The sequence below is a fragment of the Cuculus canorus genome, chromosome 2, assembly GCF_017976375.1.
Source record: "Cuculus canorus isolate bCucCan1 chromosome 2, bCucCan1.pri, whole genome shotgun sequence".
NCBI lineage: Eukaryota > Metazoa > Chordata > Aves > Cuculiformes > Cuculidae > Cuculus > Cuculus canorus.
This window is the reverse complement of record NC_071402.1, coordinates 113,309,851-113,886,566: the sequence shown is the minus strand read 5'-3', so window position 1 is coordinate 113,886,566 and position 576,716 is coordinate 113,309,851. Positions and strand designations below refer to the sequence as shown.

Sequence of the window (576,716 nt, the reverse complement as noted above, 5' to 3'; positions counted from 1 at the left end):
CAGTTTAATAACAATTCCTCCACAGTAAAAAGAAAATACTTCCTTCTGATACTCCCCATGCCTGTGTCTGCTGCCTCAAGCACCCCCACCACCTCCAGTGAGAACCTGCTGCCTGCAGCAGTGAGGGAGCTTTCACCCATTTCGTTCAGCATGGACTGGCCTCCACCATTCACCTTTGCTTTATTAACCCAGAGGAGTCACAAATTTTTTTATGACCTTGCCTCCTGCGCCCAACAAAGGTTAACAGTCTTCGGGGCTTTTCGTTTGTCCTTCCCATTCAGAAAGTCAGCTTAGTTTCAATGATAAAAATAAACAAGGCAATTGAATTGTCTTCACAAATCCAAGCCTGGTTTAACTGGACAGAGGGGCACTTCACCCCCTTTCTTTTGTCATTTAGGTTTGCCACTGAAACCTCTACTTGAATTTCAGTGTTTGGGTTTTTTTTTTTTATTTGAGTTTGATTTAGCTCCAAGTTTCCTTCTAAAGCTCATTTTTCCTGCATCGCAATAAAACATTACACAACCCATTCCTCCCTATAAAAGAAGTTTTTTTATAGCAGTTCATATGAGAAGTCATTTATGAATATTGTTTATATACTGTGCTATTCTTATGCCCTGTAAATAAAGAACTATATAGTCTCTACAGCTCCATCTAAAGCTTTGCACAGCAGTATCCATTCACAGAACCAGCCTTGTCTGGCATGTGACAGGTAGACACATACGCAAATTCATTCTTATTGTATTTAAAACACCAAATTAAAAGTGCCTTCTGTACTTTCTGAGGAATATTCCACCTTGAAATGGGCCGGGGTAGTTCCACCGTAGATGCAGATGAGTTTTCTGGTCTTCGCATTGCTGCAGTTCTTAAATGTATTATTCATTCAGAGTGATTGATTTGGTGTGCTGTCCGTATTGCTTAAAAGCCACTGTCTGTTAATCTGTTTTGGCATCTTGCAGAGACAGAGCTATAGAAAACACTTTTTGTTTCTGTTGAAGTAGTGACCAAAAATAAAAAAAATCATCTTAAAATAGGAACTGCTTGATCTTTGGATGCATATACATTAAAAAAAAATCTATACCACTGAGATGGCTGAATAGCTGAAAGGACAGATTTTTATATTCTGCCAGTGGTGTGCTAGAAGCATGGTGCATTTGTTTCTGTCTGATTAGTTGGATGCTGGGGCAGGGGAACCAGGAGGAGACGTCGCAGCAGAGGAAGAAGATGTTCTCTGTAAGATCATGACCTCCATTCCAGTGTCATTTCACACCTCAGGCAGTGATCTTGTTACATCTCATAAGCTGAGCAAGGTCAGCCCTGGTCAGGCTAAGCGCTTGAATAGGAAACTTCTAAGGAAAAACTCTGCACTGTGGAAAGTGGGGCTGGTGGCTGGATGGATGACATTATTCCCTTGGAGTCAGTACAAAAGATGCACTCCGTTAAGAAGCCTCCGTGCTTCCACTGTGACTGTGCTGCAGCAGCTAAAGGCACTACCTCTCAGGTGAGTCAGACCCAGAGGCGGCAGTGGCCGCCGTTATTGACAACATTTCTTCTCGATTCTCACTGGAGCAGACGTGCTAACCCTGCTGGCCTGTCTGGGCTCCGTGCTGGGTGATTACATGTGTCCCCAGCATTTCCCCACTGCAGTTCCCATGCGAGAGGTCATGTTTTCCTTTACCCCCCTGGCAAGCCAGGCAGCTCTGCTGGCAGGCTCCATCCCCAAGCACCCTGCAGCTCAGGAGGAGGCAAATTAAATGTACGTGCTGGGCAAGAAACACCCGTTATTTTGGAAGGGTACTTATTCAAGAAAGCCCTACTGTGAGGACGAGCATTACTTCACTCACATCCTTGCAGAAGACTCTCCCTGCCATCAGATGGTTCAGCAAAATGGATGAATTATTTTGCAGTAGTTTTTGACAGCAAAGTGAGGATTTTGGAAAGAGAGGAGGGCAACTCTAGAGTGTGCTTTGCTCATTGGATGGAGTGCAGGAGTCTTATGGAAAGCAGATGAGATAAAAAAATATCCTGAAACCCACACCTCTGACAACAACTACACTTGAAAGTATTTAATCAAAACAATATTCTTAGCCTCGTTACTGTGGTCTACATTTTAATGCTGCATCTCATGCTAGAAAGTCTTTTGCTTAATGTTTTAATTCTGAATTTTCTAAAGTGAACGATGTTTTCTAACACCACTCTCTATCTCTCAGTAGCAAAAAAGTGGTGAGACGAACAAAGTCCTAAGGATAAACCAATTCAGGCCAGCAAACCTGGAACCGGCCAAAAAAGTTTTGCTTAGTCATCAGATAAAAGGCTGGTTCCCTTTATTCAGTGCAAAGAAGTCCTTCAGTGGCTCATTGCTATCCCGTCTCAGCATGGTGCCTCCCTTGCCACTTTGCACTATAATCACGTGTGCCCCATTTCGAGCATTCGTGCACGGCTGTGGATGCCTATAGTTTCAGAGGTATCACAGATGGCGATGTCACTGTTATGAACCTTAAGTTTGAAACTTTTGACTTCATGAGCATTTCAGTCCTGGTGCTGCATCCCTGGCTAACAGCTGCAGGAGTTCTTCACAGCCCTGTTCTCGGCACAATGAACAAACAGTCAAAACCAACCCCAAAATTCCACTTGGGGGTCTTTAAAAATGTGCTTTGTATTTGATGCTTGCTTTCCTGGTTGTCTATAAAACACCATGCCCCAAAATGGCGTTAGGCGAACAATACTGATTTTCTGAAACAGAGGCTCTCTCAAATCCCCTTCATTTGTGTTTGTTGCTGTTGTGATTCTTCACCTGCTGGCCTTTATCTAGCAAAGCAAGGTGAGTTCAAAGACAGCTCTGGAAGTCTGTAACGATTTTAATGATGAGGTGAAGTTGGAAGGTCTTGTGTATGATGAACTTAATGGGGCATTCTTCTCATTTAAGCTGACATCCTTTACATGGAGTTGTGAAAAGGAAAAGGTATGGACAAGTGATCACAAGCGATTGATTTATTAAGAAATAACTGCCCCTTATCTGTAAGCGAAGGCCCAGTGAGGCAAACAAATACTTAATAAGCCCATATAATCCTACTAGAGTTACAATGGGCTTAAGTCCCTATTGTCTTCTCCCACTTGGTTTACTTTGCTATATGAAGCCATCAGATAAAGAACAATGAAAAGAATCAATAGCAGAGATTTTGATTTTTCCTGGTTATGCTGAAAAATCATGAGAGAAAATAAATTGCAGTTGACCTGCAATGAATTTTTTCCAACATTTTTGGCAATCTCTTTAACTGTAGCATTTTCTTCCACCTCAAAGTAAATATTTTTTCTCTGACTTAAGCATCTACAAGTTATTTAATTAAAAAATAAATTGAAAAAAAATCAGAGGTGGCAGAATTTAGTGGAACAGAATGGCACTGGTTTTTTTTTTTTCAATAAAAAAATGAAAGGTTTAGATTGTTTTTACTGGATTTTGTTTGCAGTAGCACAAATAATCCATCAAAATTTTCATACCATTTTATTGTCTCATATTTCCTCTGAGGAAAAAACTATTGCTATGAAGGTATTTGCCGGGGGTCTACTCAGTAGCCACACTCCCAATGTTGATGCTGAAGCTGTTTATTCCAGGCATTTCATGCTTCTGTAGAAAACCCAGGATACGCATGAGAATCTTATGGGCACAGAGCAGGGAACTTCATGATGGAGTATTTTGGGAGGTATGACTCTTTCTTTTGGACCTTTGTGGTGATTCTATAAAGATAAAATTAATGTCTGAAGGACCAGAAAAAAATAATTTATTTTGATTATTTTTTTCTAGTTTTAAGATCTAAGTGTCACACAACTTGCATGGCAAATATTTTCTGCAACCGTTCTGAAGAGCTAAACGTTTTCGAGGTACGTATGTAAATCCATCCGTCCCTGCTTTCTCAGAGGCTGAGATAGACTATTTTAAGATTGCACTAGAAGACAGACAATACATTGAGGTAGGTCAGGAAACAAGAGTCAAACCAAGAGCTCAAGTTAGCATGCCAGCCAAAAATAAGTAACTGGGAAACTACAAGTTGCAGAGGAAGTACTCAATACGTTCACTTTGTTTCAGGAAGTGATGTCAAGCTATTGTCAATAGAAAATAGCAAAACCCAACTGGTAGTGAGGTGAGGAAGTCTGTAAGCATTTGCAAGACCCCTGCTTAGTGCTTTGCAGATGAAATTGGCCGCTCACCTCACCTTTGCTTCAATCCTCCCCTATTTATTCCCACAATACCCTGTTGTGTGGGAACCTGAGACACTGAGAAGAAAGATGACCTTTGAAGGTCATACAGAAAACCAAGAATACAGCTATCCCCCCTGGGCTTTCTCATCATGGGCTGGTGTGCAACCAGGAGACCTGTGCTTTTCAGCAAGATTTTTGGATCTGCCACACTGAATAAATAACATTATTTTGACCTGCTTATTTGTCCTACCTACAACAAGTAGGGGAGTAAAAAAGCTCACTTTTTTCTTTTCAGAAGGCAAATCCTACACTGAGTGCCACCAGGTCTTTGTCTTCATTTACGTTTTCCCACTTGTAGTAGGAAGGGTGCCCATTATTTTGGTAAAGCAAACATCAAGTTCAGGAAAGGTGGACGGGCAACTAAATTGAAGGTTTGGTGCCTGAATAGATGTTTGATAACATTATTGTGCCATGACTGCAATAGAGTAGCCTTTGAAAGCGGTTGTCAGGAGCCCAGCCACACAGGCTGGAAAGTAAACAGCTCTTGTTTAAGCTGGAAATGGCTGAAACAGCAGTTACTAAAGGAAAAGAGGGAGGGCAACAGGAGAATGGGAGAACGGACTGCTTCTGCAGCAGAGAAACCAGCAGCTCCCCTGGAGTAAGACCTGAGCCAGGCCAGGGCTAAGTAGATACCCGTGCAAGAAGAGTGATAAAATGGCTAAACTAAACATTTATTACTGGTTTTCACAAAAAGGGGCATATTTGCAAGAAATGTCGAGTCTGTTTCCTCATGGACACCAGACTACAGAGAGACAGACGTATTTCTGAAGCTGGGGAAGAAGCAGAACCCTGGGACAAAGTGATGGCAATGCCATGAAGATAATATTCTCTTTCCCTGTGGTCATATTTTTAGACCCATTACTGGGCATGGAAGCTTGACAGCCAGGCATGCACTGAATTCCACTGTAACTTTGTTCACAGTGGGACGCGCACTCATGCTGACCATCAGCCAGCGGATCCACCTCTTGGTAAGCCTGAAACAGAGCTTTTTATGTTCAAAGGGGACGGGAGGTTTGAAGGTTTGGAGGCTGGTTCAAGGTATGAAGGTGTCTGCCTCTGATCTTCATATGCTTCAGTTCTTTCAGGAAAACCCAAGCTAATTGCTGTTATAAAAGGGTATTTAATTTTAAAACCTTCCCTCCACCCCTTCCCATTACTAAGCCAGCGTGGCTTTCATCATGGAAGAGGTATGTGCCATGTGAAGAGAAAGTAAGGAAACGTGAGGCAGGCTCTTGCAGGTACTAAAAATAGCGTGTGTAGGGGGACAGCCAAGGAAGTCAGTTCACAGGAGATAGAGATTGAGTAGCTCCCACTCTCTGGGGCTTTGCTGAGCTTAACTAATTAATGTTTGTAAAGCACTTTGAAGATGAAAAGCACCAATTCATTGCTAAGTTTAATTATTTGCATCATGTTACTTAAGACTTTCACTAGCTACCTTCAAACACCACCAAACTCTTCCCTATAAATGGCGTGCAAGCCAAAGAGCTCAAAGCAGAGTTTCAGAAGTTGGTGTGAGAACTCTGGGATGGCACCAAAGCCACAGCGGTAGATTGTACTGATGCCTCTTGGTCTGCATCTGGAGGGTAGGCTCAATATATAGATATATAGACCTTGCCTTTGACTTCACTAGACTTGGAGTTTTCAGGGACACTTAAAGAAGTGTTCCTTTTGAGTTCCTAATGAATTACACCCCGTTTTAATTTGCCGTGTATAGTTAGGGATCTTTTACACAGTCAATTGAAAGGAAACCAATCTGGGATATGACCACATTTACACTGCAGAATCATGTTTCCAACACATGCGATTAGCACCAGTGACAGAACACAAACTATTCTTGTTAAGAGTGCTCATGCTAGTTGGCAATTCTGTTAACTAACACATTAAAAACATGGATGCACACTCAGATGTAAATGTGCCAACAGAATGAATTGTAAAGAAAGTAATCACTTAAACAGAAACCTCTGATTTTTGGAAGAAAAATGCTTTAAACAGACAGGACTAAATTCATTAGGGCAGCTCATCTGGTAAGATAAATCTTTGTGATGTCATAGACTGCAAACTTTATTTTAAAATGGACCAATATTGTTCCCATTGATGTAGCCAATATTCTCTCTTTTTTTTTCAGATTATTCAGTTGAAAGATTCCATCATCACACCATTACACCTGTCTTCACAAGCGAGGTATTTTACTTCTTCAAATAGCATCCCTAGGGGACATTTAATTCTGAATTATTTTCTCATTAAATGTATGGTTCTACTCATGAGAAACAGAATGTCCTAGTAAAATAAGACATGGCAGGGTTGGAGATTTATGAGTTCAACACACAGATCGAAATCTTGATTACTGAATAGATGTGTCTGCAGAATTAATAATAACTTCAGGTTCCCATCTCAGTGGGATGCTGCTCATCATTTTCTGATGATTAAAAAGAAAAGTGTTCCTTACTATTTGTAAACTCTAATCAGAAACAAAACATTAGCTCTGAGGATGAAAGAACTTCATCAGAGATAACTAACGGTTTTGCCCAAACTGAATTTCAGGAAACTGAGTTTGCTGCATCCTCCCTACACCTCCTGATTTAGCTGCAGACTCGAAAACTGGAATGTGAAGGGCATCTCTAAATCTAACATTTTCTCAGGAATCTCCTGAAAGTCTTTGTGAGATTTCCAAGCCAGCATTTAGCTTGGCAATATTTGTACACACAGAAGCTCCAGAAATTTTGGGCACCTTCTCCTGTCACTTGTAGTAGACAAGATCTGAGAACGTTTGCTGTAGGAGAGGCTTGAGGGGTAAAAACTCTTTGCGCCCACAGCACTCGCTTGAGAGCAGCTGCCTATCAGTAACTGGCAGTTAGATCTGACCCTCTGCTTTTAGGAAGAGATTCAAAGGACCTGTCAGGGAAGGCTACCTGTGATAATGAGGTAAATTTTTGTACAGGAGAGAAAATTCTTAGTTTTACTTCTTTAAGGAAGACCCTATTCTGAAAAACCACAGAGTACGTTCTTAGATAACTGAGTTTGTACCATTCTTTTAATGCATACAGAAGGCAACTGGTGTCCACACTAGCAGTTGTGCGTTTCTGTGATGGGCTATGAATCCATACATGTACATTTTTTTCCTCCTTTTTATCTGCAGTGCAGATTTCCATTACACATTCTGTGCTTGTTTCACACACACAATTCCTGCAGAAATCAATGGAAGTCCTATGTGCAGAAAAAGACACAGAAAGTGCAACAGAGATTTGCACCACGGATTAAGAGATTCTCAGTGTTGATCAAAGAAGAATTTTGTCTGAGGTTTATAAAGCACTTTTGAATCCGTCTTGATGAAAGGCTTTATAAAAATGTAAAGCTGCTGTTGTTGTTAATGTTCCCTTGGTACATAACAGGAGAAAAGATGCTGAAATTAAAGTCACATGTATTAATATTGATTAAGAAATAAGCAAATTCTTCTAGAATTTGTTCTGGCTTTCATTTTGTGCACTTGATCTTCCATTTTCAAACAGGGCATAGTTATGTCCTGGAAAATCACAGTCTTGAACTCCACCAAACCACAACTACGGATTATATATTATTATATATAATTTTGGAAATCTGACTGGAATACACCATAAAGCAAGAATAAAAGAAAAACTGTAAGGACATTTGTATTTGTCAGTGTCTCCCCAGACAGAGCCCTAAGGATATGATATTCTTAGAATAAAGCTTTCATTTCGCAGCGCATCAGTGGGAAAATTAACAAGCTCTCCTCGTACTGTTCCATAATTCATTTTCTTTGTTTTAGATATTGAGCTGAGCTGGTCCAGTAACTTAAATAGATAGCGGAGATTCTAAACACGGATTTGGATTCTGGCTGGTTCGGGTTGTTTAGCTTTGTATAGCTAAACATATATTTTTTCCTCCCTTAGCCCGCAACTTGCTAGTATCTAAATAAGAAGTCACCTTAATTTATTTTAGCATTTGCCTTTTAAATAGAAAGTGCCAGATACTGTTACAATGATTTAAAATACATCAGAGCAGGCTCACTTCAGTTAGTGCAAGGGATGTAAACTGCATCTCCTGCAGCACCAATATTTGTTGACAATGCAATGTTTGCTCCACAGAGGAAGGAGTCTGCTAGTCTCCAGCAGTGGCAATCAGAGACCAAGATACCAGAAAGCTTGGAGAGAAGTTCCTTGGAATGAAATAGGCTACCAACAGTGCTCCAACTGAACCTCAAACAACAGCAGGCAGTTGCCTTAAAATAACAGCAATTTTTGCTGTTCTTTTCTGGAAGTAAGAAATTACATTTCTGCATGAAATCATACAAATGTTTCTAAATCAAAAGTGATATTCCTGACTCTATTTTCTATCAAGAAACTCCTTCTCTCCTTAGAAGTCCCGAGTCTCTAGAAAGAGAAAAAAGAGGATAGAAAAGAGAAATTTTTTCACTGAGAAAAATCCTGCTTGAACAGCAAAAAAATCAAAACTTTGTAAATATATCATCCCTATTCTCCTTCTGCAGTTTAGCTCATTCAGACATTTGGCAAGGAGCACAATCCAGCAGAAAAACATAGTTTGGATATGTAGATACGTGTGAATAATAGTGGGATAGAGTGGGGGAGGTGCTGTGGTGCCTGAAGCCCAACAACTTATTTGGATCCAGCTTCAGTAATGTCACTCCTTACAAGCCCCTGCTGCCTGCATAGGAGCAGAGACCAGTATGTGTTTTCTTTCATATATTTCCAGCAAAGTTTTTGCCTACTTGCCAATGAAAACTCTTGGGTTTTTAAAGGAAAAGATTGTCTAGAACCTTCCCCCTCAACATAAAAATTAAATTCCAGCGTAAAACATGGTATGCTTGGTTCAAAGTGACCTACTGGAGACTTGTGCAAGTTTGGCTTGCTCCCACCTGACTATTTCCTTTGGCTATGCCTGTACAGCCTGTAAGAAAATTGAATCCCCCAAAATACCATTCTGTCCATCTCAACAATGCTGAGCCAGAAGAAGGAGACAGTCTGATATGCTACCTGTCATAAATAATGAGAGACCAAAACAGAAACGCCACTTCATGATTTCAAATGGTCTGGGAGCTGAGGGGAGTCCGGTGATCTAGATGCCTTCATCAACCCTATGCAAAATATTGTTAGTAACAGTGAAGAAGAGAGCCAAATGTACAGAAAAGCTCCTTGTTATGAACAGAAAGCAAAGTTGCAGTTGACAGCTGACAAAATTAAATGCATTCTTTGGGCATCTGTAGTAGGAAAGCTGTCCCTGTTCCTCACAGATAACCTCAAAGACTTCGTTGCTGCTTCCACTTTTCCATCTGTTTTCAGTCAATAGGACCTCTCAGTGTGAGGCTGCTGGGTTTGTAAGAACGGGAATCCGAAACTGGATTAAGCTGGCGTCACTATGACGTGGGAAAATGCACACAGCTGGCAGTTTTCAGTAAGAAGTGATGCTATCTGGTCCAGAGATATCACTTTCCATGTGCCTATCTACATGGTGGCTGGCATACTGTGGTATTATTGCAACACAAATAGTAGCGGGGACAGCACACAGTGAAAATGTATTCTTCCCAAAAATAAGTTTCCTCATTATCGCAGCCAGTAATCGTGTTATTCTGGCTTTTGAAGGAAGTGAGTCTGTTTTTGCAAAAGAGCAAATGTCCTCAGTTCCTGTCGACTTCTGCCATCAGCTAGCATTGTTTAGTTTTCTGTAAGTGGGAGCACTACTAGGGAGGATGAGGATGCTCTGACCTTCTTAGATGTCTGGCTACGATACTGCTTGTCCAAAGGGTCGCTACCATAACTGTGACCCCAGTTCATGATGGGGTCAGAGTCCACTGTCAGGTGGAAGATGTGGTTCTTCCCCATCCTATCTACAACTGGTATGCCTGCATCAGCGTAAGGTGGACATTTCTTACTCCGTAGGACAGCATAGCAGGAGTGACAATATCCTCTGCAGTTCAATACCTGTGCTTATAAAGCTGCGCATACTTTAAATACTTGTATAAATGTCTCAGAACTCTATAAAATTGTTAAAAACAAAGAGGTCCAAAACTAAAAGAAAGATAAAGAAAAAATACCGTACTGCAATTTTCTAGTTCAATGAATCTTCTTTGTGCCACAATCACAATGAGACATGAACTAGCCCCAACATTTCCTTTGATGTGTATAAAATGTATTTTTAATTTCACTAGACTGCTGCTCACTCTCATTTGAAAGGGTATTTGAAAGGGTAACTGGGAATGGCTAGGTTGCCTTCTCTGCACTTTTCATTGTTTTACTACTTCTGTTATGTCACCTTTTATTTTTCTCATGTGTAAAATGCAGTCTGAACCTTCTGAATCCTTCCTCACAGAGACCTTTCCATGTCTCTGAACATTAGCATCACCTTCTAGACCTCTCTCTGGCTGCTATTACTTTTTTTACAGTGCAGGAATCAGTGTAGCCAGACCTGAACAAGAGTATTGAAGGCAGGCTTGTCCCTGCTTTTCCAAATGTCATTATAGTGTTTCCAATTCCAAAATATTTATTGCAACATCTACTAGGTAGACATGCTACAAAGCCACTTTCTGCCTGTACGGAGGAAACTTCATGCTCTACCAGCAACCTTGCTTAAACACGGACTATCGGGAGTGCCAGCTATTTCACAGCAGAATAGATGACAGTACCACAAGGCATCCGTGAGGTGCTTGCTGGGATCTTTGCTGTTAGGAAGTGGATCTTGCTTGGTGCTGGCTTCTCACTCAGGGCTTTGTGTTCCCTCCACCAGATGGATGTTGGCAGATGGCAACACCATTTTGCTGTTTAATTATTTAAAATGCTGCGTGCAAATCAATCTTTGGCATTCAGTGATAGAACAAGGTGTTTATGGTCGATATCCCATCTTTGATACACTGTTTCATATTTCCTTCTTTATAAGGCTGAATAGATGATTCTGGTTTGTGGTTCTTACACATGTACCCTGTTCTTTCTGTGGGTCTACCGTGTAGGGCATTGCACACTTGCTGTTGTGCACCGAGACTACCTGACAGACATTTATCTACCTATAAACGAAAGGGACAATTCACAGCCCTCATTCATGTGAATAGTTCTTTTGACTTCAATCACCAAGGGACAGAAATTTGTCTTATCGAAGAAAGCAGGAAACAATTTTCAGTAGGTTATTAAAAATGGTTGATGTTTGAAGCTGTTGGAAGGGTTGGAAATGCTGCCAGCCTGTCACTGACTGAGGACTGAAGATTGTCCATCCTGTTTCTCAGGACCAGCTTCAGCAGGACTGGAGGGACAAGTATGGGCTGTAACATAGAATCAATCTCTATCAGGAAGGAAAGAGTTTGTAATCAATTCTAGCAGTGACATGCTTTGATTTTCTCAGTGCACTGAATCAAGTTATTATTTTCACAAACATTTTTGAGGAGTCTCCCTCATTTTCATCTAGTTACCACCTAGTGGCTTTAAATTTTTGCCAGTTAAAAAGTTATTATAAGGCATTTGTCTGCTTGGGTTGGGATTTTTTTGTGAATATAGAACGCAGCATGACAACAGAGCCCAGACACAAGTTCCCAAACTGTTCTGCAGACCACGGCAGCCTGCTCAGGGTTACAACCCAACCTCTTTTTTGAGGTCTTCTATAAAATAAAGCCTCGTCCTCAAAATCTCCACCACTTCTTCCTGTCTCATATCCTGTGTGACTGTGCCAAGGCTTCTTGGTGTGCGATGACATGTCCATCTGTTTGTACGTCATCAAAAAAAAGACACCTTTACTTCCAAGGGTTCAGGAACAAACCTTGGCAGCGCAGAAGAACTGATGGAATTTGACTCAAGCAGTAGAAAATTGTTTTGTAAGCTGTGCTAGTGATCATACCAGCACAGGCTTTAGGAAAAAACAGGATGATTCTTATGCCATGGGCTATGCCATGAGCTGCTCCTAGCAGCCAGGTCTCAGCAGAGGTGGCTCTGCATGGATGGAATCCTCAGGATGTAGGACCAGCTGTCCTCAGCACCTTTGGGTATAAGAAAGGAAGAATGATTGGGCAAATGGGGTGGGAGAAGAATTTCAGAGAATCACATCCTGCTAGTCAGCCAGCCTTCGGGTGAAGGATAATATAGCGAGATGATAAAATGATACTGTGATGGATTACAGTTGTGAAAGGAGCCCTACAAAACAGCTTTTACAACAAACAGAGCACAAGATAGACAGTAGAACCCAAGTTAACCTGTAGATTAGTTTAAAATGAAAAGCAGCAACAGCAAACACATTAATACAACTTAGTGAGATAATAGCTACCCCAAGCTGCACTGATTGGAAACAATTGGCAGAGCCTGGGACATAAGGAATCACTTCCTGCAGCAATTTCCTTTTATTAAAAAAGCATTTAGATGTATATGAGCTTTTCATTTTCCAAGGATCTTTTTTTTTTAACTCTGTGCTGTCCTCAAAGACACTGTTCAGTCTGGCTGAATGCATGGCCAGGGCAGGAGAAACTTGATCAGAATGCAGATGTTTGCGCACTAACATCACTGCAGAGGCTATCACTCAGAAAATGTTACTGAAATTTTCTTGAAGCAAAAAAATTCATACAGCCATCTGGCAAACCATCAAGCTTTCCAACCTGGGCACAGCAAAAAGCAACTCAAATGCCTAGGTATGAAAGTGCAGTCCACCATAAATGCAGCTACATAAATGTACCGTTGTTTCCAACACAACTGGAAATAGTTAAATCTCCAAGATCCATGGAAATCTAAAATGTCACTGAAATAGGAGTCAAAATCATCTTAAATGAAGGCTTGATATTTGTCCCTATTGGGAATGTGATTGCGAATGTGCTCTTTTTCATTTGTTTGTTTCATAGTACTCTGGTCCAACAAAAGAATTAATAAAAGGTTTTGTTCCTGGAATACTCCATATTGTTTCATCCTCAATATGGAGGAAAGACCCATGTTTTTCTGATCTTCCTCCTTTTTTTCATAGAGGAAGGAACTGAAACGCTGTAACGTATGACACAGTTGCCCAAATATTTTTGCCCAAGCTTTGATTTTTTTGTTACACTGGAATGAAGAGTAAAGAAACATTTGCCCAGCTCTGACTTCAAGACTTCAGCAAAGACCTGAGGCCCACCCTCCCTCTTTCCTGCACCAATCACCTCCCGTGGGTTATGCCTCCAAAAAGTAAGTCTTTGGGGAGAAATGGTGGCACAGAACGAGGTGTGCAATCCTCTGCGAAAAGGGACTCCTTTCTGCTTCTCCACCTGCTCCAAACTGCCAACTGGATCCTGCATGAGGGTAAAGGGTTGGGCAGAAAGAAAGAGCTGCTGGGACAAAGTGGTAACACTCAGAGGGGACAGAGGAGTATTCTCTGCTGTGCCTGTATAACCCAGAGGTCCGTGCTCCTACTACAGCAGCATCAAGCCCCCTTTGCTTCTTTGGTGATGTGGCTAGGGAGGGTTTCCACTGACCACGGGATGGTGGGGAACAAGTGCAATCAACCAACAGGACCTTCCTCTGCCACAATCAGGAATCTGCTTCATCTGCAACCGCCTCCTCCTCCACGGAAGTCCCAGACCTCCTGCTTTGCTCTCTCTGAGCAGAGAGCCAAGGGCAAAGTATGACTTAGGAAGAAGAAGCCCAGCAATAAGCACTGAATCATTCTCTGTCTGTACTATAAAACACCTTAGGAAGCATAGCCCTGCTGTGAGGCTGGAAAGAGAAATTGGAGACCACAGGGCACACAAACACAGCTCCTGGATAGTGCTGGAACAGGATTACCAGGTCACTCTTTTAGGGTGCATGTTTCTCCACAGAAAAGAAAATTTTTTCTCATCAAAGACGACCTTTTCTTTCTGTAAGATTTTATCATATGTTAAAAAAAAAAAATTATTTGCTATCTATTAGGACTGACGAGTTTTAGCTAGCCTACTTCAGCTCTATCTGCCTCTCCTACCTCTCAGATCAGTGTCATTTAGAGGAGGAACTTATACATGCAGTGAGGAAGGGAGTGAAGGGTCCTGTAACTCATTTACTGTAAGGGCAACTCCATGACACTATTCCATCTTTGCAATCGTAACTGGTCTGCTTTTCCAGTGTGTGTACCCAATTATAACTTGCAAGAAACCACATATCTTACAAAAAATGTAGTTAATTTTCAATATTTTCCAAAGTCCTGTAAATGAACAATGCACTTTTTCCAGGTCTTTCATCAAGGAGTTAATCATCAGATGAAGGTTTCCTTTTCATCATTTCCTAAATCATGCTCCATTTGATTGAAGAAGATAAAAATCATGAACAGAAAATAAAAAGGAAGTTTTAAAGGCAGCCTTTGTACCACACTTTAGCTGTCTCATTCCTGCTATTTCAGAAGTATCACCGGGTTTCTTTCAGGCTTGGAAAAAGGTTTAAAATTCTTGTGAATTACTATCTTACTTTAATTTTGGAAACCTGTGTGTTACTAGTGGGCAACATAACTGCCACAATGAGCCGGATAGTGAAAGCAACACCAGCTGTAGCAAAACTATTAGGTTCTGATGTTATCTATTACAGTATATCTGCGGTCCTAATCCTTCATCCTACCCCACGCCAGCCTGCATGATGCTGTCTCAGAGCGACCCTGTCCTACTTTACTGGCACCCAACCAGTTACCTCATCCCTGGGAGTTGGGGTGGAGGTACCCTCGGGGGGGGAGGTGGGGCAAGAGGACAGCACCTGTGCAGGACATCTTTTTTATTTAGTGTAGGAGAAAAATACCATCTTGCTGCATCTGGTTCTGCCTGAAACTTTCCTCTTCTCTTTAATTTTCTCTTGAAAAGCCTCTGTACACATTTTCTCTTCCTAGCTACTTTTGTCTTTTTCTATGTGCTGAACCCCTATTTACTGCTTTTAATTAGGTGGTGAAGATGTTTCTTCCCTGAACCCAGCCTAAATATGGAACCGTGCTCTGCTGAGCTCTTCACAGCACAACTTCATTTTTCTTGTCCTCTCTGTTCCTGCCCCCTCCCTCCTATGACCCAGCCTCCTAAATATTGTTGATCCCTTTCTGCTCCCCTTCCTCACTGCAGCACCTGTAAAAATACCCAGTATAATCCTCCTGTTAATCTCCAGAAGAATCTCCCTCTCTGAAATTTTCTGCAGCGGTTAAATGTTTGTCCCCTGCCCATTGGCAGTATTTTGCTTCAGAGTGGGTCATTAATGTGCAGCTGTTAAAGAGTGTTTGGTGCATGCTGGCATAACGCATTGAGATATGGCACACTGTCATCCAAACATCTAAATAATAATGACATTTTCTGTACCAGCAGAGATGTAGCCCTGCCACTCTGTTGCAGGTAGAGAAACTGAGGCGCAGCAAGACCAAAGGCATGTCACCATCCTGAGCTATTCCATACTGCAGTTTAAATAGTTCCCCTGAAGTGAGCACTCACATTTAAGTGTGGTTTAAATCCAGGAGCAATTTGGGTTTCCAGTACTCAGTACTCTGTAACTTCTAATTATCCTGTATAGTGAAGCCTGCAGAGAATCAGAAAATGTGACATTTAATTTTAGGCTAACTTTAATGAAGCACTGGTCTTTAGGAGTAGCACTGAATTTGCAGGCAAGCTCAGAGCACTCAAAAATTGGCACATTTTATTGCAGGTTCTTTGTACAACCTTTGCCAGGATTAAATGTGGTGGAAAGAGGATAGCTAAATATGGATTGATACCACCACACTTTTTACAAAATACTTGATCCCACAGTTCTAAGCACCAGTTATCTTAAGATCTGTTTCTTAAAATCAGATATCTTTTCAGTAGGATGTATAAATAAATCAGCAGAAGAGCCAGTTAATGACTCACTGTTGTAAATTAAATGGAATTTGTTATGAATATGATTCACTGAAGCTTTCCTAACAAATCAATTTGTTTCAATCATATTGTAATTCAATAATAATATTTAGCATTTATGTGGTGCTTTCAATAGCTTGTAAAATTTCCCAAGCATTAATTGTCTCTGTTTCATGATAATATTGTGAGCTGCTAAGTTGGGCTTTCTCTCCCTTACAGGTGAGAATGCTGACACCCAAAGAGCTTAAGGAAATATTTCAGCTTCCTGAAAGTATTATAATTTTTCTGTTTTACCTTTTTAGGTATCCTCCCTCAGACATGGTGCATAGCGGTGACTCAGAGCTGTGAGCATCTGTGGCTGCAGGACAGTGCTGGAGAGGGTTTGGTCTGTCATGGTAAAGCTGGCAGTTAAAAATCACAGCCTGTTCCTGAGCTTGACATCCACCATGTGGAAGCTTTGCTCCGTACTGTGATGCCTTTCTAATATGATCCTTCCTTCTGCCTTTCTTCCACTCAAAGTCTGAGGTCCAGAAAACCCATATCCCTGTGTCTGCTTCCAGGGACCACCCTGCTTCCCGCACCCCATGGACAAGTCCTCCTCTGGCCCTGACCCCATTCTCCTGTCCCTGTTTCTAGGATCAGTTCGTATGTTCCTTTGGAAGCTCACATCTGTCTAGCTGCTGTCAACTTCAGCTTAAGCTCCTCATAACTTGGATCGTACAGAAAAATCAAAGAATCATAGAATCGCTAGGTTGGAAGGGACCAAATGATGCATTATGAACCACATAAAAGCAGTTAAGAATAAGGGCTTAGCTTTCAGGTAGTCTATGGCTAAAAGGTGGAGACAGACATCATATGGATGGATGTCATCTTTAGATATAAGGGAGAAATTTTACACTATGAGAGAAGTGAGGCACTGGAACAGGTTGCCCAGAGAAGTTGTGGCTGTCCCATCCTTGCAAGTGTGCAAGGCCAGGTTGGATGGGGCTTCAAGCAACCCAGTCTAGTGGAAGGTGTCCATACCCATGGCAGGGGAATTGGACTAGATGATCTTTAGTCTCCTTTCCAAACCAAACCATCCTGTGATTCTATGATTATACAGGATTTTCAAAAGCACAGAAAGAGAAGAGGTACCTGACTGCTACTAACATCAGCAGGACATGAGCAATCTGAGAATTCCACAAGGGAACACCTGTTTCTCTAGGATTTACTAAACTCTCCTTTAAGCAACTTGACTTAACTTTAGAGCGAGCTACTCTTGGATGTGGTGGCAGGATTAAGACACACTTTGTTTCACTCCCATCTTCATCTATCAGATGGCTTTTATGAGAGGAGCCTACCAGAGTGCTAGTCTCTTTTTCCGAAGCTGTTTATGGATGTCTACATCCTGCAGTACCATCTGAAAAAAAGAGGTATATAAGCAACTGCAGGGATCTGTCATCTGAATTTCGATCCAGTACTGTGCAGCACTGTAAGCCTAGAAGGTCTGTAATGCTCCAGCTATTTTATTCTTGAATGTACCTGATCTCATCTATTCTTTTAAATTAAGTAGGATGTAGTCTTTCACAAGGCACACTGCTATATTGTGGAACCTAGGATGCTGTGAAGGCCAAAGCAAAACTAGGGCCATAAGCAATTAAAAGATTTGTGGAGGAAAGGGCCACCAAGGATCATTAAACACAATGATATGCATATGGCCTGTATCTCAGGGTTTCACTACATGACAGACTTCCAGAAGCTGGAGCTTACTAGTGGGAGAAGATTCTTTTATTTATTACATTCTGTCTTTAGGTGCACACTAGTGATTGCTGTTGGAGACAGGGTGGCGGGTCAGTCACGCTTTGGGTCTGGCCCTGAACAGCTATTCTTATGTTCCTCTAGCAATTTTTGTGGAATGCCAGCTAAAATAGGACTGTGGATCTAAGAAGCTGATCATCATGATACCTGGGAGTGAAGGAAAGAAAGCAGCTAGCACCAAATAAAAAATTATATATCATCACCCACCGTGTCACACAACAGAAAAAAATATGGGCTACTATTTTTTTTTATTGCCCAATTTAATTTCTTTTTTTAACCACCTCCCTAGGTCTCTGTGACTGTATATAATATAATAGTTTATAATATAATAATTAATATAATATAATATAATATAATATAATATAATAATTTGCAGTTGACTAGGTTGGTGTTTCTATACACAGGAAAGGACAAATACCTTCCTAGCACTGAGACAAATACTCCCCTTTTGCCAAAATGAGGAAATGTTGAAACAGAAAGTATTAATTAACTTCTACCTTGTTAAGGTCGCTGTCCTGCTGCCAGTGCCCTAAGGCCTTTGCGGGACCTTGTATCCTACCTGGGATCCGATTCTGCTGCCTAGGGTGACCCGCCAACCATGAGTGTCCTCTGCTCCAGACACAGCAGCACCTTTTCTGACCACCCTTGCTCTTTTGCCTTCTTGCTTTTGTCCTCTGCACTGAACAGAGTAGAAAATAAGTGTTTAGCTCCCTGCTTACGGCAAAACACTGAACTGACGTCTGGTGCTCCCTGCTGAGGACCTTTTCCCTGTGGTCTTCACAGGCAAATAAGTCACCTTGATGCCTGTATCTGTCCCTGTTTCCTGATGCAATGCACAGATCATATTGCTGTTCCTTATCAGCTTGTAGCACTTGCTTAATGGGTAGCTCTGCTGCTTCAGCAAGGAATAAGCTAGAACAACATTACAGTGATAAAGTAAGAAGAGTAAGCATCCATCAGTGGGTAAATTAGTAATGTTAAAAAGGGAGCTCTGAAATAACTCATACAGTCATATATTAGTTCTTGCACACGTGTTCAGAACTGTCACTTGGTGAGTGTGAAATGAGAGAAAGAAGAAATAATTAGGAATGTGTTCTTTCTTAGCTATATGCCAGAACCTCCCTTTAATAACAATATCTCTCATGGCCTTAGTGGCTTTTATCGCTTAACTCTTTAGATGATATCTACAGTCACTTTTAGTGAGCTGAATTTGAAACCAGTCCTCAGTTCTTACTAATTATGGACAAAGCTTGGTGTATCAGTGCTGAATAGGTAGACCTGTGATTTCAAACACCCACAGGCAAGACACTTCTGATCCCCTCACCAAAGTCAACTAAGACTTCATTGCACTCTTGCAGTGGAAAGAGGCTCTTCTAGCACTGCTGGGGCTCATGCTTTGGCTTCTTTGCACTGGCAAGGACAGCCCTTTGCAGAGCTGTTGAGAGCCCATCAGCCCCTGATGAGCTACAATCTGGCATGTGCTCAAAGCCCATGAAACAATGCCAGCTCCTATTTCATACAAATCCAGCTAGAGAGCTCTAAATCTGCCTAAATGGTATTTTATAGTCACTGCTGAGAATTTTTCTTATATGGAACCTTCATCATTTCATTACAAGAATTTTGAGCAATAATTTTGTTCCAAAGCTACAGGTGACAGCAGCCTTTGTTAGCCGGTGTCATCGAGCTAGAAGGCAAGTGAATGGTCACCCAAGAACAGTATCATCCTCTGGAAATGCACTGCCCACCCACAGACTCACTGCAAGAGCAATGAAAAGCTAAGGACATCAGTGAGAAGCACAGGCTGTGTATGTCTGCAGCTATGGAGAGGGGGAGATCAGTGACATAGTTTGAGTTAGAATATGCCTCCTGGGGAGAAAAAGAGGGAACTGAAATTTAAACCAAGAAAATTCAGCAGTCACATTGGCACCACACAGGTGCAGAGGAGCAGGGAGGTCCTTAGATTTTCTCCAGCATCAAAACCATCTCAATTGCCCTGTTGCTGTCCAAAAATATTTTTCTCAACACTGTTTATTCATTTCTTAAGTCAGAATTCTCTGCATTTCCAGACCCTTTAGGTATTTTAATGACTTTAAATTTAATTGCTAATCCAGTAGACTGTGAGAATAAAACCGGGAGTTTAATTTCCAAGCTACTGAATGATTATTATTCATTGCCCAAAAGCACCATTAACACAGAATCAAGATTGCCACAGCAATGCCTTGTGCCCTCCCAAAATGTCAAATGCACTTACATTTAAATGGCTGAAACCCAGGAAATAGAGAGTTATAGTAAAATCAATGTGTGCTCTGGAAGCAAGCTACATCCACAACTGCTGTAAATTAGCATGGCTCCAGTGACCATAATAAACTTACCCCAGCAAATGCCAACTGAGGAGCTGATGTCTGTTTTTCCATTGCTGGGCATCTGTAATTGATAAAATGTACCCAAAGCACTACAGTCTTTAAATGCCTAGAAACTTTAACACCAAATTAATCAAGTTGTTGGTTAGATCATAGTAACAATTACATGGGGAGAGTGAAGTATACTGAGAGGTTTGAGATCGAGTCCTTGTCAGCAGTAGTGAAAACGAACAAACAGGAATGTTGAATACTCCTGTAAATAGCTTCAGCAGGAAGCATACAGTATCCATGTTGAGAATTCAACCTTGCAAATGTTTATGAATTGTCAATATTGCTTCCAAACATGAAAGATGCACCAAAGATTGAGTCAAGCATCATAAGTCACCTAGAAAAAAACCAAAGAGTAAACTAATCTAAGTAAATCTGGGCTGTCCTGCAAATACAGTGTGAACAAAATACCACTGCTGGCTGCAAAAGAAAAATTATATCAACATATAGCTCTGAGGGTTTCAAACAAGCTTATTTATCAAGTCATTCTGGACCCACAGGCAACAATTGTGTAGTGATATCTGATCTAGTGAGTTATTTGAGTTGAAGTCCCAGGTCTATCCCCACGGATCTCCTTATGGCATCTGGTCTATCATGGCCATTAACTTCACAGATTACACAGCAGCATTCTACCACCATTCCCTGTGGTACACAATGAGAAGCAAACTAGTCCTCTCAGGAACTAGGGAAGTTCATCTAAGACCTGATAATTCCCATGTGCTCAGAAATGTCTTAACATTATGTAATATTTTAATAATTTTCTTAATATAATTGCATGTGGTTTGCTGCAGTGCAGTGCTTGAGAAATTTTTCCCAACAAAGCAATGAGGAAATGATACGGAAGCTGTGCTATTTCCCATTTTGAATACATGCATTCATTTTTATTGCAAGCTTCCTGGTATGGTTTCAAAGTTGCTCTTTGAGGGGCAGTTTTTGGCCCTGTCATCATTTTCCTTTCCCTGTTTCCACTCCACCTCTGCTGAGGCAAGAACTTTTGAGCCAGGGGCCAGGTCTCGCCAGAAACCATGGGGATGAGGAAGAAGCTGGGAAGGGTGGGAGCCCTGGGGACCCTAAGGAGATGGGTGCCTGTGTTCCTCACAAAGGTTCCCTTAAATCCAAGCTTGCCCTGAAACAAGCTAGACAACTCCTACCAATCAAATGCTGAGGAATTTCTCCTATTTCATAGTTCAGCTTCTCCCTCTATCTTTTTTTTCCCCATTTAAGTCACTATTTTCCACCATTTCCTTTTGGTATGTCTTTAACCTTGATCTTAAATGCCAGCACTTCTCCCCCCCTCTCCTCAACTTCTTGCTTTATAGTCTTCCCAGGTCAGTAGCAGTCAAAATCTAATGAATTCCTGAAGGTCAGATGAGCATTTGGAAATCCACAGTTCGTGATGTAAATTGAGGGCCCTGAGAATAGCGACCACACTACAGCCCTCACTGTAGTTGGCACTAATCAGCAAACATCTAATCAATGGGAACAGTAGCACATTCATGTGCAAGAGATATTATCTTGGCATATAAATAATGAAACCCTCTAAAGCACTCCCAGATGTTGGAAACAAGATTCCTTCTGGGCATGTGAAGAATTTGCTAAGGGGAAAACAGAGCAGCCATACAAACATAGAGAGCTGTTTTAGTCTGATGAAGTTCTGTTTATGAGAAAGTATTACTAAAAAAGAAAAGAAATAACTATATGGCTTGAATCAGCCAAAGCCGACCTCTCATCTGTCAGATACCTGTAAAGCAGACAATTGGTTTTATCTGGGGTATTCAAGTGATATTGCTGCTTGATTATCTTTCATACAAAAGGGGCCTTGCTTTCTTGCTATTGCCAAATATCCAGTTTACAATCAGGTTTTCAATATGTCCTGGAATCCAGGCTTTCCTGAGAAAAATGAGCTATTTGATCTCTCATAATGACAACTCATTCTATGAGATAAGGCTAAAAAAGAGAAAGAACAATTAACAATTAATTACATCTCATGAGAAAATGCTTTAATTCACAGTCAAACCAAGTAAAAATTATAAGTCTAGTAGTTAATGTTTGGACATTTTTAAGAAAAGGAATATTTATGAAGTTATGGAAGTTTTCTTAGCCTTTTGGCAATCAGGATATAATTCATTTACATGGCTTAGTCTTGCTTAAACTCTATTCTTGCTGATGACACTCAGTCCTGCCCATCTTATATAGTTATTCACTTGAGTATATTACTCATGGGAGTATGGACCAACAGTCTATGGGTGGACTGGCACACACTCGGGCTCCTACAGGAACGTATGCATGTACTTTGTCTTCTGGAAATTCCAGTGACTCCAGTGAGGCAAAACTAACCATTTTCAAAGACTCTGTTGGATCAGGGCTTGATTTGTACCGGCAACTCAATTTTGTCTCCTCTTAATTTCAACTTCACACACATTTCAGAGTAACCTGGTAATCATTAGTTAGTACAGAATCCTTGCTTTCTCCCAAGAATCAAATACCTAATATAGCAAAAATAGCACACTTCTGTCAAATATAAATAAATATTGAGCATTCTTCTGAAAATTCAATCCATTGTGAGCAGGTGCTTGTAGCACAGACTTATTTTTATGGTAACCTCTGACAGTACCTTCCTGTAGGGCTTCAGCGAAGTTACTTAAACCTCTCTGTCCTTGTTTTTTGACTTCCATAGTCATAATACTTGTCTCATAGAAGAGATATGTGCTCTAAACAGTATTTGTAAAGTGCCAGGATCCTCTTGGAAGGAACATAATTGGAAAGCAATCAGTGTATTTTCAATACCTCCTCCAAAATTCTCTGGATCTAAGTCAAGCTTCGTGTACCCCACCACAGGACTCTTAATGCACACTGCCCCATGGAAGAAATTACTGTCATCGGTACGCTTTGCCAATTATCTGACTTGCAGAAGAATAAATACAATGTAATGGTGAAATGATTGGGAAAGTGTCAGGAGTGTGTTCCCTTTGCTGGAATAATCTGTAGGTGGCAAGAGGACCTTAAAAATGGTTCAAAGACACTCAGGCACAAGACTTGTTATTATAGTTTGTATTTTTCCCAGCCTGAACTCTCATGGCCTAGTGTGCAGAGAACGACCTCTGACAGCAGTGCATTGAGTGCCTGGCTGTGAGGTTACATGTGGAGGATGTGAGGGAATTACATATTGCCTCTGTCTTGTGTCTCAGCCTACATCAGCATGTCTGGGGCTCTGCTCTGGCGTCTGGGTACAGAGTCACGCTGTGTCTCGGCTGCATATCAGTCTGAATTTTGAGCTCTCCTCAGTCACCATGTGCCCTGGTTTTGGCACAAAAAAAAGAGCCAGGTGTGGGCTGGGAAGGATGTGTGCTGCCTTTCCAAAGGGCTTTCCAGGACACTCTGGCCAGTCTGGCAAGCTGATGGGATATTCCCCAATTCCCTGCTTAGTGCTGAAAGAATGACACCTCTCTAACACACAGAAAAAAAGAAAAAAAAATCCCCTAAATTTAAAAACTCAACAAATTGATTCAGCTATATCAGTAAATTATTCACTAGAGCAAATTGTATAAGCCACACTGCAAATGAATTTTTGGCTTCAGTAAGAGAATTTAATTGTACTAGAAGTCCTTTTCCCAAACCTGTGGTTCACATTTTGTGAAGCTGGGGACGTGTTATGGATCTGAATTGAAAGGATACCAGAACTGTGGTTCTGCATATAGTTTTGACATAAAAATTGGTCATTTTGAAGTAATTTTGTCTGAAGAGTCTGTTCAGTCTATCTCTGCCCCCCACCCAGCACATTGTGTTTGGAAGAAGAAGATATGGGTGAAGCCATTTCAGAAAAAAAGAGCCCTGACATTTGTGTACTTCCATTTCTTTTGTATTGCTGGGTAATTTAATGTGACGCATAGAAAAAATACAGTGTTTTATCAGCTCTCTGTTCAAGCAGGTGGTGCTGTATTTTATATAAAGGACAGTGCTTAATTTAAGATTTCTACCATAGCAGCAATTCTAAATGACAGCATTTGTATTAAAAGAGCTGCTCTTCCCAGCAGCACTGTTATAAAAATACTGAAACAGTAGTGATATTATTATAGATGTGCTCCAGTAACAAAAGTTCTACTGTAAGAAAATCTCTGATTTAGAAAAATCCTTGCCATCTCTTGCCAGTGATAAATTTTCCATTGGTTTCCATACAGGTGCGATTTAATCCTCACGATTTGAAGAGCTCGCAGGGAAGAGGCTGCTCGCTGTAAAAGCACAAACTGTTGTAGTAGCTTCAAAGGGAGCAAAGGTAACAAAGTTGGGCTGGGAGAAGTATTCAGAGTAACTGCAGAGACGACAGCTGGAAGTGAGGCTGTGCTTTCCAAAACCCGTTTATGTACCATGTGTGTGCAAGCATGGTTGTCTCTGTAGGGCCAGGAGGAACATCCATCTGCCTCTCTCTGAGCCCCCAGGAAGGGGTTGCAGAGCCCTGCTTCAGGGCAGGACCCCTTCGCTTGAGGGAAGAATGTAATTTGCTGCTAGTGTGAATCAGGAAGAGTACAAACATGCTATTAGTTTACACCTGAAGCTGACGACTTTCCCATTGCCAGTGACTCAGCAGTAAGGAGTGGTGTGGTTTCATTCATTCTCCCCTCATCCAGTCCTCTCCCTGGAGTGGGAGGGTCAAGGATGGGGCTGACATCGATGCCTCTCTGGCAAGATGGCTTGAGATGTCCTCTGTCCACAAACTGCATGGGTTTGTGTTTCAGGAAACCATCCCTGTCTCATCCATGATGAGAAATGATTGACCTCAGTCCCATTATGTCAATGTTAACACTGTGGTGCAATCAGAAGCCGCAGTCTAGAAAAGTCATTTCCACTTCCCAGGGTTTTGTGGTAGGACTTGGAGAGCTTCAAACCAACGCAACTGTAGGAGTCCAAGCACCTGTTCTGGTGGGCTGGACAAGGAGCTGGGAAAGGCATTTTGGGACAAAGTTCATTCATCCTTTCTTCTCGCATTACATCCAAGTGGTTTTTTAATTACACTAGTGTTTTTGTCTCACGACATTGCCTCACAGGTCACCTCACTTTACAATTACTGTTTGTGTAAGGAAGTGCTTCTTGACACTGCCCTCAATTTCTTTTTACTGTTTTTCTGTTTGTGCTTATCTGTGACGGAATGAAAGCATGAACCACGTCTGAAATTAGCCATTAGGATTTTTACATACTTCAATTAGTATTCTTTTAAGAAAACCTATTTCTCTCTCTTTTTTTTCAATTCTGCTCCATATATAACCAGTTCCTTTACCCTCACAAGCTTCATGTCTTAGTTTTCAAATTAACCTTCTCAATTCTTTTCTGAATTTTTCTGGTGCCATAGTAATTTCCTCATAATATGGTGACCAGGAATTAATGAATAATTTATTTTGTCTTCATCTGACAGTATTTTCAGCACTAGCCTGCACAGGAAAGAGTCTTTCTTTTGAATTAAGTGCTGCTGTGGCCTACCTGAGATCTGCTGTGGCCGAGAACTAAGTTTAGCTACACACTGTGGGGTGGTGAGAAGAAAATTTAAACACAGCTGCATGACCAGACTCAGAAGTGGGTGCAAGACACCAGAGGTCACTCTGCTCTTCTCATCCATTGTCTCACTTGGTGTTTGCCTGGCACTTGAGGGAGAGTTCACAGGGGAAACAATCAAAATTAAACTAAAAGAGTTTATCATTAATGGAGTTTTCTTACCTGTCGTATCTGAGATATGTTTTGCCCCATATTCCCTGGAGGCCCCTGAGCTCACATGGGAAGACAGCTCTGAAGGAGGTGGAAGTCAGAGGAGAGTGCAGAAGTGGTTGTCATCCATAGGTTTTGTCACTATTCCACCCCATGCTTCAAGGCAGAAAGGATGGGGAGGAAGGAGAAGGGCTGTTCCCCCCATCTCAGGCCACTTGTGGTTATTCCTAGAAGGGAAGTCCCTTGGTCAATTCCTCAAATAGAATCCAAATGAGTTTTCTTACCCTCTTGCTGACTCCTGTGGTGCAGAGCAGGTTATACATGCTTCAACATGGGAGGAAATTGGCTAACAGTAATTAAAAGTGTCAGCTCAAACTGATGCTCCACGTTATTAGTTTAAATGAAAATACTTTCCATGGACAGTGAGCCTTGCATACCTTAACATAAGCTATTGCATGCAATTAGTTTGCAAAAAACCTCATGATGTGCCAAGCAAAATATCAGGCTGGAAAACATGACTGACCCTCAACAGGAAGAGATGTGTCTCATGAACCCGGCTGGCTTTCTGCTGACACAGAATTCGCATACAACACCCCTTGAGACTCCAAGCCCAGGCCAGCCTGGATGGATGCAATGGATGTATACAAGGTCCAACACAAGCCCCCGCCCCCTTCCTCCCCTCCCCCCGAGACTGTGCCTGTAACTCTTTTTATTTAACAAATTAAGAAAATCAACTATGATTACCTTCAAAATAATTCCCTTCTGAGTCGACACACAGCTGCATATGATGCTGCCAACTTTCAAAGCAATATCGCGGCTCATTTTCTGAAAGGCTATTGAGGAACTCCGTTGTTCTTTCTTTCACATCTTCTGCCAATGAAAAGTGGGTTTATTTGAGCACCAACTTGATCTTTGGGAAGAGGCAGAAATCACAGGGAGTCTGCTTCATAGACAAAGCATTGTAGGATGGCACAATGTCTTAATGTTAACTTGCTGTTCACTCTTACACACTGACATTTTCCAAGTCAGGATAAGAAAACATCTATATTTAAACACATCCACCTGTACTGACTGAAGCAATCAAGTTAAACCTTGTCTCACTCAAGTTTAGAACATGTTCTATAACCATCTTTCCCCTCCCACTCTTGGTTCCGAGGCGGTAGGGTTAGTCTTGTGTCAAACCTTATACAACCCGGGTTCGCCCCTTAGAACCTCATTTCTTGCTCAAATACTGAAATCACAGTCTTTTTATTAACACATGCTCATCTCCTTCCCAACTGAACAGTCAACTTCATTTGCAGTCAGTATGGCTTCTCAAAGGCATAATTAACTATATCAGTGTCATTTCTAATGCATGATTGTCCAAGCTGCTCATAAGCAACTTCCAAGCTGAGGCCTGCACCTCCTGCCCAGACAATCTACTCTAGCACTTACAGTAGCCGTGCTATTACAAAATTCTTTCTAATATTGGTCTTGCTGCAATTAACTCCATTTCTTTTCGTTTCACCTGACACAGCAGAAGAGGACAGTGTTTTTTCCAGGTTTGTCTCACAAGTCATATTTTCAAGACCTTTGGTATTTAATACTGTCCTCTCTCTCAATTTTTTTCACACCTTTCTTGAAGCCTAGTGCTCAAACTTGGACATGGCATTCCTTCAGTACTGAGGGTAAATGAACTTTCCATTTATTTTATTTTATTTAATTTACTGCCCATGTTTTGATTTGGGGAAACATCTCATTCACGACTTTTTTAAACCTTAGGCTGGATAACGCTGGTATCACTGCCAAAAGAGTACAAAGAAGCGTCCAGCAGCTGTGAGGAAGAGACAAGATCTGGAAGAACAAAACCACATCCCATGCACCCATTATCATTTATCTTCTACAATGACCAGCTTCTACCTCAAACTTACTGAGCACAAAGCTTGCTCCTTCCTCCAACCAACCATGCAAAAGGAAATAAGAAGCAAGTCATAGTTTACATGAATTTACCTAATGCAAATCAGTGCTGTGAGGCCTAATTAAGTAATGTTTGTACTATGCCACTGCCTGTGCTGGAAAAGGGATTTATTTTGTAGCTACGGTTGATGTTGTTTTCCCCTGGTGATGTGTAGTTACACAGAAATCATAGTAAAGGGCAATGTATGAATCCATGGACCTCCCATTCAGCTGAAGGCTGCCTCCAAGACCCTCTGTAGGTCAGGGGTACTCCTGGCCCCCAACAAGAAGGGAAAAAAAGCAATTCCAATTTCGCACTAGACTCTTACATGCACATTTGCACAGCTACGTACCCTTTCTAAACATCCTGACATTAGAAGATATTTCTTCTGCAGTGAAATGAATACTATTACCAATGTATGTGTCTCTGTGCAGAGATATATGTTCCCAGCATGTTTCCAGAAAACTTTCCAATATTAATAGCAAATGATGCTCCTATCCAGTCTTATTGTATATGCAATAACATCAGTGTTAAGCTACCTAGATGAAACACATTACCAAATACCTTGCTGTTTATATATCATGAAGTGGACACCTAGGAGCTTTTCACCAGCGAAGCTGCATGCCATTAAGTCTGCAATGCTTTCCACCAAAAAAAACCCCAAAATAAACAATGAAACAGTGACGATAGTTTCAAATAATTTCCATGGTGAGTACAAAAGAGACATATCCAGGACTTTATGTCCTTTGTCTCTGTTTTCCGTACTGGTGCAATCTAGGTACATAGTCTACAGCAATGACTAAGGGCATAAGAACAGCTGCTTTATAGTAGTGGATGGTTTATGAATACTTGTGCAGAGCACTGCAGATAAAATGAGTATGCTACTAGACTGTCAGATTATCCCCATAACTGGTTAGAGCAAGGTGACCCAGGCAAGTTTACCACCATCAATATAGAAATCCCATGGTGAAGTTATGTATGTATAACAGCTCCCACATAAAAAAAAATTCTTCCCATGTTGCCCATGTAACTCAGCTGCCTTTAATTCTAAATTGCCACTTTCAGGAACAAAATGGAACAGCATTTCTGTGGGTAGTGAATATTTCTCTGCTTCTTCATTATAAATATAGCAGGCCACCATTTTTGCTGAGCTGTGTTTCCTTGCATAGCCAAGTCTATGTTTTTGTTGACAGGACTATATTGCAGATTGTAGGAGCCACAAGGAGCAACTCATGCTTTGGATTCTGTAAGGTAAGTGTTAAATAGTTCTGCACTGAAATACACTGTGGGTGCAATTACTTGTCTTAGCCATACCCCAAAAAAGTAAACACCAATCTTGGCTGTTCACCTACGCCCATGAGCAAGCCTGCACAGCGTGGGGTTATTCATGTGGGGCAGCCTTGGAGCATAAGCCAAGCCAGGAACAATTCATGGTCTCACACAGATTTGGCAGAGCAGTAGATGGGTCAGCCCTGCTCTGCGTCCTCCTGACAACAGCAGCAGCAGCAACAGCTCGAGGCTGCATTTCCCAGTCTAACAGAGGGCTGTGTACTTGGCTGGAGCTACACAAACCCTCATGCTAATGAGGAATATGGGACCACAGCTCCTGGGATCGCATTGAGGACACAAGTCGTTTGCAGAGATGTAACAGTGGCACCTGCAAAATGAAAAGTATGACACACTGCAGAGGTACTTGCTATCACTTCAGTCAACTTTGCCTGCTTTCTTGCAGGCACCCCACGTGGTTTGATGAATTTGTTTCTTGGCCTATTTCAGAGCCAGCTGAGACAGGAATTATAAAATTTTCCAGAAATATCCCAATTCTGAGACAGTTTTTCATGGGCTCTAACTCACTGCCACTGAAATCACAATTGCTTGTAATCTCAAATGTAAATTCATATTTTGAGGATCCTCAGGTTCTTGTGTTCCTGAAAGAGACCTCTTTTCCAGAGTTTCAAACGTCCTCCCTTCAGAAAGAAACCCCGCTGCAATTTGGTGATCCAAAAACTCCAGGTACTTTAAAACTACTTGTGGATATTTTAGCCGCAATGTTGCTTTCCTTGTGGAGGAATCTACAAGGAGCAGGGCTTTCTCTAGGCCTCCTCACCCCCCATTCAGGCACTGCCTTCTTTTTTGGTATGCTTCATTTTAGAATGAAACATTCAACAAATGTTTTAGGAGTGTTGTCATAGTTATTCTTCTCTCCTTCCTCAGCAGAGGGAAATCACTTATAAACATTTCCAGCTTCACACTCCCCTTGGCTTAGATTAACAAGCTGACCAGTATGTCACTGGTTTTGGTGATAAGCTTCACTGCAGTTGAAGGCAGAGTAAAACAATCCTTCTATGAGAGTACTATAAGACCAAAAGCCTGGTGGTGCATTACACAGTTTCTTTGTCCAACTGTGATGCTGTCTCAACATGGAATCATAGAATCACTAGGTTGGAAGGAACCCACTGGGTCATTGAGTCCAATCATTCCTAACACTCCCTAAACCATGCCCCTCAGGACCTCATCCACCTGTCCCTTAAACACCTCCAGGGAAGGTGACTCATGAGTCAGTTTATGGCACCGAGTCTCCTACAAGCAGTGAAGAGTCCTACCAAATATATATATATATATATATATATATATATATATATATATATATATATATATATATTGCTGCAGTGACTTCACATTGCTTCTGAGGAAGTGGAAAAGTCCTTCTGCTGGAGGAGCTGCCTGGCGTGTTGCTGCAAGCTAGGTGCAAATGACACTGCCTGTGGTGGGGAAGTTGGGCATCTCCCTTCATGGCTTTCTGTTGGTACTTCTTTGCAGGTCTACACCATCTCTCTTGTTTCAGTATCATCATTACAGAGATCTGCTTCACTCCTGGCTGCCAATTCTCTGTATCCTGTAATTTTGCGTCACAAATTCAGACTTTGGACAGTGAGCCCAACTGTGTGTTAGAAAGTGTTGATTATCATTGCCCACAGAACAATGTGTTCTGCCTTACACAAAAAATTCTCACTAGTGAAATAGGAACAGAAATCTGTCACCCCAGATTCTCATGCAGTGGCCTTCTGCTGGCCTTGATGTCTAGAAGGTCGTCACTCCCTTATCCGCCATCACCAGTCTAGACCAAACTTCCACTTATGTTTAGGACTTCATTGGAAGCTTACCCTTTCAAGTGATACCCATATTTACATGTTTGTCTCTTCGCACCCCCAATGGGCATCACTTCATCCAGCCAGTCAGCAGTCTGGCCCTTGGGAATACCCAGCAGTTGCTGAACAGTTATAAGGGAAGAGGGATACACATGAATCTCACTGAAGCTGGTGGCTAAACTCCTTCTCAGTTCCTAGTGTCATTCAGTGCCTTTTTCCTCATGTTTCTAAAGAAGTTAATTCAATAGGGTCAGATATTCCTCATGAAAGTTCAATTTCCTGAGCATGGGTGCCCATATATCCTTTCAGAAGACTCACTTCCTTGATTGGGGAGGTCTCCCCATGCGTTCAGTATCACAGCTTCACTCCTACAGGACCTCTGTGAATAACTCACCCTCACCTGAAACTTTCAGTGGGAACTGTAGGTCCTGAGCCCAGGCAGGGTCAATGCCATTCCACAGAGCCCATGACAAAGCTTATGGTTTGCACCATGTCTGAAGAACTGTCACAGCCTGTAGCAGACCGGAGAACATTGTCAACCTGGTGAAGATAGTATGCAAAGATTGTCTCCCATCGTACCAGCAGTGCCATCTGGCAAGGATGCACATGTGGGAGATTAAACATGTAAAAGCCAGCAGCAGCAACAACAACCACCATTTCCATAATAGTTCTCTTTTTAATTTATTTTTTTTTGAAGGAAAATACGTTGACTGTCTAATTTGGATTCATAAAGGAAACCTGTTAATGAAAGGCTTCAAAGAACTGTCTCAGAACTTTTAATCAGTAGTTGCATTTTAACATGGAAAAAAAAGCAGAGGGGGCTGGGTGGTGGGCTTTTTTGTTGTTGCTGGGTTTTGTAGTTTTTGTTTAAAGCACCAGACTATTTGAAAGCGAGCTGGGCGAGGAAGCCCAGCAGGGAGCCTCTTCTTGCCCACCTGGAAGAGAGGCCCCCTGAATGCTTGTTTTCATTAGCATGGACCTCTCTAGCTCTTCAAAACCCTTTCCACCCGTTGCCAAGGCAACCTGGAGCCGTATTGCGGCACACGGGTGTTGCGCATCAACTGGTGTGTTGCACTTAACTGAAATAAATAAGCAAATAAACATGGAAAATGGCCACGGGCCAAATAAGGGCACTGTCTTTTATCATGGATATCTAACATTTATAGGGATTTCAAACACTCTACTAGGCATATCAGCAAAGAGGCAGTTGATCAAAAAAGAAAAATGCATGTGCACGCACAGTCAGTTCTTTTCATTTTAATGGGTCTTCTTGCTTGAATAAGGTGAAAGGAATTTTGGTCTAGAACATTCAATCCCACTTGTGAGTTATATTTTTGTGCTATTTGATGGCTGTCAGCTGGGCCTGGCTTTTCAGCTGAGCTCAGCTACTTCTTCACCATTGGAATCACCATCAGCATCATCAGCTATGTTTTCTCTCCAGGCCTGGACACCACCCAGGCTACCACTGGAACTGCTGGGCACTGAAAAAGCAGCCTCCACAGCCGATGCTGTAAACCCTGCTTTGGGACCCAGCTGATCCTTGGCTCTCACCTGAGATATTTATACTGCAAGGATGCACACCACAGTTATAAGGATATGAATGAAGGCCATGGGCCTCAGGCTCTGGTTTCCAGGCAGTGTGAGCAAACAACTTTGTGGAGGAGAAGAGCGTCTGCGGAGATACAACAGGCTGTAGTTGAGGATCAGCATGTGCAGCCATGTTAATGAGGGGGTTCCGTGCTATGACTGTTCCATTCTAAGGAACAGTCTCCACTGCTACCTATATGAGGTACCTGGCATTGAGGGGGAAACACCCCTTAAGATTATCAGAAAACAGCCAAGAAAAAACTTTGTGTCCCTGGGAATATGTGTAGCAGGTCCACCTAAGTAAGGCTGCAAAAATAGTTTTCCTTTAGACTCAGGAAGGGAGGTGCTGGCTGCAGCTGCTGGCAGGGGAAGAGGGAAGGGAGTGGAGAGCTCTGCAAGGAGCAGCATCCACAGCCCGGTACGGTGCTGTGCCGTACTGCACTGTACCACACCGCACTGTGCTGAGCCATGCTGTACATGTAGCAGTATTCAGAGCAGTCATCAGAGCTGCGGGAGGCTGGCAAAGGCAAGGCAGAAAGCTGTGTGCAGGTCCTACATGCTGGGGCGTAGGTGCAAGGCAGAGGAAGCTGGCAGGGAGGAGACGTGAGGGCTGGCTTTCCTCTGCAGGGGCCGGGATGGTCTCCCGCTGGCTTCATGGGATCTCGTGCTTCCCTCATGGTGACTTAGAGATGAAGACCTGCAACCTTTATGGGGCTTAATTGAATGATTTCTGAATGTGGTTCCGGCCACTGAATGCAGACCCAGAGCCAGATGGCTCACACAAGTCAGCACTTGATCGAGTCCCATCTTTAGTTGACACCTTCTGCCTCACGGTTTAAAAGGAAAACAGAACGTGGCCTAATGTCACGGCAGCCATTTCCCTTCTCTGTGCTTCACTTTGTAAACTGTGCTTGCAGCTTCAACAGCATGAGCCCCTCCCTGCTAGCACACAGTCCCCTCCAGAGGACCGAAACGCCTGTGGGTGCACTTATGTGGCTCCCTGAACAGCTCCATTCCTTTACTCCCTTGGAAGCCTTGCAGTGCAAAAAGCAGCATACAGGCTCTTCGTCCCACCTGGGGTATGAATTTCAAGCACATGTACAGGCTATCCTATCAACTTACGGTCCTTCTCATTCTTATGTGTGTGTACATAGTGTTTGCACACCAGCTAAACGTATGGACTCTCACTGTGTTTCCAAGCACCCCCAGCACTCCCGTGGATCACGCAGTGCATGGCAATGTGCACCAAACGACTTTCTTCAGCCCCTCACACCTTAGAACAACCCACAGATTTTTCTGCTGCTCTCACAGCTCCCTTTTCTGAAAGGTCTTGCAGTGCGAGCAACTCCTCTGGCATGCACTAGCATGGCAGCTACATTATTTTAAGGTCTCAAGTGTTGCTGTAACACAGACCCTGCAGATGCAAGGGTTCAAAAGTATTATAGCACCAAATATGTGGACGAGCGTGCGTAGATACCTGCCTATGCTTGCACACGTGTGTACAGAAAGGTGTGTATTGCTGTATGTTGGATTCTGTGATTTTATATCCAATAGATACACACATATTTTCTTCACATGTCTATATTCAAATATATAATGCCTTTAAAATGCATACATCCCTATTAGATGTACAAAATATGTCAGATATTCATTAAGGGTTAAGTCTTCAGATGATGAATTTGATTTTACTTTATATTTTCATTTCAATTTACTTCTTATGTGAGATGCAACCTGCTTATTTAGGACTTTCAAATATGTAGCTATATATAACTATGATTGCTGAAATGAGTGTAAACATCATTAAAAAATGTATCTTCTTGTGCAAGCTCTGTAACTGTCACAGTCATAAATACACAAATGGATTTGATGATCAATCACGGGTGTACTACAAAACATATTTATATATACAGCTATGAGAAACACTGACTTGCCCAGAAGTACCCAAAGCTGGTCACAGCGAATGCATCTCATGTAAGCCAAAGACTGAAAAATGATTTTAAAATGAGGACTCCAAAATTTTTAAAAAGCTCTTGTCCCATTTGAAACCTAAGACCTCAGAAACAGAAGAAGCAGAAAGAAAGTGCTGTGGAAGGAGGACCCTATTTGGCATCCATGTTGGGTTTGGTTTTGCTACTTGTATTTTGCCTGGATCATCTGTGTTAGTTCAAAAGTGTGCTAAGACACCTTGCCTCTTTCTGACATGTATGATGAGTCCAGCCCAGGATTGATACTCCATCCATCAGTTTGTGATAATTTCAGTTCTCGCATAGTGCCCATTATTGAGTGGTCTTGTTGCATCGTAGTCTAACATGCAGCCTGATTTTCAGGATCTGGCAGTGATTTGCTGAGTATTTCCCAGCTCTTCCTGCCTCAGGACTGGGAGCAGCCTGCAGGCAGGGTCAATCTCAGGCTGTAGGCTGGGAGGTGGAGATGTAGGCTTGACATCATGCAAGAAGGGGATCCTGAGTCACAGGAATTGCACTTCTGCTTGCAGTCACACAGGCTGAGCAGAGAAATAGACCCCGTAGATGTTAAAACCAAAAGACTACATATTCTGAGCTGCCACGATAAACATGATTGCCCATATCCTTGAATGGTGAAAACTGCAACAAACCCTATTAACTGCACAAGAGCTCCACTGATCTGCATCAGCTGAAGACATGGTGCAGTGAAAGAGGACAGGCTCATAGCATATGTAATAGAGTACACCCTGTCCTCTTCCCCAGCTAACATCTATCAAGTTCAGTAAGGCTGTAATGATACATATTAGAGGATGTCCAGCATGATTTATGGAGTGGTTTAAATTGCATCAGACTTAGGGTGGCCTCTCGCATCGCCCTGAATGAGGAAACTGAGCTACCGTAGCTATGAAAGATTGTGCCTGTAAATCTCTTTCTCATCTGGCTTGTTGCATTTCCAAGGATGATCATGGTGTGGCTGCATTGAATATGCACCATACAAAGTGTGTGGTTCAAAGAGGCAGACTTGGGGTTTTTTTACACACAGTAGATAAATATTTCAGTTCACCTTTAAGGAACAAGTTCCATTTCACCAATCTGTTTTTCTGGTAGTACATCTGTTAGGAAGAAAAAAAGCATATGGTTCTGCTCTGAGGAAAGGCATGCTCCTCTTGGTAAAATCAGGTCCTTGAGCCCGATAGCACCAATTCTTTCCCACATGAAATGAAACCCAGCACAGCAGTGAGGAAGAGCAGAAGTCCTATGCACCACTTCAGCCCTATTTAATCTTGAGTGTGGGAAGGGGCAGGAGGAAGAGGAGGAAACCATATGTCAGCTGCCTGTAAAAGTACCAAATTAAGCTGATAGGTAATCTTTGCTCGGTGATGAGTGTGCTGTTGATCTTAATTAGCCTCCCTTTGAGATCAGGCACAAGAATCGAGAAGTAGTAGTTGGTAGTTTATTTTCTGGTCATTCCCTGGTTATGTTTTCCAGGTGTTTTATGAGGGTAGGGCAAGTATTCTCCATTTCACATGACTGAGGTAGTATTTTCCTGGAATGGAGAAGATATGGATAAACTTAAATTAGAAGGGGAAAAACTCCAGCAAAAGCCACAGCCTCTGTGTCTCTGGAGAGGGTCCTGATGTACAAGGGGTGACAAAATAGCTTCCCGTGATTTCAGCAAACTATGGTTGTAGTCCCATTGCTCTCAGCCCCCTGACATCACCCTGTGCCAGTGGCCTTGCTGAAATCAATGGCAGAGATTAAGGATTAGGACACTGATCAGCAATGCACTTAAATATGCACTCAATTTAAACATCCAAACAATCCCTTTGAATTCAATGGCTGCACTCACGGAGTTAAAAATAAGTCTGCTGTTAATTGCCTTCATCAGATCAAGGTCTAATTATTTACTCTACCTGAGTAGTTCCAGAGGATCTCTGGCCTTTGCTGTTTGGGTTAGTAAATTTAAGAAAAATAGCCTATGCTTCTGATTTATGTAGTGGTGCAATGAAGCATGCTTTGAAGAGCTAAGTGCTCTTAAAATCTTTTTGCGTGATGAAACCTATGTCAAAGAGATTAGAATAAAAAAGCAGATAGATTTTCTAAGAAAAATTAATCTTCCATAGACAAAGAAATTTTGCCAGAGATCTTAAAGATGTTTTAAAGTGACACCACAAGACAAGGCTTGTCTTTGGGGGGCTTTTACTTGCAACATTTTTTTGAAAGTTAGTTGCTACTTCTGGATGGATTTGAGATGAAGCTTCAATAAGGAGGAAGCTTAAATGAATAAATAATTTAAAAAAAAAGCAGAAACTCCACATAAGTTTCTGAATACTGCTTCTGCTGTCTAAGTAAGGACAATTTGTGCCTATGCATAAAGCCTTATGCTGCATACTATGACCATAAGATAAGTCTTGTTTAAGTGGGCTTTAAGGCGTAAGATGCTTTTATACTCTCCCACTGCATCTGGTAACATCTGGTCCAAGCTAGCAAATCTGGTAGTGAAAACTCTTAGCTGAACCAGTGGGTTAAAATGTCTCTTCGACTGTTTAGATCGAGACCCTTGTATTTGGTCCTGACTGTCTGTTTTCCAGAATCTCTTGTAGTCTGCAAAATCCTAGAGGACAAAAACTATGGAAGAGTCAAGCTCCTCCAGAACCCTCAGTACTTTTTGCTTCTCATTGAACTGGAAATGCTGCTGGGAGAGGCTCTTCCCTAGTGAACAGTGCTTCCAGTAGTGATCTCAAACGTGTGCCTGAACAGAAGTGTGGAAGCAAGAGCAAAACATCATTAAAAGTCAATGATATCTTTCATTTCAATAACTGACATGAGCATTTAAGTTATGTTTGATTCTTTCCTGATTGTAGGATCTCAGTCAGAGCCTGTTTGTCCCATCCTCATGCATTAAGGCCAAGGTTAATCTCATGGCACATCAAGTGTTTTCCAGTACTTAGAGTGAAACACCACCTCTCCCAAGAGTGATTCACATCGTAGGTGGGATGAATTGCCTTCAGGACATGTCTGTCTCTCTCTGCTTGACTATAATGGGAAACGAGGGCTGTCAGCACTCCAAACTTAGCCACCTCAACTTACATACCTATAGCATGATACGTTGAATCTGGGCTTGTACATATCTTTGCCTCCCTTTAAGTAAAATTTCACTTTGCATTGACCTTCTGCACTATTCCTCTCTCAAAGACTGTCTCCAGAGGAGCATCAGGGCTCACAGAACAAATGGGCATCTTGTTGACCCTGCAGACTTTCTCCATTGATGTCCTTCCCTTGGGTCTTTCAGAGATGTCTTCCAGTGTCTGCATCCTTTCCACGAGATGTCGGCGCTATTAGTGTCCCTGATGATAAACTTCAGAGAACCACAAGCAAAACTCCTGCACTCTGAGAATAGCTCCAGTCCTCAAATATAGGGGATTTTCACAAATGTATTTGCCACTTCCATTACTCAGAGCAAAAATTCATTACTGTAAGATGTCTAAGCATTTTGTCATTGCTCACTGGCTGTATCAAAACATAGTTTAAGAAGTTATCCCCATATTTCTGATTAATATTATAACAACCACTGACTAATCACAGTCAGCAGTGAAAAATGCTCTAATTGTTATATTTCTCACTAAGTAACTTCCCTGTTATTTGTGGCATACTGCAGATTTTGGCGGGTGGGGGTTCTTTCTTCTAATGTTAAATGTGAGATTTTATCCTCAAAGGAGTGATTATCTCAGAGCAAAATTGGCAAGGTTAAACACTATCTATAAAAAAACATTCAGCAGCTTGCCATGAAATGAATTACATAATATATCAGTCATCTACCTGGCTTTTGAAAAAGCGTGAATATGTGTTTGTTCAGTCTGGGTGAGTATTTTATATTAGGCTTCTTTTTCCATGAAGGTAAAAATGACCTTGGTTATTAGAAAGTGAAGATATATTGAACCGGGTAGAATCAACACAGTTCCATTTCATTTAGTCCCCACTAAAATTGAAAGAAGAGAAAATACAGATTGAATTTATTTTACTATATATTGCTTCATTTGAACTTTAGCAAGGCATTAGCCACTAAGGAAAACCCTTCTTCCACCTCTCTTCCATAATCTCTTACAGATGGCATGTTAAGGAAATTGCCTTGACTTTATTGATTCTTTGCTATGAGGTTCAAGTAACAGCCGGTGTGTTACTGGGGAAATGTATGTAGGCTGTACTATAGTTACAGGAAGATAACACTTTGACCTGGCATCTCTGCGTACCTACACACAAAAAGAAGTCCATGTGCCTTTACAAAAAAAAAAGTCCCTAACACTTTAAAATCACAAATTGGTATCTTTTTCTCCCTTAGACATCCTTCTCTTTAGGACCTCATTTTAAATAGCTGTATCACACCAATCTGACAATGTAAGATACTCATTTTACAGAATGAAGGAAAACAGTATCCTGCCAAGTTGGAAGGGCATAGGCTGAAAACCAGCTGCTATATTCTGTCAGGCCATCGTAATTTTCTATTAGTTCCTTTCCAGATATACTTTCCTTGCAATTATTATAAATCGACTAACGCGTGATGCTAAATGCTACTGGCATCTCACAGCTCAGTCATTCATCAGGTGGAACTTCAGACATACTCAAATTTAAATTTCCTGTTAAAATAAAGAGATCAATGCACACTCCTTCTCTTTATTTTGATTTTTAAGATTAATTGGAGTAAAAAATTCTGGGGAGTATTTTCATCTGGCATGAGGCAGTCTAGCTCTAGTGCAGTTCACAGACATTCCTATTTCTACCAGTTTAGCAGCTGGCCCTCCGAATGTGAAAATCTACATTAGCACCTATTTTAGAGGTGATAATTGTTGCTTAAGTACTGCAAGCCCGGGATATTATCACTAGTTCTGAGAAACTTCACAGTGGGTCAAAGTCATCACAATGCTGAGGAGCTGGTGGCACGCGTTCCAACAGATTCAAGGGATTTCACCTCCCCCGGTTTTCCTCAGCCTCACTACTCCCCTCCCTTCTTTGTCTCTTCTCCATAATGGTCCTTTTCCTGCTTCCTGAGGGGCTGCACACTGCATTGCAGAAGATGAAATCCTAGTTGGGAGGCTAATGACAGAGCAGAATGAAAACATGAAGAACCCAACCTGCAACTTGCACAGTGCTTTTGGGTATCAGTATGAACCTTTTGCATCTTTTGGCAAAGTATTTCAGACTGGTTTGGGTTTTGTTTTTTGTTTTATTGGTTGTTTTTTTTTTAAATTTTGAAAAGTGCACAAAATAACACTTCTTTATTAACCTTTTCTATGCCATATAACTTTGTTCTTCTGCATAATCTTCTTTTGAAATGCACTTAAAATTCTGCTGGCTCTCTTGATATCACAGTGTCCCCCACAATATCTGCTCCTCCGATCATGCGAGATCTCAATTCCCATTTCAAAAAAATGCAGTTATCCTTCACAACTGGAGAGCTCTAAGGCCTGAATCTCCATCCTTCTTTCTGATTTATGCTGCTTCTACTTATCTGTATTGCTTTTTAACCCAAGTTCATCTTCCTTCAGGTACTTATTTAGTTTAGCTCATAGTTTTTTGACAGTTTGGCATAACAACACTGCGCCTAAACTTTCAGACGAGTGCTTAATTGGGTTTCATACAGTTCATGGATCTTGTAGAGAGATGGGCTGTAGGAGAACCAGGAGGCAACAGGCGATGTGAGCCACACTCTTTGATGTTAGTTGTCTGATACTTGTCATATCCTAATTCAGGGTTTGACTTTACTGCGGGGATGGATTTCAGTGGGATGAATTACAGTTCAACATTGCATAGGTGTATTTCTATTTGACATGTCTCTGCGAAATAAATATATTAGTGGTATAAAATCTCCTAAGGGCCTGATATGAAATTCTTTCATTCATCAGTCAAATTATGCTACAGTACGAAGCATGGCTGACCCAGCCTACTGTCAGGGCCAAATTCAAAGGCAGTATATACAGCGATGTTATTTCAACACTGCTGTCCCTCCTTCCCCTCCTTTCCTACATACCATGCTTCTCATGATCTCTGCCTGCTTCATCAGAGCTTTATGTCACTGAAATCTCTGCATAGGAGGGCATACCCCAATTAATTCCCTTTTTCCTCCGCCTGTACCAGTGGAAGTCTCTCCATGCTATTTTAAAAGAAAGGATTATTTTAAAAGACTTTTTAACGCTGTCTCAGACGATATGATGCAGCCTGGAGTCAGGAGGGGGATTCACTATTTAGTCACCTGGTGTGCCCTGGCACCGCTGCTGGCATGGCAGCATCATGTCACCTTACCATGACACCTCTGTGGTACCTCTCTGCCCCGTGGAGCGAGTGCCTAGCAGGGGGCTGGCTAGCTCTCCTTAAAATCCATTTTGCCTTCCACTGTTCCCTTAACACTGCGTATTTGTGATGTTTAAATGAGACAGGACACTGCACCAAAAGTCTCCCTGTATGGCTTTGTACTTCTCCTTCCCCAAACCCTGGATGACTTTGAAGAACAAGGAACCCAACTCCAAGAGCGGGGCCTACTGCGGGCTGCAATATTCATGCAACATTAGATCATGTTAACATTAGGTATAATCCAGTACAAATCCTCTTAGTGTCACTGGCACTGTAAGAGTTGTTATAATTGCTCATAGCTTAAAACAATTTTGCAGCTTTTCTTCACCTCTGTGAGACGGTTCCAATTAGAGGAAGGGAACTTTCCGAACCTGCAGAGTTTCTATTTAGGACACAGCCCCATCGTGACAACATGCTGTCAGCCCTGCCGAGCGGTTGGGAAAATGTCCACTCTATTACAGAGATGTGACAAAAGCAGAGGGAGGGGAAGAACATGTGTGCTCCAGTTTCTTTCAAAGTCTTTCAGAAGCACCTCCTCTGGCAATGATTTTGTTCTGTCTGACACTGCGTTCCCAGGGCCACATGGCCTCCTTCTGCGTCACTCATTTTTCAACTAATGTTCCCATTTCAGAAAGTTGGAGGAAAGAAAGAGCAAAGGAATGAGAACAAATCAAGGAGCTATGGGCCTGCAAATGTGCCTTTGGCTGGCGGGGAGGCAGGGTTTCAATTGGGATGATGGGACAATCCCCCATCATTCAAAGGCAGAGGTGCATGGGGTGGAGGAGACCATGCCCAGCAGTTGAAGTAGGCATCTGGGGCTGACCTTGGCTATGTGGTCAGGTGAACATGTCCTGAGCTTGTGCTCAGCTTGTGATCACCCTTTGCAGTGGGGTGATGCTGAGTGTCTCTAGGGTGAGCCAGGTACTGGGGCATCCTGTGGCCAGGAAGGTGTTTGGGTGTGCGACGCACCTGCTGGACAGCAAAGCCTTAATGACCAGTACAAATATTTGCCCCTTCAGCCTGCTGGCAACACACCCTTCCATCCCACCTGTCCCCAGTGGTTACAGGTAAGTACAGTGCTTGCCCATGGGCAAGCAATTTTAGGAACACGGTGACTCGCGTGCTCTGTGCTCACAAGAAACAAGCTGCTTGGGTGTTGTAAGCAAAATGATGCTCCCCACCAAGCTCTTTAGCTATCAGGGCCTCTGATGCCACCTTTATTTTCTCAGGTGTGAACCGATACCAGCACCAGCTTTATGCTGAAGGACCAGGCAGGCAGAGAGAGCACCTGTGATATCTGGGTCTGCCTCCAGGATGACGAGGGAAACCTTCTGTTGTAACATTGTTGTTTTGAAAGAGGTTCATCATAACACCCTAGCTGTGCTGTAAAACACACTGGAAGAAGGAATGACCATAAATATGACTCCAGCACTGGCCAGATATGGTCTTTCGTAGGGCTCAGTTTGAGACCAGCTTTGCAGTAGAAAGGTAGAGTACACGGGAGCTGAAGTTTTATTCCAGGCTGAAGGGGTGATATTGGAAATGGAGGTGCCTCTTGAGAGTATGGAAAACAAATGTGCGAAATATCAGCTGGTCATTAAATTACACAGAAGAGTGGGAACCAATATAGCAGGACACCAAAGCCAAATACGAACAGTCCGTGTCCTCCAATGCTTTCCCCTCTTCTTGCAGCAAGCATTTTCTTTCTCTTTCTGCCTTGCCTGTCTGAACTAGCTCTGCACCAGTTAAGTTCACTAACATAGCAAAATAAGTTTTCTGCCAAGAAAGTGAACTGATCTGCTTGAGTGAAAGATACAGTGATCCCGGGACTAGCAGGACAGAGCAGCAGTTGCACTTGGCAGCAGGGATGGGCAGAGCGAGGAAGAGGAGTAGGAGACAGTGGAGCAAAACTCCCCCTCTAGCAGAAGTAAGGGCTCAGCCTTAACACTTACACAGGACAAAGAACGCACAAGTGAGCAGGTACAAAGTAAACAATAGAGACTCAGGGGTCTGACATCCAAAAATATAACAAAGATTTTTGCTTTCTTTTCTTCCTTCCTTCCTCCCTAATCCACCCACCCATAATAACAGAAACACATAGGAGGAAATGAATTTCAGGAACTAGGTCTGGAGAAGAACGCACACTCCTTGCTCCCTCCTGTTATGCTTGGCTCGAATCGGACGGACACACCTGGTTTCCAAACAGGCACTATTTATACACGTCCTTCCCCACAGTGGTATGATCCTCTCCCCACTTCTTCCCCGCCTTGTCTGATGGCAACCTGCCCGGTCATGGTGGACAACAGACCCTCATGTCATCTGGCACAGGCTGTGGCTGGCCTCAGGCAGGCCACTTTCTCCTGCCATCACACACTGTACAGCCAATCTATCATCTCCCAGCACTGATTTTGCTTTTCCTTCTCCAGCTTTGCTTGGTGCAGATGCAGCTGCATCTTCCATGTCCTCTCTCAGCTGTCCTGGAAGCACAGGAGGGAACCTGTTTTGTGGGTGCTCCCTGCTTGCAGCAGCTCTCCCAAAGCTCCTCTTCCTTTAGTTCCCTGGTGCTGGGGTTACTCCCCAGCCCATGGTACCTTCCACCCTTATGTGACCTACAGCCAAGGTAAACTTCCCCAGATGTTGATGCTTTGGGAGCATCACACTGATTTTAATGCTGTGCAGCAAAAATGGAGTAGGTAACTCCATGCAATAAAAAGAGGGAGTTAGACCTGGAAATAAAGCTAAAAGGGGACTGTGGGATAGGAGCAGAAGAGAAACAAGCCCATGGGCATGGTCAGCTTCATTTCTCCCTGCAAATGAAACTGGCCAAGTGGAAGTATAATCTGATTTACCTATACCTGATGTTAACATCAGCAAGACTTACAGATTTTTTTTTGTGACCAGCAACTGCAGTGAAGACGTTCATCAAGAAATTAAGGCAGGCCACCATATCAACTGTGTGCACTGTGTTCAGCTTCTGTAAGACATCAGAGCAAATGTTGGCTAAAGCTGGTTCAGCCTCTGCATTGCAGCTGGTCCAAAATCAGGACCTAGGTGGTGGATCTGCAAATCCTGCTTGATATAGCAACCAAATTACCATGGGGGAAATTAGAGTGTAAACCTGCAGAGCCAGCACCTAGTCAGCAGTATGCGCCTGTTCCTACCCTCCGGTACCCGCAAGGTGACCTCCTCAACAGTGGAGAGCAGTTCAGTTTAATAAACCAAACCGGAAGTTTCAATTACCTTGACTTCTTCTTGCAGTGATAGCTGGCACTAAAATGAGAGTATAAAGAATAAGCCAGTAAATTAATATGACCCAGCTCTATGATGTTCAGATAATCTGCAGAGGAACTCTGATTTGCTGAGACACAGACCACCCTCAGGTCTCAGCAGCCTCCGTGAGGCCTGAAAGCGTGCCATGATAGACAATGAATTACTGGCTTTTTTTTTTTTTTTGCATATCTCTGGAGATTTTCCAAGAATTCCTGCAGGATTTTGTTGACTTTGCAGAAGAAAAGTTCACTGTTTGGGAAAACAATTATTTGCTTTGGAAGAGTTTGCTTTCATAAGAATCGTTGGTAAGGGGGAAGGCAGGTTGAAGATGGCCATGTGGGGAGGTGGATACTTGTGTTTGCACCAAGTCTGTTCCCATGCACCGGCAGCGTGCCAAGCAAGGATGTCCTCTTATTCTCTTGCAACTGAATCTTTTCTTCCTGAAATGCACCCTTCCCTCCCAGCATTTCTCCATCTGTCAAGCAACGGGTGATGTTGGCCCAGAGGATGGTCCCTCCCTTAGTTCCTCACAGTCTTGGCTCTGACCTCAGCTGCTTACACCATATATTCTGCAAGGCAAAGGCACATGTTAAAAACATTTTTTTGAGTGGCTCTGTCATATATACAAAAACAGCCATGCTGGTAAATGAGGAATGATCCTTTCCCTGTGATGTCACAGGAACTTATATTCAAATTCATTTGATAGAAACAAATGTGCTTAAACTTCTGCAAATGGGAGAAGGCTGCCTCTGAAATTATTTCCATTTTCAAGGTCAGTAAGGAAAGAATTGGTCCATGATCCTTGGTGACAGCCTCCAATCAGAGGAAACAGCTCCCCTGCCAGCCAGCTCTTATCTGCATAGTCCTCCTCTGCTGTTTGATGTGCCAGGGGCTTCTTGTCACTTGACAGTGAGATATTTTCATCATTCCTCCAGCTGACACCCTTTGCTTTCCCTCTTCCCTGGTGTAGAAATCCACACATCTAATAGCAGCAAGGGGTTAGGATGCATCTAAGCCAGGTTGGGCTCTTTCTCATACAGTTAGCATAATGCCATTTTTCCAGGACAAATTTCACGTATATCTTACAACCTTTTTAGCGCCCTTCCTGGCAAATAAATACGTTGATTTTAATAGCCACTTGAACCTGACCCAGAGGAGAGTGATTAGGCTCTTAATAAGCTATGCAGTACATATTCTCTATTGGCTAAACTTTGAGGTGCTTACTCAGGCGAATTGCCACAGAGGCTGAGGCTATGTAAAGCACTTCCAGATGTGGCCCCTTCAAATGAACTGAAAGACTGAGCATGATTCATTTCAGCACCAAGAAGGAAATACCCACATAGCACACTGGCTGATTTGTAACCTCTGATCTTCCCTTTCCTGACCCCTCCTGCCCTAACTATGAAGAGAAAGGTGAGGAAGCATGGATGGGGAAGCTGGCATGATGTTCCTATAGCTGCCAGTGCCTCCCTCAGCTTAACTCCATGCAGTCCTGGCAGAGATTTGAAAGAGTTTCAAGGAAGGAAATATCTCCCCATGCATCCCTTGGAAAAACCGAGAGTGATCAGTTTGCCCATTCTGAGAAGGGCTGCAGAGCACCTACTCAACTACTGCAGTACTTTGCAATTCTCTCATATTTGTTCTGTCACAGTAAAGGCAGCCTTGGTCTCCCAAGGAGAAGAGGATGGTCAGTAACAAACATGCCAGCAATGACTCTCAGACTGACTTCATCTCTCCCCACAAGAATACTCTTCTCTCATCTTGCATCAGTGATATGAAAGCTGCCATATACCTGTCTCAGTTCCTTCTGTAGCCAGTGTTGGGAGGTCACAATTGCAGGGGACAGTTTGGCATCCCTGCCATCCTTTTAACCCCTTGCTTTTCCTTCCATTGGTTATAAAGTAAGGCTACAGCATTAGCGTAGACTGGAGGGATGGAATACCTCTCCTATGAGGAAGGCTAAGAGAGTTGGGTTTGTACAACCTGGAGAAGAGAAGGCTCCGAAGAAGACTTACTGTGGCCTTTTAGTACTTGAAGAGTACTTACGCGAAAGATGAGGACAGACTTTTTTCAGCAGGGCTTGTTGGAATAGGACAAAGGATAATAGTTTTAAACTAAAAGAAGGTAGATTTAGACTAGAAATAAAGAAGGCATTTTTTATGATGAGGGTGGTGAAGCACTGGAACAGGTTGCCCAGAGAGGTGGTGGATGCCCTACCCCTAGAAGCATTCAAGGTCAGGTTGGACAGGGCTCTGAGCAACCTGATCTAGTTGAAGATGCCACTGCTTATTGCAGGGGAATTGGGCTAGATGACCTTTAAAGATCCTTTCCATCCTAACCCACTCTATGATTCTATTTTATGATTCTTTCAGACTGCTGAAGTTGTGCAAACAGAATCCTGCTGCCCCTTCACTCTACTGCATATAGTTTGCCACCACTTGGGTCTATTTCCTTCATGCAAGCAGAAGCCCGGATTAGAGGGTGGCTTTTACACTCTTCAGGCTATGATTACATCACACTTTTTCAGTGTATTAGAAGCAAATCCCTGATGTCATTTTTTTTACCCTATGCCCTCTGCCAGTTGCTCTCTACACCAGTGAGAACCATCTCCAGATCCACCAACACCATGAAATGACTCATCAGAGGCATCCATCCTCCATCAAATCACGTCATGTGTGTTGGACCAAGCAATACCAGTATGCTGCACATGTTGACAGCAATGTGTACCCTGAAGGTCCTTATTCTTTGGCTGGTCATTATTGCTTCCCAAAAGCATATGGGTTTGAATGGCGGTGCTGCTGTGTCCTGATGTGCAGAGAGAGTCACATGGAGGGCAGCAAGCTGAAGTGCGTGGAGTGCCATAAAATGAATTGCTTTACATTAAACACACACAGGAAAGGAATTTACATACTACAGTCACATTAAACAGTAAATTGCTTCAAAATGTTAAAAGGCAGAAAAGTCTTAAAGTTACAGGTCCAAAACCATTGCCACCTGGATCAGGGCAATCCCAAGCACAAGTACAGGCTGGAAAGAGAATGGATTCAGAGCAGCCCTGAAGAGGACTTAGGGGTGTTGGTGGATGAGAAGTTCAACACGGGCCAGGAACGTGCTCTTGCAGCCCAGAAAGCCAACCGTATTCTGGGCTGCATCAAAAGAAGGGTAAGCAGCAGGTTGAGGGAGGTGATTCTCCCCCTCTACTCTGCTCCAATGGCACCTCACCTGGAGTACTGCGTTCAGTTCAGGAGTCCTCAGCACAGGAGGGATTTTTTTTCCTGTGAGGTTGGTGAGGCACTGGAACAGGTTGCCAAGAGGAGTCACGGATGCCCCATCCCTGGAGGTGACCAAGACAAAGTTAGATGAGGCTTTGAGAAACTTGATCTAGGGGAAGGTGTCCCTGTCCACGGCAGGGGGCTGGGTCTACATCATCTTTGAAGTCCCCTCCAACCCAAATCATTCAATGATTCTGTGGAAACCTCCTAATAGGCTTGCTTCATTAAAAATGAGACAATTTTATTTACATAACATGAAGACAAGAGAGCAGAACAGAATGATTACTGGTTTTAGCAAAACCGGAAACAATTGCTCCAAAAGCTCAACTTTTTCACCTGGGATCCTTTATATTATTGCAAGGGATTCTGTCCCTTATGAATCTGTCTCAAGAACCAAAGGGAAAGGCAAGTATTTATATTGACAGGTCTGCAAAGGTCTGAAAGCATGGAAACAGACTGAAATATCTCACTCCTCCTACGCTTACAGAACTGCTTTAATATTGAAAGATACTAAGGAAAAATGATTTCTCTTAAGTTTAGATCACATCATATTTCTATTAATGTCATAATATATTTCTACATTATATACAACTGCCGGCATAGCATGCACATGTAGCAGAAATAACCTCAATATATCATAACTCTACGTGTGATATAAACATGACAGATGTACTATAAAACAGTACAAAATATTCTACATCTTATTCTGTAGTACCCTGTGCATCCATTCAACACCATATATAACATATTTTATTGTCATACATAGCAAGATATGATCTTTCATAGTTCATGCAAGTAAAAGTTACAGGAAAGAAAATTATGAATAAAGAAGACAAACATTCCGTAGTATGGACATAGCGCATTCGAGACGATTACCCATCCAAAGTGTTTCTTACTCGTGTCATCAAAGTCAAGGGAGAGACAAGGTTATTTTTTATAGTATTTTGGGGTAACTTTTGCTAGGCAGAATCTGGCCTACACAGACATATACCTTTGCAGATTCTTTTATGAATTTCAAAAGGACTTTATAAAGCACATGGGATCTACACCTGTGACCCAGCTGCAGCACTGAAATTATATTCAGCTGCTGGCTCTCTGCCGATCCTGCCAAGGTGGCCTCACCAGCTGCTCTGCACACTCCGTGAAGCCAATAAGGGTTACACATATAAAACAGCCCTGATACTGTGGATGTTTAGGGAATGCACAAGAAACTAGAAGGGTCATCAATATATTGTAATACAACAGGCATTACTCTAGTAGTATCAATGATCTTAATAAAGAAAAAGAAAAAGGAGAGAGAAAGCTTTTTCCTGTTTCTTTTGCTTAGCAGGAAGTGATAGCTGGTCTAAAAAGTGTTGCTGAGACTGGTTTGTCTTATCACTTGAAGGCTGTAATTTCCAAAGAGTGACTGGAAAGTTCGAGGTGGGCTTTACAGTTTGTTGTTGTAACAACGAAACAACACTAGTTTCCTCATACACTCGTTTTCCTCTGTTGTTGTACTGCTTTGACCAAATCCTGTGTTACTGAAAATTCGGTTGAGTTTTGATCAAATAGTAGTAACACATAAATGGGTATATAAATACTAGTGTGACTAAAGGAACTAAATTTACCCATCTTGGACTTCCAGGAAGTCATGTTTGTCACTGCTTTTGAATACTCAGAAACCTGTTAGCATTGATGGGAATATTCGTGAATCCTGATGATCTCGTTGATTTTTGCTGACTCGTGGGCTAAGATTATGGGCCTTTAGCTGAGCTGTGGAGGGTTTGATGCAAGTGCTTTGCTGAGGGCTTCGTGCATATGTGCATATGTGCAAGTAAGCTATATCTTTGGTTGTTATTGGTGCAACACCAGTTGCTTATGCTGCTATGGATGCAATACCAATCTAATCAATGACCATTCAAACAAGGGAAGGAATTAAACCAGCACATCTCATGACTGAAATCATGACTGACTCACAAATTATTTATGTGCCAAAATAGCTAAATTCACATTCGATCTTAAGTAAAATAATCAGTATTGCCAGAATTCAAAATGAGTTTCTGCTTTTCAGACTCCTGCAATAAATTAGCCCCTCAGAAAGTCTGATCTGTTTCCATGATTCTTCTTTTTAAAGAGTTTGACTCATGAGCTAGTGATACTTCAGGAAAAAGAGAATATAGCTATTCTTGGTTTTCTCTAGAAAAAATTCTGTGGGTCATTGCAGCTTTAATTCAGAATTGTATTGACTGATTTCTTTCTGCATCCTAAGGAGTTGCTAAGCAACATGGATTCTCTCTCACCATGCATTTGTCAGGAGAGAAAAAAGTGGGAAGAAATAGAACAAGATTCACCTTCTCTAAGGTATCTATCAAGCCACAAAGTATCACTTATTTCAGTCTCGCCCAAAGTTATGCTATTGATACATTATTCACTTCCTCAGCACTGTAGCTGGTTCTAGAGTCTAAGTTCAAAACCAACAAAGGTCTCATTTTTGCTCTCATTGATAAGGCACCATTGGATGACTGCTTTCACTCATAAATGTGCAGTGTCCCGTTGTGCCAAATTCTCAGGTGGTTGTTCTCATAAGGAGCAAAGGACTGGGGAAGGAGGGCTCCACTACCTTGAGCCTGGAGTTCTCTGAGGTCTTTAGAAAAGGTGAGTCATTCCAGGCAGCCAGTACTCTGCAGGTTTTTGTGTGTATCTCTCTTCAGAAAGGAGAACCAGTATTTGTCACCTAGTTAGTAGTTCACTTGCTCTCCCAGCAAGTACTGCAAGTAGATTTGTACAAGCAATAAAAATATACTTTTTGGTAGTTGCTGAACGATTCAGATATAACTTGGAATACAGAGATGTGAAGCCAAATTTTGTGGTCCATTGCACTGAGGAAATTTGGGAGAAAGTCTGTTTACCTTAATGTCTTGGTGCTATATATAGTCAATGAAGTCATTCCTGATTCATTATCATATAACTGAAAACAGAATTTGGACCTCTACTGAACTTCAAAGCCATTTCCCTCCTCCCTCGCCCTCCCTAATCATTTATTTGTGACTTCAATTGACAACATGTATCTGAGGGCTCTCAAAATGGACAGCAGAAAAGTGTTATTGATTGACTTTCCTCCTGTTGTTCATAAAGTATGGTAAGTTCTGCTTCTCCTAAACAGCCTTTTGAGAGTCAAACCCAGCAACCCCATTTGCTTATTCTGAAACAAAAATCACAGTAAGTTTGTATTGAAAATTGTAAAACTGTATTTCAGAAACTTTGTCAAACAGTGGATGTGGCCCACTATGTTTTGTGTGACAGTTAACTGCAAGATGTGCAATATAGCTTCATAAATGCATTCATATTGTTAAATTGGTTTATTTTGTATGTATTTATAGCTCTTAATATCTGTGATCTGTTGCTATTCTCACACAGAGCTTTATTGCCAGACACATTAAGTAGAAAACATCAGGTTTAATTATATACTGGGAGATAGATGGTGTATATATACAAAATGTATAATCACAAGTATGTAGACCAAGACCCTAACTACAGAAACTAACCTAAAGTGAGTCAGGAGATGGAAGCCCCATACGCAGGAACTTGAAGTTCATCCGCCACAAGCCCCATGGTGTGGTGGATGAGACACAGATCTAGTTTCCTGGTGGCAGTTCAGTATTTCTAAGTTCTCTGGAATTCTTTGAAGTGCAGGAAACCTCTCCAGATTCCTCATTTCAGGGACTGTAGATGGATTGAATGGGTGTATAGTCCAAATGCAATAATTCTGCTTACTGGGAAATTCAACCCCCAATCATTAAATAACAAAACTTCTCAGAAAATTTGCATATAATTTTACAATCTGTTCATTTTTTAATGTTGAATATATCAACATGATATGCAACTCCCATCTCCACTAACTATACAGTTCACTTCACAGATCTGGTGCTTATTGCTGTTCTTATGACCCACTCTATTCTCAGTAAGTCTGAATACTCATACGAATAAAACCTGCTGAAGTGACTTTGGGATCAGGCCCTATTTATTAAAAATATTGAACTCTCTTTTTTAGTTCCTTTTTTCAATTAAACTGACTTGGGCTGTAGCATTCTGGCAATGTGCCTGAGTCGTAGTCTGTGTGTGTGTGTGTGTGTGTGTGTGTATGTGTGTGTATTTATATATAGCTCGCTGTATTTATAGCTGCGAATCTCGAGTCTTGTACAGCAACTCAGTTAACAAAGCAAATTGGAAAAGCACCTTTCTTAAGCAATAAGAAGACATGCTATCAGTGCCTTTCTGCACAATTACTTCCTGCCCCAGGCACTGCTCTAAGGCACGGAGTCAAAGGTTGGCTTTCTCAACCACTCAATAAATACTTTAAATCTCACTGTTATTGCTGCCTTGAAATGAAAAGGGGGGGGGGGGAAGTGGGAGAGGATTAATAGGTGTACATTCATTAGGAGTTGTCAGTGAAATTCTTTACCTGCTCAGATCATCCTCCATTTGAGAACTTTAGAGACCTTTACAAATGTTATTGAATCACATCTCACCACATCTGTGAGACTTATAAGGCTGATCTTGAAGTCAACAGTTGTCTTTCCATTACTGTGTCTGGAATTTGGCTCAGTCACTAATTTTTTAAAGCATCTGAAATTTACATATAAAAAAATGAATAGGTAGGTTAGTTGACTTTGCCATGTCCACACAGAAGAGAGCAAGGGTCTCCCGACTCCTGGCCTTGACTTCATGTCCTGAGATTCCTCACCTCTCTTGGGGACAATAGACTGGGAAAATCAGAGAGATCTAAAATCATAATAAAACTCCCTCCCCCCCTACTTAATGATGCATTTGAAAGGAACCACCTTTCTGTACTGAAGTTTAAATACATCAGTGGGGGTATGTCAGCATGCCCTGTTTCCTAAGACACTAGAGACTCTTATGAAAAGCTTTACAAGCCAATAAGAAAAATACTCCATTCAGTCCTCCTACGTCAAATTTGAAAGCTGAAGAATTTTTTTCTGATACTTAGAAACAAACAAAAAAACCCCAGCAAAATGTGGGAGACACAGTATGGAAAATTTCAGTTTAATGGGAAAGAAATGGATAAAATTGTTCCCTTTGACAGCAAAAGAGGAAGAGACAAACTGCTTTACAACATTATTGGTAATATCTGGTGGCACCTGCACACTGAAAACTGTTATTAGGCACTACATCACAAAGCAAAAAAATCCATTAAAGCGTTTAACATGCCCTATTCATGTTTACTGTTTTCTTTCTCCCTCTCTTCATAAGTTCCAAAATGTACAATGATGCAATGCACGTATCTCATACCCTAAGACTGCACTGTAATGTAGACCTAACCCCCAATCTCATTTTTTCCCCCAAGGAGAACAACTCTACACAAAATTCACAGTTCCGTGGCTATACAGTACATGAGTGTTTTGATATACCATGGTTTTGCATCAGAGTGAAAGTGTGGCTGGTTTTCTTTCTTTTTCTACTTGCCAGTGACCCAAATGCTCTCCAAAAGTTCCCTGTAAACTTCAAGAGAACTTTCTATCCTAAAAAATAAAAAGATAGAGAAAGAATCTATTGTATTTTGGCTCCACCAGGATGGTAAGCCAAATTTTTACAGTCTAAAACTTGCTATGGGTCTTCTGCCACCTCTTTCACAACAGAGCTAGAATGAACATATCTCCAGGTTTACTGTAGTTCTTCCTTTTTGAACCACTCAAAATCACAAATATGTTATGTAGCTGATGAATGCATACTATTTATTACCTTTTACAAAGGGGCTTGCAGCATTTGTAGGATCCCCCAGTAGCTTTCCTGCATGAGATATACCCTCCAAGCTGAGCTATAGCCAAGTCAGAGGGGAAGGGCCCTATGTCAGCCCTGTTACTGGACAGCAGGAACTGCACCTTCAGTTGATGTACAGTGCTGCAACTCCATGGCTTTCAGTGCTGCTTGCACAGAGGCAGGGTCTGCTTCGGAGTCACTGACTTGCTGCAAACACTTCTCACTGTCTTGTCATCAGGTTGCCACTCCACCAGCTCCTCTAAGGGATGCTACCCTGAAACTAAACTAATGAAGATCTTTTGCAAAGCACAATAACTGCTTTAGACCTACGTTTTGGTAATAAGATACTAACCATATGATTTACATAGTAGGTTGTTTTTAGCGTACTGGAATGCAAATCCACTTATGTTTATGCATATTTGTATGCATAAGTGTATCTGAACGTGCAATGTATGCACCCATGCAGGTAGCTCTTGATTGTTGGTGCCCAGACTCATCAGCGCATCAGGAAGCTGCTGATACTATGTTTCGCTGTTTGGATCTCTCCTCAGCTGACAGATGCATAGCAACACAAGCAGGGAGAGAGTTTCCAACTGCTTCTGGAGGCAAGGAGGCTCTTTCTCTTACTTATCCAAGTTTGAGACTGGAATAAACTATTTGGTTAACAGATCCTGGTAGAATAGGTTCAGATAACGGGATGCTGTGAAAGACTAAAACCTTCACGTTAAAAAAAACTATTGCATTGTTTTGGGCAATCCGAGCCCAAATGCATCAAATGGCATGTGTCTCTCTTCTATCTACTTGTGCCTACAGCTGCAGCTACAAGTAATGGTTGCTTTGGTTGTCCTGGTATGTCTACTGTTTGATCACTGTGTGAAGCTGGATCCAAAGTCCTTTGAAGTCAGTGAGAATATTTTCCCCAAGACCGCTGGTCTTTGGCTTTGCTTGATATGGCATTGCAATCAGAACAGAGCTGCAGAAGGAGGGGGATACTACTGTCACCGGGATGGATGTCACCTCAAATCAAAAGAATGATTGTCATAAAAATTTCCCAGGAGTTGGAGTGTTTATTTTCCAAAGATTTTTGTCTTAGGGATTTACTGTAGTGACAACTAGAAAAATGAAAAAATGCATTTGTGAAGAAGGAATAAGCTGAAGAAGGAAATGTTGGATCTTTTTCAACTCTCTCTGTGTAATGAAAATAATGCCTGATTTTCCTTTGTTAGCTTCCCATGAGCTTCCTTTGGCCATCAAAATTCAGCTGGTATCGACAGTGACTGCTGCCTTCCATCTCCAGCGACCCAAGAGGGGAGAGATGTCAAATTTTTCTTCTCTCCTGGCCTGTAGAGATGCCTCAGCCTTTTTAGGGGCTGTTGGGTGCTCTTCACCCAACATTTCTGTGCAGCTGGAGAACCTAGTGAAGACTGAGAGAGAAGAAGGAAGACCCTGCTGAGCTGCAGTATGACTGCACATCTGGGGCACTGTCCCATTGGAAGCTGAACCACCTCCTCAGAGCTTCTTGTCTAGGGGAGCACTGGAAAATCATCAGCAAAACTCAGTGCAGGTGTTCCCAGGACTTGCATAGTGTTCAACAATGACACATGCAATCCTTCTGTCAGCACTAGAGAGCAAATACTGAAAACTGAAAAAGCACATTATGGTAATAGATATTTTTTTGTTGTTTAAATGACTACCTTTTTGTCTGGTTCAAAAAAGAGTGCTGCTAATGCCCACTGAGCACTGGAAGAGGTACAAAAGTGAACATTTTCCCTCTGATTACAGGAATTTCCCTTTGCTGCTATCCAAAAACTTTGTAATAAATTTGAAGGTGGAGGGAGATAGATTCTCAGCTCATGCAAAGCTGCCTTGTCCTTTGGCTTTAGTGAAGTGGCTAGAGTTCACATCAGCTGAGAACACAGGTTGAGCTTGGTTCGTCTTATTGCCAGAGCTGATTCCCTCACACAGTGGGTGAAAGAAACTCTTTTAATGGCTGTTGCGGATGATCTGCTGTGCCTTGCCATCTGGGCACAAGCTAAACAATGGGGTGTCCATGCATTTCACCTCTGACTTTAAGAAGCCAAAGGGAGATTATAAGCAGTAAAACTTTGCTCTACAAATGCTTGTTTCTTGCCTTATTACACTGGTGGGTAATGTTTGTGATTTGATGCCACAGCCTACACTCTTTGCTTTCAGCTTGCTTTAAATGCTTCTGTCTTTTAATTAACAACAACAAAACTCTGTCAGTGTTTGTGGTATTCAGCTGCCATTCTGCCGCCAACTGCTGTGCATAGATTTCATTGAGAAGGTGGTGTTCTGGGTCCTTAGCTTCCTCGAGAAAGGGATTGATGTATCACAATACAGGATATATCACTTTATCATGACACGTGACTATAGCAGCCACACTGACTACTGTCAGTATCAGTGTAATAGACAATAACAATGCCAATAGGCTATGTCCTTAGGAGAAGTTTCGGTTTAAGGGATATGGGCTAGGTAAGTCATTAATTCAGTGGATCACTTAAGGTCATAGTAGATGAGTGAAATATTTCAGAAAAGAAAAACAAACCTGACAGGACATTTCACTCAGGGAATTACTTGGGTAACTCATGTCACCTCCCTGCCCTCACTGGGCTGGCATTTCAGGTTGCAAACTGGCTTTCAGTTTGCTCCAACAGCTCTGCCACACTATTCTGGAGAAAACGGGTCCTTGCTCTGTACTGAGGGTCCCTGACAGGCACATCTCTCCCGGCTCTGCAACACCTGCTTGTGTGTTCAGCCCTCAGTCATGCCAAGAGTCTCACTAGCTTTGGTGTGCTTACTCCTCATGAGTAATGCAGCTCAATTCATAAGGATTTAATCTCATTACCAAATATACTCCAATTCTACAGGGACAATCACTGAGCCAATTGCTTTGTTTTGTGGGCAGCCTCAATCACACCAAACGGTGGCTGCAGAGACTCTATCTATTAAATGTTGGCCCTACCTGGTTTGTAATGGATAGGTGGAAGAAGATACACTGAACTAACTCCCAGGGTACCTTTAGTCTACCGCACCACACTGTTTCCCATTTTCTGCCATTTGTTCTTTAAACCTTTGCTCAGGTAGTTCATAAAATATTAATGTGAGAGGTCCCAGAAATTTCTCTTCTCCTTTGCTGTAGAAAAAAAAAAAAAAAAAAAAAGTGCTTTTCTTCAACCAGTGCTTTCTTTTGTAAGAGAAATATTTTATCTAGCCACTGAGACGATAATTTCTGTTTTCAAAAACAGGAAGAAAAGTATAAACACTGTGCAGCCAGAACAAATAATAGGGGAGGTTTGCCAACTGCATTCCTAAACGCACATATACAATGTCTGTGAACAAAACTGCCACAGCCCATGATTCCTGACATTAAGAGCTGTTGCACCATTTACTTTAGGCTTAAGATTTATGAAAGATTGATGATGATAAAGACCTGCTGCTAGTTCTAAGCAATCTGGGGATCTCTTGCAATTTAGCAGCTGTCCCCAGTGACTGCTGCAGAAGAACAGAAGAAGCCAGAGCAGTGGATGCAAGGCATGATGAGGAGGCAGCTTTTCAAGCAAAGTTCTCCTCTCTGTCCTTACAGATCCCTGGCATGCTTCCCATCCTGGGAGCCTCTTTATATAGCAGTGGAAGTTTTGTACATACAGCAGTCTGCAGCAGAAAGAGGCAGGAGTATTCACCAGAAGAGCACTGCAGGGCTTCAGCAGATCATGCTGCAAGGGTGTGAGATGCCCAGGGCCCCAGCTGACCCGTTCCCTCTGCAAGGAGGTATCAAGACCACAAACAGCATCTGCACATCAGCTCTTGTTGCCTGCTTTGCAGCCTCCTAGGTTCAGCCCTAGCATGTCAACGCAAACTCCTGAGGAGGGTGAGTTTGTGCTAAGACACCAAGCTGAAAGCAAAAGCAGTGGTGAGGCTGGTAACAATGGTCTCAGGGAAGTAACGCTGGCGGAAGGACAGGCATAAGCTGCAGAGTTGCAGACATCGATATCCAAACTGTCTAATCAGTGAATGCCGGTCTAAACCCTTATATACTCTTCCATCTCCTGATTTTGGCTCTAGCAGGTTTCCATTCAGACATGGCCATCTACATTTTCTGGGGCATGGCTCGCTCTTAGTTTTTCAGAAAGGGCCAAATACAGGAGGACAGGCTGGCATGCAAATCTGTGATGTGTAAATCAAACACTTGTTGCCCAGTACCACCAGTGGTGCATGTTTCAGCCTTTAAGGACTCTCTCTGCTCACATCAAACTGCTTTGCAAGTGATGTGGTCTCTCTAGCCCCTTCATTTGCCCTGTAAAGGGGCTTTGTACCACATTTTACTACATTGGCTTGAAACCTACTGAGCTGTAACGGGGCTTAGCATGAACGCATCCCAGCAGTATTGGCATTGGTTAGACCCCAGACATAAACGGAAATCACAGCTCCAAGTGAAAAGTGTCAATGCAAAAGCAGCGTGAGGATTTGGGCTAATGACACATTCTCATGTTTTCATTGATTTTTTTTTTTTTATTATTTTAATGTTCTTCTTTATTCCTGTTTACCTGCCCCGGGTACGAGTAGGCTGTCTCAGGTAACCTTGGCCACATTGGAGAACAACTGACATGACTGTGCCCTGGAGAGCATTTTGGTGCCCATTGCCACCACTTGACATGCAGCCTGTGCCACAGGGTGCATCTGTCCTGCCACCAAATAGAGGTGTTGGCGCTGTTTTAGGGACATCTTTTATGGAGTTTCCTGTCAGGCAGTGCTAACAGTGGTGTTGCGGTCAGCTCCTGGGAAGGAGAAGGAGAGGCAACCATCAGAGGCACACAAGGTTATTCAGCGAGTCAGAGCTCAGGGGAAAAGTCAGAGCAATTCGTTTGAGATGGAGAAGTTTTAGTTTGATTTAAATGCCAGAGAAGGGAAGAGGAGGATATTTTGAAGTAACTAAGAATTAAAAAATAAAAAGTGAGGAAAGAACCCTCATCTGATGATTGTTTGAGTCTGCTCAAGCAGTCCTGCAGGCATGAAAACTGAGAAAAGTTGAGCAAGCACTCCTCCCATGCTCACTGGAAAATTGATCCATGTTCTCCACTATCATTTATGTATACATAATAAATATTGACTCCTGCCCTACTGCAGGACTTACATAAGTGCTCCAGACATAACTGTTTGCAGACATTGTGATCTGTGTCTTTGACTTTCTGTACTAGTCTCATTATAAATGATGAGCCAATAAATGCTCTTGGAAAAGTTTTTACAATGTTTTAGTTGACATTTGGGAGCTTCAAAGAATCACAAGGAGCTGCCTTCAATCTATATGCACTGCTCTTCATTGATTAGGTGAGCTCATTGATTTCTATCAAGATCAAAGGTAGAAGATAGCTGGTGGAGAGGTTAAAAATGGAGAAGACCTGCTAGACCCACTTGCTAGTTGCCTGCTACAATAGAAGATGCTTTTCCTATACAAGACGCAGCAAAATATCACTTCTACTTTTATATGATTTCAGAAATGGTCTGGACACATAGGAACAGGGTTCCTTATTGCAGCTTTGGCAGCTCCCAATGTCAGGAATTTTATTCTGTAATTTGGCCTGTTGTTGGCCACAGGTTACTTCATCCACATACTTCCACTCATCTCCAGTGCTGCTCCTCTCTTGTGTTGGGCTGCTCAGCTGAGCATCACTTTACTGATTTCCTACTAATGAGGGAACTACAGCTTGCAGGCAACAGGTATGTCCACAGGGAAACAGAAGAAGTCATATTGGACTAAATTAAAAGGGTCTTATGATGGCATTCCTAGAGAAGTTGAGCAGCAGGTGAATTGAGGAAGAACAAAAAAAGGGTAAGTAAAGAAATAAGAGCCTTTTCTGGCAGCATCTGGCAGTCTGTAGACACCTCCTGAGCTGTCACTCATGTCAGGAGCTTTGAGTGTGAAAGCTTTCAATAGACCTTTTTCCCATGAGTTCGTTTTACTTCTTTTGAAGTAATTTCTAATAACTGTTCAGCCCGAACAGGTGAGATGCATTTTGCCTTTACATTGCATTCCAGGCTCCTGTCCAGTTTGTGGCCACCTAGTATCCAGTATTTTTTCTGAATACCACTGCTGAGTGTGCCTCTTTAGCTCATATCTGCATTTTGGGCTATTGTCCCCAGCTCTGTTAAGTAGCATTTTTTGAAAAGAACATCCTTAATTGGATCCATTTGAAAGGATATTAATTTTCTGTCCATTTATTCAATCTCCTGTTCTCCTCACTGGGGTTCACAACCCCTCTGAATCTGAGTGGCATCAATGAATACAATTAATATAGAGTACACATATACTCTCAGATCATTAGTGAGAATGTTAAATAAGATCAGGTCCGATACTGATCTCTGGAGCACCTAACTTTCCAGCTATTCCCCATCTAACTGTGTTGATGACTAATGATGCTTCCTATAGCTAGGCAAATGAGGTTTTGGCTTACTGCCAGTCCCAAAAATCAGGAGAAGGCAAGAGAAAAGTTGGTTTCAATCATGCCGAAAAAGAAAGAAAATTCAACACTTTCCAGTGAATCATAACATCACTTATATTCAGCCTGGATCCGATGGGTTTTTCCTTACTTGACATGGTAGTTTCTGTTTTGTTTAAAACAGTCAGGTGTTTTAAAATTTGGTTAGCTGCACATTAAAGGAAAATTTCTGAATAAAAAACAGTTTTTAATCAGAAAATAACAATGTTGCTTCCCAAATGATCCAGTGGGGTGTTGGATTTTTTAGGGTAGTTACTTTTTCAAGACCAAAGGATTTAAGAAAACTCGGTCAGTGAGTACAAAGTGTTACTTTGTGACTGGCAAATCTACATTTTTCATCTCCCCCTTTAACCGTGGAACACTAGTAATAAATTTTTATTTGAAAAATGTTATCCATTTCTGATCATCTTAACTCCAAGTTTTCATTTCTTTTTTCATTGAGTTTCATTTTTAATCTTTGTGGCATGAAAATGGGACAGCTAATTGCAGTGATTTTTCTGAGTTAGGAAGCATTATTGCTTGCTGCTATAATTAATCATATTTACTGTAGCAATGCCTTAGAGTGTTTAACTGTGGCCAGGACTCCACGGCTCTGGGATCAGAAGGAGCACAGCAGAGCAGGCAGATCCTTCTGCCCAAAGAGTGAAGCTAGATAGGAGGCTGAAATGCTCAAGAAGTCGGGCACTCTCATTCTTGGTGCCCTCCTCCATTTTACTGCCTTATGGCTTATTTGTACCAGATTTAGTTAGGAAAGGATAAACTAGTTGGGAAAAACATAGTAAAGGACAAGTAATGAACCTATGTCAAAGGAGAGGTTGCTGAGAGGTGCAGGCATAGATTCAAGATGAGCTGAAAAACCTTGAAGTACTCTGAGTCTGTGTTCATTTTTATCTCTGTCTTGTGATATACAAATATGCTGTATTACTGCTGACTTACATTTTATATTAATTACAGAATTATAAAATTAGGGGGGAAAAGAGAAGACTGATAACATTTATTCACTTTGTGCCCATTCTGTGAATTTATTTTGACTGTCTCTAGAGTAATGTCCTCTTCTGCCCTGGTGTTGCAAAGCTGTGTTTTAGTTCAGAGATTGTGGCCCTTGTTCTTAGTGAAAGCTCTATGCTCAGAGCTAAAAGAGCTTTCCTCAGCATGGGAGCTGCCCATGGGACCAAGAACTCAACAGTAGCTGTACACCAGCTTTGTGCTGCTTGTTATGCAGCACTGCCAAGCTCAGAGCAACCCCACAGTTGCTTTACTCTCTTTGGGGCTCGTAATGGCCCTGAGCCACTCCAAAATGAGAAGCAGCATTAACTGCTGCCACCTCTCACCCTCCCCTTGCTGCCAAAGTCCCCTTTCTGCCAACAGCTCAGGACAGCCCTTCTACACATGTAGAGCAGCTCACAAACTTGCAGTCTTAGAGCTTCTTGCAAACAAAATCTAGGACACCTACGTCTCTACGTAAACTCCTTTCTTCCTCAATGGACATCAGTGGATCCCATCTTCTTAACTAGTCACCACCTAACATAAACCTGCTTCTCTCTACAAAGTTTCTTCCTTGTTTTCCACTGATGCCCCGGTTAAGAGCTAATGGGGTATAAAGCTTCAGACAGAAAAAAAGTAGCTAAGGGTGATGCAGCACTGTCCCAAATGGCAGAGCAGAGCCTGCTGATACATACCCAGAACAAGAGTCCTCAGTATCTGAGTATAAAGGAAAGGGAGAAGGGAGATGCTTATTAGACTGAAAGGGAGTTCTGTGCACAGAAGAGGAGCGCTCTGTGGCCCTGAGGATGTAAGGAAGATTTGCTAACTTTGCTTTGCACTATTAATGTAGATAAGGAAGACTTTCAGTCTCCAATCATAAGTCGGTATTATACAGTATACTCCCAAAGGCCATAATTACTTCCAGAAGCAGAAATTTGAATGACCCAGATAATTAGTTCAGTGCAGCTGGTCCAAAAATTATTTACATAAAAGCCAGTTTTACTTGAGGGGGAAGAAAAACAACCTTGCTACTGAAAGCAAATGACCCAGTTATCTTTGTGCAATGAGTCTGAGGAGGCAGAGCACTTGAGTGGCAACATGGTGGCCTGTGCCACCGTTTCTTCCCTCTTGTTTTCAGAGAGCAAACACCGGACTGCCAGTTCAGCAAACAAGCCCATCTATAGGCAAACATACAGGAGGGCAGTGAAGAAACAGGAAAACTGCATTAATTTGACCTTGTGCTTTCTGCAAGAGTTGCTCTCAGGGAGATGCAAGGGTCCACCACATGCAGAGGAAGACATTTCCCTTGCAAAGGCACAGGCATCTAGGGAGCAGTGCTCCAGGCTCTGAGGTAGCCAGTGTCAGTTCTTCCACACAGGGGACTGAGGCAGCTGGAAACTAATCATTGAGGTTATCTGGATTAATTTTTAACAAAAACTACTTCCTCAATTCAGCTGAGCATGTAGCTGGGCAGCAGCAGCAGCACCCGGGAGGGGAATGCCCAGCGGCTTTGTGGTTAAGGTCTCAGGGAGCCAGTGCTGATGTTTCAGAGGCTGCCCTCTAACCTGTTAGGTTAAAAAGGAAAGAAGGGATATGTTTTTAGAAAGCATTTAATTTTAAAAGCATTTGAGTGATTCAGCCCTTTGCTGGTGACTCTGTGCACTCTTAGTGTGCGCAAATGGAGATGCACCCCTCTGCCAGGTTAACCATTCCCATTTGTTTACAGCGGTGTCCTGTGTGGACAAGCCCTGAGTCTCAGCTCTGCGGTGCTTCGACCCCATCCCCAGGGTCAGTTCCTCCATCCCTGCCTGTGATTTTACTCTGCAGGTAATGCGATGGTGGCTGTCCTGCTGCTACTCCCGTTCAAGGACCCCACAGTGGCATCATTTCCTATGAGCACTTTGGGGATGCACTGATAGTTGCTTCCCGTAGACTGGAGCATGTTGTCCTCTGCCTACCTGTGAACCAAGATACTACCACAAGCATAGCGGGACACTGATTACAAGCCATGGTAAGTGTGAGAAAGAAGGAAGCCTGAGCTGTATATTCCTATTTACTGTGTGCTTACATCTTTGCCAAGTATCCCGAAGGCCATCACTTTTTACTCAGGCTGTGACCACTGCAGAATTAAACTGACACTCCACAACAAAAATATGGCAGGAAAGGTATCTGCTGTCCCCAGTGTACCACAGGCATCACCTGATATCACCACTCTTAGCACTCCCTCAAGGCACAGGTATTTTTGAGCTGCTGCTGCTTCTCAAAAAGCAGCTCGCTCTCAGAACAGATCTCTCATTCCCTTGAAAGAAACAAGAAGACAAACAAAATCTGTGAGAAACAAAATAGGGTAACATGATCTTTTGCATTCAAGAGAGAACACAAACATGTTTACATAAAAAAACCCCGTTGTTCTCCTAAAATGTTGTAAAATGTACAAATAATAACAGTAAATTGCTGTGTATCTCACTAGCACGACATTACTGTTTGCTGTTAAGTTTGCTATGGATAGCACTTGTTACTTAACAGCATAGTAAATAATCAGATAACATCCTCCTAAAGAGATTGGATCTGATTCACCTCCCACTTACACTGCTTTTATGCTAGTATGTGCCCATTGACTTAATAGGGTTAATCTTGATTTACAATAGTGTAAATGGAAAGGTGAATTAAAGACCACAGAAAGCAAGTTGGAGAGGATGTGATTTGAAGTGGGCTGGATCCTGACTGCAGTAACACACCCCTAGATGGGCACTAGCTCCACCAACCAAAAGAGCTGCATAGTCGTCAGGGCAGAGGAAATGGAAATTTGGGCCCTGCTGTTCTTTGTTTGCAGTGAATGTGCACATCTTACACCACACAGTGTACCAGCAGGTTCGCTTCCCTTTCCCTCACTCCATCCTCTCTCCACGTTTCTCAGGGGTGTAAGAAGCATTTCCCTTGCATAGACACACAGGGGTCTTCATAATGTGCATGCTGGGCATATTTTGCTCTGTCCTTCGCTTAAATGCAACACACACAAAGCCCTCTGTGCATGTATTATCCTCTGCGTATTACATGCACAGAAGCCTGTGAGACAGAAACAAGCTGATGACTTTTGAGGTGGGCATTCAGAAACCAGTTAACATGAAGACTGATGCAAACTCCGGTGCGTGCATCTTTTACACATCATGTAAAGTCAAACAGAAATCAGCCTTGCCCATCGAAGCGGAGCTTGTTCTGGTTCATGACTTCCATGCTACTGCTCCCAAAATCTAGGCACAGGCCATTGGCGTGAGCACCTTGCAAATGTTACTGATCAGGCAGAAGTGCAACTCATACAAAGGGGTTGGGGTCAGTGGTTGGCAAGTCCTGGAGGAAAAGTATTAATGCACAGAAGAGTGAGTAGCTCCTTGCAGGATCAGAGGGTGGCTGAGGGAAGCGTCCTTAGGGGCATTTGGGTAAGTAAGCAGTGCCATTGTGCCCAGGCCATCCTGATTTCCCACTTGCTGTCTGAGGCCCCATTGGTGGCAATATGCAGCAGTACGTGCATTTGCATCTGTCTCTTTCAACCTTGAGAAGCAGCTCCTCAGATGCTATCAAGCAACAGTGACTGAGCTCAGAAGAAGCACGACATCTCCCACTGGCAACAGAACTGGTCCTCCAGAATACCTCTCCCAGCGTAACAGCACAGCCTGTGCATTTGGAAATACCTTTGCTTACATTTCCTGTTACATAAGGGGAATGCTTCCTCTCCTGGCTCCTTGTCACCCTGTGCAGCATGGGATGCTTGCAGCAGGAGAGGGTGCATGATAGAGGAAGCAGGATGTGCTTCTGTGTGGTGCTCCCAGCACTCCCATTGCACCATCACACCCCCGTGCTGGGGCTGCTGACGGAAATCATTCCTCTTTGCGGTCTGATCTGGCTCCCAGTCAGAGTGGAGATTACACTGCTCTAGTGGGTACTCCTGAAATGTGTCAGTCAATTGGAATTGCATGTTAAGCGGGTGCTGAAAGCCATGGCAGGTTTGATCATTGCTCTGCACCAGAACTGCAGCTGTAGGTTGGCGAACACAAGGAGCTCCCAGGTGGATCTGGGGAGCAGATCTAGAGCTTGCTTTCACTCCAGTTGTAGAGACAGAGAGCAGCAGGTGCAGAAATGGAGAGCAGCGGGTGCTTTGCTGATAAAATTCTTCCTGTCTTGCAGCAGAAATGAATTTGCCCCTCTGGGCCAGCCAGCTGCTCCCCAGCGCGGGAAGTTCAGGAACATCCCTGAGGTGCAGACAGACATTTCCAGCAGCAACAGAATATACATAAACATTTTAAAAGATCATTTTAAAATTCCACCTCTTCCCCTCAGCTTCTTGCCACTATTCGATTTCTAAATGAGCGAGATTTCTCCTGTGTTCATCTTCATACATATATATACACACATAAGCACGCCCACCTCATACACAAAGTATTCCCCATCTCCAAGTCACAGTCTCAGCAGAGTACAGAATTAGATCCTGTCTCCACTTCATAAGCTTGCCCTCTCTGTTAGTTTATATAAAGCCATGTCAACCCTGAAGGTGCTGGCATCTTACATCCCTGCTTTCTTAAAGTACTGAGCAGAGGAGTTAAGAACAAAATAGTGGGGGTGATGGAGGATGTTCTGTTTCTGTTCAGTAACATGAAACATCCTGGAGTTAAATACCAACAAAATATTCAGTGTTAATGTTTAATATTGCTGGGAACTTGTCACCTCTACTTACTGTCTTGGAGCTGCCACTCTCTCGCAAACTCCCACGTCTGAGCTCTGGGCCTAACATGCTTTTCCATTATATACTAGAAGGAAAAAAAGAAAAGCTCAGAAGTAGTGAGAGACAGTGACTCTGTCTGGGTTGCGAAGCCAGGCAGGGCTTTTTCCCCCTTTCTGTTTGCAAAAATAAAATTACTTATATGACAGAACTTTTAAACTGCTGCTTTTTCAGTGGTTATCTTTTTGAAGCACCAGCTTTCTAACCTCTGTGGGATGCTCTTGCATGTACGGAGATTTGCTTTGCTACACGGGGTAATCATCCTCATCACTGCTCTCCTCCCCCCTCACCCCAGCCAGAGCCTGGCATGGCTGTTCTGCAAATAGACTAACAATTACAGAAATTGGGTGATCCAGTGACAGAAGGGTACCTAAAATAAAATAAATTAAGACTTTCCTTGCCACACTTTAAAATAGACTCAAGGCTGACTTGCAGTTGTGAGAGCCCTCTTGAAAAATGCATAGATGCCCTCTCACAGAGCTTGCTTGCAGACCAGGGAGTATTTCTCGGTGCAGCTCGGTGCCATTCCAGACATCTTCTTTTCACTGCAGGAAACTCAGGCATGAAAAAAAATAAGAAGCCAAATCTCCTTGCAATCAGTGGAAACACCATGCATCACACTGCAAACAGAATTGGGCCATCCTGCCTGTCTGCCTGGTTTCTGTGAAATGCCTTATTATCCCTTTAGGCTGGGTGGTTAATGAAAATTCAAACTCTTCTAGATTATTCCAGTTAGGAGGAGAAATGAGTGATGCAGTCAGGTTTCTCTGTGACAATTCTGTTTATTTGGAAGGCTGCACAAAACCCTGCTTCTCTAAGCACAGGAAGAAATGAAAAAAACAAACCAAAACAAGAAAAAACAAACAAACAAACAAACAAACAAAAAACAGCAAAAAAAAGAGAAAAATAGATGATTTCCTTATCCTTCACTCCAAACATGTTTTGGTTAATGCTCTGATCCAAAAGTGACTCCAGTATCCTGCAAAAACCACATAATCATCATACGCAGTTCAAACTTTCTTCTACTTCTGTGAGCTCACTTATTCCCTGTACACCTTTGCTTTTTTTCTCCTACAGCAACAAACATGCTCACCACACTCCTGAAACAACATTCAGCCCAGGTGTTGTGGTGCAGAGCAGCTGAATCCCTAAAAAATACCCAGTCTGCCTTTTGCAGAGAGAGGAGGAAAGAAGATGACACAAGCTTAACGCCTCTTACCGTCTTTGAAACAAAAGATGCGTCTAAGTCATCTCTTTCATTCACCATCTTTGTATAATTCTTGCAGCTAAAACTTTCGGTTAAAAAGCCCCAAAACAGGTAAACTGAGATTTTTGTGGAGTTCAATGATGAAATCCATTAGGCTCACAACACACAGAGAAATGTGCTGTCATCTCTCTGAGCCTGCAAACAAGCCATAGCTGCGGGAAGATTGTAAACTACCTCTGTTGTTTCCCTGCCTTTCAGCACCACTTCTGTTTTGAGGGTGATCCAAATGCTGCTTTACTACTGATCATTTGGATACAAATGTACAAAACATCCAGCAGGGTCAGAACAAATTGCCCGGAAAGCTGTCTCTGGCAGCCAGTGAGAGCAGATGATTCAGGAAATGTGCAAGAAAAGGGCAAATTCAGACTCATCTTTCCTCTAGCATTAGCTTCCAGCTTCTGACAAACTGAGCTGAAGGATGTCTTCATATTCTTGTATTTAACATCCCTCGAGAGTGTTTTCTGATCTCAATCTGTGTGATCACTTTTTGATCGCATTTGGCTTTTGGCCTTCCTGGCAACCTCTAGCAATCAGTTCCACAACTTAATCGCATGTGTGTGTTTGAAATTTACTGCCTGGTCAACCAAAAAAAAGCCCCAAGCTACTGGACACTAAGTAAAATGGTGAGAAATAGTAAATAACCATTCTTTGTTCATACTACGCATGATATTCATGATTGTATTTATGTTTATTGTGTTTAATCTATCTTACCTCCGACCTTATGCAATATAATTTTGAACCAGTTTATACCTTTGCCATCTAAATATCCAGTGGCAATGACTTCCCAGCATCAGACTGTGCTAGTGACTTCTTTTGATCTGTTTTAAATCCCCTCCTTGATTAATTCACTGGATATCCCATCTTTAACTGTAAAGAATAGTGAATAATCCTTCTGTTTATACCTTCTCCAGCCATTTGCATGTTCATAGCACACTGCTGTAGTCTACCTCGGCCTCAGTCATCTCTCTCTATACTGAAGTGTCCTGTCTGTTTAATAATAGCTGCTGCTAAACTTAACCATTGCTGCTGGAAAAAGTGGTGAGTGTAAAGCCAGTTTCTGTGGCTGTTCTCAGGGTTTCATCTTCCTGTTTCATTGACCTTAGACATAGTGTCTTTCTGGAGAGTATTTAGGTCATAGGAACTTAAGATATCAGAAAAAAAATGTGAAAGCCTGTGTAAAGTATCTTCTAGACACTTCGGGGAAGGGAGGAAGTGAATTTTATTCGCATCTGTAAGAAGCAAGGTGTAAGAAATGCATTCTTAATTATGTGTGAAAGTAGCACATACAAGTTATTGTTGGGGACTCACCTGAAATAATCACAAATCTTTTTTTTTATTATCGAATTTGGATCAGAGATGACCTGCACTATATGTTAAGGGAGCTGACTATTTTTTTTCTGTTGACATATCTTTAAAACAAGGGAAAAGACAGAAAATGGAAAACATCAATCACTGGCTTGCAAACAAAAAGGAAGGTTAAGATGGAAAATTTTTAATCAAAACATACTCAGAGACATAGTGTGCAGTGTACATACAGAAGTTATTAGTTTTTCCAGAGAACTTACCTATTAGGTAGATAGATGCAAAGATTATATATCAAATATTACACAGTGACTCAAAATAGTTCCAGATTCACCCACATTAAATTGGAAGGGCAATAACATAATGCTATGAGTTTTGAAATAAATTAACTTCCACGGAAATGTTTATGGAAACTTTACTTTTGGAAGGATTATTTGCAGCACCAAGAGCATTTTGAACAGAATTCCAAAGTTCTTTTTCTCTTTATTCCTGGCTAAGTTATTTCATTGCAATATCTTTTCACTTTTTGCTAATTTTCTTTGTGTGTGCTTTAGGTCTTAACATAAAATAGAGACAAATCTTCTTCTGAAAATTTCCTGGAGTCACCTAAGCCAATACATCCTTCAGTACACGATGGGAGATGATGTGATTGAGAGCAGCCCTGCAGAGAAGGACTTGGGGGTGCTGGTTGATGAGAAGCTCGACTTGAGCCAGCAATGTGTGCTCGCAGCCCAGAAGGCCAAACATACAGAAGCGTGGCCAGCAGGTTGAGGGAGGGAATTCTGCCTCTCTATTCCTCTCCTGTGATACCTCACCCGGAGTAATTTGTCCAGTTCTGGAATCCTCAACATAAGAAGGATATGGAACTGTTGGAACAGGTCCAGAGGAGGGCTACAAGGATGATCAGAGGGTTGGAGCACCTTCCCTACGAGGACAGGCTGAGAGAATTGGGCTTGTTCAGCCTGGAGAAGAGAAGGCTCCGAGGAAATCTTATAGCGACATTCCAGTGCCTGAAGGGGGCTACAGGAAAGCTGAAGAGGGGCTATTCATAAAGGCTTGTGTTTCACTGGACGAGGGGGAATGGGTCTAAACCGAAGGGGGCAGATTTAGACTGGACATTCAGAAGAATTTCTTCACCATGAGAATGGTGAGACACTGGCACAGGTTGCCCAGGGAAGCTGTGGATGCCCTATCCCTGGAGGTGTTCAAGGCCAGGTTGGATGGGGCCTTGGGCAGCTTGATCTAGTGGGATGTCCCTGCCCATGACAGGGGGGTTGGAACTAGATGATTTTTGAGGTCCCTTCCAAACTATTCTATGACTCTATGATTCTATGATTCTAAGATATGCTAATAAACTAGAGACATTGATGGAGTTTACAGCCATTTCCGAATTAGCAATGAAAAACCAACATTAATGTTGTACTTAGGAGTCTGATTTGTCATTGAGCTATAATTTGGTTACAACAGATCTACGATTGACATTAGTGCCTTGAATTTCATGGTGTGTAATTGCCAACTTCACAGTTTTCATAGACATGCATGAGTTCATATTTTCTTCATGAGTTACTCTCAGTAATGTTATCTTGAGTATATGATCACCCGATATTTAGTGCCTGTATTCCCACACAGCACTGAGTATGCTTCCTGGCTGTGGGATGCAATCTTTAGACAAAGAAATATAGACTTGAAGAAATCACCTAAGCTCCCTCAACAGTGAGATATACCTCCAGCAGCCACGTTGTCCCACCCTAAACCATGTATCTGTGGGAGCTGGCCTAAAGTACTGTGGTGCTTTGCTTCTCTCTAACCACTGCAGCTGGACCCGAAATAGCTTAGGCAAAACCACCTCATTGTTTCAAACATAGGTAGCAAAGTAGATTTCTCATGTAGATAGTCCCCAAGGGTGTGGGTTTAAGATGATTTATTTAAAACAGTCCAAAGGGCTGTATGTTTCATATTTAGCTTACGCTGGTTAGCTTGGGACGTGATTTAAGGTTGAGATTCTCGTACTTCTGTTCCTCAAGAGCACAGAGGAATGGCTGCTGTTCTCAAAATGAAGCATGTTGATAGAAGAGGTTTAAGCAGATAGGTTTTGCCTGGTATCTACTATCAAGTTGTTTACCACAACTGGGCTGGTACAAGGTAACAGGCTGTGAGTTTGGTGATTGGGCAGGTTGGGCACTACCTTACGGTAAATGAACATACAGCAGTCTTCAATCTGAGTAGCAGTGCTTGTCCTCAGATATGTTAGCACTGGCTTGACAAAAGTGGTGGGAATAGAAAAACAGATCAGACCTTAAAAGCAATATTTAAGCTGTGCAGATATTCTTGTTTCAAACTGGGAGGTACTTGCTTTACCTTAGCTCTGGCCCCAGCATTTTCCCTCCTTGAGATATAGCGAGTATTGTCTCTAGAACACAAAACATTTTTGGTTTTGAGACTCGTGTGCATTCAATAGCCCACTTTCTGCCAAAAACACTCCAAATTTTGAGCAACCCAACTGAAGGCCTGAAGAAAAACCTAAAAGGGATGAAAAGAAGCCTTACTGAACTATAATGCTGTCAAGAAGGAAAGGTCTGACACACTTGCGTCGATAGGCAGTTACAGCCCCTATCAGTCAATGCTAACATGCCATGCGAAGAGAAATGTCTCCTGTTACACCTATGAAAGTGTCAAGGTGTATTTGAAACATACCCATCACCAGAGGAAACAAATATGAGAAGCATTTTGTTTTGCAGCAACAAAAAAAGATAAATCATTGCAAAAGATTGCCAACAAAGCAAGCTCTGTGGTCAACCATAGCCTTTGCATGGAAGACCTAGAAAAGACACAGAAACCTTAAAAAATGAAGGTGAAGGGGGAAAACTCTGCCAGAAGGAGTTACAGTAATTTTGGAAGCAAGTGTTCTGGAGAGGAACAACTGCAGGAGAACAAGGAAGGAGTTACCGAGGCCGTTGAGTGAGAAAGGAGGATGGTGCAATGAAGGAAGGATGTGCTGGACATCCCTGGCTTTCACTCCTACCTTTCCTGTGGGTCGCAGGATGTCCTTGGGGAGGCCACAGGCCATGTACACTTTTCTGCACACCAGAAAGTGTGCTGGTGTGTGTTGGGGATAGGATGGGGTAAGCGTGCCACAGCAGTCCTCTTCCTCTGAAGCATGTTACGGTTGCTCTTGCACACGTGATTCAAGGATTATTGATTCATTTTTAGGCCACTTTCCTATACAAATTAGGCTTACACAGCCTGCCTGTGCATCTGTCCGTTAGTCTCCCCTGGCAATTTTTGAAGTCTTTTGTCTTCAGGCACATTGACAGAGGGGTGAAGTTTTAGAAATATCTCATCCCTATGGGTTTTGTGAAAATAAAGGACTAAGCAGAGAAGAGAGACCCTCTTTGCTTCTCCGTTGAAGGACTGACTACAAGAGTTCGGCTGTTATTAGACATCAGAAATCCACACGGATGAGTCCCTCCCTGAGCTTCATTGCTTCTGCTCCACAGGAACTCACTCGTGTATTAACTGAATTTTCTCTTCCTTCTCTTTATAAAGCTAGAGCTCTACTGTAACGGGGATAATGATATATTTTGCTTGAAATAGGATGCTTATAAGAGCCTAGCTTGAAATAAAGACTATAAAAATGTAATGTCTAGCAATTGTAATATCATCCATGGAGTAGGAGATAGAGTAACAAACAGATATATAGGTTGGTAGACAGATAGATAGATTTCTTAATTGAACTCTCTGCTTGGCTGTATTTCCTTTAGGCAAGTACCATAGGTGACTAACAATAAAGGACCGTAAGGAAGAACATGTAGGGTTTTTTTAACAAATTTGACTTATCATAAGCAAGCTTTTACACTCACATCAGCCTATACTGAAGATCCCTAAATAACTCAAAGCATTCAAATGGTCTAGCATTAGCAAAGTGGTATTCTCCCCACAGGTGCTTAAAAGTAGAATATTTCCTCTTTTAAAATACTAATAATATTTCATTCCTCTGCTCCAGAGCATTTAATATCCTATATAAATCAATACCTACCTCACTATCTATTGATAAATGAATAATTACATTTTTGCCTATCCCCAGACACTCTGAAACCATTTATTCTAGTAATTTAATAGCAAAGCTGTTATTGAAGGGGAAATTCAAGCAGACATGAATACATAAAGCCAAAAATAGAGACCTAAGCTGAGAACTTCTCTATAATAGCATCTATTCTGAAGCAAGCTGCATCTCACTTTCCCAGGAGATGTAGTGGGTATCTCTTCACTTTTCAAAACAATAACTGGTATGGTAAAGCTCAGTCAAACAAGGCAAATTTTTCACTCACTTTGCTTTTCACAGTCAACATTTGAATGCAACAGGGAGTCCTTGCTAGTCTGATCAAGAACTCTCTCTCCCTCTCAAAGGACTTGAAGTCCCAAAATGTCCTCAAGCTGGAGCCTCCATTTAAAAAGGAATTGTTTAACAAGACCCATCTGTCCCTATAGATAAACTTGTTCATTTCAAATGAGTACTCTTCTTTTGTGCGTTTCTGAATGGATCTACATCTGGGAAAACTGAAAATATTTGTCTTCACCCCATGGAAACCTTAGCTTACCTGCAGCAACAGCATTTCCCTTCCCAGTTCACTGTCCTTTTGATGCCAAGTGCCTGCTGTTAGGAGACCAGATATATGTGCATGAGAGAGAGTGTATGTGTATATATATACACATTCAGACAGCACATAAAGATTCAGAGTAAGAGCCTACATTTGATAGTGTCTCGTTCACTGATATCAACACAATCTTTGTCCTGCATCTTGGTGGAAGCCTCGGAGATGACTGAATTAGACCATGACTAGGTCAAAATACTTAACAAATCCTAATTTTATGGACATCTTCCCCATCCCTATTAGATATATGCTTTTTGTCTGTAAGAAGGATGGAAACTCGGATGACTTGCCAGAGTTCAGAAAAGAGGAATGGTGATAAGTTCTCCCAGCTCCCTATCCTATGCAAACCTGTTCTTCTTTCCAGACAAGCTGAGTATGTTTACCATGTCTCTACCTTTGTTTTTGCTCACCTTCCATCCCCACAGGGAGCCCTCAAGCACGTATTTATTTGCACTTTGAACCTGTGCTTGCTTGCACGGCTATGATTTAGCTCTAGCCGGGACCTGATTGCTTTAGGGGAGGCAGAGATGAGATTGCCTGAGTGCCAATAAAGCTTCAGTGCCTTTGTCTGCAATTCCCTTCATTCACCCCAGCACTCCAAGTTCTTCTGCAGTTGATACCAAGGAGTGGATGAGTGCAAAACTGTGTGATCTAATGTAGACTGAACTTTGCTTTCAACCACCGAAACAGCAAAAGCCTTTATGCATATTCTAATGTACACCATGAATGTTTCTGAATGTATAGATGTTTATTATGTCAGATTTAGCTTTGGGAGGTGTCTTGTATCCTATAAGTGCTAGGTTGCAAAAAATGCTGACATATGTATGTATGTGTATAAATACGTATGTCTGGGTCTCTGTGAAAAATTACAGCCTAGGACGGCTGGAAGGACAGCTGACTAACTAGCTAGCTACATACATCTTTAAACTGGAAAAAAAAGGCCTTCAAGCTATGCATGTCTCTTAACATTAACTTGACTGGTAGAGCCCTAAGTATGCTGAGAGGACTGCAGCCATCTCAGGTTCCATCAAGTTTCCTCCTCACTGAGTGTGTGGTTTTGGATCCTGCTCTGCAGGTCTCAGCAGCTCCAGCACAACAGGGAGACGTGGTGGGTCAATTGGATAGCTCGGTCCTTTGTTATTGCTCTTTAATCCAAGCAGCAGCAGCAAAGCTTTGGTGTGTATGACTTGAACAGTAACCAGGCAAAGAGGGCCATGATAATACAAGAGTCAAGTATTTTCCTACACTCTGTGGTAGCCAAAATGACAAGTATTTTTCAAGGGTGAATCGGAACACATCCTGTTTCTGTCATTCAGCATCTGCCTCTGGCAGAGGTAGGCCAGGTAGCCCTCACCCCTACAGCTTGCAGGCATGTGTTCAGCAGCCCTTGAGTCCTGACAAGGACCATTCAGACCTGCTCCCACTTTGACATTGTCCAGCTTTGAGTGGGGAACTTGACAAGAAGACCCTTTCCAACCTAAATTATTCTCCAGTGCTAAGGTCAAAACCTGGTTTAAGTGGACAATGAGGTGGCACTTCTCAGTCCCAACATGGAGCTCATCCTGCTCATTTTGAACTGCAGTGGTCTACCTGGGGCTCTGCAGCAGCAGAGAAATAACACAAGGAAGGAACACTTGGTGCCAGGAGACTCTTGAGTAGCTCAAGACAGACATCTTCTCTAACATCCGCACCCACATGGATGAAAATAGTAAAGAAAATTTCAGGCTCAAAGGCAGGTCCACAACTCCTGTTCTTTGGAAGGATATAGCAGGTCCTGTCTATGCCGGGTCCAGACTATGATACTAGGAAAGCTACCATGGCTTTGTGAGGATATGGTGCTCCAGAGGACATAGCTGCGCGGGACAGTTTGGCAGGGTAGGCACACCTGGCCCATTGTCAAGAGCAGGAGCTGATCCCAGTCCAAATCCACTGTTGAGATAGCAGATCAAGACTAACTCTATTTACTCAGAAATCACCACATTGCACAGATCTGTTTGCTTGTGGGATTTGTGCTAGCTTGATGAAGGAGTTGGCTCCTACCCTCAGCTGAAGCCTCATGGTTCAAAGTTGTGCTGGCTTTTTTCTGTGTCCTTTGGGGAGAAAAATGTCTTGCAGCTGCTGCTTATGATTATTTCCCCTGTGTTTCGACATTCTCCAGATGAGTGTCACCCAAAGCAGTACTCTGAGAGACTGCAATCATGACTGCCTATAGCCAGCATCCAGTCTAAAAAGAAAAAGTCACAGCATGGGACTGAGAGGCAAGCAATACATCCTCTGGTAAAAGCCACCCATTCCTGGAAGGAAAAGACCTCACTCCTCCAGTCCTGTTTTTTCCATGCTGAAAGAAACTTCCATCTAAGTGCATCCCCTTCTGATGTCATCAAGACATCAAGATTAAATGTAGAAAGCATTGGGTGAGCTGACATTTCCTTTCCATAAGTGCCTGTGTTTAATAGCCATAAAATTTTGGCTGGTCAGTAAATAAGGTGGAGAGAAAGAGAAGGTTTGTCAATGGAGCATTCATTGCCCATTGGAAGAATCTGGGGAGCTGTTACCAAATAACTATTTTTGGCTTGACAGCTAGCAGTTCATCATTTTTTCTTCTCTGGTTTCAGCAGCCACCTTTTGTAGAAGTGCATTAGGCTGAGAGGATCCCACCAGCAGAAGGAAAGGAAACCTAAGGAAGGTCATACCCCAGGACAGCGGGAGAGCTGCTGAGGATGATGTTGCCATGAGAATATCACGGTGTGGGTGGGTAGAGGGGGCAAGGAGCAGAGCCATGAGTCTGCCCTTTCTCCATGCTGATCTTCAGTGCAGAGGGCAGTGGGTGCACAGTACAACCATGCCGCAGAGACGGGACCCACCTCAGGACCAGGTAGCATCAGCTTTTTGTACCAAACCTTCAGGTTGTTCTGCCTTGTACCATGCGTGGCTCTTGGCCAGCCTGGCAGGAAGAAAATGCCAACAAGCTTACAAGCCCTCTCAATTAACTCTCCACTACAACCCAGGAACTGAGACCTCAGGGATTTTACTAGTATATCAATGTTTGCATATTATACATGAGATGGTCTGAAATATTTATTTCCCTTCTTCTTGATTAGTATTTAGCTCACAGGGAGAATCTGTTAATTTTTCAGGCTGACCTTGCTCAGCATGGGGTCTTGAGACTAATCCTTACGTGCTGCCAGTAGCACATATATTATACTTGGGCTAAGTAGAGCTATTTTGTGGCAGCTGATGCACGTGTTCACTGCAGTATTAGGGCTGATATCAGCCATCCAACAAAAGCCTTCCTGAATTTTGCACATAATAACCCCACAAGATGAAGACACTCTAAAAATAATGACTCTTTGCCCTTATGAAAATAAATAAAAGGCCACATCTTTGAACAGCAGTGGTGAGATATTTTATTTGCACTCATTTACCCCATGCCCAGGAGACATGAATTCTCAGTCACTATTGCTACACAGTCCTAAATGCAAAATAAAGTATTTCATGTGAACGATCATAACTGTTTGAAACTGGACTCTAATCACTCAGTTGAGAAAGGATAGTACCAGCTTTGAAACAAAAGCATGGCTCAAGAGGGAAAGAGAGAGCTTCTAGTTGTTGTTTTCCATTTTTGCAGGTCTCCCAAGCTCTCTCTCTGAGTCTGCACAGTCCTGGGCAGATAATTTCCCTGGCATCTTGCTCTTTGGGGGAACTATAAATCCTAGTTCATTCTCATTTAACTGCTAAGATCCCCAGTTAACATCACAGCATTCATGTTTATTCCATAACTTGTTTGGCCCACTGTTTTTTAAGAGGTTGCAGAGCTATAAATATGTTGTTTCAGGGAAGGACTTAACTGCCAAGAACAAGCAGCTGATGTTATATTATTAGATTCAGGACTAGAAAGGAGTCTAGACATTCCCTATTAAAAAATAAGATATTTTACTTAGCATTTCATCTCTGTGTTGTGAAATGAAAAAATATGGTCAATAAGAGTCTTATATCTCAAGTCAAGAGCCTCAGTCCCACCTTCAGCTTTCTGCTTCCTCAAGGTTTTAATACAGGTTGATGCATTTGGTGACATGTTTCCTGAAAAAAAAATGTTTAAGATAACATTTACAAAGTTTATAAATGTTTTACAAGGGGCTCCATTTCCACTTCTGATACAACATGGGGATTTCAGGCAGAGGCAGTGGAATTTTAAAAAGTATCATATCTGTGTTAGGGAAGGAGGAGAGAAACTTTAGCTGATGTAGTAAAAACAGCTCTTCTTCTTGGTCATTGATGCATAGTGCCTACAAAAAGCTTTCCTGCCTGTGCCTCTGGCTGCATCTATTGCAAGACACTGGGATTCTCACCTTGCAGGCTGGTGAGACCCACGTGAGTCATAGGCATCAGCAGACTCACATTTCTGGTTAAAAAAATCATGGTGATTTTCCTGAAAATATGGGGACATTTTGCTGGTCAGATCACCACCACAAAGGAGGTAGAGGGGAATTGTCAAGTCTTTACTCCTCTGCTTCTGTTGGAGGCAGCATCTGCAAAACCCTTCCCTTCCAAGCACAGCACATGCAGGATTTGAGAAAATACAATTTCCAAAACAAAACTAGGGGAAATAAATGAAAATCAATGAAAAGCAAAATCGTCCAAGATACATATCTGACAGGTACTGCAGGCTCAGACTAAACAGGGCATTAGAGCTCATGGGTTGACAGAAGCAGGAAGAAATAGGAGCCTTTCGGAGCCAAACCCACATGGAACAAGCTCAAAATAAGCAAAATGTTCTTGACCTTGACAGGTCAGCTTATTTAATGACACTGAAGCCACATACATCATTATTCCAGCTTCCACAAACACAGCTCTGGTCCCCATCACCCTGCTAAGCACCTGCCTCAACCCCCAGGAAACGGTGGCATCGCACTGTGAGCACTGACACTTCAGTGACCAATGAAGCAGCATTAAACGGACCCTCTCACCTTGAGCACATCTTTTGGTGGGCTTGAGAAATCAAATTCTTGCTGCGATTTCAAACAAAACCCATTGGACAGGCCATCACTTGAGGTAGGGAAGCACCTCACACAGCTAATAGGAGTCGTGGCAGACCTGGTAGACTCCTTGACTCTAAGAAGGGAGACCTCCAATTACAGCTATATTTCAGACGAACTTTCTGCTTGCCCTGATTTTTCTTGGGATATTCTGATGGAAATCAGAGGATAACATATCTTAAAGAATCCAGTTTGGGCTCATTGTTTTCATGACCAAGACTATGCTGCTTCATAAAAATAGCTTACTACCTTGTAAATACTCCAAAATTAAGGGTCTAGTCAAGAGATATCTGCTGTTAATACTTTAGGCAGATTGACTATATCCTAATTCATGCTTGCTAGACTAAATGATTATCAAATCTTAAAGCAACCAGTTTCTCTAGTCACATTTTATTCTAGAAAGTGGTTATCAGCTCATATCTATGCCTTATTTACACTAGAATTTAACATCACGTATGCAAAAGTATGCTAAATCCCTCAGCTAAAAACCAAGCACCAGCATACATTAAAACACCTTCATCTTGACCAGAATATTCCACCACTTTAACTGTATGATAACACCATTGCGTTTTCTGACTTATGAGAAATGAGTGCTGAAGCAGTGCAGATGAGATGTGTTTCACACAACTGAGGCAGGTTTCCACAGTGAGCACTATGGCACGTATTCCAAGTTTTTCCCCCGTAAAGGTACAGTGAAGGGGACAAGCTGTGCCTGTGTCTGCTTTTGGCATGCCAGGCAAGGCATGGAGGCTTTCACAGCAAGAGGAGGAGCTGCCTGAGTAACAGGAAATTCCACTTTCCCAAGTGTTTTCTAACTAGCACTGCACGTGAAGGCAGAACATCTAATCCCAGGATGCAGAACTGACCCAGTTACTGAAGGAAGTTGTTGTGTACCCTTGGTTGCCCACTGTTTTCCCTGCCATGGAATATACTTATAATATGTCACATAATCAGGCTCTGTACTTCTTTGCACTCAGAAATGAGCCACAGGCACTCAGGGAAGAACTCCTGCCCAGCTGATGATGTTAGATGGGTATCCATGTCCAAGCATCGTAGTTTCATATAAATACAAATCCAGGTGCCAACGGGGAGCACAGCCCTCTGCCTACAACATACGCCTGTGTGAGTGTTCCAAAAGCCAGGGCTTGCTCATGATGTATCTACAGCCAGCAACTCAGCAAATTTGAATATATCTTAATGCTTGTCAGTTGCCGCTATTATCACATCTTAGAGAGCATGTTTGCCTCCCTAGGCCAGAAATCATCAGCCAAGCAAGCCCATGGTTCCCACACATTTAGAGAACTATTCCCTATTCTCACAGTTCACCCTCTTTCTCACCCAAATGCTATAAAACCCGCATGTGCAGGCAGGGCAGAAGAAGGTGCTTCCCACTGCCCTGTACCCACAGCAGGTCCTGGGCCACAGTTTTGAAGCATCTGTGTCTTCACTAGGACGCTGCTCACCCCTTGTAACTCTAAGCCTCTCCATTACACATCAGGGAGCTGAAAGTCCTCCTTTAGACCTGATCATGACAGTCAGCCCTATGTAGAGCAAAGCAAACCCATCCTGCATCACAGTCCTTGTCCTGGAGATCATCAGACCTGTCCAATCCTTCCAAAAGCATCTCCAGAAAAGGCGTTTTCATCAGTACCTGCATATAAGGAAAAGCACAGACCGAGTCTTTCTGCCCAGAAGAGAAAGTCCCGAGAGGCTGAAAACGTAACCAGAGGTGGCTGTGGACATCTTATCTGGAATGCCAGTATGTCACCTTTATAAGCAGAGCCCTGTATTATCAGAAAAGAGGCTATTTTTGGCTTCTTAGCTCACCCTCTGGAGCAGTGGGTGACCAGTGCTGCAGGAGCTCATTTAGGAGTCAGGAGATAGAGAGCCACAGCAAAGCAGCTGGGGATTTCCTGGAACACGGGGTCACCCTGCATCCACACCAGCCTCTCTGTACACTGCCAGCAGCAGAGCAGAACTGGCTTGGAGGAATAAGGCAGGTGCCACTAAATTACAGTAATTTAAAGTATTTTGGGCCTAACCTGTTAAGCTACTGGCTTATCTGTTTTTATCCCTTGCACTAGAGAAGAGAGGGAATGCAATAGGGATGAATAGACACAGATTATATTATTTATATTATTTTAATACATGTAATAACATTCTTATATTTTTAATACATGTAATAACATTCAATTCTGCTCAAAAAAATTAAATTATTTACAATGTTTCTATGTACACTGGGCTAAAAAAGCCCTGTACTTAAAGCAATAATTTATTCTTCGACAACAGGAAACAGCTGATAAAAGAAAACCTCTTTTGTTTTAGATTTACAAACTATTTCCCATGTGTTATGTTTGCTTTGGCTGTCTCTCTGGCATCCGCTCATAGAGATGAGAAGGAGGGGAAGGCAAGGGTGTTGCTCAAAACACAAGACCCCCAAATGCTGTTACTCCTATTGTTCTCTGCATAAAGGTAGCAAGAATCCTCCTGAACCTTTTTCCTTCTCCCCAGAACTTTTCTAAGCTGTCCTAGCAGAGCTCCAGAAGCTGTCTGGAAGCACATCACAAATTTCCCAGCAACAGAAAAGCGAGGAAGTTTGTAGTCTGGAGATATTAGAAAAAGGAACAAAAAAAACCCTGATTAGCCTAAATAAACCAATATGAAATTGCTCCCACATGTTATTCTGCAATTTTTTTTTTTGTGTTGGTGGTTTTAGTTCCTAAAAAAAGCACTCCTCAATGACTGTCACAATCATGTCACTGGTGATTTAGCTTCCCTTTCCCTACCTGTAGAGTAAGCCTCCACATATTTCAGGTTGTGTAAAACTCTACTTTGCTGCATGGCCAGGTGAAGCCTTGCAGTTGCCCTTTCACAGCACCTTGGGTAAGAAACCTCTCGCTATGTGCTGAAGTTGTACCTGTTCTCCCTGCTCCCAGCACTGGGCAAACGAGGCAGTCCAGTATCTGAGGAGTCTGGACACCGTCACCTCGCACAAGGCTCATGAACGAAGGGAAAAAGGATCTCTTGTCTTTTCTTAATCACGAACAGAGAGGCCTTGAGATTACTTTCTCTTTGGTTCTTGCCTGAGGAACAGCGGTACCGCTAAGACTTTTGTTGGTGTTTTTGTTCTTTCTTTTCCCCTGGAGAACCCTTCGGAGATCTCAGAGATAGGAAAAAGAAGGATATTGAATCTTTTCTGTCCAACAGTCCTTACAGCCTGAAGAACGGCTCACAAACCTTAAACTTGTCTCTGTTTCCTGGTTCTTAAGAAGGTCTTGTAAAAGGTATGACTTTACATGCAAGCAGGAACCACCAAAAGGTTCTGGTAAAACACTTTTATTTTGAATATTGTGATGCAGTGATGAAGTAACTGCACCATGTATTTAAAAGTGTCTGAGATTTCCACCGTAGACCTTAAACACAGTGCTAAATAGGGCAAACAAAAATAGCTGTTACTTTGACAAGTGCTTATTTAAAGCCTGTTTTGTCAGCATTGCTGCCCTGATTATGACAGGGAAGTTGTCTAGAAATTGCATAATTACCAATATTAAAAGCAATAGCAAAGCAGCACCACGCAATTCAATAAAGGAGTGGATCACATTTGCCATGGCTGTTACAGCAACTCCATCTCAAACCACGGCCTCAGAAAAACACCGCACTGCTGCTGCTCCTCGTTTGGACTCATCCCAGGAGGCTGCTCTGCCCTCCACACTCAGATTGCTATACCAGGAGAGGCAATAAGGACACTATTTTCTCACTCAATCACATGCTCATGAGAGAGGGCAGCATTACTACCTTTGCTGCTTTTTCTCTAAGTGTCCAGCACTCGTCACCAGACCCTTAATGGACTTCAATATAATAGGAGTGGGGGCTGGAGGTTGAGGGGCGGAACATTTTGAAAACATTAGGAGAAGCTTTTTGCTCAGAATGAAATTTGTTAACAAGTTTGGCACCTGAGCTTCTGTGAAATAAAAGAAAATATTCAGTGTTCTTTCCCTCCTTCCCCTTCCTCTTGCCTTGCCTTTCCTCATAATGGAAAGGAGGTGAGAGAAGGTGACCAGCTCAGAGATGTTTTTTTAATGGTTTGATCTCACAGACTTTGTGCTGCTTAGGTATCACTTGTTTTTCTCCCTATCTCCAGGGCACTTTCAGATGGCTTGTCCTCCTATTTTCTGTCAGCTCAGCAGGTCATTTGAAAGGCCTAAGTATGTGATCGCTTTTTCAGTCCAACCATAGAAGGAAACTTTGCAGCAAGCTTCATATCACCTTTCTCCCCACCTCTTTCCCTCTCAATGCTTATTGCATGCACCAGGGCAGGTTTCTACCCACAGACAATTGTTACATGCATCATACTTGTCTGCATGCAAGCTCAGCATCAGTTGGCCTTTTATTTTAATCTAGCTCATTTACTTTCAGGAAAAAATGTAGGGAAACTGATTGGGAAGATCTGGCCAGCTGGTGAAGATTCCCTCTTGTAGCACTGCTTACCTGGTGTCTCCCTAGGGAAAAGCAACAGCAGAGTCAGGAGCCTGGCATGCTGAAGGTGACAGACTTCCATTTAGCATCCACCAATGAAAAAACTGCTTTAAGTAACTTGGTCGGCATGACACACAGATGCAGGAGCAGGTATGCTATCCAGTAGTCGAATTCCTAAGGCACCATGTAATCTTCTCCTTTCTTGTAACCTGCTGCCTCATGGGCTGCGTGTCTTCCAGCTATAGGAGCACTTGAGGTGAGGACCCTACAGCGAAAGGCTTTCTTCATAATACAGTCTCCATTAATTTAACAGCAGCATCCTGTGCACTACATGAGGATGGGGACTTAGGGAAAGAATTAGCATCATCATTTAATTAAAGATGGATCATAATAATAAAATCTGCACAAAGGGACTGGCGTGGGATTATGAAGAAAACCTTAATTGTGGAATTCTTGCTATTTGACTTGGTGTCTGGTGTTTCCATCTCAACATGATCTTTTTAGCAGCTTTGACATGTAATTTCCTGTTCTGAAAAAAAAAATAGGAAAGACTGAGGTGTTATCATTCAGCTTCACAATGACACCTGTATGTGTCATCAGCAAAGCCGAAATCTCTTCCATCTGAGACTCTTCTCACTTGGAATAAAGGATTAACTCAGAGCAATGATAGGTTGCGCTCTAGCCTGCTCACTGCAGGTCAACTATGAGGGAAATCTGACTAAAACACCCTCCTCTGTGGTGAGCATGCGCAAACTGCAACTTTTCAGGGGTCTAGAAATTAGATACATTTTCTTCGACAGTATGGTAACTTCAGACTTTCTGTCCCTGCTTCAGATGAGGCATAGGAGCAGCGCTTTCCAAAGAAAATGTTACCAGCCTTTTCTTTTTCCATGGGTGAAAACTGTTTTATTTTCATTATGTTTGGGAGAGCTGAAAATTTTCAGCTGAAACTACTTATCAAAAAGAAAAAAGAACTATCCCAATCCCCCAAAACAAGCAGCCACGCTGCACAAGATAATGTCATCCTGAACAGCCAAACCTTGATAAAAGTTACACAAAGCTGAAAATAGGACCTCTTCATCTGAAATCCTAGATTCCTTTAATAATCAAAAGTGCTCCTCAGTCACTCAGGTTTCCTTTGGCAGGTGTAGGATAATCATCCTCACTTCTTTCAGCAAAGCCTTTTAGACCTACTGGTGAAAATGAAGGAACTGTCATCATCACCAGTCCCATCTACGGTGATTATTAATATTATCTGGAAGAAAAGCAGGGCTTTGTTCACACACAGGATTTCCTAACAATGAACCAATGTACGACATCCCATGCGTAAGAGCAGAGCTTCCCTTTTCAACTGGGCCGACAACCGTGTTGCAGTCAAGGCTCTCCCCCATGGACAGCACTTGTGAGGCAGCTGAAGGTGCTGGAAAATGCACTCCAGCGTTGATGTGCCAGGCACGTATGCAGGGCTCAGCCCATCCTGCTGCCAGGTGCTTTGAGCACTCCTTCATCCTGCTGTAAAAGGCTGTACTGGGTGCAGACAGTGATGAGACATGCCCCTCCATCTCTGCCCACATCCTAAATACACACCAGTGAAGACTTAAAACACTGTCACTTGCATTTCTCTTTTAGAGAAGCATAAAAATAGGTACAACCAACAGAGCAGCACAAAGCACCTTGAGAGCAAACAATCCTTTGTTTGTAGATTAACAAACACGTCTAACACTGTTTTGAACCAAGATTATTCCAATATTTTTATTTTTGTGGCTACACAGATCCCTTGCTTTCTCTACAGTACTTTTAAATTCAGCAAAACAGAGGAATACTGCTCAAGTTCAAACTTATTGTCATTGCTGTCATTTTATTTCCATGAAGCTCAATGCTGAATATTATGAAACAGCTCAGGAATGCTGGACGTAAAGGGAGATTTCCTTTTTTTCCCCTTCAGCTGAAATATCTTTTGGCAATAAATCCCCACCGGAAATGTGCTTTCCCTGATTCCCTGGCTTAATTAGCTCAAACAATGTAAGATATGTAACACTGACCACCATGGGAAACCTGATAACAAAGAACAGTGATACAATGCAAGCCTTTCAAACAGATGCAGCCAGTACCCTGCTAAGACAAAAGTGGATTCAGTGTGGTGTCAAGCCTTTTCTTCCTTCTCTGCTGCAGGAGACACTAGCACAACCGTGAGACAAGTTAAACTCTGCCATGTTTTTCCCTAGTAATGATCTAAAATTGCCAATTCCTCTGTAGTATGCAGGTCACACGCTAGTATTTTTGACAAGGAAGAGAGAGAAACTAATGCTGCAGCTCCTCGACACTTGGAATGCATTCATTGCTATTGCCATAGGGAAAACTAGGTGAAAACTGACCCCCAAACTGGCTGCTTATTTGGAAACGAGCAGTGCTCCTGGTTGGCAAGACTGCAAGCCCTCATGTGCTCATTTCTGAGAGAGCAGAAGTTATGGTTTCCTCAGGATTTTTTTCCTGGGGTGTATCCTGAGCAGCCCTAACCCTCCACCCTCACCAAGCACTCAATCTCACCTCTGAACCACCCTTCAGCAATGGTTTTTGCAGATGGAAGGTGAGCAAGAGGATGGGCTAAGTCAAGTTGTAAATACCCATCTTCTTCATGCCTTTCCTTGCTGGGTTACTGCTACCAAAACAAGTTCTCCACTACCAGTCTCTGCTTGGTGCTGGGGCACTGCAGTAGCTGCAGAGATAAAAGAAGGATGGAGGACCAGGAGCATGAGCAGTGAATGAGGAAAGATGATGGTGATGCAAGACCCAGTAACATCGCTGGTGGTGGTAGCAGCAACAAAAGCAGCCTCTCCTGCAGATGAGCAGAACTGGGATCCTACTTAGACCAGAACAAAATGAGTGTGTATTTGGGGTCTAGATTGGTGCCTGCAGTGTGGACAGTTGCAGAGTATATTAAAGTTGCTCTCCCTCGTATCATTAAAGGTGGCAGAGGAACAAAGATGCAATAGGCTTTTGCCTGCTCTTCCATGTATAGTTTATAATTTCTAAGTTTAGACATATTTATAGATTTTCCTTTTCTCTTACTAGCATTCGAAACTTGAGTCTTATCACTTCTGTTCCACAAAATACCCTCTGGACACTAGAGAACTGGCAGGATTATAATGTCACAGAGACACAGGTAGAGAAGTGCAACTAAACATAGTCAGGATTTCACAGGGACACAGGTGGAGAAGTGCAAATAAACCTAGTCCGGAACAGGGATTTTTTAGTCAGAGCACTTGTAGTTTGTTGCCCTCCTCCTTTTTTTTTTGTTTTGTCGTTGCCTGTATAATGCAAATGCCTTGCAGGAGAACAGCGAAATTACTTTGGCCAGGTCCATCTGTCAGAGCTTTGTTGACTCAGCAATATGTATCAGGGACATGAAACTGGTTGGAGAGCTGACCTCCATTCGTGCCTGGTGCACTACAGCCAGACACAACAGTGGGGCTGTGCTTTACTGGCTCAACTTGTTTCACTCGTGCATGGGTCCAGAACTACATCACTGCTGAAAGCATACGCCCTACCAGTACAGCCCTTCCCATGTACACCAGGCCCTTCAGAAAACATGAGAAAGCTCTAAACCCAGAATAATTTCTCCAGGAGAGCTACTACACAAAACAGAGAAATAGTAAATCCAACTGGTTCAAGGTCTAATGATTTCCTTATGCCTAATATAATAGGAAAAAGAATTAAGAAATCCCAACAGCCATCTCTTGGGCTTCTTTGTTTATTGTGAAGAAACAAAGGTCACAGGCTCAGTTTTCTTCTGTGTGATGCCTTTGATGCATGGGTGTCATTGGTGCACCACAGGGTCCCATGTAGAAGGTTCTGTTTGATCCGAGTCCATAGCTGGGTAGCTTTTTTTGGCATCTCTGGTTATCACATTTGCATTACAAGGCCAGCTGCAATATGAGGGATCTGTTAAACAAATTATATTCGTTCCTATGGCTCTGCTAAAACTCAAGTGCAGTCAAGCACAGATACTACAGCTTTATTTATATTAATGTAATTATAGATAGGCCAATATTGAAATGGGCATCTTGCTCTGTAGGCAAAATAAACAAAAGCTTCTTTGGTGATCAATGCATCATAGGTTTCTTTTAATTATAACCTGCATGCTAACTCTAGACCATACTTAGAAAATGTGGAAGTCTTAGTACTCAAATGTCGCTCATTTTCCAGAGGCAGCACTTCAGTTTAAGGGGGTGCCGGATGGGGTGTGTGTGTGCTCGCAGTGGACAAATATAAGAAGCCTAAAGAAAGAATAGAAATATTGAAATATCAGGAACATAAAGGAAATTACAAAAACTACCATTTCTCTCTTGAGTGCTGGGCAGCTACACGCATTCTACATCTGGTTCTCCCAATCAGTCCCATACATGGCTGCAGCATCACTTATAAAAAGATCCCCATTCATGAAGTCTCACAGAGTTATTATTAAATTCTGTTTACTAGGTACAGCTGTGCTTAATTTCTGCCTATATAGTCCTTGGTCTCAGCAGACATTTTGAAGATATTCTATTATCACTGTAATTCTGGAAACAAAATTTGCATGAGAAGACAATGATGCAGAGCTCCTTCTTCATCTACTTTTCCAGCCAGGCAACAAACTACAATGCCAGCAGAATAACACCAAATCCCTGGTTTTATGCAGAAGAGTCGGTGTGAACATTTTCTTTGGTTTGCCTCCAGAGGGGATAACAGTCTTCTTGGGTTTTGGGTCTGATTTTTCACTGTTTTCTCAAAAAGAGCTCCCCCAGGGCTCTGGCAGAGTTTGGTTTGTAACTTCTGAGGCTCTGCATCTGGAGATCTGCCAAGCCTCTGCCTTTGGGGGATATACACTCCCATTTAATGGGAATCTACCGCGAATCTACCATCCCCACCCCACACATGCACACAGTTTCAGGCAGGAGATACCACTTCTTTGGGGAAAATTACTGTCACACATGCACATAACAGTTGTGTATGAGCAGTCACACAGCTATGGGGTGCTTCAGATGTAATGGGCACGTGGCAGACGGTTGGATACCTCTTGCTCAGCAAAACCTCTGCATCACATTGCTCACATGTGGGGTGGCTCTGTACCTCAAATTTGGTGAGTTCATCTGGGCCTGGTGTGCCTGGAGCTGGTGAAACAGCTAACCTTCTAAACCACTGCACAGCACTCTGTCATTGTCACCAGGCTTCCCATGTTTTTGGCATGACGACTCAATTAAAGCAAGATTTTCAGTCTGCTGCCTTGTGTTTTGTTGGCTCAAGCTCACCTAAACAGACGTCTCCAGAAGGTCAACTTGGGAAGGTAATGAAACACAAGCCAGAAAAACTTGTGCTTGCTTTGGGCACTTTGGTCAGCCTTACAGAAATGTGCACAGGGCAGCTTCACCCCTGCCCAACTCAGTTAGAGACAGTCAAGGAAGACTTTGGATACCTGTAGGGCTTATGGTAAAAAAAATGCAAGAAATGGGTTCCTGAGCTAATAAACATATATCAGCATTTTGCCATTAAATTACATGATGAGATTTTGCATTCAGAGGAATTCAAGGGTTATTTCTTCCTGAAGTTTGCAAGTAGCTAAAGAAAGACAAACTCCTTGAATCATTTTAACTGACTCATTTTATTGGAGAAACTAGATATTTCTGTACTTTGGTACTTAAAATCTTGAATTTATAGAGAATAGTCAAAATGAAGATCTGTTGCAGACTTACAAATACTCTTCTTGGAGACATACACACTTTTCTTCACTTATTATACTTCTGATCTTTATTACCACGCAGCCAGAAAAAAGTTTGGCTTGCTGGGAAAATGCAGATAGCACTAAACCTACTCAGCAACTGCTTCTCTGATTACAGCACTGCAGCATCGATGCTGAAAGAGGTGGTGGCTCGTGTAGAGCCTCTTTAAAATCAAAATGCCTAGCTGAACTTTTTTTCTCACTTATCCCTAAAGGAAGCCTAAGTTTTCCTCAAACTACGTGCCTAAAACTGAGGCTGTAGGATGTTGCCAAACCACACATTTGTGGAAACATTTAACCATTTTCTTAGCTCCCATGGACTGTCTCGAAATTTGAGCATGTGCTTAAAATTCTTTGCACTGTTGCATTTTTGGGGGTCAAAGTATTAATAGGGAAAGTGGCCAGAGAGCAGTACTGATCTAACAGGTCTTACACACTACACCGAAGATGTTGGTAGATCGTAAAGTCCTTCACTGATTTGTTTTAACTGATGAATCAAACCTTGCTCTCCATTTTATCCGTTAACATTTTGACAAACCCACGGTTGCAAGATACTGATAAGAAAAACTGAAAAATACATTTGGTGAGAGCAGGGCCCTGCAAGGTGCTAATCTGCAAGCAAGATTTTAAACCCGAGTGCCATCTCAGCATGGACTGGAAGATGGACCTGTGCAAGCTTCACTTCCCCGGATCAGATCTGAAAGCACTGCAGGAGTTGCTGCTTTATGGCATTATACTGATGTCAGCAGACAGTAACTTTAAATATTAAAGTAGGTCTCTCATTCACATTCATGGAGTAAATGTTGTTATTGCCTCCCAGCTGTTTGTTACCACCCATCTGCTGGGCTATGATCTCCTGACAACAAAGTCAACGGGAGGGAACTAGTGTCTCAGCCTCAGCCATTATAATTTACACAGTCTAGCACCTTAGCATGAACCCTCCTTTCTTGGTGGCTTGAACTAATACAATCTGGAGTGGCTGAGGCATAGGTACATGCTCCCTGCTATTACTTCAGTCCCAAAGGGGTAATTGTCCAATGCCAAAGTCTCTTGCTCATGTAAGGTAACAAAATGTGTGTAAAAGGCAAATTAAAAAGTTCACAGTATTTTACACCTGATGAGCAAAAGCAGACAGGGAGGGGTTGATTCCGCAAAACGCACTCAGCCACTGCCACTCCCTGATAAATAAAAGCAAGAGTGATGGGGTCTCTATAGCAACACTCAGCAGGTAGCCTCCCATTCCTCCCAGTGTGGTACCCAGCTCATGCCAAACTCCTGTGGGCTCCCGTCAGAGCTCTGCTATGAGCCACAGCACCAGCCCCTGAAGGTAGAGCCAAACCTGCAGCAGCAGAGGAGACTGCATCTGGAGACTGCTGCCCCTATTCTGCAAAGTTCTGCCTCCCACCGTGGTTTTACCCCAGATTGCTCCAGTTCAGATGTGTCAGTTCTCCTCCTCTACCAGACCCACCTCCCATCCACCATGTCCGCAGTAGCACACCTCTGTGTGTCCAAGCACCAGGCTTGCTCTTCAAGGATACTTTTGCCTTGAAAAATGCAAACTCAGGCCAAGTGCTCCATGATTTTGGATGCTGACACACCCTTTTCAGACTTTACTACAGACTGGCATAGAGTGCTTTTATTATGGAACTCACATTTGGATTTTAAATGTTCTTTCCACTTCCCCATATCAAACTTGGATTTTTAGTTTATTATTACTTTTATTATTGCACTATATATTTTAATATTGTTGCTAATTATCACTTAGCTCTACTAGTTATTAGGTTCATCACTACTTGGAAACTTCCATGTCAGATCTGGTCTGGATAAATATCAAAAGATTTGGATAGTTTTCTAAAAATTTTGAATATGCAAAGTTGTCTGTGTTCCTGGAAAGAAATGGAAGTTAGCATAGGAAAGAGGAAGACTCAGACAAAGTAGGGCATATTAAAGCACAGATTCTAGTACCTCCTATCTCTGGGACAATTTCCTTAAATCTGAGACACAGCATAATAGTGAGTCTGTTTCTGCATAGCTTGTGTCAATTTAAAGTGTTTGTGTCATACCATTCTCCTTTATTATCAGGGTTTCTGTAATGGTCAGGGTTAGATATCTCAAGCCATGTGAGCTAATTAAGTCAGAAACTGCAATTTTTGGAGTTGTATAACAGATTATTCTCACAATAGCATTCAGACAGTTTTAATCACCTCAGACTCTGACTGTACTTGGAGAAAAAGAAATGTAAATTAATTTTTTAAACTGAGTTTAGTTTAAGTCTTCACTCAGACATCTGTGCAAGACCTCCTCTATAGAAAGAGCTGAGGGGGAGGAAGCCCCATGTTGGGAATCTTAGAATGAAATACCTGTTGCTGGTTGACTCTTTTCAGCACAGTCTCATTTAACTATCCTGGGAAGAAACCTAACTGGCAGTGTTGGAAGTACTGCAGACAATGGCCAATTGTTTGCCTCTCCATGGCCAAGTGCCTGGGTGCCTTCATCCCTTCCATAGTGGTCCCCTGTGCGGTTGAACAGGGCACCCACCCAGAGCAGTCAGGAAAAGGGAGCAGCTCGCCTCTTACCACCCAGCTTGGGCTTGGGTTGGACTTGAGTTGGATTTGGTCATGCCATGGTCACACCAAGTCCAGACAAACAGAATGCAGACTAGACCCCAACATAGCACTTGGCTGAGGATATGGGTGTACACCATGAAGATACCGGAGGCAAAGAAAGCTAAGCCTGAGGGTATCCATACATGTTTGGGCTTGAGTAAGGATAGGGGTGTGAGACAACCTGGATCAATGAAGAAAGGTAGATTTGTCTTGAACAACTAAAGCTTTTACAGTGAAATCACCATGTCCATCTGGGGAATGCTGCTTTTAGCAATGGCTGAAGAAGGAAGGAACAGGCTTTCCTGCCATGAAGGCAGAACAGTGAGTGCTTTGGAGATCCTCCCACTACTGCTGTTAGGAGTCACATAGAGTTGTTCAGAGAAAATTTATGCCGAGTTCTGGCTGTTCATTATGGCTTCTGAAGAACATTTGAACTTGAATCAACTTTTCGAAGTGCCGCTTTAGGATACATTCAGATTTTGCATCAGTTCTGCTTACTGTAGAAGAAAAAGGCCCATGAAGACTGACAATTTAAAACACTTTTCAGTGAATAAGTTTGCACCAAACATTCACCAAGGTCTACCATAACCAAAGTGTAACTATGCAATTTCTTTGCAAATTCTAGGTTTATTTTAGTTATTTCTGCATAGGAATGCCAAATAACAGTACAATCCACTAAAGTATAAATGTTTATTTCACAAAATGTTCAAGCAGAACTGGCATCAATTGACCATTTCAAATATCCCATAGCTTTTCTAGCTTTTTTCTAACCCCACTCTTGATTCTTAATGCCGTGGAATGCTCCATAGTGGGCAATGCATGCACAGAGATTATGAACAGTCACGGTGTGGTTTGCTTGCTGATACACAGTTAATTCAGTTGTCTCTTTCAAGTGAATTTATATCCTTCCACCTTTATATAGTGCCTTTGCATAGGAACTTAGGACATGTTTGATTACATGAGAAAAGTTAATCCAATCCAATGAATTAATCTGAAGTAGAAGAAATTTTGGTGCCAAGAACATCTCTACCTTCTAAAATGGAGCTGAAACATGGATTATTTGTGTTTCGATATATCCAGGCAAAGCAGCAGACTGCTCAATTTCACAAGGGCAACTTTAATGAATTTTCCCTCTAGGTACAAATCAGTGGAGAATTTTTCCCTGCATGGCAGACACTTTCTTATTCTGCAGTACTTCTGTAACCGACAACATCTGCATACCTTATTTCAGCTTTTGCAATAATTGAATAAAATAGATTGCCTCTTCAGAGAATGTATAATTCAATTGGATTCATTTTTCAGTTTACATAAGTAGTAAATTTAGTTTAAAATACATTACATATAGCATAGTCAAATATAGCATCCTGAATTAAAAATTAATTGTAATTACTAGACTACAGTTTTCTCTCAGTCAGTCCTACACCCATCCTAAGAAGCATTCCCATACTTGTTTTCCTTGAGACTTAATTATTGTACACCCTAAATATGACATCTCCTACTTCTCATTTGGCTATGAATAAAGGTTTGAAGGATCTCTCTTCTGGGTTATTAAAGAAAAGATTTTCAATTTCTAAGCTGTAAACATCTGTGAAAATATTTGATCTGAAATAATACATTGTACATTAAGCTGTAATGAATAACATTCCCATTATTTCTGTGGCTGATAGCAGAAGCACGGAATGTAAATTCAGACATGTTGGTTATTGTCAGTTCCTTCCTCCTCCTTGAAAATCAACGAAAATGAAATCCATAACTTATAACCCACATTTAGAATTGTGTTTAATAGCTGATGACATGATATGACCTATGGGAAGAGAATAACAGAAGGACTCTCAACTTGAAGAAATTCAAGCCAGGACATCTAGGGAAAATAATCCAAAACTCAGTTATTCCTCAGAAGGGAAAATGAGGAAAGTAATGCTGAAAGAAGCCTGAGGGTGATAGTAGAGAGTGCATTAAATGTGACTGAGCAAAATAAAAAAAGAGAAAAGGGAAATTTTTGGCTGCAGATTCAAAGACATCACCTCCTAGAAAAAGGAAGAAAAGATTCTACTCCATATGGCTTTGGTGTGACCACACTAGGAATACTAAATTCACTCCTGGGTACCTTATTAGCATCTAAAAGGGCAGGTTCAGTGGAGAGCTGACAATAGTGTCTAAGGGGTTGTCTGGAATGACTTTTAAGGAAAGATTAAAATAGTTTAAGGGTGGGTTGGGGCACCTTTTATTCCTGCGGACTAGCGCTTTAATTCTTATCCCATCCTTTTCCCCTACATTTTAACAGGCCTACTTACAAAGCAAAATATTATGGGCAAGTGTGTAAAAGTCTGGCCCTAAAGATATATATATCGGCTAAGCAATGAACAGGGGAAGTTCCAATAGACATCTATGTATGTTGGAAGGGTTATTAACACCAGTGGGCATAATTTGTAACAGGATGATATTTTTAAAGGCAAAAATGAAAAAGAAAATGAAAACTTATTGACAGATCTGTTAGGGTATTGATTATACTCATAAATGAAGTGATGCATCTCTTGATACATTTCTATGCTTGCAAAGCACAATCAACTGTACTAAAGAGAGCAATCCTGCACTGGACAGAAGATGGACTAGATGGCTTAGTGGGCCTCTTTTGTTTCTACTTGCACTGACTTAGAAACTTTCATGAGAGACAGGGAGGTACAAGACAACCTGGTAATAAATATGCAGCACTGCCTAATGCATTATTTGGCTAAAGCCCAGACAATTCCTGAAGTACACCTCAGGGTCTCATAATAACTCCAGTGCTAAATATCTTACAGTCTCACCTCTGCCTGGCTGGGGCAGTGAAGCATTACACAGTATAAACAAGAAATCACTCAGTAATCCTGAGCTATAGTCTCTAATGGTTGTGTTGGGGAAATTCTTTGGTTCTGCTCAAAATATCATTTATATCAGCTTTGTGCTGGCTTTAAGCCTACTAAAACCTCCTTGGGACTTCTATGCCGTATCCTCTTCCAGTGGTATCTTCCCTTTCCTCCTTACCTAGGCCTAGGGCTTCCATCAGATCGTCACCACCTCAGTTAGGGAAAAAAGTTCAGATCCTCCACCCCTTGATACTGCAGACATTCAGCAGTGACAGCAGGTATTGGCCAAGTAGGACTTCTGTGCTGACCTTCCAGTCCAGTTGTAACCCATTACAGGATGCTCATCACCTCTCCTAGGATGTCCTTACTTCACTGGTGCTTGCGCAGTCTTTGGTAGCACCTTCTGTGCTTTGGCAGAATGCTTTATTTTCTCTTCATAGGTCATTAAATCTCTATTGATTTCAAGCAATTGGTTCTCCACACTGTGCAGACTTTGTTATAAATTACTGATAGGGAATATGAGTTGGTTTGGCTCCCATCCGCTGTATTTAGCAGTGAGTTTGGAGGGTATGTTTCTCCCATTGCTCTTGTCCTGCTTTTCTCCAGAGCTGAGCATAGGTAATTTCCTTAGCCTGGACTCCTGAGGAGAAGCCATTTCAAATTTATTCATTGTCCATCCCCTCAGTGCAAATCTACATTCCTCTCTACCCCCCCCCCCCCGAAAAAGTACATCCATATTAAATTACTGCCTTCCAAAGCATGCTAAAAAAAGGCAATAGTTTGTCTAGTTTATTTGTTAATCACTTTTGAGGCAACATGACAGTGTCTCTCAGCTGTGAAATTACCCATACTGGCAAACTTTGCATCCATAAAGAAGGTGGTCCTCTCTGGGAAATGGAAATAGTGCAGAAAGCTTTTTTTTGGTCTTCCACAGTCCTTTCTGTAGCAAATACCATGTTGTCACTACAGTCTTTTAGCCTCCTGGAAAGCGCCAGCCGCAGACAGGATCAGGACTACCAGCTAGCATCCTTTAGGGCTTACTGCACAAATAAACTTTACGGAGGGATCTGAATTGAGATTTACACCGGTTTGGATCAAGTTTGGTTCAACCAACCTGTACCAATCTGACAAGAAGCGTTTCTATGCTGTTTGTCCTCCAGGGACATCTGAAAACATTTCTGTTTCCTATCACCAAACACTTTCTCAGTGTTCATCCTTAACTATCTCTGTCATATTTTCTCTCCCCTTCATCGTCTTTCCAATATAAAATATTCTTACTATGTATTTGTAAAAAGCGAAGAAGAACAAACAAGGTACTTCACAAACAACAATGAAGAAAACTGTTTTCCTCAACACTGTATACTTCTGCCATATCATTTTAGCACTCTCCTTTCTAATATTCTTCTTATCCTCACTCACCAAACACAGTTTTCATGATGGTAGCAAACAGTGCAGAGAGCAAAAGGATAAGCATGGAGAAGAATGAGAAAAAGACAGAGAAAAAGACCTGGAATTTTTTTCTGAGATCCTTATTAAAGTAGGGGCTGTGGGAAGACTAAACATAGTGTACTGATTCCACACAAAAAAAGTAGTTCTTCCTTTCTGTAGCGGAAAATCTGGTATCTTTGAAGATCTCTGCGGGTACAGAAATGCAGAGGATTGGGAGGAGATGGAAGAATAAAGTTTTGATTAACAGTGAATCTCCAGAGGTGAATCTCCAGAGCTTGAAGACCCACAGCAGAAGGCAGAGATGAGCTTCTGAGATGATCCATTGACCAGAGAAGGAGATGCAGTTACCACTTTGCAGAGAGCAAAAGCTCTCTTGTTATCCTGGATAGTAGGCTCTCTTATAGAGACAGTGTTGCTCTGCAGTGGGCTGTTTTTCTAAAAAGAGAGCACTTTTCCCTGGAGCTCCCTGAGCATCTGGTCACTCTTTCAGAGAGGGACACTGGGAATTTTCGTTACCATTCGGACACAGAGGAGACTTCAGGTTAATATTGTATTAAGGTAAGAATATCATCATCATCCTGTGACAAACATTACATCATCCTTTTAACTAGTAATGGTTTTAGTGTATGTGTTTCAGTAGACAACAGACAGATAGAGTTTTCTACCTTTTAAAGTCACATGAAATATTTACTATCTTTACTTCCTCTACAAAGTCAGTCAGCCCCTCAAACACGAGGTGGGAAAGGTTCATGTTTACTTCAAGTGGGTTTTTGTGTGTGTAGCATAGACACACACATATAGGCATATAAAGAAAATTTCACACAGAGGCTTGCTATAGAGACTGAATATATATAAAATTATTACAAGTACTTGTCTCTCACACCCATCCTCAATGTGTGTGAATGCCAGAAACTAGACATGCTGTTCCAGACTGGAATGATGCAAGGAATAAATATATTGCATTTATGGAAATCATTAATTTTCCTTGTCTGGAAACCACTTGAATATAAATAATATTTTGCTCCATAAATTTCAAAGTGCTCTCCTAAGAATGGGTAAGAATCATTATCTTCATTTGACAGTTGGAGAAACAAAGAGCAGACTGTTTTAAGCAGCAGTCTAAGGTCACACAGAGTAAATGGAAGTCAAACCTCATCTCCCAAGCCTGACTTTCCCTCTAGAGAGCATACCAGAGAGCACACCACTCACAACTTTATCAGCTGAAACTCTTCAGCGCATATGCTAATACTATTGGCAACCCTGAGCCTTCACAGACCAGGACTGAGGTTTCAAATGATCGGCAGATTTGCTTTAAATGCATAAGATTAAACCACTCAGATAAATACACTTCTGTTTCTTCTATTCGCCTTCTGTTATCTGAGGCTTTGGAGTGTGCTAGGGTAGTGGTTTCTAGGTATTTCTACTACCAGAAGATCCAGGCATCTTTCCTTGAGAAAGGGGGAGCGGGAGGTGGAGCAGTACTAAACAAACAGTATTAGATACTGTAAATAAAATCTGGAGAGTTGGCAACAAAATGCAGAGACCACATCTATTTCTGGCACATGCTGAAGACGGTTCTCTTCATAAAATGATCTCCCCACACGACCCGAAAAGCAGATCTTACTTTCAGAGGCACAGTAGTTCCTGGTGATGACTCCTGAGACTGGTGAATGTCTATCATCACCTAGATTTGGATCCTCCAGACCTTTTCAAAGGCACGATATCTCAGAGCAGAGCGCAGAATACACTGTAGGAGTTGTGGGTCTTTCTGCCTTGTTTGAATCCAGCAGCCAATGTGATCAGAGCACAACAATTTAAAGCAGGGCACAGCCCAGCTTTCTTTTGCAATCAGAACTGTTCTCTCCCAGGTATAAGCCAATTACTCCAGTTGAGGTTGGTAACACAGGAACAAAGATGCCACACAAAACAGAGAAAGCAGAGTGCTGGACCAACCTGCTCAAATTTGCTCAAGGTTTGCTTGTGGGTTAACTCTGTGCCATAAAGATTTACCTCAGACACTGTTTATCTGTACCCTTCTTAATTCATGCCAGCTGAAATTCACAACTGAAGCAGTAGCATTCAGTTCAAAAAAGGGGCACTTTTTTCCCCCTTCTTAAGAGCTGTCTTTTTCAAATGTCTCCAAATTAGACAATCACTGGGGGCACTGATAATTGTTTTCCTTTTAAGTCAGAGGCACTATTTGCTTTTTCAGTTCCTCAGTTTTATCTCTTATTATGTTGAATCGTTTTGAAAGCTGTATCTTCCATTTAAAAGTCATATCCCATTATCTAGGAGGGAATTTGAAAAGGTCAGTGTTAAAAGAAAACACAAGCTAAAACAACCCCAACACTCAAGCCTTCAACACTAACTAACCCAGGCGATATTCAAGGTTAATTAGACTTTAAGAAAATGCGCAGGCAATACATATGGCATGCTACTGATAAAAGGACATCGCTTGTAATAAATTAAATTATAGTAGAACCTCACTGAGGCACCAATCGTGGGCAAACCACTGAAAAAAACCTAGTGTTTAGTCAGGTCGGGATCTCTTTAAGTTAATAAACAAAGGAATACAGTTTATTCTGGTGTTTGGCCTCCGACAATTACAGTTCCGACTTTACTCAGTCTTAATGCATTGGCATTTATGTTGCAAAAATAACAGTATTAGGTATATGACAGTGCTGGAAATATCTGGGTGGCCTCCAAAGAGTGGGAATTATCAGTATGCTATGTAATAAATTTTTTTTTACAGGGAGCACAAGACATCTCAATGCTTGCTCCTTGCTCTAGCATATCTGTTAGCATTTAAGTATTGGAATAGACATTGTATGTACTGGAGAGAAGCACATATGGACGTTCAAATAACTGAAATAATGTTAAACACGTTATCCAGCTTTCATTTTTCTCTCAAAGTTATAACACTGTATGCTGGCGCATATTTTCTGGAGCGTGAAAAATAAAGTATAATTGTTACTGAATCTCATTTTTAGCAGAAAATATTTGAGTGTGTGTTCTGTATTTTATATAGGCATGTAATATGTCATGGTAATAAATAAATCAATCTGATCTGAGAACCCAGTTCTTTTTTTTTTTTCATATAACTTGTTGACAGGCTCTGGTAAATGCAACTGCTTAGATTTCTTCATGCTGTAACCCCTGGAAATATTACAAATGCTTTTATAACAGTAAGCCTGAAGATGCAGTGCCACACAGAATCCATATTGCTAACATATGAATGGCCTTTAATGTCTGTAGAGCCTTCAATTAGCTCCATTATATTCCTCTCAAAGAAAGACATGAAATGCATTTGACACCAGCACAGTTTCATTAGCTAAAACTTCACTGCCATTAGCCATACGTGATATTGCAGGCAATACTCACCTTTAGAGGAAAATGCAGGCTTCACCTTTTTGTCTTTGCTCCTTCTGAGAATTCAGAAACCCAAACAAATAAAAAACACATTTGAAAGAACTGTAAGGAGAACTCAAAAACCCCCAAAGAATAGTTAGTTCTACAAATTCTGGGTTGATAGCACTTGGACATGCAAAGGCATATATTTCTTAAGAACATGCTGGTGGGCAGAAGTCATGGATACTCCTGGCTGCATAACCACGATGCGAATACAGTTCTGCAAAATGCTTAATCAGAAAGAGCAGGCAACATGGAGTTATCACAATTTTAATTCAAGCTTTTAAAGAAAAGGCATTAAAATGTCTCAAACCAGATAATGTTAGCTCCCATTTCAGTTGATCATTAAACTTATTCCATCTGTTTGGGTTTGCAGCCCTGCCTGACTCCCTCTGAATAGCATCTGATGCATGAAAGCATTACAGAGGCAGATCTGTCCATACCATGATCAAAACACACACACAGATATCTGTTTGGACTGTTACGCAGAATAAAAACACATTTTATTCCTTTGCATTTCTTCAAAACATCCCTCTTTTAACCCAAACCTTTAAAAGGGTATCCCTGTCATTACAAAACTGAAGAAAATGCCAGAAGTTGGAGCACATCTTTTAAACAGTTTCTAGGCAGCTTGTATCAGCCCAGAGTAAAGGAGAGTCTGGTAAGCTGTCTTCCATCTTCTCAACTATTCTTATCTCTAGTTCTGTTTCTAAGGTCAGTAAAAACATACAGCAGTGATTATGCAGGAACTAGCTCTGAGGGATTATGCTATTTGTCAAAGTAATAACAGTGAATTCAATATGCGTAAATCTCTTCTCCCTGTGCAGTAGAGCTGTGCTCTGGAATACCAGTGGGAAATTGATAGGAGTCATTTTCTAGGCAGCATACCTTTGGGGGAAGTTTGTGGCTGATATAATAAGAAACCCAAATTTCCTAAGAACCCACAAGTTGCAAGGGACAGTCCCACAGGCCCTTTCTGCTAACATAAACAGCTGAGTTTCTCCCCATTTTTATCAGTGACCTGGAAGAAAATATAAAATCCTTGCTGATAAAGTCGGCAAATGACACAGAGACTAGAAGTGATCAAAGAAGAGAGGCCAGTCACGAAGGGCGAGCTATTAGTAAGTGAACAGCATGGTTTTTAATACACCCTGAGGTCAAGGTGTAAAAAGCTATGACTTTAGGAGGTTGTTACAGATTTGGGGACTGTGTCCTGGAAAGCAATGACATCCTGGTCATGGTGAATAGCCATGTGAGTGCCAGTCCATAGGGAGATGCAGTGGACAAAAGACCAAGTCTCAAAGACAAGGGCAGGAGAATCCTGGAGTACAGAGGCTGTGTTTTGTATTTAGGCACCTGTTCCTCCAGTGAAGCCTAAGCCCATCTGTGAATCTGAACAACACTGCAGCCTCATTATGTTAAACAAACTTGTCTATTGGGTGTGACTCCACTTGTGGGGAGCTGTCAGGAAGAAGTAATTTTGGGTGTATACAACTCTTTGGTGGGGATCTAGCTTGCATTTCTGTGAGTGAGTATTACAGATGTGCCTGATTCAGACATGACCAGCCATGCCATGTGCCTTGGCCTTTGACTCCTGAGATCTTCCATGAGATGTGGCTTTAAATTGGAAGGGGGAAGATTTAGACCAGACATCAGGAAGAAATTCTTCACGATGAACATGTTACCCAGGGAAGTTGTGGCTGCCCCATCCCTGGAGGTGTTCAAGGCCAGGTTGGATGGGGCCTTAGACAGCCTGATCTAGTGGAAGGTGTCCCTGCCCGTGGCAGGGGGGTTGGAACTAGATGATCCTTAAGGTCCCTTCCAACCCAAAACATTCTATGATTCTTCATAGAGGCTGCTGGAATTTGGACTGTCCCAGTGAGAAACACCAGTCTGCTGTGCCATAGTGTCCCAGAGGCTGCCACGTGGATGTGTCGAGCTGGTCAACAAGCCCAATTGCTTTAGATCACCACTTTGTCTTCAGCTCAGGCACAGTCTAGATGCAACCACTTCATCCTATCCAAGTGTGTGCGGTCCAGAAAGATGTCAACAAGCTATAAAGCACAGCAGGTTTGGAAAATTTGCCTTAAATAGTAAAAGATTGACAATTTATCACACAGAAAATGAAGGACGGGATTTGATCAGTCTGTAAGAGCACAGCTTCATACTGGGCTGTGTGATACAGAAGATAGAGGTGTAAAACCACCCAGAAGCTGCAATTTGAAACTGGACTAGTTCAGACTAGACTTTAGAAGTGCTGGTGTTTGACTACTAGAAAAAAACTTCCAAAGGTTTTGCTGGGTTCCCTGGCCTTGGCAATTTTAAGATTGAGAACAGGTTCCTTCTAGAAGAGGATCAGATGAGTTAAACAGCAGTATCTCTGACATCCTAGTCTGTGACTCCACGGAGCCCATTCTGAGTTTTCCTTCCTCTCACCCATTCAAAAAATTTGATTAAGTGGGGACACTCCACAGGAGCATCAGTGATGCTTCTGTTGACTTTCCTTCCAAACTGGATGCTTCAGAGTAGAGCCATAGGCTATCCTGGCTGAGACGCCAAAGGAATTCAGTTCCTGTGTGCTACTATAATGTCGCGGATGATAACAAATTAAGGTAGGCCTGAATGTAGAAGTCAAGCCAGCTCCCTTCCATCAAACAGACCAGAAATAAATGCAGTACTTCACACTTGAACAAAGATTAGTCTTCCAAAAATCTTGTTTGGGGGAGAGACAGAGAGCCAAGATGCATCTGAGGGCTCCTCCAGAGTAGGAAGTGTCATTTGGGGATGGGTATCCAACAGAGGCTCACCTAATAAAATCAGATGGGGATGGCAGTGTATGTAGGAATTTTGGTTACCAGTATATGAGGCTTTTGGAAAGCCTGGAAGTTCACACAGATATTGCTTATTTTAAAATGTTAATGTGGATTTCAAGCTCATGAAATACGTGAGATTGCTGGTGAAGACCTGTCTAGCCGCATATAGGATCAGCAAGAAATTCAGGTTCTTCCATCCCACTCAGCCTTGCCGTGGAAGAAAGACCAGCTCCTGGTGAGTTCTGGTCTTTAAGAACAATTTAGCCCCCAGGGCCCTCAGATGGTCTACACCATCTTTGATGCCGGCTTTGTGATACAGATATATGTTACTTGGAAACCAGACTGGTATCGGCCACTTATTTCTTTTTCCTTATTTTCCTCGTAGCAGATTCATCCACCATTTGGTGCCCCTTCCAAGCAGCTTGCACCTAGAGCCCAAAGAATTACAGCCTGACCATTTGTAGATTCTGTTTCTTACTGCGACATTTGTTCACATTAATTTCAGATAGGAGGAAAAATCAAGTTGTTTGGGGAAATATTTTTTATTTTATTTTTTACTTTCGCTTTTATCATTAGAAAGCAACATAAGTTGGTTTCTGGGCTGGATGAGTCAGATGAAGCTTGATAATCCTTAGCATTGCATTAAAATACTGCATTAGACAATAAAATAGAATACTTCGTGTAAACATCTGATTTTAAAAAAACCCAAACACTCATCAGTTAGAAGCTGACAGAAATTATTAGCAATAAGCTCTTTCGCATAGAAATAGGCTTATTACCATGCATTTGCAGCAGCTGGCATGAGCCTGGCGAGGTGCCAACAAACTGTGTCCTGCAAAAACCATCTTTCCACTTCATCCTAGGAAGAATACTAGCAAGAGAGAGTTGTATTTTCTTCTCAGTCTCTGCATAATAGACTCACATCAACTCTTGCAGAAGTTCTGTGCGTGTGTGTAGAGTATGGTTTGAGAAGGACCATTAAGTCAGTTTTGCCTTTTCAGCTCTGTCAGACCTGTGAATAAGGACTGTGGGCTGCTTTTAAAATACGTAGGTAGAAGAGTAGGGGTTTGTGTTTTGCTACATCATTGAAAGCTAGCAGAGGCCACTCAGGAAGGAAAAAAATATATTAATCACAAATCAGAGCCACACAAAGCTCTTAGGTCGAATCAGATTTGTTAGAGGGTGTGGTGGTTTGGGGTTTCTGGGTTTATTTTTTGGTTGTTTTGCTTTTTTTTTAAGAAAGAAATTCAGCAGAAAATTACCCTCTGCATGATGCTTGACATGGCCTTCAGCTTCTCTGTCTGCCCACACTTGGATGTTGAAGCACATTTGTGGTTTGCTGAGATCTAGTGTTGTTTGCTTGCTTTTTTTGTCCAAGGACTTTTGTATATGATTACACTCTAAAAGTGTGCCATAGATTACACGGTCCATAGCCAGGTTACAAAGAGAGAACACAAGTCTGCATTTGGGAAATCATCCTTAATCCCAATAGGAACAGCTTCAAACATTCAGCCTTCAAACTCATTTGTAATTGACTTGGTTAAAATTAGGGGCAGATCCTGCAAATGTCAGGGATCTTCACTTTTCTGGGGAAAAAAATGCTCATAATTAAAACTGAAGCAAAAGAACCTAAAACACTTTGTAGGACTGGGCTTCAGGTACTGAAAGCACAATGAGAACAACTTGGTTTCATAACAAAAAGCCAGTGATTTTTGTATTTATTCTAAAAGGCCATATTATGTAAGATTTTGTCAAGTCTTTAGTTTAACAGGGGGTGAAAAATACTGACTACAAAGAAGGTCAATGAAATAGCCTGTGAAGCTTTATGGGTAACACAAAAGCCACTATTGAAACAATGATCCCCTTACAGCTGAAAATATTAACCTCTGCTGAAGAAATTCAGAAGTCTTGAACACGGTGCTCGCTGCTTAGTCCAATTTCAAGTCAATCAAAGGAAGCAAAATACAAAGGGAAAGGTCATGTTGACTTAGTATAATCTTAATGAATCTTGGCCCTGTGTTTTGCGTTTCCACTGGAAACACGAACTCAGTGACTCAATCCCTTCCTCTCTGTGCTGTTTCCAAACGCACAGGTAGAGGAATAAGCTTTTGCTCAGCTCAATCTCCAAACAGCACCGTGTCCCTGTTTAAACAGAGCCTGAAAAACAGCCTCTTTATTTTTAGCAACGGTATTTACTAAAAGGAGATGTTGTTGACAAGAAAAGCCACTCATATTTGAATATGAAACATTTCCAGCACATTAAGTGTGGGGGGGAAAGGTAAGGAATTCAGAAGTCACAATCAATAAGGAAAAGATTTTGATGGATTTCTGGTCAGGGAATATTTCTTCACTTCCCCAAAGCATTCACCCTGTGCAAAACCAGAGTAATTTTGGCACTGCTGCAGCTTATAGGTGTACCAGGCATAGACCAGCACCCAGCTGTGCAAGGTACTGTACAAACGAAGCACAGCAAGACAGACTTAAATCTAAAATGAGTTCACAGACAGATGCAGATAGACAGACACGGGAATGCAAGGAAACAGGATAATATAGTATTTGAGTCTCTATTTCAGATAGGCAGTTACAATGGTTTTGGCTGGGGTAGACTTAATTTTCTTCATGGTTGCTAGTACAGGGCTACGTTTTGGATCAGCACTGAGAACAGTGCTGATAATTCAGGGATGTTTTCATTACTGCTGAGCTTACATGGAGTCAAGGCCTTTTCTGCTTCTCACATCACTCCACCAGTGAGTGGGCTGGGAGTGCACAAGAAGCTGGAAAGGGACACAGCTGGGACAGCTGACCCCAACTCACCAAACGGATATTCCAAATCATATGATGTCACGCTCAGCATTTAAAGCTGGAGGAAGAAGAAGGAAATGGAAGTGTACGGAGTGATGGTGTTTGTCTTCCCAAGTAACAGTTATGCATGGTAGAGCCCTGCTTCCCTGGAGATGGCTGAACATCTGCCTGCTGATGGAAAGTAATGAATTAATTCCTTGTTTTGCTTTATGCGCATATGTGGCTTTTGCTTTACCTATTAAACTGCTTTTATCTCAATCCATGAATTTTCTCACTTTTACCCTTCTGGTTCTCATCCCCATCCTACTGCAAGGGAGTGAGCAAGCAGCTGTGTCAGGCCAAACTGACAGCTGGGGTTGCACCAAGACCACAGTGAAACGCAAAATTACAACAAATCTTTGTATTTTTCTTAAAGCTGCTGCTCCCTCTGTCAGCCCCAATCCTGCCATGATATCTAAATGAAATAAAACAGCCAGTTAATAACGCCTGAGCAGCACTGGCAGCCAAGGACGGAAGTCTAGTGAAACACAAATGGTTAAAGTTTACTAAGTAGTTACAAACCACCAAAAACAGGTCTTCAAATGGGAAGTGTCAGGCAAGCCCTTAATAACAGGTAATACTACCAGCCCCACCTATAATTATGGTACTCGTCTCCCCACCCTCTGAATGTCACTTGTTTCCATCAATTGCAGGCTCTGCAGAGCAGTGGCAGTGCCTCAGCAGAGTCTGCACACTGCCTTACAAAAACAGGTTGACGTTCTTTTATCTGAGCTTCGAGGAGCTGCTGTGATATTAAATAATAACAGCACAAATAATAGCTATAATAGCTATAATAGCAATAATAACAAAACTGGAGGTTCAGCTCTGCCCACATTTAGCTATGCCGATGCTATCATATCCTGGTATAGTTTGAGGCAACCTTGAAAGGCTGCATGTAGAGGGAATAATGTATTGAAAGGAATACATTTACCATACATCACATAGTCCCCATTAGGAGATTTTTATGATCACATTACTATGTGCTTTGTCTTCGAATGGAGACTTCGCTGGCTTTTCCACCCATAAGCAAGAAAAAATACTTGCCACACTCATTATTAGTCTCTTGGTTCAGATATTCGTCTCTGATGTACAGCTTCTTCATTTTGGTTCTCAGTTCCAGCAGGACATATTATTGTCACCTTTTCTGTAACAATTACCTTATATTCCTGAAACTAGACGACACTCAAGGATATCATTATGAGCCTGAGACTGGTATGTATTTAGAAATGTTTTAGATGCATAAAGATAGTTGAATACTTTTGTTTAGAAATTGTTTTAGACATTTACTACCATTTGGATTTGCTTTGACGTTATTTTAAGCATTTGCTACCATTTGAGTTAGAGGATTTAAAAAAAAATTTATCAGTGCTTACTAACCAGCCTCATATGCTCCTTCGAAATAACTGTTTGCTCCGACTGTCTAGAGGAGCCCAATGACCACACAAATCATATGGAAACTTTTGCTGATTTGTTATGGCGATTTAATGTGCAAGAAATAATAAAAAATAATAAATATATGGTATGAATTTGCCAATAAATAAAGGTTTGTGAAATAAATTAGGGAAGATATTGAGAGACTTAGTGCCTCAGTGAACAAGCTCCTGTGTACTTGTAATAATATAACCCACAAATCACAGTAAACCAAGCGCGGTGCTTTGATTTGTGAAAATATGCAAGAATATCCTTTTAACTATCTGATCAGCTCTATACTGAGCCCTCACACTATCAAAAGGTCAGAATCCAAAAGGGTTAAGTATTGACTGACAAGAGGATGAAAGGAAAAGCAACAGAATGTAGGTGTATAAAGGTCTTGAGGGACATTCCTAAAAGTCAGTATCAGTTTTTACACTTCTTGCACAGGACCAGATATGAATTTCAAATAATGAATAGATTTGGATCATCTGTACTTCTCAAAAATGTGAAACTCACATTTAACTGTGTCCATGCCAAAAGCTTTTCTGTTTTCTTGCTCAAGCCCCTAATAATTTGAAAATTCATGCCAAAATTTCATTATATAAATTCTTTCTAATACATTTTAACTTGTTAGAAAAGCCTCTCACATCTCTGACCCTGTGATTTGTTCAGTCATTCACAGAATAATGCAGCCTAAGTGTTTACAAAATAACATGGGTGAAACTTGCTAGTTACTCAGGAGTGACAATACCTTAGAAATAGGTTAGAAAACAAATAAAGCCCCAGGTACTGGCTATTTCCAGTGCCAGAAAAAAAGATAAATGCTTTGCATCCCAAATGCAGCAGGTAAATGTACGGACAGGCCATGCGCCTCTGTCCCTTAGTCTGGCTACAGCAGAACCATCGGAGAGGCTACTACTGCCCTGTGACAGGACCCTTCATGGTGGCAGTGGCAGGATGGGAGACTCACACAGTGAGGGGGTGACTAGAAAAGGCCCTTGACAATCTGCGCTCCACTCTCCTTTTTTAGGGGCAGGATGTTTTAGGAAGAGATAGTTTGCTGGCAACCTGATCCCCCCTCCGGTTGCGGAGATCTTCAAAGGAGATGGTGCTGGCAGCTGACGTCCCCCCTCCTCCTGTTGTTTTTTTTCCCATTCACACTGCCATTAACTACAGAAGACACAGAAGTTGTGTGTCTTCTAAATGGAGCAAGAACATGATGACTGAGAAACACAAGGGCAAACACAGCAACATTGGCAAAGGAAGAAGCTTATGAGAAGAAAATAGCTGCCAACCCAGCCCTCTCACCTACACCTTCCCTAGAAACCGTAGTAGCTTTGTCTCTGCCTCACAGTATTTTACATGCAGCAGGTCCTTGCACAAGGATAAATAAATCTGCTGACAAAGTTGGCAAAGACCTTCCCCTTCTTCTTCTTCCTGCTTCTTCTTCTAGGGGCTTGAGTGCCCAGAATTAAGCCATTTGCCCAAAGACACTTTGCAAGCCATCCCTCTGTGCTGGAGGTGATCTGGTGCAAGGAGACAGTGAGAGAGCCTGACTTGCCCGGTCCTGCAGAGGGGCAAAAGAAGAGCTCAGAAATTGTGAACCCATGCTCCAGCCCAAAACCCTCCAGCCATACAATACCCGTGCCCTGCGACGTGGCACAGCCCTCTCTGGACTAGCGAGTGGGCTAGCTGGGGACAGGCTGAGGGACCCTCCAGGTACGTGTAGCAGTGCGTCCGTATGCTGCCTCCCCTCCAGCCCTGTGAATGTTGCTGGACAAATTATACCTAGAGACAATGCCGTAAACGGCAATATCTCTTGGAATGGTTTCAGTCAAACCATACTTCTCTGGCAGCACTCAAGGAGAAAGGTGGGTGGAAGGAAAAAGGCAGAGCCAGCACAGTAGCAAATATTGACACAAAACAATAACAAAACATGATTGTAAAACCCACACAAATGAATGGGTGACTCTGTGCATGAGCACAGCCCAGGAAAGTACTTCAGTCTCATGCATTCAGGTTTGCATTTCCAGGGCTGGAGAATACACTTGCTGTAACAGAACCCGTGTAAGGACAGGTTGCAGAGACTGAGATGAGGCAAATAATTGAAAAAGTAATTTATAATGATGCAGAAGGGCGGATATTACCCTGCACAATAAAGTGCTAAAATTAACATTCAGGTGTGTGGGGGTGTGTGTTGTTTTGGGGTTTGTTTTTCGATTTAATGGGGGTGGTCCCCTTGGCCTTCCTTAACTCTCAACTAATGTTTTCTGGATTGGATGCTCAGCACCTGACAGGATTAGGCCCACATTCAACATTCACAGTAAATCTTAATCTTGAGCCACATTAGCCCACAAAAAAAAAAAAAAAAAAAAAAAATCTCTGCTTTGTTGCAGTCATACACACAGCAATAAAACATCGTCTTTCGCACTACCTGCATTGTATGGGTTGTCTTGCACTTAACTGTCTGCTTTTCTACAGAGCCAGCTATCAGACCTTCTCTTCTTCCTTTTTGTCCTTTGGTGAGGGAAGAGTGTTTTATAATGGAAAAATAAACAGCTACTTCCTCCCTGTCATTAAATTAAACAAGTGGTGCAATATTTCCAAAAGTATTTGCATATGTTTTCTTATTGAAGCCACCCATGACTCCCACCATGTCATGCTTTGTTGTCAAAGTCACCGTTCCCCAACACAAGCATTTGCCCTTTGTAGGGCTAGGTCAATCATGGCTTCTCTCCCACTGCTCATGCTCAATGCCAAACAAGACATTTTGCTTGGTAGACGGCAGTTTTCCAGAAGAACCTGGTAGCAGAAGCAAGAGATGGCATGGAGTACTCCACTAGCTGCCTAAATAACCTGAAAACCCACTCCTCAGTCCTGTTTCGGCTTTTCGATTTGGATTTTCCTATGGTGTGATGTGGTCCCGATAACCTGAGCCAGGCAAGTGCTGGGGTACTTTAGCAGCAGGAACCAGTTAGATGGATGAACAAGTTATGAAATGTTGATCCTATTTCCCTACTGAAATCACCTGCCAGTAAAATAAAGGCAACCTTTAAGAGCACAAGTAGCACCCTGACTTTTAAGAGGATGAGACTGAAATACTTGCACACCACATTTCTCTAGGTGGGTCTGAGGGACAGAGCCTGAAGCACCAGTCATTTGTAGCATCAGTTTTACTTCAGGAGAACAGAAGCACCGGGCAGTGGAAATACCTGCACAGAAATTTGCAAAAGCACATTCACCCCGTGCCTCATATGCAGAAATGCTATGCTGTTTACTCACTTGGACGATGACTGGGAGACACATTACCATGAGCTATTATGGAGATGAATGCCTCAAATTTAGGAATTCATGTCCCAGTTGTTACTCTGAAACAATAGCTATGGACATAGATGGAAGCAGAGGCAAATTAACAACTTAAAAATCAGATATTTTGAGTAGATGTGAAGGAGCCACAGAAACAAAACAAGAGATTGATACAAAAAAAAAAAAAAAAAAAGCATTAAAACCCAACCCATTTTCACTAGCATATTATATACATCTTTGCTTAATTGATTGTATGTTTTCTTCTTTGGGTAAAAGGGATTTGAGACATGCAAATTCTAGCTTAGGGATGAGTTGTGCAACATCGAACTCACTCATGAGTAATCCAATTGACCTCGAGGAGACGACTCATGTGAGCAAATGCTCATCACCATCAATGAGTGTTGCAAAATCAATGGGGTTTCAGCGCACTTCTCTATGTGCACCACCTTCCCGGACAGCCCTGTATCCACTGTGCTTCAGCACAAGTATTTCCACAAGCTTCTCTGATCGCTACAAAGCTATGCCAAAACACAGAGGACGTGTGTCCTGTGTGAGGAGTTAGTTTGATTAGTTCTCTTAGGATACACATGATATTTATTTTTTTTTAAGATCACAGAAAGAACATTTCAAGGTTACTCTGTAAGAATAATCAATCTTTTAAAACACCCAAGTTCACTAATTATATTTACAAAGAAAAAAAAGAAAAAGCTGTGTATGCTGTGGCAATGAAAAAGCTAGTAAAGTCAGCACAACTGAGCCCTTAATTTTGCCTTTTCACCAGGTTTCAGACAATTAGGTCTGTGAACAGTGAAAAAAAAAGAGGAGGGGGGGAAGGAAAACAGAATAGAAAGAAAAAAGCACAGGGTAATTTTTACATTACGGTGACGAAATGAAAACAGAACACTTGGCTCCATTTAACTTCCTGTATTTCTAGTCTGAAGAATGCTGCAAGATGGTACGGGTGCATGCCTGTAAGGGAACCACCAATTGTCTTCCATAAATACTATATTTACCAGAAAAAAAAAAAAAAAGAGAAAAGTAAAAATCTCTGTTTAGTTCACTGCATATTATACAAGCCAAATTGCAAAGAGTTGGGTTTTTTCCCTCTGCAATGAAGTAAATATAAATGCCATCATATACAAATATGCATCCGTTTCTAATGAGACGTTTATAGCCCCTGCCTTGGCAATTTCACATATGTAACACCTCGGTGCGTCAATACCTGTACAGTTCTGGTTAAGAGACAATAGGTGCAAATTAATGTATAAACAAACATTATCTCCTCAAGCCTGGACATGACTTTATTTTTAAATGCCACAGCTTTCTCCTTAGGTTTTAAAATCCTTTCTTCCTCTCTTTGGTGGTGGTAAAAATGTTCGGGGGACAGGACAAGATATTTATTTATAATAATAGGACATTTCACTCTGCACTTTGTTTTAGCATGTGGGGGGGATAATAATTGTATTCAGACTTGAAATGGCTTGGGTTACGCAGTTCAGAGCACAAGCACCTGCAGCAAATTAATTTGTTGTAGCACATTTATTATCTCATAGCTTCTATTTAGGCTGCAGCTGTTGCTATTATGTTAATAATGTTTTTTATCACCACTGTATACAACAGGTTATGGTAATACAGAAATTTTGGGGCGTGGGGTGTTGGTTTGGTTTTTTCACAATTTTATTTCTTGGAAAGAAAAAGATAGGGAGAATATAGCACATAAGCATTGATCAGGCATTTAGCCCTGTGTTTTTTAGCTGATTTGAAAGAGAATGGGCAAGAGAAATTAGAAAAGAATAACAATAGACAAAGATGGCGCGTGCAGAATTTGTGAAAGCAAAAAAGAAGAAGAGGTGGAAAAAAAGAAAGAGAAAGAAAGAAAGAAAGAAACACCGAACACCGCAGTGCTGTGGTGGTGAGTGTTCGGGTGGGGGCGGGGAAAATGCTGCAGTTTTCGTGAAATAATAAGGTGGAAAAAAAGGCATACAAAGAGTAGGTTTTTCATTGTCTGTAAAATATAAACACAGATGAATTCTGTCTTTGGTTTGTTCATGCTTTTCACTCTGCACAGCAGGGATGTTCTTAAGAAGTTGCCCTCTGCGAAATTTCACTAAATGGAAACCGTGGACCCTGCATGATGCGATTATAATCACACCAGCCATTCTTTTTACATAATTTTTTGTTTAAAATCCAGTAATGCTTCTTGTTTTTAAAACATATAGCTATATCTATACGCGCATCTAAACCGGTGCTGGTTTGCGTCCCTCCAGCAAAGTGCAAGCTGAAGCTATAACTGGCTGTATCCCATCCGCAAATCTCCATGGACTCAAAAACAATATGAAAATTTTTAGCTGACAAGAACATGTCTGCTGCCTGCAGTCACTGCAATAGCTCACCATGTTGCCTACTAACCAAAAGATCAAAAATTATCGATTTCATGGCGCTGCGTGCTTGGGATAGAAAAGCTACTTTAAAATTTGCATTATTTAAGAAATGAATTAAGAGAAAAGATTCATGTTTTAGTGCACGTTGGAATGTAAAAATGGCTTTATGTTTTAATTTTATCAATGATTTACTATAATTCTATTATTTTTAGCAGCTGGGGTCTGGAAATGATTTTTTTTTGCCGATGAATTTAGGATTTTGCCGCAGTATACATCTGCAGTCCCAGAATCCTCTGGTAAGATAATCCCTCCTGCGATGGGGAAACGCCTTTAACCTTTTCGTGAATGAAAAATATGCAACCATTTTGAAATAAAAAGGGGAAAAGAATGATGATTTCTAAGAGCTGGAATGAAATTTACTGTGAATTGAAAGAACAAGGAAAGGAAAACATACTGTAATCACGTTGTGGCGTTGGGAGTTTCTAGCTGTTGTCTCCATCGCTCCTACCCTTTCTTCGGTGGTGTCCGTAAATAAGCCTGGAGTATGGTGCTACACGTATTTCAGGCGGATGAGAAATCGAGAACCAAGACGTTAAGAAATACAGTCTTTCCTTGCCATAACTGCATAAGTGCTACAACTACTACATCCATGCTGCAGGCTTTAAGGAAAATTTTGATTACCAGTCATTGAAATTCATTTATTGAAATTCTTATGATGACTGGACAGCATTAGGGGAGCCAAGTGTCTAGATAGCAAGAGGTGCTTACAGCTGCTGGGGGGGTTCAGCTAGAAAGGGAAAAGGAGATTTTTCTGTGGCGTAAGGAAAATCCGAAGCCTAGTCCATGCACAGCCTGTTTGGAGATTTGTTCGAACGGAACTCCTACCCTGATATTCATATTTTCAGACTGCAGAGTAACTAAGAAAGTATGGTCTCAACAGAAAAATTGGGTCTTAATAATTTACTGTTCTGTGTTTTAAGACTACATATGAGAATCGATTACTCGGAATAAGGAAAACTGGCCTAAAGCTATTGAAAGAAAAAGGCAAAATTTATGTATCAACTACCTTTTTAAAGACAGTCTTCTATAGGAGTACAACTATATATTTAGAGTACTGACAACTAAAGGGTTACAACTCCGAGAAATCAAGGGTTTCATATGGACTGAGTTTGATTATGGAAGACGGAGGTAGGTGTCACACCTCTGCGATTGTTATTGTTTGCTCGTGTTTCTGGCTGGCTTTTCTGCCAGGGTGCCTGAACACAACCATTGCAATTGTTTTAAATCAGGAGTAGGAGACCCATAATCATTAAGAGACAGGCATACAGAGAAATTTTAAAGCAAAACTTAGGTTCTGTGGCATACTTGATAATGACAACATTTTGAAAAGGATCAATACTGTGGATTTCTCTTTACGTGATCGTGCAATAAATTTTGACTATAAAGCCATCTTGATATTTGTTGAGTTAGTAGTAATTAAAGTATATGTATTGGGAGACGCAATGCTTCACATTTACTCTGTTCCACTGCTTAACATGCCAGTAATTGGATATTCTGATGAGCAATGCCTCAGCCGCTAAATCAGCTGGAGAATTTTTCCGTTTCTGAAACACACCTGATAGATAAAGTTGAGTTGTTGTAGGCATTCCCATGTACTGAATTAAAGAAGAAAACACTAAGGCATTTTGCATGTATCCAAGACAAGAACATTGAAAGAAAAATAACTTTTTTTAAAAATAAAATTTGTGATCAACACAATTCTATTTCCAATGCTTGAAATAACATTTATAGACTACTCCAATTTATGTCACTCCTACCAGTTAACAAGATGGTCCCATATTTCCTATACGAATTTATTAAAAAATTTTAGGGTCTCCCTTTCCTTCAAAATGACCCATAGTTACAGACCTATTTTTTTTTTTTCTGTAATTTTTGAAATAAGTGAAATCTCATCAATATTTTGAGTTTGGCTAATTGTCTCTGTCTTTATAAAGCACATTTTCTTTTTTTTTGCTGAAACTGAGCCCAAAATGTATAGCTATTTGCTTTAGCACAGCAAAGATTCTGAAGTGTATTAATAAACTGTGGTTCTCAGGTATGAGGCAGAAGTTAAACTGACTATTCGTCTATCTCAGAGTGCCTAAATATTGTAAGCACCTCCTCTCTTTTTCCTGTATGAAAGTGAAAATCCACGATTTTTTAAATACACTACTACTTCACTTTGGTGGAATATCATTCCTTTTATTTTTTTTCTCTTTTTAATAGGATCAGAATGATGCATTTTTTGCTGACAAGCGAATATATATTTAGTCAGAGTCTGAAAAAATATCTGTATTTGATTCTTGAATATGTTCCTAGAGTATGCACAGTTAGAAGCCAATTATGCATACGTTTTTAAGATCCATATGGGAAATCAAAGATTCAGGCCCAGAGCCCTAGATGTTTCCATAATTGGTAATTTTGCTTTGTCCTTATATTAGTGCCACGGCTACTCATTCGTGAGTATGTTCCTTACAAACATAGCTAAATGCCGGGGTTTCAGAACGAAAGGTGACCAACTAATTTTACCTTTAGCTGTTTGTTATTTTTAATTAATGGGCTTTCTACTGTTTTAAAAGTTGACTCTCCAAAAGCAGTGCTAAGGACGTGAAAGAAGAAGAAAAAAAAAAGAGGCTAACAAAAAGATTTAAATCATTATCTTTTAAAATTTAACCATGAAGCTCTCCTTTGCACTGAGGATTTCTTACTGCAGAGATATACAATGGACATGCTAGGAGACTGCTTGACCTTTTGAAAAAAAATAAGTCTGCAGCATACTCGTCTAGCAAACAGCCACCAAAACAAACCTATTAAAGTATAAAAGAGCTCTAAGGAAGCTTCTGAAGGTGCAAATACACACTCTGTGCTTATTGGCAGGAGGAAAAGAAAAGTAGTAGAATAACCGGACCGTTCCCGAATTTACTCATGAAGCTCCGTACTGTAATATCTGATACAACATTTACTCTTCTTGCTTTGATGGTGAACTGTAACACACTATATTTTAGAAAAATTAGAAACACAAATTGCACTTTAGAAACATTTTTGTAATTGAAAGAACAGTAGAACTAGTTAGCATTAATAATAATTGTAACACTTCCACTATTAAGACACAAGTTTTCCTGGGGTAGGGCTTGTTTTTGTTTTTTTTTTTAAAAGGTGCAATTTTAGAAAATGGTTAGCTACCTAATAGCTAAAAATTGCAACGCTAATAGGAATCAAATTTCTATTAGCGCTGTGTCTAGAACTGAAAGCATCCTAACCATTTTGCGGTGAAACAAAGACAGATTTAAATGACAACAAACCATGCAAGAGTAAAACAACAAAAAAGCAACAAGAGTTTAGCATTACATGCTAAAGGACTTATGAAATTTTATACATATATATATATATATATATATAAAGTTGTATGTTTTAAACCTGTTTTTAAAAGGGCTAGTTCCAGTTGTCCTCATCGGGTCAAAAAGAAAAGCGGTGCATAGCTCAGGGGCCAGAAGCAAAGACATGGGCTGTACCCCTTCTGCTCCTGCAAAATCCAGGCTCCAAAAGCCCCATCCCTGCAGACCTCAGGGGGTGGGATGGCACACAAAGAGACTCTGAAAGGTATCTGGGACCATGCAATGCGTCGAGGGTGTTTGACTGATTCTACTGTTGTTATCAAGTACCCAATGGAATCGCTTATAGTGAATTTGGTAATAATGCCCTATAGAAACAGCACTTTGAACTTATATAGTACCTTTGATCCAGGGATCTAAAAGGGAGAGCTCTGTCACTATTACTATTCCCATTTTACAGAGAGTGAAAATGAAGCAGACCAGATTTTCCCAAGGTTGTAGATGAAGGCAGCCGAGAAAAAGAGATGGACAAAGAAATTAGCTCTTCCCTTTGCACCCTTTATTTTTTTTTTAATGCCCAAATCAATCTCCAGGTATACTTTCTCTCTTATCATAAATTGGAATCAAACTTTCAGTGTCAAGAATGGCAAGGTCCTTCTGCTTACAGCTGCATCAAGTAACTCCCCTAGAAGGTGATGAGCATTCACAGCCTCCTGACCCTGATCCAGCAGGGTTTTCTTCGCCACCTCTTGCCAACAGTTGCCCTCATTCTTGCTCTCCTTTTGGCCAGAACTGACAAAACATGCAACTGTTAAAAGAAAACAGTACGATGAGGAAAGCCGTATTTCTTGAACCTCCGGCTTCAGGGTTGTCCAGGTGGCACTTCATTTCCTTCCTAGTGGACACCTGAGGTTGCCCACTGCACAGGGAGGCTGGCGGGTGAATGATTGCCATGTGCCCTGCAACAGCAAAGCGGAGCGGGGAGTAAACAAGGATTTTTTTATCACTAATGTCTTCCCAGAGATATTTTAGTAGTGATAGACTCGGGATCCCACCCCTGCACTGTCCCCACTGGGCTGTGGCCCTCTGCCACCCATGCCAGGTCCACCTGTCCACCTGCAAAGGCTGCCTTTTGTCTGCAGCAAGCCCTAAGTTACTTTGCACCCCTCATCCTCATCAGAGAGAAAGTCCCTGTTTTAAAAAGCATCAATTCAAAACAAAACAAAAAAAATTAGCTGACGTGAAAATCAAGTAGAAGGAAGAGGATCCTTTAGCCTAACACTACATATTACTGAATATGTAGTGGGGAATCTTTAAGTGTAACTTTCTGAGTAGAAACTCAAGAGCCTGTTTAAGACAGTACTGTTAGTGGAAAAACAGGTATAAAGGAACGGCACATCTCCCCCTCTCTGCAAGAGCCACAGAAGCTGCAGGCTGGTGGGGAACCAGAGGCTGCACGAAGCCCTCCAGCGCAGGACCAAGAATTCAACCCCCGACATCCGCCAGCGCCAAAGCAAACTTATACTGGGGGGTGTGGAAATAAATCCATCTTTCACTAGCAACGCCTGTTTTACATAAACACGTTGGTATATACAGCCCTGGTTTCACACAGAGGGGAGGGTGCGTGTGTATTTTTTTCACTCCCAGTATGTTAAACACACTTTGCCGGTGCAAGACGGTACATGCAAAAAGTCTGTACAACATTTTACACTGCAAGCCCGCGCACGCCGAGGAAGAGGCGGCCACATACGTGCATTCGCACGGCTCCGCACGCTGTGAAATCCTTGTGCAATTCAGTTTTTCCTGTTTTTTTACAGCTCGCTTCAAGAGATGAGAGGCAGGCGATGAGGAGGAGGAGGGTGAGGAAAGCTCGCTTCTTCCCTTAAAAAAAAAAAAAAAAAATTAAAAAATTGCATAACGAGATACTTTCTTTGGCAACTGCTTCCTGACAAATATTTACAAGGACAGAGCGGAGCAGCATTTCCGCCGGCGGGAGTGAGCCCTGCCGCCACGGTGAGGGGCTCCCATGTCCTGCCTGGTGTGGGGCTCTCTCATTCCCAGTGTCATGATGCAGGACTCCCCTGTCCCTGCAAACAAGAGTTTGGGAAAAGGGAATTTCGCTACAGTTGGTAAAGTGAATTTAATAATAATACACACACACCCCACCCCAAAATTAACCCCCCAAGCAATGAAACGCCAAATTAAAGGAGAGGGGGAGTGCCACTCACCTTTTGCCCCCCACCTTTTTCTCCCCAAAAGTGGGATCTCGGAGCTCAATCCTTCACCCTCCCCAACTGCACCCCAGCAGTTGCTGCCTCTCCTCCACCCTCAAGGCAGCAACTTCAAGCCCTGACGGGAACTCAGATCTCTTCTTCCCTACTCTGAAATGAGGTGTCTCCACTGGCCTCCCCCCAGTCCACTCCTCAGTTCAGCCTGGCTCAGTTCAGCTCAGTGGAGCTCAGCCCAATTCAGCTCGATCCAGCTCAGCCCAGCCCAGCCCAGTTCAGCTCGGCAAGGCTCTGCTCAGCTGGGCTCAGTTCAGTTAAACTCAGTCCAGCACAGTTGAGCTCAGTTCAATTTAGCTCAGCTCAGCACAGTCCAGCTTAGCCCAGTTCAGCCCAGCTCAGCACAGCCCAGCTTAGCCCAGTTCAGCCCAGCTCAGCACAGTCCAGCTTAGCCCAGTTCAGCTCAGCAGTTCGGCTTAGCCCAGTCTGGCTCGGTTCAGCTCGGCTCAGCCCAGTTTGGCTCAGCTAGGCTCAGCCCAACTTGGCCTGGCTCAGCCCAGCCCAGTTTGGCTCAGTTCAGTTCAGCTCAGCTCAGCCTAGCCTAGTTCAGCTCAGCCCAGCCTGGCCCAGCTCAGCTCAGTTTGGTTCGGCCCAGCCCATTTTGGCTCGGCTCGGCTCGGCTCAGCTCAGGCTGGCTGGGCTCATCCCACTTCGGCTCAGTTCGGCTCGGCTCAGCCCAGTTTGGCCCATCCCGTCCCGCCCCCCCGCTCTCGGCGCCGGCACCGCGTCCCCGGCTGCACCGCTCTCTGTGTCCCTTCGCCCTGGGAGCCGGGCACTATTTCTCTTCCCATTTCTCTTCTCCTTTCTCCTCCCCCTGCCCCTGCGCTGGGCGCCGGCGCAGCGCTATGCGCCGGCCCCGGTCGTGGCGGCAGGATACAGCGCTCGCGGCGCTCGCTATAAGAGCCTCCCTGCCTGCGACGCCATTTTAAGCCTCTCGCCCGGGTTCGGCGCTGGGAGCGGCGGCAGCAGTGCTCGGGGCAGAGAGAACAAAACCAAACCCCATCAGCCTCGCACGATCGCCACCCGGGAGGCAGCGGCGGGGGCACCGCCGGTAGCGAAGGGGAAGAGGACGAGGAAGGAAAGACGGATCGGATCGGGATCGCCCGGGCGGCAGCCGGAGCCCGGGGAGACCCTGCGCTCTCGCCTCTCTGCAACGTTAGTGCCGTTTTCTCCCCTGGGGATGTGGGGTCTCTCCTTCCCTTCCCATCCTCGGGGCTGCCGAGGCGTCCGAGCTGTGCCCGAGGGGATGGGCTGCCCGGGAGGCGGAGAGGGAAAAGGGAAGGAAAAGAGGGAAAAGGAAGAGAGGAGAAGGAAAAGGAAAGACGAGGAGGAGAGGGCTGTGTTTGGGAGGTCCGGGCAGCTGCGGGCAGGCGGCAGCTGCAGCTCCCGAGGTGTCTCTTGGGAAGCCCGTCCTGGGGCGGGAGGGGGTGGGTGGCTGGAAAGGACGCGAATCCCCGCTTCCCCCGGGGTTTGCAGCCGAGGCTGGAGGGCTTTCCAACCCCCAATCCTCCCTTTTATTTCGGGTTGTGACTCCGGTGGGCTGCAACCCACCCCCACCGCCCCCCCCCAAGGACCGAAGAGAGCAGGGGACGGGTTGGTTTGCACGGAATGTAATTAACTAATCACGGTCAGCGGGAGATAACTAATCTGCTGCCTTGTGCGTCCTCGCTCTGACTTGCATTGCGTGTTTGCTGGTGAGGTTATGCTGCTTCTGGGTGTCGCCGGAATGAAGCTCCCCGGAGCTGGGAGCAATCAAATCTAAGTTTTTTTGTTGGTTTTTTTTTTGGTTTTTTTTTTTAATCTCTAACACCCACGTTACTGGAGCCTCGCAGCAAGCGGCTTGGGCAGCGTGGGGGCTTCCAAAGGGAAGCGCCTGCTGCCTTCCTTGGGGGACGGCGGCTCCAGTCTCCCAAACTAACCCGCTTCTGAGGTCCGTGAAGCAACTTGCTGTTACTCCCAGTAGGATTTCTGATTTCCCATGGAACAGGAAGCTCCAGATGTGGGTGTTGGTTTTTTTTTTTTTTCCTCTCCCGAAAAGCGTAGTTCAGTTCTTCTCCCGAAAAGCGTAGTTCAGTTCTCTTCTGTTCATGATCCGGTTGTTCTTGGGACAGCGAGGTTTTTTAAATCTAGCGAAACCTTAAATTCTTCCCTAGCTGAAACTTGACTTAAGGCGTCGTGTCACTTCTTTTTTTAATCTCTCCCCAAAAACTTCTACTGAAGCTTATCCCTCCTGGGAAGAAAGGACAGGCTGTGAAGGTACTGTGGACAACTTATGGCTTTAGGAGTAGCAGTGTTGATCTTTGTAATCAGCTACTTCTTCTTGATCTCTTTTCTCATGGAGCAGCCATTGTTCTGACACTGTATATTCCAGACATCTGTGGTCCTCCCATCCCCCAAAGTATGCAAGTGGTGAATGGAAAGAGGCTGGGTTGGTATGCTGAGGTCGATGGATGGAAATCAAGGAGGGGTTTTAGTAAAACAGGATCTTTATGTGCTGAGACTGTAGGAAAGGCAAAGGCGAGAAAAGTACCTGAAAGAGTATGGGGATTTTCTTGATACCAAGTTAAGACACACCAGACAGCAACTTGGCAATTATGGTTTTGGTTCTGAATGACAAAAAGGTACTACTGCAAGTCTTTAAAACAGCACAAAGAGCAAAACTTACTGGTGTTTCTTGGGAGAAGTTGTAATGTGCGTTACGGTAACTGACAGCCTAGGAACCTAGTGTTAATCTTGCACTTTTAATAAAAAGATGCTGACAGCCGCGGGTTTGTGGCTACTATGTCAATTGCCTAATGGCTGGTGCTGTTGAAAATGAAGCTGCTTAGGTGTTCAGACAGGGCTTCAAGGCTTTCTAAATTCAGCGTTCGGTATGAAACTGTATGGAGCGTCTTTCTGTTCTGAGGTTGTTCTAAAGAAAGTCATATTTGCTTCGCTGTCGATTCTGATGTTTTCTGTTCGAGTATAAACTGATATGCGTGGGAATGTTCATGTATGGCTGATCATTTCAAAGAGTGTAGGAGAGAAGTAACTAAACATGTTGATGGAGGGCACAATGCAATGCACAATAACTTCTAAAAGCAAGAGTTTAATATGAAGTAAAGCTTGATTTGAAGAGCTGACACTTCCAATGTTGTGTTATGTCCTTAGTAAACCAAGCTTCATTTTTCTTGCTTGAACAATATATAGCCTGGGATTCTTCCTTGACTGTGTCTACTGTGAAGACTAGTACTAGTTTTGCTTTGACTACATGGTGTGTCAGTAGTTGCCTTATCAAATCTTGGCCATGAAACCTGGTTGCCTTTGAGATATGTGGTTTCTGTGTGGAACAGATGTTGGCCTTTCATGACTTATCACCAAAGCCTCAAGTTTAGCTTCTCAGAACACAATGCTTCTGAAAGTTAATTCAGATTCAAAGACAATAAGTTAGTGCTAGTGACCTTCTAAACTAATTTGGTGGTATTTTGAGGAGTAGAAAGGGAAGCAACAAGAATGGGGCAGAAAGCATGGCTATTATAAGCTTTGGTCTGATAAACTGAAGTCTGAATGTGCAGTCTGAAACTCCTGGATAAGGATGTTTCCGCAAAATATTGCCTAGTAAGCAGACTAGCTTGCAAATACAGCAGTAATCAAAATAACACATGTTAATTCATAGTTAAAGCTGGTAGCGCAGGGATTGTGGTGATCATGCAGTTGCTTGCAGCAAAACTTGTTCCACGACTTTGGTAGACTGCATACAGTGGCAGGAAAATCAGGACTGACCTTACTTATCTTGAACATCGTAGTTCACAAAGCCTGATAGAACTTTGTGAGAAACTGCGCAGGCAGTTGGGACATGCTCTTGGATTCTCTCAACTCGTGTTTGCCAGCTCTGAGTCCCCTGCCTTGCTGGGTAACTGGTAATTTAGAAATGGCAGATTACCTTTGCAAAATTCTGCAGACTCCTTGGCAGTTACTGAGTGTGTGACTTTTCTTGTCTCTCTCTCGGTAAAATGATTATCCTGGTCCACTGGGTTAGGGCACTGACTTCATTGTTAAGCATTGGAAGACTTGTTTTGGGGGTGCTTTGATGTTAGGCACCAACGGAATTGGTTAGACATGCCAACGTAAGCTAGCCTGAGAGTGGTTCACTTTCAGTATCTATTGCTAGCACTTGATTTCAAAGTAAAACTTGCTGTAGACTGATCAGGCTTTAGCCCAAGAGGTTAAGGACTTAAAATGCTAGTGTTGTGCAGCCTGTGTTGCCTCTCAAGAGGAAAGGAGACGGCAAAGTTTCTTGCACTGGCAGGTAACATCAAGTTGAAGGGAGAGAACAGAAGCCTTATTCTGGCATTTCTGTCTATATGGAATACCAAATTGATAAGGCGAAATGTATACCTGTAACTCAGCCTGTCCTCATGAATGTGTTAATTATTTGATGTGAAATCAAATGTGGCCTCTGCTTCTGTTGCCATTGGAAGATGCTGTTTTCAGCTTTCATTACAGAAGACCTTCTTCTTAATTTTCCAAATTCCTTTAGGAAATAATGTACACTGGCTGGATTAGTATTGTTGAAGTACAGTACTTGCTCTATTTACTTAGTACTAAATCAGCTTTGGAGCCTTGTTTAAGGAATAAAGTAACTCCCTTAAAGGTTGAAATGAAAGTTAATCTAGTATTCTAGGTTGTTGCTTTCAAAAAGGTAATGTGAGCTGGCTGGATCTTACTGGAGTTGGAAAATGCACAGTGTGCACTGTAAGTGTATTTGCTGTAACTGGCATTTTTAGACTGACTGTGCGAAATAGACTTGTATAAATTGGAGAAGTTTGCCAGCTCTGCAGCAACTGTATCAAGTAGCTCGGCATTGTCCTGGCAGCAATTCAGGTGCCCTCCAGTGGCCAGAAATCTTAACATCCTAAAGGTGCTGATAAATGCTGTTGCCTTGACGGTTCACTTTAATTAAAAGTTAGTCAAAGAAACGTCTTATAGTGTCAGACTTCATTTGCATGTTTGTTGCTTAAGCAGTACTTTTTGGAGTGTCAGTATGTCTTATTGTAAATACATGCTTATTCTGACAGACAAGCAAAGGCAGACGCTTTCAGATTCATAAGTATTTCATTAGTGTCAGTGCGATTATGACTAATCACTCTGGTTTCTTAAACCATGGAGATTAATGTTTAACATCCGTGTTCAGGGCTGGCTACGTGGTTGCAGCCTAAAAAGAAACTCGGTTGTGGTTGGATACTTACTGTTTTGGAAGGGAGATTGTTTGCTAAAATGTTGCTGTGTTTGAGTGGAATGAATGTTTCAAGGTCTAAACAGTTGCAGGAGGGGAAGATACCTCTGTAACACACTGGCTGTCAACCTTTTTGTTAATGTACCTGATCCTGATGAATCACTGTAGAATAAGTCTCTTTTTGACACTCAAAACTTAAGTGGGCAGGAGTCTTGCGGGCTGGCAGTGGTTTGTTGCTGAACTTTATTAAAAGGTAAATGAAATGTAGCATAATATTTGCTGTAAGTTCTTATAGATTGTGGTCGTGAGGGCAGCTTTTTTTTGTGTATGGCTACACACAGGTAAGACTACAGAGTGATGTTTGATCCTGGCTACTGCCATCCCTGCTGCAGGCATCCTACTTTGTGAAAGTTAGGAGCACATGGACCAAAAGCTGTAAATTGGTACAAGTTGATTAGGTGAGTACTGCTGGCAAACTAAATCTTAGAAACACTAGCTCATCCCTAACTGAGGAAGGCAAGAGTATACATAATATAGATACTTAACTGTCTGGCAAATAAGAGATGTTAACTTTCTAAGCTGTGATAATAAAATTGCTCTTAATGTTTTGCTTAACCATGAAGATACTCGAACATAACAGAGGCTACAGGAAACCCTAGTTAAAAATGCTTACTAGTGACCAGAAGATCTCAAAGTAAACCCTTTGCTGAACAGAAGCGAACTTAGTAACTGTTTTGAGGTTACTTCTGTGAGCTGGTGGTGCTTAGTTGGTCAAAACAATTAAAACACATTAAAATAAAAAACACAAAACAATTAAAAGGGTAATGGGGTTGATAATTTTGTTATGAACTTACATTAAGTTCATAAACTTGAAACTCATACTAGTCCTTTAATACTCAGCTGGATGTATAACGCCTGATTAGTAGTTGAAGCAGTTCCTTGCATCTCATTTTAAATGCTAATATTATCATGCAGTCCTCTTTTGGACAGTGAAGTAGAATACACTGGTACTTGGAGCCAGCCTTGCCTACTAATAAAGTTAAAGATTTTGCTAGTTTTGCAGTATGCTTGCCAGTGAAAAGCTGTCCTAAACAATTACTTTCAAACATGACCTGATAATTTCTGTCAGTGCGAGCACAGCTGCTGTATGGAAACAACCAGATCTTTATAGAGGGCAGATGCCTAGTGCTGGAGGTGCTCTCTTTGAGAGGATAATTTTTTTTTTTGGTTTCAGGTCTTGGTAGAAGCTGCTGGTATCCTTCCCTATGATTTTGTCTGTAAAAGGTGGGGTTGACAGACAGACATGCAAGTCCTGCATGTTTCTCTACGTAAAAAGCAAAAATAATTATGCTGTGGATTCAAACACTAGCTTCTCTGAAGTGACAACATACAGCTGCGAGATGTCAGATACTGCAGCATACGTAAGCTTTTAAGTAGCAAAGCGTATGATACCATGTGAAAAGGTGTGGTCTTTACATTGCATGGCATGCCCGGCTGCATGACTCTGTCAGCCTTAGGCTCTGGCTGGCATCAAACAAAACTCTGTAGGACACCACTGATAAATCAAAGAAATTACAGTGATAGGTAACTGCTACTGGGTGCCTTTTGACCTCTCTAGGAGTCCTATCTATATGTAATTTCCCACAAGCTTTCCTTTAAACGCCTCTCCTAAAGATTACAGTACCGTGCATTGGAGGTATAGGAGAATGCTTGTATGATATTGCCAGCTTCATTTTGGGGAGGGCTTCCTGGCAGGCTCTGATGTTTGAAAGTTCGTCTCTTAGAATGGTTGTGCAGAACAGTGCCGAGATGAACCTCATTACTTTTTTAGTATCTTACTTGATGTGCCTTTCTGTGAATTCTCCTCCAGGTTCTCATCATTTTATGGATAACTTATTTGGGGTATTTGACGGCTGACCCTGGCTCTCAGACCGATGTTAACTATTGCTTTATTGAAACTTCTAATGGTTTGTTTTGTAAAGAGTACTTACACCTTAGTACCTGTGAAGACCTAACTAATTGCTCAAGCCGTTAGTTCCTAAACGCTGTTAGTTGCTCAGAGCTTCACCAGGCACTCAGTGCCCAGCAGAAAGATATCCCATCTGGCAACGAAAGCTCAGGGTCCATTTCTAATAGGCTTTGTTACTTGGTCTTTCGGTGAGTGGCTGAAGTTGCTCTTCAGTGATCGATTAAAACTACTGATGTCTGGGTGGCATTCTGTACTTGGGGTGAGCAAAACAAAATGTGGATCTTGGTACACTTACGTCAGTTGTCACGGTTGATCATTTGGCAAGCTGGCAGCTAGCTAGGAAGTGTAATTCTTTACTAGCCTGCTGTTCCCTTTTGCGAGGAAGGGGAGGGTAAAACGGATGTGTCCTGTAGTATGAGAACACTCTGTAGTGCTCCAGTCTAATGGAAGTGAAGTGAGGTAGGATGGAGGCTTACAGCTGTGTTGTAAAGTTCTTGTGCTTCCTTTCCCTCCGCTCTGCCACGTGTGCCTAAGGCTGTGTGGTTTCAGAAATGAGCCTTATTTTCTGCCCTTGTAAACCTTAGTCTGTCCTTCGCTAGATGGTTTTTGAGGAATAAATCCTCTTTTAATGCCACTAACCCAGTGTTTAAGTCTGATCAAGACTACCAAATGCCTACACTTCAGTTCCATTAAGCAGTTTTAATCAACATCCTTGGAGAAGTCTAGCAAGAACAAATATTTCCATGCAGTTTGTTTTAGGTGATGAGCATGTGAGTAGAAACTCTACTCTGTGCTCTTAATTGGTCTTAGATTGCTGAGGTGACTGAGAAAAGATAGGCATAAGCCTTTATTTTGTCATGTGGGGTTAAACGAACTGTTATTTAAAAATACGTGTAAAAGCTGTTGTAGGAAGACTATTCTGGCTTTGTTACAGAGAGGAATTTTTAGGTAATGTGTAAGGCAGAAGACAAAAGCTGAAAAGCCAGAACAATTGATATAGTAGCAAACTGGGATGCTTGAAGGGGGGGAAAAAAAGGAACTGGAAGTCAACCAGGAAAACACAGTGGCCTAAAGCAGAGGTAGCTTGCAGTGAGTGTTGGCAGATCTGTGCCCTGTCTCTCCCTCTTCCAATTGAATTCTGTGGATTATCCGAGCTCGTTTGTTGCCTCTTTCGGCATGCATTTAAGGATATTTAAAGCTTGGATGTTGCAGCCTGTTAACCTTTGAGAAAGGTCAGTTAAGGGGATGCTATTGAGTTTTTTTTAATTTCTTAATGTTTAATGGAGAAACAGATGTTAGACTCTCAGGTCTTAAGAGATTCTAAAGAATCTTATGATTTGTATAGTCTGTGTCTGGAGTCAAATTTACTGTGTTCTGATTAGCTATATCTGAAATAGAATGAATTGCTGTTTGCAGGGCATCTTCTGCCTTTCTCAGGCCTCAGTAGAATGCTATGTCCTGAAGTATTCCAGCTTGGATCAATTTGAGCTGGATGGGTTACAAAGGATACTGAGTGGATAGGGTACTTCACTGGGGTAAAGTGTTCTTTCTTAGTGGTTGGAGGGACCAGGGCAATTTTGCCATGAGTTAAAGTTTATGAATGAGTTTGTTCTGGTACATAGGACCAGTGAGCTGGATTTTGTTGTTGGCATGTGCTGTGGCATGCGGGTTAGGATTCCTGCTGCTATTGGTAGCTCTTAGTTTTCAGTAGAACTACAGTGAAATGGTTGAGTTTGTAACATCTTGGCACAACAATTCAATATGGTAATGCTGCTCTGTCTCTTGCCACGCAATTTCTTCTGATGTGGTAGTGAAGGCTACAGATGAGTGTTTCTATCTTCTAACCTGAAAGAAGATAAAAATGTTTGTTTGAGCTGTGAAAATCCCTGGTGTGTTTTTTTTTTCCCTTTTACAGTTAGGAAAATGCATGCTTTGTTTTCCATTGGCTGTATGGTTTGACTTGTTTCCTTTTGATGTTACATACTGTGTTAGTTCCATTTAGTTAGGGTGTCTTCAGATGGTCTATGACAAGATACATTTACCCAATATTAAACATCAACCTCCTGAAAGCAAAAGGAAGCCTGATGTTACTATGAAAAAGGTGAAGTTTTATATTTTGATTCTTGGCATGCATAGTGAGATAAACCTTAACTTTGTTGGCTCCAAAAATATTCAAGTGGTACATTGCTTTGTTTAATGTGATAGTTTACATCCCTAAGCCATTATTTGAGAGCCAGTTTTCAATGAGTTTCACAGTAGTTTATGTCCATCTGGGTCCTTAAACTGCTGGTGTGAGGAGGGATTTGAAAAATTGAATTTTCTTAATCCAGAAACCACTGTGTTGTGACTGACTAGTTTGAAAATAATCAAGGCCCTCTAATACTTGTATATAACTTTAACTTTAAAATCTTCTCCACTCACTGTATATGGCTGTTCCTTTCAGAGCTGACAAAGTGACTCAGGACTCCAAATGCTGCTGCTTTAGGCAAAATATGGGAATGCTGTTCAGTACTTGTTTTGTGGAGCTGGAATGTATTTAAGGAAAACCGTTATGTTTGATCCTTGTATGATCCCTTTGTTTAAGACTTTTTTTTTTAAAAATGCAAGTCTTCAGAGTGAAACTCACCTATGTTATCTGTTCCTACTTGGAAATAAAGTATCTTTTGTTCATTGCATGGAAAAATTGTAAACATCAACTGTCATTCCTACAGAAAAGTTCTAAAAATCCCTTAAGCACAACACTGAAATTGTACTTCCAGGACTTCTTATGAAATTTAAATAGGCATCTGGTACGTGAAGCTCAGCAGAAGCCAGATAAAAACCCTCAAAGTTAAGTTTTGTTTGCGATATCCGTGAGGATATGGGAGGACTTTATCCCTAGTTGAAGAAGGAATAAGTAGAAGTTTAAAACTGGTTTCTGGTGGTAAAAAAACTCTTGAACTTGTTTAACCTTCAAAGATGCAAGATGAAAGGCTCCTAGACCTGCAAGGCAAATAACCTGGGAAGCCTAAAATCTCCCTTCTTAGTCCAAAGCTAGAATAGTTTAAGTTAGAAACTGAACACAGATACCCTGGGTCATTACTTTTCACAAGTAATATCCTTGTTTTCATCTATGGAAAGGCAATCTATAAATCAGTTCTCATAGTTCACCTGTAACTTCCCCCTCCTTCCCTCCCTCTCAGATTGTAGCTGTCATGTTTTCTTCAGCTGGACTAAGACTTCTCCTTTATACCTTCCCACTAACTTTTTTTTTTTTAAAAAACTGATCATAGGCTTCCCTCTTTGAAGGAAGAAAAAAACCTATAATTCTTCTAGACTTCCTTCCTGTTAATCAGTTTAATGCTGTTCCTAGTGAATACTAAAGTTACTGTCTTAGTTGGATCATGTATTCACAAGACTAAAAGCTAGTAGAAGGTGAGCTTGCCTTTTGCAAGAGTGCTTATAGCTATGGGATGGGTTAGACCAAAAAATGTTTGAGACTGGTCAGCCACTTATGCCTGAAGCAGATTATATATCATGAAAGCTCCTTTTGATGTTTCCACTGTCAGTATTGTCTTAAATGATTCCCCCCTACCCCTGCTTCGTTTTCTGGAAAACAGAATTAACAGCTTACAAGATAAGGTTAAAGTGCTTTTTATAAAAATCCTTAATCAAATTCATTTCTCACATCTCCACTTGAAAACCAAGGTTAATTAGGAAGCTTCTGCTATTCTTGTATTTCTGTTTTGGGGTCATGAGTGTGCTGTAGTTATCTGATGTTGTTAGTTGTGGAACTGATGTTGCCTGTGTATTTTGGCTATTGAGTGATTGTAAAGCAGATACACAGGCAACATAATTTGCCAGCAGCTGTGTGAAACAAGACCAGTCATAAAATTAGACCCAAAGAATGTTTCCAGTAACGGCATGGTAGTGGCTGCAGTAACTTCTGAGCGCTTGGAGAAAAAATATTTACCAGTACATGTCCTTCTCTTTGCTTGTGTGTAGGTAATCAGTGTTTTTAACTGCTGTAACTGTTGCAAGATCTGCTTGTTCTACATAAGAAAACGTCATTTGGCACCAATGGTTAATGTAAAGATGCGGACGCTTGGTCTGTCCTAGGTGAGACAGAGGCATATGAAAACAGAGTTGGTAGACATGTTACCTTTAAACAGATCATGATGATGGGCTATTGTCAGCTTTCATTTCTCATACAAGGCTCAGTAACGTGCTGCGCTCAAGCAAAAGATTTCTGGAAGACTTGCAAACTTTAAGTTGCACTTGCTTTACATAGAGGAGGGGAATTGCTTATGAGATCAGTCAGCTGTAATCTGAATCAGTCTTAATGAGGAGATTCTATTGAGATTAAGGTAGTAACCTTGAAAGAAGATGGATACATTTTTATGTAATACAAGTTGCAGATGTGAGCTGTTCCATAAGCTAAGAAAATGGCTTAGGTAACAATGAAAGTGGGTTTATCTTGGATGAACTGTAGCAGAGATGCAAATGTACTATAGTCTTAATATACCAGGCAGGTAAATGTCAGGCATCTGATATTCACCCCCCTAGACATGCTGTTCTTTTGGTTCTTGTCCTCTAAGACAGAATAGAAGTAAACAGTTTGCTGTGCTCTGTCTTAATGGAGTTTAACTGCTTTAGAAAGAATATTATTTAGGTTTTACTGAAGCTGTTCAGAATTATTGTTCGGATTTAAGAAATGTTATAGGCTTATAGACTTCCTTAGCATGTACTTAACTCTTCTCCAAAATTAAAAGTTGATACCTAAGTTTTATTCATCATCAAAATAGCTCTTTTTTTTTTCTCCTTTGAAAATCAAGAAATTTGTATTGTCTTCTGTAATAAATTGAAATTAGTAGTTCATAAACCTGCTGAGCTTGCAGAACTTTGTCTTGGTTATTTAGAATTCAAATGTAAGTTTGGAATTGGTGGTACATGGTATAGCCTAGTGCAATGTCTTGTGTTGCTCTTCATATGAGAGATTTGAGATATAGATGTTAAAAAAAAGCTCCATCAATCTCCATTTAGACCCAAAGCTGATCCTGTTTGCTACACAAGTAGGTAGTGTCATGGGGGATGTTTTTAAGTAGTAAATTTCCATAACTCCTGGCAGTACAACAATATGAACTTCTGTATAACAGATCTGTGAAATTTCAGACTTGAATTACTTCAAAGATAGTGAGCATTACAGAAGCTTGCTGTTATGGTAAGATTTGTAAAGAATTCAGAGTCCGTCTGTTTCTTGATGGTTAAAATCTCTGCTACTGACCTTGATGATGTAATGTCATATGTCCAGCAAAATTGAATCAGTACTCGATTTAAAGAAGTTGGTGTATGGTTTGTGGTTGAAGGTGATAAGCTTAACTGTCCTAGCAGGGTGGGGTTTTTTGGTTTCCGGTTGCCCCCACCCTGCATGTATTGATCCAGTTTCTGTCAGGAAGGGTAACAGCAGAAACATTTGTACCCAGTCTGAGGTTGTTGCTTGCTTTCAAATGTAGCAGTTAACCTTGTCATGATGCACTGGAAGTCAGAAGCTTGTCTGAACTCTGTTTACTCCCTTGTAAAAGAGAAGAGAATGAGAGAATGTTCAATTACAGAAACCCTAAAAGCAAACTCAACATACCCCTTCTCCCTGGCTGCCTTTAGTCTACAGTTATTTTGAACTCTTGACATTAAAACAAATTTCCCATTTAAGTAGAAAATGCAACCTGGAATTGCTAGGGGGTGACAGGTGTATGAAGTGCAGGTAAGGATGTTAGAAACTTTCAAGTGGAGCAAGTAGGCTGATCTCAGGTCAGCATTTCAGACAATCTGTCTTAAGGTGAAAGAGGGTAGATTTAGATTAGACATTAGGAAGAAAGTGTTTATTGCGAGGGTGGTGAGGCACTGGAACAAATTGGCCAGAGAAGTTGTGGATGCCCCATCCCTGGAGGTGTTTGAGGCCATGTTGGATGGGGCTTTGACCAACCTGATGCAGTGGGAGGTGTCCCTGCCTGTGGTAGAGAGAGGGTGTTTGAACTGGATGATTAAGTTCCCTTCCAACCCAAGCCGTTCTATGATTCTATGACTGATAATACAGTTCTGAACATTTAATTAGGTATTCTTCATCGTTAACTTGTATAGGTTCTTCATCTTTGTATTGAAGTAGTGTTGCAGTGCATCAGCTAGCATGGGCTGTTGGATTGTACCAAATGCTACAGCTATTCTTCTGATCTCTTCACCCTGCTGAAACTGCAACAATCATTTGAGTGCAGTTGCTATAAGCCAGCTATCTTCATTTGTGCAGAATTCAATGTGGTAGGAAATTATCAGTTGTTCCCAAGCTCCTCGTTGCATATTTGAATCTGAACTATCTGAAAGCACAATCGGTGCACTTGACTGGTTCATCTGCCAGTACGTCAGCTTCAAAATGAGGGGTTTTCTTAAAGGTGTTTAGGACTGTAAAGGGTTGTTTGTTTTTTTTTTTTTTTTCCTTCACCTTACTGCTGCTACTTCCAGGCTCCTTACAGAACGTTGGAAGAAGCCAGTGTTCATGGGACTTGAAAGAAATTGTTATTGTCAGTGCATCCTCCATGCAAATTGTGAGTATGCTGAGTTGGGCAGTCTCTTCCAGGCTGTGAAGTAGAATCGGTTTAGAGACCGACCTAAGCATTTCCAATGGTGTGGCAGGGTACTTGATGTTGTGTTATGTCTCAAATCAGCTCTGTGCTGCTTATCTGCTGCAGATGCAGATCTACTGTCCATTGTAGAGGAGCCAGGAAAGGATTGCTGCCAAAAGTTACGGGAGTGCAGAGTCAGGACAAACGGCACTGGCACTTGTACAGCAGGGTAATGAGTTTACTCAGGAGCTGCTGGAGTATCCTGCAGCTGGCTCAGAGGCAGTGAAATATAAACTGCCCTCAGAGTGGCCTAACCTATTCAGTGTGAGTCTTAAACTGCAGGCCTGTCTTCTGTTTTAATGATTTTCTAAAAGCTACACCTAAAGGAAACTCTTAAACTGGAAAATCTGTCTTTAGACAGATATAGTGTCAAATGGACCTTGTTCTCCTGACATGGTACTGCAAACCTGTCCTTTGAAGAGATTAGTGGTTTGCCTTTACTTCATTGTCTAGGAATGTTTTGATCAGCATAGCTCTAACACCTAATGGCACATGGAAAGGCCATTGCTGGAGGAGATGGTTTTGCTCACTGCACTAGTTACCACTACAAATGTTTCTACTTGGCTGGCTTCCAGAATAGGCTGTCACCAGCTCTGGGTCTGTGCTGGAAACAGTGGTGGAGTGGGGGGGGAAGGGCGAGGGTGAAGGCAAGCAAGTGTAATAAAAGCTATGGCAGCTTTGAGTGACCCCTTGTGAAACTGTAGCCTCAAATTTCTCTTTGTGGGTTATTGAAGAGGCGGCTACAGATTTATGGTACAAATAATTCTGTACTGCTTGATGATATCAAAAGGTGCATACTGAAGATTTTGAGAGGGCAATTGTTCATATTTCAGCCTCCTGCTCTCAATTTTCTTGGCTTTCTGAGAGGTGGGGTAAAAGTGAGTTTGACTTAATGTGTGCAACTGAAGGAGATCGTTTGTTTGAGGCTGGTTCAGTTTTCAGTTTAACTTCATGGAAGAGTATTTTGTGTAGGAAGAAAACATTCTTATGCTACAGGGAAGAAGTAAAGGAGGAATTTCAATTATAACTTTTTAGGTAGTCTTTCTACCACTGAAATAATAGCAGCTTGCTTTAAATGGCCATTTCAGCTTCCCCCATGAAAATCCACGTTGTAGCCCTGCGTCAAACAGCTATAAGAGATATATTTGCTGGTGTCTCTGTCCTTGAGAGAAATGAGAGTCTCTGACGTTTAGCTCATGTCTTTGTGTTATGCCCAGGCTGTGGGATTTAATGTCTGGACTTCATCTCATGAAAGGACAGTGAAGTAAAAAATGACTCTATCATGGTCAGTCTTCAATTCTGTTTTGCAGGTAGCTTTAAGAGGTGAATATATCTTGCATATAGCCTGGGTAATACATCTCATTCTTTTACGTCTCTGTCCGTTGAGGCTTGCTAATAACCATTTGAATATACTCACTGTGGTAATGAAATGGCAACATGTGCAAAGTCTTGGTTTGCAATTTTAGTGCTGTAATATGAAATCGTGTCTTGCTAGCTCTGATTAGTGTTTAATGAGTTCTAACTCTGCTCTTTTTTAGGGTCTCTGAAAGGTAGCAAGAAAGTTCTGGGAGCACAACAAGCAACATGGCAACCCAAGGTATATAATGCATTGCAATTTGTTATTAGAATCAAGGAGTTCTAAAAAAGGGCAACTAGATTGGCTCCTTGTTCCTTTTTAGCTTTTTAAAGTCACTTAGGTTGAATGTCTGCTCTACTATAGTAATTAATACCCTACCACTGGACCTCAAACGCATTTGTCATCGTAAGCATTTTGGATCCCTTAGGTGCAGTCAAGTACCTAATCGTAATATGTGGAAAAGAGAACCTTTAAGCAGTAGACTAAGACAGTCACAATAGCAGGGGTCGCTCTGCCTGTCAGTCAGGTTTGTAGATGTTTGCATTGGTTCAACATAAAGCCTTGGTTTAAAACTGTCTTACTTGTAGTGCTACCTCTGCTGGGTTGAGGTAAGCTTTTAGAGCAGTTTGTTTTTGTTTAAGGTCTGTGGTATCTCTTGGATTAACACGTGCTGGAGTAATTGAACCGAACTTAATTCTTCAACAATGATTTCTTACAGCTGACTTGATGGAGTTGGATATGGCAATGGAGCCAGATAGAAAAACAGCAGTCAGTCACTGGCAGCAACAATCATATCTGGACTCTGGCATCCATTCTGGTGCCACAACAACTGCTCCCTCCTTGAGTGGCAAGGGAAATCCTGAAGAGGAAGATGTGGACACAACACAAGTCCTGTATGAGTGGGAGCAAGGATTCTCTCAGTCCTTTACCCAGGAGCAAGTTGCTGGTAAGATCTTTAACAGTGGTTTGCTTAGGCATGCAGCTTGAACAATCCAGAAGCCTAAATACTGAATTATTGCTGATCTAGGAAAATGAGCTTTTTTTATTCCAACAACGTACCTTGTTTTTCAGATATTGATGGCCAGTATGCAATGACTAGAGCTCAGAGGGTGCGTGCAGCTATGTTTCCTGAAACACTGGATGAAGGAATGCAAATCCCATCCACGCAATTTGATGCTGCTCATCCAACTAATGTGCAACGCCTGGCTGAGCCATCCCAGATGTTAAAACATGCTGTTGTTAATTTGATAAACTACCAGGATGACGCTGAACTTGCAACTCGTGCAATCCCAGAGCTGACCAAACTGTTGAATGATGAGGACCAGGTAAACTTTTCCTTTGTCTCAGCGTAGCTTGCTTTTGGGGCTTCTTCAATGGCCTTAAACATAAAAGCTGTGTTCAAATATTTCTCTAGGTGGTGGTGAACAAGGCTGCAGTTATGGTTCATCAGTTATCCAAAAAGGAAGCATCTCGCCATGCCATTATGAGGTCTCCTCAAATGGTATCTGCTATCGTACGTACCATGCAAAACACAAATGATGTGGAAACAGCCCGTTGTACTGCAGGTACACTACACAATCTCTCACATCACCGTGAAGGCTTGTTGGCAATCTTCAAGTCTGGAGGCATCCCTGCTTTGGTTAAAATGCTTGGGTATGTATACTGCTAAGATGGTACTCGTGTTTGCGAGTTGGTACTGGTAGGTGCACAGGTATTCATGGGGCATTTTTTTTCCTTCTGTAGGTCCCCAGTGGACTCTGTGCTGTTCTATGCCATTACAACTCTTCACAATCTCCTGTTACATCAGGAAGGAGCAAAAATGGCTGTCCGTCTAGCTGGTGGGCTGCAGAAAATGGTTGCCTTGCTCAACAAGACAAACGTCAAATTCTTGGCCATCACAACAGACTGCCTTCAGATTTTAGCGTATGGCAATCAAGAAAGTAAGGTAAGTGCCTCTACTATTGAAGCACTTAAAATGAGCAAGCATGCTGTGAACGGCCTAACTGTTCTTGTATGCTGGCCTCCTTATTCTCAATCTTCAGGTGTGCTGGGCTTCTGCCAGTCTGTCCTGACCTTGTAAGAGGTGAGGGGTGCAGGGAATTAATTTGCAGAAGTGCAGTCAGGCTTACAGTGAGACTAGGAATCTTTCAGACCTGACTGGCAGTTATGAACAGTTTTTTAGAGATTTGTAACCTATGACTGGTGTAAGGCATGAACAGTTTCTACCTACTGACATGCGGAGGAAGTGACAGGTAAATGTTACTTTTGCTGTCTTTCAGCTGATTATTCTGGCAAGTGGTGGACCCCAGGCTCTAGTAAACATAATGAGGACCTATACTTATGAGAAACTATTGTGGACCACAAGTAGGGTGCTGAAGGTGTTGTCAGTCTGCTCCAGCAACAAACCTGCCATTGTTGAAGCTGGTAAGTACCTTGTACCCATGATAAATTAAAGCTCCATGGTACTGCAGGATCAGTATATCTTACCAATGAACAGAAGATGCTGGCATCAGAAATTGAACTTGGATTGGTCCTTCACTCCATAACTAATTATGGAGGCCTTTAGTATACAGAAGTATTAAAGGCAGTCTGTTTTAAGTAAGTCTGCATTGTTAGCTGGATGGCTTAGTGGCTGAGCATTGTCAGAGTGGTCCCTGTACAGTATGCGTACATTTAAAAGGTCCAGTCTCGCAAAAAGAATCTTGGTCTCCTGTGTGATGATGAAGGGTTAGGGCCTAGCCATATTATGATACTAGTGTGAGATATGCACTTGGACTTCAAGAAAGAAAAGGACCTGACTGTTCACAAGATCAGCATCCCAGTAATGGTGTCAAATCTTGTACCATCTTATAGGTGGGATGCAAGCTTTGGGACTCCATCTCACAGATCCAAGCCAGCGTCTTGTCCAGAACTGTCTCTGGACTCTGAGAAATCTGTCAGATGCTGCAACGAAACAGGTAAGTGGCTCTTCTAAGAGATCAGGATCAAAAGCCAACATGGTAGAAGAGGAGAGATTCTGAATTTTTCTTCCCTGTTTTTTGTAGGAGGGAATGGAAGGCCTTCTAGGAACTCTCGTTCAGCTTTTAGGATCAGATGATATTAATGTTGTGACTTGTGCTGCTGGCATCCTTTCTAACCTAACCTGCAACAATTACAAGAACAAGATGATGGTGTGCCAGGTTGGTGGCATTGAGGCTCTTGTGCGCACAGTTCTTCGGGCTGGAGACAGGGAAGACATCACAGAACCTGCTATTTGTGCGCTACGTCACCTCACCAGCAGACATCAAGAAGCTGAGATGGCTCAAAATGCAGTACGTCTCCATTATGGACTCCCTGTGGTGGTTAAACTGTTGCACCCACCGTCACACTGGCCTTTGATTAAGGTAAATAGTAGTTAACAGCTTTCAGTGCTGAAAACTGGTGTTTTTTCAAATGTAGCTTTAACTGTGGAAAACTGCTTCCAATGTGTTGGGGAATGTAACTTGTCTGATGGGAAAGTTGCTTCAATTGAGCATCTTAATGTGTTGTTTCTTGAAGATTTAAGCATTTCAGATCAACTGATTAAAAAAACAAACTGCTAACAGCAAGCACCCCCCTCATATTCTCTGTTAACTGCAGGCTACTGTTGGTTTGATCCGCAATCTTGCTCTCTGTCCTGCAAACCATGCCCCACTTCGTGAACAAGGTGCTATTCCAAGGCTAGTTCAGTTGCTGGTTAGAGCACATCAAGACACCCAGCGACGCACTTCTATGGGTGGGACACAACAGCAGTTTGTGGTAAGTGGCATCACTGACTGAAGCTACGTGTAAAACTTGGCTCTCAAACTCCTCTGTCGGTCTGCCTCAGCTGTGTATTGTTTGGTCTACATAGCTGTTGTCTTATTTTCCCTAATTTATGTTAGTCTCTTGGCATGCCCATGATTCTATCTCAGCAGACCTGAAGCTTTTCTTAAAAATGCCAAAGCCTTGGTCTGTATTTTAATTTGACCATTTAATTCTGAATGCTGTAGATAATAGAAATACTGGGCTTTGCCTACCTTGGCAAGGCAATTGATTCTTTACCAGAAAACCAGAACTGCCTCATCCATTTCAGAGTCTGGGTTTAAAAACGGTCTCATAGCTTATTGTGTATTTCCAAGGGTTCTTAGAACTGTTAAAAGCGCTTAGAAGCTGTACAGGCTCCATACTTGTAACCCATTTAGGTACCACATCAATATGGCAAGATCAGCCTCCGTTTTTTGCCCTATTAAACACATTACCAAAGGGGAGGTTGCCTTAGTATGAGCCAATGGAAGCAATACCTACATGAGTGTAGTTAATACCTGAAGAAGCAGGAGGGATCTTTTTGTTGCTGATAATCACTGCTTCAAGTTTAGTAAACTCCCAAGCTAATTCGGCTTGGTGGGGAGGGGAGAATGACAAAGCCTGTGTTGTCAGATGTGAAGTTGAATGGGAATAAAAATGAGACCACTGAGAGGAGCTCCACCGAGATACTTCACTTGCTGAATTTAATTGGATAAACCGAACCCAACTTCTAGCAGCGATGTTAAGTTTGAAGACCACCAGTAGACAGTGGATATGAGCCCTGTTGGGGAAAGGGGGCATGTGCAGGGTTCAGTCATTTGTTGATAGGGCAATCAGCTTGTTGACAGTCATTTTAGAAGATAGCACGCAATAGCTCAACTTCAAAAAATGCTTTTTTCTTTCCCTAACTAGGAGGGTGTGCGTATGGAAGAAATTGTCGAGGGCTGCACTGGAGCCCTGCATATTCTTGCACGTGATGTTCACAATCGAATTGTAATCAGGGGTCTAAATACCATTCCACTATTTGTGCAGGTAAGTAGGAGCTCAAGACAAGGCTATAATACATAGCGTGTATAGAACTAAAAAAGAGTAGAATGGCTCTTGTGCTTCCTTGGTAGAACTGCTAAGTCAGATTGTGCCGAAGAGCTTGTTCCAAGCAGAATTGCTAAAGAACCCCTTGTTTTGCTTGCAGTTGTTGTATTCTCCCATTGAGAACATCCAGAGAGTAGCTGCGGGTGTACTTTGTGAACTGGCTCAAGACAAAGAAGCAGCTGAAGCAATTGAAGCTGAAGGTGCAACTGCTCCTTTAACAGAACTGCTTCATTCTAGGAATGAGGGTGTTGGTAAGTGAACTTAAAAGATAGGTTTCATACTTGTGTTAGAAAAGTTGCTAGAGTACTTGACCTCTACTAAAATATCTCTTCTTTTCAATAGCAACATATGCAGCTGCAGTGCTGTTCAGAATGTCTGAGGACAAACCACAAGACTACAAGAAGCGACTTTCAGTTGAATTGACAAGCTCTCTGTTCCGGACTGAGCCAATGGCTTGGAATGAGGTGAGTTGTGTCCTTGTATTAATGGCCCCTTGGTGGAGACCTTGCTTCCAAGTTCCTCACTCCTTCCAGCAGTGAAGTGTAGATGCCATCAGTGATACAGGCCCAGCTGTACCTTCTTTACTCTCTTTACATGTTCAGGTTGGGTGAACCTGTGGCAAACAGCCTTAGAGCTGCTTCTTCCCTTGCAGACAGCAGCAGTAGAGAATGGACTCTTCCTAAGGTTTATAATTTCCATTATGTTCACTAGCGTGCAAGGCTTTGTAGAACAACTTTGTACATCAGTGCTGCTTGTCAGAACCTAATGAACTAGTGACTGCAAAAACTGAGGCTTGAGTGATATGAGGGAAGCATAAACATAAAACGTATCCTATGAGGCTTCTATCAAGCAAGCCACGTAGAACTAATAATTTTGGGGCAGGGATACAACTTGTGTTCAGCTTTCAGACTTGAATATGTTTGCAGGCTCATTATCCACACACTAGGGCGACACAGTGAATTGAGACTGAAAACAAACTGTGTGCATGGGGTAGAGAGAAGTTTTCGCTGTCAGACTTCCTCCAGATTCTTAAGATTCAGGAGCCTAACCTGTCTTAACTTCTGTGTATCTACTAAGTAAAGGACAGTGGCCTATGTACTGTGACAGTAACCTTTGTACTATTTTGGTACTTCTGTTCTCCTAAAATTTATATCCACAAGAGTAATGTGGGGAGGAAAAGAGCTAAAATGGAACATATCACAGAGATTGGAGTTACACAATTACACTACAGACAGGCAATTTCTTTGGTAATTGGGACAAACGGAGGGAGGTCCCTTCTGGACTCTTCAGTGTGCTGTTGCTGGCTTGGGAATCTCTGAACAGCTGACTTACAGGAATTGGGCAGGTGTACCTGAGGAGTAGTGTTCCTAAATCTACCCCATCTTTTTTTGTTCCAAACCAGAACGTTCTTTCCAGTGATCTCTAGATTCCTATGCATAAATCTGGCTGTTACATATTGGATGCAGATGCTTGCATAGAAAGGCATTTCATGTTCACAGAAGTACCTTGCTGCAGTGCTCGCTGCAGAAGAGTTGCTAAAAAGGGATCTGCGGCAAGCTGCAAAACATCTTGAATGCAGAATTACTGGTGCTGGCTTAAAGGCCTGATATTAAACCTGTTTTGTAACTTTTCTGTGTACATGTAGACAGCAGATCTCGGACTTGATATTGGTGCCCAAGGAGAACCTCTTGGATACCGCCCGGATGGTATGTGTCCTCGCTTCCTCTTGACTAAACTTAAGTTGGATGAAGTCAAGTCATAGATTTTAAAGGAGAACTGCAAATGAGTGAAGAGTGTTACTCTTCAGTAAGGTACTGCAAACTGACAGGCTGATGGGGAGCTGCCAGCTCAAATAATTGGTTTCTGCAACACCACTGGCAGCACTGGAGTGGGAGCCGTATGAAGAGGCAAAACTGTTGTCTCTTGTCTGACTCCTGTGGGAGAAACTCCCACTGAGCTGTTGTTTCCAGAAATCTTTTTAATCCTCTACAAATGGACTTGACAATTCCAATAGTGCAGTTTTTCTTTAAAACAAAAGCTGGTATTGAATGTATTAGTCTGTAAGTGTCTGTAGACTTAAACACAAACCTGTCCCTAAGGATTCTAAGCTATTTTTGACTAGTCTTTCAGAAGTAAGTCTACAGTCTCGGAGCCTGGTTTTGCTGCAGTATTGTTGAATTTTAGTACTGTTGATTGTGCAGACTAATGGCTTGGCTGGAATCTGCTCGTGCTTCTGACTGCAGTGTGCTTTGTCTGCAGAATCGTACCGGAGGGCTGTTTCGAACAATGGAATAACCATAAGGGCAGGCAACAGATTGTTTTGAACTTGGCTGAACTAGAAAAAAAAATTAGATGGCTACAAAGATCTTCTCACACACTGATACTTGCAGCTTCTGATGCATCTAACATCTGTTAACATTATGCTTTTTTTCCCTCTGCCACCTTTAACTTTCTTAGATCCTAGCTACCGTTCTTTCCACTCTGGCGGATACGGTCAGGATGCCTTGGGTATGGACCCTATGATGGAACATGAAATGGGTGGCCACCACCCTGGTGCTGACTACCCAGTTGATGGTCTGCCAGATCTTGGCCATGCCCAGGACCTTATGGATGGGCTGCCTCCAGGTGACAGTAATCAGTTGGCCTGGTTCGATACTGACCTGTAAATCATCCTTTAGGTAAGAAGCTCCAACCTTAAATTTAAAAACCAAACAAAAAGAGGAAAAAAAAGATGATTGCACTCAGGACTTGGTTGGCAGGGAGGGATTGGCTCAAATGGGTCCCAGTGTGCCAGAATAGTGAATAAATGCTCTGGAAGCACATGATCAGTACACTCCAAACTGACTTCTGCGGTGAAGTGTGGAAGTAATTAACTGTAATGTCTTGTGCACTAGCTTCATGCAGTCTTAATGTGCGAGAACAGCCTTTTACACAGGAACACTGACACTTGTTCTTTTTCTCTTTACAGCTGTATCATCTGAATGAACTTGCATTGATTGGCCTGTAGAGTTGCTGAGAGGGCTCGAGGGGTGGGCTAGTATCTCAGAAAGTGCCTGACACACTAACCAAGCTGAGTTTCCTATGGGAACAATTGAAGTAAACTTTTTGTTCTGGTCCTTTTTGGTCGAGGAGTAATAATACAAATGGATTTTGGGAGTGATTCAAGAAACGAAGAATGCACAAGAATGAATTGCAAGATGGAATTTATCAAACCCTAGCCTTGCTTGTTAAAAATTTATTATTTTTTTTAAATCTCTGTAATGGTACTGACCTTGCTTGCTTTGGAAGTAGCCTTTCTTTTTGCAGTAATTGTTGTTAGGTTTTTTTTTTAAAGTCTCTCGTAGTATTAAGTTATAGTGAATATGCTACAGCAGTTTCTAATTTTTAAGGATTGAGTAAAGGTGTAGAACACTAATTCATAATCGCTCTAACTGTATTCTGAATAAAGTGTAACATTGTGTAGCCTTTTTGTATAAAAAAACTAGACAAATAGAAATGGTCCAATTAGTTTCCTTTTTAATATGCTTAAAATAAGCAGGTGGATCTATTTCATGTTTTTGATCAAAAACTTTATCTGGGATATGTCTGGGTAGGGGCCAGTAAGAACTGTTTATTTGGAACCTTGTATTGGACAGTTTACCAGTTGCCTTTTATCCCAAAGTTATTGTAGCCTGCTGTGATACAGATGCTCATGAGAAAAATGCAGTTATAAAATGGTTCAAAATTAAAGTAAACTTTTAATTCAGTCTGTGTCAAATTATTTCAGATCATTAAGTACATTTGTGTGTTAATGAGCTTCCTGAAAGTTGCCTGGAGGAGGAAGCAAAGAACCGTTTACCTCTTCCCTCTCCCTGAGGACCAGCTACCCCTTAGAGCTCCAAGTCCTAATGACAGAGATTTCCTACTGCACGATTCTTCCCCTTGACCTGCCACCACTTTGCATGGGTGGGTAAGAGGTAAATGAGGTGAAATCATGCTTTGTGCCTGGCCTGGTGGCCACACACACTCCCTAAAGCGACTGTCTCACTTCAGCTCTCTAGATGTGTGTTGTCACTAGGACCTGATGACAATAATTTGCTGATAAGCTGTCAGCTCACCCAGTAGCTTTAACCTATTTCTGGGTGTCCTCAGCCTTAGTTACTACATGGGTTACAACCCATGTGTAACTGACTTCTCTTAAGGCAGCACCTTTGTTCCTCAGCCACACTTAAGCTTTTTACACTTTTTACCACAATAACACTCCCAGCTGGCTTTTCCCCATTTCTAGTAATTTCATCTGTTAAAGTATGAAAAAAAGAGATTGTAATATTTAACTTAAGAACAATTCCTGTAAAATACACAAGGTGAAGGCATGTTTGTTTACCATGGGGTGTTTGCTGCCCTGCAGGTACTCTGGGGAGCTGGGCTGTCCAAGAGCGGGTTTGTAGCAGCAACTCTGAGTGAGGCACCTGTGTTTGTTTGAGGGGTGTGGCAGGAAGACATACATTAAGGAAGAAGTGGTCATAGCACTGGGCTTAGCCATGCTGTGCTTGCTCAGGAAACGGGGAAAATAATTAACTTCTTTACCCTCTGTGGCATCTGCTGGGTCTGGGGTTTTTACGGCAGATAGATGACAAAATGCTAGGCTGGTAATCTCACCTGTTTCCAAGAGGATCCCCAGCCAGGAGCACTGGCAGCTGAGAATGACACTCCCATCTGTGGAGCTGAAGCTGTGCAGCGCTCGGGAATGAGAAGGGCACCTGTGTTACTGAGTAAAAAGCTGATAAAACCTATCGTGTACATGCGACATCCACAGCCTCTTAACCTGACTGTAAGAGTTCGTTCTGGTTGCGTGAGCTGCGGAATACTGCCTTTCTTGATAAAATGGCGTTGTCTACTGCCAGTCCTGGGCATGAGGTAACTCCTTAAGGGGAACAGTCAGGGCATTCACCTGGGCAAAAAAGATACACAAACATTTCTAACAGCAGCTTAAGGCAGTGAACACTCTCCGTATTGTGAAATAACTACGATTTATTCAATTTACACTTTTGAAACTCTGGCTGACAAATACTTCAGCTACGTCACAATGCCAGCAAAGTAATGTAACCAAGAATTCATCCTTACAGAGGTTTAAAAACCAAGCAAACATCCCGCAAAAAGCAGTTTTCCTCCCTTCCTGAAGCTTCCGAAAGTCGCACGCATGTTCATACACAGCTTGCTGAATTAGTTATGTCTGCTCTGCTCATTTGAAGATGTTCCTGCAGGACTGAGGTGCTGAGCAGCCGCCACAACTTGTGCTTTTTGGTACACCGGTCGAAAATGGTTCAGTTGGTACTCTTGATATTTTCATGTCCCGCTGTTCTCAGAATTTCAGATACCAAGGAAGCAATGGCAACATTAGCGGGAGAGCTGGGAATTAAAAACCATTAACACTTATTAGACATTCTCAGGTGAAAGCTTTTTGTTCAAATCCCAAATTTGTCTTCACACCAGAAAATTCTTAATAGCTACTCACTTCCCTTACCCCCTGCTTTTCTGTTATGCAGCAACATGCAACTCGTGATTCTGCCCTGTAGCAAACCTTGTGTAAAAAATGAATTTCAGCTCAAATTCACAGTAGCCACTACTTCACTCAGTTTCCTCTGTTGAGATACAACTTATCATGCTCCTCCCCCTGAATCTACACTCACACTTCCAGCTTCCTTCTGGAAACACATGGAACAGAGGCTCCAACACATCACTAACAATTCACAGGAACAAGTCGGCAGCTGGTTTTTTTAGCGCCTACCATTCTTCATGTTTAACTCAGAAGGGACACTAACAGACCAACCTGCAACTTCCTTGGTTGCTGCTAATGACAAATACCTACCGCCACTCCGTGTTCTGGGGACCACCGAGCTAGCTGGGAAATCCAAATGATCAGTCCACATGATGTAATTCAATGTCTTAATGAGCAGGTGTTTAAACCAGAAAATTTAGTTAGCTGAAACAAATTCGTCTTGGCAACTGTCGTCACTGTAAAATAAAGGCTACGATCCCACATTTTAATGAGCAGATTTGATTCCACGTAGCTACTCAGCCAAATGGATTGGTTACATGTCATTCTCCAACTGCCTGTTCTGACTAGCTGAGGATATCGCAGAGAAGAATTTGGCAATTCATGGCTGTTACGCGACAGCAGCAGAGCACCGAAAGCCGCTCGCAGTCCCAGTGGTGCCCCTCTCCTGGCACGTGGCTGCTCAGCGGCTCTCCTCCTTCCACCACACAGGCAGAGTGGAAGATTAGAGACCTGTCTGCAAAAAGTGAGCAAAGCAAAACCACTTCAACTCGGTGGCAATACGTGGGCGGAAGGGCCTATGACTTTAGACTCAGAGGATGGCTTAGAGCCAGGATCTCACTCGTAGCCTTCTCTAAAAGGTTTCCAATTCTGCTTGAGCTACAGCGAGGCTTCCTAACAGAGTTCAAAGCACAGGTGAAGAGACTGAGTTTATTAGGTCGCACGGAATATTCTGGGAACGATGCCACATAAGCGAATCTTGGGAGATGGCAGAACATCCATAGTCTCCATAAATAAAATGGCCATTCAGCTAAAGCTGATTAGGCTTGCTAACCCCAGGCTCCTCCTGCCTGCCCTTTGCCAATTTAACCATGTCTGAGTCCACTGAAGCCCCAAGATGCAAGATGAATCCATCTCAAGTTTCTTCTGGAGGCAAATGGATAGTGACATGCGTCCCACAAAGAAGGAGAGGAGGCGAAATTAAATCTGTGATCTCTCAAGGGCTCCCTTGTTGCTGCTGTAGCGTGGGACTCTGTGCAGCAAAGGAACTTGCTCACCCTAACGTATCAAAACACTTGTCACCAGCTGGAGTTTGATCTACTAACCATCTTATGTCAAATAAGAGAGAGCGCTGTTTATTTTGGGCTCTGTAGTATGTGGTTTTCTGAGTACAGAAATGTACAGCTAACAGACAATTAGAGGAAGCCAGAAAAGCAGACTCAAAGACAGCAGCTGGGCTGCCTACTGCATCTAATGCCAACATGCTAAAAAATAAAGTGAAAACTAGCTCCAAAAGAAGAAAATCCCATCTCTCTTCACTGTCATCTTCAGTGGTGGTGCCAGTAACTCCCTTGGGGAGAGCTGACATTTTATTTTAGTTAGATAATTTAATGTGTCATAGAAAAACCTGTGAGTCAGCAGCTGAGCATGCAAGAGAGATGCGACTGTTCTCAACAGGTTTGGTCAGTCCTCGGTGTGCATCTCCTTACACTCCCCACAGCCTGACATTTCCTCTCCACTTCTGCCCACATCCCCCCTTCCTTCCAACACGGGGTACACCCTGCCATAATGTCAAGGAGCCAATTTTCCCAAACAATTGACCCATGTAAAGCCTGCATTTGGGAGCATAAAGAGCACTGAAAAGGTCACCTCAGTGTTTCAAAAACTGATCTATAAACCACAATTTCTCTATGAATTTTAGTTATACCAGGAGTGAAATGCAGCTTAACAGCCCGCAGCAGGAGTGTAACATTTGTTTTGAGGGGCAGAGAACAGTCATTCATTCATTCATTCATTCATTCATTCATTCATTCATTCATTCATTCATATGTCCAAGGGGGATTAGATGAAGGGAAGTCTATAGGAGATGAGCTGAGGTTTGACCAACTTGTTTGGATTAGCACCTCAGCTCTTGCAGAGGAGACCACAGCATTCCCCAAAGTCTTTTACCTTCTCAGAGAAGCCACAGGTATTCTTAAACAAAAGTAGTTCTGTTCCTTAGCTGAGCATTGGAAAGTAATCAGCTTGCAAAGGCACCAAACACAATGACTTGAAAACAGGACACAAACATCACATTGTGCCTCTAGCTCACTCCACCAAGAACCAGCGACCAGTATCCGGTTATAAAGGCCAAGCCTTTGGAATAAAATAATGTATTTAGAAGGGAAAAAAAGTCAACATGTGCACACAGATTGAGCTGGACTGTGCAGCACACCGCGGCTCACCACAGCTGGGGATCAAAGCACGCTGCCGCCACGGCAGAAATGCTGGCAAGCTCTGAATGAGAGAGTTTGGAGGAGAACAGTGGAGGGAGGGGGGCCAGGGACAGAAACCTGAGAAGCTTGTACTGCACAGAAGGTGATTACAGAAGACTCACACAGACAAAAGAGGAGGCAAGCGCTCTCAGCACTGGAAATTCCTGGAAGCCTGAGGGAACTCACCTGGTAGCTCCGGCCAGGCTCTCTAGAGTTTGAATAAGAACATCACCATCATTCTTCAGGCTCTCCCAGCATTTCTCGTTTGAAGTTATCTGGAACAAAAAGAAAGAACCGTTATCAAAGGCTTAGCAAGAAATTCCACTGTCACTTATTTGTGGGGTGGGGGAGAGGGAAACAAGTTATAGCATTTATTACAACTGTAAATGGAATGTGTTATTAAAGATACCCAAGAGAAAGTCCCTTTTACTGAACAGGTTTGAGTTTTAGGCACAGACCATCTAAAATGTCTTGGCTAAATTAGCGAGAATCACTCTTGTTCTGAGTCCCTGTATGCATGCAAATTCATACATCACAGTCTGCCAATCCTGATTTCACAGAATCACAGAATCACCAGGTTGGAAAGGACCCACTGGATCATCGAGTCCAACCATTCCTAACACTCCCTAAACCATGTCCCTAAGCACTTCATCCACCCTTTCCTTAAACACCTCCAGGGAAGGCCACTCGACCACCTCCCTGGGCAGCCTGTTCCAGTACCCAATGACTCTTTGTGTGAAGAATTTTTTTCTGATATCCAACCTGAACCTCCCCTGGCGGAGCTTCAGGCCATTCCCTCTTGTCCTGTCCCCTGTCACTTGGGAGAAGAGGCCAGCTCCCTCCTCTCCACAACCTCCTTTTAGGTAGTTGTAGAGAGTAATAAGGTCTCCCCTCAGCCTCCTCTTCTCCAGGCTAAACAACCCCAGCTCTCTCAGCCGCTCCTCATAAGACTTGTTCTCCAGCCCCTTCACCAGCTTCGTTGCTCAACGAAGCAGTAGTTTCATTGCAGTACCAATGCAAATACAGGCCCCCTTTAATCTGAATGCCAGGGAGATCCTGGGGAGCCAGTCATTTTCATGTCTCACTTCAGGGAAAAGAAAATCGATCTTCTATCAGCCTTCAGATCAGGATGCATGGAGTTCCTCAGAGAGGAGTCAGGTTAAAATCATCACAACATAAGCAGCTGCCCCTCATCAGTCATCAGAAATATACCTGCACAGAACCGTAACGCACAGAACAGGGTACTGAGTGACCAAGGCAAGATGCCCTTTCATGTCAAGTGAATCCTGAATAGAGATGATTTTGCTGCTGGTGTGTGTTATCACGCTAATCCATGACTGGATTATTGTTTCTCTAGCCTTAAGCACTACAAACACACAGCTCCAAGCAGCCTCCTGACCAGTTGAGCAGGTGAATGGGAAGGTCACGGAGGGAGTGACATGCAGTCATAGTCGCTGTGGCACAGATGGACACTGAATCCTTTGCAGCTTGCCGAAGAAGCTCTCGTTTCTCAAGAATTTACTGAAGAAAGGTTTGCATGTCAGCTCCTGTTTGCAAAGGTAAATAAATCTTGGCCAAAGAGAAAGGAAAAGAGGAGGACCAGAGCAACTGATTATTTCAATACCAGAGCAGTTAATGCTTGAAACGACAACTTCTAATCCCAAAATCTGGCACGGACTTTAAAAGCTTCAGCATGCCATGGCTGGCCCTGTTTACCATTGATCAAGCATCGGGGCAATACGCCTTCACATCTCTCTTAAATCACAAGAGAAGCTGTATTTACAGCTTCCATCCCACCGTAATTTATCAGCAGCAACTCTGCAACAACTGTGTCACTACATCTATAATCATAACATCCTGTAGTTAAGCAGTAACAGGGAACAGGGACTTGTCTGAAGTAAACTAAAATGTATCCCGTGTGTTGGAAAAAAACAGTGATGCCATTACCTCAGTACAAATCACTGATAAACCCTGATTATGGGTCATTAAATCTTTTTACTCTTTTGAGGTTTATATCTGACCCTTTCAGTTTATATTTCAGTAACCTCTTCTTCTTTACTTGTCACTCATTAGATATTAAAGTTTTGTAATCTGGTTTCTGAATGTGAGAACAGACATCATAGTAGCAATAGAGCAGCAATACAAGGAGAAAAGTGCTTTCAACCACAAGACATTGTTTTTCACTTCTAAAGAGAGCTCATGCCTCCCCTAACCTCTGCAGCTCATCAGCTGCTGTCATGTTTTTAGCACTTGTCACAGTTCTACCCCTTGTTTATCCTGAACACTTGAAAGAGGTCACGGAGGGAGGAAGGTCACTAAAAACTGGATCATGCACTATAAACTACAAGGTCAAATAAAGGTTACAGATATCTCTAATTCTAATACATCCTAGCTCTTGGGTGCTGACACCTCACTGACACCAACCCTCACCGTCTTTTTAACAAATTACATTTTGTGCATTGTACACAGTCAGAATATTCAAACTATGCTCAACTATTAAATCTGGTATATTAATTTTTTTTTTAGTTCTGAATTGCTGTATTTAAAGCAATAACTTAGTCCAGTGGAGTCACAGGGTCTGACTATAAGCTTGCCCATGTTGCAGCATGCTTTGTGTCATTACTAAGAATACACTTCTGTGGATACAATGCATTTCAATGTAAAGGATTAAAACAGCTTTATACGCACAGAAATCGCAATGGATGGAACAAAAGGACCCATGAGATCATCTACCTCATCTTCCTACTACACACTTCACTGTTTGGATCAGCTTTCAGCCACAACCAAAGGGCGGCTGCAACATCCATCCACAGGGGCTACTTGCCTCTCTAATAAAAAGCTTCAATAAGATACTTTAAGCAGTAAAGGTGGAACCACAAGGAGAGAAGGGGTCAGGCCTTTAACAGCATGATCAGTCTGCAGACTTTTCAAATTGAGTCTAAAAAAAGTTTAGGACATATTTTCTTGAGAGCATCAACTAACAGCTTCACACAGCCTAAGGGATGTTGGAGAAGAACAGACCCATCCAGCTGGCAGTGCCACCTGCACGTACAAATGGAGAGCCTGTATGGAGAAAACGTGGCTGTACTGCAGGCAGATGGGGTTTCCACACTCACTCTTGATCACTAATGTCTGGAAAACTGCTTTCTGCCTACCACCAGACATCTACACCATGGTCCTGGGAGAGGATCAATGCTGCGGTAGCAGGAAAACTGCAGGTTGAATATAGGGTGAACTGCCAGTGCCCTGTAGCCAGCTCAAGCGCAGCTGCCTATGTTTTTTTGTCAGTACTCTCATGCTGTTACTGCTCTGACCTAGCGGCATTTCTTTGCCCTTTATATCAGCCTGTGTAGCAGATCTGATGGCTCCCTGAGTGATCAGGAGGCCTCTCGCGTACGGCAGATTATATCCTGCACCACGTAAGGCTCCTGACGAAAGTGTCTGATCTCAGGAGTGACTGTTTACTTTCAAAACCCAAGATAAACATTTATCCATGTTTCTTATTTTAAAATTGTTCCCGTTTTGTATCCATTTTGTTCCATAGATAAAAATAATTATGCCGGCACATAAAGCCATCAGTAACCAAACTTTTAGAAATGAATATTTTTTTTACTCAGTTCATAATCTTTTCCTTCTATTCAGCATTGCTGTATCTTTTATCCACACCAGTTCTAGATCTCATTCATCTGGAATTTTAACAATTAGTTTAATGATCTCTTGTAATTTTGCTATTTGTTAGGGCTGGCTACAACACATATTCAATGATATAATCAATACCTATGCTTTTAATTAAAACTGTAATTAAGGCTCAGTTTATTTGTACACTCATTGCAATTTAACAAGAGTTTCAAAAAGGCTTTTGTTTATTAAGCTAACAGCCATCCATCAGCTTTCATCTCTTTAATTCTATTAACCAAAACCATAAGATGAACCATAAGAAATACCATAATTGATATGTAAAGATCAGTATTTTCTAAAAGTTAGGATAGCTGTTCAGGTATTTGGGCACTGCTGAAAGTGACTGCAGGACAAGATACAATATGAAACATTCACTTGAAGATGGTCTTTGCTAATGAACCAAAGAGTCCCAGATTCTTAGTTTAAATAAAAGTGATTTTTGCAATTCCAGTTTCGAGAGAGCATGGAAACCTAAGGGACAATTACTTTTCTTAAGGCTGGTTCATAATACTGAACTGCTTTCTCTGATTAATCATAACTCACATTTTGTAACTTATAACTGAGTTAAATGACCTAAGTAGTAAACTACTCTCTCACGTTTTGAAGAGAAAGAAGTTCTGCTCTGTTGAGGTTTCAAGTAAACCATAAGCTTGCTGTCTGTGACATTAACTGGGAAATAATGCAAAATATTGATTGGGTAAAAATAAGGATTTTTTTATTTGAAACTTTTTTGGTTGAAGAAAGGCCTCAGGAGCATATTTACCTGTACTTCAACTGTTAACTTCTCTGATAGAGATTTTTACCATTTCCATGCTTAATGGGTTCTTTCCTACAAGCCATCACTGTGCCTGAATACACAGATAGAAGCAAGGCATTTCGTAAATGCTCTTTCTTACAAATCCACTTTTTGTCTTTCCCAAATATGTTCAATATTTTAACCTCAGATGCTTCCTTACCTTTTCCTCAAAATTTAATAGAATTAAGCTAATTACCTTTGCAGGATTGGTTAGCTCAAGTTCTTGCTCAACTTTACCAACACTGTCTGAGATCAGCTGCACAGGTAACTCAGGAACTGCTGGGGGCTGATTTATCAGAACCACCAGATACTCACAGGTCCAATATTAGCATCACTTGAATATCTACAGATGCTTTCAGTAAAGTACCACTTATCCCCAGTTGGAGGCTTTTCTGTGAGTGGGAATTGCATCTTCAGCTAATACTGAGATGAACCCATTCACCAATGTATTTTTTTCATTAACTGGGACCCCATGAGGGATATGAAATATGTTTGATATTTTTTAAAATAGAGTTTTCAGAATAAAAAAATAATAATTAAGCACACTCCTATTGCCTTCTAGAAACTATTTCAAATAATGTCTTTATAGTAAGTGCTGTCCCTGCCATTTAAAATGTGCATCTCAGACTTTCCATCCCCACGTCCACCTTCAGCTCGTTGAAGGCACTATCAATAAGACACAGAGCATTTCATCCCCACCCAAAGCTGCTGTTTCAAATGCCACCTGGACTGGTGGTGACTGAAAGTTGGCGGCTATTCACAGCTGCTTTGTGTGAGCTTATTCCCATCTTTTAAGGAACAAAATACAACGATGTCCAAAAAATCACTATAGTTGATGTGAGACAGCACAGCAAATCAGTCAATAGTAACTTCGGAAATAAGGCACAATGCATGAGCTGAAGAAAACCTTCCAGTGTTGCAGCACATCTTTTGCCTATCCCAGGGCATTTAATGGCACTTTTTTGACAGGCTGTCAGTGCTGAGCTGTTCATAAGCACTGCAGTAATCAAACAAAACACATTATTTGGTTTTTCATTCACAACTCATGACAACATGGCCAGAAATATGCGTCTAGTCCTTTTTAATGGAGGACTATAACCAAGAATATACCGCAAACAGGGACTTGTTCAAGTGAGCGTCTACGTGAAATAAAACTAAGAGATCCATTGATTGTGTTCAAACTTACCCAGTATAAATATTTCTGTCATTATAAACATCTCTCCAAGCATACAGATTAAGCTGGCAGTGCCCAGAGGAGATGCATCAAATAGATCCATCGCTTCCCGCGATAGATCAAATGGATCCATCCCTTCTGTAGGCCTTCATGCTTACTTACTCTTACAAAGCAACATAGCCTGACCTTTGCACAATGAAGCATAGGATAGTTTGGGTTGGAACGGACCTTTAAAGATCATCTAGTCCAACCCTCTCTGCAGTGAGCAGGGACATCTCCAACATCTGCTCAGAGCCCTGTACAACCTGACCTTGAACGTTTCCAAGGATGGGGCATCTACCTGCTCTCTGGGCAACATGTTCAGTGTTTTAGCATCCTCATTGTAAAAAAAAAAATCTTCCTTATTTCTAGCCTAAATCTCCCCTCTTCTTGCTCAAACCATTATCCCTTGGTCCTGTCACTATAGGCCCTACTAAAAAGTCTGTCCCACCTTTCTCTTAAGCCCCATTTAAGCATTGAAAGGCTGCAGTAAGGTCTTCTTGGAGCCTTCTCTTCTTCAGGATGAACAACCCCGACTCTCTCAGCCTGCCCTCATAAGGGAGGGCATTCTATCCTTCTGATCATTGTGGTGGCCCTCCTCTGGAAAGTAGAGGCTGTAATGATTACGTTTTAGGTGTCAGCCCCTAAGGATGAATACCGAGCAGAGATACCTGTGCAGCGCATGGGGAGGGCATAGTCGCAGAAGGGCATGCAAACCTGCATGTAGAACACAAAAGTGTTCAAATTCCCTCTCCTCTCTGGAGCTCAGTTTGCCAACACAGCAAATGAAAACTCACAGTCCAGACAGAAGAGACCACAATGCCAATGCTTTTCTTTGTGTCCCCACACCAGGCTACGGACTTTCATGCTCTCCTGTAGTCCTCTCCACTTTTCTAGGCCACATTTTTTGCTGCTGTGGCACAGTTTCCACTGGATGGGGAGAGGCAGGGAGGCTTGGATGGTTGCCATGCAGTGAGTGACTAACACCACACACAAGGACTCAGCAAAGAGGCAAGAGGCATCACTGCTCTCCAGGTCGGGGAAGTCGAATATGAACTCCCACTCACCAAGGGAGTGCTCTAGCTCTTAAGGCCAATTTTATATCTGTGCCAGGAATTTTTTATCAAATAAAAGGAAAAGAACCTAAAACAACATCAAAAAATCCCAGCTATCTACAGTGGTCTTTTGTGAGGTGTTTAATCTGGTATTGCTAGACCTGCTCTAGATGGGTCCATAAAACTGGACCCTTCAAAGCACTTCGGTGCAACCAATTTACAGATTGTTTAATGAAGACTAATGGTAATTCTTGCCAGGCTATGCAGTAGCAGACGAACACATGAGGATGGTGTGCTCACAGTCACAGAGACATAGCACGCTCATTAGGACGGCCACAAGTTATTTTTACTCTCCATCATGTAAAAGAGCTTATTCTAAAAGGGCAAAAACCTTCCTGGCATCCCCCCCACTACAGCATGCTCTCTTGCTACTCTTCTCTCTAACACATGGTTTGGCTGGAGAGAAACAAACACAAAAAGTCTGTGTGGGAAGAACAAATCAAGTCCGACAAGTTATATTTATGTTACTAATTGCCAAGTCATTTGAACAGGCCTGAGCAATGTTGCTGGACCATAAAAACAAGAAATGAAAGTTACAAAAGCATGAGCGTTCCAGGTGTGCTTTGGCAAGCATATTGCAGTCAGGGATTGCAGACACACAATTACAAAGACTTCGTGGCCTTCAGATCCTGCAAATGCATGTGAAAACAAGCAAGTATCTGTGACAAAAAAAACACCAAACCCTACATCACACAGCTTAGCTCTAAAGAGTTCAAAAATCTTTTTCCTCTTTATGGATAAAACTCTTGTTCCACTGAAGTCAGCAGCGAACTCCTTTTGACTTTGATAAGGACAAGATTTCATTCAGTGTGTTTTGTTTTCTTCTAATTTGTATGTGCGTGCAAGTTTATTCCAAGTTCAAAACCATTTCCAACGTTACACGGAAACATGTCAGTTCTCTGGCAGTCTGAAAGCTTCATTCTCTCAGGACTATTCACAGAGAAACAAGGAATGTCTCTCACACTCTACATAATGGTTAATTGATTTTAGACGTTTCTTGACACCTACAACTTTGAGGCTATTCTCTGCCCTTCAGCATATACATAACACACACAAAGGCATGTTCAATAACTGCTGTAAAGTTGTAAAATTACCAACTCTAAGTGGCATAGTCTAAGCATAAGAGAAGATTCATAAGGTAATTATTGAACCGAAGACCACTGTCTGTCTTGTTTGATTTTTTGATTTGTTTTTTTTTTATTGCAAACAACATTCTCAGCTCACTTTCAGGAAATATCTCTTTATAATCCAGAAAATATTCATTATCAGTTTCCATCCTCTGTAACTCATGAGTTTAAAATATTTGACTTAACAGAACTGGACAGGGCAACCTCTTCACATTCATTAGAACCAGCTGCCCACAACAACTTCATTAGCAAAAGTAAAATGCAGTCCTGTCTGCCAAAAGGTGTTTCACAGGAGACTTCCATGTAACGTTGTAGGGTTGACAAGTTATGCATGCTCATAAGCCAGCCCAACATCAGCATGACATTAAAAACAAACACCTGCCACCCTGTTGCTGGTGTCCTTATCTGCAAACACAGGTTCATCTGTTATCTGCATGGCAACGACTCCCTGAGGTACCACTTCAGACTAGCTTCACTCTGTCCAAACAATCATCCCAGCCAGCCCCAAACATCAGCTTTAGTAAAACGGGGCCACAAACAGAGCTTACACAAACCTTGCAAGACCCTCTGACCCTTCTTCCCACAGCTCCCAGACAGCTGCCTGTCCTCACTTTGCTAGGTCTAAAAAGACCACCACCTTCGAGGTACACCTCACCCTAATGGTCTTATATGAATTCTCCCTTCAAGAAGGAAAGGGAAAATCCACTGAAACAATTTTTTTATTACCACAGCAGATCCAATTTAGGCTCAGATCCAACATGTAAGCTCCTTTAAGAGCTATTATCGAGGTTCCTGGTTGTCTTAGAGCAAAAAAATCCTAAAAGCAGTTATGGCACACATTGTAAAACAACACACAGCTTCTCTGTGAGATTTCCTCTCTGGTTGATCATTCCCTGATCTGAGTAGGCTCTCATCTTAAAATGTCCTTCATAGTCTCTCTTCATCAGCTTTTCTCCTGAAATAGCTTCTGATAAGTAACTCCCAACTCCTCTTAAATGTTGATTCTTGCAACCCTTTCTTTCAGTACTGCTGCCTTTCATGGTCTAATAATAATTAAACTTGTGAATAAGATCCCTGAATTTCAGCACCTGTCATGCCTTACATTTCCCTGTAAAAATCAAAAAACAGTCTGACTACAAAGTTTTTTTTGAGTTACATCCAACTCTCATCGATATGCTCCACAGGTTAGGGATGGTCTTCCTTCCTTTTCACATTCATCTACTAAGCTCAACTTAGGTCTTTGTCATATTTCCTGCTATGATGATTCCAGTAATATATTTATATGCTTGCAAGGGTAAGAATCATTACTACAGCTAACTCATCTTCTTACTATTAGGAAAGCTGGTGACACTCAGAATATACTGGAAAGTGCTGACCTTTAAATGGCAATTACTACACAGGAGAAGTACACAAGCAGTCAAGCAGTTACCAATTTCATAAATGCTTGCATATATAAGGATACAAACACTTGAGCACCCATGCTTGTGGCGCTCAGCTGAACTGGTCAAAGCCCTGCGAGCTGCCAAGCAGTTAGGAATTTGAGGTTTAACACATACAGCCTCCAAAAAATAAGACTTCCAACCTGATGCTGTTCCTTGTCCTGTTTTAAAACACTCGCTCATAAAGGTGAAAGGCTACTGCCTCGACGAAGGCAGTGATGCGGACATGTGCTGTCAAAGTTGTCTTTTTACAGATCCATTGGTGCAATTCAAGTCTGACCCGGTATGCAAAATGCTTAGTTTCTGCTGAGCAGAACCTTTTATATAGTATTGATTGACTTTCACAGATGAAAACTGGGAAGCTCATGCTCACATGGGTTATAACCTGGACTTATATACAAGACTCCAACAAACAAAGATCTTTACAACTTCATGTTTTAGATTCATCACATTCCTGCTGTTCTTGGAATTATGAGTCATATTAAGAACTAACACAGATTATGAAAAATACATACTTAAAAAATAAAGAGTGGCAAAACCTTGTTAGAAAATCACTATGAAATACAATTTTCAGCTAAATATTAAAACGTTAAACATTAGTTCATTTGTAGCCTCTATAGACTCGGTTTCTATTGACACATTAAATTTGGACATAGAACTCTAGAGGTTTTCCTCAAGTCCCAAACATGGACAGTCTTTCAGAAATGGAAAAAAAAGGAAAAAAATGAAGGTCTGAAGACTCTTTATAAGAAAAGTATCGTTATATTTATGTAAAAAGCAACTAGAAATGTAAATGACTGAAGAGGGATAGTAGTCTATAAAACAATTTCTGAGGAAAAATTATGCTTTATGAAATGGTTCAATTTCCATAAAATTATAAAAATTGTCATAAAAAACAAATGGACTTCTGAAATGGATGCTTATTGTCATGCGACAGATGGCTCTGATTGCCTGGTAGAGAGCAAACAGCTACCTAGTTGGTCCTCACTGATCTCAGAGAGAATCATTTTGGTCTATTGACATTTTTTTTTCTTAACAAGCCTGGTTGCATTTAAGCATTTTTATGGCAGCTAGTAAGCCATCCATGTGCAATTACAGAGAGGAGGTCAAAAGGAAGTAATAGTGATGAGCCCAACAGATGACACAGCTAGGCAATCTCACCAGTATTGCACTATGTAAAATTACAGTGCGCTGAAACACCAAATGAGTCCGTCAATCTTTCTGTGCCCACAGAAACAATGAATTAAGACTCCTTAATGAAAACAACAGCGATAGTCACGGGGAGTTACACTGGCCTTGAATTACGAATCTAATAAACAGGTTGCCAGTTTCACTGTACAATCTAAAGCAAAACACCTGCCTGTGTGAAAAAAGAATGTATTTGTCACTGTTGACCACGGCAGTATTACTTTTCAGACAGCTTTTGTATCTATTGATAATCATATTGGGCTCCCAGTATCCAAATACCAGCACAGTGCTAATTGTTGGGGGGGTGGTCTCAGAAAGCATACATGTTCTAAACAAGGGCATAAAAAACTTCCCTCAGGAATGCGACTCTGCAGTATGCCATCCACTGGAATAAAGATTTTTTGGGTTTGGTGCTCTCTGAAATTAAGAGCAGGTCCCATATTTGATTCTGCTCTCCTTCCCACCCCTGCCCCCGGTATCATTAAAAAGCAGCCGTTAGAGATTGACTGAATACTTTATGTCATTGTGAAAAAAAACATGAACCAAAATGGCAGTCCAAATCTGCACTTAATGCAGATGTACATGTACTTCCAGACTTAACACTACTTATTCCAAATAAACAGAATAAGATTTAATGCAGTTTAACTAGTTCAACAGGCCAAGTTGCAAGTAAGCATTCACAGTTACTTGAGAGGTGAACTCCACTCGCTGGATTTCACGCTGTAGTTAACCAGAAGTCATCAGTACGTTCATGTTCTGATTTTTGTCAACACTCACCACATGAGGTTGTGTTTGGACTCAACACGCTTCACCCTTTATGAGCCCTGCTGTTTCAGTGATACCAAGAAACTAGTGATTTGACTATTTCATATCAATTTTCCTCTCCCTAACTCAATTCATGTCTACCTGCACTCGGCTAATCACCACAGTTTCATTGGTGACTGGCAGGAACAGATTCTTGAGTAACTTTCCTATGATTTATCAATTCACTGAGTTCCAGCTCCAGGTAGCCTTTACTCTTCTTGAAAATAATATTTCTAGATACAGTTGAATATAAACACTGCAGAGTTTCTTTGGTGGAACTACAAAAACAAAAGGGTTCTAACACAAGGTTGAATGATTTACAGCAAAACTTGTGAAGATAAATCACCTTCTTCTCTCAATATGGTGCCATACAGTCATCTTCATCTTTTCATATCAGCTGCCACTTCCAACGTGTGCAAGAAGCGCTCTTATTAGGCTAAGAAGCAAAAATGATCAAGTTCTACTCTGCAGTCTTCAATCAACAATAGAAGATACAAACACTGCAAGTCCAAAATGATTTCAGTAACTAGCTATGCGAATGGCAATGTACTGCTTTACTATTAATAAAAGAAGTCAAGGAAGACTAAGGCTCATTTTATTTAAGGGTAAACTCAAATAGCTTGCAACTCATGCCTGACAGTACTAAAAGAAGGGCAATGTATGAAAACTCTGCGTAATACTTCATGGTAGACGGAGCGAGGGGAACAAGAGTAGCTGTCTGTACAGCTGGTGGGCAATGGAATTCTGTTCTAATGCAACTGCCCAGCTGTGATCATCAAAGGGGCACGAGGCAAGGAGGGATATATCACAGTGTCAAGAAATGAATGTAGAAGTTAAAAAATATCTACCTAAACTGTTCATCCCATCCACATAGAAGGTTGTGTCTGGCGACACTACCACAGGTACTCCAGCTTCTCTTCCATTGTGTAGATAAATTATTTTAGCTAAATTAAAATCATAAAAAAATAATCAAAAACCTCAAGTATTTCAGTGAATGCAGTTCAAGAAATTACCAGCCACTTAGCTAGAAAGGTGAAATCTATGTATATATGCACCCACTAAATGGCAGTGTTAAGTGGGCTGGATTCAACCACTCCTACTGGTGATTTACACTAACCCATTTTACTTCATGCTGTAAAACACTGTGGCACCCATAAAGTCAGCTATGTTGTCTGAGGGAAGGCAGTAACAATTTCCACCTGAGCAATCCACAGCTCCCTCAACTTCTTTGCCTCGATGGCACAACGATGGATGTCATTACTTTAAATGCTTGCTAAATGTCAAAATTCTGAGCAAGAAATCACTATCAACAGAGGGAAGGTGCTAGCAAAAGACTTTTTGATGCATCTCTACATTTACAAAACACATTCTAATTGAGATTTGTTATGTCGTCCATTAGTTGTGTTGTCCAGGAGCTTTGACAAATGGGTTTTGTAGGGTTTAGTTGCCATGGTTTAGAAAACCAACCAATCAACCAAAAAATTTAATGCCCCAACTGCCTGCTCCATTTCATTGCCAGGGGTTCTTGCCTGCAAAGCATGAAGGGGAGGACAAGATCCCGGTTTATATCTCACTTGCTCTGATTCACAGCTTGTCCAGCTAATGAAGCTGGGCCTGCATTAGCACTGGGCTGAGACATGTTTCCAGTCCTGTTGTATCAGGACAGCAGAGAGGCAGGACAGCAAAGCTGAGGTGGTGGTGGACCAGACAAGGCAGCAGGATCCACTGCAGCCAGCATCTCAGAGCTTTAACAGTGAGCTCAAAAACTTTTGTCATTAAAAGCGGGAGGTAAGGAGGTAGAAAACTGAAAAGATAAACTTCCAGTGAAGAAGGAAGTCCACAATAAAGGAGAGTCTGTCCTTCCATAAACACAAAATCTGCTGAATTCCCAAAGAGGAAACCCTTTTTGCTATAGGAAGCAAAGAGTTTAATTTGGATAGGAGAACATTCTCTGGAAGACAAACTGACTGTTTCTCTTTGTAACTCTGTAATACAGCGGAGACTGACCTTTGCATCCTCATTTGATGCTTATCTTGAACAAACAGCCTAGAAGTTAATGTCTACAGAGAAAAAAATAGTGAAGTGACTTTTCTCTTGAAGTGCAGAGCAAGTCCTAGGGAAAATTTTAATAAATGTGAGTCCAGCTGCTGTGGCTGAATGTTAACCAGCTTTGTGATGCAGTGTGTGTTTGGCCATGACATGCTAGCTGAGAGAAGTTAAACTTCAATCTTGAATTATATGATTAAGTCTTTCAGAGAAATAATGATCCTTTGTATACATTATATTTCAGTATTGGCAGAAGAACAAACATTTCGGGTTTTATACATGCATCAGCTTTTTGCTTTTATCTCATGAGTGAATTTAACGTTCAAGGAATGGATACCAGTGACTAAAGCCAACTGTAGTGAATGCAAGGGTTCTGACAAACTTCACCCACACAGACTGGGCAGTGACCCTTACACCTAGCCTACAGCACCGCCACTTCTGCAGTCTTGGCTTCAGCTGAATAGACAATCGTACTCAGCTTTGTACAGAACAGCTAGCAACAGCCCAGTTTTCAGCTATGATCTAATTGGGATGTGAACTAGATATTTTTTCTCTCATGTTCTTTTTGTCTAAGGAAAAAAAAATCACAAAGTACTATTATCACACACTTATATTCATAATAAATACACACAAATTCCAAATAAAGTATTTCTAACTTAAAAAAGTAGTTTGTTTTCTCTTAGAGGTTTAAAGTTAAAACTCCTCAGACAGTTTTGCTGATGCACAGCTAATGACATCATTATTTTGCATTTACTACTGCACAAGTACCATGAACGAGGTGTGCCTTAAAATTAGATGTTGCAGCCCATACACTTAACCTGATTAGGTCAATAATCTAAATATTAACATAGTTATGGAAATGTACGCAGACTGATTTTTGTTAAAAATAAGTCATTCTATATTTTTACACTGTATTTTTTAAAAACCATGGGACTAAATGTTTTCAGATGCAGAATGAGCATATGGATGTGTGGCACAAGATATTACCTTTTGCTCCTGTACCCACTGTGGCTGTCAATCTTATAACTCTGTCCTCCAGGACAAGGTAACTGAGTCACAGTGCAAACTTAATCACATCACCACACAAAGCTGCTGCGATGATCTCATTACTGTTCCAGGAAAAGGAATAAACTCAATTCCTATTTACACAAGCAAATCTAGCTTTCAGCAAAGACCTACAAAGGCCCTGACCACATAACAGGGAGAACAAGTAACATGGGTGGTACCCTACTAAGGAAACTATGAAAGTAAGTGAGATAGTGACATTGAGACTTTTTAAGAAAGTCTTAGTGCTTTGTCAGGTTTGGTTTTTTTTTTTAATTTTAAAGGAGTTTTGAAGTTTAGCCAAATCTATGATCCTTGTTGGTAAGGTACCTGGAAGTTACTTTTATGTCAGGTTAAAAATAATTCTGTACACAAAGAAGAGATTTATTGCACTATTTCAAGCACTCAATCCAATCTAAATTGGCTAGGAGGTTCATTTTGAAGCTCTTCACCATTTTTTTTAATATTGCATTTGTATTATTTTCTAGCATAGTATAAGACATGCAGAAACAAAATCTAAAATGACTAAATCTGACTTAAAAAGAATACCTGTGTGATCAAAGCCTCTGGCTCACCTGTGGGAGTTTTTTTTCTTTTTTTTTTTTCTGGTAGAACTAACTAACAGGAAAAGGCCTTATCTTCTAAGAGTTGCAGTTAAAACTGATTGCTTATGATGATTTCAAGAATGATTGGGATTATCATTCTAAAATAGCACCCGGGGGAACTGGGTGGATCAAGGGATTGCTAATGAGATATCAAGTCTTTCACATCTAAACTGCTGATTTAAATTCAATCCAAGGCAAAGATCCCCCAGCTGGTGGACATCTGATGATCTGTAAGAAATTATGTGATGTTCTCACTCTATTCTTAGAAGATACATGTTTTATAAGCACTAAACTGCCAGTAAAATTGGCACCCTCTGCAGTGAAACCAAGGAATGAATTGACAATGAAACAACTGAAATTAAATTTTACCCCTCAATACAATTATATAAACCAAGGCTTTGGCTTTCTGGATCAGGCTTATATCACGATTACTTTCCCCGATCTCCTCAAAATAATAGTCTCATCTTTTAAGACTACCACGGGAAATCTAAATGAAACATTTTAGTAAGGTAAAAATTACTATTTAACGTCCAGCCTAGCTGTATTAGGCTTTAATGACTTATAATTTACAGAAAGGGCAGTGGTAGATGTTAATGAGTGACTCAGACAACTTTCTATTATGCTTTTCTGCAGGAGCAGTCATTATCACGTCATTTGCTCTGAACATAGCACTCTCTAGTCCTCCCTTCTATTTAATAAAAGCAAATTAATGATTTCCAATCATTTATGTACTCAGTGAATTTGACCCTCGTTTCACTCACAAATTACAGTGAATGTATCATTTTAATTAACTTACTAGTCATAGCTGTTCTACAGATGTTTTGTTTGTTTGAACATACTTCAGTCTATGAACTATTTGCAACTCTTTTAACCGTGATTCCTGATTTACCAATGGGATTTGTGACAGATCAACCATACGATGTATTACTGTTTCTCTTTGCTGACTTCTGGGTCAGACTGAGAGTCCCAAGTCTGAAGATCTTTGCTCTTGGTACCTGACATGGCTATCTCAAATGGTTACCATGCAAACCAAGCCCATAGCCAGTACAGTGAGTTGGACTGACCTTACCTACATATGAATCAGTGGGCTGGGCACACACTAATTGCCACAGCAGCAGCAGAGCCTGTTCCCCTTACTCAGCCTTCTTTCCTCTTTGCTTCCTTCCCAAAAGTACTCCTTCCACCCCATAACCCAAGTCTCTTCTTCCTACAGGAACCTCCCATGCAGCTCCATGGCAATTACCACCCATGAACTGGAGGGGAACTCACTAGAGCTACCAGAGCAAGACCCAGTCACCTGCTGGTGGCCCTGCATGGAATGGGGGAGGCTAGAGGAGTTCTTTCTTGTATCTTTCAAAAGATCCCTCTACCGAATTCCTAGCTCTATCAGGGAAAACAGCTTCTTCCTGTGCTAGGTCCCAGGGCAAATCCAGAGAGATAGACCCTTGGTCCAGGAAGACAGAATATGGTCCCTTTAAATAATGGAATGTGTTGCCCATCCACAGATGTTTTCCCTCCCTCCATGGCACCATCAAAAATCTCATGTAGGCTCTAACACGCCCTCTTACAGCAGGCATGCACAGCTCAGAAATGCCAGCAAGCACAGGACAAGTTTCTTTGCACAGGGACAACACAATGTGTGGAAGAAAGAACCTTGAGAGAAGATACCATTTCTTCTCCTTCTGATCCTTTCCTGACTCTCCCTCTTGTGCACTGCCTTCTGGATCCTGCTCATCCCAAGCCCAGTTTTGCTAGTCGTCCCTCCACAGATACCCAATGAGCAGGTGCTGAAAATTTGTCCTGGTGGACAAAACCAGCAAATCTAACTCATGGCAGAGGGAAAGGCTCCTTCACATCATTAAAGGAGGTCACTGATGCATTCATGGCCCTATTTCCCAAGACAGCCTGAGTGTAGAGACAGCCATATAAAGGAATAACACCTCCATCATCAGTCTTCTCACAGAGTCTTGAATAAGTTTTGGATACAGTCCTCTGGGACACAGTTAGTGAGAAGGAAGAAACCGCCTTAGTGGATGCCAGACAAAAATCCATTCTGAAGATACAAGTACTTGGCTACCACCTTTTCAGAAAATCAAGGTCTTGGGTCTGACTTTTGTCACCCAATGAAGGGACGATCCTGTGCTTTCCCATCAGGTCTTCACCTAGGTGCTGAGACACCATAAGCACTCGATCTTATCTTTCCTGTCTGAACTCCCTCCTACAGTTCCAGCTGTTCTCAGTCTCCATGCTGACCACTGATGGCCAATTCCACAAGCCTTGGCAAGTGCCAGAATGAACAGAATGCAGAGAGAAAAGATGTATGTAGAGAGCCCTTTTTTCTTGCATTTCCAGTGGATCTGTAAGAGGGGTGTCATCCTCTGCCAGGAGTGTGCCAACATGCCTCTTGATGCCCCTCTACTTCTCCAAGGAGTGGATGTATGCACATGCTCCAACTCCCCTCCCAAAGGTGTTGGATGTATTATCAGAGAAATGTGCCTCAGGCCCAGTGTACAGTCTAGACCGAGACTCTACCCTCTTTCTCCTATGATTCAATACACTACGGTGCAAGGCAGGTGCCTTCAGGCTCTAAAATACCTTGCATCAGATGCCAGCTTGCCACAGCCCTCCATCAACTAGGCCTTTTCATGTTGCTGCAGCTTAAAGACTGGCAAACACCTTCTCAGCACCTTTACAACGCGGGAAAGACATTACTTCCTCCCTAACAAGCAAGATCAAATTTCCAAAAGGCCATTACAAAGCCTATGTCCTCTGACAGGCTAATTTAAGAATGACTATAGGCTGATCTTGGCCAAAATTAATTGCTCATGACCATTACAGAAACCAGGTAGCAGGTCCATGAGAGGGGTTGACCAGCCAGAGGGGAGTTCCTTACTAATTGTTGCTTCATGGACACTTTTCTTGGACCAATATTCTGCAAGCCTTAAGGCCTGTGTAGTTAGGATGATTTTTCCCTCTACACGTTATTCAGTATTTATGAATGTTTTCTGCAATTCTGTCATCCGTTCAATCAATGTTTTGAGTTATCTGTAACTCTTGATAATCAACCTTAGTTTTGAATGATTCTGTATTATCAAAAATCTTAGAGCGCTCTTTATCTCTTTTTTTAGGCAGTTTATGAACACATTGCAGAGCAAAGATCTTGGTAGGCTTACGACAGTAATCTACATTTATGGTTCAATACTAGCTGTTTAGTATTTCCTTTGTTATTAATCTGTGAGAACAACTTTCCTCTTTCTCATGGCAGCTTAGTTGCTTTAGGAAGTTCTACTCAGAAACCTTAAGAAATGCCTTTTCAAAATCCAAGTCCACTATATCCAACGGTTTACAATTCTTCTCACACAACTGACTCCCTAGGAGGAACTGGAGAAATACGACTTCCCTCTACAGGTATTGTATTGACTCTTATGTAATGTGCTGCATTTATCTTTCTGTTTACTCATCTTTCCCTTGTTATCACACCTTGCAGAAGTTCAAGTTAATTGTTTGCAATTCTCAGAATGATCCCTGGAGCCCTTTAGAAAATTTTAATATAGATGCTGATCTACCTGATAGGTTCAATACCACAATTACAGGCTCAGCAATTTCTTGGACACTGGGACCAGATGACCTGTTACTACTCACCTGATCAAATTGTTCCAAAATCTCTGTTTGTAACACCTGAATTTTTTTAGACAATTCTATATATATAAAAACCAGATTGAGATGACAAAACTGTGTAACTTTCAGTAGCAAAAATTGGAAGTCTGAAAAGTGACCTTTGGAGTATAAACACAAGACTTTCTCCTTGTCTTCAGAGGAATACTTCATGTGTCAGTCTGCAAAAGTTTTTCAAAGCTTTTGTAAATAGTGATGAATTACTACCTTCATTGGAGTTGGTGTATTTTTTTCACTTGATGAACTGATCAGCTATTACTGAGGACTACCTATGATCATGAAGAATGGCATCTTTGTATCTACTGGTAGAGATTTTTTTATAAAACTATACATCTCAGAGCATAACCTGGACAACTGACCTTGCTAAGTAACACATATTAATAAACTTGGTAGAATTGCACAAACAATAACCTAAACTATCAGTACAGACTTCCTTTTAAATCTTCTACCTTTTAAATCTTAGCATCTCAATGTTTACGGACATAAATATTCCAAGACATACAGAATATTGCAGGCACTTGGAAGTTCTCCGGTGGCCATCTCACCTGGAGGTAGGCTATCTCATCACGTTTAAATGGTTTCTTACGATTTCCCTTGAAACACTTCCTAGATAAAGCTCCTGGAGATAAGACACTTCCTACTGATTGTGTTCTTCCCTTATCCCATTTCCATCCAAACATTTCATATGCCACAAGGACTCTCCTCAAAACTGACACTCAGTGGGACACTTCTTGTACGATGCAGTTTCTGAATTCACTCACAGAAACGAGAAAAGGTTTTGAAAACTACATTCCATCTATTTGTAACACACGTGACAAGCATACAAATATGATATATCATAATAACATATCTAGCTTTTGTCTCTGAGAACAAATTGTGGGCGGATTAGTTCTTGCTTAATGTGACACCATTGGGAAGTACTTTTTAAAAGGATAATAAGGCAGCTCAAAGGACTAAGATCCATGAAACTATGAGAAGAGGTTAATTTTGTGATGGGTGTGGACTGTGGGAGTTTTCTGCATAGATGCTCAGAGCCAAGAAAAGCTGACCATTTCTTCTTGTTCTAAATGGAACAAAACCTTCCAATAAAGACATCAGATAAATGGACTGTCAGGGGACATGCAAGTGAAGTAAAGCTAGGATGCAAGAGCATTTAAATGATAGGCAGAAATCACAGGTTTAGACTTTAGAGACTAATAAAACCTAGGAAGCTAAAATTAGAAAACGTTGCAACATATCTGAGAACATAACCAAAACAGTCTTGAGAACTGTGTGCTTGCCATGTTAGTGGAGGAAAATTTGCATAATTAAAAGGCATTGATAATTTACGTAATGCAGGTGAAGGAGTAAGAACATCATTGCGTTGTAATTAAGAGAACTGTTTGTCAGTCTCATTATAAATTGGACTCAGACATTTCAGAATGCCAGTGGCATTTATGTAAGTAAAAGTTACTGGAGTGAACATATTTAAAACACATTAGGGCAACTAACTTTTACTTAATCAGTAAACCGAAGACTGTCAGGTATGCTGCAAACCAACACTAAGGGGCAAAAAGGAGGGTTAGTTCTCTAGGGAGTCTTGGAGGCTGTAGGACAGAAAGTGCTAAATTAGGGGGAAATGCCAAATAGGGGTTAGGGTACGGAAACAGCCAGCTGATGGGTACATAACAAGAAGTGCAAATAGCAGATTGTTAACAAGGAAGTCTCGTGAGTGAGCCTGCCCTCGGAACAAGCTGGGAGCTGGCAATGGGGAGGGCATGGCGAGGTATCTGGCAAAGGGGGGTTATGGCCTTCATCTTCCTAGATCACAGAAGAGGATTTTATTACTGGTTAGGGTTATCCGCAGTGCAGCTTCTCCCCTGGAGAGCAGGGAGATTTTAAAATAGGACAACGGCATTTTATTACAGCACAACAGCTGAGAAAGGATTCTCCAGTGGATAGGCAGCAGTGGTTCACAGCTTCTTCTCTCCCTCCTTATTTTGAATGAACTCAGATCCTGGAAGCTGAGCCACTGCCTATATTCAAGTTTGTTTACACGGCTAACTGGCAGGAGATCATATTTCTTAACATCTCTCTTCACAAAAGCCTGCAGCAACAGATGGATTTTGCTGCATAATCTAAAGGTCAACAATTTCTGACCAGCAAACTAATGGAGAACAGACCAGACTGCAGCAAGCTCAGCACTGGGGAAACCTAATTAAAAATGATGTTCATATTTAACCAGTGTTTCAGTATTGCACAAGGACAGAGGGAGGACCTGATGTACCCAAGATATGTTTAAATCAATAATTGTTTTTTCTAAAAAGGAAAGCTATACATTAATGTAAATCACATGCCAAATTCAGTATTTGCAAGACACAATATGTAGCAGCTGTTTTTTTCAATCAGTTAATAGTATTTCAGAAGTTTTAAGCACATCAAAGTATTCTGAACTCAACGTGACAAAGGGGTGGATTTTGCAGTGATGTGCCTGAAATGGCTGAGAATTATTTTCATGAGTTGTAGATTTAAAAAAAAAAAAAACCAAAAAAATCTGTCACATGGAAATTCAGAGTACTTGTGATTAATCAAGACTCTCAAGCTGCAAACTTGAAATGCCCTACTTCTCTTCAATTAGGAAAACTGGTTCAACCCTGGTGTACCGCTCAGCCGTCCAAAACCCTCTCACCAAAACCTCTGCAGTTCCCCAGGGGTGTATCCCACAGCTATTAAATATCCTTCCAACTCAGGGGGACTAAACAAACATGACTTATGCTTAACATTAATGCATACAGCTATAGCACCTCATGCAAAATAAATGAAAGATCAGTCAGATACCATTTTGTATACCCTTTCACTAAGAAATCATTCCAGTCCAGTAGTTTGTAACATGGGCAACTGGTCGGTAAAACAAGTTGTTCTCATTCCACAGCAGAGACCACCAAGCGATGAAAGTGCAGTCTCTGAAGCAGTGCATGGCCTCTAAAATGATAGGCAGAGGGTGAACGACCTCTGAAAGCCAGTATTTTCTGTTCAACTTTATCAGTCAGTTTGAGGAGAGTTAGTGTCCTTGACAGTAATATTTTACCACTGAACTTGACATGAACAGTGACCTTCAGATATGAATTCTACACATACACAGATGCAGTTATATAACTTAGCAAAGCCCAAATACTGGTTACCACAATGCTAGTAGTAATTTCAGCTATTATGTAGTTCATAATTAATTCTGTAGTTTAAATCACAAAAATATTATTTGATTATAATACTCCTCTTTTGCACACACTCTTCTAAATTCATCTTAGAGGAAGAAGCGTTCCCTATTTTAAGAAACTTCTGAGACTTTTTAATACTGCTGAAAGCATTTAGCTAAGTTTTCAGCTACAAAATTTTAAGCAGGAGCAGAGAAAATATACATGTAGGAAAGGAAGTGCACATTTTGAAGAGCTGGCTAAAAGACAGTGCTTTGATTTTGCCCCAGTTGTTGATTTGATTCCATGAGACCATGAAGAAGACCAACCAGTGAGAATTAAAACAGTAGATCACAATAAATCAACAGACATGAAAACATTAGCTCAGGCATTAAATTTACATTTTCCAGACCATTGGCTCTTGTGACCCAGAATATACTGGGAAATTTGAAGTTCTGCTGACAGTTCTGTAGCTCGGTTTCACTCTAGCCCAAAGCAACAATCACGAAGTGCAGGCTCTCGATTAATTCTCTTGCCTTGCACTGGAATATACTTATTTTTAGGCATGGCATACTTACAATCTTATTACACACAGGAGTGGGGAAGATAAGGCCCAGCCTCAGACTGGGATGATGCATGCACTGTTTAAATGGAAATAGCAGCTGTTGGGGGACAATCAGATGCATGGCTTCAGGGAGCTTTAGCGTACTTGGGGAAAACAGAACTTTCAGACATTTCTGTTTCTAATATCGAAGAAATTTTCACTGACCATATAACAAGCTGCCACTTTTTTGAGAGTTTCAAGCTTTTAAAAAATGTTTCAGAAAGAAAAAGGATTTCAAGTGACGGCAAAAGCCACATTATCAAAACTGAAGTCAAATCCTTGCCACAGGCATTACCTCTTCAGAGAAGCAGAGTTAAAAAATGTTATCTGGTCATAGTTTTAAAAATTCTGTTGACAATAACAACGTAAAATCTCCTAGTTATCTTCCAGGAAACTGTGGAAATTCCATCTCAAATAGCTTATAAAAGTTTCAACCTGAAACGAACACTTACTATGAAAAATCGGAGCCAAACCATCTCAAAATTACTAGCAACTGTTACATAATGGGACAAGTTGGAAAACCCCAATAATAAGCAACCACGAATACCATATTCAAGCCTGCCTACACTGCAAGGGAAAACAAAAATATTTTGCTGTCTTTTCGCTAATACGGTTTTATTACGCTCACTCTGACAAGCATCACCACAGAGTTTCTCCCAAACATTGTGCTGCAGTAAATGGCTTCCCAGGATAGCTTTGTTTCTTTTCCCCACCTCCATATTATTTTAGAAATCATACTAGAATAGCACTGGTGACAAATATTTAAATATGTCTGTTGTTACCACAGTTTCAATAGCTACGCACAAAGGCTGTAAGGAACACATCCTGCTCGCTACCATTCAGACAACTCAGCTCCACTGAGCAGACCCAATGGGACACACATAGAAACGTTCGCCGTTTGATATCCCAGTTGAACAACAGTTCTTCTGGACTTCTGATTTTACCACCCTTGTTGGAAACCCACATAAATAAAAATAAACATAATGAGCAAAATTGTGAAGGGAATATTGCCCAGGTATGAAAGAATATTTCATATTCTCAAGCCATATCAAATCAGTTATGGAATATTTGTAGTAATATGAACAGAACACAACACAAATGCAGAATTATTTCTTAAGTTTTTCCTTAATAAATTGCCAAATATATGTGATCAAATATCTCTCATGCAAAAAATATTCTACAGATAAAGTTTCAAATCCACTCACACCACCTCATTTCAACTGGCCTTGCCATCGTGTGCTATGCCGCACAAATGATGGAGAAACCAGACACCAGTGCCCTACATATAGTGCACGTGCACTTTATGTGACATGTGGTGAAGGTCAATGGGGCTTTGGATAAATAGGAACTTTTTTTGAGAAGGAATAAGGCAGTGACCTATAAGTAAGGAAGAGGTGAAGCCAGTAATACTATTTCTCCTTTTGCATCAAGGATAGTCATGGATCAGACTCAAGATTTCTGTGCACTGAGCCTAACCCTGGCTATTAGAAATAGGACACTGGGGAAACTGATGTACATCAATCACTCAGATGAACACAAACTACATCCTTACCTTGCTCCCCGTAACAGCAATCATGTCTGGGTTAAGTAGCACGAGGCATCTCCCCTTTAGAGAGACTGAGAGATCCCTCTCCTGTTGGCAAATCAGAAGAAAGCCTGGCTGCCTTTAGCCCGAGCTATGCCTGCATTCTCCCATGAGGCTACTCCAAGAGTCTGAGCTCTGAAAGCATCATGGGGCACAGTTTGCTGATACTGTGTTACTAAAAGTTAAGCGCTTTTCCCTTGTAGCTTCAGCTTAGCTAAGACTACAGGGCAGAAGCGCTTAGTATCAATGTACACCGTGAGCAGCTACCCTTCACAAATCTGCCCAAGCAAAACTCAGACGTATGAGGTTTGGTCTTCACAAGTCTCTCGAATGCAATTATTTTCCTTTTGGATCAAGTTGCTCATGCATTTGGTAACAGCGGGTTTGTCAAAGTAATTTTAAACAAAAAATAGTTACTAGCATTGCTGAGATATTGGATAGGTTTTAAGGTCACAGGATAAGCTGGAATGAATACATAAACTTTGCAACTTTCTGCATAAGATTTACTTATTTTTAGAAATAACAAAATTAAATCCACAAGGATTTCATCAGGTCAATAGAAACTTCTTTTTTGCTCTGAAATCATATCCATTAATACTACTATCACACATAGGCAAACTGTGTAAGTCAAATAATAACTTTGGTTAAGGATTTTGCACCTCTAGTGAGCTGGAAAATTCCACCCATGTTAGTGGCTTGTTCTATAGTACGTAAATTATTGTAATGAAAGCAAGCAATTTTCTTTATTCATTCATTCATTCTCCTAAAGAAAAACTTTCCAATTTACCAAGATAAATGAAGAAGCTGAACAACAATTCTTACAGGGAAAAAGTAATAAACCCTTTTAATAAATTTTGATTTTTAACCACAGTGTCATACAACACAGATGTTGGCATTCTGCATCATGTCAAAACAAATCTCAATGACTGCAGACTGTGATGTATTTCCTGATTCTAAAGCTGAGGAGATAGATACTAACTAGTCCTCTTCTATAGCTGCCTACAGTAATTTCACTGTGATTGAAGAAAAATAATTGAAATAACTTTCCAGCTTCTGCCTCAAAAAACTCCCAGACAACACAAACCAACAAGTCATGGAGAGGAGAAGCAAAATGCTGGCTTAACTTTATCAAAATAACACTTGTAAATAGGCTAAGAACATAATCAAATTGTCAGTTTCACAGAAGAACTAAGACAGGCAATTAAATGTTGTCCTTTACTCAGTGATGCAGCTTCTATTGTTCGTGTGTATGGGCACATCGCTACCAGAGAAGATACAATGATATGTAATTGCACCTTGGCACTTTTACTGGAAAGAGTGTATTCCTGACTGCCTTTTACATTAGCTTTGACATCAGCAGAATGACTTTTAGTTTCCTTTAGTCAAAGGAGGGGCAAAGCCTATATAATATTACACTCTAAAATGGCCACAAATTTCACCATTTTTAGAAAGCAGGCTGGTGAGCCACTAAGTAAAATTATTTCAAATAACTTTCAGCTCTACTCACTGATATAAAGATGAATTTCATTAAACAATTCCATCTTTGCAGCAGACAAAAGATGATGATAGAGAAAAGTTCCATCACAATAAGCTGTTTGATGCTTCTTTCTTCTGTGTGTTTAAGGCAGTGGCAGACATTGTTAGGGAAGATCTCTGGTCTGGGAAGTTGCACTACACTCCGGAAAGTGTGCTATTTCCAGGCAGAGAGTGGGAAAGTACAGATGCAGTATTGAAGTCCTTAGGTTGTTCCCTCTTCCATGAGCAAACACATAAGATGAGGAAAAGGAAACCAGACTGCTCAGGAGGTGGAAACGGGTGAGAACAGGTGGGGTTTTATTGCCCTCTCTGACATGCCACCTGTACCAAATGCCAAGCAAAAGTAGAGAGTCCAATTTAAGTATATTTGTCACTAAACTTGCACCTGAGTTGCAATAGGTATAGGTGTGCTTTACAGTGACCCAAAGCAACATAAAAGGGACTAATGGCTCACAGCAAATGAGGACCAGCTGATTCCACAGCCAAATAAACACAACCCCTGACCGCTACCTGTAAAGAAGATGCACAAAAAGGGGAGTTTCAAGGAAGAAGTAGTTCTGCAGTTTCGGTTACTTCTTTGAGATGTGTTTGCTCACTTCCTGTTATGCAGTTGGTTGATTCTTCGTAATTTAGATTTTAATTTACTTTAAAACTTTTCCCTTCAATATACTTAATGAGCACAATAACACCACAAAATGTGTATTAGTCAGCTAATACACCCACGCCCTGGGTGTGGTATAGCCCTCAGCAACACCGATGCCCCTGTACAACCAAGATGCATGCATACAAGCCGACAAAAACACACCTTGTTGTGTGTTATTGCTTACATAAGACAGGATTTAGCATATGTAACTGTGTATTAATGACACACCTTGATACGCTGTTAAACTGGAAACTATGGCTGTACTCCATCAGAGGGTTAGGTGTGTGCTGTATTACACAGAACGAAATTAATTAAGAAATCCTGCGTTCTTGCTGGCAGTAGCTGTAGTGATATGCTGGGAACAAGAGACCGCACTCCTCACTGACCTACATGGAGCAAGATCTGGGCTAACCTCCTAAGTGCCAAATGCCTCTCAGCAAGAATCTCTCTCCCAAAACATGCTATGATGATAAGATTAATTTAAACAGAATGAAAAACCGTCCCCATTTCCACCCCCGTGGCTGCAGGCTCTCCATCGCTGTACCACAGCCCAAATCAGAGCTCTGCTTGAAGGGGCTTATCTTCCCCACCATCCCCCTTGCCAATTTTCCCAGCCTTCCTCTGCGCCAGCGCTGGCATTTGTGCAATCAGATGGTGAGAAATCAGGGATGCGATCTGGCCAACCCTTCCCAATGCTTTTTTTTCCCTAGGTTAGTCTTACAGTTTACCACTCACGCTCATCCTGGCGCTAGAGAGGCGGCTGGAACACATGGCTGGGACCTCCCTTTTTGACGCCAGCCCCCACACAGGCTGCTTGAAAGCAATTGCAAAACCGCATCCTTAACAATGTTGGCAAAAACCTTCCCACAGACACAGATATCCCGACAAAAAGTTGCCTTGCTCCAGTGGCTCTTTTAATTTGGATATCGAGTTACGGTGGCTCTCTGCTGTACAGCTGAGGGGGAGGTTTCCCCAAATAGCTCTGGTGGCAAATCTCCTTCAAGCCCGCAGTGCAGCAGTTCTGACTTCAACAGAGCAAGGTCAAGCGTGGTACCAGCAGCGATCCAGCCACTGGCGTTTTAATAATGATTTTTACTCATTGCCCAATTTTCAATATCTTATACTTTTTCCTCTAAGGACCTGAATCAAGCTCTCACTCTCTAATTTTTCCTTTTTAATGCCTCAAGCTTCCTCACCAGGAAATACCTCCAGCTGCCACAGCTCCACCAGCTTTCCTACCAGGCCCATTTGAAAGAGGTAGTAAGGTGTTAATTAGGGTGATAATGGTTACAGAAACACCATTTTTATTTTTTTTTTCATTTCAAGGAAGAAACTGCTGGAAACTCAGCATTCCTTGCAGAAGTGTTAGACTGCATAAAAAATTTAACAAACAAAAAGCCTTTATTCAGCACACAGCATAGTCAATCTTTGGCTCCCAACGGCTTCAAACTACAATTCTGTTTATTCTATTTCACCTTTTACTTGTAGCACCTTTCATTTTGGAGCCATTTCGTTGTGGAAAAAAAAGATATATCTTCTCCCGGCATCTTTGACTGCCAGAATATATATTTTTTTAACCTTTAAAATGCAGTCCACACAAAGTGCATCTTCAAAATAAGAAAACGGTTGTGTTAATGTTTGAAGGGATGTGTGGTTTCACAAGCCAGCTCAGCCAACCTCACATCACTTTGCTGCCGAAAGAGGCTGCCCCCCTCTCTTCTTCCCCACTGAGTCTTCCCAATGCCAGTCCACAGTTGCAATGGCTCTGCTACTTGTCTGATACCTCTGAGAGTTCAGTTAACTCGCCCGACATAAAGCTGTTCATATTTTGCTGGGTTCATTTTCCGCCAGTTGAGTGAACTGAACCAGCTGAAAGAGGGGAAAACGCTGGGAAACATGTACTTGGGGGATTCTTCCTTTTGACAGCAGCAAGCCGCTAAAATGGCTCAGGCATCTTGTGAAACCTCACCTTGAGGGCACAGCTTTATTAAATTGGCTGATACAAATTAAGTTGGTATTATTACAGAAAGAGACGGGTCCTAGCTATCATCTGATCTCACATTAAACTAATTCAGCTCGCTAAAGTAAGCTGAAGACTACCTGGGTGGCAATTGCTTTTTGCCAGGTCAGCAAGGGGAACTGGCACACCTTCTGGTCAGATGAGTGTGGAAGCAGAAATGAGGCACAGGCAGAATTGAGTGACAGAGGTGGGAAAGAGAGGAGCCACAGAGAGGAATGAGCCCACTCCCTTTCAGCTGTGGTAAGAGACGAATCTTGTGAAATCAGAGTGACCCCATTTAAGGAAAACTCCTAGCAGAAAAAAATTTATTTCTCCACTCCTGTTAGCAGATAACCGTGAAGCTACTGTTCCCCCAAAGTCTTTAGATAAACTTGTTGAGTTGTGTGGAAGCTAAAAACTGCATTTCTTTTTTATCAAAATTTTAATTTCATCTAATATCCCAGTCTAACAGTCACTGCAAAAATAGATACAGTGATTTCTGATACTGCTCTACACCAGACTGTGTGTTAGTGTTCTCCCAGCTTGATGAGTTAGTCATGACTCTTCTTCATTCACTGTGGAGCAAAATCAGCACAGCTAGTCCAAATTATCCTCAGCAGCAATTTATATTAAGAAAAGAAGGAAATTTTCGTTGCTATCTGAAAATAATTCTTGGAGATGTGAGATGGATAAGAAACCCTACCTCCAGCACTGCAGTTGGAGCAGGGTGGATAGGCCTCCTCAAAAGCTTGGCATCACACCAACACACTTACAGGTATATAACACAGTTCATCTCTTTAAATCGTCATCTTTCTAAATCCTGGTTATTTTCAGCTTTCACTAGTTGCTGGTTTTTTTAAACACTTATGTCTCTTGGGTGGTATTTTGAGGTTTTGTTTCTTTGCTTGTTTTTCAATGGAGCAGGTTATTTGGATCCTTATGCTCTATGTTACAGCTAGACTTAGATAAGGGTGCATTTGTCAGGTGTTAGAGATTTGAGGCAGCTGGTACCTTTGCCAACAATAAAAGCAGCTTCTCTCAGCAGCTGCTACATCAGTTCTAGGGAAATTTGCACCACAACTGTGCCAATCCAGTTATTGTGGCACATTTGTAAGTATGGCATGACAAGACCTTAGAATAGTGATCTTTATACCCTGCTCTGACATGAACTTTGCTTGATGCACAGACGGGCATTTTTCCAGTAATTCTATTCAAATGTACTCATTTCTTTGGCTTTTTGTTACTTATATCTGTTTTCCGATCTGTTCTGATAAAAGCCTATTTGAAAAGTGATTATAAAGAAACTTCAGATCCAATTTGCAGAAATATCTAGAGTCATAAATAAGCAATGGAGTTCACAAAATCTGATCCATTAAAAATACAATCTTGTGACCTGTTTCTCACTCTGGCAAATGAGTTCTCCCAAGAAAAGCTGTTGAAATTCTGAATATTCACATCTGAACTCTACTCCAAATTTAATTTAAACTTCAGCTTTAATAAATCTGGATCATTACCTCATCCTTACTTTTAACTACTAATAGCAAGTAACTATGGATTGCTACACCTGACTATTAAATATTTCAGCTATTTCTTAAGTGAAATTAAATCTACATGTGTTTCTTTAGCATTCACACATTCATTTCTCTGAAAGAGATATCTCTGTACTGGCCTTATGTTATTTAAATACCTTGATAACTCATCCTCTCTCATCTTTTCAAGGATTCAAAATAAATCAGTATGGTCTCTTAAGTCTACTCTGTCCTAAGGAATACAGTCCTCACAGATCTAATCTTTTTGAGTAAATAAAATCTTCAAGTCTTTGAATCATTCTGTTTTTGTAATATTTTTCTGTAATAAGAAAACCAGGATGCAGACACATCCTAATTCACATTCTGACATCCGTATTGGCACAGGAAAGCCTGCAGTATTGTATTTGGACTAGTTTGTTCACAGACATGCAAGTATTTCATTTCTGAAGTTACAGAACTGTTGATCTTAAGAAATTATTGTTCACTGAAACACTAAGTTAAGAAAAAACACTGAAGGGAAAGGAATGAAAATAAATTATTTCTCCAAAGAAGGTAAGTACATAGCTAAGCATTATCTATGGAGGGGAAGAAAATCCTAAGAACCAATGGAGCTTGACAGAGTTACTTTAATGTGCCTGATTTTTTTACAAGCACTAACCTACAATTTCCTGGCATTTTAAATTATATGTTTCTGAGAAGAGTACAGTTTGGCTACAGCATGTCATCCGTACAAAGTCCTTTTCTGACTGAACAGCAGGAATGTTTTTGATACTATTATGACAGGCTGGAAAAATTCTTAAAAATTAAATTTCTAAAAAAACCATCCCAAAGCTAACTTACTGGTCTACAGAAAAGTATTCTGTGCAATCCCAGCTAAGATTCAAACTTAGCTCTCAGTCTCCATTATTAACTCCACCAGACAGGCCTGAATAATTGGTAAAACAAAGCAAGCACAGGAGAAAATCTTCTGGATCCCAGAAGCCTGCAAATGATTCGATTGGAATTTAAGAGGATGGAAAATAACCAATCCAAATATTTTGACCAGAATTAAGTCTTAATGCTTCAGTGGCTTCCAGAAGGAAATATGATTAAATGGGGTTTAAAACCAAATATTAGAGAAGGAAAACAGATTTCAAGCTGTTATGCAAACCAGACATTTTCTATGCAAATTCAGGCACTGAACTTCCATAATCTGAATTTTAAAACATAAGTTGATGTCTTGATTCTAAACAGTGTTTCTTCTTTCTGAATGTCATACTAAATTACTGTGTGCATATGCACGGTGCGTGGGTGGAAGGGATTGGCATAAGGAAGAATTCCTTCTTATAAAAAAAGAGTTTTTTCTAAGGGCATGGTGAAGAATAAGAATATAGCACTTCCAATAAAAATGGAACTAACCACTGTTTGTAAACACATCAATGTGCAAATGAAGAAACATTACTTGTTAAGTACTGACAATATTTGATTCAGTCCATGCATACATCAGTGAGCTGGTCTCACAGGCCTCAGTCTCATCCTTTTCATCTCTCTAAATGGCTATACTTTCTTAATTGAGGTACCAGGCTGCCTCACAAGTCAATATGGACAATTTTCAGATTGGTCTACCAAACATATTCCTGCTTGTGTTCCATTATTAAAATGAAACTTAGATATACTAATTGAAATGCTTGGCTTCTGTAATTCCCATTTCAACTCATCAACCAGAGTAGCATAGCAGCTGTTAAAAGTCTTTTATATTATAAACCACTATATTCTTAGACCTACTGTATATTTTCAGTTTACAGGTGTGCGATACATAACAATGAGAGGTGGACAGAAAGCCATAGTGCACTCTAAATAGAGCAAACGTTACTGGAATCTGTCTTAATATATGCAGCCATAGCTTTCTTTCATTATTACAAAGTAGCAGTTTGTCTGTATTTCTGAAAATTAGGAATAGGATGTACAAGTTCCTCACTCCTGTCATTTTTGGACTAATACAGCATAACTGTGTAGCTTGTACAAAATGGTACAGCTCTGCTGTGTCACTGACACTTTGCTAATTTACAGGAGTTGAGCCTTTCTTAATCTAGTGAATGTGGGAAGGGCTTAAATAAAAAAGAAAGCCTATTTCATGCTGCATCTGTATCTTGGAATATTGCTAATCGTTCAAAAGAACAACAGTGCTGTGCAACCATAAAACTTATTAATGAATTTCTCATAATATTCATGCAACGACAACTCAAAATACAAATTAATCTCTAGTTTACATTTCAGTTGTCAGACTAAGATGAAGGTATCTCAGCATGAAATCTGTTTGCAATAGATAACAATCTTATTGTTCTGTAGTGCACATAATTTGATGAATGTCTTTTCTGGAATAGTTTTTAATTCTTTATCCCATTAGAGTCTATGTTAAAACTTGTCCCCGGTAACAGTCATACACCAGATGCCAAAATCGTATAATCCTAAGAGATTGGAGGACTGTGTTAACATTTTCTGACCTTTTCAAGTTTATTGAAACCACATTAATTCAATTTCCTTGAGATACTGGTACTCTGGACCAACATGTGTGTGTGATCTCAATGCTTATTTATAATTTCCCATTGAAAATACACAAAAATTTAGTTTCCCTAAATTTCATCTCTTTGCATGCCAACGGTCTTACAACAACTGAATTGAGAACACTTGCTATCCAACAGCATCCATAAAGAATAACACACTATATATACCCCTTTAACACCTTCTTGCATGTCATCTCTCTCCCATTGCTTTAATCTAAATTGGCCTAAATTTCTTTTTAATATAACTTTATAATCTGTCATCACATTATAGCACTAGGAATCAGGAATTTTATTTCCAATTCTATCACTAGCCATATTGGCTAAAACAGCCAATAATGACAGAGCAAAATATTCTGTCATTATCAGAACAATTCACAGAATCCTTGGTGTATAATATTACTTTAAAATTCTTTTGTTGTTGCAAATCAGCAGTGTCTTTCGAAAAACACTGGGCTCTAACAGAAGAATAAAGTAAAAAATGCCTGGAAGTGAGATTAACAGAAACTAAACCAGTTTTACTTTTCTAAGCAGAAAATGGAGCGGGTTGAAGTTATCAAGGCCAAAACTAATTTTTCAGATTAGCGTGCTTTCAATAGACAAGATTGGCTGCTTCTAACAAAGAAGAATAAAACTTGGATGGGTCAGAAGCCAATAATGGCTTGGGACTTAACCAATTTGAAATCTTACAAATAAAAATCTGAAATCTTGAATTAGACTCTATTTGTCACTCAAAAGCCATACAGAGTGAATCAGCAGGCACTTATCATTTTCTGTATGCTCCACACACTAATCAAACTGCCTCATTCTGCTGTGGTGTCAGCCCGTCATTAAGATGTTAGAAACTTAAGCATCTGAATTGAGTCTTTTCCTAGAACTGTGGTCAGATATAGAATTGTATTAGTCTCTGTCTCTATTAAAAAGCCTAAGGAAAACCTGCACGACTGAAGGATGCTTTCTTGTGTGTACATGGTGAACAAGCCACAGGATGCTTATGTACTCAATTCGATCCCACTATTCCCAAGGATGTGCTGTTCTCAGTTTTCTGTGTCTGCAGGCAGAGACTATAACCTGCTCACATTTTCCTGTAACAGTTGTCTTGACCAAGCCTAGAAAATATCCTTTTGCTACTTCTCTCCTCAAAGCTGAGACAATATAATATTATGGCATAAGGTGACGTTTCGGCTCAGACTGCCAGGCAGAAGTACTTCAGAAAATTCCATTAGAATTTAATTCTACAAATATCCAAGCTGCAGCAGTCTGAAAAAAGCTTTGCAGCAACAACAGGCCAGCTGTGACCCACAGGCAGCTCCAACATATCGCTACCCCAACAAATACCTGCAGCTGGGTGAACCTAGAGGAATGCCGAGAGTCCTCCCTTGTGTGCTGACATGTGGATCGGCATTTATTGTTAGGATTAGGTAGCACTTGTGTAGGACTTGGAAGAGGTTTATGATATGATAAATACTATAATAACTACTTTGATATTTTATGTTTAAAGGCAAGAAAAAAAACATCTCTACTGATTTACAAAAGAGTGAAACAGCTGAATGAACAAGTCTGCCTATGCCCTTGAATGGGGCAGGCAGGTGGTTTCAAATGATTGCCTTAATTAAATCCAGACATTTTACAGAGATGTTTCTCTGATAATTAGATAAATGATAGCACGGGGAAATTATATCCTGTCAGAAACCTAATGACATCTCGAGTTACTGCTTGCAGTAATATCATCATGTACATAATAACACATTTGGCTTAGAATCTGCTACTTAAAGCCCAGAGAAGTAATCTGGAAAAAAGTGGCCTTTTTTTGACTACTGATGGAAAGACAGAAAGGTCCCTGAAAGTTTTTTAAGACCCGCCTAATTATTAACATATATTAATTAGTGAAGTGTGTTCTCCTTGATATAAGCACTGCAATAATACAATGGAACAAAATCAGCCAAGAAGTAAGCTCTGAATATCTCCAAGACTTTTCCACCTTAAGCTTCTGTACAAGGCATCTTAGCATACTGTTTCTAAACAAAATTATTGTTTAAAATTTGACTGAATTTCAAAAAGGACAGATGTTTAAAATAATTAAAAATCGAATACAAGATTTAATTTAGGATTAAAACTTTTTTTCATGCTAAAATTCTTTCCCTACAATTACATTTCATTTGGCCTGATCCTCTTCCCTCCCCAATGTTTCTCTTTGATCAATAAACCAATGCCAACTGAATGTAAATAAAAATCAAGGTCATTAAGTTAGGAAGGCAAACTCACCAAATTCAAACATGTACATTGAATAGTTCGTTTCCATAAAGTTGTGTTCAGCTTTACAGCTAAATCAAAGCGGAAAGCTTTAGGAGTAAGGCATCTACTTTGGGTAGTTAAAGGGAACATTGCTTTTAACCTTAAATTTTTTTAAAATATGAATTTCAACACTACAATGACCATTCTGCCATTCAAACTTAAAAGGGAAGTGAATTGATAAAAATATAAGCAGCCACAAAACTGTACATTTTCATTCTTTAAATTTTTCATACTTGCATGATAACAGTTTACCTAATAGATTTCAGCTTCAGTAAAGGGCAACACTGTTTTATGAACGGCCACTGCAAAAGAATTATTCAACTCACATTAAGTTCTATCTATATTCATTGTTGCTTCCACAAGAGCTGTAAGAAAACAAACATTGGCTTTGAGTTTCATGACTGGTTCCCAAGTTTGAACCAAAATCTACTTACCTGCCTCTTCAGTAAGCCTAAAAATTTTAGGATAGCATCTGACTTTAACTTTGATAGGATGGTTTACCCAGAAGAAATTGTAAGATATTGAGTGGATTAAAACTATGTGAACCAGAACAAACATGCAAACAAAAATGTTTGCACAGACTGCCTCTTGAGTGACACTGCAAACACGCACATAACAGAAGGCTCAGTTTCTTGGGAGATGTGCATGAAATTGCATAGCGTGGCATCACGCTACTCTTTCATATGTATTTCTAGTACACTTGAGTGCGAGCAGAGCAATTAACATCAGCTACATTTGTGAGCAGGGATACATTTTGAAGAGTTAAACATAAACCACTAATAAAATTAAAATATAAAAGTATATGAATTCAACGGAGAAATAAAAAATAGTAGGTCACATTTTAATTAATACTATTTAAAATGCAAGCTTTCAAGAACTACGTTTAATTCTCCCTGGGTTTCAATGACACTATCTAGTTGGTTTTCTGCTTTTGAAAATTACAGGATGCCACTGCACTTTTTGAGTATTATACTTGCCTCACTTCTACATGCTGAAGGGATAGCAAAAATCCCTGCCAGGTCATTCTGCTATGCAAGGTTAAGCTCAGATGCTCTTCTACAGTGATATTTCTATCTGTTCTTTTCTCTCCTCTTCCTTCTTCCTTTGCTGAAGATCACAGGAAGTCTTAACCCTATGATTAAACTGTCAATAGCGAATGATTCCTACACTGTTAAAACTATGGGGTTTTTAAACCCAGTTTTCCAACATAAGAACATCAAAACATTTGTGTCTTTTTTTCCTCTGTGACTTCACAGGAGTGCATAACAATTATTATGAGCTGTTCCACATTTTGAAATAAATAACTAGATTTGAGCAAAAGCTGCAAAGACAAAAATGCCCTCAGAGGTTAAACCACTAACAGTGTCACTCAGAAGTTTCTGCCCACATAGTCAGCCCAGGTCTGGAAACTATAAATGAATTATGAGAGTACTATAAGGAGATGATTATGTATGATGTCATATAATTCTAGAAAATTATTGACACTTGCAATTAATTAACTGGCAATAACATCATTTTAGCATTAGAATATCAAAATATTCTTACATAAATTATTTTATGCAAATGGAATAATAATTTATGAGTATATAACCCATTTAAATCCATGCCAATGATATCACAGTTAGGTAAAAAGAAATAGCAGAATTGTGTCATTAAAATCAGAAATGATTAATCTAGATCACAATTGTAAGTGCCGCTTGGCATTTAAATTGAACGTTCATACAGGGCAGTGAGACTTTACGGTAAGCTAGAAACTCATGTCAGGAGTAACAAAAAGCAGAAAGACTCCCTTGCATCATCAATTCCCACACAAAAAAAATACAAGTAATTTGAATAGTGCATACTGATGGTAACAGCAAGCATTCAGTTGCTGTACATGCCAGACTGACTGCTATCATAGCTCCAGTAGTATCTCAACACTTCCCAAACAAGTAACAGTTTGCCGCTTTTCCATCTGTAGCAAAAGTAAAAAAAGGGGTAGGATGGTGTGGTTGTAAAGGACCTTTTTACAGACATCAGCAAGCTTAAGAAAGGAAATTTTGCTTCCCATCAGAAAAGTCACAAGAAATCACTTAAGCAGAGTTCTTTCTGTTCACATTAATGAACATGAAACACACGCTTTAGGTCTTAATTGTGATAGTAACCCAAGTCCCTGTTCATTCATTCATCCTGCTCGTGCTCCAGAAAACCAGATTAAGATTCTGTTCAAAGTCACGAAACACGACTCTACGTCTATGCACAGTGCCGAGTATGAGAAATAAAACCCTCTAGACAGAAATATGTCAGCTAGAAGAGACATGCAGCCAGGAAGAAAGCTGTGCAAGTTGATACCTATCTTCTCAGAAAGCTCACGTGATAGCTAGACTTACACATAGTGTCTGCAACAGAATAGATGAAATTAATAGGACCGGTATTTTCACTGACTCTTTTGGAGAACATGAACCTTCCTAGCACAGGTTAATGGTGCTGTTATGCCCCACCCCCCCCAGGCACCCCACCCAGCCTAAAGGCATTGTGACACTATTTTACTCCCCAAAAGCACAAAACCTTTTCATTTATAAAGCTTCTGGAAGGTTCCCAAACTTTCTTTTATGTCTTTTTATTGGGACTTGCCGATGGCTTCTCTACGCTTGATCACATCTCTAGGCAGACAGAAATAAATCTTTCCCTTGTTTTCCTGTAGGATGTTGTGTATCAGCACAGCACTAACGACAGATGAAAGTTTTTCTTTCCTCTATGTAGGCTCTGAAGTACTATCCATCCAGCAAAAAGGAGCCAGAAAAGGGCGTGGGTATTTCACCGACCTCCCTCTGTAATCTTCCTACACCAAGGAACATAAAGAAGCCAACCCAGTTAATAACAGGACTACGAGTCCCAAAGATCCTTAAACACATAAACTAAGACCAATTATACTGTAGAAATCACTCTGTATAATGACAGAATAAGGGAAAAAATGTACATGCTTTTTTTCCAACAGGTCTGAAGTCGTTTATTTGAAGATGCACTGAAGTTGTCCAAATAAAACAGCAAACTGATCTACATAAATCATCCTAGGTGCTATCACTTTCTGGAAGGAATAATAATAATAAAACCAAAACAGACATGAGACAGAAAAGTCCCTTTTTTTTTTTCCTTAGTATATAATCTTACTTCCAGATCTAGTTCTTCAACAAAGATTGTATCGGATATATATATGTTTTTTTGAATGTTGCATAATCAAACTGGCTTAGGCATCTCCAATAACGAAGACGTTGCTACTATTATTATGAAGTCATATAAAAGTAGGTGAGATGCTGTAGCCTAATAAACACACAGCTGAACAAAGGAAACTGCTGACAAGCTGCAATCTTGTTTTAATGTAAATTCTCATGTGTTCACATCATATTTTAATTGTACACAACAATAAATAAGCTTCTGTCACTAGCAGTTTCTCATAAATAGGCTAATGCTAATTATCTCTCTATTTTCAACCACATGGTTTTAGTGAAAAGATTAATGTCAGGAAAATAACACAAAAATAATGAGCTCTGCAAGCCATGTGAGTGGCAGATATTATTATAGTTTTCTTTATTTGATTTTTCTAGTTTTATATGAAAGCTGTGACAACTCTCATAAGATGCCTCGATATTTCAAGTATTAGATCTGGCAATATATTAATTATGTAAGAAATATATAAGCTGTTCAACTAAATTTTACATCAAGATTGTTTTACTGGTGAAATAAAAGCCAAAATGTGCAAGTCCAGCGCCATCACTGAATTTAAGGCCTGTTTTTTCTGACATTTAGAATTATGTAATTAAATATGGGCAACAGGTTTCACTTCTATTCTGTCCTTTGTTCTACAGCTGGCATTAGGAAAGGTTTGCTTGGTCTGAAATAACTTGTACTAATCTAAAAAAGCTATTTTAACTCTGACTAATGATAAGATACAGCATCTAAAAGAACGATTGTCCAGTGAATGACTAAGAAAGGGCCCTTTAAGTCACAAAAATGCTACAAATTTGCTTCATTTCCACTTTTTTTTGTCTGATTAATCCTTCCAGTTATGTCTTAAGCTCCCAACCAAAATTAAGACTGTACTACCATATAAACTTAAAGCTTGAGACACAAAGGTGATGCCTGCATTATGTGGTGGCCCCTCGACCAGACATGCATATGTTCTATACTGCAAGCACGGCATCAAGTCCCACTGGAGCACAGCTCCTTCTGAACGGAGGAACTCGCATGATTAAGCACACTGTGTGGGTTAGCATGTCCGCAGTGGCTGCCTTGCAGAGCAATACAGTTGACAGAAGACTGGGGGGTCCAGAGACTACCGCATCTCTAGCTGCTTTATTAGCGTGTACTAACAGTTGTACAGCTATTTCCTGTACCTTGGCTTATTTTCTGCTTAAAACAGAAACAGTGGGTTTGCTTTCTTTTAAGCAAGTTGACGGGTAGGAGTATTTGCATCTTGCATGTTGCTAGTACAATACTGCTAAATATGACACCATTGAAGTAAGGTCGCCAGAACTTCTCTGTTCTTGTAGCAAGAAAACATTCCTACAAGACCTCATCCAATGATGACACTACAATAAAGGGTGGCTCTGGCGCTCCTTCTCTTTCCCTACAATCTTCCTGAATGCACATAACTTCATTGGAGCACAGAGCTCTCCATGGACTTTATAATAGAGAAGTCCAGCTCTCATCCAGCTTCTCTGAAGATGATTGGAAGGTACATCCTTGTGCATCACAGAAAGGAAGAACAAAAAGGTGCAACCACCTCCAACCTCTTTCCTTCCTTTCTGCTGAAACAAAAGCTGAACCCCGGTAAGCTGGGTGAGGAGTTGGATCAAAGCAGAGCTGCAGAGGGGACAGGCTATACAGAGTGGGACACAGGATTCATATCACACCAAAATCAGTAAGTTCAGCAGTCTCAAAATCTTCATATTTTGGGGGGATTATATTCAGTACTGCAGTGCTGCCATGACACTGAGATATCATTCAACATTGCTTTATATTTCTCACCTTTAATCATTTCCAGACATCATTATTTCTTTCTCACATACACATATTCAGCAATAGTCAATGCAGCTCCTTTCATATTCCATCCCACGTCCTGCCACTGTTCTCTGCATCTTGCCTTACTCCCAGATGTCCCAGAGTCATTAAATCACTGTTAGAGTGATTATATTTGCATTCTGCTTCCTCGTCCAAGTTCAACTAAGAGTATCATCATTTTTTAAGTTCTTGAAGTATTCTACAAGGTAGTAGGCAAGAGTTTAAAACAATCTTGGCAGACTGATGTTCGGCTGCTATTATTTACTATTAGAGAGAGACAAATTCAGTTTGTCTCATTTCAAAGTCATTTGAACTTTGTGGGTCAAAAGCTTGATTACATCATTACTAGGTTAATCTCCCAGCTAAAATAGTTTGTTTAAAAGACAGTAAGGAAAAGGGCATAAACACAAGGTTTAAAACCCCAAAACCTACTGGAGCTAGCACCAGTTTAAAGACAATTAGGCTTCCCACGTATTTTAGTCTCATATCACAGCATCTTGTTTCACTACATTTCATTCTCTTGAAATGTACAATTGAAACAATTTTAACTCAACCAGAATTAAAATTACCAAATCAAAATACTTAGTATCCTACAGAATTACAGCTCCCCAGCTACTTCTTTGGTCTCTTCTTTCAATCCTTTCGAAAGAGAAGTAAATAATTGTTTTTATTATTATTATTTGCTAGGATTTAAAGTATCTAATGATTTTGGGATGCCAAGACAGACATTTTTTGTAGGCCTAATATTCAGGAGCAGTTAGTATTTTCAGAAGTAATTAGTATTTTCAGGAAATCAGCTTTTCTTTGGAGTCTCTGCAACTAAACTTGAAAAATTAAGGTATTTTAAACCCTAGTAATTAAAAAAAACTTTTAACTATTACGTAGATTGACATACTGAAAAAATAAAGAGAAGCTATAATTGAAAGAGAAAATTTTGAAGGATTGCAGGATAGTATATAAGCCTAATAGGCATATACACGCAAGCACATAACAACACACTAATGTAATTATATACTCTTGAGAGCATAAATAGTTATGCAAAATTAAAGTATGAAGCTGCAAGAAGAAGAAGAGGATCGTGTTGAAACCTGCAGTGGTCAAAATGTAAGATGAGAACAGGCATTTTAACATTCTTGCTCCTCCAGATTTCAACATTGACTCCCACAAAGCTTTCAGCTTAATTTAAAAGAAAAAAAGTAAGTTTCAATAAAAATTGGGAGCTGGTGAGGAGCTGAGAGAATAATCAAAACCATATAAGTAGAGGTAGAAATGTAGAACAAATTACATGTCGGGAAAAGTATCCTAACAAATATAATGGTGAAGGTGATAGAGAGACTAGAAAAGTCTATTAAATTATTCATTATTAAATAACATCACCTTCAAAATGTAATATATATTCCATCTTGGAACTACAATTACATGAAGAAATTGCATGAGCACCTCTGTGATGTCATCAGAGCTCCTCAGTGCAGCAACAGCCCACTCAAGCAGTCCTGAGGGCATATTATTTAAGTCCTTCAATGACAGCTGTAATTTGCTTTTCAGCAGTAAGAATTTTCCTCACCAAGCTAAAAGAAATATTGCTGTATTAGCAGAGTCAGGGCCACACATATCTGACTGATACATGAGGCACAAATTACTCTTAGCCATATTATAGTTATAGACTTTGAAAATAAATATTGTGTGCCATTACGTGACTTATATCACCATTTATATGGCAAATACATAAACTGTATTAATGGTTTTAAATGACAAAACTGAGCCCTATTCTTTATGAACAATGATTCCTTTTATGCTTTATGTAAACCCGACAGTTTATCATGTATGCTAAAAATTGCCTTTTATAGTATTTAAACACTGGTAGCACATTGAAGAAAAGTAGCAGTGTGAGGATGTGCTAATACGCTCATTTCCATGGGAATTATTTGATTGTAAAAGATTAACTTGTTTTTGGTTTTCATTCTGATTTGTTTTGTGTAGACTTTTGCTCTAACGAGAATAAGCAACACATTGCTACTCACTGAGGGGTCTTAGTTAAAATTTAAGACTGGCTAAATGCTGCTTTACCAGTGAGCTTTGCAGAGCTTTTCTGCTCCAGCGCTCAGGGCCAGCAGCACTGGGTCCAGGCTTCCCTAGGAAATCCTGCCTTTATATCTCCCCAAGTCCACCCCAGGGAAAACCTCTGCCTGAGGGACAGGTAAAGAGTTCCAAGAGAGAACTTCCCTGGATGGAAAGGGACAACTTTCCACAGCAGTCAAGTCTCTGTGGCAGCCAACTCTCTGCAGGGACCACCAAGCACCTGGCAAGAGTCCCCAACAACGTTCAAGGGCTTTGCGGAGCTTGGCATGTGCTGGGGAGGAGAGGATCTATGGTATCTCCCTGACTGGTTACTGCTGGGCACTCTGCGGAGAGTTGTTCCATGGAGAGTCAGCCATGTAGAAGTGTCCGATGGAAACCTGGCTGCAGGGAGTTGTCCCAGACCCTCCCTGAAAATGATGGCATCTAGCATGAAAAACCACAAAGGAAGCATCAGTTAGAATGAGCAGAAGGTATTCCGCCCTGATTATTGCTTCTGTTTTCAGTGACAAAACGGGACAATAGTAAAATGCCATTACAAATAGTGTAATTTGTTTAAATCATTACTCTTATGTACCCTACTGTTAAGTATACATAGGTCACATCACATTTATGTACCTCACATTATGCGTACATGGCAGAATTTTATACACATATTTTGTTTAGCACAGGTAGGGGTAGGTTTTGATATCAACTATCATCTTTTAATGCAATTCAAATATTCAAAAAGCCAATTCATTACAATTACCAAGGTTCTACAGTATAAAGATCAGATTTTCATCCACAAAGTAAAATATTATATACTACAGAACACACAATTTTGTCTTTTCAATATATACTGGAGTTGTGCTCTAAAACAGTCCTCTTGCAATTAAGTCCACCAGTATATTTCCTTAAGAAATGAATTTGAAATAATTGGAGATATTTGATACGATAAAATTACATGCATCTGCTGATCCATTTCTAAATGACCGCTATATATTACCACAAGAAGCACTCTTTTATTGATATTAAAGCAGTTAGGTAATCATCTGCTCTAGATGAGACTGAGGACTGCATATCAACCTCATCGCTTTTTAAATGCCCCCGAAACGTCTAAAAAAGCAAGCTATATAAGCAGAGTAGAGCTGGTATGCGAATTATGAGACATTCTTATGCTGCATCATATGAACTCATCAACCAGGCACTGCATCCCAGAGAAAGCATCTGCTCTGTGAAATTTAGGACAGTAATTCACAGCCCATAGAACACTGCATCATCACAAATTAAATTTGTCATAAATGTATAATGATGTTCATATAAAAACATTATATTTTAATAGTTTAAAGAAGTGACAGAATGGCAGTTTATAAATGTTTAACTAGTAGAGTCTTCATAATTTAAAGTGTGGAGTTTTCATCACTGAAGATGCTGAATTGAATCTGTTTAAACTCTGAGTCGGGGGGGTCAGTTACTGTAGAAATCCTGCTGAAAGTCTAACCTCGATACACACACGTGCTATTTTTAAATATAACCTTGTTTCAGAACACTTACACAAACCCTGCACTCATCTGAAATTGTGCAGCACCATATTCATAAAGCCCATATACGGTTGTTATTGCCAGGGATTAGTATGAAAGCATGACCCCCCTGTTGGGGGGGGAACTTTAAAGGTATGAACTTATTGTTATTGAATGTGTTAGCCAACCATTAGATACATAAGATATCCAGCGAAAAAACTTCAAGTTCTTTCCTTTCTTTCATTGCATGTATGCTTTCAATGATGCTTCTAAAATAATTTTCATCTTTGATCTTTCAAACAATCTCTAACTCCTTAAAAACTGCCTTCCTTTTGCTTCATATGTTCATATCGCTTGGTCTTATTTAATACTGTTGTTATACCTATGTCATATTTTTACTCACAATTTCCATCTGACAGACAAACTGTATCTGAAATGCCCTAATAGTCTATTTGTCTCCTTTGCCTAATTCACGTGCCTCAGAGTCCCACATCCTCACAGCTTGATGGCTAAGGACTATTTCCCTCTACAATCACTCCCTTTAATCACTCTAACTATACTCCCTGTTTAGCTGCATCCACACAGTGGCTATTAAAACAAGCGCTGTGTAACCTGCAGATTTGCTCATGGCAAAATTTTTGAAAACATCAGCTTCCCAGCAGTGCTTCAGCCTTATAAGAGTAAGAGGTTAATGATCTAGGCAAAGTGTAACACAGCTGATGTTTGTCAGATGCCATATTAAAGTGCAGAACTCAAACCATATTAAAAAAAAATCAATACATAGAAACATTGTCAAGGAAAATAAGGGAGCACTGAGGATTAGCAAAGAGGATATGTCAAGACCTTTTACTCTTGACTGTCCAGTAGTAGGTGATTTAGAAGTCAAAGGAAGGTCCACTCCTTTCCAGTAGGGACTCTCATTCCTACATTAGTTTTCCTACTGGTACATGGTAGTTATAATTTTACTTACACGTTGAAATTTATTTCACGGTCAGTAAAGTTGTCAGCAAGGAGACTGAGTTTAAGAGAAAAGATGTAATAAAAAGGGAGGGTTTTGTAGATGGGTTTTCAGTATGAGTCTGCAAAAAGTCACAGTAAACCTGGTTTCTATGCCTACATGTATCTCGTCTTGACTAGGCAACCAAAATCTTTTTTAGTTTCTGGTAACAGCCTCACATGAAGATTAGATGAAGACTATGGATTTTTAAATACTCCTGTGACCATAAGAATTTAAATTTGGAGTAAAATGTAGATACTTTTCTATTAATAATCAGGAGGAATTAGTTAAATTCCTGCTCCCACTTGCACAGAACTGAACATTGCCCAAGAATGTTTTACCCAGGATGGTCATCTTTGTGTCAAACAATTTCCTATTTGGGAGAATTACTTCCAGGCAATTTCTTGAACTTATTTTGAATACAGGAAACAAGCTGAATTGTTTTCCCAAGCAAGAAATGACTTTTTACTATGCTTGCATTGAGCTCACCACAATGAGGTCCCTGGTCTACAGGCGCTAATGAAATTCAGTTGTAATAATAAAGAAAACAGTAACTACTGCTCATACACTTCCCTTAATGCTCCAGATCCTGGAAATAAATAAAATAAATAAATAAAAAAATACATGCAACTTGGTATTAACATCCAAACTGAAAAAATGTTTTTAATAATTTAATATTATTTGAGTAGTGTTGGTAGGTCCCCTTAGACAAACACTGATATTTACTACTGCTTATCTGACGACCATGAAGTACTTTGTAAACATTAAACACCACAGTAGCTTATGAGGGTAGGTGAATAATATTAAACATAAAGCTGCTAAAACAAAGAAAAAAAGCAGCAAAAGCAGAAGCCATCCAGCTGTGTATTCAAAAGTTGTCAGCATCAAACAAACACTAAAATAAATGAAGGAAAGCCATTAAAATAGTCCTCTGTTTGAACTTCTGGACTGGGAGTAGGAGAATTCAATACATGATTTGCTAACAAATTTGGTTATGTGGTGGAAATACCAGAAGAAGGACAGTGCACCCTCTTTGATACGGAGAAAACACTTCACAGTTACAGTAAGAAGATTGACTGTAAATTAGTCATCGCAGAAATGGAAATGTATAAAACCAAACAGTACTGCTAGACTAAGATAAGCATGGATATTGCAGATGTATCACCAGATGCAAAAAGGTGGAACCTTTATCACATCAAGAGTTAGAAGTCCCAGTAAATATGTCCTTAACCAAAAGCTTCAAATCTATACAAACTCTTATATAACCCTCAAAATGGTGAGTTAATTGCATTAAAAAATTCCTCACCATCTGCCTTTACTTATCATTACTTAATGTTTTGGTTTTACCACAGCTGATATGAAGCTGAGTATTTTTAATAGAATAGGCCCATGGAGTCCAGTGATTAGCTGAAAGAAAACAACCTCCGCTTAGATCTATTCAAAATAAAATTTTCATTCTCACGGTTGTTAAGGATTTCTAGACACACTGAGTGAAGAATACCCCAAGTCACATACAGAAGGAAAATACACTGTGTTTACAGTTATAGATACAGAGGGATACAAACTAGTCCACATAAAGTGAATTAGAGCAAGTGCTGGCAGAGAAGTACAAAATTCACAGAGCAAAAGAGGATTTTGACATGGCCAGAAATAAGTGATCCTATAAGCCTGGAAAATCTTATTGAGATTTAAATATTTGCCTTTTCTATGAGAAGACGTTAAGTAGAGCATTCCTGTACCATCTAGTGCTTTGGATCAAAAAATAGCAAAGTTTTCTGCAACCTGGTATCAGCCTCAGAACATCTGGACAGGATCAAAATTGACAAGATAGAGGAAGATAAGAATTCCAGGGACTGCACCAGTGACTGAGACTTATCCATAGATAATTGTTCTGTTTAATTTCATAAAACGGAAGAGTAAGTACTGGAAAAAAAACCTTATCAGTATAAAACTTTAGAACTCTGTGCTTAAGAATTTTGGCCAACTGAAATAAGGTTATTGTAAAATTCAAAGAGGAAATGAAAAGAAAGGCTAATCAGAAACAGCAAAGTCCTATTAAAATTCCTTCCATGCTCTAATCAAGTGTGTGAATCTAAATACCAACATATCCTTTCCTCTCCTCCAACAAGAACCATAGGATGCAAATGTCAAAAAAAAAGAAAGTCAAGGACAATGCCAACATACTGTACTACTTCTCAGCATCCTGAAAACATTCTATGAGTCACACTAAGAAGTAATGAGCCTGAATTTAGCCCTTCATAAACTACATAAGCCAAACACACAGGTCATAAACGTGCTCATGCCTCTAAGGTGGAACAATATCTAACTATTTCAGATGAAAAATGAAAATTCTTATCAGATCTATACAGTGATAATTTGTGTCTTGGATTTCAATACACAGAATGTAATTAGTTGAGTTAAAATTAACCACGTATGCTTCTAAAAAGAATGCCACAGGTCCCAACTGATAATCAACTACAGTATCCCTCTCTCATCTGGATATCCTAAGAACTACTAGACACACAAATAACACTTTCATAGAGTACTTTAAAAAAAGTGCTTTTGAAAAGTTATGGTATTCTTAATATCAAGTAGATAATTATAAACTAAGTAATCCATATTTTAGGACTTGGCATGGCTCATAGAATGTCTGAGAACAAACTGGGATATCACTGACTATTCAAAAATCAAACTTTCATTGACCAAATGTTTTCCTTCCTAGTGCCACTGAAAATGCCTTACTAAGCATAACAATTCTTCCATCAAGGTTTAATGATGCGAGTACAATATTTCGCTTTTTTTGGTAGAGCCCATGTGACGTTACAGACTGAACACAAAGTTCAAAACACAGCTTAAGCAAAATATTAAAAAAGAATTCAAATTACTCAGATGAATTCATCAATATTGGCTCAATTTTCTGTTCAGTAAAACACAAGGTACAGCAAAGGAGCTGTGCTGCAAGAGAACTATGCCCAGCCCATTCTGAATTTTTTTAAATTACATTACACTAGCCCTATTTAAATAATTATTTAATTGTTTAAATTGTATTAGAGTAGTTGTGAGTACTTGCATTTACCTTCTGTGTAATTTAAACCAGATTTTCTTAACTCTTTACTATAAACTCAATATATTGCTTCTTGACCAAAGGGAAGGATCAGTTCTGACTCACAAATATCCCTGATGACTGCTAATATTCATTGGGGATACTGCAACCTCTGTTATTTTTTTTTTTAAAGGAGTGTCATTAGATTGTATTTCAGTTAAACCATATGAAAATTCAAAGAGCTATTCTTAAAAGATTACTTTGTGACTAGATTAAAACTTCGAAGCAGAGGAGAAGGAGGAGAAAATTCTCCCTGCCCCCACCCCGTGTTCCCAGGGCAATTCTCCCCCACAGGATATTGGGGCCTGGAAGTGCCATGGTGGAAGGCTGACAAGCAGTATTGGGTACTGGAGGCCTCCCCATCTCTCATTCTCAGGCACTCTACCCAATTTCATTAAAACCCCAAACCAAAGGCCCATCTAATTGTGCAAACAGAGGGAGCTTCTCTGCATGGTGGGAAGGGTGGAGAGCTGTTATCTTTCCCATGTATTTGTTTCAAAGCATTTTGAGAAACCTCTCCTGTCTATGATCTTAATAACTTATCATAATGCTGACAAGCTGTTTCTTCCTGAGGGCACCTTAACTTGTTTGTGTCTAATGAAATGCTTCATCCTACCTAAGGACATTATTAGACTGAAGCCAAAAAAGATGGTATATAAAAAAGGGATGCAGGCTTGGTAACAACTTGAAAATAGGAGATTAATACTAATGAAAGCTAGAAGTTGTTCATATAAGAGTCATCCAGATTTTAAAAAGATGTGCAATTTCAGGGAAATATATATTTAACAACATATGCATTTATAGTAAGTGTACCTTTACACGTCAGCAACCCACAAGTGAGTATTGCATTCAGTCTAACAAGCATCTCTGTTATGGTTGTTCCTTAGAGCAATGGAATATAATAGATTACCTTAGTAATTAATGAAATTAATTAAAGGAATATTGAAAAGATTCAGATTAGAATAAAGATGCATAAGAAGTCTTTCTCCAGTTAATTGAGCTTATTTGAGTGCTATGCTTTCTCCGTCAGAGAGATGCCAGCAGGTTCCTGTAGCATTTTAAGACTCTGGGAAACAGATTCCGCTGGGAATTGCTGCACAAGCACCTCCTTGTGGTGCTGAATTCCTCAGAACTGAAGCTGTAAAAGGATGCTGTCTGAAAATCTCTTGGGATTTTGCTTCACCTTTTTTGAGGCAAGCTCCGTGCAGACAGTTATGGGAATCTGTTGAGGAGCAAATCTCCAGCAAGAAGTTCAGCTTTACAGAGGGACTGCAGAACTGCTACCCGAATCAAACAATTGTGCTACTTGGACTGTATATCTCTTCAAGCGCTAAATGTCTGTCCTCATATTTCATGATTAGTGATTATTATAATGAGGGCCTAATAGGGGAACTATTATAGTAAAAATATGTCTGGGTATTTTAATAGAAAACCACGCACAGAGCTGTCAGTCCAAGAGATGTGAACTCAGCACATCTCTGTGTAAAACTCAGGATGATATAGTTCCTAATCTGTATGACAGAAATACTTAGGGACACATGACTTGTATTATATTTTAGACATAGTGATGAATGGTTCTCATCCTCTAGTTCATTGGAAACAGGACAGTCAATCTGCCCACAGGTACATAGTGATGCTGTAGCTGCAGCCCAGACTGGGAGGCAGCACAAATTAGTGTTCAGCAGTTCTACAATGATCTCAAGGAAAGTCATGGACCTTTGCCTTAGCTCAAGTATTGTCATACTAGCTTAACATCTTTAGTACACAGCCTAATATAATTTGAGAAATCCTTATACGTATCCCCCACAGGGGATCTGACATGCAGATGACATCCTAAACATCTCAGCTGCTCACAAATAAAGAGTGAGCAACTTTCTCATGGTGAAGATATGCAAAGCAGTGAAAATGAGATTCTAGAAAGATGATCAGAAGAAAAACGAAGTGTGATTTACGAGAATTCAAATTTACTTTCTGACAAGTAATTAAAGTAAAAGTCACAGAACAAAAGTTCACCCTCCACAGTGAGTGCAGAATTGCCTGTTAAAGCCTGATGCTTATTCATTTTTCTCAGTGGAATTTTCATTATTACTAAATGGAATAAAAAGTGTCTTCTCTTGTTTTAAAAGCTGAAACATTTTATTTGTCAGTACCCAGCTGTAATCCCACAGTGATTATGTGTCTGGTGGAGATATTGGCTAGTTCTATAAAAACCCTGGTGATAATCACTTGCCTTTACATTACTTACTAGATGGTAAATTGAGATGGCAGGTAGATATTTTCCTCTGGGGAAAAAGAGAAATGAAAAACTTCTCAGTAAAGCAGGCAAAAATTGAACTATTTCCTTCCCAAATGAAAATTTCTTCCACTTCACAAACAAATACTTTAATCTAGATGATTTACTAGACTGTAATAAACTGCACTATACCTTCACAGAAGAGATGAAGAAGTAAGAGATTGATTTCCATAAAGGGCAGCAGGAGGAGCTCCCAGAACCAAAGAATGGGACAAGATCATGCCCTTGATGTCACTTATCAGTTACACAAATGCTGCTAAAAAAGATGAAGAATATCTGAATAGCAGTATTACCTAACCCAAGATGAAGCAACCAGAACAAGGGAGTTAGTAAAAGGGCTGAAGGAGAAAAAAACTAAACCACCAAATTCTGTTTCTTTGATTCAATAATTCTATTCAGTGCTAGCGAGATAACCTACTCTAAAAAGAATAGTTAACCTGAGCCTGACAGAGCCAAAAGCTTTCAAAGATAAAAGGTCATTATGAAAAACCAGAAAAAATACAGTAAATGCTCCCTCTTTAAAGCTTTTAAATGATCTTTGCTTACATAGTCACAAAGTTAAGTCAAAGCATATTTTTTCTGGTTTTCACTCCGAATGATTTCTTTTTACAGCAAAATAAAGCCTGTAAAAATTCATGGTGATTCCATTAATAAGTCTGCATGAAGATATTCACCACACACAGAGTCTGGCCTGTATCTTTATTTCAGTTTAATAAATGAATACAACAAAATTGTAGAGCAAAAAATCAGTGAAGAAAGTGTTGCAAGAAGTTTATATTGACCTGCTGGTCAAAGTTGATAGTGACCATCTAAAAAAAACCAAATTAAAACGAACCTCCAGCTTTGCCCCCAAAACGCGTCTGACCACTGGAGACAAACATTAATGAATGAATACTACTAAATTAAAACTACAGTTTCCATCTCATCAAAGTAAAGCCATCCTGTACGCCAGTGAATTCTATGATGTGCTTTAAGGCGAAGACTATGGAACTGGGACCTCTCTCTCCATTGGTTCACTGGAATCATATGAAGCACTTGGACAAAAACTAGTCATATTGCTTATTTCCAGAAAGAAATGCTATGAAGGCAGCTATAGCATAAACATCGAATTCTTTTTGTACGCGCAGTCTTGTGTAAGCAATACTTGTACCTGTAACAATGAAGTTAATGTGACCACAGATTGGAAAGATACTCTGTACAAGCACTGATTGCCAAGGATGGAAATCGGTACACTCAACAACCCCCCTATTAAAATATTGTTCAGATATTTAAAAATATGAAAAACACTGCTCTATGCTTCAAAATTCAGCAAGAACAGCTGATGTGGGCTGAATCCTTCTTAAATAGCTTTCATTATATTTCAATGTCTTTTGTGATTATGACAATTTTGACAAGATAATCATCTCCTCTGAACAGGACTTTTTAAGGTTTAGAGAAATACTGTAAGATATATTAAATAATGTGTCAAATTATGTATGAACCCTGCTTTCAAAAGAAATCCTATGATCTCATTAAATAATTACAGAAAATCTATGCCTGATGTTATAAATAAAAAGTACCAGTATCACTGGTATATAAAGGAGAGATCTAAAAGTACAGGAACTTGCAGGATTCAAGAGGAGATATCATAGCTTTGTTCTCTTAAGATAATCAACAGAAGTTTCTGTGTTAAAACATCCTGCATGCAAGGTCAACTTCTGTCCCGTGGTCTTCAAAACAGAGGGAAAGGGAATAAGTCTGTAGGTATGCTACAATCAGATAAACTAGATACTTATACCGCAGCCTCATTTCTCTTTCCTTTCCTCACACTTTATTGCTTCTTTTCTCTTATTGATTTTGGGGAAAAGAAAAACCAGTTCTACTCAGCACAACAATTACACAAAAAGAAGCCCAGGTACAAACAAAAATCAATAGGAAGTGACTTTAAAAACATCTTTTCTAGAATTCTCTTTTCAGGAAAAGCAAGAGAAAATAGAGGAACGAAACCTGAGATTATGTCAACAATGAGAGAAATTATGAATTTTAAACATAATTTCCATTTTAACTTCATATATTCATGCTGCTTTTAGAGAGAGATAGGATTGCACAAAACTGGGAAGAAAAGTGCTGTGTATACTTTCCTATGATGTAAATAGAGCAGGTAGGAGAAAGAGGACAGGAACAACTGCTCTACAAAAATGGTTGCTCTCTTAACTCCATAAGTGGGACAACTCCTTTAGCCATCAGTTATGGCCTTACACTAGCAGCCAGCACTGTACTTGTAAAATTTAAGTGTCTTCTGCTTCTTACTCTGGGGAAGTTACCCTCTTTTAATTGAAAAATCCTGCTGGTGAAGTAATCAACCAAGGCAAGGTGACAATGCAGGCAATGCTTCTAATCAAGACACTTCCAAGATAAAAAACATACTATTATCTGAGAGAATGTTATAGACACAGAAAGTTTTCCACCATAGCTACTCAAAAGACACAACAATGCTGTCAGGCCACCATGTCAGAGCATAAAAGAATTGAAACTCCCGCCTGTCAATAACATCATCAGACTAAGCCCCTACGTGACTCCCACTGATTGGCATTCTACATTACAACCACTCCAGCAGAAGTGGTTCCTATCACTCAGTGAGGGTGAGAAGTCAACAGTCTATGCACAAACCTATTTAACATACAAGAAGGCCTTTTATTTACCATGAAAACCTGCACACTGTTTCTCAAAAGCTATTTCATGCTACAAGGTTAATTCTTTCGGAAGGCATTTAGAAAATTGTTCCAATACTTCATAAAGATGAAGTACTAAACAAATATATAAATAACATGAGTTATTTAAATTGCTGAAACAGGAGAAATCCAACAATCATTTTGTAAGAGGATTTAAGTGTAGAAGGCTATCTTCTCCAGAGAAGTTAACTGAGATTTAAAGAAACGAAGTTTAAACTTCACAGCTTTTGTTTTCAAAATTCTTTGATACTCTTCTTTTCCCTTTAAAAGGAAAAGAGCAACTAAAAGTTTATCCAATGATATAAAAGAATCACATTAAATCTTAAAATGTTTCCAAGCCAACTCACCAGTCTCTTTATAATTCTCAACAAAAGCTTCTGTTGTCGTGTATCTTTTTTGGACTTCAGTACTTCAGCAAAGCTGTCCATGTTTTCTGGAGACATACTCTCCTGACTGCTCCCTCCATACAGTTGAACCAGCAATGATAAGCACTGCGAGGCACTCTCGAATATTTCGGTGTCTTCACTGGGAAGCTAAAAATTAACAAAAAATGAACAAAGAAAAATCCAGTTCCAATTTCAGAAAAATTCTGTATAACTGGGGATTTGGAAGAGTATTAACATTTGCATTGTGCCAGGAAAGCATCATTTCTAGTTGAATGACTCTAAATTCCATTAAATGAAGCTTAATAAAGTGATGAAAATACAATTAAAATATATCTGTTCTTAAGGATAAGTACGTCTCCACTATAATTCTATCAAATAGCCTATCCATAGCAACATCATAAAAGCACTGAAAATGTTGCTCCCAATTCTGTTATTTTCAGTCAGTGTATTTTGCTTTAAATAGAAGTAGTAATAGCAGAAAGTATCATTACAGCCATAATGTCTAATCTTCTACATAATGCACACCATAAAACTTCATTTAATTATTTCTAAATCAAGTCTATGGCTTCTGGTTGAGGTAGAGCACAGGCTATCTAGCTATTTAATAGATTTTAAGTAGTCACATTAGGAGGTACATTTTGCAGATTTAATATATTTTCCTGAATCCCAGCTTTTATGCACTCCTTTTGAGAGCAGACACTGGAGCAGGTCCTAGCAACGGGATGGAAAAACTCTTTCATGGGAAACAAAATTACAGAAAAGATTTGAAAGCATGGCTAATAATCATGTTTAAATGAGTTTCTGGTAGTATGACACTCCTATCAAAATTATTTATATCTTTCTTGAAAGTATAATCTGGAAATGATGAGTAGGGGTATTGTATTATGCTAGTATTTGGCACTATTGGAACAACAACAGGAATGCAGTGCCTAGTTTTAGCACACACAGTTCACAAAAGCCAGTGAAATAATCATAGAGGGTTCTCGGGAATATGCAAGAGGACAACAGACTGGAAAACATAACAGCAAAATACTAAAGGAATTAAATGCCTACAGCTTATCAAAGGGAAGGTTAAAAGACACTTGATCATACTCTCTCAGTTACACAGGACAAAAAGCAGGCTGAGGATAGGCTAATTCTTTTACCTGAAAAAGGACTGATACGAGATGATGGCTTAAAACTTTATCTAACACAATTCAGATTAGGAGGACGATAATATTTTTATTTCCTTTTTTCTTTCTTTAATAAGAGTGATTAGCTGCTAAAACAACTCCCTTAGGACTGAGACAGATACAAATTGCCTGTGACAGAGAATATCATAATAACTTCCTTTTCTAAAAAAATAACAAAACTCTTTGCTGTAGAGAGGAATTCATTTAGGAAAGTCCTATGTCTTCTGTTATATAAGACCCTTGACTAAATGATTACAATAGCCTTTTCTGTCCTTTCAGTACATTAACTGAACAAAATACACTAGTGGTTGTCTTAACCAATATGGTATAGAAGCATAGAAACACCTCATGATTCCTACTCAGTTTTTTAGTTCAAAAAATACTATTTAAATATAAAGAAGCTAGATCAAAGTACAGTTAACAGACTATCCTTACTGACAATAAAAAGGAAACTATTTATATAATCTGTCCAACCATTTATATAATATGCCAAACCATTTCAATAATGATTACTAATTTAACCTACAGTATGAACTTCCCACGTTTTTAATTTTAAGAGAAACCCATACAGTCACTTTAAAGCAACCTGGGAACATATCATCAGACATATACTCAAATATTCAGGAAGCAATTCCCCAGGGATCTGCATGCAAATACAATCCTGTTTTCCATTAGCTTCATAGTGCTGGCTGTTTAAAACATACTGAACTGACATGTAAGCTCTGAATACATAGCCTCAAGACATATCACATTCTATTTGACCTAATGCTATGCAAGTGACAGGACCACAGCAGCTACTTCTTCCACAGTTTTGCTGTACATTTTTTCTTCATTTCAATCTAACTGCCACCTATTTGATTGTTTCCTTTCCAACATCCAGAATTACCTAAAAGCTTCACCAACATAAATAGCCAGGCTAAAAAGGAGGGAAAAGCTACAAATAGCAACAAGCTTTATAGCTTCATTTATATGTTCAATCCTTATCAAGTGAAAGAAAAATTCACTGATCTCATGCAGGCTTTGAGCCAACCCGTATTTCCTTCACTGAAAAAAAATGCTATTAAATAAAGGAAGGAACAATTAAACTCCTTTAACATATGTCTCTTATCCCTTTTAATAGGAGACCATTCCCTGAAGAAAATCACAGTACAAGAACTACAGTCAATTTTCAGATGTTGTTCGTCGGCAAACAAAAATAAAAAAACAAAAAAAAAACAGTGACCATTTGGATAGTTACATCCTTGCCCTAGTATTGTAGGGCAGGCTAGTTCCCTGGGCTCCATAAGCAAAAAATCCCATTTTTAATTAGTAATCACAACAGCCACATTTGGAAGCAAGACTGTTCCCAAGGTCTTTTTCTAAGATATTCACTAAACATCAAACAGAGGAGTGGAAAGGTGTTAGCCTCTGCAAAGTACTGTCACTACAATAACATCGCATGAAGAAACACATAAAGTACACAGTTCTTTCTGAGACCAGGAAGGTACATAACTTCCAATAAAGCAAATTAGCAAGTCCAGCCTGTTAGCGTCCTTCCCAAGGAAGGCTGTCTTCAGCAGGAATCCTCAGTTAGTGAGATAGTGCAACATTTTGCTGTAGGTGAGGAGCTGGGCTTGGGCCAATGGCTTTGCTTATCTCCTCCTGGTATGCCCAGCCTTTTATCACTATTGCTGTTGTTCTATGTCCCTCAGTAAAAGAAAGGAGGTCCCTGACTCTCCATCCACTATGTTTTGGCATCAGGTAGGCTTGTGCTTCACAGGATACTAAGTTGACAGTGACCATCCTCCAGTTTCTCTCCAGGGTTCACAGTACTTGACAGTCATGACAATCGCCCTATTCAATCACAAATGCCAATGAAGTCCTCCACTGCCTGTCATAGTTCAGGCTCTTCTGCTTCTCTGCCTCACCACGGTCTCTTTGAGCTTTATTGCTACCTAGGGTTTGGGGAGCAAGTTGCTATTATCCTGGAAAAACGCAGAGCAAACCAAGGCCATGTTGGATGGGGCTTTGAGCAACCCGACCTAGTGGAAGATGTCCCAGCCCATAGCAGGGAGGTTGGAACTGGATGATCTTTAAGGTCCCTTCCAACCCAACCCAATCTATAGTTCTATGAATAATAGCCTAGGTTGTACAAACAGGAAAACAATCTGGGAGCAGGAAAGGCTGTATTTACTCTGGAGGGAATGAGAATCACAGGCCCACAGTCTAACCCATAAATAATTAAGGTGGAAGAGGAACTCCCAGCAATGTCCCTATTTAAGTATGTCTGCATCAGCATTTTTCTCTCTAACTCTCATCATTTTACTGTTTCACTACTGACAAGCAATGATTTAGAAGTCATAAGCTGGTAATCTGAAATTTAACAATGGCTGCCACTCAGTGTTAGTACTTTCATTAACAGTTATAAAGAGTAGAAGATCTTAAGAAAATTATTGGTATGAACAAAAGCAATGACTGAAAATATAACAAATATCTGTAAATATAGAAAAGGAATGAAAATTCAGCTTTCAAGTAAATAGTATATGTAATAAGAACAGCAAAGAGAGAATCATGTTGCTAGACAATGAATATAGAAGGATGGCTCATCTCTTAATCAGCTGGAACAGTGTTCTGGCTATTTTTCTAATCCTAACAATTCCACTTGATATGAAGAAGTATATTTCAAGTCTTTGAAACGCATTTATAGTTTTTAATGACATCAGATACTCAAGTTCTATTTCTTTCAGGAGAGGAAAAACCCACAAAAAAACTAGAGTTCTAACTCTTTGAGGAAATATCTCTCCCTTAATATTACAAAATTACATGAAAAAACTCTAGTGGCCTTTCATTTCTTTTTGCTTTATCAATCTTCAAGGGGATTTCAGCAAGGTAGAAACATTAGCACTCCTTCTCTTTAAAGCTGATAATATTCTAGGCTATTGTACGGCTTGAAGAAAATCCAGCATCTTAAAAGAAATTGCTGAACAGTTAAAGTCATAATTTTTGCCAAAAATTGTAGATCTATTTTTCACTTCCAAATTTTAAAATAATGTCTCATGATAAAACTTCTGTGTAAAGAAGTTTGTGTATTATTTTTGCTTAATTTTTGTGGTCGTGTTACAACCTCCTGTAAACAGGCTCATAATATAAAATTCTAATTCTTGTCCTTTATATATAGAATCTGCTCTGTGTATTTTAAGATTAATGTGGTAAAGTGCAGGAAGCTTCTTGTTATTACACATCTATATTTCTGCAGTCTGTTGTCAAAAATGTATTCATTCCGAACCCAGTTGCAGTGCATTCATGAATTGCAAACCGTTTCAAGAAACGTGTGATCATATGAGCTGAAGTGGCAGTTTTCACAGGGCTGGAGTTGTTACAGCATCTAATTTTAGAGCTACAATGAAACTGTCTGGATTAGCCGGAGGGGACACTATTTCAGTGCATTAATGAGGTTGCACACAAAGAGAGTTTATTACGATAAGAGATAGATGTTCATTAGATCAGTAATGTGATTACAGAATGTGCTGTAAAGGAAGCACCATTAGGAACTATAGGGAAGATGATTTTGCAGACATTAAACAAAATGTAAAAGCAGAACATTATTATTTATCTGCTAACTTTACTATGCTTCTTATTAGCAAATCTGCACAGTTTGAAATTAAAAATAAAATACTATGTTTTTGTTTAGGGCAAAACCATCCTTCTCCTACTTAAGGGAAAATATTTTTTGAAAAAGCAATATATTTGCAGTTCATTATAATCTAGCCTAATTGCTGAGAAACTAAATCTCCTTTATGAAACTCTCTGCTTGTGATAACATAGTCTACTTCTTCTGGTGTGTTTTTGTTTGTGAGTTTTGTTGTTTTATTTGTTTTTTTTTCTTTTTTTTTTAGGGTAGCTCTGTAAAATTCTTCAAATATCATTCACAGATAATGTTTCAAAGACAATAACAGCAATACATTATACAATACAGGAAATAAACATATTCTTTCCACTTTGGTCACAGAACTGTCTGTATTCCTAACAAATCTGAAATAAAATTTTACAGTGTACAGGGTTATCATTCTTCTGCAGTAATTTTCATTTCTTATTGGCAAATATCTATCTTCATGTGCTCTGAAACCGAAATCGGGGCACAGTCTCAGAGCCAGTGCAACAGAGACAGAAAGGACCTAGAGGAAATCATCTCATTCCTCCATGTGCACTGAGGCCTCATACTTGTCTTCTTCATGTTTGCACACGGTTAACTGGTCTTTCAACAGTAAAATACAGAGCACAATAATCAACTGCAAATTTTACTAGCAATACCGTAATGAAGAAGCCTACCACCAGAATATCAGAAAAGTTCTCTCCCAGCAGTCTGGTAGGCTGCAGAAAAACTGGAAGATCTATACCTAGGAACTAAATCTAGGATCTACAGAGAAATAAAACTCCTTTTTATAGTTACTGGTAAGGTTTCTGAAAGTTTCTGAAAATCCAAACTGAAGTGATTTCAAAAGTAAGTAAATATTAAATCTTTTTCAGTATAACAGCATGTCAAAAAGTAGATGGTATTTAAATCTTCTGTAACTGCTGCAAGTTTCAGTATAATAAAAACATTCATGTTCAAGTGGAGAAATATTACACAAAAAAAGCTGTGGAATTAACTTTTAAATGCAAAGCTGCTAAGCAGAAGACTAAATGTTCAATTTTTTTCCTCTTATTGAAAGTTATGGGCAGAATAATCATGGGATTAAATATTGAATTTTACATATTTGCAGTGTTTTCTGCATGACAGAACTAGTAATTATTTATTCTTTTGTGTTCTTAAAAACTCTTAAGTTTCATTTACATGCTGTCTAGAATTCCTGCTCTTGCTTTGCAGTGTTCTAAGTGATAGACTAAATCACAATTACAGATGGAAAAATCAATGCTGAGTCTTTGACATTTTCAAGTTTAACTCACATTGATTTTTGAGGAGTTAAGAGAGAAAAACACGTAGAACTTCAGGGAAATAAATAAATAGACAAGTCAACAGGGCACGAAGCAATCATCTACTTGAGGGATACATATATCAATGAGGGAAAGCAACTATTCAAAATTACCTAAGAAACTGTATATTTGGTAAAATAGGCAGAAATTGCAAACCAGAGAAAATAATCTTAACTCAGTATCTTAACATGATGACTAGTTCAGAATTTAAGATCTCCATTATCTCCAGAAAATAAAGTTCACACAGAACTGAAAGTCTCAAAACAGTAATAAAGTTATGTAGGCACACAGCTCAACGAACACAGAGAACTACTGCTGAGAGCTCCACAGAAATTAAGCTCAGGTAGGCCTGAGTCTCTGGGGCACAGGGAGCATATACATCTTGAGAGACCCACTAGGCTTCACAAAGAAATTAGTCCTATTGAAAAAGATTAGAACATAAAACATTTTAAACCAATGGATCCTAAAATTAAAGTTATTATTCCATTGTTCAAATTCCTCCATCCTTTACCGGAAATGTTTAATACCGCAATGGGTAAGCCACAGCAAATTTAACAAATCTAGCTGAAATAACTTTCATATATTCCAATCAAGCACATGTATGTAAAGAACAACACATACACATCTACAAAACCTTTAAGAAAATTCAAAACCAAAAACAAACAAAAGAACCAGCACCAATGGCCTTTACTCTTTACCTATATGTTAAAATTAGCAGATTTTAAATAAGCATTTTAAAAATACCAGAATCTGCAGAAATACAGAACAAAGCAAAGCCTAATAGTAGTTTGCAGCCATACTTCTGAAATACAATCTAATCAGTACATGCTAACTATACAATTATCCTATCCTTTAATTAAAAACTTATAAAAGACTTCCAGGTGGTATAGACTGAGTACAGCTTGGCCTCTAATTTTCTGTTCTTTGGAGAGTTAATGGGATTTAAATTTATGACTGATTTTACTTCAAAGGAACATTCGCATCTCTTCATTTTTTACTATTCATCATATATAGCAATTTTTAATAAATTAATAGAAAATAAATTAAAAAATTGATAAAGAGGAAATATTATATAGTTGAAAATCAATCACTTTGTTTTAGGTCATTCAGTGATCATTTCCAAAAAGCCTTTGTCACTAGCTCGTTAAAATAAATACATCAAAGAAGGACTTAGCAACAAGTATAATGCCAAAAATTAATAAAAAAGGAATCATACTCTTCCCCAAAACAGAAGATGACAGATAGTGCTACAGAGTAGAGGAGTTACAGGTGTTCATAGCATAATACATCTGAAAATTTATATTTAAATGAAAAAAAAAAAATTGAGGCTGGAAGAGAACTGAATCTGAAATGCCGCTAAGTGAAATAACCTGGGTAGGATATTGTCATATGCCACAGGGAAATTCTCACATACCACTTTAATGGCTTTACGTTGAATAAAAGGCTGAGGCAGCCTCTAAAAACTCTGCTCAGCTCAAGAAGCATTCTCCTGCTACAAGCTATTATGCACAGAGCCAAGACAAATCTCTGGCACAGTATGATGGAGGTTGAGCAGATGGGATGCATCAGGGCTACAATATAGCGCTCTGTGAAGATTCCAGTGCAGCACTGGGACATGTAGTATACTCCGGAAAAGACTGACTAAACAGATAGACTTCAAAGATGTATACAGATCACCAGGGACCATTCCCACTTGTAAATCCCTTAGGGTTATGTTAAAATAAAACTAAGCCCTTGAGAAAAGCTCAGAGGGCTCAAACCCAAGAAAATAATATTAAAAGTAATCACTTATTGCAAAGTAATTCAGTCCACTGACTTTTCTAATGGTAGCAGTACCTGTTGTTCCAAATTTTGAATAACATCCTCTCCCTATGCAGTCAGTAGTCCATTATAAAGGGCTAAAATTTGGCTATAAAAATGCATCCCAATTGAGAATCTGCAGCCTGTTCCTTGTCCCAATTCTATGCTTGGGACAGACTGACTCCAATGTCACTTGTAACCTGCAAGCCACTATGATCTATAATTTCTTTAAAATTGTTAATCCTTCCTTCTAGGTGGGAGCTTATAAACAGTGAAAAACTAGCAAACAGAGTTCTAAGATGTTGAATTCAGTTGAATAATTCCAAACTTCAGCAACATTCCAAAAGGCTTACAAACAAGCAAATTCTCACCAGTTGAATAAGCAGGCTAATTAGATCCGTCAGGGGTTTATTGATAAGCAGAAGGTCTTCAGCAGCCTGTGTGTCCCCTCCTGTGCCAGATTTCTGTGCCTTAATAAGATGAGAAAAAATAAAAAGAAGCCTTGGTGACTGTTCCATTACGAGAAACAAATTAGGTCGATTAGGTGGTCAAAGTTTGAACAGATTCTGAAGGAGACTTGTAAACTCTTTTCTAATTAAGTATTCCTGGGCTCCCAATGATCAGTTAACACTCCCTGTGTCTGTGTCTGTAACAATACGCACAAAGCAAAAGGGACTCATGCTGTCGTGCCCATCCCGCACGAGCCAAATATACTGACCTACATGATGTTTCTACAGCAAAATGCTATAAACCGTATATGCAAATGATAACTCTAAAACCATAAATGTTTTATGGATTTGTATTCTCTTTCAACATAACATGCCTATTTTAACATCAAAGTTCAACTATTTTTTTTCTCTTTATCAGGAACAATTTTAAATGCAACTCAAAAAAAAGAAAATCAAGGTGACTGTAAAGTTAGGATTCTCAGCAATAATGTCCAATTTTGCCCTTCTGACTCACTTTGTATCCTGAAATATTTACATTAAAATAATTTACTTTTAAATAGAAATAATAAAATATTTAAGTGACCAAAGTCTGTGATACAATCTACTACTACTTGCAATTCTGACCATTGTCATCCACCCTCATCAAAAGACCCTGCCATCTGAGGCGTTACTATTTAAGATCCATCCTTGCCCTAGGACACCAGAAAGGTCTGCTTGCAAGATTTTTCATTTAACTTCATTGTCTCGCACCAGGTTTAGACCATGACCCTGTACAGATTAGCTGCTAGAGGAAAAACGTAAACAACTTTGTTTAAAGAACACATTTTAAGATAATTTTGTGTGGTGTTTCATTTAAACCTCAATCTGAAAACCATCATCCAAGTTGAGGACTTTCATTTGGTTGAGTGAACACAGGAGCAAGTCCCCTGAGACAAGAGACACTACTGCTGAAGCTCTGCCGTTGATATTGATGATTTAAAAGGACGATGCCTTTCTTTGGGAAAGAATTTTGAAATAAAAGAAATATGAAGAGCTGTTTCTCCAGGTAATAAGACACATTGATATGTTCCTCGCTGAGGTTCAGGGCAGAGAAGACAAAAAACCACAGTGTTCATAGTAACGAAGAAAGGGAGGTCACCTTCACTTCAGCAAAATTTACAACAGCTTTTTCTGGCTAGTGCTTGGATGAGACGAAAGACATTTTCTATCAGGAATGTTTGACTACTTCCTTTAAATTTTACATATTTAGTGTCTTTGGAAAGAGACTTAACAATATTACTAAATAAATTATACTTTACATATACATAAAGAATAGACACTACACCATGCTTAAAACTAAGTTAAGTCACTAAATAGAGTTCACTTCTGAAACAAAGATCACAAATTACTTTCAGGTACAGTGGATCACCTGTGGAACACAATATGATAAAACTCTCCAAAACGCATATGCAAATTCATTTGAACTTCTCTACCATTTCTGTTAAAATACAAGTACTTGGATCACAGAGACTAATCTCTTGAATGAAGCTTGATACAGTAATCAGCATCATTCACATAAAGTACTGAAATAGAAAGGAAAAGTTGTGTCATGTTTTGCCTACACAGCAGGACAAGGTTATTGCTTTACATATAAAAAGCTTAAAATAAAAAGGATTCAAGTGGACATAGTACCATGCATAAAAGTTAACTTAAGCCTCAAAAATAGGTAAGACAAGAAAATTTGATTATTTCGAATTCTGTTTTAAAAGGTATCTCATTCAGAAGATCCCTATAAAAACAGTGCAAGAATATTTGTTTTCGCTACAGTGATGCATTTAGTGCCACACAGGTAGCGGAATATTATGTAGATGCACGGTAAATAGCAGTTACCAACTAATGACCACCATTCAACAGGGCATGTGTGTTGAGGCAGCTGCAGAACTCCCAACAGGAGCTCTGCAATGAACACTGTCAAGACAAGAATGCCAAGGCAAGTAACACCACTGTAAAATCAGTTTTATAGGGGTAGAGGGCAGAGCTATGTTTCAAAACCCAGTTTTCCAGCTGCCTCTTTCTACTCATTTCAGAGCAAAGCATGTTACTTTGACTAGAGATGGACAAAACTGGAAAGGCAATTTTAGTGCATCAGTCAACTGATGTGTTAATGTAAAGCCAGAACAGAATTTGGCTTTGAATGTATAGATTTTAATTCAGTATTTAAATAAGAATCATCAATTTCACCAATATTACTAATCCACGTGCAAGATCTTCTCTCCTGATGTGTCCTGCAGTACAATTGGTCTCACTGCTGTTGCATGGAGCCTGCCTAAGTACAGAATTCAGCTCTCTGTGATTACAGAGTGCTGCCAACAACATGACAATCGGCAACTAGCCTACAAAATGTGAAAAACATTACAAAACCTCCTATTAGAGGACTCAAAAAGGAAAAGGCATTGTACCACCAGCTCTAAATTAAGTTTCTTCCAAAAATTTTTTAAAAATCATTTCTCAGTGAAATATTTGACTGATAACACAACCAATTATGTAAATCTGTGTGGAAAAAAACCCACTCAGTTTCCAACATCTACTTCATACATTACACATTCTATAAAACAAACCAAAACAACCCCAAACCCCCAACCAGAACCACAGAGGATGACCTTTTCAGAAAAAAAGAAGCCACATCCTGAAATTCAATACAACCTGGCTGCAATCTTTTGCATCTCTGTCCTCCAGATACATCAGACCTAACAGCCTCCTCTGTTTTTCAGCAGATAGTCCCAAGAATATAAAAAACCTAATATGAAGAGGAAGTGTTGTTGTTTGCAGCCTAAATATAGAAGTTACTTCTAGTTGACCAACTTAGACATTTGGAAAATCATTTGAAAACAAACCAAATTGCTAGATTAACATCATGTGCAAAAAAAAAAGATGTAAGCTTTTTCTTGTTATGTCTCTAAGACTGTAATGCACATTTTCTTTGCATAGTATCCTTTTGTGCTCCATTTTTAAGGTGGAGAAAGTCCCACCAATGCCATGATTTGCAGTGGTTCAAACAGAAACTTGGAAGACAAACTGATCAGTGTAAGTGAGGAAATACTTTTGTCAGCACATGTGCAGAGGTTACATGTACTTTTCAAGCACAGTAATCACATGTAATTTATAGTTAAAAAGATACTGTTTTCTACAGAGTCATTCTTTTCTTTTAAAATGAACAGAAGAAAAATGCTTTGAACTATTATTGAGCAAATGTTGAATTAAGCTATTTATGGCATATCGAAACAAAAGAGTCAAATAGGATCTATGTTTTCAGCATATAGTGAGGCTAGTATGCATAGTGATGTGCAGTTCAAAATACATGCTCTTCTCTTTCCACCTAATTACAATTCAACAAAACCAGAATAGTGGGAATTTCATTATTAGGATAACAGGAAGTTATTTAAAACATTGTTTAAGATGGTGATGACCCCAGGAAGTAAATTCCATACCTGTAAAGCCTGACGCACAACATTTGCTGTATACGTCAGCATACAGTGCAAAATGTCAAGCAAGGACAGAAGCAGTGCATTTGCTGTCTTGGTGCTGCTTTTATCAACTGCCTCAAAGTACAGAGCCACAGTTTCTATTAGGAGGTTACAGATGTGATGAGCCAGCCCTACATAGAAAGTGAGACACACACAAAAAAGAAATAGACTATCAGAAAAAGAACAATATGGAATATACCCCAGTCAAAATATTAATTAGCATAAACCCAAATTTCACATACATAATGAATATTAATTACATTTCCTTTTTTCTCCATTGTTATAACTACCTACTCTTCTGTTTTGAGCAGCTCATAGAGCTAAACTGACACAATCAAGTTTGCTAAATGCAGGGAAAATGATGTAACATTCACTGAATAAAGACATACTTTGAATTCTAAATTTTTCTGTAGCATGCAGTCTTCACAACACTTAAGCAGTTTTTCCAGGACGTTACAAAATGACACATCAAGGTCAGAGCTTAAAGTTTGTTTCTCCAGGATGTTACCAAATGACACATCAAGGTCAGAGCCTAAAGTTTGCTTTCTTACTGTTCTGCCAATTACAATCTTCCCCAAATGCTTCCATTGTAGAATTGAACAGAGTTACACTTAACATAAAATACAATCAGAGGAGCATTATAAATGAAATACTGAATACTATACCATAAATGCTATTAAGATTTGGTTGACTGGTGGTATTTAAAACTTCTCTGAAATCACTACCTTGTCTTGAAGCTTTTCTTTTCAGCTTCTTTGGACTTTCATAACATCAGCTCCCATAGCTTGCTTAAGCCACAAACCAATGCACATATCAGAAAAAACATGATCCATTTCAAGGTAATGTCAATTCAATTCAGAATTGAAGTGACCAAGTTCATTCTATTTGATCTGAATCTTTGACTTTCAGAGTTTCATAAGGAATGAAAAATACTTTATTTCTCACCAATAATGTAATTATGTTTGTAAACTATCTTATTTTAAACTGGCAATTAGTCACACCATGACTTGGATGTACATCTGTAGTAACACACAGCATATTAGTATACCAGCTTCTAGTCCACATGACTGTCAAAAATAACTCTAGTATTTCACTGATTTTATGGAAACTAAAAGATTCCTTTCATAAGCTTTCATTTTAAAAGTAATTGTAATTGTATACATTTTTACAAAAATCAGTAAAAGGTTCGAGTGAGACATTGCAGAACACAATATGTAATTACACAATTCAGCTTTTGAGAGTAGTCAAGTCTTTGGGGGTGTTGAACTACTTTTGCTTTGAAAGCTGCCCCACCAATTAACTAAACTTCCATGACGTATTTTCCTCCCCTATTCACCATTCTTATTACTTTCTTCAGGAAATTAAATACAAAACCATTCATTTAGAATACAGCTATGGGTCAAGATTATTAAGACTTTCATTCTTATATCTCACATCTTTTTGTGTTTTCTGTGATTACTAGCATTATTCTTCCATAACAGTTTGATTGATGAACGACAGCTCAGACTTTCTTTGAATTTCCTGGGTTTTTGTCTGCACAAAACAAACTCCCAAAATTATATCAGTCTAATCTCGCACATTTAATTTCCTCCTCCTTTTTTAAAGTACAGTTTCTGCTGCAGTCTGAACATTTCATACAAAAATGAGATAGCATGCAGAGACATTTAAGTGACGTCACCGATACCACGAAAAAAACCCAGACATAATTGTATGTCTACCCAATACAAAACTTGTGGTTATTCTATGTCTTTTTTTTACCAGCCTAAATTAGAATAAACCTAAGAAAATAGTTGAGTAAGAGCTGGTCCCTATCAAAGCGAAGTCTGCAAAACTGCCCACAGGGATATGTCCGAGTACACTCTGTTTTTCCCTGTATATGACCACGGAAACCACAGCCACATCAAAACGAATGAGTCACCCCTATTATTTCTAGATGGCTTACATCTAACCCTTAAGACAGTGACTTGGAGATCAACACTGAGAAGGACACTTTCAACTGAAGGCATTGTATGGGTCATCATCAAGAATTTTTTAGTCAGCAGTCCACTCTGCATTTGTAGCATTAAGTAGGGAATGACAAATAGTGAACAAAACAACATGGTCCACAACTCTCATCTGCAATTCTTTCCCTTTCAACTTTGAAGACAGCGATTCATTCATTCCCTTAACTGCACCAGTCTGAGTCTCACAACTGCCTCATTCCTGCTGTTTGGTGAATGGGGAGGTGAAACAAACATCCCTACCTATCAAGACATTAATAATATAACCACCTAGATTTTATTCTCTCGAAGGATTTCTGTCTAAGGGTATGCGTATTAGCAACCCTGCCCTCTGAACACCTGAAATACACCAGAATATTCACATTTACTTCATTAATGAAAACATCAGAATTACCAGATTTCATTTAGGTAGATACATGCTCACACGAAAGTATACGTACAGAGGTATGCATGTTAAAATTTGAAAGGTGGGGTGGGAGGGAATTCCTGGACTTAAAATACTTCTTTAAAATTTAACACATTAAAACTCTATAAGAAAGACATGTAAAATAAAACACCGGTGCAAAATGCTGCCTAACACACTGCATGATTCATACAGAAACACGATAAACACTTGGTTCAACAGATAAAAAATATAGACCAGACTGACCTTTTGTCAAGTAAATAAAGTTCCAGACATGTTCTTCAAAATATTTTATTGTGTCACAACAAAACGAAAATTAGAGGCCACAACTGTAGACATGTAAATATACTCCTTGCTTACACCACAAGACAAAATACATATTATTTGCCCTCAGAAGAGAAAGTTGGGAAGCTGGTATAATTTACAGTGACCATGACAAAATTTAATAGAAATTTTATGGCCTTGGCCACTGGCACTGTAACCTATTTTACTCAAAAGGCAGCTATAAAGTTCAAGGCTGATATGTCTCAGCATTCCAAAAACTGAATGCCACAAAGATATTCTGAAAAAAAAAAAAGGTTGCAATTCTGAAAAAAAGGAAACTGTATTTGTAATTCAGTAAATCATAATACAAAAACTCCATATGGATGACTTTCAGGAGATATACTGAAGATTTTCTGCCACATTTTACAAGTGATTCCAGAACCACATGCTTCTTAATTTCCAATAAAATCTAAAACAATATTTATCTTTAAGAACTTCAGTCAATATATTTCCAAGACATATTTAATACAAAAGTTTACTACACAATAATTCTCATCTTCTCATTAGAAAGTAAAATAGGCTCTGATTCAAAAGGTACAGCCTATGCACTCCTGAACTTCAGAAGTGGTGGATCTGAATTCAAATTCTGTATCACAGTGGAGAGCAAAACAAAATTAAATCAAGGAAGACTGTACTATTGAGAACAGCTACATATTTTTAAATATGCTGGTACTTCCAGGTATGTTGGTAACAGTCCACTTTGTTAACAGAAAAGTGTTAGTGACAGTTTACATGGGTTAATGTAATGTATCATAATTCCATTCAGCTGGCTTTCATTTCTTATTTTAAAAAGTAATAACTTATTAATTAACTTTTTATAGTTCTTTTGTTACTCTACTAATTTACAAATTTCAGCAAACGATATGACACCATATCATTTGTCGCTATAGTTACAGTTTATATTTGCTACAATACTGTGCAGTGCACTAGTCACGCCTCATATTTATTTGTAAAAGGAGGATCTTCAAGACATCAAGCCTCACTGCAGTTCTCTGTTCAAATTTGTAGAAAAAAAGGGCAAACCCTAGATTTTTTTATTCAAATTATTGTGTTTATAAATTAACATAAATGGAACTAAACAAAGAATCTATTCTAACTGCTGTCCAAGGTTCATAATATTTATTAAAAGGATTGCATCCATAATTCCTAGCCACGGTTTTATAGCATTTGACAAACCTAGTGTTCATAGCACGTATTTCTTCTGCCCAGAGATCCCTGCAATGAACTGAACATGTCGCTGATAGTGCTTTATGAATGTAGACTATGATGACTCTGCTTGTGTTTTACAAAACTTTTCAAAAGATAAAAGGAGTCTTTTGGCCCATGATACAGCTAATCGGACAGAATGTACCATGATACCTTCTGGAATGAAAGCTGAGAGGAGACATTTTATTCTCACCTATTAGCAAGATGGATAAAGCAAAAGAAATCTTCACTTCCAAATCATATGAAACATCAAAGGACAGCCCAGGAAGCAATCTTCTAGGCAATCCTTTCATGCCTACCAGCAATTAGAGCATTCAACAAACCTGTCTGCTTCCAGCTGAAGAAAATGTTAGAGCAGGTGCACTTCCTCTGAACAATGCCACCACGCAGACAAGCAGCCTGCAGCAAAACCCTCAGCCCAGCAAAAAGGTTTCTCTTTGTTCCTTTCTATACGTTGCTCTCTGGAGAGCTTTTTTTCCCCATTTGTATCACACCTACACAACTGACTCCCCAGGGATATTACCGAATATATATTCACTAGACTATTCTTCTGTTACTCGCAGACTAGACCTGCTTGATTTTTTTGATATTTTTTTTAAAAAATACATACTGAAAATAACAACATACTGGAAACTAGAAATTATACCACCAGCCTAACCAGAAAATATATCATAATCTCTTTAATTTTAATGATAAATCAAAAAATATTACTAACAAGAAACACAGGACTGTAGTCTGATAGATTTTTTCACAAAGGAACTAGCTCCTCAGTACCCGAGCACTTAAGATAATCCATCACGTCATGAAGATTCTTCATAAAACCTTATTTACCTCCATAAACCTGGGATTTAATTTGCATTCTTTGCATTAGAGCTCTACTACTACTCATGGTTTCCTCTTCTGAACAACTGAAAATAGGCAACATAAAGCAAATGGTATCTTTAGGGTAATGGCATTTTTAAAAGAGGCTCATTGCTTTTATTGTTATTTTTGTTTATTATTTATTCCTGTTTATGTTTCAGAAACTATTTGTGTTAGTAATATAATATAGTTGAAGGAAGAATAAACTGAGACAGAAAATTAGATCACCCCTGATTTCAAGATTTATGAGTTATGAATGTTAGATCACATGGAAAGAAAAGGATAGGGCTATTGAACATACCAATTGCTTGACTAATGCCTTGAAAGTTATTTTCTATTCTGATCTTAAAAATTAACAGCATCTAAAGAAGAAACCTTTGCATTGAGTAGTTTATTCCTAGTACTGGGACAGTGACTGGATATTTTGTGACTGAAAAAAGAAGCACTAGGTTTGAGGAATAAATATCTCATTAGATTTTGTCACACTACAGTGGTCAAGGCTATACAGAGCTTTACTTTGTGGGAAAAGGCCATGCCTCAGCTTTTCCTTATGGCAATGTGGCCTGAGCAGACAGCCTTGCCCCCAGATGCAGTAAAATGGATGTGGTAAGGATTACAACAACCAGGGAAGAAAACCCAGCCATCACCTTTACAACTAGGCTGAAAGTAGACTGGGAAGTACTGTGTTATCTCGAGTCTGGATGCCGCAGAGGAATACAGACCTGACATTCTCAGTGGAAAGATTTCTCTGCTTTGACTCAGTGAAAGCACGACAGAGTTCTACTTCATGTTTTCAGGACTGGCAATATTTAGTGGTTACTGTTAGAAGGCAGTTCTCACTGGTGAAGAAAGAGTGCAGAACTGATGACTCCCCAGGCAACCATATCAAACTCTTCTTAGCCAAAGAGAATCCTGCCAACACAGAAATTTACTTTCTTCTAAAATTTAATCTATCGAACAAACACATAGATGCCCAAGACCAACACGTGTATAGAACAGCCAACTAAAAGACAGAAAACCAAGTAGATTCTCTCATTTGAAAAAAGTATCTGAGTGTTAGAAAAGATAGTAAATACATAACTTGAACAATTTAGAAACAATAAATCACAACCTGTTAAGTATGCTTGGCTGGTCAATACAAAAATAGTAACACATAACAAATTATACCACCTAGGGGAGGCTGTGGTTGTTTTATAAAAAAAAGATGCGATTAGAATAACATACACTGGAGTATTTCAGAAAGTATTATCACTGACCCTCTGGGGAGTTCCTGATCCGCTGCTGCTTTTGAAAAAGAAAGGCAGAAAGAAAGAAAGAAAGAAAGAAAGAAAGAAAGAAAGAAAGAAAGAAAGAAAGAAAGAGAGAAAGAAAGAGAGAAAGAAAGAAAGAAAGAAAGAAAGAAAGAAAGAAAGAAAGAGAGAAAGAAAGAAAGAAAGAAAGAAAGAAAGAAAGAAAGAAAGAAAGAAAGAAAGAAAGAAAGAAAGAAAGAAAGAAAGAAAGAAAGATTTCCCATCTTAGACTTTTGTTAAGGTTTCTGTGTCAAAATTTCAACTGAATTCAAGTTTTTGTGTCATGCTGACTCAACCATGCTATAATGAAGTCAGAAAAGATATCCAAGTTGTTTGAAACTAAGTTCACAGCACATGTGGATATATAGCATCAAAGTTTTGAAGGCAGGGAATTTTGTTCCAGGCAAGATTTACTGAGATAGTCCTCATTCCTAGAGTATCACTTATTGAACATGAACACAAACTTGTTCAACAGGGACAGACTGAAGGATCAGAAAGTACCTTTCTTGCAAAAATAATTATAAGAACATCCAAATGCTTGCTAGTTCTAATAGAAAAAAGAAATTCCAAAATTTATATAAGCAAATATTATAAAAATATGGAACATAATGATGTTCAGGGGATCTTTTCAAAGTGTTGATAAGACAGTAATAGTGTTTCATTTCAGCAGTCAGGTTTGATTTGTTTGGCAGTTGGTACCACAGTCTCTAGAAATGCTATCAGCTTTTCATGCTCTCTTAATAATAATATTATATTATAATATAATTGGACATTTACTACAAAAAGATAAGTGAAAAACATAACAGAACGGCAGGACCCACTGAAGATGTGCACACAAACTTTAAATGCTCATATCAGGCAGCTTGTGGGACTGGACATAAAAGAAACATTTCTTCTTATATTATTTATTCAAATCAAGCTTTTGCTCTCCAGAGATAAAATCTAGTACCCAGTAGAGCCATAAGATGAGCTGCCAGTTCTGTCACTAATGCATATGTTATGTATCCCACAAATAGGCTGCTTTTTTTGTTAATTGGAGAGCATAAGGCCCTTGATACATGTACAATCGACAGCTATCATCCCAAGAGGTAACTGACAATACAGTAGAGTATAATGCTAAGGCTGCCTGAAAGTCATTCATTTTGTAAACAGCTTCGTTGACTGGAAACACTAGTTCTTCCCAGGTGTTTGCTAGTGATCAATTGTTGGAGGTTATTATCCCTACAATTGTGTGTGAGTGTGCATATGTGAGACAGAGAGAGGATGCAAGTACTCCCTAGCCTCCCCTGACAAGCTGCGTTAGGCTGCTTTAAACTGTTCAAAGAGGCAGCCTGTATCAACTCATCTGATTCTGCTTGAAGCATATTCACACATTCAAATGACCCTTCTAACTAGGAGACCTGGAGAAGGATGGAGGTGGAGGTAATACAGTGACTTAACAGAGTATACATTTCAAATATTTCTGTCCCCAGTTGTTCACATTTTACACATAATTCACATTCTTTTCATATGGATTTAAGTATTTTTGTTGACACAGTAAGTCAATTGTGCAGTACTTGCAAGGAAAACCTTCCATAACAAAAAAAAAATAAATAAAACAGACTGTAATAAGATAAATTCACATCAACTGGATTGACTGTTGTGCTGTTAAATAAACTTTGTAGTAGCTTTTCAACTAGGTAGCTTTTCCTGCATGTCAAAGAAACATTACAGAGAGTCCATTTTATGAAGCAGAGTAATTTGACAATATGCTACACTTCAAGTCAGATCCTCATACACCTTGTTTCATCCCTTACCAGATGCCAACTAAAATAAAATCTTTTGGTTTTGTCACACAGAAGTTAGATGATGCTGAGGAGATTTTACAACCAGCAGGTTTTAATGATTTGCATGAGGGACAAGAATATCTAACACGATACCTTATTCTCTGAGAGGCAACAGTCTTAACCTTCTCTAAAACTAGCCTGAGATATTAGTGGCTGTTGCTTTACAGCTACAATGAAAACCTTTCCTTTGCATGTTGTGAATTAATACATACTGTATGCTTTTTAGAAAAACAAAGGCTTCACGAAGTCCTCAAATTAATGGCAGAAAGTGGACAAAAGTTCATTATTAGATTAAAATCTCTTATTTCAGTTAGATTAGGAATTCTTCGTGTTCAGCAAGATTCAGTCAGTAAAGATTCAATAAAGGCTTTTGATTTACTGCTCAGAAAGATCAAGCTTGTAACAATTACCATGTGTTAAAATACAGGGGGAATTTATATCCTGGACTTAATTTGGAACTAGAAATTCTTCTAAAGAGATTGCTATTTTAATAATGGACTTCCTGTCACACAAGATTAAACGCATTTTATCTGCTTCAAATATCTTAACGAGCTTCTGCTTTGGCATCAACTTTCCTTTCTACCAAAATCCTTGAGAGATCACGTTCAAACTTTGAGAGCTGACTTTTTGACAAAACCTGTACAAAACAGATATGAACAATCTTGGAATGCAGATGCAGCCCTAAACTATTGTCACAAATTGACAGCATTCAGCAGCTCTGAATGATGTTACCAGAACTAATTGCTCTAGCTAGGCCTTCAAGAATCCCTGGACTGATAGTGATAAGGACCAATGAACCTTGGCTTCAGAAAATTCTCTGAAGTTTTCAAACAGTTTTAAATTGAAGAAATAAAATACAGTTGACTACTGTTCCCACAAATATTCAACAAAGAATAAGGGTAAAAACTCTATACATTTCTCTACTAAAAAGTCATGGTTCGTGAGGAAAGAAATATTTATTCCTACTCTTCTTGGTCTACTTACATCAGTCTTCCATAGGATGTAAACTTAAGAGTAAAAATACTTGGATTCTCAAGTGACAGTCTTTTGCAATTGTTACAACTAGACGAAAATAGAAAAGCAAAGGCCAGAGTATCCACCGAGCAGAATTTGCTGCTGGTTATTACAAACCCCCTGAATCTACGCCACAGTTTCCTGTGATGTCCTGCATTATTCATCAATTACGTTTACAACAAAAATGAAAGCTGACAACTGGTAACTGCAACTGTCCAAGGTGGCCTCAGTGTATTTACATGATCAGAGGGCTTAAACAGAGGTCAGGATGTTACACGATACTAAATCTGGATTTGCAGCTATGACCAGATTAAATTCTGTAGCCTTAAACCTACTCTGCTAGGCCAACTGTTTTCCAAATAAGTGTTAGGATAACTTTGACCAGCAGACCCTCTTTCTAATTTCTGGCCACACCAATAATGTCACATCTGATTAAATCTCTAAAATCTAATCACAGACTTTTCACCTCAGCTGTTACTATCCTTCTTATTAACTGACTCAGACGTGTGTCTTGCTTTGTTTGCAGGGATGATTGTTCTACTTTGACCTATCCATGATTTTCAACCTTAAAATTGGGATCTTCGAGCTGGAACCCATCACGGTGCGATCGTGTATCAATTCAGGCTGTACTAAAAATGCCTTACCTAAGATTTGTCATTAGTACAACGTAGTCCAACAGACCCTTTCTGTCAGCACAGCTACCTGACCCCAGCTATCCTGGCTTCAAACAACTGCACTGAGCCAAGTCAGTTGGTAGTACTGCTCCACTTATTTAATCAACAGGCAGTCCTGGTTCAGAAATAACTACAAGCTTTTGCATGTTTGAACACCGTCTTCCATACCCCGTCTCCTCTATCTTTACAGCACTCACACAACAGAAGTACATATCTACTGGCACTGGGTTGTGGAAAGCCTGTACGTTTTCTATTAAGGCAGCTGTTGCTGGGAGTAGTGGAGCCTATGTAGGTGATAACAGAACAGCTCAGACTCCTGGAGAAACTTCTGCATAAGCATCGGAAGGAAATCACGTGGAATGGTTTGGTCTACTAGGCTATTGTGGCCCAAGCCATCCAGTCTTGAAACAAAACCAGTGAACTATACTGCCCTCCCCAACAAGCTGAACTGGATCCTGCTTTAATCTATTCTGCTTTGCTCAAAAGCAACTGATTTCTTCAGAGGTGAAAAAGCAGCTAAGAATATTGATACAACTACAGTGAAAGAAACAGCCACCACAGAACAGAAAAGTGGTACTCAGAGAGTCAGGATTCTTTTGTTAAGAGGGTTCCCAATGCAATAGAACAGCAAAAGAAATTTGGTGTGCAAGCCCTGGTTTAGCATCTGTACTGTTTTGGACCAGGGTAGAGTTAAATTTGCTCATACAGCTTGTATGAGGCTATGGTCTGGGTTTGTGCCAAAAATTGTGTTGATAATACACTGATGTTTTAGTTACATCTGAGCAGTGCTTACACAGCGTCAAGGCCTTTTTGACTCCTTGACAGTGAGTAGGCTGGGGGTGCACAAAAAGTTGGGATGGGGCACAAATAGGGCAGCCGACCCTAACTGTCCAAAGGGATATCCAATACAATATGATGTCATGCTCAGCAATTAAACTGGAGGGGAGTCTGGCACAGGAGTCATCGCTCCTGGACTGGCTGGGCATTGCTGGTGAGCAATTGTTCTCATTTGCATCACTTGTCTTTCTTGGGGTTTATTTTCCTCCCCCTTTGCTTGTTTCTTTCCTTATATTTAAAAAAAAAAAATCTTATTATGATGTCTTTTTATCTATCTATCTATCTATCTATCTATCTATCTATCTATCCATCCATCCATCCATCTATCTCAACCTATAAGTTTCTCACTTTTACCCTTCTGATTCTCCCCCCTCATCCCATCAAACCACAACAGTACCTTTTCTTTTATCTCTACTATGTCTGCTCTGCTGCGTATAGGTGTTTATTAGGCATTAACGTACTATGGGGTCCCAGTAATGTTACCAACTTGCTCCAACACGGGGAGCCTGTCCCAGAGTATCCTTCATGTGTCACTTCTTATGTGCCTTGGGCACTACCTCTGTGAACCTACATCTCTCCTCCTGCCTATTTATGCCGGGACCACCGATTCCAGAAAGCAAGTCCAGGCAAAGAAATTAAGTTCAATCTTTTTGTTTGATAAGATAAACAATGGGGATGGGGGGAAGTTTGTAATGAAAGGCTCGTGTTCCTTTGCTCCTCCCACATTATCTCAAGTGAAGAGACAAACACCAAGGAAAATAAAATTTAACAGCAGCTTGCAACAATAAAGTAATATCCCCGGAGTTTTCTAAGATAATATGCTCTGCAACAGATTCAACACAGGTCACTGCTTCCATCTAGGATTCAGGATTTCAACAGTTATCCTACAGAAAGGTGGCATCAGGGCATATTTGACAAGGCTACCTTCTACTTATGTGAAGAAACTTTTTCTGGTTCAGAGAGAAAGCCAGTATATCTAATGGCTTCAGGGATGCTCAAAGAGTTTTAGTGCAGGAGTGCACACTTTTCCAGATGGAACCAACATGCAGTCACTACCTGTAAACAGCAGACATCTGCTACAAATTTTGGCTCTGCTCTTTTTGAGCCAGCCTTGTCCTCTGCCTTTCAGAAATGTTGTTCACTAACATTTTCTGAGAGATGGAACCAACTAGATTTAATGAAGATTGCACTTGAAAGGAGAGGGGCTTTGAAAGTAGGCTACAAAAAGTGAAGCCTGCGTCAAGCAAGTCTGGGTCTATGCTGAGTAAAAGCAGCTCTGATGGGAAGACTGGAAGGACTGAGATCTGTGAAAATGTACGGTCAACAAATTGTGCAAGAACTGGAGAGCAGCTGCATGGAGTAGACACTAGAAATGAGAGATGTATGTAATTGAGTTTTCAAGACAAGCAATTTCACAGCAAGTAGAGGTCAAACATTTTACACAACTGCACTTGACTGCGATAGCAGGCTACAGTTCCGCCTGGGAGACTGGGTGTCACAGGCAGCACCAACACTGGCCAGCTTGATGGAACTGAACTAGGAGGTTGTTGCCATGAGCTGTCAGTTACTGCCTTTTGGATGTGCTACTATAGTTGGTTACAAGCATGACCACATGCATGCTTCTCATTAACACTGGCTTTTTTTGCAGGGTAGAAAACCCTGCTAGGTAGAGCCAGGCCCCTATCAGTTTTTGCACTCAGTCCAGACCAAGTATCTCTGTATCCATGCGGATCCTGTAACGCACAGACTCAGTCCGAGTGATTGCCTGATCCTTAGCCTAGGCAGGCAAACTCTTGTAAGCAATGCTGTTCTTTCTGTATCTTCTGTCAAAACCCCTAAATCTGCCTTGATAATCTGTTCCTTTTGGTATTGTATCTGTCTTTTCCTTATCTTGCTTATGACTTTTCCTCACAGTATAGACAAAACACTGCCTCTAAATTTATCTTGTGTTGCTGTTTGAACCACATGCTCTCTGAACTCAACAATATTCAATGTAGTTTCTGAAGAAAATGTATTATAGTAACAGTTAAAGCATGTTTTTCTTGCAAGATAAATAATGGCATAAACCTATACTTCATGTCATTCTCGGTTGGATGGTGGGATGAAAATATACAATATCTTCTGTGTTTGAAAAGGACACAGCAGGTTTATTGTATTGGAAAGACTGTTCAGCCATCATGGATAATTTTACTGTTTTTTCAATCTTTATGTAATACATATAATGCCAATAGTTTTGTTGTCATCCAGGGAAATGAGTCCTATTTCATGGCTGTATCGTTGGCTAAAGAGCTGTATGTCACAATCCGCGCATGTTAGCTAGGAAATATGATCTGTTAAAAGCGTGAATAAATCCATTCACAACACTTTACTGCTTTACTGGATTTTTGCCATGTCTCACAGCAATAGGGGTGAAAGGTTGTTAAGTAAACAACTTGCAGTATGATAAGCAAAGAAAGAATGGCCTTCAGGAAAGATAAGACAAGATGCAACTAAATAGATGCAGGTGAACAATAAGTTTCCACTCTTTTTTTCCTTATCTTTTCAAAAGGTGGGTGGTAAGGGATGTGGGGAGGGTATATCTTCCCATTTTGTACAATCTCCTAAATGACAGAAAAGCGTTTTAGACTTTAAAAAGATATCCTCTTTCTTCTCCATTCATCTTAAAAAATTAAAGGGAAGCACTTTATTTGCACTTCTCCCCAAACAAAAAGAAGGCACAGTTAGCTGATGCACTATCTTCTAACAATGTGGAGACATCTATGGAAACATTTAAATCCTATTTATGAAACAAAAGAAGGCCAACAATTATCAAGTTAGGGCCTCGTTAAATGAAAAGTTACACTGATTTGCTTAAGACTAAGATCTGAAATCCACACGTGTTTGAACATGTCTTTGTTGACACGCTTGTCTTCATAAACTCTTCTTACATAAATGCAATCTTGGCCCAATTAGAAAAAAAAAGCTTAAGCTAAAATGAGACAAAAAAAATATATTTTTAAAAGGGTGGAGAGACAAGTCTGTACCACATTTATGAAATGTATTTAAAAAAAAAGAAAAATAAGCAGCATCACCAGGAGGGCATCTACATTTTTGTCAGAGCAGCTTAAATAATCACTGTCCCTCAGCTGGAGGTTTCAAGTGCATATCAGTGAAGCTCCCCCAACAGATGACTTGCAAAAATTATGTACATTGCTATGGATACAAACATATATATAGTTTAAAATCTACAAGGCATCGACCAAATGCTGCAGGAAAAGCCTACCAATTAAGGAGTGGTAACTTGCTTAAATGACTTTAACAAGAAAGCAAACACTCATCTGAATACCTACTGACTTAAGACTGTAGAAAATCCATGTATAGACATGGATCTATGGCTTTAGATTTCAAAAGAAATCTATCTATAGAAATGAATTCTTAAATAAGAAATGCACATAAAAATGTAACTTACAGTGTTTGGAAAAACTAAGCTAAACTATATTATAAAATTAGATTCCAAACAGCAAAAGAAAATGCTAAACTATAAAGACTACAAGGAAACATATTTTAGGTAAAATTTTAAAAAGAAAAATATTTAGGTGGAAAAACAAGAATATCACAGGAAAAGTTTCAAACAATATAGACTACAACTTTGTATTTCTCTACAAATCGAGACTTTAAAAGGCTTTAAAAATGTAACTCACTTCAGTTTTTCCATGATGATATAATAACCTTTCTGCTTTAAAGAGAAAATAATTTTAAAGTTTAACTGTCCACAGACAATTTAAACGTATTATTTTGTAAGATGAACACATTTGTTCAGTCCACACTTTTTCTGAAAATATCTTAGAAGAGGAAAATCCCATCGGGCTGTCTGGGAGCTGTGACAAATACTGATAACATCGAAAACAAAACAAGAAAACCCAAGCCAGTCTTTAAACCAGGGAAAAACTTCAGATTTCATTTATCTGTCCACTACACCGATATGGTCCTGCCAAAAGTGATGGTTGTTTATAGCAACTGACAAAATGAACTTCTTTGGTTAGGATCAAATAAGAGCATCTGAAGACCACCCTATGACAGAGTGATGATTGATGTAGTTTAATTTTGTGTATAGTACTTTATGCCCTTGCAACTTCACACAACTCAAATTGTTAATGATACATTGTTCTCATACTGAGACTGTTCTAACAGCTAGAACAGAAACATATATGATAGATCTAGAACCTATGGCACAGTAACTGTATTCAAACTGGGTCACTTTTCAAAAATAAAGTTACTTTTTAAATTTCAACCCTTAATATCATCTTTTAGATCACTAATTATATCTGAGAAGCTACCCAGGGATATCATAATTAGATTTTAATTTATTATCTGTAACAACTTAAATAGTTTGTGTTAACAATAGTTAACTTATAGTTAATATGACAGCTACACTTTTACCTAGTTATTAATTTTGTCTCAAACTGAACAAATCCACCAGGACCAATATATGATTTGAGTTGCACTCCAGTGCAGTACTACCTTAATGTCTAACCACAATGCCTACATTAGACTTCAGAAAAGCACCACGTAGAATGAATGCAAAGACTACAGTGTCTAGAAGGGAGGAAAAACTACTAATTTCATGAATAAGCAGGTGAAAAGGTACATAAGGCTTTGCAGACTTTTTTCCTTTTCCCAGTCCTGAGTCTGTCATGAAGAAAACTTCAGATATCCATATCCTCAGATACAAAATCAATACCTTACATTTTAACAGAAAAATTTCATTTTTCGAATGTTTTCTCCTTCCAAACATTATCAATCAGTGTGATTGCCCAGCCAAAACCTTAAGTTTGGCTTAAGGAATTGGATAGACACTAAAAAATGTCTACTATGCTTGGCATATTAGAAATATGTAAGTATTGAAATGGCTATATTTATTGAACTAATTTCCTACCATTAAACTAAGCTGATCATTTACATCATCAAATTTCTGCATAGGGCCTTTCAGACAAGAATATCATGGAACCAAAAGATTTTGAATACTGTTTGTTACTACTCCTTTACCTCCCATTAGTTAGGTGCTAAAATGAGACACCTTAGGCAGTTTAATCAGGCAGCTATGCTACACAATAATGGCTTAGTTGGCCACAGGGACATCAGGAAGGCTATTCTAGCCACAGAAAAGGCCAGTCCCCTCTGACAGTACAACATTAGCAAGACAAGATGTAACAACCTGTTGAGCCTTTATTAACTTATTTTGTCCTTTGAAGTCTTAGCAAGCATGCCGTGACATTTTGCGCTTTATGGGTACGGCTCTCAACAACAACAGGCTCGGTTCTACTTGAATGGCATAACTATTTCTCACAGCAATTACCATTTCTATTTTCATCCTTTTCAGACGGCTGTATTGTTAAATATCACAGGATGACACAGGTTATTTCTTCCTCAAAGACTTCACTACTACCGTGCTATTTTGACATGATTCTCACTTATCTTTTATGATCCTCCACTTCTAAGTTTACGCATGTGATGTTATACACTTCCACCTGAGTGACTGGCATTTTGAGTCACAAAAATATGTCTTAATACTGTTAAAAAACATTCTGAACTTCATAACATCATAGAAGAGACTTCTTCAGCCTCAAACACCACTGACTTCTCATATAAGCTGTAACTCAAACGAACACAGTGACACAGAACTGCTGTCTTTAGATGTTCATAGAGACATCTCTGTGCGCAAGAGCTGAACTAATTACTACAGTACTGGTAGGGAGCTGTGAAAGGTTCACATCCTGCGTGGCAGAGGCTGTAAGGTGTACACTTCCTGAGGGACTTTCTCCATCACATCCAAATAATACAGAAGCAACATCTGCAAGTTCTCAGGATGATACAGGTCTGCCTGCATTTATTTTCTGAATTTTTAAATAATTTCTTTACATTTATTTAACAGTGAGTATTTTGTTTCTAAATATTGATTAAATACAGAAAAATTCAGTGGATGTTCTTAATCATATGATTTCTCTAACTTGTTCTCCCTGACAGTCTTTTGATCCAGAGTCACAATACGTTGCATATCGACTAAGCTTTATATTTGCTTACAATAAGCTGTATAATAAGCAGGTATACAGTACTACCATGAAACAACGTATTTCCTATCTTCTGCCACTGAACAAATATTCCTATACTGTATCCTGCAAATGTTTTGCAGAAAACTCCTGCCTCCTAGGAATAAATAGGTGATACTAAGGAATGAGTAAATGGCTTCAGAACCAGTCTGAACGTGTGCATGATTTCTTCACAGAGTAAGTCTGTGGGTTTCATTTGCTTTTGTTTTGTTTTGTTTTTTTGAAGGGCATATTAGTTTAAGTAATGTATTCTATAGCATTTTATAACTCCTGCCTTTCCCTTGCAAGTAGACTTTTCCTGTATGACTAATGAATAGTCGTTTTCTTGATTGCTTAGAATGAGTTCGTTTCTCCCCTCTTAGAAGAAAATCCTGCAACTTAGAAGCCCACTACTCCAGCACCTCACCTGTATTCCTAAAATCTAAGTCCCATGCAATGCCACACACCTTCTCATTGTTTTACAGTAGTTCAGACTAATGCTGCATAGGTGGGTGCAGCAGGGAGGAAGATCTGATTTACCAAGTTAGTGCAGTCTGCTGTCTAATTTCATGAACACTGACAATTTAGCATGTGAGAGAGAGGTGGCTAGGGAGCTAGAAGCTGTTCTGAACAAGTGTCCTATGGGCAGCATCATCAAATGTCTTTTGGAGACTGAAGCTGAAATACAATCATCTGTGAGGAAGTCAAAGGTAGAAGAATATCCTCCAAAGATTTCAGTGAGCTAGAAACTTTTGGTATCTATCTAGAGACTTCAGAACTCATCATCATTTACCTATGATTAATTTAAAGAACTTTATATGTATGTATTTTTTTCTTTTTAAGGAAAAAGGTTAAAGTCGGATGTTGGTCTCATGAGTGCCACTTTCTGGATATGCAACATTTAACAGACTTTAACAACATGATACACAAAGACATTTGAAATCTAATTAATCTCTTGACATTTGACTAAAAGTCAAAGGAGTGGACCATAAGATGAATAAGGATACCTCACCCATGAAGGCTGATCTTTCTTTCATGAGGTGCAAATGAGTTATGATGATCTGACTACAAAGTTCTTTGCAGATATCTTCCTTTTTACTAACTATTCCTGCTTAAAGCACCTACCATGATATTTTAATATGATATTGGATATAACAGCTACTGTAGCTGACATTCTACATTTCCACTAAATGCCCTTCCTTAGAAACTTCAATTTTCATGCAAACTGTTTTAAGTACCATGTACTAATAGCTGTTACACTTAACAAAGAATAGTTTTTGATGACTAGTTTTATTGTTCCAAGTGTTAAACCCCACAATTTCACTTTTGCCTTATTTCTCAAGATTAAACAATATTAACATAAAGCTTAGGATTTGCTGAACCATATAATGAAAACTGGTTTTAAACATCTTTATATAAACAACTTTATATATAAATAGTCTCCTTACAAGACCCTCATGAAAAACAATTTGATAAATCATTTATGGAATATAATGACATTCAAAAAAAAATGAAAAAGAAATCTAATTAGTAAGTAATATTGAGCTGCAAACAATTTACTAGATCAGCTTTGAATTACAGTGGAAACCTTCCGTAAAGACAGAATTACTTGGAATTACGTTTTATACATACTGAAAATTGCTGTTTATATAAATGTAATGTCTGAGGCATTATCAAGAATAAATAGCTGCAGACAGACTATCAGAAGTTATCAATTGCAGCCTATAAGATCTCTTTTCCAAGAACTTATGTTCATTTCTTCAGAATGAAGATCCAGATGAAGCAGCTACGCCCTCTGAAACACATTTCTCTACACTTTAACATACTATGTCCAAACTCTTTCTATAACCAAAATGCACATGATGTGACAGAATAAAGAATTTCCTTGTGTTTGAATGGAGACAAACTTGGAGACAAACAAGACTCAAAGTTTGAAAGCACTGCTAACTACAGACAATTAAGATGATTTACCATTTTCTATTTTTAATTTGTACACGGTACTTGAAAAGCAATCAAACAAACAAAACCAGAAACACAACACCAAAAGAAAGAAAAGTAACAATACCCCTGAACTGAAGGCAAAATATTGAGTATATATGTACTAGTGTACAAGAGTTTTACTACACCAAGTATTGTGATGCACTTGGCTATTTATCATTCACCTATAGTACCCCTACATCATCTGCTTAATAGCTGATGATTCTGGCATCTAGAACCTGGCGTTCATTTTATAATCAACAAATATTAAACTTTCAAATATGACAAGTGCTAAGTAATACATAGCTGGCTGTTTCGTGACCAGTAGAACTAACAATATCCCATTTCATACGACTTGCATCCTTTACTCCTGCCTACCTCCATGGTAATAACCTACCATCCTTGTCACGGATGACTCCATTTCCTTCCTTCCAAAACCTCAGCACTGCTTCATCCTACATCAATTATACGCATGTGCTGTAATGGGAGCTCCTCCCATGCGCTGACTGATCCTCTGGGATCATTACACAGGTAACCTCCTCAGGCCTTAACCCAGAAACTGTTGAACTCAGTGTTACAAACCTCTCTCTTTCCTTCAGCTACTGATTATCATAGAATGAATGCGTAATTTGGATATTTGGACCTCTACAGTCTCACAAGTTAACTTAAAATTGTTCAACGATTTCAAAAGATAGGGAAAGGGAGGGAAGTAAGAGACTGGAAGACAGAAGCCAAGACAGTAAACCTGGTAAATATGGTACACCTCATGTTCTTAGATGACATGCTAAAAATTATCACTGTTGTCTTGGCTTTTTAGTATCTCACCTTAACTATTAAAAAGAAGCCCATATATTACTCCCAGTCTCCTTATTGAATGCCACCTTCAGTAATTAAACTGAATCACATTATTCCCCTCTGATTTTTAAGTGGAAATTTTCATTAATGTTAACAGAACAAATGTTTAATAGCTGATAACATAAGTCTAGGCCATTTTAAATTTCCTCTGCGACTCTAGTTGCATATGTTATTCCCCGTTTCACCTTTAAACATTACAAGTGGTTATCATTACATGTCTGATGCATCATCACACAAAAGGACACCGTTCAGAAGAGAGAGAAATTAATGTGAGGCAATCCATCCTGTATGCAAGTTGCTGAAATGCACAATCATATTATCATTATTAATATGATATCACAGAAGCAGTAATGAAGCAAGTGCCACCACACAAGATTTCCTTGAGAAAGGGTGAAGTTCAACATGTAAGCTGCAACCCATTAAAAAAAAGGGATTTAGAACTCCTTTGAACAGGAGAGATTTTTGAAGGGGAACAGGCACAGAAGGAAACGGCGACAAAGGCCTCTGAATGATCTGTCTGTAAAAAAATACTGCTCCTTAGCAGCTGAAGAAAGGCTTACACAAAATCTGAAAGAAATCCTCATTGCTAATATCTGGACTCTTGGAAACCAAAAAGCTTGCCAGGACTGTCCCCCTAACCTGAGTTCCTTATAATGTTTAGCAAGTATTTAAGGGTTTTAATTTCTAAAGCTCCATATATACATTAATTAATTATCACACTGTAATGGGAAAATAAGGGAAATTGATGACCCATAATACTCTGTCTTCAGCATTTTTTTTTAAGGCGGCATAATAGCTCATGAATGTTGAATACTTTCATTTACAGCCTAGGCACAGAGTGTTAACAGGACGGAATAACGTGCACCTTCAGCAAGTTTGAAGATGACATTGAAATGATGCAAGGAGCTGATATGATGAAGGGTTGAGCCAACATTCAGAAAGAGCTCAAGAAACAGGCTGACAGAAGCTTCTTAAAGTTTAACAAAGGCAAATACAAAGTTGTGCACTTAGGAAGGAGTAACTTCATGTAATAGTACAGGCAAAAGCTAGGAATACACACCATGAGGCCCACCCTCCTAATCATCATGGTTGCCCTCCTCTGGACTTGCTCCTGTCTGTCAATGTGTTTCTTCAAGTCGGAAGGCTAAAATGGAACACAGAATTCCAGATGCAATCTCACAAGTGCCTAATGAAGGAGAAGAATTACTTTCCTCAATCTTCCAGTTATTCTTTCTTATGGCAGTCCTGATTTGCTTTTATTGCTGCAAGGGCACACTGCTGACTCATGTTCAGCTTTTCCATTTGGACTCCAGAATCCTTTTTGGCAAGAAGTAGCTTAGTGTCCATTTTACTAGATCAAATTCTTCTGTCACACAAAAATCATTTAAAAATCACAGAGTTGAACACCAAACAGCATGATGGAGGAAGTTTAACATTTTTCTTGTAGGGAACACTATATATTTACAGTTGGTAATAAAAAGGATAGGAAGTCCTCTAGTTTGTACGGAATAACTTTTCTCCATTTTTCATTTAAAGAAATTCTCACAGTCTTTAATTACAAAATCAATATCCTCACAACACTCTTGCAAACTAAACTTCAGAAGTTCTTTACTTGACAATTAGTCCCTTAATCAATAAAGCACTGATCAAAATACAGGTTTCCAGTACTCTGAAGATTAGCCAATGGGGAAAGGGAACGAGAGAAGACAGGGACATTTTATTTGAGATAAATTAATTTTGGCTGCTGTACTGTTTTTCCTAGTTGGGAGGCTGAAGTTTAGTGAGCCCAAGTTAGTGTTATCCAGTCACTGATAGTCTGTAAATATTACTGGAATAATTTCTAACATTGCAAAAGGAAAAGACAAAACACTTCAATAATGTTTCTATCCCACTTCCTTAATTTGGAAACTAGTATGATGGAAGAGATGTGTTTTATTTTTGGAGGAGATGAGCAGTAAAAGAACACTGATATACTACCAGCAGCATAAAAAGTATATGTGAGTTTGCTCTGAGAGACAATAGAGAGGAGATACTTAGGGAATGGACGCAGTTTTGCCTTGCTGTTTAATAGTTTTGCATCTAATTTGCCATGCAGAAAGGCAAAACATATTATTTTGAGTGAGACATCCTTATTATGTGATTACAGTGCTTGTGGGACTTGAGCTAACTTCCTTGAATGTCATTGCGCAGCTTTAACAAGTTATCCTTTTACAGCCCATGGCAGTGCTGCCTTGGAATTCTGTTCAACTCAAAGGAGACACCCCAAGATAGGAAAAGCAGCACTTGCACCTAAACCTCGAGAAGCCCCAAGCAACTCCAAGCGTGATAGGCAGTTTGCTGAGAAATAATCAAATAATCAGAACCCTATTAACCACTCCTTTCCAATTCAGTTATATTTTCCTCTTCTTCCTTTTCTTCCAGCCCTGTTCTCACACCACTAACTTCAGAGTGGATCTGTTTCAAGGGGAGGAACATGTTACTAGCTACCATGTCAAGTTCCAATTCGTCTTCTAAATGATGGCATTGTCCACTCAGTCCCTTCAAAGTAGAAAGGACCATGAATTCAGGTCTCCCACTTTCTGAGTGAGTGCTTTAACTGCTAAGGTAATTATGAAAATGAGGGCATAACCACTCCTGCTAATGTTGATGGAGTTTTAGGCTGGTATGTGTTCTGATTTTTTGGTTTTTTTCCAAACACATAAGTAAGGCAGATCCTATTTTTCAAATTTACTCATCACCACCAGTGTTTATGCTTCAACCATTAATCATACTATGTATCATCTGGTTCCTACTCTGATGAGGTAACTATAGAAAAGCTACACTCTGATAGTTACTGTCTCACACCACACCCAGTCTTAAGAGACTTTGAAAAGCTTTTCGCTCAACCAACCCTTGGCTTCACAATAGTCTTAGCTGTCTCTTCACTGCCTCTATATACAGATTTCTGCCTTTTGCTTCTGGAGTATCCTACGTACTCCTATGCCAGTACTCTGTGTCTTTTGAGTTATTCTATACAAATTGTACAAATAATAGTGTAGATCTTTTTTTGCCAGATGTTATCCACTCATTAAGGATAAACAAAAGTAACACTATCAGTGTGCATAATTTGAAACAAGTTTTAAAATTTACATAGATTTTCAACACCAGAAACTTTCTCTTCATTTTGTAAACCACAAGCAATTTCAAAATAAAAGGAGCTTCAATAATAAAATATAGTAAAATGAAGATATGGAACGGTTTGTATACTAAGACTGCAGTCAGTTTGGGCTCCATCCCATTAGTGGATATCGCTGGACTGGAACAGAAGCTAGCTTTTTAAAAAGTGTAGGAATATTGTATAACTTATTGTTTCACAAGTTTGAGCAACAAGAAATGGAAGAACTCGCAAAGGCTCTCTCTGTCTGCACTCTGCATTGTTACAGTCAAGAGTTCTAGCCCCCTCCTTTCCAAAGCCATTCTTGATAGGCATAATGTAACTTTCAGTCAGTAATTCTTTTGTAACCACTTTTCTTGGAGGAACAGCTTCCTGAAAGCTAAATTTAAAATCAGATAGTAAGGGAGGTAGATAAAGTGATGAGGAGTACCAGTCAGTTACAATGTGATTATCTAATCACTATGGAATATAAGTACATACAAATCTACAGTTTCATGTAGAGCCAGATATACTAAAGATAAAGACAACATACCTTCTTCAAAGAGTAACATCATATTTGTGCTTTTATTAGCAACAATGTTACTCAGCAAGGCGACAGCAGTTTGCATTGTATTCCCAAGTATACTCTCTTGGTGTTCCTATAAAAAAACCACAGAAAACAAAATAAAAATTATTTAATTTTCCTTTTCTGACTTTAGAAGATGACTATTCCCTTAAAAAAATGCAGCAATACAAAAGCAATACTCTTTCAGTCCCTTTAAAGTTCAACATTTAAAATACTGGAAAAACAGCCAAATACCTTAGTAAAGAGTACCAATTTCAAGGAGTCAACTCTAAAATCTTGGAAAAAGTCTTCTATGTTCATTTGAACTGAAAGAGTTCCTAGATAGGTCTAAACTTTTGGGACTTCTAGAAATGCCATAGTTTTATCAACCTAATCTCTATATATTCAGGAATACTTCTCTTTGCAGGGTATTTCTTTTATTAATGGTATTGATTTTACTCTTTTCAGTTTCAGCTTGATAATTCACAGTAAGTTGTAAAATCTACCTGTTGTTTTTACTTGCGCATGTTCTTACGTATAATGGTAATTTCGCATGTACATTTAAGACCTATTTCTGTATGTAATTGCATCACTTATGATGTCTTTCCTATGCTTGATCATTGCTTCAGTGATTTTTCACAGTTTTCTGATTTTATGCTGGTAAGAGCTTCCATCAGGGTTTATAAGGAATTTATCTTCCTCTGTTTAGTTAACACACTTGCACACTCACCCTGAAAAGGGTGGATAATGCAATGCAATCTAAATACTTATTTATTTACGCTAGTCACAGTAGTAACTCAGGTAACTTCCAAGAAGCCAAAACAGGAAAAGCTTTTCCAAATCTGTATATAGATATACATATAAGCCTGAATATATTTCAAATCTCCCTAGGAAGTTCAGGAAATACGTTGTCCAATCTTTCAGACTCAAAGCCAAATAGAACCACATAGACAAAATGAAAATAAGACTATTAAGAAAAACCTGTCAGATTTCACATACTGGACTTTTCACATGCACCTAAGGTGACTTCCATGCTTCCTCTTCTGTCAAATTTCTCCATATACTGATATCACTCAACTATTTAGCTGCCACAGAATATGCCATCTGTTCTGATCCATCACCTGTCTGACAGTAGACCTTGGAAGAAAGCTATTTTTCCAGCTGAACCAGACAAAATATTATTGGCCTGAAGTTGGGTAAAGTATTTAAGATGACAAAAATTACTTCAGCCCTTGCATACAGTCAAAGGAACATTCTCCCTGAAAGTTCCTTTAGGAGATGAGCACCCATGGCCAAGAATAGTTTGTTTTCTACACCTCTTTGCTCAGGTATTTATGGCCTTCTGTCTCAGATGCATCCTTGAAAACAACAAGCCATACTTCTTTGGGATAATCTTATTGACCATCTAAATACCATAGCTGGTACGGAATTAGGCTGCTTGACTGTCAGCCAGCAGCAATCACAAAGAACATATTTTACTGTTCTTCCAAGAATTCACTTCAGGTCAACTTATGAATGGCATTAAGAGCAATATCTCTAGTTTATAAGCCACTTTTTGGGGCTGGGCCAGGACTAGGTCATCAGCACTGCACATAGGATAAGCCACACTATTTGAATTCCTGCCTGGAAATATCATATAAATGGTTGCAATAAATTCTTAAGTAAGACAATCCTGATTTTTATTTCTTCACTAGTCTAATTCAGGATAATATGAAATGCACCTTCAATGCCACTTTGGAAAGTTCGTTATTACAGTGGTATAAAGGGTTATGTTATGTGAAGAACAAATATTTTCCTTTAAACATTTAGCTGAAGGAAAAGTTTTGACAGGCAGAGGCTCAGATGCTTGCTTTCAGAGCTTTCATTTCTGTTTCTGCACTCAAAACCTAAAACTAAATGCTATTAGTTCCTGTAAATACATTGAAATATACATGATAAGGCATGGTATGTTAGCACATAACGAAATACATAAACACATACAACCTCCTACTCAACTTCAGGCTTAATTTTCTGTTCACACTTGAGCACTTTAAAATGTATCACAAGGAGAAGAAACACAGAAGGGTAGCTCACTGTTTTTTTGAAGGACTGTAGTTTCCTACCAAACCCTAAAAAAATAATTCCAAGACCCTCGAAGCTCTATTTACTTTACGCAGCACTTCAAGATGTTGTTTATGATTTCTGTAAAGAGTACAATAAATATCTGTTCCTCTGAAAGATGAAAATACAGCCTGACAAATTTAAAAGCAATGCTGGAAAGTATAAACACTACATTCTTCAAAAGATAACGTAACCAATACAGAAACCATAAATCTGTAGTAATAAAAAATTCGAAGTTACTTCCTACAGATAGCTAAAGGGTAAGAAAAACATTTTTTCAAAAGAGCAACAACATGTTCATCTGGTAGTCTATCATAACAATATCTTATTAATTTTCCTAAAGAACATTTAGAAAACAATACATTAAAAGTAAGAATGACTATTTGTGTTATTGAAGATAATGATACATACACTAAAATTCTGTAAGAGCTAAAAGGAGAGCTGACTCAAATATTTTCTTTGAGAGTACAATATTTCTATTACTGCCCTATATATTTGAAGTAAACATCTTCTAGTAAAATTCCCTTTTGAGATATGCAATTAAAAGTGAAGTTGGTAGTTGCTTATGATTGCAATCTTTTGCAGTCACCAGGTTAGCAACACTAAAAAGAAGCCATCTTTGCTTTTAATGAAGATCAATCATACTATACAACCCTCTAGTGAAAGACTAGCACTGATGTTTTTACTTATATCAAAGCATACGTAACAAAGCTTATCTTATTCTAAGCACATATCAACTAGAATTCAAGACCCAATATAGACAACTTGAGGAAGGAAAATGGTCTCTTATTGAATAATCTTACCAACTGTATACTCAACTGTTCTACTGGAGTTTCAACATAGGTATCATAGCTGGGTTTGATAAGATACTAGGTTTCAAGAAGCTAGAGGTATGCTTTACTTATCCAAGTCATCACTGATTGCTGTTAGACTCAATTCTAGAGGTTTATATAAAAATATTTGACTCCATAATCTATCAGGGAGCAAAGCTGATCTAATTTGTGTGCACAGCACCATATACTGTGGACATTTAATGAACAGTGCACTTGACAGCTTTAATAAAACACAGCATTTGCCAGCAGAGATAATTAGAATTGAAGCAGCAAAATTCTAGTGTTTGGCAACACAGATGAAACAACTTCATTAAAAAGTACAGCTTTGGCGAATGAAAGGCTGGAAAGCACTGGACCCTGAAGAATCAGCTTTCTCAAAACTAATTGCTTCAGTGCTTAAAAAGGACAGCTATGAAATACCAAGGGCATAACAAGGAAATACTAGTATTTAAAAAAAGGAACCATGGAAGATAAATCAGGCTTCTCAAATAGGACTGTGCTGTATTTAGGCCATTAAACTTTTCATTCTTATTTTGAAGGGCTGTACGTTAACAAAAGAAATCAGCAGAAGTATTATTTATAGCCACTTAGGTAAGAGGGTGTGAATTAGCGAAGTGGGAATATGAATCTTGTCAAGACACTATGGCTAAAGCTGTCATTTCCCTTCCTTTAAGTGGATTAGAACTTAGACCAGTATAGGCATAGAGTATCTTAATTACATTTTAGATAACAAAAGAGGCAGCAATTGCAATAAGAAGCTACCAACTTGGAAGACTTCACATACATGCTTCCTACTCGTGTATCTAAGAATGCAAAAGAAAACACACTAAATGCTATGTTTACAGATATACTGTAGTTAAACCTAAGGACCACAGTACTAACGCTCATTCAATATAATCAGAGTGATTAAACTTTAACTATAAAGGGCTATCCTTCTCAAGCTTATATATGCCCTATGAATGCAAGTGAGGGAATGCGATATAACAAGATGAAGGCTTGTTTTTTCATACATTAAATCCATTTAAAGAATAAAATTATAGAAATGAAGCATAGTCAGATTATATTTATTAACATGCCATTTTTGCATTATGATTTTTTGGCACAGTGCAGTTGAGAGAAAATAAACCAAAACACGAATGCTAACAAGAACCTCTAACAGGAGCAGTTTAAAATTGCATTGAACATCAATATACAATGTTATTCTGCATATATGAAGCAACAGATCAGAAACTTTTCCAGACAACCAAAAAACACTTCTTTATGACACAGTATTATTAGCATGCAGCCTGCAAGGGACGTTCACAACAGCGTACACACTGCTTTTCAATCACAAGAGGAAGCTCACTGAGAAACAAATTTAATCCAGCTATGTATGTTATTGGCTAATGTAGTCTTCAACATTTTGTGGCTTTTGATGCATGAGACCAGTTATGCATAAACTGAAAGCTTATAAATGCGGATCTCCAACACTAAGGTAATAACTGTTCTCTTCTGATTGATGATCTCAATCTGAAATAAACCCAGTCAAGTCTCCTGCTACTCTGCTTTTAAAAAATCAGCCTTTTTCAAGAACGCAGTTCTAACAACTCATATTTCCAAATATTTTACCCTGGGTACAAGCATACAATAAGGAGCAACTACAAATCTGAAAACCAGTTTCTGCAATAATCATGCTTCTCAGATGTAACACAACAGTGACATATTCAGACCACACATGAAGATCAGGAGTCTTGCAACTTTCACAGACATTCCTGTTGGAGTACTGAGGGGTGGAGAGAATCTGTATTCTTAGTCATCAAGTGCTTAGGCTAAGTCAAACAAGGACAGGGAAACATTAGTAATTTTGAAGGATCAGTGAAGGAGAAATGATACTGTTAATAAAAACCTACGATGTCAAGTACCAAACAACAGAAAGCAGTAATGTTAGTTTTGGATTTTCTTCTAGTCATTGCAGCAGGCAGTGCAAAATTCCACAAGATACTTTTCAAGAAATACATCCAGTTTTGAGAAGTATATCAATTTACAGTTGCTTTCTCTTGCCACCCTTAAGATTTTCATAGAAACAACCTTTTTTTATTATTATAACTCATTTGTTACATCCTTTTCATTTCCTCAAATTCCTTCTTGTCTTTGAGCCTAACATGCAATTTTATCTGTATTAATGGTCAGAATCTCAGGAGGTATAAGGAGGAAAGGTGACATTTACAACAGGGCTCTAAAGAATGTTGCCTCTGTAGAATGAAAAGATGAAATTTGTTACTTTTAGAAAACCAGTCCCTGTTAAGATAATACAAGTCCTTCTTTTGTACAACAATTAAGATGGAAAATATCAATAAGGCCAGTGTCCTTTCTCTTCTAATTTTATTCCCAAATCCTGTGACAATACAGCTTCAATGAATGGACATGTGAACAAGAACACTATTTTTAACACTATCTATTAACAAGGTAATTACTTTTCCTCCTTTAAAAGGACTACTTCATGTTTCAAACTCCTTGTAGTTGAAAAACTCATGCTGCTACAAGAAAGAAAATTTAAGTAGCAACTTAAGGATTACAAAAGTGGCCTGCGTCAGCAAGCATAAGATTTCTAAACTATATGAAGGCAACTTGAATCTGCTCAAAATTAGAGGTAGACAATCTTCAAGGTTAAGTGGCTTGTCGTTGATACTACTTTATGTATGTCGAAAAGAGAAAATGCCAGCATGTTAATACACTTTTTAAATTAACAGATATCTTTTATAGTATAAGCTACCAAAGTCCCAATTCTTGAGTAAGAATTCCTTTTTGTCCTTGCTTTTGCTTGGTATTTATTTGACCAAAAGAGCCTAGCTATTGGCATGAAAGTATCTCTTAGTCAATTTTCAGTAACTCAAACAGTCATCTTGGGAAAACAAACAAACAAACAAACAACAGGAAACTGATGGTCTGATTCACTAAAATTCATGTACCGCTTTTTGTCTAATGTTTGGACATAGACAGAACAGATTTTGTTGCAGTACAACACAGAAAACAACCACCACCCATGCAATCTTACAATCACTATCGCAGCTGAATTGCAATGCAATGTTATTTCTTCTTCCTACAGAATTACACCTAAATTTCTGGCTCTGATAAAACCTCAAAGTTTCTTTGGCTCCTGAAAATCTTTGGGAAAGAAGTCATTCTCAAGGGAAATTTTATTTACAGTCAACAGCGGGAGCTTGAGAAGACTCCTCTCTCAAGTAGGGTCAGATTCCTTCACAGGGAGGACACTCCAAAGCTATTTCCTACAAAAACATAATTTTCCCTGTTACCTAGAAAGAAATATCCAAGCAATTACCTTCCTCAGTAAGTAAGCTACTGATTGTGAATAACACCTAGAAACTCCCTTAACAGAAAGATGTACTCAAGATTGAAGAGACAGTATGGAAAAGAAGCTATATATATAACCTCATTCTGGAGAATTAAACTTCCTCATATCAAGGAAGATCCCAGGACTCTGGAAGCATTCATGCTCTTATGGTCTGAAGCAAGTAAGTTCTAAAAGTAATTGATACCACCACAGCAGTAATTTCATATTTAGTTTTATAAATCTGTAGATGCCTTGCAGAGTATGAAGTGAAACATTTGAACTGCAAAGTCACTTGGGAGCTGCAATCAACCATTACACCAAGAAACTGCCATACCAAAATATTCACTTCTCAGATTTGTGGTTTCAGTGATTTAGAGTAATTTAGAGAACACAGATTCATTAGACTTATCCAAAGGACCTTATTAAAATTTTTGACTGGCAAAGATTTGAAGGGTTCAGAATGGATTTTCTGCTTTAAATCAGAAAAAGAGACATATGTTTAATAGGATATTAAGTTAGGGGACTCATCTAGGATACTGAAAATCTAGTTTCACACCACTGTTGGCATTGGGCTGTGCAGTGATTTGAACATTGGTCTTCTATAATCTGCATTCCTGAACCCACTGTCACCTGGGTCTCTGTCTCTTCTCCCTTCTCCGTAGATAATTAGTTCCTAAATCAGTGGTTAAAAGCAGAGACTGAGACTGACTCTGTGATTATCCTACCCACTAAGGTGTGGGTAGGATTGAAATCTGTTTCCTGACAACAGAAAAATAAACAGAGAAAATACTAGACTTCTCTGAAGGAACAAGGGATTGAAAAAAAAAAATCCATTGCATCTCCTAATCTCAAACTGAATATTGTCTTCTTCATGCTCACAGATCTAAACTCAGCAGTGTTGGAGAAAAAGGTGTTGAATTGGAAGCCACGGACTGACAAAGAAACACAAGAGAAATGGAACCTGTCTGAATGAGGAAAGAATGTTTTATTTAGTTGGACTGAGGGGAGGTGCAGTTATGCTGTGAAAAGTGGGAGGAAAAAAAAATTTACTTTTTTTTTTTTTTTTTTTTTTTACCCTTTGCTTTATCATAGAATCATAGAATAGTTTGGGTTGGAAGGGATCTTAAAGATCATCCAGTTCCAACCCCCCCTGCCATGGGCAGGGACACCTCCCACTAGATCAGGGGGCTCCAAGCCTCATCCAACCTGGCCTTAAACACCTCCAGGGATGGGGCAGCCACAACTTCCCTGGGCAACCTGTGCCAGTGCCTCACCACCCTCATTGTGAAGAATTTCCTCATTATGTCTTCTATCCCCCAAGTACTACTTAGTTTGAAATACTTTGTTTTTTCACACATTCACCTTTACTCAATTTGTAAATGCAACAGAGAATGTTGATAATTAGATTATTCGAATTACATTAAACTTGAAAACAATGAAGGGCTGTTAGATCAAAAGGAGGCATCTGCTGAATTTTCTGCTATTAGGTTTATGGTATAGTCACATTACATTTGGTAACTTGTATATCATTTTACTATTTCTTTTCTTTTTTATTAGGAATTTCAGAGATTATCTAAGCGGTTGATTACTAATCTGAAAGACATTAGGGAATTCTCAACTTTTTAAAATCTCAATCTCGGACGTCTGTTCATAGAGGTTTTGCATTTTCCCAGAGAGACAAGCATTTAGAAAACAAACACTCTCAACAAGCAGGCTGTATTGACTATCAACACTTCACTCAGCTCAAATTACACATACTACTGTGGATGGATGTCCTAGCAAATTCATCTCCCAGCCTTTCCTCACTCAAGTTATTCCTATAGCAGCAAGCCACATCTTCTGTTAGTTTATACCAAAGCACCAAGCCACAAGGCAGGAAAACAGGGGAGGTGTAGCAAGAGGTGTAACAGACTGGCAGAAGTGCTGAAGAGTAATACATCCAGCATTATTATCCCATGAGAGAGAGCGCATCGCTTTCAGATTCCTGTCCTAGGCTTAGACAGACAAGCAGTTATGCTCTAGGCAAACTGTATTTCTATTATGTCGCTAGGCAGACAAGGCAAGACAAATCATGAAGTGACTGCTGTAAGTGAAAAGAATATCTATTAAAACACTGCGTTTAAGTGTAAACCCAAAAATTGCTAAATAACTCCCCTTATCATCACAGTGCTTTTTTATGTTACACTCAATAAATATTTAACTCTCAACACTAAAGTTGTTTGCTTGAGAGCGAAATTCATATATACTTTAAAGAAATTCTATAGGGAGATTTTATTTGGCATGATTTTTCTTTGCTCAATATTCAAGGTCAAGCCAAGCCATGATCTTCTGCCTGGCCCAGCAGTTAAATCATAACAACTCCCCTTCAAGGCTCCTCCCTTCCTTCTGACATTGCAGGACGTTACAGAATTGGGTCTCTCCTCCATTTTAGCACTATTGTTTCCAGACGACTGAACACTGAAAAGAACCTACAATGGACGGCAAACTCCAATACGTTTGGTTTGTTGTTTGGGTTTTTTTTCAATCAGTTAATTAAGGACCACGAACATTAACAAACCTTTATTATATTCAAATTATTAAATACTTCCAAATCCATTAAAAGAAAAAAAATTAGGTATACTACAATATCTCTGTAAAGTATAGGAATAGGGCTTACGGGGTAAACTGTCTCTGTAGAGTTTCTTCTATAAATTAGTGGTATATCGTTTCTACTGTCAACTCTAGCTCAAGTTAATGTTCCCTAATACACAGTAAGTATATCACACAAACACACTTTCAGACTCCATGCATCACAGTATTACCTTGGCTCTCATTCAAGAACTCAAAGACGAATGCGTTTTCTTCTTATGTAAAGATGCGTATATGAGGTCAAATAATAAGAGCTGGGGTAAAAGTGAAACATCAAAGGCAGAAGAGAACTGAACTATGATACCAGGGCAAGGATTCACAATTTGAAGGCAAGATTAGAATTCATACTTGTCCTAACTGTGCATATGTGCCAAAGTGAAATTTCTGTAGCCATCAAAAAGCTCATGGTATTCAGAGAAATAGGTCTGGTACTAAGAGCAATGTTTGGGAATATTTGGAATGAGCAGTTGGATAGCCAGATAACTTCTGAACTGGAACAAATAAAAAAATAAAGGAAGTACAGTTGCTTATTCTATGTAAATACTAGAATCATGCTTTCTCTTTTAGACACAAAAGGAAGGAAACTTACTGTTACCCAAAAACCTTCCACAAAGATCTGATCTATTCATCAGCCTAACCTGGTCTCTAGCAAAGACACCAACCAACCCTATCTTTTAATGAAATTCTGTGCCAGGTTAACATGATTTGGCTTTATTACTGTTTAACAAAAGGACTAACATGTAGTTAGGATGAAAAATTAAAAAGAATAAATAAACCTGTAGACTAAGACAGAACTTCAATGACAGTACCTTCTCTTCTTGTTGCTTAAATTGCTCTAGGATGTGCGGCAGTTTCCAGACTCTACAGTGTTTGCTTTTAAATTAGTTCTGCCTGTGGCAGCAAAACCAAAGGCAGCACACACATCTTGGGGTTTGTTACTCTGAGACAGAAATAATATTTTTTTCCTTTAATTAAGATCTTTATTTATTACTTTATTTGGGGTTTTCCTGTTTTGCATTTAACACTTAATCTATCCCTACCTGTGACCCTAGAAAGAGGGGACATTATGAAGTTCGCTTTAGTTGGTCATATTTCAGGTATGTATTTCAGCAAAACACTTCTCAAGTGACAGCCTCATCTTAGCTCTATAAAATACTGACAGCATGAATGCAACATCAGTCACAGGAATTACATCTTCCACCCACTGGAATTCACTGATACTGGACGACAACAGTTTCCTTAGCCAGCAGTGGTCTACCAGCACGGCTGGGCCCAAAGCAGCACCTGAGCCAGAACTGATGAAAAGGAAGTAAAATGGAGAAAGAACTGACAGCTAACAGGAATGGTAATAACTATAACAAGAAAAATAATAATAGCAACTCAAATCATAACTGCAATATAAGTTTTATAATGATATAAATTTGTACATGCTAATAGATTACTATTCTTGCAAACTTAAGATGGTACCTAAACTAAAAGAGGGCAGACTTAGGTTATATATAAGGAAGCAATTATTTACTATGAGGGTGGTGAGGCACTGGAACAGGTTTTTTAGGGTTGTTCATGTCCCATCCCTGAAAAAAGAATCATAGAATATTCAAGGTCAGGCTGAACAGGGCTTTGAGCAACTTGGTCTAGTGAAAGATGTCCCTTCCCAAGGCAGGTGGCTTGGAATTACATGATCTTTGAATGTACCTTCCAACCCAAACCATTCTATGATTTAGTCACTTGAATTACAACATCCACATATTTTCGCATAGCATCTGCTATTAAATAAAAGACACAGACATAAAACACAAACAGATCTCATCATCCAGAATATTAAACTAGTAAGAAAAGACAGAAAACAGAAATTGCTTCACTGAGTGTATAAAAAAAAAGTATAGCACAAAGAAATATAGGAATAGCCTGTGTCTTGCTCCCAAGGTGGCAATCTCAATAGTGCCAGGCCACAGACAGTTTGAGAAATTCATCACACACCTTAGGGTCTCACTCTACCTGCACCCCACAGTGGTTCACTGTCTCACATGAAGTGTAAAGGACAGCAGTTCTTTTATTTCTCTTCATTTTATGTGGAAGTCTAGATCATCATAAGCCTCTGGTACAAGGAAAATGTAATATATAAAAACTGTCACGATGGTGAGAGATGCTAGTTAAACATCTTGCCGAGCAACCAAAACACTTGTTTTGAACTTCAGAAACTCAGCATCAGCCATTCCCAATGGGTGATCCTGAGCTTGGGAGCTGTATTTGCCCCATTCCCCTAAGGCATTCCTGATTAACAGCCTTCCTCCTCTGCCTCCCATGCCATTTTGTGCAGAAATTTCACCCTGAACACAAGAAGCCTTTTTCTCAGTGAAACCTACATCCAAATTGGAATAACAGCTCAAAACACTGAAATAACCCAAATATCTCCTTCCTCAAACAACACACTCAAATCTTGAAAACCACAGAGCCATGACCAGTTCCTATCAGCAAGGTTCCGCTGCTCTGCCTAAATTGTCTACTAACAAAGAGTAATTTTACTCTCATGTGAACGCATAGCCTGAAAAGGAGCTGAATACTTTTAGATCAAAGTAGCATTTTAATGATAAGAGAGAGGCATAAAATGTCATCAAGAACTATATTTATTATCACTAGAGGCCAGATAGAAATTTTAGCCTATATACAATGTCACACAGTGTGTTATTGCACTGCAACAGGAAAGAATAAAGAAAAATTTTAAACTACCAAAACAAAAAACCCAAATAATTGGTCAACTGGAACAAGATAGAATAAAAACATGTTTTATATGAACTAATTAAAATATTAAATTTGTTAGAACATGGGGTTCTAGAAATAAGTAAAGGAGTTTTTTTTTAATTACTCATAATAAACCATTTTACAGTTATTAAGGTAACTATATTAGTGTTTTAGTTCATTTCATTCAACCCATCCTCCCTGAATAGTTATTCGTACTGAAAAATGTGTACAATAGATGTGAGAGGGACTAAAAGGATGAAAGAGGAAAACAGCTAAAATATAAATGAAAAGCTGGTATCAGAAATTTTACAAAAGCCAGGGAGAGGAGAGTAGGGTATCATTAGCCATTTTCATATCCTAATGGAACATGCAAGTTTCAGTCTGTTACTAAGAGTGGGTCTGTGGCAAAGAGCCCAAATGAGGTCTGAGAAAGGATAATGTATCTTTAATGACTGAAATAGCAAGAAAATTAAATCTAATCATGTTTCATTAAGCATACTCTAGATCCCATTTTTACTAAATTATTTTATTATGATTTCCCAACTGTCTGTTGAAATAACCTTTTACAGCAATTTAATTCACCATCATAAACAAGTCTCATTTCTCACAATAAAGTCCCCTGGGATTAGTGAGAGGAGATAGATAATCTAAACCTTGCCAATCCTGCAGCCACTAAGGTAACCACTCAGAGAGACAAAGATTTTTGTTTTCCTATTTGTGGCTGAGATCATTAAGATATAATTAGAAACGTATTCATGAGTAATACAGCATCTGTTATGGAGATACCATTCGCCCAGCAAGCATCTTCTATACCAGTCTTTAATAAGAAGGGCAGAGGCATAATCCCCACTTCACTCTCTGGAGAGTTCTGCATTAAATGGACTGCATTAGACATCCCTCTCGCTCCCCCTTTTTTAATGGAATCTTATTCAGGCATCCAGTGTTTTCTCAGACTCCATTGTTACCATCAAAACTGCTAGTCTGTTTGCTTTCAGCAATATGCTCCTGCAGTGCCATCCAGATGTGAGCCCTAAAGATAGCTACGTGCAGTGAATTTAAATCCTGCTCCAGAACTTGTTACAGCTCAAGCAAAGGTGGAACTTCACAATATAAAGTAACAAATGAATTGGACTGTTTACAGAATAATCCTCGGCTCTCTGTGGTACTGAAAGGAGCTATGGACCCTGCTCTTGTCTTTTCTGCTTGCTGCATATTTTGCTCATTTGAGTAAAGTAACTCAAACATATCTGTTTTCTCCTTGTACATGATCTAATTTATTGCCAAACTCCATATCAAATCACATGGCTAAGCAATGAAAAATTAAAAGTAACTTGACCCAGCAAACAGCGCTTATATATCTGCCATAGGGATCAATTTATGGCTGTCACTTAAGCTGCAGAATGAAAACTGTCAGCCACTGTATTTAGTATCATGATGTTTGAGCAGGTTATTATTTTATTTGGTAGGTAGAACTTGGTAAGGAACCAAGTAAATGAATCAGAAAGAAAACAGTTCTTGGGGACAATTTTGCTTCTTGTACCCATAGGAGAAGTAAAGAACTACTTGCCTAAAGGAAGCAAGGGACAGAAAATGAACGTTGTAATACAGTCAGAGGACTTGAAAGACAAACCTAAGAGTAAAAAAAAGAGACTACCAAAATTTCAGCTGACTCTGAGATGATGTTTCTATTATAATTACAAAGTTACAGCGGCTAAACTAAGATAGGATCACAGTAGACTTGATCTTTTTGCATATATTTGATTATAAAGTTATTTTAGCACAGCAATGATTTTTAAGATTGACTATAAAAACATTTTATAAAACAAAATACATTTAGAAACTAAGCATATAAGACAATGAGTAAATTACTTCAGTTAAAACCACAAAGTTGAAAGCAGAATATTAAAATTTAAATTGTTCTGCTTTGTGAAAGACTGACATTCTAAAATTTAATTATCATCCCACAATAGGAAGTCTTCAGGAAAACATTAACATAAGGAAGTATTATATACGACTGAAATCAAACCAGAGAATTTTGTAGATAAATTGTCAGAGTTCAGAAGCATAACATGGAACCCTGTGCCAGCCAGAAACCATTCACGGACATCCATTATTCTTTTACAAGCTCTATTGTGAAGCACACAATAGCCTATTACCTTAGTCATCAGAATGCTGCTGGTCAATAAACATAGTCAGCAACTGCACATTCCTACACCAATATTTATTTAGATGAGATCAGGAGATATACCTCAATTATTTGACAGAACAGTGATAATGCCACAGTAAAATTCTGGTCCCAAGATGAACAACTTGTGTTCTGAAAAGCCTGCATCTCAGCTTTACTTCAGTGTGTTGTTTTTCTTAAATGCCTTCTCTTTGCCTTGATATTTGCATTAGCAGGAAAACTAAATCAGCACATTAGTTTTGATCAGCCTGACAAACACAAAGTTTGGAAGGAACGGGATTTTGCTTTACTATTGCTTCTACAGCAAAAATAAATATATAAATGTAGAAGTTAATCACCTTGGGTGAACACTTCCATTGATAGTGATTTCTCTCTATATGACCTATTTAAAATGTCTCATAAAATTCACACAAACTATGGCAATGTCAGGATTTCTCCCTGTAACTTCTAACTCATAAACGACATCACTTAGTACTTCTGAGGTCTTCTGTAAGGAAGAATGGTCACTCAGTCTTTCTGCAGCACTTGCATTTCACACATTTGCAGCATGGTGCAACAGCCCCTCCTCTTCATGAGGTCCCCACATGCCCTGTGGCTCAATCTGTGATTTAGTGCCAGGCCAGGTTGGGTGGCAGTGAGGCAAAGCTCCAGGGTTGCACTCCAGCCACCCTGGGGCTGCAGCAGTTACAAATAAGTGCAGCCCTGTCAGCTTCCCAAAGCTGTTTTTCTCCCCACTCCCTCTTCTCCTGCTCTCAAGTCAATTGACACATAACTCCTGGGACCAAGCACAGTTCTTCTTTTTTATGTCACATGATCCAGTATGAAGAACACTTATGAGGTCACAAAGAGATAGAGATTTCTAACATACATAATATCACATATATATATATATATATGTATGTATGCTTATTTACATATGTACAAACTTATACATATATATATATGAATACTACAAAATTACAAACTGATTACAGGAGAAGAACTAAGTCAAATGAAATGTGTCCAAGGTGTGGGCATTACAAGACTTTGAGAATGAGAAAAAAAGGCTTAAGAATGGGAGTTAAGATGCCCCATTTACTAATAAAAGTGGGGGAGGATGGAGGATGAAAGATAAAGAATTTAATTTGTTTAATTTTATTCATAGCAGAACCAGCTACCAATTGAGAAGATTAACTACTTCTGCTGCATTGTTTACATCAAAATGTAGAAGAAAGGCAGCAAATGCTAAGAAACATTCAGCACAAAAGGGGTGTGACAGAAGTAATGTGGTTTCTGAAGATTATGATACCAGTTAAATTTCTAATTAAAAGAATGCACAATTATCCCTTTACCCATCTCCAGCCACCTATCAAACATATTTTCTCTAATAACTGAAAATTTTCCAATTATAATGACTAAGTGAAAAGCACTTTAATGTAATACAAATCCTGTGGAAATGAATGATGTTAAACACCGAGTGCTCTGAAACTTGTTCAGTCTCTGTACGGAGTCTCTGTAAATGGAGGAAGAAAGATTGTACCTGAAGTCGCTTCTAAAATTTAGTGTACATAAAACAATGAATACAATTAATATGGTGGGGATAAAGTACTAACTTCATATATGAACTAATAATCTCAGGTTAGGAAAGAGAGTTTCACACAAATGACAGCCCAATGATAGCAGTAAAAAATAAAGGTGAAATGTAAGGAAAAGGAGTAAGAATAAAAAAAAAAGAGCATCAGTATGCCACTGTATAAACTCACAACTCATCCACCCTTTGAACACTCCACTCTGGCCTCACATCTCAAAAACTATATATGAAAATGGAAAACATTCTGAGAAAGCAGTATCATCAAAAGTGTAGAAGAGCTTCCATTTTAAAACAACTAAGTAATGACCGCTTTACAGTCCAGAAAACTACTTCAGTAAACTGAGTGGGAATATTGAGGTTTGTAAAATCAAGGCTGTAATAACTGGATGAAGATCCATTGTTTGCTGATTTCTTGAATACAGAAATGAAAAATACTCAATTAACCTTATAGAAATCATGTTAAAATCAGACAAAAGGAGCTGTTTCTTCACACTACACAAAGCCAGGCTGTGCAGTGACTTGCCTCAGCGTTGGGAACTTGAGAAGTTTAAAAGGGCCTACAAAGGAGGTCGGACAACGCTTATGGAAGAGATGTCTATTGTGAAAACCAAACAGCCAGCTCAGGAATATCTTGAGTTGAAAGTGGTTGAATGTAAAGAAAGTACTTGGTGGACATGTCATACAGGCTTATTTCTTTCTAATAAGTTTTTTTCTGGATGTCCACTTGTGTCCACCGTCAGATACAAAATCAGGAGAATAGCCAACACCCTTGATCTGATTCAGGGGTTTTTGTTCTTTTTAGTTGCCTGTACAAAAAAGTAACATGATTACCATCGTACTTCCACAAAAGAACTAAAGAAATAAGGAATGACAAAAATCAGTCTAAGTAACCCACACAGCCAACGAAAGCACAAAAACCCCTCAAAGTCTATTCAAACGGAAGAGTTTCCAGTGTTTTTCACGTAAATGAGAGCCCTTAGATGAATCAATCTCCTATTAAAATAAGTAAACAAGAATTAACATGTAAAGTAGATTAGGTACCATGCAAGTTTTAGATGTAACTGCAGTGACTTAAGTACATGGCAAGACAGATACATAGTTACACACACAAATACTCAATCTCCAATTGCAATTTACATTAGTATTTGACTTTTTATAAATTACACGTCTAAGTAGAAAAATCATTTTACTTACTTGTGACGTAATTTTACAAACATAGCCTTCAGAATCATTTTAGCATAATAAATTGATTAATATTACACCAGCACCATTTACTCCATATTTCATCACAGATATTAATTATCCAATCAAAAATGTGAAGGACTTCTAAGTTTTATAATCTGTAAATAATTCATCTTGAACTGATAATAATAAGAAAAAAAAAACATACATAATTTTTAGCATGAAAACTCCTAAGAGCATATACCTCATTTTGTTGCTACAGCCTCCAGCACTTTTCTCTATAGTGAAAAATGCATACAGATGCACACAGACTCGAAGAAACCCCAATATTACACCAAATTATAGAACCTAATTACTTTTGGTATTCTAAAAAACCATTTTTGATTAAGCAAAAAATACATTTTTGCATATGCTATCTACGTTAGGATAAATATTTAATAATATAAACCCAAGACAACATAAATCCGAATTAGAAAAACTAAGGATAAAACTTATGTTAGAAAATTATGATAAAAATTCAGGATATGGCTACTGAATAACTCAAACCGAGATGGAGCAAGATACAACTTAAAAATAAGAATGTAATAATAACAATTAATAACAACTAATATTACTGCTACTACTAATAATAGTAATAACACCTTCTTTAATCAAAAAGATATTTCCAAAACATTTCTTAGGTCAGATACAATTAGAGATACAGACACCTACACTCACATCAGTGAGCTCTGCTGGGGTTAAAGCACTGAATCAGAACTTAGTATTAAATACTATAGAAATGTAATTCATACAAATAAAAATAAGATCTTACTTAAAGATCTTTATGCCCAAATTTGTTTACGAATTCTCAAAATTACTGTTTTATTTTTAACTCATGTACTCATTAATACAACATATTTGCATCCAACCAAATAAACAGCACAGACTGAAAATTAACCTCATAACTTACGTGTGTACTTTTAACCTACTATTTTCTCAAAAAAGCCCTGTTGCTTCAGAAAACAAGTAAATCTGTTCAAGTAATAAAAACTAACCTGGTTTCTCATACAAAAGCAGGATTAAACTTCCACAGCTAACTTGCAACACAGAAAGGTATTTCCACTACATTTTCAGTATATAAAGCAAAACCTGACTCAGTTGAAATTAAAAGTATACCTACCCCAAAGACCTATCTAAGACACGTGGCAATAGCAGAAGCCCTGCAAGTACCAGCCATGTATACAGAATAATTTCTCTAGCCTCTAGGAATTCACAGCCCAAGGACTTTGAGCCAGAAGTAGATCTTTCAAACATAACATTTCTCAATGGATGTTTCTTCAATTAATTTGTCCAGTCTCTTTTTTAATTCAAGTGAAGGCAGGACCCTATGGCAGAGTTCACAGCTAAACTTAATCCTACAGGAAGCAGTATCACCTTTTGTCAGTTTTTAAGATCCCAGTTGCAAGTTTTCTTTAGTTCCTATAATAGAGTTCTTATGTTAGAAGATACAGTGAACAGTTAACACTGCTCCCTATTCACCTTGTGTGAGCCTCTCGTGACCATATGCTATCACACTCCCCTCTCAATCATTGCCTTCTATATTAAAGTGTATGGAAGGGTAATCTCTTCTACAGAGGCCATTCCAGACCTCTGATCATTTCTGTTTCTTTTCTTTGCACTTTTTGCAACTTTACTATAACCTTTTCGGGATGGGAAATCCCAAATTCACACATGGGTGAACATGGCACAACGCTTTTCTACTTACCAATGTAATATTCCTCTTACAATATATGACGTTCAGTTTGCTTTAATGACCAGGACAAAGGATTAAGCAGATGTTTTTATTCAATTGTGTTTTTATTGAACCACGATCTCTCATTCCCGAGTGGAAATGGCAAAGCATCTTGCATCGCCGTGTATGTAGCGTCTGGACTGTTGACAGCAGACACATTGCACAATATTTCAGAACACATACAGGTTCCAGGGTTGCTTTGAAGAGGAGTGCAAATTAAACTGAAAGTGAGTAGGATTAGGTGTCAAAAAACTTGTAAGGACTTAAATTACATGGATACTCACAAGATCCTGAAGGATATGTACTAAACTTCTAACACAAAAGGCTCAAACCAAGTGTGATGAAAGAACATGTGAATGCTAAACAGCTTTATGACCATTGAAAAACACCCCAACCCAAAACTGGTGAAAGGGTGTGGGGGGGGAAACTTTGATCTAGAAACTCTGCACCATGAACTTTGTAAGAAAGGACACGTGGAAAGTACCCATGCTGGAGCAGTTCATGATGAACTGCAGCCCATGGGAAGGACCCACACTGGAGAAGTTTGTGGAGGACTGTCTTCTCTGGGAAGGATTCCACATTGGAGCAGCTGAAGAGCGTGAAGAGGAAGGAGAGGCAGAGATGTGTGATGAACTGATAGCAACCCCCATTCCCCACCCCACTGTGCTACTGTGCGGGAGGAAGTAGAAAAATGGGGTGTGAAGTTGAGCCCAGGAAGAAGGGAGAGGTGAGGGGAAGATGTTTTAAGATTTGGCTTTATTTCTTGTTGCACTACTCTGATTTGCTTTGCAATATATTAAATTAATTTCCCCAAGCTGAGTCTGTTTTACCCACGATGGCAAGTGATCCCTGTCCTTATCTCAACCCAGGAGTCTTTCATTATATTAATCTCTCCCCTGTCCAACTGAGAAGCGGGACTCACAGAGCAGACTGGTGGGCACCTGGCATCTAGCCCAGGTCAAACCACCACATGCTGGTACAATTTTAAATGACCACAGTAAAAGTCCATAAAATCCTCTCGTTCATATTAAACTGGGGGAACACTAACAGAATTGCTCCTGATGGAATGGGCTAGACAGAAGAATGCACTACAAAATGAAGTACTGAAGACTACTATTTAAAGCTACATATTAATATAAAATGACAAACAATGTATTCCTAATCATTTTTGCCTTCCAAGAAAAACTAACTTTAAAAAATTATTCAGAATAAGCAGTATTACAGTCTTTGTAATTGATTAAGGAATTAAGGAAAGTGCCACCTACCAGCAAGGTCTAAGGATAACAGGCAATTTAACATGATCAGAGGACTGAAGCACTTCCCATATGAGGACAGGCTGAGAGAGTTGAGGTTGTGCAGCCTAGAGATGAGAAGGCTCTGAGGAGACCTTATAACAGCCTTCCAGTAGCTGAAGGGGCTACAAGACAGCTGGGGAGGGATTGTTTACAAAGGCATGTAGTGATAGGACGAGGGGCAATGGGTATAAACTGCAGAGGGACGGATTTAGACTAGACACAAGGAGGAATTTCTTCACCATGAGAGTGGTGAGGCACTGGCACAGGTTGCCCGGGGAAGTGGTGGCTGCCCCATCCCTGGAGGTGTTCAAAGCCAGGTTGGATGGGGCCTTGAGCAGCCTGGTCTAGTGGGAGGTGTCCCTGCCCATGGCAGGGGGTTGGAACTCGATGATTTTTAAGGTCCCTTCCAACCCAAACTATTCTATGATTCTATAATCCTTTAGATACAGTAGAGACCCAGTGGATTCTGAGCAACAGGCAAGGGCCAGCACATAGTAATAAGAAGACGCTCTACCCTTTGCAGGAGTGAAGACTTTCGGACAACTGTTGTGCTGAATCCCAAGCCAGTCCCTGAAGGGATCATAGGAGTTCTATATTTCATACCATAACACTGGACAAATGTTAGGGTCATCATTATTGATTAATTGTTTTGAAGAGAGTTTGAACTGTGTCATCACCATGCACTCCTGTAACACCGGGCTGTTTGTCCCAATCAACAGAAGAAGCCCAAAGAACAGAGGCCTCAGCTGGGCCATTAATCCAGCCTTGAAACAGCATTGTGACATGTTCTTAGGACACTCAGAGCAACGAAGTGATAAAGGCAGCCGTCTGTCCATGCAAGGCACAACAGTGATTGTTGCTCTGCAACAACTTTTTCTTTGAAATCCATTGTAAAAATATTTTCTTTAAAAAGACACCTTGTATGACGCTGTACCATAATACATAAAACAACGATCCACTTTTGACCAGTTTAGAAACAATTAATAAAAAAGCAGTCCTCCACAAAAGCAGTAAGTTTGCCTGCTTTTGAAGACTAGTAAAATAAAAAACAAACAGTGAGATTGGAGAGATGGAAAGCAATCACACATTGTAAAACTTAGAAACGTGTTCTAGTAGCAGCAGTAATCATGGTCACTATTTCTGCAAAGTACAGGCCTACACACCACTATTTGCTTGTGATTTCCTTTTCCAGTAGGTTACAGGTACTTCTAAACCTTTATTAAAGTCCTTTAGAATCATGTTTGTTATCCTCAAAATTTTCAACTGCTGGGACAGGTTGAAAAACTATAAAGAAGCAGATAAGAATATTTTTTTATACATGAGTTTTCTTACATCCCTTAGCACTGAATATAAAATAAACAAATAGTTATGTTACATATACACTAAAATATTAGTGTTTAGTGATAGAAAGCAATTCCTTTAAGAGGCAAATAGCTGAATTTCCTTCCTATAAAGGAACATAATCCTGTCACAAATGCAGTGGACTCAATTTTACTCTCAGAAGTGGAGCTTCAGGTGATTTTGTAAATAATTTTATTCCTTCCCATAACAGGAGTATTGGTTCAAAATAATTTTCCAGATTAAAAAAAAGTGATAGAAGGATATGTTTTAGTAATATCTTTTTTTTCTTTTTAAAAGCCATTTTATAAAGCACAATATAAATTTATAAGATTAAAATCATTTAAAGGATGGCTCTGCTTCCTCTAACATTTTTCTTTTCCCACCAGCAACCAGGTCAGGGAAGGTCAGAGAAGGTCAGGCAAAGTCAGCCATCCCTGGCCAAATGACTGGTCTTTTATCAGCACCGGATTTCTCCCAGAGAAACTGACTTGGGCATGTTCTGTCCTGCTCACTCAACCCATTTCCCATTGTGTTCCTCCTCATGATACCCCATCCAATCATTGCTGCCCTCACCCTCCTCTGCTCACGACACCCCATCACAGTTGCCCTCACAACCCCTTCTCTTTCTCTCCTCACACCCCTTCTCCTCACAATGCCCCATACCCTCACACCCCTCTCCTCAGTACTCTACCAATAAGCCCATTTTTCATCCCACAAATCATGTATTTGAGGTAAATGAAAAGACTCAAAAACCTGTTCTACTCAAATGCTGTCATTTGTAACAAATGCACATTTAACTACTACCATTACGACTTCTCAATATTAGAAAATTGAATTAAAAGCAGTCAGAACTACTTGACTCAATCAACTCTACAAGGACAGCTGAAAATCAGCAACTAATACCACTCAAAAAAACAACACAAAACCCGCAACAACAATAATTTTCTCAAGGTTACAGAAGAAAAGTAAATCATCTCAGCCCTGTGTAAAGCTAGCAGCTGTTAAGAGGACCCTTTCAGAAAGTTTTCAAATTTGTACATGCAGAAATTTTAATTGTACAGTATTTCCTCCATTATCCCAAGCTTGTGATATTCATAAAAACAACAGAAAAGAAGTGGTATGCTTCATCTCAAAGGTGCATGGCACCTCTCCAAATGAGCAGCATGTGGTTGCCATGTGGTCCCTAAGTTCCCAGAATATGTTCCCATCACTTCCAAAACTCCAGTATTGGTCCTTTCCATGAGATTTCTTCACACTATACTAGTCTTTTGCAAGTATGGGAGAACATCCACACATTAATTGTGAAGATGTCCTCTACTTTGAACTTGCTAGGAGACCCAAGGAAGGAAGGCTGCAGCAGCTAACTGCCCAACTAGTTATTAAGCTTCCTAGAAGGCTTTGCATTTTCCAAGCCCTCTGTTGCTGTACCGACAACATTAGCTACACTATCAGCTCAGAGTTAGGTGGAGACATCACTGTGAATTGCTGTCACATACTGCAGCACAGACAAGTTATAAACTTCATGACTATAGCAAACATATTGAAAGTCTAGCATAAGTTACAATGGTACTGGAAAAGCCCAATATTTCTTCTATTAATGTTTGTACCAAAATGCCAATGCAAAGGAAACTTTTGTTGACTTTTTCATTGCTTTATCCATATGCAAACCCACCACACATCATCCAACAGTATCCAGCAAAACAAATCATACACTATGGGTTCTCGTTATTAACCACAGTCAGAAATGTCTTTTATACCACATGTTTTGGCTTCTTTGGTTTCATCATCATCTGTTAAGAAGACGATAGTTACACTTCAAGAAACAAAATTGATAAGAGTTCATTCTCTACAGTCTTAATACTTGCAGAGAACAACTGACCATAAAAGATTAACAACCTGATTCAACACTAATCAAATCAGATGTAGAGATATATAAACACTTCCCCAGAAACTCCTGACTGAAAGATTACTGAAAAAAAGAACATAAAACTTAATTTTAACCTCCCTTTTTTTTAGTAAGATTCTGCTTTCTGCTAAAAAATTCTCCAGAGAGAATTTTATTTCCAAGAGTATGCATTCTGATATGCAAGCTTATCCCTTCTAAGTATACACTATTTTCAAGTCAGCAATTTAAAAGAGATAAGTAGTCTCAGGCATCTCATCTTTAAACTAAAGTGTTTAAGCAAGTTAACAGAGTAATCAAAAAAACATCATCATTTCTACCAGAGGAGCCATAATTTATTCCTTGAAAACTGGAAATTAACATACTGTACCCTACTGCCTTTTACATTATTTTCTTCAGTCTTTAGAAACACTCCTATTAACTTGATTTGGCATTAAAAGGAGAATAAATACAATACATTACGGAACGTTGACACAAGACTTCAACACATTGGTGAGAAATTTGTCAGTTTGGAAAAGATTTACACTATGCTCATTACTAAAGTGTTCTTCTAATAGTAGTTTTTACATTTGCACCACGTTTATCTTCTTTAAACTATATCTTATGATTTTTTATAATCCCAAACATATAAATTGTAAGATAGTCTAACATTTTTTCCCCTACTTTCCCCTTATTTCATCTTTGGATATTAAATCTCTTTGAAAACAAGCAATTATTTTGCTTTATAAACCACCCATTAAAATAGGATTTCAGCATTTTCACTTTCAGAAAGCCTCATACAATGTCTGGCACAATAAACCAAGATTGTGCCTGTAACTCTTTATACTTAAAATAAAGGAAATCAACTACCATCACTTTCAAAATGGTTCCTCTCTGAGTTGACACACAGCTGCCTATGATGCTGCCAACATTCAAAGCAATTCTGTGGATCATATTATGAAAGGCTGTTGAGGAAATCCGTCGTTTGTGCTTTCACATCTTCTACCAACAGCAGCAGCACTTTGAGCAGATGATGTTCAGCCCAGTGGCTTTTTACTCTCTAAAAAAACTATTTGTAGAACTCATGAGGTCAAAGTTTGTGTGGGGAGGTCAGGAGGGAGCATTTATGTTTGGCTCCAACTTATGCTATTTACATGGCATGACGCAGATACATTAAACTCCTTGACTATAGACATAAAGGATATTTCTAGAGGTCATAACTATGTTCAAATACTTATAGCTATACGTCATCAACAGTTTTCATGATCTTCATAAGTGGTAGACCTTATTGAGGGATGGAAATTCAGCATGTGACTATCCAAAATCATACTGTTGATACTTTATATTGAATGAAATTCTAAAACTAAATAGTGGGAATTGGCATTATCATGCCAACAGGATCAATCTCATGTTTGATATTGTTGAAGAAAATGCAAGTTCCTCAGCATTTGTTGCTTGAGTTGGGCAGATACATAGTTCTAATTAAGGATCAAGGCCATTAATTCTATTCCAGAGTTTTATTCAAAAAAGAAAAAAATATTTATAAAAGAAAGTTTTTATACAGTTACATCAGCTGATGAGAACCGTGTACATGGCTGCTTTCACTAGGTTCTTTTGTATTGATTGATTGTTCAATTTCATTTTTACAAATATCTTACTGTTTTACCAATATGCCAAATGATACTTCCTAGTTTGACACTGTTTGGGAGATATCATAGAATCACAGAATCACCAGGTTGGAAAGGACCCACCGGATCATTGAGTCTAACCATCCCTAACACTCCCTAAACCATGCCCCTAAGCACTTCATCCACCCATTCCTTAAACACCTCCAGGGAAGGTGACTCGACCAACTCCCTGTTTGCATGTGTATATATACATATATATATAAAAAAAATTATTCTTACCATGATGACTTGGAAAAGAACTGGAAAAAGATGGATTTCTTCCATAAGGCTGTAAAAACATATTTTAAGATTTATTTTAAAAGAGAGGAAGTGAATTCTTATTTTACACACTCTAAACTCACAAAAGGAGCAGTGAAGTAGAATAGTTGTTGCCAAAATCCATGACCCAGCACTTCAGTCTTTGACTAGCTCTCAACAAAAATGAGTTCCACTTCAGCTATTAAATAGAAATAGCAATGTTATACTGCTTTGGAAATTACTTCTAGGTCTCTTCGCTGATAAGATTCAAATGAGTGGAACAGTAATTAAATTAATATTTTTAAATGGCAGAAATTAATCAAAATTCAGACATACTATACTATGCATACTATGAAACAATCAATGTGCACCATTAAACAATTTAATAGGCTCAGTGCACACAGTGAAATTATAAATATGCTAGTTTTTTTTAAAGTCTGCTACCTCAACTAACTTCCTGGGTCTAACATATTAACATACATTTGTCAGCCACTTCTCATGACAATACTGAACATGGTTACCCAAAAGAATTTTGCTATATTGTCCTGAATTTCAAAATCAAATACAAAACAGCATATATATGTATACATGTATAAAAGAAGAAAAAAGAATATTCTCAAAAAGGTAATATTTCACATTAATGCAATCTTTTCTGTTCTTCAAAATGGAAACATTTTATATTTCAGGAGAGCATGTCTCTCTCACAAATACTATGATGACACGTGAATTATACAACTACTTTTTCCTGTATTATAATGTCTAATTTGAATTTATAATGTCTCCCTTTTCCTTACACACTGCACTAGATGCTTATTCCCCAAATACCACAGAAAATACGTGTTTTGAAGATTTTCTCTTGGGTCTTCATAACATTACTGAATTGCTTCAAAAGTAATAAGTGGGTTTAGCCTTAAGATAAAGCTATAATATTGTATTAAGAAGTCAATGTAAAAAGTGCAGAACTCAGAGAGAGCAGATCTGAAAGTGTTAAGGAGATGTTCATTATGACTGTATGCTCAACATAAGGCAGATGCTTTTGCACACTTATTCAGAGAACTTGGCATGCAAGACAAAATTGTAGTATGTTGTAAGTAGTGTGTCAGTTAAAACCACAAAGTTATATTATACAGTTCTCTATGAATAAATAGGAGTTATATTAGACCAAAATAAACATTTTGTTTCATGTTTAAAGTTTTACTGTGTAATACTCCATACTGGCTCCTAGTTCAAGAAGAATCAGATTAATTCTGTTCAGTAAACTATTTGCTAAAAAGAATCCATATGTTCCTAAAATTACATGTTTCCATTTAAGAGATTTTGTTGATGTCCACTAAGAAAAGCGGAGAAGGTACTATTTTTATGGATAATGTAAGCTAAAGCACTAAACTGTGAATTGAAGCAACTAAAAGCTGCTTCTCTTCCATGAACTTAATGAGACAAGTGCAAGGGGGCTAGAACAAACTTCAAAGGGTCATAAAATCATAAAACGCTTCGTTTAGATTAATGTCACCCATCAGAGTCCTGGCTGTTTATATTTGCTGAAATTATGTTATGTAAATGAAATAAGGAATGAATAAGGAACGAAAGGCACTATCACATCTATAAAGAACTGAGAACTACTTAGAAGTCATATACGTGCATTAAGAATAAATAATGGTTTCTTATTTCATATTGTTTTCCTGTTTCTCCAGTACTTGCATTCACCTAAATGCAATCATGATATCCATACAGAATCTATATGGAGTCAAGGTCAGAGCAGGGGCTTAGCTTAAGAATATTTATTACGTTGTAGAGCAATGGCACGCAGACTTAGAGACAAATGAAACACATCCACTAAACTGGTTAAAGCATAACAAAACCACATAATTACATGCACCTATATGACCTATATGAACATGTTTCATGCAGCTCAGTAACAGCCTTGTTCAAGCAAATGTGTTCAATTTTTCTTGCATACAGAAGTGTGTAAAAGCACAAGTTATATCCAACAGAAAATGTAACATTCTGAGAGAGAGTAAGAAGAGTTCATATAAGGAACTTAGAAATAATGAGTTTCTTTAAGAAGTCTGAATTTAAGGACAATTTCTGTTCTTATTAAGCTGATGGAAAAAAAAATGTACATGCAAGGGAAATCTCAACAAGCTCCCTACATAGGTTAGGAACACTTGAAAGCTATTTCCCCCTATGGCATCCAATAACCATTAAACAGACAGTTACAGCATCTTGGACATAGCCAGGTCACAAGAGATTCCCAGGACTGCAAATAAGAAGAGTTATATTAGTTGAGGTTCATTTTCCGGGGCCAAATCTACTAGTTAAATTAAAAGCTTAGACCATGCCTGTAAACCACAATTTTGCTGATGTGGGTATTACAATCCTGGATGTAGAAAAGGTCACTTAAACGCCACAGAATCCCCAAAAGAGCAACTATTGTAATAGAACTCATAATGACAAAATAAAATCTTGCCAGTACAAACCTTTTTATGCTTAGGGCATATTAGAATTACCTACCCCAGCAAAAGCCACTTACTTTGCGGTGTAAAAATGCAATCAAATATCAAGAACAGCTAAGCAATCCTACTTTAGGCAGAACTCAGAAAAATTTCTTTCTGGTAAAGGGTAAATTAGGAAACAATTGGTTTCAAAACCTGTAAGCAGTCCCGATTGTTACAGAATTACAAAGTCAGGTATACTTCCTGCTGAGATAAGCTTAGACGAAATTACAGCAAATATGGTTCTTCTTAAAGGTCATCTGCAAACCTTTATGATTCAAGCAAAAAATACCTGCAGCCTTTAAAGAAAATTATACACGCAACTCAGCTAAAACACAAACTAGCATCAAGCAATGTATTAAGACAAAGCTTACATCTATTTTATCCCAATTTTGAGTATACGTATGCAAGAGAAACAGTGACATTATCACATTCTTCACTGCTATCCTACAAAGTTTTACAAAGGAGAAATTTTAAAGCAGGGAAAAGAGGTTAGCTATGCAATCTATCTCACAGAATGGGCATATCCTAAATCAAAAGTAGTTTGGTTCTTTTTAAAAAAATTTATATTAAATCAGGTCCTAACCCATTTCTTGTTAAAGTATAATAATTGTACATATAAGCAAATTATAGTTCTAAATATCAAGTACTCTCATTTTATTCTCATTTAAATCTACACCCAAGCATACATCACTGGCTCAGAGTAACTGGTCATCTGATTTTATAAGATTTGTCATCAGTACAGTCAGATTGTTTCACTCTAATAGTTTTCAGAATGAGATTATGTCTCCAATTTTGTTTTCAAAAAACATGCAAGGTCTATTTTTCTAAAACATCCTAAACTGCCTTCTTGCAACATACAAACCTACGCAGTGCACTGAACACAGAACAAGAGGTGTGATCCCTTAAAGTTCGATCCCAGGCACCTACTTTGAAGTGTCTTAAAACACAGTTTGCACGCAAAAGGAAATACTGTATGCCAGGATGTGAATTCACACAGCCTTGCAATCAATTCTCACATGAATAGTTCTGATATCCCAGTAATCAAGGCAGACTTGAGGAAAGAGCATATGACTAACTCCTTTCTCACTGGGCATCAAGAATACCTGTATTGATTCCCTATGCAGAATTCTTTTTTGATGAAAATGCAATCAGATACTTCAGTTTTATGTATTCAAGCTGGGTATTACAACAAGTTAAGGAAAAAAGGAAAAGAAAAAGAGAGTGAAATCAACTTGTGATCTGGTGTCACTTAGAAAGTAATTTAATAATGTCAGTATTTTATTCCTCTAATTAAAACATTCTAACAATTACATCTTCTTATTTAGCTTGGTTTTTTTAACAAAACTTTTTTAGCAAATTCTCTGCTCAAAGACAAAAACATAAATTCTACATGTCCAGATTGCTGTTTTCCTCCTTTATAGGTAGGATTTACCTGTAGGTAGGCCATACCTACAGTGGCATCTTGTCCCTAAATAAAGGAAACAGAGCAAAATTTATCTGTAAAAGTACAGAGCAGTGCATTTTCAAGAATACTGGTATTTGTACTCTTAGGTCACCTCATTTTCAAAAATTAGTATATTAGTCTTTCACTTATTTCTTGTACATTAACCATGAGTTAATGTACAATCAGAATTTGATTCTGACCCCCAACAAATGACTTAAGAATTCACACTCTTCACATCCCAATGCAGACTGCAGTCTGTTGTTGTTCATGATTGTATTTTTGGTTTAGATCATTCACAAAACCCTACAAACCCACAACTAGGCAAATCTTTGTAATATCAAACTGAAAAGCTGCAATAAAGTCTAGAGAATAAACACAAAATGGCCAATGCACCCATAATCTCATGCCACTTTAGCAGTACAGAATAAAAGAAAGTTGATGGAGACGGTCAACTGGAAACGCCTTGATCTTAATTTCATACAGCAAGTAAACACAGACATATGAGTGTTTCAATGTTATCATCATGGTTTCTTGACACTCATGAGTCAATATTTTCTCTTAGGTTTGAAAAAGAATTGATTCAGCCTAAATCATTACAAATATACAAACAAGCCCTTTTCAATAATCTCATATTTTCTTCCTTGCTGAGATTATAAAATATCTTCATTAACTTTGAAATCAAGGATTTGAGATTTAAGCCTGTAGTGTTCCGATATACACTGTTGATTACACTCTAGAAAGAACAGATTACTTCTCTGAACAGACTAACTGCAAAGTCCTAGGATATAGAATGTAAAGTAATATGCCAGTAATATTCCTAGTCGACCAGTATCATCAGAATAAAAAAAAGTAAACTTCCTCCCAAGATCAGATATCTACTTTTTTTTCTCCTTAATACAGAGTCCAGCTTTCTGTATATTTTAAATTTAGTTGGCTCCGTTGTGGGCCACAAAAATAGTCCAATATTGCCAGTGATAATATCTACACACCACAGTTTATTTCAGTTTGTTCAGTGATATGTTTCAATATGGATATATGTTTGATAATTTTCTATTCCACTTATCTCTAAGAAACCAAACCAGGAAAACTATGCATTTATTTACATATTATATAAAGTTGCTGAAAATGACAGAAACTAATTTACAAGGCCATATACTGAAACTAACTGTAGTTTTGATTAATTCAGTTTTCCACGACAATTTTACAGATATTTCTTCTTCATCCCTCTGCGCATAACAATCAAAACTGTATTCTGAGCTCTACATGAGTGTTACTAGAAATTAGAATCTACCAGAGAACAAAAGCTCCACTTAGGGACAATTTTCAAAATTTAAGATTAACCTATACCACAATTTACAACAACACTCAAGACTGTTCTATTCAAACTGTCTTAATACATTTTAATGTTAGTTTTATTTTACTCTGAAAGAAAAGACCTTCAGGAAAACTGGACCGTACTAATGCATCCAATCTTCATAAATAACTGGATGATTGTCCTTTATGCTAAAGACTGACTCAAGATACTCATTTCCAAGTCCCTGACAAATTGATTCAAAGAGATCTAGTAAGTACCTGAGTTACAAGGCTCAACAGAATCAAAGCATGACAATAATCTGTTCTTAATTTTGTTATTTCACTGAAGTATACCTATGTTTTAATTTAGACAAAATAACATCTCAATGAAACTTCATTAAGTGTCCATGTTATCAGAATGGAGAGCAATGAGGACTTAACAGTGATATAATAATAAAAACAAATTCTGTGGAAAAGAAATTCAAATCTTACTTTAAAAATACACATCTCAATCAGGCTTTTGTCAAGTCTATAAAAATAACAATATTTCTTCATAAATTTTCCATATCAGATGGATTGAAACACACTTAATTTCAAGCATGGTCAAGTAAACATGATAAGTTCTAATAAACCTACTCATTTCCTGAAGTATTGAAAAAGATACAATTTAAAAGCTTTTAATTACAATCCTACCATTTTATATTAAAACTGATTTTAAGAAGTATTATACCTCAAGAACCTTTTCAGCTTAAGGATGAAGATTGCTAAACATAATGAATGGAACTGAAGGAAGTCTAGTAAATTTTATTTCCTTTAAGGATTCTAAAAATTTTTTTTTGGCAGAGCTTTTTTGGTGTAGTTGCTGCTATAGCTTGAAGACTAATATTTTCTGAAGATTTTGCCAGGTTATGATAGCATACTTTACACTGTTATTCTATCTAAGAAAAACAATTTCATCCTTCCTTCAGTTTTAAAGACTTCTGAAACCAAGGAAGCATGATGATAGTCTTTTCTTCAGTTCTGTTATGTTTTAACATTATATTAAATAAAAATTGCATTAAAGTTTTTAGAAGTTAATTCTTATCTTTTCATTAACATAAAATACATCGTGATGTTTCATAAAATTATAATATTGACTGGAATAAATCAACAGCTGGTTGGACAAGTTATTTCAACCGTATGTCAGACACTTTTCCAAATTCTTTTTTTCAGGAGAAAAACCCTAAGCATTTGTGCATTTAAAACTTTAAAGTCAAGTCTGACTGCGATTTCAGCTCTAAATAGATATGATTCTTTAATTGTAAAATCATTGTTTGCCAAATAATTTTAACTGATTTGACGTATAAAAAAGCTTCAGACAATTCTGAAAGAAACTTTTAGTCTTACGCTCTTAGTCATATGATTTAGTTTTAGGTAGTCCTTCGAGGAACAAGGAGTTGGGCTCTATGATCCTTGTGGGTCCCTTCCAACTTGAGATATTCTATACTATGGAAAACACAAGGGAATGATGAAGCTTTATCTTGCTTTTGCCCTCCTATAGCTTAGCACTGTCATGTCTGAGAGTGTTTATGCACAACTATTTGCACAAATAAAGATTGCAATTAGCCTTCTACATGAACCAAAATCTTTGGTTACTATTCTTATATCTAAGAAATTATTAACACACTCTGTTAAAAGAAAGAAAAAGAACAGTGAGGTTGAGAAAGTACTCCATTCACCAACAAAATCAACACTCTACCAGCACCAGAACCAAGACAGCAAGGCATTCACTTTACACCTCAAACTTCCAATGCTCAGTTAGTCAGAAAATATTAATGAAAGCTTCTGAACCCACAAGGTTTTTTGAAAGGTGATCTGTAAGATTTAAATATGAACACATCCATCTGCTAAATTACTGATCTATGTTTCTATGATGCACTAAATAAGGAAGGTAAAGTAGGCCTTATACCTTCAACTCAACATATTTGACACTCCTTCCTTTTTACATTACCTACACGTCATGACACAGTAAGACGCGAGTAAGTAGCATAAAGGACATTATATGGGTTTGTGGCCTGTTCTAAGATATAGTCTACAGCACTGTAAATTCTTCTACAAACTCCACTTCCCCCAAAAAGTTCTTATCAAATTTAAAATAAAAAAAACATTTGGATTGAGAGAGAAACGGAAGGTAGTGGTTAAGATAAAAGTGAAGGTCCCAGTTCACACACAAGGGATCACTTCTTCAAGAAGTCAATTAACTTTGCTTTCAAGCGTTCTCAATTCCTACGAAATTTCATTCTAATACATGAAAAAATGTTTGTCACAATCTCTGAAGAATTGAAGATGTTTGAAAGAGAGATATAACAGAAGACTGGCAAGCCTTGCACAAAGCAAGACCTTTTCTTCACAGAAGCACTTGTAACCAAGCATCTCTTCAATATTTAAAAAATAATTAAGAAATACCTAGAGAAAAAAACTTTTAAAGTGAATTTAAGCCATCCATTTAACAATGGGATTAAAATAAGAAGTGAGAAATAAGTTTAACATTTCAGATTTTAATTTGTGTAGAGACTACAGTTCTTGCAAGTGCAGTTACTTCTAACTGTTCTTTTGTGTGGATTCTCTAGGGAAGAAACTGGTTAAATACGTTGGAACTTGCTATAAATCCATACTAATTTTCTGTTACTCAAAGAAAGAGGCCGCAAAGGCAAATCCATCCTAGGCTGGAAAAAAAATTGAGTTAAGAATGAAGTGTTTAAAAAAATATTTTTAATAAATACTAACTGCATAGCTATGAAACAACCTTAGCTACATTCATTTACTAAAAGTGTAAGTAGGTAGAACACCACCACTCAGTGCTACAACAAGGTTAACTTTCAGTCTTCTGAATAATTATTCCATTTAAAAAAAAACCACAAACACAAAACCTTTATCTAAAATATATGATTTATATATTAAAAAAAAACCAAACCCTTGAGCAATAAAATGTTGAGAAAACAGTTGGGAGTAGTGTTTCTGAGTTGGATCTGCATAAAGATTTAGGTGTCCTCATAGTCCTTTCCAGCCACAAAAAGTAAAAGCATCTATCTTTATATATGTGGAGAATATGGCACTAAAATCAGATTTGAAATGCTAAGAACACTGAGCAGAGATCTGGCTTAAAATGCTCCTACCTTCCAGTTTAGCAATCACTGCTCATTTAGGATTCACCGTTGCATACATTACTCACTTCTCTTTTTTTCTTCATAAAAAGGGTAGTTTTGGGGTTTTGTTGTGTTTTGCTTTAATGGTTACCAAATGTTTTCCTTAGAATTGTAAGAGACACCCAGGTTCCAAACCTCTTCTTCAATCCCAGCCTTTTCTCTTCAGGAAAATTTAGCTAGTTAGTATATACTCCCTCCAGCTTCTCTTTGTGAAGCTGTCCTACTGAAGAGGAAAAGAATTAGATGTTTATCACACCACAGAAGGGGAGAATTACTTTGTCACCTATTTTTTTAGTTCATCATCTGGTAAAGCAAAATCTTGAATCCCTGGTGGTATTTATGTATTTAAAAGAAACATAAAAATATTTTAAAATATGTAAATTCTGCAAAAATCCCTTTTTTTGTATGCTTAAATACATTTTGTAAAACTTAGTCTTGCTGTAGAAGTCCCTATTTATAAGTTTCTAATGGAAAAAAAACCAAAAAAGTATATTTATATCCATTGTTATCATAAATTAGCTTGGACAGATTCTAACAGCAGCATTTTTCTTTGTACGGAATGCATGTGAGCAGCTGAGAACTGCAGCTCTTTAGTCTGGCGAAAATAAGGCTGAGGAGAGACTTTATGATCCTCTACAACTACCTGAAAAGAGTTTGTAGAAAGGTGGGTGTCGGTCTCTTTTCCAAGTAACAAGCAAAAGAATAAGAGGAAATGGCCTCAGGCTGCACCAAGGGAGGTTTAGATTGGATATTAGAAAAAATTTCTTCACCAGAAGAGTTGTCAAGTATTGGAAGAGGCTGCCCAGGGAAGTGGTTGAGTCACCGTCCCTGGAGATGTGATGCTTAAGGACATTAGTGGAGAACTTAGCAGTCTATCTTAAAGGTCTTTTCCAACCTAAAGAATTCTGAGATTCTGCATGGTAACCTGCCTCAAACTGAGGTGATAGTAAAAGAGGTTATAGACAAAATTAATCAAATTAACAGAGCCAGCTCACCATGACCAGATAGCGCTCACCCAAGAGGTCAAAAGGAACTAACTAGAGAAGAAAATATCTGTTAATTGTAGTGTGTACTTTGTTTAAAGCTCTCTGCCTTCACAGGAGAAGTTTAAAAGACAGAAAATGTAATGTTATTGGATACTAAGCTTTGAGAAGAGTCAGATGAGGGACTGAAAATCTGGATATTACAGACATCCTAAGCTGAACAAATGAGTAGAAGCTGTTCTGAAGAACAGAACTGGTGGGCACACACAAAGACAGAACCAAGACATTCATTTTAAAGGGATGAAATGTCAAATACACCATAGAGCTTTGAAGATGTCAGTTAGCACATAGACAAAGGACAGCTGGTTGTTCAGCATTCTTAAGCTTTCAAAACGTATTTTATAAGGACCCCTACTAAAGGTTCTTAAAAAATAGGCAGGACTGTTCATATTGCAAAATGTATGGCTAAAGAAGACAACATGCCAGAAATTTATGAAGCATTGTGTGCTCCTTTTTCAGTGGCAAGTACCAGAATAAACAAAGAAATTCAAAGACAGACCCTAAAGATGATGAATCTTCATGTGCAGGTTATTATGCTAGGGAGTAACTATTAACAGTGAAAGTTATGTGTCAAATATCATTTTTCGCCCACATAAATGAAATGTAAATTACTCATCAGTAGCTACTAACTACAGAAACCCATGTATTCTTACATGGCTTCTGAAAAAAAACCAACTCACAGGGGGATGAGAAAGCCTGCAGAAAGCATTGGCACTCGCTTTCCTCCTTCTTATAGTCTTCTCTGGGCACCTACTGCTGAACACAAGACAACGGATTGGATGATGGCTTAGATTTGTTTTGTGCTGAATAGAATGTTTGTGGCAAAACTGAACTCACTCAAGTTTGCAGATCCTACTGTAGTACCCTAACCAGGTGACCCTTCCTCATTTCCTGCTTATTTTACTTGCTATTTACATTCACAATAGCAGAAATTCACTATTGAAAGTAAAAATAACGAATGATGCTTTCTCCTTCTGTCTAGTGCTTTACATTAAAAGACTAAATATGCGAACCTTACAATTACATTTTTCAATAATTCAATTAACAGTAACATCAAATAGTAGCCTCACATTTTTAAAACTTCAACAATCAGCAACATATCAGCAACATGGAAGAGGGAAAAAAATCCTGGTATACGGTTAATAGGTAATTCTCTACTAAAGGGGGAGTTTTATAAAATTTAACACTAAGGATCTGAGTTTTACATTAAAACCAGTGATTAGCATTACAGTCAGTACACAACTAGACTATGAGAACTCACTTGCAATAATGAACTCTGACTACCGCCTTTGATAAGAATTACAATGATGTGCAATTTGACAACAGTGTTATTAGCTGACAAACAACATTTCAAGAGGCTCTTTCTAGGTAAGTCTTCCTGCCTGGAGTTATTCAATAAAAATCAGGTTCAAAAATCTACATAAATATTCCCCAAAGTTCTCATAAAACTGTATCATCCTCTGACAATCTCTCTCAATCCATCTGCATTGTGATTTTCTCATTAAAGTTGTACACCTCTCACATGTAATTTTACTGTTTGGGTCATTTGGATGATGCCCTAAAGGCTTACCTGTTACCAGAACTACATATTATTTTATTCATATTCACTGCAGAAAACAAGAAAAGATATGCAAACAGAAAAGTAATTTATTAGCAAATAGTTCTGCTTTTTAAAGTGAGCACTTCAACCTTGAACTAGAAAATTAAAATGACTAATGAGAAGAACAAAGATTTTTTAAAGCAATTAATACAAGCTCACATTCATCAATTCACCAGGAAAAGAGAGCACTGAAGTGCTGGCCCTCTAGTATAGTGGCAAAGTACAGTAGGATCAAAGATAATCTATGCACAATGCTAACAAGTGCTTAAGAATCAAATCACAATTCTACCAACACAAATCAATCAAAAGCATCCCACTGAAGCCCAGACTGTTTAGAGGGGGGGTGGTTACCGCTTGTATTTTGAAACCCAGGGCATGGATACTGGATAGAAATTTTCAGAACATACTGGAATATAAACAAATGCTAACGTGGAACATCATGATGTATGATAAGAGGATCAATCCACTATGGACACTGGCTCTAAAATGTGCCTTTAATGATCTTTAATAGATAATGCATTAGGTACGAACAGTAGCATTAATGAAGTTCAAAAATTGAACCATTCTTGGGTGATTCCAAAGACATTGTGATAAAGAGTTACTTTAATTAGTCAAGACAATCTGGTGCAGTGTACAAGGTTGATCCATCATCTTCACAGGTACTAGATCTGTGGCATTTAGAAGCAGTAGATTTTTCATTGCTCTTCAGCACACTCCTATTTTGTTTTCTGTCACCTCTTCCCCTTTTTCCCTTTTAGAGCAGGGCCTAATGTCTCTCTGGGAAATTTACAGCAAGGACAGAAGTAGAGAAGGTTCCTTAATTTGCTCCCCTGTCCTTCAATCCACAAAAAATCTAAGAAGGGTCACACCATTAGTTTTTAGACTATTTTATCTACTTCAGGGAATTCCCTTAATAACAGAATATTGGAACACGTCCCACTCTCATCATTATTATCTGATGCAATATCTGACACTGTCCACACCTCCATTCTATTCCCCTTAGTGCCTCCCTTCCTTCCAACCAAAAATGTCTATTTCAGCAACCCATAAAAATCAGACTCCATAGTTTCAACTGTTTAGCCTTCAGATATATTAGTGCTATAGGTTTCTGACTAAAATTCATCATTCATCAAATGCTATAGGTTTCTGACTAAAGGCAAGTCAAGTAACTGCCTAAAAGAGGACACAGCAAAATGTATAGCTACACTGGCACAGGTTGCCCAGGGAAGTTGTGGCTGCCCCATCCCTGGAGGTGTTCAAGGCCACACTGGATGGGGCCTTGGACAGCCTGATCTGGTGGGATGTCCCTGCCCATGGCAGGGTGGTTGGAACTGGATGATGTTTAAGGTCCCTTCCAACCCTAACTATCCTATGATTCTGTGATTTCATAACCTTACTTATGAGACCAAGGATCAAGTTAAGAATCATGGTCCGGTATAAGTTTCCTAGAAGACCACAGTACAAAATACCTCACAATAGTCAAAACATTTAAGAATAGGTAATTTATATACCATGTTAATAGAAACTAAGAAATTCACATCCATTCCTCCTTACTGACAGAAAAATCTAGCAACCTGATTATTACATACCACAACAAAACAATGCACAAGATTCAAAGCAGGAACCAAAAAAACTACCCAAGCCTTAAGGAATAGATTATGTCTGACTTTCTATCCACATGTTTAACCTATACAATAAGTAGATAAACACACAAAGGACAAGGTATCTTAAAAAACTTCTATTTTGAATACAGACTTTGCAATGTTAAATCAGATCTTGCTCTGCTGCAGACATTTGCTCCCACTATAAGTTCTGTTCCTCCAATAACTCCTTACCCAAGTAAAAACCACCAAGACTAATTAACAAAAGGAAAAAAAAACCCTAACACAGATTTCCAGTAGTCCCAAGATTAATCACTAACTGAAGCTATTTGTTTCCTCAATATCAGTGATTTCTTTAAAAAAAAAAATCATCATTCTCAAAATAGCTGAAGATTAATTGTGCTATTAAGTCTCACACTGGTTTTAATGTCCACAATTTTTCTTCCTAAAACATATTAAAAATTCTTGAAGAAAAAGCAATAGTTATTTAGGACAGACACAAAAGATACTATTAACACTCTGAAAGCCAGACTATTAGCTTTAAGCCAAATATAAAAAAGGCAACTGACGGACAAATTCTATTCAAAGCCCATCCTTTCAATATCTGCTATTTTCTAAGTAAACTAATTGCTGTATCAGACAGCAACTGTTGCATAATGTAAAAACAGGTATATAAGGGAAACACCTGACTCATTTATACTCTAACTCGTTAAGATGAAAACAAATAAGAGAACACTCATCCTTCTCTAAAACTGGATTTTCTTCCTGTGGATGCTCGTACGATCAGCTGTCCAAATACTTAACGTGCTCACAGAAAACACATTAAAATTTTTTCTACAGCTATCATCTTTCACATGCGGAACTCAGTGTCTGTGAGAGATTTAATTCTGCAGCACATTAATAGAATATCACTCGAATTCTCCACTGCTAAATTGAAAAGCAATAGAGTGGAAGAGCTCCTATAATACAAAATATTAAAAACATCAATGAGGCAACAGCAAAGATTATACGGGGTTTTTTTGTATTCTTACAAAATATTAATTACTAAAGGCATCCAAAATATGTACCATACACTAGCAGTATCTTATCATAATCTTATGATATTAAAAATATAATATTTGAATATCTGTGCCTCTGTCATACCAAAAAAACTACCTGTAATAGAAAACAGAAGTGTTCATAAAAATGGTAAAAAGCAGATAGAACGTTATTCCTCTGATATCACAAGACATTTGCTGCTTTACAGTGTCTGTCTCCTTTAAATGTTAAAATAAAACTGCTCAAATGCCAACACCTCTATCAGGAAGCACACAGAAAGACTGAGGGGTTGGGAAGAAAAAAGATAAACGTGAGGTATGAGAAAAATGGTGGGACTAAAGAAAAGAGAGAGCAAGAGAGAGACAATGTGTTAGGTGAATATGTCTGAGAATGAACTATCATATGGAACAAACTACATAAAACACAGCAGCCTTCATTCTCCTCCCAAATTCATTTTTTTTTTAACTTAAAAATAAGGTTAATAATAGTGGCTACTTTGGAAGATATGAAAATAATAAGGTAAATACTAATGTTAATATTTTGTCCTTTTACAATCTTTTTGCTACCACCATTTTTATTTGTTTAAAGTCAGTCACAAGAGAAGGCGTCCATCCTTGAAAGCCAGGCAGTGTGGATGAAATGCAAGCTTAGAGAGGCCACAGAGACTCAATGAAAAGCGACTTACATCACTGTCATTGGTACTAAAATATGGTAGAGTTTTTCCACAACGCACAGATTTAATCCCAAAAACTTGTCCAGTGCTGCTCCTTTACTTCCCATCACAATCATCACAGATACTTTCTATATGCCTAATAAAAGCCTTGTGTAATTCTGAACTCCATGCATACTGATTAATTAGCCATAAAACCACACCAGAATAAACTGTGGCCTAGTGTTCACTACAGCATGCACCTCGTTGCCGTTTTATTCACTAGCAGTTTGTGCAAATACGAACATATTATTTACCTCTGTCACGCTTTTGATACAGCAGCTACTTCCAGCTAAAGTTATTGGGAAGTCAAAGAATCAGGAAGTAGACAGACCAAGAGAATTGCAAAAACTCCATTCCTTCATAAATCTAGCCAAATAAATTATTTGGTGAAATGAAAAGGGGGCCCGTGAGACATGTGAGAAACAGAACAATTACAGATGTGTTGGTAACTGGAATCTAGTAGCCCATCCTTGACTAACAGTACCAGATACACTGGTATTTAAAATTATTGATAGTTCACTGGATATCCACAGCAGCTCATTAATAATATTAAGAAAATAATTCCTCTGTGCAGTAAGAAGACCATGAGGATAAACGTAGATCCACAATCTACTTACACTGAGCATAAGGGCAAATACACACAATTAGAGTGAGAGAATTCATTAGACAGAGGAAAATGCTGCTATAATATCCAGCATTCTAGTTACAAAAATACTTTTATAACTCTTAAAGTATTATAATGCCTATAGGTTAATTCTAAAAATAGAATGCTATACTATTTGTTTGTATAATACGTAAAATCGTATAGAAGCATAAACAGCTTCTATACAATAGAAATATAATTAAGTACATCTACTGTACTGAAGCCATTTAAAATCTCAAGCCACTCTATTTCCTAGTTTAATTTTAGTCTACTTAAGGGATTAAAGCACTGTTCACAATAACATCATAAAAAATGAAAAGAGGATTTTTTCATCTTTTGTAATAAAACAGTGGGGAAAGAAATTAAATTTCCTTCCTTATGTTTTTTAAACCTTGTACTCATTTCAGTCAATCAAAACAAGACAGTATGGTATGCAGTGACTCCTCAGCCATAACACTATCAGACACCACGAACCAAAAGTGGTGAGTGCAAGAACAAGAAGATTTTCTGAGCAGATCGAGGAAGAGGAATAGCAACATGTGTGCACAAGTATGTGAGAGAGATGCTTCCTTATTATTATCAAGAAATGCAGTTTTAGTTCTATGCCACTTTTTCTTTTTTTTTCTTTTTTTTGTCTATCTTAGTTTTGCCTAAACTTTGGAATACGAAGGAAGAGACATTAAGATACTTTCAAACATACTGAATGTACTTTAAAATCTGTATTCAGGAACTTAAAAGGGTAGCTAAATTTGCAGAAAAACTGAACAGCTTTGAAGTGAATTTACTGTTCTACACCCTTTACAAACACATCACCTTTGTCATAGTACAAATATGCTTAGCTGGACAATGGTTTTGATAATTTAAAGTCTTTTATGATCATGTTAATGTTAAAATTTTTATTATTGTGTCTCTAGTGTTTCATTGGCTAAATCCATATTAAAATCATCAGAATCATATAAATTGTCACAAAAGATATGAGATCATGTTCTATAACAAATATTATACAAGAATTTTCTAAATCTCCTAAGTGCCAGTCAAAGTAGCATGATAGCAAGATCTATGTTATTGTTAATTCCTAACAGAAAAAAACCCAACACCTTGAAAAAGAATGAATCCAGAACAACAGAGAATGTGTAGTTGTATCACCTCACAGAAGCAGGGCTGTGTTCAGTCAGGGCCACCAACAATTTCAGGGCATACATTGGCAATGGGTCTGGAGCCATTAGAATGTGTTCATACCTGAAAAGGAAAGGGAAAAAGGGTAGCAACAGTAAAAAAAGAAGTCAAGAGATACATTTAAAAATTTGACACTAAAAATAATTCATTTCCCTATTCCAAGCTTTATAATACAATGGAAATACAATGCTGTTTGGAACTCTACAAAGCAATAAACAAGACATACACAGAAACAGAATTTAAAAATCAGAATCAGATTAACTTTAAAAGCAACATTAATTAAAGAACACATTAGTTTTTAGAGAGAGATACACATATTTATTAATATAATTTACATAAAAATATATATTTATTAAAAATTTCTTTTGTCTACACGCATATGTTTGTTCTATTGATCTATATCATAGATTTTTAGATATTAAAAAAACTAATCTTCAAGAGGCAAGTACAAAATGAGCCTCAAAATATTAGGGAGAAGATTTATTGGATGCTCAGAAAGACCATTAACGAACTTATCTATGATTAAGATCTATACTTTGTTTACATTGTGATTTTTCTCAAAATGAAATATTTTTCTTATAGAACATTTGCATTGAGTTTTATATTTGATTTTAGATTTCAAAAAATATTGCTTTAACTACAACATACTTGCATTCTCCAAGTAGTATGGAACAGAACAATACAAAAAACATTTCAAATCAATATTTATTGAGAGCTATGGCAGTACAGATAAAACCACAAGAAAAACATCTAAGAATCACTTCCAAATATCACCTCATGGAACACAGCCTGCTGAAAAATAAAACGAACCTTGCTGTTGCTGCTAACATTCCAGTAAATCTCACCCAACAAACAAAAAATTTTGCTTAAATCCAAATTTATCTGGAAGGCAATAGGATACAAAGATAGAAGAGAGAAAGATGTAAGTATAAAAAACCCGCAGACTCGCCACGTCAAAACACTGTGTGTGATTACAAATAGTGCTACTTTAAACATGTGGAAGCCATAGAATTGGAAGCATTTGTAAAAGAAAAACCACAAAGAATTAATCAAGTACAAATGAAAGGATGGTTTGTGGGAAAATCCACTAGATTATCATGTTTCATGCAACAAAACGCACCACATTTTTTTCTTTTTGGATTCTCAAGGGGGAAGAGGTGGAATCAAGCAAATCACCAAGAACTTTACTTCACATCTTGAGACGCCTAGTGCTGCCTGAACCAAGGAATCTGGATCCCTTCCCACCACCTGCCTGTTGGTATGTACCATACTGTGTGCTAACTCTTCACTGGAATGAAGATTCCCCTCTCCTCAGTCACTACACCTCAGCACTTTGATTTAGACAGGAAGGCAATCTAGAAGGAGGTGTGCTGCTTTCTGGCCAAGTCTCTGATCTAGACAACTAGGAGGGCAAAGCACATCAGCTGTACAGTCTTCATGTAGCCCGTGGAAGTTTCTTCACGGGGGCTAATGTTCCCACACAAGCACACAGCCTATGGGCAATGTGCCACAGCTACTATGTATTAGCTTGAATGTGTAGAGTTGCAAACCACACTGGAGAATCTACACAATTAACTAATTAGAAGACTGTGCTGGCTTCATGTACTCCATGATTAATATCTCTCCCTTACAAATAACAGATTCCAGTTCCTGAAGAAAAATATTTCTCATTGGTAATTAAAAAGCCTCTGTCTTCAAAAGATGAAAATACTTTAAAGCATTAGTAGACACTGATCCTAGAAGCCCTTCATGAGAGAAATATATATTCCTATGAAACATAACCGAACTATTTTGCTTTTTTTTTTTTTCAGAATCCATGACTAAATCTTTTGAGGCAAGCAAAGATTCTATCAGGTGACTTAGGTGCCTGAAGTCATCTGCTCACTGCATAAAATATGGATTTAGGTCTCCAAAATGGTAATAGTAATAACGAATTAATCAGCCACGCTAGCTTAAAAATCCAGCACCTAGCATTATACATGTTTTATTATGAACACATCAATATATTCCCTAAATGAGGTCCACCTTAAGTGATTTTAAGCCTTTTATGTATTACATTTGAGAGACACTATTATTATGCACCCTTAGCACCCTAATTCCTTAGAGTTTAATAAAACAGTCTCACTTTATTTCCTTTTACTTGAAACCCTATTCCCCTCACCCCAGCCTTCCAAAAGATAACATTAGTAAAGGGTATTTCTAAGGGAAGATGTACTGATCCATCAAACCAAATATCATGTGAGAAAATGCAGATTTCTAAAATTAATTTCCTAGCAATTAATCTAAGCACATTGCCTGAATAAATGCCATTAGCAGCTACAAATACATGAATCTTCTGTGAAGGGAAAATATTCTGTGCTTGAAATACTTTGTTAAAAGATGGAGTTCATCCAATGATTTCCCTGCCACTTCAAAACAAAAACCAATTCAGTAACAATGGTATTAGAGAAAATTTTAAAGGCTCTGTAAACTCTGGGTACTACACTGCAAAGAGTAATTTTGTCAATCTTTCCCAAAAGCAACAGTGACACAAAATCCTAGAGATTCAAGGATATAGCTTCTCTTAAGCTTTTTAAAAAGACTAAACATTTTATCAGCAAATTATCTCATGTATCTAGGACTTTGTACTGGCTTGGCAGTCTACAAAGAACAACCTACACAATCTTTCAAATGAAATAAAATTATTTAAACATTCCTCTCCCTTTGCTGGTTCTGGCTGAAATTGCAAATTATGGCATATAATTAGGAATATTAAGAATTAAACTATAAAGAGCTGATGTTTCATTTTCTGATTTAAAAAATCTGGATATGTAATAGAAAGCATCTGCTCTGTATTCATTTTCTCTAGCTGAAAGTTTAATTTTGTTTATGAAAGCACTCAGGAAAATAACCTTTCACTGAACTGAAATAAACTGACACAATTTCATTTAATTTGATCAAAACCGTGTGTGGAAGTTAATTTTCTGATCTACAAATGCACAAATATTTAATGGAATTACCATTTTATTAATGATGCAGAAGAGGAGAAAGAAGGAAGTGGCAATCACTGCATTCCTCTATTTATCTCAAAAGGAAGACCATTTATATTCCATGTGAGGAATCATAGAATAGTTTGCATTGGAAGGGATCTTAAAGATCATCCAGTTCCAACCCCTCTGCCATGTGCAGGGACACCTTCCACTCGATCAGGCTGCTCAAAGCCTCATCCAGCCTGGCCTTGAACACCTCCAGGGATGGAGCATTCACAACTTCCCTCGGCAACCTGGGCCAGGGCCTCACCACCCTCACAGTAAAAACTTTCTTCCCAATCTCTAATCTAAATCTCCCCTCTTTCAGCTTAAAACCGTTACATCTTGTCCTATCACTGCACCCCCTCATGAATAGTCCCTCTCATCTTTCCTGTAGGCCGTTGTGACCAAAATACTATTTCCTGGGTCAGTTTTACATTAAAGCAAATTAACTAAGAAGATACTGAATGACATATATACACAAATGAGTACCATTATAACCTTCCTTAAGGAGAACATTGCACATTAAACCCAGATGTCCCTCTCTTCGATACTCAACAGGTCTCAGTTCTTACAAAGCAGAATTTAAAGGGATGGAAATACCCACTTCCTCACACAGACTCCCATGAACAAACAGCCACTGAATCTCTCTTTTCTGTTTTTGACTGTCCTTCAGCTGAGTCACATTCTGTCCTATCCCTTGTTCAGCAGCAGGAAGACCAAATATCAGCAAACACGTCTTCAACCTCCAAACACAGGCTAGCTGTCTCTTCACTTTCTATCTCAGAGTTTTCAGGTAATTCTTGCTTCCTCATACAGGACTTTATGAGTAGGTTACACTGAATCTTAGACTTTCCTTCTCTCTAGATTTAGGCCAGACCCCTATGCGTTCAGAGAAAGTTTCTTTCAAGAACTGTAGAGAGTGTATTAGGATTCAAATCCTACCTTACATCAACATTTTCCCACCCATACCTAAAACATAGCTAAACAAAACTTCCCTTTCGTGTAATTTTTGACATCCAAAGTAGCTGCTTTGGTCTTTTCTTACTTTCTTTTTGAGTCTTCTCCAAACTGAATTTTGAGGCTTTCAGGTAAAAAAGTGTTCTTTTCTTCAGAAAATCCTCAAACTCTTCTCTGCTTTTTGTTTCCCTTGTGCTTTCTGGCACTGATTACCTGCTCCCCATAGATGAACATATTTACCAGGGGTTGGCTCAAACCACAGGTTCAAGTATGGTATTAAATATGCAGCCACCAGTAAAATCTTTCCAAATCACTGGAAGATTTACATACTGCTTTACTACGCTCCAAAACCAGAGTAAAAATTTATTTATACCAAATTACAATATATTCCAACTATCATAAACTTCAATAATAATTTTCTCCAGATAATCTCAAAGTACTTTTCAATTACAAGTATCCTCACCTCTACTGGTGAGATAAAGGAATTGATTCAAGAATTACTTAAAGCCAGGAACCATGAGCTACTGCAAGACATTTTTATACAACTACAATGAAATGCATGCAAAGATAGCACTGCCAAAATCCCCAATATATATATATAGGATCATATTTAGTCTCAGGCCAAAAAGCCCTGAAACAAAATTGAGCTAATTAGCTTGGAGAGAGGAGTATACTGCCTGTTTCCCTTCTAGCTTGGAATTAGCATGACACTCCTCCCACACCCACCTCAATGAGAAACATTTTATAAACCGGGCATGTCTACAAAGGGCAAGACTCAGAACAAGGACAGAATCTGGTTTCACTTGACTTGAGTCTCTTCCCCTATCTGAAGAAAAGTATCTGACTGCTTTTAATAATGCATATACTCTATTTTTAAAATAATATTTTCAGTTTCTGCTGTAATTCAAAATAATAAATTCTCTGTTTCTGAGAGAAAAAAGATAGTGTGAAGAAAGTTCTAATACTTCCTTCCCATTTTCTCTCACAGAGAAAAGATTACACATCTTGCATAGACAGAATTTTGATCCCCAAATTGTAAGAACATTGTCAGTTAGCAAGAGCTAGTCTCGTTTTTGGGGAAGGCACTCTGTTTCTGACCATAACCCAGCATCCATTCCTCCACCCTTCTGCCACTCGCTTAATGCAGGAGTGAGGAACTATTTCCTCACTTACAGCAGCAGTATTTACAGTTATTAACTTCTGAGAATCACACATTAAAATACACTATAACACTATTAGAATAATGTGAAAGATAAATAATGACTCATCTTTACTGCACTCATCCTAGTTTGTGCTCTCTTTCCTTCTACTCACATAACTCTACAGACATTATCTGCTCACAGTATGGAGAGCTGTGTTTATGCTCACCTGCAAGTCATTTTGAAATGACAGGCATCATTTCACCATAAACCATATAACTGAAACTCCAGCCCACATCTGCCCCCAAGCTGTAGTTTCATCTACTCTGCTGCAGGGTTTCTCTGCTGCTCGGGGCAGCCAGAAAGCACAGCAATTCCGAGGAAATAACCCATAGGTGGATTACAGAGGATTAATTTATCCTGTACTATTCCTTTTTAAAAAGTTACATGCCATTCTGTGTTATTTCAGAACATCTTACATGAGGGTACAATATCGAAAATAGACAAAAAGGATGTTGCTGTTAGACTGTTCTAACTTTATTAGCAGAACAAAGAGGAGTATTTAAATCACAGCCTGAAAGCCAGAGGAAACTTGTTTCACTCCAAGAGCAGCCAGAGGCGCAATATCAGAAATGACTGTCATAGAAGTTGTGTTTGTGTTGTACATGATACAGTAAAGTAAACCTAGAAGAAAGATGTTGGGCAAAGAACTCTGGCAGCAGTCAATAGCTATTCCTCTTTTGGTTTTGCCACTTAAACATAAAAAGGGTAGTTAAAACAAATACGCTGTCAAAATGGATTGAGCATCCAGTTATTCTCTATTACAGGAGCAATATCATACTTACTGAGGAAGCAATGAATCTCTGATGAGAGACAGAAGCTTGCTGTTTGAGTCCAGGCTCTCTCCTTTCTCCTCAGCTATGACCTTGTGGCTTAAAAGCAGTGATGTGGTTTCTGAGAGCAACCGCAAGCTGAAGAGTCTCCATTCCACTTGAAAATAAGGGTGCCAAGAATGTGACCACACTGGAGTCTAATTAAAACAAAATGTGGAATTCACGGAAACTGTAGTTGATGTGGCCACATACTTACCATTCTGACTGTATACCAAAGAAACTAGTGGTGGGAGGACAGAGTCTTCAACCTAAAACAGAGAATAAGGAAGATCTGTCTTAGATTATTCACCAGAGAGGGAGAAGGGGGACCAAAATAGAACAGAGATACAGTATCATCTATGTTTGTTCCACTGTTAGAGCCATTAATAAGAGAGATGAATAATCATGGAAATTAATCTATAATCACACTTACAAAGCCATCAAGTTCACTTTTCTCTAGTGAGACGACATAAAGTTACAGACAGTAACTGCACTTTCAGGTAGAAAACAACAGTAATTTTGGTATAATTCATTTAGAGTGAATTTTAATTTAAAATACAGAATTCCGTGCAGATGTAAGATAGTAAGAACAAAGAGTATTAGAATATCTATTAATCCTTATGCTTTAATCCATAAACTAATCATTGACTCTGTTTTAGAAGAAACACCCTTCTAAAACAAACCTACATAGAACTAAAATAAATCAGTAAAGACGTACTACCTCTAACACAATATCCTTGAGCTTAGTAAAGAATCTTGATAAAATTTTAACTTCTTCCATTAAAATTTAAATTTACAGACTTAAGATTTGAAGTACAAAAAAAATAATCTAGTCAACTCGTTATTGTCCATGAGTGTGTTCCTATGGTTTAATCATCTTTCACAGGACTAATCAGCTTAGCTCCATCTGAAATCAAATTATTTTAAACTTGACTACAACGCAGTTTTAGATATCTAATATTACAAAAACAATGTAGATGTAGTATTCTCTGTAAAAGAATGAATTGCTAAGTAATAAGTCATTGATAAAACATAATTTATTTAGACAGACATGCTTTGGTTTTGGGAAAGAGGATGGATGGACAGCCCTGGAATTTTTAAGTATGCATCATGGATACACATCTCGTCCCTGGACGTATTTATACAAATAAAATTACTGTGTAGGTTCTTACTACGCCATGGACAGGATTCGGTGTTACCAGACTGTGTTATAGTCCCCGACGTGTTTTCTTTTAGGGATTAATACCAGAAGCTAGAATTTACGCAGCTACTATTAAGAAACATCAATAGGAGTTCAAAGTGTATGTGAAAAGGGGTCACTAAACAAAGTTAGCCTCTAGTCAGCAATAACTAGAATTAACAACCATTGCATTGTTAGTTTGTGATCTCTGTTAAATGAACCTCTGACATTAAGGTATTCATATAGTCCAGCTTTTTTTTCCACTTCTGAAAAAAACTACCAAAAGATGCCTTTGTTACATTCTTTCAATAAAAGAGGTAGAGGACTCTGATTAAGACAGGGAAGTCAAACCACTCTTGCAAGTACAAATACCCTTTACAGCTATATAGATAATGTTATATATCATAGATGTAGTGATTTTTATAACACTTCATTATTTCAAAATATTTCATGGCCTTTCCAGTTAATATGCAATAAGATAAATAATAAAACTACACTGCACTCCAACAACTCTATTAGTGCAGGTTTCTAAACTGTTCTACAAATTTTAATTTATCAGTTGTAACATATATTAAGGTAGGACAAAAACAAAGTACATACTTAAGGCCTTCCAGTCCATAAAACCTAAGTTCCAGGTTTTTTATTTATTTTTTTTATTAGGTTCCAGTCCAGTGCAACCTAATACAATGCTTCTCAAATGAAATGGCACTTTTAAGTGGTAAATGAAAGCTATGAGACAGAAAAGAGCCAAAGAAGTAGCTCTTGATTGTCTCAAGCAAAATAGGGCCTCAGAAAACTATGAGTCACTCAGCAGGAGCACCATTGACTCAGACTGATACCAATTAAGATGGCAGTATAAAACAGGACAATGCAATTTCAGTTTCTAAAACTTCAAATCTTCTTTGGCTTTCATCTAGTATTAACAGTAGTCTTCCACATTACTGAACATAGTTAAGACAGTGATAAGGATTTTCTAAGTAAAATATGTTTTAAACTGTCATTGTTAAAAAGATTCTTTAGGCCTTAAATAATTGTAGCGTTTTTTTTCTGACCTTTTTCTAATACAAACTCCAATTTTGGCAAACAAACTGTTTAGAATAGAATTCTCCACAGCAGGTGTTTTCCTCCTGCTAGTTCAATGTGGTGGGGAGAACAACTAAATGGAGCGCTAATCCTATGGAAAATTATGGTTTTGCTGCAAAAGCATATCAGAACACACATGCTGGAGGGAGAAGCAAGTATTGAATTATACGTGAACCTTAAATCAGATACTTCCTAACTCTGCAGCGCTCACCTTCTCTCCATGCCATTTGGGTCACTGTTACTAATGTGTTTATGAACTTGTAAACGAGATAATGAACTAAGCAAGTGATTATTGTAGATATATTTTATATACCTATACAGTACATATATTTCAAATATGGGCATTTTCTAGGGGCATTGAAACAAAGAGAAGAACACTCAAACAAGGATTAATTTCTTCTTTTAAATGACGGCTGACACCTACGTGGAATTTAATTTCCATGCACGCATGAAGATAGTCAGGTATTTTTCTTGTTTCAGTCTTTATCACTAAGATTGCTTACAAAAAAAGTCAGAAATATTCTGCTTTCAGCCTGAACAGACTAGATAGTTATATCTGGCTTTCTACCATCTTCTAAGGAGCCTGATATCCACTTTGTGATAAATCCCTAACTCCACAAAGCCACCATTGTATGTAATGATGGCATTCAAAGGCTATACTGCCACAACTGTGCTGTTATCAGAACGCAAAACAGCAATGAAATACTAGAAACTTCCATACACACTGCATTCAAATCTCCCAGCTATAGTACTTAAATAGAGAAACAAAAAGAAAAAGCAGCTTCAACCTGGTAATCCTGTTTCTGACAATTGGAAAGGAGGAGAAAAGAAGTAGGAGAAATAGACCAAGCATAAAACACAACTATAGTTTTTAAGGAAGTAACTCTTGAGTTAAGAAACTTCCTAAACTGGTGCTGTATCTGTATTTTTGCATTTAATAATGCTTGCTAGCCTTTTCATCCATATATTTGTCCCATCCTACTTTAAATGTATTTATACTTTTAGCATGTGCAATATCTTTAGCATTGAATTCCACACTTCAATTACGCCTTACGAAATGGTACTTCCATGTTTATTTTAAAGCAGCTAACTTGATATCCACTTATTCTTTATTGAAACCATGAAAAATTATTTCCAATTCATCTTTCTCACGCCCTTCATAATTTTGTACTCTCCAGTCTTTTGTTTCCAAGCTGAAATTCTTATCTACTCTGTCCCTCCTCGCATCATCGAGCTGTACTATTTCATGTTAAGCTTCACTCCCTTTGAGAGTGAATGACCACAACCGCATTCAGTATTCAAGGCCTGAGGGCACCACAGACTTACCATGGCATAGCGATGTTTTCTGCTTTTTTGTCTGATCTATTACCAGTCATTTCTAATAATCTAGTTGTCTTCCTGATTACTACTGAGTATAAAGCTATCATTTTCATATAAAAATTAAATAAAAATTATACTAAAAGATCTCCAGAACAATTACAAGTAGTTTAGATCCTGACACTGCATATTCATAGAAGGAATGATTTTCCTCATGTGCATTGCTTGACATTTATCAGTATTGAATTGCATGTCATTTTATTGTCCTTTCACTCAATATCTTGAAGCCTTCTGCAGGTCTTCTGTCAGTTTTAATTTTCACTGCTGTGAATAATTTAGTGTCAGTCAGTTCTGTCACCTCCCTATTGATTCCATTTTTGGGATTAGTTATAAATAGCATATGCTGCAACACTGATCTTTGTAAGGCGAAATTCTTAACACACCTAATCATTTTTAAACCTATCTCTATTCTTTACTTAGTAAATTTAACTAGTTACAAGTTGATCTGCCAGAGGGCAAAAGAGAAGAGCCACTGATGGATTTGAAGAGTCTTTGGTGCGTGACTTTGCCAAAAACATTTTGGAAATCCAAGTATACTATCCAAAACCGGAATATCTGTCTCACTGACACCCTTGAGGGATGAAATGCCATCCAGAGGGACCTTGACAAGCTAGAGAAGTGAGCTTATGAAAACTTCATGAAGTCTAACAAGACTGAGTGCAAGGTCCCACACCTGGGTCAGGGCAACCCTCAGTATCAATACAGGCTGGAGGATGAAGAGATTGAGAGCAACCCTGCAGAGAAGGAGCTGGGGGTCCTGGTGGAGAAGAAGCTGGACATGAGCCAGCAATGTGCACTTTCAGCCTGGAAGGTCAACTGTAACCTGGGCTGCATCTAAGGAAGCATGGCCAGCAGGTCAAGAGAGGTGATCCTGCCTCTTTACTCTGCTCTGGTGAGACCACATCTGGAATACTGCGTCCAGCTCTGGAGCCCTCAGGACAGGACAGACATGGACCTGCTAGAGTGGGTCCAGAAAGATGAGGAAAAACTTTTTATCAGGGCATGTAGCAATAGGACAAGGTGTAGTGGTTTTAAATTAAAAGAGGAGACGCTTAGACTAGACATTAGGAAGAAATTTTTTTTCACTGAGGGTGGTGAAACACTGGAACAGGTTGCCCAGAGAGGTCATAGATGCCCTGTTCCTGGAAATATTTGAGGTCGCTGCAGGGTGGTTGAACTACATGACCTCTGAAGGTCATTTCCAATCCAACCGATTCTATGATTCTATAACATTCACTGATTTCTGAAAGGAAAATTATACTAGTAAGGTATGGACACTCAGAAAAGCTGTACTCACTTTTATACAGTATTTTATTACTTACAAAAATCAGATCTTTTGAAAGCAAGACACAATTTTAATAGAAATTCTTCTGCAAAGTCTGTATGTTACTTTAACCTTTGTAAGGGAAAGAGTGACAAGCCATGGTAGCTAAAGTATTCACCAGCTACTAGAAGGGGCTTGAAAGAGAAAACTGTAATTTCAGTCCTTCTCTGTTTGTCTCCATTGTTCAGATGTGCCTTCTTTGTTAGAAACAAATAAACACTGCCTCAGCCTTACTTAACCTCACCAAGTAAAGTCCAATTTGTACAAGTACCCACTAAAATGCAGTTGTAACACTGCAAGGGCTCCCAGTGGAAGGTTCCAGTACAGTAAATCCCTATTTAGCAGGAGGTTCCCTCCTAAGAATGATGATGGAGAACTAAACTTCCATTCAATTCTGCAAGGATAAACTCAACTATTAAACATATACATGTAACCATCATGTATTAATGAACATGTATTAATAACCAAACATATCCATTATCCCCTACAGCATGGGCTATGTATATATGCATAGCTTAACCCTCTTCTCAAGACCACAGAACTTATACAGTTAACACTACTGACCTAAAAAAATCTCTCCCTTGATTAAAACTGAGTTTTAGAGCTCTTCAGATCAGTGCTTAAGGCCAAATGTCTTTGACATTTGGTGTTACATTGGGTGGACAGAAAAAGTAAAAAGGCTTAAAGCCTGGTGCAGCAGCATTTGTGAACCATGCTGTTTTCAAGTGAAAGTTAGACACAGGAATTAAACTCACACAAAGAAACTATGCCACCCATTCCATGCAGCTATCATATCCAAACTCACAACTGACTAAGCCCATTACTTTACTTGCAGAGATTTTTGTAGAGGGATCTAGTTCTTCTCAGTGTGATTATGTTTAACTTACAACTACTGACAAATATCTTCTCCTTGTCCACTATTCAAAGCAGAACATACCAAAGCAAAGACCATCAGCTCTCAAACCCTTTTTTTTAAGTCCCAGGTAAGATCCACAATATCTAACATCACCTTGACATTTATCCTCATTAAAATTCCACATACAAAGTTACTGCTGAAAGTGACCATGGAATTAAGATCATGCCACCTTCAAACTTCTTAAAGCATTTGCTGGAGGCACAGCACGTTCCTCAATGTTTTAATATTGCCAGTAATCTCTCAGAATGTAATAGAAAAAATAATCCATTGTGTGTTAGAATGAATTGGGGAGAAGGATGACATTTCTAATTTTTTTTTTTTTTTAGGGCTTCAGAACTTCAGAGTCTTCACTGAGGTTTTTTTTATTCTTACTTCTGGGAAGTGACAACACTGATTGACTGACTCAATATGTCAATTAGTACAGAACTGCTTTCACAAAAAAGACTTGTGTCATGTAGATTAGCTCAATGGACAGAAAGCCGCATGAGGTGTAGAATTTTAATCTACTTGAAAAGGGAAAGTGACTGAAGAAATGCTGTACAATACGTTCATATAGTAATTCCCTACACTGATAAAATTAAGGTGTCAGTGGTTAGATCAGAACAGCCTGTGGATGAACACCACCACTGATGCTGAATGAAGAAAAGATTAAGATGAGCAAAAAAAAAAGCACTTCTATAAGTTTCTAACCCTTGTGTTGTCATCTTTGGTGAAAATAATAACTCTTATATTGTCAACCAGTAGATTTCCATGTCACACTGCTTTTCCCTTGACTTCCCATTATGTTCGGAGTGCTTTTATTTTAGCCTGATTTTTAAAAGCAGGTTGCAAAACCTTGAAAAGGAGAATCACTGCTGACAAATTCTGCCCTCAACCAGAAAAGAACTTTCACACTTCAGGTAAAAGATCATCTGTGCATTAGACAGATAATTTTGGGGAGCTGGTTAGAGTACAGAAAGGACTCCCACAGGAACTGCCTGCCACCAGGAGCCTCATCACTGCTCAAAGTGCTCTGAACTAGCATGCGTTCTTTCTTCAGGCAGATAAATATACTTAACAGAGAAAAGAAAAATGCAGATGATGCAGTCAGCAAAAAAATTCTTCCAGATAATTATATCTAAACCTTTAGCAAAATTTGAAAATAAATACTGTTATAACACATTATCTGAATTTCATAAATATTCTTCCAATTTAGGTACATGGAGGAAACGGGCAGCTGGACTTATGTCAGTTTAAGAACCCGGGGTTTATATTCCACTCTAGTCTATAGAGATCCTTCTTGATGGCCTTGAGCATAGTATTAATGTACCTGAAAATCTACAGTTTTGTTAAAACTTGCTGAGTCACACTTACTGTTAGTCTTTACTTTATATCTTGTAAAAAGGCACACAACTGCATGCAAAATGAAATTACTACTAGCTTTCATTTTAGCACTTGAAATTCATTTCCCTTAACTTCATCACACTTAGGAATATATAGTACAGTCAGTCCCCACAGGAATGAATCTCTTAATAAATGACTTCAGGATGATGGTAATTAGAAATTTGATCACAAACAATCAGTTTATTCAATATTCTTTGCTCAGGGTACAAATACAAAGGCAAACCAAACATGAACTAAAACCAGGAACAAGCAATTTCTTTTCAAAGTAGAAAACAATCTCTTAAATTCCTATTAACGTCTAAATTTTGCATTGCAGCTAAACTCAGACCAGAACTGAACTGAAGAACTTACTGGCTCTGCTTGCTTAGAACAAATTTCTCTAAATGAGAAAGCCAGACTTCTGAAATCAGCCATTTCTCTCCTGTAAGAGCTTCCTACTAACCACTGTTACACTTAAATATTGATCCAGAAGCTCGAACGTGTCTTGCTTCAAGTTTTTAGGAAAGCACCAAGTTCCACTGGGTGTTGGCATTTATATTCATAGATTCTAGTCATGCTCAGCGGGTAGCAATTAGAAGATATCCCTGGAGTAAGAGCAGTTCTAAAAATATTCTGTATGCATCATAGAAGATGAAGTACCACTTTCCTCTAAAGTAATGTATGCTGTACATTCAAGTATAATTAGCACACTAGACTTCGTAAATAGTATTAAACTAATTACTGTTTGCACCACTAGTGGCAGATGTGGTTAGAGATTATTAATTACAGTGGACAATTTCTTGAATTTAACATACCAAATAGAAAGCAATTTCTCCACTTTATTTTGTGTCAGAATGGCTATTTGCCGAGTGTCAGGAGGGCCATTTTAAATTAGGAGGAACTGTTACTTATGAAAATGAGCAAGTAATAGATTTTTTTTTTTTCCTCAAAAAAAAAAGCTATTCATTCACAAAGCTATAATCACATTTCGTTAATAACTTGCAATATACACCTATTCTAAATCAGGGAAACTATCCTACAGAAGTGCTGTGTGCCATAAATTTACAAGCAGGAGAGACAGGAAGTTTTTTCTCTGTAGCTACATAAGGTTAATCAATGTGTTCAGATAGATTTTAAATAAACACCTAAAACTTCCAACATATTCAATGAAGTAAATTGTTCCCTAGAAATTTAGATACTTAACTAAAACTCGCCTGCTGATAGTCAGGGCTTACTTAAAAGAGAGTGGGAATAGTCATTCCCTCACTTCAGTATAAGGTTGTGCTCAATGCGGGGATGGGAGAAGGGGAAAAAAATGTTATAAAGGGGAGTTGTCTCCTTGGTGCTGTTATTTCAGGGTAAAACCCCCAGATCATTCAAATTTAAACAGCTATGGGAATTTTATTTAAAGTGCTGGCACAAGGAACTGCAATTTCAGTAAATGTTGATGGCCTCCTAAAGAAATGCTACATATTTCTGTCAATACAGGATACAGTGATAATCCACAGAAGTAAAACAATTCTTTTTAAAAACTGAGGTGATTCTAGAATGATACAGTTATAATACAGTAAATTGCAGGGTAACAGGCATGCAAGGATATATGATAGGTGTTCATACGTCCCCTACATTTACATTTCTTTCCTAGAACATCTTTTGCCACAATGAAGTAAATTGAACTGTTTAGTTCTGCACTATTTTTCCTCTGTTAATTGGTTGGATTTTTGTGTATAAGGACCATTCTTTCAAATACCACTGTTTTTTGTCCATTAATGAAAATAAACTTTAAACTTATTTAAATTTTTATTTGTATTTTTAATTAATTTTAATATTTTTAATAATTAAGGCTTTACAATCTAAGTACTCAGGTAACACACACCCCAAACAGGATTCAGCTTCTAGAAAGATCAGCTTCTAGATCTTAATTTCTAAGATCACCCAGTCTTATCTCGGGCAACCCCTAAGTTCACTCATTGTTAAGAATTTATCAATTTGCCAATGCCTTTCTTGATAGAAGTGCTATATTGAACGTGCCCTTAACCTAATTCCAATACAAACACATAACTAAGTTCGAATTAAATGTAAACCCCAGAAAGTATGATGGGTTACACTTCTGGTAGCAACTTTGGCACAAAAATGCACTGCTACATGTTAACAGTGATTTGTCAATCATCAACTCAAGAATTCCAACCTACTGATTTGATGACAACTATTTCACAACACAACTGTTCTGGCTTCAGCTTAGCTGAAAAGCAGCTTAGCTTAAAGTAAACAATTCAACACAAAACTTCAAAGAAACCAAATCTTTAGTGATGTAAGAAGCTTACAGCATGTGGGTTTGGTAATTGTAACACAGTTTTTAGTAAGCAATCAGTTATACTTAAACAAAAAAAACCACCATAACTGCTATAAAGTGTTATCCTTGATGATGGTCTCATTAAGAAAGGCATTGATGCCATGGGATCTTCAACCCTCAGAGGTGGCCTCTGCAAGCTATGTTAAAAGCATTATGACAAATGAAGTGGTGAAATGTTCACTAATATATAGCAACATACTCGCTTTGAGGCTGAAGAAAGACTTACAGAATCAAGTGCTATATTTACATGAAAATAATTTTAAGAACTGCTATTTCTAAACTTTAAGCCCTTCTCATTTTCCCTCTAACTTCTCAACTAATCTGAGTCTGAATGCTTTCCTGCTTCTTTGAAAATAAAATCTCTTTATAAACAATAAGGATTTTTCCTGTCAAACAGAAACACAAAACATTTTAAGCCATAATATAAACAGTTTCTAATTCTTCAAAACATTCTATTATCAATGGAATTAGGCCAATTAGCCTGCAACTATTTAATTTGTTGTCAGACTTACAGTCAAGCCATGGATTGTCAACAAGACAGGATGCTGTGTTACTGCTTCAAAGGTTGATAAAGTAGTCTTAATCAATTCTTCCGATGCAGCTTGCCCTATTAGTAAAAATCATTGTATTTCTTCATAAAATGCAACAGTTAAAATGTCCACTTATAAATGTACAGCAATAACATAGGTTACCTTACCTATTGCTCCATCCAAATTTGTTTCTCCTGAATCTATCATTCTGATAAAATTCTACAGAAGAAGAGACATTTATGTTAAAACACTTCAGGAACAAAAATTCAGAAGCGTAATCACTGAATAATTGCAACATGAAATTCTTTAAGGGGCTGTGTACGTGCAAAATGTGAATGTACCTGCATTAGGAAACAGTCATAATAACCAAGATATGAAAGACTGAAAGCATTCATGATGTAGCTGTTATAAGATAATATTGCAAGTCTGTAATGCTGCTGGACACTTAAACCTATAATACAGTTAGGACTATTACAATGACTAATGTCAGGTATGATAACATTTCTGGCTAAATTGACAGTAATTAAGTGTCTTTATTGCTAACAGAAAACCATAATTTCTAAGAAGACTTTGAACTATTTTGGACATGGCTATGTTAAAACAACCAAATACCCTCCAGAAAATGCAATTTTCTGTTATTTGTACCATCTTTTTGATCTCTATGCATACTACACACACAGTTATGGATGTAGTTACATAGAGGAGAACATACAAAAAAAGCAAAACCTTCTCTTAAAAATCACCCAAATTAGTCCTTATTTTGAGGAACAGAAGCAATGAAATATTAATAATCAGGGTTAAGTAAATATTGTACAATTAGACTCATTATTCTTTTGCCTTTTAATCTTTATTTCATGCTTTTGCTTTCACTTGTATGCATAGCTGTTTATTTCACAGGAGATGCAAAAGACATGTTATTAACATTTGCTAAAGAAGGAAAAATTCTCAGGAGAGTTTATAGGATGCTCCTTTTTACTAAAGCAGTATTTAATACACAGAGAACTTACCATGGACAAACATCTTTCTCATTTTCAATTTGCACACGTATCTATTTACTTATATGATGGCAAAACAATAAGAAAATAATGCTGGTCTTATATTTTATTATCAATTAATTTTTTGTTATTACATATTAAATTGGCAGAAGTTTCTATATTGGTTATCCTTTTCTCAGTATGTAAGAAACATCTGAAGGATTCTTGTCTAATTAAAAATCCAGTTACAAACTAATTCTATATTTCATCATCTACACACATCTCATAGGCAGTTATAAAAAAAAAAAACTGCTTCTATAAAAAAAACTGTTATTTTCTCCTTCCTGATCATTTGAAGAGAGTTACTAGCTATTATGTAATTAACTTGTTTTGGAAGAGATTATTATTTTACTTGCTCAATTCAGACGGTTCCACACCTAACCATAGTCTCGGAACCAATTTGGAAAAATCACTATAGTTGGTGCAAAAATTGTTCTGGCTACTAATGCTTATTTCCTTAATTTTATAGTAGAAACACAAGATGATGTATTTATACAAAAAAAAAAAAAAAAAAGCTACCTGGTTTTTTTTAAGCAACAGAGAGAAATGGTGTGTATTACACTACAGGTAAGTCTGTGCCCTAAGCACTTAGCTAGGAACCTACTATTAACTGTGCCTTTGGGGCACAGCGTGTCCTCCATGTATTTCTATTCCCATCTGAAAACATGAAAGGACTGTCCTGACTCCATCTCAATTTCTTTGCACAACAGTACTGAAAATTACAGTGATGATGGAAATAACTTCAAAGGAACAAGAAAAAAAAGATTCTCAATGAACAACAGTTATAGGAAAATAACTACTCTTTTCATTCCACATACCAAGCACACATCTCTCCACTCCAAATAATTTCCTATTGTTAAGAGCAAGATCTTTGAATAAATCAGAAATTTAAAAAAAACCAAACAAAACAAAAACCAAAAATTGAAAGACTGACAAGTCTTAGAGGTATATCAGTTCCAGCACAGTACTTCGAAAAAGTACAAGCTGATAATCAAATGTCCTTTTACAGATGTCAGCAGGAATGTTGTTGAACAGAAAATTCGAGAATAGACTGTTGCCTGGCAGAATTGATAGCTACTCTTGCAGAGGTAATTAGATTAGTCATATCATAACACAGTTCTATAAAATTGATTCAAATTTTATATTAATTTTTAAGATATAGTATTTCCCCATTGTTTTTCATGCATAAATTGAAATGGCATATATATATATATATATGTTCCTGAATTGTCTTGTTTGATGGAGAGAGAAGGACAAGATGCAGGAAATATTCAGTAAAGTAATCTTCTCCTCCTTGATCTGAGAGGAATGCTGTGCCAGTATAACTAGCCTGACTTCCTCAGTCAGTAGTTCAAGGAAGCTGGAGTAACATCAAAAGAAAACTTACATTGTACCTGGTCTGTTGTACCTATATTGTTGACAGAATAATTTCACCTTCTACAAGGTTGATCCAAAACCATTAATAAATCTACTGCCTAGTTACAAATGCTTTGAAGAGATAAAAGGCTTTGTAATTCAACAACCAGAGTTTTATTTTTTCTTCAGTCTAATACTAATTTTTTTTTTATACAAATATTTTAGTAGAGCTAAATTAAACCCACATTTGCTTGGAATGAGAGACAAGGGACTCTGCACAGTCAACTTTAGGTGTTTGTAGTGAAGCATCTTTTCATGCTATTGTGGAAGTGAAATACCTAGTTGTCATTCATGAACCCATGTACCTAAAAGTATTTGCTTCACTCTAATATGCAACTTCAGAATATGTTTTTTTTCTCACATAGCAGAAACATCTGTTTTCTTATGAGGAAGTTACATTACAAGAGTGCTACTTCATTTTTGCTGTACTACCCTATGACACAGTTAAAAAAGGTTACAAAAGGAAAGAATACCCTGAATATAGATTAGATTGTAATTTATCTTTCCTTTACAGTCATAAAATACTAGCATAAAATTCTAGAAAGAACATTCTGTATAATTTAGAGCTAAATTTTTCTACTCTAACATAAAGCATCGAGCTCTGGAGCCCTCAGCAGAGGAAAGACATGGTCCTGTTGGAGTGGGTCCAGAGGAGGGCCACAAAAATGATCAAAGGCCTGGAACACCTTCCCAGAAGAGAGGCTGAGAGAGTTGGGGTTGTTCAGCTTGGAGAAGACCTTGTTGTTACAAGAAAGATGAGGGAAAAACTTTTTAACATAGCCTTTGGCAACAGGACAAGGAGTAATAATGGTTTTAAACTACAAGAAGAGGAGTACAGACTAGATATTAGGAAGAAATTTTTTCGCTGAAGGTGGTGAAACAGTGATCAGGTTGCCCAAAGTGGTGACAGATGCCCCATCCCTGGAAACACTGAAGGTCAGGTTGGATGGGGCTCTGAGCAACCTGATCTAGTTGAAGGTGTCCCAGCTCACTGCAGGGGGGCTGGACTATACGATTTCATAGGTCCATTCCAATCCAAGCCATTCAATGATTCTATAATGCAAGCAGGAAATTCTCAGTTTCAGACATGTATAGTTTCTCTATACTTGAACACAGGATATTTTCCCCTTGACCCAAGAGACTACTACAGAAAATATTTTCTTATAATATATATAGTTTTGAATATACTCAAAGCTTAATTATTACATTCAGAATAAAGTTCTCTCTCTAATTCATAAATTGAATTGGATTTTATTACATTAAAATAATTCCCCAAATTTTATGCATATATATATATTTGGTAAAGAGGATTTAACTTAGGTGGTTATACTCACAAGTAAAGTCCCATAGTGGAAAAGAAACTCCTCTGTGACAATCTGGGAACGAAATACCTATTTGAATTTAGCAAAAGTTACATTAAATGCATATCTTATGACCAGAAAAAGTAGAAAATGTATTTGACAGTCACGTTAAAAAAAAAAAAAGAGGACAAAACATGTATTCACTTCTGTCACTAGAGTTGTCTTACAATGTACAAAAATAAGGCTTGCAACTTCAATACTGTTACATAGCTGGAATACTCATCAATATACCCACACATTAATATTCTATTTTGCCCATTCTCATCATGATCAACAGAAAATAAGATTTTGGAAAACTGCAAGAGTTTGTCCTTTGTTTAACAACTTTGAGAAGAAAAAACAAATCTACCTGAGATGTCACAAGATGAAGCACTACAGACATCATAGGAAGGCACATCTTCAGCTGTTTGGCCTGAACTGTTGATGGGTGTTTACGTCCAGAGACATTAGTTAAGGCAGCAAGAATGTCACCTACAGAAAACATTTCAGACTGATCTAACATACTTGCTTTACTAAACAACAGTAAATGACATGTAAGACATCTCCATTCCAGTATCCTCTGTTGAAGCCCATCTTCTCCTTTCTGCTGAACGTAGTGCTCATGTGATTGCATGATAAATCAGGCTGATCCAGCACTTTTCTTTCCTAACTGGGTGTTCAGCCAGGCCCATTTCCTGCTCTGTCTACAGGGACAGGCATACAAATATAACCTCTAGTGAAATGGTGAGGATAGAAATACAAGGCAAGTGCAAAGCTGAAACTACCCCTCTTGGCAGGGTGGACTTATACTGGCTTTAGGTGGCTACATATGCATGGAATTACATTCTGGAAATTCTATGGATACAATTCTATTAGCAAAATTCTCATGACTTCCAGCTGACCAAGAGTTGAATTCATCATGGTTACTAGGTGACATAATGCTCAAGTAGTGTGTTTTCCCTGCAGCACAGTACCACTGGAAGAAAGTAACAAACATTCTCCCCACTGCTTCCACATGCACACCCACATTCTCATACACAAGTTTAACAACCACGCAAGTAATTTAAAGCAACAGGAATTCTCATGTTCCCATAAAAGAGGCAGCAGCAGGTCAAAGAGTGCAATAGTGAAATTTATACTTCCAACTTCAGAAGAGGTATCTAAAAATCAAGGAACATTATGCCAATTTTGTGTTACTTTAGCTATTGTCTCGGAAAAGCAAGACCCCCTTCTTCATGGAATGAAGAACAGAAGCAGCAGGAGAAATTCTGTTCCTATAGCCTAAAAATATTAAAAAACAAATATCTCAAAAGAACGCTTACTATATTTTTTTCCCTAGAGAGCTGCACAAAACTGTAAAAAGGGAAATCACATAGACATAAACAAATAAAGGACAGGATTTGATGTTTTATATTTTCACGCTAGAAAAGGTTCTTCCTTTCAGAGTAAAGTCAGACTTCATTCATGTTGAATAATACCAGTGCTTTTCTTCTGCTCTCATGGAGTTCAATTTTCATCATAAGCAGGAATGACAGTCTGGCACTAAAGTGGGTTGTAAAAATACCTAGCCTTAAAGATTTAACTCATTCTATAACATACTGCTTAAGAAAAAAAAGCATTGCCTAAAACTCCCCAAATCCATAAACCAAAATACTGTTTTTTCATCAACACATTTTTCTTTTCAATTAATCACAATAGTGTATTTCAAGAAGATGTCTCTGTTTAGCAACAAATAATTTACTGAAAAATCTACTCTCTTTCTGCTTTTTATATAAATCATGACATTTGCCAATTTTGCAGTAGATAGATAAACGTGGTTACTTTATTTTTTGCACGATCTAAGTAATTTATACCTACTTAATAGAACTAGGTTAAATATTATAAATGCAGTATTAAAATTAGGGTGTTTTAACTACAACAACTGAAAACTTTTGAAATTATCCACAAGATTAACCATTTATTTCATTTGTTTAAATGGTTCTTCAGGCCAATTTCTACATCTTCTTAATCTAGTTGGTTTATAGCTACATCTGGTGGAAGAAGATGGGATCAGTAAGGAGCTTATATAAATGCATATTAAAAAAGTCAGCTAGGATTAATTCTAAATTAACAGTTAAACTGCTTTTAACTGTTCCACTTTTGCAAATCTGGTTATTTTTCTTAGAAGCCCAGAGCTTTTGCCTCCTCAAGCAGAACATATTCCTTTGTCATACTCACAGCAATAAAATGAAAAAGCCTTCTGGCAAATGTGGGCAAGTATAGACAGATAGCTTTCTCTTAATAAAAACAAACAACACAAATCTAGCTTGGAAAGGAAAACAAAGTGTAAAAATTATGCTTGATATATCAATGAAAAAAATCCCAGTAGAATACATGTTAAAGCAATTGATGCACTATGAATTATAATGATTGCAACTACATATTTGATGTATAGTACTCTCAGGTTCTGAGGAAATACCAGGCCCTAGTATATTAGTTGCATATAGGACATACAGGCAGCAAGAGGTGAATTTCTGCCTCTAATATTTATAGTCTGAAACTTACAAATCCTGAAATATAGCCAATACACAAACTTGGTATTTATTTTCAAGAAAAGGGCTGAGGTACTTGCAGCAAGGCAAAAATTTGTCATCAGAAGTGAAGTCACTTCTGAAATAGCAGCACGACATTTAGGCCTGACCTTTGCAGTGCTGCTATTCTATTTTCAATATTCTAGTGATAATGTAGAGAAGATGAAAAATATATCGGGTATCATCTCATCAGGAAATAATTTTATGAAAAAATCTTTTATCATTTAATGACAGAGCATTCACAATCAGGATTGGGTTTGCTGTCTTCCTTTTCTGGAATACTCACAGCATTTCCTTCCTTGTCTTCTTATTTTGCTTTCTTACTCTACTCTGTGGGATATCCCACACATCAGAAGTTTTAATAAGAATTTTAATGATGATTCAGACTGGCCACATCAATCTATCATTTTTTCCTTCCTTCCTTCCTTCCTTCCTTCCTTCCTTCCTTCCTTCCTTCCTTCCTTCCTTCCTTCCTTCCTGTCTCCTTCTTTCTCTCTTCTCCCTCTTTCCTTTCTTACCCCTCTCTTTCTCTATCCCTTCTCCTCTTCTGCCTTTCCTTCCACTCAGTTCCTTCCCTTCTCCCTCCATCGTCTTTCCTTTTTCCTTCTCTCCTCTCTTCCCTTGCTTCTTGTTTTCTTTTCTCCCTCCCTCCTTTCCTTTCTTCCTTCACTCACTCCTAATTAACCTCATCTTTCCTCACATGACATATAGTACAGCTCTTACTTATCTAGTGCAGCTTCTGTGACATTTCTTTTATTCAGTATCAATCCTGTGTTCAAATCTCACCAAAAGATCCTCCTTAGTTTTTCAAGATTTTACCAATTGTTTCTGTACAAATTGCCAAAATTCTCAACTTGTTTCACCACCTCCTCTTGACTGACTCCCCAGACTCTCAGACTAATTTCTTTCTACTCCAGTTTCTTCTCTAGTTGCCCAATGAGCACAAATTACATCCTGCAATGTGCAGGTTTTGTCCTATTTGCATGCACGTCTTTCGTTGTTCTTTCTGCAAGTTCCCTCTGCCCCAGTCCTCATTCCACTGTGACAAGTTTGAACATATTCCTTGATGATAAGACTTTAGCTGCTATACCCAAGGAAATTTTTGTTTGAACATAGGTGAACAGTACAAAGTTCAAAGTAGCTTTTAATCATTCCAAAGGCTCAAATACAAGTGAAATTTGAGTAGATAGTCACAAAACTATCCAAATGCATATCCCTGGCAATAAAGTTACTTTGCTGAAACTTTAAGGGATGGGCTGAAGTAGCACTGATGTTATCTCAGAGAAAATCTTTCCATCTTTTTTTTATGCATAAGCAAAACAGTTTCAGAAATCTAGAACAACTTAAGTATCTAGACTGAAATTTTCCAGAAAAAACTGCCTGAAGCATATAAATTTCAGTGTAAGTGATCAACGTGTACTCACAGATATGCCCTTTGCATCTTTCCTAGCTCTGTGTTTTATGTGGCAAATTTGCTCTTGTTTTTTCCAATGTTTGGGATATCCTTAGAACATCGACAATACTTCTTGTACTTTTGGGCCTTGTTCCTGACTGAGTTGACAAGGCTTACCATTCAACAAATAAAAAACATTAATACAGGAAATCATGCATTCCAATACAAAATATCTGATCACGACATAATTAAAACAGCTTAATGGAGCTGATATCATGCAGACGTTTCTTGATTATATCATACAGTCTTTCCACCTGTGTATGTAAAAAGATATTTGTTTCTTGAGGGAGTAGGGAAAGGTAAGATTTGTTCAGTTAACCAACTGAATTTACCTAGAATTCCTGGCAGCTCCCGAACAATGTGACAGATAAGAAGATCCAGGCATTTTGACAGGTATTCGCTGCCACCTTGCTGCTCTTTTCCTGGTGTAGTCTTTCTGCTGTCTCTTTCAATATACATCACGAGTCTACATTTAAGCAAGTGCAAAAAATTACCTCTCATAACAAAAAAATTACACTTATCTCAAAAATTGTACAAAACCAAACATTTCTAGTTTCTGCAGTTACAATCAAGATGATACATTAGTTTTGGCCCTATAATTCTGTTGAAATTTTAGACTTTTCCTTTCAAATAAATCAATTTTTAAAATAAAACGAATGTGTCAGGGAACAAGAGGAAAGAAACTCTTCAGCTACTGTAAGTGCAACTCCACTAGTTTAAAAGAATATGATCCTGTTGTGTTTTGAGCTAAATTAGTTTTCTGACTCTAACTCAGTCTCATCTAAGTAACTTCATTTTCTGAAAGCTAACTGCATATTTTTCAGACAGTTTCTCTCTAGAAGTGATAACATTGGACACCGGTATGCAGAAAAGCCAACACTCATTATAGTAACCAAGGCCATCCTTGAGCTGGAAAAAAAGGGCACACCTGCAGGGAGGGGTGTACAGGTGACCCCGAGCTGACCAAGAGAGTATTCCATCCCATATACATCATACTCAGTATAAAACTGAGAGATCACGAGGGTCCCTCTCTCTCTTCTGCAATGGTTGACATCGAGTGAGGACCTCATCTGTCCCGGATCTGTGCATTCCTGAATCCAGTTCCCTCCTCGCCACGGACTCATTCCCTCATGTCTGCTCTACACTATTGTGGTGTCGCATAGTCATCAAGGGGTGGGGTGGGGGCATGATCTCAGAAGTTTGTATATATTTCATTACTTTCTATTATTTTCATCATCATCATCATCATTACTTTATTAAAGTTGTAGTTTTAGTTTCCAACCTGCAAGTCTTTTTCCTCTCGTTTTCCTTTTCCCTTATCCTGGGAGTGGGAGGGAGGGATTTGGGAGCCCAACTGCTCCGGGCTTATTTATACAGAGAGAGACTAATTTTAAAATCCACTTGATTTTGAAATACATGAGCAAAATGTGCAAAAGACTAAAGGCATTCATTTTCAACATGTAAAAATTACTAAAGCAAAAATAATTTAAGTCACTTATAACAAGAGATCAATCTTTCAGTCAAGAAAAATCATACTACATAAATCATACTTTCAAAATGTTAGCATTAGTTACAATGGCCATATTGAAAGAGATAAAAGCCCAAACTAGCCTTACAACCTTTCTCTAGAAATCTGATGTTCAAGGCTCAATGCTTACATTGTAACCGGTACGTGCTGTGTAGCTGTGCCATTCTGCAGAGTGACATTTCTCATAGTAAACTATGGTAACTGATTTATTAGCCATTGGCTAACTTACAAGAGATTGCTTTAATAATACACCTGTAACAGAATGCTTCAGGCAATACTTTAAAATGCTCATTTGAAAAGACAGAAGGGCCAGGCTTTCCTTTAGGAGCACAATATCAACAACTTCATTTCACATTTGAAATTCCTGGAGGTTCTGTGCAAAAAAGCATCAGTCACTGGTGAAATCTATGCTCTGAATTTTAAGAATGTACTTCATTAGCTCTATTTTTTTCTTTTATTCTTTATAGTCTCCCTATAATCAATGCTATTTTATACAAGTATGAAAATAACTTATTTAAACTGCCTCAAGCGTACACAACAAAGCTGCAGGACTCACAAACAAAATTTTATGGAAAATTTATGGAAGGTGTGAATTTCCATTAAAAAGACAATTTACTCAATTAAATAAAAAAATATCTAAGAATGCATTTTGCAGGAGTAGGTCTCTAAACAATGCATGGTTGTGATGGAATACTGCAACTCACTTTATCCTTCCTGAGCTGTGCTACAGAGACAAAGATAGAGTTAAATCAAAACACCCATTCAGTAACTACCTTTAACCTCTGCAGTAGACAAGATTCTAACCTATTCAGCTGCATCTACCAGAGACTACAGGGACACATATTATTTTTCTTGCAAACTATGGAAATTGTGTTAAATTACAAGTAATTTTGATCTGTCTGATACAAGACAACTATTTAAAAATCTGACTTTACCCTTCAAATAGAATTTTCCTTAAAAAGCTTTAGCTTTTTTAAAGGAAAATTCTATTTGAAGGGTAAAGTCAGATTTAAAAAAGCTTTAGCTTTAAACACAGGAAAAAAAAGCTTTAGCTTTTTTAAACATAGGAAAATCACGTTTTCAATTAAAATGCTATGAAGCCCTTAAGCCTTTCCAGACAATCAAGTACTTTTTTATTCAAAAACTGTTTAAACTAGAACAAAATCATGACAAAAGATGAGAGTTTCTTTGGATCTTTTTTCCCTCAAGAAAACACTTCCGTGATCTAACAATCACCTGACTCTATATGGAAATATGTTTAAGTTTTATGTAAAATAGGTTGAATAGACTTCAACACAAGTGCTTTATTGCTGGGGGAGGAGGGAGTTCATTTTTTAAAAGCATGTTCTATTAGTTAATCACATGTGAGAAGCATACAAAGTATGTTCATTTATTCAGACAGAGGAAAGACAAAGTTTATATTTTTTTTTATCTCTCTTTTTGTGTTTAGGTACCAATAAGATTCAGCTACAACTTTAACAGCATCTCAACAGGGTGACAAAAGCATGTGGCTGCAGATGACTCAGCCTAAAAGCAGGAGGTCTGTCACTAGCAGTCTTCCCCCTACTTCTCCCTTCAGTTCACTAAGTTCAGAGAACCACAGACCTCCAAGAAACTAAAAAGTGTCTTGTTTGCTCTGAGGAAACAGACAATCCATCTACCCCAACAACTCAAGGCCCCCATTTTCAGTCAACCTCTGCTGACAGAATAGGATGCAGATTTTTAAAGGATGTTTAATATAAATATACTGTTTAGGTGCAACACTATGGCAGATCATGCTAGTAAGAAGGGTCAACTCCTATTTCTCCCCTTTCTATGCTGCTTCTTTTTTTTTTGTTTGTTTGATACCAGCTTGCTGAGTTCTTTTTCCTGAAATCACTGATTTGTGTAATTGTTCCCTCCTGCCTTCCATTTCCCTTTTGACTGAGCACTAAACTTTTCTGTTCTCTTCCTAACTATTTTTCTACGCCAATATAAGGCCAACATTCTATGCCAGATGTGAGACTGTAACAGCTCTCCAGGTAAAGCTTTTCTTTTGAGGGCATATACAAGATCTGAAAATTTAAAACCCTGGGAGGTGGGGACAAATAACAGAGAAAGACTTTGCTCAAAAGTTATGCTTTGTTGCATAGTTAGGCTTTTGCAGGCTGTGAAAGTGTGTCAGAAATTCTACCCTATCTTCCTAAGAGTGTCCATGTCCACAGACAGTAGAAAAAATAGGTTTAAATTCTTTAGGGAGGAATTTCAATAGTCAGGGCAGCTTCAACTAACCTAGGAAAGGTTACTAGAAAGAACAATTTAGTGAGACTAATCAGAAATTACTGCTAGCTCAGAAAAGGGTGAAATTATGAGTCTCAACAAAACTTCAGGGTGAGAAAAAAAACACTTCAAAATTACATTTGATATTATATATAAATGCTTTTCATCCACAGATCTTGAAATCTCAAAGCACTTTGGAAAGTCATAGTGGAATTTCCTTAGTGAAATCCATTGCCAAGCTTCTGAATCACACACTCCCACCACAACTAATTTCATAATTTAAAAATACTCTACAGCAGATTCAGAGAATTTGAGGTTTAAAAATCACACAAATCTCTGCAAAGGTATGTATTTTTATTACTAAAGCCTTTTCCAAAGCCAAACTAAACAACATTTAACTCAGAGCTGTGAAGTGTTGATATCAAACAGTTAGAACTTACTGTTTTATCATCTGCATCATATCCTTTAAGTGATGACACACTAACAAGTTGCCTTATATTTATTATCATTATCATAAACAGATTTTACAATCTGAAGCAATGTAAGTCCTGTTACAGGCATTAGCTACAACTGCTAAAGACAAACCAAGAACTAGATATTATGCACATTTTACTATATACTTGTTATATTTCTCAACTCAAACACCTTCAGAAGGAAAATTTGAACATAACAAACATTTTCAATAGGTATCCAACTGACTACTGCTTACTATACTACCAATTTTGAACTTATGAGACTTAATTTTGAAGTAAGTTTTCTGTCACAGAACTGGGGACATTTAACTTAAATATGCCAATAGGAATGCAACAGTATAAGTACAAAAATATCCATTATATCTACTAGGCCTAATAAAGTTCTTCCTGAGTTCAGGATATTATGAAAGTAGCTGATCCAACATATAACGGATCATTTCTCATCTCTCACACTACAGTAGCCATCTTACTTTCTGGATGTAAGAGAAAGGTTTTAGTCTAGATAATCTGCCTGTCAAGAGATATACTGGATATACTGTTCACCAGGGAATAATTATGAAGTAAACATAACAAACCAAGAAAAACAGGTTATCAATTCAATAAAGCTGCTGTAAGGCTTGCCTATTGCTTTACTTAACGTGCTATATTATGTACTGGTCCCTAATCAGCTCTGCCTGGAGCAACTTAATACAACAGCAGGATAAAGCCAAAATTTGCAATACAAAATAAAATCCCAAATTCACAACATTTTCTCTTCAGAAAGACTGCTCCTTGGAAAGCAGTATAAATAAAGAGATCAAATCATAGATAAAAATTTCATGTAATATCTTAAGCATAAATAAATAGTAACTGTCAGTACAGTACTCGTTAGTCACCTCTCCAAAAACACAGCTCAGTCCTATGTGCTATAACAAGCATATGAATAGGCCATTCATAAAGTCACTTACAAATCATTTGAGACATTTTACACTAACAAGAACATACCACCTGATAAAACATTTCTGGAAGCATAGAAAGATACAGGTGAAAAAGAAACTTGGATTCAGTACTTATTCTCTATGATCTACGAAAACTGGGATATCTACAGACTCATATGAGAGCGGAGGGGCACATAATGACAGCATTCCACAAGACGTCCTCTTAAAGTGGTATTATAGTATAACCACCTGCTCCTTCCAATCCAGCCTTTTAGCTCCAATGCATAGGTCTTAACTCTTCTCAAACATCAATATAAGATACAAAGTTATATTTGTTGTAAATGTAGTGAAATTTACAGCTACTCACAATCCTCATCCTTTTTTACTTTCTCTTCCACGCCTGATTTATTCCAATACTATAAAAACTGGGTTTACAATACAGTTTGCTGTTCTTCATATCAGTAGAAAATATAAATCTCAAATAAAATTTCTTGCATCTTACTTCTACTACCCATGCTGAAATGTGATGCCAATTCACATTTTAAGAGTCTAATTTCCTCTTGTCTGATATGGGAATGTTTTTGTGCCATCAGAAGACACAAAAATTCATTATTCCATTATGAGTCAAATATAATTTCACAGCGGCCATTTCCTGTGAAGCATTTTAAAACACAGAAACAAATAAAATATTTCATGTAAAAGATGGAAGAATTGAGTGGTCATTATATAAATTGCTCCAACACCACATGTAGCCAAGAAATATTATTTTACCTTGAATGCATCTCTACTGAAAGGACTGTGGATTATACCACACCCCAAGGTGAGGGAGGTACACAAAAGATCTTTTTATTTTGTTCTCCCACCATAGCAACAACTCTTTGTTGCAGTACTTGTTTTGTCCTATTCAAAGCAAAATCCACTCCTTGCTAATGGTCACTGGGACCACAAGTTACTGGAAAAGACAGATTCTCCCTGTAAGACAGTGATTTCCCTTTGTGAGTAATTGTTACCCAGTGACCCCAGAAAAAAGAGAACACTTTTCTTGATATTCTCATGAATAGAAGTATTCATATTACATAGAAAATAGTTCACTCCTAAATCACTGGCTCAAAACTACTATACATTTTAAGGTGTGACTGAAAATAAACATTATATCTCTAATTATCTTCCATTATCAACTTACCTTGCTTGACAACTAAGTAGCAACATCTCCCTGTTATTAATTAAAACTTGTAGCAGGACCAGAAAGGCTTTTGCTCTAATAAATGTTGAAGGGCTTTCAAATAAGCGAGTAATTGTAGTCACAAAATCCTTGGTGGAAATAAACACAAATTCATTAATATTATTTTATGGAAAAAGGTTACTTGCACTGTATTTTAATACCATATACATTTAAAATTTGCTCACTGTTAAATAAATTCTGTGCAAAGCTGCTTTGTACCCCTTCTCAAGAGCTGCAGCAAGTAAACATAGTGTAATGCACTATATCCAAAATGGCACAAAATTAACTACAAAATATGATAGAAGCTATATTTTTAAATGCCTTATCTTAAGGATAAGTACAGGATATTTTAATACATTATTTTAAAAGAAGACTGAAGGATTTTCAGAATACATAAATAATTCAGCACAAATATGGTTAGATGTTTACCCATCGATTCCCATATGCGCAGGACAAGTGAAAACAACACCTTTGTTGGATACAATCACATTTACATCATACCCTAAATTGCACAACAGATGCTCCAAAGACATGGCAAAACTGTTTCTACCTCCCCTGACTGTACTTCTCTAAATTTATCTTATTTTAGGTTCATGAAGTGAAGAACAACTTTTCAAGGAACAACCCAAATTAAGACTTGGAAAGAAAGAAAAAGGATAAACAACAACCACTAGGGAACCACGACTTTTAAAAGCCATGGACTCCATTCCTATGATAAAGTCAATGTAAAAGATGCCAAGATCCTTGCCAACTCTTTCTTTCCTATAAATACAAATTAAAGAATATAGAGTTTAACAAGGATAGTGATAAATTAAGAATAACCACAAAATATTTCCCTTCAAAGGTTTAACAATGGTTAGCTGACTGCATTCTGAAATCACAGCTTTCTTTTTTTTTTTTTTTTTTCTGTTTTTCCCTGCATATGGAAAGGATTTTCTTCCCTAGTTTCTGGAATGTGGCCTGACATACAGAAGGATGTGAGATTCACGTGTACCGCCTTAGCTTCAAAGGCAATAAACCTAAGAATCAGTGGAAGGAAAAAAGTGAACAGAATTAGGTATTATGAGTTTTAAAAAGTGTAGAATGAGGATTATTTATGTGCTGTCCAACAACATGTTTCCAACGACAACGACATGGCATATCCTCTACCTCTGAGGAATAAAAATATCTGCTACTTATCTGTACTCTTTTTCTATGAAGACCAATTGGGCTATTTGCTGGTAAAAAAAAAAAAAGCCACGTTCAAAGATTACCTTGCTGACAGCAGCAATGGTATTTTAGGATCAGCTCTTGGTCAGAATGTGTTGTTCTGAAAACAGAAACCCTACTTCTAATCCCTCTGCCTTAAACAAAAGCAAAATAATAAAAAAAATAAGAAGTCAGAATTAAAAACTGAGCCAGAATTTACAAACTGAGTCAATTGACTCTATCCAAGAATACCAACCACAAATGCCTTATCAACAGAAACTACCTTCAAACATTTGAGCTGTATTCTCTATGAAGTGACAGTACAGAATAAAGAAGTTCACAGTGTGTGCCTGCATGTTGTGTACAAAGTTTTAAATCTTGATGTGATGCATATTTAACAAAGCCATTGTTATATTATTCAAACTCCATCTTTTGGCAACAGAATAACTGAAAAGCAACTTCATTGTCATAAAATTGAAAATCAACACTGATTGTAAATTACTAGAGACAGTCTTCACTACGATTAACTACATCTCTTTACAGAGACAGGAAAAAGAATGGGAGTGTAAGAGATGCTCAGCAAAGCATCAGGTTTTACTCTGATACCATTTTAACAGTGTCTTTAAAAGCAGTCAGCATAAATAGTAACTACACAAATTCTAGAAAAAACAAACATTAATTATTTGAGAACTGTTTTCTCTAATTTGTAATGCTTCATAAACAGAAGAGTTTCTCAATCTTGTGGTTAATAAGCACAAGCTGGGTCAAGTTTACTACTTGCATTTTAACAGCTTTTGAAACATGACTTGGACCTTCTCCAATATGAACCTGCAGCAGTAAATTTGTTAAATTATACTCGTCTAAAAGCAAAAGTAGAAATTTTAACAAAGTGAGGGTTTGGGGATTTTTGTGAAATTACTCAAAACAGGAAGTACAAGTATTTACATTAACAAACCCCATAAAGACTCAGACTTAGCAAGAGAGTATGTATAACACAACGCTGCCTGCTAACATAAAAGGACTTGATAAACCAGACACCTGGACACTGCAACGAAGACATATGCACCTACAAGCCAAAGTACATCAAACTATTTTCCTTTCTCATGCTCTGGATAGTAAAAATACTTCAATGTTACATATGGGATTTACCATGGGTTACGAAAACATTGTTAATTAAAATCAGTTAAATCAGACTTATCTGGGAATGTTTTAATAATCTGGATTAGTAAATGTGACATTTTGGAATTTGCTTTCCTGGCTTGTCTGAGGACTGCAAAACAGCAACCGTTTATCCAAAGAAAATCTGAAGCATGTCTTTGCTGGCCTGCAGAACTGAATGTATCAGAAAAGCCAAAAACTGCTGAAACACCATCTAAGACATAAATTATTAATTATTTCACTGTTGTACTGTCCTTCCCTCCCCTGTAACTGTTTGATGTATCCATGGAGACTCTACAGGCTAAGGACACTCTTTTCACCGCAAGTGAGCGCACTGTTGACTGCAACAAGATCACATTTTTATATCAGGTACTCTTAGTATATATTGCAAAACAAGTTCAAAGCCAATCACAAAAAGTAACGATGTTTTCAAATTGGCTACACAGAGGGAAAAGTTATACCACTATTTTCACTATACAAGAACTGAAGTTGCGACAGGGATCATTTGTTGTATTGTTGTGTATTTCCAAATTCCCTTTCTTTGCATTGCAAATGTCTCTAATATTATGAGGTAAGAGTTAAAAAGATTTTATTAAAGATATTTATACCATTTTATTAATTCATAGTTATATTGACAAAACCATCGACAGAGGTAGCAACTTGTACATATTCAGTTAAAAGACAAAGAATTGAAAAAAGTAACTTAAATATGAGGTTAATGTTTTTAATGTATTTAGAGAGTTTTTTTCAATGCCATAATTGGATGGGACCAAGACAAAAAGAAACTATGGCCAATGATGCAGGGAGGCAAAGAAACAACACACTTGCAACAGCACATTGCTGAACCATCTGAATATTTTCACTACTTAGTACTTGAGGAAAAAAGGAGTAAAAAACCCCAACACCCTTATCTGATCTCTGGAAGAACCTAGCTGTATTTAAAAAGCTATATGACTGGTTTTCACTCATTCAAAGGTGAACTTCGACAGCCAGATGAAAATAATTAATCAGTAATATTTGGTTTTGGTTTTTTCTTCTCTACTGCTATAGTGTGTTGAAGATTTTTTTTTCACACCTTAAAAACATAATTTCAGCTTTTATTTGTTTCCAAGACAAAAAACTAAAATGGAAACTTTCTGTATCAGAGAGGAACAAAGATGAGCCCCCTCTAGCTACTGAATTTCTCTGAAGATTTATACTAGTTTGGATGACCACAGAACTGCACTTCTCCTTTGTCTTCTGTCTTTTATTTTGTAACTGGTTTTATCGCTGTTAGGGAGTAACAAACAAAGGTAGCCTTAAGTCTTATAAGATAAAAGAGTTTCCAGATAACATAGGCGAAGCTAAATGATTTCCATCTTAAATTTATGTCTTTAAGCATCTTTTAATATGTTGGTTTCCAGCTGTTTTAAAAAGTCACAACCTTGTCACTGCCTTTTCTATAACACTGAGGTCCTTCTGCCTCTTAAGCTATAGTACACAAGAAATCTACAGAAGGCAGAACACTTGGTAGGCAAATGCTATCTACTTGTTTTTTTTCTTTTTCATTCTCTCATTAAAGTGGACTTGTGTGTCATGCTCACAGAATATTGAAAACTGCAAGGTTTATTAAATTGAGTTTTCAGCAACAAAATATTATTCTGCCATGTATTGTGATAGTACCTGGTGGCTGAAATCAGGAGAAGCGTTATATTTTTAGATCTTATTCAAAAAAAAAAGAAATTTAGTTTCTGCTTCCCAAATTCTACAGTATCATTTGAGCAAAACAGATATTCTATGATATATAGATCTACCTGAGGTGTAGGGCAAATACAGTTACCAAGTATGGGCAGGCGCAGTAGAACCAGACCCTCTTTATCAGTTTTTAAAGTACAATCTTTTTTCATTTACAGCTTTAGATTCTATTCCCACTTCTACTATTAGACTGCTATGTGCTGTTAAAAGAATATATTTGTCTATATTCCAATTTTCTAATCTGCAAAGTTGCAACACTTGCTCTCAAAACTGCTATGACAATTCATTAATGATTAAGCAGCAATTTTAAACCTACAAAGTTTCAGCCATTGCTGTACTGCATGCCAACAAAATACGTTCTATTTTTCTATAACTAGTTGGAGAATTTGAGTCTAATATTTTTACAATGTCAAAAATGTGATTAAAATAGTTCACAAGGACTGCAGTATCAGAAGGGGAGTAATTTTCGCAAATTAATTCCTCTATAGACAAGAAAATCTTCACAGAAAACACCATGCTGTAGCCGTGTTTGCTGCACACTGAGTTCTTTTGCTGCATGTTCAAGTGAATATTTTTTTAAAATACTTCTCTGTCTGTACTACCAACTCCCAGTAAAGTGCACTATTAGACACTGCGACATTATAAGCAATTTGCCACCTGCTAGTGCTGTTGTAGTAGAACCCGTGGAAAGCTTAAAGCTTCCTGACAAGTGTTTACAGAAAAGCATTGACAGTTCTGACAAGGCCCAGAAATAACTTTTAGGAAGAGAATGAGTGATTTCAGGCTGCAAGAGAAGATGAGTAGAAAACAATAGATTATTTTTTTATTTAAACATTGCTGTTAAAACAATGTGTATAAAAAACAAGTTAACCTCTCTCCGCTAAAGAGAGGCCAGGTTGGATGGGGCCTTGGGCAGCCTGATGCAGTGGGACGAGTCCCTGCCCATGGCAGGAAGGTTGTAACTGGATGATAGCAATGTATATACCCGTTATTACCAGCTCTTGAAGACCTGTGAGAAAGAAAAACTACACACTTTTTATTTAGATTTTAAGCAAACAAAAACATATTCCTCATTTCCTGCTATTCAGATATGAAAGTATCACTGAGTTAAGCATTTTGAAAACACAAAAACACTACCAGAGTCAGCATTAACTTTCTATTAGTGAAATTCCATGCCTGTAAATAATATTGATCTGAAATCAAACCTTTTCTTGAACCAGCCTCTGTAGATGAATCCCACATGACAACATCACTGAAAACATAGTGAGGATGTACTGCTGAATTTTGCTTATTCCATTTGCCAAGGAATTTAGTACAGCTGTTAATCCCACTTTTTCAATGACACTCTGGAAAGCACTGGGTGAGTAACGAGTAATTCTGCATAAAGCCTACAAAAGTGAAAAAAAGATTTGTTATTTAATGGGTTTATTATTCCAAGAGAAATAATGAGAATAAAAAGAGGTGGTTACTTTTCCAATAATTTAGGATTATAGAGGATTCATACGGTTTCATTCATAGAACAAATCTCAGAGGAAAAGGCTACTTATTTTTAGAGACCTGGAATTCTCCTATATGTGTTGCTATACACTCCATTCAGCTGCAACTGAAATATTTGGTACACCAACAGCAAACAGAGTCATATAACTCTTTCTCTCCAGAGAACAATAATGATGGAGTACCCATGCCAGCATGCTTAAGTCTTTTATCAGTACAGAATAAGATAGCATCAGGTAACTCTGTACTAGAAAGGAGAACAGGCTGCAGAAAATAAACAGGTGGCATACACCACAGAAATTCTGGTCACTTATAAACGTGGACATCTTTCTTCTCTCTCTCTGCTCATGGGCCATAACTTGATATGCAGGAGTTCACCAGCTAAAGTCTATTTTTAGATCTAGATATTTGTTAAGAAACAGTGTTAAGTATAGTAAATATGCAAACTACTCCCCAAATGGCTGATTTACAAATATCAGTGATTAAAACAGTTCAAACAGAATATGCAGAATGAGCTGAGCACAGATCTGTTTAGTGTATACTACCTTAGATATTTCATAACAAACTTTACCAAATTAGCTCCAGAGTGGATTCATCTCAAAGTCAACACAGCTTTTCCTTTTGATAGCTTTGGAAATGCAACCTTCAAAATACTGTAACTGCTTTTGTTCTCTCCAAAGAAAATAAGACTTCAGACATTTAAAATTTAATGTCCTTCAACTTTAATGTAGTGTTAGGACAGGATTACTGACTATGTCCATTTTTTGATCCACATGTAAACCTGAATTGGTTTTAAGGAAAAACTTTGAAGGAGACTTTCTTCTCTGAAAAACTGGCAATATAATCACTTCTCTATTCTTTTCAGTCCAGATATGTTTAGAAATTGCTGTTTACTTGGTACGCATTCAATAGGGAAGTCTCATTCAAGAGAAACTAATCAATTACACCCATAGAATACTATCATCAGAGAAAACTTTTCCGTGTAAGAACCTCAGAAACTGCCCAGTTCACCAGTACTCTCAGCAATCTTACTCAAAACATGCGGGGGGGGGAGGAAGGTACGACAATAAATCAAGAACTTATTATTTTTAAACAGTTATTTTATTGATGTCATTCATCTACTCTGCTCCTGTTCTTCTTTGCCCTTTCTGGTCCAGGAACCATATCAATCACAGCGTTTTATTTTCCTTCTCCCACCCACCCCTTTTAAAACACAGATACTGAATCTCTTCTTCTTAGAGTACAGCATACTCTTATTTCCCCAAGGATACAATCCAGCCCTTCACCTCTAGTCTTAGTTCTCAAAGTGAAAAGACAGGAGGTATGTGCATTCACTAAACATATCCTCTCGGGTTTTATTACCAGTGAACTGCTGGGACCAAGAGACAGACTGTTTCAAAGCAACACAGAGCTAACTGGGTGTGCTAATGTGCTGCATGTAGGCTTGTTAATACTTTAGCTGTTTGCTACCGACCTTGCTAAACAAGGGTTACGATACACAGGCCATCAAATGACCTACAAGCAAATCTCGTAGAAAAGACGTATCTGCCTTCTAGAATCATATTGCAGCTTTGGAGACAGCAGGAAAGCTCCAGCCCACAATAGCCAAGGGGTCACAGAGCACTCTGCTATATAAGTGAAGCCAACACTTCAGCAGAAAAGCAGATCGTCTTCTATCCCCCATTAAATTCTAAGCATCCTAAATCACTTCAGCAGATCCACCATGTGGAGAGAACAGATGGAGACAGGTCAAAAGGTGGTGGAGAAGGAACTGGGAAGCAATGATGAGAAGATGTAAGAGTAAAGCTCATATCATCATCTCTCAGCAGCAGTCTTGGAACAGGAAATAATCATAGTGAAAGTAAGGCATTGGCAGTCTCTCTCCTGGAATTGGCTTCTCTGTCCTTGCCCTCTGCACAGCCTTAACCAGTGCCTTTTGTCCCAGCAGCTCCAACCCTAGCATCATGATCCTTATCGGTCCCTTATGACTTGAGATACTCTATGATCATCCAAGGCCTTATCCAACGCCTTCTGGTCTTACATGCCATACAGTGGTTGAATAACAATCAGGATGTGCTGTATGACTCTCGTGAGTTTGAGAATGAAAGCATCAATGTATCTATAATACCAAAGCCTCTCAAAGAAACTGTTCAGCACTAATTATTTAATAGGGAAAAAAACCCAAACAAACATCAAAAAAAAAAACCCAGAAAAAAACAACAACAAAAAAATCTCCAAAAGATCATGTTGTGGTTTCCCAAATTAGTTTCTACTTAAGTGGCTTGTATTTTGTTACTCCTCCTCCAGGAGAAAAAGCCTTCTCTTAGAAATTGAAATTTTTAATTTTTTTTTTAAATACAAACCCTTTAGTATACTGGAAAAAAAAACATTTTGCCTGCTGCTGAGCTTGTCAGAATGTCATTGACATCTTACAGAATGATTTCTTCTCTAAGTCTAGCAAAATGATAAAAAGATATAGCTTTCCTACAGGCAAAATCTGTGATATTTACCCGAGGCGTGCTGGACTCCAAAGAGAGCGAAAATCCTGAGACACAGTCCCTGTTTGCCACCTCTGACAGGAAGGATAAGGGAAGTGTCATTTCCTGACTCCAGAGAATGAAGACAGAGAATCTTCTTGACATGCTTTTATTATCAACTGAAATAATCACAAGTAAAATTCCATAGTACCTTACTACTGCTACACTTTGCAGACAGCCTGCTAGCTGTAGGTAAAGATATGACACATGCAGTTCTTAACAGAAATGTATTTTCACATGTGAATATAGTTGTCAGTCAAGAATAAATTCTTCAGGATACATTCAAACAAGGCAGGAATGACTGCATAATAATATATAATAGGACACTGATGATCTCAGTTCATATGGTCATGCAGAATAAACATGCCTACATATCTACAGTAACAATTTAATGAAAGTAGAAATTGTACAGTACAATACAGCTGAAGAAAATATTAGTAAAACTTTAAAAATTAGTATGTTACTGAAAACTCTATAAACTTCAGTTCATTGAAGATCTGCCTGTACTAGATTTCAGTATTGACTGGTTATTTTTTTAAAGTTAAGATTATCCTTAACACCTCCACAGTATTAATGCATAATCAGAATTTAGATCAGGCATTAAGTAATAAATTTTAAAAAAAATAGAAAATCCCTCTTTAGTTACTCTGTTGTTTCACTGCAAAGCAGAAAAAGGATTAGAGTACCATCCTTAGAAGCTCCCTTGTCCAATTCACTTCTGGGATCTCAAAAGAGGCTGTCGACAGAGAGAGAGTAACATCAACTCTCTCTTCTTGTAATCACTAGAAACCTCATCTAAGGGCAAAAAGTGCAAACAATAAGGCACTGAAGAAACTGAGCTCTGAGCCCTCTGCTACAAACAGCCCCAGTGAGTCTGCACTGATGATCAGATTCTTGCAAATCAATAGTATAACTTCTGCACCTTAGCACAAAAAAAAGTTCTCGCCTACCTCAAGCATACTATACTGTCCGAGAAGAAACTGACTTTCAAGAGGGTAAAAACCAAAAAGCCCACTGAGATTTCCTGTGGTGATTTTTCTCTCCTCAGCATCAAACTACAGTTTGGACAAACTCTCTGGGATATGCTGCTCACTGCAGCACACAGAACAGGCATAACTGTCCAACGGGTCCCTGCAAGCAGAGTAGCTCTGGAAGTCTGGTGTAGAAGTCAAGAGAATGCTAAACACTGAAGACAACTCCAAGTTGATAGCAGAGAAACAGGAGGAAAACTTCAGAAGAAGTTGAAAGAGATAAAAATAAAGAGCTATGATCTAGCAAACAAATAACGACTGCCCAGTCTAGCGATTGACAATAACTGAAAGTACAAGATACAAAACATCCCTCATGGAAAAAGTAGTGGCAAGAGAGAGGATTGAGCAGACCTGCTTGAATACTCAAACACTAAAAGAAATCACAACTCTAATCTCCAGCCTTTTGCCATATATGCAGTCATTACATAAGCATATAATACACTGATTGAATGGGTAAAGTCTCAAACAGAGCCTTACTGAAAAAGTAGTCTACCAGCCAAACTCACCGGCAGGCTTAAGCTATAAATGCTCAGTATAAGGGTTACTCATGTACTTCACATTTTCAGAAATGATAGTCTTCTATCCATAAAAGTTCTAAGACTAAAGTTATTACAAAGAATTTTGGGTCCCCTAGAACAAAGGCTTCTGTAACATGTTTTTTGCTAAAGTTTACTGTTCTAAACGGTCAACACATTTTCCCAGTATTTGAACAGTTCATTTCCCAGTTTAGACTCTCTCACAAATACACACTGAGATAGATGTTTAATAACACATATTTTTATAATTTATATTATTACATTTATTCTACCACTTATCTCTTCAGTCACACTTCAGATACATTTTTAATTCTCTCTTTCCTATTACTTTGATGCTACATGTGTCTACGTGCATACTGCTGCAGCAGTAACGTTACCATTTTTGATCTGGGAAGCCAACAGTGAACTCACTAGTGAGCCTGAGTTCTGGTCAGGAAATGTGCATACAGTTATCATTCTTCGTTTCAAATAAGTCAACTTATTGTTCAGTTGTAAAATATTACCTGTATTGGTGGGTAAAGCTTTTGTTTTGTTAACAAGGGATATAATTAAACTCACAGACCTGATAAGTTATTTTCCATCTCGCAAATCTTTTTGTTCCAAACCTGTTTCTTGCTCTGTTTGCTTTATTCTCAGCCTACATTAACCTACAAATTCAGGGGAAAGATGAGGCCTAACAATTCTACAGAAAGTAACATGATGATTTCAAATATGTCTTATAAGCAAGTCTGTGATAAAAAGAATGAATGTCTCATGTAAAACATCATAAAAAAAAAGAAATTTCAATTTTGCAGGATTTTAATTGATTCTTTGAATTATTAAAATTTTCAAACAGAAGTCTTAATAAGTCACCAGCATAAGAAAATATATGTTCCAGAAAATGAAGAATCACAAGGAATTCTCAGAATCCCAGGACTGTAAATCATGCACTTTTCAATTAAAAAAAAAAAAGTAAATATATTTTATTGTAAACTGAAATATAAATATACATACAGAAAACATGCTCAAAAACATTTCAGTTTCAATTCAGAATGCTTTTCAAAATAAACGCCAAAACATTTCTATACCATGAAAGGAAATTCCTTACCGAAACAGCAGTTGCCTTCAAAGAATCTGCTGTAGAATGTGTGAAAAGATACCACAAGACAGGTCCAATTTCTCCTGTAATAAATCCTTGTGCATGGCATGAGAGAGTAGTGCAAACGTTTTCAATGATCTTTGCTGCCAAATGGTTCACTACTCGGTCTTCCTATAGGAAGGAGAGGAAAGGAAAACTCGTATGCAAACATCTCTGATGTCTCCTTAAACTGCTGCCTATATCTATGTTTTGTTCCAGGTACATTGTCTTACTATGGTTTGATACTTCTCATAGTCATTTCATAGGAAATCACAACTTGTGACAAAATTGCGCTCACTTCCCCCTGCTTTTTCTTCTATGCAAAGACAATTTAATACAAGTATAATTTAATACAAAATTTTTCCACTCCAAATGATCACCCAAAATTAAATGTAATACCTAAAAAATGAAAAGGTTTTGTTACATTAGAGGTTTACCATGATCTGTGCTTTACAAAGGAATGTCTATGTATCAAAACTCATCATCTCAATAAGCTCTGAATAGCAAGATTATGAGATATACAGTTACATTAGGAAAAATAAAATTAATTACATTAAACACACTTTATTCAGAAGAGCCAACAACCCCCTGGGACAAGCAAAAAGCCTTCTTGCAAGTCAAATTATTCCATAACTCCCTTCTCTTCTGAAACAGACAATCCTGAACAATGCTTACACTAAATCACTGGGTCACATGTACTATATAACAAATATAAATTTCTGTAAGGGATTCTGAATCCTTCATATTTTCAATACTAATAAAATCATTTTATCTGTAAAAATAATTTCTTTAAAGCCATTGTATATGTCATTTTTATAGCTACATAAGACTATTCACACTCCGATGCTTCCACAGAACAAAAAAAAAAACATCGTGTCATAACCACCACAAGCCACCAGCACATCGTGAACATCACATGGCAGCAGTTCTTTCTCAAGAAAGCTGTTACTGACTCCAATGGAAACTTAACCGAATACAGATCACTTAAAAACAGTGTCTCCACTCTGTCTTCTCCCCTTCACCTCCTTTAATATCTCTTCCTCTCTCGCTCTTTTTTTTTTTTTTTTTTGTAACTCTGCTTTCACTTAAAAGCAGTCTTTACCTTAACAGAACTGGAAGATTCGTTGCTGGTGGTTTTTTGGCTATTCATTGCCCCACTTCATCTCAAGGCTTAACTATGAATAATTGAAGTCTTTCAACAATACCTCAGACGGCAATCTGGAGTTCAGCAAGAGCGAATTTTAATAAGGACAACAAATTTAATTTGTCAAGTCTACCTCATAGCTTGGCATCACAAATAATCCATTATAATATCTGACTTCTTTCTTAAACTCATCCACACATTATCCTACTAACCCTTAGATTCCTTCAAATTGTCTTCTAAATCAGAACCAGCAACACAGTGAGCAATGATAATGAAAACTTTCAGAAAGCAGTAGAAAAGTCTTCCAGAAGGGGAGAACTTGTACTTCATTAAAAATATATTCAATACCTGTTTTTCCTTCTACTAACTTAGCTTTGCTAAAATATAGAAACTGATGTGGAAATATTTGAAAAATCCAGTACAATGCCATTTTTTAAAAAGCTGTATTAATCATCTTCATGCTAATCCTTCCTATTCTACTCTACTGAAAATACTTAAAAGACACAGCAAAGCAAATTTCCATCTACACCACTCTTTCACAAAATTCCACTGATTTCTGTGGTCATCTGCTTTACAGATATGAAACCAAAGAGGACTGAGGCTTCTCTGTAGTTTTTATTACTGCAATATAATGTATCATTTTGATCTAGTAAAGATCTAAATACACAAATGCATATACATTTTGCCAAAATTAAGTTTCTCAAAACTTTTCATAAAAAATGTTTTAAATTTTTTTCTGTGAATTATACTTCTGAATTTCAGTCTATTTTATACATACACCGTTAAGGTAAAAATAGCTGGATTTATCAAATTGACTATATACATTTAAGATCAAATCCATAATTGAAATGTTAGTAGTCAACTATATGAAGTGATTACTAGGAATGCAAATTGGGACTCCGCCGCTACTTTAAGCAGGCAGAAACACTTAAGAAATGCACTATAATACTATCAATAAATCATAATCAAAGCATTATACACCAGATAATAGTTATTATGAATGTTAACAAATTTCCAGATGCAATTACAGCTTTTTTTCACAAAATTTGGTCCTGAAGATGTGCCTTGTTTCCTTTCAGCCACTGCTGGAATGAATTATGCCCTGTGCCAGATAATCTTGGGACTTTGTCTAGAAAAAGGTCGCGTATCATCACAGTGGTCTAAAACCTCAATGAGACTGTGAGAGTAACACCATTTGCTGCCACCTGAGATTGTCCATCTCAGCTCCTCTGGGATCTGTTCCTGAGCACTGTCTAACAAACAACACTTGTACGAGTTTCTGCTTAGTTAGCTCTCTGGAAGAGAAGCCTGACCTAAACTAATATTTGGCCTCTTATCTGAGGGACTCATCCTGCCCGGTTACAAAGATACAAGCTATGTTAGTGAAGAGAAATGGATCTTCAAGATATCAGTCAATCAGTTCCACATACCATTTCACCTCTGTCCATATCATGAGCTGAATCAAATACAAATCTAAGAATAGAACTGTATCAAAAAGAAGCACATACTTTACTTCCACTGGGTTTAGATTTCAACTAATTTTATAAAATGCACTTAAAGATAAAGCTCCTAATCTTCAGTTATGTTGGACACTTGCAGATGTATCTGTTTCCAGTTAAAGTCACGGACAGTTAGTGAAAATGAGCCATGAGTGAGAAAGTAAATATCAAAAGGATTAATAGATGTAAACGGCTAAAAGAGAACTTTTAATCAAGTCTTTCTATTCCAATTGTGAAAGAAAAGCAAATAAAAGTCATCAAAGAATCTACCTTTATTTTTTTTAAATAACTACCTTTATATTTTTAAATACATCTACTTAATACTTTTATTGATTGTTAAAAACATAACAGTGCACTCGAAGTTTTGGAGGTACTGAAGATGGAGTCAATACACTAACCAATGCACTCCCTAAAAATAGCATCATTTAATTTAAAGGTGAAGATAAAATATTTCAGGATCTTTTAATATTATAGTGTGTATAGATCCATACACTTGAATAAAAGCATAATGCTGATAACAAAACTTTTGAAAAGCTGACAGATTCAGGAAGTAACACTGTATTCCATCAATATTCTATATCAACTTCCACATACTCCTTCCTTTAATCTTAAAAGGCAGAAAAAAAAGAAACTACAAACGTAAGTTAATGAAGTAAAGCTGTATCATCCTAAGCATTCGTTATTATAAGTGTTAAATCTTTATTTGGCAACAATTTGCAATATAAAGACTTCACAAAGAAGAAGGAACATGTAGAAATAAAAATTTAAAATACTTTCTGTGCAAAAAAATCTTTTAAATTCTGTCAGTAAACTACAGAACTGATATCTAAAGAAGAAATGAAAGTCATAATGTATACAATTCAGACCATTACTTTAATGCTATAGGCAATTCTGTCAGTAAACTAAAAAAACGGTGTGTAAAAAAGAAACTGAAGTGGTAATGCATGAGACAGAGTTTTTATAGTATAGAAAACTGACACCTAAAGAATAAATAAAAGTGAGAATTTATGTGATTCAGACTATCACTTTTATAATAAAAGCTGTCACATACTTCCTGAGACAAGAGCTATGATTTTGTTCTCCTCTCCTCCAAATTCTCCCTTCTCCTCCAAATTTACTGTAAAGGAACTGCTCTGGGTAAGAATATACATTATAAAATAAACTGTCTTATATTATATATTGGCAATTTAAAAGTTATCTTTTATTATTAAAATTCCTTATGAGTTCAGAACCAAAACTCTCAGATTTGCATCATGCTCTCACAGGAAGAAAGAAGTCCATATGAAAGAGGGAAATGTGTACTATATAGCTTATTGGCAAGCTCTAATTTATTAATAATCTTGTTTACGTAGTACCTTGCATATCCAAGAGATGGAAAATTAGTCTTTGTAACCTCATTTACTATTTCTGATTTAAATACATTCTCCGGGTGCCATGCTTTGAAATAAGAGGATTAAGCACTTTGCAAAAACCATACAGCTAATTAGTTATGGCTGTATATAATAAGCTACCCATGAAAGTGTATTGCTTAGTTTCCAGGTTCTATGAAGTTATTTCTAAAGTTGCATGTGATTCATTCTGTACTTTATATTTACATGACATTCAGAAGCAAAAATAGACAGATACCAAGCACCTAAAAGTTTTTTCAATGGTTCCTCTCTGCTTTCACGGAAGAGCTGGAAGGAGGCTTGCACACAATTAGTGACTCTGCTGCCTAACTTCATTGAAGGACTTTGTCAAAGTAACATAATCCAGACCAAATCAGACAACAAAAATTATGAGACATCAAAAAGTAGTTTGGATATATAGGAAATATTATTAGTTCTAAGACAACTATCAGAAAAATAAAATTTAAAAGGAGGATCTGAAGGAAGGGAGGGCAAACGTAAGGGAGAAAACAGTGGAAGCAGAAAGGTGAGAGGATCAACTGGAACATAACTGTGAACACGGGCAAATGTAAAGCAGAAACTAAAGCAGAGATTTCACATAGTTGAGATTAGGTTGAACCTTAAATGTAATAATGAAAAGCAAAAAAAATATATGCAGAGTCCATTAAGAGAGAGATTCAAATAAGAGAGAGGATGAAACATTAGAGGTGATGTAGAGAAGAGTAACTTTAGCAAAGAAGTTTTGAATAAAATAAACTAAGTAAAATGGATGAAAGAAAAAAGGGTAGCCACATTAGCATTAGGAACTTAGCATTAAATAAGAATATCCTCTCTGAAACAGGAACTTTCAATGACTGCACAACACATGAACTGTCAGAACTAAGCACTTTAGCTGTAGAAATCAGGACCCTGGTATCTCAGAGACTGCACACAAATATTTAAAAGGTGAACTTAGATGCCTGGAAGCGGTATTTTATGTTGGTGTTGGAAAGAGTTGTTGGAAAAGACTCACAAATAAATACTGAAATATTTACTACATGGGTTCTGACAAATGGCAACATTCCACCACTACTAAACATGTCACATTTGGCTTATGTTTTACTTATTTATGAGTGGATCAATTTCCTTATTTCGACACATCACTGAACATGGCTGTTCTTTACCTGAGTTGAAATTCAACTTCTCTCTTAAGTAAGTTAACAACATTGAAATGCAGGAAATTAGAACTTGTGATCTTCTACAGATAAACCACTTTCTCAATCTTCTGTTCTACAATGCTAAAACTCCTTTCATCTTTACATATGCTTTTTGCTACGGTTAGATTTTCAGATATATGAAAATATGTGGAAATGACACTACCTACATTTTCTGAACATTTCGTTCCTTTACAGGTCAATAAAAGGGACACATGCACATTTCTAACTCCTTCCTGCTCTATTTTTCTGTTTCAGAGGGCAATTCTGCTCTGATAATGACAAATCTTACAAAATTTCAGAGATCCAAATACGCATTAGAATAGTTCATAATGAAACTGAAGAACAGCAAATATACCTTACAAAACTCAAAGCTATATAAACTATAGTACTGAATATTTTTTATTTTCTTGAATTCTTATTTAATACATTAAATAAACCTTCCTAACCACTAATATAAACTACAAGTAAGTATCTGTAATGCATATACTTACCACACTCTTGTAATTCAGAATTTATTACAAAAAGTTACCTTGCCATTCTCATAAAAACTGAGATCAGATACAAATATTCACTCAAAATATACTGACATAAAATTTAAATAAACTTACAACAATTAAAATAAATTTATTACTTCATTAAATTTAATTACAATTTCTTAATTACTAATATAAGAATGCAAAGCCTACTTACATGTAATAAATTGTTGGGTCAGGGAAATTTATTGAATAAATAACAGATTACAGGCTACAAACTCTAAAATAAAGAAATACAGCAGCTAAGACCATAAGCTGCAGTCAACGAACATTAAGCACAGTGAAGGCAAATTTAGATTATATGTTCAGGATTTTCACATCCAGTGTTTTACTACTGAAGGAATAAAACTAAAATGAGGGTTTGTGTAAATTTAAGTCAGACCTTAAAAAAATGTACATTGTTCATTTTAACTCTATAATCTCCTATCCTGCAGTAGGATGGAGGGGAGGAAGCATCACTCGCACACACCCCTACCACACCTGTATATCAGACACGAAATATTGCAAGCCACAGGCCAGACAAAGTAACTCTGTGCCTGCTACTAAAGCAAAGCAATGCAAAGTTGATTCAAGAACCACCCCCCCAAACGTGTATATTAAAGCCAGTGTATTAGGTTAGCAGAAAAGAGCACTGATTTGAAAACTGGAGAGGTCTGAAAAGGAAAAAGAAGGGTTTCCATTGGTACATCAGTGACAAAAATAAGGAAAATTAGGTTCACTGCTGAATGAGGTGGAGTCAAAGGACATAGAAAAGGCTCAGGAGTTCAGCATCTTCTCTGCCTCAAACTTCACTGCCCTCAGAACTTCCACGTTCATGTGCCAAACAGCAAAATCTAGGGAAATGAAGAATACCTAGAGGACACGAAGACAGAGGCAGGGGACCCTTAAGAAAACTGGACATGTCTAAGTCTATTGATCCAGAAAGGCTGTAAGCAAAAGTGCTAAGGAAGTTAGTCAACACTGTTGTGAGGGAGCACACATCTTCAAAAGTTTGTGCTGATCAGAAGATATCCTGTTGACAGTAGGGTGGGAAGCATATGGCAGGCCCACCTTCCAAAGGACAAGAAGAGAAATCCCCAACTCTATCCCTGGAAAAATTACAGAGCAAATTCTCCTGGAACCTAATTGCAGGTACCTGAAGGGCTAGAAGACTGGTAAGATTTGGAACAGATTTCTCAAGATTGAAACACACTTGACCAACGTGAAAAGCTTTGATTGCCTCAGTGGACTAACAAAGTCCAGTGGGCTGAATTTACTTGAGCTTTAACAAGGCTTTCCAGATGGTTTATTATACCTAAGCAAAAGGCAAAGGCCCGGACTTCAGTGGACCACGGGATACATAAAAAGCTGGTTAGATAACCCAACTCAAAGAGTTGAGATCAGCAGTATAAAGTTCAGCTCTAGCAGTTGATGCTGCTCCCCCCACCAATTTCCTGTTATCCAACTGGAGAATACAATCCCATTGGTCACTCTGGTTGTTACTGAAGAAATGAACCAGTATCGTTCTCTGAGGGACACTGCTACTTATTGGCCGCCAGGTGGACTTAGCATCACTAATCACTTGAGAGAATTTTCCTGCCCAGCTTATCTTCCATTTATCCAGTCTTTTTATCCAGCTTTGAGCAAGAGGTTGGATTTGATGACTTCCAGAGGTCCATTCTATCCTAAAGTATTCTATAGTCTTACAGCTTCAAATACATTTAAAAAAAATTCTAAGATATTTAGTTATGTCGGTTTGATGACACTGCACAATGTTTTCATAAAAATTCCTTAAGTAAAATTTTTGTGTAACTTTTGCTGCTGAAGATTGTGAGATCTACTGTTTGACTAAATAATACGATAGACTGAAGAGACTGATATACTATCATCCTGGATGCATCTATTTCAGTAGTCCTACTTGCATATGTTTTGAAATAAATATGCAGAAGGGACACAAAAAATTTAATTCAGTACTTTAATATCCTTTTCTCCCTGTTTTTCCATCTTGTTCATTCCTCGTGCGCCTCTGTATCTAAAAGATATAGCACAAAAAAAAATTTATATCTGAATAGTCTTTCCTTAAAAAAAACCCAAATCTCTCGCAAACAGATGTCTAAGAGTAATATGATTTTAACCATCTAGTTTTAGACACTACAACATCATTTTCCAAGCAAGATGGATGGCTTCTAAAATTGTGGAGGATAAGAGAGGATGGCTACAAGAGTGGAGGAAAAAAGCAGTAAAAGAAATTGTAAAAGTTAATAGTAGTAGGTGATAAGTTTCTCTATTTCCATACGTTGTGATGTACTTTATATATTCATGGCTATTTTTCATTCTTCAAATGGTGCTGTTCTGGAAAGCTGAGGCTGCGACAACAGACAGAGCAATTTGTATTAGCATATTTGCACTGTATTCACACAAACAAGTATGAATACTTAAACTTCACTACAAACCTTAAGCATCTTCACAGAGAATGTTGTAATGTGCTTGGTTAGACTAGACATAACTTTAAACTTAATTATTTAATTCAATCTATTGCATGGGAAATATATTTCTATTTTGTGTTTTTTTTTCAAGAAAACTATATCAAGATGAATTATTAAGAAAAATTTGACCTGTTTCAGGACTAAGAAGCAATTTTATTCTATAAGAATAAATGTTTTATAGATGCCTTGATTTAGTTTCTCTACACTGAATATTCAGAAATAAAAAGTCTTCCCTTACTAAATTGGTAATTAAATAGCTTTGCATTCATGTGCCTTAGAACAACATCTCTCTCCAACTTATTAGCTGGCAATAGTCCACAATACACACACCGTCGTGTGTTGTTGATCACACAAAGGTTTGAAGATGTTAAAATGCATCTACGCTCTTATCTACTAATCACAATCTCTAAGCAATAAAGATCTCAAAAAAAAAAAGAGAGGAAAAAAAAAGATATTTCTTTCACTTTCTCTTCTCCAGCAACCTCTGACACATTTTCTGCCTTGAGCTTTACCTTGGGCAAAAATAAAGTCAAGCGGTCTCCTATAAACAGTAAAGCCAACCCTCTACTTAATTCTTTTTCATTTTACAAATCGGAACCATATGTATGGTTTTTCCCTTCTTCTAACACAGCTAAATTGTCATCAAGAAAAATGAAGAATACGACATAGCTCACGTACGAGATTAATTACTACTTCTTGACTTCTAAAGAATGTTAAAAACTCGGTAGGATAACAATGCAGTTTTCAAAAACTGTACAACAGTCACTTCAAAAAAAAAAAAGTAAAAGTTGCTCAAAATACACTGTATGAAAATCAAATTGAAAGAGGACAGTACAAACTGTCTGAATATTTCTCAAAATAAAGCCATAATATTAATAACTTCACATTTATTAACAGTAATTTATATTTACCACCCTATTTCCAAAAAAAACAAGCAGCAATGCATTACTGTTTAATACACCGAGAACATATTGCATTTTTGCATTAATCTCCTGTTTAGGTGATAGTCTTATCAAGATTATTTAAATTCAAGAGCAGTACATGGTTGACAAGATACTGCAAGTGCTGTGGGCTACAATCCTCACACAATGCCTAAAGGCTTATTACAGTGGAAAAATTCTACTGAGGACAATGAAATATCCTTACCCCTTCCCGAAGACACCTCATTAGCACAGTGTAAGCAGCTGAGGGAACAACCCAGCACTCTCTGGAGTGCTCCCTTTTTAGCTCCTGAAATGAAGCCAATGGCACAAATGATTAAATCAAAGAAAAACCCACAATAATCTAACTGACATAAAAAACAGTAACAGATTCTAGTAAGGTTGATATTATACACATTGTCAAATTAACATATGCTGAAAATATATTAAATTACAGGGCAGTATTATTATTTACTGTTACTTCATGTGCAGCATAGAAATTGATATTTTATTACCTTATTTAAATATTCCCCAAAATCCATAACAGAATTTGTGCTAACATTTCTGAGTTTCATTAATTCCTTGTAATTCACACGCACAAAAAAATATTCCTCTCAATAATCCTGATTACTTCAGAACGAGGCAACTGATTATTAAAAGTAGTAAAACTTCTCTTTAAACGTTATTATACAAACCAAACAAAATTACTTTTGTTTGGCAACTAAAAATATGTAAACTTACCTTGGAAAAAAGCATTTCTAAGTCATACAGGGAAATATAAAGTATTTAATAAAATGTACTGTGCGGAATAGCTTTCAATACATACCAACAGTGTTCCACGATCTTTAAGTATATTTCCTTTAAATCACCCTGCTAGAGTGGCTAATTCACTGCTAGTTCAACCAGGGGTTTGATTCTTCCATTAGAAATTATTAAACCCCACCTCCCTCTCCTGCCTGCCCAGTAGCCTACTGTAAAACTTCAAGTTCAAAAGAGATCACTTGGATATCATTAAGATTTAACTGAAACAGCCCCTATATCTAGGCTAGTAACACAGAGATACTAGCAAGTGAAAACAAAAAAAAACCAAAAAGCTTCTTTTGGGAAAGAAAGTGACAAACAATAGGCATTGGATGTTATGAAGATGATATGCCATGAAATCAGTGCGTAGCTTGTATGAAAAAGCAGACAAAAGATAACAAGCAACAACTCCTTCAGAAGTCATACATTTCTTGAATTCTATTGATTACATTAGTAAATTATTTTTAGCACTCTAATTAACTGTTTGTAATGAGAAGCACAAGATGGTCAAGGAGGGGATAATGGTGCAGAAACAAACTATACATTCTGAATTTCTTGGTTTTGGAGTGGCCTACACTAATTCAACATACATGATGCGATACCATCAAGTATTTAATTAAAGCATGGCAAATTAGCAGGGACAACTATTACTGAATTGCCTACTAAAATTCATTTTCCTTAGAAGTAATTTACAGACTAATAATAAAAGCAGTTTGATATCTGACAGAGACACCAGATCCACTACATTCCACCTATTTCATCTTATCTGAGTAAGAATATGTTGATATTCAATCACAGTTTTGCCTTCCAAGGCTTAGTATACAAATCTAAGAAAGTGCAGCCCAAGTTTCAAAGGATGGTAGGTTTCTTTCTAACACTCAAAAGTAGAATGTTCTCCATCAGTAAAGGCAGGACAAGACTAGGAGTCAAGCCACATTTCAAATGACAGACTAAGCTGGAACTTGCATAGTTCTGTTTCTCATTTTATTAATCTAATTTCATGAGAAATCCTGTCAAGTTTTTCTGTAACCATACATATTAAACATAATATAAAATGAAAAGTCTTAAGAAATGGTGTAGTCATGAAACATTAATAGTTCTTCTGTTCTTCGGACTGATTAATAACTTTCTGCAAGATTTAGTCTCTAGTTAGAAGTTCTTTTAAAAAAAAAGTATGAAACATAGCAGCATTCTTAATTACGTAAACACACAAGACAATTTGACATTTAATATATGTAAATGTACCATCAAACACTGGGAGACCTTCCCACATTTTGCTCACAGCCCAAGTTGATTTTGATTTTTGATTAGGTTCTGCACCCTAACAACAGAAACAGTGCAAAATGAATAGAAATATTACATAGAACTTGGACGTTTTCCCTCAAGGCGATTTGCTTAAAAGTAACAGAACATCCTCCCTGGGGTTTGCTCACACAACTTGTGCATCGCTCTTAGCTTCTGCTTGGATGTAAAATGCAGACATAGAGCATAATATCTTACTTATGAGATGTCATATGCAAGTACACACAATATCAGAGTTTAGGATTGCAGAGGACCATCATGATTATCTGGACTTCTTCCCAGTATTTTCTAAGCCACAGAAGTGCAATCGGTGATTCTGTATTTAACCTAAGAAACCACACAGCACCTAGCTAGCTGAACTTGATTTTTAAAAGTCTGATAATTTATGATTTACCAAATGTTCATGTGGAGAAGAAATAATCTTTATCATTATTTAATACTAATATTGCGGCTGGACCTAGGAAAACTTAGCAAAACCCCAGAAGGAATAAATAAAAAAATAAAATCATCTATGTTCCCAAAAAATACAGTCTAAATATTTAGCAGGCTGAATAGCAAAATGGAAGAAAACAAGAAAAAAAAGCAAAACAGAAATATTTCACATACAGCTCCTATGAATCAAATGCAGTTAGGCTTTTCTTCTTAAACAAGTAAAGGAATAAAGCTTTGCTGTTTAAAGACATAAAATGGGAACAAATATTCATTTCATCTTGCTGTACTAGTATCGACTTAGTGTGTGATCTCGGCAAGATCATTCAATATTACTGTCCTGTAGTTTAATGTGCAACAAAACGTCTGCAGCACTACAGTGTTCTAAGGTTCAGTAGGTGCAGTATGGAGAATAAAAGGCTTTTCTCACAATTTTTTTTTTAAATTATAGTGTCTCCAAGCATACAAATCACACTAATAGTCTTGAAGTTTTATCAAGACACAGTGCCTTGGGTTCATATATTTAGATTAGTTCCAACTATTTCTCCCTGTTCTCTAACACTTTCTTAGTTACAACTCAAAGCAATCTAACCCATTACTACAGATCCCCCTGAAACATGATAGAGTCATCATTTAAATAAATGTTATTATGAATTTCACGATGTTTAAAGCATAAATACATATAGATTCAAAAATCAATGAGTTCAAATTTTCAGGGGGAAAAAAAAAACCCTTTTAGGCTCAATGCAATCGTTACGCTGTTACAGAGACCATGTAAACAGATTTGTTTCAATCACTAAAGCTTAATTTCAAAATAAGATCAAGCAGTGCAAAGTGCTCTTGCCAAACATACTTTTCAAGTTGGAGTTGTAAGTTTTAGTTTTAAGTTTAGTTGTAGTTTTATCAGCAGTTAAAAATTACACAGTTAGAAATCTGTCTGATAATTCTAAGTACAGATTTCTTCCCTGAGGAAAACTAAAACATATAAAAATAAAAATTAAAAAAACATATAAAAATAAACTGTGGATGTATTTTCCACAGCATAATTTCTCCATTTTAGAATAAGTTCTGCAACTCTGTTTGATAGATACTTTGGCAATTGTCTAATCAATAAAGGACAACACTTGCTACTCTACAGAAAGCAAGGCAACCATTTCATCTTGTGGAACATGCAAAGGAGTTAGAGGATTAGGACAATAAAACACGGAAGTTCAGAACAAAGTCATAACTACAGTTTTGTTTGGTATTTTCATTCCTTTATTGAGTGACCTCACAAACCATTAACTAAGACGATAGCTTTCAGAGCAATTAGGTGATGCATTTAATACAAAGGCTTCAGAGAAGCTTGAGTTAGGCTTTTTCTATTTGAAGTCAGTGTTTCTAACAAGTAAAGAAAGTATTTTACTCTTTGAATAAGGGAAAAGTGAGGGTTTAGAGCAGCTGTCATCTCAATACCTACAATTAACAGTACTTTTTCTACAAAAAAACAGTTTATTTTTAATGTGAATCTACTGTTTCTATGAAGGTTTGAATCAGTTCTAGTCAGGAATCACCAAAAATTCCATTTGGAATCTGTTAGGATCTTTCCATTTCCTTTTCCACAGCATGGTGAATCCAACCGTGCTAGGGTAAGATCTAATATGGACTACATATATTAACTTATTGATATCTTAGGCTATACTGATATACCCTATTTAATCAAAGTCTCTAGGTAAGATTAGATCTGCCACTTGAAGGCCATCAGCCATTATGGTGATTGATGAAATTGTTTTATGAAGTTAAAACTCTATAACTGAATCATGCAATTTAATTTATCTCAAATGATATACATGATTGGCTAACATGTTGCTTAAAGTAAGAAATCTTGCACAAAACATACAAGGCCAAGGAACTGTTCAGGATATAAATGATAAAATAATTTGGGGTTTTTTTGCCTACTTTGCAGCAAGAAGGTTTTTTCACATTTGTTAAATTTGTAAGAATCACTTGATAGTCTTACCTTGCTGGCTATGAGGTAAAGAAGCTCCCCAAGTGTTGGTAAAAGGCACTGTTTCAATTTGCTATTTCTGAAGTTCTCTCTGATGAGTTCGGTTAAAAGTATAATTGCCTACAATTAAAAAATAAATTATAGAGCAACATGTATAATCTTTTCTCAGGCAAAATGTACAGTTAAAGGTAACAAGCTATCTGAAATGCCATCTTATTGATATACTCTTCACTAACGCTAAAGAGACATTTGCAAAGCATTTAGTAAGCGTGGGAAGACAAGAAAAAATTATAATTACAAAACAGATAATATATGCAACGTGGAGAAAAATGCAATAAGAAAATAGCCAAGGTAACAAACTGCCAGCCATCCCTTTTTCCCCCTCCCTCTGGACAATGGAGGTAGATATGCCAAGAAAAAAAGAGTCTACTTGCTGTTCTTATGTTTCTATTAGAAGACCTAAAAGTTCTCCACACCATCAGGCTACAAAAAGAACAAATAACAAAAATAAACTCTGTCTTTTGTGCAGACATTAAATCAGGAGATAGGAACTCTTAAAGTTTTGTCTCCTGATCTCTGGGTTTACTGGTGACTAACTGCATAAAAACAGGACATATCAGTTTAGTTTTCTGTACCTCAGGAGTCTGCTACAGGTACAGTGTGCGCATGAATATACATAGCATGTACGTGTAGCTATACAGAATGTATTTATATTGAGAGGGTGGAGGAAAGTTTAAAACTCCAATTCATCTTGTACAGGTAACCTATTAAGAAATCACTTTCCCATACACACATGGAACACATTTCAACCTAGTGTTTAATGCTGGACTCATTCAAGAAACCAAGGATCATCTACCTACCACATGTTAAGTTGAACAGCATGCTATCTGCTGGCTGGGGTATGCTCCCCAAAATCAAAATATGCTCGAATATGTACCAAGCATATTGCAGTATAGAAGCCAGTTGTTTCTTTACTTTGAAAAACATGGATCTACATGTCTTCCCTGCTCCAAAAAGTTCATGTCTTGCAAGAGCAGGAAAAGATGACAGTTCAGCAAATAGAGATTTAACATACTTCCTATGCAGTAGTTCCTAAAGTAGTTTCTTTGACTACTGGGAAGTATTTAGTTCTAATACTTTTAAAGTACTTATGACATACAAAAATTAGCTCTGTAAACAGATACTGTCAGTGAAGTCAGTGATTTCCAATAGTTTGCATAATACACTAAGTAAGATCTGAAGCTATTTTTATGTACTTCAAATAAACAGTAAAATTGCACACGCTATTCTCTTTTACACCTTGGAAACAGTCAACTTTTCAATTATTACTTCAAATGTGAGATGTGGTATAACTTGCACTACTTTTCTTTATTAAACAGATACAGCACTGCTGCAAAATATCTTAGCCTACATAAACACAGGGAAAAAAAGTAGCCCAGGCAAATAACAATGCTTGTTGCATGTTTCACTGTTATACAGAAAACATGGCAATAGAAACCATCATATTAGGACCTCCTTTAGTATAACAAATGGAGCATGAGTTTTATTTCATTCTTCTGCTTCTGAACTCTTCCTCTTTGAAAGCAAAAACATTATCAGCAGTAGCACTGAGACATTCCATGTTTATTCTATGCTTTACTAAAGAAGAGCGGACTTTTTAAAAATTTAAGTATCTTAAAGTTGGACCAACTCTGTGACAGCCCTATTTCAAAGTCATTGAGTCTAAGTCTTAGACACTGATGATGCTATAAACATCTGATAAGAACCACAAACTTTTATACAATGAAGACCATCTGACTGATCAAATCACAATGAAGTAAGCACTGGATCACTGTAATAGACTTTTAATTGCTCTTTTCTAGTTTAAAAATACTTTAGACATGGTTAAACAATAGGGAAAAGTTAATGAGCTGGAAAAAAAATAATCTCCTGTGGTTCTGCCAGTTAAGGAAGTATCTGCATCTGATTACAGAGCACATGGCATATAGACTTCTACCACTCTTCTTGGGGAGCTCAACACTTACTGTCCTGTTTGAATACTAACAACCAGCACTTCAACCCAGGCACAAGGGGTCTAAACAGCAGCAGTTCTGGGAAACCACCTACCTTGTGCAATCAATTTCCCAAGATACTTTCACACTTTGCATAGGGTTTATCTGGAGAACCTGGCAGCCTTTCTTGCAAATCAGTCTCAAATTTTCCAACAAAAATATATGACTTTCTCAGTTCTGATTAAGGACCGACCAGTGTGGGGTCCTTTCTCCTTTTGTGGAGGATTCAAGTTTCACTCTCTTGCAGCTTCATTATATGCTCAAAGAACTCCTCAATTCACTTCAGATGACTGAATCCCACCCACTCAACACTTATAAGCTTCATAATTTTGCCTTTGTTAAGAACCTTTTCCTAAGCAGAAGAGTACTCACAGCTGACAGAACCTTTCAGGTGAACCATGAGAGATGGCTCAGACAACTGGTTTTCAACACAGCTGAAATACTCACATAGCCATACTGTACAGCAGAGATTAATATTTCAGATAGTACATTATAAAACTGTGAGCTGGAAAAGTCAAGCAGTTCACAAAATCTGGTTAAACTGTGGTAGTTAATCTGTGATTTGTTTGTCACTATGTGTTCTCCAACTCCTTCGTATTCCTAACATGGGTATAAACTGGGGAGGGGCAGATTTAGACTAGAGATAAGGAGGAATTTCTCCACCATGAGAGTGGTGAGGCACTGGCACAGGTTCGCCAGGGAAGCTGTGGATGCTCCATCCCTGGAAGTGTTCAAAGCCAAGTTGGATGGGGCCTTGGGCAGCTGGATCTAGTGGGGCGTGTCCCTGCCCGTGGGAGGGGGGTTGGAACTGGATGATCTTTAAGGTCCCTTCCAACCCAAACTATTCTATGATTCTAACCAATACGCTTCAAGAATGGGAAATTATGTGACAGGATGGAGTTGTGGAGATAAGACTATAGCCTGGGTTGAATATGAGGCCACAGAGAGAGAACATGTGCTATTGCTGACTATAATGCCACATTGCACATTTTTCTGAAGTGGAAGTAAGAATCAGCATAAAAATAGATGACCATTTATAGCCACATTCATATACCTGCATTGCAACTAGAGCAGAAGATCTTGCTTCCAAAGTTTTTTCTACTGCTGTAGCAGCTACTAGCTAAAGAAAAGACTGATGCTGCTCAGAAGCAAACAGTAGAGATACACACATTTTCTGGATACAAGCAAGGAGGTTACGTAGCTTGTGTGTTAAACATGTAGGAACAGGAAAATCTTGGAAAATGGGAAGCTTCAAGTTGAGGAAACAAACATAGATGAAAGGACAATAGGGATGCAGAAGGAGACTAAGGGAGGTATATAAGGTCAAGAGTTTAATCTAGAGTGATAGAAAGGTGACACTATCATCCATATGAACAATTCAAAATAAAAATCCCAAGGAATTTTAGCTTCTCTTGTCAGAAAACTGTGGGCCAAAGCCACTTCAGTACTTACTCACAAAGGGCAGGGCAAAATAAACCATACCCCTTCCTCTGAAAGGGATTTAATGTGATATGCCTTTGAAGAGATGCTCAGTAACTGAAGGAACGCAAAGACACACGTTCTTTACCTCGGGTAGCACAGGAAAAAAATAATTAAAAAACAAAGCAAGCAATAACCACTAACACCAAAAAAACTGCAACAGCAGCACTGTGGTTTTATCATAAATCATGAGAAGTGTTTGGCCAAAGGCAAAGATTATCTCAAATAGTCCTGGCTCTCTACTCTCAAAACGCGCTCTCTTCTCCCACTACCTCAAAAGGCCTAGCAGAACACAGTCCTATCTAGTTATTAAGTAGGAAACGGTTAAATAGAAAGTGTTACTCTGAGGTTTTTTTCATAAAGAAAAGTGTGATTTTGAACATAAATCCTATTCTGTATAAAGCAATGCATATAAATGCCAAAATACGTACATTGGCTGCTGATGACTGTAACGTAGATAGCAAATTTGTCATTGAGAAGTATACTAGGCTGGAGACAAACATTCTGCTATTTTCTGGGAGAAGACCAGTAAAAAATGTGTGTAATCTCAAAAAAACAGGAGATAAATTCATTATCATCCCAGACATGCAGTTCAGAATATCAGAATATCCTGGTATCATCCTGATATAAGAAATTGCCTCAAGGCTTATCAGCATCTTATAAGTCACTTCATATTTATTGCACAACATAATCTTCTAGAGATCTTAGTGGAAGACTGCTCACAGATATTGCTAGATTATGAATTAGTGTCATTACATGGTTTAAATTTTTTACAATGACAAATTCACAGATGCAGAAAATCAGTTGTTCACTAAACAAATATTCTTGTCTCCCAGATCCTTTGCCAATATTAAATGCAATTCATGTTTTTGCAAGTCATAATGTTTTTGCAGGTAAAGGCTAGATTGAAACCTCCAACCTTACTGCGATTTGCATCTATATAGAAAGAGGCAAGATACTGCACAAACGTCCAAAAAGCTCAAAGAAAATAATCTGAAAAAATTAGTCTCATTTTAGCAGGCTTTGTAAGAAAGCATTCTGTGAAAAAACCTTCATAGTCACAAAAACATATGGGGAACTGAAAGGTGAATCTAGTGAAAAAAAAAAAAAAGAAAAAAAAGAAAAAAAATCAAGAGTTTACATAGTTTAACAATCTTCTCAGGAAACAACCACTTCCAGTCTTAAAAGTGATAAAACACATTTCATTTTTTTAACAGTTTGCAGATATATTTGGCAGTACAACATTTTTTCTTCCTCAGATCACTAAAGGGTTTTTATCCTCAACTTTCCTTGATTTTTCTTTACCTTCTAACCTTAACAGCTTCATAACTCCAATCTTTTTACAGAGAAACCATGTGAAAACTGGAAATGTAGTCTTCAAATCAAAGCAATGAGATCTACTAAAAAAACTTTGACCTTCTCCCCTTTTTTCATGTAATGCTGTGTTCATTAACTGTTTTAACTGTTTTCAGAACATTTCTTCAGATGTTATTAAGGAACTTGAAACAGCCTGCCCTCACAGAGAGAACTTCACTTTCATATTTAAGTGAAGAAATAAACATATCAGTAGGTTTTACAGCTTCTAATATATCAGCTTGAGAAAGTAGTCATCAAGTTGGTTCAAGTGCAATTCTGCAGTAAACGATGAACACATAATGATACCATTTTCTCCTTTATTATATTCACTTTCTATAGCTATAGGGAATTACTCTTGCTTTTGTGATGAAATACATATTTTAAGAACTACTTTCACTGTGGAATCAATACCACTAAAAGTACCTCAGCACTGTGGCATTAACAGGCATTATCCCTATTCAGTCAGCATCTCTCAACTTCGCCTCTTTAGACTGAAAGTGAACACACAAAATTGATGAGCCGTGTGATAACACGAGCAGCAGACAATAGCTCTAGCAGACTAGCTACGGACATTAAATCATCATGATACCTAAGCTAAGATTGTTTGTCTACATGCAGGCAGAGCTTGATGAAGAAAACACAAATCAAATTGTGCATCTGCTATAGAGAACCAAGGCAGACTGTTCAAAATTCACAGTTTTAATGATATATCTCTGCCAGCAGAAAACCCTGATTTAATACCAACGCTAATCTTGCTTTGCATCTGTAATATTTATTTTCCCCATGAACGGTTAATAAGTTGGTACATTTTCATGACACACTACGCAATCAAATTTATGTATGCAATCCTAAAAGTCTCAGAATCTTATATTCTGTTAAATAAAATCATGAATTAAATTTTGTATATAGTACATTATTCCTTTACTCAGTACTAAGATCTGATTGCCTGCCTTACTACTTAATTGAAGTTTTTAGAAACCATCATTAATATTAAATATACTGGGTAGATTATCCATCTTCCTTGGTTTCTTGGTTGTTCATTAAAATTAAGAATTTAAAATTTAACATTAATGAAAATTAAATCAAAGAACAATGTTTTATGTTGGTGAACAGAAATTACTGTTTCTCACTCTCCAAGATTTTAGGACTGGCAGACCTAGTTATTATATTTATTCAGAAGGTGTAAGAAGAGTAGGTCATTCTGATATTCCTGTTCCTACTTTTTTCTCATATTTGAATGAAAAAGTGGTAAAACTGAGTTAACAAAATTTAAACTAAGAACTTATTTCTTTTCCTGCGCACTTACAAAAACTGCCAGAAAGCTAGTCAACACTGTAATAAATTCAAGTTTTCGTTTTAAAAAAGCTGGTTTATTGAACAAGAGAGAAGACCTGTCTGAAGATATCTTAGCCATAAGATCAGTGACTTACTTGCAATAAAACTGTTAAGTCTTTGTTGGGTTGAATGAATTTTTATACTGATTATTTTTATATTTATGATAAATTTGTCCATTAAAGGTTAATTTTTTGTAACTGTAAGTAGATTCATAACAAGAAAGGCATAATTAAATTACCAGAAGCCAAAGACTAGTAGAACTTAGAGAGGCATTATTGCAGAGGGTAATGAAGATTAAATAATTACGGCACATTATAGAGGATACTATTCTTAAATGCTTATAGTGTCTCAAATACAAGACTGTATTTACCATAACCAGATAACAGCCTCTCTTTCTTTAGAGATCATACAGTCTAAAAGTTGCCCTATGACTTCGCTGTCTTCACTAAACACATTTAGGTATTCGAATACACAACTGCAGGAAATGAGAGCTCATATACATCACATACTAAACAAGCAGAACATCTGTGCCGTGAACCAAATTTAAGATGACAGTCTTTGTGTTTCATAGTTTCTGTTGCAGAGGACACGTAAAGTTGTGATTCATCATGTGTATTATATACACAATTATATATACACATATATTTTTATAAACTACATTCATAAATACTTTATAACATTAAAGGCATAATTATAAGAACATATTTTACGTGTACTAGAAGAAGGAAGGCAAGCTGTTTCCTGCTCTGTCATGCAGAGCATTACTTCTAATCTAGACAACAGTGATTTGCACAAGATTTAAAAAACTCTTTCATGAGGAAAAAAGTAAGATTTGGAGAAAACCTGTCAAAAGACTTTGATTCCATGTTAAAAGGTGGTATAAATTTCAGGTAAAGAAAGTGCATTATCTGGAAAAATATACAACATAAAAATCAGTTTTATTTTAATTACATAGTCTGACGAAGTCTCTGTCTTACCTATATTACATTCTTTTCTTTTCAATCTGTCTATATTTTCTCTTTCAGAGCAGTATAATGAAGTGAAAGTCTTACATTGTGTCATAGAAGTATCTTAAATTTAATAAATTACTGACACCTTTTACACTAGCTGTCAAACTGGATGGATATGATATAGTAAGAGAAGAAAGAAGATAGATTCATATCTGGATAGAGTCACTACCTTCATTTACAACAACAGTGTGTGGAGTTGATATATTACCTATAGCAGATTCCCAACCCATTTCAAGCTGCATCTAGAATTTTCCTAGCAGTTTTAGGAGCGCAGAAGTGAAAATCACAGAATGTTCAAAAATATTTTTTTTATGTTTTAAGATTTAAAGTGATAATGCATAGATTTACAATACTACTTCATCTTTGGTCTATTATTATGACTGTCAGCAAGTGGAAATTAAAACATATTTGTAATTCTGTAAACCCTTACCCATCGATAAAAACTGTCTATGCTTCAAGTATAATGGAAATTACTTTTCAGTACATATACTTGTGAGTACACACATTGTGTAACGTGGGCAAGTAATGCCAAAGTAATCTCACTTTCCATGGAGAACAGCACTCTCGCTACGCTGAGAAAGTACTTCATGGTTATATTGCCACAAAGCAGAAAAGAAATTACATGAAATTCACATGAAAACTTTCATCTTTTCAAATTTTATGTAACTGAAGAGATCTTAGCAGACAAGCACAGTCATCAACCAGATGTAAGACTTCATCAGCTTCCTTTGGAATCAACTCAAGATCCCAAAGGGATACAATCAGACACAAATAATAGGAATTAACTTGGAAATCTGTTATATTTACTAACAAAAAAAAAAAAATCTAAAAGAACTGTCTTCTTGCTAGGTTGTTTTAACTACAGAAACAATATTCTACTTTGTTCATCTAGCCTTTCACACCTCAAGTCTATCTCCAGTGTATATGGCGTATCTATTTACTTATGAAGTAATAGATGTCAGTTCTACAGTAAATCAGAAAAAAAATGGAAGGACGAAATCACACACTGTAAACATTGCAAGGAGATTTGTCTTATCCATGAAAGGCACCTATCCTTTTTAATACATAAAAATCTTTGCACTGTAGAGACCTACTTTAATATAGTAAAACTGTTTTAGTTAGCAAAAAAAGTTATTTGAAACTAAAGAACTTTTTGTCAATCTAAGAAATGAGAGAAACACACTATTTTCAAACTGTTCATTTTGAAATTTACCTTAATTTTCATGTTCTATTCTATGAAATCTGCCCACAGTATGCCAGTGAAGGTAACAAAAATTGATGTTACAAGCAAAGGCCAAAGTCAAAACCAAAAACACTAGTGAAAGGACATATGTAATTTAATTCTATAACATGTGACAAATTTGCCTCTCTTTCTGCCTCATAATGCACAAACATACAAAATTCCATACTTTTATTTTGATGAGTTGTTTTCATAAAAACTAGGGACAAAATATGTGGTGGTAATCCCAAAACTTGTAGCATAAGAAGAGAGGCATTTAGATAACTGTTTCAGTCCATTTTTCTATCGAAAAGAGGCCTAGGCATTGCCTCCTTCCCTGTAATAATTTGAAACATCTTAATCCTCCTAAACCAAGGATTTTCTGTTTAAACTTTGTGATAGCTAACAAAGGAAGAGATGAATATGCTAAGTAATAGCCTTTATGTAATTAAGTTAAAAGTCAGCCAGCTGCAGGGCAATTCAGGAGAAAGCAGGCTCCATTAACTAAGTAGGACTTTAAACTGTATTCCTTGCTATACATTTACATCACAATGGATAGCATGAAAGAAAAAAATGTAATTATAGAATGTCATACAGTAGAGCCTACACAGCTGCATTTTAAACTGTATATGGTGATTGTTTTATGCTAACAGGTGAATACCGAGTTCTTAAACTTCAAATACTGGTTGTTGTGTTAAGGAAGCCCTGAACATTTCCGTGAGATAATTATGTTTCTTTAGCTATGGCAATATGCAAATAGCTAACTTTACAAGACCAAATGACTACGCAATGTTAGAAAAAAATGAAAAGCTTAGAGCAGAGCAACTGAAAAAAAAAAACATTTCCTACTTTAAAAAGAAATATGGTGGGAAGAGCTATGGGTCCAGAAAACAGGGTCACACTATGCTTGAAACAGAAATCTCACAGCCTGTGTTGCAAAAATATTACAGTGCAAATAGGCAAAGATATTAAATAGTTAGAATCTGTGACTACAGGAAAGCATACGTGTTAAAAACAGTCCTACAATCTATCTGGTGAGACATGACACATTTCCATCATTACAATCAATTATGAAGAATCCTTTTAAAGAGGGAATGGCTATATGTTGGAGAGGGACAGGTTTAGATACTCCATCCCTGGAGATGTTCAAGGCCAGGTGGGATAAAGTTCTGAGCAGCCTGGTCTGGTGGGAGGTGTCCCTGCCCATGTTAGGGGGGTTGGAATTAGATGATCTTTAAGGTCCCTTCCAACGCAAACCATTCTACGATTCTATGTAAGACGTGTTACTTTTTACATAAGCAACTTAAATATGGCAAACTTACACCTGAATTGCACTTCAGTTTCACAGTATGTCTACAGTAGGAAAAAAGCACAATAAAGATAGTGTACAAGCCCACAGTTAAGTTTGTCTAGTTTGTGAAATAGTAGATTGCCTTTCCTTTTTGCATTTTTAGCGACCCCTGGTGGTTACATTCAAACGTTGCAGTTCATAGACTACCTAAATCAGAACTTCCAAAACACCTTTTTTTTAAAAAAAGGAAAATTAGTAATTCTTAAGAAAAAGATCAAATCAAAAACTTTCGGCATACAGTATTTCTACTGTTCTGTCATCAAGCTTTTCTGCTTCTTCAGGACTTAATATTACTAATATTTAACAAATTACTTAAATAACAACAAAAAGGTTAATGGTGCAGATTCAACCACAAAAGTAGAGGAACTATCCTTACATAAATGTATAACTGGATAAAAGACAGTAGGGGGTGAAAAATGGGGAACCAGGTTTTAACATATAAGAGCCAGCAGTGTACTGCACAAATATCTGTTCAGTCCCGTGCTACTTTAAAAGTACAAAGGAAACCACAAATAACTGGATGAGTGCATAATGAGGTAACAGAAGAACTGAAAGGGGCTGTGATTAAGAGATTAAAATAGGAAAGAAAACTGGGCGTACGCAGCATGGTACACATGGGGGCAAAAATAACTCCAGAATCACATCTTCAAGAGTTTTTAACTGACTTTTCACGCTTGGGAATAAAATTTTGCACCTGTAGGAGACAGTTCTACAACGAGATCACCTCTGTCTAACACATCAAAGAGCAAATAATATTAGAAGCTACTAGAAATAGAAGACAAAATATAGAACCAACTACCAATAGATAGATCACTCATACACCGTAAGTCTGTAAGACCCAGAACACAGAGAGTCATTTTAGATTATGTTTTTCTGACTAGCTACAGCTTGGTTTTGACATTCCTTGAATCACAGCAGTCACCAAGAAACTGTAGCTGAACAACCAGCTGGGTCATAGAAAATAACTTGTCCTTCCTTACACAAATTCTTTAAGAACTGTTAGGAATCTCAGATGAGTCCCATCACAATTACTCTTTGGAAAAAAAAAAAAAGGAGTTTCTATGAATCAATTGTACTATTTTTATACTAATTATAATAGTTACATTTCAGGATAACCAAATATGTCAACATTTTTTCCTTGTTACACACAAGTCCACAAGAAGTATAACTGTGACTACTTAATTTTCTGAAAAGGAGAGAAAAACAAGAGAGTTTTATCATTGGTGGGTAGTTCTGCTACAGATTAGTTGGTTGGTAAAGATCAGAACCACAACTACACAGAATAAACTCAGACACTCATATATTTCTTAATTGAAATAATTATATTTGCATTGACATCTAAGTGAAAAAATAAAAAAGGCCCAAAGAAAAAGAAGCTGTGAAACTTTCCAGCATAAACAGTAAAAGCATTAACAAAACTCACCTCCCCCACATGAAAAAGAAATGGAAAGATACCTCAGAAACAGGTACGTTTTCTCCAAGTTCAGATGTATGTAATGCCAGTAAACCAATCACTCGAGCAACTTTGGCACGTCTGTATATCAAATAATTTTTTTTAAAGTGCAGAAAAAACCAATGCCAAAAATGTCTTGTTTATATTTTACACAATATATGTCTTGTTTATATTTTACACAGATTGCTAGGAGGAGGGAATATTTATAGCTCAGATTTTATTTTTATTTCTAATTGTATCATGAAATTATTTCAGTATTTCAGCTCAATTCACCATTAGATTAATGCACAAAGACATTTCCATTAGCACTGAAGATTCTTTAGCTCGTTTTAGTCTTAGTAACAAGCCATACTCGTGTTCCATTTTACTCTAACACAAAAACCCTGTAGATCATTTCAAATTTTTCACTATAGCTGACAAAATAGAAATTAAATCTGTATCAGCAAAACAGTTACATGTTTCATAGAAAAAAAAGGAAATAAAAATCAACATTTAGAAAACAAACAGCAGAGGGCACTACCACACTGAATTATTTCTGACAGGCATTTCAAAACAAAGCTACCACTATAGTTACTTCACTTCTATAATGGTATAGGTTTGGTTTATCCAGTGATTTTCAGTAATACTATTTGATACAATTCATCATATAACTTCTAAACAAAATTTTAGAGATTTTCTGTAACATCTGGTGCTGTGAAATAGCACCACATTATTTCAATGCTGCAAAAATTCAATGCTACATATTGCAAAGATACTGCCAGCCAGATACCAAAGCAGTCCAGCAGGTTAACAAGCTCCTCAAAGATCTGTTAAATAATATCTTTAAAATTCAGTAATAATTCTACATGCAAACAAATTAATTTAAAATAATTACTACTTACATATCCCAGTTGGCGGCTGCACGCAGCTGCTGTATCAATACAGGAAACTACAGTTTAAAGAAGATAAATAAACATTAGTGATTTTCAATTATATGTCTCAATTATAAAATCAATATATCAGTAATTTCATTAAAATGTGTTCTGATAACATTTGCAAAATGTATTATCATACACGAATACTGTAGATTTTGTCCAAACCTTGGTTAAAAAAAGGCTGAGAGTAAAAATACAATTTCTTGCTATATTCTTGCCTTAAACTAAACTGCTAAATATATATCAGTGTGCTAAAAAAATAAAACATAAGGGTTTTTTTTGTTTTGAATACTACCATGCAGAAGAAAAAATTCTGATACTTTCACCTACAAACACAGAAATCATCATATAGTATCATCCAAGAAGTATTTCACAAATGAGATTTATTTTGATAGAATGGACAAAATAATTGGAAAATACTAGAATAATGAATGGACTGTTAACATACACAATCAGCCACTTAAGAACCAAATTGCATGATTACTAATTTCTGAAATGTTCTGTTAAGTGGTAATTCAGTTATGGGATTATTGGTCCCTTAGATTTTACAGTGATAATGCAATACACCTCCCATCAATTTTGTTTCCTGCTTTTACAAGAATTCTATGGTATAAGACCTACCATCACTTCCAGCTAGAATGTTCTTCATTGAATTTTTCTGACAGTGCAATTTTGCCCTTATCATCTCTACATCCAATGATGACATGTGTCAACATATGACACATGGTTGCATTTGTATAAACACAGGATAATGAAGTAGCTTACATTTTATTAAATAAATTGAAACGCACACATCTCAGAATAGCTTCTGTGATGCTTTTACACAATGGGAAAAATAAGTCAATTTCTCTTCTGCACATGGAATGCTCTAAGAAACACATTAAACCTCTCCTCTATGGATCATAGAATCATAGAATCACCAGTTTGGAAAAGACCCTTGAGATCATCAAGTCCAACCCTAGCTGTCCATTAATAAATCATATCCCTAAACACTTCATCTACCTGCCTTTTAAACACCTCCAGGGACGGTGACACAATCACCTCCCTTGGCAACCTGTTCCAGTGCCTGACAACCCATTCAAGTGAAGACTCTTGTCCTAATGTCCAATCTGAACTTCCTCTGGCACAGCTTGAAGCCATTCCCTTCCATCTTATCACATATCACTTGGACAAAGAGACCAATACCCATGTCTCTACAACCTCGTTTCAGGAAGTTGTGGACAGCGATAAGGTCTACCCTCAGCTTCCTCTTCTCCAGGCTAAACAACTCCAGTTCCCTCAGCCAATTCCTCAGCCCCTTCACCAGCTTCATCCCTCTTCTCCGGACATGCTCCAGGACCTCAATGTCTTTCTTGTACTGATAGACCCAAAACTGAACACAGTATTCAAGGTGCAGCCTCACCAGTGCTGAGTACACGGGCACGATCACTTTCCTGGCCCTGCTGGCCACACTGTTTCTGATCCAAGCCATGAAGCTGTTGGCTTTCTTGGCCACCTGGGCACACTGCTGGGTCGTGTTCAGTCAGCTGTCAACCAACAACCCCAAGTCTTTCTCTGCCAGGCAGCTTTCCAGCTACTCTTCTCCAAGCCTACTAGCACTGCACAAGTCGTGTGCCAAGTGCAGGACTCTGCACTTGGCCTTGTTGAACTTCATCCCACTGGCCTCAGCCCATCGTTCCACCCTGTTCAGATCCCTCTGCAGAATCTCCCTACTCTCCAGCAGATCGACACTTCCTCCCAGTTTAGTGTCATCCACAAACTTAATAACGGTGTATTCGATCCCTTGTTCCAGGTCATTGATAAAGATATCGAACAGAACTACACTCAGCACTAAGCCCTCAGGAACACCACTTGTGACTGGCCTCCAGCTGGATTTAACTCCATTTACCACAATTCTTTGGGCCAGCCATCCAGCCATTTTTTTACCCAACAGAGGGTGCACTTGCCCAGGCCACTGGAAGCCAATTTCTCAAGTAGGATACTGTGAGAAGCTGTGTCAAAGGCTGTACTGAAGTCCAAGTATACTCCATCCACATCCTTTCCCTCATCCTTTAAGCAGGTCACCTTGTCATAGAAGGCGATACTAGATGACACTAGTGAAATTGTTTGTCTAGAGAAAATGGTTCTTGAAAGGTGAAACCACCATTTAAGTATACATTAAACCAGACTCTTCAGAGAGCACACTCGGTCTTTCAAGCAGTGCTTAATGGAAGTTTTACTGTTCGTTCTTTAGAAAGTTTTTTCTTGCTATTCTTTACAGACATATCGCCAAATAAAACTGATTTAACAATTCAAACATGAACGTTCAAACATGAATTTTCTTCAGTCTTCTCTGTTGCTTAATGATTTACAAAGACTAACATTTCATCCTATGTCATTTCACATACTCTATCAAGGTTAGTTTTTACCCCAAATTTTTTACTAATACAGCAAATCTATACATAAATGTATCTGAAATCTAAGAAAAAGAATTAGTTTCCCTCATCTGCTTTTAAAAACCTGACACGGATTTCAGTAAGTTTTTTTCATGATTTTGTACTTTGCCATATTATTTCTGCCAGTACACAATAATTTCTTGATATACAATTAAAAGCAGCTGATTTTGCTACAATGGCAAGTATTTAAACCATGTTGTTTCCTTCAAAACTTCATTATTTACCAGCTGAGAGCCAATTAGCCTGCTTGCAACTTTTTTGTGGACAGCCACAGCACACAGATAATGCAGTAAATTCAATTTTGAACGTGCTGATCCTGTATTCTTCTCGATGGAATCAAGCAGTGAACATATTCGTTGCAAGAAGTCATTCCAGTCCACGTCTTTCATAGAAGATAACTTCTCAGCTAACGACAAGAAGCAAACAAGTAGTTAAAGATAATGGATCTTTGATGTTGTTCTAACACACGAGAAAGTAACATCAACATGAATAAATAAGTTCCACAGTTTGAATCTCATTATAATTTTAGTACCTAAAATATTAAACAAATGTCATAATTCATGTCTGAAGACTATAGAAATCAAAAAATAATCAAGATGATAAACAAAGCATAAGATGGTAGCAGCAAAAGCTTCAAAATATTTTTGAAAGCATAACCCTTGTAAGATCTTAGACTTAAGTAGATATTTATTTCTATTATGTTTAGGAAAGGTAGTAGTTGTCCTTAATCATTCATAATTCTTAATAAGAAAGTGCAGTTTCATTAGAGTAAATTTTAGGCAAAACCTAATGAAAGCCAGTGAAATATCCTCAGAATCAATAAGCTATAAATGTCCACAGTTATTGATATAGGTAGGTATCCATCTAGTTAAGCCTTAGTAGAATCAGAACACAGACGACTTCAGGAGGAACACAAAGAAGGCAAGTCACTAAGACTATTATTTAGTTCTAATTACTGACCTATTCAATTCTCTGTTGAAAATAGAGAATTTTCAGACTTCCTTATCAGTCTCAATGGATACCTTCCCTTTATTATCCATACATACCTCAGTTTTGGTTAGCTACTTATTAACAACTTATCTGCCATCCTGATATGCTCCAGTACAAAATACTACGAGCAAGTCTTCTGTCTTTTACTCTAACTTTACATTGAAGTATCAACACCTACCAATGACAACAACTACAATTTACATTAGTAAAGGTGAAAATGGTTTGGGACTTCAGGTATTTATCTTAATTTTTCCATGCTGTCTTTAATAATTATTGACAAACAGAATCAAATTCAGTATTTTCAGAAATAATCCAAAAGTTGTCCAGAAAAAAGCTACAACCCTGAAAGTATTACAACCACAAAAAACACTGACTCATATTAAATATACACAGACAGCAATAGTTAAACATATCAGAACATCAATCTGATAATTCAGATACTTAAATGCAATATGAAATAAAATATGACCCCCCCTTAGGCACTTGAATATGATCATTTTTGCCTAGGATATTAACAAAAGTAAAAATTATAGAATCATAGGATCATAGAATGGTTTGGGTTGCAAGGGACCTTAAAGATCATCCAGTTCCAAACCCCTCTGCCACGGGCAGGGACACCTCTCACTAGATCAGGCTGCCTAAGGCGCCATCCAACCTGGCCTTGAACACCTATGCCAGTGCCTCACCACCCGCATCATGAATAATTTATTCCTAATGTCTAATCTAAATCTTCCCCTCTCCAATTTAGAGCCATTCCCCCCCATCCTATCACTCCATGTCCTTGTAAAAAGGCCCTCTCTTCCCAGCTTTCCTGCAGTCCCTTTCAGGTACTGGTAGGCTGTTACATGGTCTTCTCAGAGCCTTCTCTCCTCCAGGCTGAACAAACCCAACTCTCTCAGCCTGCCCCCATAGCAGAGGTGCTCCAGCCCTCTGATGGTCTTTGTGGCCCTTCTCTGGACCCATTCCAACAGCTCCATATCCTTCTTACACTGAGAATTACAGAACTGGAAACAATACTCCAGGTGGTAAACATTTTCTGTTACTACAATGTTGACTGAGAGACTGGGGAACATTGCATTCTTTCCAACCATACAATTTCTTCAACAAATTCTCTCTCCAAAACACATACTTTATAGAAAGAAAAAAGGAAAATTTATGTCTAGGATGAGGTGATGTGTGAATTCTAAATGGACTACATATATGGCTAACATCCCTCTTCACGCACAGTAATAATACCTCCTAAAATAGAATAGAGGAAATTTTCCAGGGGAAGAAATGCTACACTCCTGACAGTGAGTAGTCTTTTGTTTTCAGAATTAACAGCAGCCTTTCTAGACATTAAAAACAACAACAGCAGAAACTCAAATACTAAACAACTCCACACTATCTTTTGGGACATTTTTCCCATAACAATTTTTGATTAAAGGTAGGACTGGCAAGGCTGCCTAGTATTACGGCTGATCAACACTGCACATTTTAAGACCCTGTTCTCATTTGCTCCTCTGCCTTCATCAAATTTTAATCTATTTCATTGAAAAATGAAATAAAATAGCTCTGTTGTTTACAAAAAATAACACAGGAAAAAAATGCTACTTATCCCACACTAAAACCATGTTGCCTGTCTTGTTTTAAAAGCCTTTGAGTATGTGCTTGTTACCGATGAAGGCAGAAGAGCAAGGAAGGACATATAACTACTAGTATTGAAAAGTCTACTCAAAATTCGTCTAGCTAAAAACATTACAAATGCGACTTCAGTATCAGAAAAGTTACGAGTTCTTCAAATGTGATAGCTTATCATGCACAAAGGGAGAGTACAGGTCTTGTGATAGCGAGTTACTCAATCATATGCAGAATTTAAGTTTTAGCAACTTGAGCAGATCCATACCTGAATATGGTGGTATATGTAAAGTTTTCATGTCAAATTTGACTGGCACTTGCTTCATTATCTGCAAAGTAAACAAGCAGTTTACAACTACTTTCAGTGCATTTCTGGAAAACTGTAAGTTGTTGAACATGAAAACACAAAGATGCAAAAATTGTACAGGATGGGTGTACAAATCATTTCTTGTTACTCAGGCATTTTACATTGTTTTCTGATATATACTTCTTCCAAGCAGATACTTGAGATTTAACTCAATTAAATCAATTAAATTAATGTAATTAAATTGTTAGTAATTCCATTTAAGTTATTTTGGTTTTAAAGGGAATACAAAATAATAGGATTTTTTCAGTTTACATTCTCCTCTTGATTATATGAGGAAAAATACTTGCATTTGGGTTTCAAAAGGTACAGAAAGTAACTATGCAACTGAGAGCTCATTAAATGTTCAAGCAATTCATTGCAATACAGTAAATACATGTATTTATATATCAGATCATTCTAGAATACAAAAAGTCATATTATCACCAACTAATAATTTGTAAGGCATTAAGTTTTTGCTCCACAACACATAATTTTCTTATAAATTGTGAAATTGGATGACTGATCAGCAACTAAACATTTGAGTGTGATTTTCAGTAACTAAAGCATACAAAAAAAGATAACTGTATACAGGAATTTAGCCTTTAACAGATGAAGTCTAGGTGTAAGTAAGGAGTTATTTTCTAAAAGAGGTCTTCAATTCCACAGATCTGCAGAACACAGAGAATTTTATGATATAAGCTGACATTTCAGCTTTTCAAATTCTGCCAGCATCTAGTAAATCCCTTTCCAGGAGATTAAATTGCATGCTCTTCAGCTTTACCAGGTGTCAGTATCATCCTTTAGTCTGAAGATTGCCAAGTATGCAATGACTCTGATTACATGTTCCTGGAATTCAGTGGGCTACTTTGCATTAATTCTGAGCGTGGGATTGCATGGTAAGGAGATTAATCTCTATGTGCACATTAGTATGTGCGCTTACCCCTAATCTCATCTCCTGTTTCTTGTAGTAAGAAGAGAAGCAATGAAGAAGGGCTAAGGCTTCATGGTAGAGTACTGAGACAGAACTGAGAATTTACAGACATAGCATTGAAATGCATCATTACCTTGGAAATTCTCCACTAGACCAGCCCAAACACATTCTAACAGTACAGTTAGTTAGGCTGTGTAAGATTTATTATTTTTCAGTGTGTTAGGAATTCCATTAAAACAAGCAAACAAAAAGATTGTTATACTGAAACAATAGAGCAACTAAAGGCTGTAAGGCTTTCCTAAAGAGCTAAATGCTCACTTCCAATGAAAAAACGTTGCATTCCTTGCATCTGTCATTTACCAAGTTGCAAAAATTATTTCATTTTTTTTGCACAGAAATAAAACGAAGACTAAAGGGACTCTTGCCTATCATTCCTTTTACCAGTACTACACATGTGCCAATACCTGTTATTGGCACGTGTATTATTACTGCAGTGCAGAGCACTGATTCTCTTTTGGTCTTCCCTTTGCTGTCAAGCAAGGGGCTGTCTATGCTCAAGAGTCTCATCACAAACCATTATCACATTATAATCCATATGACAGAAATTAGATGGACATTGCTTGGAACTTTGGGTCTTCTTTCCCAAAGAAAATATGTTCATACTTATTAGAAATACCATTATGTTTTGCTAGCCTGTAAAGATATAACTCCTAATCTAGAAGGCTCCATAGATGGCCTTGCTTTGAGTATCCCAAACTACACTCAGTTTTGTGTTCAGTTAGGTAATACATATCAAAGCAAGCTATCAGAAAAAAAATCAACAAAATGCACCGAACACAGCATTTAGTAGTTACTATTTCTTGTAAGACATTATTTACTACTAGTATTCAATCCCAAAATAACTCAGTTCTCCAAATTAGCAACACAATAGGACTATAAAAGACTGCCAAAAAATTGCATGAAGGCTTGCCAGATGACTGGGTGGACCTGCTTTAAAATGAGAATTATAAAATACAGGAAAGGAGTTTCATTCTGATTTATCTGCAAAAATAGCCTCACCCACAAGTTCCTGTATCTTATATTTTATGTTGCAATACCTTTGGATTGTCAATGACTGGTGTTATGATAAGATCAGATTCAGTGTAAATGAGCTCTTTCAATGTTGACTCCATATCCTGCTGACTTGAGTACATATTTTTAGCCTAGAACAAGAACGAAGTTTTCTTACAAAAAAAGTTTTGCACGAAAAACGAAAGTTTATGCTTGTTCTCAAAATATATCATTTCAATATTAAACCATACAGTTTTTCCATATACATATACATATTCTAAATTACTTTTTATTTACATAGTAGCAGATAGGACAAACTAAAAATTATGGTAAAGAAACATGTTGGAAGAAAAAGTACCAGGTTCAAAAAACTTGCAACATAAGTTTAAAAAAAGTAGACTAAGAAGAAATAAGATAGCATTACCCCTTTTATTCAGAGGGGGAAAAAGGAGATTAAGCATCTTGCTTAACTCTTATAGCTGAAGTTTTGCAAATAATGTTTTTTAAATAACTTTCACACCATAGGAACTGCTTTCCTGTTATAATTATGAAAGGATGGAGGAGAAAGTTTACTGTGTCACAGACTCCAGGCTAAAATTCTAATTATAAAGACACCACCATCCCTTAATGTTATTTTTTAAGTCACCTTTTTCAAGTATGAATCTCTTTGTGGAGAATTTTGGATTGAGGCAGTCGTAGCATCACTAACTTCTACGGCAATGCTAGTTCTAGGAGTGGGACGAGAACTTAAACAACAAAGAAAAAAAGAGAAAAAAAACAGAGAGTATAGATTAATTTCACTGTAGACTATTAAATTTGCATGTCATACAATAAACTTTCATAGCTGACAAACACAAATGATTTTATGCCTGCTCCACCTAATAAACATGAACTTCCTGTCTTAAATATGTCCTGACAAGATTAGGATTTGTTTGTCAGCTAGAAATGAGGAAGAGTGCGTGGGTTTTTCTTTGGGATTTTTATTGTTTGTTTGCAGGTTTTTGTTGCTTTTTTTTTTTTTTAAATTAACTTAATTTCATTATTTTCTCACTCATAGTCAGTTCTCCAAATCAGATGCTAAACCATTATTACCTTGACTCCTAACAACAAAAAACATATGATGAGAACTAACTTGACCAAAAATTGAAATTTATTTCATGTTATTCTCTTCTGAGTGACAGCTCTTGGCTAGGTAATGGGAACTTAGAATTCTCCAATTCTCATGTATGAATGTAAACTAGCTTTTCCTTTCAGTTTTTCTTTTAAAAAGATCATTTGCTAATTAGAAAATTAAGAGAAGAGAGCACAGAACACTGCAGATTTGCAGTTTTCATACAGCTGATAGTGAACCTTTTTTTGTAGTGTACATTAATTTGAAGTGTTTAAAATCAACTTTAGAATTATTAAAATTGGCAGGTCAGGAAACTAATTTAATCAACAACTTCAAATTAATGTGCTTTCTTGGTTAGCAGAATTTAAAATACACATTTAGCTGCAAATCAGTTCAATTTATTAGAAAAGGCAACTAAATTAAAAAAGCAAACACCAAACAAATTAATAAATTAAACTAATAATATATTATATATTACATATAATAATAAATTATATATAAATTAATTAAACTAATAATATAAGTATACAGTATACAGTATACAGTATAATAAATTAAATTTTTGACTAAATAATTGGTCAAAAAGTCATCATCCATCTGTTTTCAACAGAAACAAATTTAAAAGGCACATTCAGGAGGTGCCAAAATATTCTCTATCAACTAAATAAAACTACACAAAATGTCCTAATTCCTATGATACAAAATACATCAGGATATGGTTGGCAGTTTAAGCAGTCTTATTTCCTAAACCAAAAAAAGGTATGATTTCTAGGTAGGAGGCTGAACAAATTACTCTAGGTTCCCACATGCTTCAAGACAAGTAGATTTGCTATATATACTTTTTTCCAGACCTAACTTGTTTTTATAAGTGCTTGACAGACAGGAAATCTTTCCTACTTTCCCAGCTGGTTTCTCAGTTTAAAACAAGACAAGTTATCATTGAATTGAGATAGCTGAAATTAGTAGGATCTATTCCCATTGCACACGTAGAAGATCCAGCTGCTGTCACAACCTCATCAACCACTTCAGCAACTAAGTAAATTCTGGCATCAAGTGCCAGGTTGGCAGCTTCCTTTCACTTTAATGTTTTAAAACTTCAGCAGGTAACACGTTGCTCACAGAAATTAAATCATCCAAGCAAAAAGAATTTCTGAAAAGAATAAATTTAAAAAACCTCCACCGTACTACATTTCAAATTTCATATCAAAATATATTAAAATAAATGCACTTATGATAAAACATGTTGTTCTTAAAAATACTTTTTTTCCCTATTCTCATTCCTGACATAATTTGGATTACATGTTATACCAAGCGTTTGTAATGCCATTGCAGCCTTTCTTCTCAGCATATTCCTAAAGCAAACAGCAAATGCCATTTTAAATCATTAATAGTATGGTTTTAGCTGTGATGGAAGAAGTTGTAAACAAGAAGAGAAGTATTACTTTTATTAAAGCCAACTGAAATAACTGGAAAAGTAGACATGCTATTGTGCGGAACAGCCCTATTTCAGGTTGCGTAAGAAGCTTGAAAGAGTATTTAATTTTAAACTAGAATATTTCTGCTTGATGAAGACAAGAATAAAATCTATTTACTGGATTATCTTCTTGGCTTGAAAACTAGTGCAAAGTTTCAGAATCAGGCCTCAACTGAAACAAGCCACAGTTAAACCAATCACTATTTTTTATTTAATACCTATGTAGTACTTAGTGGATTGTTACCAATAGCCTGTGATGAAAAGCTGCAGGCAGAATTTATTAGTGGATCATAAGCTGAATGCTTATTCTTGTGTATTTAAAGTAAGCATATTCAAAACATATTCTTAAAGAGTATTCAAAACATATTCTTAGCTATACAAAGTAAATAGGAAAGAAAGTTCTAAATAAATTCTTCTGTTTAGACAGACAGCTAAGAAACAGAACGCCTACTTCCAAAAGCGAGTGTAATAAAGCCATAAAAGCACTGGTTTAACTGCACACACTGCTTTAGCAGTTCTTCAAAGGTATCTTAATATTAAACTGGTGACAGAAAATTCAAAAGAAGACACACTAACAAAATGTTACAAACAGAACAATAACATATCTGAAGAGGCAGGGGAGAGAAAGAAAAGCATAAAAGGTTTTCAAGAGTTTTCTAGTTGTTCTTTAGGTTTTCATACCTGAGAAGAAATATTGACTCATTTGATTCACCATCAACCACACTTTTGGGGCGCAATTCAGTTTGAGTTTCTATGGAAAAGAGAACATAAACTTGCAATCAGACATTAGAAATAAGTAAAACATAGCAAATAAGATAGGTAAAATTGACAAAATCCACATGACACAAAATAATTCAAAATAACATAATAAATAAAATTACCTATTTTAAAAGAATTTCTGGGTAGCTTATTTGCTGTTGAGGATGACAGGTTATCTAGATTTTTACAAGTATCCCCTGGCTCTTTGGCACTCCAAGACACAGACAAGACTGTATCTTCAATGCTGTTTAAAAAAGATATTAATTACATAGATTAAATTACATAGATTAAAAAAAAAAAGCGGTATCATAGGCATTATTTGTTGCAATTATTAGCATACAATTTAGCTGTCATTCCCTATATTAGCATAGTACTGTAATATGTGCTACACAGACTTTATATTAGTAATAGGAGTGATGAAAAATAAGTTTACAGCAAACGACTTGGAAAATATTATAAATTCTCTAGCTCCCTCAGTAGAAGTTGCATGATAGAAACTAGAAAAGCTAAACTATTACCCCATAATACCAGAGCTATACAGAAATATTAAAAGCTTTAGAGATCATTCAGTCTTCACAGGAAAAAGTAATAACAAATATATTTCTAATAATGAAGCCTGTAGCCTAGATTTAGATCAATTAAAACTACCTTTTTTTTTGTGTTATGATTTATGCCACTTAACTGCAAGTTTAGTGATTTTGGTTGTTTGGGTTTTTTTTTTAATATAACCCTGTATTATTCACATGGAACTGGGTCAAATATTAATCAAACTTACATTGTGAAGAAACCAAATACATAGGCCTCACAGCTGGAAAAGAAAAAGTTCTGAACACCTTTTGCATGTCAAGCCTATGTCCTACATTTGTCATATTTGTCAATTACTGCAGATATTTCAGAGGCACTAGAAAACCCTCAAGAGTAAAGCCAAGTAACTGAATATTTCATATGACATTCAGATTTGTCTGATTCTCTGAGTATTTCTCAGAGATGAGCACTGTAGTGGAGACTGACACAAATCTTGATAAAACTTTGAATAAATTCTTACTTTGTGTTATAAATTTTAAAACTTGATTTCTTATCTGCCTTGGTGGTGAAAGCAGTAATAAAATTAAAAGATAAAGAGCTGCATCTCAAACTAGAACAAATGTTAATAACCAAAGTACTGCAGCACTAGTATCAGAAATAAGTACTAACCAAGAGAGAATTTTAAAAGACAGAACACGAAAAAAATTCATCATTCTAAAAGAAAAGCATTTTCCCATTAGTTCCCTAGATTGGAACCTAAAGTATCTTTCAACTGTTTAGGAGAAAATACACTAAACATCCTAATTAAAAAAAAAAAAAAAGCAAAGTCACAGAAGTTTTGAAGAAGCTTGATATTTTATATTTGCAAAAGGTTTGGGTTTCCCTGCATATACAGCAGAGTAGAGTATTATAAATTTAGAAAAAAAGCCATTAGATTAATGCTTTATGTCATAAGCAAAGAATATGGGTCAGCTGCATTTGCAAGGATGAATCACAAATCTAAGATGCTGTACTGATAGGCTTTGTGATGCTCTAAGCCTAATGCATAAAAAAAAACCCTAAAAAAACTCAGTAGAGATAAAATTGACCCATGTTTATAGAAGTCTTCTAAAGCTTAAAAAAAATCAAATTAATGCGCACCGTTCTTATATAAACAAATACATAAAAATAAGAGATGTTAGTTCAGAACTAAGTTTTAACACATTCTATAGCCAGGTAGAAGAAGTCTGTTGAAAGTGAACAGTTTAAAACACTAATAGAATAATTCCTAAGCATCCGAAACTGTTCCCTAAATGGTGTAAAACTCCATTCATCAATTACTTTACAGCACAAAAAGCCTAGGCAAAATTCAACAGCAGAAAAATTTGCCAAAAACCGTAATAAAAAAATGTAAATATTCTTTTGCTTAGATTTACTTTACAAGAAGTCTTCCTTGAATGTTCAGTACCTTGAGCTGGTGCCCTGGCTGTCTGCAGAATCACCACCACAATGGCTAAGGGATCCTTTCCAGAATGGATGCTGCAGTATCTCTGTCCAATTCAGCCTTTTGAAAAACACCAAACAAACTGAAAAAGCAGTGGCAAAGTACAGCTCCACAGATATTGATACCAACCTAGGCTTTGAACCCAGTGACACTACAGAGCAATTAATCCTTTTGTTTGCTTTTATTTGATCAACAAATAAGTTTTCTTATGGGATAAACTTTTTGCCCCAAATCAGAATGAATAATATAACACAGATGTCTGAGACTAAGAATGAAGGAAACTGCATAGCCAAGCCCAACACCTAAATTATCTGAGCTACTCTATAATAAATTATAATCTTATATTATTTCAAAATATAACTATATCAGCTATAAATCAAAGCTTCATAAAATAGATTGCTCTGGAAAAGCAAAGCCATACAATTTTAAAACTACCCACCATTACTGTTAGAAAGTTATCTACTTAGCATCACCTACAAAAATACAAAGATATACTTAATCAAAACATTTATTTTGTATATCTTCATATAAGAAAAAGAACAACTTGTTCTTTTATGAGGGATTAAATGATTTTTGTATTCTTTGTGCTCTACAAACTACTATGCCTACAGTATGGCAGCTATTATTTTTTCCAGAGGAGAAAAAAGACAGTGAAAAGCAAACATTATGGATTAGACAGTTTACCTTTTCTGAGGATCTTTTTGAAGCAAGCCATCAAGCAAACTAATGAACTCAGCAGAAGGTTTGTGAAAAGCAGAACCTGTAAACATAAGCACTTCATAAGTACTGGTTAGCAAAAACAACCATCACACAATGCAGACTAAATAACTATCTACAGCTCATGTTAAAAAAAAAAAAAGTTTTATTTAATAGGAATTTAATCTGCAAAAATCTAAATGTATGAAGTATCCTAAATAGACACTCTATGGATCTGAAAGGATCCTAAAAAAAACCACACAACAACCCAACCCATTCATGCTCAGTTTCCTCAATCTCCAAACAATTTAAAATTGTTTACATTAAAAAGCACCCTTCAATTTTCATATAGCTATTAGCAAGAAATAAAGTGGAGTTGAAATCTGCTTAAATTGAAATTATATTTCCCCCTACCATAATTTCAAGACCATCGTTGCACCCTATTATAGAGAAGAGGTTTCCAAAATTCTTATTTAGCTGAGAAAGACAACTTCTGAGAGCTCAGAACCATGAAACACACTTTATCCACTTTGAAAACAAAATTTCTCTTAGAATTGAAACAAATAAAAACAGTTTTAATTCTATAGGCCACTATTTTCACTGTATTACTATAGATTGAAAAGAGCCATTAATATTAAGTGTCTCTATGAATACCACTGATGCTCAGAAAGACTGAGAACAACAATTCCATCCCAGAAGGTACTATAGGTCTACCTTTAATTTTTAACACTAAATGATATGCTCATCTGTCAAAAGGTAAATAAGCATTCATTAACATGGGAAAAGTTCTTATCAGAGGAAGGCTTTGGACAGCTAACCAATTGTATTGGTTAGCTCACAATAAATTCTGCAAAAGAAAACTTTAACTTTTTAAGTATTACTCTGATTTGATTCATTAAACAGCAACAGAATGTTACCCTCTGGTCTGGGTGGCAATGGATCTTCATACAAAATCTTTTCAATTAATTCAGAAAAGCTGTCTGAGAAGAAAGGTGGTCTTCCTACAAACAAGCAGAAATGTATTTCACAGATTAAGCAAATTTCAAAATAGCTGTCAGGTGCAATCGTAAACAATGAGCTCATTAACCTATGGAAACATTAAGCACTCTCAGCCCAAGTTCTTTGTCAAATTCTCTTGTCAGTTTAAATACAAAATCTTGGATTAAAGTCTTCTACCACGAACAGCAAAAGTGGATAGATCAGGCACTAACGATGGCTTGATGAAGGTCACCATGATAGCCCTGTATGAGTTAGCAATGAAACAACAACAGAAGGTCTAGGCAGACATTTCAATATCTATGTAACTATGTTGATCCAACAGATCAGCAAATTCAGAAGGTTGCAATATAATTGTCTTTTGAGATGAAATTTTCTCTCCAGCTGCAGCCCATGCTAATGTTATTTTTATGCACAGGAAACTCAATGACTCTAGTTTTATACTAGTGAAATAGTTTTCTCTTTCAAAGGTCAAACTAAGGCACCTTGGAGTTTATACTCAGGCTAAAATCATTACACTTAGAATTAGAGGACTGCTATAATTTTAAATCATAGTTTTTAAGGAGTACAGGTTACTTAGATCATTGTCAAAAGGACAACTTAATAGCATTACTTCATTTGATTATTTGACGAACTCTCTTTCTCTTTTTAAGGAAAGTTAGTATATTCTTCAAGAAATGTTTAAAACCTGCCTTAAGCTTTTCTGTGCCTTAACTTCACCAGAAAGTTAACAAGAATTTATGCTGGAATCACAACCTATTTTTCCATTGTCACAGATGTTAAACAGATATACAAACTTACAACCTGAGAACATTTCATAAAGTAGACATCCCAAGGACCACAGATCACTGGCTTTGGAGAAGTCTTCTCCTTTTATTACTTCTGGAGCTCTGTATAACGGAGGGCCTACAAAATAGACCATGTATAAGACACTTTGATTATTCATTCCGCGTTTACTCTGTTCAACACTTCAGACTTTGTCTCTACACTTCATTTAGTATAAGAAAACTGAGATACCAAATATAAGTACTCAAAGGAAATTCTCTCCTATATTTTTATTCAATTATGTAGGATTATATACGCTCTTTTGTTGTTCATTTCATTTCTATTAACCAAGCTGGTTTGTGCTACACTTTTCTAACACAGTTATTCATGCAAAATATGTTCTGATATACTTTGACAGCTTCCAGAGCCAAACAAATTGCTCAGAATGGTAAACCAGTATAATTTGTATGCAAGTAACAGAAATAACTATATTACATCAGGTTTGGTGTTTGTTGTTAGTTTGCTTTGGTTTGGTTTTAAAGCTATCTCAAGACATAAACCTTCATGAAATTAGAAAACTCTGTTACAAAAACATGGTAGGTAGCCAGCTAGATCACTGATCTAAATCAGTTATAGCTATTTTCACATTAAAACACTATGAAAACATCACATATCAAATTATTGCAGCTTATTCACAAACTCCTTTTGTATTGATATAGAAAAAGAAATATACAGTTCCAATTTCTACAGCAGTTCCCTCCTAAACACTAACTTGGTTCTCAAAAATCTCTAAAAAGGTTACATAAACTCAGCAAAAAATGTCAATTCCATAGTCCTTTAAAAAGCTTATTTTGAATTCTTTTATGACAAAAAGTGACAAGAGGTCATTAATCACACACATCAAAACAGCTGTTCTGAAAGGCAACAGGAAACAGATTAGATTTGTATTTCTTCCTGAATAAAGAACTGGTCTTGGTCTTAGTATTTCCAGTATGGACTTTCAGCCAGAAACACCAAAGTATTAAGAAAACTCTCTCTGTTCCCATAAAATATTGCCAAGAACTCAGTTGTTCCTGATAACAGTAATTGTTATGACATATCATTCCCTCGGAAACAGAGGTCTGTGAGATGCTCTGAGATGATGACTAATAGAAGATTCAGAAGGTTAAAAACAAGTTTCTGAATTTTTCTTATTCAATGAAAAAATAACAGTATTTGCAGCCTACTGCATTCATATGGATGTCTGTTGAAACAAAAAGCACAGTAACTTTTTCATAGTTTAAAAAGAAATTATCATTCTTCAGTAAAATGTACTGAAACAGTCCAGCCTCAAACTAGAAATCACTTGAACTATTTGCATCTAAAAGGACAACTAAAGTACAGCAGTGCAGTCTCCACTGAAAGGACAGTAGTTCTGTGTAGTACTTACTGACATTTGTGTACACATTTAAACATGAAGTTAACAGAATTTAGTCCTAGACCATGCAGTTCAGACTTTTTAAAAATCCATAAACGGTTTCAATGCTCAATTTTTTCTGAGACAAAAGGAGATTAATTTTAATTCAGTTTCTTCCTTTATCATACTTCCAATATTAGTTATTTCATCATTCTCCACTTACTGCTATATAACTCGAGCAGAAAAGGTTGTAAATAAGTGATTCTTTTTGCTACTTCCTTTAGGGTTTTTTTTTAGTTTGAGTTTGAAATATGAATATCCTAAGTTTTAACAATCGTCTCATTTTTCTGATTCTAATACTTGTACTTAGCTGATGATCTATGAAATGCATCAAAGACCAAAGGTATTTTACAGGGCTTTTCTTGCTACCATGATTTTCATTAAACAGCAATTAATAATTAAGCCTCCTCAGCAAATCCGAACAAAGAATTAATATTTTTAATAAATTAGGTCCCTTGAGACATTTCAGATCTCATTCGTATACTCAGTTTGGGTGGACTGGTGTTTTTTTGTTTGTTTGGGCTTTGGGTTTTTAATAAAGAAAGAATTAAAAACATTTTATAAAATAATGAAAATGTGCTCAGGATAGACAGACAGTTTGTACATTTAACTGTAGTATAGGGATTTGATGCCAAGTTGTAAAAAGAAACACAAAATAATCCATTTTCAGTTACATTGAAAGTTTGTTGTACGGGTATACTACAGTCTGTAATCACCTACACACAAACTTCAGTTCAAAAATAACCTGAAGCCTATTTACAAAAAGCAGGAAAAGTCAGGAATTGTTAACATGTCATACATTTCATAATAGACAGAAGTATATTTTTTCCAGCTCTTAGTTACACTGGCTTTGTGAAATTTAGAATTATTACCATATACTCATAAATACAGTTTCTTTTCTTTCCACTCAGTTGCAGGTCTTGTTGTCTCTGTATGTTATGATCTCTCTGAACAATCGTCCTTAAGAGCAAAATTTTGGGTTTGAGCTTACTTTAAAAATTCCCCATATGCAGAATATGTAAAACTTGCTTACAGAAAACGTACAGGTCAGGGTGTCCATTGCAAAGACATGGGCAAACACGTCAAACTTTACAAATTAGAACAGAACAGAATTAATTATTCAGTTTCTCCAGAAATTTGGCCAGGCCTAACAGAACAAAGAACAACTATTTTATTTCAAGTTTTTTTCTCCAAATTTCCTCAAACAAAGGCTTTTTCCAACTTTCATTCCATGCCTTTGGTATAAGTGAATTTTGGCTTGTAAAAATATTTTACCTCGAAATCTGTTTTTTGGGTATTTTGGGGTAGTGCTTTCACTGACATCTCTTTCACCTTCTTCAGATCCAAGTAAAGCAAAGAATTCTTCCAAGTTTTCACCTTCCACTTTAGCCAAGCAGAAATTACTGAATTTCCAAGTCCCAGTGCCTTCCAAAAGAATCTAGAATAAATATAATCCAACACATGAGTATCATATACTAAAACTGATGACTGCTGAAATTTCCAATACAAAATATAAACTAATTTATTAAAAGAAAGAAATCGCTATCTCAAACCATTTAAGTATATAGAGATGATCACTATAACTGAAAAGACTGAAAATTTTTCCTTTTAAGTCAACACCAATATTGTCTTTTTTCTTATAACCAAAAAATTACAGAATCTCACAATAGAAGCCTTGAGAGGTTTAATTTGAACTTTTGCTTCCTCATTATTAAATCTAAATTAACTACAATGTTACTGTAGAAAAGAAAGTAAAAGTAGAGTAAAACTGTGTAGGAGAACAAAAGCATGGTAAAAAGAAGCATTGTTTCATTTGAGAAAAAAAAGTTAATCTTTTGCAGTTTATTTAGGGGCAAATTCCAAACATTTTGTCCAATGATCATGAGAGTTTTCTATATGTGGTCACTACTTATTCTTTAAATTAAAAGCTTCATAATGCCAAAAATGCTGTTTGGAGAAATAGCCCATTAAATCAGATGGGAAGAAAAACAAATTTTTTAAAAAAATGTATTACTTTAGCGCTTTGCATTTTGAGTTCAAAATAGTACTTCATACTAATATCCTTCCTTGGAAAAAGGCAGATGTATCTCTATTATGATTTGTTCATACACTTTTTTTACTGCTTTTGGACCCACAAACGACAGAAACTGAGTATGGTTGTTCGAGATCTCACAGAAAATTCAAGAGGTCAGCTTGATCATTTATAGGTCAAAACTAAAACAAATTTCTCTTAAGCAAGAATTTTGGGTTATAGTTATTCTGGTCACTACCTAAATTAAAAACAAACATGGACTTTGACAAAACTATACGTAAATTACACACACACACACACAAACTGGAAACTACATAAAGATTTGTATTTTATGCAAGGTAATTTAAACAGCATTTGGAAACAATACAGAAGATTATTAACAAAGAAAGTTTATTTTACTTTACTCCCTCATTAGCATTTCCTATGACTTCAACATATTCTGCAGCATGGTAGAATAGGTATAATAACGAAGTTATATGTCCAAAGACAGAGAACTAAAATCCTCCTACAATTCAAACCAGTACACCAAATGAAAAAGAATCCATCACATTGTACCAAATACATAACAGGGAAAGAAATCAATTAGATCATAAAACACTCAAGCTATGGACTAGGCTTTCATTGTCTTCACATACATTGTAATGCTCAGCTGGCCTCCAACCTGAGGTAAGCCTCTTCCAAACAATAAAACAGAAATAATGAATTAAACGCTGATGGTGTACAAACTAACACTCAGAGTGCCCTATAATTAATAATCCTTCTTACCTTCCCAGGTGTCAGATCACAAAAGATAATTCCGAGCTTGTGAATATGGTATAAACCAGTAATCAAATCAACACCAAATTCTCTCACTACATCTTCAGGTAGATGTTTATCTTGAGCAATAACAGATTCTAGAGAACCACCTAAAATATGTTTACACATAGTCAGCAAATGCATATAAAGAAGATGACATACAAATGATCCCCAAGGATATTACATGAGCTTCTTCAAAAGTTGTCAAGCAAAAATCATTGTCAGTAAACAAAGATATTCCTTTAGATTATCTAATAGTTAGACATTCCACAATGTACAGAAAAAAAATATCTATTTCCAAGATTGACAAAAAAAATTAATTTTGACAATAATTCAATTGAGTGCATGGCTTAAAAATTACTTTAATATCGATTTATTTTACAAAGGAAACACAAGGTAGAAAAGAAGCCCAGAAACTGTGTCATGTTACAACATAATAGTACCCAGTGCGTTCATGTGAATTCATTAACCAGTTTCCTGCTGCATGAGTTAAATGAATAAACAAAACTAAGAGCAGACTCTCAGCTTCTGTGAACAAATGCTAAAACTGATGACATGTAACTCTCCACTGAAGTTGAAGAAAACAGAGATAGTATAACTGGGTTACTTTGTGGGGTCCTGAAGTCAACTACATCCACAGATAAATTACTGTACAGTCCTTTCTTGACTTATGTGGCCCTGTCCCTTAATTTCATCCCATCCTCTCTCTCTCCTTTCCTGACTCGTGTGGCCGTGCCCCTTAATTTCATCCCATCCTCGCTCTCTTTTTTTTAAGAAAAAAAGGATATTTTTTTTTTAAAAAAAAAAAACAACAAAGAACAAAACTTAGACTAAACTTCCGAAGTTTTACACACAAATCCCAGCTTCTTAGCCCAGCAAGTCCTACTCATATCTCTCTGGACTTCTCATCCTATAATGAGACTATTCTTTGTCCTTCCAAAATCACCACGCTCCTCCACTAAGTTCCAAGCAACCCCATCTCTGTTTCTGACCATATTACATCTACAAAGCCTTCCTTTAATCTTCACATATACCCTCTATCACTTCTGTCCTCCCTTGGCCTTCACTCTCTATGCTTTTCCCCACTGATTGTTACTGTTTCTCTCTCCTTTCAAAAATCTCTTTTCTTCTTCCATCACCTACTTCCTCACATCCCACTGATTCTCAGGTATGTCAGACTTTTCCCATTTCAGCCACTCCTGTCCTAAGTGTTCATAAGGCTTGGACTTCTCCTCATCTTGCTTCTCACAAACTCATTGCCCGGTCTCTTTCCTCCTGCCTGTCCCAGTTTCCTTTAGGAAACTCCACTTTCCCATCTCCTTCAAAATCCCCTTCCTCTACCTCATTTGGTCCTTTACTACTCCTGCACCAAACATGTTCCCCTAAGATTACAGATTGTATTTCATTAATTTCCTGGAGTAATTTTTACTTAGCTACCCTCTAACTATTCACAATTTGGTTTTAAGTTCCCCTGATTAGCCCTACCTCTTTAGCTACTAAAAACAATATTATGTCACATCAATTAATATTTAGCATACATATACAGTGAAGCAGAGAATACTACTAACATTTATTTCTAAAAATGTTTCCAAAAGCAGAAAAGAAAAAAAATCTATATTACCAGGATTGTCAAGTTAATAATCAGATAATTCTTAAGCTTTTTCAAACATCTAAGTATTTGTTATAGAGAAACTGTTATGAGAAATCTCTTACAAATACTCACTCTATAAATTATCTTTTGAGCTTATCTTACCTGTGCATAATTCCACTACAAGCCAGAGATGGTTGCTTGTTTCGTACCATTCATGAAACGTCACTATATTCTTGTGTCTGATTTCATGAGTCAGACGAACCTAGAACAAAGTTTTTAACATACTGAGCTGCAGGGGGGAAAAAAGGGCAATACATACAGACTTATGGCAGGGGGAAGAGATAACATGACTTTACTCTAGATCAACTACTTGTTACCTTACCTTTTCCAGTACAGTAAAATTATTCTCTAATTCAAATATTTCACTTTCACCTATATGTTATGGAAAGATCCTACCTAATTCACCTGCTTTTAAAACTATAGGGAAAAAAAAAAATAAATTCCTCAACCCTAGATTGTAAGCACTATTCAACCTTCCTGTATCCCTAAAACAACAGCAAACAAAATCAGAATTTGGAGTCAAATTTGCATTCCTATTTTCTTTTTCAGCGAGAATAAAAATTACAAGTGTGAGGCGGTATGGTGAATACAGTAGAAGGATGTAAAAAGAAATTTTTCAATCAATCTTATCAAGCAAAGGCAATCATTCAAGGGTCCCTGAAAATCTATATTTCTGTCACATCAATATGGCTTAATCTCTAGAGAAGCCTCTGTATCTCTCTATCAGAAGCCAAGGCCAAGCCCATCAGCACCACCAGCAGCACTTCTAGGATAACTTATTTGAGAATGAGAATGAAAAACTATGGTGGAACAGCAGCCAGGAGAGAGCATTAAGAATGTGCAAGAGAAACAGTCCTGCAGACACCAAACTCAGTGAAGAAAGAGAGAGAGGAGGTGCTCAAGGCACCAGAGCAGAGATTTCCCCTGGTGAAGACCATGGTGAGGCAGACTGTCCCCCTGCAGCCCATGGAGGTTAACCATGGAGCAGATATCCACCTGCAGCCCATGAAGTAGTCCACGCCAGAGCAGGAGGATATGCCTGAAGGAGGTTGTGACCCTGCAACCCTCCTGGCAAGACCTGTGGAAGTGTGGAGAGAGAGGAGCCCATGCTGGAGCAGAGTGGCTGGCAGGACTCGTGACCCCATGGGGGACCCACACTGGAGCTGTTTGTGAATAATGGCTGCCCATGGGAAGGACTTATTTGGAAGGAGAAGTATGTGGAGGACTGTCTCCCATGGGAAGGACCCTATGCTGGAGCAGGGGAAGAGCATGAGAAGTCCTCCCCATGAGGAAGAAGGAGCGGCAGAGACAAAGTATGATGAACTGTCCACAACCCTCATTGCCTATCTCCCCGAGCTGCTGTGTGGGAATCAGTAGAGAAATCAGGACTGAAGTTGAGCCCAGTTAGAAAAGAGGGGTGGAGGGGAGGTGTTTTAAGATTTTTTTACTTTCATCACCCTATTCTGATTTGATTGGTAATAAATTACATTAAATAAATTTCCCTGAGTCAAGTCTGTGTCGTCCATGACAGTAATTACCGAGTGATCTCTCCCTGTCCTTATCTCAACCCGCAAGACTTTCAATATGTTTTCTCTTCCCCGTCCATCTGAGGAGGAGGAATGATAGAGTGGCTTTAGCAGGCACCTGGCATTCAGCCAAAGCAAATCCACCACAGAAAAAAAGTTTATCTACTGTAAAAATAAAATATTTGAAGTTACGGTTTCTTTCCCAAGCAGTATTATATAACCAAACTTTGTCAAGTCTTTACAAACCAAAATTGATTTACCTTAAATGTTATTCCTTTAAAAAAGAAAAAATTACTTTTGATAAGTAAGAAATTTCTTAATTACTAGAAGGTATTGCTATTAATGGATTTGCACAACTGATAACAAAATAAAGCAAACCACTACACACAATTAACTGTTTTTACAAGTTCTCTGCCATATCATAGAAACAGCACACCAGTAAACATTGGTTTATGAATGTAATTCAAACAACAATAAAATTAGATGAAGAAATAAATATACCAAAGTAAGACTATTTAAAATATAAGAATTCTTAATCTGAAGAAGCTGATCTAAATGGTGACAAACTCAATGTAGAAAAGAAAAATACCATGTCCTTTTTTTATTACCTGTGCTACAAGGATTTTGTGAGCTCTACCTTTCCCAGACTTAGCAGGAAAAAAACATTACTTACCCAGTTCGTTATTTCAGCCCTTTTGCATTTTTCAGTGCAAAGAATGGCAACAAAATTAATCGTCCCTTTTCTTCTTCCTTTATAAATAACTGTCTTATTTCCTCTTCCGATCTCCTCATACAGAATGAAGTTCTCCATACCTATGGATGTTTTACATGCAACAGATTGGAAACATGGCATTAGTCTCATAAACAAATACAAATTTTAAAGAAAGAGGGAGGAAGTAAAGCATTCAAATGTAATAGTCATTGGATCATGGGATTTACCCTCACAATTCTATAGGGATTCTATCATTCCAGTAAGATCAAACAAAAAATATTTTACAGAAGGCCTCCTCTCAAGAAATGAGATCAAAATTTTGAACAGAAGATAGCATTTTCCCCTTCCAAAGCTTAACACGTTCCTGAAGTTACAGATGAGGCAGTAGCTACAAATTCTAAATATTTCATCTGTATAAATGAAAATCATACCACCAAACTTAGAAGTATATGTTCCACGAAAAATCTGCTGTCCAAATGAGAACAGTCTATATCAAAAGCTTTTCCAAATAAGATTGCCATTTCTGCCCAAGAGCACTCCAGGAAAACATGCCTCTGCAATGTTTTTTTTGTGTTGTTTGCAATGTTGTTTGCTTTCACAATGTAATATAAACCTGCCACATAACTGATTTAATCAACATAACTGAAAAAACAACAGGACTTTGTGACTACCAGTCACAATAGGACTTGGTGTTCCTACCAGTGCTAAGCTAAACAGAGCTTTACCAGTTAAAGGACTCAGCATCAAGGATTTTTCATAGACAGAAACAACACCTTGCACATAGAAGCTGTGTAAATTTGTTGGTCGATGTTATATTGTGGGAATCAAGGAGTTCCACAGGATTCTAATTTATAACTATTGTTTTTGCCTGAAGAATAGTATATGCTTTAATTTACATCCTGAAACAAATGAAACAACTGTCATTTATTGCAAATCCAGAAAGTGGCATTTTAAATAGCTGGATGCTTTTCATAGAAGTTGGATTAATTCTTTTGTTCTACAATTACTTTCCCAGAGAATACTTGGAGCAATGGGAGAACTGACAGCAAAATATTGAAGCGACTGTAATACTTATAAGGGTTCAGCGTCAGCTTTCCATCCTGCTCCTTGGCTATTCACTGGGTTAAGAGCACAGACATAAAGAATCCCAATACCACACTATTCAAAAAATAGGATTTATTGCTAACTAGTCCCCAATGACCACCTTGTAATAAGTTCTCCTGGATCCACGCTAACTTCACATCTGATGCCCAGTTCTTCCAACTACCAATTTAATTAATCCCGAGCCATTTGGAGTTGCTTTCTCTCATTTCTACACAACTTCTTCCATTTTGTTTATACAACTGTTGTTTTTTAGTTCAACAAGACCAGTTCTGAACATAGTTACCCTAAAACCACAGAGAAGCAGCATATTAGGGAGGGCAGCACAGCAACTGGAATGAACATCAAGGATGGAGAGGAGGGGCTACTTAAGCAGAACAGCTGCCAAATACCTAAATCACAAACCACACACTTCAAAAAAGTTTCACTTTACCACTTTCATGAGACACAAAACTTCCAGAGGGACAAATCAGAGACCAAAATGAAGAGTAGAGAATTCCAAAGTTTTCAGACAGGACTTCAGGTGAAATTACAAGAAAGTATTGAGTACCACCAAACGACACAACAAAGCGTCTGCCACTGAAATACTGGCTCTTGCCAGTACATCAGCCAGGTGTCACATACAACTTAGATGGTCCAAAATTTACAACATACATAGGAACCTCATAATTCCAGGATTTCCTTTACCAAAGATAATTATCCAAGACATAAGTTTTCTTCCAAAATAAAAGGAAGAATCTCACAGTTACAGTTAAAAAGCCTTGGGATTAATATTGTAAATCAGTTTGATTTCATTGTACACTAAGTATTCAGGTAAGTACAGCCAGTATAACATGAGAATACCCTTTTCGCCCTATGGTTATCAAAGAGAACAAGGTAATTACACAAAGATCAGTTTGCCAAACATCCCAAAGGCACAAAGATACAGCATCAGAACAGATAGGGGTTTCCAGTACCCTACCTCTCTTTTATGATTCGAGCAGATCATTGCACCAATCTATGAGGGTTTTTTTCTGGACAGCCTTAAAAAATGAAAAAAAAAAGACCAAAGAAAGACCCATAATCTTTACAGAATGATTCCAGAACAGCAAGGCCAAAGAAATGTATCCAGTAAAAGAGACGGTCAGCCCACAGTCCAGCCCCCAAAACTTACACGGCCACAGCTCCTTTCTTGCACTTCTTCTTTTCCAATAATAATTCAAACCTGACATGAGCATCTCATCACAAGACTGAAGCATACACACACTGGATGATGGGAGATTCATATGACTAATATGCAGCCAAATGATCTCATACACCGGCGTGACAGTAGGCCCAGCCCGAGCTGCTGTTATCCAGCATTCACGGGCCTGCAGGTGGCCTCAAGGCACAGCCTTCACCCAATGCCCATCATCATTCCCTGCCTGTGGCAGGTCTGGTGGTCCAGTCTGTGGCGGTCAGTGGCTATTTCCAGCTTCCAGTGGGTGTTCCACCACCAGAAGCGTGTGCAGAACGTGCTGTGAAAGCAGTCTCTGCCCGTCTGCTGGCTGATCTGGCACCCACAGATCTGGCACCACAGTATCAGCAGGCTGAGGTGCTGGAAGAGGGCCTGGCTGTGCCTGCACTACTTGGCTGCCTACACCTTCTGGGAGGAGGGAAGGAAGATGGAAGAGGAGGCAGAGGTCCATAGAGGATGACCCCAGAGGTATTTAAAAGTCAGGTAGACGTGGTATTCAGGGATATGGTTTAGTAGTGGACAGATACAGTTGGACTCAATGATTTCAAAGCTCTTTTCCAACCAAATGATCATAGAATCATAGAATTATAGAATAGTTTGGGTTGGAAGGGACCTTAAAGATTATCCAGTTCCAATCCCCCTGTCATGGACAGAGACATGTACCACTAGATCAGGCTGTGCAAGGCCCCATCCAACCTGGCCTTGAACACCTGCAGGGATAGGGCACTCACAACTTCCCTGGGCAACCTGTGCCAGTGTCTCACCACTCTCATATATATTCCTCCTTATTTATAGTCTAAATCTGGCCCTCTCCAGTTTATACCCATTGCCCCTAGTGCTATCACTACAAGCCTTGGTGAACAGTCCCTCATGATGCTACAAACCACTCGTGCAACAAAGCATCCAAATGTATACCAGGCTCAATGACAAGTACAGAATTATCTGGTTATCTGGAGGTAGGCAGCCCTGCCTCACATGCTCAAGCACCACTATTGATACAAGAAGTATCTCAGTATTAAGTTGTGTTAAATGCATAGCTTTGAAAAGGATCATATTTCTAGCATAGATGTAGATAAAAAATGTTGGTGCTATTCTGCCTTGTTATCCCATCAGAAGGGTAGCGTGGACCTTTAGATGAGAATCAAAGGTCAAAAATGAAGAGGAGGGATTTCATACAAGAAGTCGGTACTATTACAAAAAGTGGAATATTTTTGGTTTAGCTAAAGTAAAGTTTCATCTAAGTAATTGTATTTTTTGAAAGTTAAGACAGAATGTCCCTCTGCTAGGATGTTTTCTTTCAAACACTGCTTTTCCAGATACTGTTCATTCTTTGGAGATGATAACACCTTGTGTGAAGTATGATCTGTGCTGAACAGATTTCTCTTCTGCTGTAATCACCTCTGTTTGCCATCTTTATCTCAAATGCAACGTCAAGCAGAGACCTGGCTCCAAAGCTCCACATCAGCAAGAGATTTGACTGTTGTGAAATTCATAGTAACATTAAAATCAGTCCTTGGAAAGTAACAGAATATGCATAAGACTTCTGGGAAAATGTATACATATGCCAGCTCACAGCCCAGAAAGCCAACTGTATCCTGGGATGCATCAAAGGAAGCCTGGCCAGCAAGTCAAGGGAGGTGATTCCACCCCTCTAATCTGCTCTCGTTGAGACTCCACCTGGAGTACTGTGTCCAGTTCTGGAATCTCCAACATAAGGAAGATATGGAACTGTTGGAACGAGTCCAGAGGAGGGCTATGAAGATGATCAGAGGAATGGAGCACTATGAGGACAGGCTGAGAGAGTCGAGGTTGTTCAGCCTGGAGAAGAGAAGGCTCCAAGACGACCTTAGAGCAGCCTTCCAGTACCTGAAGGGGGCCTGCAGGAAAGCTGGGGAGGGACTTTTTACAAGGGCATGTAGTGATACGATGAGGCAAAACAGCTTTAAATTGGAAAGGAGAAGATTTAGATTAGATACTATGAAGAATTGGAAAGTGAAGATTGTGTCACTTGCTCCATCAATGTTCTGCCAAAGGGAAGGTAACATTGCAGCAGAGGCTGCCACAAATATCCCAGAGAAATACCCTGTTGGAGCTCTGGTGTGTATGAATGGCCAGAGATATTGTGCATCACTTGAGCTTACATGAAATTGAAAATACATGCATATAGCAAAGAAGTGAACTTTGAATGTTGGAGATGTGAGTCTTTTAAAGGGTGAGATGTGCTGAGGGCTAAGGAGATGGTGGGGCTGATGAAGGATCAGAACAGAAGCTGTGTGAGAGGTAGCTGAAGTCACTTGGGTCTGTCCAGCTTGTAGGAGACTGATGGGGGACACCTCATGTTCAGTACTGATGTGATTGAGAGCAGCCCTGCAGAGAAGGACCTGGGGTTGCTGACTGATGAGAAGCTCGAGCCAGCAATGGGTGCTTACAGCCCAGGTGGCCAACTGTATCCTGGGCTGCATCAAAAAAAGTGTAGCCAGCAGGTCAAGAGAGGTGATTCTGCCCCTCTATTCCTCTCTTGTAAGTCCTCATCTGTAGTGTTGTGTCCAGTTCTAGAATCCTTAACATAAAGAGATGGAATTGTTGGAATGGGTCCAGAAGAGGGCTACAAGGATGATCAGAGGGCTGGAGGACAGGCTGAGAGAGAAGGCTGGAGAAGAGAAGGCTCTGAGAAGACCTTACAGTGACCTTACAGTACCTGAAGGGGCTACAAGAAAGCTGGGGTGGGACTGTCTGCAAAGGCTTGCAGTGACAGGACTAGGGGCAAGGGGTATAAACCAGAGAGGGGCAGATTTAGACTACACATAAGGAGGAATTTCTTCACCACGAGAGTGGTGAGGCACTGGCATAGGTTGCCCAGGAAAGTTGTGGATGCCCCATCCCTGGAGGTGTTCATGGCCAGGCTGGATGGAGCCTTGGGCAGCCTGGTGTAGTGGGAGGTGTCCCTGCTCATGGCAGGGGGGTTGGAACTGGATGACCTTTAGGGTCCCTTCTAACCGAACTATTCTATGATTTTATGATTCTCTGGTGTCGCTGGGCACGCGCTCGCACGCCACTCACGGGCCGGAAGGCGGGAAGGCGGGGGAAGGGGAGGTCGCGGCAGCCGTACCTGTGACGCGCGGGGAGGGCAGGGAGGCACTGGTTAAACCATCGCCGCCGCCATCGACCGAAACCGGCGCAGCCCCCGGGCCTCAACGGGCGGGAGGAGGAGCAGGGCTTTGGGAGCGCCCAGGCGGGAAGCTCGCCCCCGCGCGCCTCAGAAGCGCCGGCAGAGGGAGGGAGCGCCGCCACAACTGGTTCAGGGAAGGCGGGAAGCGGCTTTTTCCCCCCTCCCTTACTCCTGCAAGTGCAGAGCAAGCCTCGAGGCCTCACACCACCCTCCGCCCGTATCCAGGAGACCGCGGAAGACGCCGGAAGTGGAGGGGATCCGCCATTGGGCTGCGGGCGCCTACGTCAGAGCGAGGGGGAGGAGTTCCCGGATGTTGCGGCGCGCGATGGAAGGGAGGGGGTGTCAGGGGAGCAGCCGCCTGGTTGCCAGGCAACCGCGAGCGCCGGGGGCGGGGTGTGGAGGGGGCGGCGCCAGGGATGGCGACTGAACCAGCTCCCTGGGCAGCCGGGGCCGGGGACCCGTAACCCTTCTGATGAAGGCACTTTTCCTGATGTCCAATCTGAACTTCCCCTGGCACGATTTGAGGCCATTCCTTTTTCTCCTAGCGCTTGTTTCTTGGGAAAGGAGACCAGCACCCACCTCTCCACAACTTCTTTTCATCCAGTTGTAGACAGCCATAAGGTCTCCCCTCAGCCTCCTCTTTTTTCAGGCTAAACAACCCCAGCTCCCTCAGCTACTCCTTGTAAGACTTGTTCTCCAGCCCCTTCACCGGCTTCGTTGCTCTTCTCTGGACCAGGACCTTCTCTGGCTCTTCTGGAGCCAGCCTCTTCTCTGGCTCCAGGGCCTCAATGTCTTTCTCATAGTGAGGGGCCCAGAACTGAGCACAGGATTCAAGATGCAGCATCAGTAGCGCCAAGTACGGGACACACAGACACACACACACACACAATCACTTCCCTGCCTCTGCTGGCCACACCCATTCCCACAGAATCACAGAATCACTACATTGGAAAAGACCTTTGAGATCATCAAGCCCAATCGTACCTATCCAATACTAAATCATATGCCTGAGCACTTCATCTACCTGTCTTTTAAACACCTCCAGGGATAGTGACTCAATCACCTCCCTGGGCAGCCTGTGCCAGTGCCTGGTAACGCTTTTGTTGAAGAATTTTTTCCTAATGTCCAATCTGAACCTCCCCTGGCACAGCTTATGGCCATTTCCTCTCAATCACTTGTTTCTTGAGAAAGGACACCAACACCCACCTCTCCACAATCTCCTTTCAGGTAGTTGTAGACAGTGATAAGGTCTCCCCTCAGCCTCCTTTTCTCCAGGCTAAACAACCCCAGTTCCTTCAGCCACTCCTTGTAAGACTTGTTCTTCAGCCTCTGCACCAGCTTCGTTGCCCTTCTCTGGACGCACTCCTGCACCTCAATGTCCTTCTTGTTGTGAGGGGCCCAAAACTGAACACAGTATTCAGGATGCATCCTCACCAGTGCTGAGTACAGGGGGAAAATCACTTCTCTGGTCCTGCTGGCCACACCATTTCTGATCCAAGCCAGGATGCTGCTGGCTTTCCTGGCCACTTGGGCACACTGATGGCTCACATTCAGCTGGCTGTCAACAAACACCCCAGGTCTTTTTCCTCCAGGCAGGTTTCCAGCCACTCTTCCCCCAGCCTGGAGGGTTGCATGGGATTATTGTGAACCAAGTATAGGACCCAACACTTGGCCTTGTTAAACCTCATACAGCGATCCAGCCTGTACACATCCCTCTGCAGAACCTGCCTGCCCTCAAGCAGATCAACACTACTGCCTAACCTGGTGTATCTGCAAACTTACTTCTCCAGATCATTAATAAATATATTAAACAAAACTAGCCCCAACACCGAGCCCTTAACAGGAAGGATTCAATGTTTCTCTAGGCTGTATGATAACAGATGGACAGCTATTTTTTTGCCCCCACTGTAGGAAAATTTTTGGTATGAATTTAAACTCTCCTAGTACAGAAAAAGAAGGAAAAAAAAAAGATTCCAAACCACCGTATTTGGGAGAAGGATCTTAGAAAAGTGTCAGCTCCAAGAAGCACTTCAGTTTTGTTTCATAACTTCTCAGACAGCAGAGGCTGTAGCCACAAAGCACAGATCTGGAGGAAATCAAATTTCATTAGTTATGCAGTTTGCTAAACATTTTGTCACAGTTCAGCTGTTGAGTGGTTTGGCAGAAAGTCTACAAAACTGGTAAAAAATCAGTGCTGCACACAGGTATAATTTTTGCCAGTTTACTGCATATCTACACAGAATTGACTGGACTCATAAGAACTAAAAAATATCGTGTGCATGTGCATGGCAAAATTGCTCTTTTCTTAACAATTTCAGACCCTGTCCCATTTTCAGCATATGTTTTCAGAAATTGCAGAGTTGATCCATAATTACCAATGGAGGTACAGCTTTGAAACTGCACAAGCAACAAATTTTCCATTTCTTTTTTAATGTAAATGTGTAGTTGATTTGATATAAATAAACAAAATGCGTAAGTAGATGTCACCTAGTTTCTTTTAGTAAATACACGAAAAGTATGCTTTGAAGAGTGATCTTTTAGAAAGTGTGTATTTTATATTTGTGTCTGATGAGAGTGACTGATGTAAAGAAGGAAGAATGGAATATTAGCTCAATTACTGAACAGGTCCTGGCAGCGGTTCAATAGCAGATCTTAGAAAAATGACTTAATTTCTTTGTCCTTGTCCAAGAGGGCAAAACTAAGCCACAATAACTATCAATTTACTGTCTTTGCTTCCAAATTTCTAGTGTTTTGTCCTATCTACAGCTTTCTGTTAAATTAGTCAAGTTAGGGATTGGTTTTATACAAAAAGGGTAACTATCTTTTTGCTTAAATGGATATTATATGTTATTATATTATTATATTGTGATAGTATTATGTTATAATATGATGAGGGTGTGATACGCTATGAACTCTAACAAAGTCTGTTGAAATCTTCCTATAATAGTGGTGATAGCATTACAAAGTACAGAAAGAGAAACACCAAAGAATGCTTTAATAACAAACAAGCCAGAGATTCATAGCTTTTCAAATTGAATGTCTTCATGATGAAAAATTTTCAGTGGAATTAAAGGCAGACACAGGGGACACGATAACTTATACCCCTTTTTTTAAACAGCACTTCTTAGTTAGGAAATATGGCATTTTTTTATTGTTGATACACACTTCATTTCATGTCTGTATTTTTCTTGCCATCTGGATGCGCAATTTCATTATATTCCAGTGGGGATTTTCCCCCTTTAATTTGGTATAAGGATCAGGATTTCTCTTTTTATCCATGTCACTTGCTTCCAATACAAGAGTCCTCTTGAAGAAACAGTCTAAATACAAATGCAAATCAGGGCTGTAACTATGAGACTTTTACCTTTGTCCTTTTTCATAACTGTTTTAGTCTGTTACTCCTTTAATCTGCCACTGAAACATGACTTCAAGCATTGTGCTTAACTGCAGTAAACTCTTCTGTGGGAATATTTTCAACATTCAAGAACAGAATGCAAAATATTCTCTCTGCTGTTTGCATCATTTGAGTACACTTTGGAACCTGTACAGCAAACTCAGCTTTGTTTTTTGCATGGCTATGATATGGGATGTAATCAAATTCTTGTTCTCAAATAAATATATATTCTGATTTAAGATAAACTGAGATCTTGTGATCGAAACCACATAGTTCAGAATGCCTGAACACTTTGCGGCTCTACCCTCAATGGGATGGGTACTACAGAGGCCTCCAATTGCCCGATTCCCAAAAGTCTGACTAATAGCCTATAACACTTAGGTATGTTTCCATGTATTGTTTTCTTTCAGTGAGAAGCTCTGTTCTTTAATTTGCTTTAATGCTTGTTGAAAATGTTAAATACTTCTGTTTTATTTTGCCAAATGTACATAGCAGGTTTTCTCCAAGCTATCACGATTACTCATGCTGTACCCCATGTTGTTAGTACATGGTGTTTCTTTCCCTTCCAGACTGACCCTATTCTCAGGAGAGTTTCTATTCTCAGTGTCCTGGGTATGATGACTCAGTTGCTCATATATAATATTTTTATGCTGTAGTTGCCTTCACAGTTCTGTCATTCCTGGGAGGTACATGGGGCCACTTTTCTAATCTTTGACCATTTTAGCAGAACAATGGAAGTGAACATAAGCACATCTTTATCTTGTGCTTTTGATTCTCAGATTCTTTTCCAACATCCTCTTGAAACTAGCATATCCTTTCATTGTTTGAGTGAAACTCTGTGTATTTTTCTTTATTTCTGTGGTAACATTATGGTTCTCATGATTTAGTCATCTTGTTTTTCTAGTACAAGGCTGCTGTATTCACTGAGCCTTCTCAAAATCATTAAATAAATTCAAATGTTACAGTTTCAGAATCGTACGCTGCTGAGATTTGGGAGTAGCAATGATTTTTCAAATTCTTTTGGCAGCTTTTGTTTTTTCTCTGTTTGTAAATTTGTTTTCTCAACCATAGAGTTGAACTTTTCACTCTGGAAACAGTATTGCAAAATGGTCCTAGCTGATGTGTTTGCTTCACCAGTGAGGCAAAAAAATACTAGTTGTTTCTTTTATAAGAACAGGGCTCCAAACCTCACCTTGCTGGATCAACTTGTAAGATTACCTGTATTACACATATAGCATGCTTCTGTTGCCTCTTCCTCCATTATGGTCTCAATGTTTTGCATATGTCTAAGGTTTGCAAGAGATGTGGTAAGATACTCTGCAAATTTTAATACTGTGTTAGTACCTTTAAAAGTTGGCAAATTACAAGCTACTTTTACCTTCCCAAAATCATTTGGCTTCCTTGGGAAGTGAGCAACTGCTCTGTATGTGACACTGAAGTAAAAAACTACTTCCTCTTGTTTGTTTGTTTGTTTGTATTGAGATTTATCTGCTAATGAGATGGGGTTGATTGTTATGGACCACCACAGTTTCTACCTGACATTCCTCATAACATATTCCTGAGTATCATCAGCTCTGACGGTGGTTTGTGAGGATGGCTGGCAGTCCTGGTATTCTGCTGCTGCCAGGTTCACTACTAACTGCATTTTCAACACCTGAGCCTGCCTACTGGCTTCCAAAATACGAAGAGATGACTGCCTCGGTCATCCAGGAAGGCTGAATAGGCCTTGTCAAATCCTTGTTTATTCAATGACTGTCATACTGCTTATGTAATTTTGAGATTAGGTAAAGTTATTAGTGATGCTTTCTTTTTTTGTATATTTCAGTGTTCAAATTATAACTTATTCTAATGCTATAGTGTGTAAAGCAGATGCTGTACAGGTTGAATTACTTTCATTTGTTGTAGGTAAAACAAATTGGGAGGACAACCCGTTTTCTCCAAATACATACAGCATTTCTGACTCATGCAAGAGTCAAATGCTTTGTTATTGAGTATCCAGATTCACTGTTTCGTCAGAAAGCAATAGCTTTTATGTTGCATTTTCTGAAGATTCATCCCATGTACTGAGGATATCCTTTGCATCATGATTAGAATTCACAATGTCTTGAAGGTATTATCATCATTCCACGGTGTAATTTTCATTTGGCTTTACCTGACTGCATCTTTTTTTTTTTTTCTCCCTTTCCTTGCAAAATGCATGCCTGGCACATTTATCATTATCCCACTATCATGCATTTAATTTCCTCTTTCTTTGTGTACTTGTCTTCATTTCTAATGCTAATCTGAGCTTTACAAACTATTTATTCCAATTTGTATTTCATTAATATAAAATATGGGCAAACCCCATCCTCTGAGTCACTGTTTGTTTTCTTCATTTTTTTTTCAGACTGTAAGCTCTGGAACAATGTTTTCTTTTGCCATAATTATTATATATGATCCTCTATGTAGGACAATTTTAATGAGTTTTCCCCTCAAGACCTTTTTACTTTGTTTCTGTTTCTCTCCTTCTGTTTATGCTTTAGCTTGTCCATAAAGTTTCACTTTTTTTTGATTTAGCTTCTTATTTTACTTATTCTCTTTTTCAAATGACATGTGTCTGCTCTCCTTAGGCTACAGTCACTTCAGACCAATGCCATAAGCTGGTATTGCTCTTGAAAGATGCAGCCCCTTTATTGGAAAGACATTTCCAGTAGAGAAGCAGTTGAAGAAGGAGAAGGCATTGGTGCTGGCTGATGCTAGCTGTTGGAAACAAAGCTCTGAATAAGAACTTTTCAGCTCACTTTTCTAATGATTTGATTCTTCCAGGAAAGGTAACATTGCATGCCTTGTTGTAAAACAAAAACAGAACCAAAAAAACCTCCAAAATCCCCAGAAAAAAAATAAAAATCCATCCAAAGTTCTCACATTTTTAGTTTTTACATGCTGAGCTGGACAACTTGCAGGAATCTAGGTATTTGATATTCAAGTAAAAGCAATGTTAGCTTTACAGAAAACACCATTAAAACAAGGGAAGACTTTGTGCAGGCACTTCATAGATCCTTTTAAAGGACTTATAACATTACTTAGTCCATGCTGATATAATAGTGTGAGAAATGGGGCCAGTTACAGCAGGTATCAGCAGGGAGAACAAAGAGAGGAAGCACTGCAACTCCTTTTTTCTTAAATCCCCAATGCAGCTATTCTGAAACACACTCATGGGATATGTTTTAGTTTTCTGAAACTGGTTTCAAATGCTTTTAAAGCAATATTCTTTGGTTGTTTTACAGGGACTATAAAAGAAGTTCTAGAGATTACAAGTGAGGAACATGCAAGAAAAACAGCAGCATGTTAGCATGTTCACTGAAAAGTTAATTTGAGAAGTCTTCCAGTTTAGCAGGGTAGAAATAAAAGTCTCTTCTATCGATACAACCAAGGAAGCGAAATTGAGAATGAATGTGATAAATATCATGTGATAATCAAGAAGAGGAAAGAACTGGAGGGGATAATGAAAACAGAAAGACAGCAGAGAAATATAGGAAACTTGTTTGAAATATCTTGTTACTGCTTGGATTGCTTTGGAATTATTAGTTGGATGAATTGAGATAGAGGAAAGAATGTAGCAGAGTATGCTTATATGCACTCCAGCACCATGCAACAAAATACCTTGAGGATATGGTGCAGCAACCATAAAAAACAAGTGCTACTGTATCCCATGGCCAGCATATAGACATGGCCCCTGCATGTGAGGGTCTGGCAGTCCCATAGCCGCAAGTTCTTTCCCCTCATGTACTCCTACACACTATATTAGTGTATAAACGGTGCACGTCATTGCCGTTTGTCCCACCGTGAGTGATTTCTGCTCACTCTAACAAGACTCTCTTCAGTCTTGGTGGTATATCTCAAATCCTTGCTTCTTACAGATGTTACAGGTCAATTGGTTCTTTTCAACAAGAAGTTTCCAGTCATACAGACTTGTTTCTCTTTGTTGTTGATGTTGTTGAGCTTCACTTTTCTACTTTTTCTTCTATTCCAAGATGCCTCTGTTGTGTGTCTTCCTCTACTTTTTGTGGAACTGAAAGCTCTTTCCTTTTTTTTTTTTCTCTTTTCTTTTTCTTTTTATCCCTTACTAGCATATATTTTGCTTTTTTTTTCTGCTTCTTTTTGACATTCTGTAAAGCACAGAGCAAACACTCTTCCCCAAAACTACTTCTCCTTCCCTGTACAGGCCCTTCCTCCTCCCTGCTATCTTGGCATTATGTTACACACTATAACAAGTGCCCGGCTGCTGTGAAAGGCTCCGTCCCTTCATTGCAACTGCACAGTCTTGTTCCTTCTCTTGTGCAACCTCTGTCACTCATCTGACTCCATTGTTAGCTGTTTCAGGAATTCATCAGAAAACTAACCCTTTTTAAAGCCCCCAATTTAGCTTGCACACTTGCTAATCCCAGGGTCACACGTGTACAAGACCAGTCACAAAGAAAGAAATAAGAAGACAGCTGAGGGTGAGAAGAGAAAGGGACCAAACTTTCTAATGATACCTAGACATGAAGCTTCTAATTTGGGGAGGAGTTAGATGAGACTACCAAGATGATATAAGAGTGCAGTGTAGCCAAAGGGATAATCCTTTTCCTTTCCCACTAATGGTTTCAACTCTTCCTTTGTGCTCACTCTTGATACTTTCATGACCTCAGGGCGAATCTATTCAGTTCACTAATCGGGCAAAAAGCTGACAAAGGAAAAAGAAAAACTAGTTCTCTGTCAGGTTAGTAAACTGAATATCACTCACTGAGGAATCCTAAGTACCAGAGCCAGCCCCCGGGAAACCCAGGAGTGCCTGGTTCCTCCGTAGGAGAAGTGGGGAGAGGAGCCGGCTCCTTTTGGGAGCAGCAAGCTGTTTGGTTGACTCACATGTCCCATCTGACTGCACCGTTAGTCACTTTCAGGGGATCTGCTCTAGAGACAAGCCTGGCAAATCCTCTGTTGTCCTTGTAAATATCTCCCCTCGTTTCTATCACCCAAGCGCATCCCCATCTGTGGCTCTCTTTGTCTGCATCCATAATGCACTGGATCATTTCTTCTGGTGGGTTCACTCAGGGTCAAACCCCAAATCCATTTACACTTAACACACATCACACATCCTGTGCTTCCGGAATCCTGTCACCAGCATGACTGCAATTTTTTTTTGTCTTACCAGCTGTAACCTTGGACACGATTCTTTTCTTCCCTTACTGGTAAACAAAAACAATGAAACCCTCATACAACAGATAGTTCTCTCAGCCGCAGAAGTAAAAAGTCATTATTTCCTCCGGATTTCTTTTTCTCTTTTTTTTTTTTTTTTCCTTTTTATTAAGAACCTGGACTGAAACTTCTGTCTGTTGGTGACACATTAGTAACAAGTCTTCTCTTTTAGGTATTTTCTCAGCTCTAATGCATATGGCACTCATTCTGCAACTTTCCTCTCCAGGGCATGGGCATGATCTTGCTCATGGGCAAGGGCAAGATCCCTCTCTTTTGTTCCTCTAACAAAGGTTAAGAAGCACATATTTTGAATGTCTAACTTCTACAACCTCTCTCTCCTATTCCCATGCAGGCTGTTCCATCCACCAGTGTTCCGGCAGCCTGGCTGGGTGCTCAGCCAAGGTTCTGCTTAAGCCTTTTTGCCCATCTGTGGCAGGCAGTGCTCCCGAAAGCACCGTGACAAACCCAGGATGGGGCTGCCGCAGCAGCCAAGCTGCCTGTAACCAGCCCAATTCAAAAGCGAGACGGACAAGGTGCACACAGTGTGGGTCCTTCTCCGGCAGGAATCCTAACAGATCCTGGGGAGCGCTGGAGCAGCTCTGCCTGGAATAGCGGTGAATCCCTCTAAGGCAGGTGAGAAAGGGCAAACAGTGTCGGGCAGTGCTGCCCACAGCCACCTTTGGGCTGGTGCCCCGTGCCTCGTGCTCTGGAGCCCCCTTTGCCTCCCAGCAGCCCCATCCGTGGTCTATGGCTCCCTGAAAGGAGCTGTGAGAGTTGGGTGTTTGTCTCTTCGCCCAAGTAACAAGTGATAGGATGAGAGGGAATGGTCTCAAGCTGCACCAGGGAAGGTTCAGATTGCACATTAGAAAAAACTTCTTCACTGAAAAGGTTATCAGGCACTGGCAGAGGCTGCACAGGGAGGTGGTTGAGTCGCCATCCCTGGAGGTGTTTAAAAGGTGAGTAGATGAAAGGGTTAGGGATATTATTTATTAGGATAGGTACAGTTGGACTTATCATAGAATCATAGAATTACCAGGTTGGAAAAGACCTCTTGGATCATCAAATCCAACCATTCCTATATGCAACTAAACCATGTCCCTGAGCACCTCCTCTACCCGTCTTTTAAACAGCTCCAGGGATGGTGACTCAACCACCTCCCTGGGCAGCCTCTGCCAGTGCCCCGTGACCCTTCCTGTGAATAACTTTTTTCCGACGTCTGGTCTGAACCTCCCCTGGCGCAGCTTGAGGCCACTCCCTCTTGTCCTATCACCTGTCACTTGGGAGAAGAGTCCAGCACCTTCCTCTCTACAACCTCCTTTCAGGTAGTTGTAGAAAGCGATAAGGTCTCCCCTCAGCCTCCTCTTCTCAAGGCTAAACAACCCCAGTTCCCTCAGCCGCTCCTCCTAAGACTTGATGATCTCCAAAGTCTTTTCCAAGCTAGGGATTCTATGATCCCTCCGGGCAGTCCCAATCCCCCCGGGCAGCTCCTCCCTCCGAGCAGCCCCATCCCTCCGGGCAGCCCCATCCCTCCGGGCAGCGCATCCCTCCGGGCAACCCCATCCCTCCGGGCAACCCCATCCCTCCGGGCAGCCACATCCCTCCGGGTAGCCACATCCGTTCGGGCAGCCCCATCCCTCGGGCAGCTCATCCCGCGGCAGGGGTCCGGTTGCCGGGCGACGCTTGTCCCCGCCCCGCGGGGGGCCGGGCCATGATGTAATGGGGGCCGGCGGGAGCGCCGCGCTTGCCGAGCCCGCGCTGTCCGCCGGCGGCGCTCCCCTTCCCGCAGCCCCCGAGGTGCCCACGCCGCCCCGCCTGCACCGGGAGGCCGCGCCGAGCCGCCCGGTGGCGTGGGGAGAGGCAAGCGGAGCATCCCCGCTCCGGGAGAGCGAACGGAGCGCGCCCCACGTGTGCGGCGCCCGGCGGGGGGGGCTTCGCGGCGGTGCCCGGGCGCCGCTGGGAGCCGGGCGCACATGAGGCTCGGGCGGGAGGGAGCAGCAGCAGCAGCAGAAGAAGCCGCCAGCCGGCCGCGGCACCCCCGGCGCGGCCCCACAGCGGCCAGGAGCGAGCCGTGACCGGAGGAGCAGCCCGGCGGTGGCCGCCGCCGGCAGCAGCCCGGCTCCCCCGGCCCACGGGGGCGCCGCCGAGCCCCCAGTCCCGCTGCTGCCGTTGCTGCCGGCGGCGCCCCAGCCCGGGGGGCCCGCGGCGGGGTGAGTGTGGGGAACGGGAGAGAAAGGGGGGTCTGGGGGTACCGGCGGGGCTGCCTTTGCCCCGCTCGGTGCGGGAGGCGCGGGGACGGGGTGGGGAAGGGGACCCTGGAGGGCGGTGGGGCTGCCCTCCGCGCTCGGTGCGGGTCCAAGGGAGGAAAGGTGGGTCTGGGGGCTCTGGTGGGGCTGCCTCTGCCCCTGTTGGTGCGGAAGGTGGGGGACGGGTTGGGGAAAGGGCGATCTGAGGGCTCCAGTGGCGCCGCCTCTGTCCTCACCGGGCGCGGGATGCGGGGGACCGGGGTGGGAAAAGGGGATCTTGGGCGACTGGCGTGTCTGCCCTGCCCCCCCTCAGTGCGGGAGGCGGGGGTCCAGGGTGGGAAGGGGGCGTTTGGGGAGACTGATGGGGCTGCCTCCGCCTCGCTCTGTGCAGGAGGTGGGGACAGTAGGAGAGGGAGGCCTGGGGGCACCGGCGGAGCTGCCTCTGCCCCGCTCTGTGCGGGAGGCGGGGGACCGGGGTGGGTTGGGGGGGCGGCGGGGCTGCCCCTGACGCTCGGTGCGGGTCCAGGGTGGGAAAGGAGGGTCTGGGGGTAGCGGTGGGTCTGCCCTGCCCCGCTCGGTGCGGGTCTAGAGCGAGAAGGGGGGTGCTGGGGGTGCCGGTGGGGCTGCCCCGCTCGGGGCACCGGGGCGGGCGGCCGGTCCAGGTGTAGCGGCTCCTCCCTTCCTTCTGCCGCGGCCCCCGTGGCGGCGGGGCGACCTTCACGGCCGGCTTGGCTCGGCAGCAGGCGGAGCGTCTGCGGTGGCCCCTGGTCTTTTGTCCCTTTAAAGGGTGTCGTTGTTTGCCGAAAGTCAAGAATCGCTTGCAAAATTCGGCCTGTGAATTATTGACGAGTGAACTGCTGTGTTAGCTGGAAGGACCCCCCCTTACAGGCACGGCTTGCGCAGCCTTTGGGGAGGGGCATGCGAATGTCCCCTTGGTTTCTTCAATGTCAGGGATTATGAATAGCTTTTGGAGGTGTACTTCTGTTAAAAACCAATAAAACATCCCATTATGTTTTATCCGCTAATATTTTTGAAGTCTTAGTGGCTGCTCTGGTTTGATTTTGGATGTTTAGATGAGCTTATTTTCAGATAAAATTAGGGAAGAGTAGGAAATATTCCAAAAAATGGATCAGCTGTTAAGGGGTGAGAGCCCAGGCTTCTTTCCCTCACTTGCTCAGACTTTAGGAGAAGTCTCTTGTGCTCTGTTTCTCCGTCTTGCGCTCTGTAACCTTGTTTGAACCTTTCAGTCCGCTGAGATTAAATCGTGGGTGTAATGGTTTTTGCAATCAGGAAAGTGACAGCAAAAAAAAAAAACCCCGAAGCTAAACCAAAACAAACAACAGTTATAATGACCAGTTTGCCATATGTGCATGTTTTACTGTGGTGTGTTTTACAGTTTCCTGTACTGTAAGTAGTGTCCTGTCTTCTGACCACACTGGAAATGGACCTTGTTTGAATATGGTTTTTCGTAGTAGGGCTCTTCTGGAGTTTCCATTAAGCCCGGAAGCAGGAGCATTGTGCCCCAACCTAGGAGATGTTTTGACAAAGCTGTACCCTTTGTGTGTTAATGGAATCAGATCAACCTATGATGACACCAGATCAGAAAATAATTTTAGAAGCACGTAAGAAAGTTATATTAAGCCATAATTATTACTTATATGTTTTTCAGTGAGCATCATTACAAGGGAGGAAAAACAGGAGGGTAGATATCCTCACAGAAGGCAAGAGTTATCAGCTTTTGATATGAGCTAGTGAGTTAAGCGAAGACAAGGAAGCTGCATGCGTGGATGGAATTTAAATTTCTGTGAAGTAAAAAGTTTGTCAGTTGTGTGAATGAACTTCCACTTGCCAGTGGATTTAGCTGCATGGTGAACGACACAGTGGAAATAAGTAGAGTCTCTCTGGATCTAGCACCAAAAAAAAACCCAACCCCTAACCAAACAGAAATCTTGTAGCTCATAACTGAGCTTGGTGCCTGTTCTAGAGCACTGGCTACTACACCAGTATGTACGTCCTGTTTGGTATGTGTATGCATAAAATCTCAGTGAAACCTGAAGTTGTTGCTGCAGCCTCTGAGCATCTTGACTGGTTTAATCCAGAGTCCTGACTAATGAAGCAATAGCAGCATGTGATCTGCAAGTTTTGCCATGTATATTAATGGATGTTAACTGGGCACTTTGTCCATTTATGGAATGCAGATGGGAGTTGGTGGGAGTAAGTGAACTTGCATGGACCAGAGAATGACATCAGATGGAAAACTGCCTGAAAAGGTTTAGAACTTCTGTTGTTCCCCTCTGCTGCAGCTCATACCTGAGCTCTTTGCTGCTTCACATATTCTGTCTCCTGTAGCAGTTGGCTGGCTGTTTTTGTAGAAGTAATTCAATTCTAACCTTTCCATGTCCTCTAAGGATTTTCTTTTGAGTTTCAAAATATCCTAGCCAATCTACTTTGGGATAGAAGAATGAATTAGTATTGTAGAAATAAGTGCAGGTTAAATATTTTTGCTTTAAATGTGCACTTGATCAATATTATTATTTCTTACTGTTGTCACTGTATAAATATGAAATTAGTGCTAGGAAAAATGCTGAAACTTCCCACTGTATCTGCTATGAGAGCCAGTAAGCTAAATGCAAGATTTTTTTTTTTTTGCTAATAGTTCAGTAGGAAGAATTCTCAGAGTGCTCTTGAAGCAACATCTGTAATATCGAAAGGCAAGAAGTTGCAAACAAACTTTTCACCCTTTCTAAAAGCTGTACACATTTTCCTTAATTTCCCATGTTACTTAAACTCCCTTGGGAGATAATAAGGAGGAGGGCAGTGTATGAGTTAGGTTGGTTTGAAAACTATTTCTTTCCAAAGTCTTCAAAATATTTTTCTTTGATTTCTAGACTTGGGGTGGTTTAGTGCTCCTGCTACTCGGGTCAGAAGTAGCATTTGTGGGATGTCATTTGTTTTGTGTTGTCTGGATGTTGTATGTTATGAATGGTACTCAAGGTTGGTGGAGTGTTTTTTGTTAGTTTGTAAAAAATCATGTGTTCTTTGTTTCAAATCTCGGAACAGATACCTTCCTCTTGCCCCAGTAATGATCATTCTGTTTGCAAAACTGGGTACCTATAGTAATTCTCCGGTATTAGGCCAGGTACTTCATGGATACAACTTTTTGAATAACCCCATTTTATCTCTCACAAAACTGTCACTTGATTTCACGCATTGCTTATTTCACAGTTCTCTTATATCAACACAAAAGTAGATAGACCAGTATGATGTGAGAAGTCCTGATAACAAGAATATGGAATTAGGAGCTATGTTTTAGCCTGTTGGTCAGATAATTATTGCTCATAGGTAGGCCGTTACAAGTGGTTCTGTTTTCACTTGAACTATCCATGTCTCCAGATGTATACTGCAGTTCTGCCTCTTTAGGAAGCTTAGTGATGCCACTAAGATCAAGATTTAAGAATAAATACACTTAAATTGCATGTAAAATGACAAAAGGCATACTGGCATTTTGCTGTGTGATGGCCATATTGTTCCTCATTTCTGCTGTGAATGAGACTGTCACTCGACTGTTGCATAAGGGTTATTAAAAGCAATAGATTCTAGCAGCAACTGCTCACCAAGTGACTTCCAGAGTTATCATGATAATGTAGTAAATAAGAGAAATGCTTTCTAGTCACTGAATGGCAGCTGTTGCATCTCAGTTGTAGGTAGCTCACTTGATATACGGAGCTTTGTAATGCTGGAATTGTAGATCACAAACCAGTTTTACAGTGATTGTACCACAAAGTTATGTTTCTGAGTCAGGTTTGTATCGTTAGAACTCAGTGAGCAATGCTATTGCCTCCTTGGAATGCTGGACCTGTATGGAGGGCTCACTTTTGTGGATTCAGTGGTGGGATCATTGCTACTGTGAGAGAAGAATCTCAAGAACTAACTTCCTGTTAATGTAGGCTTTCCAAGATACTAGCTGGTGTCTGATTCAGGGTCTTTCTACTTACTGTGGGGTTTGATGGAGATAGCTGTGTGAGTTTACAGGCACTTTTATTTTACTTTGCAGTCAATGTGTTGTCTCCTAAATACATTCCAGGAGTTCGCTGCTAATATTCTTTGTCTAAAATTGTCCTTTATTTGAACTTTGATTTATCAATAGTTCACTGTCTACTGGAGCCTATTGATTACAGTGCAAAAAGTCATCCTATATAGTCATCCTGCTTATGGCTGTCTAGCTAAGAGGCTTATTGATGGCACAAACAGATTAGCTGAGAGATAATTCTTAGATTCAATTATGCTGGCAGATTTGCTTTAGTTCAGTTGGTTACTGACTGTACTGGAGTTAGTTCTTTGCTTTATCTCGCATCTTCTCTGGATGGGACTGTCTAACCTTGCAGTCCGTTGGATGCTGGAAACCCAAATGTGGCTGCTGCTCTTTAACTGTCGTATTTCCTTCTGTGTGTGTTCAGGTTTTTTTTTAAGTATGCCAACAGATTAATATATATTAATCTGGAATCCTAAACATAAAAAGAGTATGGAATCGCTGGAGTGGGTCCGGAGGAGGGCTATGAAGGTGATCAGAGGGCTGGAGCATCTCTGCTACGAGGACAGGCTGAGAGTGTTGCAATAGTTCAGCCTGAAGAAGAATAGGCTCCGAGGAGACCCTATAGCAGCTTTCCAGTACCTACAAGAAGGCTGAAGAGGGACTTTTTACAAGGGCATGTAGTGATAGGACGAGGCTTTAAATGGCTTGAATTTGGAAGGGCAAAGATTTAGATTAGGAAGAAATTAGGCATTAGGAAGAAATTTTTCGTGATGAGAGTGGTGAGGCACTGGCACAGGTTGCCCATGGAAGTTGTGGATGCCCCATCCCTGGAGGTGTTCAAGGCCAGGTTGGATGGGGCCTTGGGCAGCCTGATCTAGTGGGCGGTGTCCCTGCCCATGGCAGGGGGGTTGGAACTGGATGATTGGTCTCTTCCAGCCCAATCCATTCTATGATTCTGTTATTCTGTATTGGAACTCTTCTGCATTTATAGCAGAAGTTCACAATACTGTAGCAGTCAGAGAAATGGAAAGAAGGAAGGAAGCGTGAGAAAAGCTTGGTTTAAAAGCTCTTGCCAAGTTTTTTTTTATTGGCTTGTTTTGACATAAGACAATGATGCTGCCCAGCAGAGCAAATTTTACCCTGGCTATGGATTCTCTTTTCTGTCCTCTCCCATATTATGGTGCTGGGGATCAATTTTGTGACTTAGCCAAGAACTGTTTTTAAGGTTAATTTTCAATCAGATTGTCTGTGCTCTGGGCAGCTGAGCAGTTGTTAGCAGTGAGGCAAAGGAAGCAATATGAATAAGTGACTGAGGCTATGGTGTCAGGAGGGAAAGTCTTCAGCGAGCATAAGCTGATTTTGAAACTGCTGCGCTTTAAGCTCTGGTATAGCCACCACCAGTTGTGTGTTAGTAAATGAGATGCTAATACCGAGGCTGACAATAACCTGCTACGTATTCGCACGCTTATGGAATATTCTTCACTCCCAGCACCTGTTTGAACAGAAGAGAGAAATATTGCATAACTGATGTTCTTAAGCTATACACTGACATTGTCATGTATGATACAGGAGGAGAATATAATTAAGAATAAATTAGAATATTTTCATTATCATAGCCTTCATTTCAGTCTACACTTGACTGCTCTTATTTGAGCAAGATGCCTGCAAATTATAGTCTCTGTGAATAATGCAATCCTCAAAACTTAATATGTGGAACAGTATTATTTTAGATTTATAAAGTAATAAGAACTAACCTCAGGAAAGTCTGTTTTCCTTCTGCATTCTTCACTTATTTATTCTTAGTAGACTTCTTTGGAAAGGCTTTTGCTTTTAAATTTATACAAAATTAGCAGAGCTTTTTTTCCTTAAGTTTTTGTAATATCGGCAGGTAAATGTTTTTCTTTATGGACCATAAGACCCAAAAGAACAACTGGCTGATCTAGTTTATCAAAACTTAGAGCTTATGGCTCCATCCTGAAGTTTTCAATCCAATTTAAGATTTCTGTATGTGTTTTTAATTGCTCTGGAGAAAAATAATCCAGCTGTTTTTCATGAAATATTGCTTTCCTAGTGAAACAGCTATGTTAAAATTGCTTGTGCATTCATGCCTTTTTCTTCTTTTTCCTCCCTCTTTCTTGTGTGGCACGTTCTGAAGTTTTTGGAAAGTAGAAGCAAGAAGTTTCAACAAGACAGTCTTTTTTTTTCCCCTACTGCTTTTAATTTTATGAATCTCATGTAACTTCGCAACAGGTCTGCAAATACCGTTAAGTCTTATGCGTAGTAAAGCATGTAAAAGTTATTTCCTTAGGTTTTTTTTGCAGATCCTTTAAGGAAATTATTGAAAGCCAGAATGAAAATGACAGGTGAGGGAGAAAGTGTAAAGAGGAGGAGTAGAGAGTGATTTTGCAGGTGATGTGCTGTAAAAGAACAGAATTGACTTTATGGTCCTCTCTGAAGACAGGACCTCTGTGGAAGATGTGCCAGTTTGTGTTTGGTGGATCACACCATGGTTGATGTTGGAAGGGATTTCGGGAAGTCATCTGGTCCAATCCCTCTGCTCAGGCAGGTCCACCTACAGCTGATTGCCCAGGATTGTGTCCAGACATCTTCTAAATACCTGTGCCAGTGCATGTTTTGCCCTCGTGGTCACTGTTTCCTGGTGTTCAGTGGGAACCTCCTGTGTTTCACTTTGTGGCTGCTGCCTCTGGTCCTGTCACTGAGCAGCACCGCAAAGAGCCTGGCTCTGTCCTCTGTGGGCCCTCCCTTCAGGCATTTATATATGTTCATGAGGTCCCCCTGAGCCTGCTTTCCTCCAGGCTGAACAGTTCCAGCTCTCAGCCTTTCTTCACGGGGGAGTGCTCTGGCCTCCCTTCTTTTTGTTAGTGGCCCTTCTCTGGACTGTCTCCAGTATGTCCATGTCTCTGGGGAGCCCAGAGCTGGACACAGTACACCAGATGTGGCCACACCAGCGCTGAGTAGAAGGGGAGGATCGCCTCTCTCATCTAGGTTCCCACCTGTCTTACAGATGTTAAAGGAGAAATGTTAAGAACCAACCCTGCTCCCCTATGTAATAATTCCAGTGCTTCAATGAAAACATGGAAAGCCTCTTTATCATTAATCTTCAATGAAGTTTAAAATAATGTTGACTTGTCCAATCCTTTAATAGAAACCAAAGTTTAGGAAGATGTTCATACAGTGGAAATACTAGAGTCTAGAGGGGAACAATAAAAACTGTGGATACGCTGAAATATTTATGTGCACTTCTTTGAGGAGATGAGTTGATTACAGTAAATTGGAACCAATCGCTGCACTTTTGTATTGCATGTTCACATAAATTCTTCTTTTTAAATGCAAGTGCTGGTAATGTCATGTTGGACTTTAGTCTCATGCAAGTCAGGACTCTACATAAATTCCTGTTGGACAGCAGGCATAATTTGGTGTCCTAGAGGATACTGAAGTGCAGTTTTGTTTGAAGAGGGGAGGTCTTTTTTTTTTTTTTTTTAAACTACATCAATGTCTGCTGCTTGTGGGAAATAGACTTTTACACTCACTATCCTCTTCAGTGTTTGCATAAGTGGAGCTTGTTTTACTGACAACATTGCCTGTCCCAGAAAACTTAGTTTGACCATTTGCATTCTTTGCAAGGGGGCACCATCCATCCGTCTGCAATACACAGAAACCTTGCATTTTAAATCTGTGCAAACCCATTGCCTCAGTGGTACCTGTAAAATGAGCAGTGCTGGAAGACATTGGAGCAATGTCAAAGTCTGTAGACTGCCCTTTAGCTCTGCTTTGAATGGAATTTCTTTCTCTGGAGCTGCGATGGATCATAATAGCTGTGTTTCTGAGGAGGTATTCACTGTTGAAGTAAAGTGATGAGGAGGAAATCAATCTTTCTGGTGTTATGGTTTCTTATTGTAGATCTCCTGTAGTCACAAATTGCATTGCCTTTGGAAAGGTATGATAGACTTCTGTTTTGTTATGGTAATGTTGCAGTCATGATCACTTCCAGGAATTTATGGAGGGGGTGGAGATCAGTGTTTACCATAAACCTTACCTTCTTAGAGGCTTTGTTCCTGTAATGAATTCTGCAAACCTGGCTGTGTGAAAGTCATGGCAAGATCAGTTCTTTATGGCTGTATTTCCTGGTGGCTGTGTAATCTTGTTGCGGGGTTGGCAAGCATGTTATGCTTTAACCCAGGGACCTGAGGCTGACCTGAGAGCTGTAAGCTTCCAGTATAAAGCAGTCTGAACCAGAAGTGCTGTTTCTGATTGTCTGAAATGTTTATAAACTTTGATTATTCCTGTGTTTGTTGCTTAGAATTTAATTTCATAATGGCTTTCTCAAAGATCTTATTTTGCAAGACATCCAATGCCGTTAGAATGAAAAGACTGAGAAAGGTGAGGTGCTTGCCTGGCAGGATACAGTTGTGTCTCTTAAGTCCAAAATGTTCTCTGCTATCATGCTGCTGAGCATGATATGTATGCTCATCTCATGCTGAGCATGAGATGTATGTTATGCTATCATTTTTACGTAAAGACCATTGAGTTCTCCATATTTGTCACTGGTACTACTTTTATCTATTAAATATAATGTCATTTAGGAACTGTTTTATCTTGGGAAAATGCAACTTCCTTAATACTTTGCCCTTTTGTACTGCAAAAGCTACCAAATGTTTCGTGTAAACTTCTGATGAACTGAGCTTAAGTACTCATGAGTCACTAAAATCAATTTTCCATTACTTTGCGAAGGGTGAAGGGAGTCAGCAAGGTTAAAACATTTGACCGAGGTAATTCAGGAATTCGCATCAGGCCAGTGAAAAAATCCAGTTTTTGTGAATCTCTGTTATAAGCCTATCTGTCTTTTGGGATCAGAGGATTGGCACAGTATGGTATTAGCTGTTTAGGACCTAGCAGGGTAGAGGATATGAGCAAGGCAGCCTCCTCAGTAGATGAGTGCCACACCTGCACTTTATTTATGCTTTATTTATGGTGCTAGGATTGATAGTGAACACTACTAATCGTTCTACAACAGAAAATCTCATGGCAGGGTGGTTGGAACTACTGATCTTTAGGTAAGGTCCCTTCCAACCCAAACCATTTCATAAAATGAAATGTGGCCTTAAATGTGGGATTTGGATCTGAACGTAGTATGAATGCCATATGTTGATCTGTATGAATACTTACAGTAAGATTTAAGAACTGGAATAAATTTTACATATTTACTAATGTAAAACTGATGATGCCTTTAAAAAAAAATCATGTGGCTTGTCAGTTGGTATTTAGACAGAAGTTGCCATTCAGGTGGACAAAACTGTACTTTGAAATGGTCCTTATTGTTCATCGTAATTAACTTTTTCATTTAAAAAAGTCTTGGTAATTAAAGCTGACCTTTCTTCCTTTCTACTAACTGACTAAATGTATTATTCCTTGGATTTGTAGATCTAGCACAGCTGTTCTTCTGGCAGGTATGAATTAAACAAGAACAAAAATGTCTCTTGGCTCTTCAGTTGCCAGTCAATTTCTCAGCCTAAGTTTCATGTGAGTATGGAATTGACCCGAATAAATTGAGATGGAAACTTCCATCTCTTTGTATCTCCTGAAGAGGCCATTGCTGTTAAGTCTTGGATTAATCCTTGTTGCAGGTTCTGCAAACTATGGCTCTGGGCACTCAGCTAGTGGTTTCCCCAAGTCCTGTGGTGGGATGGGTAAGCATTCATAGCAGGTAATGGAAATGTTGCAGCCAGATTAGCCTGGTCTCGCAGTTTGCAGTTTCTGGTGGGAATAGTCCTACCTTGTCACTGGCTATGTGTTGTACTGCTTTATCCACAGATCTTTCATGCTGGTTGTTACCCAGTGAGGAAATGAGCCAGGGAGGCAAATTAGAAAAATGCATTTTCTTTGGTTTTCGTTTTTTTGCCAGTCTGTGTTTCTCAGGGTGTTAGATGAATGCTGGAGAAGGCACAAAGGCAAGGCCAGTCAGTGTTTAGTTTGCTTTGCCACACCTTGTATTAACACGTGTGCATTAGTTATATAGGTCTCTTTTATAACATTATCTCAGTTTTAAAAATGTATCATCTGCTACTTGTGTGGGAGGGTTTTTTTTTTTTTGTTTGTTTTTAATACAAGAAAGCAGCAGATATTTAGCGATCTTGGTTAGCAAAATTGCATGGGGAAGATAGAATACTCTGTCCTGTTTCTCTTTACCTGTTATGGTAAATTAGTACTAATTACCTTGTCAAGAAGGCTGGGAGGAAATTCCTAAATGAGCCTAGCAGCAAGCCTATTGTTTTGATCCTATGACCAGTGAGGATAAATTAAAGATATTAAGACATGATATAATATTGTAGCAGGAGAAATGACTAAGAGGAAATGGGAGGGGCTGCATAGTTGGGCAAGTGATCAGCTTATAACATGTTACGGCAGATGTAATACTGTGTTCTCCTGTTTGCTCCTGAGGCCTTTCTTTGCATAAGATAAGCAGTTGTTACAATGTGGGCAATTAAAAAGTTTTTTTGACTCCTCAAACTCTTAGACTGAACAACAATAGAGTACTTACTTCAAACTCCAGAAATCAGGAAGGCATGAAATTACAGGGCTTCAGCTTGTTCTGGCTCTGATTTGAATCCTACAATAGGTAATTAATTTCTCTTCTCAGTGGGAATTGGTGGTTGCTGATTGCCCTGATTTCTAACTGGAAACTGTTGTTTGTTTTGTCGTAAAAGACCTGATAGAGCTGTGTGGCAACTTGGTATTGCATAGATGGGAAACGGGACTGTTTGGAACACTGGTTTGTTCAATGGTATTTTCATTTATCACTGGAGAAGTGCAAGGATTTTGAACTCTTGATATTTCAAAATATTAAGCCATAAATACAAGACAAAGACATATGCTAACATCTTTTATGAATTCTGATGTTTTGGTTAATAATCTCTACTTTTTCATCCCTGCTTTTGTGTTTTTTTTTTTTCCTCTATTTTTATTTTTTAACCATACTATTTCTCTGGCTGTTTTGCATATAAAGTATTACAGATTTTTCCTTTGAATCCTCACTTAAGAGCTCGAAGAGATCTTTCTTCACAGGAATTCAGTTAATGGTTTGTAAATTTCTTGGTAGTGAATACTTATACAGAGGCATTTGAAAGAGAGAAATTAACAGAGAAGGTTAAATGAAACTGATAAAATGCACATGAAGGTCTTATTTAAAAGTTAGCTCTTAGAAAAACAACCCCCAAATTGAAACAATTCTTTTATAAATTTCTTTTCTAAGTATCTTTTCACACAAGAGACTGAGAAGTTGTTTTCTAGGAAAACTTATGCAATATGGCAGATTTTATAATAAACCCCAGAAACTGTGGGGCCAAAAGACGTTGTGCTACCTGAGTGTGTTCCATGTCTAACAAGAACTTCATAAAGTGCCTTAAAACTGATCTGAAAAAAGTAATTTCTGAACAAGTGGATTTCCTAGCCTCTTAGAGAATAGATTTTAATAGAACTTGGAAACTGATATAGATGTAAATGCCACTCAAATATGAGAAGAAGAATATGGCCCTCTAATTCAGGAGTGATTCCTTGACTGAAGGAGGTTGTGGATTACTAATTTTAAAGGGGCTGGCGGGTTAGTTGACTTTTTTTTTTTCATTCTTTGCTCTTTTAGGAAATAATTGCAGGAGTCAACAAAATAAGTCTAGCTTCAACATGGTAAGCCACTTACACTCTAGAACAGCAAACCTAGACTTGAGTCACAATGGTTAAACAGACTGTTACTGCTTTTTATGTGAAAATCACTATTCGTGTGAAAAAAGCATAGAAGAAGGGAATACAGTGATTGGGTAGGTATGTTTTAGGGGAGAGAGAGTAGAATTTGGAAGGATGCATTACATTACAACACATGATGTCTGGTCTAAAATGGCTGGTTTTTTGTCTTGGGAGCTTCTGGGCTTTTTAATAGTTAAAAAAGAGGCCAAATTACTCTTGTTAGCTTCAGTAGTACACCTGACTGAATATAGTTACTATATATAGTAGTACCTCAGCTGTGGAGGTAAAAGTCTGAAATCTTTGACACCTGAGATGTGTCTAAACTACAGTCTCTTGCATTTTGCTGCTGCAGTATATGGACCATATCAAAATGTCAGCAACTGCTCCCACGTTTGCAGTGCTGACAATATGACCTTCAGGTTAAGAGATCTCAGCTGACGTGAGTGTATGTTTGTTTTACTCTGTATGGAGCTTTTGTAGTTGCGTACTTATAAATGATCACAAAGCAAAGCTTCTGCACTTGCAAACAGCTCTTGTAATACTTATGCACTGATGCTTCCACGTTTGTGTTGCGCCCTAGGGTATAACACTTTGCTGTAAACTATGTGCACAGCTTAAATGAGAGAGGCATGAAGAAGAGCAAATCTATTCCTTTACAACACTAACTCTATCCTTGGACCACTTCCCATTTGCACCTAGAAGGGTGGGTTTGCCAAGGAGGGGTTGCTTGGGAGATGGTGTAAACAGGAAGGCAAGGTTAGTCTGTTAACCTGTCAGCGCGGTGCTGGTAAATGCAGCTGAGTGTAGTGATGCTCTCTGGGGTATTTTGTCCCAAGTTTTGCCTCTTGCCTACAGATCATGGCCAGCTCAAATCAGTGCAGAGTTGCAATGAGTGTGCTATCAACTTCTGTTAGTTATTGCTTTGATATTCAAGACACAGGGGATATCAACTGGTATAAGGTTCAGACATAGCAAAGTAGCTGATTATTCCTATTCCACACATGGTGTGTGCTTCTAGGATTTGTTACTTTTTGAGCTAAGTTTAGCCAAGTGACTTTCACTAGAGCCTACCAGGTCTTTATATAAGGTGCTCAGCTGGTGTGAATCAATCTGTAACTGTGAATATTAAGGCTATGAAAGGTAGGGGACTGTTTTGTTAACCAAGTTTAATTGTGGTTTAGGAGGCCTCTAGGCTACTCTGTCTGCATATGTCTGTGATCTGATGTTACTTATGAGCTTTGTGAATATTTTATAATGTTAAAACAGCTCCCCCATCCACTTCCAATCTTACCCAGACAGTGTTGCAGCAGGACTGTCAGAGACATGGGAATTGGGCCAAGCAGGGATTATTACAGGTTGTGGTAACTATATATCACTGACTGTACTTTGCAGTTATGCAATGTTTGCACTGTGTCTGTCTTTGTTGTCTAAGGCATTCATTTGTCTTACACTCCAGCCTGTAGCTTCCTGAATAGCAAAGTACCAGTTCTGTCAGGACAGCTGCTCAGTAAGGCAAATGTTGAAATCCTCAAGGAAGGGAAAACTTTTCTGGATATATTGCACATTGCTGAGAGGAAGGACGTAGCATGTGGGTGGGCTAGAAAGCGTGCAGGTTAAGATTCCTGGCTTTTTCCTGATCAGGAGCTTGACGTTGTAAGCAGAGTAAGACTAAGCACTTGTGAATTGTGTGCAGATATTGTCACATTGAATGAAACAGCGCAACTGTGATGCAGGGCAACACCAGTGTATATCGCTTGGCTCTGTCTCTCTGAAGTGTGGAGGTACTAACCCACTTTAAAGGACCTTTGTCTCTACCTGCTTTCTGTCACAGGAGACTTGGGGCTGCAGCATGTGGCACCAAAAAAAAGGGGAAAAGGAGTTTGGACCTGTGGCAAGTGAGGAAGCACAGTCTGGAGACAGCAGTAGTTCTGTGCCCACTACGAGCCAGCAGGGATGAGCTGACTTATGCAGGAGAACTTTGTTAGTTCTGCAGATTGTTTGTGCCTCTGAGAGATTAGGCTTGTTTTGAGAACTGCCCTCTTTTCTGCCAGGTTGAAGGGCATCATGTGTCTTACTTGTAGTTACTGTATCTGTTACACCACCAACAGCACGGCAACAGGAGGCTTCTTTAATGTCTCTGATGTCAAATTTATTTTTAAAAAGCACTGTGATTCATTGTTGGTACCAGCCCAGATATTTGCCACAGCCAACACTTGTGGCACAGCTGTTGCTGCTATTGCATAGTCAGCTCTGTGGTTGCAACTTAAGGTGGGAATGAAGTGGGTTTGCCATATTTTCACTGTCAGAAGTCAGCAGCTTAGAATAGTTAGAGTTGGAAGGGACCTTAAAGATCATACCACTTCCAATTCCCCCTGCCATGGGCAGGGACACCTCCCACTAGATCAGGCTGCCCAGGGCCCCATCCAGCCTGGCCTTGGACACCTGCGGCATCCACAGCTTCCCTGGGCAACCTGTGCCACTGCCTCACCACTCTCATGGTGAAGAAATTCTTCCTTATGTGTAGTCTAAATCTGCCCCTCTCCAGTTTATACCCATTGCCTCTTGTCTTATCACTACAAGCCTTTGTGAACAGTGCCTCCCCTTTCTTGTTGGTTCCTTTCTTGTAGGTTCCTTTCAGGTACTGGAAGGTCGCTATAAGATCTCCTTGAAGCCTTCTCTTCTCTAGGCTGAGCAAGCCCACCTCTCTCAGCCTGTCCTCGTATGGGAGGAGCATGACCACATACATACAGCCTCTGTAGGCAGTTTTTGGTATTGTTAAACAACATAGGTTTGATCATGAATGAATTCTTCAGGCCGTATCTTTTCTTTCAATGGATGTCTTCTGTTTTTGTTTCTTTGACCTGTTTTTTGCCAATGTTTAGATTTTGGTTGAAAAGGTGGGACAGTTTGCCTAGTTTCTTGAAATACATTATTTTCATAGTGAAGTCAGAAATAAGAGCATATGTGTAGTTTAATAGCCTAACTGTAAGACTTGAGGAAAACATACTACCTAAAATGTATCTTGATCTTATTGGTCTGAGAGAAGTTACAGATCAGATAGAGGGCTAGCAGAGGATTAAGGTACAACTGATGCATGACTGTAAATGTTTGTCACAGCCAAACTGATTACTGTAACTGGGCTGATCTTGTCTATTAGACTTTCTCAGTCTTCAGTGCTTTTCTATAAAACTAAGAAGTAACTTGCTCTGTAATTTCTCTTTTCTTTCTCTTTGTTGTTCAATGATGTGGTGCAAATTAAGAAAGATTGTCTGCTAAATGGCTCTTATCTTAAAGAGGGCCAACATTGTTGCACAGTGTGGGAATTAACATAGGTTTTGTCTCCTCTCTCCTTCAGAGGCAATGAGAATGAAAACATTCTTTGATGAAGATGGTCGTGTCACATATTGGTATTTCATAGTAGGTTGATAAAACGGGTTGTTCTTGGAATTTATAGCTCAGTATTTAGTCTTTAGTTACTGTGGATACAGTAATTTGCTGAAGTAGCCACCCGTTCTTGCTTTGCCAGTGATTAAACTTGGCTGTGGAATGCTTGCCTCTCCTGTCCCTGACCATCAGTTACTGGGTCAGGTCTAGCCTTTCGTGGGTGCACTTGCACATACATTAAATAATAAGCTGAACTTATGCCTGTTGACTGCTGGAAGCCACCAATGTTTCTGTGTAGATAAAAGAGTAAAAGGCAGAGGGTGGACTAAAGTGTAATGAAAGTCTCCAGCACCTCACTCCCACCCAACTGTTGCTTTCTCTATTCCCCCCTTCACACAGTCTGTCGTGCTGTTTTGCTAGCCACGTCCTTTGGACAAGAGAAGTCTTGAATGCCAGAAACATCTGCCTGATAAATATTAATGCGTAACGCCAACTCTGTGTGAGCTAAAACATAGTTCTATTTCCTGAACTCCTTGCTCTTCTCGCCTTTTTTTTTTTCCTCTTTTGAAATAAAGATTTTTCTCCTGTGTAAAGCAGCTTTTAACAACTCTAAAATAAAGTGAGTAGAAACAACCATTTGTAAATAAACTAAATGGACAGGAATGGAAGTCCATGAGTTTAGTGAGGTGGAAAAAGATCCCCAACCGGTACCTCTGTAATACAGTTAAGTGCAGTTCAGACATTTTATGTTTATAACCCTGGATTTCTGTGATTTGCTGTTATTTTCTTGATTAGCTTCATTTTATGGAATAGGGAGTGCTCTGCTAAACTGGAGTTTAGTGATGGGAGCATGGGGAAATCCTATGTAAACAATAACTTGAACTGCCTGAAATGTAAGCATTTCAACTTGCTTTCTGCCATGGTTCTTTTGTGAAATGCAAATCGAGCTGAGAACGAATGAATGTGTCCAACCTTTGAGTGTTTTGGTGCTTTGCCTGGGTTGGGGGCCAGAGTCAGAAGTGGTCACGTGAGTCTGTGCTGAGATCATTAGACTAGAGACACCAGCTGTGCTATTATTAGGGGTTTTAAAGTCTGTGACAGATGTTCTTAGGCTCTCTTCCAGCCCCACATATGGTGCAGTGGACTACATGGAAAAAGAAACGTCTGACAAACTGTTTTTCCATGCAACAGATTCCCTCCCCTGCCCTGCAACTGGGCCAGATAATTTTTGTTAATTTAAGTGTATCAGAAAACAGTTTGAATTTGGACTAGAAGAATGAAAAAGTTGTCAGATGATAATAAATACTACTACTTTGTTTGGACAGTCAGGACTCGCATCTTTAGGTACACATGTTCTGTCATTTATGTATTTGTATTTTATTTCCTTTGATGCTACTATTTAGACAGAGACCTTGTTGCATTACTTGCATATGCATGTAACATGAAGCTGTTCCTGCAAATATTTTGAATGTATGTGATGAGACTTAAGACGAGATGTAATAAACACAGAGCAAAGAGGTTATTAATAATATGGTGATCAAAATCTGTGAACAGAACTACTGCTTATTATATTATGATAGCATGGAGAAAAGCATGTTTGTTCATTCTTTGTCATAGTAGGGAATGAGTATGTGTATCTTATTTTGAATGTGTAAATAGTGTCTGCTCTGGAAGTCAGTTAAGCAGTTTAAATATCCTCAAAATATAAGTCACAAGCTACTTCATATTCATGCACTTTGGATGCAATCTGTGTTGTACAAAATGCAGAAGGGAGGTATCTATGAGGAAGATGCAAGACTGACTAAATGGCAAACTAAAAGTACACAAGGAGCTGAAGAATGTGAACTATTTATAATAGGTAACAAGTATTTCTTGTATTATGTTTTTTTTTTAACTGTGTAAGTGTGTTGTTGCTAAGCAGAACAACAAATGTTTAAACAATTCCCTGTGCATCATCTTTTCTGTTGTTAATATGTGGTATTTTTAGAGCTAAACCAACTGAGATGTTGTATGAGTTTCCCTGTGTTAAGCACAAAGGGCAGAAAATGCAACACTTTTTTTTAAAAATTTTTATAAAGTCATCCCTCAGCTTCCTAACGCTTATATAGCGGCTCTTGCGTACAGAGCTTTTTAATATGACTAAAGAGAACGGTACCCCAAATAAGCAGAATCTGGCATGCAGTTCTCCTTGGGGCTCTCGTACTTTCTCTGTGCATGTTCCTTTCTGGAAGCTGTAGGTACAGACCATACAATTGATCAGAAATACACATTCTCTGTCATTGTTCTATCTCACACTGAAACCCCACTGTTGGTGACCTAAAGTTTGTGGTTTTTTTAATATTAAAGTCAGTGAACTGGTGATTTTAGTGAAGTGCTTGGACTCACTTATAGGTGCATATTTCTGGCAAGAGAGAAGTGTCTAGATATAGTCTGAATGCGATTCCCTCTTTTTTATCTTCCCACCCCCAAGCTATTAATGTTTCTGCTTGTTAGTTAGTAATGGTTTTGCTTTAAACCACTGGAGACCCAAATAGTTCTTCAGGCAGTTCCCACAATACAGTGTGAAAAGAACAGAATGCGTCCTCTTACCGCAATGCAGAGAGCCATGAGCTGTGACCCCAGAAGTCTTTGGTGATTTGTGTGGGTGAGTGCTGTTTTACAGCTTATACTTAAGTCATTTGAGAGTTCTCCTGTATGGTTGTACCCAAAGTAAGGTAGTCTAAATGCTGGAACTTGGGTGTCATTTACTCAGGTTGCTAGCAGTGGGGATTCTCTGATTCTATTTGAATACAGTCACATAGCTCCTGTGTAAAGAACAGTGTCTCCTGTGTTACTGAGATTACAATGCAGGACTCAGAAAATATAAGAGGATTAGACACGACGTTTTGCAGTAAACCTGACTGCTTAATCAGAAGGATTTTTTCTTGAAGATTATTTTGTTGGCAAAACTTAGAAAATTGGGATTTTGATGAGATCCAAGGGCTTGCTCTGAAGGCTTGGAGCAAGCAAAGTCCCAATGTACTAACATGGCTGGTTAAAACATTTTCCCCAGGTAAGCAGTTTAATTTTCTGTGTTATGGGAGGAGACTGTGGTAGATGTGCCTTCCTTGATAGGTGATGGTCTGTTTGACTGGAATCCAGTACTTGCATAGCTTCTTACTGTATCAAAAATTTTCTGACTGGGAAAAAATAATTGCTTTGATTAAAGTTGTTGAGTCTTGCACAGAGGATATTAAGCCCCAGTCAGCTCCCCCCTCCACCATTCTGATGTTAGTAACCTGTCTGACTTTCTGTACGTGAACTGGGAGGAGAAGAGGTTTTGTTATATGTGTTTCAGAAATGCTCTCCAGAGGATCACAGAATCATAGAATAGTTTGGGTTGGAAGGGACCTTGAAGATCCTCCAGTTCCAACCCCCCTCCCATGGGCAGGGACACCTCCCACCAGATCAGGCTGCCCAAGGCCCCGTCCAGCCTGGCCTTGAACAACTCCAGGGATGGGGCATCCACAACTTCCCTGGGCAACCTGTGCCAGTATCTCACCACTCCCATAGTAAAGAAATTCTTTCTTATGTGTAATCTAAATCTGCCCCTCTGCAGTTTATACCCATTGCCCCACATCCTATCACTACAAGCCTTTGTGAACAGTCCCTCCCCAGCTTTCCTGTAGCCCCTTCAGGTAGTGGAAGGTCGCTATAAGGTCTCCTTGGAGCCTTCTCTTCTCCTGGCTGAACAACTCTGACTCTCTCATCTAGGATGTGCTAGAGGAAGCAGTTGTGCTTGTTGAAATATCAGTTTCCAGGATTCTCTGCAGTTCCAGTGGTGCCATCTGTGATGCTGGTTCACATAGCTCTTTTGGCAGAAAACACTTCCATGCAATAGGTTCAAGCAAAACAGTTGCTGGTTAGGTTTTAATTTCTTTGTAACTCTAGAATCTTTAGACATGCAGATTCTCATGTGAGCGTGTATCTCTGTGGGAGATGGATCAGCCCTTGACAGATGAAAATCTCATCCTCTCATTGAACATATATTCTAAATCTGTCCTGTGAGAATGTACAGGAGCATCCTGACCAATTTCATTTCCTCTTCAGCTCTAATCAATATATTGTAAATAGTATGGGTACTGCCACATTAGGGGCATGTGTCTGTTTTATGAAGATTCATTTTGCTATATGACAGGTTGATAGAATAATGCATGCTCCTGCCCCTTTTCTGTATTAAAGGTGGGCTGTGATATTTTGTTTATTGTGTGGTTTTTTTTTTTTCTTTAATTATCTCCTCTCCAAGCTTGACACTCCTCTTTGCTGATATCTTACAGTACTGAACACGTTACTGCTTCTAGTCAGGAATAAAAAGAGGCTTACTTGTGTTCTGAATGAGTGAAGCTCTGAAGAAGTGAATCTCCCGCTCTTTCTCCCTCCTAGGTTAAAATTAGTTCTGATAGCCCAATAGGAAGACGCTTGAATTTCTTGTTAACTTCCCAAGTGTCAAGCAGAGCATATAGTTGTGCTGAACAAAGCGGCAGTATTCGTGGATCTTTTTAATGATGTATTCAGAACTCCAGTGTCTCCTGATTTAATGAGTACAGTGAATGTATTCACAGCTAATAAGGCTGTGCTCATTAAACAGCAGTAAGTTAACTGTCCTATTCTCTTCTAGAAATCCAATTCATAATTAAATGGTGCGATGCCATATCCGAATACAACACTGTGCTGTCAAAGGGAGAGGTTAGATGTTCTGTGGGTATGCGTGGTTAGGTAGGATTGTTGGAGTGTAAGTAATCCAGTTCAGCTTGCCTGCCTTAATAGGGCTACTTTTCTTGGTTGGGGCTTTGTGCTAAGGAGTCCCAACCAGACAAAAAGTTTAAATCTAAGCAGTTAGTCAAAATATTAGTTTAAATTGTCTGCCAGATTGTAGCTTTTAGTTTGTCTTCTGTATTGTACTGTGTTACTGTTGTGTAAGTCCAAAGTAGTGCAGCTGTACTAACTGGAATTACAAGAGCATAACTGAAGGCAGCATTGGATCCTTGCTTGACTTGCCCGCTACATAAATTCACTCATACAGTTCTGATGATTAGGTGGTAACATTTGGCAAATGAAGAGATCAGTGTTTTGGACTGACAGATGCAAGCTGAACAAAGGATTGTATAGGAGCTTGCTGGAATCATCTTCAGTGATGTTAAAATACAAGTAGCAACAGAGTGCTCGTGTAAGTTATCTGCCCTCAAAAGCAGGCTTATCTTAATTTTTCATGTAATTATGGGCAAAAGTGTTGAATATTTATGTTTGCTTTTAATCTAACATCTATCCTGAAATGTTTTGGGTTTGATAGTTACCAGCAATATTTAACAGCAGATTTGGAGGCAGAGGAAATTTGGGCATGAGGGAGGAGTAGCACATTTACTCTCTTTGCTTTCCTACTGGCAACCTCCTGACATCCCTTTTAGGAGCTTTTAGCATAATTGGGGTGACACCAAGCCAATTCTTATTTAGAACTAGCTGACAATCTATTCAGTTTGTGTTGTCTGTCTTTCTTTAGAGTGATTCTAGAAAAAAGCCATGCAGTCCTTAGTACCTGTTTGCCATCTGGAACAGCAAGTTCCCACGTGGATAGAGGCAGATGTACTGAGTGTCTGATGCAGCCTTCTGCAGCTGCTGCCTGTTCTGGCTGGACCTGGCTCTGATTGCTGTTCCTCAGCCTTTCTCTACAGGTCCCTGGCATGGGTGCCTATGTAAGACTAGCAGACATATGCTAAACTGTCTAACAGTCGTTAAAGTTTCCTTCATTCCTCTTTTCCTTAATAGCCATTTTCATTCAGATACACTGAGTAAAAACATCATGGCTTGTCTTCTGCATCTGTCCTTTCAAATTAATACTGAATGGTGAAGTTCCTTTTAAATGTAGACTCGCTGCTTTTTTTTTCATGCTGGTGTGCATTGTAAAACGCAAGGATGAATGGTTTGATGTAATTTGAAGGAAGACAGCTTGCACACTGCAGAGTAAGGAAGAACGAGCCATAGTTGTTGATTCAAACTGGAAAGCATTTGTTTCTCTGAGTATCGTGTGGAGAGACACTTGCAGCTACCCTTGTCTTGTGTAGTGTGGAGATGTGTGTAGAGTGCACTGTCTGTAGAGGAGGAGGATGGAGGTGAGGAAAGGACATCATGGTTTCTTTGGTTTTTTTGAATTCTTAGTGGAACATTCCTTGCTGGTGTCTGGTACAAGTGAATTCTGCTGTGTGACCTTTTTGTGTTACCTGTCAATGGAGGTGAGATGGGTACTGTCATAGGGATACCATACGCAACTGAGGCACTAAGTGATGTTTTGTAATCTGTTGCTTTCTACTTCTGGCCCCAGGAGTTTTTTTCTGCCAATATTATGCATATTTGTAAAAGACCTGAGTACTTTCCTTGATTTATGAGTTTGGGAGGGTGATTGCTGTTTTGGTTTTTTTTTTGGGGGGGGGGGGGGGGGGGGGGGCACAGAAAGACTGTTTGGGGGACAAGGAGCTTTTGTTTTAGTCTCATTTGTGAGGTTGAATTGCTCTTGTTTTTTGTTAATACTGAATCACAAGTGTGCATTAGACAAGGAGAAAAGGGGAAACAGTTTCTTTGTTAAAACGCTCAATCCTGGTTTGAAATATCTTAAATCTTTTTAAATGAATTCTAACCTTTGTGTGTATTATGAGTTATACCTCTCTTATTTTAGTCCCATAACTTTATTGTCTTTGATATTAAGACTACTCATTTGCTGAGAGAATAATCTGTTTTTTACTGATTGTGCCTGGGTGTCTGAAAAACTGAAACACATTCCAAATGTTCTAGTTCTGAATAATAATTTATCCTGCCTACATACAGTGTTTTCAGAGAAGCTGCAAGGGAGAGATTTTGGATTGATGGCATATTTGCTTGAGTGGGTGTGGAAAGGCAGTGTAGGGGATATTCTTCACTGGAAAAATGATCCACAGTTTTCTCTGTGAGCTTTCTTGGCCCATCACTTCAGTTTTGGATCTTTACACCCACTGTGCCTACTGGCAGTTACTACAAAGGACAAATTTTTGTTACCTTGCATTAGTAAAACATGTGTTCCTAGCACAGACAACTACTCCCCTTCTCCAACCTTTCTTTAGATTATTTTTATAAAGATGATGACTTTTGCTTGCTGACCAGGGTTTTTTTTTTGTGTCCAAATCTGTCATTTGCTGTTCTCCCTTTGGTTATCTTTTTTTCACCCAATTGTTCAGGAACAGAGCTGACTAATTCTGTGAGCATTTAATATTGCTGTGCGTACTGCAAGTATAATAAGGCAAATGTGCTTTGGGATTTATAAATGCATTTAGTTTTGTAAATTAAAAAACGGGGTGTTGTGATTGTTCAGTAACAGCTTACCTGGGTACTGCTCAAGATGTGTCCTGATGGAAACTACTTTTCCCCTGTGAACATCAGGTGAATAATTGCTCATTCCTGTATTTATCAACAAATCAATTATTTTAATTGGAATGGAGTAGAATGCTTTGAAGGTCTGAGGTGTATTGATCTGGCAGTTGTGTACTTGGAGCAACAACCTGTGTTTCAGAATAAACTGCCAAATAGTAAACCCCTTAGGAAGCCTACAAAGAGTTTAGTAGTCAGTCAACTGTAGAGTTAAATCCTAATTTATCTCGCTGAGTATTTAACAGTGACACTTTCTGGCAAAGGATAAATAATCTTAATGTCAATTCATTTCTTGATTGTAATGTCGGCAAATCTTGCTGCTAAAGACGCATGGGCAAGACAGATGGAAGATGGCAATTACATGGACTCTTTCAGATAACTGAAAGAAAAATGTTGCTTGAAAAATTCTCAGTTCTCAGAAAAAGTAAAATTTGTGACTGCAGAATGATTTTAATCAAAAAAAATGGATTTTCACAGGCTATCTGCTGTGATTTCAGAAAAATCTGTGGAAATTCCAACTTGTACACAAAGCATATGAACTGGAAATCTTTACTTCTTAGTTCTGTGTCTTGGTGAAAAGAAACATTTTTCTCTGAAATTTTAGCCTTTAAAAGAGTATTTTATTTCATTCCCTCACCCCCGAAGTGCCGTATTTGCATATTGTTGCAAATGTTAGTTCCGGATTATCTTTAACAGATACTGATTGGTGAAGGCCTACTGCTTTCTTTCTTTCTTTCTTTCTTGGGAAAGAAAGAGAAACTCTTCTTATGGCTGTGGTTCATTTTGGTATCTTTGCCTTTTCAAGTTCCATTGTGCTGGGAAAAAAAGATTAACAGTGGAACTCAGTGGTATAAACTTGGAGGGAAGATGTCTTCTTTGAAACAGGACAAGTACAATATTTTTCTTAGTGAAGAGTTTTTTGTGAAATATTTTCATTCGTTGTTACTTTAAATATTGTTACTTCACTATGAGGCTCAAATTTAATTTCTCCTATGGTAGGTGTTTGTGTTCAAGCTTAAGATGCAGCTTTAGAATTGCACATGGGAATATAATTACATTTGCAAATGTAAATTACCTCATCACATTCACTCTTCACCATATGGTGAATTTCACTTTTCTGTAACCACAGCCTGATACTCATACTGTTTTTTGTACTTAAATATGTTAAAACTGCATGAGTCAGGATGTTGTGAAGCAGGGAAACTGTGGTGTGAAAAGGCACTGGCAATATCTGCAGCTCCACTGATGAAGTAACATAGTTTATGTATCTTAAAGACATAGTGTTATGCTCCGTCTTGAACTGAAGAACAACAAGATGATCAAATGCAAATCAATCTGCAAACACGCATGAGTGTGAAGGATTCATGTAGTAAGACAGTAAAAAAAGAGAAATCTTCTTTTGATTAGGATTGGGTTGTCAGCATCTAAAAGCTTGGTGCAATAGGAAGCACTGTAAATAGCAGGTGCGAGCCTTTTGAATAATGACAACTGAACTTTATAGAAAATCTAGATAGTTAGACATGAGTGGGGAGGTAACTTATAATAAGCGAGATAAGAAATGCTAAAAATTGCATTATCCTTTATCTGAAGGAGTATCTCTTTTTGTTGAGGTTTTGCAGGGAGGGAGCTGTGTACTGTATCTACAGAGATTCAAAAGTTTCATTAGTGCAGACTTTCCTTGGAAGGCAATGTTTAGACGTCCTTTATTTTGACACTGAGAGTTGGATCAGCCAACAAAGAGAATTGCTACTGGAAGAAGAGGCGTCTGCAATTGCAAACTTGTCCTGAATGTGGATGGGTGGGGGGGGGGCTGTCTGAGAAGAACTGCTGTGACCCATCTTGGAGGAGAAATTAAGAAAAGAAATTGCTCAGTGTTTTTTAAGGAATGATAAATTATTTCCAAATTCTTAACTCAGAGTTTCCTTAGACGACAGCTCATGCACTATATAAGAAGGCCATTTTGAAGAAGGCAAAGTTTGTGACTGGCTTTCCTTTGGAGGATAATTTCAACGAAACGGGATTTTATTTGCGGGAGTACTTGCGTGATTGCCAGATGAGGTCATAGCTGTGTTCTCTCATCAGTGTTTCAAGACTTGCAGCAGAAACACTTAGTCTTTTGAAATGTATGCAGCTTTAAAGTACTGCTTTACTTTGTTCCGCAGATAAATCTTGAAACTTTTGTGAAGATTCTGGAAAATTTTCCTTAGTGTTTTCATAATGGTATACGCCTCCCTGTTTATGCTGCCTATGTGATGTTTAAAAGAAGATTTGCTGACATCTATTCTGACCATATTGTTTGCATATGGTACTTTATACCACTCTATGCTCGAACGAAACATTTTGTACATGGTTAAGAATGTAGATCTTGTAAAATGCACTTGAAAGATGAAGATTTTAATGCAGCAGGCAGGAGAGAGAAGTAGTCTAGCGCTTTTTCTCTTTGACTCAGTTTGGTAGTTTGTGTAACTGCTCCACCAAGAGAGGGCGAGGAAACTTGTGTGTGAGCCAAAGTTACAATTGCATTCAAATGACCTTCGAGCATCAAGAGCTGTTCATGTGGGGGAAACGCAAATAGAAGCGTCGCTTAAAGTGAGCCTGCTAGCCAAATGGTGAAATTCTGGGGGGGGAAAGAAGGATCAAGAAAGGAAGAATGCTATGCAGATGATCAGGAGCAAAAAGACTTGAAAAGCAGGTACAGCAGTGGTTGCTACAGAGCTGTAATCCTCTGTACTGTTTGTCTCTCTCAGAGCTTAGTTTTGAATGTCGTATGTATGTAGTGTGTGTGCAGAGGCATTGCTAGCAGTGTTTTAAATTAATGCAGACAAAGGAAGGGAGCACGGCAAACGCTGCTTTAGTGCTTTTCAGATTCGCTTACTCTGCAGTTCAGTTGAATGCTGTTTTTCAACTATTGCACTGTATAATGGTGCCTGGCCTCTTTCTCAAATAACGCTGAGCTGAGCTGCTGTTGCATTGTCAGATGCAGGTTTTGTTCTGGTGGGGCAGGGGGAAAGACTTAGGCTTTGATGTGCCAAAGTAGGGCATTCTTGAATGGGTCAAGGATCACTCTTTACTATGTCTGTTTTCTACCTTCCCACCTCAAGAGCTAAAGTTAGTCCTACTAAACCGCCGTGGTATTTTAACATGCTGCCACCGTAAGGTTGTTTGGGTTTTTTTGGAGAATAGGACGTAAGGAATTTGAGCTAATATTTCTAAGGTTACAGATAAGACTGCTTTGGGTGTCAGGTATCTTAAGTCGTGATATTATTATTAAAAAGTGTTGCAATGGGGCAGGCAAATCAGTGCAAGCTGAATTACTTCCACAGTTTTGCAGGCTTTTGGCTGCAAAGAAATTGCAGTTATTTGGGGTACCCTTATTGCCCTGTATTCGTAGGAAACCTCATTTGTCACCAATTTCTATTGGCAATCCTGGGCTATCAGAGGCAGGAAATGTGCATTAACCTTTATACATGCTGGTAGAACTTTGGTAACTGTAAGCCTGCTTGCTGAAGTGTGCTGTTAATGATGCTTGTTTAACTGGTATTGTGGACTTCCTTCTGTTTGTTAAAATGTAAATTCCTACAACATAAAGACCTTAGACGGGAGCGTTTCCTTTGAAAAGCAAGATAACTTGTGCTAGAGATGTCCTCATTTATTAAGCTTGTTTTCTGGATATGGTTTTCTTACTTTTCTGATGTATATTTAAATTTGAAACCGTAACTTTAAAACAGAAAAAAGTAAAATGGTTAAAAATTAATGCATGGATTTTGGTGGTATGAACTATTTTCTTCATAGAACTTTTTTTTTAAGAATAATTTGTCCTAATCTTGATGGCTTTAAAGTATTAGATTGCTGTTGGAGTTGTGTTTGTGTTCTGGTGGCTGGAAGGTGGGGAAGCTATTTAGATCCCCCCAACATTGTTACTGTGATTTTTTTTTTTTTTTGTTTGCTCACAAATTAATTTAATGTAATAATATTCCCTGCTACAAGCAAATTAGGAACAACTCTTCATATACCAATTCTTTTTACTACTCCATAACTTGGCTGGATCTAAACTCCTGTTTAAAGAATTGGACGCTTTTAGTGAATTTGTAAATAAATCGCAACTGCTGCAAATCAAATTCAAACAAGAAATTGAGATGAAATTTATTTTTCACATGCTCTTTGTTACAAACCCCATTTCATCTCAGAGCCAAAATAGTTTAAAGGGCCTTTTCATGGTTGGGAGATTTTTAGCTTTGGAACAGTGCCCATAATAGCGGTTCCTTGTGCTGTGATTGACTTGAAGAAAGTTCACGTTTCTTAATCAAAAGCTTTACATTTTAAATCTTTATGAAAATGCTTTGGACTGGCACTACCTGCAGTACCTCAAATCCTTAACACATTCAAAATTCTCAGTGCTAGAGTTGTTTTTAGGCTATTTTAGTGAAGCAAAGGGAAGAAAATAAGATGGTTTGATGGAGTTATTGGCATCTATAACATGATTTTGCAAATTCTGGAAGTAGCTGGACAGAGATGGAGTTCATATCAGGCAGAAAGAATAACCTTCTTGTTAGCTCTTTTTACTCTTCTCCTCTATTCCCACTAGTGCAGGTAGGGTTACTTTGCAACTGAAAGGCACTTAAATTCTAGTAGGAGCCTTTGTCTATGGGGATTAGATTAAAAAAATCTAAAGCGTTCTTGAGTGAAATACATCTGATGGATTTTTTTTCTTGTTCACTTTCACGTGACTCAGTTTCTCCTCTTGTAAATTCCTGTTTCACCCCCCATAAAGAACATAAATGCACCCTGAATACAAAGAGTTTGTATTTTTCCTGTTCACTTACAGCTTACCTGCACTTCTTGTTTCTTTCTGATAAGTCTGCTTTCAGTGAGGTACTAATATACATCACAGAGTGGCTCAGAATTTGTCCTCGCTGTTTTTATTTATCTCTAAAATACAGAAGAACACCTGCCTTGCACAGGTGTTGAGCAATTTTCAGTGCTTGTGGAGGGAGCCTTTCTGGAGGAATATGCTAAATTCAAAAATAGTTTCAACAGACTTATTTCCTTTTCTTCCCCACACCCCCTCCTTGTGTATCCCTAGTGTTGCTGTTCAGTGTAGGTACTCCTATGTCATGGACTGCAATGGAAATGGGTTTTGTTTCTTTCTGGTGAACCATGTCCCAAAACATGGCATTAACAGAGACTCTAAGAAGAGGCGTTTGAGTCAGAGGAAAATCTGTGAAAGGTGCTGTTAGCAACTGACCTGTAGTTGGGAGATCTTGTTCATTGAGCAGTCTGGTTTTAAGTGGGAGAAGAGAGCTTTGGTAAAAGCAAAAGATAGGTCTGTACTAAATCGTGCAGTCTTTGCAGACTAGCAAGAAAACAGAGTAATCTAGTCTTTAAACATATATGAAAGTTTTTGACCTAATTTATAATATATTTACTAGCCTTCCTAATTGGAATTTTAGTTGGAATTATTCTGAGACGGTTTGTTTCAAATATGAAATTAAACACTGATGTGAATATGTGGTCTTTTAGAGCAGTAGAACTTGTCTTCAAATCGTTGCTAGTTGTCATGGGACTGTACAAGAATTACTAGGAAAACCTGAGAATTAGAAGTGGTAGGAGTGTATTTTACCTTGTGGTGTCCATGTTAGATTTTTAAATGCTGAAACTATTTCCTCATCAACTGTGTCACTGTTCACTTTGATCCCACCTCATTCTGAAGTCGTTTTTCTATACAAGAGATGAGATGTATTTCCTGATATCATTTAACTTCTCCCATATAAGGTTTCATTAAAGAGCTGGAACTGAAGCTGAAAAATGTAGCTGACAAAGAAACTTTCAGTACAGGAGATGCAGAAAGAGTAGCTACTTACTTAGGCTCTGAAAATCGTGTGAACTTCAAGCCACTCCAGAGCTTAATTTAGTGGAAGACTGGCTGGAGAGGCTTAATATAGACAGCTCAGATATCATGTGGAAGCTCTAATTTAGACATGTATTGATATAAGAGGCCCTGAGCTTATTTTTATTTGTTGCTGGCCAGACTGCTGCTTTGCTTCCCTGCTTTAACCCGGCTCTTTAGCCTCAGGAAATGCAGTACATTGGCAACTGTTGCTGCACAACTACACCTCATTGTACCAGGGAGAATGAAGGAAAATTGGCCTTCAGATACTGGTGCTTGTTCTGGTTTAGCCAGTTTTTCGGTGGAGTCTTCAGTAAGCTTCTTCTGTACCGTTCCTGGTAACTCTGACTGGGAAGGTGAAACAAGTAGTGGCTCCAGTCAGAATATCCTTCTGCTCTCTGGGATGTGTTGGTGACTCTTGAACTTGGGTTTTCCTTTTCTTCCCGTAACTGAAGTGTTGAGAAAAAAGACAACAAATATAGTAGGGAAAATGCTTGCCTCTAAGTTGGGCAGAAAGCAACTAATTCAGATGAACTACCCTCTTGGTGTTTTGTCTGATATAAAATAAAACAAAAGAAAGCAGTCTTGGGTTTGTGTGTGTTGGAATGGCAAAGTCTTTAGGCCAGGCAAATTCTTCATTCTTATGTGCCTCTTACAGTAAGATGCGAGTTTGTCAGGATTTCTACTCTTTTTCTTTCCTTTTTTTTTTTTCCTAAGGTGTACCTAAGCACTGTTTTGCTTGTGTTTTTCCCAGTATTGTAATTTAAACTTAACAGCTGTTACAGCAACAGAGCAGTAATTTTTAACTCTGTTCAGAAAACTTCTTGTTTCTGGCATGGCCGTTAATGTGACGTCAGTAGGAAGGTCACAGTGTAACTGATGTGACTTGCCCTCTAGTGAAAGTGTCATGGGAAAAACAAATGGAGGACTGGGTTCGCTGTGTGTTTACAGTAGCCATGGAAAGTTCTGCTTTGCTAAAATCTACATCAAACTTACGGGGGGAAAAATCCCACCCACACTCTAAATCTTTACTTAAAAAAAAAAATTGCTTCCACATATCTCTTCAGTTCTGCACAAGAATTTATTTGGGGTAAAAGAATCCTGTTGGTGTAGAAGCAGCTGAGGGTTTAGCTGTACAAGAAGTGCTTCTGAAGCATGTGTTCAAGTTCTGGAGTAGGTGTTGATATCACGCCAGACACCTTGGAATTGCAGTGCTTAAATGTCATAAACTGTGATTGTATTAACTGTACTTATAACTTCATAGTTGGAGATTCAGTTGGGATGTATCATTTTGAAAGCTACTATTGTCTTCCATGTGAAGAAGTATTAATACTTCAGCATCCTTACAGAAGCTGACATGAAGTAAATGGGAAACCTTCATGTTTATAAACTGTTTAAGTTGGTGGTGAATGTTCCACTACTTAACTTCTCTGTGAACAGTTCCTTACTCGGTTAATTTTTTGCTGTTAAGCAGGAGAACTCAGTTCTGGAGATAGTGTAAGCAACTGGTTATTTTTGGTGTTAAAACGCTATTTAATTTCATGAAGTACTATCAAAATCATTCTGTCTTCTTCAGGCTTGATGTGCCCTGCATAGCTTTTTAAGGCTCTAACTTGCCTTTAACTCTGTAGCTCTGAACTTTGGATAATGGAGGATCTCTTGCAGTTTTGCTGTAACAATCACAGCATGCAGTGAAGCAACAGAACCCATGACGTAGGCATCCACACAGAAGTGACCTAGGCAAGCCTTTTAATCCCTCTGTCTAATTACTGTTTTGTAGTCAGAAAAATAACTGTGTGTTGAGAGCATTGCAGTTGCCTACAAAATGTCGCATACTTTATGTGTTGTTTATAATGACCTCTAGAGAAACAATCATGGAAGACTGCTGAGTTGCAAACTAATATTGATAATCTGAAGCACATTTAAATATGTGTTTCTAACATATTCAGATTTTACAGTCAATGTTGCCTATAAGGCAAAAAAAGTTACATTTTCAGTACAGTGTTTTGAGATTGCCTGTAAATTATCTGTCACCTGGGGAAAGAAAATATCTGTTCTGTTTGTGGTGGGCAGGGATGGGCATATGCAGTAAAGGCTTCCCTGAATGTACAAACGGTTTTTTTAGTCTGCCTCTTCAGTCTCTCATGTCATCAGACTGAGCTGTGGGCCTGTTACTAGGTCTGCTGAAATGTTTTGCACTGATAATGTACATGTCTTATAGTTGAGAAGTTATTTTTAGCAGCCTGGTTAGATTCTTAGGGTCACTGAGGGACAGAGTCCTGGCTGAGAGCTGTAAAAGGGAGCTGTCGATGATTTGGAATGGGAATGGGGGGATGATGTTATAATTCCCAACTGTTTTGTCTATTTTGGACTATGTTATTTCCTGGTAGCTTGCAAAGACACATTTATTGGGTATCCTAGCTTGTGTTCAGCTGGGAATAATCTGTGTTGTTGAGGGGAAAATGGTAAAATTGCATGGGGGAAACTGTCCTTTTTCACTGTGATGTTCAAAGGCTGCCTGGATCTCAACAAGCTGATACCTTTGAACTAGAGTGAATCTGAGAAGTGTTGCATTAGTGGAAAGGCTCTGACCTGAGACAGCTTGGATGAAGTGGGAGTTACATTAATTTGTACACTGTGTTTCTTATATGCAGAACTTCTTTTCTTGATTGCACAGTAATTAGGGAAGGGTGATGCAGACAGTACCATTGAAGAAGGAAATTGTTAGAAATTGTGGAACCTTTAATTTGACCTTAATACTTGGCTACAGGCAGCTTTTTAATACTTAAAATTTGATATTTAGAAAAAACTCTTTTGAGCTTCTATTTTATTCACAGAACAATTGTACAAAAAGAAAACTGAAGTAGACAAATAGCACAGAGCACAAGAGGGGCCACCATTTTACATGATTATGTGCTACATTATGGACTCAAGGCAGGAAAGCTGCCGGTTTTTCCTGGTGGCAGAATAGCTTGTGAAACTCCCCTAAATACGTTGCCGTGTTTTCCCCACTCCTCTCTTCCAACATTCTTTTTCTTTTTTCTTGTGTGTTTTTGTTTTAGTGCTAAATTCAAAGGGCATCCATGGTGTTTCAGTCTCCATGTGTGTGACTGAGTGAATGTGCTTTTCTTCACTTCCAAGTTTATATTTGCAAATAAAATCTGCAGGTGGGGAATTTAAAATGGAATGCAAAGCTGTTTGAGATGTCTCTAAATGACATACTTGGAACGCTGACACATAGCCGAAACATTTCAGTGATGTGTATTTCATTGCTGTGGGGACACCAAAGATAAAGTAAGGTAGGCTATGTGAGTTGCTCCAGTGTTTCATAAAAATCATGTTCCATGCAATCAAAGGTTTGCAGTAGTGAAAGATTAGACCTCTCTCTTTGCTATTTATTGTTAGGTTTTTTATGTTCCACCATACTATCTCTTCATATTGAAGTAATGTCATCCATCCGATATGGAAAAACGTGGGTGGTTTTGTTTGTTTTCAATCGAAAATATCTTTTGAAAAGTCTGTTGTCTTCATTCCACCAGCCAGTCAGAATTGGTTCACACTGAATCTCATTTCTTCATATTGACTGATGGGCATTGGTCCTGCTGAGACTCTTCTGTGGCAACTTATTTTTGTGCCATATGTGCTGTCTAGCAGATATTGTTGAGCTTAATCTGGTGGTGCAACTTGGCTTGTGTAGGATGTTTAACTATAGGAAAAGTCTGTGTATGGTACTTCAGCTTTGTCAGGTCAGGTGTTTTCTGCCCACTGTTACATCTGTCACGTAGAACATGTGGTGTATGCTGAGTTGTGTGCAAACTTCTAAGCTAACGTTCTGCTTGATTGTTAAAACTGTTTCTAATGTGTTTGAAAAATATGGACTGTAATGATTAAAACCTGTTGGCTGTGGTGGTGCCCCTTGTCTTGCAGCAAGGGGAGAACTCATGGTAAATGCACACTGTATTGTGGTGGCTAACCATTAAATGTTTGGATTTAAAGACTGATGGCATACGTCTGTCACTGATCCCGGTACGTGTCCTGGGGAACCGAAGAATGATGTGGCAAGTGTCCTTTGTAGTTGCCTTCACTTTGCGCTGTGCATGACTTGGCAGCACTGTGCAGCTGTCGTGTCAGCAGGTATGTTTGGAGCAAGAATAGAGCATGTGTAAACTCTAAACTCTTCCTGTTTCTATCTGTAGGAATATACTGTACTGCTGTGCATTAATGTACATCCACATTACTTTAACCAGAATTGTTAAAAATTATCCAGGAACAGAACAGATTCGTTTATCTTTAGTGACAAATTTATGATGCATGACTGCAGAAGCAAGCTGCGTATCTCATAAGAATACACTTATGCAAGGGGAAAAAGGGGAAAAATCTATCTGATCTTGGAAACTGACTGCTGCAGTTAAACACCATGCTAGTAAATTGCATACGTACTCCAGCAGCCAGAAAGCAATCTTTGTGCTAGCTTTGTCTGGGGTTTGTATGGTTTCTTAATTGCACTGTAAATTGGTATCTCTTAATTGGGGCCTTTGAAAAGCAATTGAACAGCTCTGATCTTCTTTCAGTGCCTTCGGGTCTCGAAGAGTGGAAACCTTTGTAGTTACACTATTGTATAGAGGTTAGAGGGAGAAAACCTGTTAAAAAAAAAAAAAAAAAAAAAATCCCAAAATGTAGTGCCAGTTTTTAAGGGGTCTTTTGTTGAAGTCATTCCATGTTTTCCTACTTGACTATGTTTAGTATAGATTATCTGAAGACCATGGGAGCTGCAAACCATTTATCTGTTCTGTATCTATGTGGCTGTGTGAGCACTCATTAGGCACCAGGGCTCTGTGGAAGACCAGATAGGTGGGGTTTTTTTCTGTGTAGTTTTAGAATATGTTCTGGGACAACTAGTTTCTTACCTGGCCCTTGAGGCATACTGCGCAACTGATCTTAGCCTAGAAAGTTGTGGATCCAAATTGAGTTGCTGACCTTTTTCTCTTGCGTATTTATATGCCTTCATGTTTCTACCGCAATCATTGCAGGATAGAGCAAGACTGAGGACGAGGTTGTTTCAGCACTGCCTCATCCCACTGAGAAAGCGGCAGCATTCCTTACTCGAATCCCACTGAGAAAACAGCAGCATTCCTTACTCAAATTGCACACAGGTAGTTTGAGCTATGAGGAGGGGGTGTGCAGGCAGCTGGTGTGGATTTTGGTGCCTGTGGAGTGTGGACTGAACGGCGTCTTTGGACTAAGGGCACGAGTGGTGGAACTACAGACCTACCATGGAAATCTGTAGATCTGCCAGAAGTAAGAGTGCTAGGAAGGTTCTGAAGCAGCTTGTCTCTACTGGGTCATTCAACCCATAGGGGCTGTTCGGGACTTAGTGCTGCTTAAGAGCTGGATGCCTTTTTAACTATAGGATGGTGGCTTATTTTGGCCTTGACACCAGCAGCTGCTGGTGTTGACAATGATGGAAGTTTACAAGGGAATTTTTGCTAGGTCTGAGTCATAGGAAGCTTTCTGTGCTTCCTGATTTGGCCATGGAGATTCCAGCCTAATGGTGAATATCAGTAGGGTATTTTGATGATGAATGTTTATTAAATAATACAAATGGGATATGTTGCACACTGTTTTTTCTTCTTTTCCTGTTTCTATGGTGAGGAACAGGTGTGTGAAAACTGAGCTGTACCGCTGTGGGCCATGAGACCTTGCACAACCATAAGAGTGTGTGGAATAATGGAATGTTACAAAGCAGCAGTTTCATAGTGATGACAGAATATTTAAATGAGGAGAACGGAAGGTGGCTCCTGAAATTTGGAGTCATTTCTTTGCGGAATCCTGCTCTTGGTACAGATGAATAAATAGTATGTTTATGAAAACAGCCTGGATCCAGCACAGCAAGGGAATTAAGGGTGGTCTAATGTGCCTGTGTCTCTACTCTGCAGCAGAAGTAACTATGATGTTTAATTCCTTGCATCTTGGTAAGGGAAATATTGCAATTTTCTCTTTAGGATATGGTCTTCTATTTTGCTTGAACTGCCGCATTAACTGATTGGACTGCTATGCTCTTCTGACCAAAAGGATGACCAAGACCTTGTTAAACAAATCCAAAACTATTAACTTGTATGGGGCAGTTGATGGCATGGAGAGCTTTACTGCTCTTTGGCACGCTTTTCAGTGTCATTTCAGCATGTCTTGATGAAAATTCTGTTAGACCCCAAACCCTCAGGCAGATACACTGTAATATACTAGCTTGGTTGTGCTTAAAGCGTGACTAAATTTAAATGAGAATCTTTTCTACTTGAACCATAGGACTTAAATAGGCTGACTTCATTTTAGGGACATCAGTGCCTATGTAGAATATAGAAGTATTTTTCTAAAAACTTGCTCTTTTAATCATGTGCAGCCCTTTCCAAGCAAGTTCATTTTTTCCTGGCTGCCACACTAAGTTGCAGATGCTCCCCAGACCTTCTTGAATAGAAAGGAGAGTTTCATATTTTATCTTGACAATAATAGAGATGTGATAAAGCTCTGAGGTCTGATGCTTGAACGTCTTGGGCAGAGAATATAAAATTAATGAGAGCTAGATAATGAAACTGAGGTTGTGCAGTCTCAAAGCATTTCTTAGAGTTGGCTTCAGCTGTTGCATCTCGGCTTCTTTTTACTTGTTATAGCTCAGGTAAGAGTTTGTATGTCAAATGAGCAATTTACACAGGGAACTTACAGGCAAGGAAGTCGGTTCCCTTTGGGAAATCCTGTTTGTATTCAAGATTGTACTTGTAGGTCTCGCTTTCCATTTTGTTTGTTGATCCAGAAATCTGAATCTTCCACTACTCCCTTGACAGAAGCTTTCTTCTTTGTGCATGAGTAAAAAGCATGAAAGTCTTTAGAACAGTCAGACAATTGCTTTAGCTTTAGTGATACTTTCCTACAGAGTTTATAATCTTCTTTAAATGTATCTGTGTGTGCTGAAGGTCCAGAAGATGTTTTAGTCTTAAATCTGGGTAAATATTATTGGTTTTGTTAAAGAAACTGAGTATTGGGAATTATAACTTTGTGCATGGGTTGAGGAAAACTGAATCCTAATTGTCTGAGGCTCATAAGACCTTTGCTGTGCTAAATTTAGATCATGAAAAAATGTTTTGAAGAAAGACATTTCTAAGCATTGTGATATATTTGTATTGAGAGATGTCATATTTTAAACTGAGGCGGGAACATTGCTGATATCTTTATATTTTTTCAGTTGAATGAAGAAGGGTTTCAAATGCTGTTTTTTCCAACCTTGTAAATCTACGTATCGTTCTGTGTACTTTCACCTTTGCCATGTGTCTGTAACATTTTACTGACTATTCAGTAAAAAGAGAAAGTTCCTCTCTCTGGCCAGCAAGAGTTGCTTTTGATACTATAGGGAAAAAAATCACTTCCAAAGAATGTTTATGGAGAAATGTCACTCTACCAATTGTATTGTAGAGTACACACAGAAGAAAAAAAAAAAAAAATCCTTGACATACAAGAATGAAGATCATCAAAGAACTGTTTCCCCTCACTGAAAGCTGATTTGGTTGCTTGCCTGAGGCTGTTGATATACTCAGAATGCTTTCTGACCTGGTGCTAAGTTATGAATAAGTCATAAGGCATGCTGATAAGTGGGAAACTGAATTGACTGATTGGTAAGTAGGTCGGCTTGCCTAGCCCACTTACAGTAGGTCTAGATCTCCATCAACGAAGATTTATATATAATAGAGCAGGAGCTGGCAGGTGGCTCTTTGGTCAAGTTCGCTCTTACTGCCTGTGCCATGAGTCTGAGTAAGCGAAATCCAATGTCCAGTACCATCTGTTGTGCATTTTGGAGAAATACGTATGTGCATGCAGGAATTTATCAAAGGACAACTTCAGGATGCACCATATTTAAAGATTATTTAAATTATTCTCCAAAAACTATTTCCAAGTTCTTTGGAACCACTTGATCGCTCCTCATGAAGAGACTTCAGAGTTCTATTTTTGTGATCTTTCAGGGAAAGCCCCAATGCTGGATTTCAACTTCATTGCTTAATTAAGTAAGATGGCTTAGTCTGCAAATGAAGCAAAACCAGCATGTATTACATTTAATTTGCATTTTTACCTCTTAGCTTGTGCTCATGTGTAGTTCTTTCTTGTAAGATGATTTGTTGTTGTTGTTTTTCTTTGTTTAAAGACTGCATCATAGTGTTGCACTGGCCACGTTCATTTTAATACCCCTGGAATTTTCTAAAAACTTTGCCTGAAAAACTTTGTTAGAGTGACTTTGACTTTAATGGCACTAAGCCATGGATTATTGGCTCAGTTTCCTAAGATTCCACAGCCTGTTGTTAAGATAAACATTTCTAGGTTCCCAAGAACACAGACACGTGTATATGGGAATATGCTGGGTATGCAGAGCAACCTTTAAACAGCAAATTTATATTTTCATTCTTGATGTTTACACACAAACTTCATAAGTAAAAAATGGCAGAATAACTGTGCCAGTTATTAAACTACACAGTAGCATTTCGAGAAGGGCTGTGAGATTTCTCTCTTTTGTGTTAACTTCTGTGGAAGCAGTCCTGCTTTGGAATGGTGTGTGTTGAGATGCACCCGCGTTAGTCAGCAGCTTGTGTCTCATTTGCTGGGAAGTCCATGTGACCAAGGCTGCTGATTGTTCAGGAATTTCTGAACACTCCTCCATACTAGTACCTCAAGTGACTTGTAAGGTCTGAGTATCCATAAGTGTTGGAAATTTGGCTGTCTCTTTGCTGAAAAAGGGCCGTGATCTGTATTTCCCCCCAGCCCAAAGCTTTAGTGAGGGGCTGTAATAATAGAGCTTGTGACAGAGCTGGGTTCGGTTCACTCATGTCTTCTCAAATGTAAATAATATAGCTGAAAGCATTGCTGCCATGCATATCTACTTAAAGACAACAAAAGAAAATGGATATGATGCCTAGTGATATTAACAGCCAGTTAAGAAATTGTGGGATAGGTTCTGAGCGGTTCTGTATACTTCTAGGGTTCTAAGACAACCTTGAAGAGCAAGGGAAGTTCTCACTGCGTGGGGCCAGTTGCTGGAGCACGTGGGGAGGCTTCCTGCTGGGGTGTGAGGACTAGTGATGCTAAAGAGCCAAAGCAGAACTTCTTGGCATGTTACTCAGAGTAGGAATTGGTGGTCTGGCTGTCCTGGAAGGCAACTATCTTTAAAATTGCTTTCAGCAATTTTACTTGCTGCAAAAAATGGGATGTTCTTACTCAATGGACTGTTTTGATTTGTGGGTTTTTTTTCTTCTGTATAATCTTTTTATATGATTATTCAACTCATTCCGAAGCAATAAGCTCAGTCTGAAGGTATGTGGATTAGGACACAGCAGGTATGGCATGTAGGTTTGGTTTTTTTTGTTTCTGTTTTTGTTTTTTTTTTAGGGCAGTTTGCAAGGAATTTCATTCCTTTTTTCTATCAGCTGGTTCCTCTCATCCCTGCTCTCACTGTCTCTATGTAATAAAAATAAAGAAAAGCAGCTGTCTTAGTTCTGTCACATTTTGCATAAATGCTTTCAGGACAGCTATTAAAATTTGAAATAATTACACTTCTCCAATCCCATAAACCAACATTTTTTAAGATTTAAATTATTCCAACTCTGTGGAGACTCTTAAAGTTATGGTGAAGGGTGAGAAATTAAAAAAATCCTTATGTAATAGGAGGAAAAACAATAGTAATGCAAAACAGGATAAAACCCCCTCTCCCCTTCTCCCAGGTCTTAAATCATGATTAATATCAGGTTTGAGTCAGTCTGTTCTTTGTTTAGGATTACTTGGCTAAAACTCTTGGCCCTAATTTCTTGGCAGTTAGGTTAATTGTATCTTTGTTTAAACAGTAGTAGTTGTGGGAGGATCCACCATTCTAGCATGAACTTTAAGCTGTTTTCATTGATTTCCCTTTCTCCTGCGTCTTGTCCCGAAGAAGAAGATATGACTTGGCTGGCAGATCAGGTTTTTGGCTTGGAATGGTAACGTGTTTTGATTTGACTATTTTTGTCTGCTGCTGGCTGTCTTAAGCCCAGACACTGTTCCTTAGGTTTGCTGGGTTTTTGTTTTCACCTTTACTAGTAGCTAATTTGTGTGTGTCCAGTGTGTTTATGCCTCTCTCCTCTGTTCTGCTTCAGGTCAAGTGCTCTTGCCGGTCTTTCCTGTGGGTAGGAAATGAGCTCAGGACTCAAAAGCACACAGTGGTGTTACCTTCTCAGCTGCATTTCAGAGAAACTGTGGTAATCCCACAGATTCTCCCAATTAGTGGAAAAGCTGTTCCTAGTAATTACCTGTCTTTTGAAAGTCTTTGAGGCTTATGGAAAAGTAAAGAAGTGGGGAGATTCATGCTTTTGCAGTGTATAAACAACACTTTTCAGGCTTCTTTTCTTACTGTTCTCATGCACACTATTTGAGGACCTGGTTTGCTGCCAATGTAATAGCTTACACTGTACTAGAACTGTTTGACAGATCTCTGTTACCTGCCTTTTTTTTGGTGGTACGAGGAGATATCCTGGTAAGCAGCATATGTGTTCATGTACTGAAGTTCGTGTTTGTGTACTTGCTTGTGTATTGACTGTGTACAAGGCAGGAGTTTGTACATGCAAGAGCACCCTGATACCAAACGATTTGGTGGTTTGTTTTCTGGTGTGTGTCTTTGTTTTAAGTAAGTCATTATATCCTTTCCTTCTCTTCATCAAGTATTTAAGAGTGCCCTATGGACCCATCTTGTATTTATCTACCTCAGCGAGTGCCTTGCAGTGCATGAATGTGAATAGAAAGTATTTTTGGGGTGTTTATAGTTTGCATGGTTGTGTCTTTAAGCTTTGTTTTGCTACCTGATTAATTCCTCTTTTGAGTGGGGATGCTGTTCTTGTACAGGCTGCACTAGTGAGGGGGGTTGAACAGCTTTCCATTTCCAAGGCAGACAGTGTGTCTCACTGAGATCTCCCAGCCAGAGTAGCGCAGTGCATTGCAGGCGAGGGAACGCAGTAATTTTTAACCACTTTATTCGTTCATGAGTGGAGAGGAGTGAGTTTCCTGTCCTACATTAAATAAAAGCAGAAGGAGCTGTAAAAAGTTTCCAATGTAATGTGAGCCTTAAAAAATGATGAACTATTTATAGAACCCAGCAATATTTGCCCCAAGGAACTTGAGAGCAAGTGTTACATAAAGCCAGGTGAGAGCACACACACACTTGTGCACCCACAGCTGCCAAGGTCAAACCCAGGGCTTGTCCTACAGTCTGCTTTCACTCTCCCTTGGCCTGAGGGGAAGCAAGATTGATTGGCTTCTTCAAAAGGCCAAACCCTAGTGGTGAGAAACTTTGGTTTGTGGAGAACAGTGGGGTGTTTCTTTCCTTTTTTTTTTTTTTTTCTTTATTGGGCTTTTTATTTGTGATGTTTTGACTTGCATTATTCTTTAAGAAAACATGGCTGTGTCTTGATTGATGACTTAATGGTCAGACGAGGCCAAACAAGGTCACAGCAGCAGCTTTGGCAACCTTGAGAGTAAGATTTTATGCTTTAGTTCTTTATAATATTGTTTAAGCATCTTTCTGACGATTGCTGCTGCTGTTCTGGCTTTTGTTCTTTGGTGGTGACTTTTTTACTCTAAATGAGATTGCCATGCTGCTGGCAGGTAGCCAGGCATTGTTCTGGTTTTGGATCCCGCCATCTATGTAGTACTTGTTGGGTATGAGGCTTTATTAAAAAGTGGTTTTAGAAACCCTGCAGTCCTTTGCCTGAAAACAATCTTTAATGGTGTCATAGGCAGAGCAGCCCCTCTTTTGGGAGGTGTTTACCTGAGAAAATGCTTCATAGCACATAACTTAACTATTGGGTGTTGATACTTCTCTGAAAAGGTTGCATTTGGCAAGGCAAGAGAGTTCTTAACCCCACTGTGAAGGGGAGCGGGAAGGATGGAATGTAGTTTGAATGTAATGTAATATAATGCTTGAATAAAAGTGTCTATGTGATGGTGGGATAGCAGACGGCTTTGATGTGACTGCCTGGGTCACTAGACTTCAAAGCACTGTTAAAGCGAGGCATTGTTTCCTCCAGGGTAATCTAGGAAAGATGTTTGATTAAAGGTTCTTAAATGGCTTTAAAACTTTAGGTAAGGATGTGGTCTAGAGTTGTCCGAGATGCTTGGCCCTTTAATTTGCTGTAAAAGTAATGGATCTCTTCTAACATGAGAAGTGACCAGTACTTGTTTTTGCGTGAAGTGTTTGAAGATAAATAAACTGCTTGTGATGTTCTGTCATTCTTCTATGACACTTTGACCATTTGTCCCTCTTGTTAGAGGTTTAGCTAAGCAGTCAGCATTCAGCATATTTAAAAGCTGGTGCCTGGGTGGAAAATAAACCCTTGTGGTTTACAAGGCATTATATAATACAGGACAAGATTAAAACAGCTCAGTAAATTATTTGGGATCAATTTCAGTCTTTATCTGATAGTTAAGTGATTTTGTGTCTGTCTGTGTGTCTGTCTGTGTGTCTGTCTGTGTGTCTGTCTGTGTGTCTGTCTGTGTGTCTGTCTGTGTGTCTGTCTGTGTGTCTGTCTGTGTGTCTGTCTGTGTGTCTGTTGTGATTGGAAAGGACCCACCGGATCATTGAGTCCAACCATTCCTAACACTCCCTAAACCATGTCCCTAAGCACTTAATCCACCCGTTCCTTTAAACACCTCCAGGGAAGGTGACTTGACCACCTTCCTGGGCAGTCTGTTCCAGTGCCCAGTGACTCTTTCCGTGAAAAATTTTTTTCTGATGTCCAGCCTGAACCTCCCCTGGCGGAGCTTCAGGCCATTCCCCCTTGTCCTGTCCTTTGTCACTTGGGAGAAGAGGCCAGCTCCCTCCTCTCCACAACCTCCTTTCAGGTAGTTGTAGAGAGTAATAAGGTCTCCCCTCAGCCTCCTCTTCTCAAGGCTAAACAACCCCAGCTCTCTCAGCTGCTCCTCATAAGTCTTGTTCTCCAGCCGTCTCACCAGCTTAGTTGCTCTTCTATTTATGAATAAATGAATATAGGCATTTTGACTCGCTTTTTTAGTCCACTCAATATGTGAAGAATTTTTTTTTTAAATGTAGAAACATACAAAGTTGTGTAGATGCAGGATGTGAATTATTTGAAGAAATAAGCAAGTTGAATGCCTGAAGCAGGTCTTATTAAGTTGCTTTGGTCACCTCTGTGATTATTTTCCAAAACACAGACTGAAGACTGCATTCAAATTACTGAGGGTAGACCAGCATGTTAATCTATTTTACTGATTAGACAGACATATAAACTGACTTTGATTTGCTCCAGTGTATATGTGGGGAATTTGCATCTGAAGAAAGTTTTTCATGTAAATAAAAAGCTTGAGGGCTCTTTAGAGCTTACTAAGTTTGCTAAGTTTTACTAAAACAAAGGTGATCCAGTGGATTTACAAAGTGATGTAAAAAAAGGAAAGAACATTTCTGGTGAGAAATGCAAGTGCATTAAAGGGAGGAATTTGCACACCCTGAAGCCCTCTGAAGTGTTTAACCATCAGTTAGTAGTTAGTAAATGAGAATTAGTAAATTAATAAATGAGGAAACAGAATCAGAGCTGTTTAGCTTGAGAAAGATGCAAAGAGTGGGAAGTTCTCTTAGTCCCTGAGCTTTTGTCTAAATTAGCAAATACTTTGATCAGTAGGGATAGATGAGTAGATCAAAGCTGTTGACACTGAAGCTTCTTGATCTTCATTACTGATTTGAGTGGGTTACTTAAGATTAAATTTAGCTTGCCACCTTGGGCTGAATGTTCCATTTACCTGTGCAGTTTGAAGCTTTCTGAAGGAAAAAATGTCATAGGTTGATGCCAAAAGACTTAGTAGTGATGTAGCCCACATGGTTATTTGAAGTCCTGTGTCCCTGTTTGGCAGAAGGTTCCATTTTATGTGCATCTTGGAGCAGGGTTTCATGACGTTCTTACTCAAAAGGGAATTGGTTGTTCATGTGCACCAGAGTTGTCCTGAAAAAACAGCTAACTCTCTGTTGCTGCTGCTGCTCTAAACTAAGTAGTTAAATAAAGTATAAGAGTATGCATAGCAAAAGGATGACATGGAAGAAAGGGAAAGATTTTAGTCAGAAGTGCTATAAAGATATTTTCCCCCTTCTTTTGAGGAAGTTATTTCTTTAAATCCACAGGTGTTTGTGGTGGTCAAGTTGCCATTTTTGAGTAGTGAATGAAAGTGTTATTAGAAGACCAAATCTGAACCAGATTGAACAGTTTTATTTATCTAAGCTTAACAGTCACCACATGGTGCAGCCTGTGGCTCATGGGTAGCACTTTATTTGTAGGAGTTCATGTGTTTTGTGACTACAGTAAAGTACTGTTGCTGCAATCCAAGATGTTGAGGAGAATGATGTGACAAGGTTACAAATGCATTTGGTCGTATTGCTGGGCTCTGGGCTATGGTTGAATAGCTCCATGTCTTTTACTGCTTTTCAGGGAGGAAGGAGGATTACTTTAACTCATTTGTGTCTTTAGATTCAGGGTTAAGTTGTTTTTACTCCTGAATGCAAAAATCTTTATCTCAAATGGCTGGGAAACAGCAAGTGGTTTATTTTATTTACATTGGTAGGAACTATGTGGTGTATGGAACACGGCTCCCTCCCCCAAGATGCGCTGCAAACAAACAATGAACTACTATTTTTTTTTCATGGTAAGAACCCAGAAAAAGCTGACTGATGTGGAGATTTTTTTGCCTTTACCTTGAAACCCTGAAATCTTGGCTGTTGTCTGATGTAAATGTCTGTCAGCTTTGAACTGTTTTGCCTACATAGTTAAGAGTTGGATAACTAGGCAGAGCGTGGCACTGGCAAACAACAGTGCAGTTTTGACTTGGCTTTTGTAATCAAGGCTGCCGCAGGTAACTCTGCAGTCGGTACCCACTGTACTTCTTGACCAAGTCATGGTCACACTGTGATCATAGTACATCTACACAATAATTTGCTATTAACTGATTGTGTTCGGAGTATATAGGATTACTCTTCACCTAGTAATCATGCGAATGCTGAATTTTAGTATTTATTTAGACCTAAACCTGGGCGCTGTACAGAGGTTGTGTGCAGAAGCAAGTCCCCGTGCTTGTCTCATTGCTCTTAGAAAGGGCAATTCTTGAATGAGTGCCTTTTTAACACCTTGCAAATAAGGTTGTTTTTAACCAGGTCATTTTATTCTGGAAAAAAGCATTTAGATGATAAGCCTAAAGGAATGTGCTGTTTTTGTGAACAGCTTTACACTGGAGAATGAAGTTCAGCTGTTGTAAACTAAATATTTCTTTAGACACAGGTCTGTTTATTGGCCCCAAACTGTCACTGTATTTAGGCTGATGGAAATGGTGCAATACAGCCACTGAGGCAAACGCTGAATTACATCGTATTAGGTAGAAGAGAGTAGTTATTTAAATCCTGTATATAGGCAGCTGTTGATATTACAGAGTAGAAAGAATTGAATGTGTTATTTTCATCAAGAAAAGTTAAGGTCTTACTTGCAAATTGTGTGCTTTGTTTGGGTGTCAGAAGGAATAACTATGAAACACTGCAGTAACAATTTGTATCATCTGCTCCTTGTGAATACTGTATGTGCAGGTTGGACTGGTTAAAGAATACTTTTATTTTTGGTATGTCATGGGCATAGTGGTTACAGTGTCCGTTTCCCTTCATGGCTGTCTGGCAATCTGGTAAAAAACGCTCAGCTGTACTTTGGTTTTGTTTTCTGCAACAGAAAGAAATACGTGAAAGTTTAAAGGATAAGTGTGTGCTCCTGAACTAGGTGGTAATATTTGCCTTGCAAGAGATGCCATGCAATTGATATGTGAAGAGCCTGAACAGCTCTTTTTCACTATGGGTATGGAAATTCAGGATATTTAGTAAGTATGGAAGTGAGCAGGCATACAAATTTATGCCTGCTTTCTTCCCTTCATGATACAAGGCTTTAAGATCAAGGCAAATTCTCTTCCTTAATCCAGAGGCTGAATTTCTCATGTAGGTTATAGGTGGGTTTCTGCAGCAGACCAGGCGGACTGATTTGGGGGGCATTGGGGTGGTGTGTTTTGTTGCTTGTTTTATTGAGCTCTGTTTATTGTTTCTGTAGGTGCCAACAGTGAAGCAGCTTTTGTGAAGGAAGAGTATGGATGACTTTTTGTTTCTGAACGTGTGCATCTTTATGTTTAGTTGTTATTAGCAGAGATGAGGCGGCAGCTCCTGGGAGTGCAGCGTGTAGGGGAAGGAGAGGAGAACGTACCATTCCATGGTACTTCACTGGAGTGAGATTTAAGCTGGGGGAAGAGGTGAAACTCTCTCAACACAGGCTCCGAATGCAACTGGCAATGTTATGTTCTGACCCCAAATGGTTTTGGTGAGGATTGTGTTGGAGATATAGTAGTGAATGAGTAAAGGCAATCAAATATGCCAGATGTTGAATGGCAGTGTGCCCAGAAAAGTTACAAGGTCTCAGATTCGTGAAACTCACTTCAAGACTTCTACATGCGTATCACACTTTAGTTATCAGTGTTATTTAATTTTTTAGTGTTGTCGTGTTGCTGGCTTCCTGTAGCTGCTCATGCAGGATGTAGGGAGGAGGGGAGAGGAGGGGAAGAAGAACTGAAGAGTGCTGTCAATGTTTTCAGTTGCTTACTGCCACATGTGCCCTTCATAACAAGACATTTATCTAGCAGTTTCCCAAAACAACTGTGATTCACAGCTGTGTGATAGTAACTAGGACGGAATAGAGACCTTTTGATCAGTCAGTCTGTGTGTTTCCAGTATGTTTTCTTCCTTATACCTTAAGCTGTTTGTCCTCAATGCAGAGAGGGAACAAGGACTTGTGTTTGATTCCAACTTCATTTGAACAATAAATTTCTAATATCAGTAATCTCCCTCTTGTTTTTTCTGAAGAACCCCTTGAAAGGGGGCAATTTTAAAACTAATCAGTGGAAGTGACCCCATTGTTCTTCTTAGTTTGTACTGTGATAGCGCAGGCATAATGGATGCTCTGCAGGGGAGCCTGCAGATTTCCTGTTAAAACACTTGCGTGACTTTCCCTTTCTGTGGTTGCCACAGCAGAGTGCCATCTGTGGGAGAGTATAATGCCATAGATTTATCACTTGAGTTAATCTTTTCCTGTACCTGTTATGATTATTACAAAACACAGTATGAGAACCACTTTCAGGTGGAGGAATACCATGCAGAAATCCAAATGGATAGAATAGAGGAAAACTTAATGAAGTCTCCTTTTGTTGATAAGAAGTCTTTTTCCCCAGAGTTAGAATTACCCACCAGTTTTCTGGATGTGGTTTTCTGATTTCAGTGTGAACAAGTCCTTGTTGAGACCCTCTGAGAGGAGGAGGGATTTTTTTTTTCTTATACCTGTGGTGAAAGGGAAAAGTAGGTTGAGAAAAGATGGTGCTGGTACAGTGTTAAAACTTTGTTGCAAGGTTTTTTTGAAGCTTACTGCCAGAAGGTCTAGAATACATAACCTGTACCATGGCAGTTTAGAGGCTCAAGGCTTACCAATGAGATTCAAGCCACACTGTCACTCTTTGGTGAAGCAATAATGTTATTTGCTAAAAGTGCCAGAAGATAACATGCCAAAATCCTAAGTATAACAGCAAAATAAGAGTATCTGAACATCTTTCTAGAGATTAAAGAGAATGTTTTTGTTAGGATTTTCCAGAAAACTTTAATTTCTGGTTATCAGTGAAGTACAGAACACAACATGTCCTGTTGCTGTATTTGCATATTGAGTTGCATCCACATTTGCTTGCAGACCAGTGCATTTGTTTCGTCTTTCTAGCCATCTTTCTGCTTTGCCCACGTAGTCTGGGCGTTCTTGTGTGGCCTGTTCCTCAGCCGCTGTTAATGCATTGTAACTACAACGTATAAAGGCTTTTTTTTTTTCCCCTGCCTTTCAAGTTCTTTCCCAAGTCTGATTTTCTGCAATTTCATGATTCAATTTTCCTTTCCTAGCAGTAATGTGTGCTTGCATCTTTTTTTACATTGCTGATAACTGAGAGCAGTACCACATTGCCAGTTACTGTAGTGCCTTTAGCCTCTTATCCAAAAAGTTTGGTGAAGTTTTTGAATAGGAGACTCTTCATTCTTTCTCTGGTCAGTTTAATCTTGCTGGGGGCATTGCTATTTGTCTTTGAGGGACTTGTTCCTTGTTTGCTGCTTCACAGTACTTCAGGCTCAGTAAGTGCACACCCCCTTAACCCAGTGTGCCTTGATTTCTGTCTCTTGTGCATTCTGTAAAGGGAGAAAAGATGCCAGCTGGCAGCCTGGCGGTGAAGGGCTGGGCTGTGCTGGGTGGCCCCGTGGAGAGGATAAACCTAGCAGCATTATAGTACAAGATCCTAACAATTTCTTTATCATTTGGCAGTATTATTCTTACAGCAAGCTGGATTACGTAAAGCTTTCTCTTGGCTGATGCGAGAGAAGGGTGAATGAGGCGAGGTAGATGGACTGTGCTTACCCCAAGCTGGCAAAAAAAATGGATGTTTAATCAGCCTTTAGCAAATAACACTGTACGAGGAGTAGCACTTTTCTACTTGACATGACTAAGTGCAGGTAGGCGGCTGCTCTGTGAATACTACTTAGTTTTTAGTACTTGTTGAATTTGTCATGTTAAACGGGAGTTTAAGGAAAAGAAAATTCTTTGTTCAGATTTGTGCTGTTTGGAATGGCTTGAATTGAACATTTGTTTCTTTTGTGTTTTGCAGACTTCTTGAAGCCAACTCTAGCAAAGAGAAAGAGTTCTGTTTCTGCCAGGCAGACCCAGTCTCCAGTGCTGGTACCCCTGATGGCAGTTTGTACAACCCTGTGAAACCTGCCAAGCTGGACGCCACAGCTTTGCACGACCGCACTTTGGCCGCCACTGTGCCTCCTTCGGAGCTGTCGAATCATGCAGTCCTAGCCTGTGACACAGGCATTCACGAAGAGCACTATGTAAGCGAAGCAGTGGAAGATGATGTGCCAGACTGCAGAGAGTACAGAGATGCCTGCACCATTACTGGTAAGCGGTCAAATCTCTTTATCTCGGGAAGGATATGGAAATATGTAGTTAAGCCTCTGTTCTTAAGCTGTTGGTGAGATATCTGGTTCATGTACAATGCTGCTACTGTTCTGCACGTTTTTTCTTGTTTAAGAAGTGATTTCACAAGCATCTGGCTTCTCAGTGAAAGCACTTTATAAAGTTTAAGGCTTTTGCAAATAGGCTTGGCCAAATTAGGATACTGTACTTAAGTGCTTAGGAAGTTGAACCATTTGAAGTTTGTTTGGAAAATAAACCAAGTCAAAGTCAGGAATGAGGGGAAGGAAATACTGCAGCTTAATATTATGGAACGGTTGTCCTGATATTCGGCATGATTTAGATTTTCAAGTTGATACCAGAATTCCTTTGTGGGAGAAGGGAATGGGAGAAACGATATGTAACATCATGTTTTGACAATGTCTTTTTGCGTTTCAAAACTATTGCATTTTTGTCCCATTAGTTCTGGAACTATAAAAGCTAGTATATAAGGAACAGCTTTTTCTGCATGATTGTATGTAAGGTTAAATGCCTCTTTGTCTTAAAGATCGTACAAATTAATGGAATTTAAGTGTGGCATTTTAAAGGAATTAGATTTTTAGAGATGTGGTCAGCTGACCCAATTCTTTTGCGTTTGAATAATCACTGTAGTTCAATTTAGTCATAGATATGGCCATGAAATGACAGGGAGTTTCCATTCCAAATGCATGATTTGCTGGCTGAGCTGTGAGGCTTCTTTTAGCTTAAAGCGACCTTGTTAGTTCCAAGTTTTTTTCGGAATGTTTGAGGAGTCAGCTGAGTTTTTGGGAGGGACAAAGTAGCGGGATGAGAAAAATAGAAATAAGACAGAGGCCTTTCTAAGTTACTGCCAGATACCTTTATCCTGAGTTACTTTCAGCCATTTCTAGAATTGTCTGTATGTCAGAGAGTGAGTTAATGGTGACCATCAGCAGATAGATTTGTAGTATGCCTTAACTTAGCCCAGCAGTTGCTAAGCCTTGATAATTCTGAAAAGAGAAAATAGAAAGAAGGGAAAAAATGCTCTGCGTGTCCATTCCCTTGAGACGACAAGCAGCAGGATTAATGCTGAAGTCACTTTCGGTCAGGCACCCTTCTGCATAAAATAAATGTGGTTTTTTTTTTTTTTAACAGAAGCTAACTCCCCACCCCATATTCCTTGTATTCATGGGTTTAGAGCTCTTTTATAAAAGAGTCAGTCTTTTGACTGCTGCCTAGGTTAAACCACACCAGAATTGTGCTTGAGCAAATTTCTGTGGGTGTGCAACCAGAGGCGTTTTAGGGAACGGGTTTGGTTAGAATCCCTCCCCTGCTTTTGTGGCACAGGGGAGCTGGGGGTTACTTTTTACCTGGGTCACACTTCTGATCTGTTGTTCTTTGTGGCCTAAAAGCAGTTATATCAGCAAACTGAAGGAGTGAGCACTGCGGGGGTGGGCCCGGGTGAAAAAAAACAGTGAGATGAAAAGTTTCGTTTAATCCATCGTTACCCCTGAGTAGGGAACAGCACCCTAAACGACTTCTTTCCCACTGAATTTGATGGTAAAGCAATCCAGAACTCATAGTTGCTATAACTGAAGTGTTATGCCTGTGCAAGTAGGTGCTTCTGAATCTGTGCTAGTTGAAGCATAGAAGGGCAAATGAAATAGGACAATAGATCCATTTAAGAAAAGAAGTTGAGTGTTTTAAGAGTTATTATAAAGAGTATAAGTACTGAAGCATGTATTTTCTAAACGCTAATAGTATTGAACCTGAAAATGGATTCAGTAGCTCCTGCAGTACATTTTTGTATTTTTCTGTAATTATTACTTAATTTTGTTTCTTGTTAGCAAGGTTTTAAGAGAAGTTCAGTGTAACCTCTGACTTCTACTGCTATCACTGTGGAGCTCCTACAGGTAAATGGGCAAAAGGAGACTCTGGTTCTGGAGTTGGACAATGGGGCAGCACTGTGTGACACTCAGCTACTGTTTGCGTGCGGCATCTATCTTGTCCCATTTTTTTTTCCTTTGAACTTTTCTTTGCTGCTACCTTTCATCTGAGAGCGTATAGATAGGAATGTGGGTGTAGCACCATCTAGTGTTTCGCTAGGAAAGAAATCAAACGGCTTTTAAAGGTGTCTGTGTCTTTCCTGTAGCCGCAGTGCAAAGCTGGATACTTCCAGTCAGGTGTTGATGGAGACAGCAGCTGGGGCCAGGGCTTTCTTCTCTAATGTTCCCTGTCCCATTTTTGTGAAACAGGAAGAGCTGTAATCTTGACGTGGTAAAGCAGAGTATCGCTGAGTGGCTAAATAGTCCTAATTTTGTGTATTTTAAAAGCCTCTTAGTCTGATTGCCTTTTTTCTTTGTCTATTAGCTGCTGACAGGCAAATCCCATCCTCCCAGAAAAAGAGTACAGTGGGGATGGAAATCTGAAATACCACTGGAGTATAGATTTAATCTTCTGACAGATGTTTGGCTGCCAGAATGATTTTGTGTGTTTTTGTTTGTTTTTGTTTTTTCTTTGTTCCCTTAACTTTCTGTGTTGTGTATTTTAACTTCTGTCTGCTTTCTCATGTCTGAAGACTTGTCATTTGCAATGATTTTGGCATGATATGCTTCGTAATTTAAGAGCTAACTGCTTAATATGCTGTGTAGGTTTCCTTCATCCTTCTCTGGAGAAGGAGAGAATGAATGGACTGCAATTTAAATTGCTTAGCTCTTTAATTAGATTGCATGATTAATTTGTTCATTATACTAACTATTCTCTCTGCCTCCATGTAGGACTGTGTTCTCTGGCTGTCATGCTCAGGGCGCGAAGAATTTCTTGAGAAATTTCTTGAGAAATTCTTTGTGTTAATAACATGTACTGCATCTTGTTTTGTTTTTTTTCCAATGAAGTTACGTCACTGTATGGGTCAAACCATTAAATGCCTTTTCCTCTCAGTATCTGAGAAGAGTTAGCATTGTTTGACCTTGCAGGTAGTGTTAACTTCTACCTTACTGCACTAACTGCAATGATGAGTAGTAAAAGCACGCAGAAAAACCAACTTCTTTTACGGGCAGACCTCATGTGATCTCCTAGCAAAGACATCTGAGTGAAGAAAATTTTCTCTGGATTTTTGTCCTGTCTCTATCCTTATTCAGTCTTAATTTACGTTCTCATGTGAAATGGGGCTTCTAGTCTCTTCCACTCTTCATGGCAACATCAGACAATTTTGATGACTTATCCTACAGATTACAGTGTAATTCTATTTGTCCTGTAGTCACTGCATTTTAAAGGACATGCCAAGGGCCTACAGAATTTCCATCCTAATTCCCCCACAGGTTGTTACTGGAATACTTTACTGTTGCTCTGCGGGAAATTGGAAAATACTGAATTTGTGGCAGTCTTGTTTTGGGTGTGTGAGATACAACCCACTGTGTGTGCTTGGTATGCTGTGAGACTATTGATCAAACTGCTCTGGTTGCATTTGGTACCTGTTAGGGGCTGGGTGGTTGTCCTTTAAACATAAAACAGTTACAAAAGTATTGAGAAAATAACAGTGAATTGCTTCCCTCTATTTAAACCTCTCAGTTCTCTTGTGATTACCTTTTTCTGTTAGTGGTTGTTCTTAACACAGCACAAACTTGCTCTAGCACCTCCTTCTTCAGTTCCCTTTTTGGGGTCCTACTTCCATGTTATTCTCAGTTTTGTTGATGTGGAAGATGATGTAAGATACTCTTTCGTGGAACTGGAACTCAAATAAGAACATAAGAAATGCTCTCCAGGGTCAGACATGCAGGCTCAGGACTGTTTCTCACTCCAGCAGCGGCTGGGTCTGGAAAGCATGTGCGTAACCACTGTTGATAGCTGATTCTTGGCATAGCCACACCCATCATGGAAACCTGTTGTACTAGGGATATATACATCCCTGCCTAGTTCTTCTAGTGTCTGCTTAGTGCTGCGTCTTGTCTGTGACTCTGTCCAAAGCCTTTCTGAATCTGCCGATTATGTTACTACGTGAGTCCATGGGTTTTCCTGGCTGTGTGCAGTGGTGCTTACACCAATCTCCCACTGGTTTCTGCTGGTATTTTTTTTTTCTGCTTATGCAGGATTTGGTGAATATCAGTTCTTTGTTGCCCTTATGGTTTCATCTCATTGATTTTGAAAAATCTCCATCATTTTCACACCCCAGCCTTCTCCACTCTGAGCTTGCTTAGTCTGTCCTTTAAAACTTTGAGAATGTGGGTTCTTACCTTAGTCCGTTTATTTTGCTGTTGCTGTCACTAGTCTCATCCCATAAGCTTGATCAAATTCTTTTCTTGCTAGTCTTTCCTGCCACTTCTGATAAATTCTGAGCACTCTCTAAAGCGTGCTAGAAATGCTAATCCTGTTTTCATGAGATAGCTACCTCACTATGCCTGGAACTATTCTATGACTTCAGTGCTGTCTATCATAGTCTAAAAAAAAAAAAAGATCTTATTCTCTATACCTGCTGCGTCATTGCCTCTGTTTCAAGTTTCTGCCTTGCTTTTGGTGGATTCTCACTCTAAATTAACACAGCTTGCTCTCTTCCATGCCCTTCCGCCTTCCCATCAGTTGTTTTCCAGCTCTTACCCTTTGCCAGTAACTTAGTGTTTCTCCTGATTCCTCTCTTGTGACAGGCTGTTATGCTACCTTTTAGTCTGTAAAACGGGCATATTTTTTTCTTTCAAGGATTATCTTTTTGTGTTTTGGTGGATTTTCTTTGTTTTTTTTTTCTTTCCAGAGTTCTGCGGCTACTGCCATGCTCCTTATCCAGTCCTCTTGCTTACTTATACTTCTCTTCCTAGTATGATATATGGTTTTAAAAGCAAACTGACAGTTGTAGAGTCAATGCGAAAGTGACTGTGGGAATTGCTGAAGTCCAGTGTGACATTTTTAGTTTTTTTTTCTAGATTTCCCTTGTCTTGGGAAACACTTGTCATTCCTGAAAGCATACTTGATTCAAGATAGGGATACACAAGAGCAGTAAGTATTCATCAGTATTCTGGGTTTATTTTTTGGAGAAAAAAACTCCTGAAGGCCAAGTGCCTGGTGGATTTTTGGGTGGCGTTTTTTTGTTTTGTATTTTTTTTTCTGTTGCAGTGCACTTGAATAGGACTGGAAGACTAAACCCCTACATTTGGCTATTGGCATATTTAAATATATGAAAATACTTTTATTCCATAATTTACTTCCATAAATGCTGAGTGCAGCTTTACATTTCTCCTTCATTGTAAGTGTATGTGTCCATCATGAAACAACAAATTTTCTGTTTAAATCGCTATCTGTGAGGAGCAAGCTACAGAAGAATTAATGCTTATGTTTTGCTTGTTGCTCTAAAGCCTGGTTGACAGCCATTATTCAGGAGCTGGCACATTTTGTAGCTGGGCTGAACAACAAGCAGAAGCAGAACAATTGCTTTTCAGGGTTTTCCGTACTTGGTGATTTATCAGTGTTTTTTTCTGAGACCTTCTCAGCCTGTCTTGGCAACTGGAAGATCCTAGTGGTTAATGAATGAGTTTATTCTTACTGCTGCTGAACAGTGTGTTGCCAGCATGCATTTGATACATGAATAGCTTTTGTTCTTGTGCTAAAAGAATAGCTTTGGTGGTGGAGTTTCCTTTCATTTTCTATTTAATGTGAAAATAAGAGTTAATATGGCTGTATTTATCTATAGGGAGAAACATTCCATATGGAAGCAAAAATAATTTAAATTTATGGTGTAAGGTACAGCAGGGACCTAATAGTTTAATGACGTCTCATCACCAAGATCTGTCTCCCCTTCTTATACCCAGCCAGAATATGTGTAGGATGAAACCAAAGCAGGGACAATTTAAGATAATAAAATGATGAAAGTGGAACTGTGGCTTCTAGCTGTTTTATCTTTGTTAGCTTTGACATTCCCAACTTTGTCCCAGTACATGATGTATTTGGGTAAGCAGAGTTTTCTTCCAGCTTACTACTACTATGTGCATTCAACTGCTAAATCTAAGTAGGATTTCCCTCTAAGAGGAAGGTAACATGCTGGAAATATTAGTGCTTTATGTACCCAAAAATGCAGAAGTAGGCTTAGCCCAGTAACCTATATGAGAAGACAGTTCTGTGGCTCATCTACTTCATAGACAGGCTTGGCCAGTGCCTGGTGTGGCTGAGCTGAAGGATCAGCACTTTTTCTTCTACTTTGGCTGGCAGCCTGGTTAATGTGATGATTTTTTTCCCACACAACATTATTATTTTGGATAATGTTGGATTATCTGATCCTTCATACCAGTTCTTCTTTGTAGTAAAGTAAACTTTGTGATTACATTCTGTGTAGCTTCCCTACACTTGCACAGATCCTTTTAAACTTTTGGGAAGGAATTTTCTTTTCCAATAATGAACCTGGGTTTGTTCAGGAGGAAAGGAGTGGATGGGGGGGGGGGAAAGAAGATCAAACTCTTAAAGTCTTTCTCCTTTCTGCTCCTGTCCTTGCTCCTATAAATGCATGTTTGTATAAATTACAATACAAAATGGCAGATAACTGAAGTGACAAATGGTATTATATAGAGAAGATGAAGAGAATTCCTGTTTGGTTGCTTCATTGTTCTCCGTGGACTGGACTTCTCATCCAGAATTCCTTTTCTGTGATTTGGTGTGCCCACTGGGCTACCATAAATACTTCCTGCCTTTCCAGTTGTGCCCCACCTAACAAAGTGAGAAGTCCAGTTGAGATCTGTGTGTGCAAAAGAAAAAGCAGTGTGGGCAGTTGCTGAGTTAAGAGGTCAGCCGAAACCTTGCTGTGGCAGTCCAGGATGGGAATACCTGAGGTTGGCATGGAGTCTTCTATTTTCCCACGGAAGACTGGATGTTGTGCAGAAGAACCACTGCTTACCCAGCTTTGGTTAAATGCGTGGCAGGACTTGCAGTTCCAGAATTGTGCCAGTTAAATTACAGGAGTTGCCATAGCTGTTTGAGGAATCTACTTTTTAAAGGTATGAGACGGCTTTCTTGTTTAAGAGCTTTTTGCCAGTAGTTTGGCTTTGCAGCCAGCAATTAGACTTCAGAGGTATAGGATGCTAAGGCTACTTTTCCCTTTGGGCAAGTCAATGAGTTGGGAGGACACAGAATTTTCTTCTTATTAGAATTAATTTTCTATATCCTAAAAGCTAATCAGACACTTCATGTTAGTGCACATATATTGTGCACATGCAGTCCCGAGTTGAGCAGTAGAATTTGACTTCGGTATAATTAGCCACATTCTGGCCATCCTAGAACTGAAATTGAATAGAAATAGGGTAAGTTCTGTTTTTTTGTCTATTACAGGTATATGTACAGAGTAATTGCCAAATAGTGTTCAAGAAATACTTGTAATTCTGGACCCCAGTTAGTACTTAATGCCTGTGTCTGTGTGGGCCTGTGGAGCTCAAATAATAAATGACTACAGGCTGAGTTTCCCTCTTCAGAAGAATGGCTTGCAACTCAGTTGTGCAGTTGAAGTTTCTAATCTATCATTTTGCTTTTCATTTTTATGTAGATCTGTTCACAGTGGTAGTGACAGTCCGTTCGGTGGTTGTCTAAATGGACAGAAAGCAGTGGGAAAAATGAGCCTATTGGGCTGCTTCAAACAGCCAGGAAATATCTGCTGGAAGAGCATTTGGAGAAAGACAGTCTGTCTTGCTTCTGTCCCCAGAATATGATTAGGCTTTAGGCTTGTTGTCTGCTGGGAAACAAGAATTGTAATGTAGTCAAGGCCTCTTAGTTGGTGGTAGAGTTATATTAGGTGACTCTTCTTGGAAGGAATCTCCATAATTTTCTCAGCCCAGTGGAATGAGGTGACTTCACACAGCATGAAGTTGCTTATTTTTCAGCATTTTGTAAATGGGGGAGGTACTAGATGCACTGAGAATTTTAAACAGGGCACTTCCTGCTTAAATAGTAGAAAATGTAATGCTGTCCTGTGTGGTGGTACACATACTATAGAATTTTATATAACTTTACATACAGGGATTGAAAATTTGCTAAATGCTTAATGATCCTTGCTTTCTGGGAAGGGATTCAGATTTACAACTTGTGTTCTCTGTGTGGTTGATGTGATGAATACGCGAAGTCAGCAGTCAGGATTCACTAGTTTTTAGCATGAAATAGCCTCAAGTTGATGTACTTTAATTTCTTGTGTTACATGTGGCTGGACTTTAGCCTCCATGTGGTAGCCCTGTTCTGCAGAGAACCTTCCTTTTACTTAAATAATAGGGAGCCAGCACTGGAATTGACCCTTTTCAGGTATTGTATGCTTCTGTAAAAAATAATTTGTTGTTTATTGACCAGCTCTCGTCAAAGGTTTGGGTTTTTTAGTTTCTCTGCTTTAGAACAGAGAGACCTAAGTGTCAATATGTGTTTGGGAAATGGTACAGGACGAAAAACCAGGGAGAAGAATAGGTAGCTCCGTCAAGTAAAGTAGTAGACTTCTTCATTCTTTCCACTTTCTCCAAAGGGTTTCCTTGTTCCTGTCATTTACTCTTGTTGCTGTGCTCTTATGTGGTTCCCTTTTCTCAGCTGCCTCAAAAGGTTGTGACAAGTTATGCTGTCTTAATTCTGTTGTGGGAAATGAAAGAATTTGCTTGAGAGTCACCACTGAGGCATTTTTGGTTCAGTTTGTTGGGTTTTGCTTGAAAAGGAAAGGGTATTTAGATGGCTCCTTTCTGGCTGTGTGTTGTGCACTAGCAGCTGGGTGGTGATGCAGTGAGATGTTCAGGGTGGGTGGGTGATACAACCTGATGACCAAAGCTTGTGTTTTGTAAGTTGCCAAGCAGCCCATGAGGTCACACTTGGTGTAGCTGTTCTGCTGGGCACATGGCTTCTGTGCAGTGATCGTTTCTTTTCCTCAGAGGAGGCACTTTAGGGTACCACAGCTGCTTTGAGCTGTTTGCAAGGTGTTAGCCTCCATCAAGACCACAACTCTGGAGCATGGTGCTCTGAGAATGATACCATCTCTGTGTAGTTTTACTTGTAGTCATCCTTGTCTTGACGTGTGTTCTGACCTGTCCCTCCTTGAGCACAACCTTGGCGCTATCATGGTTCATGGCAGGGTTTATGAGAAATTGTTTTGCTCCATTTACAGCAATGGGCTGTAAGTGAGAAAATGACTAACAAAATGTCATCGGTGGATTCAGGGTTCAGGTAATGAGATCCTTCTTAACACTAGGTGGCAGTATCTACTGCCAGCAGGATCTGGAGAGACCTGGAAATCCTTTCGACCTTGAAAGGGGATCCTCTGCTTGAAAACAAACGAACGAAGCTATAAAGACTGAAGATGGTTTGAACCAGAGTTTAGACAGATCCAAAATAAATATTTTATGTTCCATGCAATGACTGTGCTGATTTGCTGTATTATATTTTGTTCCTAAAACCTCCTGGAGATAACAGGCTTTGAGAGTTTGTCTTCTCTCTCTGTGTGTTTTGTGTATGTTTGGATTCTTGTTAGTTGAACTTGGGTTTAGGTTTCATTTCTAGTAAGATGTGACTACTGAGTCATAGCTGTAAACATGTGAAACCCAAAGGCTAGTTAGGGAATGGAGTCAGACTGGTGAGTGGCTTTAGTTGACCATATTGTTTGCAATGAGATCTCCAAATCTGTCTACATGTGGTTCACGTTGATCTTAGCTTGAGCTGAAGTTGGTTTCAGCTGAGGTTGAATTGCTTGATCATGAGGTGCTGGCATAGTTCCTCCTGTCCACACAATGCTGACAGCTAAATGTGTTTAACACTATGGGAAGTGACTGAATGTGTTGCATGGCTATGTGAGCAGTATGATAATGGCAGTGGGTGACAGCACCCGGCTCAATGTATTATGATCTGGATGATGTTATGTGTGCAGAGTAGAAGTAGCAGTCGAGGTGCTGTGTCCCTTCGATACAGTTGGCTCCTGTTATCTTAGACTTTACTCCATTTTCTGTTTGATCCACTCTTTGCTCCCTTTTTGGCAGAGAAGGAGTGCAAGGGCAGCCCAAAATAATAAGTGTACTCTTATCCTCACTTGGTTTCTCTAAAAATTGTGGCTTTCTTCCCCAGATAATGAAAAAAAACAAACCACCCTCAATTCAGTCTCCACAAAGAACAGCTAACATGGTGCTTTTTTTTTTTTTTAGCTGATGGTGTTGGCTAGAAGACTGGGAACAGATGAGATAATCAAAAGTATCCAGATAAGGAAGTCTAATAAAAATTCCTCAAAGAAAATGTAAACAAGCTGAAACAAGCAGTGAGCTTTTGGTGGCTGTCTTCAGTTGGGAGGGAGGTGGTGGGGAGGCTTAAGGTGCTCAGAGAAATGGGAGATATGCCAGTCAGTCGAATGCCAATGTATGAAAGTATATGGAACAAGGTAATAAGTAATCCATTAATAATCACCAAGAGGTACTGAAGTGGGAGGAAAAACATGCAGAAGAGAGCTCAATGGGAGTGTTCTGCCTGGTGATGTATTTCATTAGAAAATGAAACAACAAAATCATCAGAGGAAAAAAGTCTCAGAAAGAATTTGTTTTAACCTCATTTAGAAAACATACAGAGGAATAATGTCAGAAATTCCTGTAAAGCAGACTGAGAAACTTTATATTCCTCAGAAGATATTTTCCACCAAAAAGTTGCGGGTGTTTGTACATGTGCCACATTTAAGCTAGGATGAAAGCAAAGCACTGGAATGTGTTACTTGCAAAAATAGTACAGAAAAGAACTAAAGAATCTTGTTTGTATATAACTTCTTCTAGAAAAGGCTGAAAGCTGCAGACTACTACAGTATGCAAGAATGTTAGAAAATCCTTATTGACTCTTTTTCTTTCAAAAGCAGAACCTGGAATGACCCACACTTTGAGAATGATAATTCATAATTCTTTTACCTGTAAGTGTTTAATTTGCTTATGGTAGTGTGTTTGCCAGGGATGTCCAGAAAACAAGTTTAAAATTGCTTAGACAAAATCCAAAATCTGTAGGAATAACTTATAAGAACATAGTTGAATTGTATTTTGTATCCTTTTATTAATGATTAATCAGTTGTCTGAGGCTTATGGTATATTTAACTCAGTAAAGTGAAGGTAACAATTAGGACAAGAGGAAGTACAGCAGTTTTATGCATGCCAGACTTCAGTTAACTTAATCATAAAATATAGATGATGTCTTGGGTATTCAGAGCGGTATGTTATCTTTGCAGTTTTCTGAGAAATATTAATGCAAACTATCTAGAGGCACAATGAGGGTCTTCTGTAAAATGTAACCTGTGTTTCAGGATGCGAGATGGCATGAACTGGTGAACCTTGTCATAGCAAGTCTCTGCCCCTCAGAAACAGGAGAGGAGGAAGAACAAAGGGGAAGGTTGTGTAATTGTTACACTGAAAATATTGCTCTGATTTAAATGGTGAAATAATGTTTAGTCATACACAAGTGTAATTAGTGTCCTGTTTTTCTAACTAGGCAATTACATCAGAGCCTGCCTCTATTTCCTGCTGGTATACAGATTCTAAAATTGCAATAGAAGTTGATGACAATAGTGTCATCATAAGTTGCCTTTCCAGTTACTTATTAATATCTTTTCCAGTTGTTAGGCCTTTTGAATTGCTCAGATGTTATATGATGGAGGTAGGAAAACTGTCTTGGTTGACTTGTATTCCACTATAATTCTTAGTTACTTACTGTGTCCCCTTCACGTTTTGGTGGATTCTTTTTCCATAATAAATCTGTATAGATTTCTTCTGTGTATGCTGGGTGAGGGGTTGGGGGTTTTGTGTTTTGTTTGTTTTTCTTTTCCTCCTAAGTTTTGTTTGTAACTTCTTTTGCATTCCATTTTCTGATACCTTTTATAACAAAGCAAACCAATTTATTTCTCTGCAGGAAAGTATTTGCCTGAAATTTTTTCAGCTCTAAAGTCAGTCCATTTCTTTTTAGGTACTAATTAAAAGCAGAAAGACAGAAAACGTTTGTTTTTCAAACATTTTTACTTCCTTATTCCCAAGAAGATCACCTCAGTCAGGCTGTGTAGACTCTGACATTCTTCACAACCAGTGAACTAATGCTTCAGCCAAAAAAACCTCCCAACCCCAACAAAAAACCCGAACATTCTTAACAGTGAAAGCAATTAGGTAATCCAAAGATAGGTATGCCTATCCACATATATCATATTAAATATCTGTAGATAGATGTATAATATAACAATATGATGATATAGCTATGTAAATATAGATTAAAAAAATCTTTGTGTATGCATGTGCACACGGATCTTTGAATGTTTAGTTGGCAGCAGGAGGTATTTTTTAGAAGATCAGCTGACTTTTCTGAACTCAGATGGTTGCCAGTGTTGAGATGGATGTTGTCAGTAATCGAAAAGGTAGCTAAGGAAGAAGAAAGGTTTGTAGTTACAAATTAATTCTCAGCTTTGGAAACATTGGAAGCAGGTCTTGTTTCTCTGTATAAGTTAGTAGTCCTCCAAGAGGGCTGCAAGGTCCTCTTAAAATGCAGGCTGACTCTCACGTTGCATGGAACTCCATGAAAAATAGCATTGCCGCACATGTGAGATACCTAATCCCACTGATTTTTGCACATCCGCTTCTGCAGTGAGGTTCGGAGAACATTTACATATTTACAACAGTTAGTGGGACAGCCTGGATGGAAGAAGAGGAGAAAACCTCCAATCGGAGACTCCTTGAACTGTAAGATGCAATGCAGCTTTCCCAAGTGGGTATTACTATTAATCAATAGAATCCTATAAAGGATGGAGGCAGAAAATTAACAGTATGAGTTCATCTTTGTAGCCTCTGCCCTGTTGTGTGATAGATGGGAAGAACATTACTGTTCTTTAGTGCTCGGGGTAATACTTGTGACAATGCAATTTCTGAATTAGAAAAGTCAGAAAGAAGTAATTGACAGTCAATAGAAAAGTACGTATTACTTCCCCATTTCCCCCCTCCTCTGACAGAGGTTGATTCCACTAGTTTGTGGTAGAATTACAGGTCTGCATCAATCCTGAATAATGAGTTTAGCCCTTATGAAAATAGGTCTGTCCGTGAGGGAGCAGCTGTGCAGCCCTGCCAGCAGCTGAGTGTGACCACAGGATGGGAAGGGCAGGATCCTTGTTGGCAGAGCCCAGCCCCTTTGTTCTGACCCGGGGAAAGGTGCTGGCAGTAACGGTTAAAACTGACTCTCCAGTGATCATCAGCCAAATGCCAGATACTGAGTGGATCTGTGGTCAATCCAGGGAGCCCAGGCAATGAGTCAGTATCAGAAGGAGACAGAGTTGGGTACAGACCTACCCGATAGCCCTGCACAGGGAAAGAGAGGGGCCTTGGATTTAGATGGGGCCAGTGGGCAGAGGGTGCTGGACTGGTTCTTTGATGAACCTGGTTAGGGTGGTGAAGACTATGGGTGCGCTTGTGTCCTTGATAGTCTTGGCTATTCACTGTGGAGTGACTCTTAGCGACAGTTGCAGGAGTTGTGGTACTGATGAAGCTACATTGCACAGCATGTGAGCAGCCTTTGGTAGTGCTTGCTCTCCCAGAATAAGTTTAAAAAACTGTTTATTATTTTGAGGGGTAGGGGCTGTATTTTCTTGTCTTTTTGTCCTGACATGGAAATGGGAATGCAGATTGCACTAAGTATTTATAGAAAACGTGCCAAGAGTTGCTGTTTCTTAATTATTTAGCAAGACATTACAGTTAATTTTATATGGTGGTTAAAATCTATGTATTCAGAATGTTCATGCCTGTTTTGGGTATTCACACATACACCCACGCAGAATTCTTCATTATAGAATAACATGGGTTGGAAGGTACCAGTGGAGGTCTTCTTTTATGACTCCTACTCAAAGCAGGTCTTTTAAAGTGAATGCTCATTGCATTGTTTAGTTGAATTGTCAATCTTTCCAGAGTTGGGAGATTTCCCAGTCTCCCCTGTTCCCATGTTTGACCATACTTTTTATGTTAAGGTTTTTATGTTGAATTAGAATTTTCTGTGTTAAAACTTCCCAGCTTCCTCTTATGCTAAATTTAAATCTCCAGTTTTAATTGCAGCATTTTTGCAGTAGTTGATGGCTGTCGGTATCCATTTTTGAAACTGCAAATTTGATATATTTTTGAACGTGAGGGACTGATGCCACAGAATGCAGGTCGAGATGATAAGTGTCAAGAAGTTCTTAGAAGTTCCTGCAGCCAGCTTTGGTAGTGCATCTTGGTGTGAACTGTGACACTGTTTGCTCTTGTAATCCTCAGTTTTTTTGCTTGAGAAAAATCTGCCAGCAGCAAAGGTGAAATGTACAGTGGTACTGAACTGTGGTCAAAGACCAAGTTAAGGAGGCTTGTAATTCTTGCAAGCTAAAAACATGTCAAGTAGAACATTAAAAAAATGTTAATTCCTGTATGCGCTAATCCTTTCTCCAAACTTTTGCCTAGGTTTTAACTACCTTGTCTTGGTCAATGCTTGCTTGCTTTCTATTCCTCCCTACCCCCAGCCTGTTCCTCAATAGATGAGTCCCTGCTTCTAGAGGCTTTTTGTCGCTAAGAACACTCTTGTGTTTTCTGGTAGTAAAAGTACTATTTTGGGATCATTTGTCCTGGTCATATCTTCTAAACTGATTAGCGTCTAGCTATTTTCTACATGCAGGAATATCTTGGTGATGCTAAAACAAACTGACATCTTTTCTAGGTTGTATGTATAATACTCAATTTAAAGTAACTAACAAGCGATCGTTCTCTTTCTGTTAACAGATGTGTGCAATAGTACCAACCTTCCTGAAGTTGAAATCATCAGTCTACTGGAAGAGCAGCTGCCGCATTATAAGCTAAGAGCAGATACAATCTATGGTTATGACCACGACGACTGGCTTCATACACCTCTCATTTCCCCTGATGTGAATATTGACTTAACAACTGAGCAAATAGAAGAGACCTTGAAATACTTCCGTAAGTCAAAAATTCAGAATTTGTACTGAGCAAAAAATGGAACAGTGCGTTTTTTGTTACCTCCTCCAAATTATATGTGCAATTCTGTTTCAGCTGTAGAAAGCCAGAGAACTGCTTGTGATTAATTGCTTTGGTCTTCCCATTTGTGGTAGATAGAAAACAAAGGAAGCCTTTAATCAGAAACAGTAGTTGCATTTGTAATCTGTGCGTGTACCCCTCCACATTATCAAACATCAGCAAAAGTGAAATACTCCTTTTTGCTTGTCATCTCTCTGGCAAGAGACTGAAATTCCTGTACATATACAATGTAAAAAGTTTAGATCTGTTTCAGTATTTGCTTTTTTTTTGAATGTATTCTCTGACATGCTGTGCTGTTGTTTCATGGCACAGTGTGCCAGCATCACAACGTGACATCAAATAATTTCTCTGCAGCTTATGCTTCTAGGAAAAACTTAAGAAGCAAACTGAGCATTTGAGTTGAGATGGTTTGTCCCTTCATTCTTTCTTTTGTTCATATTCATATAGTTCATACTGACTTTTGTGCTAGAAGAGAAAGCATGTAGTGTTGTGACCTTCCTGTTTTTTCGTTCTTTAGTTTGAGCCTGTAGATGCTTCTATTGTGGTGAATAGATTGGCGTCTCTCTTGGTTCTTCCACAGTGGGTATTGACTTAGCTGCGCAAGCACAGAAGGCTTTTTCTTTCCCCTCTGTGGCTTCACAAGAAGTTGCAATTTTTTTTGCACTTCTACATGTGTTGAGTGTTAAAATGGTCTGCAGAGTATCAAGCAAACAGGTTTTATGCTAAAGGTATAGTTGTTAGACTTATGTAGTAGTTGATTTATATAGATTTATAGGAGTAGGTTCATGTAGGTAGACTCACTGAGGCACTGTGGAGCTTGGAAGGGATGAGTTACATGGTTCAACAGAAACCTTTGCAAAGATGGCGTCATTTCATTTTGAAGCACTTGGAGAATTCACTTTGTAAGGAGCAAGTTTGGTAAGGATAAGCATTAAGAACATGAAGAACTGAGTTTCTGGCTGTAACGCTTCAGTAGAAGGCATTAAGTATTTTAGTACGTAGCTTACATATGCTTTACACCTCCTGCCAATCAGACAAAAGCAGCTGCAGCTGATCTATAGAATTGGTTGTACTACAACTCCTTGGTTTGTATTAGTTCATTCGTGTTGTTACAATGATGGCAGAAGTTGACTTAACGATATGTTTTGGAATGTCAGGTTTTCAAAGTCTTTGGTAACCAGATTAATCCTGTCTCGTGATAAGATTATCTATGCGGGTGCACTTCTGCAATAACCATGGGAATAGATTGTTTGCTAGAGGGGTAAGAAAGGCAAAAAATCCATGTCGAAGCACTCTGACTCTCCTAGCTGAGATGCTGGTGGGCCATGTCATTTGCAATTGTGCCTGACTCTTGAGGCAGGATACAAAATGAAACTGTGTGCAGCAGAGGAATCTGATAGCAGTAGCTGCCTGTAACTGTGAGTACTTAAACAATTGTATATGGTGTTCAGCTCACAAATGTAATGACTGCAGCTTTACCATATTGCTGAGATAGGAGATTTCATCCAGTCAACTGCGCTGAATAAAAAAAGAAGAGTGTAATTTCTTGCCACACCATTTGTTTTCTGCTTTGATTGCGAAGTAACTGCTTAAAGAAGAGGAACTGGGCAAGAAATTCCATTTAAAAAAAAAAAGTTTATTCCTTACTGCTTATATAGAGGCACTTGTGTATAGATAGTAGCTTAAGAAGTTTGAGCAAATTTGGTTGAGCCTTAGAGTGATACCCTGGAAACTGGGCTCTCTTGCTTGTTCAGTTATTGTGAACAAGTCATACAACGCATCTATACATGAGAGTACCAGATCATAAGACTTTGGCATGTTTTGAAATTATGGCATTGATGGTAAACATTGGCTTATGGAAAAATGAACTATCAAAAAATATTAATTTAAGTCAGTTGGCAGAAAAGTAAATTATACCGTAATCACTGTGGAGAGTGTTTTCAAGGGTGTGGCTGCTTGCACAGTGATTCATTTTCAGTGCTGCAATCAAGGCACTCCTGTACCTGTTCAGTTTGTTTTACAAACCCTGGCAAAGTGATGAGCAAATACTGTTACTTGACTACTGACAAGTTTTAGTATAATCTTACAAATTTCCGCTGTTTTCAAAACAGTATCCCGGTGGTCAGAGAATTGTATGGATGCAGTTAAATTTAATAAATAATAAAAATGAAATTTTGTAGTCTGTCAAAGTTTTCCTTAAGCAAAGGAAGAATTCACTGGTTTTACTGCAAAAGAAAAGGATTCGCTGCAAAATAAATACATTTATTGAAATTAATACAAATTGTTGCTTTACCTTTAAGCTTGTTAGAGACACCCAAAGATAACTAAAATAATGTTAAAGCTTGAGCTAGTGCAGAATAATTTTTTAGGAGTGAAATTAAGTCTTTTGATTACTTATGCTTCCTGGTGTGTTGTAGTGTTAATCAGCTTTGAAACCAGAATGGAACACTGGGGATCATCTTGTGGCTTTGTTCAGGACATGTTCACAGACTGAAAAATACTGGACAACAAGGGAATGTTTGTATATTTTTTAATATATGTAAATATTGTTCATTGTTAATACATGTAAATAAGTCTTCTGTAAGGATTCCTGTTGTTTAGGGAGAGAGCTTATCAGGAAGAGCAACATTTTATAATGTCTCATCACCTGCCAGTTAATGTGTAACTGCTTAGGTTGGAAACAGTCAGCATGGTAGTGCAGTAGTGATGGTCTTGAGCTGCAACTTAGTGTTTTAAGGTTGTTCAAGTATCTACTGCGAGCAACTGGAACTGGGGAAGAATCATAGAATCATAGAATAGTTTGTGTTGGAAGGGACCTTAAAGATCATCCAGTTCCAACCCCTCTGCCATGGGCAGGGACGTCCCACCAGATCAAGCTGCCCAAGGCCCCATCCAACCTGGCCTTGAACAGGGATGGGGCAGCCACAACCTCCCTGGGCAACGTGTGCCAGTGCCTCACCACTTATGGTGAAGAAATTCTTCCTTGTGTCTAGTCTAAATATGCCCCTCTGCAGTTTATACCCATTTTCCCTAGTCCTATCACTACAAGCCTTTGTAAACAGTCCCTCCCCAGCTTTCCTGTAGCCCCCCTCAGGTACTGGAAGGTCACTGCAAGATCTCCTCAGAACCTTTTCTTCTCCAGTCTGAACAACCCCAACTCTCTCAGCCTGTCCTCATATGGGAGGTGCTCCAGCCCTCTGATCATCTTAGCCCTCCTCTGGATGGGTTCCAACAGCTCCATATCCTTCTTAGGTTGAGGATTCCAGAACTGGACACAGTACTCTAGATGAGGTACTACTTCTGCTGTAGTTTTTGAACATGTTTATGTCTAGTTACCATACTCAATGTCTCTTTAACCTCATGTCATGGTTGTGATCTGTATCTCCAGCTCTGTCCCGACCCCTCCTTTTTGTAAGTTTTGAACAAGATAGATGTTTAAACCTCAGTACCTTGAAATACTGAGTATTTCAAGCACCACAGAGGCAGGAAAGTGAGGTGTTCTAAATGTGTGTGTGTGTATCTCTAAAGTATGTATTTATATGCATATACAGTAAATATGCATAGTATATGTAGGTCAGCGTACACTTATATTTGTAGTTGTTGTTTTGAGAGAACTATAAACTATAGAGACCAAATTTTAAATCTCTACTCAAAATGAAAATAATTCCTCAAATGTGTTTTTGGTTAAGACTTGTAAAGTGCCCTGAAGTTGATTAATAGATGTGGCTGTCTTAAGCCTAGTAAGGTAACTGATTCGGAAAATAAATGCCTTTTCAAGTGTACCATTGCTTTCATTTGTTCCCCCTTTAGAATGGCAGTATGAAAGGGAGCAAGCTGCTTTGTTGGAAAAGTTATGTAAAAATTTCTAATTGATTTTGCTACCCCAAAACAAAATGTTAAGCTGCACTTTGAAAATAATGCTGTAATTCTCCACAGACTACCTCTCTGAGAACTATACTTCCAAAGAATTTATCATTTATTATTAATTATAGTACATGATTTCTCTATTAGGTAGATGCATTTACATGTTCACGTATACCCATTGTGCATTCTAGAATTCATTCTCATTATCCATCTAGTATTCCCCTTTTCTATAAAACAGGTTTGTTATTAGGGAACTTGTGGTACTGCACATGTAGTTGTCCGTCATTTTTATTTTATGAATAATATATTTATATTTATTAACAGAGGCAGCTCTGTGGTTGTTGGCATAGATTCATGTGTCTCCAAAGACTTATCTGTAAAATAATCTAAATCACTTGTAGTGACAGTATTCTCTAGTTTGAGTTCATCTGTGTTTGCATTTGCTCCCAGGAGAGAATCCATGAGAAATATTATTTCCAGGAGTGATTCAGCATGTAAGGTAATTGGCAGCTGCATTGCTGTCCTTTTATAGTAGAAGCACTGAAATGGTGGGGTTTTCTAAAGAGCAGGATGATGTATTATCAAGCGTTTTAAAGTATAAAGATGCATTTTCATTCCATCAAAAAGTAGATTATTAACTATTAAAACTTGGTTTACTGTGACTGAACAAGTACTGTTTCAGAGGACAAAAGAGGGTGGGTTCCGTTTTACCATACAAAGCATATTGCAAGACAACACTCGAATTTAGAAGAACAGTCAATCATTTTTGAGTGAAAAGAGTGGACCTTTGGATTGCAGAATGGAGGGTGTAAATGCTTCTATTGGGGCCACTGTCTTAATGGACACCTCTGTTTCAGTTTCTGATATTTTGTTGATTGCTTCTTTAGGTCTCCTTGGGTTTGTACATCCATCTTTAATAGAACATAATGGCATACTAGAATCTACTGTAAAGGGTGCATGGAGTCCAGCTGCTCTCAAAAATAACCTGATGCTCACAAAATGTCATCTGTTCTTGTATTCTGTTATTTCTCCTTAAAATAGGAAAACAAGTGTGGAATGTACTTAGAAGCTAAGCACAAGTTTGGATGGAGGAAGAGAACTTCAAAGCAAAGACAGAGAGTAGGGAAGCCACTGTGGTCTGGGAAGGTTTTCAGTAAAATGAGGTATCTTCTGCAGCTTGTGTGTAATGAGAAACTATAAATTAAACTAGCTTTATTATTGAGTTCCAGACTAGCAAGACTTGTCATATAAAAGTCTATACAGGGCAAGTATTTATGCTACACTCACTTCTTGTGTGGCGAAATGCTGTATGCTTGTGATGTGCACTTAAATACTGACTCTTTCCTGGTTCTCCAGTCTACTGAACTGGTTCTAGTTAATCTTTCTAACTATGGGTAGTGGTTACAACTGAGTCAAGATGTGGCCTATTAAAATAAAAAAGCAGTGATATCGTTGAGGGGTGTGGATGTGTGTGCACTTATGGTGATTTCAGTAGTTACTGAAAACCTAGATTCTCTGTTGAGCACATCTGTTCTCTTTCAGCAAACAAAATGTACAGATTAGTTTTTTAGTACTCAGAAGTTAAGTTTTTGCTTACTAATACTGTTCTTGTAGGCTTATATAAACGTTGTGTAGGTTGTATTACAACATAAATCAAGGATAATAATGCTACACATCTGTAAAATAAACTAAAATCGCTTTTCCAATGCCATCTTCAGATTTCTTAAATCAATTGTGATACTTGGATGATATTTTAATATTTACAATTGCAAAGCATTGATTTCTGAAAAAGCTTTGAATATTGTTATCTTAGTATTTTTCAGCAACAAGGACTGTTCTTTTATCATTGTCATTAGAGTATCGGGTACCTTTGTGCTCTTCACTGTGGAAGGTGTCATGGTTTAGCTTGAAGCTGACAGCAGTGAACCATGTGGCTGCTTTGGTCTAGCCCCAAGCTGGCAACAAAAAGCCACAATGACTACTTGTTCATCCCCTCCTCTCCAGTGGAATGAGGAGGAGAATCGAATAAAAAAGGTGAAACTCATGAGTTGGCATAAAAAATAGTTTAGTAGAACAGTGAAAGAGAAGGACAATAACAGAATATACCAAGTGATTTTTTTTTTTTTTAGGTAGACAAGTCATTCGGACATTGCAACCTTATCATGCTGAGGCTACTAATGTTCTGCCATTTGCAGCAAGGTTTTATACCTCCTAAAAGCCCATTAATGGAATGGAGGATGTGCATTGCGAGATAGTACAACAGGAGGGATGGTCTTGCCTAGTGTAAATTGGGCCGATTTCTCTGTAGTGGGGAAGAAAACTACATACCATGAGAATATTTGGATCCTTTGTCTTAAATCTCCCTCCACATCCTCCATCAAAACTTTTAGGCAAAATACTGATAGCAGTTTATTTCATTCCTGTGGGATGCCTCTCATACAGCTCACTGGTTTTCATTGGAATTCAGATGCAGCAGTCTGTGTGGAAGGGTGCAGAGAAGAGGTCCTCATCCGAGTTAGGAATAGACTAAACCTTCAGATATGGTGGTAATATGCCACAGGGTGCATTCCTCAGTTTTTGAAGTACCTGTCCCTACCAGGGCAGAGACTTTAACCCAGATAGACCTTCAGATGCTGGATGCAACCTTGCAAGTCCCAGGTGCTTGGAGCCCCTTCCTGAGGTAGGGAGGGATGTCCTTGTATGCCAGAAGTGTGCTGCTGTTGAAGAGCTGTCACCAAGTTGAGAAGTTAAGGGAGGAAGTTAGCAGGCTGCGCAGCATCAGGGAGGATAAGAGACATGAACAGGATCTGGAAGGAGTGGCTGAAACACCAGAGCTCCCATTCAAAGGGTCCTTGGCAGGCTGGAGACACAAGTCAAGAAGAACCTTGTGCAGTTTGGGAGAGGGAAGTGCAAAGTCCTGTATCTGGAGAAAAAGTCATGGACCAATACATGCTAGGGTTTGACCAGCTGGAAGGCAGCCTTGCAGAAAAGGACCTGGAGGTCATGGTAGACGCCAAGTTGAACGTGAACTGGCAATGTGCTCCTGCTGCAAAGAAAGCTAATGATATCCTGGGCTGCATTGGGAGGAATGTTGCCAGCAGGTTGAGGGAGGTGATCCTCCCCCTCTACTTGGCACTCGTGGGGCTATGCCTGGAGTGCTGTGTCCACTTCTGGCCTCCCTGATTCTGTTTTCTTTCAATGTAATGCAACTTCCATTCCTTTCCTCTCCTATGAAGCTGTGATCCTGACTGTCAGTGGTTTTTTTTTTCCCCTTCCTTGTTAGAAAAATAGGACATAACTATGCTACTGTAATATTTTTGTCTATCCAATCAAGCATGATGTTAAGCTCAACTTTTTACATATGTTTTTGTTGTCTCGGGGGAAAAAACCAACCCCAAAACCCAGATATTGCAGTTCATGTTATTTCCAGGTCAGGAACCGTACAAAATCTAACTCTTTAAAGCTTTACTCTTCTTTATTTCCTTATGCTGGATAGGTGTGTATTTTCTTAATATCCAGCTCTTGCTATCTTGGTCTCATTTACAGTATTTAAGTATGCCTGGTGATAGCTTTATTAAACTAGGCAGCTGGTTTTGCAGGTAGGTTGCTGAAGACCACATCAATTCTGATTTCATACAAATGCGGATGTGGTACTCTCCGGTAATAATTTGAGGCAAGGGAGGAATAATCCTTTCATGCAGAAAATAGGGGGTTTTGTCCCTAAGTAACTTGATTTAATCTGTCCAGTCCCTGTTTCATGTTAAATCATTCTGGTTCAATGGGAGAACAGCCAAGCTCTTCTCTGCATCCAGAGAGCCTTTTGTCTCTGCCAGGTGAGGTCAGTGTGCCCTTATGGTGTTCAAAAGGGACCAGCTCTGTCCTCTCCATAGTGGGGGTAACTGTACTGTTTTGGAACCCTGGCTAGTAATCGCATTTTGACAAAGGAAATTCAATCAAATCTGAAGCATCCATTTTTCTGAATACCAGTTTTGAAAGGTGCTGGTACATGTCTTTCACTGCTCTATTTCCACTCTTTTCAGGTTAAGCAAGCCTTAGTGGCTTCTTGTTAAGCAAAATACTACACTGGAAGAGATCTCTGTGCTAAGTTGGAGTTGTTTGCTCTTATTATATGTGCAGTCACAGGATGACTCCTGTTCAGTGTTCTTTTACAAAGTGAAACACCAGTAAATCTTCACTTCAGAAAACTGAGATCCCAATTTAGAAATAACAGCATGCCAGCCTGTCCTTGAAAATTGGTTGGGCTTCTAAATATGCTTGCTTTGCTTATTAATGCTCTTTAATAACTACTGTTTTTAAAAAAAAAAAACCAAAACATTTGCGAAGTGATTATTGTGTCAGTCCCTGACTATATGCATTGAGAGTGGTGGGCTGTACTGCTGCTCCTCTGATAACAAGGACTCCAGATGATGTTAATGGGATGGGCAACTTTTATTGTGAAGGGTGGCAACTGTAGAAAATAATGAAAGGATGTGGTGTTTAATTATCTGAACATCCCGATGTGATGCTGTAGCCAAGAGAAGAAATGTGACCCAGAGTTAATCAAATGGGAAGTAACACACTGTTGCAGCTGCCATGGAAGTTTTCCATCCAGCTCTGGTGTTCATTTTCGAAGGATCCCCTCAAAACTGGAAAAAGTTTGGAGAAGAAAGCTAGGAATGACTAAGCATGGGAACACGTGATTTATAGTGACATACTATGTAATGTCATTCTTTTGAATACCTTATTTCCCAGCAGAGATGACTTGCTGATTTGCACCCTTGCAGTATGGTTCAGTGCATCCTTGAGTGTGCTGCTACAACTTTCTCGAGAGGTTGTGTTTATAAATAAGGTAGTTGAAAATATCTTTGTCAAAAATCCTCTTCAAATGAGGAAAAGGATTTGTGTGATTTTTTTTTTTTTAATAGTCTGGCTTATTCAGGCAGATCAGTTTAGTGTTCATTGGTTGCAGCAAAAAGGAAGGAGAAGAGAGGGCTTGTGAGCTTTTTCAAGCCAACTTTTCTGCCTAATAAAACCCATTTTTAACTGCAAACTTAATGAGTGCTCAGTCTAGCTGATCACAGCTGGCTATGGGAATTCTTTATCAGTCTGTATATTTTGCTCTGAGGAGAACAAATGAAAGGGTTTGGTTTTTTTTTGTTTGCTTGAACACTAAACATAAAAAAAAAAAATAGAACAAAATCTAGCATCTGGAAGGGAATGCCAGATGAATGTGAATAATTGTATTTAGCTTTGAAATAAGAAAAAGCAAGCCCCTTACAGGCACAGATCAATGACTTGAAATCTTTCTTAAGCTCGAGCTTTACATGAACTTTTAGGTGAGTGACACAGTAATACTCCAGCCAAATGCAGTGTTGTAATATAGAGATAGGAATACACAGAGTTTCAGAGTTTCAGATGAATCTGATCTACAGATTTGGGAAGAAAAAGTAGGGCTGCAGAGGTTTAAAATGTTTGGCAAGCATGGAGCTGCTTTGTCGTCCTGATCAAACTTTCATGTTCAACCTGACAACGCTTTCAGTTCCCGCTTTATAGAGCTACTATTTCTTATGTAATTGAAGGGATACTTCCCTGTGGATAGCTGGATATGTAGTAATCTGTCTGTCCAGGGTTTCTGTTTTCATGCTGGGAAGATGATACACTTATCCCATTATTTCCAGGTCTCTTGAGGGGTTCTGAAATCAATTGACCACACAAGTCATTTTTCTTCACAAAAAAACAACGCCTTTCTGGATTACAACAATATGTTTCAAATCAGATCTGTAGAAAAATATCAATAAAGCAAACAGCCCCAAACCTCTACCTTGAACTATTTTTATCCTGCCTTGTTGAAAGGGGGAGGATGTGTAGGGGGTACAGCAGTGAGAAGAAAACTCTAGCGTGTTGAAGATTTCCTTTGTTTAAAATGTCGGGAAATAAAAAGGACAGAGTTCCTGCAGCAACTTAAGCAGGTAGCCAGTGTTCATTATTTATATTTTAAATGCTTGTTTAATATCATTAGCAAACCAAAATTACCTCTTGGACAAAAATAATACAAGTGGAACAAATAGCTTATATGCAGAGCAATTGAGTTAATGTTGCCATAGGAACCTTTATTTTTCTCTGAAGGTATTTTAACAGTGTAGCCTTAATTGCCTTTAATAGCATGTGCAGTCCTTGCCTTCTGAGTGTGCATAACTGAAATTCTGCAAGACTGAGCTAGGGCTGGAGTGTCTTGTCCCATTCCTCCGTTTCAAAACGGTACAGTGTGAGGACAGAATGGTCGCATCTGGCAAAAAAAGCTTGCACTATTCAAAATATGATTTTTTTTTTTTATAAAAAGATAGTAATATAACCTTTGCATGTCCAGTGGCTTTTAGTGGCTTTCATGTAGTCCTTTGTGATTTACTAACCTGAATTTCAGGTACACTGATTGTACTGCTCTCACATCCATATTGGGCATACTAAAAATCTAATCAGCAAAATGAAGCCAAAATAATGCCATATCTGTAAAAATGAAAGTAATTTTTTTTTTCTTTTCAGATGGTTGATTTCAAGAGGGCTAAGGTTTTCTTTATGGAAAAGCAATGACTGGGATAGCTTCTGTCTCCTCTGTGAGGAAATCAATGTTTTTTGTTTTTTCATGTGTAAAGCTAGAAGCTGATAGGGCATAAAGATTTCCTGGTCTGTCGTGGGTACAGAGAGAGAGAAGCTGAAGACAACAGCTTTTGTTCTGTCAGCCAAAGCTCAGGTGTGACTATTTATTAAAATTCTTTTGACTTTGCATTTTGGTATCCTACAAATGGGGACAAAGTGCAGTCACTGTGGTGGTGCCTTGATTAAGGCTGTGCTTCCTTGCGCAAGAATGATGGGCTTCCAGCCTAGAGCAGGTTGACTGACTTAGGCATTAATACCAACTCCACCAGCAATAACTGAAGTACAAACATTGGTTCTCCTCCTGTGGAGACTGACTGATGGCCACATCTGTGAGAGAGCAGCAGAGCTTGGCCCCAGGTGCTAAAGGTGGCTTGGGAAGCAGAATAGACAGGGGCTTAAGAGCAAAATGAGGCAAATCCAGTGGTTTAGACGCATGGGCTGCAGTTTGCTGCCCAGCCAGGAATGTCTCACAGTGTTAGTGGGGAACTGTATTTGTGAAAGAGCTCTAGTACTTCAGTCTCTGTGTATCTTTAGAGTTCACAGTGGTCAGAAACCTGGTGCCTTTGTTCCTTCTGTCTAGGAAGTTGAAATAAGTATTTTGTATAATGAGAGAAGTTCAAAGAATTTTTGTGGCTACTAAGCAAGTGAAGTAAAGGGGTGGAGGCCATTGAGCTACAAAATGACAGAGCAGCAGAGTGGTTGAGATTGGAAGGGACCTCTGCAAGTCATCTAGTCTCATACCCCTGCTCAGGCATGTTCCGTAGAGCAGGCTGTGTCAGTGCTCAGTCAACCTCATATTAAAAACAAAAATAAAAATCTACTATGTCCAGAGGGAACCTCCTGTGTTTCAGTTTGTGCTTGTCACCTCTGGTCCTGTCACTGGGCACCACTGCAAAGAGCCTGGCTCTGACCACTGTGCAGCCTCCCTTTAGGTATTTCTATACACTGATGAGGTCCCCCTGAGCCTTCTCTTCTCCAGGCTGAACAGTCCTAGCTGTCTCAGCCTTTCTTCATTGGAGAGTTGCTCTTGTCCCCTAATTGTCTTAGTGGCCTTTCGCTGGACTCTCTCCAGTATGTCCATGTCTCTTGCACTGGGGAGCCCAGAACTGGACAGAGTACCTCAGGTGCGGCCTCACCAGTGCTGAGTAGAGGGGAATCCTGTGCAAATTACCATATAGGTTACTGTATTGTAGACTGAACACACTGAATTTTTTTCGTTTGCAGACTTAAACGCATTATTTTCTAGTGAAATAATGTACTTGCAGGAGAAGGGTTATTTGAGTTTGGACCTGGTCTGCGACTTTGGAGTTGAATAAATAATATAACCAGTTGCCACTGACAGTCACATGGCAGATGCATGAACAGATCTGTTAATCTATGCATCAGCTGTCAATATATAAAAGGGATGTGGCAATTCCCAAGCTGAAAGTTACTGCGGTGGTAATTCTTTAAATGAATATGTCTGAAATACTAGTGTGGTTATGAAATTGATGTGTTTTCCTCTGAATATGGAACTGTTGGAATGGGTCCAGAGGAAGACCAAGAAGATGATCAGAGGGCTGGAGTACCTCTGCTATGGGGACAAGTGGAGAGAGTTGGGGTTGTTCAGCCTCAAAGAGAAGGCTCTGGGGAGACCTTATAGCGACCTTCCAGTACCTGAAGGGGCGACGAGAAAGCTGGGGAGGGATTTTTACGAGGGCATGAAGTGATGGGATGAGGGGGAATGGCTTTAAATTGGAAGAGGGAAGATTTAGATTAGACATTAAGAAGAAATTCTCCACTATGAGGATGGTGAGACACTGGCACAGGTTGCCCAGGGCAGCTGTGGCTGCCCCATCCCTGGAAGTATTCAAAGCCAGGTTGGATGGGGCCTTGGGCAGCCAGATCTAGTGGGAGGTGTCCCTGCCCATGGCAGGAGGGTTGGAACTAGATGACCTTTAAGGTCCCTTCCAGCCCACAGTGTTCTATGTTTCTGTGATTCTGTGATTGTATTTCTTAACCTATTTCTGTTACAGTAAAGCAAAATGGTACCAGTAAGGGAGTAGAGTAAAAGTCACGAGTGAAGGTGAAATAGAAATCTGAAATCTAGAAATAGAAGGCTTAACAGAAATTTGCAAAATCATGAGCAATTGGAAAGAAGAGGTGAATTGAGCGTTCAGATTTCCAGAGCTGGAAGCATTGAATTAAGTTAGTAAAAGTGAGTTGCAGAGCAGAAGGTGAGGGTTTCTTCTATTGTGTATAGAAGTACATGGAATTCCTTGCAAGAGGATGTTGGAGGTGCTAAAAATATACATGAGCTCAAGAACAGACAGGATAAGTTCTTCAAGAATTGCTGAAAGTAGAAATTACATCTGTCTCAGGTTATCTCTGAAGCTGGAAAAAAAATGGAGGTTGGGAGGCCAATTGAGGGTGTTGGCTGGTTCTCCCTTACCTGCTCATGGCTGTTCTTGCAGATGGAGCCTTTAGCTGGACAGACACTCCCTTGGCCAGAGCCAGTATGACCTCGTACTTTGTGTCATTAATGTGTATAACAATTTCACCTATTCCAATGTTTCTACTTATGTCCACAAAGAAATAGTTTCCCAAGTAGGGGGAGAAAGAGGTGAAAGGGATGGCAGTTGTGAACAAAATGGATATCACTCCCTTTAGTAACTGTACCTGCATGGATTCAGATACGCTTTTTGAATTGCTGTGCTTAATGATGATATAATGAATTCTGTTCCTCAGACAGATTCTCTTTTAATAGCTTAAACAAGGTTTTATTGGATGCTGCAAAACCAATGTTTTTTCTTTCATTTCCAAAATGGCGAGCACAAGTGTTGAGCCATTCTGTGTGAAGACCTTAATCATTTTTTTAGGAATATTGAAAGTTTGTACTAATCCCTTCATTATGACTATGAAGCTTAGATGTTTGGTGGGAGTGGGGAGGAGGAAGGTCAGTGGCTCATGAAGAAGCCAAAGAGCAGAAGTAGATCAGCTTTATTGCAAGAGGACGCATTCTGCTGTCCTAATTCTTTGAATTCTATCATTTTGTTTGCCACTTTGGCAGTAATAGGGTGAATAAAGGCTTCTATTATATCAGCCCAGAATAATGTAACAAAGCAGTAATGTAGTTTCATTTTTTCCATAGGGAAGGCAGGCTTCTATCAGACCATGTGGAGGAGAGTAGTAATGGACTAGATTTTTCATTATTAATGTACTGCATATACCCCGTGCATTGTGCTGGCATGATGCTGCTGTTCCGGGAGCAGTCAGCAGAGAGTTGTATCATCTTTCTGTTTCCAGTATGGAGGGGTACTTCTAGTCTGTAAAGCCAGAAACAGCAAAATGCATTTTCTTCATCTCTGCATCTCTTTTTTTGGAGCCAGCTTGTCTCCATGGCAACATGTTAGACTGAAAGAGATGTGGAGCCTAGGGAGGAATGGAATGAGTTAGAAACAGCCAGGCGGTGGTGTGTATCCCGCACGTCAGCGCATCAGCCTTTTGATAGGATGATTTTGTTAACACCCATCCAAGGCTCCTGTGCAGAGCTTCTTTATTAGAGCAGCCGCCAGGGCATCTGCTGTTCCCTTCAGCATCCTTTTTCTATTTTTCTTTTTTAATTTTATTTTTTTTTCTCAAATCCACCTCCCACCCCCCTTTTTAGTTTAGTTGCAGACTCATTGAAGATGTGCAGCTCATTTTTGGCTTTCTGTGAGCTTCCTGGCGATCTGGTATTTTGCAAAGGCAGGAAGGCATGGCTGCATTTCACTTGACCTTAGCAGCGAAGTGAAATCTCATCTATTTTGCTGAAGGATACTGACTATGCAGAAATTTATTGAAGCAGATTATTATGAACTGGACTGGTATTATGAAGAATGCACAGATGGTAAATAATTCTTTCTAGTACCTTGTTGCAGAATTTGGAGCTTGTAAGACTAGACCATCATTAATTAAAGATTTTTTTAAAATGAAGTACCTTGAAAAAGGCGGCACCTTGGTGTAGCAGAGATACCCGCATCTCTGTTGCACCTCGACATCTCTTGTGAGCATGCTGCAAGAGACTCTGCTGTTACAGCTCTCTTTTTCAAAGGGAGTGGCAGAGGAGCATATGCACTGTATGAGCAATCTTTGTGCAGAGGAGAAATATTTTAATTATAACTATATGTATAATAATTCAGCCGAACATAAATGCACTTACTGTAAGATTCTGTGTTGACTTGAGTTTTCAGTCCTTGTGGTTTTTCTGCATTGCCAATATGCGGTAATATGTGTATATTTAATGTGTTTAATGGGCAGTACCTGTTTTTTCTCTGGTTGTCTGTGCAAGACATTTATAACTGTAGCTTCTTAAAAGTGAACAGGTTAACGTTCTGAATTGGAAGAATTACAAACTGAGCACTGTCTTCTGGGCCTCTTGTGATTTTTCTGATGTTTGCTTGGGTGATTATTTCTTTATCACTGAATGTTTTCATCAGCCTTCTGATAGAAGGCACTTGGGGAAGGTTAAGGAATGGCTAAAACTGTGCTATCAGCAGGGTGGAAAAATCAAAATTCTTCATCAATGGCACTCATTTGGTAATCTGTAAAACAAAATGAGGACTTTGGGGAAAGCAGTAAATGTATATGGATTTTATTCTGGTTTGAGAGCTTGGCTTAAGCAAAGCAGCAAGTCCAAGATCACAGTGAAGCAAAGAAGAATAAGGAGTATGGGGCCAGGGGATCTTGTACGTATGTAGTACACAAAGATAGTGCTTTGATAACAATATCAGAGGGGATACAAAGAGTAAAAGCATGTGTGAAAAAATTAATGGGGTTTTTATGTTCTTTTGAGTGGTGTATGCTTCCATTTGTTTCTCTGTACTAGATTTCTGAATGGAATGCAATTTTAGAAGCTTGTTGAACTTCTCTTATGTTTAACTCATTATTTCTGTCCAGGTGTTCAGAGAGGAAAGGTGCATATTTATTTGAAAGATCTGACCACTTTAGGCTGGACTGAATCCATTATGTAATCTTTATCATCTAGGTTTAACCCTAGTAAATACTGTAGCATCTGATTAATCCACATGATGTAACAGGCTGAGGTGGCCTGGTTTTAGAAACTTAAAAAATAGAACAGTTGTACTTTCATTAAAAGCTGTAGCTGATGTTTTGGGGTTTTTTCCCAGATAAAAAACAGCCTTCTCTATATTTTTCTTTTTGATGGTCCTTTATCTGTCTGGTCATGGTGCCGTTATGCAGAAGTATGGTATGCCTGAATGTCTGAGCTCACCTGCTCCTCGGTTTTGTCTTAAGGTGTATGCTGCACTGGAGAAGCTCTGGAAGTTCCACAGTAATGGAATGAGCAACAGGTGTTGGACAAGTATTTAAATACTTTGTGGGAACAGGGCCTCAGGAGCTCTGTAGTGTTAGTTTATTCTGGGCTTACGAGTTTTCTGGTGAGTGCTGACCCCCCACACAGCGTACTTTTTCCATGAGCTTCTTCTGTATGGACTGTAATGATGTCTTCAACTTGCATTTGGTGATGGTATTTTTTTTTTAATACCTTGCAATACTCAGGTTAGAATAATGAATTAATCTCTTTACATAAGGTCCTTTACCGAGTTTATTTTTGGATAGGAGTAGATGGAATTAGGCAATAAGGTAAATCGAGTGTGACATATGAAGATTGAATCACCGGTTTTAACTAAAATTACAGTACGTTGAAACATCTATATATAAGAACTATTACCCAGTGCTTTTTGTGTATATTTTCAAGTACAATATTTTACAATATGAGTGACAGTTGTCACCTTATTTGGTATCAATTAAATATATTGTGTAGATGGAATGGGGAAGAGAAAAGCACTGGATGTGTTACTTGAGTAGGAAAGTAATTTTCATAGCAAACTTTGAGATTGACAGAACCAATGGTATAAGAGGAAGAGGTGAAACTTTTGTAGACTCTTATTGTGAAAAGTAACATTATAAAATTCTAGGTTCATCCGGGTGGGATTTTTGAGAGAACAAATGGATTCTTAAAAAATATGCACAAAATGCAACTTGGGTGAAAAAATAATGTGAAAACTTGCACAAACTCCCAAACAGCTAAATAAACAGATAAGTATCATAGGATCATAGAATGGTTTGGGTTGGAACAGACCTTAAAGATCATCCAGTTCCAGCCCCATTGCAATTGGCAGAAACCTGCCACAAGATCAAGTTGCTCGAGTAGATACAAACCTTCAGGAATAGCGTTCTCCCTCTGCCTCTTTCTTAGGCCAATATTTTTCATCCTCTCAATGAACAATGCTTTCTAGAGAAATACAGGTTGACTTTGGATCAAATTACTTTTCCTGTGGTTTCTTCCGTAACTTGTTTATTTCTAGCTAAACAGCTCTGTGCTAATGCCTGTGACTTCATGGCCCACAATTCCAGGTGACTTTGAGTATGTGCAGTTGGCTCTTTCCTCCTCCTTTTGTTGGCCATGAGTTTCAGCAGTTTCTTGTGGAGAAAGTGTCTTTTCCTTTTTTACCTCACCAGTCAGTGTGCCCTGTTTGTCAGTTATGTTGAACCCCTTTTATGTTTGCCTGAGCAACTTCATCTTCATCTCACTCTCTTGTTTGTTCTGGCATCCCTTATCCTGCTTTTGCTTTTTCGTGTAACTTTCCACCCCTACCTGTATTTTCCTCCTGCTCACACTGAAATGGTTTTCTGTTCTGTTTTCAGCTGCTCTCTTCTGTTCTGTTTTCCAGCCCACTGAAATGCTTATCAGCAAGCTCCCTAACTTTCTTTTTAGCTTAACAATGATTGGCAATATTTAATGCCTGTTCTCCTTGACCTCTCAGCCGCTTTAAGCACGATTACTTACCCTTGCCTCGCTTATATTAGTGTGCCTTTGCAGATGTGAAACTGTGTTCTGGTTCTGGTTCTATTTTCTTTCTCCACCCACCCCCTTTTTTTTTTTTTTTTTTAATCCCTCCCACCCCCTGCTTTAAGGTGGCATTAGAAAAATATTTTATATTGCCTGCTGCAGCTCTCTGAGAATTCTTGGTTATCCGTATTTCTAGCTTGGCTAGTGTTTGGGCTTTTATGTTGAGTCATTGTCTCCCTCATACGTCAGCCCCTTTTGTCTCCATCAAGTGGATGGAGGAACTCTCATGTTACTCTGAAGGTTGAGTGGTTGCTGACTGTAGTTATAACATCTAAATCTATGAGAATCTTACAAATGCTTGTAGTATGCAGCCTCTGAAATAGCCCTTGCACTATAGGTATGCAGCTAAAATTCTCTTTCAGGCCATTCTTGTTTTGCTCCTGTGTCCTTGAATAAATGTGGTTGAACTTTGCTTATGGTCATATAATGATTGATATAATTTACCTAGTTTTCTACTTTTTGCCGTGTCACTTCTTTTTCTTTATTCCACCCCATCCACTGTCTCTTCTTTATCCAGTCACACCTAAGCTACTTCTACTGGTATGTTACCTTTATGAGGCTTATTTTTCAGTATAGAGGTATTTTTCCTCTTCATTCTGTTCAGCTGCTGAAAGCATTTTCCAGTTAATCCCATTTCATTCCCTTTCTGCAAAAGTAATGTGCTGTCCTTTAGTTAAAGTTGACAAAAAATAATTCAGGTAGGCTTTTGGAAGAGTGGTAAACATGCAGAACCTTTAAATATTTGAACAAGCTAACTTTGTTTGATTGTACATCTTAATAGAAGGCACGTTTAATGACCAGTTTATTGTCCCTCCTTGAAAAGTCCACCCAAAACCACCCACATTTCTTCATCAGCATGTTTTCAAATGTGGGTGCTGCTGTTTTAGTTGCTGTTTTTAGGACTTGTTAACTTACGGGGAATCTCTTTGCTCTAAATGCAGCATTGTTATTTTTAGATAATTGTGGTCAAAATTAATGTGGTTAATTTTGTAAAAGTCTAGATAGTTTTATTGATAAAGGAAGGTTAAGATGCTTTTAATGCATTTGAGTTCCTTGGAAATAATGAGTCAGGATAAGAGTTTTTGTATTGTGTCCAGCCTCGCCCTTCTTCAAACCGGCTCCTGGTTTGTGTGTTTCCTGCTTGTCTGTAAAGTTACCAAAGGTGGTGTGTGCCTTAATGTAAGCATCGCTTGAGGGATGTACTTCTGTGTAATGTAACCATTGCAACTCACTTGACAAGGTCCCTGAAAGGAGTATATGTCTGTTGCCACTAATTCAGAGTAGTGATGGCAGCAAATATGCCAAATTTACTTTGCAGTGGCAACCTGTAAGGATGAGTGTTCATTCCAGTATGTTCTTTAAGTCCCTGAGTATGTGTTTACAGGAAATATTAAAAACCTCTTTGAATCTTTCCTGATTAGAATGTATGTTTTCAGAACCATATACAATGTAGCTTTTTTTTTTCTTCCATAACTGCTTATTGTTTGATATCTTTTGGAAACCTGGCCCTGAATCTTTAGCTGGTAAATATTCCTGCACTAGTAAAAGGCCTTAATGCAGAATAACACTAAAAATGAGTTGATAGTGTGAGGGTGCGGTACATTCCTTCTCTACCCACTGAATTTGCATCAGCATTTATCATATGCTGATACCAACATAGGCATTGCAACACTTGTCTTTCTCTCATCTTTTGAATGTCAGAGTCCTTCTGCGTGGCATGAGTTGATTTGACGTGAGTCACAGTTCAGAAGTCAGCTTGTGGGAATATTCATTTACTCTCCTTACGTTGTTATGTATATTGGGCAGCAATGTGCATGTTTTCAGCGTGTCTTCCACTGCCCTGCTCTCCTTTATAAGGTAGTTAATTAGCTGTAGTTGAACACTTGTTAGCAGTGTTAAAATCAACAAGAGTTTAAAATCGACAGGATTGGCAATTGGAGACTGTCTGTCCTAAGCTTTAAAAGGTGCTTCTTGCATTCTTTTAAAGATACCTGAGTCTTACTGCTTTGGTTACACTCTGAACTTCCATTCACTAGTTATTACCAAAATGTGGTAGAGTAACACTGGATTGCAAGTAGGTATTAAGACTCTTGCTGTCTGACTTATTTTTTTTTTTATGATTTTTAAAGTGTTTTAATGCACTGTTATGGGCAGAAATGAAGATACATAAAAACTCTTAAGGAATCAGAAACTAGAAGTAATCCCCATTACATTGTTACTAAAATTACATCTTTTGATGTCATGATATGGGGAGGAAGGGACAATCCTATTTTTTCCCAACTGAGTTCTTGAAGTTGTTCTTGCTGCTGCCGTGTATTGCAGTAAACTTGGTAGTCCAAGGTCAGGTTCTTAAGTTTGAGTAGTAAGGTCTATCTTTATTGAGAAGTGAGTGTTCCTTTCCTCAGCAAGCACTTATGCGTATTTCATAAACTCGTTCCATTGTTTGTGTATAAATATCAGGACTATAAAACTTAGACTAATTCATCATGATTTTATAAAATCGGTTCCTTTTTACCTCGTACTACTTTATACTTCCACGCCACCAGAGAAGTGCTAATAGGGAAAATTTTCTTACGTTCTGCTTGCTTGAAATTTGTCTGTCTCCCTCCCTACCTAGCAGCTGAATCACCTCAAGGGTGATGAGCTGCCTTTGCCTTGTGGTGCCCCCACTTTGCCTTGTGGTGCAGATAAGAATGCTTTCCACAAGCACCTGTTTGCCATTGAAAGTATGGGAGGCGACCTGGCAAAGATTAAAGATCGATAGCTGCGAAAAGTTACATAAGAAAATTAACCTGCCCTCTGTGTGTGTAGTTAAGTTTAGCAAACACAACCTGTTGGAAACCAAGTTCTCTGAGCACAGGGGGTTTTGTTGTTGAACAGAGGAGAGAAACATGCCCTTGGAAACACGCTGGGGTTCCATATGTGGACCTGAGGGGTTTCATTTCCCACAACAAATAAGAGTAAAGATGATTGTAGAAAGCATGGCATTTGACAGCTGATGTGATATGTCCTTTAAATGCTTCATACAAGCATAATCTCTTTTGTTAAAGCAATAAAAATAGCCCCAAACACCCGCCCCCTTTCCCCCACTCCAATTCTCCACACAGTGGTTTAAGTGTGTGGTGGGTGCTGCAGTCAGACCATAATATATACAGTACCTACAGCTTTAAAGGTCTCCCTGCTGGGTGGGATTAAGCAGGCTTGGGCTGTTGGCTATTCCTCTGAAATCTGTTACTTGCAGCATTAGGCAACCTGAGAGGTGATTTAACTCGGTGAAGGTGCACACCCTTCACCAGGTGTGACAGTCAGAGGCTGGGTCAGACTTCTGTGTGGCTGAGACACTTGTGGGAAGCTACCACTTCACTTGGAAGAACAGGGGCAGAGGAGAGAGCACCTTGTTGATGTGAGGAGTGCTGGGAAGGGGTTTTCAGCGCCCTTACTCTGAAATATGCTAGTGAAGCTGTTGAGCAAAACTTGGCTGGTATGAGGAGCAACATAAATCTTCTAGTAATTATTAGACAGATGGTCTCTTCCCTCCTCCACCCCATCTGTACCACACAAAGCTGTTGTGCTAAGGACAAATACTCAGTCACTCAGGAGCTCCCTGGCTGAGCATGTGAGTTTGGAAAGATGGTATCCTGCTTCGTGGAGACCTTACTTCATCCTCCCCAAAAATACAGCCTTCAAGGGAATGACTTCCCTTCTCCTGTGAGACTAATGCACCGTATTGTGTGTATCTGGGATGACTTCGGCAATGTCAGTAAACGAAGAGGAAACCTTTGAATATGACCATGAAAATGAAGATGAGAGAGAGCACATATTTGACAGGCAGAGCCTTGATATCTTGGAAGAAGGTACTTTTCAACTTCTGGTTTTAAATTTTGATGACAGTACCACATGGCAATGTGTAAATCATTTGAGTGATGTTTCTGGATTTAAATGACTAAATTTTACATTTTTTTTGTTTTAATGTGTAGCCTGTAAAGTCAGATGAAATATGAAGACAATACTCTTATGTATAGGATAAATCTTAATTTATGTACCATTCTTTAAAGAAGTAGTAGGTGATAACAGATGTAGGCTATGCAATACCTTTTTTAATAATGAAACTGGATTTGGAAAATTATCTTTCCTTGGAAATGTAGTGCATTTTTTATATGTACAGCTTGTGTATCATGAGATTGTGGTTTAGGTTGTCATTTCCAACAGGTACTTCTGAAAATAAGAAAAACAATAGGGCAACGGTTTTGTGCTTATCCATGAACTGGGATTATTTCTATGTATGTGCTTTCAAGTTGTGGGTTTTGTGACTTAACCTTTCAACAAAAATGATCTTGTAGTACTTTTTGGAAATAATGGACATCTGCAGTATTGCAGGTAACTAGTGAGAATGTGAATGTATGTACATTGAAAATACCTCCGTGCACCTGCTGCATCAAAATGCACCCACTCAAGGGCTGCTTCCAGCCAGTCTGGCAATTTTTTTCAGGGCTTCAGGCACCAAAAGCTAAATTGTACCATTTATGCTATTTCATGTGCTGTAAATTTCACTCCAAAATAGCTTTTTTGTGGTAGAGAACTGGCACTTCAAAATATACTATCCTAAAGCTGGTGTAAGGGTGCTTTGGAAAATTATTAGCACAGAGACTGTGTTCTGCTGTGAATTTACTTACCCCCTTATTCACTTCATGGGAAAGTTCCTGCATCCAAAGGCTCAGTGGACGTAACATGCTCTTTGAATCCTGTTGCATAGGACTTTCCTGTAAATATTTTGTCAGAATCAAATATTCCACCTGGATTTCATTCACACTTGGTTAGTAAACTATCCATCTCTTCTGTTGTGGGTCTGTGAAGGAACTTGCAAGAGCGTGTCTGTTTGTGCAAAATACTAAGATGCTGGCAAAAGAAAATTTTAAAACTGGGGGTTGGCATGGGGAGGAAACTTCCTGAGAGAGGCCAACTGACAGTTGTGTGTGACTAAATTGTTGCTGAAAAATACATCATGCTGTTCTTATTCTTCCTGCTAACTTTACCTTTCATGCAGATCTAAGTATAGTCTGAAGCTGTTCTTTTTGATTAGGAGAGAAAAAAATGTCGAGTTTTATCTGGGATAAATTTAGCCCTGTCTTTATACAGTACCTTCCCCTCAAAAGCTCAGTATGTACTGGAAATGCCTCTTAAAGATGCCTTCTCTCTTCCATCTGTACATTCAGGTCGCCTACAGGCTCAGTGTATTAGTGATACAGATGCACAAAAATATGTGTTATATCTGTGTATCTTTGCACATGGGTGCATTTATAAATGGTAGTGTTTCTCTTTGGGGTGAGTCAATCTATCCTATAACTAAAGCAGATGGAAGCACCAGCATGTAGCCTTATCACACTGAGCAAAAGAAACATTTTGGCCATATCTGACTATAAGTTTGGTATCAGAAATGGGAAGTCTTGAAAATAGACTTCACTTTAACCATTTATAGTTATTGAAAAGAAGGGGGTAAAAACTGTATAATTAAGACACCTTAACTGTTTGGCCTGTTCCATGAGCAGAACATGTTCTCACTACTTGTCTATTATTTCCATGGTCATTTTGATGTAGTGAGGCTTTTCCTAGTCCCAAATTTAGATGCTGTGACTGTCCTGTTTCTAGAGCCTCTGACACAGAACTAGTGCTATGCTTGGCAGTGTTAGAGAACAAGTTCTCTTGATGAGTATGCAAAGCACTTTCTTAAAGGTCTAGGCAGAGCAATCCTTGAAGTCAGTGCATTGCTTTGGAATTGTAGATTTGCATGATGGCAACATATTTACTGTTCATTTGATGAGCTTCTCTTTGAGCTGATTGCAGTGAAACTTTGTGCAAGGATATCTGTTGATAGCATCTGCTGTTTTTGCTGATTAAAAAAGAACCTGAATCGTGAAAGACAATGTGTTAGTTTTCATTGGTTAGTAATTTGTTGGGTCAGCTGAAACTGGGCTGTGTTTTGACTCTTGCTTTTGCAGGTAGGACAGGAAAAGACTGTTACCTGTTTAGGACCTGTGATGGCAGCCATTCACAACTGTTTCAGTTTTCTAATGTAACAGGTTAAAAATCCTTATCTAAAGCACTGGATAAGTGAAGGCTAAGAATCTAGCCCAAGTTTAATAAAAAAAAAAAAACAAACCACAAAGTCTTGTGCTAAAATCTAAACTTCAGGCATTCCTGCTGTCTGACTGATGGAAAATAAAAAAATACCTGGTTTATCTTACAGAGACATTGACTAAAACAAAGGCTGTACAGAGCTCTGGAATCTTGAAACACTAAGGCAAAGAAAATGAGTGCTAGTAATTCTTGAAAGCTTTGGCACATCCAATCCGTCCCAGGGATGGAATAGGAAAAGATGCTGTATTTAAGACAGGGAGACCGCTGACAATATATGGCTTTTAACATGGCTTTGTAGCTTCATTTTAGGATTTTTGAAAGATTTACGGTCCAGGTCCTGTTTTAAGCCCCACACCTATTTATTAGTTGTAAGGATGACAGTCCAGATGTTTCTTGACATGAATTGAATGGAGGAGAATGCCAAGACAGTAATTCAATGGCTGGTAGTCGAAGGTCCTTCAAGAGAAGCTTTACTTTTAACAGAAGAGCGATGCTGAGCTGTATCCGTAAATGGTGTGTGCACAGTGGTGACAGGAAGTTGTGGAGCCTGGATGTGAAGATCATAGAATCATAGAATAGTTTGGGTTGGAAGGGACCTTAAAGATCATCCAGTTCCAACCCCCCTGCCATGGGCAGGGACATCCCACTAGATCAGGCTGCCCAAGGCCCCATCCAACCTGGCCTTGAACAACTCAAAGGATGGGGCATCCACAGCTTCCCTGGGCAACCTGTGCCGGTGCCTCACCACTCTCATGGTGAAGAAATTCCTCCTTATTTATAGTCTAAATCTGCCCCTCTGCAGTTTATACCCAATGCCCCTAGTCCTATCGCTACAAGATATTAATAAGGTAAAGCCTTTGTTTCTCTGCAGGTGTTTTTCCCTATCTCTGCGGTTTTGCTTTGTGTCTGTTTTCCCAAGTTACCACACTTGATATTTGGTGATGGTAACAGAAGGAATAATTGTGTGAGGTTCTTGTTGAAATTTCCTTTGACTTAATTTTTCATTCGCTACAAGAAAACTTGTTGCAGTTCATGCCCTGCTTAGAGAAAGTACTTCGAAATTGTTACCAACCTGAGAGTTTGGACATTAAGCTTTAAAGAAGAAACAGCAGAGCTTTTACCAAAGCTGAGATTAATTAATAACATTAATTTTTATGTGAGGCTTTAATATTGGATTTACTAAGCTATTTGACTGTCGCATGAGAGAAATGGCAGTAAACAAATACCCTTCAAATCATAGCTTAAATGGCAAGTTAAAATCCCTTCTGGAAGTATCAGTAACTGCACCTTAATGTTAAAAGATTAATTTGCAAACTATGGCATTAAAATCACAGTAAGTAAGCTGTAACATTAAAAAAAAGAAGAAAAAGCTATCTATTGGCATTGTCTGTTGAACTTAGGGGTTGGTATTTTTCACTCTGCTAATATGTACTTGCTGACTGAGTGCATTATTGCCCACACCACCATGTTCTTCCAAACCCCTCCACAGAGCTGGCCCTTGGTGTGACTTGACGGTTGTGCAGCAGCTGGTACGCAGTGGTCGCACTTTATCCCCCTCAGCAGGGTCACAGCCCCCCGTCGGGCTCCTTGTTTGCCTTCTGGAGGGATTTAGGGAGTGGAGTGGGAGGCTGGAGCAACTCCTGTGTCTTATGTTACAGTCTGGTAGCAAGTCGTGCTTCAGAAGCACATTTTTTTTTTTTATTTCAAGCTCCTGTGATAGGAGTCTCTTCAAATTTTTACGCTCTTTTAGCTGAAGGTGTTCTCTCGGGGCTCTTGAATGTGACAGGCAACAACAGGACTGAAGACTCTGCCCCAGTTTAGCCAGAGCTGCCAAAATGTCCTCGTTAGTGGGGGAGAAGTTGCCACATTTACCTCTAAGCATGGAAAATCCTTCTAGTCTGGGTCAGTAACAGAGCATTTTTAGGCATAGTATTTGTGAGTTTATTCGAAACGGAATATAGGTAATATGGCAACGGCTTCAGAATTCCTCGTGCCCTTGGCTCAAGTAGATGGCTTGCAGTAACCAGTGCCAAAGCATAACTATTGGCGGCTAAAAGTCACAGCTTCAGTTCTAGAGCAGGTGGTTTATCCTTGTAGTGCATAAATAGCCTTTCAGAAATAAAGCCAACGTGACTGGAGGAGTTGGAGTCCACCGGGGGCTCTGGTTTTTTATGACTGCCAAGAGGTATCTGGCAATAAGGAGTATGGCTGATCAGTCACTGTTGCTCTATCAGTTTTGTACATCTCAATGGGCAACACTTGGGATGCAATGAATTTGCCATTATGTCTTTGGCATTTGGGGAGAATTCTCAGTAGAGGGGAGGGAGATGGAAGCTTATTTGTGAGGCAGGGCTTCCCTTGAAGGACAGGAAGGACACGGATCAGTTAGAGCAAGTCTAGAGGAGGGCCACGAAGGTGATCAGAGAGCTGAGGCACCTCACCAATGAGGACAGCCTGAGGGAGTTTGGGTTGTTCAGCTTGGAGAAGAGAAGGCTCCAGGGAGACCTTATAGCGACCTTCCGGTACTTAAAAGGGGCTTCAGGAAAAAGGGGGAGAGGCTCTTTATTAGGGACTGCAGTTGTAGGATGAAGGGTAACTGTTTTAAGCTGAAATAGGTTAGATTTAGATTAGATATTAGGAAGAATTCTTTTCCCATGAGGGTGATGAGGCATCAGAACAGTTTATCCAGAGAAGTCATGGATGCCACATCCCTGAAGATGTTCAGGTCCAGATTGGTTGAGGCTTTCATCAACCTGATCTAGTGGGAGGTGTCCCTGCCCTTGTCAGGGGGGTTGGAACTGGATGATCTTTGTGGTTCCTTCAAACCCAATCCATTCTATGATTCTATGACTGATCAAGAATGTAGTAGGCCTTGCCGTAGTACAAGGCTTTGGGTAGGCAACCGTTATGAAGAAAAGCAGTAAGTTCACCCCCTGCTGCCACCTTGCCAATAAGAAGCATCACTATTAAAATTGCCAGAGATCTATGTTGCATGAACAGTATTCCCTTATCCTGATGTAGTTTCTGAGGAACTAAAATTCAGTACTAGGGAAATGCCCATGCTCTAAGACTTCCCTGTTAGACTACATAATTATATGCCAGTGTTATCCACCCAAAGGGTGAAACTTTACCATGACATTTTATGCCCCTTCTGTTTCCCAGTAGCTGGAAATAAATGGGAAAATGAGCAGTGGGAGCTGAGATTTCCTCTTCAGCCATGGCTGCTCTCTTTTATATCTTTAATTTGTCCCAAATTGATAGGTCTTAAAAATGAGAGGGGGGGGGGGGGGGCAGGGGCAGGGGCAGAGGACACCTGTGACTGCTGGCTCCCTTGATATTTTTCTTCTGGTTTTCTTCCACCTGAGTCCCCTGTTGGGTAGGTGGTGGCTCATTGCAGCAGCTCCCAATAATGGTATTCTTGCTGTGCTTCCATTCCATGCTTTTTCCTCTAAGCAGCATGGTAAATGGCTGCATTACTTTCAGGGAGCAGTCCAGGAGGGTACATGCTTTACTCTCTTCTTCAGCTTGGGAATAAGCACTTTAGACAGTGTGGAGCTCAGAGCCTGAAGGAAACTTCCATTCAGATGCTCTCTTAAATAGAAGATAAGAAATAAATGCAGAGCATGTCCTTTCAGCTCTGCTCACGTTTGTGAAACACAGGAATGTGGAATGAATTTTTGAACTTTAAGAGGGTGTGAAGGTGGTCCCAGGTACTTGAAGGCAAAGGAAATACTTGGTCTGTGTAGCATTTGTTCATTTGTGTGTTTGGCTTTTAAAGAAAACAAATGCTTTAAACCACAAGTATGTCCTTAGTTGCATGTATTTAATGCTGTCATGGAAATCATGTGATAGAAGCTTTCCCTGTTCTTTGTTTCCTGTTTTGGATTCGTGACATTTGTTTCCAAGTAGTCGCCAAAACACATTTTTCTGACTCTCTTTTTCCGGAATTCTATGGTTCTTCCACTTGCTGTAGATATATTTTTAATTCTCTATTGTCTGACAGCCATCTCTTTAAACGAAGAGGTGCAAAAGTGTATTTTGATTTGAATGTTTGCATGCATCCTGCATTTTAGACACTGCTTCCTCTCCGCTTCAAGCAAAAACACTACTGATTTGCAAGTGAACAAAAAGAGGCCAGTGAATTGGCACTTTGTTTTGTATTACAGAGTGTTGACCTTAATTTACTTTTGTTTTATCTTTGCATCACTGTTACCAGGCTCTCATATTCACCAAAAACTCCAGCAGGCTAGAAACCTGCTATGCAGAATCCTTTAGAGTTGTGAGGTTTCTGGGGTTTGTGGGTTTTGGTTTTTTTTGTCCCACTCTGTTTTCACTAATCGGAGTTCAAAATTGTTATTAAAGATAGCATGTCTTTTTCCCTTGATAGTCTTTCTGAACATGAAGGAAATAAAAATCGCTGAACTGGCAACTGGCCAAATGTAATCTTGTAACCTGTGGAGGCTGTTTTGAGCATTTTAAATGCTGCTTCTGAATTGCTTTCTCTGACTTTTCACCTCTTCCCCACAAACTTTGGTTTCTGAGGGATGGAGAACAGGACCTCTTTGCAAGTTTGCCGTCCTTCCCAAAGGAGAACCTGCCTTTTAGTTAGTAGCTCTGTACTCCTGCTGTGTCTTGTGTTGTGAGCCGATAGGAGGTGGTTAATTGGAGCAAGCATTTTATTATATGCAGTCTATTGAAGTTTGTTTCCACTTAGACATTGAAGAGGGTGCACAAGAAGTCATTTCTACTTTGAAACCCTGCCACGTTGGCAGAGTAGTATATGAAGACCTTTTTTTGATGGTGACTGGCAGAAGTTTGATGGAAATTTTGAGATACAAAAGCTATTGGTGACCGGGTCACTGCTACTTTACTAGTAATAAGTCTGTGGCGATAAGGCTGGGGTGTTACCCTGCCGCATTAAAGATTAAATGGCAAGTTCTGAAGAAACAGTTATGTGAGCAGCCGCATGCATCAACCTTTATCACTCTTTCTCCCAGGTGGGTAACTTTATTGTCTGTGGGATCACTGTCCTTTTATCAGCTTGGATGTTAAGAAAGTTATACATTCACCTGAATTAGGATGGTGTGAGGTTTCTATAGTCATAATCAGTGATGATTATTAGTGCTAGGTATGGAGTTAAAATGAGCTTGCTAATGACAATCTCAGACATTATAGTAGCTAAGGAATGTTGTAACCAAGGGAACTATTTACCATGCATTTGTTTTGGAAAATAAACTACTGGCGTCAGGGTTTCTGATAGACATTTTTATTGCATGAGTATGAACTTACTATGTTTAATAGAATAGGGTTTATGGCAGTGTTGATTTTTTTATTGTGAATAGGCTTCTGGATGTGACACTGTCTTTCAGTGAAGATTTTTGTGGAAATCTTCTCTTTAGCCCTTTGTTTACTGTAGCTAATGTTCTCTGCAAGTTACTTATATTCCCCCACTTACTACTACAAACTTACTTGTTTGAAGCATAAACTTTTGACTGTTTTCCACTTTCAGACAGATTCAGATAAGTAGGATTTATATTTTTAAATACTTTTGAATGGCATTCTTTGGAGTTCACTGGCACTACTGATTGTGACTAAATATTGTAAATGTTATTAGGAATTGATCCTCAAAAAACAGGATTTCAGAAAACGGGAAAACAAACAGAAATAAAAATTGTACTTCTTACTGCAGTTTGAGCAACTTTCCAATGTTTCTAATGTGGAACCCTCCAGCATTTCAATAGATGTCTAAGTAATCTTCTGCTTGATATATTATTAATGTGCCTTAGTAGTGATCAACTCTTATTTTTGTGCATATGTCGATTATATATTTATATATGTTGGGTAGCATTGTTTCCTTAGGGTGACAGGCTGTCTCCTGGTGGTGTTACTGTACTCAATACATTTGCTTTTTTTTTTTTTAATTTAAATCTAATTAGGCCTTGTCTGTCTTCCCTCTGTTGCCTTAATGCGTGCTAGAGGAACATCAGCCCAATCTCTCAGACTGAGCTTTAACTGACATTGTCAAGGGTAAATCCCCTGAAGAACAGCATGTCCTACAGCAGGCTGATAACCAGTAGTCCATATGATCGGCTCAACTTCATTAACAATCCCTTTTTCCCAGACTTACAGGGTTTGAGAAGTAGGTGTAGCTGAAAATATGCTGTTGTTTCCTCTGATTATTGGTGGATTTTCAAACAACTTGCAGACTTCTGAATAAGTCAGTTTAGCTTCTTAAAGGATCGTCTGTGGTGGTAGACTAAACTTCTGTGTACTTTCTTCAGTATGACAAAACTCCTGGTTCCACCTTAGGCTGGACAAGATGATTAATCACTAAGTAAATATTGTTGAGTGATACTGTGGCCACCATGATGTGGTTTTGGCATTATAAGAATCGCTTAATATTTTGTATGTGTTTTGTCTTTACTTAGCTGTGTCATACCATAGAACCCAGTTCTTATCAACTTGATGTGACCTATCTTTATGTTGAACAGTGTTACTAACATTACTGGAGTTTCTGATTCATGGATTAATGCTATTACACATAATGCAATGACTAGATGATGTCATAGAATCCTAGTTATGTGTCAACATCTGTTTTCACTTCTTCCTTAATATTATTTTTTTTACAAACTCAAGACATTCCTCTTCAGAGTAGAAAGCGTTAACATTTTAATGGTTTATTCTGCCATTAACAGAAGCAAATAGTCATTACAGAAGAAAAACGCTAGTGTGTCAGTTTAACTTGGAAGCTTTGATTTTTTATCTTGACATTGTTTTTTTTTTTTTCTTTTGATATACTTTCACATTTACTTTGTAGATTTAAGAGGAAACCTAAACTCTTTAAAAGATATTTTTCCCCTAATAGTATTGCTAATATAATTGTTTTATTTTATTTCCTTACAGTTTTATGTGCTGAAAGAGTGGGCCAGATGACTAAAACGTACAATGACATAGATGCTGTTACACGTCTTCTTGAAGAGGCAAGTATTACATCTTTTTAAGTACCCATAGCCAGTATAAGGAAAGAGTGTAAAAATTATATGGTGCCACTACTAAGAACTGTTGGTAGAGTGTCCTCAAATAAGGAGAAATTGAGTGTATGTACGCTTTATCTCATTTCTAAGGTAAATATTCTTTCCAAGTTAAGGTCATTTGTTTACCTCAGTCATATGGATTTGTTACTCGTGCTTATTTTTCAGTTGAGGCCATTTAACTTAATTTAACTTGCTCTTAGCCAAATATTTGCCATAACAAAGAAAGGGTGCTGGAAATCATCTTAAAATGACACATTTTTAGAGTATGTGTATAGCTAACAGTATCATTATTGATGGATTTATTCTCTTTTAAAATTAAAAAGAAGTCACAAATAGTCTTGTATTCATAATTATTCTCTCAGATACTGTGTTTCCAGGGAAGTGCATAGACACAAAATTAGAAAATACCTAATACTCAATTTTTCTCCAAGCCGTTTCTTTTTTGCCTTTTGTTTGACTTATTTGGGACTTTTTGTGTACCATTATTATGTAGACTGTTATTACTGTTATCCTTGGCCCTCAAGGAATGGCAAAAGGTGATTGTCAAGCTACAATGCTCATGTTCAATAAATGTCATCATAAATTGTTTGACTGAAATAAGCTGCTTTTCTGCAGTAAGCTTGAGCAGTATTTTTCCAAGTAATGTTTACAAAGACTTACTTAGGTGAAAACTGTAACAATTGAATTAGCTTATGGCTTAGTGTAATTTAATCCTTCAAGTTTATTTACTTATTGCAACAGCAGTGTCAAAAATGGGATCTGTCTAACCAAGATATGTTGGGTGGTCTGTTCTTCCTCTAATTGTGCAAGGAAACAAGCATGGGAATGCTCACATCTCCCACCTATGCCTGTTACATCTGATCTCGCTACAAAGTCCTGCATTTTGTGTTTCAAGCTGAACTCTTCAACAACTTTCTATGAATTACCAGTTAAAACTGATACTTTACCTAAAAGACCTGTCCTGGAATAATCCATTAACTTGTAGTAATAGTCTGTTACCTGTTTCTGTCCTCTTCTTTGACATGTTTGGCTGAAATTTACTTCCATTTGTTGCCATGGCTCCTTCTAGTAATGATGCACCATTCTGCCAAACTGTTTGCTCCCCTGAGTCCATGTAGCCAAATGTCTATGGATCGTACTCATGGGAGCAATGCCAGAACGGCTTGCTGAGACGGTGTTTTAAAGCTTCTGGTGTACTTCCCTTCTAGGATGATAGCAAAGGAAAAATGGGGGAAATGTAATAAGTGAAGCTTTAATAAAACAAATGCATTCAGTGAGATTTTATTGGTTTGTTTGATCATCATTTCTCATTGATTCACTCTGTTCCTAGGCAGATGTGCACTTAATTCTTTTCTCTGATTCCAAAATAATGGCTGTCACAAGAGTTTACATCTGTTTGCAGAAGTTAAGGTGTAACTCCTTCTGCTGCCTTCACGCATGCAAATGAATCACAACCGCTTGTCTCTCCTTGTTCGCAAGCTTCCAATGAATATATTACAAAGTTGACAGGATGAAAGATGCAGCATCTGGGGAGGAGAAAATGGGAAAGAGAACATCTTAAAACAATACGTGTGCAGGTATTTTGAATATCTGTGCCTGTTGCCCTGAAGGAAGTGACACCAGAACTTCCTGGGTACGTGGTGAGAGTAGGAGCAGGTTCCTGTGTGAATCTTCTTTCTCATCCCTTTCTAATAATATAGTATAAATGTGTCTGGCTTCTGCATTTTCTTACGTATTGCTATGATAAATTAGTTCCTTGTAGCTGTGAGTTTGAGGCCTGATTCCAAACTGAGGCTTCAAGCTGAATTGCTGAAAATGGTGTAGCAAGGCTAGGGAGGTTAATTAAGGAGCTTGGAAATATGCTTTATGTTCCTCAGCTTTGAGATTAGAAACTTGGTGCTATATAATTCTTCCTCTGTAGAGTCAAAGCTGCAGCAATGTATTTTTTCCACTTTATATTTATGAAGAGAGCCAAATCACTGAACAATAAGTTGGCTCAATACTTAAACCAAACATTTTTTTCTAAATTTGTGCGACCTATTGTTTTGAAAGATTGTACTTTAGATTATATCAAGATTTTATGGCTAGATAATGCCAGTAGCTTTCAGAACAAATACAAGCCTGACCTTCAGAAGCCATTTGGAAAATGCTATTTGTACTTACAGCAGTGATCAATAACCTGTCTTTTTATATTTACTGATTATTATGTAACTTCCTTTTTTTTTTCCCCACTACAAAAGCCTCTTCATTCACATTTATTGACTTTAAATCCACGTGTTCAGTAGCCTTAGGTTTTGTAGGCTTTGTCATTAATGTATACGTGACAACAAGGCAGCTTAGTTATAGAATCTGTATGGCTGTCAGAGGTGATAAGCCCCAAACAGTATTTTCAGTGACAGGGAGAAAAGTCTTCCTGAAAAGGTGTTGAATTAAGAGTAAGTGAGGAGTTAACTGTAGCACCATTTTCCCGTTGTTGTAAAGATCTAGTAATTGAATAAGAAAATGATAAACTGAAATATTTTATGGATGGTTCAAAGTTCTAAGTAGTTTATCATCTGGTCCTAGGTAGGTTTACAACCTCATATCTCAGCTTTGCAGAATAGGTTTATGTAAAGGTATGTGTCATCAAAAGGATAAACTTCTAGTTTTTATTGGTAAATGTGGGGAACTGGTTAAATCAGTTATTTCCAGTTCTGTGCACATTGAGAGGTGGAAGAAGGGGGCAATCATGGCGTAAGAGTAACTACTTAATGTAGATTTGGGCATCTGCAAAAGGAAAGGGCTAGGACTTGTTTTTATATGAAAGCACTATCAGATATATGTACACAAAGAAGAGAGGAGCTGAACATTCATTACGGTGCAGTTGGCTTCTGCTCCTGCACTGCTTACTACCTTCAATTTCAAGGTGAAGCAAGTGGAAACTGAAGAATGGTTTGAAATGCTGAAGTTCTTTGCTATTTTTACTGTGCTTTTTTTACAGTTCTTTAAAACGTAACCTCTGAAGTTTTGTGATTGCGTTCTGTAGATGGAATAGCAAGGTGATGGAATAGTTTCCCTCCATAGTTTCTCAAACAAAGCTGGATGAGATCTGGTTTCATTTACATGTGTTTACACTAGACTTTGAAGCTGTGCTTTCAGGTGTATGGTTCAATAACTCTGTATTGGTCAGTCTTTTCTGAACAATTTGGGTGTAATATAGTGAAGAGGGGGGATGTGGAGGAGGGGAAAGAGCAAAAATCCCCAAACCAACAAAACCTCACAGAAGAAAAAAGTGTTTATTTTTCAAGTACTTGTTCCTTAGCTTTCATTACAATTTTACCCTCCCTCTGATCCTTTGGTGAATGGAAAATTTGAAATTAGCTTTCTTTTCTTAATGCTTCACAGAAAGAACGGGACTTAGAATTAGCTGCTCGGATTGGCCAGTCACTGCTAAAGAAGAATAAATCACTGACAGAAAGAAATGAATTCCTGGAGGAGCAAGTAGAACACATCAGGGAAGAGGTAAGATTTTTATGCCCAAGTGCTCTGTCTGCAGCGATGCAGAGATCTTTTTCTTCTAGTTTCACCTTGTCATTACTTAATTTTCTTGGGTATCCTGTCCATAGCAGATCAGTCTGTGTTGCAGAAGTTTTGTTAGCTATTTTTATAGCTTGTACGCTTTTAGAAATGTGACCAAAAAAGTAATTTGACCTGTTGTCTCCAGTCAGGTGATTTGAGGGGGGAAAACCCCACCCTCAAGCCACTGAATTTTGTTCTGCCATAGATTTAATTTTCCTCTCAAACCAGCTGCTCTTTTAGTTTGAGTCACTATATCCAGTGTTTTCTTCTATTTGTTTTGTCATTGTTCACATGCTTTATACATAATTATCTTGCTTATCACTCCTTCCCTTCTCCTACCTCTGTGTGCAGTCCACTGCTCTTGTTTCTTCCCTGAATGTTGCTCAGTCCTCACTTGTTTCTTCTTCACCGACTGATATTTAATTGCCTTTTCCCAAATAGTTTTCTATTCATAACTGAGTTGAATTTTGGCTCTTAAAACACAGCGTTTGAAGGCTGGGAGTTCTTCCCTTTGTTTCTTAAACTGAATATGTTATAGGTATCACGTACAAGGTAAATGACTTTTGTATTAATAGACATTTCAGGAGTGCCTGCTCGCTGAGATTATTCTGTCTTGTCCAAGCTGGGCCAACTTCATAAACTTGTGTTAAACTTCCTTTGTTTAGGTGAATTGGGATATATTTTGGCTATTGGTAATTTTTATTCAACATGCTCTGCATGTGTGATTTTTGTCAGTGTTAGGAAGCATTGGGTTATGTTGGGAAGCAAACAGTTAATTGGCTGAGACTTGCTGCCTTCTATCTAGATCAGAAAAAGGTGTGGTGTCTTAGTGATTTTGCTCTCTCTCTCTTCAGGGAACCGTGATAGAATCTGTTGAAGCATGGGCCAGTAGCCTGGTGCAGTACATACATTTGTCTGAGTTTGGCTGCAGTAATAATGTTTTAGATATTTGGTGAAGATGTTTAGACTAGAATATGATGGCATGCGTAATTTCAAATTGGTGCAATCTATAAAACATACCTGAAAACTCACATTGTTTCAAGTAACACTTTGTGTCTTCCATATACCATTGAATTTTTGATCAAGTATTTATAAGTTTGCTGTTTCTTAGTCTGTCCCTCTTAATGGGGAGTTAGTTGCTATAGCTACTGGCAAATTCTTGATGGTTGTATCTTGGATGGAAACGTACAGGATGTTTTAAAAGCTTTTTATCTGTACTGCAAGTATCACTAAACTCTTGCTTACTGAGCTGGAGGTAAATGTTGCTTCTCTTGTTCTGGGACAATGACCTTGGTTTGTTAATCTTCTCCATATGTAGCTTTGAGCAAGAAGGAGAGAAATTCCACAGTTGTGGGGTGAGCAGGAGAACAATGAACTACAGGGGATTAAAAACTTTTTAAAAGGCTGTTAATAAAACTGCTCAGGAGTGAGGAGTTGAATTATATCTAGGATGGGCTGATGAATAAAGCATGGATAGAGAGATCCCTGTTGTGCAATAAATGGTAGTGGAGCACACACATAGAAATAATATCCTTTGGTAACAATATCCTTTGGTGTGGCTTACCCTTTTTGGCAAGGAAAACCGATTCTTTTGTGTCCCAGAGGAGTGCTGTTGTTTGGTGCCCAAGTCCCATCATGTGGTGGACAAATTTGTTTCTGCATTGGTCAATATGGCATTTATTAGGCATGTGCCTACAGACTGGGCAGGGCAGTGCATTCATACCATCCATCCAGAACAGAAGACTCAATTGAGGAAGGTGGGTGACAGGGATGGGCTGTCTTAGCCAGGGTTGTTTATCCAAAAGGTCCCAGGAGTTGCATTAAGAAAAGGCCTACCAGAAATAAGGTTCTTAGCATTTGGCTTGATAATGTTGGGCCATATGGTCTATCAACACTCATCTTTCATATTGTCATTTTGACTCCTTCATAAATGGATGCTTTTGAGGCAGAGCTTATCAGGCTTTAAAGTTATAACAGTTTTCTGTGTCAAAAATCCTTCAATATATTTCAGATCTTCCATTAATGCTGAATTTTGAATATTGGAATAGGATGATAACTAAGACAACTGTGTCTAAGGGCAAGGGAGAAGAGAATAAAAGAGAATCGAATTGGTACTTTTAAAATTATGTAAAAACTAGCTGCCTAAAAATGGTTTATTTGGGGGATCCGTGGTTTCTGTAAAATAGAGAATTTGTTCTGGTGTATGGTATGATGTTAAGGGTTTCTTGGTATATATGTCATATATAACTTTATATGTCTCTCAAACCTACCAAACTTGTCCTGACAAAGTCTTCTAACCATCGCATTAAGTAACCCAAGTTTTTCCTATGTCCTTGTAACATGCCACATTCATAGGTACATATGAAAGTAGTACAGACTTGTGCAAAAAGCATTAGATTCTTGGGTTTGTCTTTTGAGTTTATGCTGCTTAGTTTTAGGAAGGGGCTGTGGCCGTGTTCAATTAGAACTGATGGAACTGAGCCTGCTATGGTGCGCTAGAGGACAAAAGGTGAGCACACCGAAGCAAGCACTGTGCTTGCATGTTCAGACACTTTAGTCTTGGCTTACTGCTCCATAATTCTATTCTGAAACCGTATACATTATACTGAGAACACTTCTGTAATTGTAAATTGTTTTGGTTACAAAAATGGGTGTCTGCCTTTTCAGCAGCAGAAATGTAGTCCCCAGGTACTGCTGTTGTATTGCCGTATTCACTAAGAATGCTGCAGCTCCCATCTCAAGATGTCCCTGAGTCAGCATTACCCATAATTTAATATTGTCTCCTTTGAAATTAGAGCTTGGTATCAGAGCAATGTGAACTGTCACAATGTGAACAGTGTTTGAAATGGAGAGGGTTGTTAGGTTTTAGCTTCTCCTTGTGTTCCTAAAGTTCCCAGTTTATGCTGCCTTTTCCTCTTCAGGTTTTGTCATGTGTTTCTGAAGGTTAAAAGGCAGTGTTTGAAACACGCTGTCGGTTGTCAGATAACACCACCACTAACCTGCGATAACATCTGATTAATGCAGTCCTCTAGTCCTGTTGTTTTAGTTCCAGGTCACGTACCAGACTCTCTGGTCTAGTGATAGAGGATCTTAAAACCTTTTCCAGATTTTTTCTTCTGTGTAAAGTGAGAGGAAGAGAAAAGATGAATTATAATCTGGAATACTGGCATAAAAGATGGAATGTCATGTTTGGTCTATTACAGTAGAAAGTAATATTGGAAAGATAGAAATGCTCTTTGGCTTGGTACTTGCATGCATGTTATTTACATACAGTGTAACTGTGTGTCTTCATTTAGCTTCTGTCAGTCAGGAAAACAATCAGCTGGACTCTTTACTGTTGTTCATGATTCAGTAAGGATTGTTCCGGCCAGATAGGTCCCATGTATCTTATTTATTGTGCTCTATGTGAGGGCTCTTTTATCTACTACCTTAAATTGTTTCTAAGATGGGTGCAGCTATTTCATGGTGTAGTTTTGAAGCTGAGTGAGGCTTTTAGGGCATTGAATTGTCTTAAAAGCCTGAACAGGTGAAGTCTTGGGAGCCAAGCACAGTGAGAGCTTATGAGCCTTGTCCCTCGTGCTCAGCCCGTCTTGCTTTGTGACAATATGTTGTGAGGAGGGGTAGCATGGTAGCATTTGCTCCAAAGGGTACACATTGCAGCGGCTCATGAAAATGTAGAAAAGGTCCTTTCTGTTCATAAAACAAATCCTGTGTTTTGCAATATAAAAATGTGTACTGGATCTGGTTGGGGTGGCACCAGTGTTCTTCATGGCAGCCTGTAGGGTGCTATGTTTTGGATCTGTGATGAAAATGGTGTTAATAACAACCAGTGTTACAGCTATTGCTGATTAATGGTTGGTAGCACAGCTTCAAGGTGCAGTCTTCCTCCTCACCCTCCCTCTCCCCAGTCCCGCCCCATCTGTGCAAGATGCTGGGAGAGGGCACAGCTGGGATAGCTGCCCCAAACTGACCAAAGGGGTATTCTATACCTTATGTTGTTATGCCTAAGAATAAAAGCTCAGAGAAGGGAGAAGGGATCTGCGATGTTCATGGTTATGGTGTTTGTGTTCACAAGTAACCATTACGTGTGCAGAGGCTCTGTTTTCTGTAAAGTGGCTGAACATGTGCCTGCTGATAGAAAATAGTTAATCAATACCTTGTATTGCTTTGCTTGCTCAAGCAGCTTTGCTTTACTTATTAAACTGTCTTTTTCTTGGCCCATGAGTTTTCCTGTCTTTTGTGCTTCTGGTTCTTTCCTCCATTCTGTGGGCATTGTGGGCACAGGATATGTGCTTATTTCATGGATGCTTCGTTGTTGGCTGGGGTCAGCACACCACAAAATGCTATGTCAAAGAAAGTATTGCTGGAAGTTACTGCAGTGAGTTGTTTTCACATTTCACAGCATAGTTGGGGTTGGCAGTGACCTTTGGAGGTGATTTTATCTGAACCCTGCTGCCCAAGCAGAGCCACCTACGGACGGTTGCCCAGGACCACATCCAGACAGTGTTTGAATATATCCGAAGATGGAGACACCACAACCTGTCTGGGCAATGTGTGCCAGTGCTCAGTCACTCCTACAATAAAATGTTGTTCCTAATGCTCAGCCAGAACTTACCATGTTTCAGTTTGTGCCCATTGCTTCTGTTCCTGTTCCCATAAAAGGTCATAAGTTCCTGGCTGTTCACCCTCCTTTGGAGAATTTGATTGCTTGGAAATGGCAGTAAAGTAGTATCCCCTGTGTTTTTAATTCATGGAGAAGGAAGTGTAACAAGAAGCTGGAGGTGATCTAGTGCCCACCAACTCACAGTATCTGAATCCTTTCTGCTCAAAGAGGCTGAGCCATAATGTGCTAGAGGGAACTAAATTGTTATTTTTGGTTCAGCTTTTTAGCTGTTCTTGAAATGGGGAAAGTGAACCTCATAAAATTAATGTGCGGGGGTTTTGGTTCATGATTTGCTGAAACGTGGTTTGTTGGGGCTTCCCCCCTGACCCCTTGGATTTTTAGAATCAAAGTCTCAGAAGGTCTTGGTGTCTTAGCACATCTGATTACAACGAAGAGCCTTAGTAAAGTAAATGACCTTGTTTGCTTAAAATTGCTGTATTGTTTAAGTGCTTTGAGCCTGCTTTTTGTTTGATGAAAAATGCAGCTTAGATCTTTTATTGATATTCTTAGGGTTATTTTGCCAGTGATAGGTACAAATATAAGTATGCTTACAGTTCAAAAAGCAAAAGTCTAATAAAAAGAAATGTGCTCAGCAACTTCTGCATTGGAAAATGAAAACTGAAGGCCAAGTCTTGCAGTGCGAGTGGAAGGGACAGATCTGTCTGATCAGTTTTGCTATTATAGCTATGCAAGTAAAATAAAAATTAATCTCTTTGCCACTGGGATCTTGAATTGTAGCAGTGGATTAGTGCAAGTCCTCCTGTGCAATTGGGCTTTTAAACCCTTTTCTTGCAGAATCACAATAGGAATTAACAGAGGTTAAGTTTGTGGCACACAACTGCAGAGTATCTTAATTAATAATTTTTATGTTTTATTCATTTTTGATACATCTGTGTGCTGAGCATGGGAACTCCCACATACTGTTTTACTAGATTCGTGTTTTGGAGTCATCAAAAGCCCAAATTACAATCAGAAACTGACTGCAGCACCACCGTTGCAGCAAACTCAGAATGGCAGCCTGCCACGGTGTGGTGGTGTTCTGCAGCTAAACAGGCAATAGTATCCCAAATATAACCTTACCATGCAACCACTTTAGCAATTTTATCTAAAGTCTCCTGGAGAGGAAGAAATGTCTGTATCTGAGGTCTACAAGGCCTGTATCCAACCTAGATGGTGACAGTCAATATAGAAAATGGATAAGAATATTGTTTGTCTTCATTGTGCCACAGTAATTTCTTGCAATATCATTGCAGTGTATCTATTTCTGTGGATGTGAATCTAGACTAATGCAATAGTGAACCAGGATTGCTCATCTTAAAGAAAGGGAAAAAAAAGCATGTCTAATAGCAGTGGATAATGGCACTTTGAACTTCTGAATTAGAACATTTATTTCTAATTTAAAAGGTACCCTTTTTATTCTTCCTAAGAAATAAAGGAGCTGGTTGTTTCCAGTCTATTCCAGTCTTGGCCTCTTGATTTAGTCTGAAGGTGATGCCTGGAGGATGAATAACTGTTTATACTGAGTTTACTTAAGAATGTGCCTAGAAAAGCAATGTACTGATCTGCAAGCTCCATCTTTGTGCAGGTTTCTCAGTTGCGGCATGAGCTCTCCATGAAAGATGAGCTGCTCCAGTTCTATACCAGTGCTGCTGAAGAAAGTGAGCCTGAATCCGTCTGTTCCACCCCGTAAGTTATTGATGTACAACATTGAACCTTCATCTCTTCATCTGGTGCTAAGCAGGGGTAGTTCTAACAATTTGATAGCTTTGGAAAAGTAATAAAATGTTCTCTGTGTTGGATAGAACTATTCATGGGACTCTGAACTTCGTGTATGGCACCAGCTGGAAGGATTTGCATTGGCCCAGATGGCTACAGTGGTGCTGACAAGAGTCAGGTTGAGAGAATACATAGGGAGGCTGCTGATACAGCACTGTGGCTTTCACAGGAACTGGGTCACTGTGGTGGAGAGGCAGATGCAGGTCCCACTTATGGCATCTCACTATACTGCACAACTTTGCAATCAGCTAGAACGTGCTATGTGTGTGACCTTTGTGCTTGAAGGACCTGAGGCCACTGTGAAAAGCTCTAAGCAGAGGAAAGGAAATAGAGCATGGCTTATAGCCTGAGTTCCATGCAATTAGCTGGCTGAACAGTGTTGCAGGCTCTGAGGGGCTGTGTGCCCTTGCCTGCAGAGTTATTGCTGTGTTGCGGTGAGGCGTATGCAACATTAATCTATTGGATTAAGCTCTTGGATTGCTGTCTGTAGTAAGGTGGTTTCCTTTCTCATTTTCTTGGCCAAGTAGCTTTTCTGTAGAAAGCATGAGCAATAAGTTAAAAAAATGTTCTCAATTAAAATCACTGCAAATGCATTGCTGCCCAAACATACGGGCATGAACAAAAACGGTATTTCATGTGGCTCTGACTGGTTTTGAGACCTCTGATCTGTCTGTTCTCCTGTGAGATGACCATAATACTGGTAAAAGTTATTCAAAACTTGTTTTTCTTACAAGGCTGAAGAGAAATGAATCTTCTTCCTCCGTCCAGAACTATTTTCATTGGATTCTCTTCAAAAGAACTCAAGGACCTGGAAGAGGAGAATGTTGTGCTTAGATCTGAGGTGAAATTGCTGCCTTTGTGTTTCACTTAATACAGTTGTTCATTTAAATGCCAGAATACAGGTATTGAGAAGTGTATATTAGAAGTCAAGAGAGGTCTAATTAAGAGTCCATAATTCCGCATGTGACACAGATCTCTTTGTAGTTGTTTATTCACCATCCTTTTGTTCTTCTGAATGAAAAAAAAGGCTGGAATGTGGAAGCTGCATGAAGCTACCACGCAAAGCAGTTTCCTTACCAAAAGAATGTGCAAAAAGCACAGGCAGGTTTTGGAGTCCAGAACTGCACTTTGAAACAGGTGTTAAAAGACCAACCTGGTAGGTATTAGCTGCAGATGTGAAGTTTGTAGGGTGATGTCTCTGGTACAAATTCAGTGTGTGTCAAAATAAAAACCACTAACGTAAATTTGCATTAAATATCTTCATTTTGTATTTCAAGTCAGGCTGTTAATATTTTAAGTTGATGTTTTCTTGCCTTTTATTTGTGACAATATTCCATTTGTTCTAGGTAGTTTTTAAAAGTTTGTCTCCTCTTCCCTGTCTGCCAGAGATAACGCTTCATAATTGAATAGCTTTTAAATAATTAAGGTATTAGTTTTCAACCCATCTTTTAAACTTTGGGAGCACTTTGCAAACATGTAGCAGAATGTAGCAGGAGGAATACTTTTGAGCTACGAATGAGTGCAGGAGAACAGCTCATCACTACTATTCCCACTGCAAATGCAGGCAGGGCCCATTGCAAATAGGTAGTGTCACAATTTTGGATAAGGCACTGCGTAATGGAGAGTGCTGTATGCTTCACTGAGAAGTTGCACAAGGAAAGTGAGCAATAGATGGTTTGAGAAGAATGAAGGTAGAGTGAGAACTGAGGGGGCCACTGTGTCAGGAGCAGGTAGGAGAACCTCACGTTCTCCCATCGAGGAGATGCAGTCTCCATTAGTGAGGCACAGAATGGAGCTAAACCTGAAACCTTGGAGCTATGCCTCTCTCTACAGGTGCAATTTTTGGGTGTCTGTCTGTGGCCCCATCATTGGGATCAGCTTACAGACCCCTCCGAGGTGGTGCCAGACTACAGCTGGCTGTAGCCACATTCCTCTTGGGGAGTCCTAGTATCGGAGCTGAAAAGACAAAGCAGAGATGGAGATAGCACTAAGGTTTTATGTGGGGTGTATGGCTACAGTGCCAGAACTTTTCTAATACTATCTGAATGTTAAATACTTGAATGCTTAATTCAGTTATTTAAACCAAGCATTTAATTAGTTTGTGACGATACCTAGCTTTGTTCAAGTAACCAGATCAAGCTTCGCATACCAGCCTCCTGTATGTTTCTTTCTATTTTAAGTGCAAAATACGCAAGTGACATCTAGTGGGGATATGGTGATAATGATGCAAGATTCTCCACACAGTAATGTCTGCTGACCTGGCCCCTTTTTCCAGAACATGAGGGAGGGCAGACAAAACTGTGGCTTCTCACTGTCTCCTGGAGGAGTGATTAGAAAAGCTTGTCTTTCTGAGCAGATGGTAATGCAACAACAGACTGGCAAAGAACAAACATGCTAATATAGCATATTTGATCTGGGTTTCTTGAACAGGCCTGTCAGCTGAAGACTGAAACAATTACTTATGAAGAGAAAGAACAACAGCTTGTCAATGACTGTGTAAAAGAGCTAAGTATGTCCTTATTTCTTTTCCCTTCTCCTTTGAGATCATTTAGTTTAAAAAAAAAAAAAAAAAGACAACTGAGTTAGTCATGTTTTTCTGTGGTACTTATTTTCCTTATATAAATGGTTGTGAAGAGAAAATTTCTTGCTAAAATTTCACAGCAGAAAATTCTAGCTATAAGCTAAAACTTTCTTGGTTGCAAAATAGTTTTGCATAGGAAGTGTTATTGTTAGGGGAAAGTACAGTCTCCTTTGTTGCGTGAGTACATTGTGTCTTTCTGATTTTGTATCCTACTGCTGTTTTTTAGAAATACCTTCTTGTGTATTGGTGTAGGATTCTGCTGAATCAAGCGGTGCTCTGAAAGAACATCTTTGTGCATACTTTTCTGCTTTTGTTTGCAATGTTAATTGTGATCATTTTTCTTAAAGGGGATGCAAACATCCAGATTGCCAATATCTCTGAAGAGTTAGCAAAGAAAACCGAAGATGCTGCCCGGCAACAGGAAGAAATCACCCATCTTCTCTCTCAGATAGTTGATCTGCAGAAAAAGGCAAAAGCTGTAAGGAATCCAGTTGCAAGGCTACTGCTGTGATTTGCTGCTATTGTAGTTGGAAGATAAGTTGCAGCCCTCTGTGCTAGAGCCTAAAGGACGTTTCCTATCCTTCTTATCTGAATGACCTTGTTTGATGTTTAATATCTAGCTTACTTGCCTAGAAAGCATCGATTTATTAAAAAAATGTATGTATTTCAGTGGGCATACACTTGATTATAAGGTCTTGGAGATTTATTTAGCAGGGCGTGGGCTGATGCTGGCTGTTCTTGTGTTAACATCTTAAAATGTTGTTTAAATGCTTTGAAACTAATCTGTGGACTAATATTGCTGCAGCAAGAATCTTAAGAAAAGCTAGAATTTTCCTATTTATACTGTAGTATAGGATAAAACCATTGTCACAGTATGGGACAAAACGTCACAGTATTTCTAACATTTTTTGGCATATTCTAGTGTGCAGTTGAAAATGAAGAACTGGTCCAGCATTTGGGAGCAGCTAAAGATGCCCAGAGGCAGCTCACAGCAGAGGTGAGTACATTACTTCGTATACTAATTTAGTACTAGGGCAGCAGTGCTTCGCTTTACCGTAGGCGTTTTAGTCAAAACTGCATCAGGAATATTAACTAATTTTGTCTATGTGTGTGGAATGAGGACATTTTTATGTTCCTGGTAGAGTTCAAAACCTTTTCCTTACTGTTCTCTTTTCCTTTAGCTGGCATATGTTTTGAAAAACAGGCTTATGTGCTGTATAGGAATCCCTACACAGGTTGACTGCTCTTGGCTGTTAGTTTAAGCCTGTTTTGAGCAGTGAGATAACATGGAAGAGCTCATTCATATTGTATTTGTTAAGCAGGTGAACCAAAGAGAGTCCAGGATTGCTGGCTGTCTCTGGGTGCTGCATCCACATGTAAAAAGTGCATAAAATAGAACGAATAAAGCTTGATCTTCTTATGATGTGATTGCATTTGGAGTACTTGGTGTTGAAGGTGGGAATGCCCGTAGAAACTTGTCCTACTAATGAGCCTTTTGTACCTATGGTGGTCCACAAAGATTGAACTCATGCTTTTCCAGCCATTTCTTTGGAAAGTCCTTAACGGGATTTCTGTTTCTGACAGGGAGCTTATTTTAATGAAGCATATAGGAATGTGGTATTTCAGACTTTAGCCCTTTGCTGAGCTTGGTTCAAATGAACTAAAAAACTGTGAGGGTGAACAGACATCTGCTGACAGAGTTCTTACATAAGATGTGTTTCCTGAGAAACTCAAGCTGAAAATAAGGCTGATCTTGAGCTGTTGGAGGTTATATGTACATATACATAACTAAGTAAGCCTTGATTTCTAAGTCCTTTGGAATACTGAAATGTCTTGTCTTTTTCATGCGCTGTTTGCCACTGTGACCATCACGGCAATAAAATTGGGCTCTATATCTGATCAGACTAAGGATGCTTTTAGCTCTGTATCTTCTCCTTGACAGGGGCATGTAGGATAGGAAATGCTGGCCTTTCATGTTACTAATCCATGTTATTTATTATTTTTAGTGATATTCACTCTTTGGAGTTTTTTTCTTCAAAATGGGATAGTCTTACCTACAGCGTTATCCTTTACCAATGTGGAAAAAAAAAAAAAGCAGGCTTTTTGTGATGACAGTGCAGCCTGTAAGGTCTTGAACTATTTCCTGTTACAGTTGCGGGAGCTGGAAGACAAGTATGCAGAGTGCATGGAAATGCTTCATGAGGCGCAAGAAGAGCTGAAAAACCTTAGGAACAAGACTATGCCAAATGCGATATCACGTCGGTACCACTCTCTTGGTCTCTTCCCTATGGTAAGCAGATTTATGAAGAAAAACTGCACACAACAGAGAATAACCAACCAAAGGAAATACAAATGTTTGCATCTGGCTTGAAGGTCCAGGGATGGGTTGCTAGGCATTACACAAGCATTGTTGGAATGTGTGCGTATGTAATGTAAAAAGACACCCGAGTGATCAACTTTGCATACCTGGTTTTGAAATAGCGGTGCTGTGCGGTTACTTGTTTTTGCTGCAGTATTATATACAACCTGCAGCTGGCTGTGCTTATACTGTGAATCACGGGTACCATTAATATGTTACACAGTTCTGTGTGTCTTTGTTATGCATCTCCTGTACTCCAGTGGCTGGTTTTCAGTAGGAGTTTCCTGTTTGTCTTTAGTATCCTTGGAGATGTAACTTCCTGATAATGTAACTAATGGTTTCTGAACATGAAATCCTTCTAGTCACTTATGTTATACATTCTAATTCTTCAGTAATCAAATAGGTTACACATGTATCCTTGCTTTAGTGTGACTGAAAATTCAGCAGTTTATTAAAAGAATATTTGTTGCTAGAGTGTTTTATGGCAACGTCACTGGTGTTATCACCTTTGTTTACCTAGTTTCGTTTGATTATGGCATTGCACATTTAGAGCATAGGGAGTATGCAGTATTGTCAGTCAAATGAAAAAGAGTGGGTAACAAAGTCTAGGTAAGTTCAGTGTCTGGCTCTGCTTGCCTCTGTGTGTCTACAATTATTCCATTACTTCTGAGGGCAATGATATCAATGAAGTTTCTTTTGAGTTAGTCATGTAATCAAGCAACAGAACCTGGTCCTCCTTGTCTTTAGCTATATCTCTTCTTAACTAATGAGGAAGAACACAGATTATATTTGTGCTCACAAGAAGTAAATTGTCAACAGAGGCTTAGCTTGCCTTTTAGTGTTCTCTTCCAAGAGTGAACACAGGCCAATTTACAGTGACATTTAATAATACAATTTGTTCAACTGCAGTTAAAAGCTGCAGGGAGTATGTTTGTGCTGAGATAAGTTTGTGTTTTGTATAAAAATGATTTTCAATCGTGGGACCAAGAATCACTTTGATTTTTGAATGTTTGATACTTAGCAATTTTACAGCCTGACTGTAGACTGGCATTGGAAAATCGATAGCTTGTCACCCTTAACCCTGTAGGGGAAGTATATAATGCTTTATGCCATGAACCATCTCTTTTGTTTTGTGGGTGGGTCAGTAATGTTTTGAAAGGGAAGAGTGTTTTCTGTTTTATTTTAAATGAAAACAAATTAAGCAAAACTTTACATGTGAAGCGTGTGTGTTACTGAGTAGGGAAGTTGGAGCCCCTGAGTTCCGTTGTGCCCATGACGTTTTTTTTAGGATCTTTGACAGATGTTCTATGTCTTGAGACGGTAAGCATCGTAGCAGTATAAATTTAAGCCATAATCTGCCAGTGATTTAGGTACATTCACTAGTCTTCCAGCTTTCAAATCAGTTTTCTAAATATTTCTTTTTTCTGGAATGACACCTTATTAGTTATTAATAATTTTATGCAAGTAATTATTTTCTATGATGAAAGCCTATTAATGTTATGGTATTTGTTTTTCTCTTGTGCTTATTTTTAACAGGATTCTTTGGCAGCAGAGATAGAAGGATCAATGAGGAAAGAACTGCATTTGGATGAACCTGACTCTTCTGACTTGGCGTATGACTGAAAAAAATTAATTCCTAGTTGATTGATTATATCTTAAGTTAATTATCATTTTATAAGAAAGGAAAAGACAGGAAATAGTTGAGCTGGGGATTTGGAAAGAAATATTTCTGGTAGCATGTGAATGACAGAAAGAAAACCAAATTGGTTGGTTGTTCGGGTGTTTATATTTTCTGCTAAAGCTACTAGAAGAAGACAGCCATATATAGGTTTTGGCTTGTCTTATGAACTTCTTTGTCCTCATTCTTGAGTGCTGAGAATGAGAAGATTTGTTTTCTTGTGTGTTACAATGCTAGGTTTCTTCACTTAGTTCTTAGGGGATGAGTTCAATTCCTTGTGTTCTCTCTTCAGGTGTTTAAAGAGGTGATTAGTGATGTAATCCAATTTTTACAGGAAGAACATCAGTGCAGAAAGGGATTCAGAGTGTCTGGGTACTTGTAGTGTGATGCCCATTACACCAGTGCTATAGTTCTCTTGAATTAAGCGAGAGAGTGGTTTGAAACAAGTAAAGTACTTGTGACAGTCCAAAAGCTATAGATAGATACAGCTGGGCGGAAATGGCTTTACTGAAACCAGTTGCACGTGTACTCCAATAGCTTTATCTCACCTATTTGTATGAGGCATGGACTAGTTAATTTGAAACACATTAATCCTATTTAGAGGATATGTTAGAGTAGACAAAGAAAGAACCATCAGAGTAGGAACAGTAGCCACTTCCCAGAAACCTAAGTATATTTATAAAACATTTGACCCATACTTCAACCTTCTCTGAACATGAGCCAAGAATGGTAAATGGTGCTTTGACAGAGAGAAACGTTGATTAGAAACATGTAAAATTAGAAACATGTAAGATCAGAAGAATGTGAGTATGCTCAAATGCCGTAGGATCCTTTTGTCCTTCCAGAATAATCTAAGTTAAGGATATTTTAATGTCTTTAGAATGTTCTTTATATTGCTATGCACGTACCAAAGGAGGATACCTTTTCTTTGTTTTCATGAGTTGTCTTGGTTTTATTTATTTGCTCAGCAGTAGTAACTGTAACCTCTGTGGGACCGTTTGATAGATGCTTTTAGATTCAGCCTCTTAAAAATATGCTTGGAGCCTACACGCAGATTGCAACTGTTGAGCACTCATGGACAGAAAGAAAGAGATTTGAATGACATTAAATGGCATACAGGATGCTGTCGTTGTTATACGCTGGCAGTGTTAACCTTTAAGCTGGAAGTGATGCATTGTTCTTGTTTTCAGCCATTGTTGAACTGTAGAACAGAGCAGCAATGGAACTTTTGTAGATGATGTAGGGCAAGTTTATTTTGTCAAGAAATTTCTGCTGAAATATTATCTGATCTTAATCTTGGAGCAGATCAACAGTGTTTGTTATGATGTCAGGATAAAGGTGATAGAGTGAACTGTAGAAGCAGGTCAAAAATTAGGTTTCCAGCCTTGACAGCCTCTCTCTAGACTATTGGTCCATTATATTTTTTTATTTTATTTTAAATGCTGTTTATGTGGATTTTGAAAAGAAAATATACAAGACTTGCTTGCATATAGATACTCAGAGTAAATTCAAATTATCTTTTAAAATGGATTAACCACTTCATAGTTAAGAACCGAATGGAGATCAGTTTGGTTTTTTTTTTAAAACCGCATTTCCACACAATAGCTTTAAGGTGTTTTTAGTTGATGTATTTGAAACACTCTTTCACTTAGTTTTTATTAATATTTGAGAGAGTCCATCAATGTAATTTTCAAATGTTCTGTCTAAAATGTTTTAAGATAATGGAAGTTTTATGTTGAATAGTTGAATGTAATGGCCAGACTGTAGCCAGTACAGGACCCTATGCATACTAATTTGCAGAAACAATGGAGACTAGCTGGTTGGTAGAACTGTGAATGGGAAGGGTCATTAACAATCTGTTAACTGTTTCTCCTTTCCTTCTTAAGGTAAGTAGGCACTTTGTGATTATTAATTGTGTGTATGTCTTACCAGTCATCAGAAGCGGGTCTTCGAGACGGTGAGAAATGTTAACCAAGTTGTCAAGCAGAGATCCATGACTCCGTCACCAATGAATATCCCAGGCTCTAACCAGTCCTCTGCTATGAACTCACTCATTTCTAGCTGTGTCAGCACTCCACGTTCCAGTGTCTATGGGGGAGACATCTCTAACATTATGATTGACAACAAGACCAATAGTATCATCTTAGAGACAGAATCCTCTGACAGTGGGTTAGTACTGTAGCACTGGTCTTTGCTTTTGCTTTGTTTGCGCCATGAAAGCAAAATGTTTCTATTTTCTTCTTTCTGTTTTACATTCTGCAATTAACGCAGTGATATGTGTCTTCAAAAGCTGTTTTGTGCTTATAGTTCTTGAGCATTCACATTGATTTAAGAAGGAAAACTTTTTGATCCTAAAAATTAAGGGAGGGGGGTGCCTACTATGAGAATTTGTGAATGAAATAATTCATAACTCTGCTCTTCTAGCTGCTTATCACTTCACAATATGCTGTGTACACTTCCCAGAAAAAAGCAACTTAATATCTCAAAACAATTAATATTTGTCAGCATAATATACTTTTATGAGTCATTATGGTATTCATGCAGCATTGACCCTGTAAGAAGTGGCTGCTTACTTGAGTTTATATAACTGTAAGAGACCCAGAACAAGTAGGCATCTCTCATCTCCTTGGAGGAGGAAGCTCTTAAGTAAAGCACAGCTTTTCCTACTAGGAGTTCCCAGGCAGAAACTAGGATTTGAAATAGCTCTAACATGAAAGAGAAAGGAAATACTGATGTTTGCCTTTGAACTCTCTGGACAGTAGTAAATTGTTCCTAGACTTAGGCATGCTTAAAACAGAATTCTGCATGACAGTTTTGAGACATTCACCGATACCTTTAAATTACTAAGAATTTTTTTGTCCCTTCTCTCTCTCTCTCTCTCTTTTTTTTTTTTTCCCCCCTTTCCGGTGTATGTGTCCCCTGTTACGTTTTAGAAATGAAGACAGGATGAAGAAGCCTGGAACTCCAGGGACTCCAGGCTCCAGTGACCTAGAAACTGCCCTTCGTAGGCTGTCCCTTAGGCGGGAGAATTACCTCTCGGAGCGGAAGTTCTTTGAAGAAGAGCAGGAAAGGAAGTTGCGGGAACTGGCAGAAAAGGGTGAACTCCATAGTGGTTCTGTTACCCCCACAGAGAGCATCATGTCACTGGGAACTCACTCCAGATTTTCAGAGTTCACTGGATATTCAGGAATGTCAATCAGCAGTCGCTCCTACCTACCGGAAAAGCTTCAGATTGTGAAACCACTAGAAGGTGATAACAAAGGGCCTCGGCCTTTATCTGTTCTTCTTAGTGACTCGTTGTGGTCTCTTATCCATCACCAGAAGGCAGGAAATCTTTGCAATACATATTCCTTTTACTTTAGAGACAGTAATCCACGCTGTTGGTTTGAAATCTTTTAACTACTACTTTTTTCCTCAAGCCTTAAAAGTGTTAGGAAACAACTTCAGCTACGACAGTAAAATAAATGTTACAGGCCACGCTTGCGTCAGCAGTGCAGCCTTATATCTAACCTAAATCTCAATGTTGCTGTTTCATACTTAGAAAAGGAAGGTGGTTGAGTATCTGAAATCTAAGCAACGAGAGTATTAGTGTTTCAAATACTAATTCTGAAAATTAGTGTCTGGAAAGACCTTTACCTACTTCAAATAGTCGAAATGGTCTAATAGGACTATCTTTGTGACAAAAGAAATTACCTCTGGACTTTATTTGGCTGGCTGACTGGTCACATGTGAGTCTCGACGGCTTTGGTTTCGTGTGTGAAATAAGGTGTTTTTTTTAAAGTCAAATTTCCTCCCTGTATTGTCTCAGAAGAAAGCAAGATATAGGTAGGTGGTAGTCAGGGCTAGAGCTTTATTTCAGAGTTGAGTTCATTTCTGTAGTCCAATAAAGCTGATAGAGCACATCTAGTATAGTCCATGTGGTCTAGTATAGTCCATGATTATTTCAGGTTATTTTTGGATGTTGAAGCTGAGTAAATTCCTTCAGGTTTTAAATAAAATGAAGCTGTTTTCCTGTAGTACTTCAGAGATATGCTGGTTACGTAATTTAGCTTTGGTTTCTCTCTCTTTCCCTTTAACAGAACTCTGGTGTTACATCACATTGTCTATGTGTGTTTTAATTGCACAAGTTCCCTTTTTGATCTTTTAGAACAATTTTATTTCATCTATAAGAAACGTTTAGCATGGCACATATTCAGAAGCAAATACAACCTTTATTGTGTCCTGAAGAAAGTGGTGTGCTGTATCAATGTTCAAATGAAACGATAACCATAGCGCACAAGTCCATACTCTTCAGCAGATTGTAATAGTTTATCATGACTTCTTTGAAATGGTCAAAAATTCATGTACCACACGAGGGAAGCAATGATCCAGTTTTCTTTCAGTTACTGATTGCTACCACTGTAACAGATTTCTGTCACCATCCCATTATATCTGCTTTTTTCTTCCAATAAACTCTTAAAGTCTTTATCATCTTTCTGTCTGTCTGGGTTTTTTTTTTTTCCCCTGGTTTTGTTCATTGTTCTCATTGGGTCATATTTTTCCTTAAAATTATAGCATGTTTTAAAGTACTTCTCGTGTTTGGGTTTACATCTCACTTATAATATGCTTGTGTCTGCCGTTTCATCAACTTAGTGTTTGCTATCTTTTATTAAATCTACGTGTATGATTCTGTCCCTCACTTCAGCTTAGTTTCTTTCCTGTGTATTTTTCATGAGATTTAATGGTTTGGGTTTTTTTTTTTCAACTTCGATACTTTCAAACTACTGGAGCAAAACGGTCTGCTGTACCTCCAGACTGTTATCAGTAGTTGTGCCTTTGGTTTTTATTACCCTTTTCCTAAGGGTGCTCATCCCATAAAAGGAAGAAAGAAAATATCACTTCTTTAATACATTTCAGATTGGTGTCTTCTGTTCCTTTAAAGCAATCAGTTTTAAATTCCACAGTGAAATAGAGTGACAGGAACTCTAAGAAATGCATCTTCTTTTGTACATTTGAAAAACAAAACCTGCTTTCTTTTAGTCGAATAGAATGATTGCTTGACTGACTTTAGTTACAGTCTGGTGGGTTGTTTGATTTGCTTTAGGTTTTGTTTTTTTAAGCTGTTGTACCATAAACACAAAACAGCAATCCCTGTATCCTGTAGGAAAACTAGAACTTGGGACTAATCAAGTCTTGCTCACTTTGTTGCAATTGTGGCAGCAACATGTCATTAATTTCAAGCTTTCTCTGACCCCCTGTACTAAATATACAATGATGCAGATAACAGGAGTAGAAAAACAAACTCTATTCATATATTTTATTTTATTTTTTGCTTTTAAATTTCTTTTCACTTCAGGCTAGTAGTTTCACTGTTGTACACCAGTTCCCTCATGACAGCTTTTTCCTATAGCATAACTTAACAGAACTGCCTAGTGGCAGCCTGGGACTGAACACAGACCAAGGTGGTGTATTCCCCCACTTTTTTGGGGGGACCATAAGGTGGTTGACATCTTTGCATTGCTTTCTGTGTTAGTGTTAATTTTCTGTATGGAATAGCGAAGGCTTCCTTTCACCGATTTTTAGATCACAATTAAAGTAACAGAGGTAGGGCAAAACTCAGCTATCCTCCTTTTTTCCGAGGGAACTTAGGCCACTTTGGTTTCCAGTTTCCAGAAGAAACTAATAAGGTGTAATACCAGTAGAAATGCTCAACCTCAAAATGTATATATTCTGGTGCATATATTTCCATAGGGAAGATGCAAAATGTTATCAGTTGAATGCTTGTACTCTGCAGTTTTTCCGAGTATTAATTTTGGTGAGCTTTAAGGTGAAAAAAGTAAAATCTTTAGAAGCTTGCATATTAGAAGTTAATTAGCAACAGGATTTTATATTTGCGTACTGTGTGGAAAGGAATTCTTTATTTCCAGTGTTTTATTGTAACTTTTGAGGGTATGATCATACCACAAAGCTCTATTCTTAAGTATTCCAGAAGGTGGAGAGGTGCTAAATATGCTTTTATATATAATAGAATTTAAAAAAAAAAATGACCTTTGTAACAATTGAGGAATAAATACAAGTTCCACGAGTTAATAGTTATTCATTATTTATTTATTTTGGGATTGTAATAATTTTTACTTCTTGAGCCTCAAGAATACCAAACGCTCTAATTCCTCTTTAATCTCTCAAAAATTACTGAAAATATATGTAAATAAAATTAGCACTGTGATCCAAACTAATATTGCAGATCCAATTATTCTGGGTTAAAAATTACACATTTTAAAAAGTGAGATAGACTTTGTTAAAATTCTTCTCACAGATCCCAGTCATTCAACAGAACGTTTTCCCTATTCATTTCCTATTTTCAGTAAGCTTCTCTAGTACAATTTCCTTATTGTGAAAGGACAGTTCTCATTCCATAGGATTTTTCTCAAGTATGAAATAATGGGTATGAGAACCACCCTTTGCCTAATACAGTGTACAACGCAATGTGTTGAACATTCTTAGCTTTTTGAATCCTGGTGAGATGTTTGTATGCCAGCTTGTCACTATCCTGCTTTGGGGGAGGGGACAGGAACAAGACAACAGAAACTGCTCTGATTTGGGCTAGCAGAGATGAAAATAATGTTTTATTTGTGTCATAGGACTTGGAATTAATCATTTAAAGTCACATGTTGGTTGCAGCACAGGTATAACTGGTGGACACACAGGAGAATTTAGGCCCTTGTGAGCAGTATTTAATCACTACCTGAGGAATCAAATGAACCTCCCTGATCTAAGTGGGTCCATCTCCGTGTATATATCAATTTCACCTGATACATTGCTGTTTCTGACCCATTGTCTGAACATTGAATGCTTTTCTCTGTAAATGTACCTCTTTGTTCACTCAAAACACTTTCTGCCAAGGATGAAGCTACAGGTACAGTAGCATTTAGTTATGTAGTAGTTGAGTTCCTGTGGCTCAGGGGCCAAGTATTTAGACTTATATAGCTCAGAGGTATTATCTACTTACATGTGCCTGGAGTTGGTTCCTGTGACTTTCTAACATAGGGTAGAAAGCTGAAATTGCTGTGCAATCTGTGTAGCTATTGTCTACCTCTTAGCTACCAGTAGTAAGTTCTGGCATGTTTTCAGTACCTTTCTTAGTGTGAGCTTAATGTGGGAATACGTGGTATATGTTCCTCTTAGAGCTTTCTGTGATGGTGCTCAGATCAACTGTTAACTATGAATTCTTTCTACTCCTGCTTAATCCTGTGAATTTAGGGAAATAAGAATATTTATGCGGAGACGGGGGATGTGCTTGTGCACAAGTGTGCCACATCTTTGCACCAGACTTTGTCTGCCCAAATCCTGACGTGATCAGTTTATTTCATATTGATCTAAAAAATGCTGAAGAGTAGATGGAGCAGTTTTGCCTTTTTAGCATGTTTTCCTAGAAATATTAAACCCAGAAGTATTAAAGGTTTGAGGCTCCCAAACCTGTGGATCACCTGGGTAAACAAAGTGGGATATTCTGCCTTTTAGGTCCTGAATTGATTACTGATTTGGTTTGGTTGTCTTTGTGTTCCCTTTCAAGGTTCTGCCACTTTGCACCACTGGCAGCAGCTGGCTCAGCCCCACCTGGGTGGGATCCTGGACCCGAGGCCTGGGGTTGTCACTAAGGGCTTCAGGACACTGGACCTGGACCTGGATGAAGTGTACTGCCTTAATGACTTTGAGGAAGATGAGACAGGTGACATTTCTTACAAGGGCCTAACTACCTCGACGCCAGTTCAGCACACAGAGACCTCAGGTGAGAGGTCACAAGCACAAGTGACTGTTTCAGACAACAAGAATAACCCCCGCCAATCTCAGGCTTTCACAGAGGAGATGCAGGAGTCCGCGACTGACGATGATGAGGGGTCTGGTGAGGGAAACTCATTAAGTCCAGTAAAACTGACATCTTTACAGGATTTTGATTACTGGGCCATTCTCACATCTCTCCAGAACAGCATCCATAGTATTGCTTTGTGTGTAGCATCTGCACGTTAACGCGTGCGGTAGTTAGAACATAACCATTCTAACATTGGCTCAGAAATCCTTTCTTTAACAGTCTTTTAATTTTACTTTTTTTTTTTTCCTTCCCAGTAACAGCATCTGTGGTCAATAATTTACTCTATTTTGATAAGAGAAGGCTGCTAAAAGGAAGTGGTTCATTCACAAAGCTTTGTGTGGCACGTATGAGGCGTGTATTGAGTGCACACACTTCAATGTATAAAATGTATAGACCATATATATTTTGTATGCGTATAGTGCAGATATTTTCTGACTGTTCGTAAGAGATGATGCTATACTTTAGACTTTGTACTCTGGGGAAAAAACAAAGATGAAATGATGACAAAAGATGCATTTTAAGTTGCCTTTGCTGAAACAAATAGAAGTGCCTTGAAAATTAAGCAAAGAAATTCTGCAAGCTTAATTCAGTTACCTCGGATACAGTTACCTGTTTTTAAATTCTCTTCGAGATAAAGAATTAAGAGGATGGTTTTATGCAGATAATGACATTTCCCTCATTCCCTCTCCACTGCACTATTAAATTCTGTCCTTCCTATTTATAGCGTATTAAGACTTAAACATTTTAAAGTGACACAGTACTGCATAAGTTATTATGTGCTCTGAACTGACATTTGCAGTCTGTTATTGCACCCATTATGCAGGTTCCTAGTCTACGAATAATGTGGTTTGTGTTTGTGTGGTTTCTTTTTGTTGTTGTTGGTTGGAGGAGGGGAGATCTTTGTTTGTTTGTTTTAGTAAGCTGTATAGGAGTGTTAGTCTTCATTAAAGATTTGCTACTGATAAAGAATTAAATTTAGTCCAGGATCAGAAAACTACCAGAACTCTTTTTTCTTCAGATTTCTTGCTTTCACATAGCTACTTTAAATGAGGGCACTTCCTTCCCCTTCCTTTTCCTGGAGTAAATCATCATTTATTATTTGACTAGTCTTTGGAAGATTAGATTGTCTCAGGGCTAGACAATAATACTTCTATTATTTTTGTGAGGTGCAGAGTATCCTCAGCTCTCACTGAAATGGCAGTGCAGCGCTTTCAGCTGTTGGATATAAGCTACTTTCTGCAGTCGGTTGTATCAAGATTAAACTTAGAATCACAGAATTATTTAGGTTGGAAAAGACCTTTAAGATCGAGTCTAAGTGTACACGTAACACTGCCAAGTTCACCACTACACCATGTCCTTAAGCACCATACCTTCAGGTCTTTTAAATACCTCCAGGGATGGTGACTCGACCGTTTCCCTGGGCAGCCTATTCCAAATCTTGAACATTCAAATCTCTTTCCAGTGGCAAAAATTGTCTTTATCCTATGAGATCTATTGCCCATGAATAATGACTATATTATTTTTATATTAATATGGAAATAAGTAATGCCTCCATGGGTGTTTTGCACAGTTTGGGATATTATCTGCAGATTTATTATTTTGAGGAGTCTAAATAACTACAGCAAGAAAAGTTGGAGATCTAGGAGACAAGGACTGAAATAATCAAAGAAATAACTGGCAATTTTTAGAGTCTAGAGAATAAAAGATTCAAGTAAAAATATGATTAATTTTAAAATGTGTTGCTGCAGAGAGGAAGAACAAGCAGTTCTTCATATACTCAGCATAAAATAGTTGTGCAAAGAAAGCTATTTAGGTGAAGAATTTTTTAATTGTAAGAATATTCAGCATGGGGGCATGTCAAAAATTTCGAAACCTTGTTGTCACAGGTGATATGAGACAAAAATATAAATATAGTTTAGTTCTTTTTTTAAGAGCAGATTAGTAAAACATCTGTGGGTAATGATTTGGAAGATTTCTTTGCCTGGAGTAGAAAAATAAATGTAGGTCTGCACTATGTTTACAGGCTGGCAAGAGAGACTGATATTTTCCTCCATTTTCTTCCTCTATTATAATTTGAATGCAGGACACTATTTTCAGGTTATTCCTTGGTTAGAGCGGATTTTGCATGGAAGGACTCTAGTTATCTCAGGCTTATTTTTAAGCATATTCCCTACCATATAACTTGGCAAAGTAGATAAAAATTCGATGAAATTGCACTAGGAATCTTATTTAATCTTCTGTTGTTTGCTGAGTCGCTTTAATACATTACAGAAATAGAAAAACTGGTCAAAATGAATAACTTTGATTTGTAGAATGTACAAATGCACGGAAATTTTTATTTCCTGTTCCTTATTCCTTCTTCAAATTGCCCAGCTGCTTAGGATCCAGGAGTATCCATGAGCCACCGTATGATTATTAGTGCTGTTACTCAAATGAAGTAAAGATACTGCTATTTCTACTTTGTCTTGAAGCAATTTGTCAGGTGGTGTACAAGGAGAAGATAATTGTGGGTGTTTGTTGGAGTAGGCACTTACTAATGTGGCAGTGTTTCTTGGCATCCGCCCTTTACCTCCTGAAGAAGACCTTTTGGGACCAGAGGTGTATCTTACCTAATTAATTTATTTTGTATTTAAATATTGTGCAGCTGTTGTTCCTCTTGAAAAAACTTCCTCAGCATTCTTTCTGCCTCTCCTACGTTTCTCTGTAAGAAATGCAATGCAGGTAGGGGTGTGTATGGACGTAAGTGGTTCCTTAGTGTGCTGTTTGTCACAAGTGCAAGGTTATGACCTCATTGCTTGTATGACTTAAGGCAGCAACGTACAGAATAAGCTTTTGCTAGAGAATGTAGAAGTAAAACAAGAAGAGAGAAATACCTTGGATACAGCCTTTAGTGAAAGTGCTTTTGCTTGTAATCCAGGAAAGCTCCATTGTGGAAAAATCTAGTTTAAGAGGTTCATAAAAGCCAGAAAGCCTCTCCCACCAGTTACTGCTGGCAGGCCATAGAGTGTGCCAATCTAGAGCTACAGGTCTTCTAACCTGAGAACAAAAATTCTTCAGAAATAAAGTGCCTACAAGGTCCATTCCCAGCAGGTATAAGTCATCTTAGTCTTTTGGGTAGATGTCTGCTTCATTTGATATGTGTGCTTTGGTGGTTGTATACTGCTGTTTTTTCACTGGAGATGTTATCTGGCGGACTACGATGAGGTCCTGTTTTTACTGCCTTTTTGTGGGCATGTAGAATTCTGCTCAAGATGAGCCTTAAGAGAAGTCATTTTAACATCCAGTCTCAGGAGAACAAACATTGCCGGTAGTGCCAAAAATGTCTTGTAGCCAAAATAAATGTATTCAGAACAGAGTATAAGTTGTTTCTTGTTGAGTAAGGGATAGAGTCAGAAGTCATTCTAACTAAGTAAGAAAAAGATAATGATCCTTGAATTTTCATGTCCCTATGTTGAGAGCTGTTGTATCTACTGATATGTAAAATAACTTCCTCACTTTAAATGCAGATTTTGCCCAATTATAGTACTGAATATTTCAGAGGAAATTAACCCACATGTAACTTATTACCTGCAAGTGCTGTGTCAGAGTTGCATACTGTGTGTGAGCTCAGTAATTTTAGGGAGGCTTGTATATTCCACAGTCACAGTTATAGCCTAATACCCTAAAATAGTCTGAAATTTGTATGTCAGCTGAGTTGACTCTTAACATAATTGGAATGGTAGTTATTATAGGATATAGCATTGTTAATACCATCTAGGACAAGCAATTCTTGAAGCGTAAGTTTTTAGTAACCATATTATACTTTCTATTCATTGGAAGAAACTGTAGTATGTTATGAAACTGTACCGAGTCTGGTTTGGGAGAAGGGTTGTTGTTTTGGTTTGGTTTGTTTTTTTAATTTATTGCCTTTCAAGTTCCTCGGAAACAAAAAGCTCCATGCCATTCAAAGCACTTAATAACATTGTGAATGTTCTCATTTTGCAGTCGGAAGGGCTACACTTGAATCAGCATGTGCTTAATTGGGTGCTAGTTTTGCCTGCACAAACTGGCCTTAGAGTACTTACGTGTATTTTTTTCCACTGATTGCTTCGAACAGACGTGTGCAGCATTATGGGATCAGCCTTCTTGTACTTCATGTTTAAACCTTAACAGTGACGTGGGGATCCTTCCAAATAGATGCCTAAAATCATGAAAACACATAATGAATGTCTTATGTTTGAATTGTTTTTAGCAGGATTATTTTACGTGCTTCTAAGAGGTTACCACTGCATAGAAAAGCAATAAATTTTGTAACTCTTCTTAGTTCTAAGGTATTGATGCATTTAAAAATATATTTTATTTTCACATGGCATGAATATTTCGCAGTAATTATTTCTTCAAGACAAATGTGCCAGCATTTGCTATCTGTGCTGTTAAAATGCTAGAATTCTAGTTTTGGATCCCAGCCTGCATAAAATCATGTTGAAGCCCCATTAAGTACATTGAAGTCTTTTTATATCTGTGCTCGGTGGTTACATACATATATACAAATGAGGAGACCTCAGCCAGAAGAAAGCTAAGAAAATACTGTCCAAAGAATACCTGCCATGGTTCAGCTTTCCATCTCTTGCTGCTTCCAAAAGCAAAATAAATGGAAAGTTTGGAAATGCAAATGCTCAGAAAATAATTTTGTCAGTTGTTTAAGAGCGTAATAGGAGCAACACTCCTGGCACAAATGTATGGATTCTTGGAGGTTTTAAGCATTCCCGGTTATGCCTGAAACCAGTATTATTTGAAGGACATTGCTGCAGTATTTTCTGAAGAGCATCTGAAAGCACCTAAATGCCTTTAGGAGAGAACCACGCTCACATTTTACGATTGTTGTTTGCCACCCATTTCCATTTTGTTTTAGTAGTTAACTGGGACGTCAGCTCCAGCATACCCTATATTCTCCCTGCTCTGTCAGCAGGTAACCCCTGCTTTCACCTTCAGTCATCTGGAGGGGATGAACTCAGAATTTAGAATGTATGTGCAACTGCTGTTTTGTCCTGTGGGTTCTGTTGGGCTTTTGTGGCATAGTTTTCAGGAATTTCACTTTACCAGAGAATGGAGTTGGTGGCATAGACTGGGAAGAGTGAAGTCTGTAGTTTGTATCCCCAGTGATGACCCTGGAGGAAAAAAGTGCCTCTTAATGGTCCCTCTTCTAAAGAAGGCACAGCTTTTTTTTTTTTTTTCTTATTCAGCAGTAAAATAAAATTTTGATGCTTTAAAACAAAATATCCATCTGTTGCTCTGAGGACCTGTCATTCCGTCCTTTTCACGCCAGCCTGTGGTAAAGAGATGTCCAAATTCCACTGTGCACTCTGCTAGAAGAGCAGGGAACCAGGTTTCCTCCTTTTGTTAAAACATGCCAAAGAAATGATGAGCAGAGTGGCTTCCTTCAGAGTTGGGCTAAAACTTTACCTTTGTGCCAGTGTGGATCATAGCCATATTCTGAAGACTTCTGATTTTTTTCTTTTTTAAAGTTCCATGTGAGCTTTCTGCGTCCTCACTATTCATCTAGCATAGCAGCAAATTTTAGTTTGGAACCAATGGTATGAAAGTTAATGGGGTTTTAGTATACCTGCTTCTTAAATCTTCCTCAAACTCAATTTGTTGTGACATATTTTTGTGGATAGGGCAGGCCAGTAGTTCACCTGCTGTGACTTTGTATCTTTCTCTGCATGACCCTCTTGAAAATCCAGATTAAATAGTCTTTCAAGGGTTCCGTGAGCAGAAGATCGCGTCCTAAACACATCTGTGTGCTGTTTGCACTTAGCACAGTGGCGACGAGCTGAGTATTGAAGCTGGATCTGAAAAAGCTCTGAGCTGTATAAAATCAGCTTTGTGTTTTGAGTAGGGAAGGCTCTATTTTGCCAGAAGACGGAACAGTCTGCAGTCAGTTTGACTAGTATGTGCCTACTATTTTAAAAGCTATTTTTACAAGTGTTTGTGCTTGCAGGACAGTTACTTTCAGCTATGATGTTTTGCTTTTTTTTTCCCCAAAATGCCTACGAATTATTTGAGAGAACTTAGTAAGGTAAAGAATCATTAATTACCAACCATTAAATGCAATCCAGCAGCAATCTAAGGTTTAGCTTGAATTTTAATTTAGGGGGAAAATACACATACAGTTTAATTTATGGCTTCCTGATGGATAAAATTACATGAATCTTCTGTAAATTTTGTTAAACACTGCATTATGTACACGTTCTTTTTCATACAGATATGAAGCCTCATTGTTGATCATCTTGAAAAAGAGGATATAAATAAAACATTTAATTTCAGCCATTGTCACATGGAACGGATGTTTATATTTCAAATAATACCTTGGTGTATGTACATGTGAAGGTAGTCTCTTTTATCGTAAACATATGTTATTTCCTCACAAATTTATACCAACTCAGGATATGACAATTCTTATGTAAGATTACTAGATTAGAAATGAATCATTTTGTTTCTATTTTATAAACTTTGTTCATTTACAGCAACAGGTTCTCACTCTTTGTATTGTGTCCAAAGGATGGGAAATGCTACAGCAATATGATACACCCCATTGTTGACTGATGGAGGATGAAGCTGGTACAGGACTTTCTTAGTGGTATTTAAGGGTGGAACGCATCCTTGGAATTTTTTTCTTTATTCTTAACATAATTTCAATTTATTTCCTCTTATTAGAATCGGTGATTTCTCTACTTTTAGCAGCCTTCTCCTATCTCTGACTCATTAATTGCAATGAGTCGTGCTTTTGCTGATGCAGCTGTATATCTTCAATGTGCCTGTTTCCGATCTGAGCGGATGCCCAATGGATATTACAAATGGGGGAAATGCACTTACTGTATTATAGCTGTGTGCTTTGGGTTGAGCTTGCAGTCTTAAACTGGCATTGCTTTATTCTGTTCTCTATTCATCATCCAGGGATAATTACTTTGTTCCTATTTGATTTATGTTGAAGTCCTCTGTTTTCTCTAAATAACCAATTTTTTTCGTATCCAGTTATTTGAGCTCTTTCTCCAGATTTTCTTTTAACTCTCTACAATGTGGAGAAAATCATGATTGCTAGGCTGTGCTCCCTTGTAATAGCTTTTATAGTGCTCACACTAATCTCTAAAGCAACTGGAATCCTGAAGCACCCTAATTACCATCTCTGGAGGTGAAGTAGAGCTTGTTGTTATGTTATGCTGTGCTAACATCTGAGTGTGTTAACATGACACTCCAGTGGGTTTTTAGACATATCTTTCTTTAATGTACAGCAGTACATTCCAGCGCTAAGTAGAAGTTACCTCACATTGTTTGCTTAGCCACTTCTGCTTCCACTGTTCACACTCCCCATGCTCTAGCCTTCACACACCGCTTATATATGTTCTTAAATTACTACCTAACGGCGCACACTGATTTGGAGCTGTGATACTGTATGTATGAAAAAGGGAACACAGCCACAATTAAGACTTGCCTTGCTTCTGCCAAGCATCTCTGGAAGTTCAGAATGGTGTCTGGTCTAGTTTGGTCTGTCTGTCTGTCCACTGCAATGTGTTGAATCGTTGTGTACTGTGGTATTAAAATGTGGCTCAATCAGGGAATGGCTCGGGTGGTTGGGTAGGACTGAGGGAGAGAACTGCACACGGTTTTTATTGTGCATGTCTTTTGACCACTGCTAAGTTTTGTTACTAAGTAAGAGAACCTATGCAATCATGATATCTTTGTAATAGTTAACTCTGGGTGGTTTTCAACCAGCTTTTCAGATGCATGGCTCTTAAATTTTGTAGTTATTTTGCAATGGCTACAGCTGCATTATACAGCAGGTTAGTATATCCACGGGAGTAGCTCTACTAAGAAGAAAGAAGTTGGTCTACGTACTTGATTTTTTTTTTTTTTTAGATTGAATTGTATTGCTTCTTTGCCAAATTATTGATGCACTGTCAGAATGGCATCTTTACTGCTTTGTTTGTGGGCAAAATGATTTACTCTACTGTTTACAAATATTCAAAACCTGCTATATTATGCAGCTGAAAACATACATTGTTAAAGAACCTAAACACATGCACAAGAGAAATGTCGCAGATGTAGAGTAGTGGATCCAAAAGAACTACCACTTTCCTCACTGTGGATGTGAACAGTCAGAAACGGATAAACAGTACTGTGTCCATTCCCTCCCTGCCCCAATAATCTATATTTCTGTAGCAGCAGCAAGTTGGATCCATTACTGAGAAGTAATGAGGATACCTTTTTGTGGATCAATCTAAAAGCTGAAATGCACAAACATAGAGAAATTCTTCATGCTCCTGAGCCAGTACTAGAAAATACTGCTTGTAATTTCCCACTGATGAAAGCTGCTAGTTTCAAACACTGCCTTGCCTAAATTTGATTTGGGCAAGACTTATCTGCAGTGTTACTGGTCATGGGGAAGTCTCAGGAGACAGTTTTAGTACTGGCCTTGGAGTCCTAATTGTTTGTTTTGGAGAACAAGCGTCTATTAGAACACTGCAGTGTTTGTGTATTTCACTTTTCTTGCATTGGTCCTATCTGGGCTCCCTCATCACTTTTTTGCATCTGTCTGTTGGCACACAGAAGTTTGGTTTTCCCCTTTTCTGTGTAAAATGCAAAGAATTTGCTTTTTTTTAATTTAGTACCTCATCCTGGGAAGTGCATGTCACAAACCAACTCCACCTTCACCTTCACCACCTGCCGCATTCTGCACCCTTCCGATGAACTCACACGAGTAACACCAAGGTAAGGGTTTCCCATGATGGCAAAGCCATCAGCTCTGTTGAATTTTGCCTGTAAGGAAATGCAAAGTAATGGCTTAAGCAAAAGCATCAGCCACATTGGTGAATCACATACCCCCCCCCCCAAAATATTCCTTCCATTTTTAATTACCTTAACCTGATTTTTATTTGAGAGGTATATGTAATGTTTTATAAAGCCAAACAAAATATCTTAAATTTTGTTGTCACTAGGTAAAATATTTCAGGATCAGACATAACTAAGTTGGCTTGCAGTATGCAGACCTGACTACCTTTGATCCCAGACTAGTTGCAGTCCTTGTGTGAAATCGCAGAATATGGTGTCTCAGAAAAAAATAAAAAAGAGATTTTTCTGGGGAAGAAAAATCTAAATCTTTGGTGCAGAAGAAAAAGGGATGCACAGGTAAAGAAATCCAGGAAGTACATGAGGAATGGAGGAGGAAATATGCCTTAATCAAAACCAGGAAGCTATGTGCTTTTTTCCTTGGCGTAATTGTTGGAAATGAGTTCATAGTAGCCAGACTGAAACTGGCTTAATAATAGCAGTTGGAGTGTTTAGGTAATAGGTGCCTATAAAAGGCAACTCTGTAGCCTTGTAAGAGGTGAAGATCTGAGAACCAGAGAGGGTGAGTGAATGTCATACCTAAAACCGGAACTTTGCTTCCTTAGCAAATCAGTGTTTAAGGTATGTTACTTCTCTTTAGAAGGACAGTGCCTCATTGCTTTCACTGCGCCCTCTGGCTCCTGTGTGGGAGAGTACCATTGTGCAGGTCCCCGTTGGAAGATGGTGTGTCTGGGTTTGTTCAGACATGAGATGAATTACCAAAGGACCACATGAAAAATAGCAGTATTAAATATGAAAACCTGGAGCTGGGAAGGAAATGAGTGATGGTTAAATGTAGCTTTTCTACTTCCCTTTCTGAACAAAATTGTGGCCTGGCTGTTTTTTTTCTTTACTCTTTTTCTGTTTTCTTCTCCCCTCAACACTGTTACTGAAGAGATCTTTTTATTTGGCTACAGTTGTGTGTTATTTTTACTGTTGAATTGCTGTTAGTTGTGGTCACAATAAATTCCTTTATTATGTTGATTAATAAATCTAATGAATGGGCTATAACTGACAGCTAAATTCAGTACATTTTCAGGTGCCTTTGTTATGCCAAACTTCATCATTCATTCAGGAGGGAAAAGAGAAACATAAACAATATGATGTTTTCAGCAGACGTGTTTAAGGAGCTCCTCCTTACCAACTATAAACGATTCTTCACAGGTCATGTGAGGAGGATGAGGAAACTGCATTATGTCTCGTTATGCTGCGCGGAGGTATAGGGCAGACACTATGACCCAGCGTGGCAGGCGGTGAGCAACACTGCCAGCAGTGTCTTTGTTGGCAGGGTCATGTACAAGGAATGCTAGTGTGTGTGGCACCAGCTAACCCAAAGAGGTTTGATATTTACCTACCTGGTTGTGTTTTACCCTAGCCTCTAACCCAGGTGATGCTCTAACCTGACTAAGTTTCATCAAGCTAAATGAGGTGCTCATTTATTTGTTTCTTTGCTCAATCTAACTCTGAAACAGTCACTGGGCTGAGTTGCTGAGGCCAGCTTGAGTCTGTTTTTGTGGTTGTGTCCAGGCTGCTCTGCAGTGTTGTTGATCAGTTTGATTGAGAAAATATTTCCTGGTTATAGTAATGCCAAAATGACGGAACAAATAAAGCAACACCTACATAACTGTTTTCTTGCAGGGATGTGTTTGTTTGGATTTTTTTTATTGCACTGTAGTGTATACCTGTGCTGACAAATTAGTGGAAATACTAATCTAAATATCTGTGCAACTGAAATCTGGAGCTGGAAAGAATGAAGCTGTTTGAGTTAATAAGCCATTGGAGTGCTGTAGTTTTCATCTTGTAGCTAGGAGACCTTAGAAGGCTGATAATTAACTCCCTATGTCTGGGTGTCCGAAATGTACTTGGTCATACCCTGTAGAAAGTCAATTCATGCACTAAGTTCTTTCTTCCCCCCACTCATGCTTTTTAAAACTTGTGTACTTCTGTGTTTAGCCTCTGTGGGAGTTGCATTGCAGTGGCTGTCACTGCTCTCTAGTTCCACCATGAACTGGAATCAGAGCTATGAAGATGGAGCTTTAATAAATGCTTAAGAGAAGAATTCTGAACTTGCTTCTCCTTTTCCTCTCAGCCTTGCCTTCGAAGTGCGTGTGTGTGCTGCTGCAGTGGGCATGTATGGCCTCCTTCACTCTGCTGAGAGGAGTCCTTCTCCTCTGCTGCTGATTCCGTCCAGGCAGAATGAAGAGGACGTAAAGAGAGCTGGGCTTAGCGCATCTACAGCCACAGCACACAGAGACACTTAGCAAGGCTGCTTTTCAAATTACACCACTATTAATACTAGTTTTCTCAAATATGTGTTTCATTACCGTTTATAAGTAAGAATATATTGGATTCCTCTGGCTGAACTGCAACTGCAGGACAAAAATCCTTTGGCAGTTTCACTTGCTTGTGCTAGAAGTTGGTACAGTTCCAACTCACGGTAGAGATGGTGTTGATTAGAACCCATTTAATCACGGAGAGAAGACATGACTTGAGACTTCATATGACGTCAGGCTAATATTCACTTAATTAAGGAGTGCCTTAAAGATGTTAAAGTACTACTGACTTTTAGAAGATGACTGGACTAGGATTTGTAGTGTTATATTAACTCATGTCAGCTGATTGCTGTATACCGCTAGTTGAAGTTCTAAGCTCGTCAGAGACTGTGGCTCAGAACAGAACATTCCAGGATGTCTAACCTGACGTTCACGGTAGTGCTGGCTACCTCCAGTTCATTAATGTAAGGTGAAATGTGACTGCAGATTCTAGTCAAGACATCATCTAGGCCCTTTCGTCCATATGGGCAAAAAGGATGCGATCCATTCATTGGCTTGAGGCTTCTCCACACCTGGAAATCCAACCAGATCATCTCAACATGGCTGTTTGATGCATTTCTTGGTACAGAGAACCCAACATAAGTTAAAGTTTTGTGTTATGACTGAGCTGATCCAACAGCGTGGCTCTGCTGAAAAGGGAAGATCCTGCTCTTTCCCCTGTTCCTTCCCCTCCCGGCTGTTCATTTTCCCCGCTGTCTTGCATTGGCTTTGGTTTTTGTCTGACTCTTAGTTAAGTGTCTTCTACTTGCTAACCTGGCAAGGTTAGTGGTACAGTTTCCTCCTTTAAGTGGTGATAAGCTTTCAGGTCAGTGAATTCTATGTTGCATTGTGTTGCATCGTATGTGTTGTATATGTGTATGCATCAAGTGTTGCATTGTTTAAGACCCTTTAAATTTCATTAGAGTGGAGACCCTTTAAATGCCATTAGAGTGGAGACCCTTTAAATGCCATTAGAGTAGATGAATCCATGCCTAGGAAATATTACCGTGGAATATACTTTTTTATTTGGTGTATGTACATGTGACAAAAAACCCATACTTTGAGCATAGTTAGAAATAGTTAGAAAGCTTTATTTTAAAGATGTATGGAACCCTTGGGATTCTCCCAAATTGACATGAGTTTGGATTGTCATAGATGTCCCGTGTACCCTGTTTGTGTAATAACTGAGCACACCACAACTTCATGAATGGTGTACCTTGGACTGCCATAAATCCTGAGTGGGGATTATCCATAGGTAAATATGCTGTGGCTAAACTAAAGGAGCAAGTTTTTTTAAGGATGGCACTGTAGTGCCAGAAACACTCAAATGTCATTGTTTATGAGATCTCGTACTGTGGCACAAAGGATTTGGAATGTCTCCTTTGTGTTAGTGATTCTCTGGAAATAGGTGCTGCCTTGAGTCTGTGTTCACTCAGGTCGTCAGCTGGTGGGGAGGGTGGTCTAGCAGAACGAATGCTATTTGATATGCCCCAAGAAATCCCAACCCCTAAAAACTAGCAGTAGCATGCTTAAGAAAACAAAATGCAGTAAGACAGCACTAAACATGTCCTGTTTGGCATTTGTTCTAAATGTGACAGCGAGATTGAGTGCACCCTCAGCAAGTTTGCAGATGTCACCAAGGTGAGTGGTGCAGTTGCTGCACCAGAGGGACAGGATGTCATCCAGAGGGACCTGGACAAGCTGGAGAAATTGGCTGATGAGAACCTCATGAGGTTCATCAAGGCCAAGTGCAAGGTCCTACACCTGTGTCAGGGCATTCCACGGTTTCAATATAGGATGAGGGATGATGTGATCAAGGGCAGCCCTGCAGAGAAGGACTTGGGGGTACTGGTTGATGAGAAGCTCGACATGAGCTGGCAATGTCCGCTGGTAGCCCAGGGAGCCAACCATATTCTGGGCTGCATCAAAAGAAGCATGGCCAGCAGGCTGAGGGAGGTGATTCTGTCCCTCTGTTCCTCTCTTGTGAGTACTGTGACCAGTTCTGGAATCCTCAACATAAGAAGGATCTGGAGCTGTTGGAACAGGCCCAGAGGGGGGCCACAAGTATGATCAAAGGACTGGAGCACCTCCCATACAGGACAGGCTGAGAGTTGGGGTTGTTCAGCCTAGAGAAGAGAAGGCTCTGAGGAAACCTTATAGAGACCTTCCAATACCTGAAAGGGGCCTAAAGGAAAGCTGGAGAGGGACTGTTTTATGAAGACTTGTAGTGATAGGACAAGGGGCAATGGGTATAAACTGGAGAGGGGCAGATTTAGACTAGACATAAGGAGGAATTTCTTCACTGAGAGTGTTGAGGCACTGGCACAGGTTGTCCAGGGAAGTTGTGGATGCCCCATCCCTGGAGGTGTTCAAGGCCAGGTTGGATGGGGCCTTGGGCAGCCTGGTCTGGTGGGAGGTGTCCCTGCCCATGAAACGGAGGTTGGAACTGGATGATCTTAAAGGCCCCTTTCAATCCTAACTATTCTATGATTCTATGTGCAGATTATTCCCTATTTAGGATTTTCTTACCCACTGCCTGTTTATAGTTTATTTTGAGAAGAAAGAACTGGAATTTCAGAGCAATTTAGGCATGTTTCAAAGTATAGAAATTAATGTTTTACCAAATTAGCAGTAGAATGACTCTGTCATGCTTGGTTTGCTGCTGAGTTATCCATTACCTGTTGACCAAATGACAACCAAAAGCTTGCCTATATTTTTTCTCATTGCTTTTAATGATTATTCATGCTACTGTGCACCTCCTTTAAAAGTCGGATCCCACATGCCTTTCCCCTTAAATGAAAGCAAATGTGATGTGAGAAGGGAAGAAGGGGTTGACCTTACAGGAATGACAGTTCCAACTTTCCAGCAGCTTTGTTACAAATGCTTTAGTATAAAATACATTCCCCTCCTCCTTTGCTGTTCTCCACTATAACCCAGCGATACCGGAAGGGCTAGCAGTTCTGTGTTCTCTGAGGTGACACTAAAAAGTAATTCTGTGTTGCTTATTGGTTAAGTCTCACAGTTTCCTTGTCTCATGGAAGCAACCAGGAATTGTGACAGCCAGTAGACCAAGAAGAAAAGCTGAAGGTGTTGATCACAAACCTGTCAATTGAATAGTTTACCAGAACAAATGTTGTTGGCATTGGGGAATGCATTAATCCCATGAAACTGGATGGTGGAGTATGCCAAGTAGAGAGAGACATTTTATAAGAGATGATGGTTTTTTATGTCACCACATTTGGTAGAAGCCAGCAACTGTCAGTTTCTTGTACACTCTTAAGTGGATAAAGGCTCTGTTCAGGGTTAAAAATCTTGCTTGTAATAAGTTTTAGATCCCAAGTGGAGAGAATGATTTGCCTCCTCTTTTGCTTTCAGCCTTAACGCAGCACCTACTCCAGCTTGTGGCAGCATTGGCAATTTGAAAGGCACCCCGGTGGCTACTCCTTGTACTCCTCGGCGTCTGAGTTTGGCTGAATCCTTCACTAACCTCCGGGAATCCACGACGACGATGAGCACGTCTCTGGGGCTGGTGTGGCTTCTGAAGGAAAGGGGCATCTCGGCAGCGGTGTACAATCCACAGAGCTGGGACAGAGCGGGCAAAGGCACCCTCCTGAACACATACTCCCCTAAAATGGCGATCATTCCTTCCACTCCACCAAACTCACCTATGCAGACACCTTCTTCTTCCCCTCCATCTTTTGAGTTCAAATGCACCAGCCCACCATATGACAACTTCTTGGCTTCAAAGCCTGCTAGTTCGATCTTGAAGGAGGTGAGGAATAAAAAGAACATCAGGAACAGTGAGAGTCAGACTGACGTGTCTGTTTCCAACCTTAATCTCGTGGACAAAGTCAAGAGGTTTGGTATTGCCAAAGTTGTGAGTTCAGGGCAAACGTCAGCTCCTCCATTAACTGATGACCAGGGACCTCTTCTCTGTGGGGCACAAGGACCAGTGAGGGCCCTTGTTCCTGGAGGCCTGGCACCAGAAAGTCTCCCATTGGGCTGCCCGGCTGTGACCAGTGCCATTGGAGGCATCCAGCTGAACACTGGCATCCGAAGGAATAGGAGCTTCCCCACCATGGTGGGTTCCAGCATGCAGATGAAAGGCCCAACATCTCTCACTTCGGGGATCCTCATGGGAACCAAGCTCCCAAAGCAAGCTAGCTTACGATGAAGGACTTTATTTTTACAGCTAGTCTTTTTAAATAAAAGTATTCATATTCTTTCTCTGATCCCCTTTCTCTTTCCCCACCACCCCTTCATTGCCTCTTGAGTTTGACAAATCAACTTCGTGCCTAATGGGAGAAATATGTAAACTTTGTATAAAATGTGTAAATATGTACCAGATCTATTGTAACTAATTGGATTATTTTACTGTTCAATTGAGTGCAAAAGGCTCTATGTTATGATTGCTGTATTAAGGTTAACTTGGTAACCTTTTGAAAAGGTTGTTTTTTAAGATGCACTGAAAAAAAAAGAACAAAACCAACAAAAAATAACTTGACTAGGAAAACATGATGTAGCTAAGCCTAACCTGAGTTGAAGGTGCATGGGAAGCTATTGAATGTGTTTTGTGAGACCTCACATTACATCACTTGAAGCATGGGAGCATTTGTGCTTTGTTAAGTGCTGAAAACACACAATTAATATGTGGTAGTTTTAATTTTGCTTCTGTAGATGAATTGAGCTGAGTTATTGGAGTGCCTGGCTATTATGCCTGAATGGGTGAAACTTTTTTTTTTCATTTTCTATTCTGTATTCTCCATCTCCTGGAGATGTTAAACTTGAACTAATACTGTGCTGAGGTCCACAAGTCTACTGGGTACCTGGAATATTGATCTATTCCTAGCACCACTGTTTCATTTAGCATGCTTACACTCTGGGTGACTTCTTTTTGGGGGTTTTTATTTTGTTTTTCAATGCTGCACTGGATTGTGGAAGGGAAAATGCTTTACTATGTGTTGCTGCCACTGAAACACGCTTTGTCAGTGCCCCCAAAGAAAACAGTTTTCACAACTCATGAGGTAAACGTGGCAGTGGCTTTCCTAGAAGTCAAAGTTGCAGAACAGATTGACAGACAAGAATGTTTTAAAAGAACATGTAGCAAAAACAGTATTAGGAAAAGGTGTGTCCTTGAAACCTCAGCAGAGAACCACAACAAACGTTTAGTAACAGAATGGTACAAGCTAGAAAGAGCAATTTTCAGTCCTCATGCTGATCTTCAGGGTTTGTGCATGTTGAGGACCATGTCATCGTAAGCAAGGTGAGAATATTCTCCGCTCATTTTATCTTTCAGAGAATGCTTTTTCATCCAAAGTTGAACCTTAGCAGAGGTTAAAATATGGGAAACGCTTTATCCCACAGTGTTTTTAAACTGAAAAGACACCTCCTAGAAACAATCATATAACCCCCACTTTTTCCAAAAAGAAACTACTTCACGCAACCTTTAGTTACAGCCAGGCAATCCTGCAATTTTCTTCTTTGTTTCTCCCAAACTTCTGCTGAGTAATTGTAGAAAGAATTGAAATACCCTGGAACTGGAACAGACTGGAGGGAGCTTGCTTCTAGAATCGAGGTGAGATCTGTATTTTTTGCAAGGGGAGATGGAAAGGAGCAAAGTGAGGAGGGATTAACATCTGCTTTGCTTTTCCTTACAGCTTCTTGTGGCATTGAAATCAAGGTCCCTGTTTGTTACTGTAATTACACTACACATAATTGCCGTAAATTGCCATTTGTACCAGACTGTTACTAAATCATTAGCACTGATAATTTCTTGTTTAAATGAAAACTGTCTTTTAGTCTTTGTGACAAGAGATAGGTAGGTGGGGTGGGTTTTTTTTCCCTGAATGAAGTAGTTACTGGGGTAGTGCTATGGACACTAAGGATATTTTTTGAGAAAGAAAAAAACACATCGGTCAGTTACTGCATGTGTTTGAAAACTTCTATTTATTCTATGAACTTGAGATGTTTTAGTAAAATGTCATCAGCTCTTTTTGCTGTTGTATGTGTGCACTTATTGCAAGTAAATTTAAGTATCTTTTTATTTGAATGTATCTTGAAGCAGTAGTTAGAATAACAGTTGATTCTGAAAAAAATCATGGACTTAATGGACCATTTTACATACCCAGAGGAAGAAAGCAATACCATATGGGAACTTAAAGTGTAGAGGTTCATCATGCAATCAGGAAGTATTATTAAGCCTTTAAATAAGCAGTAAGAGCTGTCCACCCACGGGAGAAAGCAATTGTAACACATCAGAAAGATTAAATTTAATTTTTTCTTCACTAATATCAATAAAATAACAGAAAAGTTTAATTGTTGTATATCATTCAACTTTTTTCTTGTTCTTTTAGGTTGATAAATATTCCAACTTGATCTCTTGCTTTCATCTTTTAAAGCAAAGTAAGAGGCCATTACCAGGTTTGATTGTTAAATTCTTAGGCACAGAAGTGGCTGAAGAGTTTTGTGATTTTAGGAATGCTGGAAACAGTGAAACTTAGGTCAAAACGAAAATTATATGGAAGTGTGTGCATTTGTTTGCTTTGTTTTGAGTTCCAAGAAAGATTTGGGTGTTGTGTGCTTTGCATATTTTGAGTAGGAGAGGGGTGTGAAATCTCCTGCCTAATATGACACGAAAACTGTAGTGACAAAATGTGAAAGGGACAGAACAAGGACGAAACATCCTTTGTTTTCCAAGAGACAGAAGTGAGGCCTGCTGTTAGTGTCTTCCTTACAGAGGGAGGAATTCTCTATTCTTTCTCCACAGCAGCAGCTCCATCTGCGTGCATCCCTGATCTGGATTTGCGTCTCTGCCTGCTCATCATGAAAGAGGACCGGCTACCTTTTACATTGCCCTCTCGGCTGCTGTCACTTTTGGCTGAGCTACACTGGGTGCTGTGACAGTGTGATAGAGTCTTGGCGAGTTTTTTATAACACAGGATGTACCCTTTTTTTTTTTTTTTTTTTTTTTTTTTTTGTATCATAGAATAGTTTGGGTTGGAAGGGACCTTAAAGATCATCCAGTTTCAACCAGATCAGGCTGCCCAAGGCCCCATCCAACCTGGCCTTGAACACCTCCAGGGATGGTGCAGCCACAGCTTCCCTGGGCAACCTGTGCCAGTGCTTCTCCATTCTGATAGGGAAGAAATTCTTCCTTAGGTTAGCGTAAATCTGCCCTTCTGCAGTTTATACCCATTGCCCCTTGTCCTATCACTACAAGTCTTCATAAAACAGTCCCTCCCCAGCGTTCCTGTAGCCTCTTCAGGTACTGGAAAGTCTCTATAAGGTTTCCTCAGAGCCATCTCTTCTCCAGTCTGAACAACCCCAACTCTCTCAGCCTGTCCTTGTATGGGAAGTGCTCCAACCCTCTGATTATTGTAGCCCTCCTCTGGACCCATTCCATCAGTTTCATAGCCTTCTTATGTTGACGATTCCAGAACTGGATACAATAGACCAGGTGGGGTTTCACAAGAGAGGAATAGAGGGAAAGAATCACCTCCCTTAATCTCTTTTACAACTTTTCTCCTTCCAAAGTTAGTAGGTCTGGGGGTTTTTTTCTCCCCCTAACCTATCCTTACTGGTGAGCATGGATGCTCCAGGTCTAAATCTTTGGCTTTGGAAAGAATAAATGGATGGGGTTTTGGTTTGTGCTGTATTGTTATTTTCCATCTTTTTAAAAGGTATCCAGAAGAATGTATGTAATGCTGGGTTTGCTGACTTCTTTGTTTGGAGACAGGCATCTTCTGTGCCAGCTAAGTGAACAGCAATAAGCAAGTGCATGTGGATATACTCACTTTCAGGTGTCACATCTTTGAAGGTGAATTATAAACCCAACTTTCCCAAAGGTCTGGAACCATAGGAAAATTTGGGTTGAAACAGCCATGAAAATCCAGAGGTTTAGTACTTGCTGAAAGCCCTACAGAAAAACTGGGCTTCAAGGTTGTGTTCCTGGGAAAGGGAAAGTGATAAAATACCCACATTGACAAAGAGGCCACAGGGAGACTAGAAGGTATGAAGTGCTGCCCATTGAGTTCCAGGTCAATCAAAGCTGTCAGGCTGAACTCTTCAAGGTACTAAAGGAGCAACTGGAGATTGTGAGGATAGGGCATCTACCTGGGTGTGGGACCATTCTTCTCTGTGGATTTTGGAGGAAATGTGTAGTTTGTGCTTCTGGAAACAATGCTGATGTTTGGACACTGTCTCAGTTTCTCCTTCAGGACAGTAAATTATGCCATGGAGTAACAAAGTCTGCAAACTGGAAACTCAGCTGATGTATTTAATGCACTTGCACAATTTCAAAGTAGAACAGAATTATTGCATAAACTAAACCTCAGAATGCCAAATGGCTGATGAATTGGTGGCTGATGAATCATCTGACATGATTCTCCATACCATAGCAAGGAATGTGGTCATCCACTTCTGAAAGCTGGATTGCATGTGAGAGGAGCGTCAGGTATGTCATGTCAACTGTATGTCTAAGACTGGGCTGTGAATACATAGGGTGCTCTCTGTAGAGCCAAGACTGGTATTTTAGCCTTTTAAGACTTTTCCCCCTTTCCTTTGAGTGTCTCCGAAGCACTGGTTGGCTCCACAACATAACACTGTAGTGCACAGAGCTTCAACAGTTGATTCCAGCTTCCTGAAGATGTTGAATTGGAAAGTTCAGGAATGTCAGTGAGATGTGTCCTGCTCCCTCTGGTACAGACAGGAGCTGCTGCCTGTAGCTTGTATTCACACTGAAGAATTAGCATTGTTCAGCTGTGCTTTGGCATCTCACTGGGCACCATTCAGACCTGCTTTAATTCAGTTAACAAACCAATTGAGATCACAAAATAGCAAGAAAAATAAAAAAGGCCTGGTAGTTATTGGTGTGTAACGATGTGCTTAGCTGTAATGTAGGCAGTGGGCTTTGGTGTGAGAATGGCATATACTCAAGAAGTCGATAATGTTTGTATTTAAAAGATCACAGAGATCCTTGTCCTGCTGAAATAGGCTTCAAGCTGTGCTCAGTCCAATTGCTGTTCAATTGACACAGGCACTTAGGGCTGATTAAAGCTTTAACGAGCCCACAGATGGATTTTTTTTTTTATCTGTAGGAGAATTTTAATGAACTCGGGGGATACAAGAATCAAACATACAGAAAAGCCTTTCACTGCTCTGCTTGGACATTATAACATTCGCATCTGACAAGTCTGACTTGCAAATTCCTCCACTTGGGCTGTGAAGGAGGAAAAGCCTGGTTTGTGCTTGAGGGTCCAGAGCTTGCTGAAGTGCACAGAGCTGGGCTGCAGCTGGGAACATCTGGCTGCAGAGTGTACCTGGCACAGCCCAGCTGCTGCTCCATATGTAGTGAGCATGGAGGAGCTGGTGATGCAGCAAAATGTGGGAGAGAGGAGCCGGATCCGCATGCATTCCTGTATGAAATACTGGACAGATGAGATTGTTCAGGGTCAGGTGCATGGGCAGAGCTGAAGTTTCCCTTACACGCTGCCCCAGCTTCTGAGGAAGCTGCACCATCTCCAGGTGTGTGTGTGCTCCCTCACTTGTTGCTTCCACTCTGTTCTCACAGATGCTGTACACATGGCCATGCAAAGGCAGAGCCACAGGCTCTTCCCCACCTGTTTACTTGGAGTTTGCAGTAAGCTGCTCCCTTCACAGAGATTTGCCCCGGCACCTAAGTTACTAGCACTGGAACAGAACTAATCGAATCAAGTGCATGGAGAAAACAAACTGTCTTTAAGTGCAAAAAGGTATTGATTTGTTATTTTGGTAGTGTAAATTTAGTTCCTAGGCATGTGCTTCCATAAAGATGAGTAAAGCTAAATTAAATGTCAAAGAGTTGGTAGTTCCAGGAAACTCGCCTCCCAGGCAAGCACCAGCAGGTTGTGCCAATGTGCTGGTGTGTGTACCGAAATCTGCAGGGGCTCCATCTCCGAGGCTGCCATTTCCCTTGGCTTAAAACAGAGCATCCTGGTGGGTGCCTTCACTAATGCGCTAGGACAAATATTGCTGCTACCAGGGTTGCTTGACTTCCCAAATTTGTTGCCCCCTTGATTAGCTCTGATTAGCACCTCCAGGTCACCTGAGAGCTGAATGGTGTCTCAGCAGCCTTTACAACCTTTTCTCATAGCAGGAATTTCTTTTGCTCCCAGAGGAGCAGGTAACTGATGTTTCGAGGAGGATTTTGCTGAGCCACATAGAGCCAGCTGTGCCTGGTCTCCAAGAACAGTGCTGTGTCCATCCTAGAATAACAGTCCCTCTTACCTTGATGATTACTGTGATTGCCAGTACTCCCGTGAGTGCTGAGAATGAAGAGGAGATGTCCTCTGCAGCTACAAATTCGTATTTTAGCGGCACCTGAAAACCTATGTTAGTCCTGGGTTGGGCTTTAGGTAGTAAAGAAGGGCTCTTCAGGCGAATTTTGTCTTGTAGGTCCTGACTTGCAGTCCATGCCTACTGCTTCTACTCCAGGTAGGTAACACACCCGAGCAGGACTGTGGTTGTGCAGTGTTGTGTTGCCTTGGGGTGTGTCTCCATGCAGATTTATCAGGGATGAGCAGTTCAAAACCTGCCTGAAATACAGGTGAGGTTCAGTAAGAAGCTGTTTTGTGCTGAAAGACTGAGGAATGGAGTGCACCTAAATAGCATCTGGAAACACAGCAAAGGTACAATGGCAGAATCAGGTCATCAGCAAAGCACACTTTCATCTGATAGTTATTTCAGTGTCTTGTCGAAAGAGGGCCCCCATTTACCCTTACTGACTTCAGTCTGCTGGGGAGTTCAGGGTGGAGATATTTTTAAATGGTGTTTCAATATTCCTATCATTAAAAGACAGTAAAGCAGAAACTTTCTCTCAACTTACCTTTAAAGAAACACCACTTTGCTTGCAAATGTGTGCATTTTTAAATTAATCTGTATTTTCATCCATTTAAAAAAAAAATATGACTGAAAGTTTTGGAAAATATGGGCACTTTGGTCTGTTTTCCCATGGACAACAGTCAAAACTAAGAGAATTTAGTTGTTTAGAGACTCATTATGTTTGGAAAGGAACTGAGAAAAGCCAGAGTAAATGTCTTGGAAACCAGTTAACTGGAAGGAGGCTGAGAGGAAGAAAAGATCACACAGAAAAGCAGTTTCATGTTCTCAAGATGAGATCCACAAAAAGAAAAGTTTTGTGTTGCTAGAGAAAAAAATTCCCCATCACCATTTGCTGAAGTCTCCCTTTCCTTGCAGATTTCTACAGTACTGCCTGTTCTCCCAGCTGCTGTTGGGATCAACTCCTCAAAATGTGTTTGTGTTCAGCCCTCGGCATAACCATTTTTGTTTCCCAGTCATCTTGATTTTGGCAGAATTTTGGCTTAATACAATTTTTTTCCTGTGTATTATTTTCTCGGCATTGCTTTTACCTATTAACTGCTGGAAAAATTGCTACAGCGATATTCACCTGCCTCTTCCCTTTGGCAAGAACCTTCTTTTCTTTTGAGGTAAAAAGAAAAATACACATTTCTTTTCTTACTAATGCATATATTCAGGAGAAATTCTGTGAATTATGCAATGCAAAATCACCTCCTTTTTCAGTTTAGAGAATTCCTTAGGTGTGAGAAGCAGCTGCTGAAACAGACCCAGGAGCCACAGGAAGGGTTACCTGGGGTGAAGAAAGGAGAAGGTAAGTGAAACTATGGACAGGCAGGAACAACTGGGATGGGACTCACTGGGCAGACCCCAGAGTGCCGATTTTGACTAAGCAGGGCTCAGTGCCTTGCTTCGTGCCGGGTACGGCCTGGGAACCATCTCCCTCCTTCTCCCCTCACTGGTGGGCAATAACTAACTCAGGCTGCTTCTATGATACTTGAGAGTGGCCCATTTCATTTTAGCACACTGTGACTAGACTGCTCCGATGCTGCCGCCTCCTCCCACTTAGGGTCATCTTCTTCATTCAGGGAACTTTCCTTGCCCCCACCCCAAATGAACGCTTGGCTCACCACATGGCAAGGAATGCTCAGTTTATTCCATGCTTTGCAGCCGCCAGCAGAACTTCCACATTTAATTCATGACATAAAATAAATAGACCAGGAAGGTGAAACGTGTTGGTGCCGTTCCTCTTTTTCTTCTAATTTTAGCACTGTTGACTTTTCACTATGAACACGTGGGCTTGGTGTATAACTCGTCCCTCAACAAATTGGGTGACCGTGAAGGTAGCTGGCCTTCTCTGACAGTATTGTGCTACTGTGTTTACACCTGGAGAAGTTCCCCTTAAAGTCCACAGCTACCAGGACTGTAACACCATCTCTCAAGAGAGTGGTTCATTTGCTTGACTTCTCAGCAAATGGAATATACTTACATTGAGGAATAAAGGCATTTTCCTGCCTCTATTTATAGTAAGACACCCAGCAACATGCGGTGACAGGACAAGAAGGGATAAGTGAAATCATTTTAATATAATATCAGTGTATGAGAAACCACAAAAGAAAGAAAACATTTTTCTGGAAAATTCTGCATATGTATATATTGCATTGTATAATCTTACAGACAAATTTACATCAAATACATGACATTTTAAAACACTGATTCGAAGAGGACAACAAATTATTTTCTTTCTTTCTGTACAGACATGGGAGTGTGATTTTTTTTTTTTTCCTGTTGCTATAGTTTGCTGTTCTTTAGGAAGAGTATTCATATTCTTCAGCACTGCGGCGTCCAAAATCCATCCAGCCCATGTAGTCTCTGTCATTTATCCTGTGTGTAGGATCAATGCTCTGTACCTTGTTTCCCATGACTGAGAGCCTTCCAGTGGGACCTGAAGAAAAAGCGTTTGGGAAAGCAGAGAGTAAGTGGACATATTTTTCAGATTCATCCATTTTCTCATCTGTTTGGTACCCATCAGCTGACACATATAATAGGACTCCACCAGAGTCCTGTGTGGTGCTGTAAATGCAAGTACAGGAGCTCTTATGGTGCAAATTCAGCAACAAGCTGGGTAGAGTTATCAATATCAAGTTCTGTGAAGAAGTGGGAATCATCATGAAATTGAGAAAATTGTGTCTGGAATTTATAGCTAGAGATACCTGTTGCTGAGATTATACAGGGTTTATTACTATGTTAGTGCTATTTCCATTGCTTATCCAAAGCTTTCATTCTTCCTTTCACAGCCAGGTTCGATGCTGACCTCTGATCTTGCCTTAGCTTTTCTCTCCTCCTTAGTGCTTAGGGCATTTGAGAGACAAACTATTTGCAAGGAGAATTTATGCTTTGAAAAAACAAACAGGGCTATAATCTTCTGCTTTGACACCATCATGTAAATAAAATGCAGGGAAAGGTAAACTACTTCCTTCCGTACTCCATGAAAACAGCCAAAATAGACACGTGCCAATAATTACATTGAGCTTAAATCTTGAGTGAGGCAGGAACAGATTTAATATATTAATATTCAATGCAGACTGAAGCTTGAGGAATACTTGAACTGACCAAAAAAGAAAAATCCCCACAAATCTAAACACAATTGCCTTGCTTATGGCTTCTGGTGTTTTGAAGGAACTAAAACTGTCTGCTTCTATATTTCAAGGTTTTCCTTGTTTAATTATTTCTAAGGAACATGATCAAATAAAACCAAAACCAATTGCTACAGGTTGCAAAGGGATAAGAGGTACCAAAGGTACCAAAAATAAACAGAAACCAGCCACGGTTTAGACATTTAGCTTAAAAAAAGGGCAAAAATTTAAATATGTCTAGAAAAGAATATCTATCTTTAAGTGCTCAAACCCCATGAAATTCATAGTCATAATTCAAAATATGTAATACGTAAGTTGATGAGAAGGGCTTCTGGGCACTATCAGCAGGCAGGACTAAGACAGTGCAGAACTATCACTCAGATGTTGGTATTTAGGAGACTTCTGAGCCTGCAGTGACCTGTGGGCTGTAATGGCTCCCCTGGTGCCGTTGTGGTCTGGCCTGGCAAGGGCTCCTTACAGGGCTGTAAATGTGTGTGTCACTGACTTGATAGCTACAGCGTCTCTTCTACACAGTGCCAGATTCATGCTGAAAGCCTGCAGATAAAGTTAATTGAAAGCCAGGGGTGACAAACTGAAAGAGGATTTTCTTAACAGCACCTTAACTACCTTTCCTCGAACCAGTAGGGATGTCCTGTGGCTACAGCAGAATCAATGTACAGCAAACGTATTCAAAACTGTAGCAGTTTGGCTACAAAGCCACCATCTAGCCCTAACTTTTTGAGAGAATATTGTCCAAAATCAGCCTTTCTATTAATCACAAGAACAAATGACATCAGTGATGACTGTTAACATTAGCAAATGCTCAAATTCTCATTCCCCCTAGACAGAATTTTCTAGTGAGTATTATGGCTTAGACAGCTTAAAAGTAACTAATACACTGTGAGTGTTCTGCAGAGATTTCTGAAGTGCTGCTCAGAACCTTTTCGTTAAACAAGAATATAATGTTTTGATGGGAACATTATGTATGGCTATAAATCAAGTAAATACTGTTCTGTCCGCAGGAATCTTCTCTTCAGTAACTAGCAAATACATCTACAAACCAGAGTCCAAGTAGCCTAGTCATGTCACAAGAATCCCGTCATCTGTTAATAGTCACTTGGTAGAGTTAATTATGTATGTCAATTAACATATTTGCAGGAAATTCTCCGTCGTATTAATACCAAAATGGCATCTTAAATCTGAAGTGCTTTTTTCATTTATTCTGTTAAAGGTATTTGGAAATATCAGCAAGATATTTAAGACAATATAATGGCTCCATAAATTAGAATTAAGGGTGTGGTTTCCATGTAGGTGGGTGACAATGCCTACACTGGGGAAAGGTAATGAGGATTTGGCTTTGCAGACTTTTGCAATAAGATTCTTATTCAGTAATAGCCTTAACTGTAGCACTGAATCATGGAAATTCATATCCGAGTTTTCTCTCCATGAGATGATGTGAACTGCTAGAAGTTGTTCCTTGATGGATATTGTGCAAATTGGCAACGTGAGATGAAATCTCTGTTTACGGAAAGTGATTTCTTTTCTGTTGTTTCTAATTAGGCCCTGTTCTATGTGTACAGATGGATGCATATGGCTGCATAGGTAAGTCATAAAACACACGTGGCAGCTCTTAATTGCAGGCTGCCATCAAAAATAAGAATAGGATTATGCCTAGCACAGAGGTCAGCAGCAAGGCTGTCCAGAGGGGAGAGTTAAATGATCTGAATAAGTGTGTGTGGAGAGACAGGAGAGGAGAAAGCTCTTGTTTATATATAAAGTGAATTTTATCCCACGCACAATCTGGGACTGTGAGTGAATTAATTTCTCTATGTCTATACGTCCAGGTAATCCTCATTACTGCCTTCGCCTCGAGCCCTCTTTCCTTCGCAGATGCCCTCTCTCCCTGTAGTACAGTGAATGGACTGGAGTGAAGCTATCATAAGTAAACGTAATTCGTATAGTAGCTTTTGTTGAGGCTGGGAATCGAAGAGCCGTAGCAATTAGGCTGCCTGTGGTGTTATTATTTTGTAATGAGTATTTTTGTAGAGATGGGGTGCTTCAAGAGGATGAATGCTTTCTTCAGGGGGTGTGTAGGTTCAGTGGTAAATTATTTTGATCTTTCATTTTTACTGGTAGCACAGATGGCACGCATCTGTGTCTGTATAAAACATACCCTTTAAGATGTCAATGTTAAGTTTTACTCTTTCTCTTGATAGCTCATGTATGTAATACAACTCTTTCCTCAAGAGACTAACAAATCACATCATAAGAATGAAGCCCTTTAATTCCACTACTCTGTCTGAGCTTTAACCTTCTCTTAGAAACGCAGTGCCAAGGTTTTAAGTAACTGCAAGACTGTGTTTGCAGACTCCCTGAGACCAAAAATCTAACGGGCATTGACAAATTTTCAAGCAAATGTGCTTTCATTTATCACTGCTTTTAGTTATTGTGTTCATAAACGTGAGTTCTAGTGTTTCAAAAGCTTTCACACTTTTCTAACTTCTTCTAGGAACAAACATATGGTAAATCCAAAACTGAGAAGATTTCCCTGGCACGGGTGTTTCTGGCTGAGGTGAGGTTAGCCATTTGCTCTGTGTTTAGCCTCAGAAAAATTTCCCACTCTTCTGACTTCAAAAAAGGGAGGAGGTTAACTAAATGAAAAAGTGTGAAGAAAATGCACTTATGTATTTTAGCCGAGATAGACCATGCTGAAAATAATAGTGAAACAATTACGAGGCTATGAAAATACTAAGTGAAAAATAAAAGCTCAACAATGACCTGATAAGTAGGTTTTATCGTCTTCAGTTACCTGGATGCAGATCTCAGTCACTGGTTGCTAGTACAAATATTTTTATTTTGAGGAGGAGGAGTTTCGCAGGAAATAAGAGAAAGCTCTCTACTTCAGGAATAACCAGGCAAAATCTACCTCCTGTCTTCTCTAGGAATTCATGCTAGATGATGACTTGGTTGTGCTAACATCTAGGTATCCCTGAATGAAATCCCACTGACACAGAAGGAGCAAAGCGAGTAAGCTATAACCAGTACCTTTTCTGGCTTGCTGGAGATACTTGGCCAGTAAAGCGCCGATGTTAGCTCTCTGGTCAATGCTTCCATCCAGGCGCGGCACAGATTTCAGCGAGCCGGCAGACGAAGGGGCACGGATATGCTGGTGATGTTCTGTCAAGCTCTGCTCAAGCTCAGCAGCCAGTGGATTCCCATTCTGTGAGCCCACACTTTGCTGTCCGAAAGAGCTTGCTGAGAGCACAGCGAGGAACACGCATATGCATATACCGCTGTACATTGCTGGAGAGAAAAGGAACGATAAACTGCTAAAATGACCGGATTTACAGTGTCGTATATTGTCCCTACCCCCAGCTTCCATTGAGAGTGCTGGTTTCTGAGCAAGCTGGGGTTGTGGTGTTTTGGTTTTAATGCAGGTAAGTGTGGGGTCTGTCTTAAGTTGGAAAACATACATGTGAAGAGTTAAATAACTGTTGGTAAGAGGAAGATCCATAGGAAGGAATAAATCTTATTTAATGTAGTATGTGCTATGTCTCCCTGATCTGTTTGTATTTCCTTTTCCTCTTTGGAAGCTATATTTCTTTAAAACATAGTGGGGATGTTCCCAGATCTGCAAAAAATCTCAGGATTTCAAAAACTACAATGTTTTGCTGTTGTACGAAAATCTGTAAAATACTCAATTTTGACAAGTTGTCTGAAGAATCTCAACTCTATCAACCCTTTGTTGGTTTGATCTTTAGTGTTCAAGAGGTTTCGCCTTGTCATACACAGGAAGAAAAAAACCAAAAGCTTGTCCCAAGGAAAGAAAACGTGAAATCTAACACCATCCTTCCAAGTATTTGATCTAAAAGCTGAGGTGGTAAAAGCTGTTTAATTAAAAGCTATAAGAAATAACGAGCAACTTAACAATATTCTTCTTCATATAAAACTAAGAATTCAAGTGTAACAATTTTTTTACTGCTTCCTTAAACACATAGTAAAGAAAACGATGCTGTTTTGTGAGATTGTTTGATCATATAGGCTGAAATAGTATTTTTCAGGAAACACAAAAATTACTCTGTTACCAGTAGAAACAAGTAATGCTACTACTTAATGCTAGAGGGTTCATTTCCATTTATTAATACATATGAATTATCTATATGAGAATTTTTGAATGGTTTAAGTTTTTGAAGAGTATACCGACTGTAATATTTTAATTATACAAGAGGAAAAAATGAAGTTTATTTGCCCACCACACACGCTAGATGGAAAACATTTGCTACATATTTTATCTGCTTCTTATATTATTGTTATGAGATGAATGAAAAAATGTCAAAATGCCATTCCAGCACAGTTATTAGTGATGCACTGTAGGTTTTGGTACCCGGAAAGCAAAGGCGAATTGCATCCTTTCCACAGAGACACCTTTCCAACCATCCTGACTCCTGTGTTTTTTATGTGTATATATATTTGCGCACATGCTAATGTCTCCAAACCCAAAATCTCATCCCAGGTAGTTGTGCTAACGACTCCAAACCTAAAATCTCATCCCAGGTAGTTGTGCTAATGACTCCAAACCCAAACTCTCATCCCAGGTAGTTGTGGCTCATCCAAGAGGACCAAGGGGGGAACCCAGCTCCCGGCAAAGCCTCGCCCTGCGCTGGGGACCCTCCAGCCCCCGGTGAGCAGCAGCCTCAATTCCCGTCTCCCACCGGACCCGGGTGCGTTTGCTCCATCCACAGGCGGGATGTTTTGGAAGCCATCGCACAGGCAAGCCCCGGGCACCCCCTTCCCCAGGCAGGGATGCAGTCAGAGGGGATACAGGTCCTTCCCTACCTCTTTCTTCTGCGCTTTCCCGAGGTGGGACCCGAGGAGGGAGCGAGGTTCCCAGGCAAGGGATGTTAGGGGAGACTCAGCCTCTGCCCCTTAAATAGTGGCGGTGTTTGCACAGCTCTGACGCAGCCGGGGCCGCCGCCCGCTCAGCCCCCGCTCCCGGGCGTGTGGAGGGAGGGAGGGAGGGAGGGATGGATGGATGGGTGGGTGGGGAGTGGGACTCGCCTTGCCCTCCCCCTTCGCCTCCCTGGGAACGCAGTTTGGCTCGTTAAGCTGTTAAATAAGCGCTCCGGACCCGGGTACTCACCCAACTCCCGCACCCGCCCCGATACCACGGTGAGGGGGTTCTGGTGGAGCTCCCGCTCGCGGGAGCCTCTCGGGTGGCTCCTGCTGCTCAGGGAGGGCTCGGCCTGACCTTGCTGGTGGGTAGTGGGAGGTGTGAAGTCGGAGCTTTCGAATTCCTCTCCCTGCAGCATCCTGCGACCTGAACCCGAGGGGCACAAGCACCAACAGTCTCCCCCTCTCCGTTCGGCTCCGCTCAGGAAGGTGAAGCGGTCCTTGAAAAACGAGGATGATTTACACTCCTCTCTCCGAAAACTGGGGATGGGGAAACCTTCCATGTGGGTGTCCCCAACCGACTCCCGGAGTGACACGTCCCCCCTTGGGCTGCCCCCAGCAGCCTCAGACACCATCCTCCTCCTCCTCTTCCTTCTTTTTTTTGGGAGGGGGGAGGGGGGAATCGCTGGGGAACCCCTGCCCGCAAATCCCCGCAGGCAGCGCTGCACTCCGGAGTGGAGAAATAATCATAGAATCACCGGGTTGGAAAAGACCTCTTGGGATCATCGAGTCCAACCATTCCTATCTGCCACTAAACCACGTCCCTGAGCACCTCCTCTACCCTTCTTTTAAATACCTTCAGGGATGGCGACTCCACCACCTCCCTGGGCAGCCTCTGCCAGTGCTTCATAACCCTTTCTATGAATTTTTTTTCCTCCTATCCAGTCTGAACCTCCCCTGGCGCAGCTTGAGGCCATTCCCTCTTGTCCTGTCCCGTGTCACTTGGGAGAAGAGGCCAGCACCCACTTCTCCACAGCCTCCTTTCAGGAGGAAATGCAAATTTCTCAGCCTGAGCGTGCCGAGTTTTGTATCTTAATGCTAATGGAGTCAAGGGAGCCCCCGGGCTGCTTTTCTTTGCCCTGGGAAGGAGCCGGGCAGCCTGTTTCCCCCTCCCCGTGCGCTTTGCGGGGGATGCGGGAGCTCCGGCAGTGTCGGGGAGGCAGCCTCCAAAGCAAAGGGGGGCTGTGGGTCCCCGAGCCGTAAAAGAAAGGGCTCCTGGAGAGGAGAGGGAGCTTTTCCCCCCCACCGTAACGCCCCCCTCTGCTGCTCTTCCCGCGGGGGCCGGCAGAGGGCGCCGCGGCCCCGCGCTGGTTATCTCCTGGCTTTACCCAGGTGAGAAATTCACCGAAAAGCCACCAAATATCGCGGCTGGAGGACGCCAAGCGGGATCCGTGGCGCGGGGGCAGCTGCTCTTGGTGCCCAGCGGCTCCCCAGCAGGGGTCCAGGGGTGGGGGTGCCCAGGAGCATCGCCCATCGAGGGAGGGTGGGAGCTGCACCCCGCGGCCTCGGTGGGGCACGGGGGTGACGGCGTTGGTGATGGATGTACGGGGTTTGTCACCACCTTTCAGCCACTGAAGTTGTTCAAGCGGTACCCATCCAACTGCCATTAAACAGTGGCTCTGTTTGTCTCTGGAAAAAAAAAAAAACAGGAATCAGAATCATAGAATAGTTAGGGTTGGAAGGGGCCTTAAAGATCATACAGTTCCAACCCCCCTGCCATGGGCAGGGACACCTCCCACTAGACCAGGCTGCCCAAGGCCTCATCCAACCTGGCCTGGAACACCTCTAGGGATGGGGCATCCACAGCTTCCCTGGGCAACCTGTGCCAGTGCCTCACCACTCTCATCATGAAGACTTTCCTCCTTATGTCTAGTCTAAATCTGCCCCTCTGCAGTTTATACCCATTGCCCCTAGTCCTATCACTACAAATCTTTGTAAACAGTCCCTCTCCGGCTCTCCTGTAGCCCCTTCAGGTAATGGAAGGTCGCTATAAGGTCTCCTCAGAGCCTTCTCTCCTCCAGTCTGAGCAACCCCAACTCTCTCAGCCTGTCCTCATGTGGGAGTTTCTCCAGCCCTCTGATCATCCTTGTAGCCCTCCTCTGGACCCATTCCAACAGTAATATTCCCGATAATTGTGTTTCAGTATTTTGGCTGGTGGGAAAAAATACTCGGTACTATTAGAAAATTAAATGATCACGTGGAATTTAACTGTAGGTGTCTGGGAAAAGTATCACAATGTTTCTGGGAAGGTGCAATATAGTAACAGTTCTGGTAGAGCCACGTCAAGCCCTTTATAAAACTCACTGTAGATAATGAGTTCCCAAGGGACAAGCCCAAACCTCAATAGAAGAGAAAGAAGCTTACTAATATGTCCACATGCATAATTCATATCACAGAGGTATAAATATAAATGCAGGCATTTAAGGCAGGCGATTGGCCTGGTTGGACAAATACACGCTGTAGGAGTTCATTTACATTGGGCTGGTTTGGAATATCAGTTCACTTATAAATACACGGAAGACTGAACACATGGAGTCAGAGAGAGAGTGTGTGTGCATGGCAGCCACGCTTATTGTTTGTGTTCATTCATACAGAAATGCAAAATATACAAAACCGAATAGAGAAGACAGGAATGTTGGCCAGACAGTTATAGACAGCATGTGTTTATATGGGAGTCCTGTGCTTATACTAACTTTTTCATTGTACCTCTGAGTAGGTCACATCCCTGTGTTTGCAATGAGAGAGTCAGGATCTCAACAGTGCAAGGAGAAGTAACAAGTAATAGGACAAGAGGACATGGCTTCAAGTTGCGTCAGGGGAGGCTTAGATTGGGTACTGTAAAAAAATTCTTTGCAGAAAGAGTGGTGAAGCATTGGAACGGGCTGCGCAGGGATTTGATGGAGTCACCATCCCTTGAGATGTTCAAAAGCCGTGTAGACGTGGCATGTCAGGGCATGGTTTAGTAGGCATGGTGGTGTTGGGTTGAAGGTTGGACTTGATGGTCCGACTTGATGGTCTTAAAGGTCTTTTCCAACCCTGATGATTCTATGATTCTGTAAGTTTTCTGCCTCATTTTACCTACATGATGTCTACTCTAACTGCAAATTCCCATTTTTCTTATTTAGCCATCACAGTATATGAAGAAAGTTAGTGAAGTTACAGCATGATGTCAAGTTGTTAAAAACAGCAGTACTGCACCACCTATAACTTTGATTCTAGACCTCTGAACATCAGATTTTCCTCACTGAATTCCTTAATACTACTATGTACAGTCCTTGGAGATTTTATGATTCTGTAATTTCCTGGCTTAATGATGTTTTCTTCCATGAAAATTTGAAGTTGTGTACAAGTTCCAGTCCCCTGTAAATATATGTTAATTAATGGCACTTTAGAATTGTTTGGGGTGGAGATAAAAGGCCAGAAAGCATGTTCAGTGCGAGCAATGCGATAACAGAACTCTGAGGTGCATTGCTTGCAGAAACTTATGCTGCTTGTTTTTGACTGATATGCACAAAGAGGAAAGAATCAGGGTTTGATTTGCAGTGGCCTGTTAAGTTCACGACCAGTGTGTTCACGAGTTGCTGGGCCTAACCATGCACCACAGATATGTGGAGTGTTAGCCACAGGAGGGCCTTGTGCCACCATTGCATCTGGGATGAGGCAGATGCTGCTCTAATGCATGACTTCAACCTTAGTTTACAAGTAAGGAAAATGCTTTAACTACGCCAGAGCTTGAGCGGTGTTACAAGAATCCAAGTATAGGTGCAAAAGAAATTCAAACCCAAGGTGAAAGCTGCAATGCAGTAAATGCTAATATAGCTGCATCCCTAAGGTAAAAGCTGGATGATACGATAGCTTAGAGGCTGCAGGCTTTTTAAAATTGGTTTTCTGGCAAATGTCTGTTCAAATACTTGAGCTTGTCTAACCTTTCTCCAAGGCAATCAAGATATCTCTGTCTTCAACTGCTTTCTCTATTTACCTGCCAAAGGTTTTCTCTTGTGTAGCTGAAATGGCGAACTAGGATGTATGACTGAACTTATATTTTGTGCTGTTCCAGCTCAAAGCACAGAGCTGGGTTTGGAGAGAGAAGGCAGCGTGAGAACGGAGAGAAGGAGATCTTTTCTTATGCCTCTTCTGCAATGGAGGTGGCTGATGCCAATAGTTAGAAATAGTACAACAGGACGCGGTGCTAGTGTCTCATTCTCTCTCTGCTGTGACATGGAGCAGAGCTTGTCTGTGAGTGTCAGGGTGGTAAGAAGCTTGATTGCCTTGCTCTTTCCTACAGTGGTAATCATGCAAGTGCTGTTCGATACATAATTTCTGTTTCTTTTGTCTCTACTATATATATTTTTTATATATTTCTTATATATATATATATTTTTAGCAATATCATGCACTGTTTGCAATAGCATGGTTGTGCGTGGACAACTTATGGTGCCTATGTTTGATGCATTTTCTTTTCAGCCAAAACCAAAACATGTGTATATTGCTCAGTGTTAAGGTATAGCTTTGGATTCCAAGACATTTTGGCTGAATATTAAATACGGAGGAGTATACTGCTAAGTGAAAGTATTTCGGGATTTTAGACCATGAAGGATAAAGCCAGGTGGCTTTCCTGTGGGATCAGGGGCCTCATGGCTGGGAAAGTGATAAGAATTATATTCTTTTGTTTCTAAGTAGTACTTTCTTTTCTGATTATAGCTATGCGAGTTTTTTTTCACTTTCCTCAGGATCCTGGTATAATACTTAAGTGTGACTTCTTTTGCTACATTTAATTAATAACAGATTAATGTTTGTTTTTCTCTGAAACTAACAGAGCAGCGGTCTGAAGGATTGCAATGAAGTAGGACTGATTGGCAGAGGAAAACAGGGAAGGGAATGGCATAGTTTTCTGGAACTAATGGATAAATGAGTGACTATATTATTCAGACGAACTGCACGGATTGTAGATGGAAAACAGAGTCCTGAATATATTTTAAGACAAGATAGTGTTCTGCTGCCGTTTTTGTGGGTGTTGATGAAGATTCAGACATTACATTACATTTTTGGTATTTTTTTTTTCAAGTATTTTGAATTTTTAATCATTAATTTCTATCACATTACCTGAATGCTTTCACTCAAGTCTCTTGCTTTTGGATTTGCACCCGCTTTTGACAGGAAGATAAACTTTGCTTGGAGTCAACCCAGAAATTGAAGGGGAAGTTTTGGTCCTGGGCAAGTGAATAGCAGTTTAACCTGGAAATATAAGGAATCTGAGACCTCTGCCTGCTGAGTGCAGAACTTCTTTCACAGAACAGTGCCTCAAGCTAGTATATTAGTACTGAAGGGATGCCAGAATAGTATATTAGGCCTAAAGAAGGGTCCAGTAGAAGCAGACCAGCAAAGCTGGTGCTGAGGATGATTGGACACTCACAGACTGCTCTGCAATGGAAACCAAAGACCAATGAGTGGGAGTAATCAGGGAGTCTTCTTCAAAAGGGGAACTCCTGGTATGAACTGAGTGCACTAATGTAAATTGACTCATTGTCTTAGAATTACGTATTATCCTGCAGTTGTGTGAAGAAGGAAAATAAGAGGGAAATATCCCATTTCCTGTGAATAGGTTTGGATTTATTAGAAACTCAGATTTCAACCTGTATCCCATGAAATTCAGGCAGTTGGTGTGCAAGCAACCTATAGGTCAACTGGAAAATGTACTTTCATGATATCTTCAAATTTGGTGCACTGTGGTTTCAAGAAGATATGGTGAAGTGGAACAGAGGAAAAATCTAGAGTCACTTTCTAGAACACCACCCAATCCCAAATAACTTGCTTTTTTTGTATGTTTGGTTTGTTTTTTTTTTTTTAAGCTTTAAAAAACCAAATTGATTTGCTGTGGAAATTTGCTATATGTTTTCCATATTGACTACAGGATAGAGGCTTTGGGCAAGTTGGAAAAGGAAACTAAAATACTAGAAAGAAAAATGACAAAGATATGTCAAGTCTTTGTTCCTAGCAGATTCTCTGTGATTTCAGCAGTACTTTGAGAGATATGGTAGAGTTTGAAAAGGTAGGAAGATAAAAACCTATGTTGACAAGCACAAAATAAAAGTACAGTAACTTGTCTCCCTTGAAGAATGGGGAATGGTTTGGCATTTAGGACTGATCTTCCCTTTCCTTTATTGTCTGTGACATACCTATTGCCGTGTACATTTCAACTAAAAGTGATATTGGTACATGTGCTTATGGCCCTGCACGTGTGGTTTGTTAGGCAGGAAGTGCTGACATCCCTTTAAAGACGTCTCTAAATGTTCTCTTGTGACACTCATAAAGACCACTTGTGCTTCGCATTATTGTTTGCTGTTTTGAGACCATAGGGCTGTGAGCTCTCAGATTTTGTCACATTTTAACGTCTAAAATGCAAAACTTCATTCAGCTTCTCTTGCTTGTTCGTACCTTAGATATATGTTAGGCACCTTGAGAGAGTCTTTGCCCTTCTTCAGAGGAGAGATTTTGAACAGGTCTTCTGTTGCCTCCCTTCAGACTTGAAGCACCTTCTTAATCACGTACTTTTTTGAGGAAGCAGCTCTGATAGCACTCTTGCCTATAAAACTGAAATACATAATCACAAGCACTGGAATCTGTTTTACATTGATGGGATTATTTATTGTTTTAAATAATTGTATTTTTTCCATAAAATTATAAGTCCTTTAATGTAGGAGAAACCAGTTCAACGCATTTAAATGTATATATAAGTTTGTTTATTATGAAAATAGCCTAGTACAGAAAGAAAATACTTTGTACCTTTTGAAATACTTTGTGCCTTTTGAAATACTTTGTACTTCTTAGGTGTGGTTTCCACTTTGCTACCTGGACCCGGACAAAAAGCATCTTTTCTTGTATGTGGCAATAACAGAATCCTGTAGGAGATACTGTTTGCTCTGCAGTACTGTCCTGTGAAAAGGTAGTATCTGACTAATCAACATTTGTCAAACAATTAACGATTCTGAAAGGAAGTTCTGTAAATGACAAGTACGATGATTTAGCCTGTTATGCTACAAACGTTTGTGTGTTTTCATCTATGCTAAAACCACAATCAGAATTTAAGAACAGCAAAGTAATTTGACACTAGACAGACTGGATGGCCAATAAAGGGTTTCTTTAGTGTCCTTTAGAAGAGAGAGAGGTTTTCTAATTGAGACATAAGTGGATAGGACAGCTGGAGTCTTGCTATTTCACTTCTGCTGTTAAATTATACTTTGTAATGTGGAAGGAAATTGAATTAATCTGAGTGCAAAATCTGAATTGTTATTCTGACAATTATTATTTAAATGGAAATGCCAGAAATGTCTGTTGAAGTTTTTGATGCTATATAGCTGTTTTGAATGGCTAGAATGGAATGAAAAAGTAATGGTGATCTTTGGACAGCTGACTGCACTGCAGTGAGCTGATAAAAGGAATTTGGTATATGGAGGGAAGACCATTTGAAAGAAGATCCTTGGAGGTCCTAGGCATTTCTCACTGGAGTAAGCCAACATTCCTCACCTTTGAGAAGGCCACTTTTTTACTGATTGCTCAATAATGTGTCTTTGAAGTGCTGGAGGAGGGATACATGCCATGTGGCAGGAAAAAAACATTAGCCAGGAGGGTCCATAGTCTAACACTTTAACTTTTGTGGCCTGGTATTTCCACGCTTAGAAACAGCTACTTCTGTGACCACCGTAAATGAATTGCAGCCTACAGGATGTCAAACTGATTTGACTTGTTGAGCTTATTCAAAGGCTGCAGAAAAAGAAACAGTTAACTCAGACCTCTGCTTTAAATAACTCTCAGCTTGAGAGTGAGCTTTCCCTTAAAAAAGCGGAAGGAAGACTTCTAAATTAAGATGTTTTATGGAATTATTAGGTATAAATGCATTTTGAAAGCACTGGGAACTAAGAATGCACATGATAGGAAAGAATTATCACCCAGGCCGAATAACTGAATCTAAGGGGAATAATTCTTTGGAAGCAGATGACCTTGATATATACAGCTCACTTTTTATTGTTTCTAGCTGTCTGTCTCTAAATAAAAAAGATTTACTGTATTCAGAATAGAGTCTGGAATTACTTAAAATAATCTGTTTTACACAGTTTGTGTGGTATGAAAGGCACAGCTTTATAAGGCATCTAAATAAATATGTTTTCAGGTTGCCTTTATAAAATTAACAAAGACTAGTTGGTGGGATTTTTCTGTATGGTAACTATGTCTTCAGTTTGATAATACAAAGATGCAAGCTATTTTACCCTTTACTAATGTTTTATTTTATTTAGCATGCTCTTAGGCCAAATAAAAAAGCTCTATCAAAAGATTCCTTGGGGTAAGAGCTAGCCCAAGGCCCTGGCTGTACTTCCGTAGAATCACAGAATCATTGAAGTTGGAAGGGACCCGTGAAGATAAAGAAGTCCAACTGCTTGTTCCTCATAGGACTACCTATTTAGCATTCGCTTGCAAGAACAGGATTAAAACTGTTGGAATGAGATGGCTCTAACTTGCCCGGCTCAAGTTTTTTCTTGAAATGAAAGAGCAGTATTACTGATGATATCAGTGTTTGAGCACGGTGGCTTGTTTATTTACAACCTACTGAGGCCCCAGTGTGATAGCAAAAACGTAATGCAAAGTGTGGAAGAATGTAAAAGAGAGGGAACTACAATGACTGTGTTTTCCATTGTGTGTTTCTACTCGAAGTATTAATACGGAAATTCACACTACTTCTTTATGTTTTCTTACTATTTTACCCCTTCCTATCCTTCACCATAGTCTGAAATAAGCTATCCAGGTTGAAAGACTGTTTGTAAGCAGTCAATATAATGGCTCTGTTGTTCATTCAGTAGGTTGTGCTTTTGGTATAACCTGTCACAGTGATAAGACCAAGGATAGGGTGAGCTGACGGGGCCTGGTCAGGGCAGAAGTTCCAGCTCAAAGTTTAAGCAGAGTGTGAGGGTGAAGGGGTGGTGAGACTGGAGAGGTAGCTCTAGGAAAAGGTAATACCTGTGGCGAGAAGGCTGCTGGAGGTAGATTGAGCTAAGAATGTTAGGAACCTGCTGTTTTGTGTTTAAGGGAAGCTAACTGTGTGTCCTGAACCCTAGCTGTACCAAATTTGTCCCCACCTGACTGAGGGTGGTCATTTCCTGTGTGGTGATGTACATTCAGTACCTTCCTTTTTTGGGATTTGATGATGTGCCCCACACATAGTTGTTCACAAATATCAGGGTGTAGCCCTGACCCAACCCAATGTAGCAGCTAAAACATGAGCAGTTGGGCTCCCAATTCCTTTCTCCCCACTCCCAAGGAAAAGGGAAATGAGGAAAAAAAAAGGCTTGTGAGTTGGAAACTAGAGCTAACACAACTTTAATGAAAATAATTACAATAATAATGAAAAATATTAATAAGAAATTTAGAAAATATATACAAATGTATGAAATTGTGCCCCTCCACCTCTTGGTGATTATACATCACCACAGATGCTGCAGAGCAGGCAGGGGAAAAGGGTCAGTGGCAGGAGAGAGGTGGACTCAGGAACTGGATTCAGGATTGCATGAATCCATGCTTGGGCCAGACAGAAACACAAGGACCTCACTGGACATTTGCCATTGTAGAAAAGAGATTGACCCTTGTGATGCCTCAATTTTATGCCAAACATGATGTATATGGGATGGAGTACTTTGTTGGTCACCTATTCTTTCCTCCCCTCCCTGCAGGTATAACCCTTTCTTGTCTTTCACTTACAGTATTCCATCAGCTTAAGGATGGTTTTGGTTTCTATGGGAAAAGTATAAGTGATGGCCTTTCTGCATGCCAGTGCCCCATGTTATCACTTCTAGAGAGAAACACCATCTGAAAAACATGCAGTTAACTTTCAGAAAATGAAGTTACTCAGGCAAGTCTTGGCCGAAGGTAGAAAACTGATTCTACCTTAGCTCAAATCAGACCAACAAGGATTCTGGGATTCCTAGGGTGTTCCATGTGAGGACACCGTTGTACAAGCATGGTCTTTGGTAGATAATGCCAGTGGGAGGACATCAAAACAGATACATTATCACTGTAAACTTTATAAGAGCTGTGTGCATTGTCCTCTTGTTCTGCCAGTATAATAGAACATTCACTATTTGGATGTACGTAGGCTCTGCTAAGTAGTTATTGGCTACTTGATCAGGATAATCCATACCTGAAATATTCATCAGTGTCTGTGTAGTGTTGGACCTGATGATGCTCTTGTTGAGCATAACACTTATTGCAATAGATGGGTTGATGTTCTGTGACATTCTCCTTATTGAAAAGTTCAGGTCATTAACAATGTACTCTCAAATCCTTATTTGCATCCCGTAAAACAGTGTTAATCTCTTCAGGTTTGGTGAGGGGCAAAGATTTCAAGTTTGTTACTAGTGTATCAGAAAACATGCTATTATTTCCAGCCATAAATAATGTGATGATAAACTATTTTATAAAAACATCTTGAAATTGAATGAGCCATCAAATCATAGGATATCACTGAACATAAGGTCCACACTTCAGATTAATTGATATCTACTACTTCACATGCATTTTAATAAAACATAGACGGAGATGAGTTCAGGTTAGTTTGTTGTTTTTGTCTTAGAAACTCTTCCCTCTTATGATTCTGAATCATTATCTTGATTTTTTTCAAAGCTAATCCTTCAATTTTTAAAATAATGCTGTTAAGACAATTAGTAGAGCTACACAATTAAATTGAAATATAGATCTTCATGTATTTCTTTTTACTTGGGAGAGAGAATGACTTCTGAATGTTCACTCATCTGGTGAATATTCACTTCTTTATATTTTCATTACTAACCAAAACAAAAACCATAGAACCTAATTACCTAACCAAAACATAGAACCTAATTACCTAACCAAAACATAAAACTAACAGAAATTCAAATGATCAGGTTTTATTAGAATTATCTTACATTGCTTGAAGTAGAAAATTAAGGATTTTTTTTTGGTACATATTAATTATTTAAGTTTTGCCTTGATTTTTCATTATTTTTCTATTGCTTTCCTTGATCATGATATGCCTGACTTGTTACTGTTGTTCAATAGTGAATGATATTTTAGTCTAAGCCCCCAGGTACGGTTCAAACATATGACAATACTTCAGCAACGCTGTATTTTGGTTGAGTTATACTTCTTTCTTCTGGGGAATGTGTCACTTTTTGAACTTCCTTGATGATCTCTCTCTTTGGAGAGAAAAAGTGGTTCATCTTATGTATCCCAGCTTTGTTTCGTCCTAGGTGAGGACTTGGGAGCTCATAGGGAGTAAGTATGAAACAAGTCAACTACAGATTTAGTGAGAGAATTATTTGCTCGTTATATGCGCTGTAAATATGAGTATTTCTGAACTGAAAGACCTTCAGTTTTGCCTGAATTAAATTGTTTTTCAGACATTTGTGTGTTTGGTTAGGCTCACCTATTCCAGCACTTTGGTAGCTCATTTAGTCCTTGTGCTGTTAGTGGTAGTGGGGAAATATGTCAGCCATTGTGGGTAATATCCAAGAGCATCTTTGATAAAAGAAACAATGCCTGAGTGCAAAAAGCTGAGATTTACACCTAAAGACAGAAACAGCTTGCATTTCTCTGATTTTAGAAGTGTGAGGAGCAGCTTTCCACTGAGAGAGAAAAAAAGACTCAACAATACTTGTGGGTCCATTCCAGCTCAGGACATTCTATGATTCTGTGATTCTATGTTGGAGCTTTGATGCTGATGATTAAGAGAACATATATCAAAGGCTTCTGAATCTTCAGATTCTTGAAGGTTTTTCTGATTTGTTTTATTGTATTGTTAAAAATTGCTAATAGGTCTAATCAAAACCCTTACCTCTTTAGGCATTCTCAAACTTGGCAGTTTTAATTGCTGACAAGATTCCTTCATGCTATATGAGAGACTTCACATAAACCTTGAGTATGAATAACAGATATTCCAAAAGGGAATAAGATTTTTGCAACATGACAATGTTTGTCTCTGAAGTGGTTTACACAGTGGAATAATAGTTTCAGTCTGGAAAACAGTAAAAAGGAGATAGTGGCTCTGCTTTGTGCCTTAGCCAGAAAAGCACAATACCAGAAGTACTGTAGGACATTAATAAACTCGTTGTATACTGATGTTAGAGTTAATATTGCTTTCTATTCATCGTTTTCAATCATTTTGCTGGGCTTTTGGCTGTATCTGTTCTTTCACACCCCTGAGGACACTGTTAAGACGGATTTAGTATGGTTCTTTTCCAAGTACAAAATCATACCACAAAAACATTCTATATTCAAAAGACAGGCTTGTAGACAAAAGAAAATGAAAAACATTCTCCTAACATTAATAATTCCTTTGGAAGAGAGGTACAGTGTAAATAGTATCATGCATTATGCATTTTGTCTAATATACTGCTAAATAATGAGGTAGGAAATTGACAGCATGTTTCATTATGCCATTTTAGATACAAACTTAAGCACATGTCCTAGCCAACTAGTTAGTTATCTGTAAGACCTTACACTGCATGGCATATCCACTAATACGCATTCTTCATAAGTTCACTAAAAGCTGTAGATGTTGCAGATTTACTTGGAAAGATTTGAACTCTCTTGAATACAGGGGTCATGAGCCACAGGAGAAAAAACTCCATGTCTCTACATTATCTGTGCTCACAATGACTTTAGTGTGTTTTCCCACAGCACCTTGTTGCAGAGCTCTCAGTTTTTCCTTGCTTTTGTAACAGCTCTGGTGTTACCCTTGAATCGTTTCTGAAGTCAAATGTCATGTTGTTTCACCTTTGTCTTTGTTCTTTGACTTGCTAGTTAACTTTATCAGGAACAGACTAATTAGGGAAAATGACAAATAGTTTCACAGAATCACAGAATAGTCAGGGTTGGAAGGGACCACCGATCATGTAGTTCAATCCCCCTGGCTTTGAGAAGAAGTCCATACATAGGAGCGGGGTGAAGGCTCAAGATGCCAAGCTGCAGGAGACATCTATCTGCCACCTCAGATAAGTAGAAAATTTAAAAGCCTTCCTTGTCCTTTTGTGTTGCATTGTTTATATACTCAAAAAAACCACAGTGCTGACTTCAGATGACTTTCTCCACTTCCTGGTTGCTGCAGGCCCCTTTCTTTGCAAGCCCTGTACGTAAGATAGCGGTCTCACTAAACATTTTAAGTTCTATTCCTGGAACCAGAGGCCTTTTGAGTAAAACAATATTCTGCAGCATAGTTTTTAGTTACTAGAGTCAGTTGTTATTGGATTGAACCCACTGTGCTATGCTGGAGTTGACAGATGATTCAACAGAAAATGACAGGGGAAGTGTGATATTCAGCTAATACAAGATTTATTGCTCTCCCATCCACACAGGCATTTTGTTTTGTTTAATTTTTGGTAGTTCCTGAACTAGATAGTAGAAATATAATTTTTTTTTCTATAACGGAATATGAATGACTGGACATGATAAATAATGGAATCTCTTGTAATTGTATCTACATGAATATTTCATATTCTTAGAGCTGTGAATTTATCCCACATCTGAGAGTGTTCTGAAGCGTCTGACAGAGCTTAGTTGTTTGCTTTCCTCCATCCCTCTCTTACTGATGACACAAGTCCATGGCTGCTTGAGATCACACCATTTTTCCAAAGTTCAGTGTGCCTACACATGCTTGGAAAGCCAAGGAGCAGGCTGTGAATCTTTACCCTTTTGTTGCAAAGTCTGTAACAGTGGAAATGGAAGGAAGCAAGTTAAATTTATCTTGTCTTTGAAGTCTGCTTCCCTGTTGTACAGTATATAGAGATTGGTTGTAACAGCCAATATAAGTTTCAAAGAGCTCTCAGAGGCTGAATATGAACACTAGCTGGTAAGCAATGTGCAAGGAATTTCACAGTGGAGGTGTACTCTGAGAGCGAGAGATAAGTTCATTAGTACTAGGTATGTTTCAAAACAAAACTGGAGAGAAGTATTTTTTTCTGCAGCCATTTTTGAGTGAGTGGAAATTAACACATATATCAAATGAATGCATTTGATCATGAAATGACAACATTTCTCATCCTTTAGACAGGGATGAAGGAGAGACAAAAATCATTTCAATGGTGTTTGAGAAAATAGATTTCAATAAACTTTGAGTATTCACAGTATGTTTTTTGAGAGTCTGATCTTCAGGAAAAAGATGAAGATGATAACTCGCAAATCTGATGAAATAATATTAAAGGTACAGTGGAAGACAAGTGTAGACAGAAATCAACCCATCTAAATTGCAAGTTCTTCACTGACATTTCACACACGGAAAAGTAATACAAAAATTGGAGTGCAGATCAAGTAGCTGGGACAAGTCTCAAAGTGCGACATGGGTAGGCAGAGAAAAGAAATCAAAAGGGTAGGTGAACAAAATGAGATGCAGTTAGTGAGGGATATCAAAACTAACTGGAAAAGGTGTTTCTTTTGTATCAGTCTTCACTTAAAGCTCAATGGCAATCTTTCCAAATTAATACTAATTACATACTAAGATAATCTCAACCTTTAGGGAGGCTACACCAGGGCAAAGAGTACTTAGTTGTACTGTGATGATCAATGGATCAAAGCTATTTATCTTGAAGATTCATGAAGAGAGAGAATATACCAGAAGACCGAAATAAAAATAATCATAGTGCTTTTCTTGTTGAAGGACAAGAAGAGTTAGGTATTTATAGGGTAGTTTTAATCCTCAGAAAGAGTACTAGTTCTGATAAGGCTTTGTAAAAGCCTATACAGTAATGAGATGAGTAAAAGCCTCTCCCTTCCTTGCAAATGCAAGAAAAATGAGTGTAATTTAAAATTGCAAGACAGGATCTGATTCTGCACAAGTCGATACACAGTCATAGCAATCTATGCAATTCAAATTTCTAGCACTGTTCCCTATATGCATCTGGAAAAGTTCCTGTAATTACAGATGTAGAAATTACTGGCATATTAGCCAATAAGAATACCTAGCCAGCACTTTTAACAAGCTTTCTGGACTCTCTTGTTTAGGATAAAGGTATTAGGTTCTCACTGGACATTTTTTTCCTTTCTTTGATTTTGTGTTTATTTCATACTAACTACTGCCAGCTTAGTTTTAAATTGCCAGACACATTCAGTAGCATATATTCAGTTTTTGATGGTGGTGGGGGTCCAGAGAATACCAAAGTATATATAAAGGGGAAATCTGCATTCACATATTGCCTAGTACTGAACAGAAGATGTGCCACCAAACCTATATCAATGTTTATTAAAGGAAGGAATAAATATCGCATGACTTTCCAGTCCTAGATATAGCTGTCTCATTCTATTTAATAAGGAGAAGAGGTTTCTAGCGTTTACCCAGCCATTTCCCAAGATGTGTGTTTTTACTAGGCTTTGTCACAATGTGACTTTATTGCTTCTATGTTAAGGTCCTACATTGTCTTGTCTGTTCTCTGGCTGAGATACATTTATCAGAAGATCAACAGCTATGAATCAATGGAATCCAGTGAAACTGTTGCAACAACACTGATTTACAACAGCTGAATACTGGCTCTGGTTCTTCACAAATTGTCTGTGTCATTATATATTTAGAAGCTAAGTTTAAAAAGTTGTATCCAGCATAGACCAGAAAAACACAGTAATTCCATTTCATAGAAAATGAACAAAAAAATGCTTAGCATGAAGTGATGCCAAGACATGTAAATGGGAGAAGCCAGTTATCCTAGGAGAGTGATGAGAATAGTGAACAATGCCATGATTTGGTCATCTACCTGAGATTTGAGAGACCTGAGTTTTTCAGCCTGTACTTCAAATCAAGTACAACAGGGACTAAAACCTACTTTCCATCCATTCTCACTGAATTACCTAGTTCTTTTGTCCTGCTGCAGATTCCATCCTGGATCTGATGCATTTTAATTAAAAACAATGTTTCTGGAAATGTCATTTTTGACATTCATTTTTGACAGAACAGCATTCTTCAGTGGGAAGTAACTAACTTTGTAAGCAGGAAGTAATTATCTATACAGTATAGTAATAATTTTTTGTGTGAGCTCTAATTGTATCCAGATCACAGCTGGGATGAGAATAGTTTCTTTTGCATATAACTTTTCAGAGCAAGGCAGCTTGGTATCACTTCAGAAGAAGAAAGGAAAAAGATTTTTAGCAAATGCGGATCCATGGAATATTATGTAGGCAGTGTGAAAATGATCACATGAGGGAGATGCTCTCCTCCTGGTGATTTGTATCTATGCAGTTCATTTGTGATTTTCTCATATAGTTCTTGGTGAATGCATTGAAGTCTCTAAATACTATTATGGCCTTATAAAAACTAATTCCTGTGCAATTTCATCTGCATTGCATTGCAATGCTTTCAAAGTCTTCATACTAAGAGCATGCTGGCCTGATTGTGATTGCTTGGCTGAATGGAATGAAAATACATGCACATTTCATGGAAAAAGTTAAAAAGAAGAACAAACTTAACACATACAATGGATAAACAACCAGTGAAAACTGTGTAGAGCAGAGTCCCGTTATTAGATGCCACTGAACTTTTAACAAGCTATATACAATTGTTATTGCTAAGCAATAAACAATTAACAGCAGATCATTTATATGACCGTTTAGGTCTGTAGAATTTTTCTTTAAACCAGAGTTAGAATAATGATATAGAAATGCAGTGGAGAAAGGCTCTTTTTAAACTAAAAATAGGACATTATTGTGGAAATGAAGCCAAGAAAGATTGTATTTTACACTTTCTCTCCTGTATGGCTCTTATCTTCATTCCTGTTAATTTTCGGTCTCTTTTGTCTTTTATCACTTATGCATTTGTATTACTTATGATTACTAAGCCTGCTGGATATTTCAGGCAAAGCGGAGTGCCATGACTTGCTCTCAGAGGAATGCCTGTACCAAGTCTGTGCTAGTAGAATTTTAATTCAAATCTGTTCCTTGCTGTTGTGAATCTGACCAAGTGTGTTACGCTGCAGTGCAATGCCATTCCTATACATAATAGCATAACAGAAGTTGTGTGGCGGTCTTTCAAGTTGGAGACCTACCATCTCAATATAAGAAGACATTTGTTGAGGTTGATGCAGAGGCATGGGGATAAAGGGAACCAATGTCAGACACAAACCTGGGATTATATGACTGTATTCTTTCTTTTTTAATTTATTTATTTTAATTTATTCTTTCTTTCTTTTTTTTTTTTTAATTTATATGAAGTTGGTACTTCATGATTCACGTGAAGTATCTTGAGAGAGAGAGGTTCTCTCCAAGTACAAATTTGAAGCTATGGCAAATAAGGTCTGATGTTATTTTCTGTAAAGAAAAAAAACAGATAGAAGTTTGATTCTAATTAAAAATATTTTTATTATATGAAGTGCACATTTATACTCTTTAAAAAATATATTATTTTTAGCTTTTGCATCAGTTATCAGAATTCTCTGTAGTAGCTGGAAGGTGTTCCCTGAGAAATTTAGTAATCTGAGACTTTTTGGGACTGCTAGGGTACAGTTTCTACCTCCTCTAAGTTCAACTCAGAGAAGAGATTGGAAAGGTATGAGTTTCTGAGTTCTTTGTTGATGTTTTTAATGTGTATATTGATATAAAATATACTTACGTGTATTGATAAGAAAATATATTTATATAATAGTTATGTTTATGTATTACTTGCATTTATGCAAGTATACTATCATGTTTTATATATCAGAAGTATCCCAAAGTTTCAGCAGTTTGCCTAAATAATCATGCAGACTGATAATGAAGAAATTATTGTTTGAGAGCACAGGGTTAACCTTACTGGAGTGAATCAATGATTTATTAAAACTAAAATCACAAACAATTATTTGTATTTCCTCTGTAGAGGGACTTTATCCTTCCTATAATTTGCTGATAATGCAGGGCTTTTCACAAGAGCACGTGGTAGTTCTTTCTCCCAACAAACATATTCATCAGTTATCTTTACTCCACTACAGATTCAGAGAAACAAATAATGATATGGTACGAATATCCACATAAGCTGATTTGCCTATGCCTTGAAAAGAGTTTTTTGATAGAACTCAGTGGTTGTTCTGTGAGAGAGTAGGTTAAACTTATGTAAATCTGGTTTGTGGTAGCATATTTTTCTCCAAAGTGAGGGAGGATCATTCATACAAATCACCAAAATTCCCTGTTAGACTCAAATCTCTTACCCAGCTATCAAGATTTTTAAAGGTTTCATTATTTTTTTGTGCACTGAACACTTCATATGCCACTGAAATATAAAGTAAAACTTGTATCCTCCCTCCTTTCATATGAATGCAGGTCTTCCCTTAGCCTAGTGCAATAAATGTAGCCATATAAAGAAGTTTTCAAGGACAAAATAAAACTTCGTAGTTTCTATCTCAACTCGGCAATATTCTTCCCTCTTTTTTTTTTGCAAGTGAGACTAATCGTAGCTTGAAAATGTATATGTTGCATTTCATTGATAGGTGAGAAGATGCCACTTGGGTACCAGATATGTAAATGGCAATGGGAAGGAGGCATTTGATGTTCTGTAATGGCTGTGATTTGTGGGCACTTTTCAAGGGAATGCCATTGTGCACAAATGGGAATGCATTCTCCTTTACCTGTAATGAGAGGTAAGTGGAACTTGCTTTTCTCAGTCTCTTACTGAAAGAGGGAAGCTGCTTAGCTTATCACTCCTGATCTAAAGTACTAGGTTGTTTGTAATAATTTCTTGTTTGCTTTTCAATTCATTCACTATCAAGATGAAAGTCAGGATTAGACAAAATGCAGACCTGTCCTTCTCACAGATTTGTGATCGTTACAAATCTGCTGCATTGCCACATGCTTTTAGACTTGCTTTCTTGGAATAAAAAAAAAGACAAAGAGAATAGAAATTGCCTAGGTGGGAGTTTTGTCAGGAACTCTCTGTTTCTAGCTTGTGCCTTGTCTTAAGAGACTGAACAAATCCTTCCTCTTTCTTGCCTAAACCTGGTTTTCAGTGAAGGTCTTTAGACTAACATGGTCACCACTACCACAGGACAGAGAAGTGGTGGGGAAAATGGAAAGGCTCAGGTATTTGTAGTTGTGGCTAAAGGTAGAGTTTGAGTTAACAAGATACTTTTTCAGCTTTCTTTTCATGGTCTTGAGAGATTTGTTTTCACAGTCGATAGATTGTTTTCACTTTCTGATAGATTTTTAAGTATTTTGAAAACAATTGTCTTTTGTCTGCTCATTGATTGTTGGGTTTTAGTTTCATCTCATATAAGCTAACTCATTCAGAATGTGAGCTCCATGCATTATTCAGGTCTCTGTTCAATTCTGACTGTCTTCATAGTCTTGCTGTGAGCTCCCTAGACTATTCATTACATATCTTCCATGTGTTTTTACACATCTTAACAAACTTAAGGAAAGTAAGAGGTCTCTAACTACCCCCACAATACTATCATTATTTGGTTAGGCAGATGAACTAAACCTTCAGCATTCAAACAAAACCAGAGTTTATTCCCCTCATCAAAAAGGCCCAGGTATGAACCTCTTGTCTATGTGATTCTGAAGTTCTTCATCCTCATAATCTCATTTTATTTCAAATTAAGTCTCGTGTGTGTATGCCTGTGTTTACGTTCTTGCTTACAAAGATACTGGTTCCACTTTCAGCCATAAAACGTGTACCAGCAACGTAAGATTCAGAAGCCTTTTATTATTAGGGATGAAAGGAAGGTCTCTTCTGCATGAGACTGATTTTTCTGCTGTTATAAATAGCCCAAATTGCAAAGTCTTTGTTTAAAAAAAACAAAACTAACAAAAACCCTCCAATCAACCAAAACCAAACAGCAATGCTTTTCTTGATTATCTAACCAGATGGGAACCAATACTTGAAGACCACAATGGGACAGTTTGTGATTTATTTTGAAGGCCAAATGTTTTCTTGGAGAATTGGATCTACCTCACATGCATCTGCATCGTGCTGCTCTGTAGCAGTGATTTTCTCAAGGAGGTTGAATAGAGCCAGCACACTGTCTGCCAACACTTCAAAATATTGTTGAGCCATGTGAAAGCAGTGGAAGATGAATTGGCAGCAACTATGATGAGATAAAGTAGAAAACAGTGTTCAATAAAGTAAAGCTAGTTTACCATCAGTATAAGTGCAATCCAGAACAGAAAGCAGTTTGACTGATCCTCATCAGCTTTGTTTTTATGAGAGCACTTAGCCAGCTCTTTAAGCAAGTGGATTACAGCATAGTTCTTTCCAGAATTCCAGGAATTCTGTAGCTAGAGATCTACAAAATCATTAGTGGCATGGAAAAAGTAACTAGAGAATAAATTGTAAACTTTCTTTCACTATAAAAAAACAACGGGTGACGGAAAGTGTCACACTACCTGTCTGAAACCCAAAAAACAAAGTGGTACATAACCATCATGACATTTAGTTACACTATGGAACTTCTTGTCACAGGGTGTTGTGGATGCTAAGAGTTTACTTGAGTTTACAGAGCAAATGAACAAGTTTGCAGATGAACTATCTATTAAATATGAAGACTGCGCTATGACTCTGGAAATCCCTGATTCCCAAATTATTTAAGGCACAGACATACCACAAACACGTTTGGCTTGTTCTTTCTTGTGTCACAGATACAATATTATTAGATACAGTGTACTAGACTTGGTGGACCTTTGTTCTGACTCAAAACAATGGGGTGGTTCTAATGTTGGCAGATGCTGGATTTTTGCTTGGTACTATGCACTACTTGTATCGTGTTCTTTTCTGTTTCTTTCTGTTTCCCATTTGACAAGTAGCCAGGTATAAACACTTCCCATTTTGGGAAGATTCTCTACCAGTCTAGGGCAGATAAGTCAGTGTCTTTCTTGCTCTACAATTCTAATTTCGAAATTGTATTTTTTAAAAGTATCAGAGCTGTTACATGAACTCAGTTATTGAATACCCAAAACTTGACACCAGATGTGCTTCAAATTACTGTTTAAAGGTAGTAGGTAGAACATAAGAAACTATTCCACTAATTGAAAGCCAATTCCTAAGCCTTTATTTTATCAGACTTTATTTCCGTATCAGGACATTCCTGGGTTTTGCTTTATAGGATTAGCCCAGTTTACCAACAGTATAATTTACTGCAGTACTAATCCTGCTTTGAATGTTTCTGGAGCACTAGAGTAGCTATGTTCTTGAAATCATTTGCAGTATAATTAATTCTTTATGTGGTAAGTATACTTTAGCTACTGTGTACTATACTGCACGAAAGAAAGATACAAAAGTGCTTTTAAAATGTGGCATACATAAACTGGGGAACATAAAACTGTAATTTGTCATGTTTTCTCTATAAGCTACACTGAATGTTTGATATACTTAATTCTACAAGTAAAATGACACACAACTAAAACAGATACTGATTTCTATATCTATAACAGGATCCAACACCTATTGGAATGAAGAAAAGGTTAATTTTTAGTGCATCTTTGTTATAATATTGGCCTGAGTTTTACATCCTATTGGTTCTAAAGGGGAAAGACTGGATGCCATGGTGGGATCTGTGCCTTTAATTACCTGGCCCCTCACTGTTTCTTCACTAGCTTTTTCTCCCTGACTGCAGATGCAAGACCAGAGCACAAGACCAGATGTCTGTTCTTCTATTTATGATCCATGCAGCATTATGTCATCCACCTTTCTATCACTCTAGACTTATTGTCATTTTCTTCTGAGTCAGAAACTTCAAAGCCTTTAGCTTCAACTATCCTTTAGTTTTATTTCCCTCTTGATTTTTGTTTTAGCATTCCGCATATACTGCTTTATAGATATGCTTATAGATACATACATATGCTTTCAAAGCTGTCTTAACAGTGTATTTTGGCCTGACTGCTTCTGTTCCCCAGGAAATTCTGACTTTCATTCCAATTCTGAATTTATTTTTTTTCTCTTTGATATGCTGGAATTCCCTGTGAAAAAAAACTTCTATATTTTCCAGTCTTAGCATATCAGTACAGTGTCACATCCTAAGGCTGGGACACCAGGGGCAGATGAAGTGCAGGGGTATCTGCTGAGTAGTAGCGGCGGCACTGCATTGGGGTGAGGATTGCTGAAGAACCTGAGTCCCCGGTTAGGGAGGTAACGTGTTGAGGTGCCTACAGGAGCCAATGACGTGATATTGCCTTGGGTCCTCACTGCATATCTCCACTGACCCAGCTGATTGCAAATTGGATTCCAAGGACACTAGGTTTGTATGCTGAGGAAAAGCTGCTGCTGGAGTTCCCCTCTTGTGAATTTGCTGAGCCTTGGCCTTCAGGATCTTTGCTAGGTGAAGAGCTTGTTTAGTGGTCTATGGAATTACAAAGGTTGCTTACCTCTTATTGAAATAGATTCTTTCTTTTGTACCTTTTAGCCAAGTTCAGAACAAAGATTCAGAAGGGTCCTTCTTTGGGGCCACTGCTGATCCTGTACAAGTGAAGTTGTCCCAGGTGGTCTCCCCCATCACAATTTGGGCTTCCCTTTTGTTTCTGAATAGATCCTGGAAGGAGAAAAAAATTCTTCATTAATATTGTCAGTGAGGAATAAACAGGAAGAGACAATAACCTCTAATAGTTCATAAAATTTCATATAATAAAAGCAGTAAAGAACAGTGAAAGAAATGTCTGCCTTGACAGAGAAATACATAGAATCATAGAATGGTTTGGGTTGGAAGGGACCTTAAAAATCATCTAATTCCAACTCCCCTGCCATGGGCAGGGACATCTCCCACTATATCAGGCTGCTCAAGGCCCCATCCAACCTGGCCTTGAACACTTCCATGGATCCACAACTTCCCTGGGGAGCCTGTGCCAGTGCCTCACCACCCTCATTGTGCAGAATTTCTTCTTAGTGTCTAACCTAAATCTTCCCCCTTACAATTTAAAGTAATTCCCCCTTGTCCTCTCACTACCTGTCCTTGTAAAAAGCCCCTTCCCACCTTACTTATAGGCCCCCTTCAGGTACTGGAAAGCTGCTGTTTTCCATTAGTTAGCAGATCCTAGCACTAACTGCCTTAATTCAGCTTTTAGAGTAGTAGACTTCTGAGTGCACTTTAAAGTTGAACTTCTATCACTGGATCTTGGCTCTATTCCTGGCGAAGAACACACAAAATAACTTGTTTATGTGTTCTGAAAAAATCAGGTTCATTTTCTCATGCTTGATTTCTACTTGGGGAAAAATAATAATTCCTCAAGCCATCAGTTTCATTCAGAGATTAAATGAGCCTGAGAATGAGCCAAATGATCATGCCCAGAATTGCAATTGATGCTGGGGAGCTGCTACCTGGTAAGGGGACAAGACTGCTGGCTTCCTTTGTCTTCCTCTAACTCTCCCATCAGTCATTTATGGCTACATGCATGTCAGAAAGCACTTGGCTTTAAGTCTGCTCTGGGCCTGATGGGATTCTTCTGTGGCCTTATTGTTCTTTGTTTACTTCTGAGTGTGTGGTTGTTAGACAAAGTGTGGTCAGCAGGTCAAGGGAGGTCATCCTTCCCCTCTATTCAGCATCGGTGAGGCCACACCTGGGGTACTGTGTCCACTTCTGGGCTCTCCAGTACAAGAGAGACATAAATATGCTGAAGAGAGTCCAATGAAGGACCACTATGACTATTAGTGGACCAGAATGTGTCTCCCATGAAGAAAGTCTGGGGGGGCTGGGATAGTTTAGCCTGGAGAAGACTTGAGGGGATCTTATTAATGTATATGATGACATGAAGGGAGAGCACAAAGAGGAAAGAGCCAGGCTCTTTTCAATGGTGATAGGACATCCAGTGATAGGATGAGAGGCAATGGACACAAACTAAAACACAGGAGGTTGCCCCCGAACACTACAAACAACCTTGTTATTGCAAGGTGACCAAGCACTGGCACAGGTTGCCCACAGAGGCTGTGCAGTCTCCACACTTGGAGTTATTCAAAAGCTGTCTGGACACAGTCATTGGCAACTGTCTCTAGGTGTCCTTGCTTGAGCAAAAGGGTTGACAAAATGACCTCTGGAAGTCCACTCCAGCCTCAGCCATTCTGTAATTGTGTGATTTATACTAGTAAATAAAAATATCCACAGCTAGTTCTCTGGCTCTCAGGCGAGTGCTATGACATAGGTCATGTCCATACCAGCTAAGTTCTCTTCTCTCTCCTGAACATAGTGGCTTCATCTGTGCTGTGGACTGGGAGCAATCTCTGGCGTATGCACCCTTCTGAGAGGTCAGAGTGGCTGCTAGTTGGCACGGGCCAAAACCGTGCCCGGTAGCATACTAACAGGCTGGAATGTATCAATGTCTGTGGGACTGTGCTTGAGCCTATGGTCAATGTATGTTTGATTTGCTAGTAAAAATGTAGTCTATCAAACCTATTCTCCATATTCCAGCCATATTAGAAGAGATCAGCATATTCACCAAGAGATTTTTAGGTAAAGGTTTATTCCCTCTGCATTTCTTCTTCATAGATATTATATTAAAAACGTCTTGCCTTGCCTCACAACTCTCCTGGCTTCCCAACATAGCCTGGGCTTCCTGCTGTTTTCCTGATCCTGTCCAGGGGTTTCGCCTGTACTTTTACAAATCATCATTCAGTTCAAGGCATTTTACTGGAACATCGGTGCCGAGGCACCTGCTTCCCTTTCCTTAACAGCTGGCTGAGGCTCTGTAGCACTGCCTTGGGACTTAGTGGTTGGTTTCTGCTGTGTGGGGAATTGATTGCAAAGGTGTGAAGCAAGTAAATGATATTCCTAATGGGTGGCCCAGTGACGAGGGTAACACTGGCACACTTTCCCAGCTGCTGACTCAACTGCAATAAGAGGGGAGAGGAGAAGTTCAGGAAGAGAGAGACAATGAAAAGAAACCACAGGAAAACAAGATAAATGCAAAACCAGAAGGAGCACAAGAAAGAATAATAATAAGAAAGACATATTCTAGAAAGAAAATCATGCTAAAACGAAGCCTGGGGCTAGCAGAGTGGAGAAGGGAAACTAGTAGTGGAATAAACATAAAACAGTAAAAAAAGGGAAAAAGGAAAACATGTTCTTTACATTCTTTCTTTACATTCTTTTTCCTGCTAATGCATGCTCTAAGAATTGTGTAACCAGCTACATCCCTAGATTTGTATTTGCAGTAGTTCTGCAATACATATTTTATAGCTTTCAACAGCATTCTAGCTATAGCAGAAGCAGATTGTAGCATTTTTTCTTCCTTTCTGTCCCCCAGAGCCTTCTCAACATTTCCGGCATTCTGCTGACAGTAGGAAGAAGGATTATTTGGCACCATTTGCCCACTAGATTGAGTGCAAATGCATCTTGGCAGCGATTCCTGGTAACTGCATACGCTTTGCACATGGCCCCTTCTTGTAAAGTTTTGAGTAATACTCCGCCAGTTATCTCTTGTGTATTTTTCCTTCCCCTATGTAGCTAGACTGCATGAGAATGAGCACTGTTATAATGCTTGCCTTTTATTAGTCTACTATATGTTCAAGACTCACCCACACTGATACCTGGTTTTGCTTCCTTTTTCTTTGCCATGTCTGTAGAATATTTTTCCCGTGCTACGTGCAGAGAGGATAGAAGCTTCTGCACAAGGCAACGTTTTACCAAGCACCAACAAGGCACTGAAAAAATGACAGTAATGTTTATTGAGTGTACAAGTTCTCCAGTACTTTCACTCAGGCTGTGCACCCTTTTCTTAATTTTTGAAGAGTGTTCAAGGTTCTGTTTCTTTGGAGAAAGGCGAAAACAAGGAGATAATGGATCTGTTTATGATTCCAAGCCTCTCACTCAACTTCTGTTGATGAAAAGCTCTTTTCTCAGTGCCAATCCACACTATTTCTGGAGCTCACTTTTCGGTCTGTTTTTGTGGTATCCCTTTCTTTCTCTCTTTTTCACTCTGCAGTTGGTCAAAGAACAATCAACTCACACCCTTTGCTCACAGAGTTCGTATCTGGAGGATCCATAAATAAGCAGTGCCTTCAGAGAATATCTTCCTTGTATCGTTTCAAATACAGTTACAGTAAAGGAAAACTAAAAAGCTGCAAAATGGTGACCTTTGGTTGTGAGAAATGTAGGCAAGGCATTGTCACTGATATTCTCTATCCCTTAAACAAACAGTTCTTTATATATCTCACTTTTAGTACAAATATTTTAGGACTCTCTTTTGGTAATATGCTTCTCTCTTAGCACGTTTATTGTTAATTTGAACTTTATTTAGTGGTTCAGCAGCCTAAAAAATAATTAAAGCTTCCCATTTCCAAGGCACCTGTTCTTTATCTAATTTTTAATATTACTGAATGCTAATATATTTTAGCTTTTATTGAGGGGAGGGAACTATTTCATTAATCAACTAACTCTAAGATTTGTTACTAAGGTTGTTAAACCAGAACTTACACATGGTTAAGCTACGTCTTCCCTATACTAAGATGTTGCTGTTCTTCAAGGATCCTCAGTCACCTAACTGGATTATTTTTTGTGTACATACTTGTTTGAAAGGATTGCCAGCTGTCCTGAAGTGCAGTTATCTCCAGTGTGGTGATTAGCAATACACAAGTTTCTACTGTTTTCCTATCTTAGTTTTGTAAATTGGGTGAATGTAGCGACATCCTGGAAGTGCAGGAAATCTGTGTCACCAGCCTGAAATGTAAAAGTGCTCAGGTTGGCATGGCCTGCAAGTGTTCAAGGGATGAAATTCATGTGTTGTATAGTTCTTTTTGCCCAAGTAGTTTGAAGGGAATGAACTGCCCATGTCACCTCTGGTCTTAATTTTATAGCTGCAGTCATGATGGCCCATCCTACTCAAGTAGCCAAGAACAACGTGGAAATGACTTGACATGCAAGAGTGATGCTGAGATGTAGTTACAGTCACGAATGTTACAGAGTACCTTTGAGAGTTTGGGGTGTAACTGTCTTTGGAGAAAATAGTATTTATTGATTGTATTAAATAAATAATTGTATAATGGATAAATAGATGTATTTGGCTTGGAAGGGGGCTGCAAAAGCACATGAACGTTCTCATATCACTCTCTTTGGGTCAAAGTTGGGCTTCTAACTTCTGCGTGTTTAACTATCCTTAAAACCTCACAAAGTGTCTACTCCTTCTGTCTTTAAATATGGGAGAATGTGAATGAGAATTTATACAGAAAACAGCCACTGCTGTCAATAATTTCTCTTGACTCCTTCCATTGATCTCTAGCAATTCTACTAAGCCTTTGTTAGGCACATAGCAGATTGCAGTGCCTATCACTCCTGATATTTGAACTGGGTTTTTTTCTATCAAATATGTCTGCTGCTATGAAAAACTATCTGTGAATTGTGTCCTTCCCAGAAAATGCAGTTCTGATGAGGCATGTATGTGGCTCTTGGGTTGCATTGTATTACTTTCCGGATGACCACTTTTACAGAAATAACACCTTCTCTGAAGATTTACAGTAAACAAATCTGCTTAACAAAAGTTGAAGGCAAATGTGGCGAGGTGACCAGCCAAGAATGTACTGTAGGTAAGTGGGTAAATGTAGTACTACAGTCTGTTTGTAGTACCTCTATTGCTTAGTTTTCTTTTGAGAGTCCTGATTTGTACTGTTGACTTTTTTTGTTTGGTGTTTTTTTGCTGTTGTTGTAGGTTTTTTTATTTTGTTTGTTTGTTTGTTTTTAACAGAGGTAATTCACATCGCTAGTGTATTGAAAATTACTTGAAGTAAGTAACAAGAATATCATAGTTTTGTTTTTGTGTGGTTTTATTTACTTTCACAGCATTAACAATATAAGGATAGGACTGAATAATTCATGTGTGTTTTACCGAGGCATTCTCCCAAGCAACCAAAAGCTTTCCTAATGGTTTGCCTAGACAACAATTCCAGTCTCTCCTCAGAATGTTTGATTTGCAGTGCCCCTCCACTGTGCTAAAGTAGTTTTATTTCATAGCTGTCTCAGTTGTATAAAGTTATTGCTCTATCTATAGACTGATAAATACATTCCCTTCTTTGGCTCTGTCAATTCATGTGAATATTTCATACTGCTGCAAGTTGATTCGGATAGTTGCATCAGTGAACATCATTTTCCCTTTGACTTTACCATTCCAATAGTCAGTCAGTTCTACTGTTTATAAAGAACAACACTAATCAATTTGCATGTATTTTTCTGCTATAAACAAGCCGTGTATATATATGATCCTATGGTACCCTATTTCTGCTATATCTCCTTACCTTGTTGTCATCTGCCTTACTATATTGGGTTTGTGTGGCAAGGTTTTGGTAGTGGGTGGCTAGAGGGGTGACTTCTCTGAGAAGAGACTAAGGGCTGCCCCCGTGTTAGACAGAGCCAGTTCCATCTAGTCCTAAAGCTGGCCAAAGCTGAGCCTATCAGTGACAATTGTAACACCTCTGTGATGAGATATTTAAGAAAGGGTAAAAAAACATCCTGCAGCAGCTGTGAGAGAAGAGTGAGAAAAATGGGAAAGAAACAGCCCCACAGCACCAAAGTCAGTGAAGAAGCGGAGGTGCTTCAGGCACTATATCAGAAATTTCCATGCATCCTGTAGGTGAAGATCATGGTGAAGCAAATTGTCCCTCTGCAGCTCACAAAGCAGGTGGATGTGCCCTGAAGGAAGCTGCAGCACATGGAGAATCCACACTGGAGCCATCTCCTGGCAGGAACTGCAGCCTATGGAGAGGAGCCCACATAGGAAAAGGTTTTCTGGCAAGACTTGTGGCCCATGAGGGACCCACATTGGAGCAATCTGTTCCTGAAGGGCTGTATTCCATGGAAAGGATCCGTGATAGAGCAGTTCTTGAAGAACTACAGCCCATGAGACAGACCCACATTGGAGCAGTTAGTGAAAGACTGTATCCTCCACGAGGGATTCCATGCTAGAACAGAGAAACAGTGCGAGTAAGAAAGGGCAGCAGAGACAAAGCATTGTGAACTGATCACAAACCCCATTCCCTGTGCCTCTGTGACACTCAGGGCATGTGGGAGAAAGTAGAAGAATCAGGACTGAAGTTGAGCCTGGGAAGATGAGGGTGGGAAGAAGGTGTTTTTAGTTTCATTTTTTCAGGGGTTTGTTTATCATTGTCCTTCTCTATTCTGAATTGGCAATAAATTAAATTAATCTTCCTCAAGCCAAGCCTGCTTTGCCCATGATGGGAATGAGTAATTTCCCTGCCACCCAAACTACAGAGTGAAGGATTACACCCAGTGGACAGGCTGAGTTGCAGGGGCAAATAACCGGGTGCGCATGTCTGTCCTTTGTTGTGACTTCTCAAGTGCCTAGTAAAGTCTAAGCCAAATAATAATTTAGATAGGAAGAGCGAAAAATCAAGCTCAAATGAGTCTGTCAAGCAAGTCTACACCTTTCTAGCAGATCCTCTCCCTCTCAGTGAAAGCCAGTCCCTCAATGACATGTCCATTGTCTTTAAACATTATCAGGGTAGAATGAGGTGCCTTAGATAGGACCACTTCTCACTGCACCATGATAAACCCTAGAGGACTTATTGTTAAATGCTGAAAACAGAGGTTCTTTTTTGGAATGGAACTGTCTTGTTGTTGTTTACCAGCAAGTATCTCTGGCTCTGTCCAGAGAGCTGTTGATGAATGGAGAGTAAGAGTAGTGTGTGGGGGAGTGTGTGTGTGAAGCAGTTTATTTCAGGGTTCTGTATAGTTTACTTCCACAACTACAAGCAAGAATGAAGCCTTAAATCTGAGGCTCTCAAATCATCAGAGAACTTCCAGTTGTGATGTCTATGTGAGATAATGGCTTCCATCAAGAAACTGGGCACAGTTTGAAAGCAAAGGAAGGAGTTAGGGGAAGGTAAAGTGAGACTTCTTGCAGGAAAGCACTAATGTGCTCCGGAAGTCATGGTGGAGACTTTAAAATCAGCAGTTTGCTCCCGAATTACTTGATTTTAATAGCCTGTCCAAACCCATTTGACATTCCTTTCAACTCCTTCAGGGCATTCAGATTCCTCAAGCATTTGTTGTGCTACCTAATTAATTTGAAAGACTGTGTTTAATCCCAAGAAAACAATGATGAAGTTTTACTAAGTTTGATCTTTGATAACAAAGCTGAAGGCGCTTCAAGTATAATGTCAGATAGGCACTACTTTTATAAGAGAATCAGTGCAAAAGAAATAAGCTGTGTAGTGCCCTTTATTGAGATTGTCCAAGGCAGTGTCCAGTGACCTTTTATATTACGTCAGACTCTTGTTTATAGTAGAAGCTATTTGAGTTTATTCATTCTGAATATAGTGCAGCCACTGGCCTTGTATCTTACTCTCTCAGGTAAATGTTCCAGAGGAGCAAGAGAGCTGTATTCCTTACCTCAATTAGTACTACAGCATGGAAAGACTCCACCCCTCCCCCTTTTCTTCTTCCAGCATATATTTTATCTTCAACTATGTCTAGAGCCTTTCCTCTAGATGGTTGTTTGGGCATTTTACTAACTGAAATAGCTTTTGGCATTCACAGTGAACTGTCAGTGGTCATACCTCAGCTGTGGATTGGGTATGTGCCATGGTATTTGCTGTTCTGCTTGCCACGCAGATGAGAGACATAATGGAGTGCATCGCATAGCTCCCTTCCGCTTGTCTGCCTCTGTAAATCACGAATGCAGAAAAGGAAAGAGGTATGGTGCTCACACAGGGGCAAGGCCTACTTGATTCCTGAAAATAAGAAGCATGGCCAGGCTCTGAAATCTAGCTGTAATCTGTGACAGTTATGAGTTTTCCAGTGCAATACTCTCCAGGTCCCATGGCACAATGTCTATGGCATTTATTGGGAACCTCAGTAAAACAGCCAAAAATTGAGTTGGTCTTTTGTTCTCAGGACATGCTCATGGTAGACTGGGATTCCTCCCTAGGAGCAGCAATGTGTCTCTGGAGCAGCAGGGGCTGATCCTTCTCTGTAAGGTAGAAAAAGCTGGGAGAATAACAGCAAAGAGGACAAGGGCAGGAGCCCTGTGATGGAGCTAGTAGAGGAAGCTCTGCTGAAACTCATTGCAGCTGAGCTCCAAGGTTTACCAAGGCTTCTCAAACAACTCTCTCTTCTCAAAAAGACAGTCCTAGTGCAGGCAAGTAAATGTGTGTGCTCCAGAAACAGTGCTATGCAGGCAGATGTTCACAGTTTCAGACTGGAGTAACATTATTGCCCTGAGGGACTACTTACACCTTGACTACTCTGAACAGATTTGCTGAGGATGTGTCTTGTGCCATCATTTAAATTGTTGGAAGATACTGAGTATTAGCACCAGTGGTAACCTGACATTGAGCCATTAACTATGGCTGGGACCTGAGGGCACTAATAGTCATTAATGTCCCTGACCAGCCTCACCTGGGGCCTCCACCCATCATTATCCCAGGAGATACGTTAAAGCTCAGGCTTGGGCTTTCAGTCTTGGTCTGAGATATGTAATAGGTATATGTGTCTCCTGTCCTGTCTCTGGCCTTGCTTCCTTGAGGGATCTTGGGCCAGTATGTTAGTTAGCTTGTCCCTAGCCCTTTCTCTTGGTTGGGTATTGGACCCATGTTGCAGCATTTTCTCCAACCCTGTCTCATCTCCTGTGTGGGTCCCCAGGTTGGACCCTGGACCTGGGTCATTACCTTGCCTTGTCTAGGACGGTCAGTGGACCGTGTTATCACCACTATGTTGCCTCCCGCGTTAAAAAACTCTGGGAATGTTCCTCTGTGAGTGAGAGCATTTCCAGTGTTGTGGGCATCTTTGGTTCCTGGCTTGTTAACCCTTGTGGAGCTGCTCTGCTCTTGCTGTTCTCCTACAGGTAAAATGAAACTGGAGGGCTGTCAGTTTTGTTCTCTCTACTTTTCGTGAGCACAAAGTTCAAACAAATTAGGATGTCTTTTTATACAAAAAGGGCACGAAAATCTATAGTGAAGCTAAATGGAGAATAAAGGATAATATTAAAGGAGGGGAATAAGCAGTTCCAATTGTTCAGTACTTACCATTCTGAACCTGATCCATCTATGGATCATTTTTCTATGTAAATTGTCTTTGGCAGTAAGTTTTGACAGCACCATGTACTCCAACAATCCCTCTCAAACACTGCATTTTCTATTGTTATTCTTAGCTGTGAAGATTACCCACAAAGAGAATTTCTGAAAAGGTCTGTCCAGAAGAAAAAAGAGCCCTTCAAGAATAAAATAAGTGATGAGATACTTCAGTCTACTTCTCTGAACGGTAATAACATCTCTGATAAAAAAATTGCACTATATTGGAGAAGATCTTTTCTGTTTAAAAAAAGGCTAAAGGTGGTCATTCCTGCAAGGTAGGGAGGATGAGTCTGGTGTATGGTCACAGCGATGGCTTGGACTTAGAGCAAATCATGGTGTGAACACAGTACATCCCTGACGTGTTTTTAGGTTGTTTGGGTTTTTTTTTTTAACTGTGATGGGAAGTGCATCAGCACAGCGATTCGTTATTGGGCGAATCTTATTATAAATCTTAAAAAATAAGATATAAATCTTAAAAATAAGATTTTTAGACTGGAGTCTGAGTAAATGAGAATGATAGTGCGCTGGTGTGAAGGCAAACAGTGCATTTGGTCTGAGATACAGGATGGTGAAAAGGAAGGTGTGGTTGAAGAGGTGGAAAAAGAGGGAGGCAGTCTCTGTATGCATGTACAAGTACGAGGCAGAGAGTGAATCCTTCTTGGATAGTCATGTTCAGGTACACATGAATATTACAGGAGTGATGGACTGTAGTTTTGCTTCTGTTAATGCTATGTGATTGGGAAGTTGTCAGTAGTGGTACTTGTATAAAGGTGTACGGCTTCAATGTTAGATTCTTTCCACTGTTCTATGTTGAAGTTCTTAGCCAACGTCATTTCCAGAAGTCCCTGGAAATTGTCGAAATTTGCTGTAAATAATGTACTTTTGAATCTGTTGAGGCAGAATGAGTTACCAATAGTGCATTTAAGGTAATAGTAAAAAGAAGACTTGGGAAAGAAAAGAGTACTTAATTTTGTTTTAAACTGTCAGCATTTGCCTTCACAGTTTTTTCTGTCTTACTACTTACCTTGCTTTTCCCAAGTACTTAGTTGATGCTTATTTACTTCTCCAAAGTGACGAGCAATAGGACAAGAGGAAATGGCCTCAAGTTGTGTCAGGGGAGGTTTAGATTGGGTAGCAGGAAAAATTTCTTTACTGAAAGAGCGATGAAGCATTGGAACAAGCTGCCCAGGGAAGTGACTGTCTCCTTCCCTGGAGGTGTTCAAACAGCATGTGGACATGGCAGTTCAGACATGGTTTAGTAGGCATAGTAGTATTGGTCTGACGATTGGACTCGTTGATCTTGGAGGTCTTTTCCAACCCTAATGATTCTATGATTCTAATGTAATTATCAACCTGTATTTCAGAAATGCCTAGGGGGCAGTTTCAGAACCTAACCTTCCAGCTTTTTTTATTTCAGATCTATCTTATTTGAGTACACAAGAGAAACTGTTATTTTTGAGCAATTAAAACCCATTTTTTCACTGTGGGGTTAGCAAAAAAATACTTGTGGGTAGAGTTTTCAACAGCATTTAGGCACCAAAGCCCTGTCATTTTGAAATATTCAGCAATACTGAAACTGTTCTATGAAATCAGATTTCTCAAAATACCGTAATATTTGGGGGAAATGGACTAAACAATCTATCGTCGGAAAAGGTGGGCTTCTAGGAATGGTTGTGGCTGGAGAAATCATGAGACTGACTATTTCTAGGGCTCTCAATATATAGCTAAACTTGCCCCAACAATCAGCAGTGGGAGCTGTGACTGGATACAGCAATGATTAACTTCCTGTAGAGAGAGGCCAGAAATAGAGGAACACAAGCACTCTAGCAGAATATTTATTCTTTAAATTAAATATCCTCATTGTTAGACATCTGCATTTTTAATTCTGTTCTCTATTTAAACATCTGTTAGAGAAAATGTCATGCCTTCTTATTTTTGTTTGCGCTGCCTCCTAGATCCAGATGTTCCCAATGAAATGGAAATAAACTTGGATAACCAAACAGTCCTGCTGATGGTATTGTGATGGTTCTTTAGCATCTATGGCAACCTGAGTATTAAAATGCACTGTAGTGGATCATCCATGTGTTTCACCAAATCATTTAGGAACTTGGCTTCCTTTAAAACAGAAGAAAATAAGGATGAATATCTTTCCTCCCCTGATCTTGCTATTGTATTCTCTGAATGTCGTCTGTGTTGCTTTCTGGCTAGGGACTGCTGCCTATGAAATTAAGTCAGCAGGGCGTGGGGAGGAATCTTAGGAACTGTTGTTCCAGGAAAATATTTTCATATGCCAGTGGATCTTCAGCTGGTGGAAGAAGCTAAGCCTGATTTATTAGCCCCAAAAACTCAGCCTAGTGCATGAACTAGGCTGCCCTGCAAACATTACCATGCAATTATATTTATAAGCATATAGACGGGCTTACTACTTAAAATGAAAAATAAGTGTACAATAAAAATTATCCTTGTATCTTTGTGTTCTTCTGCCTTTAGCTATATTAGGCTTTTTAAAAACATTTTCACTGACTTAGTTCACGTTGAAATTTTTATCCATTTTGAGGCTAAAGATTGCTGCAAGTAATGCAGGTCATGAACAAATAAGACATTTATTGCTGCTTCCTTTTAAGACAGAAATTTGGAATATGAAATCAAAAGAAAATATAATGGTGAAAGGGTCCTAGGGAGTCCAGGTGGGCAAAAAGGTAGAAACGCACACTTGCAGCTAGAATGCCAACAACATCATGGGTTGAGTTGGAAACAGACTTGCCATGCTGAGGGAGATGATCCTCTTCTGCTCAGCCCTGGTGAGGCCACATTTGGAGGGCTATGGCCCAGTCCTGTGTTACAGGGTCCAAGAGAAAAATGGTCATATTTGAGCAAGTCCAGTGAGGGACCATGGAGATTAATAAGGGTTTGAAACATCTGTCCTACGAGGAGAGGCTGAGAACTGGGACTATTTAGCCCGGAGAAGAGAAGGCTCAGGGTCATTTGCAAAGATGTATAAGTGTCTCATGGGAGAAAAAAGATGGAGCCAAACTCTTCCCAATTGTTTCCAAGGCAAGAGGAAATGGCTGCAAGCTAAAATGCAGGAAATCACAGGAAATTCCATTTAAGCATAGGAACAGTACGTTTTGCTTTTATATTGAGGTCAAACACTGAAATTGGTTGCTCAGAGGTTGTGGAGTCTCTGTATTTAGAGACCCTCAAAACTTGAGGAACCTGCTGTAATGTAGTCTGCTTTGAACAGGGCAGTTGGACCTGGTGGGCTTCCAGCCTCAGCCAAGCTTTGACTCTGGAGGTCTGTTCTCTATATTTGAACATTTTGAAGACTTTCGGAAAATACTTGGTTAAAATACAATGAACAGCAAGGCAAACTCAAAGCTCATCAACATGAATGGGTGCTTTCCTGCTGAATGAAAACGTTTGTTTCCTACATTAGTAAAATCATACTTAAATTATAGATAAACAAATGACAACATTGAGCCCTACTAGGAAATGGATATTACTCTGTTCTCATGAATCCTTTATTCACCTAGGTGTCTTTGTAAAGGGTAGGTGCCATTGAAGTGCTTATGAGCAGAAATGATGAAGATAAGTTCCCGTCTGTGAAATCCAAGCCTTGGTAGACATCTTCCTGTCTTTGATTTGTTCATCAACTTGCCTTTGGCTTACCAAAGATGGGATTTCAGTCATTATTGTCTGACCACTGAAGAGTTTAAGGGATATGTTGTACAACCTGATGATATCGAACAGAAGCAACCTAACAGTCATTTGTTGGGTGGTATATCTGACTGCACAGAAACTGTAACCTCTGACTTAGAAATTCAATCTTAGCTTTTAGTGATTTCAGGGAACCAAGGAACACTTTTTTTTAATTTTTCTTTTTTGTCCTTTCAGAAAAAAAAAATAGATGCCTAAATTAGCATAAAGGGAGAGGTTGCTAGATTCCTTAGATTTGCAGGCTAAGAAGGAAACTAAAGCACGTTTCTGGCTGGGAATGCTCTGAGGAGATTCCCATATAACATACATTGCTGATACCAAAGTCATCTTTGTATGAGACTGCTGCCATATGGAACGCCAAGCACACTGCCTTAGCTTAGTGCTACCCTTGACCTTACGATATCTCAGACTTGCAGTGCTTATGTGGGTGGTTTCTTAATGGTATCACTGGGAAACTGTTTTTTAATAAAGTGAAGGGTTAGGATGAGGAAGGAAATGTGAAGTAAAGATGAGGATCAGCTGTCTTTTGTCAATGCGTTTCATAGTGTCACATTCTCCTGAAAGAACTAACTGTAATTTATTAAAATGTCTACCCTGAATACATTGAGTGATTGAACTATGCTCTTCCTTTGAATACATAATGAATGCAACAAAAATTCTTCTTTCCCATGTTAAGATACCAAGAGTATTACAGTTTTCACTGAAGCGTGAAGAGCTTTTTCAGTTCTTCTCTCTTCTGAATAATAAAATGGCAAGTAAAACATGAGAACATTTATATGGTGAGGCCCAGTTTAAGACAGCTGAATATTCTTTCCAAGTGACTAGAGCAGAAAAAAGTGGCTGAAATGGAAGTGCTAAAGGAGAACAGTCTGCAGGAACTGCCAGATAAATATGAAGGATAATGTGAGTGTATCTTGCAGTGTACGTCTTGCAACTCAGCTAGGATGGGATACCAATGTCAAAAATCAGTCTTGTTTCCTCTTGGTTTAAGGGTATCAGCTCAGCAAGTCTGAAGTCTTCTCACGATATTCAAATATAGCCCAGTTATGGCAGCAGTGGTACTGAGCACTGTCCAGTAGTTTAGTACCTTGCCCAAAGGCCAGGTTGCTCTGCTTCTGGTACCCCACCCAGTCAGCCTTTCCCTGAGGCTTCTTCTATTTTTGCTTATAGATTATTAAGTATAAAGAGACCACCTCTTCTGGTAGGGCCTCTTGAGTAGTATCCTTCTTTGTGTAGGTGGCATTAGGCTCTATCATCATGGGCATCATAGAAACATTCTGCGCCTTATGTTCATCTTGATCCTCCTGTTATGGTTTGAATAGTCTTGCTTTGAGTGCATGTCTAACTATTCTTCCTCACTCCAACAAAAAAAAACCAAAAAAAGCCATGACTTCTCTAAATGGGAAGATCATGTGGATGAGTGGAAACCACAAGTTGATTCTGATTTCTTTCTTCCCTTGTTCTGTAGGGGGATTCATATTACCAACTGCCGAATGCTTTAAGGTATACTAGAGCTGGCCTCCACTGTATTCTGGCTCTCCATGACACTTAAAGTTCTTTATCAGCCTGTGACAGAGTCAACTCCATAGACTTTCATTCCTTATACTGCTTTACAACACATTTGCCTTGGCAGAACAGTTGATTCAGGATGTGAAAGAAAGAGCAGGAGAAATTTAATGTGGAGCCAATCTCCGCCTTCTTTGGAAGGTTCCCCATGTGCATGCTACAGAATTTGACCACTTTTTGCTAATCTTTTCCTCCTTTACTAGCAAATTTCCAGTGGTAGCAGCTGATTTTTTTCTGTTGAATTTTATGTTCACTAAGGAATCAAAGCTGGACTCAGATAAACGAGGACGATTCACCTTTTTTTTTGCAGAAGGATGAGAATTTTCTGTAAGGAACTCATCTACACCATATTTATGAACATCAAAGAACTCCTGAAACTATGGGAATTAAGAGTGATGTCATGAGGAATTAGACCACCAGTGTACCCCCTTTCAGTGGGACAGCTCAAATGAGAGCATCAATGACAAAAGGAAGGACCTACACATATTTGAAATGAGTCCAGTATATTCTGGGCCATAAAGTTTGTGTGACTTATTTGAATGGAGTCTAAATTCTTGGGTTTTTTTTGGTTTTTTTTAAAATTTCTTCTTTAACTGTTCACCTGTCTATAGGTCCTGCTTTAATATTTTACAACTAAAGTGCACACAGCATGCACAAAATGAGCTCTGATTTACAACGTCTGTATGTTGTTGTTTAAGAATCCTCACGAGCCACGGCAAGTCAGCTTTAGACGAATAGCAGTTGTGGTGAAAAAGAAATAAATGGCAAGGTAGAGAAACTTTTTGCAAAATTAGTGGCAATTAAAATTCACCTCCAACAGGGATCTTCAGGTTTCGTTCTTTATATGAAAACATAAATATTAAGGTTCTTCAACAAGCAATTATTTCAGTGGAGTAATTTCTGATCAATTATTTCTGGATATAATTTTCAAGTTTCCTATAATGATTATTAAAACTCCTGAGAGAACCTGGCAGAAACTTGAAAAAAAAAAGAAGAGTCAAATTTCTCAGCTCTGCCTTTTTTTCTGTCCTGTAGAAAAAAGGACTTTCAGTTTAAGTTGACATGTTTTAGATTAAATCAAACTGCAAGAGATGCTGAAGATATTTTTTTCCAGAAGAGACAAAGCACGTCATCTTTGAATTTGAGTGCCGCTATGCTAAGAATCCAAATGCTTGTAAAATATTGCTTAGAGATATTTTTAAAAAAATCAAGTGCTGATAACTAGAGTACAAAATTGTCAGAAAGCTATGCACCCCAGCTGGTAAATATGGCAGCTTAGAATTGATACATAGGACTTTTCATTTGAATGTCAACAAATTTTAATGAGGTTCACTGCAAATATCATTCCTGTGGAAGCTTCCCCTCCTGGACAAATTCTGTGCCAAGTTTCTTAGCAGTGTCTCTTTCAGTGTGAATGTGCTAGCAAACTTTTCTTCAGTGTTGTCAATTCGTGTGGGTTGCTCCTTTTTTTTGGTGTTAAGATTCAAAATTGATATTTTATGCCTGTGCTCAAAGTGATTCCATGTGTAAGTTGGATGTACTAATTAAAAATTATTTGTTCATTCCTGCAATCCTGCAAGTTAACACTGAGTTTAACTACCCATTCTGTACATTTCTAGATGCCTCAGGACTGACCCTTCATAAAAGCAAAAAAATCTTATTTATGAGCACAACTTAATATCTTTGAAACAAAATCTGTCATCTCTCCCTCTCTCTCTGCCAGTTCAGCTGTGCAGAACTAACAGCACAGTGAAGGAAAAGCAAACAGCTCTGCATTCAGGAGTGCTGGTTCTGCCACCTACATTTGTCTATTCTTTGTGCAGTAACCTGACTATGGTAACCCACAATGTGTGAGGTGCTTCTGGATCTTGAATAATGAATATATTAATGTTGTTGCAATTACTACCACATCCCATTGGAAGTAAAGACTGTTAGAAGCTAAAAGCATATCAGAAAAATGCTTGCCATAGTTTTGTAATTTTACCTAAGCATCGTGTTGTAGGTACAAGGACAGGTTACTGGAATAGGTACTTGAGTATATGACTCTAGCACAACAGTTCTTCAGTAAGATTATGTTTGGGAAACAATCTAGAAAAGCTGCATGTCGTGTTTCACAACCTGGATGTCAAGAGAGCAGACTTAGGTCATGATGCCCATTTGATTCCTGGCCCTTTTGCAGATGTAAGTTATGATTTTGATTTCCATAGTGAGTGGCATGGGGAGGATGAAAAAGGATCAGTTTTTCACTCCCTTCTCCAGTGAAAGAACTAGAGGAGCACCAAATGAAGCTAACAGTTACCAAGTTCAAAGCAAAAGGAGATGATTCTCTACCCAATGTGAAGTAGACTGTGGAACTGGAAGACTGGAGAACCATTGAGCAAAAACCCCACTGATAGTAGCTGAGTATTAAAAAAAGACTTCTGGCTCAGGAAGTATTCAAGCTACAGACTGTGAACGTCAGGGAAACTATTCTGAAGAGTAGTATAGCAATATACTTGCCCTGTTCTTACATTCTTTAGGCATCAAGTTTTGTCCACTATCAGGATGCTAACAGACACTGAACTAGTTCCTGGCTGGAGTGGTTCTTATGACTGAGTAGAATATCTGGCTTTATTAAACAGAAGTCCTTCAATGGCAAAGGTATTCCTATGTCATTCAATATTGCTGTGTATAAGCCTTTAAAACTATGCATTGCCAGTAATGTATCCAGTACGTGACACTTTCCTATAAAGATTCCAAATGCCAAGTTTACGTGAATATCACCCAAAGAACATCCATCTGGATGAATACACTTCAATAATGGCCAATGGTTTTCCTAACACTCCTGAAATATTTTATTAAGGAAACTTTTAAAAAGGCTGATCTTCCTGTCCTTGATAAGTGATGCCCTCACACAAAATTACAAGCAGGACAAAATCTCTGTAAGCTGTTCAAAGTGTTACTGTTACACAAGATTTAGTCACAGTGTTTGAACTAACATTAAGCTATAAGTTTTCTAAGAGTGAATCTGTCAGTTCCTATAGGACTTCAATCTATAAGCATTTCAATGTCAATTTATTATCAGTCTATTTTGCTGCTACGTGAATGAGAGATGCAAAAAAATGCACTACAAGATGATTAAAGTAAATTTAAAAATCAGAATTGTAGAGGAGTTGATAAGAAGAAATGGAGACAATAATCCTCAGACATTTAAAGTGACTAAACAAGACCATAAATGTATTTTTAAGTTCATACACGATAGAAGTCTGGCATTTTGTTACTTTTGGATATTGCACAGCAAAGAAAGGGATAGAAAATCTTTTTAAAGTAATGTAGGAAACTTTTTTACCTAGGAGGTGGGAAATTAAGGTAAATCAAAGCAGGAAAGGAAAAAAAAAAGAACTTTGAATCTCAAAAATATCTCAAGAACAGGTTTGAGTTTTGAGATTCTTGTATGCTACTATATGCTATAGTTAAATGTAATATCTGGTAGCTGCAGTCATGTTTACTCATGAATGTTTTGAACCAACTGTGAATAGGTAGATGTAGACTATACTTTGCTGTTTTCTGTTTCTTTGGGGAGTGCATATGTGATCTGTGTGTGCAAACATGCACAGCCTTATGAAGCAGTACCTTCTTTGCTCTACATTTGTGTATTTATTTATAATACTTTTAACTGAATATCTTACCTTACAGTTGGCATTCTAGCAATGAGAAAAGGGAACCTCAAACTAGCCCATAAGTTACTTCTGCATTTAATGTACATTTGAGGTTTTAAATTGCTCTTATAAGGAAAGCAATTAAACTTGTGGAAAGTAAAGGAAAAGATCAATGTTCTAAACACCTCGGTGAAGACAGTAAGTGGACAATTACACACTTACTAAACTCTCTGACTTGTCAGAACAGTCCGAAGATCACCCAAAGAGGAAAAGCTGACCTTTGAAAATTAAACTGTGTCTCAATAGGCATGCAGTAGGCTGAATGCTTGTCTTTGCTGTTGCATTAGTGTTAAAGGAAATGTATTTGATATACTGCCTTGTTTATTTGACAACAGGGAGTGATTATTCATTTGTTTTCTGTAACTATAACTGCTAGGAAAACATTCTCTTGAATAATGTGGTGTTTTCCATTATCAGTGTGCTCTAAATGGTAAGAAATCCCATGCTTGCCCATAAAGCGCTCTAATAGCACCCATGACTGTATCTTCGATGTCGTTTCAAGAGCTTCAGAAATGTAGCTTTTGGAAACTTTGCTGAGCACTGTTCCTGAAATTTGGATACTCAGAATGAGTCCTCAGCTGTCAGTGCTCCACACTATGCATCTTCCAGAGTTGTAAAGGACATTCAGCACCTCACAGCATGGAGCTCTAGGAATATAGGGACACAGTATGCAATGATACAGAGCACCTGAAGTGGTAGATGATGTACTTGGTTTGTAAAAACACAGTCTGTAGAAGAGAGAATGCCGCAGAGTAACAGTCTCCTGCAGCCTTTTTCATGACTGCCTTTTTTGAAGGGTGTTTTCCTGCCTTGAGCCCAAATGTCCTCTTCTATTAATGAGGAGAAGCTTACAGCTTCTGGTAACTGTCCTTGTCCAGTCTTGCACAAGAGAAGAAGACAGCTGGAATGTTTTTCTCGATTTCTGTTCTCTTGCTAACAAGAGATAGGCAGTTTATTCCTTTGCCAGATCAAGACTTCTTCCAGCCATGTGGAGTTAGACATGGGACTATATATCCTAGTACAAGCAACTAGGGGCTATGACAATCTTATCCATTGGTATTGTAATATTTGAAGCCACTCTTTTTTCTATAAAGAAGCATGTGAAGAATTCAGTGTAAGATGGGGCCACTAGGTTATTTATTCTAAACTCTTGAGTATATTAGTCCATAAATCATCACCAATTGAACTGAGATGAAGAGCTTGACAATAGTGTATCCCCCAAATAACATCTAGTTTTTATCCAAATGACTTCTGAGATACAGAGTCTGAGTCTTTTAGATTACTCCAGCTGTTAATACTCTTCACAGATAAAAATTTAGGCCTTAAGCCTCATTTTGTAGTCATTAGTTTCTGTCAGAGCAAACCGCAATATAGTAGACAAAATGTATACTCTAGGTCTTTCATTGCAAAGTATTTATCTTAATTTAAGAATTAATTTCTGAGATTATTCTATGATTTTATTATCTTCTACATCATAAAAAGCCCCTGAAAATAACACAATACTTCAGTGTTAATCGCATAACTGATATCGTATACGAAGATAAAACAGTTAATTGGACGCCAGGGTGGCCCTTAATGATCACATTAACCCTCTTTGCCCCAACCATTGTAAGAGCTCTGCCCAGTTTTTTGTCTGAGTCTTTTCATAATGAAGTCCACCACATAGGAAAAAAGTTAAAAACAAAAGCCTTAGACTGTAGCTAATTTTATGCTACGGCAGATGCTTTGTACTTTCACAATTGCTCTGTAATGGTCAGGAGAAAGGCTTTATCATTAGAATACGGTAGTTTTCGAAATAGCAAATGGCACCAGTAATGACCATTCAGCATCAACCCCAACACTGGGTCCACTGCAGTTGCATGGCTGTTTGCTGTATTGTCTCTTCCTTTTTATCTCAGCTGTCTGTAGGTATTCTGGAGACATCAGTCTGTCCTTCCCTGCTATTCTGAATGGTTTCCTGTGCTGTCTAGCTAATTTGGTCATGTAAAGAGGTGTTTCCAAGGCCTGTGGTCCCACAAAGTGGGAAATGCTACAGCCGGCAGGCTTCTTGACCACAAAAAAAAACCCCTAAAAATCAAACCAAGATGTCTAAGAGATATTTTTATAACTTTTTGGTCCTGTAGCAATAAAGCCCTGATGCCCTGACCTTTCGTAAACTGTCCTATGAAACAGCTGGTCAAAATGGATCTTGCCAGTAGAATGCAACTACGGAATTTTTGTGCTGTCTGCCATAGAATGCTTCCTCCTGGTCCTAGGAATGTGAAACCTGACAGAGTGACGCGTCATTCATTACAATGAAAAGAATAGCAGGGGGAAGGAGGCACCTTTGCTCTGCCAGGTTACCAGTGCCAACCTTCTTTTAGAGCTTTGACTGTGCACAAACTAGGTTGACAGTGATGGTACCTAAAGGAAAATGCAGTATATGCTGCAGAGCTTTTTCTTAGTTAAAAGAGACAACTTCCCAGTGTGAGATTTTGTTGAATGTCTTTATAAAGCTGCACATGAGTGAACACTATATGAGTGTTTAATACTCCCATTTTTTCTGTGTGAATTTGAACAAAAAGAGACTAAATCTTCCTTATTAAAAGATAAGAAAAAGCCGCCAGGAAGCCATTTGCTGCTGCAGTAATAAGCATTCATTTTTAACATAACCTTGTGAACTAAGAACAAAGCTGTTTTGCTGGTAGGACAGACCCACTGTGCATAGCTCTGAAGCACATTTGTGATGTGTTGCAGCAAGTACTGATATTCAGCAAGGAAGTCTTTGCTACTCCTTCAAATTTACCCTTGTTGGGAATAGAATTATTCAATTTTTATATTATTTTTTGACAAGTGCTGAGTTGTCGGGCCCAGTAAAATCACTGCAAACAGTGTTTTATTGCCTGTACAGTTCAGATCACCTTGTGGCCCCAAGCACTTTTCTTTAATATCTTTGTAGCAGCCCAGTGAGAATCACAGAATCACAGAATCACAAGGTTGGAAAGGACCCATTGGATCATCGAGTCCAACCATTCCTAACACTCCCTAAACCATGTCCCTAAGTACTTCATCTACCCGTTCCTTAAACACCTCCAGGGAAGGCGACTCGACCACCTCCCTGGGCAGCCTGTTCCAGTACCCAATGACTCTTACTGTGAAGAATTTTTTTCTGATATCCAACCTGAACCTCCCCTGACGGAGCTTCAGGCCATTCCCTCTAGTCCTGTCCCCTGTCACTCGGGAGAAGAGGCCAGCTCCCTCCTCTCCACAACCTCCTTTCAGGTAGTTGTAGAGAGTAATAAGGTCTCCCCTCAGCCTCCTCTTCTCCAGGCTAAACAACCCCAGCTCTCTCAGCCGCTCCTCATAAGACTTCTTCTCCAGCCCCTTCACCAGCTTTGTTGCTCTTCTCTGGACACGCTCCAGAGCCTCAACATCCTTCTTGTGGTGAGGGGCCCAGAACTGAACACAGTACTCGAGATGCGGTCTCACCAGTGCTGAGTACAGAGGGAGAATAACCTCCCTGGACCTGCTGGTGACCCCATTTCTGATACAAGCCAAGATTCCATTGGCCTTCTTGGCCACCTGGGCACACTGCTGGCTCATGTTCAGTCGGCTGTCAACCAGCACCCCCAGGTCCTTCTCTTCCGTGCAGCTCTCCAGCCATTCTTCCCCCAGTCTGTAGCGCTGCATAGGGTTGTTGTGCCCCAAGTGCAGGACCCGGCATTTGGCCTTGTTAAACCTCATCCCATTGGTCTCGGCCCAGCAGTCCAGCCTGTTCAGATCCCTTTGCAGAGCCTCCCTACCCTCCAGCAGGTCGACACTTCCTCCCAGCTTAGTGTCATCTGCAAACTTGCTAAGGGTGCACTCGATGCCTTCATCCAGGTCATTGATAAAGACATTGAACAGAGCTGGACCCAGTACTGAGCCCTGAGGAACTCCACTTGTGACTGGCCTCCAGCTGGAGTTAACTCCATTGACCACCACTCTCTGGGCCCGGCCATCCAACCAGTTTTCAACCCAGGAGAGTGTGCGCCTGTCCAGTCCAGAGGCTGACAGTTTCTGCAGCAGAATGCTGTGAGAAACTGTGTCAAAGGCTTTACTGAAGTCCAAGAAGACTACATCCACAGCCTTTCCCCCATCCAGTAGTTGAGTGATTTTGTCATAGAAGGTGATCAGGTTAGTTTGGCAAGATCTGCCTTTTGTAAACCCATGTTGACTGGGCCTGATCACCCGGTTCTCTTGCGTGTGCTTCATGATAGCACTCAAGATTACCTGTTCCATGACTTTCCCTGGCACTGAGGTGAGACTGACAGGCCTGTAGTTCCCCGGATCCTCTCTGCAACCCTTCTTGTATATGGGCACAACATCAGCCAGCCTCCAGTCTAGTGGAACTTCCCCAGTCAGCCAGGACCTCTGGAAGATGATGGATAGGGGTTTGGAAAGGACATCCGCCAGTTCCTTCAATACTCTTGGGTGGATCCCATCCGGCCCCATAGACTTGTGGGCGTCTAGCTGGGCAAGCAAGTCTCTAACCGCCTCCTCTTGGATCACGGGAGCCTCAATCTGCCCCTCTAACTCTTGGATTTGTAAACAGAAGGAACAACTTCCTTTGCTATTAAAGACTGAGGCGAAGAAGGCATTAAGTACCTCAGCCTTGTCCTTATCCCCTGTCACTGTTATTCCTTCTGCATCCACTAGAGACTGGATATTCTCCCTCGTCCTCCTTTTCCTGTTAATGTACTTGTAGAAAGACTTTTTGTTGTCTTTCACAGACTTAGCGAGTTTTAATTCTAGTTGGGCCTTGGCCCTCCTGATTTTTTCCCTGCACGATCTCACTTCGTCCCTGTAGTCCACCCAAGATGCCTGTCCTTTCCTCCAGAGCACATAGAGCTTCTTCTTCTTATTGACGAATACTGACATACTTAATAGCACTGCTCGATAGCTAATGTATGGGTAGCAAGGGCATCGTGAACAATCACATCAATTTATAAAGGACTCCATCTGTTTATGTGAATCAGTTTACTGCTGTGTGAGTTAACATGAGTTTGCATTACTCTCCACTGAGCCCTTCTTGTATGTCTGGAAAGTGCACTTATTTGATGCTGGAGAGCTGGGAGGTGAGAGCATTCTCTCTGAGTCTCTGTTGGCAGTTATCACGTATTTTTTTTCTGTAATTTATGTGGAAAATGTCAACAAAATGGCCCTCATACTGGAAAATAAATTGCAGCAATATTGACTACTTAATGGATAAATTTAGTGGGCTATATCTAACCTGCAAATTAGACAAGCAGTTTTGTGAGGAAAGGAATTGAGGAAACCTGGTTTCTTGTGGACATGCTGTGAGGGAGATGTCAAATGAAAAGGCAATCTATGCTACCTTCTTTCTCACAATGAGGACTTCAATGATTCTTTTCTTTGACTGCCACTGCTCGTGAGATGATGAACACGAAGGTTTGCACTATGCAGTTCTGATCAGTTTTGATCAGAACTGGTCCACAAATTTCATGTGGAAATGAGCAGACACAGATATGTATTCATGGAAACAAGGAGTGTGAGTCTTAGTTATCCATGAATTCGTTTAGCTCTAGGAAAATCTCTGCCTCATTCAGCTTAAACAGTTGTAATGCCATGACTGAATGCAGGTCACTGGGTGTGAATCCAGTCTTTCAGAAATAAAGCCTATTGGATACTCTCTGTCCAATTAAACCACTGAGCACTCCAGCTGTTTAATGGAGATAGAATTCTTATCTTAGAAGGTACCTCTCCTGTTTCTGTTGCCTGAGATGCCTCACATACATTTCTGTAGCCGTTTCTGAGAAACAGAGGAGCATCAGTATCCATATGCTTTTTAACCTGCAATGACAAGACCCACTCTTGGTTTTTATGGGATGTGCTTGTTCATGTGGGATTTTGCTTCCTTGTTCCTTTTCACAATATATGAACGACCACAAGATCTGGTAGAGAATTAGATGATTTTTCGCCTCTCCATGCCTAATGTTTCTTGATTTTAAGTATCCACCAAATTCCTTATTCAGCCAGTCCTGGCTTGAGCCTGGCTTCACAGTCATTGTAAGACATTGCAGTAAGCTTTATCAATTACGTATCCAAAAAATAACAGATACGTATTATCTCACTTTTATCTCTCTGAGTGACATGTAATGACTCTATGGCATATGTAAGCACAAAAAAAATGAGGTTTTTTTCAGTCAAGATGCTTTGAATCTATCTTTGTATCTATTCTTAGAACTAGGGGGATCCTTTTTGTGGCCCTATCTCACGGTTTCACTGACCTGCTACACCATTTCCTCCTCAATGTTTCTATCAATACTAGGTACCTTTTTCACAGATAATGCTGCCAACAAAGTTCTGTAAAGAATAGCAAGAGCTTTGATAGGATTCAGTCAATTTTTTTTGGAAAGAAATCTAGCAAATTGCTATAGGAAGAGCAATCAATAAGTTTACTTCTCTTTAATGAACCAATCCTTGACACAGAAGATCATAACTCATCTTGAAAATTATGTGTTATATTCAAGGTTCCGTCTGTAAAATAAATTAAAAATACCGTAAAATAAATTAAAATAAAATAAATTAAATTACTGTAAAATAAATTAAAAATAGAGTAAAATAAATTAAAAGTACCGTAAAATAAATTAAAAATACCCTTAGCTAATGGCAATCATTTGAGTTATTTGACTGTGAAAATACTGAGAATATATTGTTTATATTGTTCAAAGTTAATAAGATAATGTATGTCAGTTTAGTGGAAAATGAAGTAGCATGTCTTAAGACCATTTTAAATAATGAGTAGAAAAAAACTGTATTATCTTCTATAGGGCATGTGATGAACTATTTAAGACAAAACAATACAGATGCATCATACATGTATACATGAGGACATCAGGAAACTTGCCTGGAGGATTAGCTTGCACATATACAAAAGATGCTGAGTCAGAGACCTACGCAATGAACTTTCCTCTCCTTGCCCAGGATTACTGCATGCCTTTAGGAAGCCTGTGAGGAGAAGAGGTGAGAATGAGCTATGGCTCAAATCTCAGGACTGTTTTCAGGTGATGTTTGCAGACAGTCATCATGGTGCCATCAAAAATAATAACAATTTTTCCATTGATTTCTTTGGGAAGCTAGGTCTGATCTTTTTTCCCCCCACAGTTCTATATACAATATGGCTTTCCTCTGGGTCCTGAAGTCCAACTTTTTCCTTCATTCACTGTCAGCATGTTCTAAAAAGATGTTGATACTGGAAGATTTTCTGGATTTGCCTTTATGTGTTCTTTCTAGAAGATACAAGATGACAATGCCATTGGTTATGATGTATTTTATTTCCACTTTTTTATATCTACCTCCTCCTTGTAAGTCAGAAGCTACATAACCTGAGTGCTTTGGAGTTGATTTTAGTAGTTTCTAGCTGACAACTCAAGAAGGAAGGGCTCTGATATTCCACAGCCACTCAGTAGAAATGTATTCATTCTGTCACATAAGTTGTGTTCTGAATTGGTTATAACTCCATTATTTAACTTTAGTGTGGACTTTTCTAACAACACTGGGTCTGGTTTGGCTTGATGTAGGGCTCTCAATTTTAACCTTCCAGCAATATGCTGTTCTGACCTTCAACTCGAACAGCCTTTCAGCAGGGCTTTTAATCTCCATATGAAGGCTAATAGCCTTCTTGAATGGAAGTGAATCAGAATGCAATCTCAGGAAAGATATGTTCAGATTACTGGCAGCAGAACAACACACAGATAGGTAAGATTTTCTGTACTGTTCTGCCTATCTCTGCCAACTTTTGGCAATCTTGTTCTGCCTCATCCATCTCAAAAAAGCATTTATGTATTTTGCAAGCATAAATAGATGGATGCCAGTTAGATGAGCTGTTTCGCTTCCTGAATATTTCGTCATGTCACCTAGCAACACTAAAACGAATGTATCTCATATGGCTCTCTCCAAGTTGGACTTAAACTTAACTGTGTTAACAAGAATAATCTGCCTAAAAAGAAAACTTAACAATCTTTAAATGCACCTTTAATATTGATGCTTGATCTCATGAGGCTCTCCAGTGAGATCTTGGCTTGAGAATGGGACTGCCTCTTTCATATCATCTAGCATGATGAAATAATGACATGATTTCAAAAGGTAGAGGAGGAAATTCTCATTTTTTTAGGAAGACACTGGCTTGCTAAGGCGGCACTTTCTTTCCCTCACTTTCTCACTTTCTTTCCCTCATCTCTGCTCTAGACTCTCATCCAAGACTTCATGGTTCTCCTTCCCTCTTTTATTTTTCTACAAACAGACAACATTTCTGACTAATGACTGACGGAAAAGAGCCTGCAATGCTTGTAAATAGCTTATGAGTGGGAGGACTTAAAAATGACAGAAATGGTATAATTGCATACAGAGGAATAAACATATTTGTTGTATTTTTGTTTCTCACATTATGAATCAGAATGTCTACTTGAGCAACAAGT

At 39.1% G+C, this 576,716-nt stretch overlaps 4 protein-coding genes and 1 long non-coding RNA gene across 11 annotated transcripts; 2 read left to right on the top strand and 3 right to left on the bottom strand.

Annotated features, from left to right (window-relative positions):
- Nucleotides 1–113,159: 113,159 nt before the first annotated feature.
- Nucleotides 113,160–117,390, bottom strand: LOC128851285 (uncharacterized). Of its 2 annotated transcripts, XR_008448608.1 has the most exons (4): nt 116,657–117,390; nt 116,389–116,515; nt 116,179–116,309; nt 113,160–115,387 (listed from the first exon to the last, which is right to left on the bottom strand). It is a non-coding gene; the product is annotated as an uncharacterized LOC128851285 (long non-coding RNA). The 2 variants fall into 2 exon arrangements; XR_008448607.1 differs by lacking the exon at nt 116,389–116,515 and having other exon boundaries at nt 113,162–115,387.
- Nucleotides 117,391–117,659: 269 nt separating this feature from the next.
- Nucleotides 117,660–140,548, top strand: CTNNB1 (catenin beta 1). Of its 4 annotated transcripts, none has more exons than XM_054058093.1 (16): nt 117,661–117,868; nt 132,089–132,147; nt 132,626–132,853; nt 132,979–133,232; nt 133,322–133,560; nt 133,651–133,852; nt 134,187–134,331; nt 134,761–134,864; nt 134,952–135,290; nt 135,526–135,684; nt 136,624–136,743; nt 136,904–137,054; nt 137,146–137,267; nt 138,449–138,509; nt 139,261–139,481; nt 139,772–140,548. In XM_054058093.1, exons 2-15 carry the CDS (start codon nt 132,135–132,137, stop codon nt 139,467–139,469), a joined length of 2,346 nt encoding a protein of 781 aa, XP_053914068.1. In that variant the 5' UTR covers nt 117,661–117,868; nt 132,089–132,134; the 3' UTR covers nt 139,470–139,481; nt 139,772–140,548. The 4 variants fall into 4 exon arrangements, with proteins under 4 accessions (XP_053914071.1, XP_053914068.1, XP_053914069.1 ...); XM_054058094.1 differs by lacking the exon at nt 117,661–117,868 and adding an exon at nt 122,368–122,386; XM_054058095.1 differs by lacking the exon at nt 117,661–117,868 and adding an exon at nt 130,454–130,472.
- A 115-nt stretch (nt 140,549–140,663) lies between these two features.
- On the bottom strand, nt 140,664–363,877 carry ULK4 (unc-51 like kinase 4). Of its 3 annotated transcripts, XM_009571781.2 has the most exons (36): nt 363,725–363,877; nt 361,628–361,727; nt 359,845–359,984; nt 358,323–358,485; nt 355,631–355,732; nt 354,748–354,831; nt 353,819–353,894; nt 353,099–353,194; nt 351,249–351,370; nt 351,049–351,118; nt 348,429–348,528; nt 347,830–347,934; nt 345,724–345,784; nt 343,073–343,254; nt 340,381–340,427; nt 339,502–339,580; nt 328,258–328,365; nt 323,953–324,036; nt 314,552–314,713; nt 309,072–309,254; nt 303,748–303,875; nt 297,720–297,853; nt 293,735–293,856; nt 293,359–293,415; nt 289,742–289,793; nt 289,557–289,651; nt 279,667–279,718; nt 279,423–279,567; nt 273,441–273,533; nt 257,223–257,271; nt 232,444–232,549; nt 209,391–209,557; nt 205,846–205,944; nt 197,511–197,696; nt 145,000–145,088; nt 140,664–142,191 (listed from the first exon to the last, which is right to left on the bottom strand). In XM_009571781.2, exons 1-36 carry the CDS (start codon nt 363,860–363,862, stop codon nt 142,107–142,109), a joined length of 3,861 nt encoding a protein of 1,286 aa, XP_009570076.2. In that variant the 5' UTR covers nt 363,863–363,877; the 3' UTR covers nt 140,664–142,106. The 3 variants fall into 3 exon arrangements, 1 of the variants encoding a protein (XP_009570076.2); XR_008448427.1 differs by lacking the exons at nt 140,664–142,191; nt 145,000–145,088; nt 197,511–197,696; nt 205,846–205,944; nt 257,223–257,271 and having other exon boundaries at nt 209,421–209,557; nt 279,423–279,600; XR_008448428.1 differs by lacking the exons at nt 140,664–142,191; nt 145,000–145,088; nt 197,511–197,696; nt 205,846–205,944; nt 257,223–257,271 and having other exon boundaries at nt 209,421–209,557.
- Nucleotides 363,878–379,860: 15,983 nt separating this feature from the next.
- TRAK1 (trafficking kinesin protein 1) lies at nt 379,861–513,849 on the top strand. Its single transcript, XM_054057495.1, is given in 18 exon segments — nt 379,861–380,067; nt 427,359–427,651; nt 442,381–442,575; nt 473,102–473,178; nt 476,617–476,733; nt 483,039–483,139; nt 483,964–484,008; nt 484,010–484,070; nt 485,660–485,738; nt 486,158–486,288; nt 486,733–486,807; nt 487,963–488,100; nt 489,706–489,782; nt 491,780–492,016; nt 492,781–493,097; nt 497,400–497,729; nt 506,342–506,444; nt 512,249–513,849. Coding segments are annotated over 15 exon segments (2,661 nt in total). The 5' UTR covers nt 379,861–380,067; nt 427,359–427,651; nt 442,381–442,575; nt 473,102–473,127; the 3' UTR covers nt 513,048–513,849.
- Nucleotides 513,850–520,754: 6,905 nt separating this feature from the next.
- On the bottom strand, nt 520,755–527,827 carry CCK (cholecystokinin). Its single transcript, XM_054059091.1, has 3 exons — nt 527,501–527,827; nt 525,406–525,663; nt 520,755–521,669 (listed from the first exon to the last, which is right to left on the bottom strand). The coding sequence occupies exons 1-3, from the start codon at nt 527,811–527,813 to the stop codon at nt 521,533–521,535; spliced, it is 708 nt and encodes a 235-aa protein (XP_053915066.1). The 5' UTR covers nt 527,814–527,827; the 3' UTR covers nt 520,755–521,532.
- Nucleotides 527,828–576,716: the final 48,889 nt, after the last annotated feature.

Coding starts and splice junctions, on each gene's coding strand:
- CTNNB1 (XM_054058093.1), top strand. Junction 134,332..134,760: donor ACCTGCCATTGTTGAAGCTG/GTAAGTACCTTG, acceptor ACCATCTTATAG/GTGGGATGCAAGCTTTGGGA. Junction 138,510..139,260: donor TCTTGGATACCGCCCGGATG/GTATGTGTCCTC, acceptor TAACTTTCTTAG/ATCCTAGCTACCGTTCTTTC.
- ULK4 (XM_009571781.2), bottom strand. CDS start 363,862: ATGGAGAACTTCATTCTGTATGAGGAGATCGGAAGAGGAAATAAGACA. Junction 340,428..343,072: donor GGCTAATTGGCTCTCAGCTG/GTAAATAATGAA, acceptor TTTAAACTGTAG/TTTCCTGTATTGATACAGCA. Junction 257,272..273,440: donor CACAGCCCTGCTTCTGTGAG/GTGATACAACTA, acceptor ATGTTTTTACAG/CCTTATGGAAGAAATCCATC.
- CCK (XM_054059091.1), bottom strand. CDS start 527,813: ATGGAAGGTTTCCCCATCCCCAGTTTTCGGAGAGAGGAGTGTAAATCA. Junction 525,664..527,500: donor GGGGCGGGTGCGGGAGTTGG/GTGAGTACCCGG, acceptor TTTTCTCTCCAG/CAATGTACAGCGGTATATGC. Junction 521,670..525,405: donor TCTCCAGCAAGCCAGAAAAG/GTACTGGTTATA, acceptor CTTTTTCTTCAG/GTCCCACTGGAAGGCTCTCA.